General features: G+C 49.5%; 2 protein-coding genes across 4 annotated transcripts; one reads left to right on the top strand and one right to left on the bottom strand.

Annotated features, from left to right (window-relative positions):
* The first annotated feature begins 111,248 nt into the window (after positions 1-111,248).
* KIRREL3 (kirre like nephrin family adhesion molecule 3) lies at positions 111,249-542,024 on the top strand. 3 transcript variants are annotated; one of them, XM_054086908.1, is made up of 17 exons: positions 111,249-111,445; positions 385,625-385,702; positions 419,900-420,049; positions 422,524-422,673; positions 471,673-471,830; positions 476,355-476,505; positions 484,101-484,206; positions 510,130-510,278; positions 510,664-510,791; positions 513,713-513,839; positions 521,290-521,390; positions 521,505-521,703; positions 522,821-522,856; positions 526,144-526,251; positions 531,077-531,186; positions 539,877-539,963; positions 541,256-542,024. In XM_054086908.1, exons 1-17 carry the CDS (start codon positions 111,385-111,387, stop codon positions 541,697-541,699), a joined length of 2,343 nt encoding a protein of 780 aa, XP_053942883.1. In that variant the 5' UTR covers positions 111,249-111,384; the 3' UTR covers positions 541,700-542,024. The 3 variants fall into 3 exon arrangements, with proteins under 3 accessions (XP_053942883.1, XP_053942884.1, XP_053942885.1); XM_054086909.1 differs by lacking the exon at positions 522,821-522,856 and having other exon boundaries at positions 541,256-542,023; XM_054086910.1 differs by lacking the exon at positions 385,625-385,702 and having other exon boundaries at positions 541,256-542,022.
* Positions 542,025-542,615: 591 nt separating this feature from the next.
* Positions 542,616-560,763, bottom strand: ST3GAL4 (ST3 beta-galactoside alpha-2,3-sialyltransferase 4). The gene is given in 15 exon segments (XM_009568596.2): positions 542,616-543,244; positions 543,681-543,824; positions 543,929-544,072; positions 544,201-544,390; positions 544,485-544,580; positions 545,447-545,507; positions 545,639-545,736; positions 545,821-545,901; positions 546,539-546,620; positions 547,314-547,392; positions 547,910-547,956; positions 547,959-548,040; positions 554,619-554,679; positions 556,896-557,002; positions 559,891-560,763. Coding segments are annotated over 15 exon segments (1,653 nt in total). The 5' UTR covers positions 560,185-560,763; the 3' UTR covers positions 542,616-543,157.
* Between the last annotated feature and the right edge of the window lie 12,668 nt (positions 560,764-573,431).

Genomic DNA, 573,431 nt, shown 5'->3' with positions numbered 1-573,431 from the left:
TAATAATCACCCTTCCAGGGAGGCAGGAACTGGGGAAATGAGTCTGAATACTTCAGTGACGCTCTTAGCATTCGTAACCAACCTTGGGATCTACAAGTCACTCCGAAAAATATCTCTAGACCAAATCCAGATTTCCTCCTCCCCTTCAGGGTTGCAGCTCTGGGCAGGTTTCAGCCTCGCGTTTCCTTCTGGGGGTGGGATTTTGGGGGGTTTCTGGATGCTGTGAACAAGGTCTTGCCTCATTTGGGTTAATGGCCACATGGAGATGGTGACAAGTGGTGATCCTCAGGGCTTGGTATTAGGACTGCTGTTGTTTAACATCTTTGTCATGACATGGACAGCGGGATTGGGGGCAACCTCAGCAAGTTTGTCTTTGACACCAAGCTGCATGGCATGATCAACACACTGGAAGGAAGGGATGCAATCCAGAGGGATCTGGACATGCTGGAGAGGTAAAGCTCTGTGAACCTCATGGAGTTCAACATGACGAATAGCAAGGTCCTGCACCTGACTTGGGTCAATCCTAAGAACAAATCCAGGCTGGGTGAAGAATGGATTGGGAGCAGCCCTGAGGAGAAGAACTTGGGTTTCTGGGGGATGAGAAGGACAACATGAGCTGACAAAATGTACCTGCAGCCCAGAAACCCAAACTGTGACCTGGGCTGCATCCAAAGCAGTGGGACCAGCAGGGCCAGGGAGGGGGTTCTACCCCCTACTCTGCTCTTGGGACACCCCACCTGGGGTCCTGTGTCCAGTTCTGGAGTTCTCAGCACAGGAAAGACATGGAGCTGTTGGAGTGAGTCCAGAAGCCAAAGAGGTCTTCCAAGGGACAGAGCACCTTCTGTACAAGAACAGACTGAAAGAATTGGGGTTGTTCAGCCTGGAGAAGAGAAGGCTGCGGGAAGACCTTAGAGCAGCTTCCAGTGCTGAAAGGGGCTCCAGGAAAGGGGCTCTTGATCAGGGAGGGCAGGGAGAGGATGAGGGGGAATGATTTGAAGCTGAAAGAGGGGACATTGAGATGAGATCTCAGGAAGAAATGTTTTGCTGTTCAGGTGGGGAGGCCCTGGCCCAGGTTGCCCAGAGCAGTGATGGCTGCCCCATCCCTGGAGGGGTTCCAGGCCAGGTTGGATGGGGCTTGGAGCCCCTGATCCAGTGGGAGGTGTCCCTGCCCATGGCAGGGGGTGGGACTGGATGGGCTTTGAGGTCCCTTCCAACCCAAACCATTCCATGATTCTACCCCAAGCCTTTTGTGGCCATGGCAGCCCCTCACTCCACAGAGCAATGCCATTGTTTGGGAATATTTGCACTGAACACAATGTAACCATTTGCTTTTTACAGAAAGGCAAATTTTTTTCGTAGGCAAAGTATTTAATTTTAATTAGTAGCCAAGATTGCTCTTTCTCATCTTCCGCCTCTGTAATCCTTCCCTTAAATTAAAATGATTTTTTTTTGCAATTGGAAATTAGAAAAAAATATTACAGACTCACATGAAATTGCAGTCTGTATTTGCAGCCCAAGTCACTGCACATCCCTTTTAGAAGCAAACCGGGATACAGGTGGCTTCATCCATCCCATCTGCCTTTCAGTGCTGGGTCTGGAGACCTCCCCGCACCTTTGGGTTAAAACACATGATGCTTAATTGAGTTATCCAAACTCTTCTCCCCTTTTCACCAGGGTGGACTTCTCCTGAGGTTTTGAACCGAAACAAATTGCCTCTTTTCCTAGTTAGATCTCCCCGGGGCGAAGCTCTGCAGCAAATTAGGTATTAACATCTGTACAGCTCTGTTATCCACCATGCCAATCACGGCTCCATAATTGCCCACAATGTCTTCCCTGAAGGATGCCTGCTTGTATGTTTAATAAAACAACCAAAACGGGTCTCCAATTTCCTTGCTCGTATGAAAAATTCATAGCAGCAGTTCCCAGTAAGTGTTGATCCGTCGTCCGCCTGCCATCAGCAGCGAGGGGAAATCCTGAGCCCAAGGTGATGCTCGCAGCATGATGGTGTTGAGTGGCTCCTCTCCCAGCTCATCCCTAGAGATGCACGTCAAGGATGCAAGGGGGAAACTGAGGCAGGGGAATGAGAAGCAAGGAGAGTATTTGGAGTGAAAAAAAAAAACCAAAGGAAAGAGTTTTCATCTTTGCAGTATCAAGTTGGTACACAGTGACTCCAAATAATCACCAAGTGAGGCTGTAGCACCTTCTGGGGCTTCCCAAACTCCTTGACGACTTGAGCACTGCCAGCAAGCGATTTCAAGCTCGCCTGCTAAAAAATGCACCCAAAAATGTAGCGTAAATTGTATATTTGATTGTAAAAATTGCTGTTCATGCTGTGTTGCTTAGTGACATAAATCATCCGGCGGCAGGGCAGAATACTAATGCTCGACTTGTGTAAGGAGCTGACACGGAGCAGCCTAGGCAAGGATTTATCTACCAACCAAATGTTGCTCCCAAGAGAGCAGCACAAGCAATTCTGCATAACAAACACATTCCTCGGCTGTGGGATACAGGCACGGACGCAAACCAGGGGAAAATATATCCGCCTGCTTCTTCCTGACAAACTATCTGGAAGAGACCGGTGCGGAGGACAGAAGGAGGACAGGATTTCTGCTTGGATTTGAGATGCTTAAAGAAAAACAAAAGTTCTCAAATGCACATGGACAGAGTGGCATTGATCAGTCATCATTATCAGCCCAAACCTGAAAGGAAGGGGAAGACTTACAGGGGAGTTTTTCTTCTATCTGATAACATGATGGAACTTTATTTCAGAGCGTGGTTTTATAGGTTGATCATTACAAGTTCCTATTTCTGAGGTGGGGAAACTGGTTCAGGCCCTTTGCAGCTCCCACGGTGGTCATCATGGCATCACTTTGGGCTTCAGGAAGAGCACTTGGAAAGCTGTCTGGCAAAGGATCTGGGGGTGCTGGTCAACAGTGGCTGAACATGAGCCAGCAGTGTGCACAGATGGCCGAGAAGGCTAACAGCATCCTGGCTTGGATCAGAAAGAGTGTGGTCAGAAGGAGCAGGGAAGCCATCCTTCCCCTAGGCTCGGAACTGGTGAGGCCGCACTTCAAATCCTGGGTTTAGTTTTGGGCCACTCACTCCGAGAAGGACATTGAGGGACTGGAGTGCGTCTGCAGAAGGAGAATGGACCTGTGAAAAGGTCTGGAGCCCAGGGGTTCTGTGAGTGGCTGAGGGACCTGGGGCTGTTTAGCCTGGAGAAGGGCAGGCTGAGGGGAGACCTCATTGCTCTCTGCAGCTCCCAGAAAGGAGGCTGGAGCCAGGCAGGTGCTGGGCTCTTCTCCCAAGCAACAACAAGTGATAGGACAAGAGCAAACGGCCTCAAGTTGAGCCAGGGGAGGTTTAGATTTGATATCAGGAAAAAATTCTATATCGAAAGATTGGAGAAGCAGTGGCAGAGGCTGCCCAGGGCAGTTGTGGAGTCTCTCTCCTTGGAGGGATAAAAAAACATCTAGAAGTGGTGCTTCAGGACATGGTTTAGTAGACACGGTGGGGTTGTGTCGATGGTTGGACTGGATGATCTTGAATGTCTTATCCAACCTTAACAATTCGGTGATTCTAGCAATCCAAGGGACAAAAGCACAAGTGGGACATTTGGGTTGGGGTTAACAGGACTTTACGTATAATGAGCTACAATAGTCAATGGTCACCTGGTGTTGTAGGGATGCTCTTGGCTCCATGAGCAATGCTGCTCTTGGTACGTGCAGTCGGCAGAGTCACCTGCTCCTCCTGCCAAGCTGCTTCCCTATGAAGGCTCTCTGGACATGGTATCTCTGCAACCCCTTCTTCCCAACAAGCTCTTATCTTCCTGTAGCTGCTTCTTCAGGCGTTGCAAATGCCATGACTCCGTTTTTCCCAAATACTCCGGAGGGGAACTGGGCATTTAATTTCCAAATAAACCCCTTGGATTGTTTTTTTATTTTTTCCCCTTGCTGCTGCCAAAGTGGTTGTAATAATAATAATTAATCATGAGCAAAGCTCTCGCTCTTGAATGGGACAATATTAATTGTAGTTGGCAAGCTATATCATGCTTTACAAACATTAACTAATTAATCCTCAGAATAACAGAAGGTGCTGTTTAACACCCGAATTGTGATGAGCAAGGCAACATCCCTGGGATAAAACCCTTCCTCCAAAAAGAGATAGTTTGGCTTTGAGGGATGCGGGTGATGTTCAGGAGCATCCCAGGGGGGTCAGCATCCCCGTGGGATAGATGTGCTGAAAATGGTGTAACTAAAATCTTACAATTGCCAGGTTGAACAGCAGAGAGGAGCAGGGGGCTTGGAGTGAGACGGGCAGTGCAGGGAGAGGCACAAACACCTTATTTTTGAAGGGTCATAGAATCATATGGTTGGAAAAGGCCTTTGAAATCAACAAGTCCAACCATACCTCTTGACTACTTAACCAGATCCCTGAGCACCTTACCCACTCATCTTCTAAACCCCTTCTGGGATGGGGACTCCACCACCGCCCTGGGCAGCCTCTGCCACCGTCCGAGAACCCTTTTGGAGATGAATTTTTTCCTACCACCCAATCTAAACCTCCACTGGTGCAACTTGAGGCCATTTTCTCTCGTCCTATCAGGGGTCCCTTTCCACCATGAAGCTGCTCCTTTAATGATTCATAGTTTATTCCACTTTTCCCTCTAATTTACCAACTTGTTCGGGTTTTTTTCTGCCTCTCTCAACTAGAACAATGGGAGGGTTTTGAAGCTGGAGATGTAATAACGCCAGAGTCTTCAGTTTCCCCGTTATGATGCCTCATTATAAAGTTATTTCCCCACGATTTGAAATATAAATGATGCCTTTGATGTCTGCATTTTTAAAATTGCTCTTTTTAATTTTCTCCTTTTAATTTTTTCCCAACAAGATGCTCACAACCCTCCACCACCCCCCACCCACCAGCATTTCTTCATCCAGCCCCACTGCTCCGATGCGGCATTGTAAACACGGCTTGGGCAGAATAAATAAAATGCCTCGAATTGCAAGATTTTGCTTTGAACAAATGGGATAATTGGGGCAGCTGGAAAAAAAAAAGAAAGAAGAAGGAAAAAGCCTTGAATGCGATTTCTTTTATTATTTTATTTTTTTTAAGGAGTGGAAAATAAAGCAAACGCTCCCTGCTTTTCAGCTTTTACCAATAAATAAGAGGCAGAAGCCCATCTGGGCGAGAAGCACTGTCAGATGTCCCTCTCTGAGCTGTGTCCCCACCATCATCTCCAACTCTTTTTCCCCTCCAGTTTGCAGTGGTGGTGCAGGAGAGGGCACTGTGATGTGTTAGCAGTGAGGAAGTGCACGCTATAGATAAGCCCCTGCCAATTTTGCTTTAAACTTACTTAATTAAAAGCTGGAGACTCCTGATGTTGGGGTGATGCCAGCTCTGCTTGCATCGCCCTGCTTTTTCCTATGTATAGAAAAAAACATGGACCTGTTGGAGCGAGTTCAGAGGAGGCCATGGAGATGATCCAAGGTCTGCAGCACCTCCTGTGTGAGGACAGGCTGAGAGAGTTGGGGTTGTTCAGCCTGGAGAACAGAAGGCTCTGAGGAGAACTTAGAGCAGCTTCCAGCACTGAAAGGGGCTCCAGGAAAGTTGGGGAGGGGCTCTGGATCAGGGAGTGCAGGGAGGGGATGAGGGAGGATGGTTTTCAGCTGAAATAGGGGAGTTTGAGATGAGATCTTAAGGCGAAATGTTTTGCTGTGAGGGTGGGGAGGCCCTGGCCCAGGTTGCCCAGAGCAGTGGTGGCTGCCCCATCCCTGGAGGGGTTCCAGGCCAGGCTGGATGGGTCTTGGAGCCCCTGAGCCAGTGGGAGATGTCCCTGCCCATGGCAGGGGGTGGGACTGGATGGGCTTTGAGGTCCCTTCCAACCCAAACCATTCCATGATGCCATGACTGATTTTTCCTATGTGCTTGATCATTGCCCCCAGGGCAGCAGGGAGGAGTAGGAGAAGGTATGCTGGTTTAGAGGAAAAGCATCTTCCCACCAGCATCCCTGGGCAGCCAAGTGCCCCCTATCCAATAAAGCTTTTTCTTGGCAAGGGCAGTGTTTGCAGGCAGGAGGGAGCCCACGAGTGCCAGGCTCTGCCTGCCTGATGCCGGCGATAAAAACCTCATTGCTGTGAGTTTAATTAAAAATTATTGTTTCTTTTTTGTGGTGGGGACGCATCCTTGACTTGCAGATGGATCTGTGGAAGCAGGTTCAGTGGGGTTTGTGTTATCTGCAACGGCGATTAATGGAGCGCAGGAGAGAGGGCGGCACCTTTGGGAGCAAAGTGGGAACAAGGGAGAGGAGCATTAACACCAGCCCAGGTTGGCAGCATCCCTTGGGATTGCTGGAGAGATGGAATATGCTCCCCAAACAGTGGGACAGAACCTCTGCCAAGGCAGATAATTCAAGGGGAAAGCATCGCTCTATTATTTTCTTATTTCTGCAGTTTTACATTTCCCACACCTGATCCGTCAGCTCTGTTTCCAGAGGTGATGTGTCTCCTCAGTGCTGAGCATTCCAGGAAAGCAGGGAGAAAAATGCTATCCCAGCCACGGAGCCCTGCACTGGATTTACCCAAGGGATGCTGGAAGGAAGTAGTCCTTGAAAAAGTAATAACAAATCAGGGAGTTCTTCTCTGCTGTGGTATAACAGGAGATCATGGCTAGTTGAGGAATGAAACTAGTACCCATCCAACAGGAGAAGAAGTTCCCAGCGCAGAGAGCAATGCCGGTCCAGCAGCTGGATAATAAGGATGGCAAAAGAAAGCTTCGGAGAGGAGAATAACTCTTGAAACACTTAAAAACTTATGGAAACCCCCAAATCCAGGGGAACAACGTCTCCTCGAGCAAAACTTGGCACCATCCTCCTGGCACTGGGAAATCATAAGTCCAGAGAAGTCATGGTTGCCCCATCCCTAGAGGTGTTCAAAGCCAGGTTGGATGGGGCTTGGAGCCCCTGATCCAGTGGGAGGTGTCCCTGCCCATGGCAGGGGGTGGAACTGGATGGGCTTTGACGTTCCTTCCAACTCAAACCATTCCATGATTCTACGATAATAGATTCTGCCTCTCTGCTCTGCTCTGGTGAGACTCCACCTGGTGCACTGTGTCCAGTTCTGGAGTCTTCAGCACAGGAAGGACATGGAGGAGTAAGAGCGACTCCAGAGGAGGCCATGGGGATGGTCCAAGAGCTTGAGCACCTCCATCCAAGGACAGGCTGAGAGAGTTGTTGATGTTCCACCTGGAGAAGAGAAGGCTGCGGGGAGACCTTAGAGCAGCTTCCAGTACTGAAAGGGCATCCAGGAAAGCTGCAGAGGGGCTCTGGATCAGGGAGCACAGGGACAGGATGAGGGGGAACGATTTTCAGCTGAATGAAGGGAGATTGAGATGAGATCTTAGGAAGAAATGTTTTGCTGTGAGGGTGGGGAGGCCCTGGCCCAGGTTGCCCAGAGCAGTGGTGGCTGCCCCATCCCTGGAGGGGTTCCAGGCCAGGTTGGATGGGGCTTGGAGCCCCTGATCCAGTGGGAGGTGTCCCTGCCCATGGCAGGGGGTGGGACTGGATGGGCTTTGAGGTCCCTTCCAATGCAAACCGTTCCATGATTCTATGATTCTCTGAGCTGAGCATCCCTGAGAGGCTGTAAATCACCAGCAGGTGACAAACACTGCAGATAACTTTCCTGGCTTCATGGCACACGAGTACCTTGCAACAAGCTGCAAATTAAGACAAGAGTATATGAGATTGTACTTAAAATCTATAATATACTTGTTTTGAACAGCCCCCCAAGCTGGACATATTATTATTTTATAAAAATAGGATATTAAAAAAGAGAATCAAGCTCAGATGAAAAATTTAACAGCCAGTGTGATTTAAGTTTTCATCTTCTCACGATGTCCGGAGAATGGATGTCATCTTGAAAAGGACAAACCGCAAATTAAAGTGATAGTCAGATAATAAAAACCATCACTTAAAATATATATTTCTACCCCATGTTATTAATAACATGTGAGATGAATATTTTAAACCAGATGAATTTTAGAAAACGTCATTTCCAACCCAGATCGAAAGCTTTTCGCTGAGATTACAGTATCGGGTGGGGAGGAGGGAAGCTCTCCCTGTGTTCACTGCGAGAGCACTATGTATATTTTATAGATGTTAAATATAAATATAACCTCCTTCATCCTCCTCATCCTCACTGCATTTTCTTGTTTCTATTTGCACTTTGAAGCCAATATTAACACAGCAACTTTTGAGGGAGGCAGAGATTTGCTCTGGGAAAGCCAAAAAAGACAGTTTTGGCCAGCAAAACTTCCAGCCTTTATGGATGTTACCCTTCTAAAGGGCAGAGGAGCATCTCAGTGCCGGGTCTTCATGCGTCAGAGCAGGAGGGAGAAGTCCATAACTCACTGCTGGGCCTGGGATGCATAATTTATCTCTTGCAATTCTCCATCAATTGGTTATTAAAAGTGCCCTCCCTGTGATGGGCTGTATTAAGTATGTAAAAGGGAAGAGATGAATCGAGTTCCCAAGGTAACTAACTCCCTGTTACGGTCCGTAGGGAAAACTTTGCTTACTTTGCCACAAAAGATTACATTCGGACCCCGTTTTGGAGTAAAAAAATAGGATTTTGGTGCAAAATAGAGCACCATCCCCACGGATCCAACATCCTCGAGCAGACTTTCCAGTATTAAAGAGGAGCTACAGAAAAGCTGGGGAGGGGCTCTTGATCAGGGAGTGCAGGGACAGGAAAAGGAGGAATGATTTTGAAGCTGAAAGAGGGGAGATTGAGGTGAGATCTTAAGGAGAAATGTTTTGCTGTGAGGGTGGGGAGGCCCTGGCCCAGGTTGCCCAGAGCAGTGGTGGCTGCCCCATCCCTGGAGGGGTTCCAGGCCAGGTTGGATGGGGCTCGGAGCCCCTGATCCAGTGGGAGGTGTCCCTGCCCATGGCAGGGGGTGGGACTGGATGGTCTTTGAGGTCCCTTCCAACCCAAACCATTCCATGATTCTATGTATAACCTCCATGAAGTTCCCTGGCTGTCCTCATGGGCTCTCCAGTGGCTGCAGGATTGTGGATATTATAATACATCCAAAATTAAAGTTGAGGGCTGGATCTGCTGGCATCCAGGGCATCATTTTTGCAGAGCTCTAATAGGCGAAGAGTCATTTCCCTTGACGGCCAGTCGATGAGCCACAAAGAGCATCCCAGCACCACCAAGTTAATCCAAATGGAAATAATTAAGGAAAAAAATAATTTCCTGGAGCAAAGCACCCTCCGAGCAGCCGTTCTCTCCCTGCTAAATGCCAAGAATAGGAGCTCGGGGTCTCGTTGCGATAAAGGCCATGAGCTGATGGAGAAACTCCCTGGTGCAGAAGAAATGATTTGGGAGAATAAAACTGCTCGTGCTGGAAAATATTCAGCTATTGGAGGCTGCAGTGGTGGGGGCAGCTGGGGATGGCTTTATCGAGGCGAAGTTGCCCTGAGCTGCACGGGAAGAGGAAGGGGGAGTTAAATTGTCTCGCTCCGATCTCTGCGTGGTTGTGTGCCAGCAGCTTCTGCGGTTTTTTCTTCCCTATGTGGATATTTGGCCATAATCCATCTTCCCTTGCTCAGCGATGTTCTTTACCCTGCAAGGCTCAAGTTTGCACACCGACTGGTGCTCTTGGCTGCGCTTTTTGGAGGATGAAGTGGAAGGAAGAGATTGAAGCACTTGCCCTTTATTTACAGCCATAAAGTATTAAACATTTCACCATAAATAGTAAATAAAATTACAAAGCCAGTAACAAACAGTCGCTCTACGTCCAAACTCTACTATTTCCTTATGGAAAGCTGTATCCAACAGCCCCAGGTCTAAAAGCCCTGGGTTTTCCCACCCTTGTCTACCGTGGGGTTGTTTCCCTGCAAGGATGTGGCACATTTTTCATATCTTCAGGCAGTTTTGCTGCCCTGTAATTTCATTTTCCATCACAAGCAATGTAAACATCAGGATGAGGGAGGGGATTCTGCCCCTCTGCTCTACTCCCATGAGATCTCGCCTGGAGCCCTGTGTCCCGTTCTGGAGTCCTCAGCACAGGAAGGACAAGGATCTGTTGGAGCAAGTCCAGAGGATACCATGGAGATGATCAGAGGGCTGGAGTACGTCCTGTATGAGGACAGGCTGGGAGAATTGGCATTGTTCAGCCTGGAGAAGAGAAGGCCCCAGGGAGACCTTAGAGCAGCTTCCAGTGTGGAAAGGGGCTCCAGGAAAGCTGAGGAAGAGCTCTTGATCAGGGATTGCAGGGACAGGATGAGAGAGAATGGTTTTGAGCTGAAAGAGAGGCGACTGAGGTGAGATCTTAGGGAGAAATGTTTTGCTGCGAGGGTGGGGAGGCCCTGGCCCAGGGTGCCCAGAGCAGTGGTGGCTGCCCCATCCCTGGAGGGGTTCCAGGCCAGGTTGGATGGGGCTTGGAGCCCCTGACCCAGTGGGAGGTGTCCCTGCCCATGGCAGGGGGTGGAACTGTATGGCTTTGAGGTCCCTTCCAACCCAAACCATCCCATGATTCTGTGATTCTGTGATGATCCCCCTCTCCTCGTGCTCAGCAACGTATACCAAGGTACTCAATGACTTGAATCTTTCTGCATCCAATTACATTGTTTCTCCTTACTGAGTATTATCTGCAAACCAGAAGAATCTTGCACTGTAGCACTGATTATTGCTACCATAATCCCCATGTTGGGGGGGGGGGGGGGAAACAAACTATAAAGACAGGAAATAAGGAGGAAAAAAAGCTAACAAATCTAATAAAATCAGAGTGCTGGTGCACATGGGTCCAAATAGTGAGAGATGCTCTTTGGAAATGGAGTGGTTCCGGACACATAAATGTCTAAGTGAGGATGTTTAAATAATTCAGGTAGAGGAAAGAATAAAAAGGAAAATCTTGGCCAGAAAGGGCAGGGCTCAGGAGGCAGCAGATCCCAGTGTGGCCAAAACAGAGGGAATCATAGTTTGGGTTGGAAGGGACCTCACATCCCATCCAGTCCCACCCCCCTGCCATGGGCAGGGACACCTCCCACTGGTCTTGAACCCCTCCAGGGATGGGGCAGCCACCACTGCTCTGGGCAACCTGGGCCATGGCCTCCCCACCCTCATGGGGAAGAAATTCTTCCTAATTTCCAGTCTAAATCTGCCCCTCCCCAGTTTACACCCATCCACCCTCATCCTATCACCACAAGCCTGGACTGGAGCAGCTGGGAGGGACAGGGTCAAATCCTGCACACCTCCGAATGCTCTCTTCGACCCTATAGGGATGGCATCAATACATGACACGCCAGAATTACTTCTATTGCAAATCGCCTATGGATGATGAAGAGGTGATGGCTCAACTGGAGGGCGTCTTTCGGAGTGAAGAGGTGCTTCTGTGGCCTTGTAGTGCTCGTTGCATCACTAGGAAACAATAAGCCCCAACCCTGAATGTATTTCAGATGTTTGGGCACAATGAGGACTCATTTAAAAATAGAAAAGGAATTGCTAAGGACTACAGGGGCACAGATCAAGGGTGACGTTGTGATACAAGAAAGACACTGAGGCACTGGAGAGTGTCCAGAGAAGGGCAGCGAAGCTGGTGAAGGGTCTGGAGAACACGCCTTATGAGAGGGAACTAAAGGAACTGGGGCTGTTCAGCCTGGAGAAGACGAGGCTGAGGCAAGACCTTATCACTGTCTACAACTGCCTGAAATGAGGTTGTAGCAAGGTGAGTGCTGGTCTCTTCTCCCAAGTAACAAGCAATAGGATGAGAGAAAATGGCCTCACGTTGTGCCAGGGGAGGTTTAGATCAGATATTAGGAAAAAATTCTTCATCAAGAGTGGTGAAACACTGGCAGAGGCTGCCCAGGGAGATTATGGAGTATCCATCCCTGGGAGGATTTCAAAGACGGGCAAATGACATGCTCAGGAATGATCTAGTAGCCGACTTGGTCTAGTAATGGTGTAGGTAAGGTTGGATTTGATGATATTGAAGGTCTTTTCCACTCAAATGATTCTGCGATTCTACGATAGCATGATGTCCCATCTTTCCCATATCCAGTGCTCCCAGTGCTGGCAAAGGGATAGAGAAAAACAGAGAGAGAAGGAGAGCAAAAAAAAAACCCCTTAACCTCCTCCACCAAATTGCTTTTACTTAACAGTTTAGGTCAGCTTCAAGTAGGTCACAAGGATGTGTGTATCTTCAGAATAAAGTCTTTAATCGGCTGATGGATATGAAAAAATAAATTACAGTGGCAAAATGTAATAAACGTTAAAGGGAAAATGATGAGGGTAATATAACTACATTGATTTAACTAGGATGATATAGAGGAATTGTCTGGTTTATAGGTCTTTAGATGTCTATTAGTGGCTCTGTATTAAGGAATAGGGCTGTTCTCTTGATATACTTAAGAGCTGTCAGTAATTCCTATTTCACAGTCCACTGCTTCAATTCAGAAAGTGCGGTGCAGCCCCAGCGACCCCATCCCGGGATCGCTGGAGGGTGACCGCCTGCCAAAGGTTTCCTTTTCAAGCTGGCGGCGAGCTAAGCAGCCCGATTATTCAAACCCATACGGCGGCGAAGAGGAGCCGGCAGTCCCCTCCCCGGGGACTGCGGCGGCATTTGTTTTAATAACTCCTTCGTTACACCCCGCTCTTCCTCTGCTGAGGGAAAACTCAGTTCATTTGGGGAGAAAAGACCCCCAAGGCTTCCATCTGCAGGGTCCAGATGAACTCTTCCCCACGTTTAGGGTTGTATTTGCATCTTCAGACTCTTAAATGTTTTTTTACATCTACCTCTATTTGCTTAGTTTCACCCAAAGGGTGGGAAATTGGTCCTGCTCTCACCACTCTCCCTTATCTCCTGCTAATGAGCATTTCAGCCCAACTCGTAGGGTGCCGGCAAGGCCAGCCTTCCTGAAAATATAGAAATGGATTTCCAAAGTAGAGATGGAGGCAGGGAAGAAGGAGGAAATTCACTCCCCTGGCCCTGCCTGACCCACTGCCAGCAGTTGGGCTGGTCCTGGGCCAGCTGTGGTGAAGCCTTTAGCTACCTATCGACCTGCAAAGGATGCTTATAGTTTGGGAAGTATGTTTGCAATTGAGGAAAATAAATCCTAGTTGAACTTCCTGAATAGAAGAGGTAGTGCCTGGCCGTGGGAGCTGAGGACCGCAGAGATAGTTGATGCTTTTCCTTTGACATACAATCATAGAATTATTTGGTTGGAAAAGACTTTTGAGATCATCGAGTCCAACTGTACCTGTCGACTACTAAACCACACCCCTGAGCACCTCATCTACCAGTCTTTTAAACACCTTCAGGGGTGGGGACTCAACAACCTCCCTGGGCAGCCTCTGCCAGGGCCCAAGAACCCTTTAAGTGAAGAAATATTTCCTGATATCCCCTTTAACCTTCCCTGGCACAACTTGACGCCGTTTCCCACCTCACCACAACCTCCTTTCCGTGAACTGCAGAGTGCAATGAAGTCTTCCCTCAACCTCCTCTTCTCCAGGCTAAACAGCCCCAGGTCCCTCAGCTGCTCCTCATAACCCTTTTTCTCCAGACCCTTCCCCAGCTCCGTTCCCTTCTCTGGACACGCTTCAGCCCCTCAATATCTTTCTTGTAGTGAGGGGCCCAAAACTGTATCCAAGATTCAAGGTGTGGCCTCACCAGCACCGAGTCCAAGGAAAGGATAACTTCCCTGCTCCTTCTGACCACATAGCTTCTGATCCAAACCAGGATGCTGTTGGCCTTCTTGGCCACCTGTGCACACTGCTGGCTCGTGTTCAATCAGCTGTCGACCAGCACCTCCAGGTCCTTCTAGACCCATTGGACCATTGCCACCAAAATGAAGTTCATCCCAACCCAGCAGCATCCACTATGGCTAAAACCAGAAAGTTAAGCGAGCTCAAATAAAAGCATCCAATATCATTCTTCATTGTGAAAAAGGACAGATCGGCACAGTTCTCTTCCCAGCCTACTTGCTGCAGAGAAATAATAACACTCCTTAATTAGACCTGCAGGGTCTATGTCCCTGTTCAGGGGAGGCTGGGATGCAGCTGGCAGTGATGGCTGTTCCTTGGCTTTTCCCTCAGGGAGAGCTCACATGGGAATGGATGAGCACTCCGGTACCATCAGCCACCTCCCCTCCATTCCATGCCCTGCCAGAAAAGAGGATTTTCTTGAAACTGAAAGTTTGTAGGGGGAAAAAAGTCAGTTTTCCACTGGGAAAAGACAAAAAGGTGTGAACAGGGGTTTGCAGACACCAGGAGAGAAGAGAATCATAGAAACATAAAATGGTTTGTCTTGGAAGGGACACCAAAGCCCATCCAGTCCCAACCACTGCCACGGGCAGGGACACCTCCCACTGGATCAGGGGCTCCAAGCCACATCCAACCTGGCCTGGAACCCCTCCAGGGATGGGGCAGCCACCGCTGCTCTGGGCACCCTGGGCCAGGGCCTCCCCACCCTCATAGGAAAATGTTTCTTCCTAATATCTCATCTCAATCTCCCCTCTTTCAGCTCAAAAATGTTCCCCCTCATCCTGTCCCTGCCCTCCCTGATCCAGAGCCCCACCCCAGCTTTCCTGAAGTCCCTTTCAGTACCAGAAGCTGCTCTAAGATCTCCCCACAGCCTTCTCTTCTCCAGTCTGGATGACCCCAACTCTCTCAGCCTGTTCTCCTCCAGGAGGTGCTCCGGCTCTCGGATCATCTCTTTGTCCTCTGGACCTGTTTCAGCATCTCCACATCCTTCTTATGTTGGGGGTTCCAGAACTGGACACAGGACTGTAGATGGGTTCTCACCAGAGCGGAGCAGAGGGGCAGAATCCCCTCCCTCCCTGCTGGTCCCACTGCTCTGGATACAGCCCAGGACATCGTTGAGTTTTAGGCTGTGAGTGCACAGTGGCGGCTCATGTTGGTCTGCTCATCAATCACCACCCGAAGTCCTTCTCCTCAGGGCTGCTCCCAATCCATTCTCTGCCCAGCTCATGATTGTGCTTGGGACAGAAAAGAGCAGAGGAGCTTCTGGGAAGCCTCTTCATCCCGCCTGAAGGAAGGCAAGCAGCCCCAAATCTTTTGCAAAATAATTGCAAAAAAAAAATTGCATTAATTGATTTTCCTCTGGGATTTGTAGCTGCAGATGTCGTGTGGCCCCTACCAGCCTTGGGATGCTCTTACCATCCTCCTGTTGGGATGTATTTCCATGATGCTTAATATCCCTTCAGGAAGTAAATTGCATGTCAGGATAGAGCATAATTCAGCTGGATACAAATGGGTTCAACCCTTAATGATGGAGCAGGAGGGACAGCACAGTGCTCTACCCCAAAATCCGAATGAACACTGAATAGAAAAGAGACAGGAAGGGTTTGGTCCCAAAACTCCCTTTTCCTGCTCCTTAGCAAGAAAGAAACATTTCAAAAAGTATCCAAGACATGACAGAAAGTTGTTTTTCTTGCTATTTCATAACATTTTCACCTGCAGCATTTTGGCTGCTCTCTTTCTTCTTTTTTTTTGATAGCTTACAAGTAAAAGAGGTTTTTATCGAAAATCTGTTTTTGAGGAACAGGAAAATCAATAAAAATATATCAGTTCAAGCTTTTGTTAAAGAACCAGGAAAAGGTCCCCCTGTGCACAAAAGAAAATCTAAATGTCTCATTCGGATCACACAACGAACTTTTAAATGACTCGTTATGCAAGAAGAATGCAGCTCTTAACACAGAATTTCTTTGCATAATAGCTTGTAAAGATATCGATGCCATTGTGAGAGATTGATAAACCAGATTAAAAAGGGCTAAAATCATCAAATAACTGGTTTGTGATGATCTATTTGGCCTATTCCAGCCATAACCGAATTCCTGAGGCTTTGATAATCTCTTTAGCATCGTCAGACCGGGCTTGGCGTGTAACAGCTTTATCCATTGCCATTCTCCTCCTTCCTTTTTATTACAAAAACAAAAAATAGAGATGCATTGTAATTGATCTGGCATTTTTCTGAGCATCTCCTGCCCTCCAAGTGTCAATGTTTCACCTTTGGGAAGGGCTCCAGAGAGCGGGTAGTGATCTGCATCCCGGCATGTGTACTGGACTCCTTGGGAGCTGTTAGACTGATGCAGAGATGCACTTTGCTTCAGCAAATCCAGCAGTCATTTAACCCCCCTGAGCACGTAGATCTATAATTTTCACCATCCCATAACCCAAGCCAGTGCGCTGAAGGACAAAGTTGGGTTCTGTATTTTTAATATATTAATCTCAACGTCTCTTTGCTTTCCCTTCCCAGGGATTTTCACCTCTACATCCTTTTTTTTTTTTTTCCCCCTTTTTCTTTGCTGGACATATTCCAGCACATCCAGGATGTGTTTGATATTGCTTCTACCATATCAAAGCATTCAATACACACAGATTTCAGTGAAGTGTGGAAGGAAAGCAAGAACTGTTTTTATCTCTCTGCCTCTTCTTTGAATAGCCCCGAGCCCAGACTTCTCTGTCTCAACTCTGTGATGTGGCTGCAGCTCCAAAGCCTCTGTCCAAGTCAAGGAAGGAGAGCGGTGCAATGGGTAAAACATCTGTGCCCACCTCGAGATGGGGCCAAGCCTTTGCTCCAGCACAGATGTTCTGTACGACCTTGAAATGAGACCGCACCTTGAGTACTGTGTTCAGCTCTGGGCCCCTCACCACAATAAGGATGTTGAGGCTCTGGAGTGTGTCCAGAGAAGAGCAACGAAGCTGGTGAGGGGGCTGGAGAACAAGTCTTATGAGGAGCGGCTGAGAGAGCTGGGGTTGTTTAGCCTGGAGAAGAGGAGGCTGAGGGGAGACCTTATTACTCTCTACAACTGCCTGAAAGGAGGTTGTGGAGAGGAGGGAGCTGGGCTCTTCTCCCAAGTGACAGGGGACAGGACAAGGGGGAATGGCCTGAAGCTCCACCAGGGGAGGGTCATGCTGGATATCAGAAAAAAATTCTTCATGGAAAGAGTCATCTGGCACTGGAACAGCTGCCCAGGGAGGTGGTCGAGTCACCTTCCCTGGAGGTGTTTAAGGAACGGGTGGATGAAGTGCTTAGGGACATGGTTTAGGGAGTGTTAGGAATGGTTGGACTCAATGATCCAGTGGGTCCTTCCCAACCTGGTGATTCTGTGATTCTGTGATTCTATGAAAAAGGTGGGCAGGCTTGGAGCTGGGCTTCTCCAAGGAGATGGAAACCTTCTGTTTCTTGCATCTCCCTCCTGATGATTTCATATCCCCATTGATGCTTGCACCTCAGCCCTGGGGTTTGCCTCTCACTGTTGATGCTTGCCTGTCACCTCTGGTGCACAAATCTTATTCCTGACCCTCCTAGTCCTTTCATCTTGCTCCCAAACACAAAAGGATGCTCCGGATTCAGAAACTTCTGCCCCAAGTTTCCAGGATGCGACTGTTGGGATTTGGGATCGAACACCCACCAAGGAAGCTCCCTCAGCGCCGTGCTGGAAACGGAGCCTGTTTTTCTCTGCTAGCCAAAGGCAACCCCCCCTCCCTGGCCCTGCTTTCTGCTGGTTTACCCATCATCCCAATTAAAGGGCAGCCAGTGGAAGAGAAAACCTCCCTGGCATTAATCACGGTGGCAACAACCTGCAGCCGCTGGAGCAGTGTAATAAGGTCACATCCAGGCAACAGAGTAACCCACTACTGCTGTCACCTTTTGTCAGCCCTTTCTCCCCAAATGCCCTTTAATTAAGGGTTGCTAAAGACTTTCACTGCTTGGAAACAATCCTGAGCCTGGGTTTATATCTGAGGCAGAAGGAATGGGCATGGATCTTTGCAGGAAGGCAGCAAGGAGAAGGAGCGAGGGGCTGAAAGCAATTCTCCATTAATGGATATCCATTAATGGATATTAATGGACATTAAAAAGAAAATGACCCCCTCCGGGGTCCCTCAATGTCCTTTCAATGCTGCCTGCCTTTGGATAAATAAAATATCAGGTTCAGTCCTGCAGACGGAGCCAGGAGAGGCAAAGCCACTACCGGGGTCTCTTCCCAGCTCTCCCCTTCCCTGCGTGCTCAGCTGCTTCCCAGATGCTGACTAATCCATTCTTTATTAGCTAATAACAAGCGATGCCATTAATGGTGGGGACTGCATCTTCCACGACTTTGTGCCGTGCCAAGCACGCTGCCAGCATGCAATGGATAAATAAGCTCTAAGGAGGCAGTTCATGGGTCTCCATGGGACAGGGATGTGTCTGCCCCTGATTATGGGGACTTGCCCAGGCCTTCTTCTCTCCACATACACCTTCAGGCATTGTGTCAGGGTCAAGGCTGACATGGAGGTGGTCAGAGCCTTTGGGAAAATGGGATTATCCCTCTCCATGGTCAAGATATTTTTGGACCCATTGAGGGCAGCCTTGTATTGGAAGGGAACAAAGTCATGGTGGTGGCTTCATACTTCAGTGAAGAGTAGGGAAGGACCACTGACCTCTTTAATGGGTGTGAGGGTGGGGAGGCCCTGGCCCAGGGTGCCCAGAGCAGTGGGGGCTGCCCCATCCCTGGAGGGGTTCAAGGCCAGGTTGGATGGGGCTTGGAGCCCCTGATCCAGTGGGAGGTGTCCCTGCCCATGGCAGGGGGTGGAACTGGATGGGCTTTGAACTTCCTTTCAACCCAGACCATTCTACGACTATTAGATTCTATCACAGAGATGAGGGAGGGAAATGACAGGATGTCTCATTATGGGGCATTTTGAGTGCTAAGGAGCTGCCTCAAATAAAACTTTTGGACACTGCAGTGCCCCTGGATAAGAAAGGAGACGTACCATCTGGTGGAATATAACTCTTTGTTCAAGGCTTTTAGATCTGGTAACCAATCCCAACCAGATTTCTAAAGACGCACACCAGCCTCAAATATCTATTTAGTTACAAAAGGAACGGAGAAGATCCTATAGTGCCTGCGTGGAGAGGAAGGCTGTAATCACAAGTCCAACCTGTAACTAGACACTAGAGACTCCCCACCAAGAGGTGGGAGTGCCTTGGCCCTAAGGTTGCTCCTAGAGGAACTCAAACCTCCTTGAAGAACCATAAACTCCTTAAAGAACCATGAACCCAAGTAAATCCAAAATCGGGGGACTCCGTGGGTATCAACAGCAGGGAGTAATGCCCAGAGGTTCACGGCTAGTTGTTCCCAAGGACCATATGGTGGGAGAGGCATTTGGGGGCTGGTGGCACCTAGGGAGGGGAATACTCAAGTCCAGGAGTTCCATGGGTTCATCAAGCACTGGCAGAAACCTTTCCTGCCTTAAAGCAACAGGAAAATTGAGTGAGCTCAGCAGAGAGACATGTCTGCAGATGAACATCTCAAGCCCCCTCTAACTATCAAGCTGCGAGCGAAACAAATGACTCCAGGTTAAATGTGAATTGCAAACCTAAAAAATAAAAATGGTGTTTGTGCATTTCACTGCCCCTTTATGATACATAAAGATACAGAAAGTGGTTTTATTTCATTCAGGGGAAAAGTATTTTGGGTTTGGTTTTTTTGATTGGGTTTGGGGCTTCAATTTTTTTTTGCATTGGGGACAACAATTAGGGTTTTGCCTGCCATGAGCTGGGGTGCTCAGCAGCTGGTTGGGGCTATTTCAGCTCTGGGAAGGGGAAAAATAAAGATGCAATGCAATGAGTTTGATGAAACATGGAAAGAATACACAATGGGGCCATTGCTGGCCCATTTTACAGATGTGCAAAACCCCTCAGAGGAGTGAAGGAGACATGGGAGGATCTGACAAGCTTGTTCTCCACCCTGGCAAGCCAGAACTGGAACCGGAGCGGGGAAAAGCCATTTGCATCGCCCAGAGAACTGAAAAGTTGCCCTCAGTAGGCAAGAGATCTGCAAAGTGAGTTTGTAGAGAGGCGACCGTAAGGGCCTTTTCTTCCTTCAGCCGGGGATTACAGCATAATTAAGGTGGTGTGTCAGAATAATTACCTCTCCCAGCCAGCTTGTCCCTCACTCCAATTTATTCTCCTGGAGTGGAATTAGCTGGGAAGCCATTTGTGAAGGGTTTTTATTCGAGTGGCTTCAAAGAAGCCAGCAGAGAGGTAGAAGCATCCCCTTCAGCCCTGCTTTCCCCTTCTTCCTTAGCTTCGGGGGTAGATTCATTCCCTGTGACAGTCACTCAATGCTGTATCCCAGTAACAGCTCAGGCACTGGCTTTAAATACAGGTGGGACAATTGAACAAAAAATAAGCTCACGGTTCCTATTTACAATGGGACATTTAAATGTATTTTGTTGATGGAATGATTGCTATTCAGACAGAGACAAAAGAAAGCATGCGTCTTTTTGGAAAATAAATCTCACACTGCTGTTTCCCCCCCCCCCCCCCCATATAGTGAGAAAAATTGATTATTCATACTGAGACAAGGACCAGCTGAAGGATTTGCAGCTGAGGCTGCGGCTGGAGCAGCAGGAGTTGTGCCTGGCAGGTTCCGAGAGAGGTGCCGGCTGGGAATGCTGCAAGAGAGAATCACTATCGTTCCAAGCAAAGAAGCAAAATCCACCGTGTCTTCACCCAAAGTGCCAATTGCCTTTTGCAGTTGGGGAAACTGAGCATTTTGGGTTGGTTTTGTCAATTAATTAAACTTCTGGTTCACCTTTTAAAGAAAAGGAAAAGAGGGAAAAAAGGCTTCTTAGGAGCTTTCAAAAGCATCGCAGCAAAATGTTTTGGCACTTCTGCAACAAAGCCTTTCACTTCAGAGCTACCAGGATGAAACATCTCAGCATTTTTCAAAGATTTTCTCCTCTTTAATTCTTTTTTAACCTGAAATTATTCATCTCATTAACATAATCCTGAATTCACACTGCTCTGGTCCTCCTCAAACACTGTTTCCAGCAGATGCACAAACTGATCAAAAAACCCTTTGCAGTGGATTGACTTCACACCGTATTTTACCCATATTCACACCTTATGTCTAACTCCTAATAATGATCAGTAAATACACCTATCAACCTGTAGTGAGCAATGTAGCCCGAAAAGAAACCCATCTTGGCTTCCCAAGATGCCCAGGAGAGGTTTTAGGAGCCTCCAGGCAGCTTAAAGCCCTGGGAAGGATGGGGCTGAGGTGGGAATGTGCGTTCCGCTACGATGCTACAAATAGAAATATGGGTTTGTGGCACTTGGTTTACTGAGATAAATCTGGACGGTGTTCTGGTGGCTTATATATAAAAACATTAATGCGATGCGTGTTTACTTCTATCTGTCACTGATCTAAATCCATATAGATACGTTCCATCTTGGTTTGGGCACATCCTCATCATTACGTATGCATTCTTATAAACTGTGCATCCCTCAAAATGTCTTTACGCCCCAGACGAATGTCTATACCCACAGCCGGGTGCGTTCCTACAAATATCATATTCACATCCCTTTGCATTTGGATGAGCCTCTGGAAAGATCGGTCTGCCTCGAAAAACTTGTGGGTCACCATGAATCTCCATTTCATAGAATCGCAGAATCATGGAATGGTTTGAATTGGAAGATAATCTAATTCCATTCCCCCCCCACCCCGCCCACCTCTGCCATGGGCAGGGACATCCCACTGGATCAGGTTGCTCCGAGCCCCATCCAACCTGGCCTTGAACATCTCCAGGGATGGGGCAGCCACAGCTTCCCTTGACAACCTGTTCCAGTGCCTCTCCATGCTCATTGTAAAGAATTTCCTCCTTATGTCTAGTCTAAATCTGCCTTTCTCCAGTTTATAGGCATTCCCCTTCATCCTGTCACTCCGTGCCTTTGTAAAAAGTCCCTCCTCAGCTTTCTTATACACCTTTTTCAGGTACTGGAAGCTGCTCTAAGGTCTCCTTGGAGCCTTCTCTTCTCCAGGCTGAACAGCCCCAACTCTCTCAGCCTGTCCTCGGATGGGAGGTGCTCCAGCCCTCGGATCATCTTTGTAGCCCAAGTGGAAAGGCAGGTTTGTGCACGCATGCACCCAAATCCAGGAGCTTAATGAAGTGCTGTAGTCAGAGAGGGTCAGGGGATATTTCTTTACCCCTCATTTGGTTAAAGCCACTTTCCTGACAGTCTAATTCCCTGCATTCCATCAGAAATGAGCTGAAGAAGCCTTTCCAGCAGGGGAAAGAGTCTTGTGTCGCAAAAGGACTGATGCACACTGGTATGGGGATGAGGCATTTGGAGATGGCACAGGATGATGCTCTGGGAAGATCTTATAGGAGCCTTCAGGAAATTAAAGGGGGGCTATAGGAAAGCTGGGGAGAGGCTTTTGATCAGGGAATGCAGGGACAGGATGAGGGGGAATGGTTTTAAGCTGAAAGAGGGGATATTGAGATGAGATCCTAGGGAGAAATGTTTTGCTGTGAGGGTGGGGAGGCCCTGGCCCAGGTTGCCCAGAGCAGTGGTGGCTGCCCCATCCCTGGAGGGGTTCCAGGCCAGGTTGGATGGGGCTTGGAGCCCCTGATCCAGTGGGAGGTGTCCCTGCCCATGGCAGGGGGTGGGACTGGATGGTCTTTGAGGTCCCTTCCAATGCAAACCATTCTATTATTCAATGATTTTTGCTTGGTGCCACAGGAGTTCTCAGTGGGGTAGGTAGGTCACCGGTGTAGGGTTTTTTTGGGGTGAGGGTTAATGCACACCACTCTTCTTTCTGGACTATTGAGGTGTTAAATAGTGCAATGGGTCACCTTGCACTATTTATGGGTCTCGGCTGGGTCCTTTGGGATCACCCTGCCCTGGCACCCGAGGCGTTAGGGAAAAGAGGATGTGACAACTTGGTGCCCGTTATGAAGCAAAGCTTAAGGCATCTCATTAGCTGAAGGGCTGGATTTTCATTTACACTCCAACCTCTCCAGGCTGCGTAGTGAGGGCTGCAAATGCAGCTCCCGGAACCCTTTTATGTTCAGAGCAGCTCAAGTGTAAATGAGAATCAGGCCCTCCAGTGCCATTTCTTTTCTCCCAATGAGAAAAAAGTCTCCTTGACTACAGGGAGTGAAGTGGGTCAAGATGGTTTGGGATTGACTTAAATCTCCTCAACACCATGGTGGGTGATGGCTGTCCTTCACTTGAGAGTGGAAATGTTTAAGCTCCTTTCTGAGGCAATGGTAGTTTGCAAACTGAGGCATCTGTGGAAGAGAGAAAATGTTTGCCCCATCATGTCAATATTAGAGCAAAAGTGTTGTCCCAGATTCCCTCTGAGCAGAGGTGTCCTCTCTGAAGCAGATGAGCAGGTAAGGGTCAAGGTCAAGGAGCTTTTCTAGACTTCACACACAGAGAAATTACATTGCAAGAACATACCCAGCAGACAGCGGGGTTTGCTGCAATAATCCTCCTGCATTTTGTGTTCCATTGCTCTAAAAGAGGACACAGTGTTTTGAACTTAGTGAAATAAATCTGGATGCACCGGTAGCTGCATAGGCTGCATCTCCCGACGATGGGGATGATAAGGTTTCTAGTAACCACAGTGGTGAAAAGGACATGGACCCATCTGTAGCATAAATATCTGGGGATGGTATTAATTAGTGCAAAAAAGAAAGGGAGGAAAGAGTGATTTGACAGCGATACACACAAAGATGTTCATCTTCCACAGAGTGGGTAATGAGGCTGTACCAAATTAGTATCTGGGGCTGGAATGTGTTCAGATGAGGTGATGGGGATGAGTTGATGCCTGAGAAACAGGATTTCAGAGACGGAGCTATCAAGACTCCCTGGGATCTTCAGAAACTATTGGCAAGGTCACTCTGACCCTACTGACGACAGCAATCAGGACACCCCTTTCCGCAGAGTGTTCCTCTTCCCCTCCTGGAGGTGTCCCAGCACCGTGTGATGCCAAATACCTGCTCTGGGGCTGAGGACACCAAAGCAGCCCGACCCTGCCATCGCTGCTCCTGTCACTCTGCCCTGATGGAGCAATGGGCTGAGACGTTCTTGCTGATTCATTGCCTCTCCTGGCGACGTCGAACAACCCTCTTACGAGCTTCCCTTAGCACTTAATCAGAGAAGAGATTGTCTCTGGCATCTTAAGGACTTCTCAGGTGAGACGTGTCCTTCGCTGAATAAAAAAAGCAAGCTAACGTATAGGTGGAGAAAGACAAGATTTTTTTTGACACCACAACTCTTAACATCTGATTGCAGCTTATTCCCACGACAGATGCATGAAGAGGTGATGTCAGCTTTGGTGCACTATCTAGTTACTGTCTTTCCACTGCTCTCAATTCGCTGAAGCCTGAGCAGCCTCTAGTCTCACCCAATGATCCTTGCAAGGTGAGACAGGGGCCTCCTCACTACGGGGACTGCATAGCGAGAAGCTAAGTGTCCTGGCAGGGGTTGCAACGGATCTACTTCTGATTTCCCAATAGAAATCACACAATCGCTAACTTAAATCATCAAAGAAGAGCTCTGACCTCCATATTCTTCCTTTACACCAAGGAGAAGGTGCTAGAGGAATCTAAAATTCCCTTTTGAGTCATATCTGCTGCTATTCTTGTGTTACAGCAGCTTGCAGAGCCTGGTGGAACTGGCACCACATGTGCTGGATGTTACCCACATCCAGTCCTTCAGTTATTATCATTGCTATTGTTATGGAATAAATCGTTCCTTAAGATTCTCTCCTTCACTGCAAATTGTCCATGAAACACTTGCAATCTCTGCAGAGAGACACCTGGGCTGACAGGCTAAATTCGATCAGTAATTAAATCCAGATCCCATCTCCAGCTCCCTGGGATGAGTTATTGGTACCAGAAGGTGAAAAGGCAAGAGTCTCTGCAGGGGAAAGAAGAAATGCATAGGAAAGACTTCTTCTACTTAGATCTAAACTACAAAGGTATGGAGCTGTCTCATAGGCATTGTTCAGCCAATTATTGCTCTTACATTTCTAGATATTTGAGGTCTGGGTCTTACAGCTGATGTCTCAGCCACTAGATCTTGGGTCAAGGAGTTTCACTGGTTACTGACACAAAATAGAAAAGGAGCACAGAGAGCAGGGCAAGTAGAGTGAGCAAGGATGGAGCAGGAAGGCAGCTCCTTAGGTTACTCTTAAATCTGGACAAAAAGGTTTTGGAGTCAGAATTTGTGCCAAGAAGTGATCTATGGTTTGCAAAACGTATCATAGAATCATAGAATCATGGAATGATTTCAGTAGGAAGGGACCTCCAAGCCCATCCAGTCCCACCCCCTGCCATGGGCAGGGGCACCTCCCACTGGATCAGGGGCTCCAAACCCCATCCAACCTGGCCTTGAACCCCTCCAGGGATGGGGCAGCCACCACTGCTCTGGGCAACCTGGGCCAGGGCCTCCCCACCCTCACAGCAAAACATTTCTCCCTAAGATCTCATCTCAATCTCCCCTCTTTCAGCTGAAAACCATTCCCCCTTATCCCGTGTGTGCACTTCCTTTTCCAGGGCCCCTCCCCAGCTTTCCTGGAGCCCCTTTCAGCACTGGAAGTTGCTCTACCATCAGCTTTCTCTTCTCCAGGCTGAACAACCCCAACTCTCTCTCAGCCTGTCCTCGTACAGGAGGTGCTCCAACCCTCGGATCACCTCTGTGGCCTCCTATGGATTCATATCCTGATGAAGCCCTACACCTAGGTGACAGGAGTCACCATGAGCCCCATTTTGCACATTGGTTTTGGTGTGGACAACTGAAAATTTACCCTCAGTAGATAAGAGCTCCACATCTCTTCACTGATTTCAGTTTTCCTTGAGCTTTAAGTCCCCTTGCCCATATCTTCTAAGAACAGCTTTGTTTTTTCCCTGCCTGTGAGCCCCTCTGCCCAGCAGAGCGCCGTTTCTGGGGATGAAGAGCCCTGAGGAGCAGAGCAGCACCATCTCCTACACTGCTTCACGTCGGGGTCGATCCCAAGTCGCTGTCTCCAGTAATTGGACTCCTCGTAGAGACAGGGGAATCCGGGGGCTCAAAACAGCACTTGCACCTTCTTCTAGGATTTATTGGCTCAAAACCTACTCCTCCGGAGAAATCAAATGTTTTTGCAGAGGCTGATGTTGGGGAGAGGGCAGTGAATGTTGCACCATTTCAACCTCCCTTTAAATTATTCAGCTGCACCAGAAAATGCTGTTTTCTTCATTTGCAGGTGACGATTCAAGGCTTTATTTTGTATGATGGGTTTTTTTCTAGTGTACTTTGTCCCATTCCCCTAGTGCTTTGCTTGGCAGAGGAGGCAGTGATGCCTGGGCTCACAGCCCCCTCCTTCTTGCTGCTCCAAAAGGCAGTCGGCTCCACAGAAAGCAAATGGGAGGATGGATTTGATTTTATACCATTTTAATAAAGCGACAGGGAGGGAGCTGGATGCCTCATGACATATAGCAAAATCCAAACAAGCTTGAAGCTGTCCCTCTGTCCTGGCCTCAATTTCACATTTGTTTCTGTACACAACTAAGTGCCAAAGCATCAGCAAAGGCTTAGAAAAGCCTTTTCGCTGCCAAAAAAAAAGAAAAGTGGTTCAAAAGTGGTGGAGAGAGATCAAGCATCCAGCTTCTTCTTGCTGGAGAACCAGAGGCACTAGTGGATGGGTTTGATCCCTGCTCAGAGGAGGGATTTCCACCATCCGGATCCATGCTACCCCCCACCGCCTTCCCTACTCCAGCGCTTCCCCGAGGACTGTGTCTAAATGGGATTTAAACTCCCCCATCCTTATCACAGCCTGGTGACAGCTGACCGCAGCCTAAGGCTTATTCTTTCTCACTCTTGAAAAAACATGTATACATATATATATCTCCTTTTTTCCAGCTGCTGTAGCATCGACTTTATCCTCTCCTGTTTGCACTTTCTCATTCTTCCAGGTTTTTTGCATTGCTCGGCAAGAAAAAAAATGCACGTTTTAAATCACCGCAGCGGTGTTGCAAACTGGTTAGCAGGAATAAACCTCACAGGTATCGCCTGAGGGCTTTACAGGGGGAGGTTTAGTAGAGCCAGGGTCAGGGCACAGCAGCCCTGAAGCTGCACACGACTGCTTACAGGGGACACGTCTTTCTCGCTCTAAGAGATTATATCTGAACAGTGGGATAGAGCCTATAAAAGGAAAACTCCTGGCTTGCCCCATGCAGTACTTACCCAGCTGTAAAAGAAATCTCTCTTTTTTCTTCTCTCTGCTGGTAATTAAAATCATCGGCTTCATGTTTCAAAGCCCAGCTCAGGCTGTGCCCTGCAAGGGTTGGGGTGAAGAGGGAGTTTGACATGTTTGAGATCAGAGCGGGGCTTTGTATGCTCATCCTTGCACCCCGACAAAGCCCTGGCAGCCTCACCCCTTCTCCAGCCTCTTCCCTTTGCAGCACTCCCACCTATAGAGGGTGATAAAAGTGTGTTCATACCCCCTTGATGTGACAAAAGTGGGGTGCAGGACCTGAATTAGGGTTCCCAGCATCAATCAATAGGAGCTTTGGGTTTATCTCGGCAGCATCGTTCCCAGAACAAACCTTCTCAGTCAACAAAGGGGAAAAAGAAGCTTTTTCTGATTGTCAGAGCCAACATTTGAGCAAGAAATGTGGAAATGGATATGGGTCTCCATGAAGACCAGACTGGGGACATCTCCTGCTGGGTGTCTCCTGCCTCACCTCCCCGTGCAGCAGCCCAGAGTGTCTGAGCTGCCCAAACTGAGCAGTCAGAGACAATCTACTCTCCAGGGCAAAAGCAATTGCAAAGATTTTGCTCGGTTTCAGGGTGTATCTCCTCCAAAAGACCAGGTTTACCAGCTTTGTCTCTTGTCATTCCTGTCACAGCCGCGAGCAGTGACCAGCTGTTTCTCAGCAGCATAACCTCATGGCCAGAAGCTGGCTCACAGCTGGGCGCCTGGGTCCTTCCTTGGGCAGTGGCTGCATTCTCCCATGCAAATCCCTTCTCCGCTCTGCCCCACAGCATCCCCTTAGCTCTTTCTCAGCTTGGATAAATACAGGTGTAAATGCTATCGTTAGGGACGACATGGATAGGGACATGGTCATGGGTCCGGCACTTGAGGCACAACAACCCTTTGTTGATACAGACCAGGCAAAGAGTGGCTGGAAAGCTGCCCGGAGGAGAAGGACCTGGGGGTGTTGGTTGACAGCAACTGACTATGAGCCAGCAGTGGCCCAGGGGGCCAAGAAGGCCAATGGCATTTTGGCTTGGGCATCTTGGCGTGGCCAGCAGGTCCAGGGAACAGATTCCACCCCTGGACTCGGCACTGGTGAGACCACACGTTGAGTACTGTGTTCAGCTCTGGGCCCCTCACCACAAGAAGGATGTTGAGGCTCTGGAGCGTGTCCAGAGAAGAGCAACAAAGCTGGTGAAGGGGCTGGAGAACGTCTGACGAGGAGCGGCTGAGAGAGCTGGGGTTGTTTAACCTGGAGAAGAGGAGGCTGAGGGGAGACCTTATTGCTCTCTACAACCACCTGAAAGGAGGTTGTGGAGAGGAGGGAGCTGGGCTCTTCTCCCAAGTGACAGAGGACAGGACAAGAGGGAATGGCCTCAAGCTCTGCCAGGGGAGGTTCAGGCTGGATATCAGAAAAAAAAATTCACAGAAAGGGTCATCGGGCACCGGAACAGTTGCCCAGGGAGGGGGTGGAGTCACCATCCCTGGAGGGGTTTAAAAGATGGATAGACGAGGTCCTCAGGGACATGGTTTAGTGGCAGATAGGAATGATTTGACTCAATGATCTAAGAGGTCTTTTCCAACCTGGTGATTCTATGATTCCATGGGTATGCATAGCAAGGAGCTATATGTGCATTTTATGGACATGGATGATATGCATATAGACAAAGGTACAGATTGTATGGATATGGATATAGATATAGATTATATGGGTGTGGGTATATATTGTATGTGTATGGGATGTAGCTATAGATGCAGATACAGATATGGAAGATGCGGATATGGGTGATATGGATATGGATTTAGAAGATAAGAATGTAAATATTCGTGTCAATATCAATAGAGAAGAGATGGATGTGGATACCGATATGGATACGGATATGAATGTAGCTATTGATAGAGATGTTATTGACATGAATATGGATGTGGAGATATAGATAGATATAGATATAGATATAGATATAGATATAGATAGAGATAGAGATATAGAGATATAGATATAGAGATATAGATATAGATATAGATATAGATATAGATATAGATGATATAGATGATATAGATGATATAGATGATATAGATGATATAGATGATATAGATGATATAGATGATATAGATATAGATGTAGGTGCAGGTGTAGATGTAGGTGTAGTTTTAGCTAAAAATAGATTAAAGATGAAGATAAAGATAACCATAAAGACCTCAAACTAGATATAGACATAGATTCAGGCAAAATGAGAAAAGCAAGTTATCTAGGGATATTAGCACAGAGTTTAGACCACTCAGACCCCACTCAGTGCTACGTGGGGAGGAAAACCTCACCCACAAGCCAAGAGGTAAAAAAGAGGGGAGAGAATTTGAACTATACCACTTGAAGCTCCTGCAAAAGCCCCTGCTGGGACAAAAAAGCATTTGTTACATTAATCGGTGCTGGAGATAGCACCAAACAAATGAAAGTTATTAAAGGAAGGGAGACGGATAGAGCTCAAGACATCCGTTTGTTTTGCCAGCGCCAAATTCGTTTCCAGAAAAAGCCCTTATCAATTCCCAGGGAATAGTTTGCCCTGTCAGTGCCGAGCGGGTGTTAATGTTCTTTACGGCTCCGTTAGAGCTGGTGCAGTGACACCAATCTAAATAAGGGAGGAAGGAAGGCTTAATCAGCCTGTCACTGACCAGTTATTAACATTTTAGAACAAGGGCATTAAAGGAGAAAATTCTGAGAGGTCAATTTGTACTTCAGGAGAGAAGCCAAAAAGATAAGAAGGAAAAACTGGAGGAGAGAAGTGGCGTCTGCCAGCCCACGGTCACAATGCCGACCAGGAGACAGGGGTGGATGCACCTGCTGTCAGAGTACTCAAAAACTGCCAAGGACCCGAGATGGGGATGGACCAGCACTGGACCCCGCAGAAAGTATTTTCCCCCTGCTGAGTGTCTCCAGCTGGACTCAAGCTTTCCACCGTGTCCTTGGAACCTGTGTCCCCCCCTCCCTGCACTCACTTGTGGTCTCTGCACCCCAGAAGTGGCTGCAATTCAGTGGGGGCGCCGGCAATTGCTCTGCAAAACCCTGTGGGATGAAAGCTGTGTGCTTAGATATGGTTTATCCCTTCCAACCCCCGATGATAATCCAGGATTAGTCCTTCTAGTATATGATTATGTTTTGCCCGCTCTCTTTGAAACTACACTGTTCTGGCCCTTTTCCCCACAGCTTGTCCCACCAACCCTTAGGAAAACGGTTTGCCAGGCTCTGATTAAACCCTGCTTGCAGCAAAGTCCCACCAGGATCCCAAATGACTTGACACACGTGTCCCTCACGCTCTGCACCGAACCTTCTCTCCACTCCTGGCTAAGCATCCTCCAGCCTCTCAACACCCATCGCCTCTAATACCCCTCTAGGGACCACACAAGGACCAGGGGCAGAAGCACCTATGTTCATCTCTATAATAAATAAGTAGTTTTGCCAGTGGTTTCTGGCAATTGCTCCCCCAGGCAGCTGGATCTATAGAGCAACTCATCCCGGCTCCGTTCAGGAGCATGGTATCAGCTGGGAAGCCGGCACCGCTGCTCCCCATTAGGTTTATTCGCTGTGTGTGTTGCTGGGCCATTAAGAGAGCTGTGTGATAGCTGTCTGGCTGTTTGCAGGAGCAGCGAAGCAGCAGGAGAGACAGCAGCCGTCCCTCAAATTATTTCTCCAGGGGAAGAAAAAGAGAGAGAAATACAAAATTAAAAAAAAATAAAAAAAAATTTCCACAGTGGCGAAGGCAAGAGGCCAGAAATTCCAGTGGGTTTCTTAAGAAAGGGGATTTGTTTTGGTTTGTTTCCAACCTCTTTATTCACAGGAAGCCTGACTGCAAGATGTCTGGACTCTGGGAGGGCTTGGGATGGTCTTGAGGTTGTTAACACAGGTCCTGCCAAAATAAACATGGGAAGGGACTCTGCGTTGGGTCCAGTGCTTTGAAATGTAGGATTTACACTAAGGACCTGCCTTCGGTTCTGTTCGACAGGCAGATATCGTGCCCAGGACAGACTTTCATTGATGTGATTTGGTCCAAAGGCTGAAAGGATGCTCCCAAGGCCAGGCTGAGGATGAGAAATACCCTCCCTATTCTGGCCTCTGGGATAGCACCGTGTCCTCCTCACCTGTCCCATTTTTCCACCTCCCAGATGGGTTACAAGCAGCTACAGTCCCCCTCAAGTCCTGCTGTGAGGGTTTACTCCATGGCTAATGCCATTTTGCCAGCAGCTTTCCTTCCTTTCCCCCTCTCCCCTTATCCCAGGTGCCCAGAAAAGGATGACAAAAAGCAGCAAGTCCCAGGGTGGAACTACCTTTGCAGCACGCAGGTGTCGGACTATCCTCAGCCAACATCCATTACCCTCCACAGACACCATAATTATTTCCCAGCCCGTAAGAACTGACTCAGCACCACTAATAAATGGGAAAAGAAGCCCTTAAAACTCGGGGTGTACAAAGGACGGCAGTTAATTGTGATGGATTTTTCTGCTGCAAAGGTGGCTGCAGCATCCAGCTCCTCCAGTTCAGGGCTTGGAGTAGCCTTGCAACCCCTGCCTGGGGTTTGGGGACCAAGTGAGGATGCGAAGTCCATAGCAATTCATTGACGTAGGGGGAAAGGAATGCTCCAGTCCTGGTCCTTACTTCTCTAATGGCCCCTACTGCAAGATTTGAATCTGTGAAAAATTGTTTTAATACCCACTATGCCATAGGGATATTTGTTTGGGGACAGCTTATGTTAAAGTCAACCAGCCCGAATCCACCCAATATAAATAAACTGACACCAAAAGTTGGCCTCGCATCGGGAGGGAGTGGGAGAGATGGATGGATCTTATTAATGCCATTATGACAATTATTATTATTATTATTTATTGGGCAAATGGAAGGGAAAGCAATTCTTTCTCCTGGTCCAAAGGCCCCAATTGCCAGGCCTGGCTCACAATGACAGAGCTCTATAAAGCAGCACAATAACAGCGAATTATAAATCATCGTCTTTTGTTTGGGATTGAACGCCACAAAGCAGGGACTTACACTCTGTCGCCTTCCCATAAACAGGGTGACGTGCAGAAGGCAAACAGACACCAATACTGACCGCAGAGCCCGTGGGGCTGGCGTGGCCACGTGCGCCTGTGATGCCCCAACTGCCCCCCAACAACACGTGGGGCAGAGGAGCTGGGGCTTCCCTGCAATGAGCCAACCCAAACAGCATTGTAAAGTGTTGAATTTGGCTTCCCTTTCCTCATTAGAGCTGATTACACTAATTGGCATGTTTGTTTGGGATTGGATATATTTTGTTGTCCTTTGCTTTTTTAACTTCTTTATTTTTTGGAGTTAGAACAACACAATCGGTGCCAAATGGTTGTAAGAGTGATGCTTCCTAGGGGTCATCCCAGACCAACAGGAACGTCCCACCTCCCCCTCCAAAACACTGCTGGGTGGAGCAGAGCTTTTAATACCAAAGGCACCACATCCTTCTGCCTTTTCAGCACTGTTCTTGTTTTGCAAAGTGCCCTGAGGCTGTTTTAAAAGGATTAGCTGCCTCCTGGTGATTCAGCCATGGCTTTCCATAGGGTTTTAAGCTGAAAGAGGGGAAATTTAGATGAAATTTTAGGAAGAAATGTTTTGCTGTGAGGGTGGGGAGGCCCTGGCCCAGGTTGCCCAGAGCAGTGGTGGCTGCCCCATCCCTGGAGGGGTTCCAGGCCAGGTTGGATGGGGCTTGGAGCCCCTGATCCAGTGGGAGGTGTCCCTGCCCATGGCAGCACGTGGAACCAGATGGGCTTTAAGTCCCTTCCAATCCAAATCATTCTGATTCCATGATTCTACTAAATTTGCCTTCATGCCCCAGTTTCCCCCAAGGAATTGCAGGTTTAGCTCTCACCCCACTATTAGGTTTGGTTAATCTCTGTAAAACGGAGATGTAGGGATGCTGGAAGCTGGAAAAAGCAAGATATGGTACCCAAAGCAGCCCAGAGATGCTTCTCCCACCCATTGGATGCAGCCTCCTTTGGGATGGAGCACCTTAGCTGAGTGCGCAGCTGCCAAGTCACTCAGGTTTTCAGCAGCTGCAGCAGTGAGACGCTGATGTTCACACACTTTAGCCCCTTAAAACTGAAATAAATGATCTCCTTGGATTAAACGGGACCGAGGCTGTGAAGTTCATTTGAAAGCTGTCGCCGTCAGGAGCGTTGAACTGCCCCGAGCCTGTTGGGGCGCATCGGGGAGAGCCACATTACCTCCTCAATCAGCATTAAATTCCCGATCAGCCTGGCTGAGCTTTGAAGATCTCCCATCTAAAGGTCGAGCAAATCATCTGCTGTAGAGGCAGAGAGAGGGGACAGTAGGGAAGCTGCCAACAGCACAGAGGGAGCAAGGGATGGCGCCGCCAGCTATGGACCGTCCTGGGCTGTGAGTTTTGGGAGCTGTTTCCTCACATTGGTCAACCTCAGAGATGGAAAGGATCATTCAGACCCCTGAGGCACCCCCAAAACTCAACACATCTGGAGTTTTCCAGGAAAAAAAATCTCTCTGAAATGTAGGTGATGCTGAGCAACAGAAAAGTCAAACTGTCCAGAGCAAAAAGCCTTTGTTAAATGGAATTTCTTTTCTCATGTATATGAAATTTCTGGGGAAATAGGGCTTATTTTGGTTCAAAATCTGAAAGGAGAGAGAGCACAGCCCTACTTCGACCAGCCTCACCCCTTCCTCTGACTTCCTCCCCCTCCTCCCCTGTGATCATTCTACTTCCAGCCCCACATCTCCTCTCCCTGCATCCGATACTCAAAAGGCAACCAGGGCCCTGATAACCCTCAACTGCATCACACTACAACCGAGCCACCAGCCTGCCGCCCTCTTCCCTCATCCCCTCTATCGATGTTAAAAAATCACAGCAATTCCGTTTGGCATCCCTGCTTCTCCCAGGCAGAGGTGTGATAACGCGCGTAGCCCGTTAGCAGATTAGTCATATTCACTCGGTGAAACCATCAACGAGGCACTTACAGAATTAGGACCCAGCATTTAATCGCTTTGCTGGTGGCTGAGTGTTATTAAATTCTCCTGAGTTCAGCAACTTTGTGGCATGGCTCGGGGTTTTTTTTTCTCTACAGGGCTCAGAGCAAAGCTTATTTGGGGTGGTCGAACCCAGCGTTTCTTCCGCCGTTCCATTTCTGTTCTCCAAAGGAAGGCTGGGACTGGACCGCTTCATTTAGAAACCAGAGGAAAAAAAAAAAACACAGAGCAGAAGAATATTAATATTTAATCAGAGCAGGCCAGAGGTTGCCGAGGTAATCGCTGTTAAATGCTATCGAAACAAAGCATTCATATTCCCACCATAGGGGTGGTTTCGAGGAGCTGCTGTTCTCCAGTCTGTGCTCAGGGAATCTTCCTGTTAGGATTTTTCCCCAGAGAGGGGAGGCAAGGGATCCCCAGATAAAGAGGGAATTCAAAGCTGCTGTTTGCAGGAGCCCTCTCTCTCTGGGTCAGGGATGGCTTTGAGGACACCTGGGTTTCCAGCATAAAGCAACAAATATGCTGGGGGAAAAGCAACAGCCCCATGCAGAAGGCATCTGTGGGGCAGGGAGTAACGCTTATAGACGGGGCTTCTGCAATGTGTTGTATGTAATGGGGCTGTACAGAAGCAGAGCGTGCTGTCCTCGTCCATCTCTGATGAACCAAGAAAGGCTTCCCTTCTCCAGCTCTCCTGACAAATTCTCCATCTGCTTTCGCTCTCCATTGTCTCCCTATCCAATATAAGATCATCTTAAATATATATATGTATATTTAATTAACCTAGTGGTCCATGGCTCTGCTGGTGTTTGGTGATTCCACTTAATTTTCATAGAATCATAGATTCACAGAATGTCCTGAGTGGGAAGGGATCCACAAGAATCATTGAGTCCAACTCCTGTTCCTGCACAGGACACCCCCCCAGTTCACACCGTGGGGCTGAGGGTGTTGGCCAAACGCTTCTGGAATATTGTCCGGCTTGGTGCCGTGACTGCTTCCCTGGGAGCTGTTCCAGTGCTCCACCACCCTCTGGGGGAAGAACCTTTCCCAATGTCCAACCTAACTCTCCCCTGGCATCTTCCTGCCATTCCCAGTCCAGAGAGAATAGCTCAGCGCCTGCTCCTCCTCTTCTCCATGTGAGGAAGCTGCAGAGCGTGATGAGGTCTCCCCTCAGTCTCTACTTCTCCAGGCTGAACAGACCCAGTGATTTCAGCCGCTCTTCATACGGTCTCCCATCCAAACACTTCACTTCGTGCCCTCCTCTGGACACTCTCCAGCAGCTTTAGATCCTTTTCATACTTCGGTGTCCAAAACTGCACCCAGGGCTCACCCTGGGCCTTGGAAAGCCCAGAGGACATGTTTTGAAAGGAGCTTCAAGGGCTGGCATTCTATCTCACCACCACACTGCTTCAAATCCTGCAAGAGGTTAAGCCTTGGGCAGCAGCTCCTCACCACCTGGTTTGACACATCCTTAGCAGATTTGATATCTCACTTTCCTCAGAGAGGGATTTCTTCCTTGAGAATTAATTCTAATTTTTTTTGCCCGCACACAAATCATTAGCCCGGCTCTCCAAATGAAGTGCTAACATTTCCTGTCACCTCCTGCTCCTCACTCCTGCAATTCCTTAAAGCTGCTGCAATCAACACCATGAAAAGCTAATCAATTAAGCCCCAATGTATCAAGAGCTCCTGAGCCACTGTGAAGAACCCAACACATCATTACTGTGGTTGTGAAATTTCTGCTTAAAGAGCAGATGCGTGGAAAGCAAAAGCATGTTGTGGCCTAAGGTCCTTTTTCTTCACCACTGCCTTCATCTCCTGGCTGTATCACGTCATCTCTAACTTCTCAAATGCTTTGTGACCAGGAGATGACACTTGTCTTCTCCCCATTGGCAAAGGGAAATATTAGGTGTAGGTTGGATCTTCCACTATAGACACATTGAGATGTGGGTTACACTCAAGATGATTTTGTCTTTCGTATGTGATTTTATTTTTCCCTTCAGAAAATCTCTTTGTAGATGATTGAAAAGGATTTTCTTCCCCTTTTTTTGACTGAAATCCCCACAATCCTTCAAAATACACACCCACAACAAAAATCTTCCAATAGCTCTGCACCAACTTTAGCCAACCCTTCCCCTAAAGTTAAACCCAAGCATCTGCATCAAAACACAAGACACAGAGCTTGCCTGCCCTCAGATTTTAGAACAGAACAGTTGTCTCCATGGAAACCCACAGTTTTGATAATATTTTTTTAGGGTTTTTTTTCAGGGTTTTTTTCCCCCTTTTTTTTCATTTCAGAAACCAGAACATCATCCATGGGGGAATCCATGGATGAGGTGAGAATATCCATTTTAGGTACCAGCATTGCAGAAGGGATACATCTCATTTTTCTGGAGAAGATATGTTTCTATGGGATATTCCCCCATGCTTTTTCCAAGCAGAAGATCTCAGTTTCCTTAAAGTAAAGGCTTGTGCCATAGTATCTTGGATGCAGTGGACGTGGGCTCCCAGAACACAAATCGTGGCTCGGTTCATGCAAGTCAGCCTGGTGCATGCTTGAAATCCAGCTCTCTGCCTCCAGACTGACTCCATTCAGGCTTTTTGCTTGAATTGCCTTAGAGAGAGGCCAGCTCCACTGCCAAGGGTGGGCAGAGAATAATAGAGTCATGGAATGGTTTGGGTTGGAAGGGATCTTGGATATCCTCCAGTTCTAACCACCCTGCCATGGGCAGGGACAGCTTCCACTGGATTGACCCTTATTGTAACATCATGAACCCAATGAAGGTTTCTTCACACTCTTAGAGCAGCTCTTAAGGTGAATCTCCCCATGGACTTGGGCAGATCTGAAAATATCATGCTCATAAGAATGAAGACAATACTCACCCTCCCACTATTTTTAGTTTCTAGAGCTAAAAATCTTTCCAAAAGGCAAAATCCAAATTTCACTTCCAACCCACCTCAAATCTGGAGCAAAGTGCTGATAAATAAGTTGTGGCTGGTGTCAACAGCACCCTCTGACACCACCATCCTTTCTCAAGGTCATTCATCTCATCCAGTACCTCGTGTTTTCCTCAAAGCATTTGGCACTGGACACCTCTTCTGCAAAAGCTACTGGATTTTCATCTGGTGACGAAAAGTAGGATTTTACAGTAGTGAATATGGTCACGGTCATGCGCCTCTTTGGGTGAAAATTGAACTTATCTCTTCTCTAGATCCTGCAGGTCATTATTAAGGACACTCCAGTGCCTGTCGTCTTTTGAGGCTTTGTCTGCTGCTCTCAGACAGACATCTATTTCCATTGCACATACGAGATGCTTTCTCCTGCCCTCAGGAACCGGTTTGTCAGGGGTGCTTACTCAGCCATGTATGACTTTAATTTACACACACGCATATGTCTGGTTTCTAAAGCCCATGTTGGTTCTGTGGAATAAAAGTTCCTGTATATTCATACCATTATCAACAGGTCTTGAGTATCGCTGGACTTCCTAATTACATCTGATGACATAGACTCATAGAATTATTTGTTTGGAAAAGACCTTTGAGATTATCGAGTCCAACCTTCCCTGTCTAAACCATCCCTGAGCACCTCATCCACCTGTCTTTTAAACACCTCCAGGGATGGGGACTCCAACATCTCACCGGGCAGCCTCTGAGAACCCTTTCAGTGAAGGAATTTTTCCTGACATCCACTCTAAACCTCCCCTGGCACCACTTGAGGTCATTTCCTCTCCTATCACTTGTTAATTGGGAGAAGAGATCAACACCTATCTTACCACAAAGTCCTTTCAGGCAGTTGTAGGCAGTGATGAAGTCTCCCCTCAGGCTCCTCTTCTCCAGATTAAACATTCCCAGGTCCCTCAGCTGCTCCTCATAACCCTTGTTCTCCAACCCCTTCCCCAGCTCCTTTCTCTTCTCTGGACACACTCCAGACCCTCAATGTCCTTCTCGTGCTGAGAGGCCAAAACTGAACCCGGGACTCAAAATGCAGCCTCACCAACTCTGAATACAGGGGATGGATGAGTTGCTGAATGACAGAAGCGAAATCTAAGGTCAACCATGGAAAAAAAATCACAGCATCTTCTGAAATGGGCAGATAGAAACCACAAAATAAATCTAAAATTTGCACCAGGCAGCCCTGTGGTTGGCCCAGAGCTTCTGCTCTGCCTTGTACAAAATGTTCGTTTCTCTGATTTAAGAAGTTTGCCATGGCCTTTTCCTGGTGAGTAATATTTACAGGTGAAAATACCGGGTGATATTTAGAGGTAAGTGGTATTTATAAGTACATATGCAGGGAAATGTTTACAGGCAAGATACTCACGGGTAATTATAGATCAATACTTCAAAGCAGAGTAAATAGAGAGAGGTAAAGGACCTTTGCTGGTATGTTACAAATAAATATTTAGATATTACAGATGCACATAAGTATGTGCAGGCTATATGGAGGAGATTAGAATTTAGATGGAGCACTCTTCTAGGGAGGCAAGGCCGTACCATTAGCAGCACATCTATAACTCAGCAGCATAAGAGCATCCCAGCAACGCTATCAGATCAGCCCCATGGTCCATCAAACCTGGCGTCAGGTTTCTAAAAGCAGCTTCTAGAAGAGAAGAAAGTAAAGAAGTGAAGGTCAGTGAAGGCTTTTTTTCACTGTTTAAGGAGCCCTGATGCCTCCCCGTCCCACCGCCCTTCCACAAAACCTAGGGCCAGAGCCGTGTTACGCCTTTTCAGCTCCCTCCGACTCGCCGCATCCAAATCTCCCTTGCCAATCGCCCAGCGGCTCATGTTTGACAAAGTTCAGTCAAGCAACGAGCAGCCTGGAAGGCCCTGAGATCCCATAGAAATCCCCATCCAATTTATCAAGTCAAAAATGCAGCCGGGTGGGAGCTAACTGGGATGAAGCTCTGATCAAGGCGAGAGATTACGGCAGAGCCGGTTGCACAAATCACAGCTCTGACTCAGGTCGAGGAACGGCAGGGTTGAAGGGGAGTTTTTCCTGAACTGGAGATAAGAGCCTGTTGTTGGTAAATAAAAAAGCTGGGGAATCACATGTTTGATCAGTGTCCGCTCCCATCAGGCTCGCGGAAGCCAGCAGCATTATTTCCAGGCTTCTCCCCGAGAATACTAAGGGCATTTGGAAAGGCGAGAACAAAGCTACAACTTTATTTGAGTGCAAACAAAAGCAAACAAATGCATACCCAGAAGACTGAGCGTTGAAAGAGAGCGACAGACTATTCAGCAACCATCTGAAGCAGCTCTTGGACATCTCATGACTGTTAAAAGTATCCTGAGGAGCCAATGCTTTTTGTTTGTTTGTTTCTTTGCAGGGAGAAAACAAAGCGAATGGATTGCTGATGCCTTTAGTGGTAAATGAAGATAAATTTCCCCCCCGCCGGAATGGGAAAAACACCAATCGCATCATTTTAGAAAGCGTCTGAACGAGGCTTTCAGGGTCCTCAGGCTTATTTTCCAAAGATGAGCTCTTGCATCCCACATCCCGGGGGGACCTGACAGAAGCTGCAGCTCTCGGCGTCGCGCATCAGGCACTGGCAAGCATCCTCTCAGGAGACACGGCAGATTTTAAGAGCCTCAGAGACCTTTGATCCCCTCGGTAGCCGATCCTAATGATTTCACATCCTCAATGTTTTTGGGAAAAAAAGCAGTTTCTCACTTAACTTTGGTCTGTCTCTGCCTTCAAACTATTTGTTCCCATTCTGCCTTTCTCTGAGGGTTTAAAGAGCCCTTTAGTATCTGGTATTTTCTCCCTGTGAAGCTACTTAGACATGGTAATCAAGTCACCTCTCTGTCTCCTTTTTAATAAATTAAGCAGATGGAGCACTTTAAAGCATTTTTTTTTTTTTTTTTTGCCAGCCCTTGAGTTATTTTTCGTGGCTCTTTCTCAGCCCCAGCTTTCAATCCATGGTGCTTTACTGGCAGAGCTCAAGGAGGGCACAGCCACCGCCTCTCCCCATCTCCATCCCACCGGTGTCCGCTCTCCGGGTATCAGGGTCAGAGAGCTGTGATCAGCCTCAGTGAGGTTTTATCGTTTCAGACCTCTTGCCAGTCAGACACTTCAGACAATGCAGCTCATTAAATGAAAAGAAAGACTTTAAATTTACTGCCTCCATCAATGTATAAAGCCCTCAGCTTCCTGACAGCCGCTGCCCAACCGACATTATAACGTAATAGCCTTTTCTTTTCCTTTTTTTTATTTAAAGCAGGAGATAATAATTAAAGATTGGATTATGAGCTAGCCCAGCATCACAAAAAAGACACAACTTTATCGTATTACACAGCATCAAAATTAATTAGAAGCCCATTAATCTCTAATCTAGGAAAATATTGCAGGATCTATGGCCTCAATATAACATCCCCCATACGCTGAGTGACAGCCTGCCCCTTTGAAAGTCTCCCTGCATCATCCCTGCAAAGAAACCTTTGCAAAACTCTGTGTAATCAATGTTGCTTTGATTAGTAAGAGCTTCCAGACGCTCTGGCAGACAGCTCCCGCGATGCCTGCTGAGGATTGCCTTTGTGTGTGCAACTGGGCGCTTTGAGAGGGTTGTTTTAGCAGAGAGTCAGGTCCCACTCCTGGCCCACTGGAAAACCATCACTTAAAATGCCTAGGAGCATATACGGAGGTGCCTAAACTCATGCTGATCACTCAACATCTTTGGCAGAAGGGACAGAGAGAGCTGAGCAGGGAGGAAAACCCGGTGGGAGAGCTTGGGTTGGACATGAGGTGGATGCAGCTGAGCTTTCCTAGTGGTTTGCTCCTTTCTGCTTTGCTTACCTGTGCCACAGAAGGTGTGATGTGGCTGGAGGAGGCTTTGAGGAAGAAATGAGGATGCTGCCCACTTCCCCCTGTGTTGGCCAGGATCTGGGAGCTCTGTTGAAGCTCAAACCCTTGGGTTTATTTGATTTTCTAGACCAAGCTTTTGGTTGCTGGCACTCGCTGTGAGATGCTAAGCGGGTGTCTGACCCATGAGTGAGAGTTGCATCCATAAAACCCCAGATGTGGGTCCATGTGCCTCCTCTCCAGATGTGTTGAAGATGGATGTGTTGACCAACAGACACCTGAGCATCACAGTGCTATGTACATTTGATTCCAACAGGCAGTTATCAGAGCTGCATAGACATCAGGAACCAGGCTGGAAGCGTCACACAGAGCAGCAAATCAAGGGCAGTCACCATAGTTTTAACAACACTCTTATTTTTAAAGAGATCTCTTGATTTGAGCAGCCTGGAAAACTTTGCATTTGACACAGGAGAGTTGGGGTCGAGGGGACTTCAGCCTCTAAGGAAGGGTCTGGACACTAATTGCTCTGAGCAAATCTGTCCAGCTGCATTACCAGTGCTCAAAACCCCCCACACCTTTGGGCCACCTCACCTCTCCCCATTTCAGGCTTTGAGCTTCACTTAGTAAGCTGAATTCCCTTTGGGATCATGACTTATAGGGTCCTGCAAGGTCACCTGAATTTGGTACCCACCAACCAGTACTTATATTTCTCACAATAAACTGGAAGAAGCAAGAAAATGATGGTTGCTCAACAACTTTCATGCAAGAAAGACAAGAAGCTTTGGGGCAACAGGCTTTTCTGACCTGATCCAAATATTTACATTATTCAAGTGAAAAGGGGCTTGAAAGAAAACCAGAGGAACCAGCTCAGGAGGGTACGATCCCTTGGCAATGACCTGGGAGACATTATTCAGCGAAGAGAAGTGCAAAGTAATGCGACGTGGGAAGACCGTTTAAACTATTCATGCACTGCAGTGGTTTCTGAATTAATTGTAGCCTGGCAGGAAAACACCCAGGCATCCTGCTGGATAACCTGATGGAAGGATCTGCTGTTAGCCAAGCAGCAATTAGTAGGGGAAACAAGTCATTAAGCTGCATTAAGACAGGGATGGAAAGTTTTAATGCTATGCTATTGTTCAGATGGGCAAATCTGGGGAGGGGTTGGACTCTTCCCCTGTTCATCTCTGGAAGGAGCCGTCCCAGGGCACCCAGAAGACTGCGGTCCCTGTTGCATTGAGGTGGGATTGCCCATGGTCTGATTAAATAGGCTCTGTGCCTGCCAAAGAAAAGAGGATAAATCTGAGGTCCTGCAGGCTCTTTGCTGCCATCGAGACAGATGAGGCTGCTCAGAGCTGGGCTCCGACGCGGCATATCAGCTCTTGTAACTTTATGGAGTCAGCAAGCCTTCCTCCACCTCCCCGAGCCAAGGACAGGTACGGCAGATTGAAAAGACTTAAATTTGCGTCTGTAATTTGGGTATCGCATTTCTTAAACTGCAGGGAACAATTTGTTATATCTCGGGGAGATCAACACGAAAGTACACACATAAATACATTCCAGAACCTGCGCGTCTATACAGTTCCCTCTCCCCGCTTTAAAATATCCTGTCAGCCTCCTCTTGATCCTAAATTGCTGCTACACATTGAGTTTATATCACAGACATAAATATATATTTATAATCTCCAGGACATCCTCCTTGCTAGCTGATAAATTCAAAGATGCGTAGATCACCCTTCGGGTGTCACCTACTGTCTCTTGACCTTTATGAAAGAATAAACTGCAGCCTTTTCTCCGCTTCACTTTGCACTTGCTGGTGTTACGCTGTTGTAGTGTTTGAGCACATGGGAGTTGTGCCCACAGTTTATATCCCTGGGGGTGCCAGCAAGTGGGTGGGGAACCAGCGAGCAGGGCTTAGTGATGAGGTGCTGCCGGAAAAGAGTTTTGAAGGGTGAGGGAAACATGTGAATGATGGCACTTCTGTTCAGTAGCCCTGACAGCTCTTTCAAAGTGGGTCTACAGGATTTGACATGAGAAAATCCCTCTTGATTCCTTCCAGCATCTCTCTGGGCAGTTATCCACCCCATTTCATCCCAACCCACCCTATCTCATCCCAGTCCATGCCATCTCATGCAAGCCCATCCCATCCTATCTGATCCTACTCCACCCCATCTCTTCCTGTGCCATTCAAACCAATCCCACCCCAGCCCATCCCAGCCCATCTCACCAAGCCCATCCCATCCTATCCAATCCCACAGCATCTCATCTCTTCCCATGCCATTCAAACCCATTCCACTCCATCTCACTCCATCCCACCCCATTCTATCCCACCCCATCCCATCCCACCCCACTCTTATCTGACCACATCCCATCACGATTCACAGATTCCTTCCTTATTGTCCTGCTTTCTACATCCCTGATAAGCCCCTTCTGCAAATGCTGCCCTGGGTCGGAAGGATGCTGAATTCCAGGAGGAAGAGGGCAGCAGCTGCTCATCCATCCCCTCTCGTTTTCTTGGAGCAAAGCAGGCAAGGACAAAAAAAACCCAGCATGAAGAAACACAGCTTTGCTGCAGCTGCAGGTCAGGGTCTCATCCAGCACAAAGCAGCCCGGGTCTCAGCAGGATCCATCCTCCCCTTCTCGGCTCCGTCTCGGAGGAGATCAATAGCAGAGGAGCAGGAGGCCAGTTTACCAATACAGTCTGGATGCGAAAGCTGAAGGCGACCTAAATATTGACTGTGATGCTCATGAAGCACTGAGACACTGCAGCTTTACGGACCCTGGCGGCTGCTAAATCCCAGCCTTTCTTGGCTGAAAAATGCAATAATTAGGGAGATGGTGCACTCCGATTTGTAATTTTGTTCTGTTTAATGAGCCCATATGTGCGTGTGCAAGAGTATTCACACGCCTCTCCCTGTAATTGCTCCTCAATCACCCCAAATACAGGATGGGTACAACCTCCAAACATGCCACTGGTTTGGGACGGGCTGGATTAATTCCAGGACAAGCTGATGGGCAGCAGTGGAGCTGCAGCAGCTGGATTCGGTTTGGATGAAGACACATTTTGAGTAGCATCTTCCTCTCCCAGATCCCAAAGCAACACCTCTCCCTGCATATTTGTCACTAAATCAATAGATTAGCTCAAATGGCAAAGCTCAGAAGCCAGCTCCCTCCTGTGCAAGCAGCTGTGTGTAGGTATCCACCTAATTTAAAGCCTTTTTAAACTCATAGGTGTCCACCCGGTGGGAGGAGAGCTGCAGCCATTCTCATGCTGTGTCCCTGCTCCATCTCTCTGCTGTGCTTTCTTCCTGACAACGACAGCGAACCAGATCTGGTGTGAATGGGGCTTAGTTCCATGCAGAGCTCTGCCAGCTTCTGCCAGCTGGTGATTTGGCCTATCTTGTATTTAAAAATCTCTTTTGTCCCTCAGATTTTATGACTAATTATTACTACCAAAAAAACTACGTGCATGTTATAAAAATGCAGCAGAATGAGGGTGATTTGATTTGCGGCTCTTTTGATGGGTATTTAGAGAAACTTTTTATAGCCTTTCATTAAAAGACAAGCAAATCCCCGGAGGAAGGGGGGGGAAGTGTTTAAAACACACATAAATAAGCTCGCAGTTGAAGATGATGGCTTCAAAATGGGGTAAATGAGCCCCAGGAGCCATCTGCCCAGTGACCACTATACCACGCAGCTCCTTTGCTGGCCATAAGGAATCTCAGAGAAAAGCTGAGCTCAATTAAAGCCAACCTACCAGCCCAAAATATTGTTTCCCCCTTTTCACAGATGTTTTCTCCATCATTTAATCCCAGTTTACCTCCTAGGATGGTTTTCCTACCTCCTAGGAAAGGTTTCTGGCTGAAACAGTGGAGATGGAGATGAGATCTTAGGGAGAAGTATTTTCCTGTGAGGGTGGGGAGGCTCTGGCCCAGGTTGCCCAGAGCAGTGGTGGCTGCCCCATCCCTGGGGGTGTTAAAGATCAGAAGCATTCCATGATTCTATAATTCATCTTTACATCCAGCAGAAGGTGATGTAAAGCTCCTCTCTGATTTATGTGACTGCAAGGGGTGCTGCACCCCTTTGAGGCCACAATAGGATGAAAGTGCTGAAGGCAAGAGATGATGCCCTGACCACTTCACCAATTTTTTCACCACCTTCTAATGATCTGGTTTGGGTTTGACACCTGGCAAACTGCATCTTCTGGATTAAGGATTGGACCTCGTGCTGAAGCCAGAAAGCAAGGAGGGCAGGGGATGGTGATGTCCAAAACTTGGATGAACATAGAATCATAGAATAATTTGGGTTAGAACGGACCTCAAAGCCCATCCAGTTCCACCCCCTGCCATGGGCAGGGACACCTCCCACTCGATCAGGGGCTCCAAGCCCCATCCAACCTGGCCTGGAACCCCTCCAGGGATGGGGCAGCCACCACTGCTCTGGGCAACCTGGGCCAGGGCCTCCCCACCCTCACAGCAAAACATTTCTTCCTAAAATCTCATCTCAATCTCCCCTCTTTCAGCTGAAAACCATCCCCTCTCGTCCTCTCCCTGCAGTCCCTGAGCCCCTCCCCAGCTTTCCTGGAGCCCCTTTCAGCACTGGAAGCTGCTCTAAAGTCCCTCCGCAGCCTTCTCTTCTCCAGGCTGAATAACCCCAACTCTCTCAGCCTGTCCTCGTCCAAGAGGTGCTCCAACCCTCAGATCATCTCTATGGCCTCCTCTGGACTCGCTCCAACGGCTCCACATCCTTCCTGTGCTGGGGATGGAGAACTGAAAGCAGGGCTCCACATGAGGTCTCACGACAGCAGAGTAGAGGGACAGAATCCCCGACGATGCAGGAGGATGGGGTTGAGCAGCAATTTGCAGAGCTGCTCCCACGGCGAAAAAACTCTTGTTCGGTTCTAGTGACTTCTTTGTGGGGACAAAGGAAAATAATGAAAAGAATGTGCAGTTTTCATCTCCTCCGGAGAGATAGGTTTGTCTTTATTGGCTGTGCTCTTAAAAGATCTTGGTAAAGGGAGAAATCCTGACATGAGTGATTGGGAAACTCAGGTGATGGAAGAGGGAGAGTGAAAGGAAAAGGTTTTTTTTTTTCTTCTGCCCTGCTGAAGACAGCAGGAATTGGGGCAGGATTGACTTAGCTCTATCCATCAGGAAAAGACTTTCCATCAAAAAGTGAGCAAGAAAAATAGCAGCTGGGAGAAAGCAAGAAGCCTGCAAGGAGAGCAGCCGCGTTCAGAGCTGCAAACTCTCCTCGGAGGTCGACAAAGGGTTTTGGGGATGGACTAAGGCAAAGCAGGTGGGGAAGGCAATCAGAAATCAAGTGTTATAAGAAGAGATGAAACGGGTGAGGGAGGAGGGTAGAAAAGAGGACCCCCTGGAGAGTTTGGGGAAGGGAGATGTTCTTCACGTGGGATGAAAGCGAGGGATGTCAGCGCTGTGCCCGAGGGGGGGGGCGCGCTGTGAGGGAGGGGGATACGTCTCACTCAGTGGCTCTTTGAAGATTTGCCTCTTCGCTCAGAGCTTGGAAAACGACGCTGTCGGCTCGGTGGGTCTGCGTGGACCCGGGAAACAGGCAGCTTGGAGGACTGCAATGGGAATAGCTTCATTTTGGCTTCAGGATGGGGTTTGGCTGCAGGAAAACCCGAAACAGGGGGACTCGGAGCAATTCTTTATTGCAAAATCCTATCAAGGAAGGGAATTGGAGCAGTTTGGATGAGGAGAGCTGTGGCACTGTAGAAACCACTGCAAAGAGCCGACACGGCCCAGCAGGGATGGAAAAGAAGATTTTTTCCCAGGATCCCAGAGGAGACCTTGCAGAATTTGTAGCAAGGCAGGAAACCATAGAAAAGTTGATGGAGTGAGGCCGAGTTTGAAGGCAAGGATATACCCTGCAAGGACAATGAGATTTGTTACCAATCCTTTCCATTGCTCTCTTATTTCGTTTCTGTGCTTTCTCTGGTTTAATCAGTCCCCGGCACTAATTGGCTTCAGTCCCACCGACCCAGCAGTGGGGGGACCCTCCGAGGGTCCCTGTTAGGGCACAGCTCAGCCTCATCCAGCCCCAACATTCCTTGTGGTTTGTGTCCCGTCACGATTCTCGCAAAGCCAGCCGCCACATTTGCATTATGCAAATCTGGCATATGCAGATCAGCCCTTCCAAAAATAATATGCAATCAGGCAATTAACAACCACCTTGTCTTTAACTCCCAGGTAGTCTCAATTCCTGCAACTCCTAATTTTGGATTGCCCGGGTCCACGACCTTAATAATATCATTTTAACTCCCTGTTAAGATGAATTTTCTCTTCCCCTCCCTCTTTATGTTCCTGCCCCAGCCCCTCACTGCCACCCACCGGTTGCGTCGCCCTCTGCTTCCCCACAGAGAGGAGGATGACGGAAGGATGCTTTCCTCGCCACACTCAGCACAGCCATAAATTTCACTTATATCCAGTAAAACACAGGCATCCAATTAAACCCATAATCCTATAAACCTGCCAGCAATCAAACACACTTTTAAAAATCAAGACCGACAGGTACTTTAAATCAATACGTACAGCTAACAACATGCAGTTTGTAGGATCTTCTGACACTGCATCTTTTGCAGCTCTATCATAGAAACAACAAATATGTGGCTTGTTTTGATGGCTTTTAGCTTCACCGGAGCAGATTCCTGAGTGGCAAGTGATGAGCAGGAGTTGAGGGGAATCAAGACAAGTTTGGGTTTGCTGTAAAAATTCACAGTCAAAGCCTGCTACAGCATCGCATCCCATGTTATAAGACAGCACCGCTGCTTGGCTTCTTTCCCTTGGAGATGTGGGGGGGGGGCGGCTGATGATTTAGGATAGATTGTTATTATCCAGATTTTTTTTTTCCCCAGAGGGAAAAAAAAAAAAAAGAGCTTTTAATTTACAACCTGCTTTCCGATAACAGCAAATGGCTCTGCCAAACCTAGAAACCTTTTCTGTCAGGTGCGTTACAAAGCTGTTGGCAACGTGAGGGGACAGGGCACGTGATTGATGCTAAGGAGCATCATTGCCACTCATCACTCCACCGGCAGCGCCAGGAAGAGAAGAGTCGCTGGATTTGTGGCCATTCATCAAGTTGCCACAGGTGAAACTCTGGGTTTTGGGGAGACTACACCCTGAACAAGCCCAACTTGATGCCACCTGATGGTGATGCCTCTCTTGAGCTCTGTGGACCCACACCTGCCTGCAAGGAGCACAGGGCAATGAGAAAGGAAAAGGGTTTAGTGCTTTATCATAGAATGATAGGATGGTTTGGGTTGGAAGAGACATTAAACCACATCCAGTTCCATGGGCAGGGACACAGGGACACCTTCCACTGGATCAGGTTGCTCAAAGCCCCATCCAACCTGGTCTTGAACGCCTCCAGGAAATCCATGGAAAATCCACAACTTCTCTAGGCAACCTAGGGCAGGGTCTCCCCACCCTCACAGTAAAGAGTTATCCAGGCATTTGGGCTTCCACGACCAAATTCATGTGGTTTGGCAAAACCAGAGGGTTGAGTAGCATGGAGCCAGCATTCATTTCCCACCCCATCCACAGGTCCCAACTTTCGGGGGGAAAAAAACTGTTATGAGTGAGTTGATGGACCGAGTGCCTTTTCAGCTCTGCCTCTCTGATGCACCTTGAACTTGCTCAAAGGAACACGGAAATTACGTTTTCACCTTCATTTCCGAGGTCACCTCGGTGAGACTGACAGGTAGCATCATTCCCATACTCTGCCTGCTGCATCTATGTTATCTTCTGCTTCATTCAGTGTTAAAAATAGTTGTGTTTGCCACGTAGGAATCATGGATGTCAGGAAAATAAGAGTCAGACAGAGTTTCACACTTCGTATGTTCCCAAGAGCTCTGCCTGAGCCACTCATGACTCCACCGAAGCCACAAACAAGCTTTCCGGCAACACTAGCATCATTGCTGGGAGCTTAAACACCACGCGTACAGCAGCAGGGAAACATTTTAAGCACATTTAGGGGTGCTTTGAACAGTTTTATTTGGGCTATTTTTTTGTATCCCTTCACCTGTAAAATCAGGCACTTCCATCATCAGAGTCCAAATGCAATAAATGTGGCTGGAGTGATAAAAAAATCTTTTAGGCTGACCTGGAATAGATTTTCTAGACCTCAGAAAGAGATTGGTCGGACTTACGGCTTGCCGGGAGCGAGCTGCTCACCATATGAGGATCGGCACGTGCCCCAGCCCAACAGATGCCACAATCCCTTTGGTTTTTAAGTCCTTCCCAGCAATAAACTGTAAGCTTGAAATTAATGACCATTTCATGGAGAGAAAATGCAGTCATTGACCTGGGACTGAACCTCAGCCATTTGAGAAAAAGCATTTGCTACTCTTCAAATGTTCATTTTCAGGAGTCATAGAACAAAACCTTGATCTTCTGAATACAAAATGTTCTCATGTCATGGAGCTGTTTCCTCTCTCATCCTGGAAAATTCATTTTGTGGGGAATGTCCAATATAATTTCACTCATTTAGTAGCAAAAGGCAGGCAAAGAAATCTCCATTCCCATGTGGATACAGCTCCAAAATATTACAAAGTTGGTGGAATGATGACCCAAGTGACACACAAGTCAAGGATCCTAGGATCTGTTTTCCAAGACCCAGGATCTCAGAGTCACTCTGGTTATAGAAAAAAGCCATTTTCTCTGGTTATTGATACTTCTTCAAAGCATCAGCCCAGTGCAGAGTACCTGGGAAACAGCTCTCATATTAGTCCCGGGTCCTGAATGAGAGAACGGCAGAAATCCACCTCCCATACACCTCTATAAAATACCCATACTCACAAGAGGCACGATGAAGAGGATCCACCTCATCTGGTGCGTGTGATCTGCTGCAGACCTGAAGTTCAGGGGAAAAAAGTATAAATCCATCATTTAAGGAGTCCTGTTTTCTCTCCTGGTTATTAAGAGTAATCAAGACTTCTTAAAATAAAAATCCCAAGCTTCTTTTTGTTTTTCCCATGAGGCTGAGACTTTCTGTTGTATTTCTTCCTGGTCTTTCGGAGTAAGGCCAGAAGAGGCCATGAAGATGATCCGAGATCTGGAGAACCTCCTGTATGAGGACAGGCTGTGAGACTTGAGGTTCTTCAGCCTGGAGAAGAGAAGGCTCTGGGGAGAGCTTAGAGCAGATTCCAGCACTGAAAGGGGCTCCAGGAAAGCTGGGGAGGGGCTCTTGATCAGGGTGTGCAGGGAGAGGATGAGGGGGAACAGTTTGAGCTGAAAGAGGGGAGATTGAGATGACATCTTGTGAAGAAACGTTTTGCTGTGAGGGTGAGGAGGCCCTGGCCCAGGTTGCCCAGAGCAGTGGTGGCTGCCCCATCCCTGAAGGGGTTCAAAGCAACTTTGGATGGGTCTTGGAGCCCCTGATCCAGTGGGAGGTGTCCCTGCCCACGGCAGGAGTTGGGTCTGGATGAGCTTTAATGTTCCTTCCAACCTAAATCACTCTACAATTCTATGGTCCTTCTCTGACTCCAAGTCAGAGTCCCAGACCACTTTGGGGGGTCGTTGGCATCTCTGAGCCAGATTGCTTAGAAAAAGTGAAGGATTTGGGTCAGAAAAATTGACAACTTTCAATCTTAGTACCCAGGGCTGCAAGGGAAGCATCTCATGGTCTGGGGAGGAAGTTGGAGCACAACAGGTTTTGGTGACAACACTGAGCTGCTCCCTCAGTCCCAGGGAATGCACCTGGTAAAAAGAAAGGATGCTGAAAAGTTGGCAGGAGTGCAAAGAAAGGCCCAGCAATAACGCCAGGGCCAGGGAAAATGCCTTACAGTGGGAGACTTAAAGGGCTTTGCCTCTTCATCTTATCAAGAAAAAGAATGAGAGTGACTTAATTACAGCACACCTGCACCTTCTCAGAGAGAAAACCCTGGGTACAGCCAAACCTTTTTAATCCATCAATACAATGAGAAGCAAAAGCTGGAAGCAGAAGCCAAATCCATTCAAATCAAAAATTAGGCACTGACTTTTCATTTTTTGTTCCTATCAGCACAAATGATTTAACCTCCAAACCAACTCAGCAGAGAAACGGCGCATCCTGCTCCAGCGCAGCAGCAGCTGCTCCAGGCTCAGCGGGGATCAGCAAAGAAGGAATAGTGGGGGTTATTGCATTGCTTTTGGGGGTGCTGGGCTTCGGCAGCTGGGATTGTGTGGATTTGCAAAGCAGAGGAGAGTTGCAGATGCTTCCAAGCCCAACCCAACTCCTCCACGCTCGGAGCCCTCTGCTAGCCAGCAAAGTTTGCCACTTCCCAGCCCTTCGCTCTCATCGCAGCCTGCAGATGCATCTGATCCACACTGCAGATAATGATAGAAAATTACAGTGTAATAAGATAATGAGATTTATTTATAGAATTTGCTTTCCAATCACGCCCACATGATATATGTATCCACACGCGCGAGCACACACACACACAGAGCACTCTCTATGTGTATATATTAGCATAAGTGGTTGGCTTTGTGGAAGCAAAATGCCACCTGGGGGATGTCAAGATGCTCCCAAGTGGTTCAATACCAGCGAGAAGGGTGCTGGCACTTCACAAATAGTCCCCTCATCATCATAACAATGACACCATATTTTCATGGCACTTTTATCTCAAAGCACTTAGAAAAATAAAAAAAAAAAATTGAAAAAAAAGAGGTGGGGGTGGGTGGGATATGCAAACTGCTACCAAAACCCCAGTGCATGTAGAGATGAAAATTGAAATGCAATGACAGGCTTAACCGGAGACAAATCCTGTCTCCAATAGAAACAAGCCAAGGGAAATTTAAGGAGGCAGCATGTAATTAGCTGGTGATGGTCAGCACAGCGGGACTCTTAATGAACTTTCTCCCCCCAGGGCCCTGGTGGGTTTAAGAAAATTGAGACGCAGAAGCTTGGAGGGTCTCCAAATCTCAAACGGGCATGGAGAAGCCCAGAAAGTACAAACTGAGAGTGATAAAGCACCATAATAACAGAATTCAGGGTGCGGTGACTATTCCACTTCTTGCCGAGGTCCTTGTTCAGATCCCAACAACACTGGGTTCTACCATTCGAACAACAACATCATGGAATAGTTAAAGGTTAGGAATTTGCTGACTTGTGTGACCAGCAGGGCAAGGGAGGATATTCTGCCCCTCTACTCTGAATCATGAGACCCAACCTGAAGCCCTGTGTTTAGTTCTGGAGTCCTCAGCACAGGAAGGACATGGAGCTGTTGGAGCGAGTCCAGAGGAGACCATGGAGATGATCCAAGGATTGGAGCACCTCCTGTATGAGGACAGGCTGAGAGAGTTGGGGTTGTTCATCCAAGAAAAGGCTCTGGGAAGACCTTAGAGCAACTTCCAGTGCTGAAAAGAGCTCCAGAAAACCTGGCAGAGGCTCTTGATCGGGGAGTGCAGGGGGAGGATGAGGGGAAGGGTTGTGAGCTGCAAGAGGAGAAATTGAGAGAGAGATCTTAGGGAGAAATGTTTTGCTGTGAGGGTGGGGAGGCCCTGGCCCAGGTTGCCCAGAGCAGTGGTGGCTGCCCCATCCCTGGAGGGGTTCAAGGCCAGGTTGGATGGGGCTTGGAGCCCCTGATCCAGTGGGAGGTGTCCCTGCCCATGGCAGGGGGTGGAACTGGATGGGCTTTGAGGTCCCTTCCAACCCAAACCATTCCATGATTCCATGACTCTCCTGCAAAGACGCCATAAAGCAATCTGCATCCCAAATCCAACTATGGAGTGAGAACAGAAGCTGTTGATCAAAAGGCCAATTACTCCTTGCAAAATAATCCCATGCCCTAACAAAGAATCTGCCTCCGACACGTGAGTGTTTGTAGTTGAAACAATGGCAGAGTTGCTGAATCTCTGTATCCTACGTTCGCTCTGCTCTGAGCATCCCCACCACTGCACCCAGCCCCCACCAACAGCCAGAGGACACCTGCTACCAGCTTGTTGGGCGAAATATCAGCATTTTTTTCAGAGAAAAGACATTCGCAACACCTGCAGGCTTACCAACAAAAGCATTTTTCTCATACACTTCACTGACATCTTCACACCACAATGGGATGACACCTGCCCATCCGTGGTGCATGATTAACCAGGGCAGGTGGCAGGTGAGCATCCCTGCTCAGCGTCCCAGCCGACAGGTTAAACCCAGTGCTGCTGGGCATGGGGAGGAGAAGGGAGGCATCTCTCCCCTTGGCTGCAGTGAGGTATAATTACTTTCTAAGGGCTGCCAAGCATTTCCACCAAGCCGTCTTCTCTGGGGAAGATCAAAGCCAACCTCTGATCAGGAGAGCTGAGCAAGATCCCTTCACAGTACAGGGAGGAGAGAAAAAACATACAAAGAAAAGGGGGATGGTTTGGAGCAAGAGGCTGGCTAAACCCCAAACACACCTCACTGTGGTTAATCTCTCACCTCTAACAACTCCGTCACAGCATGAAGAGGCTTTCACAGCCCACCAAGGCACTGCTCAAAGCCGATGGCTGTGGGTGGGCAAGGTCAGGCTGGCCAGCCCCGTGTCCTCCAGCATCCCTCGCTCTTCTCAGCTCAGATTTGCTGATGGGGCAACTAAGGCTCCAAGGGCCCTTTTTTTTTTTTTTTGGAAATGCAAAGGAGCAAGAGGATTGAGATCATCTTTTATAGATGTTGCTGCCTCTGGCAGAAAAGCCAAAGTGAACTCCAACATTTCGCTTCTCCTTTGATTTTAGCACTTTTAACAAGAGAGGAGAGAAAGACCCCCCAATTAGACCCTAACCCTGCAGGCACCACAGCCGAGGCGGATGCTCGAGGATGCATCACCCTCATCAACCATCTGGTAAGAAAAGAAATCACGACACTGACTTTGGGGCTCTTTCCGGGCTGTGGTGAAGGGAGGCGAGAAGGTGATGGACTGGCAGAGGTTCCCTCTCTCTTAAAACTTCGTTGTGCTCTATATTCAAATGGCAGTTTAATGAGCCTTTCCCTATTTCCAGCAACTTTATCACATCATTAAAGCGTAGAAATGAATAATACATCTAGCAGTTGGATTAAGCTGAACTCCAGACCCAACGCATCTTCAAAAGGAGGATGGAAGAGAGGCGGCTGGAGGACGGGGTGCTGGGTGAGAGTGGCAGCCGTGCCGGGGAGAGGATGGAGTTAATTCAGCTCTGATGTGCCAAACTGCACACAGGGATGTGGTTCTTCCCAGCAAGCCAAGCTCCTGCTGTTTTATCTCAGTGCTGAACTGGAGCTCCTCTTACCCAAAGCATCCCTCCTCCTCTCCTCTCTGGCCTGCGGAAAGAAAGGAATAAATTTTTTTAATTGTTTTAATATTATTTTTAATTATTGCTTCCAGCGAATTCATCCTCAGATACTGCAGTCAGTGAGGGGCTGAAGTAAGGCCAGACACAGGCTTCACGTCTGCCTCTGTCTCTTGTTCAGCTCGTCCCATCCTTAAAAATGAAGCATATTGGGTAAAAAGCCCCAATCCAGGTCCCATCGCACCTCACAGAGTACCGGGTCAAGTCGTGGCCAAATTACCCTATTGCTAAAGAGGAGCATTAATTACACGTGCATGGAAGGATGGACTGATGGAGATTTTGGTGCTCTTGGCAGCAGGATCTGTGTCCCAGGCACCCAGGAGTGTCCTGCATCCCAAAGTGGCCTCAACATGGGCTCAGCACCCCAAGGAAAGAAAACAATCTCATTTATTAAAGTGAAAGCTCATTTAAACCAGGAGAAGAGGTAAAAAGAAAAAAGAAAACAAGAGGCGAAAATGAACCACCTTTGGTTCAGAATGTGAACGTATTCTCCCCAGGGGAAAAATAAACAATTAATGCTGGAAAAATTCACAGACTGGGGCTTGTTTATGGATAAATTGTACTCATCAAGACCAGCCTACATATATATATATATATATTTTGCTCGTTGTTTGTAGGCATTGATTTATTTTTCTCATTCTTTCTGATTGTTATATTTCGGATGGTGCTTACTGATGTGAAAAAAGCCATCTCATGTTGCTGATAACTCCAGAGATAACTGCAGAGGTCAAGGAACAGATGGGGAAAGAGAAGAAAGGAGGGAAAAAAGTTTCAGCACCTCCAGCTCCATCCTCACTCTCTGCAAACCTGCAGAAAAATAGCATTGAGTGGCCAGGAATGGTTAATGAGATGGATTTCCCCGGGGCCAGACCAGAGGGAGAAAGGAAGGAAACAATTTAACTGTATTTCCTTGTTATCTGATCTCAGTCATTTTAATTTGTGCTCTCTTTGAGGCATTCTCGGGTTTTTGTGTGTGTTCATCTTCTCCTGTCGCGTGTGTGTTCAGCTGAGTAATGGATGACATTGCAAGAAAATAGGAGGTTTTTCTTGTCCAGCCCAATAACCACCTCCAAGGTCGCACGTGATGGAGGGAGACGATGATTTCAAGGTGAGGTAGAAAGGAGGGGAGGAACCCTTCTCTTATCAGATCTTAATAAAATAAATTCGCTGGTGTATTCCCATCATGCACCAAGAGCAGCCTCATCCTTTCCCATTTTCTCTCCCTTCAATGATCGTAAAACCGGTCCAAAGTGATCACCCAAGGGAACGGAGAAAGTAATTGCTTGGTAAGAGAGATCGGGCTTTAAGGAGAGGTAGAAGAGAATTGCATCCGAGACCCAGGGACCCAAGGAGCACACGGGGTGGCCAAGGAACAGCTGAACCCAGCAGCGGTGACTCCCTAAAGCTGGAGGAAAGCCCCTTACTTCGTTCGAGGGTTGGGTTTTTTTGATAAAGCATTTCAAAGAAGCAATTTGATAAAATGGCTATTAATTATGCCTGCCTTTGTTTGAACAATTAAGGGGCCATTTCACTTATGGGAGAGCCCAGCTGAGTCTGAATGAGGTCAAAGCAAAGCAAAGCCACGTTAAGCTTAATTGTAAAAGCAGTTTGATGCTTGGAATTTGGCCTCTGGAGCTGCGTTTAGCTTCAAGACCGAGGGAGAGATCTCCACATCCTAAAACCATTCAGGGAAGCAGAAATAAGGATGCTAACAAACCTTTTGGTCACGGCAACATCGCCTCGGCAGGAGTTGCCCAGGAGGAATCGCAGCCCACAAAAGCCTCACCGTTGTGAGGACGACATTCCAGTGCCAATCCCAAGCGAAAAGGAGCCCTGCAGCTCTAATTAAAAGGGCCGTTGTAGCTAATGATCTGCCCAGCGCTAATTAACTTCAAAATGTGGCAGCTCAATACGCTTTCCGCTCTGCTGCTGGGTTTGCTGTTGTTCATGCATGCAAGCACCTTCTCCAGGCACCTCTTTGGGTCAGCATTTTTCCTGAGTCGTCCCCAAGATTGTCTCCCAAGCAGGAATAACCAAATTTCTGCAAACCCCTGATATTGCTCCTCCTCCTCCCTCTCCTCTCTCCTTTAATTATTTTTTGTTTTCTTTTTTAATTTGCCCAGTTCTGGTTCCAAGTCCTCGAAAGCGATAACTTAGAACAGAAGTGTCTTCTCAGCCATATTTAAAGCACTGCACCAGCACGACGCCTGCATAAAGTTCAGGTAGCACGGTGATTTAAATTTAGCTTGCGGAGGCAACAAGGATGCAGTCGTGCCCTTCAGCAGCGGATTTTCCTTACTTTCCCTCCAACCTGGCTATGGATCTGTGCACTGAACCTTCTATGCACTGCCTTGATGGGATGATTTTGGATGTAGGATGGGATATGGTCTTCACATCCCAGCTTTGTGTTGGAAATCAGGTCTCCACATTGGTGTCAGGCAGAGAAACCATCAGCTTTAAGTATCAGGTTTGGGGTTTTTTTAAGTCTAATTGCCCGTCATGGGTGAGGGGCTTTTGTACAATGAAGAAAAGGTTTCCCAACCAAAAAAACTGATCTGTGGGGTCTTTATCCTTTGCTATATCCATCCAAACCCATCCCATCGCCTGCTCCTTAGAGAAATACAGTACTATGGAAGCGTGACTGGCAGCCAGCCTTTGCCATCTGCTCTGGCCCCTCATTACGGATTCACAACAAACATATGTGACAATTAGATCTGTAAAAACATCTCGTGGATCATATGCGATTGAAACATGGGCATATGCTCTCTGCCCAATAAATCCCACGTCTGAGCTGGGTTTGTTCCTGAAGAAGAGACCGGGGAAGAGGGATGAGATGTTCTACTCACCTACGCTCGCACGTCAGAGGGAAGGCTTGCAAGAGAAATTCTGCTCCGCTGGAGGAGAAGGGAAATAGGATGGTTGGAGGTACCTTGGGCATACAATGGGCTGAACCCTTTTGATGGCTGATTCCTTAAGTCCAAAAAGCACAGACTAGGCTTGATGAGCCAAAAACCATAGGAAGGCTCGTCTCAGATGAGCACCCTGAGGTTTGCACAAGGTCTCCGCGTCTCCTCTGTTGAAGAAGCACCTCTGTGCAAGCACCGCTGGTTGCATGAGTGACTGATTATGATGATAAGTGCTCTCAGTAGCCCTAATTAAATTCCTGCTTGAAAAGGAGCGACTCAGAGAGAGGCTGGCTAGAATAATAGTTACTGATTCCTCAACAGCCTCCACAGACAGGCAGCATTGGTGGCAGGAGCACCGCTGCTTCATTGGTGGGATGTGATGAAGAAGAACATCAGCCTGTGTGGCTGGAGGTCCTTGCTGCTTCAAACCCTTTGCAATCCACCAGAAGATTATCCTGAAAGAAGCAAAAATCATCCTAGGAGCCTGGAAAGCCATCTATCAATTCTTAAAACTCCATCTGCTCTTCAGCCTTTAGAAGAAGTCATTCCTGTCATCTCCTGATGCTCAATAAATTCTTGAGACCTGGAGAAACCCACTCTTCCTCTGCCAGACCTCTTCCTACTCTCTTCAAAATTACAAGCTCTCCTCACCTCCTCCTTCGCTTCCTCTCTAATAAGTAGGGAGGGGAAAGACCCTCGCGGCACAGGCAGCAGCGTGCTTGTAAACAGCCCCTTGTGTTTCCCCAAATTGCCTTTTCATTAATATCACCTGGCTTTGTTTTAGCAATAAATTGGGTGCATGGCATCTGCGCATCAGCTGCTTTCAAGTATTTTGATAAAGGAGCCCTCTGATACCTGTTTTATTCCAGTTCTCTTCAGCCCCAGAAAGGGGATGTGCTGAGAGGTTGCTTCTCCTGATGAAGGTGATGCTGCGGTGCTGGCAGGATTTGGAGAGTTAATTTTCATTTAAAGGCTTAAATCGTCACATCCCTGGAAGGTGTTCCTGGGGTGAATCCAGAACTGAGCTTTTGCTGAGGATCGTGGTTGTCAGCAGCTCACTGGAAGGAGAAAAGGCTGCTCCGGCCAGCCAGGAGAAACTCCTGGAATCCCAAGCTGATGGGTGAATACCTGTTTTCAGTACACGACAGAGGATGATGTGATGGAGAGCAGCCCTGCAGAGAAGGACTTGGGGTGCTGGTCGATGAGAAGCTCGACACGAGCCGGCAATATGCGCTCACAGCCCAGAAAGCCAAATGTGTCCTGGGCTGCATCCAAAGCAGCGTGGACAGCAGGGAGAGGGAGGGGATTCTGCCCCTCTATTCCTCTCTTGGGAGACCTCATCTGGAGTGTCGTGTCCAGTTCTGTAGTCCTCAGTGTAAGAAGGAGATGGAGCTGTTGGAATGGGTCCAGAGGAGGCTACAAAGATGGTCAGAGGGCTGGAGAACATATGAGGACAGGCTGAGAGAGTTGGGGTTGTTCAGCCTGGAGAAGAGAAAGTTGCAGGGAGACTTTATAATTACCTTCCAGTACGTGAAGGGGCTACAGGAAAGCTGGAGAGGGGCTGTTCATAAAGGCTTATGGGGATAGGATGAGCGGGAACGGGTACAAACTGGAGAGGGGCAGATTTAGACTGGACATTAGGAGGAATTTCTTCACCATGATGGTGGTGAGACACTGGCCCAGGTTGCCCAGGGAAGTTGTGGCTGCCCCATCCCTGGAGGTGTTCAAGGCCAGGTTGGATGGGCCTTGACCAGTCTGATCCAGTGGGATGTCCCTGCCCATGGCAGGAGTGTTGGAACTAGATGATCTTTAAAGTCCCTTCCAACCCAAACTATTCTATGATTCTATGAATACATAGACATTTCGGTATTTTAGGAGGAGATTTCCTTCTTTCCCGAAGAGGAAAACATGCAAGAATAAATATAATTGGTCACCAACAACCCCAATCTCTAGGGAAAGAGAGACAGGCTGAATTTTTATTTAATGGAAGCACAAAGCTTAAGGATAGAATTAAAAGGGAAGCTCTGAAAAAGGCCCTTCAAGGGTTGGGGGATATCAACAGGGAGCTGGGACAGTTAGGGACTGCTGCAGGGGAAGCCTTAGGCTCTTACTGGGTGTAAAGGGTGTACAGAGCCTGACAGCTTCAGTCTGGTCACTAGTGCTGGGGGGAGCCTCCATGGAGGGGAAAAACAACATGTCTTATAGAATCATAGAACGGGTTGGGTTGAAAGGGACCTCAAAGCCCATCCAGTCCCACCCCCTGCCATGGGCAGGGACACCTCCCTCCGGATCAGGGGCTCCAAACCCCATCCAACCTGGCCTGGAACCCCTCCAGGGATGGGGCAGCCACCACTGCTCTGGGCACCCTGGGCCAGGGCCTCCCTACCCTCACAGCAAAACATTGCTTCCTAAAATCTCATCTCAATCTCCCCTCTTGCAGTTGAAAACCATTCCCCCTCATCCTATCCCTGCCCTTCCTGTGGAGATGTGTGGAGGATGGATTTTGGGTTGAGGGAATGGGGAGCCTGTTGAGAGGAGGGGTGAATCCCTGGCCCAGGTTGCCCAGAGCAGTGGTGACTGCCCCATCCCTGGAGGGGTTCAAGGCCAGGTTGGATGGGTCTTGGAGCCCCTGATCCAGTGGGAGGTGTCCCTGCCCGTGGCAGGGGTGGAACTGGGTGGGCTTTGAGGTCTCTTCCAACCCAAACCATTCCATGATTCTGTGTACCCAGAGGGCAGCTTTGAATAGCATTGAGAAAGTGTGAGATGCTGATAGGAAACCAGGGGTGTAGGGCCTTTCTGCAGGGCACAGGGCTTGTGGCAGAGAAGGTTCCTGCACATGAAGTGCAGATATGATTTTGTCTTCACTTTTTTTGTATCACTTTTCTTCCCATCCCCCTGAGAGCTTGCAAGGAGGAAGAAACAAAGATCTTTTTTGGAAATTGCACCAGACATCATGTCATGGTTCTCAGGCAATGGCAGAGGGTAAGTGCTGGCATTGGCGTTGGCAGATGGGAAACAGAAGGTGGGAAGCAGCCGGAGTCATATGGATGCTGCTCCCCAGACTCCTTTGATTAATAAAATAGCATAAAGCGCTGAAAGCAAATAAACCTGAGAAGCTTTTCCCACAAAAACACTCTCCCCTGGGGCTTCATCCTTCATTGTTGTCAGATATTGAAAATTTCGATCACAAACCAAAGCTGATCGGTCTCCATTGAAAATCACCTGGGGCCAGAGATGGAGGAGGCAAATTCATCTTTTCAAGTAGAACTTGTTGAAACTACATATTTGTTTTTATTCCCTTTTTTCTTTTCACTACCATAAAATCAAAAAGAACCACAAATATTTTTTAAAACAAAAAATATTTCGTTTTATATTTACATTTTCTTATTGGAAAAGAAAAGTGTTTATTTTTCTAAAAAAGCTTGTCTTTCTTCACAGTTGAATTAAAGTCTCTGCTGGAAAAAGTTTCAGTTCCTTGTGAAATGTGAACATAGACACTATTATTATTCCCAAAGAAAGGGGATACTGAGGCAAAGAGACCTTTCTCCTCTGAATTGTGCAGCAGATGAAGAGCCAGTGCTGTACCACAGGTCACATCTCCTCAACACCGTGAGAAGCACGTGATGGTAAAGCAGTTCCAGAGCAACACAAAGTGCTCCTTTTCATTGAACAATTGAATGGTTTGGGTTGGAAGAAACCTCAAAGCCCATCCAGTGCCACCCCCTGCCATGGGCAGGGACACCTCCCACTGGATCAGGGGCTCCAAGCCCCATCCAACCTGGCCTGGAACCCCTCCAGGGATGGGGCAGCCACCACTGCTCTGGGCAACCTGGGCCAGGGCCTCCCCACCCTCACAGCAAAACATTTCTTCCCAAGATCTCTTCTCAATCTCACCTCTTTCAGCTGAAAAACATTACTCCTCACCCTGTCCCTGCCCTCCCTGATCAAGAGCCCCTCCCCAGTTTTTCTGGAGCCCCTTTCAGTACTGGAATCTGCTCTAAGGTCTCCGCAAAGCTTTCTCTTCTCCCGGTGGAAAGACCCCAACTCTCTCAGCCTGTCCTCATCCAGGAGGTTCTCCAGCCCTCGGACCATCTCTGTGACCTCTGGACTCGCTCCAACAGCTCCATGTCCTTCCTGTGCTGAGGACTCCAGAACTGGACACAGGGCTCCAGGTTAGGTCTCACCAGAGCAGAGCAGAGGGGCAGAATCCCCTCCCTGGCCCTGCTGGTCCCACTGCTTTGGATGCAGCCCAGGACACGGTTTTCAGGATATAATATCCGTATAGCGGCAAGAAGAGCCATGGATCTATGAATTAAACACTGGACAACATTTTGTCCAACCAACTACTACTTCCTGGGCATCATGTGCCGAAAGAGGTTCGAGACTCCAAAAATGCTCTCCCCATCTTTATCTCTATATCATCCTCTTCCACCCCTTTTCTCTCCTTTTCCCCATCCTTCACCCCTCAGAAAATACTACTGTTAAATACCTCTCAAGGAAAAGGCTGAAGAAGGATAAACAAAGTCACTGGACTCCGAGACAGATCATGGCAAGAGAGGAGATAAATCCTGAGAATACAGCCTGCATGGGGAGGAAGAGACAAACACTGAAATAAATATGAAAAGAAGACAAATTTCGGCTACAGGGAGCGGGTGAGCCAGAGAGAGAGAGGAAATTGCACTCAAATAGACAAGGTTTCCTGGAGACAAAGGTAAAATTGGGAAAAATGAGACCTAAACCGAAGGGGGATAAATCAAAAGGGCAGCAATGTCTGAAAATCATTGGGAATGAAGCCTTCTCAGTAAGTGAGATATCACCTGAAAGAGAGATCTGCCGCGAGCAGCAAATACAGCCACAAGGACAAAGCTGGAGCAGGGTAGGCAAATCTATCTGGTGACCACTTGTCCACTTGTTCTAAAGGGTTTTCCGGACAGCTGCATCCCCAGGTGGTTTGGGCTTTTGGAAGCTCTTCCATAGAATCATAGAATGGTTTGGGTTGGAAGGGACTTTAAACATCATCCAGTGCCAACACCCTGCCATGGGCAGGATCACCTGCCAGTGGATCAGGGTTCTCAGAGCCCCATCCATCCCGGCTCCAAAAAGCAAGCTTTGGGGGAGGAAAACCGCACACTGAGCAGGGTTTGGGGTTTTTTTTTGCACCAGAATGTGTGCCTCCAAACCATCAGAACTTCTTCATTTCTCCCAAAGCCGCCACATTCTATTGAGGAAAAGCATGCCTAGACTGCAGCTTCATTCTCTGAAGCAGCGTTCAACCATGCAAATGGAGTCAACCCTTTTTGCCAAAGGTTTTTAGTAGAAATATTTCCTTCTACAGCTTTTTCCCAAGAAAAAAACCAGTTGATAAACTCTTCCCGAAGCCACTAAACCCTCCCTAGAGGGACCAGTGCTGTACCACGGTGGGGCATCTCTTCAGCCTGGTGACTCCTGAACACCAGCATTATTTTTACCCTCAGGCTCCTCTTGCTCCTTGTCTCGATGACACTGCACAGATAAATAACAGCAGCAATCCTAAATTGAGATCACAACATGCTTTACACTTCTCCGTTGCACTGCAGGCAGGGAAAGCTCTCCCCAGGCTGTAGGAAGGCAGCATGGGATTATTTATTTTCCTTTGTGCCAGGCAAAGCTGTGACATAAAGCCTACGGCTTGTTGTATGTTGGTTTGGGGTTTTTTTCCACATCTCCCCCACTTTGCTTTGGCAAGAAACTGAGTTTTCAGCCGGGAAGAGAGTGTGCCATGCCAAGCACACCCCCAAATTTTCCCTGGGAAAGCAGAAATCTGCACATCAACGCTCTACAACTTGGCAGATCTGCCTTATGGGAGGTGGGAATATTAAAGAGCCAATGGTTTCTGTAGAGAGAATACTGTTTCCAACCGAAAATCAACTTTGTTCTTCCTTGTAAACCTATTGTGGTGTCTTTGCTCATTTGCAGCAGTTTCATAGAATCGTAGAATGTCCTCAGTTGGAAGGGACCCACCAGGATCATTAAGTCCAATTCCTGTCCCTACAAATGACAACCCGAACACTCACACTGTGGGGCTGAGGGTGTTGGCCAAGGGCTTCTGAAGCGCTGTCAGGCTTGGCACTGCTTCCCTGGGAGCTGTTCCAGCGCTCCACCACCCTCTGGGGAAGAACATTTTCCTAATGTCCAACCTAACACCCCCCCCCACCCCCAGCATCTTCCTGCCATTCCCTCAGGTCCAGAGAGAAGAGCTCAGAGCCTTCTCCTCCTCCTCCCCGTGTGAGGAAGGTGCAGAGCACAATGAGGTCTCTTCTCAGTCTCCTCCAGGCTGAGCAGACCGAGGGACTTCAGCCGCTCCTCACACACTTCCCCTCCAAACCCTTCACCAACGCCGCATCCTCCTCTGGATGCTCTCCTGTAGCTTTAGATCTGTTTTCTTCAGTGGTGCCCAAGCTGCGCTCAGTGCCCAGAGAGGGGCCACGCCTGTTCGTGGACAGCACGAGGCCCTTAGCATGGTTGGTTGTGGAAGCATGGAAATTCAAGGGATTTTGAAGGTGGATTTGAAGCTGATCTAGCTTATGTAGGCTGGCTCTCTCTGGAGGCTTGGGGACACCTCATGGTTGCTGTGTCTCCCCCAGGCAGAACCAAAGTTGCCAAACACTGTGATGTCCCAGATGCCCAAAGATTCTCCAAGAGAATTTGATCTGGATCCAAGCATGAACCAAATGAAAAAGGAGACACAAAAGCTGGTGTCAAAGCTCAGCGCAGCTCAGCTCATCCAGGTCCCACTGATGTGCCTTTATGTTTGCTTCCTGTGCCCGGCTTTTTATATACCCATATTCCCCCTGCACTCGCTGCTCTCCTGGCCTTTCCCCTCTCTTCCTCTCTTTGATTTATGTAATTTGATGTCCTAGTTGGGAGCTGATATTATGACACGTCCAGACTTCAAAATAAACCTCCCTCTTGATACCGGGTTATTTTATTGGGTGCATCAAGGCTGAAAACAACTCTATTCATCTTAAGAAATGTATTTTCCCATTTGCTGTATAAATACATACATGTTTCCTTGCATTATTCACCTCGGCACAGCAGATAGATGAACAGCAACCACGGCACCACATTTTTATTTCTCATTCTGTAACAGAAAAGGCACCAGGGATGTTTTGTGGCAGGAGCTCGGCGGTATGGAAAAATCGGCTGGGGCAAAGGGTGGGGAGAAAATTGATTGGAGAGGAGAGATCCTGCTCCCAGCCAATTTTCTCTGGGGATGGGGACAAGTTTTGGTCTTCAGGGTCCTTGTCTAGGTCAGGGAGATGGTTTGGAAACAGAGGAAATAGAAGTGGAGAAAAAGACAAAGGAGAGATGAAAAATAAGACGAGGAAAAAAATAGGTAAAGGAGAAGAGGGAGGAATGACAAGAGAGGGGAAAAAATGAATAATTGAAAGTCTGTGATAAACACTGTGTAGACACGCTGAAAAAACGCCTGTGTGAAAATGTAATTACTGGCTGTATCAATAACATCAGCGCACAAGAGCGGCTGCACTGGGGTTATGACCTAAACAAGCCATAAGTCTTGTGAATGCTTAATTCAGTTGCACCTTAGAAATCATCTGTGTTAAAGTCCAGGCATCTTAATTCCCCCACACCTCCACAATGATTTCATGAAATAATAAAGGGGAAACACAGCCTTTCAGTTAGGAGGCTCAAACAGCTAAACTCTAGTGGTTTTTAGCTATGGCTTCACTGGTCCCGTAGAGACCAGGTTAGGGGAAAAATGGCCATGGCCAACAGTCTACACCAACACCCCCCATGGCCAAGAGCCACTGTCAACAGGTGGTCAACAATCTCAGCAGGCAGCAGTACCAATGGCCAATAGTCCTGATGATAACCAACAGACCCAAGAGCCAACAGATCCAATGGCCAACAGATCCAATGACCTAGAGTCTTGATAAACAGCAGATCCAATGCCAAGCAGATCCAAAGGTCAAGAATCATGATAACCAGCAGACCCAAAAGCCAATAGATCCAATGGCCAACTGTCCTGATAACCAACAGACCAAAAAGCCAACACACGTGAGAGCCAACAGCCCAGATGGCCAATAGCACAGATCCAATGGCTAACAACCAACAGTTCCAATGGACAATAACGTGGGAGGTATCTGTGCCCACTGCAGGAAGGGGTGAAACTAGGTGATCTTTAAGGTCCTTTCCAACCCAAACTAAGCTATAATTCTATGATCCTATGATAACAGACCCAGTGACCCACAGGACAGGGTTTGCAACATAACCTGGGGACGTTGTTCATCAGTACTTGTGGAAGCTGACTTCAAGTCATGTCTTACCCTTATGAAGGAGAACATGCACTGAAAGGGTTAAAAACCCCTTTCCCTTCCTTTGGAGCCCCAGATGACTCGAAGCCTATATCTCCTATTTTTAAATCACTTCTGGGGATGTGCAGAGGATTCCTTTTAATTGGACACTATTGCTGACTGTAACGAGTCCAAAATGAGACTTTCCTTTTCTTCATTAACTTCCTGTGTGTCTTTGGGGTTTCATTTCATTTCACCAACAACCCTCGCTTACCAGTGACTGCAGTGCTATGATGGGATACTGGGGTTTCCTAATTGCACCCTGAATACTGGGATAGAAAAATCAAGTTCTTTAACCCTAGAAATGTTGTCCTGCACTGCCTCAGCCTTTTGCAGCCTGGAGGCCTCATTGGCCCTGAAAATGCGTCATCTTCTGGGTAACTCAGCTTGGTCGGCAGGCATCCTGTGGAGGTCCTGCTTCCTGTAGTCTTATCCGCACCCCGACCCAGCTGGGAGCAAATCAGCCACAAGGTGATATCCGTGTTCCTCCACCCCATCTCCTCCCACACCATAACCTGTTGCAATGCTACTCCTTCCTCGCACACCAACCCGCTCATCCCCAGAAGCACTGATAAACCCAACCGAGATGCAGATTTAATGTTATCGGGTGACGCAGGGCATGTTTAGCAGGAACTTGAAGGATCATAGCAAGAGGCCTGGATGTAATCCAGGCTGCAGCGGATCAGGAGCTGAAAAGCCGCCGCTGCTTCTTCGTCTTTCCCTTTTTCTTTTCTTCTTTTTTTCCCCTTGGTTCAAGATTGCAAAGAGGCTGAGAGAGAAGAAAGGGAACACAGGGACTGAGTGATAACGGGTGATGGACGTGATGCTGTATCCTCATCGAGAATACCAGAGATTGTAAAGCATTGAGAAATCAAACTGACAAGTGGGAACACAGGCTCAGCATAAGAAACGGCGACTCGTTCTGAGCTCCTGCAGGCCTCGAGAGCTTTTCGCTTCTCCTCACGATGGATTAAGTGGATGTTGGCGATAGATAATTTTAAACTCCTTCTGCAATGTGTTCTGGCTTGTCATATCCTCAGGGAGGCCTGGAGCCAGAGAGACAAGCACCCAGCGTGATGCTCACAGACATGAAACTCCTTGAACAAGGTGGGGGGGATTGGGAAAAGCAATATCCAGTGAGGCTGATGTCACCAGGGAGCCTTTTTCTACTTGGCCAGACTCAACCACGGCTTCCCTGGAGCTGCCAGGGATGGGTGAGGAATCAGGTCAGGATTTCAGCTGGTTTGGTGGCCAGGAGGATGTTGGCCTTAGCCAACGAGTGGCTCAAAATTCAGTCGGTTCCCCAGGAACCCATGGAGTCGGTAACCTTGTCGGTCCTGGAAAACTGCAATGATTTTTGGCAGGTTTAGGAGCAAAGTGACACCAAGCCCCAAGTTACTCAGCCCCAGGGGAGGAAGCAGACGTCTGCAATGCGTCCAAAAGCGCTCCTTTTTTGCTGCAGTCATCTTGGCTCACTCTTTTTGCCTCAGTTTCCCTCATACTGCAAGTAAAAAACATTATCCTGGGGTAACAGAGAGGAGGCAGCTGAATTTCAGGACAAAAGAGAGGTAAGTGTCAATATCTGCACAAAAAAATACAGGAGAAAACCTCTCAGGATCAAAGAGGTGCAGTGAGGCCTTGGGAGAAAAACATCCTAATAATGAAACATACAAAAATAAAATTCTTCTTTCTAACTATTTTACAGTGCTATGTGCAAAGCAGCAGCTTGGATCCAATCCTTCCAGGGAATTTTGTTTTAAGCCTTTCATGCCTCCCTCTCTCCCTGGATCACTCTCTTCCGTTCAGGTTGAGCCGCTTTCTGTTGGGAAGCACAGCAGAAAAAGCTGCCCTGGAAGGGCAGGGGATGCTCTGCGTGTGGATCAGAGCCAGAGGCTGCTTTGAAAATCCCCAGGGCAAAGGAGCAGAGCTGAGCCAGAATGCTCTTCCTGAGCCACCAGACGCTTAGAATTGGTTGAGAAATGGAGCGGCTTTGATGAAAAATGCTTGCCTTTGCTTTTGCTGCTCCTGTCCAAACAGCATTAGGTGTCGAGTAGATAGCACGGCTTTCACCTAAGGTAGCAGCAAGAAAAAACATGCCCGGATAGAGATTCTGTCCTCTGCTGAACTGGGAGCGACGATAGGGTATGTGGAAGTTTCAATTTATAGGTTCAAAGGCAGTGGATGCCGGAAAGCGTCTCTAACCCAAATAAGAAATAAAGATTGCAATGCAAAAGCCTTTTTATCAGAGGAGGCAAGATCTCACCCAGGCACAGGCAAATTCCTGGGCCAGAAAACCAGGATTGTAGTGAAAAATGAAAGCATTTAAAGGAAGTCCTCACTATACACACCCATACACACAACTTTATGTCAAAACTGTTGAGATTTTGGGGTGTTCGTACTTCTGTGGTGAGCATATTTGGGGGTTTTAGCTGGTTTCTGCCCATTTTCTCCACTGCTTAAGAAGAAATTGGTTCCAACCTCATAGGGGTAGAGTTGAAATATCTTTGAATTTTGATTAATAATGAGATCTCCATATGGGATGCATAATAATCCGATCCCTGCCTGTGCCATCCAGTCAGATATAGGTCAGCCTGCGATACTGATCTTCAATAAACCCTTGAGCACTGGGAGAGATCCAGGCAGCTGAAAGAAAACGAACATCGTGCCAATATGTAGGAAGGATAAATGAGATGACCTGTGTAATTACAGCCCTGTCGGCTTGACATTGATTTTGGGCAAAATAATGGGATGTCTGGTACGGGACTTGTTTAATAAGAAATTAAAGGGAATAACACAAAGGATGCCAATCAACAGGGATTTATGGAAAATAAATCTTGCCCAACTAAGTTGATATCTTTTTTTGATGAGGTTATAAATTTGAGCCGATAAAGGTGACGTTGTCAGCGTAATGTACTCAGGCTCCTGCAAGGTTGGGTCCTGTGTGACATCTTGATTAAGAAACTGGGAGGGTAGGAAATCACCATGGCAGAAATCAGATGGATTAAAAACGGGCTGCTTGACAAGTTTCAAAAGGCACCTCTTGGAGAGGGTCTTCTGCTCCCTGCTGCCTGCAAGGGCCGGATTGCTGCTGTTTGACATTTTTATCAATGACCTGGAAGAAAACAGCATGTCACCCCTGATAAAGTTTGCAGCTGACAAAGATCAGGGGAATGGCATGGGACGAAGAGGAAAAGGCATCAACACAAGATGCATCTTAATAAAGGTATTCAGCCAGCGCCAGAGAAAGAGGGCTTTTCCCTTGGCAGTGGAGATGGGAGATGGGGCTGATAGGCAGATGGACAAGATTTGGAGGATAAAATGCAATGCTTTTCAGGCTCGGAAGCATCTTTTCAGGCCTTTTGATATGAAAAGTTAGGGTATTTTGGTACAAACCTATTTTTGTTCTCTCCTGGGAAAGCCATGCAGCACCCATCCTCTGTGTGCACTAGGTCCACGATGCTCACTTGAATTCAACTCATTCCTCACATACTTTATAGGATTTCAAGGACTTGCAGTGCTCAGACTTCCTTGCAAATCCCACGAGGCACCTGGCTGAGCCTTTTGCCTTCGAACTATATTAAAAATGTGGCCTGAAGTGACTTGCCTGAAGCCAGGCACCACGGGATTGATGCTGCTCAGCAGATCTCTGCATAGGGTGAGCTTTAGGCAATGTGCAGCCAAGCTCAGCGACGCCTTCTTGCTCTCCAGTTCCCATCCTTTTTCCCAGAATTACGTCTTTCCCCTAAAAAAAACCGCTTGCAAGCCTCGGGTAGCCACAGCCACTGTGATTTTGAAGCTGCCTTCTGCGATTTCACCCAACACCAACCACACATGACACTTCAGGGCTCTCTGCAGTGAGCATTTTATTGCTTCCAGAGTGGATATTTTCAGCTCCTGCAACCCAATGCCCGAGAATAATGGACAGGCTTCAGCCGAGGGAATTTAATTCTGCTCCCACTCCTTTCAGATCAGAGCCTGTGTCAGCGGGGTGCTCTTACAACAAGAGACTTTATTACAGCTTATCCAACACTTGGCAAGTTCTCAATCTGGAGAACTGGTTTGTATTACCCAGATTGCCGCTCTGCGTTGCATGCTAATGGAGATCTATGGCTGCGCCGTTGACATAGAGGGGAGGTTTCAAACCCGACGGTAGTGAAACAGCATAGAATCATGAAATTATAGAACGGTTTGATTTGAAAGGCCCCTAAAAACCCATCTAGTTCCACCGCCTGCCATGGGCAGGGACACCTCCCACTGGATCAGGGGCTCCAAGCCCCATCCAGCCTGGCCTTGAACCCCTCCAGGGATGGGGCAGCCACCACTGCTCTGGGCAACCTGGGCCAGGGCCTCCCCACCCTCAGCATGAAGGATTTCTTCCTAATGGCTAAACTAATTCTTTCCCCTTCCAATTTAAAGCCATTAACTCTCATCCTATCATTCCAGGCCCTTGTAAAGATTCCAGTCCTGGCTTTTCTGAAGCCCCTTTCCATACTGGAAGCTCTTTAATATCTCCCCAGAGCCTTCTCTTCTCTTCTCTTCTCTTCTCTTCTCTTCTCTTCTCTTCTCTTCTCTTCTCTTCTCTTCTCTTCTCTTCTCTTCTCTTCTCTTCTCTTCTCTTCTCTTCTCTTCTCTTTTCTCTTCTCCTCTCTTCTCCTCTCCTCTCCTCTCCTCTCCTCTCCTCTCCTCTCCTCTCCTCTCCTCTCCTCTCCTCTCCTCTCCTCTCCTCTCCTCTCCTCTCCTCTCCTCTCCTCTCCTCTCCTCTCCTCTCCTCTCCCAACACTCTCAGCCTGTCCTCACAGCAGAGGTGCTCCAGCACTCGGATCGTCTCCTTGCCTCCTCCGAACCTGTTTGCACAGTTCCATACCCTTATGTTTTCCTGCCCATTGGAAAACTTTGTGGTCAGACTGAATCAGGAGACTCACATCAGGTACTCTGGTTTACCTGGAACTATTGAGCAGCATAGCTACTTTTCATCCAGCTCTTTCCATCCACAAGATAAAGGAAGAGGCGATTGCACCAGAGATGCATGAAATTCCTTAGCTATGGCTTCTGGTCCCAGGGCTGGGAAACATCACCAGACACTGCATTGGACCCACAGACACAAAACTCCCCCTCCTTTTTTTTTTTTTTATCTTCTTTTCTGGTATAAGCAGTTCATTCACCTGCAGAAAAGCCTTGGGAGCAAAATTCCCTTTTAAAAAATGACCCACCTAACAGCCCTCAAATCCAATCTCCCACCGCTTTTTCTTCTGATTTATTTTTCCCTTCTGGGGCCAAGCAGGGGGGATGAAACCCAGGAATCCTGTTTCCTGTGCCTCAGCTTTGCCAAAACAGAGCATCTTCTCTTCCCCTGCCCTGAGTAAACATCAAACTCCCTTTAGCTTCAACAAATGCTCCCCAGGCCTGGCCGGCGAGGTAACTTGAGGATGCATGGCTTGTCACCGCAGATGACACATGCCTCTCTCTCAGGATGTGGTATAATGAGCTGCTTCGTGGTCTCCCAAGGCAGAAATGTATTTACGGCACAAGGAGAGATTTATAGAGTTTTTCTTTAAAACCTGTCAGCTAATAATAGCCGCAGCCGGGGCTGGGTTGAGCCGGGCTCTCACGCAGGTATAAATCAGGGCGAGCCCTCAAGCCGTACCATCATTTTCTCCCATCTGGAGACCAAGGAGATAACATCGTGTGCAAATGTTTGCATCAGAGAAGGATAAGGAAATATTCCAGCTAGGTTACCAAGACATGATGTCTTTATATACATTGCAGGGCTGTCCTTACCCTTCCCTGCCATGCATTCCAGCCCCAAACCACCTGGAGCACTGCGATCTTCTTGTAGACCTGCTGTTGCTTTCCAAGACAGAGATACCCCAGCAAGGAAAGACTCTCCATGCTCACAGTAATTCATTATTACCCTGCCAAACGACCTATATATCTTTGGCCTCAACCAGCAAGCAAAGTTGATAAAAAAGCCTTCCATTGTCCCCTGGCATCACACAGCCTTGAATATAGTACAAATGCCTTAAAGACACCTTTTTTTCAAACAAAATAGATGCATATTATCTTTTGATTGTCCATGGCGGGCGGGGGAGTGAATAAAATAGCTAACAGGTTCCAGAGGGATGTAGCCTGTTAATTCCACTCATGATAAAGGTCTTTTAAAATGCCACTGATGCCTGAAGCACTGATGAGTTTCCAGGTTTGCTGATTTGCCGACCGCAGGGCAAGCTCCCACCGGAGCCCATTAGATGGCCTATAGATAGGCAGCTGGGTGCACAGCGCAATGTGCATAGGTGCCACTCAAAAGTTGAAAAGCATTACTAAGCAATCCCGGATTTTTCCCATCATCTACAAGAAGGCCAATTTGTGTGTCTGGGGAGCGGGGGGTGACAGGTTTCTTGAAACCATAGCAAATTAGCTCCTGTCTTTTTTGTCTTTATGCCATGTTAATTAGCGTGGATCTCAAAGCAGGATATTAGGAAGGTGGCGAAGGTCATGAGGTTCAAGAAGGCCAAGTGTAAGGTTGGGGCAACCCCAAGCACAAACACAGGTTGAGTGGAGAATGGATTGGGAGCAGCCCTGAGGAGAAGGACTCAGGGTGCTGGGGGATGGGGATCTCGACATGAGCCGGCAACGTGCGCTCGCAGCCCAGAAATCAACCATGTCCTGGGCTGCATCCAAAGCAGTGGAACCAGCAGGGAGGGAGGGGATTCTGCCCATCTGCTCTGCTCTGGTGAGACCCAACCTGGAGCCTTGTGTCCAGTTTTGTAGTCCTCAGCACAGGAAAGTCATCGAGCTGTTGGAGCGAGTCCAGAGGAGACCACAAAGATGATCCGAGGGCTGGAGAACCTCCCATACAAGGACAGGCTGAGACAATTGAGGTCGTTCAGCCTGGAGAAGACTGCAGGGAGACCTTAGAGATCCTTCCAGTACTTAAAGCGGTTCCAGAAAAGCTGGAGAGGGGCTCTTGATCAATGAGGGGGAAAGGTTTTCAGCTGAAAGAGGGGAGATTGAGATGAGATCTTAGGGAGAAATGTTTTCCTGTGAGGGTGGGGAGGCCCTGGCCCAGGTTGCCCAGAGCAGTGGTGGCTGCCCCATCCCTGGAGGTGTTCAAGGCCAGGTTGGATGAGGCTTGGAGACCCTGATCCAGTGGGAGGTGTCCCTGCCCATGGCAGGGGGTGGAATGGATGTACTTTGAGGTCCCTTCCAACCCAAACTAGTCTGTGATTCTATGATTCTATGATTGCCTCCTAGATCTTTTTCTTCTTATGCCGCATTAATTATTTTAGCGTGGAGCTCAAAGCATCATGCTAGGAAGGAAGAACATGGGAATGAACAGGCTCAGCACATTTCTTCAAGTCATTTTTTTGCCATGATGTGTCTTGCACCCTCTTCTTGTCCTTCACCCGTTGCTCCCAAAAGCTCATGCAAGACACACCACAGGGATTTTTTTTTCCATTCCCTGCCCAGTTCATGTCACTTATTTGAGCAAGTCCATCTTGAGAGGTTCTTGTCGTAATGTCATCATGTCCATCTCATTTCTGCTTGGGGCTGCTTTATTTCTTCCTGCAAGGCCATCCTTACCTCTGTGGTGGACAGTGTAATTCAATAGGCCTGCAGATCTGTCTCGGGTCAATTTTAATTCTATTTAAAGGACAGTCGATAGAGCCATCTCTGGGGTTTTCTGAGACGGAATTTCATATTGCGTTTATTATGCGCTGAATGCACCGGCTGGGGGAGAAAGCATTTCAGCGTCGATGAGACATTAAGGATGGGATGGGAAGCACTTTGCAACCTTTCTCCTTTGCTATTTTAGGCTCCATGAGACCCTCGTGAGTTGGCTCAGGAAGGGGCCAAGGAGGAGATGGCTCTCAGTGGGATTTTATAAAAGCACTCATGATGCCCTGCTCTCCTGCTGCTCATGGAGGCACAAATCAGCCCCTTCTTGAGTATCACCAGCTACAATCCCACTCTGATGACAGATTCACACCACTGTGAACCTGTCCTTGGGGTTCAGGGGAGGTGGCATGCAGCAAAAAGCAGATAATCCCAAAACAATGAGCTCTAAGTACTGCTACACAACCATTACGACTCGATCTACTTCCCTGTTCCTCATAAAATAAGGGGTAAGAAGAGCAGGGTATTAATAAAGATAGAGGGCTTTCAATGCTGCTGCTCATCTAAAACATTCCCTTAAGTGCAGGATGAGATGCTCGAGCACTATGGCATGGGTTTTATGCAACTTAATAAAAGGGAAAAATGATATCACCACTGGAAAAAAAACAAAATGCGTGCAGGGGAATCGGATTGCATCGCTTTACACTGAGATCAATCCTGAGATAGTGTTGCACAAGCAAATGGGGAGTTTGCCACCTCCCACTGCTTATGCTAACGGGCTCAAGGAAAGCTTTTGCTTGCGCATTTTTAGGGGGAGAAACCCCACCATCTCAGATGGAAATATTATCATAGAGTCACAGAATGGTTTGGGTTGGAGGGACCTCAAAGCCCATCCAATTCCACGCCCTGCCATGGGCAGGGACACCTCCCATTGGATCAGGGGCTCCCAGCCCCATCCAACCTGGCCTTGAACACCTCCAGGGATGGGGCAGCCACCACTGCTCTGGGCACCCTGGGCCAGGGCCTCCCCACCCTCACAGCAAAACATTTCTGCCTAAGATCTCATCTCAATCTCTCCTCTTTCAGCTTCAGCCCCTTCCCTCTCATCCTCTCCCTGCACTCCCCATTTTCCCACTGGACAAAGCAGCAAAAAATTCCAGCCTGCCCAATAAACCTGCTGCTGTAGGAAAGTTATCAGTGATGCATTTAATGAGCATCCGGTGATCAATGTGGTCCCATACCAAGGAATAAATCCACTTGCCTTATGTCAGGGTGAAGGCCAACTAGGATTTAAAATAACCGCCCACCCTGGATTTTACCGTGTTATGGGGGTCCCCGTGGCTGCTCTCATGTCCTTTCAGCGTGTCACTGGGCTCGCTCCCACTATGGGGAGCATCCAGCTGTCTGCCGTGGCTCCAAATGAAATCGCCCATTCCCTGCTGGAGATAATTAACGTATGTCAGAAAGGAATTTAGCTGGAGTGGCTATTTCAGTAACATGCAGCATTCTCCCCCAGTTTGGGTTTGTTTTCGAAATTGCACATAAAGTGCAACTGCGGCACATTTACTTTTCTATTATGCCTACGAAATTAAGTTAGATGGCCCTAATAATAGCATTGCCTTTAAAATAACGTTGTGTTTAAAGAACAAACTCTCCAATGTCGCCGGCACAGCATATTTGTCTTGTGCTTAATTTCCACTTGCTGTTGTATTATTAGACATTAACATGATAGTTTTGTTTAATCTCTGGCTCCGTCGCCCATGGCTGACTCCAAGCCGATCGCTCGCCCCTCTTGATGAAAGTCCTAATTCATCCTTGTTAGTGCAATTAGGAGGAAATTGGATAACGGTGCCACTTCTCACAAAAGGTCTGGGAGAGGGTGAGGCTCTCCCCCGAGAGGTGAAGCCGGCAGCGAGCTCTTGGCTGCAGGAGGATTACTCGGCTCCTGGGATGATGATGGGGACAAATGAATTGAGGCTTTGTGAAGTTTTGAAGTGGGTTTTGATGGATTTTCTTGCTCTTTTCCTAGCACAGAGGTAGTAGGAATCCATCCCTGAAACCCAGCTAAGGTCGTCATCAATTTGGGGTTGTTTTGAGCACACGAGGGATGAAAGAAATGTGAAAATAATGGGATTATTTTTTTTCCAAAATATAAGTCGACAAAAGGTTTCAGGAAAGTGGCTGTGGGTTTTTTTGCAGCGTTTGCTCTCTGTAGGCATCTCTCTCCCAACCATGAACATGAGCACAGAAACGAGATAAAACGCTCTTCAACCGCAGCACTGAAAATAACGTGTGTGTTTGTAGAGTGGTTCCCCAGCCCCTGCACGTCCGAGCATCATTTCTTTAACTCTTAGCTCCCTTCAACCAAGCATTTCTGGACTGAATTAACATCTCCACATCCAGGACCACCTGCAGACCCAGGGACTGCTTTGGGTGTTGCTTAGATCTTAGGAAGAAATGTTTTGCTGTGAGGGTGGGGAGGCCCTGGCCCAGGTTGCCCAGAGCAGTGGTGGCTGCCCCATCCCTGGAGGGGTTCCAGGCCAGGTTGGATGGGGCTTGGAGCTCCTGATCCAGTGGGAGGTGTCCCTGCCCATGGCAGGGGGTGGGACTGGATGGGCTTTGAGGTCCCTTCCAGCCTAAACCATTCCATGATTCTATGATTCCAATCCTAATCAACATTGGATCTGCAGCCAAGTCCACAGAAAAACCTGTAAGATCATCAAATCTTGGGAATTTGCTGCCCCTCTGCAAAAACTACACCCTAGTGCTTGGGATATCAACTTTATATTGCAGTATAAAATGAGGGAATTCAAAGCAACTAAGGAGGAGTTATTGTGGCTCTCAACCCACCTCGGTACTTGTCTTCCTGTGTCTCAGGAAGCGAATTAAGCTAAACCAGACAAACGAGTTTTTATTGCTTAATGAAATACATTCCTCATGGGTACAACTAGGAAAGGTACAGAAGCTTTCATACCAAAGGAGATTAAATAACTCGGGTTTCTTACCTTGGAAAGGAGGTGGGCAAAAGGGGATTTGATGGAGGTTTACAAATTATGGATGGTGTGGAGAGAGTGAAATGGAAACCTTCATTTCTGCAAGTACTGTAAGATTGAAGTGGCAGTGGACAAACCCAGCAAGAGGCAAGTTTGAAGAAAATAATGGGTTAAACTGTGGAACTCACTTCCAAAGGATTTTGTGGAAATCCAAACTGTAGATGAGGTGGAAGGAAAGGATTAGAAAAGGTTTAGGTCAGAAGGGACCTTAAAACCCATCCAGTTCCACCCCCTCGCCATGGGCAGGGATACGTCCAGCTGGATGAGGTTGCTTAAAGCTCCATCCAACCTGGCCTCGACAGGAAAATCCAGCTAAAATTAACCATTTCAGTATTAAATATGCAGATGCTGATGCAAGTGAGGTATTTCTTGAGGACTACTTACAGGAGTGCTTTACTCAGAATAGTTTTGTATGTACATTCTCCATTTTTTGTTCTCCTTGCTTGTAATCGCTAAGGTCAGACCTTTTCCCTTTGACAAACCCACAGGGGAACATGAATCAGTAGCCCAAGGATACAAATATATATATATATATATATATATATATACACACACACACATCTGGATAACTGAATTTAGAGATGGCAAAGACATCTCTAAAGATGATCTGAAATTGTTCAGGTCTGTTAAAAGTCTCATGGTCCAAACATCACTCTTACAAAAAAACAGTTATTTCTTGTTAAGGCTGGGACATCTCCCAGGCTCTACACTGGATTTATTGCTTATTTGTAGATTTTGGCAGCATCCCTTCATTTGCATGGCTTATACCATGTTCATCACGATGGCACTGGGTGCTGAAGTGCTGAGATACTCACCTGGACAGCCAAAAAGTGCAGCTGGTCCACATGGGACTTAGAGGTGTGCCCAGCTGGAGGATGCAGCCGGTTAATGCCTCTCAATCCACCACAGCAAGACGGGGAAAAGCACACTAGAAGTAAACTGGAATTTGTGTAGACAACTCTCTCCACTTCCAGCTAGTCTCAAACTCTTCATAGAATCACAGAATCGCTAAGGTTGGAAAAGACCTCTAAGCTCATCCAGTCCAACCCCACCATGCCTAATAAACCATATCCCGAAGTGCCACAGCCACAGAGTTTCTGAACCTCTGCAGGGATGGAGACTCCACCCCTGCCCTGGGCAACGTCTACCAGGGCTTCACCGCTCTGTCAGTAAAGAAATTTTTCTGAATATCCAATCTGAATCTCCCCTGGTGCAACTTGAGGCCATTTTCTCTCATCCTATCACTTGTTACTTGTTGGTAGAAGAGACCAACGCCCACCTCACCACAACCTCCTTTCCAGGAGCTGCAGAGAGTGATGAGTTCTCCTCTCAGCCTCCTCTTCTCCAGGTTAAACATCCCCAAGTTCCTCAGCTGCTCCACATGAGACTTGTTCTCCAGATCCTTCCCTGGCTCCATTCCCCTTCCTTGGACACACTCCAGCCCCTCAATGTCCTTCCTACTGAGGAAATAGTGGGTACTTGGGTCCAGATACCCCTTTTTCTGGGTTGGTTTTATAGTTTTCTAACAAGGCTTTCTCTGTACAGATCACAGCGTGCTGGACGAAACATTAGCATGCAGCTCATTTCTGATGGGCCTCAGGAAAATAGGCTTGGACAGCAAAGAGGGGAAGGAAGAGACTTGTGAACAAACATCTTGTTGTCATGGTCCTATTAACCTCCTCTCGAACTAATCTGGTCCTTTATTACCTTTATTCTGATTATATTCTTGATATGCCTGCATCAGCCTGGGAAGGTGGGTTAGGAGGTCACACTGAGTGATGTAGAGGATAGAGTGAGATGAAAGAGAGCAAAAGAGAGGAGCAACAAGTGACATGAGCTCGTGTGCACGTGTGTCTGCTGTTTGAAACAGCAAATAGAAAGAAAACAAAGTCAAAACTTCCCAGAAAGGGTAAAACAAAAAATAAACCTCCACCAAAACAAATTGCAAGCCACTCTTTTAATAATTAAGAGGCTTTAAACTGCCTGTTTAATACAGAAGAAAATACCATCTGCAGGTAACAGGAGGATGAAGCTTGATACCTAATCAACCATCCCATTGGTAAAGCAACATCACCCGTCTGTCTGCAATCAGCGGCGGAGCAGAGGCTGTGCTGTCTTGAAGTGGCTCTCTGCGAGGGCTCAGTAATTGTCTAGGCAGAAAGTAAGAGTTCCCCCTAGTGCAGAGCGATAAATCAGGGATAATAATAACTCTTTCCACAATAATCCTCAGGCAGAAACAAAATCCAGCAGAGAAGATGGTACAGAGTCAAAATGTGGCACCTGAATCTGAGGGTTAGGTAAGTCTATAAACACATTTCCTGTGCCTCTGCCGTTGCCAAAATATATCGTTATTAGGAGTACGCAACTGTACGGCTTTAGATTTCTTTTTAATCTCTTTATTTCCTGTCTCCTCCCTGCACAGTGATGCTTCTCCCACCATCATCCCGAGTCTTGGGATGGTCTTGGAGCTACTACTGCTGGTGGTAAATCCTGGCTGTATTCAAAGAGGATGGGGACACCCTAGGGCTGGCACAGAGGACTGTGAGATCCTTCTGCAAAGATGAGGCTCCACACAGCCCACTTCAAGGTTCTTGAGCTTCAGTTTCTTTCCCAGCAGGTCTGGGCTTAGAATCAAAGACCTCGGGTTGGGTTTGAGAATGTCTCAATGCTGCAGCCAAGAGGCGACGGCGATGCCAGCCCAGGGGTGACGTGGGCTGAGCTGTGAGATGCCATGAGATCAGAGATTTGCAAATATGAATGTGGAGTTGCAAATGATCATTTACCCCAAGCTCTTCCCCAATGGCTCCGTGCAGATGCAATGGGTTCCCATTGGACCTTTGGGTCCCACGTTCCACCTGCTCCTATTTCCACACACTGTTTCCATCCACTGGAAGCAAAAGTTCTGCAAACCCTCCCTGTGGGTCAGCAAAATATGAGGAAAGCATTGAGCTACCCAACACCTGCATGAGGGAAAAGCCAGCAAGTGTTAAAAAAAGATCACTCAGCTACACTTTTTTTTAGATTTACTCATTTGTTCTGTTTTTTCATCTTTTTTGCAAAAAATAAAAGGTGCGTGTAGGGTTATTTCAATGTTTCGAACCGATTCTATTTACTCGGGAGCTGATAGGATTGATTTATAGCAACATGATGAATTCAGAGAGGGGAAAAAAGATACCAGAGCAGAGCAGCAGTGTTTGATTTCAGGGCTGGTTTTGAGGTGAATGCTGATGCCAGGAGAAACATCAGGCTGTGGCCATCTGGAAATGAGGGGCTTGGAACTGTTTCGCTGAAACTGGGATAAGGAGTGAGGGCACCTCGCTGTCCAGGAGACTTTTTGAGACAGTCTTGCAGGAAAATAATCAAGTTTCAGTGTTTTACAGATTTCCTTCAAGGTGATGGGGAGATATTTTCTCTGATATTTTTCTTTTTTATGTTTTTTCTTTGAGAAGCAATGGAGTAAGGAAAAGAAACATGAGCGAACTGAGCTTTTATTGGAGAAGGAATACAAATCAAAGGAAAATTCAAACATTCAATTCAAAAGTTGATAATTTAATATAGAGACAAGTTGCAAACAATCCTAAACTACAATTTTGGGGGCTAAGCTGGTTTCCACTTGTAGGGCGTTTTGGGGGAAATTAATCCACTTGAGAAACGTCTGTTTGGGATCTCTACACCTTAAACTCACCATCTGAGCTCTCTGGTTAAACCTCCCAGCATAAAACCAAAATGCCTGATATGGACATCCCTGCAGTGGGTCCTGCGTGGTGTCCTCAGACTGCTCCGACCTGGAAAAACTCTGCAGCCTTAAATCCTGTCTTCATGGAAATATGTTATGATTTGCTGTTTTGTGACCTATAGGAAAGGAAAGCAAAAGGGAAAAACCTGCTGTTCTGAGCAAGTCAAATTGTTGCCCATCAAACAGTGCAGGTCATTGGCTTTGCTGCTTCTCTTACGGAGATTCTAGAGAATCACAGAATCATGGAACGGTTTGGGTTGGAAGGGACCTCAAAGCCCATCCAGTCCCACCCCTGCCATGGGCAGGGACACCTCCCACTGGATCAGGGGCTCCAAACCCCATCCAACCTGGCCTGGAACCCCTCCAGGGATGGGGCAGCCACCACTGCTCTGGGCCAGGGACTCACCTCACATCTCAACAGTCTCCCCATTCCCTCAACCAAAAATGTATCCTCCAAACGTTATGGCATTTTCCAAATGTTTCGATGTATTCTCGAACTCCCCTCTTTCAGCTTAAAACCATTCCCCCTCATCCTCTCCCTGCACTCCCTGATCCAGAGCCCCTCCCCAGCTTTCCTGGAGCCCCTTCTAAAGTCTCACTGCTCTAAAGTCTCCTCAGAGCCTTCTCTTCTCCAGGCTGAACAACCCTAACTCGCAACCTGGCCTTGTGTGGAAGGTGCTCCAGCCCTCAGATCATTTCCACGGCCTCCTTTGGACTCGCCCCAACAGCTTCATGTCCTTCTTTCCTATGGAGGTCCCCAAGATCTCAAAACTCCTTGAATTTTCCCCAATTCATGTATCAATCATTACTCAGCTGAAATATTCCAAATGGAAACCTCAAACTTCATTGTCATGTCTTTATTTTCCAATTAAGGGGATATAGCAGGGATATTGCTCGTGCCATCGTGTCCTCTGTGCTGTGGGCATGCGGTCAAGCTGCACTGTAGCATCAGAAAGCGATTCTCCAAGCACAAAACACAGGATGTTTCAGGAGACCACACACCAATCTGGGCACGTCAGAGCAAATGAGCAATTTGCAGACATGCAGGGGCTTGAAATTCGTTGGCTGCAAATGTACAAAACACCCGAATCGCACAGACGGGGTGATTCATGGGGAGATCATGTGAGTCACCTGGGCAACATTCCCCACTTGTTGGAAATAAAACCAATGGAGTTGGAATAGTTTATAAGGGAAAAACTGTCCCAGGTTGCCCAGAGCAGTGGTGGCTGCCCCATCCCTGGAGGGGTTCAAGGTTGGATGAGTCTTGGAGCCCCTGATCCAGTGGGAGGTGTCCCTGCCCATGGCAGGAGGTGGGACTGGATGGGCTTTGAGGTCCCTTCCAACCCAAACCCTTCTCTGATTCTATGATAAAACTAAGTCGATGGCAGCACCAGGCACTTTCTGCTGCCCAAGGTATGAAGAGGGCACAGAAATGCAAGTGCTGCAGCGTGTGAGGGGATGTTACACAGCCACAGGCGTGCAAGGACTGGGAAGTGTTGGGGTGCAAGGAAAGGGGTGAACAGCAAAGCATGGAAAGGCAGTGGATTTTAGCACAGAGCTGCAGAGCAACCTCCTACTCGAAGCAGAAAGGCCTTATATGCCGCTTATCTGCACGCTGTTTGAGGTCTCCTCCGGCAGATGAGATTAGGAGAAGCCATTTAGGATGACCAACCCAAGCCCTGGGCTGATGCAGGTGCCTAACCCCAGCTCCATGAACTCTCTCAACACACTTTTGCCTTTGAACACACGGCTGTGTTCCTCCAAGCTGCATCCCTGCTCCTTAGACCTTTTTTTCTTTTAATGAGCCTTGGAATTTGAAAGAGGCTCCTCTCTCGGCAAGGGACTTGGCTGGTAGAGACAAAGAATGAGATGATCAAACCCAGTGATTCCTGCCTCTTGTCTTCTCCACCCGGTCTCTTTTGCAGCCCCGTGGAGGAACCTTGCTTTTAAACAAAAGCTAAACACTGTCAGTGGGAGAGCAAAGCAGGATCTCTCTGAAATGCAAATGCCTTTTTGAGAGCAGCCAGCTTTGAAAACAGGGATCCTGCTGATTCATGTTTAGGAATTAGGGGAGAGAACCTGCTCCCGTGCCCTGTTCATCGCCCTCTCTTCTTCAGCACTGCTTCCTCCCAGCGATGCATATATCACTACAATAAAGGCCAAGTGGACTACACGGATGAAACAATGTCTGTGTGGACAGGATCGACAACTCAGTATTTGCTCTGCAAAGCCGTCGGCTGACCTTCTGACCAGGCAGGGTCAGCGCGATGCTGCACAGCGGAGGACTTAGCAACAGGACTCCACGGGTTTAAGCCTCAATGTGAGGTGGATTTGGGAGGGCAGATCTTCAAATGCCATCCCTCCCCATTTCTACCTGCAGCATCTTCATGAGGGGGCTGGAGAACAAGTCTTACGAGGAGCGGCTGAGAGAGCTGGGGTTGTTTAGCCTGGAGAAGAGGAGGCTGAGGGGAGACCTTATTACTCTCTACAACTGCCTGAAAGGAGGTTGTGGAGAGGAGGGAGCTGGGCTCTTCTCCCAAGTGACAGGGGACAGGACAAGGGGGAATGGCCTGAAGCTCTGCCAGGGGAGGTTCAGGCTGGATATCAGAAAAATATTCTTCACAGAAAGAGTCATCGTGCACTGGCAGAGGCTGCCCAGGGAGGGGGTGGAGTCGCCTTCCCTGGAGGTGTTTAAGGAATGGGTGGATGAAGTGCTTAGGGACATGGTTTAGGGAGTGTTAGGAATGGTTGGACTCGATGATCCAATGGGTCCTTTCCAACCTGGTGATTCTATGATTCTATGATTCATTTTCCCTTCCCATTTGCTCCTTCTGGCTGTTCCCCAGCTCTGAATCCTTTCAGTTCATTTTGGGTACGTTAGGGTCAAGTCTGCAACCGGTGCTGAGATCCAAGGGGAGCTTGTGGCTCTGGGATCTCATGTCAGTTCCATTGAACAGCAGATCCTGGACAGGACTGGGAGAGCAGGACCCTGGCCTGTGTTTTGACAGCTAGACAAAGGATGAGAGCAGGAAGGAAGAAGGCGGGAGAAGAACAAGAGGGAGGAGGCTTGGATTTCCATAGGGCAATGAGTTTCTCCGTCACGTGGTGGTAAGGAAAAGCACGTGAAGTTGACACTGGGATACTGCAAAGCCACTGAGCTTGCAAAAGGCAGAAGTCAAATCACTGCATCTCTTCTTGCTTTTAAATTTCCCATATTATTTTCAAGAGCGTACTGTCAAACTTGGCTGATTTCCAAGACATTTCCAGCCTCATGCCCATAGTTTGAGGGGGCAGGAGGGTCCATATCGAGCTGTGTCACTGTGACCTGACCCATCTGCAAATGTCTGCAAATTGTCTGCCTGTTCCTGTGTGTGCACATGAGCCTGAGAAACCAAAATTGTGGGTCCATATTCTCCTTTGCAGCCTTGGCAGCATTGATCATAGAATCACAGGATGGTTTGAGTAGGAAGGACATCCAGTACAACGCCCCTGCAGTGAGCTGGGACATCTTCAACCAGATCAGATTGCTCCGAGCTCCATCAAACCTCACTTTGAATGTTTTCAGGGACAGGGCAGCCACCACTTCTCTGGATAACCTCTGCCCGTGCCTCACCACTCTCAGCAAAAAAAAATTCTTCCTAATGTCTAGTCTGACCTTCTCCTCTTTTAGTTTAAAACCATCACCCCTTGTCCTATTGCTACAGGCCTTGCTGAAAAGTTTTTTCCCACCTTTCTTATAAGCCGCCTTAAAGTATTGAAAGGCTGCAATAAGGTGTCCTCACTGCCTTCTCTTCTGCAAGCTGAAAAAGCCCAACTGTCTCAGCCTCTCTTCACAAAGGAGGTGTTCCAAGGCTTTGATCATTTTGGTGGCCTCCTCCAGACTCGCTCCATCCTTCCTGCGCTGAGGACTCCAGAACTGAACGCAGGGCTCCAGGTGAGGTCTTACCAGAGTAGAGCAGAGAGGCAGAATCCCCTCCCTCCCACTGGTGACAACGCTTCTTTTTATGCAGCCCAGGACACAGTTGGGCGTCTGGGGTGCAAGCATCCGTAGCTGGCTCATGTTGAGCTTCTCATCCACTAGCTTGTCCATCTTCTTTTATTAATACAAGCCCATCAACATCTGCAGGATGTCTGATACGATGCAAAGATCTCTTTCCCTGAGTGATGAGGAACAGACAATAGAGTTGGACAAAACCATCACCTCCTGATGCAGATACTGCTCAGACTCACACGGGTCAAGATGCTCCCAAGACCCAAATTAGCATCATCAGCAAGTGATCCCCATCTCCACTCAGACCCTGGCTTAGCACCCTGGAGTCTGAGCTGCTCGTATGTGGGGTATCTGAAGTCAAAACATGTAATAATAAGAAGAGCACGAGTGGAAATATCACGGCTTGTGGCGATGTCAAGCTCCAGGGGAGTAATGGAAAGTCAGCCTTTTTTTTTTTGTTCTACTGTGCTTCTGCTCTAATAACCACTTTTTTTCCCCCCCTTCATCGCTTTTCATCTGGAAACACTGGTGTGCTGCACCAGCAGCAGCTGATCAAGATTTCACACGTCTTGCTCATTATCCCTCGCTCCACACAAGGGGAAACAAGAAGGATTTATAGCACCCAGTTGTGTAGAAGTGTTGCCCGAAGCAAAATACCCGGCTGTGTCTGCTCTAGGACAGCCACAGCTGTGCTGGGTCTAAGGCTGGGAGAGAAGAGATTTTATAGGGATAGATAAAATCTTTTATTAGGCCAACTGATCTAGCTGGAAGCAGCAGACAGGTTTTAGGTGCACAGACCCATCTTTGGGTCTCGGGTTGTCTGCAGGCAGCTTCAGAGCTCCTGTAACACTGTCCCCAGTCTGTCTTCATCTCCATAAACCTCAGGGATGCAGGAGATGAATGAACAGCAGCAGCACGGCCTCCCTGAAAACCCCTAAAGCTCCAACATTGACAAAGACTAAAATTCTGCCTAAATCCTTCTTCTTCTGGGTCTCTGGCGCACCAACAAATCTCCATCGTGTGGCTTTTGCTGCTTTCCCCTGAGCCTCAACCCATTTTCCCCTGCTGTATCCCGTGCTATGGAAACCCACCTTGCAGAAAATAATGCAATAGGGCAGGTGACAGAGGTAGCATTCAATTTGGGTGCTGGAGCCACAGGCAATGAGCCAACAGTGAGGAGGGAAATTAGAGCAAAGCATGGGAGCGTGCAGGCTCATGGGATCGCACACTGGCCATGAGCAGCACTGCTGGAGGTGACACCCAAAGGTGCACCTTCCTGTGATCTTGCAGGTCTTTGAGTGAAGACAACTGTCTGAAACAGAGATGCAGAAGGCTTAACTCATCATATTGAGTCCTCGCTACCACCGCCAGCAGCGCTTTCAGGCATTTTTGGATCCATTCCTTCCATCCATGACAATTCCCAGCTAAAGACCCCAAGCCCTGCTCCAAATGTACGTGTGCAGTGGGTGTAAGAGGTGCTGGAGAACCTCCTGTGCGAGGACAGGCTGAGAGTGTTGGGGTTGTTCAGCCTGGAGAAGAGAAGGCTGCAGGAGGGCCTTAGAGCAGGTGCTGAAAGGGGCTGCAGGAAAGCTGGGGAGGAGCTCTGGATCAGAGAGTGCAGAGAGAGGATGAGGACGAACAGTTTTCAGCCAAAATAGGAGAGATCGAGATGAGATCTTAGGAAGAAATGTTTTCCTGTGAGGGTGGGGAGGCCCTGGCCCAGGTTGCCCAGAGCAGTGGTGGCTGCCCCATCCCTGCAGGGGTTCCAGGCCAGGTTGGATGGGGCTTGGAGCCCCTGATCCAGTGGGAGGTGTCCCTGCCCATGGCAGGGGGTGGAACTGGATGGGCTTTGAGGTCCCTTCCAACCTAAACATGAATCTATGACCCACTGGTGACTGCACTCAGCCACGGCATCAGAAACAAAGCACAAGTTGCCCTGCATGATTCAGCCTTTCTCTTCCCTCCTTGTCTCGTATATCGATTCCACTGAGGAGCAGCCTCTTTCCCCCCCCCAGTTATTTATTAAGGCATCAGGCACATCAGTAAGATTTCTCTTTTTTTTTGGGAAAATAATAACATGAGTTGATCCTGCTGGCAATTTATAGCAATTGTAGTAACCTGATAATAATTTCTAGCAATTAAGCACAATACTAATTCACTCATTTACTGAGTAATGTCTTGCCTTTATTTATGGGGGCTGCGCCAGAGTATAAATATCTTATTCACTTTGTTGTGTAATGAAAATTTACAAAGTAGCTTTTTTTATAAAATGTTTATTCATTTTCAGCTATTCTTAGCAATCACGTGTGAATAAGGAGTAATTGCTTTACTTGGGAATGGTAATTAGAAAGTACTAAGTCATTGTTTTCTTCTTGCAAGTGGATGGTTTGTTTAAGTGTGCATCTGCTCTCCCAGTATTAATTCAACCTGCCAGCCCCTCGTCCTCTGCCGAAGCACCCAAGGCCGCATCCTGCTCTTGATCAAGAGGAGGTTTTCAGGGCTGAGGAGCTGGATCAGCTGTTGGGTCACACAGAGCATGGGTCAAGGTGTCCAAGCGGAAGCTGAGTTGCTCATAGAATCCCAAGGCTGGAAAAGACCTTTGAGATCATCAAGCCCAACCGTACCTGTCCACTACTGAACCATATCCCTAAGCACTACATTCTTTTAAACCCCTCCAGGGATAGGGACTCCACCACCTCCCTGGGCAGCTGCTCTAGTGCTTGAGAAGCCTTTTGGTGAAGACATTTTTCCTTGACTCGTCTTGTTGAGAAGCCCTTGGTGTCTTTGCTGCAGGAGCAGAGTGGATCCATCAGCATGCACGGCAGGATTTGCATCTGCTAATCAGAGCTGGATCCGGGGAAGCAACTTTCAATAAAAGAATCCCATTACGAAGCAACCGGCTGTGAAATATCGTACCTGTGCTGCACCCTGTAAACTTCAGCCTCTCCTTTCTCTGCCAAGGAGGGAAGGACTTCTCCTTAGCGTGGAGATGGAGAAGGAAGGGGGAGGGAAAGAAATAAAAATGGGAAGCGGGTATTGATATTCACACACAGAATTGTTTGTCTGGGGATCCTGCAATGTTCCATCCTCCCTGAACAGGGGGGGATGTTCCCGGGAAACCCAGGGAAAAAGTCTTCTTGTTCCCCAGATCCCTCAAAGCAGGCTGAGAAGACATGGCCCTTCTCAGCATTGGCCACAGGACTGGCATATTACAACCTTGTCAAGCAGAGCTGTGGCTCAACATGGCTTTTAATGGCTTTAAATGGGAGGGGGAAAGATTTAAATTAGACATTAGGAAGAAATTCTTGATGCTGAGGGTGGGGAGGCCCTGGCCCAGGTTCCCCAGAGCAGTGGTGGCTGCCCCATCCCTGGAGGGGTTCCAGGCCAGGTTGGATGGGGCTCAGAGCCCCTGATCCAGTGGGAGGTGTCCCTGCCCATGGCAGGGGTGGGACTGGATGGGCTTTGAGGTCCCTTCCAGCCCAAACTGTTCCATGATTCTATGAGTTTATGATTCAACACCTACAAGTATCCAGAGGCAGCCCTGTACTTGGGCTGCATCTCCAACCGCAGCCCATGTTAGAGCGCCCATCATGGATTGAAATGAGGGAAAATGATGTGAGTTCAGGGATAATTGCCCACTGTGTCTCGGTTTTCCTATTTGCAAACTAGAATTGGTGGTTCTGCTCTCCTTTGCAAAGCTTATCGGGATCTCCCAGGGAAGGACTGGTCTCTCTCACCACCTTAAGAGACAGTCACTGAGTGAGATGATGGGCAAAACAGCATCATTTGGAGGTGGTTGCAGACACACAGCACAGGACATGATCTTTAAAAGCACCAAGCGATTTTTAAGTGCTTCTCTGAGAGCATTTACAGGGCCCTGATTTACGGAGCACTCAGAGCAGCCTGTTCTTGCTGGAAAACAGGGCTTAAGACGCAGTCAAGCATCTACAAATACAAGCTTTGTGCTGTCGCAGTCTCTGCATTTCTCAATTTTCCTGTCTTTAAGATGGGGATAACCCAGCTCCCCTGGACCATTCCTCAAACACCACAGGTGCTGTTTGTACCCACCTGCAAAATCGGCTCGAGCCCATAAAAAAGACCACCCAGCCCTGTTTCATCCTGATGTGATAGCAAAGATGGGGGGGAAGATCCCTAGTGCCTGGAGGGGCTGGGGATACCAAAAGGAGAAAACCATGGAGGTCATCGAAAAAGGCTTCTCATGTCCCAGGGAACAGGATAAGAAATTGGATGCTGCAAAGAAAAGAACATTGAGCTGTTGGAGTGAGTCCAGAGGAGGTCATGAAGATGATACAAGGGCTGGAGCACCTCCCATCCAAGAAAAGGCTCAGAGAGTTGGTGTTGTTCAACCTGGAGAAGAGAAGGCTCCAGGAAGACCTTAAAGCAGCTTCCAGGGCTGAAAGGAGCTCCAGGAAAGCTGAGGAGGAGCTCTTGATCAGAGAGTGCCGGGACAGGATAAGGGGGAAGGGTTTGAAGCTGAAAGAGGGGAGATTGAAGTGAGATCTTGTGAAGAAATGTTTTGCTGTGAGGGTGGGGAGGCCCTGGCCCAGGGTGCCCAGAGCAGTGGTGGCTGCCCCATCCCTGGAGGGGTTCCAGGCCAGGTTGGATGGGGCTTGGAGCCCCTGATCCAGTGGGAGGTGTCCCTGCCCATGGCAGGGGTTGGAACCGATTGCACTATGGTGTCCTTTCCAACTCAAACCACTCCACGGTTCTATGATTCTAAACAACCTCATCCAGTACTGAGTAGCCAGAAACAGGTAAGGAGGGGTCTGTATGGTGTTGCTGTCACGCCCTAGCTTTACCATGCCCATATCCCTATGTCCTGAGCAGCCAGAGAGGCAAAGGAAGGATCAAGACATCACTGCATCCATTTAAAGGTTTGAACCATCATCTTGTTCTACCAAGATTCAGCAGCCTTATGCAAAAGCTCCCAGGCCAACTTCTCATAGGGATCATGTGTGTTTTCACATCCCCATTCCTTTCCAAGTACCCTTTTCTTCAGCACAGCTCCCAATGATTTTGCTTTGCTTTGAGCCGCATGTGGTCTCAGTCGCATAATCGCAGTGGTGTGAGCTGCAAAGGCCACGGAGGTTCTGTGTCTTTCAGAAAAATCAAAGCATCACTGAGGATTTCCAAAGCAGTGACCAGGAGAAAGCAAAGGAGGTGATGTCGTTGGTGCTGTCTCCAAGACATTTCACTGCAAAATTGCTATGGGATTGCCCTTTACAAACAAAACACAGCCCTTTATACCCCTCCTTTACAGCCCTTCTGCTGAGTCTGGTGCTCCATGGGTGCAAAGGAGCCGGCAGGAAAGGAAAAGTCAGCCCCAGGACACCCTGATAAATCCCTGCAGGGCTCACGTCCAGCACGCCTGCTTCCTAGAGATAAAAAGAAATCATCGCTCCTCCGAGGCGCGGACACTGGCTCAACACCAGCCTAATCTCTTCATGCACTGGGTCCGTCACTGTGTGACGGGAAGCAAAGACAGGCGAGGGAGGGAGGCAGCAGCGATGGGTCTGTGAGCATCCCATACAGCTCCACGAAGATCAGCCCCATCCTGCTGCTTGGGGAAGAGGCAGCAACTCATGTTTATTCTGCATAAGGAACTGGAAAGTGTTTTTTCCACATTGAAGTACAAAATTAATCCTGTAGAAGTTATCTGGAGTTTGGGCACAGCATTCAGGTGCTTTGAGATCCACCCCAAGGCACGATGTGGCTCTGGGCAACTCCACTATGGGGATCTCAGAGCACAAAAAAGAGCACAAAAAAGAGCCTGCACAAAACTGCAGATGCTGAGGGAAAATCACTAAAGGAGACAGGGAAAAAAAAGGAGTTATAAGGACATATAAGCAGCTTCAGAGGAAGAAAATACTGAGAGGGAAAGGGAAGCAAAGTGCTCCTGCAGGAGGTTAGTGGCAGACAAGTCACATTGGAATTAGGCACTTGTTTTAACAGGGAGGATGATTAACCCTGAGAATAAATTATCACGCTAAATAGAAAGCACTCCACCTCTTGATGTCTATGAACAAGCTTTAATCATCCCCAAAGAACAGGGCTCCCCCAAACAGCCCCTCAAGGCCGTACGCTGGCCAAGGGCTGGGAAAGCTGGGCTGAGGTTCCCATCAGATCTCACGAGCACTGCAAGTGCCTGCCAGTCCGAAGGATAACAGAATGGTTTGGGTTGGAAGGGACCTCAAAGCCCATCCAGTCCCACCCCCTGCCATGGGCAGGGACACCTCCCACTGGATCAGGGGCTCCAAGCCCCATCCAACCTGGCCTGGAACCCCTCCAGGGATGGGGCAGCCACCACTGCTCTGGGCACCCTGGGCCAGGGCCTCCCCACCCTCCCAGCAAAACATTTCTTCCCGAGATCTCATCTCAACCTCCCCTCTTTCAGCTCAAAATCGTCCCCCCTTGTCCTGTCCCTGCAATCCCTGATAAAGAACCCCTCCCCAGCTTTCCCCCCTGTGAGATGATGGCTCACCTCTTCCCTATAAAATGACCTCTGGTTTCTTCAGAAGGAACGACAATGACACACAAAGCAATCGCTGGGTGCCAAATGGGGATCTTTCCCCATTAATAAAATAGGATTTAGATGTTCAGGCCAAATGAAAGAACCCATCAAGTCTCCTCTTGGATCAGCATCACAATATGATGATAGCTCTTATTTTCCCAGCCTCAGAGGATGGTGTCTGTCGGCTTTCTGCTGGCAAGGAAATCTGCTTTTTTATTTGTATTTTTAATTTTTCATCCCTTCCAAGCTTGGAAGTGTTGTCTTTAATCTTATTCCCAGTTCCTGGGCTCTGTTATATTAATGTCTCTCTATTTCTGCTGCATGTTTGATGGCAACCTTGGGATGCTCAGAGCCCACTTTTAGGGCAACTTGGGGGGAGCACATCACGGGGCAAGGCTGGCAGGTGGGTTGCTATTTCTGCTTAATGACTTCCAGTTTCAATTACCTCCAAAATGGCCTAATTATCCAGGTGTCATTTTAATCACTATGGTGATGGGGGAAGGACGGGGCAGGGTGACAATCACAGGTTGTCTCTGCTGTGGGGTGGAAGATCGGCATGCAAACCAGCGGATGTCCAAAGCCATGTGGAGAAAGGGTTGGAAATCATTGTGGATTAGACCCTTCTTTCACCCTTATATCCCCAACTGGCAGCAGAGCAGCAGGAGGGAGCAGCGAGACCTGCCCACCATCCCACCCTCATTCTTCATCCAGATGACTCAACGCCAGTGAGCACAAGAGATGCTCCCAAATAGCCATCATTCCTTCAAATTAGGGGCTTCAGTGCCTGTTGCCTCACTGAAGGAATTAATGTCATTTTTCGAAGGGACCAATATAGGATGTCACTAAGCAAATTTGGGATTTATCACTCTCTTTCCCAGCCCCTTCGTCACCAGCCATTGGTAATCAGTGAAGCAGAGTCCTAACTCAGAGCAGCAGCTCCCCCACCCTAGAAATGGGTTTGCTATTTAACTCCAACCAGACAGGAAGGAAAAAAAAAAAAAAAAGAAACTACCAAAAAAATGAGAGAAATGGGGCTTTGCTGCCCCAAAGTCGATCTCAGGAGGAATTTGGAGCGTTTCCAATCAAACAGAGCCCTGCAGGGACCGCTCTGGGTGTGCAGCAGGAGCAGCTTCACCTGGCTCAGCCATGGGGAGGGCTCCCTGGGGACCCCAAGGTAGCGCTTTGAGCAAAGCTTGCAGCCTCTTCCCCTCACTAAAAAGCTTCCAAATGCGAGTTTTGGGTCTGCAGCACAGCAAACGGGAGGGATATTTTGGGACCGCTCTTGTTCTCCTGCTGCCTTTCTTCTTGCCTCCTGCTGCTGCTTCACTTTTTTGATCTCTCTTGTCTCCCTCTGCCTTCAAGTCTCTCCTTCACAGGTGAAACACGGTTCCCTTCTTTCCTGGCCACTTGCACATCTCATTGCCAAAATCCAGGAGATGCATGGCAGCATGGACCATCCTCCCTGGAGCATCGCAAACCTCTGGGATGCCTGAATCAAGAAGGCCAAATACCCAGTGCACTCAGCACCCTCCAAATCCCCTCATTCAGCCCCAAAACCTTTTGGTATCATTATTTCCATGGCTGCTTCCCAGCGGTTTGCAAAGCAGTTGCAAATCCAACTGATTGCCCAGTGCAGAGGGATGAATTATTCCGACGTTAGCCCCTCTTGCTGGCAGCCAAGCTCTTGCAGCCTGCAAAGGCAAAGGCAGAGTGGCAATAATTGCTTTCGATTGGGTTGCACAATGATAGTGGTTTGTGATAACGAACACCAATGCACACATGAAAAGAAGTGCCTTGTTCCCATTCCCTTTGCCTCCCCATCACAACTCAGCTCAGGACAGAGAGGAGGCACGAGGTCCCATCCCAATGTCACAAGTATCCTCCAAGAGCAACAGCAACCAGGATCTCATCAAACACACATGGAGTCTGAGTGCCCACCGGGCGCTGGTGCATGAGTAATGTTGTCGCAGGATGAGGCCTTCATGGAGCAGAGCTGCTCACTGGAGATGCAATGAGATAACAAAGGAGTCAGACTCCTCCGGAGGTGGATAAGCGCCTCTGGTAGATTTTTCCTTGCTGCTGTTCTGCATGGACCTGGTCTACAGGGGCATCTCAAGTGACCAGCGAGACACAGTACAGCACCCAGGGCAGAGATTTAGAATCATAGAATCATAGAAACATGGAACAGTTTGGGTTGGAAGGGACTTTACAGATCATCTAGTTCCAACACCCCTGCCATGGGCAGGGACATCCCACTGGCTCAGGCTGCCCAAGGCCCATCCAACCTGGCCTTGAACACCTCCAGGGATGGGGCAGCCACAGCTTCCCTGGGAAACCTGGGCCAGGCCCTCGCCACTCTCATGGTGAAGAAACTCTTCCTAATGTCCAGTCTAAATCTGCCCCTCTCCAGTTTATACCCATTCCCCCTCATCCTATCCCCACAAGCCTTTGTGAGCAGTCCCTCCACAGCTTTCCTGTAGCCCCTTCAGGCACTGGAAGGTCACTATAAAGGTCTTCTCAGAGCCTTCTCTTCTCCAGGCTGAACAACCCCAACTCTCTCAGCCTGTCCTCCTATGGGAGGTGCTCCAGCACTCGGATCATCTTTATAGCCTCCTCTGGACCCATTCCAACAGCTCCTTCTCCTTCTTAAGTTGAGGATTCCAGAACTGGACACAGTATTCCAGATGAGGTCTCCATTCCCAGAGCAAAGAAGCAAGTTGATCACATTTTGGCCATACCCTTATGCCTTTTCCTCTTCTATATTTCCCTACATGAAATTACGCACCAGCAGAACAATGCAAAACACTGGGGAAACCGAGGCACAGAGAGGGAAGAACTTACACCCAACAGCTGAGCTGGTATAAATCCCCACATCTCTTGGGTCTTGTTTGCAAGCTGTAGCCTCATCACCACCCTACCATTGACTCTCTTCTATCTCATATGTTCCGAGATCCAGCCAAGTCCCTGGGCCCCAGATCAGGTCCGTAGACCCTGCCAGCCTGATTTCCTCGTCTCAGGGGGCTGGTGATAAATATCTCTAGGCACATATGGCATCCCTGCCCCTTTGAGCACATTTTTAGGGCAAACTTCTCATCCCACTCCTCGCTCGACTGAAAATAGAAAGCTGAAATTGGGATGAAATGCATGGCTGTTGGCTAGGGAAGTGGCAGGCGGTTTAAAAGGGAGGGACTGCCAGGAATAGCTTATATATAAAAAAAGAAAAGCAAGAGAAAAAAAAAAGGATTTTTTGTTTTTAAGAGAAAGGAAAAAAAAAACCCGCTGTTAGTGGTTTGACTTGCTAGGATCATCTCAGAAAAGCTGAGCTGCCGCTGGCTGGAAGATGGGTGCAGGGCGCCTCTCCAGCTGCAGCTCCTTGTGGAGCCCAGGTGAGGAGCCTAAGCCAAGGCTTCGCGGGGAAATGCAGGCAGATGTGGAGAAAAGGGGGAATTTGGGACAGCAGCATGTGCTGTGAAGAGATCATAGAATCATGGAAATATTTGGGTTGGAAGGGACCTCAAAGCCCCTCCAGTCCCACCTCTGCCATGGGCAGGGACACCTCCCACTGGATCAGGGGCTCCAAGCCCCATCCAACCTGGCCTGGAACCCCTCCAGGGATGGGGCAGCCACCACTGCTCTGGGCAACCTGGGCCAGGGCCTCCCCACCCTCACAGCAAAACATTTCTCCCTAAGATCTCATCTCAATCTCCCCTCTTGCAGATCAAAACCATTCCCCTTGTCTCTGCCCTTCCTGATCAAGACCCCCTCCCCAGATTTCCTGGAGCCCCTTTCAGGACTGGAAGCTGCTCTAAGGTCTCCTTGGAGCCTTCTCCAGGCTGAACAACCCCAACTCCCTCAGCCTGTCCTGGAATGGGAGGTGCTCCACCACCGGCACAGTTATTGTGTCTGTATGGATCAAACAGAGGCAGCTCCATGGTTTTACCTTTCTAGATCATTCAAGCTTCAGGCCATCTCCTCTCCAATATACACCTTTCACCTGGGCTTTTCCAGCCCATCATGGTTCTGGTGGTAACTGACTCCAAAAGATGAGAGAAACGCTTTGGGCACACAGTTGCCCAACTGGGGATGTGCAGGCGTGGGTTATATATGAGTCAGTACATCAGCTGAGCAATTGGAGCGTAAATTTAATGCAAAATATGGAAATTCCCATTTGCGTGGAGGATCTCATGATGTTTGTCAACGTTTCAATTGGATTCGCAGCAAAAGCTGGGAATTTTCTGATGCTGTGAAAGGAACGTCTGCCAAAAAAAAATACATTTACACTTGAGCAAAACTTTATATTCCCTCCAAAATTGGCCCTTCTCATACATCACAAATGTGGTAGTAAAGTCTCTTCAGGACGACAACAAAGACAACAGAACTAGACCTTGCCAAACAGTGTGGGATGAGAGGGGATGGTTTTCAGCTGAAAGAAGGGGGACTGAGATGAGGTCTTACGAAGAAATGTTTTGCTGTGAGGGTGGGGGCCCCTGGCCCAGGGTGCCCAGAGCAGTGGTCGCTGCCCCATCCCTGGAGGGGTTCCAGGCCAGGTTGGATGGGGCTTGGAGCCCCTGATCCAGTGGGAGGTGTCCCTGCCCATGGCAGGCGGTGGGACTGGAGGGAATTTGAGGTCCCTTCCAACCCAAACCATTCCATGATTCTGTGATTGAAAGAGCATCTGCCCCAACTTCAGGGTCCAAGTCTGACCCAGACAAGTGCAGACTTTTTCCTGGAAGCAAAGGCCATCTAACCCAAAGGTCCGACTCTGTGATGTTGTCCCAAGTCTTGGACCTTTCGGGGTAATATCCCCGAGCGCATGGACAGGCGTGATGGTGCTCCCCTAAAACTGCACATCAATGTCTGATAACCCCAGCTTGGTACCCAGCCTCATCAAAGCCAGCGCCGCAAGCAGAGCTAGGTCGGGCTTTCTTCAGACAGCAAAGAAAAGAGCTAAGGAAGGGAAAAGAAACAGTGAAAAAAGCCATTTGTACCCTCGGCTTTATTCCGGCTGCAGAGCCGAAGCAGCTTGTAGCTCCAGAGAACTTTTAATAGAAATCTTCAGAATGAAATGGGCTACAGCTGTTTGCCTTGATAAATATATTTTATGCTACATGCCTCAGCCGCCATCTGTTTGCTGATACGAGCATTTCTCCTCTGCAGCAGCTGAAGAGAAGTCATCAAAGGGAAGAGCAGGAGATGGGTTTCGTTGCAGGTAGAGGGGAAGAGGTGAAGTGGCCCGTGCAATGGAGTTATTCTGGCAGCTTAATGTGGTGAAGCTGTTAGATGAACAAGAGGGAGGGGGACGAGTGGGCTGAGTGTTGAGGGGAGGTGGGGTTTGCAGGGGGAACCTGGTCTTTCTGTTGGTATTATCCAAGGGGAAATGCTTTGTGTAAGAGCGTGAGCCCAGGGCCAGGCTCCTCTAAGGGATTTAGGTGTTTAGAGATGAGGGTGTTATCTTAGGAGCTGCAGAAGTTTTGTCGCTTAATGATCATTAAAAACTGCTGTGCTGCAGAGGGAAATCCCACGAGATGGTATTATGCACCTGAATAAAAGAAGTGATCTGACTTCGGCTCCTTCCCTCATCTCTCATCATCCTCACCCAAGAAAACTTCCTTTCTGCTTGAAGTACTAGAAGAACCACCCCCATAAACCCCTTCCACTGGTTGCCCAGAGCAGCGGTGGCTGCCCCATCCCTGGAGGGGTTCCAGGCCAGGTTGGATGGGGCTTGGAGCCCCTGATCCCGTGGGAGGTGTCCCTGCCCATGGCAGGGAGTGTGACTGGATGGGCTTTGAGGTCCCTTCCAATGCAAACCGTTCCATGATTCTATGATTCTAAAAGCCCTGTGAGCAGCAGGTCTCCTGTTTTCCTCCTTCCCTCCAAGCATCGTTCATCCAGCAGAGACATTAAACTCCTCCTGCTCTAGAGAGACAACTGAGGCCCAGTGGGGGAATCATTCTAGATTGATGCACAACTTCTCAGCAAAGGAAACCCCACCACCGCTCCGATAACATTGATTTAATGGCTATTAATGCCCCTGCCTCGCTGCCTTGGAAGAACTTTACTGCAGCGAATTGCACCAATCCCCCCTCGCCGTTCCCCACTCTGCAACACAACTTCCCGCGAGCAGCAGGACCTGGGAGCACAAGCATCCTGGAGATGTCTGCTCACTCTTGTCCCCAAAATACTCCTTGATCCAGCAATATCCAAGTCTGTCCACCCATTCGTGGAGCTGGCCTGGCCTTCAGACACAAGGAATGTAGCCGGAGAGTTGGGTTTTGTTTTCCTGTTCTCTTTGCTCTCCTATTTACACCCAGATATGGCACCACTACACTTAGCTTAGGTACGTAATAGCTAGTTGTCACCGGCACTGGTACGCCAGGGCGACAGGTACCCTAGCCAGAACACGGCTTATTATTATGATTATTGCCATCTTTACTATGATTATCATAATAGTTGATATTGCCTCGACGGCTCAGCCAAGGTCAAGGCTGCAGGAGGTGCCGTAGAAATGTATAGGAAAGGGAGGATCGTGTTCAGGCGGGTTTGTGATTAGGCAGCCAGGTTGGCAGGCAGAGGTGAGATGTCCTGGTTGGACTGGAGAAGGCAAGCAGTAGGTCAGATTTAATTCAGTTGTGCCCAATTCTGTCAGAGGTCGATGTCACCTGCCGTCAGATGGGTGATATTGGCTAGAAAATGTGGGTGCAAGCACTCTCTGCAAGTGAAGATGGCATGAGTGACCCAGGGACATGGGCCTGGAGGACTCCAGGGCTCACATTTAAGGGCAGTTATGGTCTCTTTATAAATCTATTCCTGGAAAACAGTGTCGCCCACCCTTAGCCTGCACTCCAGCCCCACACAGCCTGGTTCTGGGTGCAGAAGGAGCTGTGCTGCTGAGGTGGGAAGATGCTACCAGGCCAGATCACCAAAAAGGATCCCCCTGTTAGAAAATCCCCCTTTCTAATGGGGCTCTGGGTGGTGGGATGCTATTCCTTCTCCCCATGGATTTTGGGTCAAAACCTCCACAACTCCCCTATGATGTCCTCGTCGCTCCCAGGCACAGACCCAGCCCTGAGGTGACGTGAGGTTGAGAGGTGCTGGTGTGGGGGGAGGCACACATGGACACGGTCCGCCCTCAATGTCCCCAGTGCTGCTGCACACCAGGGCATGGGGAGCAGAGCGGTGGAAAGCTGATGACCCTTAAAGTCCCTGTCTACATCCTCAGCATGCCTGCACCAGCCCCCCACCTTAGCCCCTGCCCTCCCCACAGTTCCTTCCCGTCCTGCCAGGCTGGCTCCTCTTTTTGGGATGACCATGGACCGGTCCATGACCATGGACCTCAGAATCAGCCTTGCACTGGCTGTCCTCAGCAGGGCTCTGGTCAAAGCCTGTGGGACAGGTCCCTCAGCACCAAAGGGATCTGGATCAGGCCCTGCTGGAAGGATTTCTGCCTGTCCTTCACCATGCGTGAGAAATACTCCTTTTATGCTGCATCTCTTTCTCCCTCTCCCCACTCCTATTCTTTCTCCCAGAAAGCTTCAAGCTCAGAGCACTTTAAAATTCAAGGGGATTCAATACAAAGCAGGAGGTTTTATTATATATATATATATTTTTTCCTCCTCCTCCCTCATCTCCAGCATCTTTCATACAGTCTCCAAGCACTTCACCGGGGGACATAAAGGCTGAGAAAAGCCCTTTTGCAGAGCTGGGCATCCCAGTGGTTCAGAAAAATGCTGTGAAGCAGAAAGCAAGTGAGGAAGGCGGCTTTCTGAGCTCCCAAACCAGGGCTGGAAAAACCTGAAGGTACTGCAGGAAAGGAGCACCCCCCTTCCCTATAACATCACCCCACACTGTGTCTGTTCTCGCTGGATCTCAAGTCACTCATGCTCCCGGATCTCCTTGGCCCCCTGCCTGCATCCATCCATCAGGTCACACCAAGAACAAGGGCTAAAAGGGATGATTTAATCCTTCAGCATCACACGTAATGCTCCTCAACCTATAGACCATGTCAACCATCTCAAGGGTACCTGTCCGCATTTTGACCATCTCAGGAGCTTCTGCTGATGGCAGGTTGTGGATTTAGGTGCTTTTATGTCAGTTCATGCTCATTCCTGTGAGTGATTCCTTTCAGCAACACCAGGCACTGAATCAGTGGTCTGTGATCCTGTAAAATTAACATGCCCTGCTATAAATAACCACTCTTTAATGGGCTGTCATTCGGCGGCTTTCGGAAAGGCTCAGCTCATGTGAGCAAAAGTTTTAATGACTGTAATTGAAATTAGATGAAGGCCATCAATGCTGGGCTTTCTGTGACCCATGCTAGGACAAAATCTATCACACATGAGGGAAAAAATTACCCCTCTGGGACATGCCATGTGTGACGAAGCCCGTCTGACTCCACGGACACGCTTGGGAATTGCAGCTGGTGAATGTTTTGGGGACAGAGTACACTCAGCACTTTCCCTTTCCCATTCAGTTCCCTGAGTGGCTGCAGCGGGGTGGGATGTGATGGAGGAGCCAGTGGGTCTGTGATGCGTCGTTGTCCAGGGGTGTGTTAGAGGATGCTCCAGGCCAGACCATGAACCAAGCTTTTAGCCCCAAAATCTCGATATTTAAGAGGAGCTCTGATATGATGGCAAGCTGAGAGAGATGCGATTGTTCAGTCTGGAGAAGAAAAGACTCTATGGAGACCTTAGAGAAGCTTCTAGTCCTGAAAGGGGGTCCTGGAAAGCTGGGGAGGGGCTCTTGATCAGAAAGCGCAGGGATAGAATGAGGGAGAAGGGTTTTTACCTGCAAGAGGGGAGACTGAGATGATGTCTTAGGAAGAAATATTTCCCTCTGCAGGTGGGGAGGACCTGGCCCAGGTTGCTCAGAGAATCATAGAATCATACAATAGTTTGGGTTGGAAGGGACCTTGAAGATCATCTAGTTCCAAACCCCCTGCCATGGGCAGGGACTTCCCTCTAAATCAGGCTGCCCAAGGCCCATCCAACCTGGCCTTGAACACCTCCAGGGATGGGGCAGCCACAGCTTCTCTGGACAACCTGGGCCAGTGCCTCACCACTCTTATGGTGAAGATATTCTTCCTTATGTCAAGCCTAAATCTGTCCCTCTTCATAAACCCATCCCTGGAGGGGTTCCAGGCCAGGTTGGATGGGGCTTGGAGCCCCTGATCCAGTGGGAGGTGTCCCTGCCCATGGCAGGGGGGTGGAACTGAATGGGCTTTAAGATCCCTTCCAAGTCAACCCCGTTCTATGATTTTATGAATCTATGAAACTCAAGTTATCAGGGCTCTGGGTAAAATCAAGAGTTCAGTCTGTGTTTGGCCCCAGCAAGCCAAGAAACACCACCTTCTACAAGGTGTTTGCCTTCATCCCATTTCCAAGGGGTGCGTTTCAGCACGAGCCGCCAAGGCCGTGCTATGCTGACCCACACTGCTGATGTTCAACGAACACAGCCGGGATGAGATTCATTTTGCACTCAGCTCGGTGTTTTGTTGTCTTGTTTCTTCTCCTCCCATGCAGAACCCAAAGACACTCGGACTCCTTAGGGCTCCAAACCCCACGCGCCCACCCCCAGCCCACATCACGTCTCCTGGGCACGACCGGCGGCCCCCGGGGATGGGATAACAAGTCCCCCTGCGCATCGCACATGCTGCTGGTACATAACAAAACATCTCCCCTCCCGGGACAAAGGGGTGGCATGGGGCAAATTAAGAGATGACAAAGTGTCCCAGAAGTGCTGGTTCGCCCCTGCCACCAGCGTGCTTTGGGATGTGCAAGGATGCTGCTAATGAGATGGCCGGGAAGTGGGGGATTGTTGAGGGCTCTGGGTTTGTTCCTAAGGCCCAGAGAAGAGGAAAAGACAAGAAAATTGACTTTTCCTCTTTTTTTTTTTTTTTATCCTAATAGGCTCCAGCAATTTACAAGCACGCAGAGACATCCAGAGCGATGCTTGCCTTTCATTACCCAGGGAAGGAGGTTGAAGGAACAGCAGGGAGGGGAAGGGGCAGATCGTCGGAGCACAATTTGAATGATTGCTGCAGCATTTTTGCAGCAAAAGGACCTGGAAAAAATTTACTAAATCACTTGGCAAGGCACCAGTTGTTTTCTTGGGGAAACTGAGGAACGGAACACTTTGGCTTATAGTCCTATAGCCCCAAAGCACCACTGTAGGTCATATAATGAAGGAATGGTTTAGGTTGGAACGGACCTCCAAGCCCATCCAGTTCCACCCTCTGCCATGGGCAGGAACACCTCCCACTGGATCAGGGGCTCCAAACCCCATCCAACCTGGCCTTGAACACCGGGTTTTAGGGGAAGCAGAGCTTTGCAGCCTGGCTCCAGGCACTGGATATTTAAGGTGAAATACAAGTTATCATGGCTTCAGGTGAAATAAAGGGCTGGGTTTGTGTTTGGCCACAGCAAACCGAGCATCAGCCCCTTCTTCAAGGTGTTTCCACCAACCGAAGGGCGTTGGCATGGCTGTGTTTCATCCAGTCAAAGAGGGTGAGATGGAGATGGATTGGCTCAGCCATTATCTTCAATCCAGCCGTTTCATGCTCTTCTCCACAGGCACCTTCAATTTATTCACTGTTTATAAATCTTTCCAGCTTGTGGGAATGAAATTCAGATTTTTGTGTATTTACTAATTGAGGAGATTGATGGTGTGGGGTTTTTTTTTTGCTATGAACTTCTTCTGGCAAGCAATACCCTTTTTTATGACAAAGATTTTGACTCCAGCTGGGTAGTTTTAACTGGTTTTAAACTTGCTATTAATGTTTTTCACTGCAAAAATTAGAAGATAAAGCGAGGGCAAATGTTTCCAAAAGCCACAAGGAAACGTAAAAGCCTCAAATTAGACAGAAAAGCAGCTCAGGGCTATGGGAGTGAACTATCTCGTTAGTCTGCAAGGAAATATCATTTGAATTTAGCAGTTGCAGAGGAATTTTTAAAGGTTTAGTTAACACTCTCCAACAGAGACAATGTTTTTATTTCAAAATTGCCAGCAAACCCCCACCAAAATTTCATTTCTCTCTGTTTGTAAGTGAATATTCACTGGGTTATCTGATAGCTGTAATTTACTTTTCACTCTCTGTAATTAGCCACCTCAATCAAATGGCATCATTTCTCTCTTTGCTCAAAGAACAAACTCTCCCACTGTACAATAAATGTCTTTTCCTCAACTTTGGTAAATCCCAGGCATGGGCTGAGACTCAGCAGCGAACTTTTTCTTGCAGGCGCTGCTCATGCTCGCCACTGGGAGCTCGCCACTGCTTTGGGAAGCTTTCTGGGAATGAAAAAAGGGAAAACAGTACTGAATATTGACTCCCGGCTCTTGCCCATCGCCCTGTAAGAGCAAACAGCACAAAGAGGTGGGAAGAAAGGGTTCATAGAATCATAGAATTGTTCAGTTGGAAAAGACCTTTGAGGTCATCGAGTCCAACCATCCATGTCCTCTACTGAACCACATCCCTGAGCTCCTCATCTGCCCGGCTTTCAGACTCCTCCAGAGATGGAGACTCAACCACTTCTTCCGGTGCCTTTCAGTGAAGAAATGTTTCCTAATATCCAATCTAAACCTCCCCCGGTGCAGCTTGAGGCCATTTCCTCTCAACTTGTCCCCTGTCACTTGGGAGAGGAGCCCAACACCCATCTCCCCACAACCTCCTTTCAGGCAGTTGTAGACAGCGATGAGGTCTCCCCTCAGCCTCTTCCTTCCACACTAAACAACGCCAGGTCCTTCAGCCACCTCTCACAAGTCTTGTTCTCCAGTCACTTCCACAGACGATTGTTTCTTCTCCCCTACACTGCAGAAAGTGGGGATCCATGGCATGGGAGAAGAAGAGGAAAGAGCTTCAGGATTACCCAGAGTTTTTCCTTTTTACACCTTACAAAAGCAGTGCAGAATAATCATTTCTTTCACTAACTTCTCTTTTCTAACAGATAAAATAACCCTTATTTCTAACACAGAAATAATTCCCCAAGAAGGTCAGAACTGGAAATCTCCTTCATCCCATTTCGCACCCCTTCGCTGGGCTCAGAGTTGTCTTTCATACCTGCCTTAAAACCCTGCTCAGCCTGATTTCTCTGCTCGTCTCATTTTAAGTTCTAGGACGGAGCTGGACTCAGGTACAGACATTGCAATCCGGGCACATTATTTACCAGGAACGCTTATCTGAAGCCAATCCCAGGAGATTCACGAGGTGGCTGGGAGCTGCGAGCTGGAGTTACAGCCTCGGCGCAGTAAAATAGAAGGAAAAGAGGGAAATTGCCTTATAAAAAACACAAGGACTTTGAGCTTTCTTCTTTTTTTTGCTGGAGCTTTTAAATTCAAGGCTAGCTTTCAAGCCTGCCCAGTCCTTGTCTTGTTCCTGGGAAAAGGAGAGACAGAACTTTTCTTCCCTATTCTTCTTAGCTTAACAATCCCTTGTTAACATAATAAGATTAATTCCTGTGCTGCAATCAGGGAAGCTACGCTTTGTCCAAGCCTTAAATGATATCATTCCTTTGCCACATTTATAAGGTGGTGGGGTTTATTTTCTTCTCCCCCCACCTCCTTTGCATTGAAAAATAAAATAGAAATCTTGTAATCTTGAGATAAATAGAACAGCGTGGAAGCTTCCCATTCTCCTCCAATCTGATTGCAGTGGCAGCAAAAGGACGTGGGCCTAATTAAAGTGCCAATCAGGCAAAAATGGGATTCATTGTTTTTACATAAATGCTCCATTTAACCCTTTTTGGCTCGTTCATAATTTCATACATTCGCCTTCTTTTTTTTTTTTTCCCTTAGCAAAAAAATCCAAGCAGATTTCTTAAAGAGCTCATGGGATGAAAAATGCTGAAAAATCACAAAAAAAAAGGATATTAAAAGCCATGTAACTGGTAAGGAGCGCTGTCTGTCCAGCGGTCTCAACACATCCCTTCCTTCACAATTTCCTACAGCCAGCTCCTCTCTCGCAGCCCACGGGAGGAGCTGGGGAGCTCCCTCCTGTCCTCCAAGATTCCTCTTGAGCTGGGAAGTATTATAGGACCTGGAAAAAGTCAGGATCAGGTGGTAATTCTTAGCAAGCACTAACACAGCCCCTTGTTTATTGTGTTCAGCCGCGTGAATAACATCATAATTCAGAGGATTTAAAGGTTTTCCATGGATTGAGACAAAGTACCCAGCTCTGAATAATCCTGAACACCTCAGGGCAGACCCCGGAAGGTGCAATGTGGCCCGAGTCCTACCATAACACACACCAGCTCAGCAGAGAGATGGTTCCACAGAAACATCTGGGAACATCTGGGCAGTGAGAGAAGAGCTGAATATTTTACAGGACCAGATTTGCTCAGAGCAGCTTCCAGTCCTGAAAGGGGCTCCAGGAAAGCTGGGGAGGGGCTCTGGATCAGGGAGTGCAGGGAGAGGATGAGAGGGAATGGCTTTCAGCTGAAAGAGGGGAGATTGAGATGAGATCTTAGGGAGAAATGTTTTGCTGTGAGGGTGGGGAGGCCCTGGCCCAGGTTGCCCAGAGCAGTGGTGGCTGCCCCATCCCTGGAGGGGTTCCAGGCCAGGTTGGATCCCCCTGACTCAGTGGAAGTCGGACACTTGGAATTGAATGGGCTTTGAGGTCCCTTCTGACCCAAACCATTCTATGATTCACTTGCGTTTATGTATCACCACCCACAGGAAACACCTCATGGAGTTTCACACCGTGGTTTGGAAGCCATCCCTCCTCACTATCACCTCTCCATGAGGAGATAAATCCCCGCTCCCAGAGACGGGCTGAGATGCACCCAGTGACGGGCTGAGATGCACCCAGAGATGGGCTGAGATGCACCCAGAGACGGGCTGAGATGCATCCAGTGATGGGCTGAGATGCACCCAGTGATGGGCTGAGATGCACCCAGTGATGGGCTGAGATGCATCCAGAGATGGGCTGAGATGCACCCAGAGATGGGCTGAGATGCACCCAGAGATGGGCTGAGATGCACCCAGAGACGGCCTGAGATGCATCCAGAGATGGGCTGAGATGCATCCAGAGATGGGCTGAGATGCACCCAGAGATGGGCTGAGATGCACCCAGAGATGGGCTGAGATGCACCCAGAGATGGGCTGAGATGCATCCAGAGATGGGCTGAGATGCATCCAGAGATGGACTGAGATGCATCCAGAGATGGACTGAGTTGCATGCAGCCCATCCACGCAGCAGGTTCAGCTCAGCTGTTTTAACCTTGCCTTCCCGGGACCGCTGACATAAAAGCAGAGAAGCAGCTGAATGCAAAGCACACCATTAAAATAACTGAGCATTAACAGACCCACACGAGCGGCTGCATCAAAGCATCCAGGCAGCGGCTGCGGGACTGGCCTTGATTAGGTTAGGAGAGCCTAATGAGAAACCAGACGGTGATGGAGTTTGACCATCTTTGGAACTCTAACCCACCTCTGTGTCCACTGGTGCAACGCAACCAGTTCTTGCTACAACCGCACGTGGCTCTGAGCATCAGGGTGGCTCTGTGAAACAGGGAGTAACTTCATGAGGAGCTGTGTATTAACCAGTATCCTTCCAGCTCTGAGGGCATCGCTTGGCAGCAGCGGTTCCCCACAGAGAGGTTCCGATTGCATCCCTGCTCCTGCCTCCTGCTTGACGCCCAGCTCCAGCCTTCCCTTGGGGCTTGTCCCTTCCAAAAAGAGACACCAGGCTGGGAGAGAAAGCCTCTCTATCCCCACCTGAAAATAAAATGGGGTCAAAGCACTTTTATTTTTCATCTTTAGCTCTTGAAGCCTCAGTGCTTTTCCCCCCGCTTCGTGGCTGTTTCCAGGCCCTGCTTATCTCTTCCCGTATTGTTCCCGGACCTGCTGTACAAGAGCTTTATCGAGTGCCACAAGCTGAGACGTTTTGGCAGCTGTCCATACAGCCAGGAGAAAAAGAAGGAGACAAGAAGAAAAAAGAGCCCTGGCACTCCCCCCGATTTGTTTCCCCGGCTCCTGCTTGGGTTGTTTTCAAAGAGGGTCCGTGGGGAGACCTGGGAAGGGACTGGCACTTTTTGGCTGGTGTTGCATTGAAAACCAAAGGCAGTGTGAGAGCTGGAGGGCTGCAAATCCTTCTCACGTCTCAGGTGGAGTAGCCAGGGGCTTGTTATAGGCAGCTGCCTTCACTTTTGCATGGAAAAGCAGCCCCCATGCCTACCTGTTGCCAAGTGAAAAGGTCTCCCTGCATCTCTGTGCAAGGAGCAGCCCGGGAAGGTGGTGAACACCTGGAAGAGAACAGACTCCCACCCTGGTGCCTGCCCTTGGCTTGCTCGGGGGAAAAACAGAGTCCAAGTGTCTCCCTAAAATTTCAGAGGCACTGAGATGGCTTCACTGCATCCTGCCATCTCCAAGGATGTCCCTTGGCATCTCCACCTCACCTCTCAGCCCCGAATTTGAAGTGAGGTCCCTCGTGTGTGACAAGGGCAGCACATCACTGCTGTTACTTGGAGGAACAACTGCTCCCTCCTCCATCCCATTATCCAAATTATTTTGCTTTCCAATTAGGAGACAGCTCACGCTTTGAAGTGTTTGTCTTAGAACCACAGAATCGTTTGGTTGGAAAATACCTTTGAGATTATTGAGTCCAACCGCACCTGCCCACTACTAAACCAGATCCCTGAGCACCTCATCTGCCCGGCTTTTAAACATCTCCAGGGATGGGGACTCCACCACCTCACCACAACCTCCTTTCTGAGAGCTGCAGAGAGTGATGAGGTGTCTCCTCAGGTTCCTCTTCTCCAGGCTAAACAGCCCCAGTTCCCTCACCGCTCCCAGAACCCCGGGGCTCCAGACCCTTCAGAGCTCTGTTCCCTTCTCCAGACACACGCCAGCCCCTCAGTGTCCATCTTGCAGTGAGGGTTCCAAAACTGAACCCAGGATTCAAGGTGTGGCCTCACCAGCACGAAGTCCAGGGGGACAATCCCTTCCCTGCTCCTGCTGGGCACCCCATGGCTGATCCAAGCCAGGAGGCTGTTGCCCTTCTTGGCCACCTGGGACAGTGCTGGCTCATGTTCAGCCACTGTCACTCAACACCTCCAGGTACTTCTCTGTTGGGCATCTTTCCAGCCGCTCTTCCCAAGGTGAGCAGCAGAAGGGGAAACTGAGGCACCGTGGGACGAACGTCCATGAAGCCATGGGAAAAGCTCTACAGCAAGAGCAGGGAAAGCCTCTGAGTCCCAGTTCAGCGTTTTCACAGGCTCCCTACAGCTTTCACTTGTCATTGGTATTTTTAAATGACAAGGAAAAGATCTTATAAAGCAGGGAAACGTGTGATTATTTTCCTCTCTCTCTCTCTTCCAGGTGCTTGGCTTAGCTTTGTGATACACAAGAATGAAATCCACCTGAGCTGTTGTTGTCCTGCTGTTTAAAACTGCATTTTCTGTCAATATTGCTTCATTTTTATCAAGTTGCTTACATGTTTTATATTATTCTCTCTTTTTTTTTTTTTCCCCTCCCATTTTGCTGCAGCATTTCAGAACATTTTGTTTCCTGCTCTTCTCGGTAAATAGCCTGGAAGTAAGAGAGTCAAAGGCACACAGAAAGTATTCGCTTTCATTGTTGTGATGTTTCGTACCTATTGCACTTGTCAATGTGGGATTCCAAAAAAAAAAAAAAACAAAAAAGAGAAGGAAAAAGGGGGGAAAAAAAAAGAGAAAGAAGCTCAGCTGATATCCCCCTGGCTCTTGAAGCGACGAAGACATTTATCATCTGGTCTGCCCAGCTTTTTAGCATTCCTCTTTGCTATCGGATATGGCACAGGGCAGGCGTGTGAACCCCAGGTTACACGGGGAGATGCGATTGTGGTCCCTCAGATCTGGGATCTGAGCGATGCAAAGGGACCCAGTGTGGGATTCCCACCTGCAAACCCAAACTCTCCCACAGACCAGAGTAGGTCCACTCCGCATCGGGCTTAAAATCCCTCCCCAAAGGCTGTTTCTCACCCAGCTCCATGATTTTCTCAGCTCTTTAATTGCAATGATTCATTTCCTTCCACAAAGCACAGCAGATTTAAATGAGATACCCGAGAAGAGCATTTAATAATGAGTTTGCACTTGATTTTGTCTCCTGTAATAACACGGCCGTGCAGGAAAAGGAAAGAATCCTGCAGGACGATGCTCTGTGCTGCGGCCCTTTTTCAGCTCCAGCGAGGCAGAATTATGATAGAAACCTGCTTTTTTTTTACATGCACAGTACAACTGCTCAGTCCTCTAAATCAAATTTGACTCCCAATGTAGTCGAAGCCGCAGAGGTAATCAGTTAATAAAACTTCACACTTCCATGCTACTTTCATTCAAGGATTTAAAGCCTTTTGCAAAGGTCAGTATTACAATGATGGGAATTTTCCAGCTGAAATGTTTTCACTGGGAAGGGGAAAAAAAAGAGAAAAATAGTCTCTTTTCCTCAAAGTTAAAAATTCTGCTGGTTTTAACGCAGAAATAATGCCTTTTTGTGAATAAAAAAAAAAAAAGAAAGGAAAGTAGAAAATGCCATGAGAATGTTAATGGTGTTTGGAAGCTTCACGGAAAAGTCTTACTTGTGTAGCAGCCTTAACACACATTAGTATCCCGAGTCTGCAAGCAAACAGCATTTTGCAGAATAAACTCAAACAAAACGGGGAAAGGCTCCGAATTATTTAGAAATCTAATTCCCACTGAAGGCAGTCACCCAGCATTTTATTCCACGTGCATTTAAATCAGTGCTGCTGCGGGAAGAAAGAGCCCTACCTGTAACCTCTCCCTGTGTTGCCGAGCAGGGAACCCATGGAAACACCTCTGTGGTCATAACCGAGGGTTGGAGCTGCAGTGATCTCATAGAATCGTGGAATGGTTTGGGTTGGAAGGGACCTCAAAGCCCATCCAGCCTCACTCCTACCATGGGCAGGGACATCTCCCACTGGATCAGGGGCTCCAAGCCCCACCCAACCTGGCCTGGAACCCCTCCAGGGATGGGGCACCACCACTGCTCTGGGCAACCTGGGCCAGGGCCTCCCCACCCTCACAGGAGAACATTTCTTCACAAGATCTCATCTCAATCTCCCCTCTTGCAGCTCAAAACCGTTCCCTCTCATCCTCTCCCTGACCCCCCCCCCCCTTCCCCGATCCAGAGCCCCTCCCCAGCTTTCCTGCAGCTGCTCTAAGGTCTTCCAGATGGCTTCTCTTCTCCAGGCTGAACAACCCCAACTCCCTCAGCCTCTCCTTGTAGCAGAGGTGCTCCAGCCCTCAGATCATCTCTGTGGCCTCCTCTGAAGTCACTCCAAAGCGTCCTTCTCATGTTGAGGACTCCAGAACTGGACACAGGACTCCAGGTTGGGTCTCACCAGATCGGAGCAGAGGGGCAGAATCCCCTCCCTCCCTGCTGGTCCCACTACTTTGGATGCAGCCCAGGACACGGTTGGTTTCTGGGCTGTGAGCATGCACTGCTGGCTCTTGTGGACCCTCTCCTCCCTCAACACCCCAAATCCTTCTCCTCAGGACTGCTCCCAATCACATCATCCCCAGCCTGTGTTGGAACCACAGACTGCCCAAGGAAATCAGGTGGCAAAGGAAAAATACAATCCAGGGGCAGCACTGTCCTTTCCAGCCGCTGTAGAAGATGAAGGAATATGAGAGCTGCAAAGCAAGCATCCCCACTTTTGCACTTTTCTCACCCAAACCGGTTGACAGGCACGCAAGCAGGGAGGAGAAAACCAGCACGAATGGTTAAAATCAAATAAGATCTATTTCTTAAGAAATCTCTTTAAAACCTCTTTATTTCCAGGGTGAGCATCCCTGCGCAGAGAGCAAAGAGCGCACAAGGCTGAGCCACTTGTGTTTCAGTCAATAAAGCTCAGGTCAGCAATAGTCCTAAGTCAGTTTTAACCTGTTTGGCATTAGTTTACCTCGTTAGCACAAACGCGCTTGGGTGAGTTATCCCTGCTTAACTAACCCAGCACGAGGAGCCAGGGAGCAGAGGCAAGCAGGCACTCGCAGAAGCTCAGGGAGCAGCACGGGGAGCTGTGGCAGAGCCCCCTTTGAAGTTCACCTTTCAGCACAGCAGTCAGTAATTAGAGTCCACAGCTGTAATTACTTTCTGATGTTCGGGTTTATAATTGCGCTCAGTGGCCACACGTGCCCCTCTAGACTGGGAGATGGGGAGGGGTGGAACTCTCTGGTTGGTGGCAAGAAACGCTTTTATTTCTTTATTTTGATTTTTGCATCCCTATGTTCTGGCCCCAACCTCTCGATGGGTGAAAATAAGATTTAAAAAATGGTAATAAAGGCAAGAAAGGTCCCTTCCCACCCTTTTCTCCTTCCACACTTTATTCCCCCTCTTTTCAGTGGCTTTTTCCCCTCTTGGCCCTGGAGGGTTTTGTTAGGGGGGGATGATAAGGCTGCAACTGAGGGGCATTGGATGCCCTCTCAGCTCCCTCAGGACCTGTAAGAGGATGTAACTCACCCCAAGGGGGGAGGGTGGGTTGTTTTTTTTTGTCCTCCTTCCCCAGACTGGACCACGAGGTGCGGCTCTGGCTGCTCCCCCATCCCTTCCCTTCCCCCAAATCTGAGGGAGCAGGAGAGTGAGGATGGTGCTGGGGAAGGGGAGGGGGATGATGGCAGGCAGTGACCCTCCTCAAATCTAGTGATGGGGGAGAGAAGCCACGCAATTCTTGCGCTGCTGCTCTATTTGCAGGCAGAAATGCTGGGGGACACACACACGTCTTTCCTTTGGGGCCACGAGCTGCACAGGGGGGGCACATCCCTTCCTCTGCTGCACCTGATGCAGAAGTAGCACCACCCCCCCCCCCTTATTTACAGCCTCCATTCATTTACACCCCCCCCAAGCAAACGTTTAAGGGGTGCACACATACCCCCTTACCCAATACATTCCTTTGGGACATGGAGCAGCCCTGGGAGACACCCACGCTTTTGACCCTCCCTTCCCTTTGGTGCAGGGAGCAGCACCCGGGGCATTCCATCCTCTCCTGCCCCTGAGCTCCCCCTCGTTTACACCCCCCATTCATTTTTCATAGCCGCCCCCAAACAAGTGTTTGGGGGTGCACACAGGCCCCCTTCTTCCCTTGCAAAATACACCCCTTTGGGGCAGGGAGCAACACGGGGAGGGGTGGGGGCCACATCCCTTCCTCCCCTACACCCGATGCAGAAGTAGCAGCACCCATCTCCCCTCGTTTACACCCCTCATTCATTTACAACGCTCCCTCTGCCAAGCAAACGTTTAGCAATGCACACATGCCCCCCTCTCCTCTTGCAAAAAACATCCTTTTGGGACATGGAGCAGCCCTGAGAGACACCCACCCCCTCCCCTTTGGAGCAGGGGCCATCACTGGGGTCATCCTACTCCTGCACCTGAGGATCTCCCTTATTTACACCCCTCTCTTCATTCGCACCGCCCTTCCCCCAAACTAAACGTTCAGCGGTGCACACATACCCCCTCCTCCTCTTGCAAAAAACATCCTTTTGGAGCAGGGAGCATCGCCGCGGGGGTACATCCCTTCCTCTCCTGTACCTGATGCAGAAGTAGCAGCAGCCGCCTCCCCTCATTTACACCCCCCCCCCCAATTTATTTACACACACCCCGCTCCAAGTGTTTGATGGTGCACACGTGCCCTCTTCCCCCCTTGCAAAATACATCCTTTTGGAGCAGGGAGCATCACCGGGGGGGGTACATCCCTTCCTCCCCTATACCTGATGCAGAAGCATCATCCCCCCTCCTAAACAAGCTCTTGGGGGGGGTGCACAAAATCCCCCCTTTTTTTTGCAAAAACCCGCCCCCCCCGCGCCTCCCCTCCCGGGCTGAGCCTTCCCCCCGGCTGCTCTCAAGTTACTCCCCCTGTCACCATCACTTTCCTCCCCTCCCCTTTCCCCCCACCCCCCGGCAAAGGCAGGCTGCGCGGCGAGGCTCGCTCCGCCAGTGAGGGCAGCGCTGCCGGGGGAGGAGCTGGGGGGGCGGCGATGGAGCCGGGAGAGCGGAGCCACCGGGCGGTGGTTGCTTGAAAACCCCCCCTCAACACTCCTTTTCCATCACCCCCGGAGCCCCCAGACCCCCCAGCCCACCCTGAGGAATGAGAGCTTTCCAGGCAGACCTCCTTCTCCTTCTTCTCGGCTTCTTCATCCTCAGCCACGGTAGGACCCGGCGCTGCACTTGACTTTCCGAGAGAAGCTTTTTATTGGGGGTGCTTTTTGCTTATTGGAGGAGGGGGCGCGGGGGAAATGAGGATGGCAGAGTTTTTCGTGCATTTTTTGGCGAGGCAGCTCGGTTTGGTTGGTTTGATTTTTTTTTTTTAATTTAAAAAAAAAGGGAAAATCTTTAGCATGCAAATGAGTTCTGAGCTCCAGCTCCGTTAATTAGATCGTGTTTGTGTGTAAACACGGCTTGGCTCAGCAACAGCCTCCCCCCTTCCCCATCGGTCCTTTCGCCGCTCCTGGGGAGGCGATGGATGCTTAATTTTGGGGGGGAAGAAGGGAAAAGAGGGCTCCGGCTGACACAGAGGATGCTTCAGCCCGGCGGAGCCTGCGGCTGCCGAGCCGGGGTGGAAGGAGGGGTTTGGTCCTCGGGGGTGGTGGGGGAAGAGTTGTTGGGAATGCACACAGCCCCTCGGAAGGGGGGAGCCCCCGAAGTGGTGTTTTGGGGAGCCCCCGAGGTGGTGTTTTGGGGTGCAACAGCCGCTCTCCCCTCCCCGGCGCTGCCTGAGCGTGGGAATCCGGAGGAATCTACCCCATAACTTTGGTACCTGCTCGCCTCCCCCACCTTAAATAATCAAATAAAGGATTTGGGAGTGTTCGAGGGAAGCTGGTTTTGCTGTGGTGCTGTGGGTTTGGTCCCTGGACCATCCGTCACCTGTGGAGGATGCTGAGCTCCACCAGCCCCAAAAGCTTCGCCTTTCTGCTGCGCATCCCCTCGCAACGCCGCTGTCAAACACCATCTGTGTCAGCTCCCCTGGTCCCAACGCCGGCTTTTGTGAGGGGAGGGCTTGGGGTAGCTTTAAAAAACAAAAAAAAAGGAGGGGAAGCAAACCCCAAACCCACGCAGCCAGTCCATCTGTTGATTAAATGAAGGATAAAACTTTTGGAGAGAGTAGTGCTTCTCAACGGGCAGCTGGTTTTTCGCTCAGCCAGACATTATTGCTGAGCATCCCTCGCCATACGCTGCGTTTCGCCCTATTCCCTGCGCAGGGATGCTGTGTTTAGAGGTGCCTGTGCTTCTGGTTGTCCTTATCTCTTCTTTTTCCTGAGCTCGGATGTGATGCTTGGGCTCCCACGCTGCCCTCCCCCCTATTCTCTTTCCCTTTCTCTGTACTAATATTCCTTCAGGGAGAAAGCTGTGTTTGCACTCGCCTTTGCTTCTGCACAAAAGAAACCCACTGTGCCTTCGGTGTAGGTTTCTGGCTGAACAAATTTGAACTCTCCCTGGTACAGCAGGGCAGCAGCGGGTTGGGGGATCGCAGCAATTTGGAAGCTGATCCTGGCCTTCTCCCATCTCTCCCAGCTCCCACGGATGTCTCTGCTCCCAGCAGGTCAAATGGCACTTTGCTAGTGGAGCTGAATAAGTTTGTGTCTGGGATCCAATGGGGATTTCTTTCTTCGCTTTCTCCCCTCCTCCCGTTCGCAGCCATTATTTTTAATAAGAGCTGATGCACTTTTTAATAGCGCTCGTGTTGGGAAGCTGCTGTCGCTCTCGGCTCTGCACAGTGGATTTCTCTCCCTGTCTGTACTGTCGGGAGTGTGCAGCTGGTACCTTGCTTATTCATGCTGGGTTTCAAGGCAGAGAGTCTCTCGCAGAGCGTTTTTGCCTGGTTTCTCCCATAGGATGAACCACCGTACATGAGAAAGGGCTGTTGGCAGCACCGTGGCTTCCCGCTTTGGGGTGAAACCATGCAAAGGATCCCTAATAGGATTTCATGCACAGGATTCCTTCAACCAGACGCTATTCAGCTGGCCTGGATGGAGAAGCTGAAGCTTATTTTCCAGCCTCTGTTGTGTTTGCCTCCCTTCGTGGTTGTTCCACTGTGTCCATAGGCGGTGGCATTCCATGGGCAAAGGTGCTCCTAAGGAGTGATGGGCGGTGGGGATGGGATGGTAGGTGTGCACCCAGAGGGATGTCCTGCCTCACTCTGGAGGGACTGGTGGGCCAAAACTCACTTGAAGGAACAATCAACATCACTTGACCCTGCCTGTCAGAAGTTCCAGTGGCTCCTTTTTGTGGGTGAGGAGCAGAGAGGGCTGTGTTTGCTCACCTAAAATGACAAAATAGCTTGAAGGAATGTGCTGTAATAAGGCAGGCAGGACTTAAACTGCCCTCAGCCCAGGGCAGCAGGGATGGGGAGGATCATCTCTGCACAAAACCTTGCTTTGGGGCCGTGGTTCAGATCCTGGTTTATAAAACATTTCTCTTACACAAAAGCCTCACCAAAAAGGCATTTTTCATCACCAGATCTGTACACCCATGCCCTTGGGTTTCTACTTCGTAGGCCCTGTGCCTCCTTGTGGCACGCTGGCATCCTGCTGTCTCTGCGAAGTGTGCAGGCTCAAACTTGGGCTCCCAGGTGAGCTTGCAGGAGGGAAGTGCTGGTTGGTCCCTGTCTGAGGCTGTGCTGCACCTGGATGCACCAGGCATCGCTCAGCCTGGGAGGACGAGCTCCTCGCAGCTGACTTCTGTGCTCTTGAGGTGATTTAGAAAGAAGAAATTGCCTTCCCTTGAGCATCCTCTCTCTTTCACCTTTGCAAATGGTCTGAAACAGCCTGCGCTTTCTCTTTTGGAAAGTCGATAGGTCAGTGTTCCCTCTTTTCCCTTGGTATTCCCTGCTCTTCTACCCCTGAAAGCCGTTGGGACCACAGCTTTGGTGGAAGGCGAGGTGAATTTGCAGCACAATTTTCCTCCTGCGGAGAGTAGACGTGTGGCGCACCTTGGTGGGAAGAAATCGATTCTACCACGAAAAGTAGCTGCCTTTGCTTCTGCCAGGTGAATAGGTTCCTCCTCCCTCCTCTGCCCCAGGTTCAGCCACACTGGGTGAGGCTGGAAGTGACTGGGAAAGTGGCTCAGCTGCTGGAGATGGGCGGGGGAAAGAGCATCGCTGAAGATGTACCTACAACCACCTCTTGTGGGTCTGTACTGTAACAACCCAGATGAATTTGGCAGGACCTGAAACTTACCTTGGATGGGAAGATTTCTGCCTGCTCAGGGCTCCCTTTCCAAAGATGCGTTTGCTTTTCTCAGGGTGATGAATACCAAGTTCTCTGGGTGTTGCAGGGTATGGTTTTCTCCTTCACAGTTCACTTGGTTCCTCCCTGGAAGCCAGTGCTTTGCAATCTTCCATCAGAGGGTTTCATCCTCAGCAGCAGTGGCTCAACTTCCCAGTGGCTGCTCATCAGCCCCTGAGTGGAGAAGGGTGGAATTAAGCTGATGAGAGAAATCAGGCCGGTTCCACCCACCACCGCCACCGGTTAGGACTGGGAGATGAGGATTTTAGCATCTTGGGGAAAGTTACTGGGGAACAGGGAGCAAAATGCAAGCTTATGGGGTGCTGGGAGGTGCGTGTCCCAGGGCTGGTGGCTTTGCTCCTCTTTGCAGCCCACTGATGGGTTGCTGTGTCTGGCAGCCGTGTGCCTGCTAATGAGAAGCCTGAAATATGTGGTTGTGATCCCTCTTTAAAGTTAATTCCTCCTGCCTTGTAGAGACCAGGGTAGCTTTGCAAAAGAAACGTGTCGGGCTGTTTCCTAAACCCAGCAGTGGAATCTCAGCACTGTTGGGGAAGTACGAGGAGTGGGCTTTAAAAATTAAGCCAAGGAAGAGTGCAACAGCACAAGAATTTGCAGCTAAAAGTGGTTGAGTACAAGAGACTGATGGTTTGTGAAAATGCTTTGTGAAGATGGGAGGTGCCGCTGGTGGAATGGTGCAGGTTTGGTGGGGCCACAGGAGCTGGGCTGCATGGGAGGGAAACTGGTATAAGAATCAAGTTAGAGCTGGTGTTGTCCAGTCTGCCCTATTGTGGGGGGAAAAAGTGCAGCATTGCATCTCCTGATGTCTGTTTTAACACAATTTAGAGTTCCCCGTCTGTACTGCCCGCAGTGAGATTCGCTTGAGGCCCGCAGGTGCCTTTCCTCAAACTGGCTTCCTTGCAAGGTTTGGGTTATTTGAAAAGCACAAGATAGAAGGAGCTGAGATTTCATGCAGGTGCCCTTTACCGGAGGGAGGAAAGCGAGGAGGAACACCTGCCCTGCTGCTGATGTTACATCCCTACCAGCCTCCCCACCCAAGGGCAGGCTAAGGTCCACGGGCACTGTATGCACAGCACATCTCGGGCAGATGTCGATTATTTCTGCTTCCCTGTTGTTTTAGGGGACACCGACTGCAGCAGAGACGTGCACAGAAATCCCTGAAAGGTTACCGGCGCTGCGTGTTCCCAGCTCCTGGTCTCTGTAGTTGGACTGCATATGTTAGAATAAAAAGGCTCAATGCTCCTCTTTCCTTTGTAGCTGTAAATACAAGGGAGAGGCTGATGTCCCCCTTAGGTTGTGAGCTGGCTGAGGATCAAGGCCTTTGAATAAACTGTTTTCCTACAAGCAGTCTGTGATGGAGAGCATGGCTTACTTCAGATTTAATGATCAGGTTTGCAAGTCTGTACGGTGCTCCCGGCTTTCAGCTCCGCCGCGTGCCAGAGGTGGAGTGCGGAGTGGAGAGCATTTTATGAAAATACTGCTGGAGAACCGACTTTACATCCCTTCAAGGAACTTCCAGTAGGATTAAACAGCTTTTTTTTTCCCCTCTTATTTATTTAAAAGACCAGCAAATTTATAGCCACAATTGATGAAGGCCTTAATTTAGCTTCTGGCCAGGAGTGATGAGAGTCTTTCCTTTGACTTCATCAGGAGCTACCTCTGGCCAAAGAGAGACCCGGGGCAGTAGTGACCCTGGACGAGCTTATTTTATAAATCAATAGGTAGTAAAACAAATTGGTTGTAAATCAGCGGCTTGCTTATTTGCTGAGATTTAAGGCAGTTGGTGGAGCTGTGAGATTTTAAGGCGCTCTGCGCTGACTCCGGGGCTGGCAGTTGTCCCAGCTCTTGCAGGGAGGGATGCGAATCCATCGCCTGCAGAATTAATTTCAAACATGCCAGGGAACGTGTGGGATTTCTTTTCTCTTGGCTGGGAAGAAATGAAGTTTTAAAGCCCATGCTGCTCTTTCCAGGCGAGGGTTGAATAGCGGGATCCTGATGCTACTCAAAGCTCGCGGGTTGCCTTTCCCCTGCTCCACTGCACCTCCAGGCAGGTCTCAACTCCAGACTGCGGGAGACAGGAGGAGAAAAATATCCATTTCTGAACCATGCAGGGTGGTAGGACAGAGCAAACGCTGGGTTCTGGGCTTGGAAACTGTGGCCTGACAGATGTCCTGGTTCAATATGCCTTTTGAGTATAGTTGAGACTGCTTATTCACTGCCTGGCTGGCAAGACCCAGGCTGAAGTGTTTGCCTTTCCCTGGTGGCAGCAGCAGCCTCCAAAGCAGAGCAGAAGGAGCTGGAGGTCACTTGGCTGTTCTCTGGCTCTTCCTTTTGCTGAGTTGCATTAAACAGCTTAACATCTACCCTTGCTTGGAGTGCCCCTCTTCCAGTGGGCTCTGGGTATCCTGCCTCCCTGGGTCCCATGCTAAGTGGGAGGAGGAATGCTGGCATTGTTAAATTTGGATGCTCACTTCAGGATAAGAGCTCCTCTTAATGGATTGACTCAACAACAAAAGCTACAGCTGAGCATTTCTTCTGTTGGATTGTCTGAGGGCTTTGCCATAACTGCTGCTCATGGACCACTGATGCAAACGTCTCAGACTTTCAACTAGGGTAACAGAATCATGGAACAGTTTGGGTTGGAAGGGACCTTAGAGATCATCTAGTTCTAACCCCCCTGCCATGGGCAGGGACTGGATCAGGCTGCCCAAAGCCCATCCAACCTGGCCTTGAACACCTCCAGGGATGGGGCAGCCACAGCTTCCCTGGGAAACCTGGGCCAGAGCCTCAACGCTCTCATGGTGAAGAAATTCTTCCTAATGTCCAGTATAAATCTGCCCCTCTCCAGTTTATACCCATTACCTCTCGTCCTGTCCCCACAAGCCTTTATGAACAGCCCCTCTCCAGCTTTCCTGTAGCCCCTTCGGGTACTGGAAGGTCATTATAAGATCTCCTCGGAGCCTTCTCTTCTCCAGGCTGAACAACCCCAACTCTCTCAGCCTGTCCTCGTATGGAAGGTGCTCCAGCCCTCGGATCATCTTTGTAGCCTCCTCTGGACCCGTTCCAACAGCTCCATCTCCTTCTTACATTGAGGATTCCAGAACTGGACACAGTATTCCAACTGAGGTCTCCCAAGAGAGGAATAGAGGGGCAGAATAGAATTTACAGAGATGCCCAGGGAGTGCTACCACCACATCTGTCGCACAGGCAGGTGCAGGGTGGTGGCACCGGCTCTGCAAAGAGAGGCAGCAGCAGGCAGGTCCCTGGCACTGCTGGGGTTTTGCAGCCTGTCTGCAACTGTAAGCAGGAACAGAGTGCCAGGATTCCTGGGATGAAGGCAGCCTCCTTCATCTCCATCAGGTGCAAACAGGCTGGCTCAACCTTTAAGTGCTTAATTAGCACTCCTTCTTACGTTGAGGATTCCAGAATTGGACACAATACTCCAGTTGAGCTCTCACTAGAGACGAATAGAGGGGCACAATCACCTCCCTAATAGCTTCCTTTTGTTTCCAATGACTTTGTGCTTGGTGCAAGTGCTGCACTCATTTGTGGTCAGCTGGTGGCTAATTGACCTCTTAAGTGCTGGTGAGCTCAAGTTCTGGTGTCTGTTGGTGTCATTTTCAATAGGACATGGGGCAAACCCATGGTGCTGGATGCCAGGGGCTGGGTGCTGCAGCATCTACAGGCTGGACATTCCAGGAGCCTTTTGGGTGAGACACCCAGCCTTTCTGGGAAGGGAACACAGAAAATGTTCTGCTTTAAGCCGCAGGATGTACACTGCGGGCTAGAGGAGTCTGTCTTAATTACAGCTGAAATACGCACCGAGAGTGGAAGGGATGAACTTTCTCTAACTTCCTCTTAGATGAAGAATCAAAGCCTTGTGCTGTGGGTCCAATATCGCTTTATTTTCCCCCAGGGAGTGAGTGGGAGAAACCACTGGAGTCCCACCTTGCGTTTTGGCCAAGTATTTATTCACTCATTAGCAGGGTGTAACTCATTAAAAAGATCAGAAATGAAGGATCTGGATCCTTCTCAGGCTTCCCCCCACCTCCAATGGCATAAAGGAGTATTCAGGCTATACTCAGCCAGTCAGTAAATGTCAATATTGGATAAGTGTTTCCTTTATATCATTGCAATTTAGCATAAGCTGCTTGGAAACAAATGTCTTCCATAAGCATGAGGTATTTCGGTAAGTACACAGTTGACATTACTATGAGGATTAAATAAATGTCAGCCCCACTTGTATGCTCAGCATCAGGTTAAGACAGCTGAACTCGCAGGCTGGCCAGCGTGGCAGTGGCAACGGGAGGGATTTTGAGAGGCTCTGAGGAGAGCAAGGAGTGGAAGGAGCTGGGAGGTACCTGGATCTCAAGGGTGTGTGGAGACAGGGTACAGATGCACCCTACAGCAGGGGGGAGATGATGGGACGGGGTGCAAAGAGGTGCACGGACCTTCTCTCCGAACAGGTCTGCTCTGGAAAGCACTTTTTACTGGCAACCCAAAGGAGAAACCTTGGTTTAACCAGTGTCTGCTTGAGCAGGTGGAGTTGCTGGCTCAGGATGAGCATCGTACCCATCCTGCAGAGCTGCCCAGGCCACCGGCGCTGGGAGGGATCTACCTCTGCCTTTTCCAGTGCAGGCCGGGAGTTGCTTGGCTGCAGTTGGCAGTCATGGGGAAGCAATGCCAAGAGGCGAGGGAGCATTGCCTGCTTTGTGGTGAGGAGCACGTGCTTTGAGAACTATCTGTGCGCCCTGAGCTTGCCTGCAGCCCGAGGCTTCCCACAGCTGTGGACATGCAGGTCGTAAGAGTGATGTTGTCCCATGCTGGCAAGGCTTCTGCACGTGAAGGTGGATGAAGGGAGATGATGGTCACCTCTGCCTGCAGCTGCATAAATGAGTTTCTCTCTGCCAAACAGGCAAGGGCATCTGGCTTCAGTAAAGGGATCTAAGTCCAGCCAGCGAGTCAAAGTGTTGTTCAGTCATCAGCAGAGGCTCAAATAATTTCTTTGATCTATGTGTGCAGAAAAACTCTTCTCTTTACCACCTCGCTTTGCATCTTCATCGGTCACCCTGAGATGTCACTGGCTGCTGCCTCCGTCTGTCTGTGCCAAACGCTGCCAGCAAGGAGAGAAAATCTGGGAGCACAGTGGGGAGCTGATGTGCTTCCATTCCCAGTGATGCAAAACTGCTGCTTTCTCCCCAGCTGGCAACTAGCTGACTGTAGCCACTTGTTCCCAGCTGCACAGAAATAACTGTAGACAAAATCGTTAGCAGGCAGATGAGCCTTATCAGCTCCTCTAATGCCTGTCTGCGCCTCTGGTCTGCATGGACTTGTACTCTGCAGAGCGTGTCTTTTAATGACTGGCCATTCCTGTTCCAGGTGACTTGAGCAGAGCATCCCAGTCGTGTCCAAGCAGCCCTGGTGAGCAGAGGCTTCTGCAGTTCGTTTGTAGAGCGGAGTCCAACTGCTGCTCTCGCCTCATTACGCTGCGCTTTTACAGCGCTGGAGAAACAGCTTGCAGATATGTGGGGTGTCTTAATAATTCAGGCTAAAAGAAGGGAGCGCCGGGGGTGCACGGGGGAAGGACTACCCGAGTATTCCGAACCTCAAACCAGGTCAGCTGGCAGAGCTAATGCAGCTTTTCTCATCATTTTTGCCGTTCAGCCTGGCGGTGGCAGCAGCAGCGCTTGCATGGAGCTGTGGTCTGCTCCAACCTGCCAGCACAGGGGCACCTGCTGGGCTCCAGCAGTCCTCAGTCCACCAAGACTGAGGTTTGGGGTTCAGCAACCGAGGGCTAGACACCCCCCACCCCAGCCCCCATGCTGCAGAGAGGCTGAGGGTTGGGCTGGGGAGAAGAGTTGGGTGCCTTCAGAAGGTCTTATTCCTCTTCCGAGGAGCGATGGTCACCTCGTTGCGTGGTCAGACACGTTTCTGGGCAACGGGATGGATCTTGAGGTGACCCTGCCAGGGAGAACGTAGCAATGATACCAATGCCATCAGCCTGGGGTGGTGGTATAGGAGGGAAGAAGGGGGCTGTGCCTGACCTGCTGCTGCTCCCCTTCCGTGCGCGAGCTTCGGTGGTGATGATGCAAAGTGCATCCCTAGGGACACGGAGTATCCTGCAGCGGTGGCCGGGATTGGATGCTATCGCTGGTCAGCAGTGCCTTGCTGAGTTGTGTTTTCCTCTCTGCCATGAGCTAATCCCAGAGGGTGATTTAATGCTCTTCTCTTGGCTGTGTCTTTAATAAGCTGGGAGTGACGGGGCCACCCCCCTCCACCACCCGCGAGTGCTGAAGAAACAGAACCAACAGATGCTAAAATTAGGCACAGCTGTTTGCAGTGTTTTGTCCTCCGGATCACAGAGTCTGACACTGTCTTTGCTTATTCCTCATCTTGTCCAGAGATTGAAAAGTTTTAAGATGTCAAAGCTTTGAGTGGCTGTAAATTAACTCCTCGTGCGTAAGCTGAAGCCTGGTTTACTGCTAGATTTCTAGTGATTTCCTTTATTTACTCTTATAATGCTGGAAATTGCCAGGTAACCTCCAGATGGGCGTCTTCTCTCAGCACCTGGGAGACAGCATGGCTGGTTTTCCAGCCTAAAGCTTCCCCACCAGAGGCCAAGTCAAAAATCTCCAGCCCTGCTGTCCCTCACACTCTACCTGCTTAAACTCAGCTCTTGCGTGCAGCTTAGGTAACAGCTTTAGTCCAGCTTGGTCTGTGTGTGCCTAAAGATCCAGCATCACATCCTGGATATTGTGCTTTGCTCTCGCTTGGAGAGGTGGAAGATTCCCCGAGTGCTTTTTCTTGGTGTTCTTGGTTTGGTCGTTGAGGTGGGCATCATCCCGCGTGGTGGCTCTTCCACCGCTGTCTGGGATGTTTTTGTTTCTGACAGTGACTATCGGAGGCTTTTTGAGAGAGGATGCGTGTCCCTGCCTGCCACCCCTCAGAAAATGTTCATGCCCTTCCACTTGGGTAGCAGCCCAGGGGCTCGGTGTCAACGATGAGATGTGTGCTTCAGAGAGGGCAGAGGAGGGAACTTTGTGGGAGAGCAGGAGTGCCTTTTGCTGTCAAGCCCAGAACAGTGTAAATGTCACCTCCTGACAGATCTGCGATGATAGCAGCCACAGCGTTGATGGGCTGGATGGGAGTCAGGGTCTTGCGTGGTGTTGTAAGTCTGCGGGATCTTTCTTTTTTTCTGCCTCTATCTCCTTCGGAAGGGACAGTTTCTGAAGATTTCTTTTGCTCTGGTCATGCTTAAAATGATAATATTGGTTTAAGATAGACATTTGTGATAAAGTAAGAAGCACGGCACCCTTTGAAATCTTCAAAGCCCTCTTCCATCAAGTGGGCTGGCTAGAAAGGCAACCACCAGGGCATTCCGATTGTCACGCTTCGGATGCAAACCTCCTTCTAAGGCTGCATTGCCTTTTAAAGAGCTGACACCTCTCCCCTTCCTCTCCTTTTCTGGGAAGTAGTGGCTCCATCAAGGTGGTACCCACTGCACTCGCTCAGAATCTCTGGACGGTTCTTGTGTACCACCTGTGATCTCCCAGATTTACTTTTCTCAACATTTCTGTGAAGGAAACAAACCAGACGGGGGAAAATCTAGCCAGACAAAGCGTTATTTTCCCTGCAAATGGATAGGGATTGGGGGAGTAAAGATGGGAAGAGTTGAAATATCTCTTCTCAAGAAAGAGAAAAAGGACGCTATGCAGTTGCCAAACGGCTGATGTCAATCTGTGAGGGTGGGGAGGCCCTGGCCCAGGTTGCCCCATCCCTGGAGGCACTCAAGGCCAGGTTGTATGGGGCTTGGAGCCCCTGATCCAGTGGGAGGTGTCCCTGCCCCTGGCAGAGAGTGGGACTGGATGGGCTTCGAGAGGTCCCTTCTGACCTAAACCATTTTATGATTCTATGACAATGTCTTTGCAGTGGTGGTTGTGGCAAAGTTTTCACGCTGCGTACTGATTTTCCTCTGCAGCAGGTAGGTTTCTCTCTGTGGTTTGGCTTTCTCCCAAGCATATGCGGAAATTTGTGTAATGTTCTTAACCTGCACAAGTTCCTGCTGACTGGAGCAGATGGGAGTTGCCATCCCAGTGGAAGCATTTTCTTCAAAATCAGAAAGAAAAGTTGAATTTTTGAAACTTGTGGAGGAGAAAGCATCCAAGATCTATGGATTGGAAGCTTTGAAGTGGACTTGTCAAAATACCATGGTTTGATATTTGCAATCTGAAAACTGGCTTTGAGAAGGGGTTTCTTTTTGTGAACAAAGGATTGAGAGAACCACTGGCCTCCAGCGGACGAAGGGATGCTGGGAAGCTGTTGTAAGAACTATTTGTCTATCAAGTGCTGGTCATCCTTCTCCAGGGTTTGTAAATGGGGTGCAGATCTCTTCTTACCTTTGGCTTGGCCAATGAACCAACCACCATGGCTCTCGCAGTGTGCCAATTTGTCACAGTATATTTAATTCCAGGACCGTGTTAACTTGGCCTGTGTGGCCATAAAGCATCTCGTGGTAGGTTCAATGCAATTGCGCTGTTATTGTCTTGTTATGCAGTTTATTATTCCTGGTCTGCACGCTTTTCTTGCCTGTTCTTGTGTACCATGAGGACACGGTGTGCCTGCATGCGCCCTCCTTGCTTTTCCCTGAAAGCGCCCTTAAAATCAGCACGTAATTATTGGAAAATATGGACAGATTGTAAGGTACCGATGCTATTCTTCTGGCCCTGGTGCACTGAGCAGGTAAAGAAAAGACCTGAGGGGCAATCGAAGAGATTGATGGGTAGTAATGGGTGTAATGGTAATTTTTGTCCTGTGTTTTTAACAAAGTGATTGATGACAAACGTAGCTGGAGCCCCCGTGCGGAGACCAAGAGATGCAGTTAAATTACAGAGGCTTTTTAACTTAATGAGGCCATGTAATAAAAATGAGGCATAATGAGCAAAGTATAATAGTACTATTATGCTTACGAGTGCTCTAGCAGAGGGCTGAGCAGGCAGTGCCTGGCTGTCCTGGGCAGTGATCTCTCTGGGATGGAGGACTTTCCTGGTTGAGATGAACAGGAGGAGGCTGGGGTGTATCTGGGAGACTTGGGAAAACTACTGGCTGACCAAGTGTCCCAAGACAGGAGATTTAAATTAGATCTTGGGAAGAACTCTTTTCCTGTGGGGGTGGGGAGGCTCTGGCCCGGGTTGCCCAGAGCAGTGGTGGCTGCCCCATCCCTGGAGGGGTTCAAGGTTGGATGAAGCTTGAAGCCCCTGATCCAGCGGGAGGTGTCCCTGCCCATGGCAGGGGGTGGGACTGGATGGGCTTTGAGGTCCCTTCCAACCCAAACGGACCCATGATCTGTGTGACGTTCTTACTTGTCATCTGGTGGGAATGAATGACTAGATGGAGCACCAGACATGGTGGATGCCCCCATGTTTTTGGTTTCATTTGCAAGACTTCAGGCAGGACTCTGCTTTGAGCTTTATTCACTTCATTTAACCTCGGGGAAGTCCGTGCGAGCCTCCTTGCTGCACAGATGAAATTGTGAGGGGGGCAGGTTTTGCAACGAGATGGTAAAACAACGGGATTTTTTGAAGAGCCCGGAGGCAGGGTGTGCAAGGAATTATTGGGCAGGCTCTGAGGTTGGCCAGGACAGCAGTAATTTGTGTACCAGCACCTTGATTTGGAGCCTCAGTGCTGAGGTTACATCAGCTGAATTGAGGCCTTTTTGGGGGTGGAGGTGGGAAGCGGATTAGCGCCTGCCGAACGGTTACGTCTCTGCTGCTGTTAAATGTAGTTAAACTCGAGCGAGTTCTAATCTAATAATGAAAGGAAGAGAAATAAGTGTTCTCAGTGATGCATGCCCCTCACTGTAAGTACTAATTGAAAACAGATATTTACTTTAAAATGAAAATGTAATACGATAAATGGTGGGTTGAGAATTTTGCGCACGTAGGAGGGAGCAGTGAACACGCACAGCCTCTCACCTGCTCTGCCCAACCCTCGTGTCTGATGAGGAGCAGCATCTCCCGCACTTTGGGGTCAGTAAGCTGCCGAAAGGAATGGAGGATCTTCTTGGAGCAGAACTCAGAGCCTTACTTTGCTAAAATTGGGTGTATTGGGGTTTTCATCATCTGACCTTGGTCTACAAAGGACCTTCCATGGTGGGTTTCTGTTTTTCCTTGTTGCAAACCTTTCCCAATCAAAGCTCCAGGGAAAGGAGAGGTTAAGCCTTTTAAGACTGGGGAAGCATCAACTCCCTTGTCACTAGATTGGCGGGACTAGATGGTGGTCGTGACCCTTTTCCTGATGGTCTCTGCTGCTTGAGACCCACCTTGCTGCATTGAGCTGGCTGTCCTGACCAGGTGAAGTGTCTGGTGCCGAGGAGTTGCTGGCCAATGCTGGCTTTTCGGGACTGCTGGAGGATCATCGAGGACATCTGTGGTCCCCTCAGGCCAATCTGATTTGGGGAGACTCTTGGCTCTCCGTGCAGATGCTCTAACACCCCTTGCCTCTTGTCGGTTTATTGATCCTTCCCCTGCAACCTATCTCAAAGAAGTCATCGCTCCAGCGGTTGAAGACAGAGTTGCAGCACTTCTTAGAGCAGTTTGTAGGCAAAGCTCAGTGCTGCATGACCGGTGACCATTACTGGATACTCCCTGACAAAAGCCCCCTCCAGCACTGTAATCTTCCAAAAGGAAGCAGCCTGGCCCTAATCCCTTTGTGCAGAGTTCCTGCTTGTTTCTTCCTATGGGTGCATTTGTGTAATTTGCATTTTGCACACTGATCGTATGCATAGAATTCAAATTGAAATGGGGGCTTGAATAGATTTGCATGCTAATGAGGCACTGGCTTTATTTATTTATTTGGAGCCCTCTCAAGCAGGCAACAGCCTGCTGGAAAGCAAGTCATGCAGCTCTGGTGACAGAGCTCTCCGGCAGTGCCAGGATCCTTGTGTTTTCCCAAGACCCACTTGCCTGTTGTGAATAAGGGGTTGAAGCTGGTGGTCTTGGCTCCAGCAGCTCTTGGCTCAGTCCTTCTGAACCCTTGGGGAGGCCACTATCTACGGAGACCACCAGGACAGTCCCAGCCTACATTAATTAACCAGAGATGCCTCTTTAAGGTTATACTGGTGATAACCGTGTGTGGGTATGGACTTGCCACATGGTGAAGTGAAAACTCTGCTGCATTAGAGCTGGTTATACCCAGCATGAGCCACTTCATGATGAATGCAGTGGGTGAAATAGTCAGAGCATGCCCGTGTTCTCTCCTTGACTTTGCAGCAATGCTCAAGGTGAGTGTTTGGTACCTGCTGGCTGGAGCTACCCGAGTTCCTCATCAGTCCATGACCCTTCCCTTCACCATCAGGCTGTTATTTCTGGTACCTTTCAGCAGCTGACCTTGTTGCATATGGAATTTGGCTGTGATGCCCATCAATCCTGCTCTGCCATGACGTGTGATGTTGCTGAGGCCGGCTTCCTTTGGTGCTGCTGTGGTCCACCCATGCTGTTTTCCCACAATGTGAGCCTTTTGGCCTCTTTCAAAGTCACCAAAAGAGAAGAAAGTTTGGAAATGTTGAGAAAGTGTCAGGTAGGGACGGGTAACCCAAAGGCTGGGGGAAAGCCAGTTCCACAAACTCCATGCCACATTGGAGATGGAAAAAGACCCTGAAGCCCAGGTGCTTTCATTGAATTGCAGCACCGTGCCCCTCTGAATTCACTCCCTGCCCCACATCTACAGCTGACATATAGCTTAATGCTCAGTCTTTCCATCCCACCTCTCTCTCCTCAGATGACTTCTGCTGCAGCCGAGTTCATTGCTGGCACGCTGAACAACGGCCCAGCGAGGGCTTCGGAGATGGCAGCAGGAATTGGGTCACATGGCGCTGCCCCAAGAGAGAGAGTTTCTCGGAGCAGTCTGGCTTCCAGTTATAATTTTACAGGGGATGTTAGAGGTTGATAAGGGAGCTGTTCTGACTGCCAGTGGGGCTTATTTGGGGCTTATTGTACGCTCCAGTTTATATTTTAATATAGTCAAAGGTGACTTACAACTTTAATATTAATTTTAAAACTGATTGCTCAAGTTTTTTTTTTTTTTTTTTTTTTTTATCTAAGTGAAACCAGATTAATCTCAGCCTGCCTTGATCCTGCTGGTAGCTTTTCTTTCCCTGGCTGGAGACGCATGTGGTCTGCGTTGCACCAACAAAAGATGAGAAGGAAGATGTTTGCGTGGCGATAAATAATTGTCACAGGGTCTGCTTTTCTTCCAGAGCAATCTCTGCTCTCCGAGCCCGACAATGGCATCAGTGGGAGCTCTTGCTTTTGTATGAGGTTCTCCACCTCGGCTTGCAGAGCGGGGCTTTGCTGAACAATGTCCAGCTTTGTGCTTCGTGTAGAAGCCTCATTTTTTGTCATTGTGTTTCTCCCTGGTAGCGCAGCCTTTCCATAATACATCTCCTTCCATGCTGCTTTGTGCCACCAGCATTACAATTTCTTGCATGCTCCCTGTGCTGCTTGCAAGGTGCTTTGTGCTGGAGATGACAATATTTTGTGGGCTGAGAAGGTGGCCTTGTGGCAGGGGCAGTGGGATGGGCCACAGGGAGCTGGAGTTGAATTGTTGTCTTGCTTCTAGTTCCTTGAGCATCGCTGGGTGGTTGTGCTAGACTGGAGGATCCTACAGCTGCCAAAGCTACAGATGCTTCTGGGCACCTGACTTGGGGTGTTCCAAGCCACCTTTAATGTCACGCATTTGCCTGATCCTTTGAGTTGTGTTGCCTTTTAAGATGACCAAAATTAGGCACCCAAAACTGAGTTGCTTTTGGCAAAACTTGGCATTAATGCCAGGCTGCTGGGCTGCCTTTGGATGTGGAGGCTGGTGCTCTCTGGCCCATTCAGAGGTTGTAATCCCCAATCTTGTGGTTTTAGGGCATCCCCAATCTTGTGGTTTGAGGGAATCCCCTTGACTTGGCTCCAGGACACTGTCTTACTGTAGATGCCACGAGCCTAGGAGCAGCCTTGCTGGTGCTGCCAGGTTATGGAGCGTCAGTGGGTCCTCAGTCTTTGGAATTGGAAGAAAAGGATCAGAGTTGCGGCTCTGAAGAGCTGTGGTCAGGAATCTTCGTGTTTCAAACATCAGTCAGTCTGTCTACCAGTGGCACTTGTGAATTTTACCCCAGGCAATGAGTTTACAATATGCTTTACTGGGACAGATCTCTGTACCTCAGCGAATGATTGATAGAATCATAGAATCGTTTGGTTGGAAAAGGCCTTTGAGGTGATCAAGCCCAACTGTACCTGTCCACTACTAAACGGGATCCTTAAGCACTTCATCTGCCTGTCTTTTAAATAAGGGATGGGATTCCACCACTTCCCTGCGCAGCTTCTGCCAGCACCTGAGAACCCTTTCAGTGAAGAAATCTTCCCTGATGTCCAGTCTTAACCTGCCCTGGCACGACTTGAGGCCATTTCCTCTCCTCTTATCGCCTATGACTTGGGAGAATCATGTTCTATAACCAACCTTTAGCTCTTCTGTGTGTGCGATAGCTCTTCACTGACAGCCCATGTTCTCCAAAATACCTCCTAAATGCTGCCTGTAGCTTTTCTCATCCCAGCCTTACTAATAAGTGCTTTTCAGAGCTTGTTATTCCATGCACAGTGCAACTTGCTGTATATAAATGTGCTGGATTGATGGGCTGAGGGCTGGGAACGGAATAAGCTGTGAGCCTGGCAGTGGCAGAGGATGGGAACTGAGGCACAGGGGTCTACAGCAGAGATCCATACTAGCGGCTATTACATCCTGGCAGGAAAAACCAGGAGGGTTTGCTTGCTAGAGCTACCCTGTGTCTGTCTTTTCCCTATGTTGTATCAGCCTGTGGTGGGAAACCATCAGGTATTGTGTTAGCTCTGAACAACAAATGATCTTAAGACAGTGACAAGACCGAAGAGCCATTAAAGGCAAGAGTTGACACTGTGCAAGAGAATGCCAAACAGCAGCAGCCACATAAATCCTATTTGTTTTACAATTCAGAGCTTAATGAGACAGAAATCGCATGGCAATTGTCATATGTGAAGGCAGAGATTGCTACTTTGCGTTTAACTAAAGAAACCGCCGTATGCGGCACCAGCGCCTGAAACTAAGCTGCGATACCCACTGCCTGCAATGGGGAATGTACCTTGTGCAAGTTGTAAACTGTTGGTTGCCCTGAAACTCTGCACATATGGTGTGTATGAAACCCCCAGCAGCAACACAAGGTTGTCTGGGAATCTTGGAGGTCACGAGCCTCACGCTCCTTCTTCTCCAAAGTATCTGAGTATCATGCAAACAGTTGAGGCATGAGGCGATAAGTCCAGGAGCACCTGCAGTGATCGAGTCCAGGAGCCCAATTTTTGTAGAATTTCACTAGGTTATGTGTGTAAAAAAAAATCTATGGGGTGTCCTTTGGAGTGATTTGTAGGAAGCTGTAAGGAGCGTTGCTTTGGAAGAGCTGAATACCATGGGTTCAGATGTAGGCTGGAGCCTCATCTCTGAGCCAATATGCATTTCCAACTCTTTCCAAAACGCATTTTAAGTGATTTCCCAAGGTCTGTGTCATCAACTTCTCTGAACATTGCTGTCAGGGGTTTACACACCGTGTGGAGAAAGATTACAGTGGTACCTTAGGAGACTGCAGTAATACGCATCAGCCACAGCTTCACACCCTGGTCGGGAGGTGATATCATCCCTGCTTTTCATAAAGCATTTGCTGTTTTCAGTAGGAGTGGTGTTTCTGTTGTAGATCCCTACTTGTGGTAGCCGTGGCTTGAAAAACACAGTGTTAAAACTACCTTGGCAGCACCTTTAGCAAAGATGCGCACCTTTCCCACTGCTTCTGGGAATCATCTCAAACCTGTGCAAGCCATCCATGCTTTATAAACCTGTATCTCTTTATAAGTGGTTGAATAATAAAGACATTAATGTCAATGCATTATCTCTGGTAACTCGCTTCATCTCTGCTAATTTGCCCCTTAGTTTCCCGGTAATGTTCATAAATTGCTAAAGCTGTATTTTAATATTAACACAAGCTGCAGCTTTTTTTGACAACTGTTAAAGAAAGGGCTGCGCGTGGAGCTCTGAAATTGGTGTTTTTTTTTCCCCTTGTCTGTCTGAACTGAAACACCGAAGCAAAGCTTTATTGGGTTAACTGAAAACAAGACTGGAAATATTTGTTTTGGGTAAAATAAAACATTTCATCTGATGTGATGTGTTCTTTGTTCAGACTTAGGGAAAAAACCTTTTAAAAAGTAAATTAACTTCAGAGATGTCTTGAGGTGGAGAAAAGTAAATACTTCATGTAGAGGGGAAAGTGTCTAAATAGAAAGCTCTCGCTTTTGACACCCACTTCCCCCCCACACACACACTGTTTCAGGCCAAACGACTGAACGGGTTTGATGGGAGATCATGAACAGCATCGGCTGACCCACATCTGTGCGTTGGAAGTATTGTGCCGAAGATGCAGGGGGAAGAGCTAATGAGTCATTTTCCTAATGGGTGTCTTGGTAGGTGAGAGAAGTACTGAAATTATATATTTGAAGGAATAATGAGGCCCTAGTTAGATGACTAAATCTTATTCTTAATCATCTTGGGGGCAATGAAGAGGGGAAATTGTGGGCTGGATCATCCTGATGAGATAAGTTGTGGGTGAATAGCATTTTGCAGCTAGCGTAGAGCCTGTTCCAGGGAGAACAAAAACCAGGCTGACAATCCCTGCTGCGTGCATTGCAACAAATCTGTCTGGGTCATCTCTGGTGTTGAACTTGAGTCATGTGGTCATTTCTCATCAAGGGAGGTCTTCTTGATGGTGCCATTTAGCGACACGCTCGGTCATCGAATCCGCTCCCTGCTGTTGATCGTGTGGTCTATTCCCTCGAAACATTATTAATTGCATCTTAGCCCTAGAGGGACTTCGATATTTTCCATCACATTTGACTTCCTGATGAATCCTTACTGGGAGAGCTGAGACCTTAATGGGATGAGAAACTCTCCAGGCCCTTTGCTACAGAGAAGTACCTGGAGAAAATCCTCCTGCTGGTTGCTGAGGTGTCCAACAGTTGAAGCGAGCAAAGGCTTGGGAAACAATTCCAGTAGGACTTCTGTATTAGTCCAGGTCATCTCCTGAACAACTGATGTTTCTCTGGACACTTATGTTTGGATGCATTTCTTCCAAGTTTGCGCCTGGGCTGCTGCGAAGGGCGCTATCAGTTTTAATGTAGAGTAATTGAGCAATCGCATTGTCCTGGACATAGCAAGTAATGATTTTTTTCTGTATGATAATGCATCTTCATTACTCTAGGGAAATCATTTGCTCCTGTGAAGACAAGCCTCTCATTCCTTTCATTGTGTGGGTTAAGGGGGAAGAGACTAATGGCTTAATTAAAAGGTTGGAGACAAAAATCTGTCTAACCCTTTTATTTTTTTTGTATTTAGAGAGTACTGTGGGTAGGAAGATTACATATGAAGGCATGCCACAGCCCAGCCTCGTCTAGTGGAGTTATTTGGTACCGTTGCATCAAATGAGGGACACAAATGTCAGGTCTTCAATCCGTCACCCGCGCCTCCCGTAAGCCATCTGCCCCTGGAGTAGGCTGGCGCAGGCATGCGCTGCGGTTCTTTGTGGAAAGCGCCGAGATTTATTCTGTGTGAAAGGGGAACGTTATTTAAATCCGCACATTTTGCAGGATGTGAAAGCAGCTCCCCATAATATACAGCCTTCCTCTCCGCTGGGACTGCTCTATTAACATCTTTCATTTGTGTAGTTGGATGCTTTGCAGTTCCTTTTAGCGGTGATAATCCAGCAAAGACCTCTGTGTTGTTCACACTGCAATATTTATGGAGCCAGGCTTCCTTTTAATTTCCATGCCAAGTTTGGCCATATGCAGAGATAGAATACAAACAGCGGCTTTAGTCACACAATAGTTCAGGCTTTTCCCTTGGTGGGATGTAGGGCTTTTCAGTGACTCATTTGGAGCTGATTTGGCATCCTTTTGGAAATGGAATAGAAAAGGTTTGAGTGTGTCTGACAGCGATTGTGCTCTCCCAGGCTGCCTCCAAAATAAAATGGTGGTGGAAAGCCCTTTATAGGGAGCAAGCGAACAACTTTAAGCAGGGTCAATGGGACCCACAGGGTTTCTTAGGGTGGAAGGGACCTGCTTGTATGTATCCTTCCATCCAAGAAGTGTCAGTGTAAGCCATCTCTTTGTGATTGAGGAAAGCCATCCTGTGAATGAGACACCCTTTACAAGCCAAACTTTTTTGAGTCATGCAGAGGGGAAAAGACCCTTCTCAGGTGTCTCACCCTTATGAGCGTTTCTATGCTGGGATGTGAATGCCAATTGTTGTCTTAAATGTGAGGTTGGATGGAGCCTATGGTTTAGTTGGAGCAGGTCAGGTAGCATGGAGCTGACCACATACCTGCTGGATTTCATAAAATCATAGACTGTCCTGAGATGGAAGGGACCCACAAGGATCGTAGAGTCCAACTCTTGTTCCTGCAAAGGACAACCCTGACGTTCACACCATGAGTCTGAGGGCATTGGCCAAACACTTCTGGAATATTGTCCGGCTTGGTGCCGTGGCTGCTTCCCTGGGAGCTGTTCCAGTGCTCAACCACCCTCTGGGGGAAGAACCTTTTCCTGATGTCCAATTTAACCCTCCCCTGGCATCTTCCTGCCATTCCCTCAGGTCCTATCATTGGTCACCAGAGGTAGAGCTCAGCGCCTGCTCCTCCTCCTCCCCCCCATGTGAGGAAGCTGCAGAGTGCAATGAAGTCTCCCCTCAGTCTCTTCTTCTCCAGAATGAACAGACCAAGGGACTTCAGCCCCTCCTGAGACAGCTTCCCCTGTGACCCCTTCACCAGCATTGGCCTCCTCTGAACACATATGTACCTCTATGACTACTGCACGTGGAGCCTTTCCGTTTGCCTGCAGCGCCTCTCTCTGTGCTGCGCTCTTCCAGCCCCGAGGGATGACAGTCCTTGTTTTGCCAGGGAAGAGAGCAGAAGGGAGCCTGGCAGCAACCATCATGATGGGTGCATCCAAGCCGGTGCTCTTGAGGTTGGTACTTTGGTTCATTTAGGTGTTCGGCTTGGTATGGAGGCATCACCGCACCCGACGTGCGCGTGCATCTCTATTTGCAGCTCTGATTCCCCAGCTTCTTTCTCTTCATTTTGCACAATTAAATATTAAAGCCAGTAAACACTTTAGCTTGTCTGCACAGCGCTGTCTGCCCAATTATCCTCCTGCAGGGCTGTCATATTGTGCCAGTTGCTTCCCTGGGTGCTGGCAGCCTTGAGCCTGTAAGCCAAGCATCACTTAAGAAAAACCTTGCTCTCCAGTCCTCTCTTCCCACCTCTTCAGTGCCGTGGGGATACCTCGGTGTGAGATATCTCAAGGCGGTATTGGACTGACCGAGTCTGGAAAGGGCTATAAAGAGCTGTTTGCTCTTCTAAAGCTGTTTGTGAGTATTGACAAGGGAATAAAGGCAGAGTCTAGGTGATGGCTTCCTAGAAACCTGTAAACATAGGTTGGATCTGCTGTGCAGAAGCTGATCTCCATTCCCTGGACCTACAGGGTGGAACTTCTGCAGTTTGGTCCCAGTTGATTTCAGTGCTTTGTGTGGATCTGCGGGACCTCAAAAATCCTTCCTGCCTCTCTGAAGCAATGAGTAGAATCACAGAATGATTTGGGTTGGAAGGGACCGTGAAGGTCATCCAGTCCAATTCCCCTGCAGTGAGCAGGTACATCTTCAACTCCATCAGGTTGCTCAGTGTGGTTGAAGGTGAGATTGGAGGTAAAGCATAGGCTTCCCAACCTTAGAAATGTAGGGTTGAATCTCTCCTCAGCCCCTATCCCTATGTTGAAGATGCCCTTCTGTCAACTTAAGCCCCTCTTTGTATTTTTATCCAGCCGATTTTCCTGACAAAAAAGGGGAAACTGCTGCAACCAACTCTCCCAGCTCAATCAAGCAGAACTGGTTTGTTGGGGTTGGGTTGTTTTGGTCTTGCCTTTCAGAGCCTTTGATATTCAGCAGAGTCCGTTTCCAAGAGGAATGGGATGGCATGATTTTACTGTGGTTTGAAAAGGCACTTTAAGTGCTTGAACTCCTGCCACGGCTGAGTTACACGCCTGAATCTGGCCTTGACTGCACAGGTTGAATTTCTTTCTGTGATTTTTTTGAGCAGTCTGTATTAGCAGCTTGTCCTCACCCAGACGGATCGCTGTTAGCAGCTAACACAGTTTCTCTTTTCATCATGCAGTTGTGATGTGCTGTCCCAGACCTTGGCACCTGAGATGGTCAGTGTGAGTAGCAGCAGAATAGTGGAGTCTCTGGCTTTCTCCTGAGCCCTGATAATCACCATAAGGAGAATTTTGCCCCAAAACACAATTCAGATCAGATTTTTTTCCCCCATCTCCATTAAAACTCATTAACCTTTGGGATTGCTATCAACTAGGATGTCTTGTCAGTCAATATTTCCTTCCTGGATCAATAAATCTTGGTATTGATTTCAAAATAGGTTTGATTCTTAGCAGTACAGTGATGCTGCTTCCAGCAGGCAGCTCAGGGCTCAGTTGCTTTGGGATCCTGGATCTCAGTTCCCCGCAGGTCCTATGTATGGGTTGCCCCTTCCATGATCATCTGTAGGATTTGGTGTCTCTATCTCAAATGCAACCTCTCTCTCTGGAGATGCAACTTGGAAGCCCTTTAGCTGAAGGAGACAGTCCTTTTTCGTGGCTGTTTTGTAGTCTTGTGGGTCAGGGACTCCCATCTTCCTGTAGTCCCTCTCCCCTGAGTGTCTCCCATCTCTCGTGGCTGCTGGAATTAACCTACTGTGGTCTCCTTTGGGTTCACCGGGATGGATCCTAACCCTCACGGCTGGCAGAGGATGCTACCTGCCAGGGTTCAAACTGCAGGTTCCTTGGGGCAGGGCAGGAAAACTGCTCCATCAACCTTCCACAAATCATACATGATGCATTCCAGCTTTGGGGCTCCTTGAGTGTGGTAGTCTTTTGGAAACCTGAGGCCTTCGTGCCACCTTCTTTTGTGTCTTTCTGTACTAGTCTCACTGTAGCCATCCTAGGTTATTTCTTTCCCTCTCTGCTATCTTGCAGGACAGAAGCTTTCCCTCTCGGTGCATCACAGGCAGTTGTTCTCAGCTGTCTCTAGTTTTCGGAGCTGTTGAGTTGACCAGCAGCTCTGGTTATCCTCATCCTCTTTGCATGTTATGTTCCTCAGCACCTTGCTTTCCAGCCCAAGGAGACCTCCTGGAAAGCCAGTTAATAATGTTTGAATCTCTCTATGCTCGATGAACTTGTCCCTGTGGTGGCTTTTGTCCTATATGAGATGTTTCATAAGAAGCTTTACTGTTTTATACCAGCACCAGATCTTCCAGGCTTAGCTGGCTTAGAAGCAGCTGAAGCATCAGGCAGGATCCCTTATGAAATCTGTTGGGAGTAATGAACCACAGATGACTCTGTTTTCTGAATCGATATTGAGCTGCTGTTGCTAGAAAGCTGCCAGCCACACGAGTGTGAGGTTGGCGATGGAAGAGCGCTTTCACGGGGGAGTCGGAAAAGCTGTTGGTGCTATTGAATGTCTGTGCTTTCACCCAAGAGGTTTTTATATTTCTCTCTTGGGCAAAGTGTCTGTTCCTGTTTTCTCCCTTCTTCCTTCCAGATGCCGCGAGGCTCTAGTGCAGTTTGTGCTTGCAGAGCACTTGGGTAAAGCACGCTTGAAAAGTGCAAAGTATTTATTATTATTTGCATAGCAGCCCCTGACCTGCTGTGAAGAAGCAGCCCTTCAGCTCTGCTGAGTAAATATACCTTCATTAAAAAAACTGCCTGTACTGCATTGAACCACTCCGTCTCGACGTTCATCTGCTTTTTCATGTGTAAAACCTTAGGAGGATTTGACTTTAATGAATTTTGAGCATGCAAAGTACCTGCTTGGACCAAGGCAGTGCAGCATCCTGACCCCGACAGCGCCGGTGACAGATATGAATAGCATCCAGGTGGACTGCTGAGAAATTATTTGCTTAAGGAGCACCTCTGCACCCAGTTTAGCGGTTACCTTATGGCTGGAAACCTGCAGTTTAGCAGTTACCTTAAGGCTGGAAACCTTATGGCTGGAAAGCCAGTTTAGGGTGGTGTGGGTGTGATTTCCAGCTTGGGTTGGGGCGGTTGCAGAGCTCCATCTGAAACTGCTGCCAACTCCAGCCCCGCTTCTGGGGCATCACCCGCACACGTACAAGCTACTTTAGTCCTGGTGCAAAGCTGCTTTGGTTGCAAATGGGATGCCAAGGTTTGTAGACGCCCTCAGTGGCCCATAAAATCTCCTTGAGCTTTACATGATGGTAAAGCTTGAAGAGTCGCTGTTTAAAGCGGAGTGTTTTCACAAGTGCTTGAGGTTGGCTTAGTGCTGCTCTTGTTGCTGTTGATTTAAGTCTAGTTCAAACAAACTTTGTTAGAACACCCAGCACTCGCTGGAAATATTCCTCCCTCCCTTCCAGAGGAAGGCAGGCAGATAGCTGTATTAGAGGAGACTTTTTGAGGCTCTGGGTCTTGCTTTATCACACAGCAGGCGACAGCTATTTTCTGTCTGACTGCTGGAGACGTGGAGGACAGAAAGCATTGGCCGTGATCCCTTAGCATCCTGGCCTTGGCAGATATGGTAAATCGGATGCTAAGTGATGCTGGGTGTTAAAGGGAAGGTTTATTTCTACTTTATATTTCATGGAGCAGCGTGCGGGTTCAAGTGGGAAGCTGCTTTATCTTCAGCATCTTGCTCAAAAAGTTGCACTGCTCGACAGATTTCCTTGATAAATTCCCGGTGCATACCCTCATCCTTCCTGCTTGTCGTCTGACAAATGAGGGCTTTGTCTAGCATTCCTATGGACTTATTTGCTTTTAATACAACTGTGTTGCAGGAAACGAAGAACCCAGGCAGGAGGAGCTCCTTGCTTGTTACTTTGGGGTCTCTTTTAGGAACCGGAGTGCTTTCTTGTGGCTCTTAACAGAGTGACTAAAACCCACTTTTCAGAAGACGCCCATTTGTTTTCCTCACCAGTCAACCCCTGGTGCCTGCTGTCCTGTTTCTGAACCCCAAGGTGCCCCAGCAACCGTTTACCTTTGCTTCCATCTATTTGAGCATTTCAGATTGTGACCACGTGGACTGTGTTCATAGCTGCTGTAGACAATCTTGTGTAGCTTCCCTGAGCCCCAAGAACATGCAAGAGATGGAGAATAAACAACAGATGCTGCAGCATCACTGAGTAAAACTGGAAAAGCATAATCCATCCGTATACGCAAGACATGTCCCATCTGTATTTTGTTTCCCGTGCAGCCTGTTGGTCAGCAGAAGTCTTGAGGGCTGTGCAGCTATGCATGCAAGCCTTGGTGCTTCTACCCAAAAAGGGGTGCCATGAAGGATCTTTGTGCTTCTGCTGGCTTTCTCATTAAGCTGCCAAAGATAGGATTTGCCTAAACACTTGAGAGCTGAAGTTCAGCTGGCTTGCAAAAGGATTAGAGGTCCTAAAGAGGCAAGGATTTGAAAAAGCTTGTGTTACTGTCACCTCTGTCTTGGAGCAGGCGGTCGGCATGTCTGTTAGAGTAATGTGGGTGCAGGTTCTTTTTATTTTGCCTTTTGGTGTTCCTGTGTCTCTCATAGTGAACTGCCTGAAGACAAGAACCCTTTATTTCTACAGAGCACAGTGGCTGCCATCCCAGCATCGTGCCACGTCTCTCGCCAGTTTGACAGGTGGAGGAGCATTAAAAGCCAGGAGGATTAGAAGCAGGCAAAATGCAATTACTTGGGGAGAAATCCACTAGGATTCTGTTGACTGCCGTGTCTTAAAGGGGCTTCTGGAGCTTCTTAGCTGTCTGGAAGCTTTGGGATCTGCTAAGACTGTGCTTTGAGAAAAGTAGTTTTAAGTCTGCAGCACCAGGGAGGAGAGGCTTGCTGGGGTGAGGTGACATTGGGAGGGTTCTTCATTGAAGCGTGAAGTTCAGTCTGTGGAATCTGGGGCAACGTGCATTGTCATGGTGCAGACTTGAGTGGCTTTTTCCACCAGGGGAACATTGAGTGAGTTGAGTGTGTAGCCCACCTGACCCTTGCCCACTGTCCACATGTGTGGGTTTGCCCCATGAGAGAATTGCATGCTGATTTGTTACTTCCACAGGAAGGAAGAGGTGGGTTGTGCCTTTGTTCCACCACATGGTTGCACGTCTGCACATGGGCACACAGGTCTGGTGACCACAAAGTACATGGCTGGAATAGACATGCAAAGCAGGATTAGTCTTTGTCAGAGAAACCTTCAAAAGTTTCAGTTTCCTCTGGGCAGACAACAGTGAGAGGGTCTAAAGAAGAACTGAATAGGTTGGTGGACCAACCAGCTCCAAGAGCATCCTTTTTAGATGCTTCCTTTGCCACCCAGTCTTCTTCCAGGACCTTCCCTAGCATTTTGCCTTGTTGCTAACCGTCTTGCTTTTTCCTCTTCCTCCTGTTTGAGCGATGCTCCCTCCTCCGTGTCCCAGCACCATATGTCATTAAAATGCTTAGACATGTGGAAAAGGCCTTGACAGAGATTCAAGGAGACAAGGGAGACGCAGACGAGTGGAGACTTTGTCAGATGGAATGATTCTGACATTAGCGACGCTAACCCGAGGAGAAAGATATAGCTATAGGAGGAGGAGGAACGGGTTGGGGGATGTGAATTGACAGAGGCATGGAGACAGGCGTTGTGAGTGAGGGACACTGAGACAGAAGAGAGGCAGGCGAGAAACCGGAGCAATTGCCAATAGCAAATGAAGTGAAAAGTGGTGGTGGGAATGAAGGACCTGAGCATCGTCTCAGTTTCACGGTGCAGGGCAGTCTGTGACCATGCCTTGTCTTCAGTTTGGGTTCAACTGAAGACAGAATGTTCAGGTCTAAGACCAGCAGAAGATTATTTTCCTCCTCCCTTTGGCATTGCAGGAGCTTGTTTGGGAACCTCTCCTCCCTGACTGTCCTCTCACAACCCTGTTCGCTAGCATCAGCCACCACCCATGCCAGGTGAAGGTGGGAAAATAACCTTGTGAGCATCTTAAGGATGGAGAATCCTCATAGAAACAATGGAATGGTTTGGGTTGGAAAGGACCTTAAAGCCCATCCAGTTCCAACTCTGTACCACGGGCAGGGACACCTCCAAAGTTTGATCAGGGGCTCCAAGCCCCATCCAACCTGGCCTTGAACCCCTCCAAGGATGGGGCAGCCACCACTGCTCTGGGCAACCTGGGCCAGGGCCTCCTCACTGCTACAGTAAATTTCTTCCTAAGATCTCATCTCAATTTCTAATCAAACATCCAAAGCTTTTTACCCTCATTGTCTCTTGGATGAGTCTGTCACCTCCTGCTGTTTGCCCACTGCAGTGCCTGGGTGCAGGATTCCCCATTCTATCTGCTGTTTGCATGAACCCTCCTTGAAAAGAGAAGACAACGCTGTTTTGCTGGCTGTTTATCATGTTTTGAAGGTATTTTTTTTGCCTGCAGAGAACAGCTCTGAATTGCTTTGTGATCCTGTAAAGAAAAGAAATGAAACCAAGCCTCCCCTGCGCCCCTTGATAGGAGGAATTCAAGCATCCACGTAGGTGGCAAGCGTGGATGTATGGCCCCGCATGTTTGATATTCAGGGCAGGAAGCTGGTGGGGAAAACCCAGCGAAGAATCCCTTGTATTGTTAATGCAAATATGCCTATGGTTCAGAAAAAAACAAACAAATGAAACGCTTGGATCTGCGAGGGGAGGAAACAAAAAAAAGCAATTCCCAAACTACGTGCAACCTGCAACGAAAACAGCTTCTGTGGTTTAAACAGACTGGGCTAGAAAGCGCCAGGAGGAAGACCATCTGCGGTGTGGAAGGGAACAGAGGCTCTGACTGCAGGTAATGTAAGTCCTTAGTGAGCCGGGGAAGGCCAGTCTACTGCAGGGGTTGCTTCTGCACATCCCTCCTCGCTCTCCATGTGCTGTGTGCATGCAGAGGCTACTTTTATCTATTTATGAAGAGCTGGAGGTCAGGAGGCTCCAACCAGCAAGGATTTGCCCCAGGTGCAGATCCTGTGCCTTTTGTGGAAGGTCTGAAGGTTGCTCACCATGTCCCTCACTGGAAAACTTCAAAAGAAAGTTACCTCCTTGTAGAATATTCTCATAGAATCAGAGAATTGTAGGATCATTAGGCTGGAAAAGACCTTTGATATCATCAAGCCCAGTTGTAGCTGTACACTACTAAATCATAAGCACTTCATCTACTTGTCTTTTTAACCTCTCCAGCGATGGAGATTCCACCACCTCCCTGGGCATCCTCTGCCAGGACTTGAGAACCCTTTTAGTGAAGAAATTTTTCCTGATGTTCAATCTGAACCTGCCCTGGTGCAACTTGAGGCCATTTCCTCTTGTCATATCACTTGTTACGTGGGAGAAGACATCCACCTCATCACAACCTCCTTTCAGGGAGCTGTAGACAATGATGGATAAGGTCTCCCCTCAGCCTCCTTTTCTCCAGGCTAAACAACCCCAGGCCCCTCCGCCACTCCTTGTCAGGTTTGTTCTCCAGCCCGTTCACCAGCCTCGTTGCTGTTCTCTGGATGCTCTCCAGGACCATCAGAGTCTTTCTTGGACATGGTCTCGAGTGGCTGAACCTACAGCTTCTCTGGAGATGGGGCATTCCCACTGCATCCCAAATAACATCGTGGTCTCCTACACTTAAGTTCTTGAGTTTTCACTGCATTCCTTGGGGTTGTGCTGATCCACCTGTAAATGTAAGGGCAGATATCTCCTTCTGGGCAGGTGATGCTTTTATAGAGGTTGGGCAAAGCCAGTTTAGATGGTGTTCTCTTGTACCTTGATATAATTACCAGCTTTTTATAGCGTCTCCCTAGAGGTGGCTGGGTTTTCTGAACATGTTTCTGCTCCTCCTTGTCTTTTGGCACCGTTTTGTTTCCTTAGCTGAGTCACTCTGCAGACAGCCCGTTATTTCTCGTCTGTAAGTAGCCTATATAGAACAAACTTTGTACTCTTAAGTACGATGGGAAGTGTTCTTGGGGGGAGAAGAGCTCAATTTGTTTAACACTGTAATTCACTGTTAGAAATCTCTGTTTTGTCACCGACAGAGTCATTGGATGCGTCAGCCTTTGATCTAGGCGGCTGATCTTCTGCGCATAAGAAATTTCAGTTACACTTTAAATTATGTGTCTAAGATACCCATTACCACCATGGTGCGCTTAGATTTAGGGAGGCTGTCGAGTAGGAGATAAATACTAGATGAGACGCTTTTTAAAATAGTTTGTTTTATTATACCAGTATTTTTCCCCGCTCTTCGGAACTTGGAGACTGCATTTCCTCTCCTGCCACTGTAAAAATTGCTCCACAAGCATGAGTTTATGGTGCTCTGCCTAATTTGATAGATGTTGATAAATGGGATGTCTTATCACTGGTGGCTTGAAGGCTAAGGAGGCTTTGTGGTTGGATTCAGGTTTGCTTCTTGCTCTGCAATTAATTCCTTAGGTGACCTTGAGCATATTGCTCATTTTACTGTATTACCAAGAAATGAAGTCTCTCCATTTAGAGAGGGAAGACTAAGTAGAATCTCTGCTAGAAGCTGGGAGATCACCTGGCTGCGTGCGATGGGTTGCAGAACAGGGTTGCATTTCACCCTCCGGTAAGGCGTTGCGGTCTGTTGTGTTACAGTGGAGTTAAATCTCGCCTTTTGCACTCATCTGTCAGGTTTCTGTGCTAAGGAGATTCACCTTGTTGCTTTTACACAGCTTCAGGTCCCTGGGTTTCACTTAACGGGATTGTCTGTCCAGGCGACAGCTTGGGTAAAATTTAAAGACGTGCTTTTTGCCTCCTGTGCTCTCGCCGTTGCCTACCTAGGAAAATCTAGGGGAGGAAATCTCACAAGCTGCAGCGGGGAGTGCTTAGGAAACATCCCGAGACTTTTACACGTTTTCTAGAAGCGTCCACCTAAGTGCAAACTGCATTTTGAAATCAAGCTTTAGACTGAGAAGCTTGGACTCCTGTGCACGCAGCGCTGGAGAAGAGTGAGACCACCAAGATTATCATAGAATCATTAAGGCTATAAAAGACCTCTAAGAACATCACTATGAAGAAATACAGCTGCATGAGGCATCAAACGAGTGCCCCCAGGGCTGGGAGAGGCTCAGTGCTCCTCCTTGGGTGGAGATTTGATTTGGCCGTGCTGTTGACTCTCTGGCAGCAGCTAAGTTGCCCCGGACTGAGAGGTTTTGGGTCTGGCTCCTGTAGGTGACCCCAGGCAGCAAGTGACAGCAGGCAGTGCTGCAGGAGGAGCTGCTGCTCCTGAAGCCCTTTCTCCTGCATCCCATCTCCAGCCATCCCACACCTCTGTCTTGTGCAGAGTGGCTGAACCCCCTCAATAAACCACAGCAGAAAGGACAGGTCCCCACTCCTTGACAAATCCAATGGTGCAACCAATGGTTTTTTCAGGGCTAACGCCCTGTAGCTGTTACTGATAGCACAATTTCCAAGCTGATGATCTCTTTTGAAATGCTGTGAATAGGATAGGAAGAGTCAAATTTGGAGCTTTTATCTACTTGACCCTTCTGGGTTTTATTTTAAGCAGACTGAGCTTGTGTTTTCTTTGGACTCAACTCAAGGGATAGCACTGTGAGGCGGCACACAGAGCATCCGCCTGCACCACTGATGCCTCACAAACAGGTTTATAGGCATCGGGATGCTGGTTGCTGTTGTTTAACGGGTGACTGAGTTGTCTCTGAATAGATTGACTTCAGTACAATAGAGTAAATTTATCCAAAGCTGGATTGTTTTGTTAAATATGAACTTGTGCTCTGAGCATATTTGTGTGTGTTTCATCAGCTGAAGGTTGCAAGCTTCTGTAGGCAGACACATATGTAGAAGGGAAGAAAGATTCTCCTCAGGTGGGTGTTAAAAGCAAAGACACATTGATTGTGAGAAGCAGGGAGGTCTGGTTGGCCACATACCTGCCTGGAGCCTGTAGTTTTCCACCAGTCTTTGCCTTCTGCATCGAGCTTTCCCCTTTTGCAGCGTGGGCACAGCAAAGCTTGCTTCCCTTTGAAGAGTTTGGAGAGCAGCAGGAGGAAAAAACATAGGTAGGTGCAAGAAACTCTTCCCATGGATTATTTAGCATGTCTGGAGATGCATCAATAGGGATGCAAACCAGACCTTAAGGCATGGGAGCTGGTCATGGGGTGTGATGAGCATATCTGGGGCCAGAATACCTGTAAGCATGGTTACTTCAGAAGAGTGACCAGCAGGGAGAGGGAGGGGATTCTGCCCGTCTGAGGGAACCCTACATCCAGTTCTGGAGTCCTCAGCATAAGAAGGACATGGAGCTGTTGGAACGAGTCCAGAGGAGGCCACAAAGATGATTTGAGATCTGGAGCAGCTCCCGTATGAGGACAGGCTGAGAGAGTTGGGGTTGTTCAGCCTGGAGAAGAGAAGGCTCTGGGGAGAACTTAGAGCAGTTCCCAGTACTGGAAAGGGCTCCAGGAAAGCTGGGGAGGGGCTCTTGGTCAGAGAGTGAAGAGAGAGGACAAGGGGGAACGGTTTTGAGCTGAAAGAGGGGAGATTGAGATAGATCTTAGGAGGAAATGTTTTGCTGTGAGGGTGGGGAGGCCCTGGCCCAGGTTGCCCAGAGCAGTGGTGGCTGCCCCATCCCTGGAGGTGTTCCAGGCCAGGTTGGATGGGGCTTGGAGCCTCTGATCCAGTGGGAGGTGTCCCTGTCCATGGCAGGGGGTGGAACTGGATGGGCTTTGAGGTCCCTTCCGACCCAAACCTTACTGCGATTTTATGTGACATTCTTATTTGCCATCCAATGGGAATGAACAAACACCAGGCAGGGCTTTCAGGTCCTTTCTGAGCCAAAGCATTCCACAATTCCATAAATCTGTCATGAGGAATTGCTCCCTTGCTGGAACTGGCTCTGTTGGGAGTGTCAGTGGTTGGAACTGGATGGGCTTTGAGGTCCCTTCCAACCCAAAGCATCCCATGATTCTATGACATTGCTGTTCCTCTCAGCTGATGTGGGAAGAGCTGCTGGAGCAGGGAATACCGCTGCAACAGCGAACTCCGTGCGAGGCAGCTGAGCTGTGTCAAGACAGTGCTGCTCAGCGCAGGTTAGCAGAGGTCCCTGTGAGGCATCGTAATGAAACACAGAACCTTTCACCCTGAGCCAAAGCTTCTGTAAATTGCAGACAGGGATTAAAATGGTAGCAAGAGCCCAGGGCCCTGTTCCTTGTGGTGCAAAGCACACAGTGAATTCTGCTCAGGCTGAATTGGAAAATCCACGCTAAGAAAACAAGTGTTATGGGGCAAAGGGGCAAGTTTAATGAAACTAACTGTGACCGCATTCCCCAAATTAAATCCCAAGCAGTTGGCTTGCAGAGAACTCACTGGCCTTGGTTACTTTTTTATTCCTATTTAATAAAGCAGTCATGTAGTATCTGAAAGAATTGCAGAGATGGAGGCTTGTTGGGAGGGGGGAGCACAGGAGGAGGAGATCAAAATGGGTTTGTCAGTGCGAAAATCACATAGTGCACGACAAAGAGACAGGGAGAAGCAGCTCGCACGGGGGAAAATGAGACTGAGAAACAGCGAAGGTGTCAAAGCAGGTTTGTTGCTGACAGAGCCAACTGGAAGTGAAGGCGTCACGGCGAACTAGAGGCAGATCGAGACTGTCAGGGAGATTTAATTTGTCTGAGGACTGGAAACACACAGAGCCCTGCTGTGATCGGAGCGGACAGCAGGGAGGCGGATGGTGGAGGTACTTGATTAAGCGTCCAGCTTGGGAAGATCTTGTGCGACACCACCATGGTGTTGGCAGTCATGGTGTCCACAGGGAGCATTGGCCTCTCCTGTGAAGGGCTGTGCCCTCTGGATCGCTCCAGGGTCTTTCCCAATTTGAAGCCTCAAAAAGAGAAAATCCACCAAACCAAAGCTTCCATTGAACTGAGTAGGAGTTGGAGGAAAACTGGTGATATGTGAGTGGCTGGTGGCCATGTCCTCCTGGAGTTTGGGTGGTGAAGAGGAAACGGTGTGTTCCACCCGGGGGATTACTGTCCTCCCTGCCTCCGCTTGCCAGCAAATTCCCTTCCAATATTCCTCCCAGGTCCTTTTAATATGACAACCAGGGGATGCTGCTGTGCTTTATTGCCACCATGGTAATGAAAAGGCCATTGTAACTGAGCCTTTTCTTGTGACTCGAAGATGGATTTCATCTTAAGGCAAGTAAAATGAGCCATCCTCATCCCGCGTGTAGATAAGAAATGGTGAAAGATGGCAGGGACTGGAACATATTTTGCTGGGTGACTGCCGTGCTTCTGCCTGATGAGTTGGCATTTAAAATCCCGAAGACATCTCCTTCTTGTCAAGCGGTGCTATGGATGGTGTGGGTAGGGCTGCATGAGGGTCCAAGGCTCTGAGAACCTCATTAAAGATGGGGAAGAAGAAATCCTGTCTGCTGATGGGGATCCAGAATCATAGAATGGTTTGGGTTGGAAGAAACCTCAAAGCCTCTCCAGTCCCACCCCCTGCCATGGGCAGGGACCCCTCCCACTGGATCAGGGGCTCCAAGCCCCATCCAACCTGGCCTGGAACCCCTCCAGGGATGGGGCAGCCACCACTGCTCTGGGCAACCTGGGCCAGGGCCTCCCCAAACTCACAGCAAAACATTTCTTCCTAAGATCTCATCTCAATCTCCCCTCTTTCAGCTCAAAACCGTTCCCCCTTGTCCTCTCTCTACACTCTCTGACCAAGAGCCCCTCCCCAGCTTTCCTGTAGGCTCTAAGTCCAAGGCTCGAAGATCCTCATTAAAGATGGGGAGGAAGAAACCCTCTCTGGGGATCCAGAAGGTCTCTGATGGCACAGGTGCTGAAACCTTTGTCCCTGATTGCAGAATGAGGACCAGGGGAGATGCAGGCAGTGTTGCTACACCCATTCATGATGTAAATATTACATGATGTAAATATGGCAGAGGAGATATTGATGCCGGAGCGTGTCTCAGCGTGATGCTGGGGAGAACTGGCTTAGAATCATAAAGGTTAGAAAAGACCTCTAACTCATCCAGTGCAACTGTCAGCCCAAGCCCACTGTCCTGCTAAACCATGTCCAAAAGTGCCAGATCTACACGTTTTTTGAGCCCCTCCAGGGATGGAGACTCCACCACTGCCCTGGGCAGCCTCTGCCAGGGCTTCACCACTCTTTTGGTAAAGAATTTTTTCCTAATATCCAATCCAAGTGTTGCTGCCATTCATATATGCTCTAAATTAAACATGGCAATTAAAGCTCTTGTGCCTCGTCCGTGCTCTCACCAAGATTTATGGCAGATTTTCCTCTCTAATGTGGTTTTCTTGTCTTCTGCTTCTTCCAGCTTGTGTCTGAAGTGTCCCAGACCACTGGGCACATAATGCTGGATGAGGATCTTGAGGTGCTATTTTGCAACAGAAGCAAAAATGAAACCGAGCCGCTGTGTGCAACAGCGCTTCCCTTCTAAGAGCAGGGAGAGGAGCCTCAAAAAGCTGCAGGGCGATGATGCTGAGGTAGCATTTAAGCAAATGAAGGGTCAGTCAGGGAAGACTCAATGTTGGATGTTCCTCAGGTTTCAGTACAAGGTGGTAAGTCCAGGGTCACAGGGCAGAGGCTCTGGAAGGAGCTGAAGCAGCATTGCGTCCGACAGAGCTGCTCCTGCCAGGAGTTCGGTCCCTCACTGTTGAATTTGATGCATCTTTTTCATTTTTGCAGATTTGCTACAGCAGAAAAGCTGGGTTTTAAAGAAAATAGGAAGGGGGGAAATTTCTTATCTGCTTTAAATTAAAATAAATCCAGAGCAGAGAAGGCCTTTTGTAAGGTCTGCTGAGTTAATGGATTCATAATGACTTTTAAAGCTTCACTTGGGTAAGAAATACTGTTCATTTCATAATTGCATATAAATATACTTTCTCATAATCCAGGACAGCATAGCAAAAAGAAATCTACTGGCTTAATTATAAATCTTTTTATTAGCTGGAACCCCACTGGAATTAAAAAAAAAAAAAAAACAACATAGCCACATATTGTTTTTATCAAAGAGGAAAAGCACAGGGAAAAGGGAGGGGGGTGTCTTGGAAATGAGTTATGAGGAATTAAACAGGAAAAAAAACAAGCGAGTGCTGAGGACTGTGGGACAGCAATGCAACTGCCGAGGGCTTATGCAAACATTTCTCTCTATCGATCTGCGGGCATTCAGCTTGCCTACCTTGGGTTCCCCGGGTGTTTGGAGCTAGCGCAGAAGATCAATTCAATATCCAGTTGGTGGCTTCTCAAACATGTATTTTTTATCACTTTGACCTGCCGTGACCTGAGCTGAAGCAAATTTGTCTTCTTAGCTCCAGTTTGCCTCGCTGGCACAGGCGGATTTCTCTTTTAAAGCTGAGTCCTGAGGGCTGGAGCAGAGCTGGAGGAGTGGCTGAGTCCCTGTGCGACGTTTTGGGTGACTGAGGAAGAGAGTAGATGCCTCCAGTGCTGTGCTTTGTTTGGCAGCACTGTGCTGTGTGTGGACTGATGATGAGCAGAGGGATGGTGGCGATGTCTTCTCCAGCATCTCTCTGTCCTTCCAGTACTGAAAGGGGCTTCAAGAAAGCTGGGGAGAGGCTCTTGATCAGGGAGGGCAGGGAGAGGGTGAAGGGGAACAATTTTAAGCTGCAAAAGGAGAGATTGAGGGGAGATCTTAAGGAGAAATGTTTTCCTGTGAGGATAAGGAGGCCCTGGCCCAGGTTGCCCAGAGCAGTGGTGGCTGCCCCATCCCTGGAGGGGTTCCAGGCCAGGTTGGATGGGGCTTGGAGCCCCTGATCCAGTGGGAGGTGTCCCTGCCCATGGCAGGGGGTGGGACTGGATGGGCTTTGAGGTCCCTTCCAACCCAAACCATTCAATGATGCTATGGCTGGGACCTCCAGTTCCTTAGTCTAGGAAGCAGTAAAGATGAAGCTTGGTTGCTTGTGCATTTGCCACCAGTGCAGAGCTTTGAAAGCAGAAACAATCTGTGCATGCCTGCAGGTCCTGCGTGCTGGCTGTTAAAGCCTGCTGTGCCCATGCAAACAGCTCATCCATCACGCCCTGCTCCCTTGTGCCAAGGGAGTGTGGCACCCAAATGTTGCTTTTAAAATCAAAATGGAAACTAATTAAGCACTTAAAGGTTGAGCCAGCCTGTTTGCACCTGATGGAGATGAAGGAGGCTGCCTTCATCCCAGGAATCCTGGCACTCTGTTCCTGCTTACAATTGCAGACAGGCTGCAAAACCCCAGCAGTGCCAGGGACCTGCCTGCTGCTGCCTCTCTTTGCAGAGCCGGTGTCACCACCCTGCACCTGCCTGTGCGACAGATGCGGTGGTAGCACTCCCTGGGCATCTCTGTAAATTCTATTCTGCCCCTCTATTCCTCTCTTGGGAGGCCTCATCTGGAATACTGTGTCCAGTTCTGGAATCCTCAATGTAAGAAGGAGATGGAGCTGTTGGAATGGGTCCAGAGGAGGCTACAAAGATGATCCCAGGGCTGGAGAACCTTCCATATGAGGACAGGCTGAGAGAGTTGGGGTTGTTCAGCCTGGAGAAGAGAAGGCTCTGAGGAGACTTTATAGCGACATCCCAGTACCTGAAGCAGCTACAGGGAAGCTGGGGAGGAGCAGTTCACAAAGGCTTGTGGGGATAGGATGAGGGGCAATGAGTATAAACTGGAGAGGGGCAGATTTAGACTGGACATTAGGAAGAATTTCTTCACCATGAGACTGGTGAGACACTGGCCCAGGTTTCCCAGGGAAGTTGTGGCTGCCCCATCCCTGGAGGTGTTCCAGGCCAGGTTGGATGGGCCTTGGGCAGCCTGATCCGGTGGGACGTCCCTGCCCATGGCAGAGGGGTTGGAACTAGATGATGTTTAAGGTCCCTTCCAGCCCAAACTATTCTATGATTCTACGGTTCTAAATCCTCCTTGCGCCCCTCGTGCAGGCCTGGCATCCCTGCTCATCTCCATACAGGTTTTCCCCACCCTGGGGACTCACAGCGATGATGGTTTTTCATAGACTGAGAAGGCAACTCTGCTGCTCATGGACTGGGAGCATTGGGTTGTCCTCATGAACCTCATGGCATTTCTCTGGTTTGAAGGACCACGACTGCTCTGCTCCACACTGGAGCAGCTCTGCCTTGAGTGCTGGGTGCCGTGTTGGGCACCAGAGTATAAAAAGGATCTAAAACTGCTGGAGAGTGTCCAGAGGAGGGCATGGAGTTGATGAAGGGTTTGCTGAAGCCATATGAGGACTGGCTAAAGTCCCTTGGTCTGTTCAGCCTGGAGGAGACTGAGACCTCATCACGCTCTGCACCTTCCTCACATGGGGAGGAGGAGGAGCAGGCGCTGAGCTCTCCTCTCTGGACCCGAGGGAATGGCAGGAAGATGCCAGAGGAGGGTTAGGTTGGACATTGGGAGAATATTCTCCCCTCAGAGGGTGATGGAGCACTGGAATAACTTCCAGGAAAGCAGTCACAGCACCAAGCCTGACAATAGTCAAGAAGCATTTGGCCAACGCCCCCAGCCACATGGTGTGAATTGTGGGATTTTCCTGTGCAGGGACAGGAGTTGGACTCTATGATCCCTGTGGGTCCTGTCCAGCTCAGGACATTCTGTGATTCTATGACCTCGTGTATCAGTTGTGTAAGGGCTGATTTTCTCCTTGACAAATATGATCTTCTCATCTAAACTGGCCAGGTTGTTACTTCTGACTCTTTTTCCCCGTTCTCTGACTGCATTTAGGGAGTGTGACGAGTTTAATTTAGACAACTTTAATCTGCATAACCAAAGGGAAGCACAAGAGACTCCTGCCAGTACTAATTTTCTGTCCTGAATTTGGGTGCTGGCATCTTCTGAGTTGTGTTTAAGGTGAAATACAACTGGGACGTGTGAAGTCTGAGGGGCTACAAGTAATATCAGCTGCAAGTATATGTAAACCTCTCCCCCTTTCTGGATATAAACCAGATCTGGAGGATTTAAAATACCAGGATGGCTGGGCAGATAATTCCTGATATTTTGCTTTGTAAGAGAGATCCAATGTTAATTGGTTCCTCCTTAGGGGAAACCTGGAATGTCTTATCTACGCTGAATCATCAACAGTTTTGGCTACATCTTCCCTGGATCTGCGTATAGTGTTGGAGGTGGGAGGCAAAGAGAAAGCTACAGCAGAGAAAGCTACAGCAGAACTAGTGAAGTAAGGAAAAGCAAAGCAGACCAGGGACGATAATTTGCTTTTGGATTTATTTCTTTCATGTTTTGAAAAGGAAATAGAAGGAAGAAAAACAATCCCTTCTCTCACCCTCCTCTCCAGACCGTGGAATTAAATCTATAACTATTAGAGAAACATTTCGACCCAGACATGTTTTGGTTTTTTTTTTCCCCTCTGTGCTCTTTCTCTGTATTCAAAAGCCTCCAAAGTGTCAGCATGTTTCCATGCAGGCGAGATGTGCATAGCATCTAAACAACATAATGTCAGTGTGCAGGAGAAAATTCCCACTGAGGGCCCTGCAGGTCAAAGCAAGCTAATGTATGATGTCCTCCCTCGCACTGGTGAGCGTGAGTTGTGCTGATAAGGCTGCGTACGCTCTGTCTATTAAATCTTGTCTGCCATATAAGCAGTGCAGATGTGGAGTTACTTATTTTTCCTGCCTTCCTCCCCCGTGAATTTGTCAGTTTTGAGCAGAGGGGATCTACTCGGCTATAGGAGTTGGTGGTAGCCATTCTATTTGTTTTTTATTTTGCTTTTATTCTGCCTTATTTTCCCCCACGTGTGACACTGGTAATGCGTGTCTGGTTGCTTTATGTGCTGCTGTGACTTAGCTCCAGGGCTTGGCTTGGCGTAGCGCTGAACGGTTCCTCTCTTCCCCGCTGTCAAGGGTGTGAGGTGCGTGCTGGATTCCCTTCGGCTCCTTTGGAAAGTGGTCGCGGTAAGCGGCTGATATTTCACCACTGTCTGAACATTTCGATGTGGAAGATTGTTCAGGAGAGGGTGTTGTTGTTGTGGAGCTGTGTCCCTTCACCCCGCCTTTCCAGATTTACAGGGATCATCCATTGCCGACTGGGTACCCGGTTGCTGTTGTTTGTGTTGCTGATCATGGCATAAAAGGATCTAAACTCAAAGGCCAGGGAGGAAATTGTCCCTCTCTGCTCTGCACTGAGGCAGTCCCACCTCGAGCGCTGGGGGCAGTTTGAGTGGTGCAGGATAAAAAGGATCTAAAGCTCCTGGAGAGCATCTAGGGGAGGGTACAGAGTTGGTGAAGGGTTTGGAGGGGAAGCATGTGAGGAGCAGCCAAAGTCCCTTGTTCTGTTCAGCCTGGAGGAGACTGAGAGGAGACCTCATCGCGCTCTGCACCTTCCTCACATGGGGAATGGAAGAAGCAGGCACTGAGTTCTTCTCTCTGGACCCAAGGGAATGGCAGGAAGATGCCAGGGGAGGGTAAGGTGGATATGGGGAGAAGGTTCTTCCCCCAGAGGGTGGTGGAGCCCTGGAACAGCTCCCAGGGAAGCAGTCACCGCACCAAGCCTGACAATATTCCAGAAGCGTTTGGCCAAGGCCCTCAGCCCCACGATGCAAATTGTGGCGTTGTCCTGTGTGGAGACAGGAGTTGGACTCCACGATCCTTGAGGGTCCCTTCCAACCCCGGACAGTCTAGGATTCTATTTGCAGGCTGTCTGCTTGCTGCCCTGCACCAGCTGAACCCCACTGTCTTGTAGGCAGCCACTGGGATTTATTCCTTGCAGCATCTGATGCTTGTTTGATTAATTCATGCCTGTGCCTACATCAGCCAGGTGGGAAAGTCATCAGTGTTTGACAACAAGGCCAGTGCCTCATTTAGGCTGCTTCATGCTAAGCAGCTGCTGCAGCGAGACAGCCCGGCTCGGGCAGATTGCGCGGAGATGAAGTGCGAGGGCAGGGGCTGCACCAGATCGGTGGGATTTAAGGATTAGGGGGAGCGGATTGTCAGATTCAAGGAGGGGTCAGTGTGGTGGCTGAGCATCAGAGCAGATGTTGGCGATTCCCCCACGCCGCTCCTCTCCAGCTCTCTCCTCTACAAGCATTATCCACTCTCAGCATCAGAGATCTCCCGTCATCCCTTCTTTTCATTCGCTAGCCTGACTCTACAGGAGCCAGCTGCTTTCTCTAAATCCACAGGCAAAAAGACTCAGTTAATGTGAAAGATTAAAGGTGTCTCTCTGGCTGCCTTTCCCTGTTTCTTTTGCTCTTTCTGCCTGACACGAGCTCCCTCCATCACTCCACTAAGACCCAGTCTTATCCTCACAGTGCAAGTAGTGGAAGTCTCTCACCTGCACAGTCATCCTCCTTTTTTTGCCTTGGCAACAGCAAGTTCTTAATATGGAAATATGGAAAAGAGGTCCCTCTTCACCTGCTCTTAACCTTGTCCACCCAAAAAGCTGCAAGTTCCCCACAGCCACCTTCCTTCTGCTCCCAGAGAACCCATGGTGTTGCCAAGCTGCAGAAGGCACTGAGCTCCACGGTGCTGGACTTGGGTCCCTGTGTATGTTTAAGAGCCGATCCACAGCCAGTTCACTCCCTGCAGCATCGGCAGTGGATAATGAGTCCCCAAGGCCTCTTTTCTAGGAGGCTCCAACAGTTTCCAACAAAAGCCCCACGTTCACAGCTTTCTCAGTTTGACCTCTCTCCCTCCTTGCTGAGCAAGCGAGCTGGTGCAACCGTGGTTAATGAGCCAGACTTTTGCAATGGGGCTTCGACCAGAGCCGAAATCATTCCTGCTGCAATCCAGAGGAGAGGATGCATTCATCACGAGATCAGGTAGCCCCAAGGCTGGGATAAGAAAAGACTCAGCAGCATAGAATCATGGAATGTCCTGAGTGGGAACACTTCCTGCTATTCCCTCGGGTCCAGAGAGAAGAGCTCAGTGCCTGCTTCTCTTCCTCCCCGTGTGAGGAAGCTGCAGATCGTGATAAGGTCTCCCCTCAGTCTGCTTTTCTCCAGGCTGAACAGACTAAAGGACTTCAGCCACTCCTTATATGGTTTCCCCTCCAAACCCTTCACCAACTCCATGTCCTCCTCTGGACGCTCTCCAGCAGCTTTAGATCCTTCCTATCCCATGGTGCCCGAACTGCCGCCAGTGCTCAAGGTGGGTCCGCCCTAGTGTGGAGCAGCGTGGGACAATCCCCTCCCTTTCCCAGCAGGAGATACCGTGCTGGATGCACCCAGGACACTGTTGATCCTCTGGGCTGCCAAGACATGCTATTGGCTCATGTTCGAATCCCCCCTCGTGACCGTGTTCCTCAGGTAGCTGCAAAACGTATTGATCAAAACACGGGGGAATCTTTTTGCTGTGGGGCTGGTGGTCGCAGAATCACCAGGTAGGAAGAGACTTTTGAGATCATCAAGCCCAACCGTACACTACTAAATCATATCCCTAAGCACTTCATCTACTCATCTTTTAAACACCTCCAAGGATGGGGAGTCCACCACCTCCCTGGTCCAAACACTCTGCTGGGGCTCACTCTGTGCTTTTCTGTAGTTCTTAGCCCAGGCTTGTGCTACGTCAGCTTTGCTCTCGGTTATGGTGTGGTTATTGCTTATGCACCTTTTCTAATGGGCAGTGCCGCTTTATCCTTTGGGGAACGTCAGTCTCGAAATCCAAGCTTTGCATGGAGACAAGGAGTCTGCAGGCAGCATTTGTCCTTTGGCACAAGGGCTTTCCGTGGGAATCCTGGTGGCTTGTCTGCATGTGGTGCATCAGGCTGTGCAGGGGAACGACGCAGGCTTGGTACTTACAGAATCACAGAATCACCAGGTTGTAAAGGACCCACTGGATCATCGAGTCCAACCATTCCTAACACTCCCTAAACCATGTCCCTCAGCACTTCATCCACCCGTTCCTTAAACACCTCCAGGGAAGGCGACTCGACCACCTCCCTGGGCAGCTGTTCCAGTGCCCAATGACTCTTAGTAGAGGAATGCCCTTATCTGGAGAAGAGAGGCAGATCTGTGGTTGCTGCAAGGACCACACGTGTAATTTCTTGTAAGGTTCATAAGCATTTTTGTTTTCAAATGCACGTGTGTTGGTCTTTGGGAATGCTTAGGTTCCTCCAGACAGCATTTTAAAGCCACTGAGCAAATCACAGGCTAATGTGGTAGTGCTTAGTGGTGGGCTGATTATTTTTATATATATATATATATGTATTTCTCTGTCCCTCTTCTTAAAGAAATTGGTCTTTTGGGGAGGAGGAGAGGCTCAACTGTCTTTCCATTGAAACCTGTTGGCATGCAAAACATGCTGAGATGCCACCTGTTGTCTTTAGCTCCCTGTCAGTGATGGAGGCTGCGTAGCCAACTGAACCGGCTATTCCAAACTATCTTATCATCTATTTTTTATCGCCATACCCAGGTTTCTTGGGTGTGATTTTTCTCCCCCGCTATCTTCCCAAAATTAGCTGGCTTTGCAGTGCTTGCCACACACACACAAAAAAAGAAAAATAAAAAAAAATATAAGGCGATTGGAAAAATACTGCATGGAGAGTCCTGGTTTAAACCTTTCATGACCACTGGAAATGTGTCCCTGTGCTGAAGAAGGATGGTTGCGCTGTCTGGAAGCGAAACAAATGTTTGTTCCCATTGCTCACGGACAGGTTTATGGTGGTTTAGGCTGGCAGCATTTGTGCTGTAGGGGAAGCACGTAGATGTAGCCTGTCTTGTCCTCTGTAAAGGTGTGATCTGGCACCAGTGGAAACCTTTGTGTGCTCTGGGAATTCTATTTATCCTGTCCAGCACAACGAGCTCAGTGCTCTGGAATTGCATTGCCATATGGAGTAAAGCAGGGATTGCTGTTCCTGGGGCCACGTCCTCTCTGTTTGTTGGCATCTTCTTGTATGTGCGCTATGATTTATCGCTGCGGTGAGAGCTGGGAAAAACTCACCCCATAGCTGATGGTCATTAACTCAGGGCATCCTGCACCACAGGTGTCCCGTAGATCCTTGGCTAGCAGGCTGACACCTAGGGATGTGTCACTAATTACTCTAATTACTCTTGCCCAGGACTGCCAAGGTCACCTCTCCGGTGTTGTTCCAGGCTTTGCTGTTCAGGCACAGCCCTGCCAGTTTAGTGGGAGTGATTTAAATGATACTCAGGCTGTGGGCGATGGGATGGGATGGGATGGGATGGGATGGGATGGGATGGGATGGGATGGGAGAGGAAAAATATGGTCCATGTGTTGCAGAACAGTGCTGCCGTGCTACCCAGGTTTGGCACTTGAACAACAATGCTCCTATGGTCTCGAACAGCTCTCTTAGGAAGGAATAGAGGAACCAAAGAGACTTTAGAGCTGAGACTGACCATGCTCACGGTTGCTGTTGGGGTGCCTGTGCCCTCAGCCCATGGATAACACAGCTGTCAGAGCCAGAAATAACTTGGCAATAACTAAAGCCCTGCCTGGCTTCCTGGCCTTGGAGCTGAAGGAAGGATGGCCCCAAGGTCGGCGGCACGAGCTCAGTAACGAAGATGGTATAAAGTGCTGAAGTTGGATGCTTACCTTTGTAACCTTGTACCTCTTCTACTCAAAACATTAGTCAAGACAGAGACGGCAGCATGGGAGCCTGGGTTGAAGGTTCAGTTTGCAGATGGGAAAGCAGACTGAGCTCAGTGGCAGGGAACACTCGCATAGCATGTCACCGTGTGCGCCCTGCTTGGAGGCGGCTGAGGGACAGACAGACGCCTCCTGTAGTTTTCAAGGGCGTGGGAAAAAATACCATTGACACCAGCATCTCTCCTGAATTTGGCTGTCTGGTTTAAATGAATCATGTTTGCAGACGTTACATCGTCTGAGCTTCTCTGCTCTGCTTCGGCTGCATAGCGGCGAAGCCGTAGGTTCTTGCCAAGTCTGGGGAAATCTGAGTCAGGCTTGGACACAGGGAGTTGCGTGGATGGGATTAGCTCATCCCCGCCAGTGTTTCTCATACAACTGAAAGGAGAAAAGACAAGAGGTACCTTTTCCTCATTCCTCCTTGAAGTTCCTTCTCGCTCTGTTGTAGCTGGATTATTTACGTCTTTCTTTGTGTTTAGGTAACCTTCTATTATTTTAGCCATATACCCAGCAAGCCAGATTCATTACTTATTAATTTACAAAGTGGTAAATTTCAAAGCTGTCATAATGCTGAAGTCATGTTCACTTTAGTTATTCTGCATAATTAATTATAAAGTAATAATTTGTACATCATGATAGTTTCATTGCAACATGAAAGAAAAAGAATCAGAGCCGTAACAGCCTCGGGCGCAAATGAGGGAAGCGGAGGCTTACAGACGTGCCTGCGCTGAGAGGAATCCCAATTCAGCCTTGCTGGCCACAGCATTTTGAGGAAGCCTCTTCTTTCTTCTCATCACAGTGACCTCCTTCTTCGTGCTCTCTTCAGTGCCTGGAGGTAGCTCTATAAACTCAGCACCACTGAGGGCAGAAAGCGTGAAAGTTCACCTTTCCCAAACCTTTTCTTGAACCTTGCTGGCAGAGCTGGTTTGCATAACCTTGCTGTTTAACTTAGTGCTGATAACAACTTGATGCATTTTGTGGAGAGCTTTTTGACCTTCTCTTTGGAGAGATGCTGTGCCAAATGGTCTGAACCAGCTCAGATGGCATCCCAGAACCCACAGTAACACTGCTGATGTGAACGTCTGGGACACGAGCTGGACATGAGCCAACAAGGTGTGCTCCAGAGCCCAGAAAGCCAATGGTATTGTGGACTGCATCCAAAGCAGTTGGACCAGCAGGGTGAGGGGAAGGGGTTCTGCCCCTCTGCTCTGTTCCTCTGAGATCTTATTTGGAGCCCTGCATTCAGTTCTGGAGTCCTCAGCACAGGAAGGACAAGGAGCTGTTGGAGAAACTCTAAAGGAGGCTACAAAGATGATCTGAGGGCTGGAGCACCTCTCATACGAGGACAGGCTGAGAGAATTGGGGTTGTTGCTCTGTGGAGACCTCACAGCAGATTCCAGGACTGAAAGGGGCTCCAGGAAAGCTGGGGAGGGGCTCTTGGTCAGGGAGTGGAGGGGTAGGATGAGGGGGAATGAGCTGCAAGAGGGGAGATTAAGATGAGAATTTAAGCAGAAGTATTTCCCTGTGAGGGTGGGGAGGCCCTCACCCAGGTTGTCCAGGGAAGTGGTGGCTGCCCCATGCCTGGAGATGTTGAAGGCCAGGTTGGATGAGGCTTGGAGCATCCTGGTCCAGTGGGAAGTGTTCCTGCCCATGGCAGGGGGTTGGACTAGATGACCTGTAAAGACCCCTTCCAACCCAAACCATTTGGCGATGCTGTGACCCTCTGGTGACTGCTATGTGCTGGCAAGGTGAACAGGGTGAGTGATGGAGAGGGGTGAGTGTACTGCAGAGCACCCTCATCACGTCCAGGATGCTGAAAAATAAATGTTGATTTGGGTGGGAAGAAACACCGGTGACAGGAGCTCCACAGGGAGCAAACCCCTGATTTTATTGATTTGTTCTTTTGATGCTCTTTTTGTTTTTAAACAGAAGGAGAAATGAATTGTGTCTGAAACTGCCTCAGAGCTGAGACCTGAGATGCTGAACACGTGTGTGGAAACACGTCTCCAGGGATGAACCAAGAGCTATTTCCCCTTTGTACAAAACACACTGAAGCTGAGGCTTATGTGCAATGATTCTGAGGGTGGTCTGAGCCTTCCTTTCTCCTGGTGTTGCTTTCGAGGGAGTTGATTGTATTTCCAAACTTTTCAGCCATGAGAATTAGAAACTTTTAAATGACAGCCGGGAGGACCGGGCTCGCCTGACCTATGGAGCTCAGACTTTGGGTAAAACTTCAAGAGAACCCAACCAAACTCTGAGTAAGCTCAGTGGCATTGATTTCGCTCCAGACGTAATGAGCCTTAGCAGCTCTGTCAGCTGCACGTCTTTGATCTCCATTTTACTACTCGTTTCCTTATGTCTCCAAAAAGCTCTGACTTTTGGTTCCCTGTCAGTTGATTCCCCTGATTTTTAGATATTCCTGAGATAAACGTGACAGTTTCTGAATTCTGTATGCGTCTCTCTTGCCCCATGAGGAGATTTCTGTACTAAAAGGGGCTCCGGGCAAGCTAGGGAGGGGCTCTTGGTAAGAGAGTGCAGGGACAGGACAAGAGGAACGGTTTTAAGCTGAAAGAGGGGAGATTGAGATGGGATCTTGCGAAGAAATATTTTGCTGTGAGGGTGGGGAGGCCCTGGCCCAGGGTGCCCAGAGCAGTGGTGGCTGCCCCATCCCTGGAGGGGTTCCAGGCCAGGTTGGATGGGGCTTGGAGCCCCTGATCCAGTGGGAGGTGTCCCTGCCCATGGCCGGGGGTGGGACTGGGTGGGCTTTGAGGTCCCTTCCAACCCAAACCATTCTGTGATGCTATGTGACATTCTTACTTGTCATTCAATGGGAATGAACGAGCACCAGACTAGGCTTTTGGGTCCCTTCTGACCCAAACCGTTCCATGGTTCTGCAAATCTCCCACAATGAATCCCTCCGCTGCTGGAATTGGCTCTGTCGGGAGTGTCACTTACCAATCCTATTGTGGCATAAATATTCCTTCTGACAAGCTTAATTCGTTAATTGTGGGTGAGGATGTCACGTGCAATTGCAACAGCGAGTGGCGAAGGGAATGTGAACAGCGAACATTGCAAGGATTTCTCAACCGCTGTGCACGTCGTGTCCTTCAACGGAGCCCGTTCTGACATCCCATTAGCAGCGGATTGCATTCCCACCGATACAGTAAAGGCTTTTCAGCCCTCTGGAAACAGGACTGCAATTTTTATGAAGTCTGCCTATGTTTATTTTGCGAGAAAACAAAAACAAGATCTTGAAAGCAAACAGCTTTCAAAAATTGAGTGGTGTAATGGTAAACTTGTAATTTGGGAATGGTTGTTCTATTTACCATTGCAAAGATCAATCTATAGCTTTTGTGAGCTAGTTATTTTGCCCAGTCTGGAGAACTTATTTTAATCACTGGAAGCTAATCTCATTTTCAAGCCTGAAAATGGTCCCAAACATTGAAATTATATGTTAATATACAGAGATTGACAAAAGGAAGCTGGTTGTATCGACTTGGAATTAATGAAGCAATTCAGCGATGAACAATAATGCTGGCAGGAGGTGTTAAGGAGAATTGTTGCGGTTGTTAAATTTTGGCACTAAGAGGTCTCATTGCTCTGAGGAGACGGTCAGATCACAGCGAAATGGAAATTACCTTGGAACTTTGGTGTTATTTAGCCTGGCCGAGTCATTACATGTGGAGTATGGGAGGAAAGAGGAAAATGCTCTGGAGGTTTTCCTGTTTATCCACAAGTGCTTTACTATGGTGATGAGTGAAGAGACCCATCTGCATTTATATGAAATAGGAGGAATAGCACATCCCTCATTTAGTTTGGGTTGGCCTCGGATGAGACTTTGAGCCACCCCGATCTAGTGGGTGTCCCTGCTTGTTTCAGAGGGGCTGGAACTTGAGGGGCTTTGAGGTCCCTCCCAACCCAAACCATCCTATGATTTGCTAGATCTTATTTTGCGTTACAGCAAAGATTGAACTCCAGGCAGTTACTCCAAGTTGCAGCTATGGAGTTGCACATACTGAGATCAGGTGGTTGCAAAAGGAAATGTCTGTTTAACAGCCGGGGGTGGGTCAGGTGTGTAACCACGCACAGAGAGTGGCGAGACCCTGCATGAATCTGTAGCAGGGCTGAAAACTTTGCTTCTGCTGTGGATGTGGACATTTGTTAACCAAAGGTGGCTTCTTGCATGCAGTATGCAAATGAATTTCTTGTTTTGCCTTAGTGCAGAGCGGGGCTTGTTTAATTTTGGCTGCTGAGAGCAGGGAAGTAGTTTTCCTGCCCTAGGATCAAATTTGTAAACAGCTCAGTGATGCTTGGTGGTCAGCAGGGCGAGGGCTTGGAAGTGCCTGAACCTTTGATTCTTTGACCAGCGATCAAGATCAGCCAAGACCCACAAAGCGTGAAGCTTCATGTCAGTAGAAAAGGAAAACTTGTTAAGAAATAGAGTTTCTGTTCTTTTGAATAAAATCCTCAAGGAAGACTGTACAGAAAGATGGCAAGATGTGTTGCTGCTGTTAACATCTCAAGTCTTTGAACTCATACATGCAGCGCTTGAGAGACCAATTTGAAGCAACTGAATTCAAGGCACAGCAAAAGCTCTTTAGAAGCCGCTTACTGACAGTGATAAACATGTGAAACACTGAAGTAGTTGCCCAGCTGATTTTGAAGTAGCTGCTAGTGAAACTGTTCCTTCAAGGAAGCCAAAGTTGAAAGTTGAAGCATGTTTACCAATTATTGACTTGGTGATTGATGGTTTACTGAGACGAATGAGACGTGAAAACATCACTGCCAGTTTCCTTACAGAAGAGGGAGATTCTGCACACTGCAAAAGTGGAGCAGGACCATCAGTGGGAGACACGTTCCTCTCTTTTTCTCAGTGCCATGGCTGGAAAACACGTCTTGTTTGTGAATGCACATCTTCTGAAGCACCTCGGAAGCAGAGGAATCGATGTCCGTGTCCAGGCTTTTTGCTCATCAGTCTTGAACATCAAATGGGATTTCACGATCCCTGGTGTTAATGCATGCTTTGAGGCTTTGCTTGTCTGGTAGCAAACTTCATGCGCTGCTTCCCTGCACGTTTAGACTTGCAGTGCAGTTCTGGATGTGCAGAAATCTGTCAGAAGTTTTCCTTGTGTTTTACTCTTTCCTTTACAGCAGAAAGGCCATAACTGTTTCTTTAACCTGGTGGTAGGTAGTTTTTATTGGATCTTGTAAGTGTTATTGAGAAAAATTCTTTGGAACCTCATCTCAGGGTGAAGGAGGAGATTCTGCCCCTTTGCTCTGCTCTCATGAGATCTCACCTGGAGCCCTGTGTCCAGTTCTGGAGCAGCGAGCACAGGAAGGACATAGAGCTGTTGGAATGAGTCCAATAGGATGATCTGAGGGCTGGAGCACCTCCCATATAAGGACAGGCTGAGGGAGTTGGGGTTGCTCAGCCTGCAGAAAAGAAGGCTCTGGGGAGACCTCAGAGCAGCTTCCAGCATTGAAAGGGGCTCCAGGAAAGCTTTTGATCAGGGAAGGCACAGAGAGGATGAAGGGGAACGGCTTTGAGCAGAAAAGAGGGGAGGTGGAGATGAGATCTTAGGAAGAAATGTTTTGCTGTGAGGGTGGGGAGGCCCTGGCCCAGGGTGCCCAGAGCAGTGGTGGCTGCCCCATCCCTGGAGGGTTTCCAGGCCAGGTTGGATGGGGCTTGGAGCCCCTGATCCAGTGGGAGGTGTCCCTACCCATGGCAGGGGGTGGGACTGGATGGTCTTCCAACCCAAACCATTCTGTGATACTATGAGGTAAAATACAGAGCTCTCTGAAATTATGGCTCTTCTGTTTCGGTGGCTTCGGAGTCCCAGTGAGAGGAAGATCTGGTTTTGTTGTATGTTAAGTATAGGTGGTTTATTTTCACTTTGGTAAAGTTTCGTGTTGATCTGTCCTGAGTATACTGGGAACGAAATGGGATTTTTCTAAATAGTAACTAAAATTGAGGATTTTTGTGTTTCCTTGCAATAAAAGATAAACATTCTGAGTGCTGATGGTTGAAAATACATTTCATGACCTGAAGATGTTCTTGAAATGTAGTTCAGGTTTGCAAAATTACTTCAAACCCCATCTGTGTCTTTTTTTTATTTGCCTGTTCCTCTCAAAGACCTGAGCTCTATGGAAATGTCAGTTTGGGGCAGCAGTGCTTTGAATTTCAGACTGAACTGAATACAAAATCTTGATGTGAGAACCTCTGTCAAGGTCCTCCTTATCCTTTATCACCATGCTACACGTGGATCTTGCTAATGTCTCTGCATTCCCTTGATATAAGGTGGCATTACTGCATTTTTAATGATGGGAAATAATTTGTCTGAGGTCATGGAGTGAATCCGTGACTTAGATTGGGCTTAATTCAGAGTGGTTGTGTTGAAGCCTTGGGTTTTAACCACAGGACCACCCTTTGGCCCTAAGAATTAAGCTGATATGACATCAGAGATGTAATATGGGTTTAAGGTCTACTGACAGGTGTCATTTTGGTGTAAGGATTGAGATGGCATTGAAACTCCAACAAGAGCTTGTTCCCAAGTGCTGGTGTAATACGTGGGTGCTACGAAGTCTGTGGCTGAGAGCAGCATCTCTGCTCCTTGAAAAAAAATTGATGTTCCGCACATTATTTGCGTTGATATCTGAAAACTCAGCAAGTAGGAGATTTGGATGCCACCAAGATAAAATGCCACTCTTAATGCAGCTCTGTGCCACTGTAGATGTTCTATGAGGTGCAGGTGTGAGACGGATGGCTTGTGTTGTTGTTATAGTAATGTTATTTCTGGTCCCAAAAGGCTGTCTGTTGAGATGGGATGCCAAAGTCCTGCGGAAGGCCAGCACGTAATTAGTTAAAGCTGTGTCAGCACATAGGAGCCTGTAAAGAGGGGAAAAAATACACTCTCAAAGTCAGATCCAATGTTGGGTGCACACAATCAGCCCCATAGCTTGCTGGTACCAGACACAACAGTCCCAGAACTGTGATACCTCTTGGATCTCTTCTAACGTATTTCATAGAGTCCTAGAATCATTAGGTTGAAAAAGACCTTTGAGATCATGAAGTCCAACCGTACCTGTCCACTACTGAATCGTATCCCTAAGCACTTCATCTGCACATCTTTTAAACCCCTCCAGGGATGGTGACTCTACTACCTCCCTGGGCATCTTCTGCCAGGGCTAAGAACCCTTTCAGGGAAGAAATATTTCTAATATCCAACCTAAACCTCCCCTGGAGCTACTTAAGTGCATTTCCTCTCATCCTATCACCCGTCACTTGGGAGAAGAAACCAACACCCACCTCTCTACAACCTCCTTTCGTGTCGTTGTAAACGGTGATAAGGTCTCCCCTCAATATTTCTCTTAACTCAAAACCCTTTGCCACATCAGCAGCAAATGTCTCGGGTCTCACTCACTGCCTGGGTCCCTGTTAGACCCTCAGGTGGGTTCTGTCGTCTTTTCATTCAGAGCCTCCCAGCTGGCAGGGTTGCTGGCACCGTCTTTCTGCCAAGATACCTGCGACAGCGAAGATGAGCTCGTTTCATCCGTGCTGGCTCTATGACCCACCTGCAGGGTCAAAGGCAGGACCGGGGCCTCTGGCAGGGCTGCCCAAGTGCTGGCATCTCCAGGAAGCCGTCAGTTGGTCTGGGCTTAAATCTGTGAAGGATATTTCCATTTCTAATGGTGTTTAACAGAATCAAGGCGGTAAAGTGATGCCATTCACGTCAGTTCTGCCGTCGTACTCCTCGAGCTGGGTGCTAACACGTCTTCTTTGGGGCTGGTTGTGCCTGTTCATCAGCCTTTGGCTGGGGAGCTCTTGAGGACTGCAAAGCTTCACCTATGAGGAGAAAGATTGTGTCACACATCTACGATCAAATTTGAAATGGCTTTATCTATTTTTTATTATTTTTTTTTCTTTCAGGTTGTTTTTTGTACTAAAAATAAATGCTATAAGGGAAAAGGAAGGAGAGGCTTGGAAAACCCTGACTGTGAGGATTAGGAATGGATACAGGTATGGATCTAGAAGTAATGGAGTCCAAGGTTAGGACAGAGACAGCTAGAGATAGGTTGGTTTTATTTGCAGTGCGTTTGAAATGATGGAACGGGGAGGGAGGAAAACCATTGCTTATTTTTCTCCTCTACAGAATTTGAATGTTTCGATGAGGCACTGAAATACTTAAGCCAAAGCCCCAAGTGTGGAAGCTCTCAAGGAATGTCTGTGAGGTCTGGGGGCTCCACGTCCTCTGTACATCTTGTGTTGGATGTGGAGAGAATCAGAATAGCAGAATGTCCTGAGCTGGAAGGGACCCACGGGGATCATTGAGTCCAGCTTCTGTCCCTGCACAGGACACTCCGACATTCACACTGTGGAGCTGAGGGCATATATTCCCAAACGCTTCTGGAATATTGTCAGGCTTGGTGCCGTGACTGCTTCCCTGGGAGCTGTCCCAGTGCTCCACCACCCTCTGGGGGAAGAACCTTTTCCTAATATCCGAATCAACCCTCCTCTGGCATCTTCATTCCATTCCCTCAGGTCTGGAGTGTTATGTGGCTGTGGAGTACAGACCTTCTCCATAGCAGTATCTATTTTTGGATCAGATTTCCTGTTGGCCTCCAGGTTCTCCTTTGCTGTCTGATCTACTTGCTCATAAATCAGTCCTGAGAGATGCTTTGCTCGCCGAGGCAGCCCCAGCACGAGACAGCCAGGCTGAGCCGTCTTGGTGCTGTTCTGCCCTTCTACTGTGATATTCAGGACCCCATTCCCTGACCCTTTTCTTGCCTTAACTGTAGACACAATATTGGGCAGGAGCCGTAGCCTAAAAGTAAGAGGTGGTGGAGGGGAGACAAAGCTTTTAGGAGGACAAAATAGAAGAGCTTATCAAAATATCTCACTCCTTGGTTAAATAGTTCAGGATTTACCCCATCCTTGGTGGTGTCCCCATCCCAGGAGTTATTCAAGGCCAGATTGGATGGGCCTTGGGCAGCCTGGTCCAGTGGGATGTCCCTGCCCATGGCAGAGGGGTTGGAACTGGATGATCATTAAGGTCCCTTCCAATGCTAATTGTTCTATAATCCTATGATTTTGCTGCCTCTTTGGCAAAGCAAACTCCAACTTGTGTCTATTTTCATTCTGATGATTTTTTTCTCTTTTTATGAAAAAAAAAAAAAAAACCAATCCCTTTCTTTAGTTAAAAGCCTACTTTTCACTCAAAGCCTGTTTTTCAGCAGAAAATGGTAGGAAATTGATATCATCCCTATGGAAAACCTGCCCCTGTGGCTTGCTGTCACCAAGGCACAAACGTATGTGAAGCAGCGGTTGCCCTTCTGTTCTCCCTCAGCTGCTCCGCTGAGATCTTCTGCGCTCCAGGCAGGCACATCAACAGCCAAGCGTAACCCATGGCTCCGCAGTGAAGGATGATAAATGCCCCCAGTGTCCAGCTGTAATAACTTTGGGCATTGCTCGGAGTGGCCTTCTGCTGTTAGAAGGGGGAATAGGGTTTGGGCTGGGCAGGGCGAGGAGCTTTATTTGTCAGATCAGCATCCACCTTCTCCACTCGCTGCTTAATTAGGCTGTGCAGAAGCTGGGATTAAAGACTTTGCATTATTGGCTGAAGAAAAATAAAGACGGTTTAACATGACTTCATCAAGCAACCTTCAACAGCATCTGTTACACTGTCCCCAATCCTGTGTGTATTTCGAACCCCTGGCCCTGAAGCGTGGCAGTGAGTTAGTGCTTAGAGATTCCTCCTGGACATTTATTCCAAGAGCTCAAGTTGATGGCCATGAACCTGACTGCTAGGGATAATTTTTCCATGTTTCGCTTAATCGGTCTGATAGACTGTCCATCATTTATTTTTATTTATTAGTATTTAGGAGAGGGGAAATTTGTTGCGTGGACTTTGTTGGACAGCTGTGTGCGGTGGCAGAAAACAGCATCTGGCTTGGACCTTGAAGGCTTGATCAGCCTAAAATAAACCAAAGGATGTTTAGTAGGCAAAGAGGGTTTGAAGCAAAGCAAAAAGAGTGAGATGTGTGCCCATGCCAGCCCAGGCGCTGCTGCAGGTTCAATATGGCCAGGCCAAGCATGACATTTTACTGGGACTTCTGGAGAAAGCATTCATCTACTAGGCATGCTGTGTTGTTTTGAGGGTTGGACTTGATCTTAGAGGTCTTTTCCAACCTTAATGATTCCATATTTCTGCAGACAAGCACAAAAAAGAGGCACTTGTTCCCCAAGAGTCGAGGTTTGGAAAAACACTGTTATGGCTTGGAGTTTAAGGGAAAATATAACCAGTTAGAGTGACACCAAGTCTTCTGTGCAGGCAAACACACCTTGACTGCAAAAATGCCTGTTGGTTATGCAATGGGTTGGCATCTGCAGTGGGCATGTGATGAGAGAGTTGGATGCGTTCAACTTGCAGAACAGAAAGCTCCAGGGAGACCTTAGAGCACTTTCCAGTACTTAAAGGGACTCCAGGAAAGCTGGGGAGGGGTTCTTGGTCACGAAGTGCAGGGATGGGACAAAGAAAATCAATTTTCAGCTGAAAGAGGGGAGATTGAGATGAGATCTTAGGAAGAAATGTCTTTCTGTGAAGGTGGGAAGGCCCTGGTCCAGGTTGCCCAGAGCAGTGGTGACTGCCCCATCCCTGGAGGGGTTCAAGGTCAGGTTGGATGGGGCTTGGAGCCCCTGATCCAGTGGGAGGTGTCCCTGGAACTGGATGAGCTTTGAGGTCCTTTCCAACTCAAACCATTCCATGATTCTGTGATGGATTTATTCTGCACTTTCCAAATGGCTGTTGTTCAGTAAAGGCTTTTATTCTGAAGGCCAAGTTTTTTTTCGTATTGGCTTTTTATAACTGGATGCTCATAAATGGTTAAGTTAGAGTGGGGTGAACTGGTGTGTGTTTTTCTCGCAGTGATTTGCAGGCTACAGGCAGGGCAAGAGGAGAAAAAGCCTCTTCTGTAGCATAGTAATAATAAATAGGAAGCAAGTGTCTAGAGATGTTCAGCATGTTATTGTGCTCCTTAAAATACATATGCCTTGAAGTCTGCCAGGCGTTTTGTTCTACAAAGCATATGGTTTAACAGATAAAATGATTTCTGACCTGGAGACCTGAACTGACAACTCTGGAGACAAACAAAAACCAGGATGGCTCCATCTGTCAGGCCTGTTTCATCTCCATGCTGCTTACTGACATTTATGTGTTTGCATCAGGAAACTCTGCTTCAGTGCCCCTTTCTCTTCCATCCCCAGAAGTCAGTCAGCATCCATCCTCATGTGGCTTGGCTTGGTGCACGCGTTCAACTCCAGGGTTCTGGCCACGACCTCTCCTTTGAAGGGCTTTGCCATCTCTGTAGCATCATCTTGCTGCTGTAGCAATTGCTTGCTGAGGGAATGAGTCAGTCACTGGATTCAGTTAGAGCATTGAGGGGACCTCTTCGCAACCTCTCTGGGAGTCTGGAGCTTGCTGGAAGACTTTTTAGTCAATTTAACTCCATCTCAGTCTTGATGCCAAAGGGTAATTCGTTGATGTCACTTTGGTGGCATATTTTTCTGCATAACAATTCTTTGGGTGCTGCCCTTGTGCTCTGCTTCCATTTGTTTGTTGTGTTTGTTTCCAGCTCCAAGATCTCCTCTCACCTTCCTGGCACTGGTTGGTTTGATAGGACCATCTAGCCATCAACCTGTGGAGCGTGTATCCTAGGAGCTTCCTGTAGGACCTCCTGTCTCGTGCAGGAGTCAAGCATCCACAGAGATGTTGCTGGATGAATTCCTTACATCACTTGAATTCAGAGGTTGAATGATGGTCTAGAAAGCCCACCTGGACTCTTTTGTAGATAGTAGTTGTTCATCAGCCTCTGCATGGTCACTGCATTCAGGCTTGATTGCAGTAGGGATTGGTAGAGTCCAAAATCTGGTAGTGCCCCAAATTGCTTATCTGCCTCCATTCCCTCGGGAGAGAGCTCTGCTCCCCGGGACCAGGCTTCAAGCACCCACAGCAGCTCGGGCAGCAATACTGGCTTTACCTCTGGAGGAGGAGATTGGAAGATAGGGCAGCGAGATCGGAGATGGCCCACAGACACACACACACAGGCACTTTCCAGGCGGGGATGGGGATCAAGGGCTCGGTGCTGCCAGCTCTGTGAGGCTTTGGGTGATGAGCTGTTCATGTGTTGCTCCTGGAGTAAACTTTGACTTCTTCCTTCTTTTTGTCTCATTTTTCTCTCAATATCCTCAATCTCCCTCTGTATGTTCAGTGGTGGAACAGATGATGGCTTAGGAGAGGGGGATTATTTCTTACTGACAAATATATACCCATGTAGTTATTTAAAGCTGAAACTAAAAAGCCAGTAGCATCTGAGAACAGAAGCTCTGCTAAGAAGTTTTAGGCAAATATTATTAGATATGACCCCTTATTTATGAAAGACTTTGCAAAGGGAAGTCTGTTACCCTGTTATTGCTGCAGTGAAAGACTTATTTTCCCAGTCATAATATCCCCACCAGCAATCAGTCTGATTAGAGTTTAGGATGATGCAGTAAATACATGAAAGCTCAATTTAACCTACGGCACAGAAGCAAATAATAAGTTGAGGCCTTTGGCCATAAAAATGCAGGCGTTTACCTTGAATGTTGACTTAAACCATTTCAATTTTGTGCCAAATGAGGCTTGAAATGTATCACGCGATATACAGTGCCCAACCTATAAAATTTGCCTTATCCATTGAACCTTCCTGCTGGCGGCACATGCCAGAAGTTAAACATCTCTTTCTTTGTTGGGGTCCCTGGAAGCAGTGCAATAACCGATGGTGTCTGATTGTTTTGGGATCTCGGAGCAAACTGAATATTCGCTGCTGCCGTGGAGGCTTTCTGCTGTCACCTGGACTGTATGGCAAAGGAAAGCTTTGGTGTCTTTCTGCTCCAATGTGTCTAAGCCTACAACTCCCTGAAAGGAGGTTGTAGTGAGGTGGGTGCTGGTCTCTTCACCCAGGGACAGATGAGAAGAAATGGCCTCAAGTTTCACCAGGGGAGGTTCAGATTGGATATTAGGGAAAATTCCTTCACTGAAAGAGTGGTGAAGCTCAAGCCCTGGCAGAGGCTGCCAAGCGCAGTGGTGGAGTCTCCATCCCTGGAGGGTTCTAAAATATGTAGACATGGTTTAGTTGGCACAGTGGGGTTGGGCTGACAGCTGGACTGGATGAGTGTAGAGGTCTTTTCCGGCTTTAATGATTCTGTGATTCTGTGAAGGAGCAGGCTATGACAAAGAAGGTGTACCACTACATAAAGCAAAGCCGCTGAAATCTTCATCTCTTCGCTTTACTGAGCTTCCTGATTCGTTAGCAGGCTGATTATCCAGTTCCTTAGCTTTAATCTCTAATTGAACACCACCATAGACGGCGTGTTTGCGCCAAGCTGAACATAAGTGGAGTCTTCTTAATAAATGTGTAACTATGATCTCCGTACTGTTAACCAGAAAAATGCGAGAGCCTGGAGTTGTCGGGGAATGGTAATTGCCAGAGACTCACTGTTTCCCCCCCTTTAACTGCCTGGTAGATGACCATTAGGCTTTCAGCATCTTTTAAATGGTAATTCCTTAAATTACAAGCAGTTTTTAAAGAAATGGAGGGGAGGTCTCTGTGTGTGAACGTCAGGCAGCAAGGTGGTAATTAATCTGTCTGGAGCAGAGGTTGGGAGCTGGGGCGCTGTCTCTTATTTTGAGCTCTCCGTGTTTTCTCTTCTGGCTTTCCGTGGGGATCGAAGGATGCTCAAGCAGGTGCCAACTCCTGACAGCACTGAAGGGGTTTGTTGTCTTGATAATGGATTAAAGATATTCAGCCCAGTTTGGTTTTCTGTTCTGATTTTGGGTTCTGCCAGTGTTAGGGTGGTCCATGTGGGAAAATTATTCAGGGGAAGAAACGAGGGAATGTGTTTTAGAGTAAAATAACTATTATATGCTACGTTATTCTGCTGCTTCTCTTAAGAACTGCTGGTTTAGAGGCAACCAGCTTTGAAATGGGTCTGGCAGGATCACAGCATCTCTGGAAGGGCAGTAACATCTAAACTGCTTGAACTTGATTGCAGAAGCACAGTTGATTACACCTCAACCCCTGCCTGTGTACAGGCATTCTCTTCAACATCTTCTTTCAGGAACGTGCTGGAACAACTTCTTTACAGAAACAGCACAAAGGGGACAAGGTTTGCAGCTGCTGCGTTGACCCTTACGCATGACACAGGATGAAAAAGAAGAGTCCCTCAGGACTTTAAAGGAGCGCGTTTTTAAAAGGGACCTACAGGAAAGCTGGGGAGGGGGTCTTGATTAGGGAGTGCAGGGAGAGGACAAGGGGGAATGGTTTTCAGCTGAAAGAGGGGAGATTGAGATGAGATCTTGGGAAGAAATGTTTTGCTGTGAGGGTGGGGAGGCCCTGGCCCAGGTTGCCCAGAGCAGTGGTGGCTGCCCCATCCCTGGAGGGGTTCCAGGCCAGGTTGGATGGGGCTTGGAGCCCCTGAGCCAGTGGGAGGTGTCCCTGCCCATGGCAGGGGGTGGCACTGGATGGGCTTTGAGGTCCCTTCCAACCCAAACTATTCTACGTTTCCATGAAAATCTGGGACTGGTGAGAAAGATTTTGGCCCAAACTCAAGAGGCTGAGGGATGCAGATGGCCCCCTGAATCCCATAGGGCAAGGGGCTGGGGTCCTGGAGAAGTAAGGGAGATCACCACTGCAGAGCAAACAAACGTGTTTACGCTCTTTACTGTGAACCTGCTCCTTTAAAGTCATCGGGGACTTCTCTTTCCTCGTGCCCCTGGGGCAGAGGTTCAGCTGTGGAGGCTGCAGCAGTTGGAGAGGCTGCCCCATCACTGGGGGCATTGCTATAAATTCCCATGCCCTCAAAGGCTGATGCTGTGCAGTGGACATCTCTTCTTGGCACTCTGCAATGGGGAGATAAAGCTCTAGATCCAACCTCTTGCCAACTCCCTGCTGAAACACAGGAATTGCTTATGGGAGCTTGGAGAGGGCAGGGCGATGCTCTGGTTTTGCAGCCTGGTTCCCAGATAGAAGTGCCAATATCTGCAGTCTAAGCGGCCACCCAAGCCTGTGCCCCCCAGATTTAGATGATGGGCTGTAAGGTGAGGTTACCCACCCCATCGGAGCCCGGTGTGGTACCTCCCAGGCGCTGGGGTTCGTGAGGGGTGGGCTTTTTCACAGAAGCAAGCTCAAGCCTCCCTCCAGCACCAACTTTTTTTCTATCCTGAGCGGATATGAAGATCGTGCTTTTGTCAGCTTTCCTCCTGCTCAAAAAAAGGAAGAATTTGAAAAGAATATTAAATCATATTCAAGAAGGGAACGCAGAAGGGATGGGAGCAAGTTTTCCTATCGCACATCAGAGCCGCGTGTCCCACATTCTCCTCCTCGAGGCGGATCCTCTGCCTTGATTTCTCTTCTTTACCTTTTTCTTTTCTCCTGTCAGGACTCCTGGAATAATTAGTTCCTAGCAACTGTGTGTGTGTGGTTGCAAAGGCATCTTTTCTATCAGCAGCGCGGGTTCCCTTTGCCACAGCTCTCTGCAGTGGCTCTTCCCCTTGAAGATACGCAATCAATACTACTCCTGAACCCACTGATATACTTGGCCATCACTTAAATATCATTACAGGAAAGATTTCAACGAGATCACTGCACATTATACTTTAAAGTTTGACTTTAAAAGAATGCCTAGGCTTTGCTAAAAGGCATTAGTAATGGGATTCTCTATCTTTGAGCTTAATTTATTCTGAGGAGAAAAAGGCCATTATCTTAAATCTTTTTTCCTCCCTTTTTCTCATCTTTACAAAAAAAAAAAAAAAGAAAAAAAAGGAAAAAGCAAGTCTCTGAAGTCCAGTACTTACGGTAAAATCATTGTTTAATTGCTTAGTTGTCTCACCCTCTGGAGGAAGAGGAGATGGGAGCCGACTGCATTTTGGTATCGTGTCTCCTGTTGCTCTGCAGACAGTACTGGGGTTGGTATCTTTCCAACCCCACCCTTCTTGACCTCCTTTACTTCAGGATTAGCAAGTTGTGGGTTCCCCTTCAGCTCAGAAACGAGAGCTATTCCTGTTACGCAGTGTTGTATCTCTGCAGTGGGTGTGCCCTAAGTCAGAGAGTAAACGCTGGGATTTCTTGGTGTCGACCCACAAGTGCAGGATGGGAACCTCCATCTAAAAGACTCCTTGTGTCTTACAAATCCTCCTCTGCAGAGTTCCCATGAGCTGTGCCAAATATCAGACCAGAGGTGAGTGCAGAGACGCAGGTGTTGTGATCTTGAGGATTTGATTTCCATCAATACCACCAGAGCCTCTAGACCTCCCGGTATTAATGCTCAGCCAATCTTGAATTTCTTGGAGCATCCAAACGGTGCACTGTATTCATGTTTAAATCAGGCAAACAGCCTTGCCTTGGGTTTAATTCCACCTGGGGTTAGGTCATGCCTTGGCTTAAAGCACACAGAACTCTTGGATTAGGCCAGAAACCCAAGCTCTGCTTTCACAGAAGTTATTTTTCTGAGACAGGAGCAAAACCCAGGAAAGCTTTTTCAACTGAGAGCAAGATGCGGCTCCCCAGAGCCCCGGGATGCCAGCATTCACTCCCATTGGTGTACTTAACTACAAAATCAGTGTGGGATGGAGCAGAGAAGAGCAGAGGCTTTGCCCCAGGGCTGTGGGAAGCGAATTAACTCCAGATGTCCTGTGTCCTGGGCTACAACTTTCCCATTTCACTTGAATTGGTTTTGGCTCTCTGGGGCCCTTCTGGGTGGAGGCAGGACTCTATTCCTTAGAGCTATAGCTGCTGGTGCCTGAGTTATCACACGAGCTGAGGATCAATTATACATTAGAGACCTGGTAATGATGAGAATTAAATGAGCTTTTGCTGAAGTGCACCGTGCTTCTGTTCACCTTCAGATAGAAACTGCTCCGAAGAGCACCAACATCTGCACAAATAATCTGTCTTCTGGAAAGCACATTGATCTCCTGTTTACATATGGGAGTGCTCTCCTCCCGTCTCTCCTGGGGCAGTGAGCTCTGCGTGCAAGATACAATGGTTCTCCAAAGAACAGTGCCTGCTATGTGCACATCAGAATCATTTGGTTTAAAAGATCTTTGAGATCATCGAGTCCAACCATACCTGTCCCCTATTAAACCGTATCACGTCCAGCACCTGCCTACAAGCAGCATGGAGGCAGCAAGGTCCTGCGCTCAGGGCTCAGCCTCCTCCTGGGCTGTCGAAGATTTGCTGTGTAGTGATGTGGAACTTCTATCTGGATACATATGGATGCTCCAGCTGGTCTTTCACAGATCTGTAGGGAGTTGTCAGCTTTTGCCAAAGGTGCAAAAAACCTGTTTCTTTGAAAGCACTACTTGATGATCCCAGAAATGTGCCTCTCAGGATACCAGCCTTTGCATTGGTCTGCTTCATGGAATCATGGAATGGTTTGTGTTGGAAAGGACCTCAAAGCCCATCCAGTTCCACCCCTCTGCCATGGGCAGGGACACCTCCCACTGGATCAGGGGCTCCAAGTCCCATCCAACCTGGCCTGGAACCCCTCCAGGGATGGGGCAGCCACCACTGCTTTGGGCAACCTGGGCCAGGGCCTCCCCACCCTCACAGTGAACAGTTTCTTCCCAAGATCTCATCTAAATCTCCCCTCTTTCAGGGAAGAACAACTATTTTTCCTTCTTCCTCCAGCACTTGGCCTAAGTCCACCAGGACGTGTTTGGCAATTATTTTGTCCCAGGCCTGGATGTTTTTAAATGAGGCCATAACTTCAGCCAAAACCCAAGCATGTCTTGAGTCATTCAAAGTTTCTCATGTTCTGAATGTTTTGTCGTGTTTTTTAGTCCTAAGCAGGGCTTAAACTCCGGTCTTGTGACTTAAACAAATGTCACTGGGCATCTGTAGTATTACCTTTTTATTTCTGCAACTTGTATGGCTTGATGTAGAGCCCTCACAATAATTCAATCCATTGGTTAAAGCAGCATCAGGTACTTTTCTTCTGCTATTTGAATCCCTGACTCAGTTTCTCTCTGTGGTAAAGCTGTTTTGATGATGTTTACCTATTTCAGTGCAGTTCTGAAGGTTAATTTATTTCTTCCAAAACGCTTAGCAAACATTAAGCGTTACATAAATCTCAAGTATTATTATCTACGAGATGCATTGATTTGCCGAGTGTGGTCAGATTGTCTGGATTTCTTTTTTCCTTTGAAAAATTCAGTCCATTAGAAAGAAGAGGGAAAAATGAAACCATAGCTCTTATGCAAGACCACACAGTTACATAAACAGAGAGCAGAGAATGTATTATTATAGAATCATAGAATGGTTTGGGTTGGAAGGGACATTAAAGACTGTCCAGTCCCACCCCCTGCCATGGGCAGGGACACCTCCTACCAGATCCAGGTGCTCCAAGCTCCATCCAACCTGGCCTGGAACCCCTCCAGGGATGGGGCAGCCACCACTGCTCTGGGCAACCTGGGCCAGGGCCTCCCCACCCTCAGCATGAAGAATTTCTTCCTAATGTCTAATCTAAATCTTCCTCCTTCCAGTTTAAAGCCAGTCCCCCCTCATCCCGTCACTCCATGCCCTTGTTGAAAGCTCCTTCCCACCTTCCCTGGAGCTCTTTTCCTTACTAGGTGGCCACCCAATGATAAGACAATTGAGACCCATTGTGTATCAGCTCCAGCCTCCAGTTCTGGTTTGCACGGGCTGCCTGGGAGCATCAGAGACCGATGCTGCTGTGCACAAACGCAGCACCAAGCGTGCAGTGCCAGTGCTGTGAGCTCCACTAGGATGTTTTCCCACTTTTTCCTTATTTCCATGCACCTTATGCTACTCCGTGCTGCCTCCAGTTGCCCTCGGTTATTCAAAGGAGTGGCTCGAGCGTCATTTGGGAAATCAAATCCTTCCAGCAGAAAGCGGTGTTATTTACACACCCTGGCACTGTTATCTCTCTCCGGACAGGGCAATATAGTCTGGCATCTTTGGGACACTGAATGCAACTGCAGAGAATAAATCATCAGGGAGCAGCGGTGAAGAGCAGGGTTGCTCCTCCAGCTCCTCGATGATGCTGTAATTTACCCTATCAGGAACAGCAGGACAGGAGAGATAACTGAATGCTTTCTGCTGGATGGGGGAGCTGACAGAAATGATGGGGTTTTATTTTTCTGGCTGAGTGGCAATATAATGGCAAGCACTGTGTTTCCTTCCATTTTCACTCGGAAAGCTGAGGTGGAGTAAGCAGAGACCGACTGCCTGTTCCAAGCCATGCAAGGTGTCTCCTCCCCAGCTCCAAATCAATCATAACTCCTTTAGACTCATCAATTTACAGACAGCGTGAAACCCCCTGCTGCCTCCATTCCCAGGGTATTTGCTTTGGGTGAGCAATTTTGTGTTGGTGTGAGGCAGCAAGAGCAGGATTGGCGTAACCGAGCAGAGCTGAGCCACTTGCGCCTCCTGCTCCAAGTTTTGGGAGCAGCTGAGGGGGGCCCTGGCGTTGTTTATCCTGGAGAAGAGGAGGCTGAAGGAAGACCTCATCACTGTCTACAACTGCCTGAAAGGAGGTTGTGGTGAAGTGGATGTTGGTCTCTCCTCTCAAGTAACAAGTGATAGGATGAGAGGGAATGGCGACAAGTTGCACCAGGGGAGGTTTAGATTGTGTATTAGGAAGAAATTTCTTCACTGAAATGGTTCTTAGGCCCTGGCAGAGGCTGCACAGGGAGGTGGTGGAGTCCCCATCCCTGGTGTTTAGAAGGCAGGTAGACGAGGTCTCAAGGGTATGACTTAATAGTGGACAGACGATCTCAAAGGTCTTTTCGCATCAAACAGTTCTTTGATTCTATAACCCACTACTGTGGCTTGCAGAGCCCATTTCTGGTGTTCTCAGCTCTTTACCGTGCATGTCTGAGCTGAGACCATGCAAACTTGTTTCATGCAAGCATATAAAATCATAAGATTTAGAGTCAATCAAATAAGAGTTGTCAATCCTGGGGGAACTACCTCTTCCCGGTGGTCTCTAGTGTGGTGTTGATGGTTCATGTGTTTGGCCTTCCTTGGGGCAGTCATGCCAGCTGCTCTTAGCCTGCCTGTTTTCACTGGAGAAAGGAGATGTGTGGTGGTTGCACCAGGCTCTTGGGTTTCTCTCGTGTGTGGGAAGCACTTGAATTTTGCCATGTTGCACCAGTACTTGTGACAAGGAAAAGTGAAGAAGTTCTTGCTTTTCATCAAGCCAAAAAGCAGGGGGATGTTTCACTTTCTTTGCTAGTGGATGGGACTGGTGTTTGCAGAAGCGCTTTGGCATTCATAGAATCATAGAATACTTAGTCTTGGAAGGGACCTTAAAGATCATCTAGTTCCAAACCCCTGCCCTGGGCAGGGACATCCCACTGGATCAGGCTGCCCAAGGCCCATCCAACCTGGCCTTGAACACCTCCAGGGATGGGACAGCCACAACTTCCCTGGGCAACCTGGGCCAGGGCCTCACCACCCTCATGGTGAAGAAATTCTTCCTAATGTCCAGTCTAAATCTGCCCCTCTCCAGTTTATACCCATTGCCCCTCATCCTACCCCCACAAGCCTTTGTGAGCAGTCCCTCCCCAGCTTTCCTGGAGCCCCTTCAGGTACTGGAAGGTCACTATAAAATCTCCTCTGAGCCTTCTCTTCTCCAGGCTGAACAACCCCAACTCTCTCAGCCTGTCCTCATATGGAAGCCCTCTGATCATCTTTGTACCCTCCTCTGGACCTGTTCCAACAGCTCCATCTCCTTCTTACATTGAGGATTCCATAACTGGACATGGTATTACAGATGAGGTCTTGGGCAGGATTCTAGGCAGATGGACCTGACAGGAACGCAAAGCACTGATGTTCTCCTCCAATGACCAGACATCAAAGCTGAAGGTGCACTCGGAACCAGCCTCCCCTAAACCTGAAGTGTGCCACGGGTTGCAAAGCTGATCCTCTCAGCGCCTCTGCACTTAGGAAGAATGGCCCTTCTGAGGCAGTAGATTACAGCAGTAAGCGCAGGGCGCTGAATGGGATCTCTCTCCTGCAGTACAAGCTTTCATTGTCCCGGCCACATTTTGGTATTTGCCATAAGCCACGCGCTCTTGTAAAAAACCATTTGCAAGATAAGTAAAGGAAAATGTAATCCCTGAGTGGAATGAAGGGTGCTTTGAAATGAATGGGGGATAATCCTTTTGTTGTCTGTTACAAATGCACTTTATTTCTGCATTATCTGAGCATGAGAATAGAGTGTTCGCTCAGCCAACAAATCCATGGCAGCACCCTCTCCCCAATGCGTCAAACCCCAGTGACAGGCGGCAGAGCAGGCTCTGAGATTCCTTAGGCCGGCACCTTGCAAAAAGGTTTCTTTTGAATTTCAAAATCCTGCTGGCGTGATTATTTTGGCACTTTGCAATATGCAGAGTCGTGGCTTAAGTCAGAGAACCATAGAAGTCACGCTAAAAGATGTAGGTTGAGATGCACAAAGCAGTCTGAGGGATTTAGCTGTTTACCTACCCTTGATTTTCTATCAAGATGCATAAGGACATCTGCCGCAATTGCTTTTAAAATCCTCAAATCTGCCCCAGGGAGCTTGTATTTGGGGTAGAATTTCTTCCCTCTGCTTTCAATGTGTTTTCCTCTCTCTTGCTGGCATATCCTTCATGGCAAGTTCAAGCCCGTTGACTTATGCAAGGAGATGCTTCCAGCTTTTGCAGAGCATGGGACATTTTGACTCGCGATGGCCAGCAGCCAGGCGTGATCCATCCAGCTGCACCGGCACAGAGCAAAGCCCAGAGCTTAACGACTGAATTCTGCGTGGGCTTGAACGGTAGCAGCTATTTTCAGCTAATGTAAAGTCCTTTAGTTACTGCAGGCATTGATTCTGGGGGCCTGTAAAATGAGTCACAGCGTGGTTTCCCCTTGTTTCTTTAGCGAGCAACCTAAGTTCAGGAGATCTGTCATGAGATGTACGTGTTCACTCGGATTTTATTGCCTGCCATACCCAGCCTCCAGCCAGCAATTCAACCCTTCCTTATCCTCTCCCTCCCTCCTGGTTTGACGCATGGTTTCCCGTGGTGTTTTCATGACGTGGCAAAGAAAGGATGCAGAGGTTTTTGGTTTTGTTTTAGCTTGATGAAAATCCTTGAAAGTGAGGTCTGTCTTGGATTGAAAGATGTTGATGACCTGGGGAGTGTCTTTTCCTGAGTCAGTTGCCAGCGGCAGTGCTTGATGTTACAAAACAGAAGACATAAGGAGGTTCCACCAGAGCCCGGCTGTGTGAGGCTATCATGCTTTTCCGTAATAATAGAATCATGGAATGGTTTGCGTTGGAAGGGACCTCAAGGCCCATCCAGTTCCACCCCCTGCCATGGACAGGGACACCTCCCACTGGATCAGGGGCTCCAAGCCCCATCCAACCTGGCCTGGAACCCCTCCAGGGATGAGGCAGCCACCACTGCTCTGGGCAACCTGGGCCAGGACCTCCCCACCCTCACAGGAAAACATTTCTGCATAAGAACTCATCTCAATCTCCCTTCATTCAGCTGAAAATCGTTCTCCCTTCTCCTGTCTCTGCACTCCCTGATCCAGAGCCCCTCCCCAGCTTTCCTGGAGTCCCTTTCACTACTGGAAGTTGCTCTAAGGTCTCCTTGGAGCCTTCTCTTCTCCAGGCTGAACAACGCCAACTCAACAGCTCCAAGCCTGCCACTCCCAGCAGTCCCACAGCCTTTAACATGGATGGTGTCAGCCTTGGAATAATCCAAGTTTCTAGTAAAACAATTTCTAGTTAAACAGCTATAGCTAGTAGAACTTGTCTTTGCAGGCATTGCAATTTGGGTAGCATAGGAAATCAATTAAAAAGTTAATTATAAATTCCATGAATGTTGGGTTTGAATCTTTAAATGAATTTGTTTTTCCTAAATGCCTTTTTTTTTGTTTTTTGATTTATTCGGCTCCGGTGGTGGTAGTAGGTGAGGAAACAGAGGGAAACAAAACATCAGTTCCTGACGCAGCGTGATGCTGTGCTGTCTTCTAAGGAGATTATGCCATATATGATGGAAAAGACACAGGAACAGCACTAAGCTGACTGTAAGCCCGTTGTCTTCCAGCTTTTTCCATTATGAAGCACAAAGGAAATGCAAGTTTTCTGCCTCCTGGAGTCTCATGCCATTCTAATCTAAAGCTAATCCCTTCAAACAAGCACGCTGGCTGCCCTTAGAGCGGGTTTGTCATGGGGCGCCGCTTTCCGGGGCGCTGCGAAGCACTGCAATTAATCTGGGTGTTTAGGTGGCTTCTTCTCCACCACATTGTGCTCGGCAGCAATTTAAACCAAGTGTCCACTGTTAAGTGGTTGGAACTACCCAGGGAAAACATGGGATGTTCCCGTGCATAGCAAATGCATTCATTAGCATCAAAGCTATTACGCAGAATGCCAAAATGACCTTGCACTCATTAGAAGCCAGGTATGTTATGCCTTAAGTTTAGAGGGACTTGCATTACAATGTAAAATCTAATTAGTGTTACCTCTACTAATTGCTACATATTGCTGAGGTCTATAAAAATAAATGCATGATTTATACCAGGTAGCATCGCTACTACGGCTGGCCCTCTTTTCTAAACAGGACAAGATATTTACTGAGATAATGAGTAGCAGCTATTTAGTTGCCTTCATGGAAACCTCGTTAATGCATCTTTTGTTTTCTGCATGAATATGAAGAAGGGGTTTGTTTGTGGGTTGTGACCGGAGGGTTCACAAGTGCCCTTTGTGAGGCTGAATCAGGCTGCTGGAGTCTGCAGGTGGACGGGGCTGGAGGGGAAGAATTAGCAATAATTAGGGTGATGGATTTGCCATTTGGTCCGGGTGCCTCGCATGAGGCCGTGGCCGTAGATTTTGGGTCAGAGCCTTCACTTGTGTTGCTGACATTAAATAAAGGGAAATGCTGAGGGGAGACCTCATGGTTCTCTGCAATTCCCAGAAAGGAGCGTGTGGTGAGGGGGGTGCTGAGCTCTGCTCGCAAGTAACAAGTGGTAGGATGAGGGGAAATGGCTTCAGGTTGTGCCAGGTTTAGATTGGATAATAGGAAATATTTCTTTGCTGACAGAGTGGTGAAGCCCTGGCAGAGGGTGTTCAGAGCAGTGGTGGAGTCTCCATCCCTGAAAGGTTCAAAAAGTGTGTAGACGTGGCACTTGGGGACATGGTTTAGTAGGCATGGCGGGGCTGGGCTGATGATTGGACTGGTTGAACTTAGAGGTCTTTTCCACCCTTAATGATACTGTGATTCAATGATTTTATCTCCCAAATGCCGGTGTCTGCTCTCCCTAAAGCGAAAACTTTTTTTCTTGGGTCTGAATATCTTAGTACGAGGTCTATGATGAAGTGAAGAACAAGTGATGGGGTGACCAAGGAATCATTTCTGCAGGAGGCTGTGCTCCATGTACGCACTGGCTGTATTTTCATGTACACAGGGAGTCAATTACTGCTTTAATAAAGAGAAGAATTTTGTTTTCAACCTGCCTTGCTGGTGAACAGTGCATTTGAAGCAAGGTGAGCCTGGAGTGAAGCGGACAGACCCACCAACAAAGGTGTCAGAAATAGAATCCTAGAGTGGTTTGGGTTGGAAGGGACCTCAAAGCCCACCCAGTCCCACCCCCTGCCATGGGCAGGGACACCTCCCACTGGATCAGGGGCTCCAAGCCCCATCCAACCTGGCCTGGAACCCCTCCAGGGATGGGGCAGCCACCACTGCTCTGGGCAACCTCGGCAAGGGCCTCCCCACCCTCACAGGAGAACATTTCTCCCTGAGATCTCATCTCAATCTCCCCTCTTTCATCTTGAGAAAGAAGCTGAGTAGAAACACTAATTTTAAGATTAAGAAACAATTTAGTTTAAGCTTAAGATGCAAGAGCTGGTCGGATCAGGATAGTGCCTCCATGCACGTATAGTGTTGTGTCTACCGTAACTTCACGTAAAGAGGAGGATGAGGTCTAACGCTGAGGGGAACAACTGTCAATGTGTTAGAAACAAAACAGCAACCTAGAACAACTGCGGAGGCAAAAGCTTCCCATTGGTGATACATACCTGAATTGCTGACTGCTGAACACTTTTGTCAGCTTCACGACACCTCTGTTTCCCAGCTGCCTTGGTGGGGTTTTTATTTTTTTTTAGTTTTCTTATTTGTGGTTGGTTTTTGTTTTGGTTTTTTTTTTTGGTTTGTTTGTTTGCTTCTTTTTACAATAATGGGGTTAGGAAAAATGGAACTGCTGATAATTAAAATGAAATCTTTCTTCCTTATGGTCTCTAGTCCTAGGAAGTCATCATCAGAGCCAGACAGCGATAGCTTGATATTCTACCCTCTTTTTTTTTGATATCTGGAGGGAAGTAACAAAGCAGGGAAGGACGGCAGGCATAGCAGTTTTATAATCGCTCCTTCTAATGTATGGTATCATGGGACGCCTCTTAGATGTCTCCACGGTGGCTTCTGTGTGCTTCAAACACGTGTGCTGTTAAATGCAGAAGCCAGCTACTGAATTAATGAATGCGGCTTCAAAGGACCCTCCCCCCCGTTCCCAACCTGGAGATCTGAAGGCGATCTCGAAGTGGGTGACATGCCTTTGAAAATTATGCAGCGCAAACAATAAACCTCATTAAATAAAGTCAGCAAAACCAGCACAGAACTCCAACGTGGGGAACGGACACGTGGGGACAGACATTGGGCTTCCTAAGCACGTCTGAGGTGGTATCAAAAACTATGTGCACGCTGTGTGGAGAGCTGGGAGTAGAGCTCACCCAAGTGCTCATGGCTATCATAGAATCATAGAATAGTTTGGGTTGGAAGGGACCTTAAAGATCGTCTGGTTCCAACCCCCCTGCCATGGGCAGGGACACCTCCCACTGGATCAGGCTGCCCAAGGCCCATCCAACCTGGCCTGGAACACCTCCAAGGATGGGGCATCCACACCTTCCCTGGGCAACCTGGGTCAGAGCCTCACCACTCTCATTGTGAAGAAATTCCTCCTAATGTCCAGTCTAAATCTGCCCCTCTCCAGTTTATACCCGTTCCCCCTCATCCTATCACCACAAGCTTCTGTGAACAGTCCCTCTCCAGCTTTCCTATAGCCCCTTCAGGTACTGGAAAGTCACTGGAAGATCTTCTCAGAGCAGAATGGTTTGCATTGGAAGGAACTTCAAAGCCCATTCAGTCCCATCCTCTGCCATGGGCAGGGACACCTCCCACTGGATCAGGGGCTCCAAGCCCCATCCAACCTGGCCTTGAACCCCTCCAGGGATGGGGCAACCACCACCTCCCTGGACAACCTGGTCCAGAGCCTCCCCACCCTCACAGCAAAATATTTCCTCCTAAGATCTCATCTCAATCTCCTCTCTCGCAGCAGAAAAGCATTCCCCCTCATCCTATCCCTGCACTCCCTGATCAAGAGCCTCTCCCCAGCTTTCTGGCAGCCCCTTTCAGGACTGGAAGCTGCTCTAAGGTCTCCTTGGAGCCTTCTCTTCTCCAGGCTGAACAACCCCAACTCTCTCAGCCTGTCCTGGTGTGGAAGGTGCTCCAGCCCTTGGATCATCTTTGTAGCCTTCTCTGGACCCGTTCCAACAGTTCCATCTCCTTCTTATGTCAAAGATTCCTGAAATGTCTGGTTATAGCTTTCCCTCTGAGGAGCTTTTGGATGCAGACGGACCCTGGCTATGATGCCAGCAAGTCCCGTGTTGCAGGTGAACTCCAGCAGTGCATGAGCAGCTAGTGGAGGGGGTTGCATGGGTTTCTTGCCTACTAAAAAGAGTTGAGCAATGCAAGGTGGAGCTGCTTACCTGCTCCTTTTTCACGGTTGTGGTGGTGCGGGGACGGTTTTTCTAAGCAGGGTGAAATCAGAGCTTTGTAAAGCTCTGCTCTCGTTTGTCCCTCCATCCAAAGCAGTGGGAAAAAAGGGCAAGGGAAGGGATTCTGCCCCTCTCGTCTGCCCTCATGAGACCTCACCTGGAGCCTTCTGTCCAGTTCTGGAGTCCTCAGCACGGGAAGGACACAGACTGTTGGAGTGAGTCCAAAGGAGGCCATAAAGATGATCCGAGGACTGGAGAACCTCCCGTATGAGGATGGGCTGAGAGAGTTGGGGTTGTTCAGCCTGGAGAAGAGAAGGCTCCAGAGAGACCTTAGAGCAGCTTCCACTGCTGAAAGGGGCTCCAGGAAAGCTGGGGAGGGGCTCTGGATCAGGGAGTGCAGGGAAAGAATGAGGGGGGATGATTTTGAGCTGAAAGAGGGGAGATGGAGATGAGATCTTGGGATGAAATATTTTGCTGTGAAGGTGGGGAGGCCCTGGTCCAGGTTGCCCAGAGCAGTGGTGGCTGCCCCATCCCTGGAGGAGTTCCAGGCCAGGTTGGATGGGGCTTGGAGCCCCTGATCTAGTGGGAGGTGTCCCTGCCCATGGCAGGGGGTGGGACTGGATGGACTTTGAGTTCACTTCCAACCCAATGTCTGATCCACCTCTGATGTGGAGAGCACTCAACTCCACCACCACCATCTCCAAAGAGCACCCACCCTCCCGTTGGGCATAGCGCCAGTGATGTTTCGCCTGCTCTGAAAGGAGGATTAATGAGTTCTTCCATCTGATACTTGTTTGAGATTTGCCATTTGGCTTCATTTGAAGCTAATTTTATTCTCCACGTCGCTGACAATTTATGCAGCAAATGCAATTATTGGAGATGAACGCCTGCCACAGCTGAAGGCTAGAAGTGCCACTTCCTTGGGTGCACAAGGAGCAGAGAGCTGGGGAATAGGGGCGGGAGGAAAAAAGAATATTAGAAAAATAATCTTTCCCTACAATACTCTTGGAGCTGATACGCACACCTTCATAAAAAAGTAATTTAATTTTCCCAGTGCAGCACGAAAAGGAGATCTAATTATCCACTTCTAAATTGCTTTCTTAATTTTTCAAAACATGGCTTTTTGTTTACGCCTTTCCCCTGGCCCTGCTTGGATGCTGCCATGGAGCTCACCTTCATCTGGAGGTCAGCGATAAAGCCACCTGGAAATGTAATTTCTCATGATAGCAGGTGTTGAGGTTCTAATGCACCACGGGGGCCTTTTGCACATGGGAACGATGCTTCTCCACAGAAGACATCCTCCACGCATTTTCTTCACAAAAAGGCTTATCAAGTACTGGCAGAGGCTTCTCAGGGAGATGGTGGAGCCCCCATCCCTGGAGGGGTTTAAAAGGCCAGTTGATGAAGGAAGTGCTTAGGGATATGATTTAGTGGTGGACAGGTACGGTTGGACTGGATGATCTTAAAGGTCTTTTCCAACCTAATGATTCTATGATGGTGCAAAAGGCAGCGCCACTCTGGTAACTTGGGAAGCAGCCCTGGAATGTGGCTGGGGACAGGCATCAATCTCACTTTGACCATTTTCTCGAGGTTTGCAGGAGTTTTGTGGCCTCAAAGACCTGCGCTTGCACTGCTTTCGGCATTGCTGGGTCTCACTTGGAAGCGCTTTTCCACCCTTGCACTCTGTTGTGCTTCAGTATCAAAGCCCATAATCTTCTGTAATGAAATTTCTGGCACCTCCTGGAGATCCCCGTGGGTGCTGCCTTTTAGGCTGTTTATTTACCTTGTACCTGGACAGTGCTTTCCACTTGGTCCCCAAAGACTTGCACTTCTGAAGGAAAGCTCTTGTAAAAATCATCAGCCAGTGTCAGAGCAAAGAAGTGTTTGAAAACCTCTTGGTTTTGATCACATTGCGTAGTGTCCCTCGCTGTGCTTCACGTATTCTTCACATGGATTTCCCCTCAAGTTCAGCTAACGGGCTTGCCTTCTGAATTTGAAATGATGTACACGCGCATCTTCTCTAATATTTATAGGATAAACGTGGAGCTGCACTTCAGTGATTATCATGAGTTTCTGCAAAACAGACTTCAGATGTTGGAGATGACAGGATACCTTCAATTATTTACCGGTAACCAGTTTCCAACTGCTGGCTACAATTTGTTTGGTGTTACAGTATTCCAAGGCTCACAAACACTTCAGATGGATGTTGTCCATGTTTGGAACTTCATTTATGTTGCATCCTGCTGTTAGGATCTCCCTCTGCCTTCTCCCCTGTGTTGGTGGGAACAGGCAATAGGTTTTGCACAGAAAGTCCCAGGGGTGTTTGAGGGTTTAATTCATAGAATCACAGAATCGTTTGGTTGGTAAAGACCTTTGAGATCGTAGAGTCCAACGATACCTGTCCACTTCTAAATCATATCCTTGAGCATCTAATTTGCCTGTTCTTTTAAATCCCTTCAGGGATGAGGACTCCACCACCTCCCTGGGCAGCCTCTGCCAGTGCCTGAGAACCCTTTTGGTGAAGACATTTTTCCTGATGTCCAATCTAAACCTGCCCTGGTGCAACTTCAGGCCATTTCCTCTTATCTCTATCAACTATTACTTGGGATAAGAGACCAACGCCACCTCATTCCAACCTCCTTTCAGGCAGCTGTAGAGAGTGATGAGGTCTCCCCTCAGCCTCCTTTTCTCCAGACTAAACAACCCTCATAACCCTTGTTCTCCGGAGCCTTCCCCAGCTCTGTTCTCTTCTCTGGACGCGCTCCAGCCCCTCAATGTCCTTCTTGTAGTGAGGGGCCAATACTGAACCCAGGATTCAAGGTGTGGCCAATGCTGAATACAGGGCAAGGATGACTTCCCTGCTCCTGCTGGCCACCCCAGAGCTGATCCAAGCCAGGATGCTCTTAACCTTCTTGGCCACCAGGGCCACTGCTGGCTCATGTTCAGCCACTGTCGACCAACACCCCCAGGTCGTTTTCCCTGTTTGTCTTGCTGATGCTCTGATGGGTTTTGAATATTTTTATACCCTGATTTTGCTCCAAGTTTTAATGGGAACAAATTATTTTAGTTTTTACCAAAGCCTTTTAGGTTTTCTTGCACCTTAACGTTTTGGATGGGACTGTTTGCAATAGCAGATGCACAGCTTGAGGGGCAGAATCGGTCCCTGCCATCTCCAGCCGGACTCGTGCGGGTCAAGGACTCGGTGGGACCGAGCTGTCAGCTGCTTGGGAAGCTCTCCTGCCTGTTCAATAATGCTCTAATTAACTACTGCAAACTTCAGAGGACCCAGCTAACTGTAATTGAGAGATCAACAGAGGCTGCAATGCAGTTAGATGTGCATACTAATTACTGAATTATCTAACACCTGCTTAGGAGAGCAGCACCAAAATATAAATACATTTTGCATTGTAAGGACCCTGCTCCAAGGAACACAAGATCTCAGGCGAGAGATGAAGCACCTTGTCAGAGAGATCTTAGATCCCTTTTAGTGTCTGCAGCTTCCTAGAGGCGCGTACAGGAGCTCATTTGATAAATCTCCATCCTTTATTTTTAGCCACAGTATTGAGGCTGTCATGTTGTAGGCTCAACCTGCAAGGAGCCAATTAAGCAGGATTCCAAACATGGAATCGGATGCTGCTGTGGTGGTGGCGAAGATGATGATGATGTCCTTCACAAGGCCCCGGTCAATTCTGTCAGCACTGCAAGTTTAGTGTCAGTGTTGGGATGACACTGGATTTGCTGCCAGCTCCCAGAGCCCCTTGGAGGAGAGTGGGAAATAAGTAAAGAAAATTTTGTTTAATTTTTCAACTGCTAAATTGGTGATCATAGAATCACTGAATATGGTGAGCTGGAAAGGACCCACAAGGATCATCAAGTCCAACACCTGTCCCTGCACAGGACAACCCCAACATTCACCCTGTGGGGCTGAGGGCATTGGCCAAACACGCCAAACACTTCTGGAATATCGTCACGCTTGGTTCTGTGGCTGCTTCCCTGGGAGCTGTTCCAGCGCTCCACCATCTGGAAGGGTTCACCCTCTGGGGGAAGAACCTTTCCCAATGTCCAACCTAACCCTCTCCTGCCATTCTCTTAGGTCCAGAGAGAAGAGCTCAATGCCTGCTCCTCCTCTTCCCTGTGTGGGGAAGCCCTAAACTGTAAGCTGATAAATAGAGAAGGTTAAATGTCCTCAGCATTAGGGTCTTCTAAAGGTCCATTGCCAGTCGCTCTTGGCATGGGAAGGAGAAACCAGTGAGGAGAGAGGAAAAGTGTTTTTGTTTTTTTTTTTCTTATTCCATTCCACTTTTTTCAGTGCTGATCTAAGGTGCGATTTCCACATCATCAGCTCGATCAGACATCACCGTCCGCCCTCTGAAGGCAATAATTTTCTGCTAAGCAATTTTGTCGTCGTGCTGGAAGGAAAATGCAACCAACATTTGAGTGCTTTGTCCAGCTTGGAATCAGCACATGGCATGGTTCACCATCTCTGCCTCAACAAGTGGTTCTTCACTTTTCTCCCTCTGCTGAAGATTAAGCCTCTTACTATGGAAAATACTTGAGCTTTGCTATTTTTTCCCCAATTTTTTTTTTTCGTTGAGTATCATATTTGCTCAAGTGTCATAAGCCTCGTTGGCTGTTTTGATGTTTCAAGTACTATTGTTTAGGTTTGTCACAGAACTATTTGCATACTTTGCTGTTGACAAATGACTTTTCCATCCCCCCTGAAAGGCAGGAGTTCTCATGAAGCCTTTTAATCATTATTGCGCTGCACCAAGCCTTGAAATCCAAAACTCTTCAATCATAGAATCACAGAAAGTCCTGAATTGGAAAGGACTCACAAGGATCATCGAATCCAACTCCTGTCCCTGCACAGGACAACCCCACAATTCAAACCTAGTGCTGAGGGTGTTGGCCAAACGCTTCTGGAATATTGTCCAGCTTGGTGCCATGACTGCTTCCCTGGGAGCTGTTCCCATGCTCCACCACCCTCTGGGGGAAGAATCTTTCCCAATGTCCAACCTAACCCTCTCCTGGCATCTTCCTGCCATTCTCTCAAGTCCTAAATGTATTTGAGCCAAAGCCAAGTAGGTGAGCAGGTTGGAAGGGTGATTTTTTTTCTTGCATGGCTGCATCTTTGCAGAGCAAATAACCTCCTATGTGGAGTCTCATCCTACATGAGATGACATTGGCCTCTTAGAGGGAGATGCCTTACCCATTCCTGCCTTGTCCTAATGGCTCTCTCCTCTTGGTTCTGATGAAATGCCCTGATGTGGATCCACCTGAGGCATCTCCGGGGCATGGGAGACTGAGATTGTTAGAAATTCCTCTCTCGCGCCTCTTATCAGAAGCAAAGCTGGGATTATTGACTGTTGTGATGCTAAACTTCCCGTACGCTGGCCTCAGCCTCTTGCTTACTTTGAAAATCTTTTTGTAACCGCGGTTGCCAAGCAACTGTCAGCTGGATTTCTAAGATGCTTTTACCGCCTTCAAGATGTTGGGACCCAAACATCACCGTTATGCTCTCCAAGATTACTGCTGTCCCCGGGCAGCCGGATTTGTGAAGGCCAGGTAGCGTTCTTCCAGTTTTGTCCTTCTCTCTGCTCTCATTATTAGGATGCTTTCCCAAACCTTTATGTGCTCTGATTATCTGGCTGCTTAGGGGGTGCCTGGCTCTCCTCGTACGTCCTTCTAGCATGTGCTTTGATGCCTCGTGTGGCACTGCATGCACGAGCTGGAAATCCAACTGTTGCCCCTTGCAGCCAGTAAAATCTTTTCAGAGGTGCTGTATTTTTTATTTCTTATGGGACAAAAAAAATGGGGTTTTTTTTTGGCAGGAGCTAAGTTCAGAATCATAAAAAAGAGAAGCTGGGCGTGTCGTGTCTTGGAGTTGGTGCCTGAGGTGCCTTGTGGCCACTGCATCTGGGGTGGTGGTGTAGGACTTTTGCCCAGGCTCTGGAGCTTGCACAGGAGAGCAGGGTCTCTGGAATTTACCCCGGAGAGCAGGGACACTGGGCGTTGCACAGGGGAGCAGGGATCCAGACTTCACACAGAAGAGCAGGAGCTCTGGACCTCCAGAGGTTCTGGGTTGGTTTTGCAATAGAAGGAGCCTGGTAGCATCTCTCTTGGTCTGCCCAGTGTGAGAGGACCAAGGGGAAATTAGAAGCCCATCAAGCTTTGCCTACAGAAGTGCTTATTAAGAGACTCCCTCCGTACATGGATATGCATGGTTTATTTCATTTTAGTGCCAGCCTGTTCCATTTGGGTTAATAAAAGAAATATCCGTTCTATTAGGTGCATTACAATGACAGAGCACCAAGGGAGAGCGAAGCTGCGTGCCTGTCAGCAGCCTGAGCATCGGGCTGTCAGTTGGGCCATCAAGCCTTCCTGCTTATTTGCAATTTTATTTTCAGCTGTGATTGACATCTGGAGGCTCTGACATCCTCGGCACAAACATACAGCCTGTTATTATGCTTGCATTAACATTTTGATAAACACACAGTGCAGCATTGAAAAAGTAATTACATGTCATCACATCTCTGCCTCATCAAAGAAAACTTTGCTGTGTAATTGCTCCAAGATTTACCCAGGTACAATGCGCTGCTTGCAGGAAAGGCTCCTTTCTATTGAAGAGTTTACATCTGCCTTTTGAGATGCACAATATCTTTTCCCCATGGGGCTCTCTTGGGCTAAAATAAACTTGGCAATATAATTTAGCTTTCCATAAATACGCTTGGATATTAGAGCGTGGTACTCTTTGCCTAATAGTTATTTAATGCTTAATGTAAATATGCTCAGTATTATATGGGCGAAGCTATCAAGGTGAGTTTTTGATGACTGGGAGAAATAGTGCATAGTTACATCGGATTCTGCATTAGCAGAAGGGCCCTTTTACACTTATATTTATATCAGTACTTCTCACAATGACATCTAATTTTACAATAAAGTGAGCCTCGCTGAAGCACCTCATTGCGGATTCTAAAATATTGGCTATTTCCTCGCTTGTAAAGGACTTTTCTGATGTCTCTGAAAGAGGTATTATATGGAAGAATACAAATAATTCCAAGGGTTTCCCCCCTTTTTCCTTCCAAGCTAGGAATTGATGTTCAGTCAATACATCATGCAAGACAGACACTGAAAGACGTGAATGAAAGGTAGAAGGGGAAAAATTGTGTGACGATAAAGCAGATGGACGTGGTCAATTGGAGAATTGCCAGCATGGAGCGTCTTCAGGTTATTTTATTTAAGGTGCTACGTGTTGGCCAAGTCACATTCCTTGCTGCATAGCCTGGATAATAATTTGAGCCTGTTTCTACTCCTGGCTGATGGGATTTTATCCCCTTTGCTTAAATAGTGCCTGTCTGGATCTAGAATGACAAGTCTTAGGTTCTGTCCCTGGTTCCGGTGCTAAACCTTGACGTTGCTGGTTCATGTCAAGATTCTCCTGCACCAACACACCCAGGTCCTTCTCGGCAGAGCTGCTCCAAGCCCTTCATTCCCCAGCCCACAGCCATACTGGGGGTTGCCCCAGGGCAGGTGCAGGACCTTGAGCTTGGCTGGTTCACTGCTTGAGAATGAGACCTTCTCCTAGGAACAAGATGCAAACAGGTGTTCTTCCCACTGCAATTGTTGTTACAAACCACACGTCTCTGTTGTCCTTCAGGGAGGTGCTTCTAACAGAGCTGGCTGTGACAAAGCATCCTCCACAAGAACCAGCAGAGGAGTGAGGGGAAAGCCATCAGGTGCTGAGCACTGCTCCTGCCCTGGAGGCCTCCTGGTGGTCCTGTAGCTCTCATGGCTGTCACCTGCGAGACATTGGACCGGTCTCTCAAGATTTCTGCCTTATTTCCATCATCCCTAAAATGCTGCTGATCATCTCCTCTGCTCTCAGATTTATTACCTTCCACTGGATGTTTAAAATTCACCACTACTATAATAATATTAATATACCCTCTTAAAATCTTACAAAGTACTTAAATTATTTACATATATATGCAAAGAAATGGGATGTTCTTCCATGGGTGCAGGCCTGAAGATGCTCTCCACCAGGGACTTGTATCTCTTGTAAACTCCAAATCATTGTACCTCCAAGTGCACTTGATAATGTGACCATGATTTCAGCACAACTGAAGTAACTCTTTTGTTCTTTCTGCAATTAGGATGAATGTTGGGGTTGTCCTGTGAAGGGACAGGGATTGGACTTGATGGTCCTTGTGGGTCCCTTCCAACTCAAGACATTCTGTGATTCTCTGATTGCCTACCAGCAGGCGATGTGTTGGATGTTTTGTCTGCGCATTTTAATTCTTACATTGTAAGCTTGCTTTGCTGTGTGTGGCTCGCTGGAGGAGATGTGGGGGCTCACGCATCGCAAAGTGGTTGCTCTGATGCCTCTTCTGGAGAGGAAAGTAATTCTCAGGGTTGCTTATGAGAGCACCTTTATGAACACATCCTTTGAGACACCTTTTCTCTCTTAATATAGTAGTAAGGAAAATGGGTGAGGAATGCCTTTGACAGTCATTTCAGCCCATTTTCCATCCTCTGCCTTTCATCAGGGCTTCTGTTTCCAAAGTAAAACATCTCTCTTCCTTCTGCAGGGACCAAATTTTCTCTCCTTTCTTCTGGAGATGCAAGGGGAGCGATGCCTAAAGCTTTTCCTGCAAGGGGAGCGATGTCTAAAGCTTTTCCTACAAGGGAGTCTGAGCCCATCACTACCCTGCAGGATGGGAATTGTGCCCACTGAGCATATTGGACTCTGAAAAACCAGTCCCCAACTTCCCCAGGACTGGTGCCTGCTCTAACAGAGGTGCTTGAGCACGCTGAAGGAAGCCAGCACTTCCTGGGGCCGGGGACCCCCAAGCCCCCTGCTCTCCAGGGAGGAAGCCGCTCTCCAGGAGATGCCAGCAGGAGATGCGTGAGGAGCAGTTGATGACATCCTGTAGGCAACAGTGCTGCCGCGTGTGTTGGCCAGGGAGATCGGCATCACTGACCTTGCTGGGGAGATGCCCGTTCTAATAAGAAGCATTAAAGATGGACAGGATGGAGCGCATTTCCAAGTGTGTTTAATGGTTTGATAATGCGATGTTAGTGTCTATTAATCCTCTAAGGAGATTGGTATTAGCTCAGCTTTAGCACTAGACTGAATAAATACCCTAACAGGATGCACCCAGGCTTGCGCCTGGAACATCTGTATCCAACATCTGTATTATTATGATTATAGGCTTCTGGCCTATATACAGTATCTATGAAACCGGATCTGGCATAATGCCTTTAGCGCAGCAGGGATAGGTTAATTCCCTCGACTTGCTGCCAATGACAGCCAGAAAGGCAGGAGAAGCAACCCTGGGGGACGCTCGGGGACACCCTATTGCCATGGGGAGGGGTAGGGCAGCGCTGGATTCATCCCACTGGGGAGACAGAAAGCACTGACCTGCATCTGTCAAAGGTCAAAGACTGTCTGGGTGAGCAAAGTTAAGTGATTACAGCCCAGAGGGGTCTTTCTGGCATTGCGTTTAACCTTCTGCTTTCATGCCTTTTGTGGGGAGCAACTCCCTGGATTTTAATCTTGTCTGTCCCGACGGATGCTGTAACCGATGAGCCAGGCTGCTTTGTCCAGAGGCTTCAAAGTGGCTTCCCACTAACACACAGCTTCGTCCCCACGAGGAGCTGAGGGGCGACCTTATTGATCTCTACATCTCCCAGAAAGGAGGTTGTAACGAGGCGGGTGTTGGTCTCTTCCCTCAAATGACAAATGATAGGATGAGAAGAAATGGCCTCAAGTTGCACCAGGGGAGGTTTAGATTGGGTATCAGGAAAAATTTCTTTGCTGAAAGAATGGTGAAACATTGGAAGAGGCTGCCCAGGGCAGTGGTGGAGTCTCCATCCCTGGAGGGGTTCAAAAAATGTGTGGACGTGGCACTCTGAGACACGGTTGAGTAGGCACGGTGGGGTTGGGCTGATGGTTGGGCTTGATGAGCTTAGAGGTCTTGTCCAGCTCTGATAATTCTATGATTCAGGCAGCATCAGACCCTTTCCAATCGGATCTGAGTGGAAAGGCCTATATCTGAACCTACCTCTGAAGAGCGAAGGGGGAAGTCCCATGCGCCGTGCTCCCCATCCCGGTTTATTGCATTACTTCTCCCAGGGAGCCACTGCATGTGGCTTGTGATTCCTATTCATCTTTTCAGCCCATACCCATTTACTTTCAGGACATTTACATTTAAATATGTGTTTCTGCCGAAGCTTTACCGGAAAGCCACGTTGGACCAACAGAAAGAAAAAAAGAAAAGAGAGAGTTTAAAATGCATTTTTCATGCTCTTTCATACTCTATTGATTTTGTTTTTCTCATTTTTTCTTATAAAGAGAAGATTTTCTAATACATTTTTCAGAAATGAAGGAGTCAGCAGTTCTCCCCTCCTAAAGCAGTGGTTATTCACCTCGATTATAAACAGAATTTGTGAGAGAGGGTTATTTATATAAATTTCCTTTTTCAATAAAATGAATATTGTGAAAAAGCAGGCAGCTCGCAGAGTCTGGCTCCCAAACGGAGAGTTTAGCCACTGAGCTTCTCCCTTGCCTGGACTGCAGTGATGGGTGGGCGCCACGCTTCGAGCTGCTGTGGAGGGAGCTGGGAGCGTCTTCCACATCCCTGTGCCAGCACCTCGTAGGCAAGAACCAGATTCCTTTTGTCAGGCTTTTTTTGTACGCGTTGGATGGCTGTGGCTTGACATTGTTGACATCCAGGATTCCAGTTCTGGGTTTGAAATGGCTGTTTTTGAACACTGTTTGTGTTGGGCTTTTTGAAGAAGACAGGAAGGGGGAGATGATGACATGCAGCACGTCAACGTTATTGGGAAGAATTGCTGTCACCGGCTCAATTATCTGATCTTCTGCATTTTTTGCCTGTTAGGGACTGTTTCTGTAGTGTTGATAGCGTTGCGGTTGTTTTTTTGCATTTGCGAGCATGATTATTTTTGATACCTCAAAAAAGATACCCAAGAACCTCTCTCTAACAGAGTTTTGATGCGGGCAACCATGTGTCTTGGTTAAGCTCCTAGAGTTTGCGAAAGGCTGCCAATGATATTCAATAATCTGCCCTTTTATATCAAATCGTCCTGCTCCGTTTGGAGGAAAACAAATGGGACCACGTATACTAAATGACAAACTTTGGCTCAGAGGCTGAGCTCTTTTATTTGTTTGTTTGGCTCTGTGAAAATTGAGCCAAGTGGCTGTCAAGCCTCGGTCAGACAAGGAGGAGGGGGGGACCGGCTTGCTCTTGTGCTCCCACCTCAGGCACTTGAACTGCAGAGGTTTGGGCAAACAGCACAAATTTTGAATTCGATCTCTTACTCTGTGTGGTTTTTTTTCTTGTTTCCCTACTGCTGCTATTATTACTATTATTAATGATAATTAATAAAATAGTGCTGCTGTTATTATTGTTGGTTGCTGTGCCTCTGGAACGTCACCACTCTTGCTCTGATTCTGCAGTCTCTCCCTATTTACTGCAGATGAGCTCTGCCCGCTTGGCTTCTTGCTTAGGGATATTTCCTCCTCCCCCACTTTTGTGGACCAAAATGTCCTTGCCAGCTGCGGGAACCTCCCCTTCCTATTTATCCTTGTTCTTTGTAATCTCATACGATGGAGCTTAATCAACCCACTGGTGCTCTGCTGAATCCTGTCTGGGGGATGCAAAAAAATTAAAGCAGGCGGGTGTTGACAGTCTTTGCCCTGCCCCTGCAGTTGGCTCCGTGAGGACAACCCTTGTGTTGGGAGTTGCTGGGACAAAGTGACGGTATCGACCCAGACAGACGGGCTCTGCCACCTCCTGTTCCTCTATTTCAGATTTCCAGCCCCTAAAATGTCCTCAGCAAGTGGTGGCTCACTGTGAAACGGATCTCCTGTGGACCACCAGCCTCTCTTTACACTGAAGAGAAGCATCTCTGCCCCAGTGAGAGCAGGGGAGGCTGGTGCTGCTCCTGCTCTGGTTGTACCTCAGGATCTGTGTCCACAGCATCGTGTAAGATGGCCCTCAGAGATGCTGTTCCCGCAAGCGCCACGTTCCAGCTGTCACTGGGGGAACTGTCGGGTTAATTTTGTTTCCATCTCCACTTCTTCCCCTTTTGGTGCTGATCTCGAAGCCTACCATGCTTCATAATAACTCGTAGTGAAGGGCGTGGAGTTGCCCCATGGGAACATCACTTTCCTACGTCCCATTGGATTCATTAATAACAACATTAGGTTATGATGTTTTCCCCTTGTATTATTCTATAGATCATTTTTATTATGTAGATACAAACCCTTTGATATTGTAATTGTGGAGTACACGTTATGAAGACAAATGTGTTTGGCTTAATGAGAATGGATTGCCAATAAAAGCTGAAATAGAGGAAAGCATTATTTTTTTATTTAGCATTAACCCTCGTAGAAAGCATTGTAAGGCTGAGCGTTCCTCAGAAAGGACTCTCGGATGCAAGGAATGTTTTTAGTCTGTTGATAAAACATGGACTTCTGGAGCTTCGTAATTCTCTGATAAAGGGAGGGAGAAAAACCACCTTGGATAGCCGTGAGGCTGAGAAAGTCAGTGAAGGAGGGAAACACAGCAGAGGTGGAGCTGGACCAGTCGTGGTCAGCTGCAGGGTCAGGAGCCCTTTTGGGGAACTCCACCAGGAGAGCAACCAGCTGCAGGTCCCAGTTGGGGTCAGGTGGGTGTGCTGGAGACCAGCAAGCTTGGAGGGCCTGAAGGATGGTCCTGCCACCTTCCCATGCCAGGGGGGGCTGTATGTCTGCTCTTGGTGGCTGTGATTTTTACCAGTGAGCACCTCCTGCATGAGGACAGGCTGAGAGAGTTGGGGTTGTTCAGCCTGGAGAAGAGAAGGCTCCGGGGAGACCTTAGAGCAGCTTCCAGTGCTGAAAGCGACTGCAGGAGAGCTGGGGAGGGGCACTTGATCAGGGAGTGCAGGGAGAGGATGAGGGGGAACGGTTTTGAGCTGAAAGAGGGGAGATTGAGATGAGATCTTAGGAAGAATTGTTTTGCTGTTGAGGGTGGGGAGGCCCTGGCCCAGGTTGCCCAGAGCAGTGGTGGCTGCCCCATCCCTGGAGGGGTTCCAGGCCAGGTTGGATGGGGCTTGGAGCCCCTGATCCAGTGGGAGGTGTCCCTGCCCGTGGCAGGGGGTGGGACTGGATGGGCTTTGAGGTCCCTTCCAACCCAAACCATTCTGTGATTCTATGATGTTAGAGGCAGGCACAGATAAAGGGAGAACCCATTGCTGTCACACCTCCACTTTGCTTTTTCCCCAGTGCTGTGCAGGTCTTGTCAGCGGTGCCAGGAGGTTTGTTGCCTTCTCAAGCCTGTGGAGAAGAGGAAATCAGTGCTGCTTATCCATCCAAAACATGTTCAGTGGCACACAGACCTGTACTGAACCGCTGGGGAGGGCAGCATCCCTCTTCCTCTTGTTTTGCAGTTGGAAATCAAAACTCTTTCTGCATTATAGGAAAGACCCAAGATTTCATAAAAGGGCTTGCCTAGGTATGGCTTGTGCAGGCGAGAAATCATCCCACGGCCAGCTGGAAGAGAGGGATCCAGAGATCTCAGCATCCTGAGCCGGGGTCAGCGTGCTTTTCTCCCCCTCCTTTGCTGAATTTAGTAGATAAGGTTTGTTTGCGCAGAGGAAGAGGCGTGCACAAATACAGGGATCTGGACACAGGCATGCATCCCTGCGCACACCTCTCCAAGTCAGTCCCTGCTAACCTGTGGCTGCCAAAGTGAGATAACTCGGTGATAGCAGCCAAGGGATTCGCTGGTAAGCTAACAGATGGAAGGAGCCCTCTCCCCATCTGACGTGAGCACAGATTTAATCAGCTCACACTTTCCTTTTCCACCTGGCATCGACACTGGGAAATGTATCTTGATTTGCGTCCTTCCCAGCTCTCCCCGTAGACTCTTGACATCTTTGTTTTCCTGTGCCTTAGCAGCAGCGATTGCAGTGAGCGCTTTCCCACCTGTCTCAGGGACGTGCCGGTCCCTCCCGGCTGTTCCAACCTGCTCGGAGTTTAAGCTGGTGAGGAGCAAGAAAGGGGGGGAAAAACCACAATGGCGAAGAGAGCTGGTCCGGTGCTGGGGCTGTTGGCTTTTTATGTTGGGCTCCTGGTTCGTTTCCCCACTCCCTGGCTTTCTTCCCAGCTTTAGAGACACATTAAAACTTAACTTTGTTCCAGATCTTAGTAAAAGTGGGGCTCTTTCATGCTTGTAGGTGTTGCTGTTGCTTGCGCGTTCCTTAATATTTAATGTCTTACGTTCTTGAAACCCACCTCTTGGGATTGGTTACTGCATGTAAATCTGTTTTCAGTAGGAGAACAGAAGCAAAGGAAAAAACTCAACCAGGTGCCCTCCAGCGCTATATTAAAGCTTAAAAGGATTATTTTTTTTCTTTGAGATTGGAAAATGAATGAAAGCCCAGCAAAGGAGCTTGGTTGCATGGGAAGAAAGGAACTCCTACAAAGCTGTTGGCTCCTGTCTTGAATAGATCTCACCAAGTGTCCATAAGGAGGGGATTGTCTGTTGAGTGGATGGGGAGACTGAGGTACAAAAGGAAATTCATCAAGGAGGAGAGAAGCCAAGGCTCAGCTGTTATGCATGGTGGCCTTTGGACACACTGTCTTCTTGTCAGAAAGTAGAATCATGGAAGCATGGAATGGTTTGCGCTGGAAGGGACCTCAAAGCCCATCCAATCCCACCCCCTGCCATGGGAGGGACACCTCCCACTGGATCAGGGGCTCCAAGCCCCATCCAACCTGGCCTGGAACCCCTCCAGGGATGGGGCAGCCACCACTGCTCTGGGCACCCTGGGCCAGGGCCTCCCCACCCTTACAGCAAAACATTTCTTCCTAAGATCTCATCTCAATCTCCCCTCTTTCAGCTGAAAACCATGCCCCCTCCTCCTATCCCTGCACTCCCTGATCAAGAGCCCCTTTCAGGAATGGAAGCTGCTCTAAGGTCTCCTTTGAGCCTTCTCTTCTCCAGGCTGAACAACCCCAACTCTCTCAGCCTGTCCTCGTATGGAAGGTGCTCCAGCCCTCGGATCATCTTTGTGGCCTCGTCTGGACTTGCTCCAACAAATCCATGTGTTTCCTGTGCTGAGCAGCCCAGCTCATGTTGCCTGTAGTGAATAAAATGCTAAATTAAAAATCAACAATGAAAACTGAGAAGGGGGCAGAGTCGCTCCCTGACTGCGATATCTGAGCTATTTGTGCATCTCAGCAGAGCTGTCAGAGTTAAATCCCAAACACAACTCTTGGATGCAAGTAAATAGAGAAGTGAAAAGTATTTTATTAGTATTCTAGTATTGATTTCTTAATGGCTTTTCTTCCTGGAAACTAGGAAAATATTTACTCTGCTTGTAAGCTGCCCCGGGCAGGGGCTGCCTAGTGGGCAGCGAGGCTCTGCTGTGCTGGGATGTGAGGGGTGTCCAGCCCTGAGCCCCAACCTAGCAATAGAGAGGAGGGTTGGTGGATGAGCAGGTCAACGTGAGAGGCAATGTGTGCTTGCAGCCGAGAAAATCAACGGTGTCCTGGGCTGCACACAAAGCAGTGGGACCAGCAGGGCGAGGGAGGAGATTCTGTCTCTCTGCCCCTCTCTGGTGAGACCCAAACTGGAGTCTGGTGTCCGGTTCTGGAGTTCTCAGCACAGGAGGGACATGGAGCTGTTGGAGAGGGTCCAGAGGAGACCACAGAGATGAATCAAGGGCTGGAGCCTCTCTGCTGTGAGGACAGGCTGAGAGAGTGTGGCTTGTACAGTTTGGAGAAGCCTCCGGCGAGACTTTAGAGTGCGTTCAACTATGGAAAGAGGCTCCAGAAAAGCTGAGGAGAGGCTCTTGATCAGGGAGTGCAGGAAGACAACGAGGGGGGACAGTTTTGAGCTGCAAGAGGGGAGATTGAGATGAGATTGTGGGAAGAAATGTTTTGCTGTGAGGGTGGGGAGGCCCTGGCCCAGGGTGCCCAGAGCAGTGGTGGCTGCCCCATCCCTGGAGGGGTTCCAGGCCAGGTTGGATGGGGCTTGGAGCCCCTGATCCAGTGGGAGGTGTCCCTGCCCATGGCAGAGGGTGAACTGGATGGGCTTTGAGGTCCCTTCCAACCCAAACCATTCTATGACCCCAAAGAAGAGAGCATAGAACCTTTTTCAGGCTGGATTCCATTTCCCTCCTCATACCCTGATTCTCACTTGCTTGGTTCTATAATTTGAGGCTTTCAGTGCAGCAAGAGAAGAAAAAGGAAAAGAAAAAGAAAAAAAGAAAGAAAAAGAAAAAGGAAAAGAAAAAGAAAAAGGAAAAGAAAAAGAAAAAGAAAATCACTTTCCACCTGTAAATGATTATATAAAACACATCACTACTGTAATGGGAGGTGAGGAATCTGGGATAATAAGAAAAACCTCTGAGGAGGTTCAGTTTGCTTTGTCTGCCCCCCATCAGTGGGAAAGTGATGTATTAACTACTGGCCTGCTCAGGTTGATACAGCGAGAAACCGAGTTGCCTGGAAAGCTAAATATTCTGTTTGGTTTGCTCTTGACTTCGTATTCTTTCCTCTTTCCACCTATTTTTGGGGGGACTGTGTTATATGAATATCCTCGGCTTAATTTGCATTGCATTAGAGTAAAACATTTTAAATTTCCTCACAGCAGAAGTAAATCTGACAGACTTTATGAAGCCATTACACCTGCAGGTATTTTATACTTTTAAAATACATTCTTGTCAAGCTATCTTAATTATATTATTATATGTACTTTTGAACTCGGATCCACTCTTGGGTGATATATTACACTTCTGACAGTGCAGTCCTAAAAAGCTACAATTTATATCAAAGCTGGGTGGCTGAACAAAGATGTATCTATTATGGATTCAGGGGAATTTATTAATTTACTGTTTTGAAACACTTATTCATTGACAAAGCTTTCCAGTTTTATATTTCTAGCGGGCAATTATTATGTGCAGCATTTATGTGGCTTTGGGGCTGTCGGGATTGAGATGCAGAATTACGGAGAGCGTCTGTAGGCAGTGAGTGCTGTAGACTTTGCTGGGCTTTTATTCAGGGGTCAAAGTTTGAGGCATTATCTCATGCCTGCGTGCGTGACCACGTTACAATCCACTTAAGGTCATCGCCAGCGCTCTTAAGAGGACCTGCTCTGGCAAAAATATCTTCAGTGAGTGCTTCAGCAAAGCCATTTGGTGCTCAAAATCGATGGGAGTTAAGAACATGCAAGTTAAGTGCTTTGCTGAATCATAAAGCTTGTTTGCAAGAGTGGTTTTGCTCACGGAAGTATCTCCTGTTGGCTGCTGTTGTTTGTTTGGGTGTCCCAAAGGTTGGGCATCAAGAGGGGACGTGGTGTTGGTCATCCCCATAACTGTAGGCAAGGCCCTTGCTTTTCCCATAGCTCACTTTTATCACCTGAAGGAGAGTTTGGTATCAAGTAAATATCAATTAGTGGTCTCCTGGAGGAGATCATTCTCTGAACTTCATGAATGGTCTTGCTGCAAGGGGAAGCCGCGTGTTCATCTTTGACTGTGTTGCCTAAAACAGTGGCCCACGGATGAGGAAGGGCTTCATTTCTTGTTGATGTCTGCAGAGACCTGGGCCAGTGACCTGGAGAGATGAAGGTCTTCTCCATCCTTCCTCTTCAAACCCTTTGCTAACTCCATGCTGAAGCCAAGGTCTTTTTCTTCCTTTTTACCAGGGGGAGAAGTAAAGATCAGCAACAGTTCACGAGCTCATTACATTGCCATCAACTTTTCTGGCTGATTGGCTTCAGTAGATGCAAGGTCGTTAGCTAAACTGGCAGCAAGGTGAGGGGAACATCTGCCTCTCTTGTCCGTGTTGGCACATGAGGCTCTTGGTGGTTCCAGAAGAATGGGTGGTGGAGATGAAATGAGTCGGGAGTGGGGTTTTTTACATGAAATGCCTCCTCCAGCAACTATTTTCTTCCTTCATCTCCTCGGATTAAGAAGGCAAAGACAATCCAAGGAGCAGTGTTAGACTTTCTATTCTGAGCTAGCAATCAACAGAATCCATTCAGAAAGTTTAATTGCTGCAAGTAAAACTTGTAAATACTGACGTGGCATAAAGCACAGACAAGGAGGCAATTTTCTTCTCCGTCTTCTGACAATTCAAATGATTTTTCCTTTTTTTCTTTTTTTTTTTTTTTTGGTTCCCCATTGTTGTTTTAAAGGTTTGGAATAGCACTGGGGTTTTTTTGTCTTCTTCAGACTCTGTTCTTCCCTAAAAACCATGTTCCAGCCAGGCTTGTTGAAAATGTCTCAGTATTGTCAGGAAAATCAGTTTGACTGCTTCATCTTGTAAAAACTTTCAAAGCTAAAAATTAACTGACATTTCCAAGTGAAATGTCATTTTTTCTTCCAAATAAATAAATAAATAAATCAAATGTTTTGACATTTTTAAAGCACTTTTCCCTTGCAAAGGGGGAAAGAAGTTCTCTAAATGAAAATTGTGTCAAAACCGACTCACTTTTTATTCTCAGAGAGATTTTGACTTTTATAGATTTCTTTCTGTGAGAAGAAATTCAGTGCCTTGCCCTTGGGGTCTGGTTGGCTCTAAGAGTGACAGGTGCTGGGATCCTATTGGGAGCCAATGAGCGTGTTGAGATTCTACTGGAAGTCTTGGCTGGTCAAAACTATTGACTGATTCCACATGCCTGGTTGTGTGACTCTATGGTATCATTTTATTTTTAAACCTCTACTTCATGCTGTCTTTGTTGCTCGTTTGGAAGCCTTGACAAATTTTCAAGGCAGTAGAGCAACGCTGTGATTTCCCATTGTGGCCAGGAAGCATCTTTGTTCTTTGATTGAGCTGTAGAGACTAGAAAACGTCTGATGTTTGGATCAGCTCTGGAAACAGCCACTCTTTCCCTTTGTTTTGTTTTCACAAAATCATGGAGTGGTTTGGCTTGGAGAGGACCTCAAAGCCCATCCAGTCAAGCCCTCTGCCACAGGTAGGGACACCTCCCACTGGATCAGGGGCTCCAAGCCCCATCCAACCTGGCCTGGAACCCCTCCAGGGATGGGGCAGCCACCACTGCTCTGGGCAACCTGGGCCAGGGCCTCCCCACCCGCACAGGAAGATATTTCTTCCTAAAATCTCATCTCAATTTCCCATCTTTCAGCTGAAAACTGTTCTCCTGATCCTCTCCCCGCCCTCCCTCACCAAGAGCCCCTCTCCAGCTTTCCTGGAGCCTCTTTCAGTACTGGAAGCTTCTCTAAGGTGTCTCAGAGGCTTTTCCAAGCTGTACAAGCCCAACTCTTTCAGCCTGTGCACATAAGGGAGGTTCTCCATCCCTCGGATCATCTCTGTGGCCTCCTCTGGACTCATTCCAGTGCATCCATGTGCTTCCTTTGCTGAGGACTCCTGAACTGGATGCAGGACTCCAGGCTGGTTCTCACCAGAGCAGAGGAGAGCGGCAGAATCCCTTCCCTTGCCCTGCTGGTCTCACTGCATTGGATGCAGCCCAGGATACCGTTGGCACACATTGTCAGCTCATTTTATCTCGTTATGTGGTAGGTAAGGTGAGGATAAAGAACAACATCTAAGCTAAAAGCTGGTCTCAACTTAGGCTTGCCTAATTTTTGTCCCAAGAGCAGTGTTGGGGTGCATGGGAATGGGTTGAGCTTGCATTCACCCAGCCACACTGGATTTGAGACAGCCCATTTAGAGCTGTATAGGGGTTTTTTGCTATTTTTACATGGATTGATGTGCTCCCTGCCGTCAGAGGAAGTGTTGTGCCTTGCTGAGGAAAGCAGATCCAACTGTATTAATCCAGACAGGTTACATTGTTCATGGGGCTCCAGGAAGCGCTGCATCAGAAGCCAGGTTTAAGGAGGGTGGGCAGGGCTCCCAAGTTTTTGAGATGGGCTCCTCAGCCATGGGTTGGCAGAGAAGCAGATCCCTTCTCATGCAGTGGGGTGAGTTGGTTGCAGTGGGGCTGCGAGATGCAGCCAGAGATGTTCACTTGACTGAGAATAAACACACCTGGAGGTGTTTCTCTTAGTTTTGTGTTAAGGAACCTAACTGCCTTTGGTAAGTTGCTGCCTTGTGGTGTAAATGATGCACGGAAGAGGGGGGGGGAAATCTATTCTCAGTGCAGGGAAATGTTCTGTGCTTGAGGAATTTCCTCCCAGGCACTTCCTATAAGAAAAGAGCAGGGAAAGCTCTCAGTCCAGAACCCTTTGACTCAAAAGGTGTGAAAATATCCTCCTTTCTTCTTATTTCCTTCTTCTTCTCTTTTTCCTGTCTTATTTCTCTGCCTGCTGCCCTCCCCAACCCAAACTCGGGTCAGTCAGACCTTTCAGGTACTACCAATGGTTTCACTCCCCGTTTTCCCTTCTGATGAGAGTTCCCATGCCTGTAACACATCTTCATCCTTTCTTGGGTGGTTTTCAAGTAGGGGGGGAACATGGACAACCCTTGCGTGTGCCAACAGCTGCTGCAGAGCACCATGAGAGACCAAAGTGGGGAAGAGCAGTAGTTATGTACTTAAATTACAGGCGGGGAGATTTAGCTTGAGCATCTGGAAAATCCTTTTCTTGGTGAGGAGAGCAAAGCCCTGGGACAGATTACGTGGGGAGAATGTGAGCCCTCCATCCCTGGAGGGTTTTAGGGCAGCTTAGACACACATCAGTGGTTTTATTAGAGGCACAGTTCCTCCTGGTCCTGGAGAGATACAGAATAAGAAAAGTGGCTTGAGAGGACCTGGAGGGATCATGTAACCCATCTGTCTTCCTCTAAGTCCTGAGTTAGGCAGCACCAGACTGGCTTTATTCCCAGATCAGAGACCACCAGGGGTCTCATCAGCAAGAGGTTCCTGTGACTGGTGGAGGTGCTCATTTGGAACCCTGGTGAAAGGATGCCCAACTATTTTGCCAGGCAGGTGCTGTTATTTCTTGCATGAGTTCCAATCACTGCCCGTGGACTCCTCTCCACTGCTTTTTTAAGGACAACTCTTGCAGATGGACCCTTGTGCCAGAAGGATGGAAGCTCTCCCACTGCTCGATGCAGTAACAGCAGTGAGTGAAGGTTGAGAGTCAATTGGCTGATGTTTGGGTCGTGACTGAATTGCAGCTTGGTATCTCCATGCAGTTTTAATTGATAGCGACAACCTTTCTTGCTTCCTGGCTTCTGGAGTGGGCCTCTCTACAGCCTCGGGTGTCCCTGCCATGGACTGGCTTCTTCACGTGCAATCAGTACCTGCCACTGCGTCAGCACTGGTGGTTGTCCTCCCTCTTGTAACTTGGTTAGGGAAAAAGCAACGCTCTGGGCTGGCCTTGGGCCCAGCAGAGATCTTCTCAAACCTTAGTAATTCTATGGTTCTACGAAAGATACAGGCTGGGTAGTGAACTGTGGGAAGAAACGGCCTCAACCTGCACCAGGAGAGGTTTAGATGGGATATTGGGAAAAATTTCTTTGCTGACAGTGTGGTGAAGCCCTGGCAGAGGCTGCCCAGGGTGGGGGTGGAGTCTCCATCCCTGGAGGGATTCAAAGAATGTGTGGCCATGGCACTTCAAGACATGGTTGAGCAGGCACGGTGGGGTTGGGCTGATGGTTGGACTGGATGAGCTTAGAGGTCTTTACCAACCTTAATGATTCCATTCTATTCCATTCCATTGCATTCCACTCTACCCTACCCTACTCTACTCTACTCTACCCTACTCTACTCTACCCTACTCTACTCTACTCTACCCTACTCTACTCTACTCTACTCTACTCTACTCTACTCGAGGGGTAATGTTGCAAACTGCCCATTTTGGGTGCTGGTATCCTCAGTTGAGGAACACACAACCAGTTTCTGCATCTGGTTTTTGTCTCCTGCCTTCCATTGTCTGCCCATATCCTCCTTCCAGGCCACCATCTGTTTCACCGAGCATTTGCTTCAGAATTAAAAAGGAAAGGGCTTTTCCTGTTCCTTGGCCAGGATTCAGATCATCTGACATTGGCCAAAGTGCAAGCTGAAGCGCCGCCACCCTCCAGCCCACGGTGCAAATGGGCTATTTTGGGAGGCGAGTGAAGGCAAGGGGCTATCGGTTATCTGTCAGCACAGGCGAGCCGGTAACTGAGAGGTAGTCAATGCCATAAGAGACGTCAGGTTTTATTTCCAGTAAGAGCCGGTGAAGCTGGGAAAATTGCTCATTAATGCTTTATTGATATTCATGTTACTATTGAAGAAGTCTGGGGTGGGAGGTGGAGGGGGGGTTCGTGCCCATGTTAATGGGGCCAGGCTGAAAATAGTTTCTTTTATGCCTGGGCAAAGGGTATGTGTGCACCGACCACGGGAGGCTCGGCTGTGTCAGCCTCTCTAAATAGAGAATAGATCAGTGCTGTGGCTGAGCCAAGAGCTTTGGAGGGAAAAAAACTAATAACGCAGGTCAAACTGTGCCAGAAGCGTCGGAGTACGCGCTTATTTTTTTTATTTCACAAAGCAAAATTTAGAGCAGATTGTTGTAAAACTATGCAAAATGTTCATCTGTGGGTTTGGGGACTATTTAACCCTCATGTTTGCTTTAGTGTTCTGTTTTTAGAGTCATTTGAATTTAAAATGCTCTATCAAAAGGAATTTATTACTAAAATTTCATATTACTTTATCTCAGAAGTGCTGACTCTGAAATGTTTGGATTTGGGGAAAAAACAAAGCAAACTGCATTCGTTGTTTGGCATTGTTGATATTCACGACTACTTTTTGTGTCTCTGAAATTCTTTATCCCAGCCCTTGGAGCGCAAGGCTGGAGAGCAGCCCTGCAGAAAGGGATCGGGGGTTCTGGGGGTTCTGGCTGATGGCAAAGTGACCACGAGCCAGCAGTGCTCTGGCAGCCAAGAGGGCAACCGTGTCCTGGGTGCATCCAGCACAGCATCACCCACCGTGCGAGGGAGGGGACTGTCCTGCTCTGCTCCGCACTGGGGCGGCCCCACCTTGAGCACTGGGGGCAGTTTGGGAGTCACAGGATAAAAAGGATCTAAAGCTGCTGGAGAGCATCCAGAAGAGGACAAAGAGTTGGTAAAGGGTTTGGAAGGAAAGAGTGTGAGGAGCAGCCGAAGTCCCTTTTTCTGTTCAGTCTGGAGAAGAAGAGACTGAGGGGAGACCTCATTGTGCTCTGCACCTTCCTCACATGCAGAGGAGGAGGAGCAGGTGCTGAGCTTTCCTCTCTCACCTGAGGGAATGGCAGGAAGATGCCAGGGAAGGGTTAGGTTGGACATTAGAAGGTTCTTCCCCCAGAAGGTAGTGGAGCACTGGAACAGCTCCCAGGGAAGCAGTCACAGCTCCAAGTCCAGAACCATTTGGCCAACACCCTCAGCCTCATGGTGTAAATTGTGGGGTGTCCGTGCAGGGACAGGAGTTGGACTCGATCAACCTCGTGGGTCTCTTCCAACTCAGAACATTCTGTGGTTTCATATTCTGCCTAGTTTGGTATGTAGGAATTGAGATGAGCACGGCAGCTCTGCAGGAAAAGCAATTCCCAGCAAAGTCATGGCGCCTGGGGCTTGCTGGAAATCTGATCTGCTGTGCCTGGATCTCATCCCTTGTACACTCATCATCACAGTGTGCTTTTATAGTGCCCTTTGTGTCAGGGATGAGAAATAAAGCAAGTTATTCATAGAATCATGGAATGGTTTGTCTTGGAAGAGACTTCAAAGTCCATCCAGTTCCACCCCCTGCCATGGGCAGGGACACCTCCCACTGGATCAGGGGCTCCAAGCCCCATCCAACCTGGCCTTGAACACCTCCAGGGATGGGGCAGCCACCACTGCTCTGGGCAACCTGGGCCAGGGCCTCCCCACCCTCAGCGTGAAGAATTTCTTCCTATTGTCTAATCTAAATCTCCCCCTTTCCAATTTAAAGCCATTCCCTCTCCTCCTATCACCCCAAACCTTTGTGAAAAGCCCCTTCCCAGCTTTCCTGGAGCTCCTTTCAGTCCTGGAAGCTGCTCTAAGGTCTCCCCACAGCCTTCTCTTCTCCAATACTTGGGAGTTGAACTGTTTCATTTAGAATGAAAAGGATTAGGATAACACTTCCTGCCTCAGTTTACCTGCGTGCTAAAGCAAGAGCCATGGTGCCTCTCCCTGCTGTGGGATCAACAATGTGAAGCCTCCAAGCTGTGCTTCCAAGAGCCTTCCCAAGCCTTTCACAGTTTGCTCTGGTTTTGCAGGAAGCCTCGGGCTTCACTGGAAAAGGAACTTGGTGTGGGTGAGAAAGCCAAGACCACTCTGCATCCAAGCTGCACTTGGCCAGAGCAAACCTGCGAAAACTCAATAACTGAGATGGTTTAGAAGGTAAAAAATACTCCCAGCGTCATGTTTAATAAAGCTCTGCTTCTCATCTGTCACGGCGCAGCCTGATTTCCTGGGCTGTGGCTCAGCAGGGAGGCAGTGGATTGATAAAGCCCCAAATTGCAGCACATCCACCCCGAGGTCTGCTGTGCAAAACTCCCTTGTTTTTCAGCGATATGACATTTTCTCATTCTTTTTGCCATCCCCATGTGTGTTCCCATGCATAGGGAGTGTCTAATGATGGTAAGATTTGTCAAAGGGCAGGATATAATGTCCCAAAGGCTGAGCCTGACGCAAGTCTCCTTGCTGAGCCCTGAACAGCTCCATTTAGATGCTATTTTAAGCTCAGTGTGGTCCCAGGTCTCCTGCATTTAGTCTGATCCTTATGTGCTCCAGGACTTTGTCTTAGTGGAGCAGTGGACATCCTGCAGTTGTTAAGAAGCTTATCCTTGTTGTTCCTGGCATATAAAAGAAAATCGCCCTTCTCGCTTTATAGGGAGTGAAATATGGTGACGTCTCCTGCCGGTCTCCTTTCTCAAGGCAGCGAGGCTTCCCAATAAAGCTGTGCTTCCCAAGCAATTGCTGATAAAGGGCTGGGTATTCCTTTTCTTGTAACGCATCTGGTGGGGCACCCAGGAGGATGGAAAGCTGCTTGCAAACACATCCCCTCCAAGGGAAGAGAGGGGACTAATTAATGTTTATAGATGTAGAGATGATGGAAGATGCTCTGGTCAGTGTAACGGCATTGCCACTCCTAAACCTAAGTGGAGGTTAAGGTCATGGAAGCAATAATGTGCAGGATATTGGTCCTCGTTGCTTTATGGCCCTTTTCATCACAGAGAGTTGGTTTGGTTGGAAGTTGATTAAACTTGCAGGGAAAGATAGTGATTTATGCCAAACAAGTCCTCCCAATCGCTTCGTAGCCATGGTGTGAATTAATGGGTGGTTAAAATGAAAGAAAAGAAGAATTCCTTCTGTCTTTTGGATCAGGCGGTGGGGAGCATCCCTCACTGCCTCTGCTCCCCTGAGTCCGGGATGCCAGAGAGTGATGGGAGAGGAGGGCATGGGCCAAAACGCAGGAGCACAGCAGTTATTATTCTAAATGAAAAGCATTGCTTCTCATTAAAGCTGAAAATTATGGTCCGCAGATAACTCTGATGGTGGTTCATGGAATCAATAACCCCCTGGTTTGTTTTGAAAGCCAAGTTGCCGATATGCCAAAATACATATTTTGCAAATTGCTTAATTTACATTTGAAAAGATCAAACCTTATTTCTTCTGAAAGCTGAGAGGTGGGGTGAGGGAAGCGACACGCACACGGCAATTTAAATCTCCTTTTTGCTCTCCTGCAAGGTACATAATGTGATTGAAATTGATAGCAGTTGAGAAACTATTTTCTTTTTCTTTATAAACAATAATGATGGGAAGCTGATAGTATAATTTATCAGGGAGTTTTTACTAATTCTGAAGCAACTGTAGCTAATTTTTTGAAGCAATGTTTCTAGCTTGGCCGAGTGTCATCACGTGCAGCATCTGCTCTCGGAGGCGCGACGGTCACCTGTACTCTTGGGGATGCTCATTACTTCTATTTTGAGTTCTTGTTCTCTTCCCTAGAAACGTTGTTGACACTGGGAAAGTAGGATATTGGCCCCTCTCTTATATGCAACAGAGATGCACTCTGATAGGAGCGCTGCAACATGAAATCATTAAGACCTGCTCAGCAGAGATGAAGTGGAGCTGCAAACTTGGATGGGGACCCAAACTGCTGAGACTCTCGATTGTCACGTTTGGTCCCTAGCTGAGCACACAGACAGGTGGCAGTGATGCAGCTGGAGCCTGTTTGAGCCTCTCTGTTGGATACATGGAGCTGAGCATCCTATCAGCCCCTGTAACGTGGCAATAAAACTTATTTGAATTAGCCACAGGCTTGCTCAGAAAGGGGGGAGAGACATAGTGGGCACAGAAGCAGTTTAAAGAAAACAGCTCAGCAGTGCCCTTTGGCTGTGTTTCCTCAAGAACAGATCTTCCTTAGGTGGCTTGGTAAGGGCTAGGGCTGTCCCAAAGGTTGTTAGGAAGTCTGCTGCAGCTTTGCTCCTCCATAAATCATGGAATGGTTTGGGTTGGAAGGGACCTCAAGGGCCATCAAGTTCTACCCCCTGCCATGGATCAGGGGCTCCAAGCCCCATCCAACCTGGCCTTGAACCCCTCCAGGGATGGGGCAGCCACCACTGCTCTGGGCAACCTGGGCCAGGGCCTCCCCACCCTCACATTTCTTCCTAAGATCTCATCTCAATCTCCCCTCTTTCAGACTAAAACCATTCCCCTTCATCTCGTCCCTGCACTCCGTGATCAAGAGCCCCTCCTCAGCTTTCCTGGAGCCTCTTTAAGTTCTAGAAGGTCTCCCCAGAGCGTGTAAAACCCTGGAATGTCCTTTTCCTCATTAAATTGCTTGATAATTTCCCAACTAGGAGCCTGCTCCTTCCCAACAGACCTCCTGGCACCCACCCACTCTCCCACCCTGTGCCTCTCCACCCTGGGGCTTTGCTTTTGTTTTCATAAGCAGCTTCCCTACCTGCTGGAAAAATAAAGATATATGAGTCCCACTTGAGGAGAAGAGATTGTTTTCGATTGCTATTCATCTATTATTTCGGAAAGTAAAATGAATGGAACTTATGCAGGTCACAGACATTAAAGATCATTTTTATATCAGTTTGGGAGCGCTTGTCAGCTTTGATTTATTAAGTAAAGTTCCCAGAGTGGCTACTAGTGTGTGTTGTCAGTCTCTTGATAATGGATAGACCTCACAGCTGAGTGCACCGTGATTAGACTTCTCAACTATATATTTTTAAATAAAGGCATCACTTTTTGGGGTTTTGCTCATTTCCCTCTCGTGGGCGATTCCATTCATCTTTGCTTCCCCTCCTCCTTCCGCTCGAAACTTGGTTTTCTTAGAAGCTAAGAAGGAGGTAAATGAGGCGCATCTTAAAGGGTGGGGTTTTTTCGGTTGTTTTGATTGATTAAATGTCACGGAGGGGGGCAGAATGGGATGAGCAGAACCTATCTGAACAGCTTTCCAGAGACACCCGCCGCTGCTCTGCCATGCTCTGTTACCACTGCGTCAGCGGTTTTACTATCAAACTGCTCTTTGTTGAGTCTTCGGGATGGAAATTACGCGAGCTGCACGGAGAGGTGGCTGACGGAGCCCCACGACCACTCCAAAGGGAGCACGGGGCTGAGCAAACCCACCGCTACCAGCCCTGGTGCCTCCGTTGTGAGGTTGCAGAGTTAATGGGGAATATAAAGTTTTGCACATCTGCTAATGATGTGCAGGAAAGTACAGAGGCATGGTTGTATCTCTCAGCCACAACGATTTGCTTTCCCTTTGGAGGATGGACCCACACCAAGCTGAGATCCCACTTCTTGCTCACAGGAGCCTCTCGCAGGGGTCTCAGGAGTCAGGGGATTTGCAGTGCTGGCTCTGAGCTCCTGGTAGCAGTTGTGTGCTGAGTTCTTCTTGTAGGGGTGGCAGCTGGTGGGTTCTGGAGAGAGGTATCCTGGACTGACATCCCGAGCTAGAACGTTAATTATGCTTTCATAAAGAGCTGAGCTGGAACAAGGACGGGATTGTTTCCCCAGGGGCTGAAGAAGCATTGGGCTCATTCATTAGCACGGAATTGAAATGATGCAAGTGAGAGGCCACCACGTATCTGCAGTGAATGAGTCTGGTGGATCCTTCAGGAAAGGCAGAACTCAAGGACATTGCCAGGATGCCGGGCTGAGATGGCAGCCTCTGTGTTTTTTAATCCAGCACCTTGAGCACAGACTGAAAGTGATCCATGTAGCTTGCAAAAATGCAGAATGCACTGAAAAGAAAGAAAAATATCCAATTGCACTGATTTCATCAGCCCTTTTGCTCTCGTATGACTCCAAAAATTGATTTTGATTTAAAGGTTAAGATCTGACAAGCCAACAGACCTTGAAGAAAGCTCTTTTTTTCCCTCTCCTCTTTTACTCACAGTTCCTTTCAAAACTTGAAAGATGAGAACATCTGTATGACAACATCTGTATGAGGGAGATGGGAAGCAATTCTTTTGGGAAGCCCTCTTGGCTGCCCCTCTCCTGCTGTTTCAGGACACAGTGGTTGGATGAGGACTTGGTTTCCCCACTCTGCTCCCTCCAGCAGCAAAAACCCTGTTGATAAAGGGAATGAATGACCCCATGCATGGGAGGGTAAGTGGGATGAGGAAGAGGAGTGCAAAGAAAGGACAGCATGGCGTTTGAAGTCATGGTTTTGGAAGATCGAGCGTTGTGTCTGTGGTTGTTGGGTGGGATGGTTTACTGCAGGGTGCTGGTCCCAGCTCTGGCCCTGGGCTGTGCTTGTACCAATGTCTTTTGCAGTTCATTAAGTGCCTCCACGTTGCTGTTTCTCAGCCTGAAATGGCATTTGTTGCTTTGCACGTTCCAGCGCCACTGCTTTATCTCCTACTAACACATGCGTTAATAATTAAGCCAGCTTGCTTATTCTACACCTCTAAATGCGAACCCTGCCGTACCTGCTAGCTTAATATATGCAACCCCTGTGTGCTTTGAAATGGCTTATTAAGGTGTTTTTAGCTTGTCCCTATTGACTGGTGTGTCTTAAACTGCCACAGTGACAGACAGACGGGAATATCACTGGCAAATAAATGCTGGATCGCATGTACTTAGTGGGATGCTTACTGTTGGGAAAGATGGTTTTGCCATCAGGGAGAGGTTTCGTTTACCAAACCTTCTGCCGATATGAAGTGCAGGGTCTCCACTGAGACGGGGTGTCAGTTTGGGGCCAGCCAAACTCCCTTGGTGTTGGTGGAGCTGGAGGGGGAGCAACCACTGGGTTCTGTTGTCATGCTCCAACCTTGGTGTTGGTGGAAGAAGCTCTTCTTCCAGCCCTTGGCTAAAGTCCCTTGGTCTGTCCAGCCTGAAGGAGACTGAGGGGAGACCTCATTGCTCTCTGCAGCTTCCTCACATGGGGAGGAAGAGCAGGCTCTGAGCTATTCTCTCTGGACCCAAGGGAGTTGCAGGAAGATGCCAGGGAAGGGTTAGGTTGGACATCAGGAAAAGGTTCTTCCCGCAGAGGGTGGTGGAGCATTAGAACAGATCTCAGGGATGCAATCATGGCACCGAGCCTGACAATATTCCAGAAGCGTTTGACCAACACCATCAGACCCATGGGATGAATGTTGGGGTGTCCTGTGCAGGGACAGGAGCTGGACTCGATGATCCTTGTGGGTCCCTTCCAACTCAGGTCATTCTGTGATTTCAATGCCCACCTTTGGCTTGATGAGGAGATCCCTGGCCAGTCTCCTCAGCAATAGTACGTGCTGCTGGGAGGTCCTGCTGTGTTTTAGGCAGCATCTGGGCTTGACCTCTCCTGTATGCCCAAGGACCAGCAGTTTCAGACTTTACTGCTTTAACCCAATGTGAATGCAGGTAAATATCAACATCCTAAAGAATCCACTTAACCAGTTCATTTATACCTTCCTTTTCTTTTCCTCCATCCCAAATAATATTGGCCACATCTTCTCAAAAGTACCAGGTGGAAATCTTGAGCAATTCTCCCTTTTTCATCTCCCAAAAATATACAATCATAGAATTATAAAATAGTTAGAATTCAAAGGGACTTTAAAGATCATCTAACTCCAACGCCTCTGCCATGGGCAGGGACATCCCCCTGGATCAGGCTGCCCAAGGTCCATCCAACCTGGCCTTGAACACCTCCAGGGATGGGGCAGCCACAGCCTCCCTGGGCAACCTGGGCCAGTGTCTCACCACTCTCATGGTGAAGTTCCATGTTCTAATATCCAGTCTAAACCTGCCCCTCTTCAGTTTGTAGCTATTCCCCCTCATCCTATCACCACAAGCCTTTACATGGAAAGGAATGTTCTCCTGCAGCAGGACTGACCATCCTGTCTCCCCGTGGTGGTGCCAGGTTGATGGCTTGGTGGTGGTTCTCTTGCTGCCTAAGTTGTTTTTTGTCCTCTGCATGCATATGTCCATTGCTTGAGCCCTATGAGGAATTCATGGGCCATCAGAAGGAGTTAAGACTTCCAAGTTTAAGGTGGAGAGGGAATGTAGATATGTGCCAGAAGAAATTAGTAAATGAAAGCTGCCGTCTGGACCCCCGGCCCTCGAGATTCCCGCACAGCTCCTGCTGAAGCACCAGATGGGGTTTAATCAGGACCGCTGTGGTGCCAGAGGGATATTATTAAGAGACATCTAGTTCTGGATGAGAGGAGATTATCCAGGGTTTATTTCCAGCCGATAACACTCTGCCCTTCCACAACACCTTTTATCTGAGGATCTCGAGCTCTTGGCGGACTCCAGTTAATTAAGCCTCGCATTGCCCCCTGGTGTTGTGGGTGAGACCAGGGCTAAGCATCGGTGGAGGAGCAATTAGGAGGGATCTGCTCCTGCAGGGAGATAAGATAGATGATGTCCTGACTCTTCTTTGCTATCTTATTTGCATGCTTATCTCCCCTGTGCAGTTAGGAAAAGTGAACCCAGCGGTTTCACCACCTGCCCAAAGCCCTCACTCTGCGCCGCACCAGGCTAAACGCTTGCAGGTCCCCTTTTCCAGCCCCATAATGTTTGGATCCAATATGTGGATCCACAGATACATCAGGGGGGCAGGATGTTCTCAAATTCTCCATCTTCTCCTTGCACAGTCTTGGTTTTCTACAGGGCTCCACGCCTCGGTTCTTCTTGGCTTTCCTTCCTCTAAACCCTATCTCAAAGTCTTCCTTTGGTAGAAAACAACAAAAAAAACCTTCACAGACCTCCAAAAAAAGAAGAGTTTTTACTGCCTCTCCCTACAGGGCCAGATTTCTCAACAGTGATTTCCCTCGAGAATTGCTGGGCCTGAGGTTGCCTTCCCCTCCTCTTTTCTTTCCTTTACTTTCCCTTAACTCAAATTCAGGAAGCTCTAAAATCCTCTTTGAAGTAACACTGTATGAAGAGGATTTATCCTTGTCCACTTAAATATTCATGACAGCTTGCATTTCTGTTCAAAAAGACACTTGTTTATTTAGATAAGATTTAATTTATTCATAATTTACCTAAATTTGCAGGAGCGTGCATGTACATTTTAGCTTATAAGCAGCATAATACATAAAACATTATTGAGGCATGCAAATTACACAAATACCGCATTTGAAACTGCCTGCTTGTTTTAGGCAGATAACTAATTTCTTACCCTGAGTGGAGACACAAACACAATTGCATGGGCTTGTTGCCTGGGATTTGGTGACTCTGAATTATGCTTCTCTTAATGGAAGAGGCACAGCCTTTTAGCAGGGCCATGGTAGAGCCCACTTCGCTCCGAGCGTGAACTGCAGTCATGCTGTAGCCCTTTGCTGGCAGCGTTTTCTCAGTCCTCTCCTTGGGGGTTCAGTTTGGGTTTCCTAAAACCTCTACATCGCTATTCGTTTCCCCAGAATGGGGTTGGGGTTTGTAGCAGGGTTATTATCCCTCTGGACGCGGCACTGGTGAGACCGCACCTTGAGTACCATGTTCAGTTCTGGGCCCCTCACCACAAGAAGGATGTTGAGGCTCTGGAGTGTGTCCAGAGAAGAGCAATGAAGCTGGTGAGGGGCTGGAGAACAAGTCTGACGAGGAGCGGCTGAGAGAGCTGGGGTTGTTTAGCCTGGAGAAGAGGAGGCTGAGGGGAGACCTTATTACTCTCTACAACTGCCTGAAAGGAGGTTGTGGAGAGGAGGGAGCTGGGCTCTTCTCCCAAGGGACAGGGGACAGGACTAGAGGGAATGGCCTGAAGCTCTGCCAGGGGAGGGTCAGCCTGGATATCAGAAAAAAATTCTTCACGGAAAGAGTCATGGGGCATTGTCAGAGGCTGCCCAGGGAGGGAGTCGAGTCACCTCCCCTGAAGGTGTTTAAGGAATGGGTGGATGAAGTGCTTAGGGACATGGTTTAAGGGAGTGATAGGAATGGTTGGACTCGATGATCCAGTGGGTCCTTTCCAACCTGGTGATTCTATGATTCTATGATTCTATGATCATCTCACCAGTGCCTGGGGAGGATGGATGGATCGAGGAGACATCCCAGCTCTACACCATTGACTCAGCAGCGTGCAATCTGCTCTTGCCATGCATAGACCTCGTGCATGTGGATGGTGGAGCTGCTTGCCCCTAATTTTTACTTTAAGGGCCTGGAGTGATAGGACAAGAGGGAATGGCTTCAAATAGGAAGGGGGAAGGTTGAGATTAGGCATTAGGAAGAAATTCTCATATTGAGGGTGGGGAGGCCCTGGCCCAGGGTGCCCAGAGCAGTGGTGGCTGCCCCATCCCTGGAGGGGTTCCAGGCCAGGTTGGATGGGGCTTTGAGCCTCTGATCCAGTGGGAGGTGTCCCTGCCCATGGCAGGGGGTGGGACTGGATGGGCTTTGTGGTTTCTTCCAACCCAAACCATTCCATGATTAAATGATTCTAATCAATGTCTGCATCCTTCAGGGTGATACAGCCACTTGTTGTATTCCTTAGGGACGCCATGTAGCCCCAAAATATCCAGTTTTCCACTTGCTTCCAGATAATAACTGCACAAATTAGCATCCACAGAACATCTGAGGCCCTGGAAACTGGGTTTTGGCATTCTTCCAAATCAAGAACAACATATGCCATAGGGACGGCGGGAGAGTACAGACAGGGGCTGGGGCTGGAGACACTTTTTAGGCTGTGTGTTTGGCAGCTGGATGACATGCACTGATTTAGCACCGGGAGGACTCGCAGCACTGTGACAAATTGTTTCTAAACAGGCTCTGCTTAGGAAGTAGATGTTTGTAGTTGTATTTATGAAACCTTGAATACACGCCTGTGAAACCTGCAGAAAAACAGATCCCAAGGACTTGAATATAGTGTTTTGAAGCTGAAAGTGGGGAGATTGAGGTGAGATCTGAGGAAGAAATATTTTCCTGTGAGGGTGGGGAGGTCCTGGCCCAGGTTGCCCAGAGCAGTGGTGGCTGCCCCATCCCTGGAGGGGTTCCAGGCCAGGTTGGATGGGGCTTGGAGCCCCTGATCCAGTGGGAGGTGTCCCTGCCCATGGGATATTGGGACTGGTTGGATTTGAGGTCCCTTCCAACCCAAACCTTTCCATGATTCTACGATGATTCAATGAATATTATGCAAATCTCCTTGCACGAGGCTGTTACCCACACCCCGTCACTAAGATTACCTGCCGCTTCGCATGAGGTTTTGCTTTCCCTTGCCTGTAACTGTGCCAAGCTGTAATTGTTGGCCTTAAATTTCCACAGCCAGATGTCCTGCTGGCCTTGCAGGCTTTGTTTGTTTTTCAGAAGGGGTGGACGAGGAGGGATGCAGACAGCAGAGTTGTTTAGTGTTTTGGGGTTTTCCTATTTGAAAGAATAGATGATGGTTTTGATTGTATATAAGATTGAGGTTAATGAGGAAAATTATGACTTCTCTGGTTTTGCTCACTGCAGAAATGACCTATGAGGAGCTCCAGAGCTTCAGGACAGGGACTGATGCTTTTAGCACGATCATGAAAATGCCTTTCTAACCTTGGAAAAAGCCTTGCACCATGGGAAAAAAAAAATCTCTTTCTTGTGCTGGGCATGGTTTTGAGTGCATTATGCCCTGCAGCATGATCCTGGCTGGATCCACCTGGGAATTTGTCCCCCTGAGGAGGAATTTTATACTGGCCATGCCCCATGTGTTCCTTGTCCTCAGCCTTAAGGATGCTGAGTAAACCTGAGCATAATCTGCCTTTTTTTCTATGATATCTGCTGGATCATGCAGCACGGAGGAGGAGGAGGAGGTGGCTGTGTCTGAATGCAGTCTTCATTTGCATCATAAGAGACTTTAATTATAGAGGTTTAATTACATGATCACAGCATACGCGTGCACAGGGTGGACAGTGTTCGCTTACCGAGGTCTTTGACTCAGGTGCTGCATTAGGGAAGCCCAGGAGAAAACCGGTACCTGGCCTTGGAATAACATGTAGCAAGACAAGGCTTGGGGCAGCAAAGAGAAATCACAATATTAAATACTTCCTTATTAAAGGAGCTCTGCCCATTGTGTGCACACTGTAGAGTTTGAAATGAAATGGTGTAACTAGTAAGAACAGGGAGGGCTTTAATAATCTGAACTTTTTGATACTTAATTTAGTATGAATGATCGCGTTATCTGACCACCGTCACCATTTATGCATCTGTGTCTGAGTAGGAGATCAGGGATATTCTTTAAGTAGAATTAATCACCATATTGTCCTGTTTTCACCTGGCCTTGGCTGGCCTTCACACGGTACATTTAGATGGGAATATTGTGATGGAGCAAGCAGATTCAGAAGAGTTTTATTATCAGGGATGGCTTGTAGGAGCTTCCAAAATGCAGAGAAATGATATTGGTGGTGGTAAGCTATAGGAGATCATGGAATGGTTTGTGTCAAAAGGGAACCTCAAAGCCCATCCAGTTTCACCGCCTGCCATGGGGAAGGACACCTCAGGTTGCTCCAAGCCCCATCCAACCTGGCCTTGAACCCCTCCAGGGATGGGGCAGCCACCACTGCTCTGGGACACCTGGGCCAGGGCCTCCCCACCCTCACAGCAAAACATTTCTGCCTAAGATCTCAATTCAATCTCCCCTCTTTCAGCTGAAAACCGTTCCCTCATATCATCTCCCTGCACTCCCTGATCCAGAGCCCCTCCCCAGCTTTCCTGGAGCCCCTTTCAGGACTGGAAGCTGCTCTAAGTTCTCCCTGGAGCCTTCTCTTCTCCAGACTGAACAACCCCAACTCTCCCAGCCTGTCCTATAGTGCCACACAGGTGAATCAAAAGCCACCTCAGAAATGAGTGCTGGAGAAGAAGCTGGCTTTACTCATGGTTTTGGAGATGAGATGAGCAAATGCGTGTGGAGGAGCACATGTGTGGAGGAGTCTCTCTGAATAAAAACTTGAGGTTTCAAATCGTTTCACTCAAACAGCTCATCATTGTGTGAGTTTGAATGACACGTCGTGCACACGAGGGGAGAGGCAGCGCGCTGGGATGCGTGCACGCACGCAGGGTAATTATGTGGGGAGCTGAATATTTACTAACTATCACCCAGCGTGGTGTATTGGAACAGAATAAGCCATCGATTGCTATGGAAAATAAATAAATAAATAGAAATCCCCCCTCCCTTCACACCTGTAGATATATGAGGGAGAAAATATTGACCTGGGCTCTCCCAGCTCCCATGCAATTGAGGCAATTTATTTTCAATTTGTCAGCTGTGGCGTTGGAGCAGCAATTGGGTTGGGTGATTTATTAGGAATGTTCTAACCAGGGCACTCTGTCATTGGAGTTACTTCACGTGGGTCCCAGGAGATTTTTGTCTTTCTGCTCAAGCTGTGAACCCAAGAAGGTGAAGTTTTTCTTTATTTCCCCCTCCTCCTTTTTTATTTTTTTTTTAAACTAAAAGGGAAAACAAAAAGAAACTCAGCCAAAAAGGGAAACGGGGAAAAAGTAGCAGGATTGACATATTTTAAACGTGATGACAGGATCAGCTGTTAAAATTGCCTCTGTGAATTGATTTAAAACATGTTGGTAGGCATCTCTATTTCATTAACTGTCTTTCTCCTTCATTTCAGCCGCTGGCGTCATTGCTTCTTATTACCTTCCAGGCTCATGATATCCATTCCCATGGTTATTTTAGTTATTACTCTCTGTGTACAGAAAATATAAGAGGCAATTTTGGGACAGAAGCAGTTTGGGAGGGATAGCAAAATACATAATTGGAGTTCTCTATGACACCTGTGATATAAAGCCATCAGGATTACGATAGTGTTAGTGCTGGGTCTGCATTTTGGTCAGAACCTGTGGGAAAGGTGTACAAATGCATGATATCAAACCTGGACTTGGTAATGAAGATCTTTCCCACCTTGAATAACCAATAATGACCCAAAACCAGACTCTCTCCTAGGATTTAGATGGTCCAGTGCATGCAGGGTGTTTTGCAGTTGTCCAACTGCTGTGGCATCAGGAGTTGGGTGGGGGTGAAGTGTGTTTTCACTGCCCTCTGGCTTTGAGAGAGAACTTGGGGAGCAGGAGGAGCCTGCGTGTGTCCTCAGGGGCATTAATGACCGTGTCACTCCAATAGACTGGGAATCATAGAATCACAGAATCATAGAATGCTTAGGGTTGGAAGGGACCTTTACAGATCATCCAGCCCAACTCCCCTCCAGGAGTAGAGATATCTTTAACCATGTCAGGTTGCTCCGCTTATTCACAGAATCATACAATCATAGATTCACTTCGTTGTAAAAGTCCTTTGAGATCATCAAGTCCAACCATACCTGTCCACTACTGAACCAGATCTCTGAACATCTCCTCTACCTGTCTTTTAAACACCTCCAGGGATGGTGACTCCATCACCTCCCTGTGCAGCCTCTGCCAGGGTCTGAGAACCCTTTTGGTGGAGAAATTGTTCCTGATATCCAATCTGAAGCTGCCCTGGTCTTGAGGCCATTTCCTCTTGTTCAATCACTTGTCACTTGAGAGAAGAGTCCAGCACCCACTTTGCTACAACCTCCTTTTAGGAGGTGCAGAGAGCAATGAGGTCTCCCCTCAGCCTCCTTTTCTCCAGGCTAAACAGCCCCAAACCCCTCAGCTTCTCCCAGAACCCCTGGGCTCCAGCCCCTTGCCCAGCTCCCTTTCCTTCTCTGGACATGCTCCAGCCCCTCAATGTCTTTCTGGTAGTGAGGTGCCCAAAACTGAATGTGATTTTCAAGGTGAGGAGTATTTAGTAACAGGTATGGTGAGAAAATGTGCCTGTGATGCATGGATGCACGGAGAGGCTGCAGTGTGTTCTGCACAGGTCTGACTGCTAAGAGTAGCTGGAAAGAGAAAGGAAAGCTTTTGGGGAGATCTTTCCCAAAGCTCAATAACCCAGACATTTCAGATTTCAGAGTTCCAGATTATTTTCACAGTTTCAAAAGTGCTGTAGCTTCCAATAATTTCTCCAGTGCTCTGCAGTCATTAGCTTGCTTACAGCACTTAAAAGAAAAATGTGGTGCTTAGGAGACTTAGCTTCTGTTTGCTGTCTTTGCCACCAGCTAATTGGTTGGATAACAAGCAAATATTTTTCCTCTGTTCCTCAATTTTCCCCGCTTTTTGACTTGCAAGCAGGAAGAGAAAAAGCTGCTTGTGGTTGGCAGGCAGCAAAGGGAAGCATGTGGTGGGGAGGCAACTGGAGTCACGCTGGAGATGGGATTGCAGCTCTTGCTTCCAGCAGTTGCTCGTGCTGCCCCCTTTGCTTTCTACTTCCTCTCCTTTGCTTTTGCTTTCCATGGACCTGGTCTATCTCATCTTATCTATCATATCATGGTCATCACTTGCCTTCAAAGCAGGTGCCTGTTTGGGAAGGGAAGGACTGCAGCTCTCAGGAGCACTGTTGGGGCTGGGTGGGAGAGAGCAGCACAATGTACCACATGGTTACGGTTCCGAAACAGTCAGAACAAAGCACCTGGGAGATGATAAGAGCACTCGAATGCTCCTATTGTCAGGGTAACCAAGGTGGGAAGAGACACCTCCTGACAGCACATAAGAGCGTTACCTTGATTTAAAGGAAGTGTTTGTGGCTTTGAGCTCTGAATTGCCTGGTTTGGCTTGGTTTAATTCAGACCTGAACAAAGCCCGCTTGGTGTACGGCACGAGGATGCTATTCACCCAACTCCCTGTTAAAAAGCGACGTTGCTCCACGTGCACGGGCACAATGAAGTACACCGGTGGTCTTAATAAAACATGTTGTAAAGGCACTGGTGTATTGAAAGCATGGACATCCTGAGCGGCAGGAGAAGAATAGGGAGCTGACCTGACAAGTGAGAAATGACCTCTTCAAGGAATTGATCCACTACACGAGGACAATCCTGCTGTAAACAGCAAAGCTTCTTCAAAGGGTGACTGTGGGCGCGGCTTGCAAAGCGCTCCTCCAGACTGAAACCTTTATCTGAGCTTCAGGGCTTGGGAAAGGTGGCTTTTCACGTGGTTTTGTGGGAAGAGCAGAGCATCAGGCCCAGCACCTAGGAGTGCCTGGGGCTAGGGTTTTAACTCATCCTCTTTTTGCTGCTGAAGTGAAGTGAAGCAAAGCCCAGCCCTCCCGGCTGCCTGGGAGCATTGCTTTAGCTCCCTTCTGCCCTTTTAGTGTCTTAAATCATGGTGTGTGTTCAGGTCAGAAATACAATGACAGCTTGGCAGGAGGTTCAGCCTGAGAGCATCAGCTTGGTACCACCTACCTGTCCTCACATGTGGTTTTGGGAATGGCAGAGGGGAAAGGGACAACTCTCCGCAGCAGCCAACTCTCCACAGGCCAGCTCTCTGCAGGACACCTCTACAAGATCGACTTTCTAAAGGGACAACTCTACGTGGGAAGCCCTAAACACCAGGTTGGTATTTAGTTCATAGAATCATAAACTGTCTGGAGTTGGAAAGGACCCATAAGGATCATTGAGTCCAACTCCTGCTCCTCCACAACTCACCCCGTGGGTCTGAGGGCGCTGACCAAAGGCTTCTAGACTCGTAGAACGATTTGAGTTGGAAGCGACCTTTAAGTTCATCTAATTCCACCCCCTGCCATGGGCAGGGGCACCTCCCACTGGATCAGGGGCTCCAAGCCCCATCCAACCTGGCCTGGAACCACCTCCAGGGATGGGGCAGCCACCACTGCTCTGGGCAACCTGGGCCAGGGCCTCCCCACCCTCAGCGTGAATAATTTCCTCCTATTGTCAGGCTTGGGACTGTGACTGCTTCCCTTGGGAGCTTTGTTCTTTATTTTGGGGGCTGTTAGTTTTTAAATTGAGGGACTTAGGGGCACGGTGTCCCACCACCCCAGCATCCCCCACAGACCAGAGTAGCCGGGAACATCAACCAGCAGTCTCTGCCGCTGCATAGAGTTGTCCCTGCAGAGAGTTGGCCATGGACAGGTGTCCCACAGAGAGTTGTCCTAGACGGTGGCAGAGAGAGCATGTTATGTGCTTGTTAGCTATTTCCCACTGTCTCATTATAGCTGCGTGATTCATTTGGGATACTCTTGTTTATCCAGTAACTCCTCTTTGACTCTATATGAAGGCAATACCTAGCATTTGAGTTTGCAAACCCACCTTGAAGTTGTGGGACCACAGAGGTCGTTCTGCTCAAAGAGGCGGCTGCATTTGGTTCTTGTTGGCACGCAGAAGCATCGCAGACTTCATCCCTCTGCATCCACTGGTAACGGCAGGAGGCATGAACCCATGGCCCCACCACCTGCAGAAAGGCTGCAGGGGAAGGCCCTCACATAAATTGCATAGAATCATAGAATCATTAAGGTTGGAAAAGCCCTCTTAAGCTCATCCAGTCCAACTATCAGCCCAACCACACCGTGCCTACTAAACCGTGTCCCCAAGTGCCACAGCCACATGGTTTTTGAAGCCCTCCAGGTATGGTGACTCCACCATTGCCCTGGGCAGCCTCTACCAATGCTTCACCACTCTTTTGATAAAGATATCCCATCTAAACCTCCCCTGGTGCAACTTGAGGCCATTTCCTCTCGTCCTATCACTTTTGTTGCTTGGAAGCAAAGTGCATCCCTTGCAGCGTCCAATTTCCAAGCCCTATCGTTTAGAAATGTTGGTGTTCGTTACTCTGGCGTGTGCTGGATAATGGCATTTCTCAACATCTGCTTTCATTTACAATTTACAGGCTTCTTTTTTCGCACTCGGCTTTCAGTACCGATGCTGCCTCGCACTTACCGGATGGCAGGATGGGAAGTGGTCGTCTCCAGCCCAAACAAACCAAATTCCAATTTTTTATTAATGAAGATTTGCAGCTGCTCCCGGGACTTGGTAACCGTCTGCAAAAGCTGGTGGCAGGATTCATCTTGTGCAACGTACCCATGATAAATATCAAGCGGGAGTGATTAACAAGAGGTGGTTAATTCATGAGTGGGTTTTCTGTGTTGGCTGGGGAATGATTTGGTTTCCAGTAGCAGCAGAATATATTATTTTTTCTCTCTCTCCTCCAGCCTCCTAAAGATGCTGCAAACCTGAGCTCATAAAGCAGCAACTGTGGCAGCATCTCACCTCATTTACTAGCCAGTGTTGATCACAGAATCATTTAATCATGGAAAGGTTTGGGTTGGGGACCTCAAAGCCCATCCAGTCCCACCCCCTGCCACATGCAGGGACACCTCCCACTGGATCAGGGGCTCCAAGCCCCATCCAACCTGGCCTGGAACCCCTCCAGGGATGGGGCAGCCACCACTGCTCTGGGCACCCTGGGCCAGGGCCTCCCCACCCTCACAGCAAAACATTTCTCCCTAAGATCTCATTTCAGTCTCCCCACTTTTGGCTGAAAACTGTTCCCCTCATCCTATCCCTGTACTCAGTAATTAAGAGCCCCTCCCCAGCTTTCCTGGAGCCCCTTTCAGCACTGGAAGCTGCTCTAAGGAAGGATCTCCCTTGATCCTTCTCCAGGTGCAACAACCCCAACTCTCTCAGCCTGTCCTCATACAGGAAGCTCTCCAGCCCTCGGATCATCTCTGTGGCCTCCTCCAACAGCTCCATGTCCTTCCTGTGCTGAGGACACCAGAACTGGACACAGGGCTCCAGGTTGGGTCTCACCAGAGCAGAACAGAGGGGCAGAATCCCTTCCCTCATCCTGCTGGTCCCACTGCTTTGGATGCAGCCCAGGACATGGTTGGCAAAGCACTGCACAGTAGAAGGACCTTGTGAAGCCTGAAAAGCTGCAGTGTTCTCTGGGAGGAGGCGAGGGAAGTGTTAAAACCAGGCAGGGCTGTTTTGCAGGTAAAGGCAGTGGTGATAGCTATGGTGGGTAATCGTCCTTCTCCATCCGAGCTGAAAAATTTGCTAATTGAGGCAGGACTCATTTCCTGTGGGAGAAATAGCCTCACTGTTTTCTGTGCATTAACTGCCCCTTACTGCGAGGGGCAGAGACAGGTTTCCCTTTGGAGATGTTCCTCGCCTCATCCTGAGGCTGGTTGAGCTGAAATAGTGTCAACTATTTTCCTCCTCTTTTCATCCATCCCCAGCACTTTCCGTCTCCGCGTTGTTACAGGCTTGGCAGGGGAAAGAAGCGGATGGTGGTGGTCGGGGTGGGGGGGTGGGGGGGAATGAATAGGAGAGAAATCTTTCATTTCCATTTCCAAAGCTGCATCTCAGCTCTCGAAGAGCAGGCGCACAGAACTGATGCTCATGGAGCCGCCTCTGACAGCTCGGTGCCGGGGGGGAAACCTGTGCTTCCATTTCCAGCCCTGTCCCCCACGGGCAGAGCGAAGCGAGGCGAGGAGTTCACGGGGATCAGTGGGGAGAAGGAAAACAATTTGATCAAGGGGCCCTGGAGTCAGGCATATGGAGATACTGGTCTGGTGGGGTTTTTCAGCTTTAATCAGTGTCAAGTTGATTTTATTTTGAGAGAAGTGATGATATTAAAAATAAAAAGGGAGGGGGAAAGGGAGGGAGCAAAGCACCTACAGGTATTTGGGGCAGAAACCTCATCAGCTGGTCCTTGCTGAACAGCTGAAGCCTTTTTTAGAGCCAATTATATCAGAAGTGATTGATGTGAGGGGTTGCAGGTCCAATATTTTGCCCTTGCCCAGATGCACATCTGATGCATTTGCTGTATTCTCCATTTTATGCCATGAGTAACATGGCTTTGGGGGCAAGAAATCCCTGGGAGAGCTGCTTTGCTATGGGAACTAGAGCTGGCAGCAGGGCGGCTGGTGGTCATGGTCCCATCAGCCCATGGTGGTCCCACCAGCCCACAATTGTCCTATCAACCCATGGTGGTCCCATCAGCCCACAGTGGTCCCATCTCTCTACTAAGCCACCAGGGAGGACAGTAATTAGAGTGGGATGTGGTGCTCTGGAGGAGCTGACTCTGTGTCCTGCCATTGCCTGTAGCCAGCATTAGGTATTTATAAGACAGATGGAAGAGAATCCTGGAGCAGGCAGATACGAGGGTCATCTACCCTGCAGACAGGTCCTCTGCTAACTCTTAATTGCTAGAAACCGCTTTAAGACCTTAAGCCTGAAGTTTTTATTTTCTGTCCCAAACTGCTGCTCCCTTTCAGCATCAACTGCCCTCGCTCACCCTCATCACCCATATAAACCTTTCATTCTTTCCAAATCTCCCCGAATTCCTGTTCTCGCTGACACAGGCTGATGGAAGCAAGCTGGAGTTTTGGGAAGACACATTTCCTTTTTATAGGCAGTGAATGGAGCCTGGCTCCAGACGTGTCCCTTGGGTTTGTGAGACGCTTTTCATCTGTGTGGAGAAAGTCAGGAGAACCCGTGGGTGGCAGTCGGTTGCCTGGAGAAGCTCTGCTCCCTTCATCTGCTCGCGCTCAGCCCCAAAGTCTTCCCTGTTAATGATGGTCATACACATACCTGTATGTCAACCGTGTCCTGGGAGCATCCAGCACGGCATCGCCCACCGGGTGAGGGAAGGGATTGTCCTGCTCCACTCCACACTGGGGCGGCCCCACCTTGAGCACTGGGGGCAGTTTGGGAGTCACAGGATAAAAAGGATCTAAAGCTGCTGGAGAGCATCCAGAAGAGGACAAAGAGTTGGTGAAGGGTTTGGAAGTAAAGAGTGTGAGGAGTAGCTGAAGTCCCTTGGTCTGTTCAGCCTGGAGAAGAGGAGAATGAGGGGAGACCTCATTGCGCTCTGCACCTTCCTCACATGCAGAGGAGGAGGAGCAGGTGCTGAGCTCTCCTCTCTCACCTGAGGGAATGGCAGGAAGATGCCAGGGAAGGGTTAGGTTGGACATTAGGAGAAGGTTCTTCCCCCAGAGGGTGGTGGAGCTCTGGAACAGCTCCCAGGGAAGCAGTCATGGCATCAAGGTTGACGACATTCCAGAAGCATTCGGCCAATGCCCTCAGTCCCACAGTGTGAACTGTGGGGTTGTCCTGTGCAGGGACAGGAGTTGGACTCCATGATCCTTGTGGGTTCTTTCCAACTCAGGACAGTCTGACCACCATATATATATGTATATATATATATATGTGTATATATATATATATTGCTGTGGTGGTCTGAACTGCCCTAGCAAAGCTCACCTAAAATCAGTGTGGAAGAACATGAAAGCTTCCTTCTTTCCATTGCAAAGAATTTGAAAACAAGAGGGTTTTCGAACTTTTCTGACGTTTTCTTTTCTTCCGAGTGAAAGGTAGTAGGAAAACAGTAAAATAAGGCTTCCAGCACAGACTCCAGCTGCCAAGAGAATTATTAGGCTCTTTTCAGTCTTGTCTCAGTAAGGGCTTATTTTACATCCCCAGCCAGGAAGGTGAGATGAAACACTGGTGTTGATGGTGCCTAGGCAGGATGTCTTTTAAGATGCAGCTGCAGCCAGCAGCAAAGAGGTCAAGTCAGACAATGGCATCTCCTCTCCCAGCCTCTCGTCAGGAAAAAAAAAAAAGAATTTCCATAATTTTACTCCAAGTGCAAATTTTACCCTAAGTGTGAAAAAGCATCTTTGTTGCAGAGATTGTGCTGTTCTTGCAAAGACAATGAGTCTGTGCAGCATAATTGTGACCCTGCGCTGGCAGAAACGCCATGGTGGTTTAATGAAGAATACTAAGCAGAGGGGAAAAAACCAAATGCTAATGCTTGTTTTCAAGCCCACAGAGGTGAGCTGTTCCTCTTGACAGAAGAATGGGTGAAAATTGGCCCATACAGCTCTTATCCTACCTCAATTAATCAAGATAATGGTCCACTTGTAATAAGCCGCTTCTGTCTTGCCACCTCCCACAACCTCTTTGAGTTCTGTGGCATCAGTGGTAATGCAGTCGTGTGAGTCCTGTGCTTGGAAGGGCCAGATCTGTGCTGAAAACCAGGAGAAAATCACCATGGCCATGGCTTTGTGGTCATCCCAGCCAGCTGACAGCGGTTGTGGTCACATAGAGGCTCCTAAGTGGAGCCACAGGTGACTTAGTCTGATCTTTGCAATCAACTGCTTATTCATCCCGTCTTCGAGTGTCATGCTCTGGTAACCAGGCAGTTCTTGTTGCTCATCTAGAAATCCCAATTGAATGCCTTCATTATCACACAGCAGTGTTTCCTTTGTGGATAACAAATCATACTGTGAGCATTAATGTAATGCGTCGTATGGATTTGTGTTGTGGGATTGTTGTAAGCTCTGATTGAAGCTCTCCCTGTGATTAGGGTATTTATTCAGGTGTGAGGAAGGGAATCTCTGTTGTCTTGTAAGATCTGAGTTTGCACTGAATCTCCAAGGGGTGTTTATCGAGGTGTCAAGTTAATAAATTGTGTGTGCGAGATCTCTGTTTTCCTCTATCCCATCACTGCCATTGCCATTGTCTCGCTGGAGGCTGTACACCACCTGTATGGGAAACCATGATCTAGAATCATAGATTCATAGAAATCTTAGGATTGGAAGAGAACATAAAGATCATCTAGTTCCAACCCCCCTGGCATGGGCAGGGACATTCCATTAAATCAGACTGTCCAAAACGCCATCTAGACAGCATCTGGGACTTCAGCAGGATTTCAGGGAATTGTGGTTGAAGCAGCATCCTCTCTACATGGTGCAGAGATCTTCCGGTAGAGGTGGGTATGTGGATGCAGAGCAGAAGGGAGAAAAGGCTTCCTGTCCACCCAAGAACAAGAAAGGACTCTGGGAACATGAGAAATGGTCTTTTCTTGTTTTATGGCTGAAACAGGACATCAGATGGAGCAAAGGTTTCTGTCCAGCGACTGCAGGATTTGAGAGGAAAGGTTGCTCCAAAGAGCTGAACCCGTGAAGTTCTCTGAGATCAGTTGCAGTTCCTTAATTGGGATGACTGTGTAATTGGGGGAGAGGCTGGCGGCACAATCTTATCAGTTCTACCAACATGAAATGATAAGAAATGGCATCCTCCCACTGTCTGGCAGGCTCCCAGCCTCCTCCACTGCACACCTCATTAACCCCTTGGACTGCTTCATGTGGATAGTGTTCATCCTTAACGATGGCAGAGTGATATTAAGTTTCTGCAGTGTTATTTGATAATTACCTACACACTCCCTGTTCCTACTGGAACAGTGATGGGGCGTGTTTCCAAGACACCATGTGTTGCTAGATCTGGACTGATGGTTGCAAAATGGGAGAGAGGGATGTTCATATGTAGGGTCTTGCCCGGTGTGCATGATATTTCAAATTCATCCTTTCTATTGGTGTATCAGAGACTTATGGAAAGGTTTGGGTTGGGAGAGACCTTAAAGCCCATACCCTTCAAAGCCCCCTGCCATGAGCAAGGACACCTCCCACTGGATCAAGTTGCTCAAAGCCCCAGCCAACCTGACTTTGAAAGCTTCCAGAGATGAGGTATTCACGACTTATTTCTTTCTAATATCTCAACTAAATCTCCCCCTTTTCAGCTTAAAACTGTTCCCACTCATCCCTGATCAAGAGCTCCTTCCCATCTTTCCTGGAGTCCCTTTCAGTACTGGAAGCTGCTCCAAGGTCTCCCTGGAGCCTTCTCTTCTCCAGGTTCAACAATCCCAACTCTCTCAGCCTCTCCTTCTATGGGAGGTGCTCCAGCCCTCAGATCATCCTTGTGGTCTCCTCTGGAGTCTCTCCAACAGTTCCATGTCCTTCCTGTGCTGAGGACTCCAGAACTGGATGCAGGGTGCCAGGTGGGGTCTCATGAGAGAGGAGCAGAGGGGCAGAATACCCTCCCTCCCTGCTGGTCCCACTGCTTTGGATGCAGCCCAGGACACGGTTGGTTTCTGGGCTGCGAGCGCACATTGCCGGCTCATGTGGATCTTCTCATCCACCAGCACCCCAAGTCCTTCTCTTCATGGATGCTCTGAAGTGACTACTATTTCTGGCCAGACTTCTGTGTTTTCTGCTCCAGGAGGAGTTTTATCTTTAACACCAGCAGAAGGAGGGTTAGCCAGAAAGCCAGGAAGTGCAATGAAATGGGCAAAGCTTGGTGTTATGGTACAAATGTGCCTTCTGGTCAGATGATAAAGTAGTCGAATTATCCCCAAGGTTTGGTGGCAGTGTGAGCTATAAAACAAGTTTCTCACTTAGCTGCTAGGGGACGTCTTGCAGTTTCTCAGAGGCACTCCCTGACCCTGAGAGGTGTCCTTGTGGATCTTTTCTAGGACCTTGCACTTGACTTTCTCAATTTCTTTGTCATCAGGGCCTTCAGACACTCACCATTAGCATTAGCCTCACGGGCTGGACTTTGTCAAATGCTCCCAGTCCCATCTGAGAGATGCATGCCAATTGCCGCTCGCTTGTCCACTGAGTCAAGTAATCTCTTCAAAGACTTCTAACAAGTTAATAAGGATTGATCTGCTTTTCATGAGATCATGTTGACTGTTCTTAATGAACCTGGGCATTTTCAAGCCTTTCCTTCCCCTTAAAAATGAGCTTCCGAATAAATACTTGTCTTCCAGTCAATGGGTAACTGAGCCTTCCTATGTATCCCCAGTATGCAACAAGATTTTGATTGAAGGAGATACTCCTCCAGCTTTTGTGATGGTCACATGTGTTGGTTTAGGGGAGGGGGAAGAATTTGAGTTAAACAAAAGCTTACACTTTTCCTAAATGGAATTATAGGATCACAATGTTTTGGGTTGGAAGGGACATTAAAGCCCATCCAGTCCCACCCCCTGCCATGGGCAGGGACACCTCCCACTGGATCAGTTCGCTCAAAGCCCCATCCAACCTGGCCTTGAACCCCTCCAGGGATGGGGCAGCCACCACTGCTCTGGGCAACCTGGGCCAGGGCCTCCCCACCCTCAGCACGAAGAATCTCTTCCTAATGTCTAGTCTAAATCTTCCCTCTTCCAATTTAAAGGAACTAATCCACCCTGCTGTCTGCAGCAACAGCAGGGAAGAGATGTCAGAGTAATGGGATCTTGGAGGCATCACTGCTTCTTGTATAAATGTCCAAAACCCTGCACTCGCATTTCCGTGTCTTATCTGTTTTTGGGGCCATCCGTAAGACCCGAGTCCTGCTTTGTCATTGCTTCTCCTGGCTCTTAAATCCCTCGTGCACATGTTACCATCTGGTCCCTAATGCTTTGTGTCAGTTTTAAGTTCCTCTAAGCTTTTATTGACCATTTCTTGTGTTATCAGCACGCTCCCTAATTCCTCTTCTCCTCTCCCTGGGGATCTGATCCCTGACTTAGGCAAATCCTCATCCTCTTCATTTGCGAACACAGATGCAAAAGTAAATACTGTAAGTGTCGGTGTCAGCTTCTTATCCTCCCCTGCCTCCAATTTCCCTCTGTCACTCTTATCTGTGTTGTATCCACTTATCTCCAATGTATATATAATGGTCTTTACAGTTTTTGTACAAGCCAGGAGATTCTCCATCGTTAACCGTCTTTCCTGCTTTAATTACATGCTTGTGTGTTTACCTTCCCGAACCCATGCTCCTTACTTCTAACACATTCCTACTTCTAAGCAGGTGAGTTTTCTTTGTACACTGCTTTGATTAAAGATAGGGATGCACCAAAATCCCGTGTTTTGAAAACTCAACCCTTGCGCCGTTTGAAGCTGAATCTGAATTTTGCATCAAACCAACATTTTTGTCTCCGTTTTGAAAGCTGCCGTGACTTGTAGGGTGGTGCAGGTGCGAGATGGAGGCTACAACGCCGTCGCAGCCCTCGCATTGATGCACTGTATGAAATCAAGGGTGGTTTTTTATGTCTACCTATCTTGATTTTCCTGCCTGCGAAATGGAGAGAACATTTCCTACAAAGAGAAGAGAGAAGAGTTGTGCAGGTGAAAGCTTCTGCAGAGGGTTATATGGGCAGAAGTGGGAGCTGTGCTACCCTTCCTTTTGTGACGTGAGCAACTTGATTTGGTTGAACATGTCCCTGCTCCCTGTAGGAGATTGGACTAGATGACCTTCATGATCTCTTCCAACTCAAACCATGATTCTGGATTTGAGGATGTCGAAGTATTTTGGGAGAGGCTATACCTAAGGTGCACAGGTGATACAAGCCAGAACATGAGCAGAAAACCTCCAAAACTGTTGGAATGGGTCCAGAGGAGGCTACGAAGTTGATCCAAGGTCTGGAGCACCTCCCCTATGAGAACAGGCTGAGGCAGTTGAGGTTGTTCAGCCTGGAGAAGAGAAGGCTCCAGGAAGACCTTAAAATGACCTTCCAGTACCTGAAGCGGGCTCCATGAAAGCTGGGGAGGGGCTCTTGATCAGGGAGTGCAGGGACAGGACAAGGGGGGATGGTTTTAAATTTGAAGGGGGAAGATTTAGATGAGACATTAGGAAGAAATTCTCCATGATAAGGGTGGGGAGACCCTGGCCCAGGTGACCCAGAGAAGTCATAGATGCCCCACCCCTGCAGGGGTTCAAGGCCAGGCTGGATGGGGCTTGGAGCCCCTGATCCAGTGGGAGGTGTCCCTGACCAAGGCAGGGCATGGGACTGGATGGGCTTTGAGGTCCCTTCCAACCCAAACCATTTTGTGATTCCATTAAATTGGTTTGGACCATCCTGGTCCTCAGAGAGCTGTGGCTCTGGCGGCTGATCTGTGCTTTCGGCCAGCATCTGATCTGTCTCAAGGCTCAAGATTTGTGGTCTGATCATCACTGATGCAATAACCTGATTACGAATCGACTTTTTTACCTGCAAACACCACCCAATAGTGTTTATTACACAACAATTCCTATCAGGAAAACGTCTCGTTGCGTGATGTACAGCAATACTAAACGTCGGCGTAGCGACAGGGCTCTGCTTTTTGCAAGATGCAGCACTTTGTAATTTCAGATCAATGCGATGATGTGTTTTTGGAATTTTAATGAATAAACTACACTGGTGTTTGTTGTTTACCTGCTTTCTGATTTTTTAACAAGTGGCTCTAGTGTTAATTACTGAAATTCTGTAGTCACAGAAGGAGAAGGGAGGGCGGAGGGGGAAACCTGGATCCTCCATAACTCTCCAACTGGGCAATTATCTCCATGCTGTATGTGCTGCTTTTCTATAAATGTTGAAATGCAGTAATTACCACTAGAGCCAGCCGTGACATTTCGAAAGCAGATACATAACAAATAGGGATGCCATGGAGTCATTAAAATTCAGATATCAAAACAGCTCTCCCTATTCTTCTTTGCATGAATCCATCTCTTTGTTTCATGAGGAATTCAGTTGCCAATTAAATACCTTTTCTTTCTTTTTTTTCTTTTCTTCTTTGTTTTTAATCTTTTTTACCTTTCTCTTTGCCTTTTATAAATGAGTTCTGATCTCCATGAAAGGAGCTGAATTGACAGTCCTGACAGTTGGTGTGTTAGCAAAAAAAATGAGAGAGTTGAGTCCTTCCTAAGGAACCCAGCCAGCACCTCCCCAGCATTGGAAATGGTGAGGTTGCATCCAAAATCTGGAGGAAAGGATGTTTTTCCCAGTAATTCCCTTTTTCTCCTTCTGGCACCATTTTTCTTTCACATCCTGTAAAGGAAAATATCTTTTAAGGTTGTTATAACTTCAGGAAGTTTTTTTTTTTGCCTGATCGCCAACAGGAATAGCTCAATTATTTCCCCGATTGTTATTCGTGCTGCGGTCTCAATCTCCGGCATCTGGCAGTTGTGGGTTGTTTTTTTTTTAACGAAGTTGTCTTGTTTACGGGTTTGACTCTTGGAAGACAGGATTTGATGCCTCCCAATCAGTTGCTAATGAAACAGAGGGATTGACAGTGCAGAATTGATCCTTCCTTTGTAATCCCGTAACAGCGAGACATGTTTGTTTCGGAATCTGTCAGGGGGTTGTATGTAAACCAGGTGTGATGAGGAACCCGTGCGCTGAAAACAAGGAGAACAGTGGTTTCATAAACCTCACAAGGAGAAAAAGCTGTAGGGTTTCTATGCTCCCTCTCTTCCCATATCTGAGTGCTGCTCGTGTACTTCTCCGTGGATGTCTTTTAGAGACAGCAGGATGGATTTGTTCATGGCCGATGTACATGGAGTAATCCTGATCGTTAAGCACAGTAAGCGAGCCTAAGTAATGATAATGAAGGGGCTCAGATAGATCTGTGCTCCTAATGATCCACAGCTTTTGTCTTTTCTAGCTTTATTCCACATATTCTCTGTGTTTTGCCCATAGCAAAAGTCTCCTCACCTCTTGGACAACACCTTGACCTCTCTACTTTGGGCAGGTAAACTATTGCATCCTTCCTGTAAAAGTGATTCTACAGAGACTGAAAGATTTCACGTTGCACTGCACTAACGGAGGAGCTGCATTAGCTCATACAATCCTAAGAGGCCTCCAGTCCACCCTCTGGTTATTGAGTGGAGGACAGCTTTGATTACCCCTCCATCAGCTCCTCTTTGGGAGCAAAGCCTTCAACGAGGCCCATTCAAGGAGAGCTCGTCTAAGGTTTATTCACCAGCTGATGCGTGTATGTTAAGGTGAATAAGAATTATATTCACTTCAAGGAGAGATGAGGCCCTTGTGTTGACTACATTATCATTTATACTAACAAAAAGAGCTTAAAATGTTAGCATATTCTTTTGAAAACGGAGCTTTGCATCCTATTAAGAGGAAGGAAACACAACCTGCGGCGCATTATATTTCCAAGCGCCTGTCAAGAAATGCTTACGGCTGTCGCTTGCTTACTGAGCATCCAGCTATGGGAATAAATTGGGAATTGCTACCCGTGTGCTGATCCCCAAACCGAGAGACAGGAGATGGCATTCAATTAAAATGACAGCCAAACACAAATCTTGGATCAGTGTCGGAAAGAAACTGAGGGAATTGGGGGGTTCAGGGAGTTGCAAAAGTTTGCTCGTGTGGAAGGTATGAGTAGAAACACCTTTTCAGTCCTTGTTTTGGAGGGTGGGGGAATTTCATAGAATCACAGAATCATTAAGGTTGGAAAAGACCTCATCTAGTCCAACTGTCAGCCCAACCCCACTGTGCCTGCTAAGCCATGTCCCAAAGCACTATGACTACATGCGTTTTGAACCCCTTCAGGCATGGTGACTCCACCACTGCCCTGGGCAGCCTCTGACAGTGCTTTCCAACCCTTTGGGTAAAGTAATTTTCACTAATATACAGTCTAAACCTCCAGTGGTGCAACTTGAATCCATTTCCTCTCATCCTGCCCTTGGTTACTTGGCAGAAGAGCCCAGCACCCACCTCGTTCCAGCCTCCTTTTAGGAGCTGCAGAGGGAGGTGAGGTCTTCCCTCCTTTGTTCCAGGCTAAACAGCCCCAGGTTCCTCAGCTGCTCCTCATAAGACTTGTTCCTCAGACCCCTCCCTAGCTCAGTTCCTCTTCTCCAGACGCGCTCCAGCAACTTGATGTCTTTCTTGTACCGAGGGGCTCAAAACTGAACCCAGGATTCGAGGTGTGGCCTCATCAGCGCAGAGTACGAGGGCACAATCACTTCCGTACTCCTGGCCATCTCTCTTGGATGAGATTCCCCTGCCTCGCAGCTCTGTGGATTTTGGCATAGTGGTTTCTAGCCTGAGAGGAAAAGCAAACCTAATTTAGCTTCTCTGTCTTGGACTTAAATAGCTTCTCTGTCTTGGACTTAAATAGCAAGATTGCACCCTGTTGGTGTCAGATGGTTGGATTAGGTGCAAGGATATAAACTGAAAGTCCTCAGTTTCAGGTGGATCAAAGTTTGTGATACGTGACTCTCTTGTACTATGTCATATGCTAAATTGGCCAAGGGCTGGCGCATAAATTCCCTAAAGCTGCTCATCCATCCCCTGAAGAAGGCATCAGAGCAGGCAGAGTCTTTGTTTTAAGGGAAAATGAGAGAAAACCCTAAATCCCAAACCTGAAAAAGCCCTTCTTCGAGCAGGGCTTTTGGAGATAAACTGCTGCTTGGCAATTTACTAACTTGAACTTTTAGCACTATGGATAGTCTTTCCGGAACCAAAATCCACCTCGAGGGGAGGAAACAAGATCATAAACCAGACGTACGTGATTGTGAAATGGGTGGAGAGTTGTTTCATCAGGCTGCTGAGTCTGATGCTTTGAGTATTTTACAATTACACCTTCCGATTTGGAAGGAAATCACTCGTGTACACTTCATGCTCTTTGATGAGTTGCACAAGGAGGACGCATGCAGCTTCTGTAGCAGCTCAAGCTCATTTTTAGGGGTGAAAGCAGATGTTTGCATTTGGACAGGGGCTCAGCACACGTCCAAACACAAACTGCTGCTGATGAGTGCATCACCAGCAACGGAGCTGGGAAAGGCGATGGTGAACAAGTCTAACGAGGAGAGGCTGAGGGACCAGGGGTTGTTTATCCTGGAGAAACGAGGCTGAGGGGACACCTCATCACTGTCTACAACTCCCTGAAAGGAGGTTGGAGCCAGATGGGTCTCTTCTCCCAAGTAACAAGCGATAGACTTAGGGGAAATGTCCCCAAGTTGCACCAAGGAAGGTTTAGATTGGACATCAGGAAAGATTTCTTCGCTGAAAAGGTTCTCAGGCCCTGACAGAGGCTGCCCTGGGAGGTGGAGAAGTCGCCATCCCTGGAGGGATTTAAAAGACAGGTAGACAAAATGCTCAGGGATCTGGTTTAGTAGTGGACAGGTCCGGCTGGACTCAGTGATCGCAAAGGCTTTTTCCAGCCAAATGATTCTACGATGCTATCAGCCATAAATTGAGATCTTCCATAGCTGTAAAGCATCGCAGATTTGCTTTAGCCAACAAAGTGTGACTTATATACTCAGCAAAGCAGTGAGCATGGACACACCCTTCCAAAGTTCCATCATGCATGAGCTGCAGGAGATTAGGCAAGAAGTGACACCAGACAGGCTTTGTGAACTGGCTGGATGCATCTTTATTGGCGCCTGTGTTATCTCAGTGCAAGTCCATGCACAGTGACACAGTCTGCATCTGTCTCCACAAGTGCGAGCAGGTGAAATGAAGATGTCTTGCCGTCCTTTCTCATCAACAATAGTGCATCCAAGATCCCACTGATACACAGAGCACTCTTCCCTTCCCTGTCCACTTTGATTAATTTGGTGCCTCATCTCTGGAGTCTATGAATTTATCTTGGTTTCGCTCTTCTGCTTGATTCAGAAGTTTCTCCCCACCCTTTAAACACCACTCTGCTACAAAGCCCTACCCTGTCTAGGCTGGCACGGCACAGTGAGACCAGCAGGGGATGATGTGCTAAGTCCCCATGCATTACAGAGCACAAAATCTGGCCACGAATCCTCTTTACAAGACTCCAGAAACCGTTGCTAACACCGCTGCACCGGCAAAAGCCTTGTGGCTTTCAGGCACTTCAAACCCAGCGATATCAGGAGGGCTTTGGGCTTGCACAAAGTACTTTCAGCTTTAACACAGAGGAGGGAATAAAAGCTCAGCAACAGCAAAGTCCATTGGAAAGGTTCCTTGTGCGTGCAGTAAGATAATATATGGAAATGAGGACAGCACCGAGTTGCTGTAAGTTACAAGAACTTATCACTGCTCTCTGCTGTTGCGGCACATTCCCGGGATTCGGTCTCGCCAAAGCAGCGTGAATAAATTTATTTTGTATTGTTAGACTGTCAAGCCACTGCAGAGCAACGACTTTCAAATGATAACTTCTCCAGAGAGCAGAAGTTGTGAATTACATGCTCTTAGTCCCCGCCAAACAAACAGGGTGGGTTGACGGAAACCTTCCTTCCCGCTCCCTCTCTGCACTCACCACTTATGGTCAGCATCCGCTCCCTCCTACCAAACCCCATGGGGCTGTTATTGAGAATTATATCAATTTATTTCAAACGGCAGAGGCTAGCAGAGGAACCGAGCATGTAATCGAGGAGAAGAGGAAAGCACTTCCTTAGTGATTCCTAATGTAATGTTAGCTGGGCAAGTTAAGGTTGGTTGAGTTGGTCTGGAAGGACTTAGGTTTAAAGAAGGGGAAGTGGCCCAAGCAAGGGGATCAGAGAACCATAGAATTGTTTGGTTGGAAAAGACCTTTGAGATCATTGAGTCCAACCATACCTGTTCACTACTGAATCACATCCTTGAGCATCTCCTCTGCCTGTCTTTTAAACACTTATAGGAATGGTGACTCAACCACCCCCCTGGGCAGCCTCTGCCAGTGACCGAGAATGCTTTTGGTGAAGAAAGTTTTTCTTGATATCTAATCTGAGCCTCCCCTGGCACAACTTGAGGCTATTTCTTCTCATCCTAATGTGTTGTGGTGGGACATGGGACATCTTTTCTTGTCTGGTGGATCAACATCTCTCTTCTGGGGCTTTAGCCTCTGTTGCTGTCCCCAGCAAAGGAGGTTTGATTTTATAGGTGTTGTGGGTGACTTTGGCGTGGAGACCATATATCTCTGTCCACCACAGCCAGGGGTTCCAGGAAAGCTGGGGAGTGTTGGGATAGGATGAGGGGAATGGTTTTCAGCTGAAAGAAGGGAGATTGAGATGAGATCTTAGGAAGAACTGTTTTGCTCTGAGGGTGGGGAGGCCCTGGCCCAGGGTGCCCAGAGCAGTGGTGGCTGTCCCATCCCTGGAGGGGTTCCAGGCCAGGTTGGATGGGGCTTGGAGCCCCTGATCCAGTGGGAGGTGTCCCTGCCCATGGCAGGGGGGTGGGACTGGTTGGGCTTTGAGGTCCCTTCCAGCTGAAAGCATTCCATGATTCTAAGATATACAGAAATTTATCTCTTCTTGTGGTGGATGTTGCTCGTGTAGGTCTGGTCTGCATGGACCAAACTGGATGAATACAGTTACTGGGTAGGAGTTTAACTTCACAGTGCCTCCTGCCTTGTGGTGGGGAGGTGCATGCACTGGCATGTGGATGCAGAGCCCTGGGAACAGTCCTGGCTAGGAAAGTTTGCTATTATTTTTTAATATTCCAGTAGAGCTTGAGGCTGTATCAAGAAACTTCTTTGAGAAGGAAAAACCCATAAATTATGGCACAGTCTTTGCAAAAAGGCAAAAGAGAAACACAGGATTGTTTAAACGCATTATTTGCTGACCTTGACAGTTTACTTGTAATGTTATTTAAACATTTGGTTTTGCAGGGCCGTGTTCTTATTTATTTATTTCATAAGCTGCCAGCTTACAAATTGCAAAACTTTTCCAGTTCCTCTTATCTTCTGCAGAACCACTGAGATGGCAAAATATATTCTCTGTCTCAACAATCCGGTCTATATTTGCATGAGGAAATTGGAAAGCAAGTTGTTTTTCTTCGTTTGCATGACAATACCCTGAGCGCAGTACAATTCGCCGTTTAATTTGTGATAGTTAACGTGCGAGAAGAATGGGCCCAGCATTTTGGCTCTGTTTTGTTGCTGATGTTGTTGTCATCGTAATTAAAATTGATTTATAAGTAAAGGCAAAGAAATCTAAACTACCTGTTTATTCAGCATATTGTCAACCTGTGGAGCACAATAGTTGGGGTCATGGAGTTTGGATCTCCTACCAGGCATGCTGGAGGGGTTTTGCTGAATTTAGTTTTCAGGGATGAGCTTCTAATTTGTCAAATATTTCCGAGTGGCTGATGGTAGGAAATGTCAGATGCAAAATTGGAGCAGACAGCAGCAGCAGCTGGTCCTCTGCTCGCTTTGCAGGACCTGGTTGGGGTCCACGAACCTGGAGTCCACTGGGACATCCTCACCAGCATTACAGAGTCATGGAGCAGTTCAAGTTGCAAGAGACCTGAAAACCTATCCAGTTCCAAATCTCTGCCATGGGCAGGGACACCTCCCACTGGATCAGGGGCTCCAAGCCCCATCCAACCTGGCCTTGAACCCCTCCAGGGATGGGGCAGCCACCTCTGCTCTGGGCAACCTGGGCCAGGGCCTCCCCATCCTTATCATGAAGAATTTCTTCCTAATGTCTAATCTAAATCTTCCCCTTTCCAATTTAAACCTGTTCCCCCTCGTCTTATCACTCCAGGCCCTTGTAAAAATTTTCCCCTGAGCTTTCCTGGAGCCCCTTTCAGCACTGGAAGCTGCTCTAAGATCTCCCCAGAGCTTTCTCTTCTCCAGGCTGAGCAATCCCGACTCTCTCAGCCTGTCCTCATAGCAGAGGGGCTCCAGCCCTCAGATCATCTCTGTGGCCTCCTCTGGACCCGTTGTGGATGCATGCAGAGGTCTTACAGCATAAAAATTACATGCCAGGAGTGACTTAATCCTTGACTCGTTGCATTAATTTGGCTCCAGCCATACATCTTTGCTGATAGCAGCTCGGGGCAGTTAATAAGCGCTTGATTGGATTGGGGAAATCCCTGGGATGCAGGGAAAATATCTAAAATAGGGCTCAGGTGGAAGGCATCCCCTGCTGTTTGTTATTTTGTGTCATGCTGGCTTTACTGAAGATAATTTAATGTTTCAGGTGGGGTCTAAAAGTGTGAGCAATGAAGCCTGTACTCCCAGGTTTGGTTTTTTAGTCAATGGAGAGAAACAGGCAACCCCAGCAGATGATTTGTCTCAGCTGAAAATAGGCACTTGAGGAGACTCGCCTGCTAAAAGTGCTCATTTCTCTCTTTTGACTGTAAAGGAAATCTCAGGTGACTGATTCATTCTTCAGTGTCTGACTTGAGGTATCTGTCCTGGTTGCTTCAAACCACTTTGAAGCTTTTCGGTGCTTTCCGAGTATTTTAAAAGGAATTGAATGTCCTGACTTTTGCTGTACGTCACTAGATTAATTCTCAAGCTGGAAGCAATCTGTTTCAAGTGAGGCAGCGAGGTCGTAATTATGAAGCTGTTGAGACAACAAGAAGTGTTTTGGACAACTGATTTGGTCACGGAGGAGTTTTGAAAGGCAGATTTAGGCCGCTGCCAAATAGGCTTTGAAAATCCCACTATTTACTCTTCAGAATATGCAGGAGCAGAGATTTTATGAGTAATCCCCACACTTCTTCAGCACAAAGAAATATTAACATGAGATAGTGATCGTCTGATTTTGTAAAAGAATAAATAAGGCCAGAAGGATTGACTGGATGAAGAAAACTGCGTAGTGAATGGAAATCCATTTCGCTTGCCCTCTACAAGCATGGGCCAAGGTTGGAAAGAGGCTGAAGTATTGTTCTTTAATAAATATGGGTCACTGAGGAGGAGGGAGAGGCAATACACATGCACATCCTTAATGACTGTGTTACCTTGAGCGTGGTTTATTCCTTGTGTTCAGGTACTCAGGGTGTCATGGTTTGAAAGTTATACTTTGGGAGTGGAGCTTATGAAGTGAATGAGAAATGGTCGAATGGCCTAATAACAGAAAGTTCTTTCAGTGCCTGTTCAGGACTGAGGCTCAGGAATGCTGTTGTGAGGCTCAGACAAGATATTAGTCATCTGTGCTAAGAGATCCCCCAAAAGTAGTGATTTCTCCAACCACAATGCAACAAATGTCAGCAGGATGGAAAACAACTGCAAGGCACGTACTTTGCATTTGCATTAAAAAAAAAGCCACCTGTAAGAATGATCTGTATGAACAAGTCCAGAGGAGCCCACAGAGATGATGCGAGGGCTGGAGCACATCTCAGCTGGAGGACAGGCTGAGACAGTTGGGGTTGTTCGGCCAGGAGAAAAGAAGGCTGCGGGGAGACCTTTGAGCAGCTTCCAGTGCTGAAAGGGGCTCCAGGAAAGCTGGGGAGGAGTTCTGGATCAGGGAGTGCAGGAACAGCAGGAGGGGAACGGTTTTGAGCTGAAGGAGGGGAGATTGAGATGAGATCTTCAGAAGAAATGCTTTCCTGTGAGGGTGGGGAGACCTTGGCCTAGGTTGACCTGAGAAGTCATGGCTGCCCCATCCCTGGAGATGTTCAAGGTCAAGTAGGATGTGCCTCAAAGCCCATCCAGTCCCACCCCCCGCCATGGGCAGGGACACATTCCACTGGATCAGGGGCTCCAAGCCCCATCCAACCTGGCCTTGAATCCCTCCAGGGATGGGGCAGCCACCACTGCTCTGGGTAATCCTGGCAGGTGCCTCCCCATCCTCACAAGAAAGCATTTCTTCAAGGATGTTTCTTCCAGAACTGGACACAGGGCTCCAGTTTGAGCCTCACCAGAGCAGAGTAGAGTGGCAGAATCCCCTCCCTCACCCTGCTGGTCCCACTGCTCTGAATGCAGCACGTTTGAGGATGTAATTGCTGCTCTTGACTCAAGAGAGGAGCCCAGATAAAATGTTTCAACAGGAATTTAAGGTGGCCAGAGTTCGAAGAGATGAATTTCTCCCTTGGCATCAAGAAATGGTCAAGCACATCAAAAAACAACATCCATTAGAAGCTCTCTGGCACTGGGACTCGTCTGAGCCTTTTCAATTCCCAGAGTCTCAAGACTAGAAAAGGAGTTCTGCACTTACTGAGAGAAATATCTTTATTCAACCCTAAATGTACGCAATCAACATTAGCTTGATGTATTCCAGCCAGCAGCAACTTGGGGGACTGACTTTAACAGGAGCCTTCATGAATATTCTGCGGACTGACATTTGTTTGCCATATTTGAATATTTCCTAATAACCAGGAGAAAAAAAATATGTACCAGGAGGCCAAGCTCATGAATGCTTCATAAAGTAAGGTCTCCCCTGAAATACCACAAATGGCAAACATGGCTTGCTCCATATAGATATGCAAAAGCTTTCGGCTCTTTTGTTGCCTTCCCTCCTCTGGGAGCTCCTCTTTTTGAGCCAGGCACCCTCCAGCTGTCACTCATCTTCAGATGGAGGGGAGGAGGTCGCCACGGCTTTCTGACACTCAGAATCATAGAATCATGGAATGGTTTGGGATGGAAGAGACCTCAAAGCCCATCCATGGCCCATCTCCTGCCATGGGCAGGGACACCTCCCACTGGATCAGGGCTCTAAGCCCCATCCAACCTGGCCTTGAACCCCTCCAGGGATGGGGCAACCACCACTGCTCTGGGCAACCTGGGCCAGGGCCTCCCCACCCTCACAGCAAAATATTTCTTCCTAAGATCTCATCTCAATCTCCCCTCTTTCAGCTGAAAAACTTTCCCCTCTCCCTGCCACCCCTGATCCAGAGCCCCTCCCCAGCTTTCCTGGATCCCCTTTCAGTACTGGAAGCTGCTCTAAGGTCTCCCCGGAGCTTTCCCTTTCTCCAGGCTGAGCAACCCCAACTCTCTCAGCCTGTCCTCATACTGGAGGTCCTCCAGCCCTCAGATCATCTCCATGGCCTCCTCTGGACTCACTCCAACAGCTCCATGTCCCTCCTGTGCTGAGGACTCCAGAGCTGTTCACAGATGAAGCTTCCAAACAAATTCAGGCTAAATAGTAAGCAATACCTTTAGTAGGGAGGCTAATTGGCACTTGGCACAATGTGCCAGAGGTTCTGAGGAGATTTTTTTGTTATTGGCCAAGTTTTAGTGGAAGCCAGATGTTCTGCTACCATCCAGGTGTTGTAGTTCAAGTGGGCATTAACACGAGGAAGCCTTCCTGCTGTGGTGGCCAGTTGTTGAAACAGCTGATTGCAGTGGTCCTGCGAACCTGAAAAGCCCATGGATCCAGTCTCAGGTAGTTTGTGGACTCTGCTGCGACCCACATTTATTATGAGAAAGCTTTGCTGTACCTTCCTTTAGCCACCAATTGCTTTTTTGTCACCCTCGTTAGCATGTGAGCCGCAGGGAGAAATAATTACATTTAATAGAAACATGGTTTCCCAATGAAGATGTACAGTGCCTGTACATACTGTGCTCCTAATGAAACGTCAGGCCAAAGTAATAGATGAGAAGGGTTATATCCTGAGAGGTGCATTGTGTTATCTCCCTGCCTCTTCGTTAGGCTGCCTGGAGATGCTACACCTCAGCCAGGGGAAGGCGCTGGACGAGAGACCAATGATTGAAAAGAAGGGAATCTCACTGTGCTGTAAAGAGATGCTAATTAAAGGCTTTAATCTGATTTTACTCATTAAGTATCCAAGCACTAAGAGTGGCTGGAAGGGGAAGACCATTTTGTCCCCCTGGACTCAGCGTTGGTGAGGCCACACTTTGAATCCTGTGTCCAGTTTTAGGCCCCTCACTACAAGAAAGACATTGAGGGATTGGAGTGGGTCTGGAGAAGGGAATGGAGTTGGGGAAGGGGCTGGAGCCCAGGGGTTCTGGGAGCAGCTGAGGGACCTGGGGTTGTTTAGCCTGGAGAAGAGGAGGCTGAGGGGAGACCTCACCACTGTCTACAACTGCCTGAAAGGAGATTGGAGCCAGGTGAGTGTTGGTCTCTTCTCCCAAGTAACAAGTGATAGGATGACCGGAGTTGGCCTCAAGTTGTGCGAAGGGGAGGTTTCGACTATTAGGAAAATTTCTTCATCAAAAGAGTGGTAAAGTATTGGAAGAGGCTGCCCAGGGCAGTGCTGGAGTCCTCATCCCTGGAGGGGTTCAAAAAACATGTAGACATGGGACTTCAGGACATGGTTTAACAAGCACAGTGGAGTTGGCCTGGTAGTTGGACTGGATGAGCTTAGAGGTCTTTTCCAATCTTAATGAGTCTGTGATTTGTTTGGCCACCAGAATTCCTGAGTGGAGATGGGATGAGAAAGCTCTCCTGATGCCAGTGTGAGACCTTCAGGAGGTGGGAAGGCGGGACATACTTCCCTTGTCACATAGCCCTTTTGATTGTCTTGGTGTCCCTTGGCTGTGGGAGCTCTCTGCAGCCAGTGCCAGGACCGTGGGAAGTTCAGTGCTTTCTGCAAGGCAGCTCTCCACTGCCCCTGCGTTTTCTCCTGCTGCTCCAGCTCAATGCTGAGGTGCTTCACATAATTGTCAGCTTGTCACCCCATCTTGCTGAATTTTCATGAGCTGCTTTGCAAGCTGCTGTTCTTCTGCCAGTGCACCTACTCAGAATAAAATGCAAGAGACCTTAAACCTTGCTCCTAATTTTTCACTTTTGTTAAAATTGCTGTGTAAAGGTATTTGAAGAAGTCATTGCCCCTGATGGGTATTATCACTTAATCTTTTTTCCTCTTAATAAAGGCTGGGCATGAAAGTCACTCACTGAAAACAACAATGTCCTGAGCTGCCGGTGTCTCACAACAGCGTTTTTTATGATCGTAGCTCATAACCACAGAGAGAGGTCTCTGAGGAGGGAGTGAGAAGTAACTTTCTGTTTATAGCCATTTACCTTCCACTGGAATGTATTTAAGAAAGAAAATTGCCACTTACACTTGCAAAGCAAATTGGCTTGGGCTCAGGAATAGCTTTCTAGCGTCTGTCTAGGAAAGGTCATCCTGGTGACTTCTGCACTCTGCAGAACTTCATCTTGATGGCTAGGAGGGAAATCGCGTGGCCCTAAGCTGTAATTTCTTTCAGATGTGAAGACCTCAGCACCACCGCGCTCAGACTTGCCAGGTTTTTCCATCGTCGTTGCATCCTGACTGGGATGCAAATTTGTCCTTGATGGCTCCTTGTTAGAGCAGGAGCCCCCCAAATGTGCGAACCCCCAACTTGTGTCAGACAGAGACCTGCCGGATGGCATTTTCCCCCTCCTTTCCTCACATCCCACTTTGCAGAGACATCAGCCTGCTGTGTCCTGCTGCAAAAAGGGCCCATGTTCCATTTTAATGTTATTAGCCATCGCCTTGGCAACAAATATAGATGTTGTGTTTGCAATAGCACTGTTTCACAGGTCCCTGAGGAGTCTTTACCCTTGAGTGCATTTAGTTGATAGCAAAACCAAAGCGAACGTAAAACAAGCAGGTTGGAAAAGAGGCAGTGGCCTTTTTTGCTCCAATTGGGCTCCAGAAGTGCGAATTATCAGATCGGGTAATGTAGCTGACTGTCATCCTGTGTGTAAATCTCACCCACTTATCTGTCCTCACAACTGTAATGCAAGCAGCGTTGCCAGCTGGTAAAAGCCGCTCTTGTGGCAAAGCTGGCAAAGCAATTATCTTAATAAATTAATCAAATAGCAGCAACTGTAATAATACAGCTATGTGTGTGTTGGTAAGTATTCTCACCTTTATCAAAGCATCAGTTTGGGGAGCAGCAGGAGGCAGAACAGTGTTTGTTTTCAATGTGGGATGCAAGCATCCAGCCTCCAAAGCTGGAAATCCCAGTTAGGATCCGAGTAACCTGGTGAGAGGGTAAAGGTGCACCTTGGAAAAGAAACTAGAACATCCCTGAGAGCCATAAGGAAAGGGCAAGAGGGTGCCAAGGGTGCTCAAAACCCGACTCCGGCAGATTAGTCTTGAGAACCAGGACTGAGTCTCAGTCGTTGTAACAGGAGCTCAGATTTAATAGGAGTGTGTGTTACATAACCACATCAGTGGATACTGTGATTGTAATTGATATCGTGTCCATATCAATTGGACAAGAGAAAATTGCTTCTAGTCATCCAGCAATTCATCTCTGCTTTGGGAGAGAGTAGCCTTCTTGTCTTTCCCCTCATCTCAATACTGCTTTGCATCAAGAATCTTCCCAACTGGGAATCTTCCTTGCTGTGTTTTCCTCTTCTCCTGCGTCACCTACTTAAAATGAGGAGTTGGTGAAGCAAAAATTGCTATTACCTTTAATTTTCATCTTTCCCCATGCCCTGTTTTCCCCTGCCCATCTCAGCTCAAATGACAGCCAAAGTGCATTTCCCAAAGCATGCACTGGCAAACGATGGATGCAGCTTCTTTCAGATGTTTTCTTCTGTCAAACCATCTTTCGTAGGACAATAAAAAGATCTCCTTGGTCCTTTGGAGCCCATTGCATCATTAAGCTTGAGGATGATCAGGCCTGTGCAGCCAGAGGCTGGGAAGAGGAGCTTTGTGGATGGTCTCTGCAAAGTGTTGAGGAAATGCCCTGGTCACCGGCCAGAGGAACGAGTGCCACACCAAAGGTTCGCTAATGAACCCTGCTAAAAGGGTACCTGGGGCTCATTATAGGGGAAGTAAAATTTGAAGGTCAAAGTGGCGTGGAATGATGTTTTCAGGCTTAGGAAAGAAAAGAAGAAATAAAATGTGTGGGAATATGGAATTTTGTCTGTCTTGGATTCTGGGCACGACAGACTCAGAGGGCAAACTTCTCATAGGAGGCATGTTTGTGATACTCCACTGCAGCTGAATCTTAATCGAGATGATGTTTGTTCCCCCTGGCAGATCTGCCCTATCTGTATAACATTTTTCAAACAAACAACCTAATGAATTTTTCCCATTTATTTCAGTTAGTTTCCTTATCGCCACCTCGTACCCTTTGCTGGGTTTCTGCTGTGAGAAGAGCACTGTCTTCTCTTTCTTAAGGGTTGCAGGGTGAGAAACTTGTGCTGAGGTGGAAGCATAGAATGATTTGGGTTGGAAGGGACCTCAAAGCCCATCCAGTGCCACCCCCTGCCATGGGCAGGGACACCTCCCACTGGATCAGGGGCTCCAAGCCCCATCCAACCTGGCCTGGAACCCCTCCAGGGATGGGGCAGCCACCACTGCTCTGGGCAACCTGGGCCAGGGCCTCCCCACCCTCACAGCAAAACATTTCTCCCTAAGATCTCATCTCAATCTCCCTTCTTTCAGCTTGAAACCATTCCACCTCCTCCTGTCCCTGCACTCCCTGATCAAGAGTCCCTCCGCAGCTTTCCTGGAGCCCAGGGCTGGAAGCTGGAAGCTGCTCTAAGGTCTCCCCGGAGCCTTCTCTTCTCCAGGCTGAACAGCCCTGACTCTCTCAGCCCGTCCTTGTACAGGAGGTGTTCTAGCGGAATATCTTTCATTTTCTTTATCTGCAGAGGGAGCAGTCACTTCTCCTCACCCACCTTCTTTTTCTGTCTTGCTTTGGTTTTGTTGCTGCGGTTTTTCCTTATTTCTTTTCTTCCCCTTACCCGTGACTCCATCCTCCGTTGTCAACTGTGGTTGGGATTCACCAAATTCAGAAATTCAGAAGTACTTAGAAGACACTGATTGATGGACCAACAGGGCTGTCAAAACCGTCTAAAAAATAAGGCTAAAACTAAAGCTAATAATTAGTGAAATCAAGAAGAAGGAAAGAGGCTGGAAGGCTTTCCGGCTGCTAGACCTAGTGGGGATCATAAAGGCAACCCAGCACCTGGAGTACAGACTGCTAGAAAACGAGACGAGACGTCTTCCGCTGAAAACATTAAGGCAGACAAAGTTTGACATGGTTTTCATCATATGCCTAATATTTTTTGGGGGGAGAATATTCCCCTAGAAAAATGCTTTGATTGATATACTGTGAGAGTTGTCATTCAGATGTGCAGTACCTTCATTTTCCTCTCTGCGTGGCTCTTAGCTGCTGCCTTCTTTCTTCTGCAACACGCAGGCTGTCAGTGCTATTCAGAAGGTAATGCAGAGGCGAAGGGAGCCCTGGATCGCCGAGGGATTTGTGGAATGACGTGTGGGACTGACAGGGACATTCCTGAGGATGCTAAAAAGGAAAGGGTGGTTTGCATCAGATTCTTTCCCACCAATTGATCATGTTCTGATCAAGGAAGGAAGGAATATAAGATGGCCAAAGACAATACAGACTGTTACATCCCCTGCAAGCTGAGGAGTCCAATCTTTGTAAAGACCTGAGGAGTCTGCAGTGGGTCTGAGCAATGCCTCTTCCAGTAGATTACTTTCTCGCCCACTTCAGCATCCTCATGGATAATGAAGGTTAAAAGAATCATAGAATCATGGAACGGTTTGGGTTGGAAGGGACCTCGAAGCCCATCCAGTTCCACCCCTGCCATGGGCAGGGACACCTCCCACTGGATCAGGGGCTCCAAGCCCCATCCAACCTGGCCTGGAACCCCTCCAGGGATGGACCACCGCTCTGGACAACCTGGGCTAGTACCAAAACAAACCAGTAAAAGAAACTCAACATATGGTTCACGGCCCAAGGGGTGTGAAGTAAGGACTTCTGGAAGGAAAGACGGAGTTTAAGTGGCAGCATTAGGGTACACACATGCAGGAGTAAGGCTGCATTAGCTGGGGATAGTGTAGGAAGCCACCAAAGCCAAGGGAGACCTGGTTTGAGCCTCAGACGCCCAGGCAGGTTCTTCACGGGTTATTTTGGTGTTGCTTTTCTCCTCCAGCTCTTATAAATCACTTTTGCTTTCTGTGAGCTGGAATTGAATACCAAATTCTTGGTAAAGTTTGGCCAGAGGAGCTGCCCTTGCCCTCACGGCACTGCACAGCTCTCACTGGTGATGGTCACGTTGAAGTAGGTGAGGAGCACGATGGAGTGCCTGTACACTTGACACCCGTGTTTGTAAATGTCTATCTACCTGCAGAGGAATGGTCTCAAGCTGGTCAAAACACAATTATTTAATTTTCCTCCTCATTCAGGATTGTTGTTGTTCAGGAATAAATTGCTGCTGCTGCTGATTTACAAGAGCAGGAACAACGGCATGAAATGGGCTCAGTGAAGTGATTTTGAATTTCCACTACAATTACTCTTCTCTTCAACCATATGATTCCCTTTTTCTCACCTGCACCAGCCAGGTCCTGGTTTTGTTTTGCTCACTGCTGCGTGTGGCTGCCCTGGGAGGTTTGCCTGCCCTCGCTACGCAGCGAGACCTGGGGCTGAGTGTGCAGAAATGAACCTGAAGTGCTAAACTGCACTTTAATAAAGGAAGCTGGCAGAGAAGGTGTGTCCCAAAATCCCACTGCACTGTCACCGAGGGATGTTGATGCTTTGGCTTCAGTGGTGAAGTCAAGAATTAAGACCCTGGATTTGTGTATGCCTGTGTTGTATACATCTGCTAACTACTGGGTGAAGTCTTTCTCATCTTGGTACCTCAATTTGTCTGCCTTTACGTTCTAGATAAGGTCTACTGGCTCCAGACTGAACTCCTCAACGAGCCTACATGCTGCTCTTAGTGATCTGATGAGGAGGTGTTCCGAGTTCGGACAGATGGATGAGACTTTATGTGTCACTATTACAGATATTTATGGCCCAAAGGGCAACTTAGTTATTAGAAAGGGCCTATAGGCTTGGTAGAAGTTCATCTCCTGGTGTCTTTTGTTGTCTTCTCTGGCTCGTTCAGCTTCCCCTGGGTCACATCTGTAAATGGGCTACAAATCCCGTGTTCAGGTTGGAATACTCCATGGGTACATATATTACTCAGCGTGAAGGATCAATTTAAGTGAGCAGAGAAATAAACTGGAGGAATTCAGCTTTCTTTGCTGTTTCTTGGCTTAGTTTGGTGTTGGAGTAGAAGCATGCGACTGTGAACTTCAGGCTGTATCCCTTTGCATTATTTACGCTCCTCTTAAGCCTTCTCTTCCCCTGTACCAATGTGTGCAGGAGCTCTGTATCTCAAAGTCATCCTGATGAACTTTGCAGGACCCTGGGATTTTTGGATGGTGTTGCTAACTCAGTGCTATTTCCCCCATCTTGCCAAACGCATCCAAAGCAGTGGGAGCATCAGGGAACGAGGTTCTGTCCCCAGGAAAGCTGCGGAGGGGCTCTTCATCAGGGAGTGCAGGGACAGGACCAGGGGGAAGAGTTTTCAGTTGAAAGAGGGGAGATTGAGATTTCTTGGGGAGAAATGTTTTGCCGTGAGGGTGGGGAGGCTCTGGCAAGGGTTGCCCCAAAAAGTGGTGGCTGCGTCATCCCTAGAAGTGTTCAAGGCCAGGTTAGATGAAGCTTTGAGCACCCCGATCCAGTGGGATCCATGGCAAGGTGGGGAGGAACTGAATGGGTTTTAAGGTCCCTTCTAACCCAAACCATTCCATGATTCTATGTTCCTATGATCTTGTTTGGGTTTACTGAAGGTATGAGCTGGGGACTCCAAAGTTATTAACAAAAATCTGAGCTCTGGTAACATAGTGCTAATACAAACCCACGCCAGCTACACAGAGCTCTAAGTAGTGTAATAAATGTGAACATCTCGGGTAATGTGATTTATTATTGGTAGCATGAATAGGAAAATAATAAAACAATATAATGATTCTGCAAGAAAAATGAGGTTTTTTATTATTATTCATACTTCGAAGCTTGTTTACAAGGCAGAAATGAGGTCAGACTCTTAAACAGAGCCATCGATGCCAGATCCTCAACTTTGTGTGTATCAGGAGATGTAATTCTCTTTCCCCCAAGTTCATTTGCGTGGGGAATTAGGCTCCCCAGTTTCATTATCGCTAATAGACCTTGCCTGTTTCTAAGTGGCACAGTCTATAACAGTGCTGAATCGATAACTGAAGCTGCACAGCTTGATGGGCAAAGCATTTTTCCATGCCTGGCACAGGGAATGCTGGATGTTTGGAAGTGGGATTCATCAGTTAACTCAATAGGGCAGAAGCTCAAGCGGAGAGGTGGACAGGGAGAGCCACAGGTCTGAAAAGAGGGTATCCAAAATGTTGTATGATTGAAATGGCTTTGTTCAGAGGGAAACTGAAGCACAAAGGGTTGATGCAGCTGTTCTGGGATAGGGCTGTCAATAGGGCGTTGGACTGCGTCCAGGGATGCTCCATCAGGATGCACAACTTGAGCATGAGGTCAGGGCTGTGGACACTGGCACCACCGACACCTCCTTTTTCTTTCTTTACCTAAGATCCTCCTGTTTTCCTGGAGATAAATGAACCCGTTGCCTTCTCTCTGTAGTGACTGGTGCATTCTGCGCCTTCCCAAAGTTAGGACAAGAGGAAATGGCCTCAAGTTGCACCAGGAGAAGTTTAGATTGGATATTAGGAAAAAAAATTCTTCACTGAAAGAGTGGTGAAGGCCTGGCAGAGGCTGACCCGGGCAGTGCTGGCATCTCCATCCCTGGAAGGTTGTTCAAAAAGCATGTGGATGTGGCACTCCGAGGCATAGTTTAGTTGTCACGATGGTATTGTGTTGATGGTTGGACTGGACGAGCTTAGAGGTCTTTTCCAACCTCAATGATTCTATGAAAAACAAAAGTTTTTTTGTAGTTCGCATCCCACTTTTCATCCATGATGGTAACAGCGAATGGAGACAGGACTGAGGACACTTATTTCCCTCTATTTTCCATCAGCCCAGCTGCGCTCCAGGCCAATTGGATTTTCCATTACTATGGGAGGTTATGATCCTTCAGTTACCTTTCCTGTAATTTTCATGTTTGCCTTTTAAAATTTCTTATGAGATTGAAAGCTCCGGATAAGAGGTGGAAAGCTTTTGCTCAGCGTGTTAGACAGAAACTCCTTGAATTTGAATAAGGAGCACTGAGAACATGGGGCTGGTGTCTGCTCCGAGGCGCTACAGATGAAGGGAGGTGGTGGAGCTGAGCACTGGGAGGCTGAAGCACACGAAGAAGCATCTACAATAAAGTGTTTCTTAACGCCCAGCAGCGCTAAATCTCTGCCCCTTTATACTGACAGGTTCTGCTGCCATCAACACCTTCTGTGTTTTTCAGTACGGTAATTGTTTTAGATGCTTCATATATAGATAGATTTTTATAGAGAGGGTTTTTTATTTATATAATATATATCTATCTCTATTGTCATCTGGAATTACAACGAACATCAAGCATATCTCTGGCTTCTACGTGTTCAGCTTGGATGGGTTCCTATCACAGGTGGAAGAACAGGAATGAGCCAAACCCCTGTTTCGCCTCCATGAGGGGACTCATCCCTGTTTGCATGGCTGTGGGATACTGTGGTATGTATGGGATTTGGGGGTAGTTCCTGGATGTTTTGGTAGAGAGTGCCTGTAACCAAGCATTTATGGCACCTTTTTTCCCTCCACATGGAGTCTCAAATATCTTTTGCTGGAGACTATCAGCTTCCCTGTCTGCATCCCTCTGGAAAATAGGGGCTTGTAGGATTCCCTTTTATCCCAAAGGTGGATAATACCAATTAACTTATGCATGTTCACAGCCCAGAAGGCCAACCATACCCCAGGCTGCATGACAAGAAGCAAGGCCAGCAGGGGCAGGGAGAGGATTCTGAACATCTGCTCTGCTCTGGTGACACTTCATCTGGACCCCTGTGTCCACTCCTGGAATCCTCACAAAGGACATGGAGCTGTTGGTATGAGTCCAGAGGAGGCCACAAGGATCATCTAAGAGCTGGAGCATCTCCCATACAAGGACAGGTTGAAAGAGTTGGGGTTGTTCAGCCTGGAGAAGAGAAGGCTGCGGGGAGACATGAGGACTGCAGCATCCTCGTACGAGGACAGGATGGGAAAGTTGGGATTGTTCAGCCTTGTTAAGAGAGGAACCTTAGAGCAGCTTCCAGTGCTGAAAGGGGCTTCAGGAAAGCTGGGGAGGGACTTTTTACCAGGGCCTGTAGGGACAGGATAAGGGGGAATGGCTCTAAATAGGAAGGGGGGAGATTTAAATCAGACATTAGGAAGAAATTCTTCACACTGAGGGTGGGGAGGCCCTGGCCCAGGTTGCCCAGGTGAGCTGTGGCTGCCCCATCCCTGGAGGTGTTCAAGGCCAGGTTGGATGGGGCTTGGAGCCCCTGATCCAGTGGGAGGTGTCCCTGCCCATGGCAGGGGGGTAGAACAGAATGGGCTTTGAGGTCCCTTCCAACCTAAACCATTCCATGATTTTATAAATGTCATTAAAATGCCGCTGATGCCACTCAGCTGCGCGCACCTCCCGTGGTTTCCACAGGCAATGGCAGAGAGCAGCATTTCTCTTGGCTGGAGAGACAAGCCAGGAGGGATATGGAGTTGGTCTGCAGGAACTCTCTGCTGTGGGACGCAGATATTACATTTAGATGTAGTTGCTTTCATTAGTTCCCTGCTTTATAGCATTCATCAGTCTTTTTCCCCTGCCAGAAATGTGCTGTAGGAATATTCAGGCCTCTTTTGGCAAGCGCCAGAGATAAGTGGATAATAAAACACACCTTGAAAATATTCTCCATCCTATTATTAGCTGCTTTCTTATTATACTTGCAAAGAAAAAAAGAAAGATTCCGGTTATAAAGCCGATGCTTTTCTCTGTTGTCAGTCCTTCGTGTCCAGACATTTGCAAGGAAAGTCTTTCAATAATATTCCCACTATTGTTTGTTGATTGGCTCCATTAATCAGTTGTTCAGAGCCTCAGCTCTGTATTTCCATGAGTGTGCGCCGTTTAAATCCCCCTCCCTCCCTCAGCCTCCTTTTATTCTCCCAGGAAACTTGGAAAACGCCTAAACCGCCGCTTCAGCAGGAAGATCTGCAAAGATACCTGCTCTCCTTTTAGAGAGAACAAAAGCTCCCTGGAATAGCAGCTGTTATTTACTCATCTCTCATCAGCAGATTTGACCTAATTTTGCTCTCCCTTAGCCGTTGTTTCAAACACCTGGTTACAGCAGCGCCAGCAGATCCAACTCCTTTGTCGGGACTGGTTTGGTTTGATGGGAAGCTGGGGGAGAGTGGCAGCTCTTGAGATGCTGTGATTGCGGTGTGGGTGCCTCTTGGACAGAACCGGCGTTGCAGAACAGCCCCTTTGATTTAGCTTCTGGGAACCACCCCAAGAGACTTCTCTTTAGTGATTCATGTCTTTAGTGACTTCATGTTGTAAAAGGAATGTTGCACACAAATGACTGGGCCTGTGAGAACCTCATGAGGTTCAACAAGGCCAAGGGCAATGTCCTACCCTGGGTCAGGGCAATCCCCGTTTTCAGTACACGATGGGGGATGATGTGATTGAGAGCAGCATTGCATAGAAGGACTTGGGGTGCTGGGGATAAGAAGCTCGACACGAGCTGGCAATGCGCTCTCACAGCCCAGAAGGCCAAATGTGTCCTGGGCTGCATCCAAAGCAGTGTGGCCAGCAGGGCGAGGGAGGGGATTCTGCCTCTCTGTTCCTCTCTTCTTAGACCTCTTCTGGAATACTGTGTCCAGTTCTGTAATCCTCAATGTAAGAAGGAGATGGAGCTGTTGGAACGGGTCCAGAGGAGGCTACAAAAATGATCTGAGGGCTTGTGGTGATAGGACGAGGGGGAACGGGTATAAACTGGAGAGCGGCAGATTTAGACTGGGCATTAGGATTAATTTCTTCACCATGAGGGTGTTGAGACACTGGCCCAGGTTGCCCAGGGAAGTTGTGGCTGCCCCATCCCTGGAGGTGTTCAAGGCCAGGTTGGATGGGCCTTGGGCAGCCTGATCCAGTGGGATGACCCTGTCCATGGCAGGGGGGTTGGAATTGGATGATCTTTAATGTCCCTTCCAACCCAAACTGTTATATGATTCTGTGATTCTATGATTGTCTGGGTAACGGTGACTGTGTCAGCTTCGCCACAACGTTGGTGAAGGGTTTGGAGAGGAAGTCATGTGAGGAGCAGCTGAAGTCCCTTGGTCTGTTCAGCCTGGAGGAAACTGAGGGTATACCTCATCGCACTCTGCATCTTCTTCACATGGGGAGGAGCAGACACTGAGCTCTTCTCTCTCACCCAAGGGAATGGCAGGAAGAAGCCAGAGAAGTGTTATGTTGGACATTAGGAAAAGGTTTTTCCCCCAGAGGGTGGTGGAGCACTGGAACAGCTCCCAGGGAAGCAGTCACAGTGCAAAGTCTGACTAAATTCCAGAAGCCTTTGGCCAACGCCCTCAGCCCCACGGTGTGAATTGTGGGGTGTCCCATCCCAGGACAGGAGCTGGACTCAATGATCCTTGTGGTCCCTTCCAACTCAGGACATTCGATGATTCTACGATTCTATCAAGCTCAGGTTGTCTCAGATGATGGCACCTTGCTGGCCATCACCTCCTATCAATACACCCAGGCTGCTTTCTCCAGTGAGACGGGCTGCCACGAGAGCAGAGTGCCTGCTGATGGGCACCTCCATTGCTCTTCCATCAGCTCACGTGGTAGGAGCTATTACTTTAACCTCAGAAGCTGCCCAGCTCTCTCCGGCGCTGCCTGGATGAATGCAGCCACAGATTTGTTATGGTTTTCCATTTAAAATAGCCTACAGCCCTCCTGTGCCGGCGAGGGGACAGCCGGGAAGGGGGGTGCACTGATGAGAAATGTGAGCCTCTGAAATTCATTTTTCAAAGATGGCAAGCAAAGCCAGTGATATATCTGCTGTCACTCCAGCCCGAACAAACCTTCCCCACCAGGTGAGCAGCGTAGGAAGGGCAGCTCACCAAACCTGGGAAATACAGTGAAGCCCTGATATGTTTCCTCACCTACAGCTGCCTTTTGAGTCCTGGAAATAATTAACAGCACTGGCTTGAAAATAATGTAATGAACCCCTCTCCCACACAGTCTCTCGAGTCTGTTAGGTGACTTCCCTACCTGTTCGCCTCATGCATTCCCCATGAGTTTTCATGCTGGTGGGTCTCTCTGTCGCCTCTGATTTATTGCCTTCAGAGTGAGACCTTCATCCCCAGGGCTCAGCCTCTTTGAACTGGCTTTAAAGAGACCTTCGGTGTCATCTGCATAGACCCATTACCTGGGTTAGAAAGGTTAGAAGTATAGGGTCCCGTTGGACTCCCTTGAGGCACTCATCCATCCTTAAGGCAATTTTCTCTGGGAGTAGCAGGTCACAAATATTTCTGGCAGACGTTCCCTAGGATCATAGAATAGTTTGGGTTTGAAGGGACCTCAAAGCCAATCCAGTTCCACCCCCTGCCATGGGCAGGGACACCTCCCACTGGATCAGGGGCTCCAAGCCCCATCCAACCTGGCCTGGAACCCCTCCAGGGATGGGGCAGCCATGACCATCTCAGCTGTCTTAGCTGAGCTGCATGCTGTGGAAGCCTCTCTTCTATTTGGGAACCATATGATATTACAGTTGGCCCCACCAGGCAATAACTGTGCTTCACCTCCCATTTACGTGGGTTAGCAAGGTATTCTCTGTGCCTTCAGCCATGGTATGAGATTGATTTTGGAAAGCAGCAAAGCTGGGGTGAGATCAGCAGTTGGTGCAGAGGGGAGGCACTTTGAGATCTCCCCGTACTTGTAGGTGTTGAAGGCCAGGTTGGATGGGACTTGGAGCAACCCGATCCAGTGGGAGGTGTCTTTGCACATGGTAGGGGGTTGGAACCGGATGGGCTTTAAGGTCCCTTTTGACACAATCCTTTCTATGATTCTATGAAATGAGAGGGTTTTCTGGTGTTCTGAAGGCGGGTAAGCACCACATCTCTTCTAAGGATGATAACAGAGGTTTACAGAAAGGAAGAGGAACGCAGCAGAAGCAAACCAACACCTCATTACAATGCCTGCATGATTGCAGGATAGAAGGTCCACAGCATGCTGCATGCACTTAAATCTTGTGGTGGAGATAAGTCCAGGCTTGTTGGAATCTTTAATCTTGTTAGATCTGCAGAGGTTGTGCTAGTGGCACGCACAGTGCACAGCATGTCCTTCTCTCTCTCCAGCAGCACTAAAGCTTTTTGCAAGCTGCCCTCGGGCACGATGTGTAAGGGAGGCGAGCCACATCTGCGGGGAGGTTAGCACATTTAATGCACAGCATTTCTGTCCAGTGGTGGCGAGAAGTGGAGCATTAAAGTGTGACTGTGCTCACGTCTCATTGTAAGGTTGAATTATGAGGAGGTACAGGGTGTTTGGAGGTCATGGGCAACATATAGGACTTTTAATATTGAAGATCTTTTTCAGTTTGTCGTTCCGCTGTGCTGGAGTTAAGGCCTGACACCCAGTGCTTGGGTGATCCAGGTTGGTGTCTCCTCTTAGCTCCATTTTCTTAGAGCAATGCTGATAGACTAGCTGAGGTTCAAGCTGGGAAATACATGAATAACTACCCCACATCCAGTAAAACTAGGACTATTTGCTCCCATACCATTATTGTTTTCCAATAAAGATGTGGAGAAGCTCTACTATCTCTTGGATCACTCTTTGTGTAAGGAGATCGCTCTTTCTTCAGGCAGGTTGGATGGGAGCCGCACGAGCCAGGGCTGCAGTCTCACTCGGTCATCCCTGGTCAACAGCTTAGCTGGGAAATCAATCACCAAACTTGAGATGCTGTCAAATAGGGCTGATAATCCCTTATCTCTGTTGTACCTCGCAAATAATGGGAATTTTTATACATACGTGGTTGGATGTTTTCAACTAGAAATGGGAACATAATCATCTGCCTGTGCATGGTTTGAAGGAACATTTTCTAGAAGATTGGAGGGGGTGGCTGTGCGCTCTGCTCAAATTTTAGGTTTTCAACTGTGTTGCTTTTCCCTAAATCACCTTTTTGGTGGGCAGTTTCAGGTGGCTGAGTTGTTCTTGATCGCCCGCCTTGAATTCTCGTGGTTTCTTACTGCTCATCATAAAAGAGCCGCTGTGCTCTACACCAGAATCAATGCAGTTCAGGACTAGGTAAATGAATCCGGTAGACAGTCGATTATAAGCACTTTGGGACCCTTCTGTGTGTAAAGAAGTTATATAAATGCAAGCAGTTACCTTGTCATTTAGATAGTGAGATGAATAGGCTATTTAGAAGTACCCAGTAGGTACGGGTAGATATTGCTATTGGAAACCTCCCACCTGATGCTTAGTTTAATTATCAAAATTATTTTAGAAGCAAGTTCCCAAAGACCTCCTTTCTTCCTCCTCAAAGACAGCACATCCTGGAATTGAGTTGTGCCATTCCAGCTTAATGCTAGAAATCTTGCTATTCAATATCATTACAACATCTGCTGAGAGGGCAACTTGATGGTACTTTAGGGGAACAGCGACCTGTACGCTGTAGGTGGCCAGTTGTAAAGGATCTTAGAGTTATGAGACCTGAATCTCTCTACTTTCCCCTTTTCTTGCCGTGTTGGGTGGAAAGTCTTCACTGCGGATTGGATTTCAAAAGCTGATTTAAGGTTTGTATTACTCAACTCAGTCAAACATCTTGAACGACCCTGTAATTCCAGAGGAGCCTGGATAGACTTGAGAGATGGGCCTATGTGAACCTCATGGAGTTCAACAAGTCCAAGTGTAAGGTCCTGCACCTGAATCAGGGCAATCCCAAGCACAAACACAGTTTGGGTGGAGAATGGAATGGGAGCAGCTCTGAGGAGAAGGATGCTGGGGGATCAGAAGCTCCACATGAGCCAGCAATGTGCACTCGCAGCCCATAAACCACTCGTATTCTGGGCTGCATCCAAAGCAGTGGGATCAGCAAAGCAAGATTCTCCCCCTCTGTTCCACTCTCGTGAGACCCCACCTGGAGCCCAGCATTAAGTTCTGGAGCCCTCAGCACAGGAAGGAATTGGATCTGTTAGAGCAAGTCCAGAGGAGACCATGAAGGTGATCTGAGGGCTGGGGCACCTCCCGTGCAGGGACAGGCTGAGAGAGTTGGGGTTGTTCAGCCTGGAGAAGACAAGGCTCTTAGGAGAGCTTAGAGCAGTTTCCAGTACTGAAAGGAGCTCCAGGAAAGTTGGGGAGGGGCTCTGGATCAGGGAGGGCAGGGAGAGGATGAGGGGAAAGAGTTTTCAGCTGAAAGACAGGAGATTGAGATGACAACTTGTGAAAAAATGTTTTGCTGTGAGGGTGGGGTGGCCCTGGCCCAGGTTGCCCAGAGCAGTGGGGGCTGCCCCATCCCTGGAGGGGTTCCAGGCCAGGTTGGATGGGGCTTGGAGCCCCTGATCCAGTGGGAGGTGTCCCTGCCCATGGCAGGGGGTGGGACTGGATGGGCTTTGAGGTCCCTTCCAACACAAACCATTCTATGATTCTATGATAATGAGGTGTGTGAGGTCCTTGCTAATCTTATAACACTCAGATCACTTTATTAATGCGCTTAGATTCGGCTTAGATAAAATAAAGGCAATATTTTACTCTGAAAAGAAATACAAACCACTGCGCGACTCGTGATAAATCACGTGCTTGACATCAGCGCAGCTGTGATTGAAATTAATGGGAGTTGCTAGTCGAAATTCTCCATAATCTCTTGCAAATCTCAACTGGAGTTTGTGCTCTCAGCCGCCTGCTTCATGCGTTGCTGTGTTAAGCCCATGCTCCCACGCTCGTTCTTCATGTAAAAAGGGCCCTCCAGCAGGCTGTAAACTTTACAAAGTGATGGAACAAACTGGAGCTAAAATGTAAGCTTTTTGTCATGACCAAACGCAGCCACTTCAGGGCCTCGTCGGGAACGATTGCCTGCAAAAGGGAAGGAACGCCAAAGCAACGAGGTCTTCAGTCAATTCCACAATATGCAGAGCAGCAGAGTGGGTTCGGCGCGAGGCAATAACCTCAGAGTTGCTCTCCTGACTCTAATAACCCAAATGTTCAAGGTGCTGGGTTGTATCTCACCAGAAGCAGTGCTGCTCCGGCGGCACGGCACGCTCACCGCTGTGCTGGTGCGCTGGAGTCAGCGCAGGTTCTTAATGAAGCATTATTTCATCCAGCACTGCTTGAGGAGCCTCCTGGTTGAATATGAGACAACACAACATATATTTAGTCGGAGGAGCTTCCCCTCTACCCCCCTCCTTTTTCTTATTCTTTTCACTTGCAGGAAGGTGCCTTCTTTGCAGGTAACAAATTGATCGCAGATGGCGAATCGCCAGATCCTGACATGCCCGTGGCTGCTGTAAAAAATTCAAGACATCGAGTTGCATGAAACTGCCTGCAATGAAACATCTTCACCGGTACTTGCAAGGAATGAGATGCAGGAAGCTTTTTCTCCCTGGCATGCATGCGCACTCCCTTTTTTTTTTTTTAATTACCCTACTGCGTTGTTGGGTTTTTGAAACCTCTTTGATGGCAGCTTTCTGAACAGAGCTTCTGCTCTGGCTTCGTAAGATGTGAAGCAGACATCAGGGCTCTTTCCCAAAGGGACACCAGTCCCCAGAAGCCACTCCCATCCTATTTACCTGTAGTCTCATCATAGAATCCTAGACTGTCCTGAGTGGGAAGGGACCCACAAGGATCATTTGAGTCCGACTCCCATCCCTGCACAGGACACCCCACAATTCACACCATGGGTCTGAGGGCATTGGCCAAACACTTCTGAAATCTTGTCAGGCTTGGTGCCATGCCTGCTTCCCTGGGAGCTGTTCCAGTGCTCCACCACCTTCCAGGGGAAGAACTTTTTCCTACTGTCCAACCTAACCCTCCCCTGGCATCTTCCTGGCATTCCCTTGGGTCCAGAGAGAAGAGCTCAGGAACATATTGCTCCTCCTCCTCCCCCCCTGTGTGAGGAAGGTGCAGAGTGCGATGGGGTCTCCCCTCAGTCTCTTCTCCACACTGAACAGAAAAAGGGACTTCAGCCTCTCCTCACACTCTTTCCCTCCAAACCCTTCACCAACTCCGTGCCCTCCTCTGGATGCTCTCCAGCACCTTTAGATCCATTTTATCCCGTGGCTCCCAAACTGCCCCCAGTGCTCAAGGTGGGGCCGCCCCAGTGCGGAGCAGAGCAGGACAGTCCCCTCCCTCGCACGGTGGGTGATGCTGTGCTGGATGCACCCAGGACACGGTTGCCCTCTTGGCTGCCAGGGAGCTGCTGGCTCGTGACCAACTTGCTGTTGGCCAGAACCCGCTGAATTCCTTTCTGCAAGGCTGCTCTCCAGCCTCACACTCCCAGGTCTGTCTCTCCATACAGGGTTATCGTGTCTCAGGGGCAAAACCCAACCCTTGCCCTTGTTAAGCTCTGCGTGATTGGTGATTGCCCAGCTCACCGGTTTGCCCAGATCCCTCCTCAGGGTCTCCCTACCCTCGGGAGTATCAGCGTCTCCCCCATTTTCATGTCATCCACAATCTGACTTATTAAACCTTCCAATCCCACATCTGGGTCATTTATGAAGACACTGAAGAGCGCTGGCCCTGGAGTGGATCCATGCGGGACCTCACTAGGGACTGGTCACCAGTCCAGTGTAACCCCAGTTACTGTGACTCTTTGAGGCCAAACTCCCTCATTGCACTCTATGTTTATCCAGCTGGATGCTGGACAGTTTGTCTTTTGATTAGATTAGACATTAGGAAGAAATTCTTCACGCTGAGGGTGGGGAGGCCCTGGCCCAGGTTGCCCAGAGCAGTGGTGGCCGCCCCATCCCTGGAGGGGTTCAAGGCCAGGTTGGATGGAGCTTGGAGCACCTGGATTTGGTAGGAGGTGTCCCTCTCCATGGGAGGGGGTGGAACTGGATGGTCCTGAAGTTCCCTTCCAACCCAACCCATTCTATGATTCTATGAAGCCCTTCTACGCCAGGTGGTGCCCGTAGGCATGGACACGGCCAAGGAAAAAGGACTACAAATATAGGCTGGAACAGGAGTCAGTGGGGAGCAACATAGGGTCTCACTGCACATCTGCTCTGCCCGGTCTCATTTTCCAACTGCGGTTTGGATTGGAAGAAATATTCTCTTTTCTGAGGATTCTTTTCACTTCCCTCTCTTCTGTAAGCCCGCTCTGTTTGTACGTGCAAGTAGATGGTTGAGTAAATTGCACCATATGGGATTAGGATTTTTTCCCCCATAATAATGTTTGAGCTGATGGCAGATTTTGTTCTTTTTTTCCTTTGTTCCCCTCTCTCGCAGAAAATAAGTTGGTTTTTTTAGCATGGGCTTTTCAGCAGGAACTGTCTGCTTTCAATCAGCCATTTAAGCAGATAAAAGAAAGAACATATTGCTAATTTTGGCCAAAATTTGATGGCTTGTGTTGAAACCACGTGTTCTTTGCTCTTGAGACCTACCAGCTTGCAGCAAAACGGTTGCAGAGAGAAATGTTGAGGTGGTGAAATCCTCAGCACCTCCATCTCTTTTTGCTGAGCTTTCTCATGGAAGCAAATTTCCCAGCTAGCTGTAAATGTTCATCCCTGTTCCCCCTTCATGAATTATCCAGTGCTATTCCAGTGCTTCGTAGCACAGCTCCAGCAGTGAATAGGGACTGTCATGAAACACTCCAGAACTGTAATTAATAGCTCAACCTGCAGAAAGAGCTTAAATTTAGAGCTGCATACTATGGTGCACTCCTCAGATGCTCTTCCTGGAACATTTTGCCTCCTCCACCGTGGCCGCTGGGTGACCTGAGCCACGCAGCTTTGCCTCTCTTTCCAGGCACGGTACAGATAAACATTTGTGCCAACTCACTGCCAGAAAAACAGCAAGGATTTCTGTTCAAATTCAAGGAACACAGGAGTTTGTGAAAGGAGCAGCTGGGGAATGTGATTGAACTGCTTCCAGGGCAGAGGTTTAGGAGAATCAGGCTGAGAGAGATGGGGTTGTTCAGCCTGGAGAAGAGAAGGCTGCGGTGAGACCTTAGAGCAGCTTCCAGTGCTGAAAGGGGCTCCAGGAAAGCTGGGGAGGGGCTCTGGATCAGGGAGGGCAGGGAGAGGATGAAGGAGAGCCTCATCCCTGGTCCAGTGGGAGGTGTCCCTGACCATGGCAGGGGATGGGACTGGATGGTTTTTGAGGTCCCTTCCGACCTAAACCATTCCATGATTCTATGATCAGGGAATACAGTGCAGCCTTTGTCTCAATCTTTTGGGAAAAGAAACAGTTTTTCCCGGATATCAGGAAACTTTTTTTCACAGCAAGAGTCATCAGGCACTGCCCAGGGAGGTGGTCGAGTTGCCTCTGTTGGCAGTGTTTAAGGAACGGGTGGATGAAGTGCTTAGCGCTTAAGGGAGTGTTAGGAATGGTTGGAGTCGATGATCCAGTGGGTCCTTTCCAACCTGGTGATTCTATGATTCTATGATTCCTAAAAGCTAGGGAGGGGCATACAGGGAAATTTTTGTAGCCTCATCAAACACAGCTCTAGTCAGAGACGTGACATAACTCACCCTGCCTGGTGCAGGATGCTCGCTGAGCAGCTTGACCTCTGCTAGCCAGGCACATCCCTCCAGCACCAGCACAGCCCCTCCTGCTTCAGTTCTGCCGGTGCCCTCACCGAGCAAGAACACAGACCTTGCAAACTCAGACCTCCATAAGAGGATGGGACAGGTTTGTCAATCTCCCAGTGCGGTATTTCAAGAGCCATAGTGCTGAACCTCCTCTGTCTCTGTCTTTAGCACTGTGGCTGACAGCAGCAAGGGGATAAAAATGCACTTTCAGTTGGTTTTGTCATCACATGGTTTAGTCAGAACGGTGCAGTTGGAGTGGATGAGCTTAGAGGTCTTTTCCAACTTAATGATTCTGTGATCCTTGAGGGATGGCACCTGGAGACCAGAGACACAGAAAGAAACACATAATACATCCCAACTCTGAGGACCTGGCTGTAGCCCACTTGGTTTGGTGTCCCCTCCTCATCTTTTGCACTGGTCTCATCCATGCTACCTGCTCATCATAAATTGCACAGAAAACATATGGGTGGGAAAAGGAGCCTTTCCCCAGGCCAGGTGAGAAACCCAGCTATAATTACCAACAATGATGCGGTGGGTTGCTAGTATTTGTCTGTATTCCCCGTTAGGTTGCCAAAGACCAGGCCAATTAATCTGCTACAGGTGGGAGTTCATTTTAATATTGTGTTGAAAGTCAACTGGGCTTTTCGGCTTCTTTTTCCACAGCCTGACTTGGTCCTCCTGCCCTCTCGCCTTCATTAGTGAGAGACAGTAAAGCAAATTGCAGTGTAGCCCACTGAAGGCAGCTGAATGGGAAGGGTTTTTAAAAAGACAGAAGTAAATAACAGCGACCTGGCAATTACTGGAGCATTGTTTATTCCAGTGCTAAATGCAGAAGCCACAAACCTGCTCAACTGGAGGAACACGGAAACCTATTATAATGAAGATTAAAACCAGCTTGCCTTTCAAATAAGAGTTCGGGATTTTTTTAAAGGTGATGCACACAGGGTTGTTTCTTCTCTCTTTTTTTTTTGCTTTTAACTCTCCCTTCTATGAGATGATACATAGCTTAGGTAGAGGGGAAGGGATGCTTGATCTGTGGAGGGATGTACCCACACGATTAGCTTAAAATAGCCTTCTCTTGCTGCAACCTCAGAGTGGAACTGAGGGCAGAGCCTATCACAGCCTACAACGCCCTGAAAGGAGGTAGGAGGTAGCAAGGTGGGTTCTGGGCTCTTCTCCCAAAAGACAAACAGCAGGATGAGAGGAAAAGGTCTCAAGTTGCAGCAGGACAGGTTCAGATTGGACAGCAAGAAAGATTTCTTCACCAAAAGGGTGCTCAGGCCCTGGCAGAGGCTGCCCAGGGAGGTGGTGGAGTCTTCATCCCAGGGTGATTTAAAAGACGGGAAGATGAAGTGCTTAGGGATATAATTTAGTAGTGGACAGGCACAGTTGGACTTGATTTCAAAGGTCTTTTCTAACCTGGTGCTTCTATGAGTCTATAATTCTATGAATACACTGGATATTATTGCACTATTAATACACTGATATACACTAATATATTGAATTATGTATTATACACTAATACTTTTCAGTTTTACAAAGCAATTCATTAAGGGTGAACATAGGATGATGGTGGCTTCTGGTGGCCCAGAGAGATGGCCCGAGGAGTGGGCTTATAGGTTGTGTCTGCCTGAATTTCCTTCAGCTATGGGAGCGGGAGGTGAATCCTGGAAAATAATGAAGCGGAATTCATTCTGATTTAAGTACCTTTTTAATGCTTAAATGCATGAATTATCTTCCCGTTAATTGGGGGATTTGAAATATCAGTGAGCATATGCACAGCCTTACCTCGTTTTTTTCCCTGGGAAAGGGAAGAGGCGGAAAGGAGATGGGGGGATAGATGCGGCAGGAGATGCAGTGCAGGTCAGCTGGAAATGGCGAGGGCTGTGGCATTGTGCCCGGTCCAGGAGGTGCAGGCACCGCGATGGGCAGCAGTGCTGGTGTCATCAGCCTCCCGAGCATGCCTCGCCGGCCCTGGCTGACCTCTGGGCTGGGAAGATGCTTAGAAAAGTCACCCTTTCCTCCAGGGACTGCGTGTACGGTGGGGTGGGTGAGCAGGGGACCTTGCTGTCTTCTGCAAGCTCCGTGGCTTGAAGCTACACCTTCAGCAGCACAACTGCAAGAGAAGCTCACCTGCAGATTTCAAGGGGCTTGGTTCCAAGAGGGAAACCAGGGTTTTGTCTAACTCTCACTTTACCTCCTTGTAGAAACCCTTTTGTTCGAGCCCCTGCCAAATCCTTTTTGCTTTGTCTGCTGGGAGGAAGGAAAGACCTCGGTTCCTCCCTTTACATCTTCCTTGCCAATCCCTGCTCCTCCTCCTTGCTGAGAAGAGACAATTCCTGTGGCCAGAGCTGATGATTTTCCTCTGCTCCCTTTGCTGTGGATGTGTAGCTTGCCCTGATCTGAAGCTTTCCCCCATCCTCTCTGCTTTCATTACTTGACGTTTCTATTCCCTCACTGCAGTGAAAATCAGTTATTAGCAGCACCCTAATCCTTAGTAGCTCACTTGATTTTACTGAAGTCGAGGCCAGATTTTAATCTTGGTAGTAGTGGTGTAAATCCTGCGATGGCTTCAGTGGAGTCAATCCAGGCTTTATAATAGCATGAGCAAGATAAGAGTCCTCTGCCGTCCCTTCTTCCACCCCTGCGCCCAAGCCCTTGGAGAGCCGGAGTCAATATATTCTCCCAGCATCATAAATCTATACATGAGCTTGACCAGTGTTCCCCTAGGGTAATGCAAATCAATAATGGCATTTTTTTCCCCCTCTTTTAACAGGACTATCTCAGGAAAATATAAATCTTAGTATTAACTACAGCTGTCAGCCCAGAGGATATCATAAAGGCAGGGAGAGCGGCCCCAGGGCTGAGGTCGAAGGGGGGAAGCAGCTGGCAGTGGTGATAAGGCTCTTCCGGAGCCCGGTGTTTGCAGATGCACCTTCGGCTGCTGGAGCTGGCGGGAGAGTCCGTGTTAAAATACTGTTTTCACCTGTGTGAAGGATGCTCTGGAGCGGTTCTCCCCTGCACAGCTCCAAAGTGTGCAGAAAAACATTGCAGAGATGTCAAGGAGCAGCTGTGGAATAGGGTGGCTCCTCTGTGTGTGGGGGCCTTGCAAAGGGAAATGCACCCCGGTGATCATGTGCTGGAGGCACGGCATGGATGCTCATGGGAGCACCTGGGACCTCCAGGAGTGAGGCATCCATTGTGCCATTGAGAAGAGCAGCAAAGCTGGTGAAGGAGCTGAAGAACAAGACTTACGAGGAACAGCTGAGGGACCTGGGGTTGTTTAGCCTGGAGGAAAGGAAGCTGAGGGGAGACCTTATCTGTGTCTACAACTGCCTGAAAGGAGGTCGTGGTGAGGTGCGTGTTGGTTTCTTCTCCCAAGTGACAGGTGATAGGACAAGAGAAAATGGCCTCAGTTTGTGCCAGGGAAAGTTCAGACTGGACATCAGCAAAGATTTCTTCACCAAAAGAGTTCTCGGGCCCTGGCAGAGGCTGCCCAGGGAGATGGTGGAGTCCCCATCCCTGGAGGGATTTAAAAGATGGGCAAGTGAGGTGCTCAGGGATGGTTTGGTAGTGGAGAAGTACAATTGGGCTTGATGATCTCAAAAGTCTTTTCCAACCTAGTCATTCTATGAATCTATGATCCACCAGCCAGGGTGATCTTTGGTTTTGCATTAAGGTGATCAATACTGATGTGCCATCCCGGCTCAGCTGGAGGCCCCAGTGCAGAAATCAGGATGCTGTACAGTGGGAGTTGATGCCTTCATAGGCAGCAAAGAGAGGAGAAGACACCATGGACACCCAAGGTTTCTAGCTGCAGTCCTTCCAGTGAACTGTTGCTTCATAAAAAACATAATAGCTCCAATCAGCTCAATTAGCAAGTGCCGCCATCCGTGTTTGGAGTTCAGAATGCAGCAGGAATTAGCACAGCTGAGGAGGGCACTGAAAAGTACATTTGTTTATTACAGAACCCATTTCTCCCAGCTTTCGCCTAGATTAATAGCCAAGCAGAGACCTTGAAAGGTTAAGCACTTGTGTCCTGGTTCATATATTCTTGCTGCTTAAAAAATAAAAATGCCCAATTCATTCAAGTTGTGGCCTTTTTTTGCAGCCAAAGCAGTTTCCGGGAAGGAGTTGTCATATAGACTCACAGTTATGTAAATGCGATAGTTATTTCTGACACCAGTAAATAATAGTTCTGTATGCACCGGCGCTGTTTTCTTACCTCATCATGCTCGGTCTCGAGCCATGATTTAGATGTTTGCAGCTTATTAGCATTTTTTGGACTGTGGCAAGCAATTTGCGCAATGTGTTTCAATCTTATTTTATGCACACGGAAAAGGGGGGAAAAAAAAGTGATTAGCGCTTTTTGGAAAGAAATGTCTCCTAAATTGCTGTTCTGATCAAGGTAAATCAAGCCATCCGGTGTAATGATCTGGTGTCATCTGGAAGCCAATCATGCCCGAAGCTACTCCACCTTCATAGAAAAACTAAGTCCTCGTGTTTTTTGTTTGTTGGGTGTGAGTTTTCATTCCCCTTCTGCTACAGAAAGACCTTGCTCCTGAGAAAGAGGTTATCCTGAACCAGGGAAATAGGGTCTGGCCTCTTCCACATGGAGATCTCGATGGCTCTTGGTCCTGAAATAAGTCTTGGGAGAATGGGTTTGTGTCTCTGCCGTGCTCTGTTTCAACATAATCCTGGCCAGATCAGCTTTGCTCAGTCGCACCCATCGCAGGTGAGGTACAAGACCGAAGAGCCATGAAGCCTACACCATTCCTTCGGTCTTTTTGCCAGAGGAATTTTTTTGATGCAAAGTTTTCCACCGCTGCACATAGTGGTGGTTTGAGTGAGCAGCGAGTGCATCAATGAGTCCATTGACCTGCTCGGGGACTGGAACTTTCCACTTTTCCCACCCCGACTTAGGTTTTCTAAGCTGTGCTTGCACTGGAGGAGACTGTAAACCTTCTTTTTCCCCAGAAATTTTTTAAATGTCTTTCCTAACTTTTTCTTACTGCAATTTAAGCTCATTATTTTTTATCCTCTCTGCTGTGGTCATAGAGAGCAGCTTCCCTCCCTCTTGCCACTGGCTTTTTATGTGTTTAAAGATTATTCCTGTGGCTCTCCTCCACCATCCCTTCTGCAGACAAAACAGCCCCCGTTTGCTCGCTTTGTCCTCTTTGGTGGTGTTTCCTCCTCCTCCAGGCGTTGTCACTGCTGTCACCTGGACGCTAATCCCTGTCTCCTTTCATGCACGGTGTTGCAAACCAGGCTGCTGCTTTATCAGAGCTGAGCAGAGAGCAAGGATTGCTTTGAGTCTCATACAGGTCCCACTTGACTGTGCGCAAAGAGAAAGCAAAGTCTTCACGGCGGGGGAAGATGCGCTTCATCTGTTTCCAGCTTGCACAGGAAAGCATCGCCTGCGTGGGAGATGGTTGTGAGATTACACAGGCTGGGAAAGACCTCTTGGGGCACATCCAGTCCTTTCCTCTCTCAAGCAACCCCATCTCCCAGCTGAGTTTGCACACTTACCGATGTTTGGTCTATAGCTAATTAAATTCTCAGCTACTATCACCTGACAGTACTCTCGAGATGTTCTTCCACCACTTCACCCTTGTCACAGTTCAAACACTCTTAGAGTTTCCAGCCAAAATTCATTCACCTGGCAGAAGAAATCCAGCCGGGCTTGCTCATGGACCCCATTGCTTTGCTGAAATTAAAGGAGTGTGATGGCAATTAAGTACGAGGACTTCTGCATCCTACAGCTGTACAATCATGCTGGGAGAGGGGGGTGTAAAAGTGACTTGTAGCTCTGGCTTGGCCTCCTCTCCAGCTCTGGGAGGCTCCTCTCCAGCTGGAAAGGAGGAGCTTGGTGGTAGTCGTTTGAGGTGAGAGTTATTCATGCAACCTGGCTGTCCTGTGAAGTTCAGCCTTTGTCTCTCTTCAAAGCATTCCCCACCAGCTTTTTGGTTCATGTTTAGAGCCACCTTGCCCTGACCTCGAGGCGGTTTGCTCAGCTGGTGGCAGAACTGCCTCTTGAAATCCCTACCCTCCACCTCTGGGGCTTACGTGCCCGGCACCCCGTGTGTAATTATCTCCAATCCGACTGCTCATTTCCACCAGAACTTTAAACATTGTTCCTTTTTATGTAGCACGGCTTTTTAATTTCCCTCCCTAACAGAAGTGATTGTTTATGTTGTAAATGCCACATTAGTCCCTGTGAAATGGAGATGGAATTGATTTTCATTTCAGAGATTTCACAGCTTGCCCCAGAACTTTTCTGCTTGATTGCCGGTGCTCGGGGAGGCACAGGGCTGTGAGAGAGGCAGGAACGGCGTGTGCAATGTGCTGTGCACAAATACGAGAGTCTAGCTTGAAAGAGAGATCCCCTGCTTTGCTTGCCTGCAGTTTGACAGCCATCTCCAAGACTTTTTGCATCTTCAACTCCACCATCCCTTTTGCCTTTGCAAGTGGTGGTTCAATCTAGGGATGTTGCTGAGCTTTCAGGACTCGTTATCCCACCAGTGGGTAAGTTGAGGGGTCAAGGAGCTACGAGGCAATTTCTTTGTTCTTGATGGAGATGCTTGGATCAACCTCTCCCTTCTCAACTGTGAAGATTAGAGTGAGGTGAGCCCAAGTCAGCCTGTCTACGTGACAACCAGTTCTGCCCATGGCAGGGGAGTTCGAACTAGATAATCTTTAAGGGCCCTTCAACTCAAACCATGCTGTGTTTCTGTGATCCTGAGTGGCGCTCCCTTAGGCTGCTGTCTTGCTTGGCTTGTGTGAAGCCCTCAGTCCTGGTTTTTCCACCTGCTGTGTGGGTAAGTCTGAAGGAGGGAGGATAAGTCTTTTATTTAGATGGTGGCATGATGGAAATTCATATTTTCTTCCAGCCCAGCTCACCTGTGCTTTCAGGGTCAGGACAAGCTTTGAGGAAAAAGAAGTTTTGTATGGTCTTCTTCTGCTATATGAAATATAGCATAGAAATATATAATGTCCTGAGGTGGAAAAGACCCACAATGATCATAGGGTCCGACTCCTGTCCCTGCATAGGGCACCCAACATTCACCCCATGCATGTGAGGGCGTTGGCCAAATGCTTCTGGACTATTGTCAGGCTTGGTGCCGTGACTGCTTCCCTGGGAGCTCCACCAGTTCCAGTGGTGGAGTTCCAGTGCTCCACCACCCTCTGGGGGAAGAACCTTTTCCCAATGTCCAACCTAAGCGTCCCCCGGCCCATCTCATATTAGGCATCATGCAGAAGAGATCATCAGACCCCATCATTTAGCTCAAGTCACCAAGGTTTGTGAAGACATCATCAAAGATCCATGGAGAAGTAGAAGTCACCCCTTCTGAGGTGCTGAGGGCTGTGGTTTATGGAATGTTAAGAATGGTTGGACTCGATGACCCAGTGGGTCCCTTCCAAACTAGTGATTCTATGATTCCCTCTTGTACATCAACCAGAGTAGTGGGCGTTGTGCGAGGTCACGAGTGTTTTCTGGCAAACTGGTCCCCAAGCTGCGTGGAAGCTCCTCTCCATCTGCTGCCGTATCTCTTTCTCTTAATGAAGCACTCATCTTTAATCACTCTGAGTCCATGTATCAAAGGCAGACTCCTTTTGCAAAGGGAACGCGAGTGCCCTCAGCAATATCACAGTGAATCATTTGTGAGCAACCCAAAGGCTGAAATATGTTTGCATCAACCATTTCTCAAAGAATGCTACATAAAGAATCAGTTCATAAATAACCAGACGGGAGCGCAGAAAGTTCATAAACATCAGAGCCTGTTGAACAATTTGCTGCCAATAATTCACTATTGAGGGGCTTTATAGAGGGCAAGGGGAAAAAATGCAGAATTCTCCTCCCTGTCACCTTACAAATGAATTAAAAGAAGCTGGAGAATAATCCATCCTCTTCCCAAAACATGATTTTTGGAACAGACTTCCTCAGTTCTGTGCAAATACGAACACCCCTCTAGGCGATGGAGGGGATGCAGCTGTGTGGATGCAGAAGGGAGGCAGCAGCGAATTGCGAGTAAGTGGCATGAAGACAATTTGCTTGGACCGGGGAGGAAGATGCGCTCTGACAAGGATAGATGGAATGAGGTTGTTGCCAGAGAAAATCTCAAGGAATTGCAAGCCAAGTTGGGAGGGGGGGAGCCTTGGATGCAGTAAGCGTGCCGATCTCCGTGTGGTTTTTGATTTTGAAGGGGGGGGAGGCGAATCCAAAGAAGCTTTGTCAAGTCTGACATTGCTTTTGCATCCAAAAGTGGGTATTGATTTTCCACCCGTGACTGCTATAAATGAGAATTTCTGTGTCGCAGCTAAAGCCTGCACTACTTGTGTTTCTTATCTCTTTAAATATGATTACCTGCACTTCATGGTTTCATGGTTAAAATTGTAATGAACTTTGCCAGCCAAGTCAGTCCGGCGGCTGGGGCGCGTTGCTGTGTGCGATCAAATGAATCCTCGCGCTGGTTCCTCTCAGCTCTATCTCCAGGCTACAGGGTTATTGACTTACTGCTAATTTTCTTGTCAGGATAATTCTTCCAATCAAGATTTAAAACAAACTGGGAGGTTACGAAAGTGCTGGAGATTAAGCTTCTAATGCTTTTTGATTTGATTAAGATACCTCTGAGCATGGGTATTTATTTTAGAGGGGCAGGAGAGGGAAGTGGACAAAGACAGGACTTAAAGGAGCTTCCAGTGCAGAAAGGGACTGCAGGAGAGCTGGAGAGGGGCTCTGGATCAGGGAGTGCAGGGAGAGAATGAGGGGGAACAGTTTTTATCTGAAAGAGGGGAGATTGAGATGAGATCTTAGGGAGAACTGTTTTGCTGTGAGGGTGGGGAGGCCCTGGCCCAGGGTGCCCAGAGCAGTGGTGGCTGCCCCATCCCTGGAGGGGTTTAAGGCCAGGTTGGATGGGGCTTGGAGCCCCTGATCCAGTGGGAGGTGTCCCTGCCCGTGGCAGGGGGTGGGACTGGATGGGCTTTGAGGTCCCTTCCAACCCAAACCATCCCATGCTTCTATGATTCTGTGACTCTGGGTTGGTGCAAAGCTTTTCTTGGTTAGACGAGGTTGTTTGTTTAGAGCAAACCCCCTCTTCCATGCCGGCATCCGCTGCTCTATGTTTGCTCGAAGGGGGAACTTTAAAAAAAAAAAATAAAAGGGAAGGAAAAGAAAAGAAATAGATTATTCCCACTGCATCAACCTACAGGCGGCTGCTGGCTGCAATTTTCTTCAATTTCTCGCTGTGAAAAGCAAGACCGCTCATTTTGTAAGTGCTGCTTTTGTCTGTGACCTATATTTTGAAAACTGATGGGGTCACCACCTCCCTCCTCCCAACCTGTTGAACCACAGACTGGTTGAGATCTGCCCTAGATTGTATTTATCTTGAAGATTATTTAAAAAGCAAGGTAGCTGTTACTAATAAGACAGTGTTCTTCTGGCTTTTGTTTGTCTTTTTTTCTCCTCCCCTCTACTGTCCTTTAGAAATGAAAATCCCAGCTTGGCTCCACCTGACCAAAAAAAAGCACTTTTCTTCCTGTCTCTGCCCGTCAAAGGTGATTTTGAAAGCACGTAATCTTTCTCCATTCATCATCTGCTGACCAGGTTTGATTCTTTCCCCCTGTTGCTTGCTATCAGGCTGGCTGGCGAGTTTAAGGAGGTGTCGTAACTTGTCAGGTAGTTTTGAAGACATCGCATTTGTGCATATGGATACGCGCAATTTCAGAGCTGGGGTTGTTTAATGACACGTCTCGTTATCATTTGATTGGAGGTTGGAACTATTCCAGGCAAAGCCAGGTAAGATACAGCAGCCTGGATTCATCTACGTTCCTTTTAGACTTTATCGAGTTTGGGGTCTTTTTTCCCCATCAGAAATTCCTTTTTTTTTTTTTTCCCTTTCCTCTTTAATCTCACTTTCTATTAAAAGTCTTCCCAGAGCTAATGTAATAAATTTAGATCCAAAGCCAGATGCATAGCAAAACTTTTGGCAGCGAATAGTCTATCAGAAGACATTGCAAATGAAATATGCTTTCCCTTGGGGATTATTCTACAGTTTAATTTAATTTGATATTTCAAATTAAATTAATTCAAATGGTTATGCAGTTTCCAGGGAAAACAGACTTCATTTATGATGTTCTGCCACCAAATTGTTTTGCTCCTATAATATATCTTATATTGTTAACCAGGAATGATAAGTAGTGACAACATTGGATTTTTTCGTTCCCTTTGTTTTGCACTTCCCATCCTAAAGGGAATGGGAACGTTCAGCTTCTCTGTGTATTTAGGCCAGCGTTTCCACTGAAACCTTTTTTTTTTAAAGGGGCTGAAAATTAGATTTTCAACAAAATGTGGTTTAAAAACATAACGTGTTTGCTTTGAGCAGGTTTTGTTTTTGTGGAACTCCTACTTCTTTCTGGGTTTCAATTTGCAGATGAAACAGCAATGCTTTGTTTGGAATTGAGAGTTTGATGTACCAGGCTTTATAGCAAGGGGAGGACTGACATCGGGAAATAAACACAGACTGAGCTGCTTTGCTGGCTTGTTCTTTTGATTTGGGATTCTCACTTTTTCAACAAGAAGTAATTTTAGGTTGTTTTTTTTCCAAGGGCACAGTTGGGAAAATGTCTGCACTTTCCAACCAGATACATCTTTAGCCACGTGCCGGATTCTGTAGAATCGTGGAATGGTTTGGGTTGGAAGGGACCTCAAAGCCCATCCAGTCCCACCCCTCTGCCATGGGCAGGGTCACCTCCCACTGGATCAGGGGCTCCAACCCCCATCCAACCTGGCCTGGAACCCCTCCAGGGATGGGGCAGCCACCACTGCTCTGGGCAACCTGGGCCAGGGCCTCCCACCCTCACAGCAAAACATTTATCCCTAGGATCTCATCTCAATCTCCCCTCTTTCAGCTCAAAACCACCCCTCTCATACTGTCCCCGCACTCCCTGATCAAGAGTCTCTCCTCAGCTTACCTGAATCCTCTTTCAGTGCTGGAAGCTGCTCTCCAGGAGCCTTCTGGACGGCGTCCTTTCCCTCTGGAAGGCATTCCTTCCCTCCAGCATGTGGGCCATGCCACATAGCAGAATTTAGGAGCTTGGCCTGCCTTTGGAGGAGGTCCCTTACCCTTCATCCTTAATCTGCAGGAGGGAATTTGCTAAAAAAATACAAATCCCAAACCTGAATCATTCTGCTTCTGGTGTGCATGAGATTACTGCTGTTGTAACAGCTCTTCAACAACTACTTCCCAAGACCTGTGTGGGCTCCCATGGGTTTTCTTTGTCATCCTCTTACACTGCTTTTGAAGTGGCTGATTTATTTAACATGGCTTTTATCCACCAGCTTTTATTATCCAGAGTCATCAAGGAACTTGCACCAAACTCTGAAGTACATTAAGACAAGGTAATTCAGGGAAGTGTTTGCATCTGGAAATATATGTAAGCACTTTCCTATCTGCTGGCCTGTAGAAAAGCCATTATTCTCGACAGGGGAAAAAAATATTGGTAATATCACAAGAGGCTTTGGAAGAGAACATAAAACTGGTTTCATTTTCCAGTCAACTGAGACCTAATATTCCCTATACAAGATGTTTAGGTGTTTTAGAAAACAGAGCAATGTTTATTTGTCTAAAGCGATGCGCACACAAAAGTTCTCTATTGTGCTTGTGGCTTTTTTTCCATTGTAAATTGTTTTCTAGGGAGAATTCTCTTTCTCATCCACTGCAGTCAGGAGATTAGAGAAATATAAATACCATCTAAAGAGAATGGAGTTGAGCCTGATCACGAATGTACAGGAGAAAAATGTGAGATGAAGCATCTCTCGTGATGAGGCAGACTGAGTGCTGAGGCAAGAGGGCTTGTGGTCTCCACGTCTTCAGGTGGTTTATTTGCTCAGACTGTCCTGGGACAGCCTGGTCCTAGTTCGACATTTCTTCTCAGATGTGCATTTTAGACTGGTCCAAACCCATTTCATACAATCAGTACTTCATAGGATCATAGAATCATAGAATAGTTTGGGTTGGAAGGGACCTTAAAGATAGTCTAGATCCAACCCCTCTGCCATGGCAGGGACATCCCACTGGATCAGGCTGCCCAAGGCCCATCCAACCTGGCCTTGAACACCTCCAGGGATGGGGCAGCCACAGCTTCTCTGGGCAACCTGGGCCAGAGTCTCACCACTCTCATGGTGAAGAAATTCCTCCTAATGTCCAGTTTACATCTGCCCCTCTCCGGTACCCATTCCCCCTTGTCCTATCCCCACAAGCCTTTATGAACAGCCCCTCTCCAGCTTTCCTGTAGCCCCTTCAGGTACTGGAAGGTCGCTATAAAATCTCCTTGGAGCTTTCTCTTCTCCAGGCTGAACAAGCCCAACTCTCTCAGCCTGTCCTCATATGGAAAGTGCTCGAGCCCTTGGGTCATCTTTGTAGCCTCCTCTGGACCCGTTCTAACAGCTCCATCTCCTTCTTACATTGAGGATTACAGAACTGGACACAATAGTCCAGATGAGGTCTGACAAGAGAGGAACAGAGGAGCAGAATCCCCTCCCTGGCCCTGCTGGCCACGCTGCTTTGGATGCAGCCCAGGACACAGTTGGCCTTCTGGGCTGCGAACACATGTTGCCGTCTCCTGTCGAGCTTCTCATCCCCAGCACCCCAAGTCCCTCTCTGCAGGGCTGCTCTCAATCGCGTCATCCCCCATCGTGTACTGAAAACAGGGATTGCCCTGGCCCAGGTGCAGGACGTTACACTTGGCCCTGTTGAACCTCATGAGGTTCCCACAACCCCACTTCTCCAACCTGTCCAGGTCCCTCTGGATGACATCCCTTCCTTCCGGTGTGGCTACTATACCACTCAGCTTGGTGTCATCCACAAACTTGCTGAGGTGCCCTCAATTCCACTGTCAATATCATATATGAAGATATTAAACAGTGCCAGTCCCAGTACGGACCCCTGAGGGACACCACTTGTCACGAATCTCCATCTGAACTTTGAGCCATTGACCACTACTCTTTGAATCCGACCATCCAACCAGTTTCTCATCCACTGTACCATCCACCCATCAAATCCATATCTCTCCCATTTAGAGAGAAGGATATTGTGGGAGACTGTGTCAAAGGCTTTACAGAAGTCCAGGTAGATCACATCTGTCGGTTTACCCATGTCCACTGCTGCAGTTACCCCATCATAGAAAGCCACCAAGTTGGTCAGACAGGACTTGCTGCTGGTGAACCTGTACTGGCTGCCATTAATCACCCCCCTGTCCTGTAGGTGCTTTAGCATAGTTTCTAGGAGGATCTGTTCCATGATCCAGCAAAGGAAGGTATCCAGCAAAGGAAGATATGTCAAAACACTTCCTTTTCCCCCAGGAAATGCGTGTGTTTTTTACAGTGTATTTTTCAGCAAGAATTTGTTCCAGAATAACATGGAGACTTGAAATGCTGGGGAGTGATGAGATTTAGGTGTCCCCATGGTCTTATTCAGAGCCAGGAGCCTGGCAGCTCGATGGTTGCTCCAAGCTTTTGCCTTTTGAGGTATGGCCATTTGCCAACCAGTTGTAGGAGCGATGGGAGCCTTTGTGATGGAGATCACAGATGGAAGGACTGCGTGTGTGTGATGGGGCCAAACCAGGCAGTTACAGCAACAAGGCTTGGAGTAAGGGTTGAATCTCTGCCATCTATTTTCCAAGCCCATCCTCATCATTGGGAGCATTGGCATATCTCACTGTGCTTTGAAGGTTTTAAGTGTTAGGATTTTCATTTATTTTTCCCTTTTTTTAACTCCCCTTTTCTTTTTTTTATTATTATTTAAGAGCAATTTCCTATTCAGTGCTTCCCCAGCACCGACTAAGACAGTCAGGAATTCTTAACCTTGAAGCTTCGGTGGTTCAGTTTGATCGTGTGCTGCCAGTGGTTTCAGTGTGGAAACGCTGCTAGAGCAAAAGTGGCTCTTTGGACGTAATCAGGGAAGCAAACCCCTGTTGAATTAGCTCCAATTTAATGAGGTACGGAGCACACCATAACACCTGCTGCTCCGTTGCTCCTCATGCAGAGACCAAACCCGCCTCCCAGCACAGAATTTGCTCTTCTCATCTCATCTTTGTGGTGTACCTTGCAAAACTTGAGCTCATTCAACTGGGATTTGCTTCCCTGATTACTTCCAAAGAGCCACTTTAGCTCTAGCAGGCTTTGCGCGTCGTCTTGTCTCCCTCTGAAACCTCTCCATCCCTCACAATGCACTCAGATCACTGCGCAGTGGCGTGAGTGTGTGCAAAAGGAGAGGACAAGGCAGTCATGGAAAGCCTCTCCCATGGGCGACAGCAGCTGTCTTTCGCTTTGGTTTCTTCTCCTTGCCAACCCTTTTTCTGGCAATGAGGTCGACAGTCTCATGGGCCATCTTTGCAGAGTCAAACCTTAGGAAAGTAATTGCTGTACGAGGTCCCTGTTACCCGGGTCTTATGTTGTGAGCAGATGTGCCCAACACCTGCTCGGTTGCTATGTGCGGGGAAAAAAAGCAGGTGCTGGAAATTAAAAAGTACAAACGACTGTAGGAAGGTGCCTTCTCCAGCCAATTCTCATCCAGCAACCCATTCCCTTTGTTTTGCCCTCCTTCTGAACATTTCTTGGACTCCATACGCTCTATGACACCCCTTCGTGTATTTTTTTTCTCTTTCTGTAGCAGTATTTTGTCTCTCAGCAAAGTCATTGTGTCAAAAAGGAGATTGTTTGAGCCCACTTCTGCTTTCGGCTGGTTGGCTTCCTCCATGAACCTGAGTAGCATCCACAATCGGCTTGTGGTGAGAGGCTGAAGCCCTCCCCGGGTCACCGTGCCAGTGCAGCAGCGAGCAGCAATCTTGGAAGAGCTGATCATGGAATCATAGAATCGCTAGGCTGGAAAAGACCTCTTAGATCATCGAGTCCAACCATAATGATGCTTGTGAGCAGAGAGGAACAGGCTGCGTTTCAGGCATTGTGGGTGCTGGGCTCTTCTCCCAAGTACCAAGTGATAGGATGAGAGGAAATGGCCCTGAATTTTGCCAGGGAAGGTTTAGATTGGATATTAGGGAAAAAAATCTTTACCAAAAGAGTGGTCAAGCCCTGGCAGAGGCTGCCCAGGGCAGTGGTGGAGTCTCCATCCCTAGAAGGGTTCAAAAAGTGTGTAGACGTGGCACTTCGGGACATGGTTTAGCAGGCACAGTGGGGTTGGGCTGATGGCTGGCGTGGATGAGTTTAGAGGTTCTCCAGCCTTTATGATTCCATGATTATAGATGGGAAATTGAGTCACCAGCTGCTGGAGGGTTTTCTTAATGTCATACAGACATGCTGGCTGGACTCAAGGTGGGATAAGGTAGCTCTTGTCTGTAAATACTTGCAGAAAAAAAAACTGTATTAAGGGACTGATCTTCCCAGGAATGCACATCTCTGGTCCTGGGAGTGGACAGGAGTAGGTGTCCTTGGGGAACACCCCTTTGGATAGGGGTATTGCTGCCTGATCCCATGATCCAAGCAGCCCATGATGGCTTCTTCCCAACTTGACTGCAGTACAGACATCCCCTCCTTGTTCTCTGGGTGAATTTTATCATCTGTTACTGGGGTTGTCTACTTGGCTCCAAAACAAGCCGTTTGCAGCCAAGGTTAATGACCATTGAAGGAAAAGCCTTCAGCTCATGGCGATGAAGAGTACTTGTCCTGAGCATGTTTGAGTGAGACAAAGCCAAGAGGAAAGGCACTTGTGTGTGCCCAAGTCCTCAGAGATGAGTCAGCTGCTGCGTGGGGGCTGGTGTCAAATGCTCCATGAAACTCTGCCCTGAGCAAGGTCCCCTTGCCCTGACCTCAGGAGCATCAGCTGTTCTTCGTAAATACATCCATGCAGCTAAAACCTACAATCTAGGACACTATTTCAACACAACTTCAAGAGCCCTTTGGGGCTGAGGCTGCTGCCTTTAAGACAGTTTTGGAATTATTGATGGAATAACCTTTGGGAACCAAGTCTAGCCTTTCGCAGAGGCGAGGGAGGAATTGTTGTTTAAGTAACCCCCTGGGGACTGGAACTGATGGTAACCCAGAAAGAGTTTATTTTTTTATTGCTTTCCCCACCTTCCCCAGGCTAAAGCTGTCTCTGGTAACAAAAAACCAGGTTATTACTGGGGGAGGAAGCAAATTAGCAGGTGAGGGCAAAAGCTTAGCAGAGTCGAGCATCCAGGAGGCAGGAGCTGTCACAGTTGAACAGCCTTTGCACCCATCTCTTTTATATTGCTTTTAGTGCCCCACTGATAGAGAACGTCTTTCCAAAATAATGCATTTATTGCTTAATTTTTCATGCCATCATTTCAGTAAGCTGGGATCAAAACAGATGTTGACACTTCACCGGGTGGCAGTTCAGCCAATGTGATGCTCGTTGAAGCCAAACTGATTTCCTCATCCATGGAAGGATGTTATCAAGAGTTTTAGTATTCTTTATCATTTTAGCCACCGTCTGGTTGCTGGCTCGCCAGGCAGGTGTCTCCCAGACCAGGTACCTTCTCAAGTGTTAGAAGGAGGAGGAGGGGATAAATTATACAATCATAGAATGACCTGAGATGGAAGGGACCAACAAGGCTCATCAAGTCCAACTCCTGTCCCTGCACGGGCAACCCCACAATTCACACTGTGGGTCTGAGGGCATTGGTGAAACACTTCTGGAATCTTGTCAGGCTTGGTGCCATGACTGCTTCCCTTGGAGCAGTTCCAGTGCTCCACCACCATCTAGGGAAAGAACCTTCTCCTTATGTCCAGCCTAACCCTCCCCTGGCATCTTCCTGCCATTCCCTGCATCCTATTTACTCATCTCTTGGCCCAAGTAGAGACCACCACTGTCTCTAATCATTGCAGGGCTGAATTCGGTGTTGCGGGCATCAATGTGTCCATCAGCTTCAGCACCAAGACCTTCATGCTTGTTTTGTGGGAGCTTCTCACCACCCACAGGATGTATTCATCCTGCCGGTGGCTTGGCCACGACAAAAGATTTTGTTCACTTGTTTTGCTAATTGGATTTTGCACCAAAGGGCACTGTTTGTAACTGCCCTCTCCCCAAACGAAATCATCAGTGTGGAGCCCACCCTGAGCCATCAGTACTAAAAGCACAAACTGTAGCTTGGCGGACTCCAGGAGAAACGTTGTCATATCCTATCAGTATGAGGCCTCACACTCTCCTGAGCACCAGCCACGAGCAGAAAACGTGACAAATGCAGCAGTAGCAGAAATGCAGAGAATAAACAAGTCTGTGCCCACATTATTAGATTGCTAATGAGGAGAGACCTCATCAACCACCCAGCCATCTAATTTCTCTTGGCTATTATCACAGCTGGTCAGGGACCACACAAGACACGACATTTTCTGACACAGAACAGTTCTGGGAGGGAGACATTTCCAATGGGAAAATGGCCAACTCTCCCTTTCAGTCCCAACTTTGATGCTGGAAATCTCCTTTGGGCCACAAATTGTCTGGTGAAAGACAAAAGTCAATTCCGACTGCTTGTCTCGAATGAGACAAACTTCCCAGCACCTCCCATGGCTGCACTGTGCCAAGCCTCCATGGGACGGGAAGTGAGAGAGACTAAATGCTCATTTCAAGCACTGCACGGTCAAGTCCAATGCATTAGGTTGGTTTATTTCTTTACAGTGACCTCTTCTCCGTCTAAGCAGCCTTGGAGTTCAGCCACCAAGCTGAATTCACCGCTGCCCCTTCCAAACCTCAAACAACAGGTCTGTCTTCTTGCCAGGAGTTTTCCTCCTCACTTTGCTGCTTTGCAGAACTGGAGGTGGCCCATTCTGCAAACTGTCCACAGCCCTCGAGGCTTTGCATGTGCTCCCAGCACCGGTTGTGTTGCACGGAGATCTATTGCTTGCCCAGCGGTGTCTAGACTCGTGAACTAATTAAAGTTCATGTCACACCGGGAAGATGCAAAATGCTCTTTCAGTGGTAGATGTTATTATTTTAAGCTTCCCTTCTTTTTCCTGAGGCACAGTAACTCCCTGAATCCCAGCTGGCACACCACATTCAGCCACAAAACACCGCTAATTGGGTGTTTCTCCTGTTGACCTCATTTCTCAATTTCTCAAGCAGACTTTGGCTGGGTTTCTTTCTTTCTTCTTTTTTTTTTTTTTTTTTACCAAGAGGGCTCAGAAATTCCATAAGCAGAAAGCAGCCACTTGATGAGCATCATGGCCAATTCTTTGTTGGATCTGCCCTGTTTCAAGATACGATAATGGTGCTCTTCCTCAGCATCACCTGTTCTACACATTCAAGGAAGTATGGCCTAAGGAAGTATGGCCTAATATCCTCAAGTTTTGCCAGGGAAGGTTTAGATTAGATATTAGGAAAAAATTCTTTGCAAAAAGAGTGGTGAAGCCCTGGCAGAGGCTGCTCAGGGCAGCGGTGGAGTCACCATCTCTGGAGGGGTTCAAAAAGTTTGTAGATATGGTGCATCGGGTTTTGTAGGCACAGTGGGATTTGTAGGCACATGGTTTTTTAGGCACAGTGGGGTTGGACTGGATGAACTTAGAGGTCTTTTCCAACCTTAGTGATACCATGATTCTATGTGGGGTAGCGGGAAACCGGTTGGACTCGATGATCCAGTGGGTCCTTTCTAACCTAGTGATTCTATGATTCTATGAAATGAGAACGAAGGGATCAAGTGTGGAGAGATGTTTTTGGAAGAGGCTTCCTTTTGAAGAGGTCTCAGGCAGGCAGGACATAGTTTGTTGCCCCTTTCCAGGAGCAAGGCATTATCAGATACACTAGTCTTGAGATGTTTTAATGAAACAAGATTTGGATACTGAAAAGTTTCTTTTGTTGCCCTTCAGAAGATAAGGTGACTCGTGCTCTTAATGATGGAAAACTCAAACTGTCTCTCCTGGTACGACCCCTGCTTCATGGCGAATGCGTCAGATTCATCAGAACGAGCTTCATTCAAGTCTCCCTGAATAGGTTCACCTCCCAAAATGCCAAGTGGCATCCCATTAATTCCTTAATTGCCTGGTGTTAGGGGGAAGGTGCCTCTTCCAGCAAAGCCTCGGTGTCACCTTGTGGAGGTGGCGTGTGGAGTCCTGTCCATGTTCTTCTTGAGGTGGTTTCTTTTCTTCCTTTGCACTTCTATTTATGAAAACATATTTTCTTCCGTGCCTTGGATTCTGCCCCATCTGCCTCCCCAGCATTAATCAGTTGTGCTGTTTCCCCTGTAGCATTCATTACCTTCTTAAAAATGAATGCAGAGAGAAAACACAATTAAGTGCTGCTTTGGTTAAATAACATTTTGGGGGGAAAAAAAACCCAAAAAAACCGGAACAATGGCTTTATAAATAAGGAGAGAGTGGAGACTGCACAGTTTGAACTAATGATGGAAATTACCTCGGGTTAAGTTGGGTTTTAAATCAGAGGTTTGGGGGTATTTTATTTTTTCCATTCTTTCCAGTGAATTATGACAAATAGAGAGGCCCGCCGGATGGATGATTAGATTTTTTTTCCTCTCCCATCCGCATTGAAAAATGAAATATTTCTGTAATATTAAATCCGTCAAATTGATCAAAGTGCAGTGTCAAAAAATGTTGTAAGCGCTTCTTCTCATCCAATCCCCTCAGTGACTGCAAACCAGAGACCTTTTCATATCCCTTTCTGGAGGTGGCAGTGGGTTACCTCTCCCAGAGGACTCTGTGCAGGGAATGAGTCTGCATTTCTCCATCTCATTGCAATAATAGGGACCTACAAAGGGCTGCGGATCTGGCACATGAAGCAAAAGTATGTGGCCCTCAGCTTCATGGGTTTGCCTCTATATACATCCATAGTCTGTCCTAACACCACATTTTCCCTCCTGTCTAATGGTGGGGTCAGGATTAGAGTCAGAATCACAGGATGTCCTGATTTGGAAGGGACTCACAAGGATCATTGAGTCCCTCCTGGCCCTGCAGAGGACAACCCCAAAATTAGGGTGGGCATGGCAAGAAAATGCAGTCATAAAGGGAAATTTCTCCTTCTCTGGTGCAGCTTTATGACTAAATGCTGGGAGATTTATTGATGTTTTCCCTCTCCTTTTGTCTTTCTTCCATCTGCTTCCTTTTGCTGGAGAACAAGACAACCAAACAAATCAGAATCCCAAAATATTTGGTTGTAGTTTGAGAATCAGAATCCTGGAATGGTTTGGGTTGGAAGGGACCTCAAAGCCCATCCAGTCCCACCCCTGCCATGGGCAGGGACACCTCCCACTGGATCAGGGGCTCCAAGCCCCATCCAACCTGGCCTGGAACCCCTCCAGGGATGGGGCAGCCACCACTGCTCTGGGCACCCTGGGCCAGGGCCTCCCCACCCTCACAGCAAAACATTTCTTCCTAAGATCTCACCTCAATTTCCCCTCTTTCAGCTCAACACTGTCTCCCCTTATCCTATCCCTGCTCTCCCTTATCACGAGCCCCTTCCCAGCTTTCCTGGAGCCCCTTTCAGCACTGGAAGCTGCTCTAAGGTCTCCCCAGAGCCTTCTCTTCTCCAGTCTGAACAACCCCAGCTCTCTCAGGGTGTCCTTGTATGGGAGGTGCTCCAGCCCTCGGATCATCTCCGTGGCCTCCTCTGGACTCCATCTATGAGATCCTTGTCCTTCCGTTGAGGAAGCCAATCCAATTAAAACGTTCAGAGACGTGGTAATCTGGAGCACTGCATGGCAGGATAAATGCAAATCATGTCTAGGAAAGAAATGTTTTTTACTGGAAAGTTGTCAATGAGGAGGTTGGTCGTTGGTAAGTCTAGAAAATAAGGGCTCATCTTCTTCAAGAATGAGGTTGTTATAGATGAGATTCTCAATGGTTCTCTTCCATTCGCAGGAGTTAGATGAGAAGAAGCCAGCTTGGTTCCAACAAGAAAGAGATTTGCTGGCTATGAAGTGGGAGAAAAAAATCCTTCTGCTGGGGTGGTAGAGCATGGGAACAGGTAATTTGGGGTGTTATAGACTTGGCAGCTTCGTTAAGAACAAGTTAAACCGATATCTATTGGAGGCTCCTGGCATGTTCCTCGTGCTGTCCCTGGGGAGGCGTGGGACGGAGACTGACCTGACTTCCCTTTTATTCCTTTAAAGCTGCATTCACCAGCGCCTGCCAGCTCCTTCTGTTGCTATTAGTTCTGCTGTGCTGTTTGACATGAAACTTCGGTTGTCTTCAATGAAAAACACCGGGCAATAAAAGGACGAGGCTTTTGCATATGCTTGCATATCAGGGAAGCGTGTTTGCTCGTATTTATTTCTGTGGCGGTGTAGAGATGTGCTCTGAACTTCCATAAAATGTGCAAAGAGCAGCAAGTTTTATTTCATCTCTTGATGAAATGCGACGCAAGGAGTGAAAGGCTTCTGTTCTTTTCCAGAGTCGCTTTGTGCCTCAGTGTCCCTCAGCTTCCTCGGTTTGTGCGTTTGAGATCAAAAGATGGAAATCTCTGCTCTCCCAGACATTGATTACTTTGCCGCAGGAGCTCTTTGCTCTATCGACTAACCCTCACGAGGGAAAATAAGCATTTTCCTTCATTACACAAATGGGGAAACAGGTGTAAAAGAGATGAAGTCATTTTTCAGAAAGTCACTACAGGAATGAGGGAAATCAGAGCTCCCCTTCCCAGCTGCTGGTGGGTCTCCGTATGCTCTGGTTAACCCAGAGGAGGGTCTCAAACAGCCCTACAGAAACATAGCAGAGATGGATTGTCACAACTCTGCCGCTTACCAAATTAGAAACAATTTAAGGATTTAAGGATTAAGTACCATTAATTACTGCCCAACAAATGCTGAGCTACAATGGAGCACTTGTGGAAATGGAGAGAGAAGTTCTGCGTGAATACTAAATGGCTTCATTAATGCTCAGTGCAATTTCATTGAATGATAAATTAATTCGCTTGGTGCTCCAAGAATCACTGAGCGGGACCGCGGGCTGATGTGATGAAGGTAGAGCAGGAGCCCAGCTTCCCCTTGCCTATGCAGAGCAAGTCATGCCCGTGTGGGACACTCCAGAACAAGGGAAAGGGAACCCTTGAGTAGGTAAAAAGGGCGGAAACTTGTTTACTGAGTGAGGAAAAACACAAAATCCTGCGCCACCTCATCTGGAAAACAGTAGAGGTTTTGGAGGTCAGGATGAGAGGAGGGGAGTCAAGGTCATCATCTCCCTTTTGCTTCTGGAGCTCATGCTGCACCCTCCTGCAGAATAGGATGTTTTCCTGCTGATGGTGGCCCTGATTTGACATAATACTCTCTGCATTTCTGTTCCTTCCTTCCTTCCTTTCTGACACAGACGTAACCATGGGGCTGACAAGACCTTTCCAGCCCGTGAAATTCCTTTGACTTTTGCACTCAAGCCCAGTTCCGTGGCTCATGCTAAGTCATCTTCCTGTCAAGTACCTTGTGGGATGAGCAAGCCTGGACTTTGCATCCCCTTTACCTAATGCTTATGATGAGCTCTTGGTAGTCTTGGAGTCTTGGAGCATCCCAGGTGTGTTGGTGCTGCCCCAAGGGCGTGTTTATCTGGACCTGAAGAAAGACTTTGTGCTTCCAAAATGTGGGAGAGGCACATCTTGCGTGACAGCCCACCAAAGCAGTGACAGCTAAAACTGAAGTCTACTTCCCAGCAGCAATCTCCTCCAGAAGAAGCTGAGAAGGAGAAGGGAGCAGCATCCAGCCAGGATGTCTTGCCATGAGTAATTTCAGTTTCTCCTCTGGCTGTCATGGCACAACAGCTGCGTGGGCAGAGCCTCAGTGCTTCCCTTTAGTACATGTTACCTGGAGTTCAGCATCGGTTTTCTGTCCCTCTAGACTTTTTAGCCTTCCGTTACATTGCAGCGTTATTGATTGCTCACCCGGCCGTGGCTGGAGGCTGTATTAGGTGTGAACAAAGTGCTGGCCCCAACAGGCTAGCGATGCAGGGCAGGATGCTTGGAGGTCGGTTTCACAATCATTCTTTTTTTAGCTGTTTTCTGCATTGCCCTTTGGCTATCTCCTCCGCCTCATGCTGCATCTCGGTCTTCCCGAGCAAAGTTACGGTGACTGTAGAGGTTGGGTGGTTTCCCAGCTCATCGCAGGTCCCTTTGCTCTATGTGCAGGGTTCCTTGGCTCACTTGGCTTGCAGTCAAAGGTGAAGAGTGGGGAATGGCAGAAAGACTCTGTTCCCTCATTGCCAAAGGGGGATTTAACAGTGAGGATTTGTGCAAGGATCTATTTTTGCCCCACGTACGGAACCATGGTTCTCCACCTCCCTCTGAATCTTTCTTTTCCCAGTCCCTGCAAGACAGTCTTGAGGGCGCAAATGCTTGTGCTCTCCTGAGAGAGTAGGACCCGTGTCTTGGTGCAACCAATTGAACCTTCAAGATATAAACCAAATATGCCAGATCTGCTTTGGCCAAGAGTTACAGGTGTCCAGCACACCTAAGTAGATTGATACAGGTGGATGTGGAGACTTCTCCCTGCTCTTCAAGACACGCAAGTCTCCTCTGCCATCTTAGCATGGTGCTCTGTCTTCATGGTCCTACACGGCTTCAGGTTCCACCTTGACTCACAACAGGGCAGCTCAGAAATGAGATGAGTGGAGATGCTCACATCACCCCTGCATCAGAAGGCACGTTCTTGGTTGGCCATTAAAGAATGGAGGAAGAATGTCTAATTAAACAACTCAAATGCTAGCAAGATGCAGACTAAAGGTTTCCTAGCGTAATGAGCTGGTATAGAAGCAGCCAGAGGGAGACATCCTCAGCTTTATTAGGCTGGCAAACCTAGGCAATAGAGCTGTGCATTCTTGAGTGCCATCTTCTGGCACCTTGCGTGTGAACTCATTGCGTGTCTACATGGCTGGAGCAATCTGGTAACGCAGAGCTGCTGCCAGGCACGAGGAGCAAAGCAGATTTCTTGCATTTTCCAACACAGCTTTGAAAGCTGTGTGGGGAGCGGATGCCTTTGGGTTTACATCCGACCATCCCTTTGGCTGTTGAGTACCTGCCTTGGCCAGCACGAGGAGCCGCGCGTCTGCCGGGCAGCCTCGGCCTGTGGTTGGTATCGGCTCCCCGTGCCAGCTTGGGAAGCATCTGTCTACTGGTTTATTTATCCGTTCTGCAATCAGCAGGGGAGGATAATCTCCGCGACATGCCACATCTCGTTTACAGCCTGCCCCTGAAAAGTTAGAAGTGCAAGTTGTGGGGTGGGGAGGAGGTGGAGGAAGATGTGGAGCCATGCACGCTGGGGACGGAAAGGGGAGTTGGGGAAATGTATAAAATATTTAACGACATCGTGGCAAGACACAGACAGGGGTAGAACAATAATTAAAGAAAACAGCACATCAAAAGGCTGGCTAAAACTCGCATTTAAATTGCAAGTCAATGCAGAAGCAGCTCATGTAGATACGTATAAATGTGTTTCCAGGAACCTTTTAAGAATATTAATGATGATGGAAGCAGAACAGCAATGATTCAGACTTTATGGTATGTGACAATCCAGGAGGCCACCAGCCTCATGCTTGGCTGTGGGCAGAAGGAAGCTGCTGAGAGCTTGGATCTTGCCAGAAAAGCAGGTTTCTCTCCAGGGAGACTTCGGGAGACAGGGATCCTGAAGTGAGCAAGTACAGAGCCTCTTCTCTTGCTAAGCTTGTGCACAGTTTTCCTTCAGCCCCATGGTGGGACTGCACCCCTGTAAATTAGGTGTTGGGGGCCTCTGTGATTTTTACAGCCAATCCCTGGTTTGTACTCTTCTTGTTGGCTTCCTAGGCTGTGCCCTAATTAGTTTTAAATGACCTGGGTCATGTTCTTGTATGTTCTTGCTTGGGATCCTCCAGCACGTAACACCACCAACATCGCTTTCTTGAGCTCCCTGTTGCTCCCAGCGACGCCTGCTGCTCCCCTTCCAGTCTGGAGCCCACTCGTTCCCCACATGTCATTCGCCGTCCTTGGCGCTTCAATATAGCAGAGGAGCCATTGCATAATTGGAAAACTCAGGTCAGGGCTGAGGCTGCGCCAAACAAACTGCATCGTGGGTTCCTTCTCAAGATGGGCGATGACACAGCACGTTCCCTGCCCGGCTCTGCAGAGTGCGGTTTGAATGAAGGACCAGAATTCAGTGTCAGATTTGCCTTGACTCCAGCGCTGAACACCTTCGGGCTATTAGACCAAATCTCTTAATTATTCCCTGTGCCATTTGCCCTCGCCTGTACAAGGAGTACAATCACTCTGTCCTTGGGGAGGACAAATTCTCCTTAGTCCTGATAATACTGTGATTTACAGAGGATTTCCCTGAGTAGCCTTCAGGGCACGGTGGTACCTAATGGAAGCAATTAAAAAGCGGTGGGAAGTGACCCCCTGGAAGTTCAGGCAGCTGCAGTCAAAACAGAGGAATTAAGAAGCAGACTGCGGAGAGATGCCGGAGAGCGTGAGTGCCTTCTCCCGGTGCCACAGCGGGTCCGTGCTTTCGGAGCGGAGCATCCCTGTGGGCACGGGGAAGGGGATGCAGCAGGAGGGGCTGAGCAGGAAGATTGCAGGCAGAGTGGTTTTTCACTCTATAAGATGCTCTTTTAATATTTCAGGCTCAGGAGTCCTTCCTGGGAGACAGCAGGAAGGTTTAACTTCCCACAAGGTGTAATTTTCCAGAAGTTTAAGTTTCCAGACTCTCCAATTGCTTCATAGCAACAGCAAACTCTTTTGAATGTTTCTGTGCTGCAGCTTGAAAGATGCTGTTTAAAGGAGAGCATTAAACCCCGCTTTGTGGATGGGGAAACTGAGGCACGACACAGAGAGACCAAGTCTAAAGGGGGCAGTGCCCAAGCCCAGTATGTCTCAGGCTGGAGAGGGAGTCCTGCTGTTTTCTAAGCAGGCAGGAATAACTCTCGGCAGCAGCACTGGCAGCCAGAGTGTGCCTCACCAGGCCTTTCCCCGTGAAACATCTCTATTGCTGCTCCTTCCCAGGGCAGTCAAGAGCAGCCGGCAATCAGAGACCTCTGTCTCCAGTGCCAGACGGACAGCCCTAACAATTTCCAAGCACAATTGCCTTCAAAATATTCCAGTCACTCCTGGGCAATTTGCAACCTTGGCAGCCTGATGATGTTTTGTCCCTGTCGAAGTGATGACGGCTGCGCTGGAGTGGAGGGTGACTGAGGCAGGGTCTGATCTTCTATTCGAGAGGGTCTGGGGACACTGCATCAGCGGCCAAGTGGAGAAACCCAAGATCAAGGGAGATTGGTTCCATCTCCTGAGGACAAGTGTTACCTGGACCAAAGACCTCTCCCTATTGCTGCACCTTCACCACCCCAACAAGAGCTGCGTTTCAAATGCAGGGAGAGGATGAGGAGGAGCGGTTTTGAGCTGAAAGAGGAAAGACTGAGATTAGATCTTTGCAAGAGATGTTGCCCTGTGAGGGTGGGGAGGCCCTGGCCCAGGTTGCCCAGAGCAGTGGTAGCTGCCCCATCCCTGGAGGGGTTCCAGGCCAGGTTGGATGGGGCTTGGAGCCCCTGATCCAGTGGGAGGTGTCCCTGCCCATGGCAGGGGGTGGGACTGGATGGGCTTTGAGGTCCCTTCCAACCCAAACTGTTTAATGATTCTAGGAAATGCAACTGGGATCTTCAGTGAAGATCTGTGCCCATGCACAAGCTCTCCCGAGCTATCACTGGTGCAGATGTTTGGGCTGCAGACCTGCTCCCTCTCCTGCTTCAGTTTAAGGGGCAGAGGATTGGAGCTGAGAGCTCAGGACTTTTTTTGACCATGCTCTGTAGCAACTAGCAAAGTGGAAGAGAAAATTTTGACTTTCTTAGTCCAACTCCTCGCCTCTCAATAGAGAAAAACATGATTTCATTTTGGCAATAGCTAGCTCTAAACAAAATCAATTTTCTTTGGTGCCTTGGTGAAAATTCAGTACCACACCAAGCCCTTTCTCCAAGCAATGATAGGTTTAGCAAGGACGGGATTTCCCTTTTTCCACCTTGCAGAGCGGCTGCAAAGCCTCCTGTCAGGATTTTTCCTGGCATGCAGATGTTGTTTTGACCTAGATGCTTAAGCATTCGTTTACTGCTGAAGTTTTGCATTTAGAGATCTTAAGAGTTTGTATTGTGGGCTGTCTGGAAAGCTCCGAAAGGGAAAAAAACACCAAGGGCAGCTCATGAGTTACGGAGGAAAAGTGATTTGACGTTATTTTGCCTCTGTTTATTGGCAGCCCGCAATGAAATGTAAAGAAATGTCAAAAAATCCCATGTGCACATTGGTTTGGCTCAGGAAAAAAATGCTGTTTGCCTCTACCCGGAGGCTACGAGTCACTCTGCTAATGCAGAAGGCACTAAAATGACCCCTTTGTTTTTCTTATGATCACTTCTGATAGCGCGCTCTGCCAGAGATATCATATCTTTGATCTCTCAGTGCTGATGTTAAGTCTCTCTTGAGTTCAGTAGCATCTCCTTGAGATTAATACTTCATGGCATTCTCAGCACCAAGCTGTCCTAACCCATACATCACAAGATGTCATGCTTCGCACTCGCCTCCTGCCTCAATGACTTCACGCTGGCACAATAAATAACCCTTGGCCAGCTCCACTCTCCCCCGTTCATTGTGCACAGAAAGTTTAACGAGGAACGTGGAAATTCTCCAGATGGAGGGAGGGAAGAGATGCTCTTACGGCCAGATCGGGTGTGAGGACAGCCCTGGTTTCCTCTCCAGAGGGAGGAGGCTGGCAAAATTTTGCGAGGGTTATTCCTTGTCCCTCTCCTGAGCGGAAGGAGGGAAGATGCACAGGGGGTTCTCTGTGACGCTTTATAGGGAGTGACAAACCAGTGCACCCCCAGGGTACCCATCTGCCAGCTAATTCGTTTCACATCCTGTCCGTTAGGCAAATGCGTTAGGAAAACCACTTTCTGCTATGGTTTTTACTTTGACTTCTATTTCTTTGCTTGCTTGCTTCTTTTCCAAGGGTTGGGCGAGCAGAGCAGGCTCCTTTCGCAGCATGAGCTGGGTGTAAAGACACCTTCCATCCTCTTTTATGGGGTGAATGAAGCAGACTGTCAATCCCCGGGGCTGCAGCCCTGCAGAGCGCCACAAAACGCAGGTGGGTTTGACCTTCAGAGCCCTCTGAAGCCTGTGCATCACCCTGACCCATGGAATGCTGAGCCCCCAGGGGAAAAAGGAATTTTAAGGGAACTTAAAGCATTGTGTCCATCAGGGGTCGAGTTTCTGCAGATGAACATCCACACTGTGTTTAATATGGAGATGTCTGATGTTGAGTGGGCGCCAGCGATGCAGAGCAGGGACTGGGCTGCTGTGGCCTTGCTGCTCTTGGGATTGGAACTCAATCATGTTTCTGCTGCAGGCAGGGAGCAACAGCAGTTGTGGTCCTGGAAAGTCTTGAATCTGAGCTCTGGGAGCTCTACCCAGAGGTGCAATCTGCTGTTGTTGAGGTGGTTTGGAGTTAAGAAGACTGCAAGATGTTTTTTTCATTACTTTGGGGTCCCATCACTTGCATCTTGAGTTGTTTCTGTGGTTTTGGTGCTGCTGAAGTGATGGTGCTGTTTGGTGACTATTTTCCAGGGCCTGGGGAGTCAACTCTTAGAATCATAGAATCATAGAATAGTTTGGGTTGGAATGGACTTTAAAGATCATCCAGTTCCAACCCCCCTGCCATGGGCAGGGACATCCCACTGGATCAGGCTGTCCAAGGCCCATCCAACCTGGCCTTGAACACCTCCAGGGATGGGGCAGCCACTACTTCTCTGGGCAACCTGTTCCAGTGTCTCACCACTCTCATGGTGAAGAAATTCTTCCTAATGCCCAGTCTAAATCTGCCCCTCTCCATCCCCACAAGCCTTTATGAACAGCCCCTCTCCAGCTTTCCTGTAGCCCCTTCAGGTACTGGAAGGTCGTTATAAAGGTCTCCTTTGAGCCTCTCTTCTCCAGCTGAACAACCCCAACTCTCTCAGCCTGTCCTCATATGGGAGGTGCTCCAGCCCTGGGATCATCTTTGTAGCCTCCTCTGGACCTCTCGTCACAAAACACTTTGGGCTCCATGTCTTCTGTCTCAGAGGCACTCTGCAAATCGAGGGGAAGACAGGTCCTCCGTTAGCTCACACCAACACAGCCTCCCCTTCTCTCCCTCAGTGCATTCGGCGTGGGGAAATGAACCTGAAGGACTCACCAAGCCCTGTATTCACGCTCTTGCCTGGGAGCACTGTGGGTGCGATGTGGCATCGCAGCACATCTAATGCACTGCCCTGTGCGGTGTGATGCGCTGGGGCAAGGACCGAGCTGCCGGCTGTCCATGCTCTGGGCAAAATGGGCCAAGGCCTCCCCACCCTCAGTGTGAAGAATTTCTTCCTAATGTCTAATCTAGATCTTGCCCACTTCCAATCTAAAGCCACTCCCCCTCATCCTATCATTCATTTCTGCTATAATCCCATATTTTAAAGCACAGCTACACCTCGAGCACCTCCTGCTAGGAGCCACCATGTACCTGACTCGAAGAGCATCCACCGAACAGATGCAAGGACGAATGTGCTCCCAAAGGAAGAGGAGATGAGGGCACACTGCAAAGCTTTGTCTCCCAAATTGGCTGGATTGGCCATTCCTTTGTCAAAGTCCAGATGCAAAGTGGACACTGTTGAAGGTCCCTTATGAGGTCAAGCTGAGACAGTTGGGGTTGTTCAGCCTGGAGAAGAGAAGGCTGCAGGGAGACCTTAGAGCAGCTTCCAGTGCTGAAAGGGGCTCCAGGAAAGCTGGAGAGAGGCTCTGGATCAGGGAGGGCAGGGATAGGACATGAGGAGGAACATTTTGAAGCTGAAAGAGGGGAGATGGAGATGAGATCTTAGGAAGAATTGTTTTCCTGTGAGGGTGGGGAGGCCCTGGCCCAGGTTGCCCAGAGCAGTGGTGGCTGCCCCATCCCTGGGGGTGTTCAAGGCCAGGTTGGATGGGGCTTGGAGCCCCTGATCCAGTGGGAGGTGTCCCTGCCCATGGCAGGGGGTGGAACTGGATAGGCTTTGAGGTCCCTTCCAACCCAAACCATTCCATAATTCTATGAACCTCTGCTGCTGCCGCTAATCCTAATCCACAAATACCTTTGTACCGGCAAAAGGGAGTGTGATGCTAATGTGGTCCAGAAAGTTCAGGAGCACAGGTACTATGTGTACTATGTGTTCTTTGCTGGATGGGTGGCCAGTCATGAGAAGGGACAACGTAATTAGAGAAATCCCCTTCTTTTCTTTTTTTTTTTCCACTGACCTCTGGGAAAAGGGGTTTCAATTTTTTAAGTCCTGTCACAATAGGTTAGGCTATTAGCAATCATGGTTCACTGCCATCTGTATTTGTTCTGTTTGTGGCATTTATGATGGTTATCCACATTAATTATTTCGCTGCTAAAGTCCCTTCTAATTTCAGAACACTGTTATTTCTAAGAAAGATGGATATTAAATATGCCAGACATCGGCACGGGGTGGCATTACACCGTGCTATTAAGTTCTGATGCGAAGGCTTGGCAAAAAATAACTTTGCTATTTGTAATCACCGTGAAGTGTTTTAGTGTTGCAGCTTGGAATAAGAAATAAAGATGATGACAGGAACTGATTTCTTATTAGGACGCAGTGCAGGAGTTTACTTAAATCAGGAAGGGAAAAACAAGGTAACCCTTGGCTGGCCAAGCCCACAAGGGTACCTGCTGGCCCAGGGCTGATGGGGAAAGGGTTGGTTACCAAGTCTTTGAGGGCATCGTCACCCAGCACGGAGGTCCTTTATCTGCCCAGGGAGGATGTGGGGTTCTGGTTGGATGGAGTGAACCATCATTCCAGGAAGGATGGAAAGACCCAGCAGTCCCAAGGAAGGAGGTGAACCCCTTGGTCTTTTGGGGCTGATGTGTGATATTGCATAGGCTAAGCAACATTCTTCCGTGGGGAGCAGGACCTTTTCTGATGCGCACAGGGCTGCACTTTGCGTGAACAGCCCTTTTGCACTCCCTGTTCTTGTTTATAGGTATGTTGGACTGAGTTCCCATGGTGCTATACCCCTTCCCAATCCAAGGGTGAAGCCTCTGGTCTTTCTCTACGCCAGCCTGCAAGGGTCATGCACTCCTGGGAAAGCAAATGAGAGGGATATTGTACTCTGACAGGGACAAACAGGTTCCTCCATCACTTCTGTGTCTGCAGAAGGGGAACAGAACCGGGGAAGAGTCCAGAGCCCCGGGGTTCTGGGAGTGGCTGAGGGACCTGGGGTTGTTTAGCCTGGAGAAGAGGGGGTTGAGGGGAGACCTCATCACTCCTACAGATCCTGGAAAGGAGGTTGGAGCCAGGCAGGTGTTGGTCTCTTCTCCCAAGTAACAAGTGATAGGATGAGAGGTAGTGGCCTCAAGTTGCACCAGGGGAGGTTTAGTTTGGATGGCAGGAAAAATTTCATCATCAAAAGGATTACCAAGCACTGGAAGAGCTGCCCAGGGCAGTGGTGGAGCCACCATCCCTGGAGGGATTAAAAAGAGGGGTAGATGTGCTGCTTAGTGATGCGGTTTAGTGGTGGTGATGTCAGTGTTGGGTTAATGGTTGGACTTGATGATCTTAAAGGTCTTTTCCAACGTAAACGATTCTCTTATTCCTGTGGCTATTCAGGGTGCAGTGTCTGTGTCGAGCTGATGTGGTGGGGCAGCTGGAGAACCACAGAAGTGTGACTCACAGCCAGCATTAAACATCCAAGTTCCGCAGCACGGGCTGCGCTGCGGGTTCCAGCTGGAGCTGCTCTTATAATATGAGTTGACCCACAAAGCGACCTTTCGTTATCCTGTCAGGGACAGAGGAAGGAGATGATCCACCCACTTTTTCAGCAGTGGTGTTGAACCCCAAACAAGATGTGGAGTTGGAGGTCATGGGCAAGGGCGTCTGTGAAAAGGGAAAAGGAGTTGTGTGAGTAACTGCTTTGTAGGTTACTAGAGGTTGTGGTGGGTTACTAAGGGATGGAGGTAGGGATCGATTCACCTTAGGCTGAGCCTAAGGAAAATTCTTTGTGGTTTTCAACAAATCACTCAAAGAAAAAAAAACAACAAAAAAAGGTAGGAGGTTGAGATCAAATGCAACATTTTGCTCAGCTCCCAGGTGAAGTGTTCCCTCTTAGCCATGAGTGTTTGTGTACAGGTTTTGCTGAGAGTGAGGGATAATTCGAAATGAAATGTAAACTAATGGGGGAAACCAACCTCCCTGTTATTATTTTTTTTTCAAGTGTCAAAACAAATCTCTCTAATTCCTTTGGGGGAGTTGTTTGTCTATTTTTGGCTGCTGTGGGTTTAGTTCCTCAAGCCCTGGAAAATTTGGCGGGGCTACGATGAGGATTTCCAGTGTCTCCAGAATTGTCTGTGCCTCAGAGAGATGCTGCAGAGTGCAAACATTCCAGATGCATCTACTTGGACATCTCAGGTCCAGGCTTTGATCCCAAGGGTTGCTTCAAACCATCCTTCTGGATGGCCTTCAGCAGCATCAGCAGGGTGAGCTCAGCAGCTTGCAGAGCGAGATGTCGAATGCAATTCTTTCCACTGCAGAGAGGTCCTCAAATCCCATTCCGTTTCATGTCTCATCTCCAGCGCAACTCAATACAGAAGGATACACCAACCTTTTTCAACTGCTACTGTTATTAATTAAATACTAATTAATTATTTAAAGGGTATTTATTGAGATTTAACAAGTCTGCAGCTAAAAAAGAAAAAAACCCAAACCCTAGTGATGGCAGGTGTTACATGCCAGTAATGAGGTTGTTAATAATCAATTGGCATTTGTTTGACTTAGAATAACATTCTTATTAAATCTAAATCAACTCTTTACTTGAGACACTTAATTACATGCAGGTTATTTTTTTTCCTGCCGCCTTTCCTTGCAGCAGAGGGAGTTCCCAGCCCGCGTCTCCAGGCGTAGACGGAGGAGGCTGTGCCTTAATAAATATGAAAGGTGATGGTTATTCATTGCGAGTGCCACTTAAGGAGAGATTTCCCTGAGCTCCTATCCCTGCTCACACTAACAGGAGCTTTAAGGGCTCATTCGCTTTCAATCAGTGGAGCTGGGGGAGCACCAGCCCCGTGTCCATCCCACGGCAACGGTTTCCTGGGTGCATCCAGCACAGCGTCGCCCACCGAGGGAGGGGTTGTCCTGCTCTGCTCCGCACTGCAGCAGCCCCACCATAAGCACTGGGGGTAGTTTGGGAGCCATGGGATAAAAAGGATCTAAAGCTGCTGGAGTGTCCAGAGGCGGGCACGGAGTTGAAGGGTTTGGAAGGGAAGCGTGTGAGGAGCAGCTGAAGTCCCTCGGTCTGTTCAGCCTGGAGGAGACTGAGGGGAGACCTCATCGCGCTCTGCACCTTCCTCACACGCTGAGGAGGAGCAGGCGCTGAGCTCTTCTCTCTGTACTGGGAATGGCAGGAAGATGCCAGGGGAGGGTTAGGTTGGACATCAGGAAAACGTTCTTCCCCCAGAAGGTGGTGGAGCGCTGGAACAGCTCCCAGGGAAGCAGTCACAGCTCCAAGCCTGACAATATCCCAGCAGCGTTTGGCCAACGCCCTCAGCCCCACGGTGTGAATTGTGGGGTGTCCTGTGTGGGGACAGGAGCTGCACTCGATGGTTCTTATGGGTCCCCTCCCACTCACGACACGCTGTGGTTCAATGATTCTGCCACCGAGCATCCTCCTCCCCCAGTTTAGGGAGGCAGTTACCAGCCTCACTTTTCACTTGGCTGTTTCTCAGAAATCGCATTTAGCACTGGGAAAAGTTCCTAATGCAGTGCTGGAAACTCACAGGAGGGGAAGACTAAAAGTCCCTCCGAGCACCTGCATGGCCACAGAACCCTGTGGAGAAGCAAGAGCTTTGCAGAAAGCCACAGCAGTGGCTCTGGCTGAAGTTTTGTGTCACTGATGGGAAAGTGAAAGGCTCCCCACTCCGTTATCCAGACAGTTCGGTTCCTCCAGGGTCAGCGGAGTCTTTTCAAATGTTGTTGCTGGGTGTATTTTCGCCTCACAAGGAAATGGGAGGCCGGGCAGGGGAGCGACTGTTGGCTTTAATCGAAATTTAATTACTTCCCCTGTTAATGCGGCTTTTACAAAGGAAAGAAGAAGCCCAACCGGGTGCTCTTTTAGCACAAACAACAGGAAGGGGAAAAAAGCAAAAGTAACCGACAGCAACAAACAATCTGTGCTATTAGAGGATCATTATTCTGATATTATTTATTTCAGACTTTTTGATACTCTCCAATGCTTGACTTCACAGGCTCATTTAGTTCCTTTCAAAAGGCAGGCGGCACTGCAATTTGCCAGGAGAAAATGTGATAAACATTATCGAGGGGGGGAGGAAAAAAACCCCAGTGATTTGAGGGATAAATATATATGTATATATGTGTATTTGTGGGCTAAGGAGACATGTGGGCTTCTGGAGAGCATCATTCAGGACTTCAGAGCTACTGGCCAGGGCGTACAGCCCGGGTAGAGGATACAGAGGTCCAGGAGATGGTCCTTTCAGCTGCCTCTCAGATGTCAAAGGACTTCCAGCCCAGAAGGCCAACCATGTCCTGGGCTGCATCCAAAGCAGTGTGGCCAGCAGGGCGAGGGAGGGGATTCTGCCCCTCTGTTCCTCTCTTGGGAGACCTCATCTGGAGTGTCGTGTCCAGTTCTGTAGTCCTCAGTGTAAGAAGGAGATGGAGCTGTTGGAATGGATCCAGAGGAGGCTACAAAGATAATCAGAGGGCTGGAGCACCTCCCATATGAGGACAGGCTGAGAGAGTTGGGGTTGTTCAGCCTGGAGAAGAGAAGGCTCAAAAGAGACATTTATAGCGACCTTCCAGTACCTGAAGGGGCTACAGGAAAGCAGGAAAAGGGCTGTTCATAAAGGCTTGTGGTGATAGGATGAGGGGGAATGGGTCTAAACTGGAGAGGGGCAGATTTAGACTGGACATTAGGAAGAATTTCTTCACCATGAGAGTGGTGAGGCACTGGGAGAGGTTGCCCAGAGAAGTAGTGGCTGCCCCATCACTGGAGGGGTTCAAGGCCAGGTTGGATGGGCCTTGGGCAGCCTGATCCAGTGGGAGGTGTCCCTGCCCATGGCAGGGGGGTTGGAACTAGATGATCTTTAAAGTCCCTTCCAACCCAAACTATTCTATGATTCTATGATTCCCTGCATCTTGCCAGTGGTGGGCATGAATTCTCTCTGTCTCTGATGTATTTGCAGTTTTGATAGCCTGGCACCGGTGCGATGCGCTCTGCAGGATGCATCTTGAAGGGTGGGATTCATCTTGAAGGGTGGAATGCCCTCCAAGAAGTGCTGAGGACACAGTGAGTGGGGCAGGGTTGCTCCAAAGGTTGCAATCCCAAGTTCTCTAAGCCAGGGGGAAATATTACCTGCTCCCCTGGTGTAAAATACACTCTTTTTTTTCCCCCTTGCCGACTCCGTGTGCCAAGGCGATGTGTGTGGCTGTTTACCCAAGGACCGCTGCAGGAGGCTGCAAACATACACATGTGATTTATAGCTCAGAGGCTGTTTTGCTTTCAGGAGCAACATCCCTGAGCTGTGGAGAGGGATGCTGAAGCGTATCAAGTCAGTGATAGGTTAATGGCCCCCCTCCAACCATGGCAAGAGAGGTGGGAGGTGACAATGGTATGTGAGCTTCTCCAAAACCGAGAGAGCTAGGCTCTGTCCCGGTGAGCAGCTCCTAGGGAGGAATAAGCTGTTGCATCTGGAAAAAAAGTCTTGAGCATCCTTGAAACTTTGGAAGCTCCTGGGCTTTGCTGCCAGAATGCGTTAGTTCGCGGTATCGTAAGATCACTCAGCTCAGCCTGGTTATTATTGATAGTCAATGAGAGCTGTTGCATTCAATTAGTTTTATGGATTAAGAGAATCCCTTCTGATGTTTGCTATCCCAGGGAAAAAGAAAAAATTAGGAAAAAAAACTTGAATAAACTGGTTTGGATTAAAAGAGAGCCCTCAAAAACCCTGGTCGCAGGGGACTCTGTCATCACATCAATGCAGCTTCCATGGGAATACGGTCACCTTCGAGGGTTAAATGAGCAGATTGTGGAAAGTTTCAGATGATCCAAAGTTGGTAAAATTTCATTTTCTTCCAGTCCTGTTCTTTTTCTGTGCATCTTGAAACAAACTCCTTGCCATGCTTTCCTCCCCACCTGCAACACAGCAGCTAAAAAGATTACTGCATTGATGTAGCCGAGGCAGCTGGGGTGACAAAAGTGAGCTGGCGTCGAGTTGTGGAGTCCTTAACACAGGAAGGACATGGAGCTGTTGGAACAAGTCTAGAAGAGGCCAGAGAGACCATCCAAGGGATGAAGCACCTCCCATACGAGGACAGGCTGAGAGAGTTGGGGTTGTTCAGCCTGGAGAAGGCTCTGAGGAGACCTTAGAGCAGCTTCCAGTGCTGAGAGGGGCTCCAGGAAAGCTGGGGAGGGGCTCTTGGTCAGGGAGGGCAGGGATAGCATGAGGGTTTTGAGCTGCAAGAGGGATGATTGAGATGAGATGAGATGAGATGAGATGAGATGAGATGAGATGAGATGAGATGAGATGAGATGAGATGTTAGGGAGAAATGTTTTGCTGTGAGGGTGGGGAGGCCCTGGCCCAGGTTGCCCAGAGCAGTGGTGGCTGCCCCATCCCTGGAGGGGTTCCAGGCCAGGTTGGATGGGGCTTGGAGCCCCTGATCCAGTGGGAGGTGTCCCTGCCCATGGCAGGGGGTGGGATTGGATGGGCTTTGAGGTCTCTTCCAACCCAAACCATTCCATGATTCTCTGAAAAAGAGACCAGGTTTTGGCAGAATTTATCCACTGCAAAGCCCCGGCGGATGCTCCTGCCCCATGGGAAGATGCACTACTTGTGTACCACTGCTCCGCATGCCCTGGCCAAAGCCTCAGCATTGATTTGAAGCAATCCACCGCTCCTCATCCCCCAGTCTGGGCTGGCAGGTTTGCTCCGGCTGCTGGGATGAATAGCAGGTTTAGGGTATTACCTAATTTCTGCCCAAATTTGCCTTTCCTGTCCGTCTTTCTTGTTTTAACTTCTCGACAACGGTCGGGCCAGCCCAGGGATGCCAGCATATTGCAACGTGACATCTTGGTAGTTGGGGTGAGTAGGTGGATGGATAGCTTTTGATATGCCTCATCCAGAAAGTCCCCACTGCAAATCATCCAATTCATTTATTGTCCAAAGGACCACGATACTGAAAAATGAGCGTTGATGCTGCAAAACGATTGAAATGCTTGGAGATAATTTAACTAGAGCTACCTTGCTCAAACAGCCCTTTTATGCTCAGAGCAGTGTGGGTTTATATATGTATTTATGTATGCATTTTTCATAGAAATGTTTTTTGCAACATATATATAACACCGCCACTTCCAAAGGTTATTCTGGGTTGAATGCAGCCTCTATTGGGTTATATATAACCACGGTGCAACTGAATCCTTTCTGCTGGATTCCAGCTGAATTCTGGGGGTTGCAAAGCTGCCTCAAGCCCATTTCCTGCCTCACTTGGATTTCCTACAGGAAAGGCACTGGGGCGAACCCTGTAATGCCAAACCTCCCCAGTCATCAAGGAATCACAGAATGTCCTGAGGGGGAAGGGACCCACAAGGATCATCGAGTCCAGCTCCCATCCCTGCACAGGACAACGTCAATATTCACACCGTGGGTCTGAGGGCATTGGCCAGACACTGCTGGAATATTGTCAGGCTTGGGACTGCTTCCTTGGGAGCTGTTCCCGTGCTCCACCTTTCCCTAACGTCCAGGCTAACTCTCTCCTGGCATCTTCCTGCCGTTCCCTCAGGTCCAGAGAGAAGAGTGAAGGTGCAGAGCGTGATGGGGTCTCCCCTCAGTCTCCTCTTCTCCAGACTGAACAGACCAAGGGATTTTGGCTGCTCCTCACATGCTTCCACTCCAAAACCTTCACCAACTCTGTGTCCTCTTCCGGATGTTCTCCAGTACCTTTAGATCCTTTTTATCCCGTGGCTCCCAAACTGCCCCCAGTGCTCAAGGTGCGGCTGAACCAATGTGGAGCAGAGCAGGACAATCCCCTCCCTTGGTGGGCGATGCTGTGCTGGATGCACCCGGAACACAGTTGCCCTCTTGGCTGCCAGAGCACTGCTGGCTCATGGTCAGAATCCCCAGACAGACCATCCTCACCTGATTATTGTTGGAAAGGGAGAGGAAAAGGAGGTCCAGAAATTATGTGTAGCTGTAAAACAACCCTCTGACTCTCACCTTACACCTCTAAGCACCAGCACCCCATGTGTGTTTTTATCTCAGCAGTGCTTGGAGAGACCAAATTCGTTGAGAGCAAATTAAAAAAAAGGAGCATTTCCTAAAGAAAAAAAAGTAAAATCAAAAAAACAAGCCTACAGCAAGAGCAAAATGCTGCAACCAACCCAACCCCCTCCACGCCTCCTGTTTGGCACCATAACAGAGCTCATAGCCGTTATATGACTCTTTTTTAATAGAGCCTTCGCCAGCCTGGGAGAGGATTTGCGCTCCCCAGAGCATTGTCTTTGGGACGCGTGTCAGAAGCATCCTTAAATCTTTGGGAAAAAAAAAACACTCCTCGCCTGGTTGTGAGGATGAGAGCCCGGCTGCCGTAAGGAGCTGTAAAAAACCTGCTGATAGACAGATGGAGCGGTGTAATTATACATGGGGGGGGGAGCGCTCACTGAAATTATTAGTGTGGGCAGACAATTAGAGGCTTTTCCAGAAGATTACTCGCTCCCTCCCATCTGTGCTTCACGGAGGAGTTTTTACACTGGCGATGCAGTTCCATCCTCAGCCGGTTTGCCGAGATTAGGGCTTCACGTCGGTTTGGACTTTACCAGCATCACTCAAACAACACAGAATCGTGGAAAGGTTTGGGTTGGAAGAGACTTCAAAGCCCACCCAGTTCCACCTCCTGCCATGGGCAGGGACACCTCCCACTGGATCAGGGGCTCCAAGCCCCATCCAACCTGGCCTGGAACCCCTCCAGGGATGGGGCAGCCACCACTGCTCTGGGCAACCTGGGCCAGGGCTCCCCACCCTCACAGCAAAACATTTCTCCCCAATATCTCATCTCAATCTCCCTTCTTTCAGCTCAGTTCCATTCCCCCTCATCCTCTCCCTGCACTCCCTGATCAAGAGCCCCTCCTCAGCTTTCCTGCAGCCTCTTTCAAGCACTGGAAGGTGCTCTAAGGTCTCCTCGGAGCCTTCTCTTCTCCAGGCTGAACAACCCCAACTCTCCCATCCTGTCCCTGTATGGGAAGTTCTCCAGCCCTTGGATCATCTTCATGGTCTCCTCTAGACTTGCTCCAACAGCTCCATGTCCTTCCTTTGCTGAAGACTCTATAACTGGACACAGGACTCCAGGTGGTGTCTCACTAGGGCAGAGCAAAAGGGGAGAATCCCTTTCCTTTACCTCCTGGTTGCACTTCTAATCATGGAATCATAGAATGGTTTGGGTTGGAAGGGACCCTGGTTTTAGGAGGAAGGGAAGGTGCTGATGGGGATCCTGCAGGGATGGGGATACCCAGGGGTACATCACCTGATTCCTCTGGGTCATCAGCCCTCAGGAAGCTGATTTGGGCTGAGATCTGGCAATTTCTGTTTGTTCTTCTTGCCAGGGACACTTTCAAGCACATTTGGTGGGCCGGGGAGCTGGGAAGGCCGGCAGCAAAGGGAATGGCTATTTGCAATCCAATTTCAATCCGAATCATTACTTTCATGTTGATTGGGGTTTTATTTTCAATATTTGATGTGCTGAGGAGTTAAACAGGAATTATTCTGGATGACTCACACCTTTTCCCTTATTTTCAAAAAAAGCCCCAGATTAGCACATTTCAATTCCGCTTTGAGGGGTTATTTTTCAACAATTTATTCTTCATGTTACAGTCACTTTGTTTTCAAAACGTGGCCACTGGCCGTTAGTTGGGTTTTCTGAATTAGGGGAAATAATATACATAGAGCTGAAAAAAACCAATGCTCTCATGGTTCACAAAGCCCTGCATCAGCTTTTCTTTCCCATGGAAAGAAGGAGATAAATTGGGTGAAAATTTTCACACAACTCCCATGAAAACCCTGAGGAGAACGTGCGGAAGGGGTGAACACCAACCAGTTTGAACAAACAACCCAATGGGAGAGCTTAAAGGGAGACCTCATTGCTCTCTGCAGCTCCCAGAAAGTGCTGAAAAAGTTCAACTTTTGGCAGTCTGGTGCTATTTATTACGCTGTGTTAAAGCTATTGAATGGGTAGGTTAATTATTCCACATATTAGAAAGGATGTATCATCTTCTGCTTAGTCTAATTAGCTACTTCATTCTTTTTTAGTCTCTCAAATCATGCAGTTTGGAAGAATAAACTATTTTAAGAGTTGTGCGGTTTTTCTCATTTAAGTCTTGTGCCAATTTTTGTATTTTAAAAAATTCTTTAGGTTCAGGACATTGAATTAAGTTTGTACCAACAGTTCGCGGCATTCTAAAAATGCTGTCCACTGGTGTTTTACAGACGTGTGTGCATAACGGTTTTGTCTTACTTTTAAGAAGTAAGGTCTTCAAGGTTTTGCTAACCTGCTATGCTGAAAAACGAGGTCCCTGGAGGTAATTACGTATTTGTGTTGAGTACTTAGCACAAATGAAACGATTTCGTTGTGAAATCACACAGTGTTTCCTCACCAGACGTAAAGGGAGGTGTGCGAGTTGATACAAATGAGGTGGGTGCTGGTCTTTTCTCCCAAGTAACAAGGGAAGGATGAGAGGGAATGGCCTCAAGTTGCACCAAGGAGGGTTTAGATTGGACATTAGGAATAATTCCTCTACCAAAAGAGTGGTGAAGCACTGGAAGAGGCTGTCCAGGGCAGTGGTGGGGTCACCATCCCTGGTAGCATTTAAAAAACATGTGGATGTGGTGCTTGAGGACACGATTTAGTGGTGGTGTTGGCAGTGTTGAGTTAATGGGTGGACTTGATGATCTTAAAGGTCTTTTCCAACCTAAACGATTCTGTGATTCTAGGATTCCCGTATCTGTAAAGGATGCAGTATCTGTGCCCAGTTGAAGTCCTGGGACAGACGGAGAGCCATCTCAAATGCAATGAGCAGCCAGCATTAAACATCCTGGAGGTGTTCAAAAAGCATGTAAACATGGCACTTCAGGACATGTTTTAACAGGCATGGTGGGGTTTGCTGACGGTTAGAAAGGATGAGCTTAGAGGGCTTTTCCAACTTTAATGATACTATGAGTATTTTCCAAGGTACCACATCCTCCTTTCTCTCTCCATGACTCTTTATCAAGCTCACAGCAAGTCGAGACAGCAGCACCTTTTGAAGGGTGCCACTTGTGGCACACGAGCCTGGGGTTGGGGTTGTATGTTTGTTTTCTTCCCTCTTGCCATATCTTCAAAGCCCTGTCAAAATCCATTGCTTCAAACCCTGCCAGACTTTAAGAGGTGACCTGAGGGCTCCTTTCTGCAAATATGTATGAGGTTCGACAAAAAAAACCCAAACCAAGTCTGTGCCTGTAACTATTTATCAAATTAAGAAAATCAACTCCAATCACCTACACAACACCCGACTGCACACAGTGCTGCTGACATCCGACACCATTCTGCAGGTCATTTCCTGGAAGGCTGTTGAGGATCTCCATTATTTTTGCTTTCACATCTTCTTCTGACAAATCATGGGCTCCTTTGAGCACTGCCCGGGTCGTTTGGCAGAGGAGATGGCTCTGGCCAAGGGGATCAGTGCACAAATGATGTTGTATTCTCTGTCACTCAAAACTGCACCCATTACTCAAAGGGCACCTCCAGCACCAGCTTAGCCCCCCAAAACCTTTCCCGCTCTCCCTGACCTGCTCTGATGGGGTGATTAGATGCGATGGCATCATTTTGAGGCTGCGATGAGCATGTTCTTGTACATGTGACATTTTGGGGACAGCAGTGTGGACACAGGTGGCTCCTAGACTTTGCGAAGTTGTTGGCATCTCCTCTCCTTGTGAAAGATGCCCTCAAAGCGAGCAGAGAAATGGTTATCCAGATCTTATTTCAGATGAGGCTTGTTTTGGCACGCTTCGCTCTGGCACCGTTGGCTCCCATTTGCATCCAAGCCTTGCAGAGGGAACGTGGGAGGGGGCGTTTGTTTATTTGCTGTGTGCAGCAGACTGCAGCGCGCCGGGCAGGAGATGCTCGCACACCAACCCTGATGCTCTTTAAGCAGTCCTTCATGTAAACGAGCTTTGGAGGCTGTGATGGGGGATTTAGCAACTCTTCCCAGCTCTCCCTCCCCTACTCTTGCTGCTGGGAGCCCTGGAAGGGGTTCCCTCAGCCACGATCTTCTCTCACCTCCCAATGCCAATGCTGCCAGCAGGTCTGGCAGCATCGTAGTGCTCTTGCAGCCACCCATAGCCTTCCCCCCACCTGCTTACATTTTCACTTCTTTCTTTCAGGGCTGAATTACAGCCTCCCTGTGCAATGTAATTGCGATCAGATGCAATGAGTGGTGCTTCCAGATATGGCCAGAGAGGCAGTTAAAGATGCATTTGCCCCAACAATCATTTCAGCCACTGTTTAGGTATTCTCTTTCTTTTCTCCTAGTTATTTTTTTTTCCTCCTCCTTTCTGTTTTCCCCCGCTCTGCTTGGTTTACTTCTCATCATTTCCCCCGGTTCCACCATAAATGAGCTGTCGGCAGCAGAAGATCCCTACAATGTTCCCTGGTCCCATGTTGGCCAGGAAAGTCGTGGCTGCCCCATCCCTTGAGGGGTTCCAGGCCAGGTTGGATGGGGCTTGGAGCCCCTGATCCAATGGGAGGTGTCCCTGACCATGGCAGGGGGTGGGACTGTGTGGGCTTTGAGGTCCCTTCCAACCCAAAACATTCCATGGTTCTATGATTCCAGTCAGATGAATCCACAAGGCTATTCTTCTTTCCTTTTTCTGACTATATTTCCCCACCCTTGCCCTTGGTTCCACTTCATCCTTTTTTCCCCCCCATTTTCCTCATTCCACCTGAATGTCACCCACCTTTAGCAGTTGATACCCTTTCCATCATGTCACATTACGAGTAGGAAAAGGGGACTTTATTGGAAGCCTTTTAATGGAGAAAGGCATTTTCTCTGAGAAAGAAAAAGCACAGCCTGAGTTCGGAAGAAGTTTGCAAAGAAAGCTCAGAAGGCAGAGAGAGGGGTATGAAATGATCACTCTGCTCCCCTAATTTACAACTGTGACAATATGATGCCGTTAGTGCGCATCCATCTTCGTGTATGAGCAGGGAAAGAAAGCAAAATAATAAAATAAAAATCATTCTGTGCCTTTCAGCATTGACCAACGTGAGGAGACAGGAGTTATTCTTAAGAAAGTCATGTATCTTCTTTGCTTTGGCATCAACATAAATACGATTATTTATCTCTCCAATTTAAATGCTCTGCACCTTTAGCAGGCAATAAATTCTTCTCTCCTGTCCCTTTATGTATTTATTTCTTGCTCCATCCTTCAGGGCTGAATATGAAAGCGCAGCTTCCCTCCCACTCAAGCCAGGGGAGGACCCCAAAGTTTTCTCCTGCCCACATGCGGTGGCTTCAGGGAAGGATGTGCAATGCCCACGCGATGTGTGGTCCCTCCCCACATCCATCCTTGCTTTCCCCCACTGCTGTGAGCCCCGCTGGGGGCAGCAGGGCTGTTAACGTCCTCGTATGATGGGTCAGCCCTGACATCTCATCAGCTGAGTATTAATTAATCGGTGCTTGGGATGGCAGCTGATGGCGTGTGATGCCCGGGGTGGGGTAGGAGGGGACCCTACTGATGCTGTGGGTGCTCCTGGTCAGCTGCCAGCACTTTTCTCTCGGCTGACATCTTTAATCCAAACAGTAGTTGATGTGCTGGGGTTGACAGTGGGGAAGCATGGGAACATGCACAAAATCCCTTGTTTTCTGCTTCTCTCTCTCCTTAGTGCTTTATCCTGCACGATCAACTTCTGCTTCTTTTTACTTCCCCTCCTGGATTTAAAATGGAATTAATACAGTAATAACAACCATCATCTTCCAAATCAATGTGTATTCTTGCAATGGTGAAATCATAAAGATTTTAATAGCAGCTTCGTTATTACTGTCTGTCTTGTGTAGCACTGTGAATTATGATGGCTATTATGTGCCCTGTACCCGAGTGGGCTTGTGGTCAGCGCTGCAGCTGGGAGGTGAGAGAGCACGACGGGGAAATTCCTTGGCTCTGCAAGACCTTGGGCAATGTCAAGTGACTCTAGAGGGAGTACCAGGACCTCTGCGTCCAGTTCTGGAGTCCTCAGCACAGGAAGGACATGGAGCTGTTGGAGTGAGTCCAGAGGAGGCCACGGAGATGATCTGAGGGTTGGAGCACCTCTTGGACAAGGACAGGCTGAGAGAGTTGGGGTTGTTCAGCCTGGAGAAGAGAAGGCTCTGGGAGACTTTAGAGCAGCTTCCAGTGCTGAAAGGGGCTCCAGGAAAGCTGGGGAGGGGCTCTGGATCAGGGAGGGCAGGGATAGGACAAGGGGGAACAGTTTTGACCTGAAAGAGGGGAGATTGAGATGAGAGGAGATCTTAGGTTTTGCTGTGAGGGTGGGGAGGCCCTGGCCCAGGTTGCCCAGAGCAGTGGTGGCTGCCCCATCCCCCGACATGTCCAAAGCCAGGTTGGATGTGGCTTGGAGCAACCAGGTCCAATGGGAGGGATTGGAACTGGGCTTTGAAGTCTCTTCTGACCCAAACCAATCCATGATTCTATGACATGCAACCTGTTTTTTTTCGGGACATCGTGATGGGACAGCACAGGGATGGCAGAGATAACCCCTATCCCAAGCTTACTGTGTGCCATATGGCTGATTATTCTTTGGATCTGGCTTGGTGCCGCAAGCAGATGCCAGCTGTTGCATAGGGTCTCTTTGTAGTCTTGGCCTTCAAGCTATTGGCAGGCTCTAAAGTGCTGCAGGCAAAAGAGGTGGTGGAGAGCTCAGAGAGCTGGATGGGGAGCTCTTCATAGAGGCGTTGGAGGTCTGTCAGGGCTGCCCAGCTCTATTTTGGGGGAAGAAAGTCCAAGAAACCACTTCAAGACATGATAAAGTGAGTTTATTTCCAAAGGAGCTCCCCAGGGATGGCTCAGGTCTGCACCAGGACTGGGAAGGCATGATCTCCATCTGGGGCACTCCATCAGTATCCTGCTTGGTTTTAGTGGGCGATTAAATCCATCTGAAAAACCCACATTTGCTCCAGAATGAACTTCAAGCAGAAAAAGTCTTCATCCCAAGATATCTTTTGGTAGGAATATTTTTACTCTTGGTATGAGAAATCTAAAGGGGTTTGGGATGAGTGGTTCTGCCTCAAAATCCCCTGTAGAAACGCAGTAGGAAACAGTCCCTTCACCTGGAATTATTTTAATTTCAAGTCTACATTTTCAAAAACTACCTTTCTCCTCCCCATACCAAAAATAACCCAGCAACACTGACATTTAACAGGAAATTAAATGAAAACATTCGTTTTGAATTGACATTTTGACTTGAAATGTTGATTTGTTCTGGATTTCTAAGCCAGAGAGCAGTAAGACTGGTGGGGCAAACAAGGAGAAATGAGATTGTCTTGAAAAATACCCATAGAGTTTTTGGAAAGGGGCATTTGTTTTGGGATACAACAGGGTCAGAAAGGGGATACTTTGCTCCTGGGGAGTCCCAAAGTCTCTTCCTCAGCTCTATGGGGAGGAACACAGGAGGCAGCTACTCAGCTTCTGCAAAGCCTTTGCATCTGGGGTGGATTGACCTTGGCTGGACACCAGGTGCCCAACAAGCCACTCTGTTGCTGCTCTTCTCAGCAGGACTGGGGGAAGGAGGGGGAAATAAGGTAGAAGAAAACTCATGAGTCAAGATAAAGGCAGTTTAGTAAAGAAAAAGCAAAGGCTGTGCACAAATGCAAAAGAAAACAAAATATTAATGCTCTACTTTCCATCAGCAGGGGATGTCCAGCCACTTCCCGGGGAGTAGCTCTTGATCAGAGAGTGCAGGGAGAGGATGATGGAGAAAGGTTTGAAGCTAAAGAGGGGAGATTGAGATGAGATCTTAGGAAGAAATGTTTTGCTGTGAGGGTGGGGAGGCCCTGGCCCAGGGTGCCCAGAGCAGTGGTGGCTGCCCCATCCTTGGAGGGGTTCACGGCCAGGTTGGATGGGGCTTAGAGCCCCTGATCCAGTGGGAGGTGTCCCTGCCCATGGCAGGGGGTGGGACTGGATGTGCTTTAAGGTCTCTTCCAGTCTAAACCATTCCATGATTCTGTAAGTAGGGCTTCAGTAGGTGCAGCAGTTGTCTCCAGAAGACAAATATCAAATAACAAATGCCCCTATTTTCCTCCTTTCTCTTAGCTTAGACATTATATTGTACAGAATATTCCTTTGGTCACTTTGAGTCACCTGTTCTGGCTGTGTCCCCTCCCAAGGAGTTGCCACCCCTAACCTTCTGGTGAGACGGGAGCTTGGGGAGGGTGTCTGGATGCTGTGCAAGTGCTGCTTGGTGGTAACCCAAACACTACTGCTTTGTCAACACCTTTTTGGCTACAGATGCACAGGAGAGCTTCTATGAGGAAGACTAACTCCACTGCAGCCAGACCAGAACCAGCATCAAAAAAAAAAATAACCCAAGAAGAAAAAAAAGGCATTTTTCCATTTTGATGAGAAAGCTAGAAATTTTCACAAGGAGGAGAGAGAGGGAATCGATTTTTCAGCCATTCCTCTCCACTGTTAGGAGGTTGATACTGTAGATGCGTTGTGGTTTCGCCTTCTTTAAATATCACTGGTATTTATTTTCATTACTCGCTCTTAATTGTAATGAAGCTGAAGCCTCTTCTGCAGCCTGGTGGGGAATTTATCCCAAGAAGTGTCTACAAACGTTCTGTTTCTTGGTCTGCAAACATCTTTTCATCTCTCCAGCTTCCCATCTGTCTGTCTCGCTGCTCCTCCACCGCTTCCTTCCTCTTCCTTGTGATCACAGCCACCAAGCCCTGCTAAATGAACATTTGCACAAATTCTTCGTTTGCATTTCAAACGACACAAAAGCACAAAAACCCACAGGAAAAGAAAAAAAAAAAAAAAAGAAAAAAAAAAAGAATGAGGAATAAAAAAGCCAACTTTGCTTTCCCGGTTTCTCCTCATTTCTCACATCTGAAGAGATTATTAAACTTGTCCAAAGGTAAAAATCTCAACCCTTCCCCATTTTCAATGGAGAAAATTTCTGTTGAATATTTGCTTCCCCCCAACCCTCTTTAGTGTGGGTTGGGTTGGTTTTTTTGATGTTATGATGGATTTGTGCGACATTGCGCTCTAATGGCTGGTCAATGGGAAAGCTATGAGACCTGCCTAGAGGCTTTCTCTTTATTACTCCCTGGGAGAAACGGGGTTTTTTTTTGATGTAAATCTTAGAATCATGGAATCATTGAAGTTAGAAAAGACCTCTAAGCTCATCCAGTCCAACCATCAGCCCAACTCCTTCATGCCTGCTAAGCCATGCTCCCAAGTACCAAGGCCACATGGTTGTTGAACCCTTTCGGGGATGGAGACTCCATCATTGACTGCGCAGGGCAGCCTCTGTCAGGGCTTCACCACTCTGTTAGTAAATAGTTTTTTCCTAATATCTAACCTAAACATCCCCTGGTACAACTTGAGGCCATTTCTTCTTGTCCTATTTCTTGATACTGGAGAAGAGAGACCACCAACTTCCTGGCTTCAATCTCCTTTCCAGCAGCTGCAGAGAGCAATGAGGTCTCCCCTCAGCCTCCTCTTCTCCACACTCAACAGCCCCAGACCCCAAAGGTGCTCCCAGAACCCCTGCGCTCCAGCTCCTTCCCCAGCTCCGTTTCCTTCTCCAGACACACTGCAGCCCCTCAATGTCCTTCTTGGAGAGAGGGGCCCAAAAACTAAACCCAGGATTCGAGGTGTGGCCTCACCAGTGCTGAGTCCAGGGGGACGATCTCTTCCTGCTCCTGCTGGCCACCCCATGGCTGATCCAAGCCAGGATGCTGGTGGCCGTCTTGACCACTTGGGCCTCTGCTGGCTCATGTTCAGCACCCCCAGATCCTTTTCCATGGGGCAACTTTCCAGCCGCTCTTGTCCAAGCCTGGAGCTCAGAGGGTTCTTGAGACCCAAGTGCACGATCCAGCACTTGGCCCTGTTGAACCTCATCCTGTTGGTCTCAGCCCATTCATCCAGCCTGTCCAGGTCCCTTATAATGTCCCTTACAAAGTCTAAAGGGTGGTTTGCTCTGTACCCAGAAGTGGTGAATGAGAAATGCAGGCTACGCTCTATAATGTAACCTCTCCAAACCCCTTGTTGTTCATCCCTCTAGCCTCTAAATGGAAATAAACAAAAATAAGGTTTTGGGAAGGCATTTTTTCCCCAAAGAAACCTTTCCCTGATGCCTCCACCTGCAGGAGATGCTGTGAGGACCTGAGCGGATGCCTCCCCATCCTCACAGCCCCGCAGCCGGCAGCTCCTCCACTCATTTATTTTTTGAACGAGTGAAAACATTTTGACTCGAACTTTCATACATAATGATGAGGGTTAGTTACCAAAATCCACACATTTTCTTTAGTCGTTTTCATTTACTACTGTTTTAAATTATTTCACAGCCTTGCAAATCTCCTCCTGACAGCTGGAGCCCAGGCACGGGAAGCAAGAGAGAGGGAAAAAAACCTACTCACTGTTCATTTTTCACATAATATATTCCAATCCTGTTAGGTCGTGCTGGTGAAGGTAATATTTCTGGCATTCATTTAATGAAATTGACAGTGATGAATGGTTAATTATACAAATTACATTCTTATTAAATCCCCTGGAATCACTGCCTTAGAAAGTCTGAGCTATGGACTTCTTGTGCTATATACATATTTTTTTTAGGAGCATCTTTACTGCTGGCTGCTGCAAAACCGTCTTCCAAAAAACCTTGAAAAGCATTAAAAATCCTCTAGTTAAGTCAATTACTGCAGATAAGTTAATCTTAATGGGATGCTTAAACCCCTGTCCTTGCATAAGTTTACTTTCTATCCCTCTCTCTGAGCTCTGGAGACGCCGGAGAGAAAAGTTTTGCGGCGATTGTTGTGACAAGTGGATTAAGAGGGGCTAAGTAGGGCTGGATGCAAAATTTCCATCCAAACGGGTTTTTAGTAGGATTTTCTCCCTGAGTTTGCACAGAAAGTGCCCATTTTGGGGTGGGAGCAGCAGGGTGCCTTTGTGTCTCCCAGGATCATCAGTGGAGCATGGTCTGGGGTTGTAGCACAAGCGTGGGCTGGTTGGTCATAGCACCAAACTCCCCACAGTGCCTTGATCTCTCTGTGAGGGTGGAAATAAAACCGACGATGACCAACCCTCATTTTCTGAGCAATGCTGTGGAGAAGGGAAGGCGCTGCGTGGAGCTTTTTAGCACCAGCATTTAACCTCTGCTTACTCTGAGTTGTTAAACCTTATTCCCAACCATGCCAAGTCATAAAATAGAACCAAATCCGTTTACATCGGAAAAGACCTCTAGGCTCATCCAGTCCAACCATCAACCCAACCCGACTGTGCCCACTAGACCCGAAGTGCCACATCAACGTGTTTTTAACCCCTCCCGGGATAGAGAATTCACCACTACCCTGAGCAGCCTCTGCTAGGGCTTTGCTACTCTTTTGGTTAAGGCATTTTTCCTAACAGCGAATTTAAACCTCCCCTGGTGCAACCTGAGGCCATTTCCTCTCATCCTGTCCTTTGTTACTCAGAAGAGACCAACAACCACTGGGCTCCAACCTCCTTTCAAGGAGCTGTAGGTAAGGTCTCCCCTCAGCCTCCTTTTCTCCAGGCTAAATATCCCCAAGTCCCTCAGCTGCTCCTCATAACTCTTGCTCTCCAGACCCTTCCCCAGCTCTGTTCCCCTTTTCCAGATGTTCTCCAGCCCCTCAATCTCCTTCTTGGAGGAGTGATGGGCCCAAAACTGAACCCAGGATTCCAGGTGCAGCCTCACCAGCACCAAACACAGGGTCACGATCCCTTTCCTGCTCCTGCTGGCCAGTCTGTGGCTGATCCAAGCCAGGATGCTGATTTCTTCTTGGCCACCTGGGCCACTGCTGGAAGGTCCTCCTGGTGTAAACACATTGTGATGGTTTTAATTGCACAGCGCGGGTTGAACTGGCAGATATTAGCCTGGCCACGTATGCTCAGGGAATAAATGTAATAAATAGACTATTAAGTTAAGCAAGTTTTCAGCTTCAGCAGTGAAAGTACCCATCTATCTTGCGTGGCTTTCTGCATGCTTCATTACCGCATGTAACCACATTGAAAAAATATGCTTTATCCTTTATAATTAGATGATAAGTTCCCCAAGATCCACGTTAGTGCTGCCAGCCACCTGATCCGCGGCAGCGGCGCAGAGTCGCCCGCTTCCAGCAGCTTCTAATGGAATTTATTACCCAGCCTCATATTAGACTAAGTTAACATCATTTAATCTTCTTACTTGACAGAGTTATGTACGAGGCACTCCAGGATGGATTGGCTGGGATTTAGGGACTGGGAAGGGAGGGAGCCATGCCCAGGGGACAGAGGTGGGGGCACTGAGGGCTCTGAGCTGCCCTTATTCCCTCATTCCTTTATTTCTATTCATACTCAAAGGGATGAAACATCTTTTGCACCTTCTCTTCGTTTCTCTTAACTAACCTGGTTAATAGCACCAGCAGCACGTACTAATTAAGAAACGAGTCATGGCCTCTGCGAAGAGAGAGGACAGTGTGCAGCATCATTTGACATAGAGAGAGGGTCACCAAAACCCATAAATACTTTCCTCTAATGAGACCTTGTAGTGGCCTTCCAGTACCTGAAGGGGTCTACAGGAAAGCTGGGGAGGGACGTTTAACAAATTGGAAGGGGGAAGAATTAGATCAGACATCAGGAAGAAATTCTTCATGCTGAGGATGGGGAGGCCCTGGCCCAGGGTGCCCAGAGAAGCTGTGGCTGTCCTAACCCTGGAGGTCTTCAAGACCAGGTTGGATGGAGCTTAGAGCCTCTGATCCAGTGGGAGGTGTCCCTGCCCATGGCAGAGGATGGTACTGGATGGGCTTTGAGGTTCCTTCCAACTGAAACCATTCAATGATTTTATGCCCAATGCTGGTGAAGCCTTGGCAGAGGCTGTCCAGGGCAGTGATGGAGTCTCCATCCCTGGAGGGATTCAAAAGCATGTAGGTGTGGTCCTTCAGGACATGGTTTAGTCGGCACAGTGGAGTTTTGTTTATGATTGTGCTTGATCTGGGAGGTCTTTTCCAACCTTAGCTATTCTATGATTCAATGTCGACTGCAGAAAAGTCCCCACCAGGCCCAAAAATTGTCTCCACGTCACTATCCAGTCACAGTGGCTCTGCGCATTGGTCCTGCTGTGGTCCCGAGTGCTCCAGGTCTTTTAGCCAAGGGAAAAGGTGGGGTGTTTGCTTCCAAATTTTCCTCCTGATTTTCAAGAGGAGCTGGAGATGCACAGAATTCTCACGAAAGAACGACTTGTTTTGCTTTGGATTTGGGGCTTCATCCATCTCCCCCCTCCCTTCTCCCCAGCTTCTTTGTCTTGATAGCAAAATATTGAACCCCTGGTGCCTGCTAGAGCCTGGAATAAGCCAAAGGCAGGAGGAATGATAGAGCTGCCATCACATCTCCCTCTTTTTACTCAATAAGCTTCATAATCTCTGTATAACTACCTATATCACCCAAAGACAGGAGGAGCAACGGGAGCTTTATGAGCTGGTGAAAGCAGGCAACTCCATCACCAGCCGTGACTATTATTATAAAATATTCTGGAAGTTAACTCAATAAAAAAACTAATAATGAGAGGAACCATCCCTGCCTTTGTTTATAGCTTCTTTAAGTGTATAAATGAGCACACGGTGATTAATGAGGGCGATCTGAGAGAGAAAGATTTGCATGCATGGTGCTTGAATTATTTCCATATTGCATGTGCTTCCCGGTTCCTCTGTTTATTGTGCAGCTCAACGCTATTTAATACAGAATGACTAAAGTTATGAGATCCTATTTATTCCACCTGACATTGTCCCCTCTGCCAGCTCAGCCCCTGGGACAGATAGCACATGCACAATGAATTCAGAAAATATATTAAAAAGCAATTATAAACTCCCTGCCTTCAGTGTCTTGTCCTTATTCTTCACAGCACTCCCCAAGAATTAGCATAATGTCTACAGGCTCTCATGGAGTTATCAAAACACGATGAGTCTCTATCTTATTTTCAAGAACTGATGGATTTAGGAGCTAAAGGTTGTCAAAGGTGCCTTCGTATACTCCTCCTCCGTGCCCTGGTAAACGTTACTGGTGCCAGTAACTCATTTCCCGCGCCACCAGTCATCCCAGGAGATGTTGGCAGCTGAAATTTTGCCGACTCAGTGCATGTTTCTTGCATTAAGCAATGTCCTTTGCTCTTCTCACCACGCTGGCTCCGATATTAGAATTTCATTATGTTGCTGGGTTGCTTTCCCCACTATCTTCTGGTTTATAGACTTCTACAAACCTCTCCAAGGGACAGGAGAGACGTCAGAGTGAGCCATTTCTTATATGATGGGTAATTTTTCTTGCCTCTCAGACCTTGCAGGGGAAGATTGTGTTGACTGCAAGCTGGATTTCAGCATTTCTCCTCTCTCTTTCTTTCTCCAGAGCTCTTAAACCAGATATTGGATGAGTTCTCAGCTAGGAGGGTGATGATGTAGCACTGGCAGGATCCTACATGCATGAAGTTAGTGGACTGCCATGCTGAGGCACCAACACATCAGGTCAAACACCCTTCACCAGGGTCAGCCCTGCATGGGTGGCAGCCACCAAATGGCCAGGCAGGGGGAAAAAGCACAATTTAGAGGCTTTTTGAAATTGCAGCAGCATCTTGGGTAGTTTTAGTGTCATTTGAGGTTAAAATGATGGTGAAACTACTTCAAGCTGGAAAAAAATGGCCAAGCTACAAGGGAATCAATGCAACTTCGCCAGGTTGCACTGGAAAAAAAACTCTCTAATCTTGATATCGCACTGTTTTATTATTGATGTCTTCTCTTATGCATAATAACACATATATATGCTGCAAATCCGAGGTAGCGTTCAACCAGCTGGCACTGTGCGTCTCCATCTCATTTTATCCAGTCGCCTGGGTTGTGTTCCAGCTGCACCATAATTCTCTCCCGCAAACCTTGTGGAGGATTTTAACTCACTCCCAGCACCAACCACTTCATCTCTGTTAAAAGTGAGGGCGCGTGCAAATCTGTCTGCGTTTCAGGAAGTACTTGAAGGCTTTTGTCGCCCATCTCTAGGCAGGAACTATTTATCAAGCATCTTAATACAGAGCAATTTGTATCCCTCAAAATATATTTATGCTGTAAATTGTTTATAGAAAGCCAACAGAAGGTAACTGGTTTTGCTGCTATTGAATTCATTAGTAGCAAACTGCCTGATTGCTTTTATTCCTTTTAACCTCTTATTGTAGATTTTATTCGCCTGGAATATCTCATATCCTTAGGCAGCCTGATCCAGTGGGATGTCCCTGCCCATGGCAGGTGGGTTGGAATTACATGATCTTTAAGGTTCCTTCCAGCCCAAACTATTCTGTGATTCTACGATTCTATATCCCTCAGCGGTGCGTGAAGGGGCTTTCAGGGATGGGTGGGTGGGTTCTGTGCTGGGGCTTTCAGGGATGTCTGGGGGAGTAAAATCAGCCCCAAACGGAGAGGAATCAGATGGCGTCACTGCTTTTTACCCCACACGTTGGTTTTGTTGCAATAAGTGAGAGAAGATAGCGACAAATTAAATTATCTTGTTTATTTGCTCTCAGACTGCTCTGAGCAGGGAAAGCAAGGATCCCTCTAGGCTTCCCATAGGACGGCTGGTGGCCTTAAAACATGGGGATTGAGGATGTTGGTCACCTCTTTTGGTGATGAGATTGAGATTTCTGGAGTGACTTTCTGTTTTTTTATGTCTCGAGAGACACTAGAGTCCCACGCAAGCACCAGCTGCTTTCTGGGGGGTGCAAAGCACCGCTGTGACCCCAACTTGCCACTGGGATTGTTCACCCCACAAACATTTTTGATCCGTGCTGAGCGGAGGACAAGCCAAGAAGGGTTGGCAGGACCCGTTCTTGGTGACGGAGGTTTTGTGTTGCTGTAGGTTTGCCTCATTGGAGCACTCCTAAAATCCCTTAATCCTGCCTCGCTGCTCAGACGTTTATTCCTTCTGCAGAAGAGGGGCAAAAAGCCCTAAGAAAAAATTTCCAGAAGAATTAATTAGACCAAACTCCTGTCTCCTTGCATCAGGCAGATAAGGCCGTTGCCAGAGCAGACAGCGGTGCTGAAGTTGCAGGCACTTGTGAAAGAGCAGAGCTGGGAGGCACAGCTCGTGCTGCGATGTGCTGAGCTAAATTGCCCTAAACAACTGGGTCATTAACGTAAAATTTAGGGAAGGAACGAAGCCGCTGTTTGATTTTCCTGGCTTTAGGGTTTGCTGAGTATTCCCAGCCCTGTTAATCCCATCCCATCACCTTGTCCTGCACATGAACAGACCCGAAGCGGCACTTGCAAAATAGCCTTGAGCAGAAGTCTTGTATTTGGATATGGTTTGATGACCTCAAAAGTCTTTTCCAATCAAACATTTCTGTGATTTTGTGTTTTTTACCTATTTATGATCTGTGCCCAAAGTCACCCAGTCCTGGTCTTAAATATTGTAGCCACCTTCTCTCCTCATCTTCTCACCTTCCAGCCTTTTCTGGAGAGTGGTTTAAGATATAAATGCTGCTCATGGCCACCAGTGCTCAAGGTTCACAGGGTGTGTGGTTGTTGTATGTGCTTCTATGTTGCATGTATGTTAAACCCTGCTGAGCAGTTTGGGGTTTGCCTGCAGGTTAGGCTGCTGGTACCTCCTCCAGGGTGTAAGAAGTCAAGGCTCCCTATAACTTTGTTGGTCTAAGTCCCTGGAGTCTCATTCTACTGTCTTGTATTGGGGAATCTAAGGAAAACACCCAACCGTATCCTGGGCTGCATCCAAAGCAGCGTGGCCAGCAGGGCGAGGGAGGGGATTCTGCCCTTCAATTCCTCTCTTGTGAGACCTCATCTGGAGTACTGTGTCCAGTTCTGGAATCCTCAATGTAAGAAGGAGATGGAGCTGTTGGAACAGGTCCAAAGGAGGCTACCAAGATGATCCGAGCGCTGGAGCATCTTCCCTATGAGGACAGGCTGAGAGAGTTGGGGTTGTTCAGCGTTGAGAAGAGAAGGCTCAAAGGAGATCTTATAGCGACCTTCCAGTACCTGAAGAGGCTACAGGAAAGCTGGAGAGGGGCTGTTCGTAAAGGCTTATGGGGATAGGACGAGGGGGAATGGGTATAAACTGGAGAGGGGCAGATTTAGACTGGACATTAGGAAGAATTTCTTCACCATGAGAGTGGTGAGGCCCTGGCCCAGGTTGCCCAGGGAGGTTGTGGCTGCCCCTTCCCTGGAGGTGCTCAAGGCCAGGTTGGATGGGCCTTGGGCAGCCTGATCCAGTGGGATGTCCCTGCAAATGGCAGGGGGGTTGGAACTGGATGATCTTTAATGTCCCTTCCAACTCAAACTATTCTATGATTCTATGAAATTATGAGAGTAACTGACTCCTTGGGGTGTAAATAAACCTGAAACCCACTACTTAGTGATTCTGTGGGAATTGTGGTACCACAAAAAACTACAGGATCAGCTTTGACCCAGAAGATGCTTCATCCTTCCTGTGTGCTGGAGCATCTCTGTTCTCATTTCACGACTCCTCTATGCCATGCAGGATTGCTTCTCCCACTTGAATCCTGCATTGCTTGCCCTGTGCTGCTGGGCTCGTGCCTTTTGCTGTTGTAGACAGCCGTGCTCTGTTTGATCACGGCAACGTGCGTCTTTCATCATGCGCAGCTACGCCTACCTATGATGTGCGTGCAAAGGAATGGTTTTCAAGAGGAGATCGATGGCTTTGAGCCTGCAAGTCAAAGGGAGGCTTTCACCTCCAGGGGCTCCCAAGCAGAGCACCTGGAAGGTCGATTGATCAATTGCTTGCATTTCTTCACTGTACACTTCTCTTTCATTTTCTTCTCCTCCAAGGCTCTAGGCTTGGATTTTAGACTGTGAATGTACAAAATATAGATGTTTATGTCCAAAACTGGCCCAGGTTGCCCAGAGCAGTCATGGCTGCCCCATGCCTGGAGGTGTTCAAGGCCAGGTTGGATGTGGCTTGGAGCACCTTAAACAGCGGGAGGTGTCCCTCCCCATGGCAGGGAGTTGGAACTCTGTGATATTTAAGGTCCTTTCCAAAACAAACCGTTCTATGATTCCATGATTTTGTGCATTATTTTGAAGGGATGTAGGAAGGGGCTAACGTGTCCCTCAGTACCTGGCAATTTCACAGTGCAAAGGAGCAGAGAGCACACACGGCCAAGATCATGCCTGAAGGTTAGTGATGTTGTAAGAGTAACCCTTCACTCCAGAACATCCCAGAGACCCTCAGCTGAAGGAGATCCGTGTCATGACTGTCATGTGACTCTACCGAGCTGCTTCACTTCCTTGAAATAGGACCCACTTTCCCATGCTTCTAGCGCCTATTTTGCTTCTTCTGTCAACATGCTCATTTTTTGCTGCCATGGCTTTGCTGGAGGAGACATAGGACAGGGAGAGGGTGCATTCTCAGCAGATAGGGAACAGCTGGGAGCCACGTTCAAGACAACTACAGGTTGACATCGCTGGTGCAAGTTTAATGTAACAGAGCTAGTGTGTTCTCCCGATCACACAGACTTTCATATTCACTTTCATATGAGCCAGCAGAGGTCCATGTGGCCAAGAAGGGCAGCAGAATCCTGGCTTGGATCAGCCATGGTGTTGCCAGCAGGAGCAGGACAGGGATCCTTCCTCTGGACTCGGCTCTGGTGATGCTGCTCCTGAAATCTTGGGTTCAGTTTTGGACCCCTCATTCCAAGAAAGACTTTGGGGGGCTGGAGTGTGTCTGGAGATGGAAACGGAGCTGGGGAAGGAGCTGGAGCCCAGGGGTTCTGGGAGCAGCTGAGGGACCTGGGGGTATTTAGTCTGGAGAAGAGGAGGCTGAGAGGAGACCTCATTGCTCTTTGCACCTTCCAGAAAGGAGGTTGTGGTGAGGTCGGTGCTGGTTTCTTCTCGCAGGTAACAAGGAACAGGACGAGAGGGAACAGCCTCAAGTTGCGTTGAGGGACGATTAGATTGGATATTAGGAAAAAATACCTTTAGTGGAAGAGTGGTGAAGCCCCGGCAGAGGCTGTCCAGAGCAGTGGTGGAGTCTGCATCCCTGGAGGGGTTCAAAAACTGTGTGGCTGTGGCACTTAGGGACATGGTTTATTAGGCACAGTGGGGTTGGGCTGACATTCGGATACAATGAGCTTAGAGGTCTTTTCCAACCTCAATGATTCCATGATTCTTTGATTCTAGCATTCTATACCGCCTTCCAAATACCAACTCATCTGCATGCACGCAGCCATGCTGCACTGCTGTCCCTGCCCACACTCCTCACGAGAGGGCCACAGCTCCACTCTGGGCTCTGATCCTCTGCACCAACTTCACCTCTTTGCACAAAAGCAAGTGGAAAAAGCAGGCAGGCAGAGGAAGAAGGACCTGGGCTCGTCTGGCTTTATAAAGCAGAGGAGGGCAGGAAAGGGGAGCAGGGTGCCTGGGAGGGGGACATTTCTCAGTGAGTCAAACTTTGGATGAAAACAAACAGTGTGTTTGCCAGACCGCGAGTCTCCAGGGAACCGAGGCTTTAGCACTTTGGCAGGACTGGTGTGGAAACCTCCATGCGACCCACTTTGGCGAGCAGGAGCCAGCGGGAGCTTTTTTCCCACTTTTCAATGAAAATAAATGGGAGAAGAAAAAAAAAAAAAAAGAGGGAACCTTGTTTTGGAGGGAGTTTTGACCCTGGGAAAGAACGTCTCCCTAAAGGGACTAACCCTCTCTTTTCCTCCTTCCTATCAAAAAAACCTGTTCCCTTCTAAATCTGTCCCCCTCCGGAGGGAAATATGGGTAAGGTTGGTTTGCTATTCCACCTTGGTCCCTCTGCACTCGGGCTAGCGAACAGGTTTTCCTTTTCTCCTTCTTCATCGCTGAGTAACGAGGGACAGGAGGAGAGGAAATGGCCTCAAGCTGTGCCAGGGCAACCTTAGATTGGATGTTAAGAAAAATGTCTTCACTGAAGATGTGGTGAAGCCCTGGCAGAGGCTGCCCAGGGCAGCAGTGGAGTCTCCATCCCTGGAGGGGTTCAGAAAGGTGTAGATGTGGCCCTTTGGGCCATGGTTTGGTGGACACGATGGGGTTGGGCTGACGGCTGGACTGGATGAGCTTGGAGATCTTTTTCAACCTTAATAATTCTAAGATTCAAAGCCTGAAATCCCCCGGGGGGGGAGAAGGGGAGCGCAGCTGCGAGCAGCCCCTTATTGCAGACACCTCTGTGTTTAGGGCGTACCCATAAATCCATAATTTTTCAACCCTACCAGCAGTGAAACAGCTGAAAGGTGCAGGAATGGTGGAGGGTTTTTTTATTCTTTACTCCTTCTTCACTCTTTTCGTCCTGGGGGTGGAGAGGAGACTCAGCAGAGAAGAAGGGTGGATCCACACTAAAATTGTGGTCTTGTTTTCCATCAGGGAGAGACAAAATTTTCTGCTGAGCTCGACTTCAAAGGCAAGCGCCGAGCCTTGAGATATTCATTTTAGTAATTCATGTACAGCTGCATTCGTTAGGGGCTTCACAATGTTTTATCCACTTGTCACGATTAGACATTATTATTATTACTGAAAACAGAGATGGCTGAGAGATAATAATTCTTTATGAGCCTCCCGTCACAATTAATGCAGGCTCTATACTTGCCCGTTTACTGAGTTTTAAGCTAATCATTCCTTATATGTGTTTCAAGCCTTTAGTGAAGTACAAATAATTTGAACTAATTAGCTTATTAAAAGGAGGGAATGAAAACAAATGGCACATGAATGAATTGTGGGATTTTGTATGGCATTAATATCTCACTAATACATGTGGATTTGGTAAATTCATTATGCATTCATAATCAGACCTGATGAATCACCTAGCTAATTCGGGAGTAATTAGGCATGAACTACTGACACTTATTTTAAAGTGCACCCAAACTGGTTGGCTTTATCCGAAGGACTTGATGATGGTCTCTGAGGCACAGGGGAACACTACTGTGTGCCGTGTAAAAGCGGCCCGTGTTAAACAGGGCGAGCACCGCTGTGATATATGGCTGTGCTTGAGGAGATCGGACATGAGGGCATCCACACTTCCAGCCCAGCGGGATACTGATCGGCCACCACACCCTAGGATCATGGAATAGCAACCTCACAGGGCTTCTCACACCAGGAATCCTTCATAGGACAAATCTGTGGAACCCCTAGAAGGAATGAGTGCCCTTGCTACCCTTCTGCTGGGTAGATTTTCACTGCCTGGCAGCTCGAGTGCATTAATGAGTCTCATAATTATTCTTTTTTGTATCACCACAGAATCATGCAATGATCTGGGTTGGAAGGGACCCTAAAGCCCACCCAGTTCCAACCCCTGCCATGGGGGGCTCCAAGCCACGGGGGGCTCCAAGCCCCATCCAACCTGGCCTTGAACCCCTCCAGCGATGGGGCAGCCACCACTGCTCTGGGCAACCTGGGCCAGGGCCTCCCCACCCTCACAGGAGAACAAAAATGCTCGCCCAGCATAGCACCCTCCTTGCCCAACTTCCCACTGAATGAGGCATTGACAAAGCCGAGCAGCTCACTGGCCCAAAGAGGCTCTAAGAGGATGGAGGGAGATGCCGGCACACAGGGAAAGGCGAGGATGGAAAGAGGCAGCGTTGAGGGGGAACAGCACTGAGTGCAGTGTTGGGCACCACAGGATAAAAAGGATCTAAAGCTACAGGAGAGCATCCAAGGAGGTCACAGAGTTGGTGAAGGGTTTGGAGGGGAAATGTGTGAGGAACAGCTGAAGTCCCTTGGTCTGTTCAGCCTGGAGAAGACTGAGGGGAGACCGCATCGCGCTCTGCAGCTTCCTCGCATGGGGAGGAGGAGGAGCACGTGCTGAGCTCTTCTCTCTGGACCCGAGGGAATGGCAGGAAGATGCCAGGGGAGGGTTAGGTTGGACATTAGGAGAAGGTTCTTCCCCCTGAGGGTGGTGGAGCTCTGGAACAGCTCCCAGGGGAGCAGTCACGGCACCAAGCCGGACGATATTCCAGCAGTGTTTGGCCAACACCCTCAGCCTCATGGTGTGAATAGTGGAGCTGCACTCGATGATCCTTGTGGGTCCCTTCTGACTCAGGACAGTCTATGATTCTATAGTAGTCCCAGCCAGCCGACTGCGGAGGTGCTGAGCCATAAGGGAAAGCTGGAGGAGGCTTTGCTGGGATTTACAGGGGGTGGAAGGGATGGAAAAAACCACTGAGGTTTGGGTATGTGTTGAAGGGTGTAACAGGAGGGTGATGGGAATGGGCGGGCATGAGGGACAGAGGCATCGCAAGCTGAGCAGAGCACGGTGAGATGATGATCTTTGCAATAGGATTCAGGCTGGACACACACAAGGCGAGTGTGTGTTTGTAAAGGTCAGAGGAAAGGGTGTTGTGGTACCAAGAGAGGAAAAGCTCAGGGCCTGGATGAGTGCTTGAGCCGGGTGGGTGGGGAGGACCAGGGTCAAGGTGATGCCTGGGGTTGCGGTGGGGTGACGTGGTGCGTGTGGATGGAGAAATTGTCCCAATAAGGTCTGTAACAGCCAGGCTGGGCTGGACAGGATGGTTAGACATCTCTGAGGAGAGGCTGCAGCTGGGGCTCCTGCTCGGCTAGGTGGGAAGGCACCCTCCGCTCCCTCTGCATCAGATAACTTCCCATCTCCAAACCGAACCTCTGCTGCAGATCTGTGATTCATCTGCCTCCAGGTACTGAATTTGTGTTTGCAGATAAGATTATCCAGGGATTAATTGTAGAGGGAGAAGAGAAATGTAGATGAGTCTTCCCTTGAGAATAGACATAGATCAACAGCGTTTAGAATTACCTTTGGGTGTTTAACAGCCACGGATCACCAGAGTACCTGAACACCTACCATGTAAAATCAACAGTGTCGTTAATTATGAAAAATAATTCATGTCGCAGCAATCTAAACCCACTAAAATCTCTCCATTCATTCCAGAGGCAGCGGTACCACTCCTGAGCTTGTCTTGGGCCCAGGGGCCAGCAGATTGTTTTGGTTTTTTTCTCTCTCTTTCTTCCAATACCGTCTCTGAAGGTCTTCCAGGGTGGGAAGGTCTGGGTGGCCACAGATGATGCACTAGTAGATTTTTATGGTGTAATCCCCACAGCAGCAGCTACTGCTGAGAGTTCTCATGGCTTTCAGAGCCAGCAATACACCCTGCGGACACGTCTTTGATTCCTTGACCAATGCGTTCTCCTGCAGACACCTTCCCTCTGTGCAGCAGAGCTGCGCCTGGTGCTGTTGCACCCAGGGAGGCCCACAAATGGGTGTACGTAGGATCAGAGTCATAGAATGTCCTAAGGTGGAAGGGACCTATAAGGATCATAGAGTCATAGACTGGATTGGATTTAAAGGGAAATTAAAGCCCATCCAGTCCCACCCCTGCCATGGGCAGGGACACCTCCCACTGGATCAGGGGCTCCAAGCCCCATCCAACCTGGCCTTGAACCCCTCCAGGGATGGGGCAGCCGCTTGGGCGACCTGGGCCAGGGCCTCCCCACCCTCACAGCAAAACATTTCTTCCTAAGATCTCATCTCAATCTCCCCTCTTGCAGCTCAAAACCGTTCCCCTCATCCTCTCCCTTCAATCCCTGATCAAGAGCCCCTCCCCAGCTTTCCTGTAGGTCTCCTGGGATCATCAAGTCTAACTCCTAGCCCTGCACAGGACAACCCCAACATTCACACCATGAGTCTGAGGGTGTTGACTAAATGCTTCTGGAATATTGTCAGGCTTGGTGCCGTGACTGCTCCCCTGGGAGCTGTTCCAGTGCTCCACCACCCTCTGGGGGAAGAAATTTTTTGTAATGTTCAACCTAACCCTTTCCTGGCATCTTCCTGCCATTCCCTTGGGTCCAGAGAGAAGAGCTCAGCGCCTGCTGCTCCTGTATCCGCAGGTGCTCTCGGATCCTCAGTCCCTGGAGCTGGACCAGAGCTCTACACCTCCAATGATTCATCCCCGTCTTAACGCACAGGGAAATTCAGAGACCAGGTTCCATAAATTGAGAGCTTTTGTTCCACTTTCCAGAGCACATGCGTGACGATGCAATCTTTCCTTACCATGTGCCGATTGGCTTAAGAGAAGAAAAACAGGGTGAGAAATCATATTCCGTGCACGCCTGCATCCAGCAAGCAGTAGGGCTGAGACTACTCCACTCTTCGCTGGGTACTTGCGATGCTGCGTGCGGATCCAAAGTGCAGTGCAATCACCAAGAATAAACAGTAGCAATTACTTAATACTTCGTGCTGATGGAGTATTGAAAATTAGTACCGGAGTTAAACATTAATAAGATGCATAACACTCCGTAAGCCTGCAGAATTTTATATAGTAGAATCAGGAGTAAATAAAATTACGATTTAAACAAAGGGAGATAATTTAATTATCGTGTAAGCACAGTACTAAAATTTGGAGTGATTGGCTAATCAATACGCTATTACAAAATGGAACAATGCGACCTGCCTGAGAGGTTGTAGGAAATGGGTGTTTGGGGCTGACAGAGTGAATTGTGGGGTGTGGGTGGTCAGAGCCGGCAGCACCAGTTCCTGGGCAGGAGGCTTTGGCGCGGCTGTCTGGACAAGCATCGTTAGCATTCCAATGGTATTCGTTGTGGCATAGATAAGCCAAACTCCACAAGGCTGGAGGTGCAGAAGGAAGTAACGTTGGGTGATTTCACCATTCCCTACATGTGGGTTTTGACTCTCAACATTTCACTGCTTCATCATTTAGATAGCACAAGAGGGAACGGCCTCAAACTATGCCAAGGCAGGTTCAGATTGGACATTAGGAAAAATTTCTTCACTGAAATCCTTCTCGGGCACTGGCAGAGGCTGCCCAGGTTGGTGGTGGAGTCATGTCACTGGAGGGATTTGAAAGATGGGAGATGAAGTGTTTAGGGATATGATTTAGTAGAGGACAGGTAAGGTTGGGCTTGATGATCTCAAAGGTCAAATATTAAATCCAAACTTCCCGTGGGGCAAATTGAGGCCATTTCTTCTTGTCCTATTGCTTGATACTTGGGAAAAGAGACCACCAACCACCTAGCTCCAACCTCCTTTCAGAAGCCGCAGAGAGCGTTGAGGTCTCCCCTCAGCCTGCTCTTCTCCAGACCAAACAGCCCTATCTCCTTCAGCTGCTCCTAGAACCCCTGGACTCCAACTCCTTCCCCAGCTCCATTCCCTTCTCTGGATGGGCTTCAGCCCTTCAATGTCCTTCTTGTGCTGAGGGGCCCAGAACTGAACCCAGGATTCAAGGTGTGGCCTCACCACCACCGAGTTCAGGGAGAGGATCCCTGCCCTGCTCCTGCTGGGCACCCCATGGCTGATCCAAGCCAGGAGCTGGTGGCCTTCTTGGCCACCTGGGCTACTGCTGGCTCATGTGCAGCCTCTGTTGGCCAACACCCCCTGGTCCTTTTCCATGGGGCAACTTTCCAGCCACTCTTCCCCAAGCCTGGAGCCACACAAGGTTCTTGTGACCAAAGTGCAGGACCTGAGACAAGATAAACGGATAAGCAGGAGTGCCTTGCTCGCTTCCAGGGATGCATCTCCCCTATTAGCAATTTGCATGGCAAGTGCTTCGCCATCCAATCCTCAGCTGGCAGGAGCTGGCATCGCCGTGCTGGTGGCGAGGGGCCCGTGCCAAATTACACCACCTGAGGAGCTGGCCGCCACACGCAGCCGGTTGAGATTAGTGACGAGCGATAGTCTGCTGCATCCCAGCGTGAAATGCCCTCCTTTGGTTCCACGCCGATGCCAATCTTCTAAGAGAAAGCAGATCTTCTTTCCAGCCCATTGTATTTCGCTAATTTAATTCCATTCTGTATGTCAAATCACATTATATATTTGCACCAACGGAAAATCTTTTTTTTCTATTTTCTTTATTAATATTAAGACATTTATTTGTCATTTTTTAATGAAATTGAAAAGGAATCAAACCCTCATTTTCTGGAAAAGCAGCATGCTTGGCGGGCAGGCGCAGCTGCAGCTGGCTCTCTGTGTGCTGCAATTGTTTTCCTCCCTTTCCCGAAAGCCGACTTTTGCGCACAACTCCCTTATCCTTCACCGGTCCTTCGTGGATCAACCCTCCCACCTTTGGGGGCACGAGCCCTGATTCCGAGGGACCAGCATGGAGCACACTGGGCAGCTGGGGTGCAAATGCTGATGCCACACCCAGCACGGGTGGGTGAGCATCTCTCATCACATTCCACAGAGTTCTTCAGCAAGGAGAGATGATGTTGGGATGTCAAGGTGAACGACTGAGTCTCGGGAGGGGATTTGATTTGTCCTGTGAAAATCAGATTGCTCCCTTCTGCCACCACAGCATGCAGTGATGCTGCAGCAACAAGATGCAGGTCCTCTCATGACCTCCTACCATTTGTTTTGTAACTTGTCCTCCTGGATACTGCACGCCAGGCTGTAGGAAGAAGGATCTGAGCAGGCGATGGGAGCCCGGGGGCTCCTTCCAGCCACTGCAGCGCCAAGCTCCTCTTGTATGGGGTCAGAATTGGGATTTAGTTAATGGGAGCAGGAGATGGGCTGGGTGTGCTATGAGGTTGCAGGCTCTGCATTTGGAAATTACACCGTTTGAAAGGCACTGTGGTCCAGCAAACATGAGCTACAGGAGTAGGATGCACTCCTCGTACTTGTTTTACTGTGAGGAGCCCGGGAGAGTGCAGAAAATCTCCTTCAGTGACCTTGGTGGGAAGTAGATGACTTCTAGCTGCTGTAAAACAATTTTAATGGTGTTTCTGGGAGAGGATTATGATTTGAGCTGCCAAACAAATGAGAAACTCATATTTTACAGAATCATAGAATCAGAGAATGTTTTGGGTTGGAAGGGACCTCAAAGCCCATCCAGTCCCACCCCTGCCATGGGCAGGGACACCTCCTATTGGATCAGGGGCTCCAAGCCCCATCCAACCTGGCCTGGAACCCCTCCAGGGATGGGGCAGCCACAGCTTCTCTGGGCACTGTGGGCCCACCTTCATAGTGAAGAATTTCTTCCTGAAGTCTAGTCTAAATCTTCCCCCATCCAATTATAATTATATTTTGTGGAAGACTTCGTATCGCTGTACAAGCCCTTTGATCGGCAGCCAGGGAAATGGAGTGAGAAGTGGTAGTGGCCATGGGTAGGAAGTGGGAGCTGAGAGCGTTATCTCTCCACCTGTCTGCCTGGGGCTTTGTCCCTCTTCTACTAAGCAGCATTGTCCCCAAAATCTCTGTTATTTTCCTCCATTTGCAGGTGAATTCAAAGAGGTTGTCAGTTTAGGGGGTGGGTGGGTTGAAGTGTGATCATTCCACGCCGTGGCCAGAGAAGCTCCTCGTGTTGCACAAGACACTGATCACCTCTTTCTTTGTTGGCATCTGAGAGCTGGGTGGTTTGGGTTTTTTTTTTCCTTCCTTTCTGCTTTGAAGCTCTTTGAGGGTTCTTTGGAGAATCAAATCACTTGGAAAAACTCTGTTTCAGCTCAGGGAATTCATCATATCCTCCAACACAAACGTTGCTGGAGTTAAGCACATTAACCAGAACTAAAACAAGCGTGGAAGGGACGTGCCTGTCCTGTCCATACAGCGTTTGCATAGAGTGCTTGTGGACCATAAAGAGGTTGGGTGAGTTTACGGCATCTTTGACTAATGATGCATACATCTGCATTGCAGTAGGTGCAGTGAGGGGTGGAGATATCAGAGGTGGCTTTACAGGGAGCAGGAGTGGTGCTGAAGGTGAAGAGGGAGCATCTAAGGGACAGTTGATCTGCTGTGTAGGTTGAGATTGTTGGACCTGAGCTGGTTGATTGCCAGCACTGATAGTTTACAGAATCATAGAATCACAGAAGGCCTTTAGTTGGAAGGGTCCCACAAGGATAATTGAGTCCAGCTCCTGTCCCTGCACAGGACAACCCCACAATTCACACCGTGGGGCTGAGGCCATCGGCAAAACACTGCTGGAATATTGTCAGGCTTGGCACCGTGACTGCTTCCCTGGGAGCTGTTTCAGTGCTCCACCACCCTCTGGGGGAAGAACCTTCTCCTAATGACCAACCTGACCCTCCTCTGGCATCTTCCTGCCATTCCCTCAAGAGAGAAGAGCTCAGCGGCTGCTCCTCCTCCTTCTCATGTGAGGAAGCTGTAAACTGATGAGGTCTCCCGTCCATAGCCCTGCAGCGGTCAGCTTCCCTGCAAGCGCAGGTTGGTCAAAGCTGTCACTCACAGGTCCCCATGTGGCTTCATAGCAACATATATGGTGAGTTGTGCACTCCTCCATCTCATGCTGTCTCAAAGATGCTCCTCAACTCATGTGTGATCCCAGAGAGCTCACACTTGCCTCCCCTGCATTGCTTAGCTGACAAACCTTGTGATCTCCAAGGCTTGCTTCATCCTTGCAAGACTGCTGGTGCCCACGAGGTGCAGCCGTTCCCCTCATCATTCCCTTCCTACCAGGTTTTCTCCATCTTTCCTGCTTCCTTGTGGAGCAGCCCACCACTTGTGCCTGCTGGTAAGGTGCCACAACTTGTTGTCTCATTCCTGGAGCTCCATCCATCAGCCAGGGCAAGATGAGACCTGGCATTCATTTTCCTGTAAGACGCTCCAACACAGCTCAATTCACCTGAGCTACAAGAAAAAAAAAAAAACAGCACTTCTTGAAAAAACAAATGTTTTTTTTTTTAGAAGAAAGTGGAAAAAACCCCAATCCTGCAGTTGTTTTCCTGCTGTATCAACATAACCTGATAGAAACCCATTGCTTTGATGAGGTCTGTGTGTTTCCTTTCTGTTTTATGGTATCGTATGATTATAAAGTTGAAACAATAAAAGCAAATCAAAGCCCTTTGATATCATGAAAATGAAACGTTTGGGGGTTGGCTAAAATGAAATATGTTGCTGAAGCTGTATTGAAGTGCTTGGATTTTAAGGACTGTCTTGTGGTGCTTTTGGGAAAAAAAAACTTTTACATTAAATTTAGGTAAAATGTAAAACAAGTGATCATTTCAAACAAGAAAAAACCCCTTAATGGTTTGTTTTGAGAAAGCAGAGACAAAAACTTCATAATTTTCATGTAGAAAAAGAGCGAGCATTTCCAGTTAGAAACATTTCAAGCCGGTGTCGACAATTTTGGGGCATGATTTGACTCCTCAGTTTTCAGCAGATGAGGTTTCTGATTGGAAGGAGCTGGCCCGTCTGTAGGAGAGTGTCCTATATACACGACTAATAATGTCAGCATGAATAATTCATCCATCTTTATTACATGGAAAGGTATGTGCCGAGTGTGATGCTCACACGGTTTCATCAAAGAAAAGTATATTCAGTTAAAAACTAATCAGTTTTAGCATAGATTTTTTAGTGCTTGCCTTCAACTCCTTTGCAGATTAACTCATGTCCAGCAAATCAGCCTCCAAACTTGACTTTTGTTTGGTTCTATCCGATCAGTAGGGAGATTATTAATATCGTGTAACATGCAGTTAATAGGTCAGACGTGAGACCTTATTACAGATCTAGGATGAATTGCCTCTCCGGTAGCGTTTAGCTTGACCTTCACGGACTTCAGAGTTCAGTATTCAGCCTTCATACATTCAGACTTAATTACTGTGTGCATGGACGTTACTGCTGCCACAAAAGGTCCGAGTTCATTTAGCTGAGACCCTGCTTTGCATCATCACTTTGCACACTGCCGAGCCTGGAAAGGACGTGACAAAGTCTTTGTCAGAGGGCAGGTTTAGACCTGAGGTCTTGCTCCTCTCTAGTCCCTCTCTGAGTAATTTTTTACCCAGAAGTCAGACTTGGAGTCCCAGGGGTTGAGGGGAGTACTGCATCTCCTGCCCTGTTGACCTGGATTTAGGAGCTGCGTTTGTTTGCGTGGTCTTTTCTTAGTGCTCCCCTAGTCCTGAAGAGCAGGTCCTCAGCTCTGCAGACCAGCAGTAGCACGAGACAACTGCAAAGGCAGACCAGACCCAGTTTTCTCCGGAAGTCCAGCACGACTGGAGGAATATTATGGATGTATCACATACTGGGCTGCATCCAAAACAGAGAAGGAGGAGATTCAGCCCCTTTGCTGCACTCTGGTGAGACCCAACTTGGAGCTCTGAGTCCAATTCTGGAGTTCTCAGCAAAGGAAGGACATGGAGCTGTTGGAGTGAGTCCAGAGGAGGCCACGGAGATGATCTGAGGGCTGGAGAACCTCCCATACAAGTACAGGCTGAGAGAGTTGGGGTTGTTCAGCCTGGAGAAAAGAAGGCTGCGGGGAGACCTCAGAGCAGCTTCCAGGACTGAAAGGGGCTCCAGGAAAGCTGGGGAGGGGCTCTTGGTCAGAGAGTGCAAGGATAGGATGAGGGGTTTGAGCTGGAAGAGGGGAGATTGAGATGAGATCTTAAGGAGAAATGTTTTGCTGTGAGGGTGGGGAGGCCCTGGCCCAGGTTGCCCAGAGCAGTGGTGGCTGCCCCATCCCTGGAGGGGTTCCAGGCCAGGCTGGATGGGGCTTGGAGCCCCTGATCCAGTGGGAGATGACATTTCATGATTCTGTGATTTGCACAGGAGAGCTGTTGGGATTTTCCATTATATGAGCAACTGGGGTTCTTTGTGCCGATTGCTTTAAGTGAGGACAGATGAAAATGAGTGTCATTGTTGGGCAAGAACCGTGGATATGGGGACAGATTTAATGATCCGACCTGTCCAGCAGTCTCAATGAGGGTGGTCAGCAGGTGGCCTCCAGGGAAAAGCTCCAGAGGGACCTCAGAGATCCCTTCACTAAAAATGCACCTTTTCAATTTTACTAAATTCTGCTTCTTTCACCGGAGAAAGTCGATGGCCGTGGTTAGGAGTCAGAGCAAGTAACATAATTCTCCTTCTGCACTTTCAAATCTATGAACACACAAACTTAATATTAGCAACACAGATACAAATAGCATTTTAACGCAGCATTTATCACGGCGCTTTCTCAGGAGAAAATCTATCAAAGCTTTAAATCTAAACCTCTCCCATTCTTCTCAAGCAACAAGATCAATTCATTAATATTTGGAAAGCTCTCTCTGTTATTAATCATCTCTTATTATATTATTTATATACCTCTTAGTAAGAAAAAGCAGACAAACCAAGGCCGATCTCACTGATTGCACTTTTAACTGGGGAGAATGAGTGTGGGAGAAGGATGAGAATGATTTTATTGGGTGAAAAAACGTTCTTTGTGCTTGCATTTTGTATGGCAGAGGTAATAAAAGATGCTGCAAGTCATCTAAAGGCTGAGAAGGGCAGGAGGTTAATTGTCTTATCAGTAGGAGTTTGCTTTGTATTTGTGGTCGCAGCACAGATCATCATGAATTTGTTTAGATGCTGATGTCGCAGCATCTTCCCTCCATGGGTTGCGATGTAATAAACACCTCAATCATAGGGCTGATGGTCCAGGAGGTGGTTCTGAGCCTGGGCTGGTATGGATACACCAGAGATGTTATTAAACCACCTTGGCAAACAGCTATGCAGAAAGGTCGACCCCCGAAATGAGTTTAGCTCTTTCCCTGGGTCTATCTCATGAGAATACCCATGGCTTCAAAATAAATTTGTAATTGACTGATCCCAACAGATGACTTTGGGAGGAGGTGGTTGAGGTCAGCAATAGATTTGAACGCAATCAGCCTCGCTGAGAATACTAATTGTAGAGCCTTTAGCAGTACGGATCTGCTGCTCAAACACACTTTGGGGAAGCAGATCAGGTTGTTGGTGTCCAATCCCAACTGCCGCCCTGGGCTTCAACGTTTTTATGACTCATGAAGCAGTGTGGGATCAGGAGCTGCAAAGTCTGTTGTATTTTACTGGCACTAAGCCGTGGTTTGCTCCTAAGGTCTAGATGCCCCCAAGCTCTGCAGCACACTCTTACCTTTAAGCTCATGAGTAGTTTGGCTGAACTTGAGAGATGTAATCAACCCCAAAATGTCAGGAACGTGTAAGGACTGTGCTAAATCAAACCAGACGCCAGGAAGCTAAGCATACGCTGGGAAGTTTGAGGCAGTGGGGCCTGGAAGTTCAAGGGATTTAGATAGACTTGAGCATAATAACAGCCTCCGGCACACTTTGGTCATGGGAAGCCTTTAAGCCGCAGGCTTAAATGGCAGAGAGACAAACTCCATTATTATCACTGAGGGTATTATCAGTAGCAGAGGTTGTCCTGTGCAGGGATAGGAGTTGGACAGGATGATCTTTGTGGTTTTTCTTCCGACTCTAGACATTCTATGATTCTATGACACGGAATATTTATGCTTTCCATGAAACAGGGCTGCAAGCAGCATCCTCTTGCTCACCACAGCTGCATCCAGCCAGCAGCTGAGCCTCTGGCCCCAGGAGGGACCCTTTGGGGACAGCATCTTCACCAGGCTTGTGAGAGGTCTAGGAAATCAAGGTGGGACAACTAAAGCAAAGCCTTCTGCTCCCTAGGGAATGGAAAGGGGTGAATGACAATGGTAGGATGGATAAATGAGAAAATCCATGTTTGCAGCTCTCATGCTTTTCATAACCACAGCAATAACTCAGACAAAATCACAGTTTAGTTGCTTTGCTGCAAGACCAAAATTCAATGCTGGTGATTCTTCACCTTGAGAAGCAGCGTAAAGAAGCCTTTTCCCTTTATATTTTCTGGATAATTAGATTAATGGCACACTCTGGGTGAGTTTTAATGTGTATGAAGGCTAGGTTAGATCACTGTAATTCATCGCTTTTCCAGCTGAAGTGCTGAGAGCCTGGGATGCACGCGGGTAGGTTCAGGGCTACACCCTGTCTCCCTTGAATAAAGCTGTAAAGATCTCTACACAGTGACCACTAGAAGATGCTTGGTTGCCACAGGCAATACCTACTCAAGATCCCTTGGCAGGGCAAAGCCTGGCCAGCTCAGACTTGGCCAAGAGGGTTTATTGTTCCATGATGCAGTGACAAAACGATCTCAGGTCCTTCACTGAGGACCTTGAGAGATAGGCATCGCTCAAGCTCTTATTTTTGCTTTTCTTCTTTTACAAAAGTTACCAGCAAAGCCTCAAGGTGTGGAGGGGGGATTTTTGGAGTTCACTGCTTGTTTCCCATTCAAGCTGGTGCCAAGCCCCTTGCCCCATTTGGGAAATCTTTGCTTCTGACTGCGCCCAGTCTGAATGCCGATGCCCACAGAGGCACTTGCCAGTTGTCTGAGCCACTCACTGCTGGTACAGGCAGAAGGCACAGGTCAAGATTTACTAAGTGCCATTTTTTGTTCGTTTTCCCCTTCCCTATAAATATGGAAGGCTGACATTGGGCATCACCTGGAGCCAGGAGTTACCACTGATCTGTTCTACATAGCAGGATGCCAGTGGCCAGGGATCTTTGCTAGTTGCTATCTGGAGGGTGGGAGAGCAGAGTCCTTGGTGCTGTTCGGGCTCTGTGCTAGCTCAAATCAGAGTTAATTTTTTGATAGGTTCTCACTTATGGCCAATGGAAACAATCCTGGTGCTTTCCCTGAAACTCATGTTGTTTCAAAACACTTCATTGATCTGCATTTTCCTGCAAAAGACCTGCAGACGTGGCAGAAAGAATCATAGAATCACAGAATGGTTTGGGTTGGAAGGGACCTCAAAGCCCACCCAGCCCCACTCCCTGCCATGGGCAGGGACACCTCCCACTGGATCAGGGGCTCCAAGCCCCATCCAACCTGGCCTGGAACCCCTCCAGGGATGGGGCAGCCACCACTGCTCTGGGCAACCTGGGCCAGGGCCTCCCCACCCTCAGCGTGAAGGATTTAGTCCTCATCTAAATCTCCTCCCTCCCAATTTAAAGCCATCCCACTTTGTCCCATTGCTCCATAAGAAGTCCCTCTCTGACTTTCTTGTAGACTCCCCAGGGATGATTGTAGAAGAAGGGATGACTCTGCAGGGATAATTGTAGGGGGTTGAGGTAAAAAGCAGGGATGGCTCCACGGGGATAATTGCATGGAGTTTCCCCTCCTTTCCCCAGCCTGTTGCAATTACAGAATTGTACCTTGCCTCTCCCTCTCCGAGTGCCGTGGCTGACACACTGCAACGATGAACAGTGTCACACCGAGCTTCCTTCGTCTGTCCACAGCCTGGAAAGGCCGCTTTTATGGCTCTGTTGCCCGTGGTAATGGCCTCGCTGAGCAGTATCAATCAGTGCGACGGCTGTCAGGAGAGATGAGCATTTTTATTTCTTTATCAACTACCTTATTGCTAACCTTCAGCTGACACAGGATTGTGTGTGGGGGTAGCGCCTGTATTGATGTTGTCTTGTTTCTTCTCCCATCTGCGTGTCCTACCTTTGGGCTGGCATTGGGGTCTCCCTGGGACACCAGGCACAAGCTGTCAAGCGTTGCTGGTGGTGTGACCTGCTGTCCCAGGCACACTCTTTTCCATCAGCTCTATGTTTCTTTGGTGAGCTCACCTTCCCAGAGGATAATTAATCTGACAGTGGGATTGAGGACACCCTCAACAAGGACACGAAGCTATGTGGTGCGGCCAATGTGCTGGAGGGAAGGGATGGCATCCAGAGGGACCTGGGCAGGCTGGAGAGGTGGGAATGTGCGAACCTCATGGAGTTCAACAAGACCAAGAACAAGGCCTTGCACCGGGGTCGGGGCAACCCCAAGCACAAATCCAGGCTGGGTGAAGAACAGACTGGGGACAGCCCTGAGGAGAAGGATTTAGGGTGCTGGGGGATGAGAAGCTCCACGTAAGCTGGCAACATGTGCTCACAGCCCAGAAAGCCAAACTGTGTCCTGCATAGCATCCAAAGCAGTGGGACCAGCAGGCGAGGGAGGGGGTTCTGCCCCTCTGCTCTGGTGAGACCCCACCTGGAACCCTGTGTCCAGTTCTGGAGTCCTCAGCACAGGAAAGACATGGAACTGTTGGAGCAAGCCTAGAGGAGGCCACAGAGGTGATCCGAGGGCTGGAGCTATGATTCTATGATAATTACAATTCAGATGCAGGTGGCATTTTTCTTCCCCTACCATCTTGGGGCTCCCCAGTTTGGCAGCCAGGACAGGTCCTTCCTGCCTGTGTTGCCCACTCTAAGCTCTCCAATGCAACATCTACAGTCACTCCAAGCCTATCTCCACCTGATGGGGCTGGTGCTGCCTTTATCTCTGCACCTCTTCAGCTCTTCAGTCTTTACGACTTGTCTTCCTCTCTGACAGGATATGAAAAAGCCACGGAAATTGAGTCCCATTTAAAGGCATCCAACAAGAGAGGGGTTTTTATTTTTCAATCTTCCTTCCCCTTCTCTCCTCCTTGAAATGAAGTTTCTTCCACTGCTCATTAGATGATAAGTGAATACAGAAAAACCTTTGAGCAAAGGTAATTCCTGGTGTGCGGAAGGGGGCTGTAGTGCTGGCTGCACATTTATGAATGCAAACGAGTCCAGGCGTCCTGTGGGGATGCTTTGTCAGCCCTTTTATCTCCAAAAGCAAAGTTCAAACTGACTTCCTGAGTCAAGAACCATAAAATTATTCAGCTGAAAGAATTCTCAAATGCCATTGGTGGAGGTGGGAAGACCTTCATTTCTCAGCCTCTGAACTGGTCTGTGCATGTGTGGGGGAAATGAAAGAGCCCCTCATTATCAGGGTCCTATTCAGCTTCATGCTGCTCTGCTATAATTGATGGAATATATTATGCTCCAACAGGGAAGGTCCTGGTGACTCAAATGGAAATCCATAATAATAATAATAACCCAGTGTACCTTTGTAGCCCATTTCATCTTCACATCTCAAAGCACTTTTGAGACACCAAGACCCACAGAAAACCTTGTGAAAGTGGGAAGACTTTAATACAAAATTTGCCTTTATTGCCAATCTGACTTGAGTTGTAACTCGAGGGCTGTTCCTTCTTCTGAGTGTTGTTGGTATCCCAAGTCTACATAGCAGGGGGACACGTCTGTCTCCAAGAGATGTGTTTGTGCATGCAGGCGGAAATTACAGGGTGGGTGGAGAATGGATTGGGAGCTGCCCTGTGGAGAAGGGCTTGGGGTGCTGAGGGATGAGAAGCTCCACGTGAGCCAGTAACGTGCGCTCGCAGCCCAGAAACCAACCATGTCCTGGGCTACATCCAAAGCAGTGGGACCAGCAGGGCGAGGGAGGGGATTCTGCCCCTCTGTTCTGCTCTGCTGAGAACAAACCTGGAGCTCTGTGTCCAGTTCTGGAGTCCTCAGCACAGGAAGGACATGGAGCTGTTGGAGCGAGTCCAGAGGAGGTCATGGAAATGATCCAAAGGCTGGAGAACTTCTGCTATGAGATCAGGCTGAGACAACTTGGGTTGTTCAGCCTGGAGAAGAGAAGGCTCTGAGGAGAGCTTAGAGCATCTTCCAGTACTGAAAGGGGCTCCAGGAAAGCTGAGAAGGGGCTCTTGGTCAGGGAGTGCAGGGAGAGGATGAGGGGGAACAGATTTCAGCTGCAAGAGGGGAGATTGAGATGAGATCTTAGGGAGAAATGTTTTGCTGTGAGGGTGGGGAGGACCTGGCCCAGGTTGCCCAGAGCAGTGGTGGCTGCCCCATCCCTGGAGGGGTTCCAGGCCAGGTTGGATGGGGCTTGGAGCCCCTGATCCAGTGGGAGGTGTCCCGTCCATGGCAGGGGATGGGACTTGATGGGCTTTGAGGTCCCTTGTGACCCAAACCATCTCATGATTCTATGATTCTATGATTCTATGATTCTATGAAATTCAAGTCAGTGATGTGTATCAATATCATCCACAGACATGAGCTAAAGCTGACCAGTTCCTGACCACACTTGTGTGGGGTAGTTCTAGGAGTGTTTCCAGGATATGCCATTGTAGAGCTGTGGATTTCTGTGATCAGGGCATTTGTGTGTGATTTCAGAGCAGTGGATCTCTGGGATGACCCTGGAGGATGGGGCTGAGTTTCCTTCAGGGTGAAGTAACCCCGAAAGCGGCTGAACATACCGTGTTGGAGATAAACCCTTTCTATAGGTTGCACCTTTCGGCTGGTGTGGGTAAAGACGTGTAAAAGCTCATGCACAGGAATGCCAAGACCTGGATAAATAAAAGAGAGGACCACATGGTGAGGAAACAACACCAGAGAAGGAGAAATACAACTGGTGTCACTGCCAACACATCTGTCCTTATTACTTCCCAGCAAAGAGAATCAACCAGGCCACATTGCTGATTCCTGCCTCGTTACAAGTCACTCTGCCAAACTTTGTGAATGTTCTGGACATTTTGATTTAATTGCAGCCTCAATTAACAGTCCGGTTTACAGGCAGTTTGTTCGAGTTTTTGTGTGCATTTTAAATTCCGTCACTTTTTTAGTAGCTTTTCCTGCAGAGACAAATGGTTGCAGTGGTGTTGGAGACCAGAATCACTGCGTGTGCCATACTTCTCATGCCTGTTTAGCTGAGTACCGGGGTGGGAAGGACATCATTGCCCACACAAGTCAGTTGTGACCTAAATCCCACTAGTGTTGATGCAATGATCAAGCCCATCTCCTGAACACAGCTCACCTGAAGCAGATGGAAACCTTCTGGGGGCTGAAAGGTGACCTCAGGCTCTGTTCCATTTTAATCTTTAGGTGTTGTTATTGCCAAGCAGGAGGCAGCCAAGGTAGGGGGTTGGTCAAGACAAAGCAGAGAGGTCCACGTTGCTTTGGCAGCTATGTGAGAACCAGAGGATGCTCCTCTATCCATCCAAGCATGACTCCAGCTGGTCTCTTCCACTATCTCCCAGCACTGCCTAAAGGTTGGAGACCTTATTTAATTAAGTAATGAGAATCGAATATGATAGCTACAAGCATCGGCTAATTAAAAGGAGGCAAACTGCAAATGAGAAGCACCATGAATTCAGTAAAAATCAATCAAATTAGAGTGTCTCATCATCCCTTCAAATGGACCTGATCTTCTCCCTCCTTTTCACTGTTTAACCCTTTGTACTGCCCAGTTTTGTTAGGGAAGGATGGTGAAGAGACTCACGATGGGGAGAAAGTGGCATTTGGCACCCTAAAGGCATGGGGGCCACTCTGGTGCTTTAATCTTCTCACAAGCATGAGTGGGGCTGTGTTTTCCTTTCCTCTCTGCAGGAACTGGCAGGGCCCTTCTTTCTTTAAATCTTCACCAAAGACTGCGGTGGCAGCACCCACCAGAAGAGGAGGAAGCAAAATCCCACTTAATCAAAGAGAATATTAAAGCTGAGCTTTTTGTACAGCAACAGCCCTCAGCTTGAGAAATCCCCTCCGTCAGCAGGGGGAAGAGCCAGGGAGAGGGAAGGAGATAAAAAGGCATCAGAGTTCTAATTAAAAAGCCGCATCCCCTCTTCAGTTGCAGCTTGTTTCCGGATCCCTTCATTAGGCTTCCCCCTTTAAACGCTCGTTATCAAAGATGCACAAATTCCCCTGACTCCATGCATGTGTTTGTGTGGTTTGGGTGCTCAGTGCAGGTGGGACAGCAGAAAGGAGAAGCAGGAATCATTGTCCTGGGGGAAAAAGCATCCTAACCCCAGTGATTTTCTTCCCTTGGTTTCACTGCCAGGCTACAGCGATCCCTGCTGCAGCGAGGCGGTCTCTGCTTGGGGCAGCTTGTGAGCTTCTGTGAGGCAGAGAGGTAAAGCAAGGTGTGCAATCATCAAATGTTTGTTGGAGAGAGCTAATTAACCTCGCCAAGGTTTATTAGGGCATAGTAGGGGCTGCAGCTACCACTACCCACTGCTTAGACCCACTGGAAGGGAGTATTTCCACTGGAGCATTGGGGCTGCTTGGTTTTGGCTGAGCCCTTGAACACCTTCCAGTGAGTAGCCTTGGTCAAAGCCACCCTCACCCTGTGATCCTGAAGTTGGGACCCCACTATGGCCTTTTCCCCTTAAATAACATCTTCGATACAGTTCGTTCTGCCTAACCAGGTGTTGCGAGCAGCTCCATGCCTGATCCGTACAAACCAGGGCAGAGCAGTGTTTGGCCAATGTCACTGTCCCAAACCCCTCTCCTTATGAGAAGTGGACTTGGGCCATGGGGTGGCCAGCAGGAGCAGATCATCCGCCTGCACTCGGGGCTGGTGAGGCCACGCCTCAAATCCTGTATTCAGTTTTGGTCCCTCACTCCAAGAAGGACATTGAGGGGTTGGAGTGTGTCCAGAGAAGGGAACGGAGCTGGGGAAGGGGCTGGAGCTCAGGGGTTCTGGGAGCAGTGAGGGACCCGGGGCTGTTTAGTCTGGAGAAGAGGAGGTTGAGGGGAGACCTCATCACTCTCTTCAGCTCCGGAAAGGAGTCTGGGGTGGGGTTGGTGCTGGGCTCTTTTCCCAAGTGACAGGATGAGAGGAAATGGCCTCAAGCTGCACCAGGAGAGCGTTAGATTGGATATTAGGAAAAATTTCTTTACTGAAAGAGTGGTGAAGAAGTGGTGAAGCCCTGGCAGAGGCTGCCGAGGGCAGTGGTGGAGTCTCCATCCCTGGAGGGGTTCAAAAAACATGTAGATGTGACACTTTGTGACATGGTTCAGTCAGCACAGTGGGGTTGGGCTGATGGTTGGACTGCACGAGCTTAGAGGTTTTTACCAAACATAACAATTCTATGATTCTAAGTGACAGGGGACCTTTCGTGGCCACCAGTCTGCACCTTAGTTTCAATTAAAGTGCTAACGATCCTTTCCAAATAGGGCTGCATAGAAATATACCAGTTTCACCCTGAGAAAACCAGATGCAGAATGAAAAAAATAAAAGAAAAGAGCCTATAATGTGGGTAAAAATCCCTCATTCCCTGCATTTCCCCCTTTCCCCTGCATCTCGCCGGGGCTGGCTGCATGCCGGGCTGGGGAGGGGTGCGTGGCTGCTCGAGCGAGGGGCCAGCAGCTGGGCTGAGCACAACGACGGTCTCCAGCAGCGTTAAATGTTTAATACCGAGAAGAGCCAAGAGGCCAAGACACCTGGGTTCGATGCTGGCGCTTGCCAAGCTGTCTTGCCTAATAATTAGCAGAGCGGCAGGAGTCAGGGTGCACAAGTTCAGTTCCTGAATGTGTCGAGCCTCTTCTCTTTTGTACCCGATGCTCAGGACTGAAAACTCAGCCTCTGAGGCAGCGGGTGACCTTGAGCCAGATTCTTCTTGCTGTGTTGGAGGAGCTTTCTCCATCCTTCATGCAGGACTGCTGAGGGGGCTTAATCTCATTGCTAAACTCACTCTGCTCTGAGAGCGCGTTGCTCGAAAGCTGAGCTGCTGATGGAGTACAGGATGCCGCTAGCACCTCGTTGCAAGATAAGGATGACATGGCAAACCTCATTTTCCTCTTTCCACCTGATGCTAGAAGCCCACTGGGGTCAAAGCCACCCTCACCTTGTGATCCTGAATTTGGGACCACATTGTGGCCTTTTCGCCTTAAATACCATCTTCGATACAGTTCATTCTGCCTAACCAGGTCCCTCCGCTGGGTCCCAGTGACAGCTGCTGGAAGCGTGTTACTGCAGCCAACTGCCGGACCTGACAAGATGCGCTAATTAGGATGTGATGTACCACGATATGACACATCTAAAGCACAGCAGAATTGGCAGCGTCAGTCACAGCAGAGAGAGGGGGGCACGCACGCCGCTTTTAATTAAAGGCAAGTGTGGGCTGACAGGGACTTGTCAGCACGAGCGCCGGGGCCCCGCTTGCTCTAGCGAGGGGCTGGATTGTGCAAGGTCTGCAGCTGTTGTCCCCAGGCTGGTCCAGAGGGACCTTTCTTGCCTGGGTGGAAACTCAGACATCAGGTTTCTGCCTTCTGTCTTTGCTGAGGAAGGACAAAGCCAGGACACTGGCTTATAAGGCAGCTCAGCCATCACCTGGACATGGGTATCTCGTTTAGGCCCAACGTCTCTTGAGATGAGAGAGTTTGTCCTTAGCAATCCTCTGCCTTCACCCACACTGTGCTTGTGGCTGTCTTTACATCCTCTGCCTTGATAGGAACCTGTGCTGAGGTGGGGGCTGAATGATCTGGATGTACCCATGGAGAAAAGATGGGTTGCAGACCCAACCGTGCATCTACTCACAGCCCTTGCCATCTGCCCCGGACCTCTCTGGCCATGCATGATGACTCCAATATCATGCTTCGACCTTAGGGTTTAGGTCCATCTTGGCAGAGTTGATGCCATCAACCCAAGCTGTGAGTGTCCACAGGGCATGAAGAGCTGGGGCAGGAGACTTGTGAGGACCACGCGCTGCTCCATGCTACGTCATTTCAGGTGGGTCACCTCGCTACTCACAACCTCATCAAGATTAGTGGAACTAGTAAAGGTTTTAGTGTGACTTAAGTAACATCTTCAGTAGTTTATCTCTGGGGAAACTCCTGCCTTAGCCCTGGCCATGGGGCCCCTATGCCTGACTTCAAACCAGGTTGTTTCTGTCTTTACAGCAGAAACATCTTCATATTTTCTGTAACTCCACCCAAGTGAATTGGGGAAGAACTGGCACTTTTTTTTTTTGCTGCAGCTGTGAAACCCTGGGTCTGATCCTGATGCGATATTTGTCTCTGTGACTCCTGGTAGCAATGTGCTTCTCAAAGTTATTTCTCAGTACGTCCCAGACTGTACACATGGGCCCAGTTAGACAGGTGAACGGCACAGCTTCCACTTTGTTGTTGACCATGCTTGTCATGGTTCTACAAGGAGCTTCGGATGTATCTCAGGTGGAAATAATAACTCTAGTTTTACACAATGCAGAAATATATACTCAGGCCTAATTCTGTTGAAAGGTGGAGCCACCTTTCCTGCACAACACATGGGATTGCTTTTTTTCAGCTCCAATGGAGTTTGTCTTCAAAAAAAATGACACATATTCCCATTTCCATGCAATGAGATTCAGTGAAAAGGCAAAAGAAAGGCTCAGGTTGTTGCGAGAAAAGCCTCTCAAAGAGAAATTGCAGTGCTTGGCATGTCTTTGTGTGCCTAAGGTTGGCTCTCCAGAGCCGTGAGACCCCTGGAAAATGTAATCAAGAAAGGAACCTAGTACCTAGTGTTTATATGGAAGTAAAGACCCCCGAGAGACCAGCAGCATGCCTTAGGTCAGAAACTGTGTGCATGTTCATGGAAATGCAGACTCAGCCTTACAGAGTTAATGATCTGTATAGAAAACACCGTCTCAAGCAGCTTGGAGATGCTTCCCTGCTGAGGTGAGTGGTTAAACCGTGTGTTGGAGCTGTGTTTGGAGGAGTCAAGGAGGAGATTTCTCCTGGAGAGCCTGTTCCATGCTTTACACCAAACCTTGTGTATTGTAGCTCAACGCTTCCGTTCTGATGGGTGGTGTGCAGACCTCTGGGCTCCACTTCGTGTGCGTTGCCCTTGCGTTTCCTTGATGCCTCAGATTTTCTCCCAGAATACAAGGTGGTGTTTGGGGCTTTGGACCTGCTGTGTCCTTGCTAGAACCTCACTGAATTGGTTACACCTCCTGGGCTTCATGAAGGCTTTTACTCCCACCAATCGAAACACCCTGGCGTTGGCATTCGGTCTATCCTCCCTCTCACTTCTCACCTCATCTTTTGAGCACCACGGTCTCCTCCACATCCTAGAAATGGCCCCATTCCCTGCCTTTCCACCTCAGGATTCATGAAACATCTTCTCTCAAACCAAAAGCAGAGGGTGTGAGTAACTTGGGCTTCCTTCTCTTGCTGCCAATGGATTTAATAATCAAAAATAAAGATCCCTTGTGATTTGGGCGAGGAAATAAAATGTTGAGGGGAGAGAGAAAATGTATTTCTCAACGTAATGAAAACACAAATGGACAAGATAATTATCTTCATAAGGGCTTGGATCCATGACAATGCATCTCATTTTATAAAGCCCATTAGAGTTGGAATTTTATGCAAAACGCTAAAAGAAATCTAAAAATATAAGGCAATAGAGTTGAAGCAATGGGGATTATTAAAGAGGGGGGAATGTTATATTGGAGGCAATAAACCTGGAAGAACCAGGAAAACAATGTTCTAGTAAAACCGTAATAAACGGCTGGGGTTTAATCACTTGGTAAATAACTAAGATATTTTCTGCAGGTTTTATAGTGTCACTAAAAACACCAAAACCCCAAATCCTTCTACGTTAAGGATTCAGCCAAGATGATTTTTCTGGAGACAGAATCGCAGAAGAGTGTCATTTTAGCAATTTACTCTTTTAAATAATAGTATATTATTTTCTGCACAGATCCCCTTTTTTTTCTAGCCTCTCCCTTGCTTTTAAGATATCATTTACCATTAGTTTTCTCCTTTCCCCACTCAGCAAAGACTCTTGAGTCTTTGAACACACAAAATGATATTATTCCGAGCAATCTTCCCCACCACAGCAAAAAGCAAACACTTAGCAAAATTCCTGGAGGGTCTCAATTTTAATAACGATCTTTCATGTGCTTGGACCCTAATTGCAAGATATTATATGAGTGGTTTGGAAAATATAAGCACATCTTGCACGACTTTCTCTTTACCTATTAAATCGCTGAAATCAAAGCGGTGGCTTTTCTTCCTCCTCCCCCTCTCGAGTTATGGTGCATTATATTAAAATGAAGTGCTTTCATTTCGTATCCTTTCTCTTCTTCTGAATCGCTCCTGTGCAGCTGAATGAAACCCAGCTCTCAATTTAGTTTTTAAGTAGGCGAGTTAAGTGCGAGGAGGAGGTGCCCGAGTCGCGTGCTTTCCCCGTTCAGCACGTGCTGCCTGCCTGGTGTGGCGATTCTGCTCTGGGGCAAAACCGACTGGTCCACGGCAGCAAACAGATCGCTTGTGGTCTCATGAGTTTCACCCAGTCCTGGTTGCCACAGTGCTGAATGTGGAGAGCCAGTGTGAATCTTCCTTGATAGATGGGGACATCCAGGCTGCAAAACACTCGTGTGTGTGAGCTAAAGTGGGGCTTTTCATAGAATCATGGAATGGTTTGGGTCAGAAGGGACCTTAAAGCCCATCCAGTTCCACCCCCTGCCATGGTCAGGGACACCTCCCACTGGATCAGGGGCTCCAAGCCCCATCCAACCTGGCCTGGAACCCCTCCAGGGATGGGGCAGCCACCACTGCTCTGGGCAACCTGAGCCAGGGCCTCCCCACCCTCACAGGAGAATATTTCTCCCTAAGATCTCTACTCAACCTCCCCTCTTTCAGCTCAAAAGCATTCCCCCTTGTCCTATCACTGCACTCCCTGATCAAAAGCCCCTCCCCAGCTCTGCTGGAGCCCCTTTCAGTACTGGAAGCTGCTGTAATGTCTCCTCGGAGCCTTCTCTTCTCCCGGCTGAACAACCCCAACTTTCCTAGCCTGTTCTTGTACAGGAGGTGCTCCAGCCCTCTGATCGTTTCCACAGCCTCTTCAAGAATCTGTCCAACAGCTCCATGTCCTTCCTGTGCTGAGGACTCCAGAATTGAAAGCAGGGCTCCATGTGATGTTTCACAAGAGCTGAGCAGAGCGGCAGAATCACCTTCCTTAGCCTCCTTCCCTTTTGCCTTTGAGCATTTCCTTACCCTTCAAGAAGGGCTGGTGTCTGTTTGGGCTAGGCTTCCTGCTGGAGTCTCTTTAATTCCCCCATAATAGTTCCTCAGCCTCCAGCACTCCAAGTTTCGCTAGGAGAGCTGAGATCAAAAGCCCCCCGACACATTTTCTAAACAGCCTATTAATGCAGTAAAGCTGTGACAGGGCGTCTCCATAAGAAACTCAAAGCTATGTTCATTGGAAAAACCAGGCACGCATTTTCCTCCCTCTTACTCATTCAACATCTCAACACTGAACAGACCTCTGTGCCGTGAGTAGTTTTAATCCTCTTGGCAGTGTGGTTGCTCTCGGGACACGTGCACTAGCTCTGTCAGTGAAAATAGGAGTTCCAGGAGGGGAACACGTGCGATGGAGATCAATGAATCAGCCAGAAGGTCAGCCCAAGTCCTTGTGCAAATTGAACAGGGTGTAAGCCAAGCAGCATTTGCTGCAAACATCCTCTGTGTTCAGGTGGCCAAGAAGGCCACCAGCATCCTGGCTTCAATCAGCTATGGGGTGGCAAACAGGAACAGAGAAGGGATCCTCCCCCTGCACTCGGTGCTGGTGAGGCTACACCTCGAATCTTGGGTTCAGTTTTGGTCCCTCACTCCAAGGACATTGAGGGACTGGAGTGTGCCCAGAGAAAGGAAGGGAGCTGGGGAAGGAGCTGGAGTCCCGGGATTCTGGGAGCAGTGAGGGACCTGGGATTGTTAAACCCGAAGAAGAGGAAACTGAGGGGAGACCTCATTGCTCTCTGCAGCTCCCGGAAAGGAGATTGTGGTGAGGTGGGTCCTGGGCTAGGCTCCCAAGTAACAGAGGAAATGGCCTCAAGTTGCATCAGGGGAGGATTATATTGACTATTAGGAAAAACATTTTTACTGAAAGAGTGGTGAAGCCCTGGCAGAGTCTGCCCAGGGCAGCGGTGGAGTCTCCATCTCTAGAGGGTTTAAAACAAATTAGTAGATATGACACTTCAGGACATGGATTAGTAGACACGGTGGTGTTGGGCTGATGGTTGGAGTGCATGAGCTTAGAGGTCTTTTTCAACCTTAATGATTCCATGATTCTATGATTCTTGTTTATTATTAAAAGTGGATCTAAGCGTACCCAACATACAGCGCTGCTTCGCTCCGCTGACTACACCATGACCAGGGCTTTGCTCAGATGGGTGCTGGCAGAGGCCAGATTTAAGACCCAACATAGGTGTGCATCAGACCCAAGGCTGATGTGGCTCCTGCGTGGCCACAGGGAAATTTGCATCAAGCTAGAGGTGTAATTGCAAATGCTTCGAGCACCTCCACATCTGAATTCCTCCCATGTGTTCCATTCAGGTACAGGAGCCCTTGCTGCGTTGTCTGCTTGGGGAGAGGCGTTGCTCTGAGCTGTTAACCCCTCGGTCCTGCCCCAGAGCAGGTGGCGCTTTGTGGTGCTCAAGCAACGCAAGGTACACTCTGCAAAGGCCCAGCTTCAGCTTTTGAGTCTCTGTGCAAGTAAAAAGAGCTTGTTTGCCTGAAGAGGCACGTTAGAAGGAGATTTATGGATACCCCGGGTCTTGTGGTTTTAGCATCCTCCTTAAATATTAATTCTGCTGTGGGCAGCTGTTAATCTCACCAGATGCTGAGACCCAAGGTGACTTTGTCGTTGGGAGCAGGTGCAGAGGTAGTGTTAGGGCAGGGACTTGCTGGGCTTCTCCTGTGACACCACTCCTGTCACATCCCACATCCCATGAGGTACTTGGTTCCCTGGTTTGGTCTGGACCCAAGGGAGTCCTGGCCCACACCTCCCGAAGACGGGGTCAGCCTGCATCCTCACATGGGTGGACCTATCTTGCTTCACCAGGAAAAGCCCCAGCACCCCATTTGCCATTGTCTGGAAAGCTCCAGAACCCTGTAAATAAAAGGCTTAAGCACTATCTTTAACAATCTCGATCCCCGTGGTTACAGAGAGAAGGCTATAAAATATTGACCCCTTGAAAGCTCAAGGCTTGGAAGAGAAATAGAAAGAAAACACTAACATTTATTTGTTTTAAAAGTGCCCATGATTTCTTTTTTCAAGCCGGTCCCACGAGGTGGGGGCATAAATCATAGTTTTATTTGAACTCTTGGATTGGGAGTCTCTCTCTTTCTCCTTGAAGGCAAAGAGCAATAGATGCACAAAGCTTGTAAAGCTCCTCCAAGTGTACTTCTCTGTCTAAAATACTGCTGCTCATGGAGCTCAGCGCCAAGCAGCCCTTGTAGAAGTCCGGCCATTGCCTAAATGCCCATTGTTTCCTCTTTTCTCCAAGCAGCTTGACCCCTTCGGAGAATTGGATGAGATCTTAGGCAGAAATGTTCTGATGTGAGGGTGGGGAGGCCCTGGCCCACGTTGCCCAGAGCAGTGGTGGCTGCCCCATCCCTGGAGGGGTTCCAGGCCAGGTTGGATGGGGCTTGGAGCCCCTGATCCAGTGGGAGGTGTCCCTGACCATGGCAGGGGGTGGAACTGGATGGGCTTTGAGGCATCTTCCACCCCAAACCATTCCATGATTTCCAGTAGCAGAACGTGCTGTTTCCTTCACGGATCTTATTCTGAAAAAAACCAGCTCTGCTCTAAACGAAAAACTGAAAGCAATTCTTAAAAACAAATTTAAAGTTCAAGGTTTTTTACAAAAATAAAGAAATCAGATCCATTAGGTTTAGTCCCCAGCTAGCAGGGAAGGGAAATAAATATATAACAGCTTGAATTAAAATTCCAGGGAAGTCATCCAAAATAAATACGCAATATTTTCCTGCAAAAGACCATAATATTATTTTTATTTTTCACTTCCAATATGATCAGACTACTTTACATTCTAATAAATGCATATTTTTGAAGGGGGAAAATAGTATTACTTTGATATGGTGAAGATTATTTGATCAAATAATGTATTAGAACTTTTCAAGACTGCATTATGGGGAGAAAATGCTTGTTTCTTTGCAGTGCTCGTCTATTTAATAGGCAATGATTGCAAACAAATAATTATACGCTGGAACAAATGGGGAAAAATTAAGGTTATCTGGCATGGAACAGCACAAAAAAATCCAGTAAGATAACAATAAGGGAGTAATGTATAGCTAAGTGTTTTGGAGATAATTGCATCTCAATTGGCTGATTGCAGAGCCGGCTGAAAAATTAAGACGGCTGATTGTGTGGCAGAGGAGGTCTCTGTCCTCTCGCTCGCAAAACCAAAACATCACCCGCCACGTCCTCCTGGGTGACTTCTCCTCCTCTGAAGCAGATTGGAATCTGCAGAGGGAGCTCCTGGTTGCAGCAGGGCTCTCGCGGTGCCAAATCCTGAGCCACAATGGTGTGGTGAGGGTGGGAGCTTTGTGTATTTTATGTTGTAGAATCGTAGAATCATGGAGTGTTTTGGGTCAGAAAGGACCTCAAAGCCCATCCAGTCTCACCCCCTGCCATGGGCAGGGACACCTCCCACTGGATCAGGGGTTCCAAGCCCCATCCAACCTGGCCTGGAACCCCTCCAGGGATGGGGCAGCCACCACTGCTCTGGGCAACCTGGGCCAGAGCCAGAGCCTCCCCACCCTCACAGCAAAACATTTCTCCCTAAAATCTCACCCCTATTTCCCCTTCTTCAGCTGAAATCTGTTCCCCTCATCCTCCCCCTGCACTCCCTGACCAAGAGCCGCTCCTTGGCTTTCCTGGAGCCCCTTTCAGCACTGGAAGCTGCTCTAAGGTCTCCGCATAGCCTTCTCTTCTCCAGGCTGAACAACCCCAACTCTCCCAGCCTGATCTCACAGCAGAAGTGCTTCAGCCCTCAGATCATCTTCAGTCTCCTCTGGTCTCACTCCAACAGATCCATCCTCCAGACATCGATTTCCTGGGGTTGCTCAGACAAGGGAGCCCCTCGATTTATCCTGTCAAATACATGAAGGTGAGAGACAGTCAAAGCCATGGTGAGCATCCCTTGGAGATGCCTTGGCTGAACTCTTCGGCCAATGTTGATGGTCACCGCCAAGGACAGGCTGAAGGTTATTAATGAATATCACATGTAATGAATCTCTGCCACTTTAGGGAGGAGTGAAAGAACAAAATCAATCGTTGCAGTTGCTCTTTGCCCATCATTCCAACACATGGCCAGACGGTGACAAGCGTCAACTCGGTGGGAAGCTCTTGTAAATAGTTGATGAAACTGCTTTACAGCTTGTTTAGGGCATCCAGGGAAGAGGAAATGGCTGGGATGGAGTCCCAAAATCATTAAAATCATGTGCACTGAAATATTTAGAGGCAAGACCCAGAGTAATATCTGGTCCCAAGCTGTGCAGCCCAGTGGGTGAGGAGGCCACCCCAGGTGGGATCCAGGGCTGTCCCTCCCAATGGAGACTCTTGAGGGTCACTCAGAGCACTGTTTCATTCATTCATTCTCCCAGATCGCATTGCTGAAGCCCTGAGGGCAGCGGCTAAGTCCGCTTCCCTTTGCGGCCGTCTTTGTGCACGCAGCAGGCTTGGAGGAAGCATCACAAGCACCAGGAACAACTCAACGCCGCTGTTTTTCACTGCTGACTGTTGTGTGTGTGCGTGCAGGGCTGTGCCTTGATCTCCAAGGCTCCTTCTAGCTGGGAACAGGAGGAAAAACAACCCAGCGAACGCTCAACAAGTACCTGGGCGCCTTCTCATCAGCAGGTAGAGGTGCAGAGAGCTGGACAAAGACGGAAGCGGGAACAGCATTGCTGGTTTTAATGAGCTCGCCTGTGGGTTGATAGTCACGAGTCAGTAGGAAAATGTGCTTTGGGGAGAAAGAGATAAAAATCTGTGTGCTCTTAATGGTCTGATTCCCACGGTTTTTGTTGGTCCTGGCAGAAAATACATCAGATCTCCTCACAGGGCACCAGGGAAATGACATTGGTGGGTTTGAGACTCCCATCACCAAACCTGGTGCATCTGCATGGAGTTTACTGCCAGGCTGAGGTTTTTCACGTCTAAATTCTGCTGCCTATCTGCCGTCGGTAGGGTGCATCACCTCCCAGAGGCACTGGTCTGTCTGTGTTGAGGACAAAGAACATGGACAGGCTCTAGTCCAGAGAATCAGGATGCTGGTCTCTTCTCCAACATAACAAGTGAGAGGATGAGAAGAAATGGCTTCAAATTAAGCCAGGAAAGGGTTAGAGTGGATATTGGGAAAAATTTCTTCGCAAAAAAGGGTTCTCTGGGCACTGGCAGAGGCTGCCTAGGGAGGTGATGGAGTCCCCATCCCTGGAGGTGTTTAAAAGACAGGGAGGCGAGGTGCTCAGGGATCTGGTTTAATATTGCACAGGTACTCAAAGATCTCAAAGGTCTTTTCCAACCAAACAGTTCTATGATTCTAAGCCCATGAGACCTAGACAGCCGTCTCTTGAGCAACTAAAACTCTATGGAGTGAAGCACATCCACAGCAAACTTACTCTGCCATCCGATGCTCGTCTTTCCTATCATCCATCCTCCCTTTCACACGGCCTTTTCCTGGCTGTGTGCCTTTTCCTGCACAGCACAGACCAATTCTCGCTCTCCCTTTGCAGCCTCCCTTCTACAACCCGCTTAGAGTTTGCAGCTTTTTTCTTTTTAGTAAGCTTCCCTTTATACTCTTGATGTAGCTCTTTTTCCATCTGTTTCTGCCTGTGCATCTTTGCTACGCTCTGTCTAATGACTTACTCTCGCTAGGAAGAGACTGTATATTAATATTATCATTATAATTCTCCTTTCCAGCACTTCAGATCTTGTGAGGAATGTAATTGCTAAAGCAGATTTTAAGTTACATCATGATAACCGAGGAAGTTACGGGGGAGGTTAGACTATCACTCTGCTCAGTAGTTTCAATTTTCCCTTCAGTGTTGCTTTCTGAAGGGCCCCGATTGCACAGCGAAGGCAAATCCCATACCAACGAATTCATTATTAACATTGTTGTTCCTGACGCTGTGAAGTTGGTGCCTGGCAGTCCCAATTATGGGCTGAGATCTCGTTGTGGCTTTTTCCCATAGAACTCCTCTTCCATCAGTTGCAGGTCCTTTTTCTTCGGCTAATTCTGCTCCCCAGAATCTCTCTCTTGATTCAGTCCATGTGTTCCCAGAGAGAGTATTTTCCTCTGCCTGGTACTCTTTCCCCAGAGGACCTCTGGAATGAGGCTCCCATGCAGATAATGTGCCCTGAGATGTTTATTCCACTCCATTGCAATGCAGTTAATAGTCTCCATGGGTTTAATACCTGCCTAAAATTAATCTTCATTTTGCGCTAGGGTGAGAAAACCAAGGGAATTGGCTTTACTTTCATCCTCAGAGAGGGTTCCCGCAGGTTTGAAGTTAATGGCACATGGACAAGGCAGGACACCTGGTGCAGAGCTTTTCACCTTCCCAACCTTCAGTACGAGCTTCTACGATGCGGACCGTCTCCTACTCTCCCTGTAGCCGCATAGCAGGGCGCTCCTCTTCCCACAGACAGTGGGAACACACGTAAATAATATGAATAACCACGCTGTCGGCAAACTTGGTGATTGCTCTGTAGAGGCAGAGGTTAATTTGGAAATGAGAAGGAGGGAAGGATGCTCTGCCAATCTCCTGGTTTACCTCCCGGCTGCTAATGCCCCTGTCCCCTCGGCTGCCTTTACGCTAACAAGCTTTCCCGATGCTGACGGGGTCAGCTCCATCGGAGAGCTAAGCTTGCCCAGCGCTGCCTGCCCAAACCCCCGCGTTAGGCAGATTGATGGCTCGAGAGTGTATTGTACTTATTAAGTGGAACAGACTATTTTCATTAACAGCCACTGACATTATTAAGGCCAGTTAAATGCCTCCCAGAGATGGTGCGCCCACCGTGTGATGGGTACAGTGTGTTCTCCCGTTTGGCTGGGACACCCAAAATTCATCCATCAGCCCTCGCCTCATTTCTACCCGTTATCCCTCAGCTGCTGGGTTCCATTTGGACAGTCCTCCTTTCTTCCTCCTGTAATGCAGTTCCAGGGACTCAGGTGGATTGAGAGCCTGGGACTGAGAGACTTTCATTATTCACATTGCATGCACCTGAAAATTGCATTGCCTGCTGGCTTCCAAATTGAGTACATTAAACACAATGCATTAAACCTCCAGAATATGGAAATATCCAGGGAAGGCCTCAGATTTAAGACATTACTCGGCACAGTCCGCATTTTAGAGAGTAGCGAATTCAGTTAATAGACGCTCGCATTGTTGGTGCGGAGCCAAAGTAGGGAAGCTGGCTGCAGCGGAGTGGAAGGAGGAGAGCCAGATGGGGTCCTGGTCAAAGAGGAGATGCTGTGTGGGATTCTGGCAAAGAGGAAGAGTTGGGCTGGATTAAAATGCGGCAAAAACCAGGCTTCATCCCCTCCCCAGCCGTATGTTCTCATAGAATAGTTTGGGTTGGAAGGGACCTCAAAGCCCATCCAGTTCCAACCCCTCTGCCATAGGCAGGGACACCTCCCACTGGACGAAGCTCCTCATGGCCCCATCCAACCTGGCCCTGAACCCCTCCAGGGATGGGGCAGCCACCACTGCTCTGGGCAACCTGGGCCAGGGCCTCCCCACTCTCAGCGTGAAGAATTTCTTCCTAATGTCCAATCTAAATCTTCCCCCTTCCGATATAAAGCCATTCCCACTCGTGCTATTATGCCATGCCCTTGTAAAAAGCCCCTCCCCAGCTTTCCTGGAGCCCCTTTCAGCACTGGAAGCTGCTCTAAGGTCTCCCTGCAGCCAGGTCTCCTTCTCCAGGCTGAACAAAGTCAACTCTCAGCCTGACCTCAAGTAGAGGTGCTCCAGCCCTGAAGTCATCTTTGTAGCCTCCTCTGAACCCATTCCAACAGTTCCATGTCCTTCTTATGTTCTGTCAGCTTTTGTGTTGGGCATCACTTGGGATGTTAGATGCTGCTGAGGGGACATGCACCCTGGGAAGTCCTCTGCTAACCCTGCACAGCAGACCCGGTGGTGAGATGCTGGGCCAAGCATGCAAAGCACACCTTTTTTGTCCCCATTCTGCTTGGGCACAACATTAAGCTAACCCATGGCTTTATTCACCCCTTGTGAAAAGTGGAGTTTGTCCCTCTGTACGCAAGGGGGTTTCTCTGGCTGAAGAGCACTCAGGGAGTGCCAAGCACCATCCACTTGGCCCTTCTAGGTGCTCCACCATCAAGGAGCAACGCAATGTTGACAGTGGGTTTTGCTATTTTCTGTCAGGGAAACTGAGACAAAGCAAAGAAAATAACTCCTTGTCCAAGGCCAAGAGCCTCAGTAGCATCTTATTTTCCCCGTATGGAAATCAGGTTGGGCTTTAGACCCACCACTTATCAGCCCCGGTCACCTCAGCATTATTCCCTCTGTTACTTTTAATGACATGCCAATATGTCCCTGAAACACGTGTTTTTTCATTAAAGACGGCAAAAATGAAGCAGGAGAGCTACCATTCAGCTAAGGTGTTCAAAATGCCTTTGGATTTATGTAGCCCATTTTACTACTCATTTGGGATGGACCTCTCAGTGCTTCACAAATGGATTTCACAACCACCACGCATGCAGACCCACGTGCAGATGCTTGGAAGATCTTCCTCCCACATCCCACCCTGCAGCTTTCTCTGGACCACATTGTGCAGCAGCACAGCCGTGCAGGTCACAAGGGGAATCAGGTCAAAATATTGAGTTTCAATAGGGAATTTAATTAAAGAGGATTTGATTTAGATAGTGGATTGCCAGTTCTGTGATTAAAAAAGCACTGTGGGGTCTTTAGTGACCAATAGTGATCAAGGCTTTCATTTAAGATTTCATCCTGAGAGAGAAGCCCACGATAATTTAGCAGCCTCGGCAAGAGGCACCTGTGGCTCCGAAGAGGAGAGCAGTTTCCAGCAGCACTGAGAGGAGCTCCTGTTGAAAAAGCATAGAATCATGGAGTGCATTGGGTTGGAGGGGCTCAAAGCCCACCCAGTCCCACCTCTGCCATGGGCAGGGACACCTCCCACTGGATCAGGGGCTCCAAATCCCATCCAACCTGGCCTGGAACCCCTCCAGGGATGGGGCAGCCACCACTGCTCTGGGCAACATGGGCCAGGGCCTCCCCACCCTAATAATAATGGCTAATAGTGGCTAATAATTGCTAACCCCTGTTTTGTTGGCAAAACCTGATGGCTTCTTGCTTGACCTCCCCCACAGGGCCCCTGAGCAAAGCAAAACGCGCCTTTGCCTCTAAGCAGACCCTTTTCATCAAGGAAAAAGGCTCCTATCCTCAGGTTTAGAGGGAGGCCAAATCCAAATCCAGGTTTTCTCCTCCTTTCCAGCTTGTTCCAGTCTTGAGTTTTGCTTTCGCTCCATCTCTGGCTCAGCTGCCAAGTTTCACCTCTATTTAAACCAGTCCTGGTCAGCGTGTTTCCCATCTCCTGGCTGGAAGCGCATCCTGCAGCGCCGCCTCCCATTCCCCCCACGAGCCCTGTGCTCCCACATTAATTGAATCGTGTATTTTAGTGCCAGGCCTGGCAGCTTGCTCTAAGTGATTGTAAACAGGGAGTCTTACATAAAAGGAGAGACTGCAAACATAAAATTTTATGGCTTAATAGTAGCAATTAGAGGGGACACAGGTATATTTTGGAGCAAAGGTTCCTGCTCCCTCTCTTTCGAGGGGCTGCTTTATTTGCAAGGCAGCTCTGGATACCTCCCTCCCTCCCTCATCCCAGTTATCCCTGCCTCATTGCATGCCCGGATCCGGCCCTGGGGATGCCCGGGGCAGCACAGGTGGCAGCAGCCGGGCACACCTGGCTGCAAGGGAGGGCGAGCCTGGCGCGCGACGCCTGCCGGGAGTTTGGCAGGAGGAGGCGAGAGGCAGCAGATGCCAACTGTCAAGCAGAGCAGATGCCTCATTAGCCACAGCGCAGCAACAGCCCAGCTGTGCGGAGGGGCAAGCCGGCAGCCCTCGCTTGCAGAATGAAGTCGTTGAGTGCTTCGCTCTTGCTCGCCACTCTCCACTTCTCCGCATCTGATGGCTGGACTTGGTGATCTTAGAGGTCTTTTCCAGCCTTAATGATGCTAGGATACCTTTCTCCCTTCCCCACAAAATTGTTCAGGTTGGAAGAGACCTCTAAGACCATCGAGCCCAATTCTGAACCTCACACTGCCAAGTGCAGCACTCAACCGTGTCCGTGTGCACCATATCTACACGTCTTTTAAATACCTCTGTGTCTTTACTCCACCTTTGGAGCAAAGGTTCCTTCTCTCTTTCTTTAGAGGGTCTGCTTTACCTGCACAGCCGTTCTGGGTGCCTTCCTTAGCAGAATTAATCCTGCCTTGTTGCATGCTCAGATCCGGCACTGGGGATGCACCTACACATGTACACAATACATCCAGGGGTGGTGACTCCAGTCACACCACGGTCCTTGGCTCGTGTGACAGCTCCCTCCACCCTTCCTCCCCACTCCCATGGAATCTGATCTATCCCCGAGCATCCTCCCCTCTTGCATGGAGGTGAGGGCTGGGAGACAAATGCTGAACCATTCCTGCCAACAAAGACTGGGACCCTGCGGAAGGGGTACAGCTTTTCAGGAGTGGTGATGGGTGGCAAGAGGGGTTGGCGCTGAGACTGGTGTCTCCAACGTTATTTGACTCTGAGCTGGGGACTCGAATGTGAGCCATCGCTCATCAGCTTAAACAAAGTGTAGTACAAGACAATTCAATTAACTGCGAGCGGAAGTCAATAGCGCAGCTCAGTTTGTGCAGCGCTTCCTGAGCCAGGGGAAATCAAACCACTACGTTGGCGCCTGCCGGCCAAGGGCTGCAATCCTAGCGTGAGAGAAAGGGATGCTGGTAGGAAAAAGTAGCTCTGGGATCACCCCCACAGGGAAGAGGCACAGGGATGTTGGAGGTTGGTTTCTGCAGCCAACTGCTTCTTCCAAAGGGAAAATCTGGGGCTCTTGACCAGAGAGTGCAGGTATAGGATGAGGGGGAATGATTTTAAGCTGAAAGAGGCAAAGTTGAGTTGAGATCTAAGGAACAAATATTCTCCTGTGAGACTGGGGAGGCCCTGGCCCAGGTTGCCCAGAGCAGTGGTGGCTGCCCCATCCCTGGAGGGGTTCCAGGCCAGGCTGGATGGGCTTGGAGCCCCTGATCCAGTGGGAGGTGTCCCTGCCCATGGCAAGGAGTGGAACTGGATGGGCTTTAAGGTTCCTTCCAATCCAAACCATTCCATGATTCTATGATCTGAACGCTGTTATTAATGCAGGACAGCCAGGTGGAGGGTCAAAATGGTGTTTGAAATGAAGATAGGTGGGAGAGCCAATGGCAGGGTGATTTTCTGGAGAAACAGCAGGCCTGGGACAGTTCCTTGTTGAGACGATATTATCTGTTGGGAGCTCAAAGTCTTGGCACTGCTCTCCACTTCTGCTCATGAGCTCAGGCCAGTCAGCAAGCAGGCTGGAGGCTCTCCATGCTTTGTCCACCTCGCTTTTGAGCAGTACCTGCGTTCTCTCTTTACAGACCCACTTCTCTTAACAAACCAATCGAAACACAAAGATCCTCTGATTTCACATCTCCGTCCTCTGCCCATCCTTGTATTCTCCTGCACCTCCCCTGAGCTTTGCCAGCGATTCCCCCTCTGATGTACTTGTAATGCTATTCCCGTGTTTCCTGGGGTTTGCTTGTGTTTGACGAAAAGACCTCATCATTCCAGATTTGTCTTGCGTGAGCTATCACAGGATTAGCGAGCTGGAAATCTCTCCGAGTTCTCTTTCAGAAGCTGGTCCCTCGGGAGCATCGCTTTAGTAAGTGATTTTTCTGTTCTAGCCCAAGGAATTGGATCCGCATCCGGTAGCCAAATTGAATTCATTCGGGCAGGGTTAAGAGCCATTTGATACAGTTTTAGATTAGGTGAAGGCAGCCGTATATATTTCATATTCTGTACTAACTGCCGCACAGTTTCCAGGGATGGGTCAGGTAGTGGTTATTGACTGCTCCCCGGTGATCCCACTCTTACAAATGGATGTTGCTAAACAAGGGAGAGGATCCTAAATCTTTCCCTGCTGAAAGGTAATGGAAATAACAGAGTGATGGGCAAAGGGAATGGCTTGACACTTCATAAAAATGTTGGTGTGATCGTGGCAGACTGTTAGAACTTTCTCCTTGGGTAAGTGGGGGCTGTTTGTGCTTGTCCCGATAGCTCGAGGTCATTCCAAGCATTGGGCAGGGCTGCGTGGGACCCTTACAGAAATGTGTTGCCGTAGTCAACAGCGTGGTACCGAGCATCGTCGCTGTGTTACCGTAGTAACACGGTGGTGGTTGGGATCCGTCACGCCATACACTCACCTTCCTGGGCTTGCAAATAGCTAAAGTAAACCACCGTAGGTTTGTATACACTGAGGATGGAAGGCTGATTTGTGTCAGCCAAGAATATAGACATGGGTTTGAATAGAAGGACAAATGAGTTTCTCTGTTTTCTTAAGGTGAGCCCATCCATAATCATCATGATGCCTGAAATGCTCATGTGCAATCACCATCTGCTTCCTGCTGGAACGATGTCAAGAGTGGCATCCCCTGGGGCTGGAGCCCTTCTTCTGTGCACTTGGCCCGTTACAGGAAAAAAAAGGAAAAGAAATTGCACTGAGCTTTGCAGTGAGCTACTGCTCAGGCTGTGAGCCAAATGTGGAGGGACAGGGGTCTGAGCATTCCTGGCGTGGCACCTTGTGTGGGGGGAGAAAGACAATCGTAGGATCATTAAAGGTGGAAAAGACCTCTAAGCTCATCCAATCTAACCACCAGCCCACCCCCACCGTGCCTGCTAAACCATGTTCCCAAGTGCCACGGCCACACATTTTTTGAACCTTTCCAGGGAAGGAGACTCCACCACCGCCCTGAGCAGCCTCTGCCAGGGCTTCACCTCTCCTTCAGTAAAGCAATTTCTCCTAATATTGAGTCTAAACCTCCCCTGGTGCAGCTTGAGGCCACTTCCTCTCACCCTATCACTTGTTCCTTGGGAGAAGAGCCCAGCACCCACCTCACTACAACCTCCTTTCTGGGAGCTGCGGAGAACAATGAGGTCGCCCTCAGCCTCCTCTTCTCCAGACTAAACACCCCCAGGTGCCTCAGCCGCTCCTCATGAGACTTATTCCCCAGACCCTTCCCCACCACCCTGTCCAGGAGCTTATCTGCAGCAGTGCCTTGAGCACAGGTTTCAGCACAAACCACCCTGAGCCTGAGTGATGAAAAAGCAGCAAGTTCTGTTCAGGACAACCTCAGGTTCCCTTTGAAGGATCTTAAGGCAAATGACAGTCAAGGCCCATAAAATTCTCTATTTATTCACAAATCTTACCAATATTCACCAGCATCAGTCCTGTGATGTTTATTGCTTTTCTGAAGGCCCCATCTCCTGGAGTCATGACATGAAATGAGGAATTTGGCTTTTGCTTTCTTTTGACTGTTTGGTCTTGACTGTGGCAAAGCATATTTGGAAAACATAACCTTTATGTTGTGCAAAGCCATGGAGCAAATGAAAAGGATGTGGAAGTAGTTTGGTATTTATATCTATTTTAAAGAAATCTCTGCATTTCTTTTATTTTTGGGGGAGCGCCTCAGTCTCTCAGGCTTTTTTTAACTGCTTGGAGGGGAGCAGTAAATATATTTGAAAATAATTATGGAGTTTATGCCTTTTTTTGCATCCTCTGATCTGTTCTTTTACTACAAAGAGCAACTAGGTAAGGAAAAGAGATGTGATGAAGCACAAAATGAGCACAGATCCTCTGCTCGGTGCGAAGGGAAGAGACGTGAGGCGAGAATGCTTGACCTGCAGCCTTGTGTCACACAAAGAGAGCTCTTCAAAGCAGGAGGTAGAAGAGGAGCACACTTCAGCCTTGGGGCAGCAGAATTGGCTCTAGAAATGGTATTTGGTATCAATTTCCACTCCACTTTGTAGCTAGAGCATTTGTCAAGGCTGTTCTGGATGGGTTTGTTAGCCGGAGTCCTGGGAGTCACTGCCCTGTGGTTGTGTGACAGTGGCATCACGAGTGGTCTCTGCTTCATCCCCAGAAAAGCAGGATGAGACAGGTGGGTTACCACAGCGGGAGGATGCGGGGCACTGCCACAAGTGGCTGCCAGTTGCTGCAGGAGAGGATGTGACATTTAAGCACCCCTTTATCTCTCTTGTCAGTAGAAGCCTTCCTCTGACAGGCTGAGAGTTGGGGTTGTTCAGCCTGGAGAAGAGAAGGCTCCAAGGAGGACTTATAGTGACCTTCCAGTACCTGAAGGGGCTACAGGAAAGCTGGAGAGGGGCTGTTCATAAAGGCTTGTGGGGATAGGATGAGGGATAATGGGTATAAACTGGAGAGGAGCAGATTCAGACTGGGCGTTAGGAAGGATTTCTTCACCACGAGAGTGGTGAGGCCCTGGCCCAGGTTGCCCAGGGAAGTTGTGGCTGCCCCATCCCTGGAGGGGTTCCAGGCCAGGTTGGATGGGCCTTGGGCAGCCTGATCCAGTGGGAGGTGTCCCTGCCCGTGGCAGCAGGGTTGGAACCGGATTATCTTTAAGGTTCCTTCTAACCCAAACTATTCTATGCTTCTATGATTCTTCCTCTTTCTCTCCCTCTGTGTTCATCACTGTGAAAAGCAGGGGTCCTTTGGTGCTTCCTTGGTGACTGGCGTCACCCACAGGCTCTGCCTCCCCTTCTCCAGGCTAGATCCATGATTCCTCCTCCCATGGGGCTTTCACTACACATTTCCCTGGCCATAAACCGGTTTCTTCCCAGTTTCCCTGTGTATTTACCCTTGGATAATGTTGCAGAAATAGAATCAGAGAATCATAGAATGGTTTGAGTTAGAAGAGATCTTAAAGATCATCTAATTCCAACCCCCTGCCATGGGCAGGGACATCTCCAGGGGCTTGTTCTCATTTGAACCAGGGGAAAAGCCCTTTCCCTCTTCACAATCCCTCCTCAAAAAATTCCTCTGTCATCATTGTTTGGTTTGTTGTTTTCTTTTTAATCCAACAGTTCAAACCAACAAGGTTTGCTTTGTTTTGCTTAGAAATGAGTGCAACCCAGGTAGAAATGTTTCAGCTTGGGGGATTTTCCAACCTATAAAGAAAAAGCAAAGAAGGAAGCGTGGAGGAAACAAAGCTCAAATAACACAGCACTGTGAATCCCACTGAACTGAGAATTAAACACGGTGCTTTCCAATTGTTTTCTCCAAGCAGACCAGTCACTGTGAACAGTTATGACAAATGTGTTTATATTCTTTGATGGAAATCTCCTAGTCAGTACTAAAATACAGTATTGCGGGGCAGGATGGGGAGGGGAAGCCGTACATTTATCTCTCCTGAAAGCAAATAGGGTTTACATGAATATGGGCATATCAGGAAGCGTTGGACAGTAGCCATAGGTCTTTAATTTAGGATATTTGATGGTTGTGTATCCAGCAGTGTAAATGCAAGGGAGAGTGTTTCCCTGTTGGAAACAGACCACAGCAATAAATTCAGGCTGAAGCATCACACTCATCACTGCGATACCCTAAAGGGACACCCGGGCATGGAAATGGAGAATGATGTCTCCACGCACTCCTCACTCCTGCCTCCAGCAGCGAGGGAGTTGAGCCTGGCAGGATTCTCGCTTCCTCCCAGAGCTGACCTGAACTCAGAAAAACACATTTTTACTCCTCTTCAGAATTCATCCGTTTTTTTTCCAGGGTCCCAATTTCATATCATTTTGAGGAGGAGGCAGGCTTTGGTGCTGACTAGGGATGTCTCCCTAGGCTGGCTTCAGAGGAGGCTGTGTCATCTCCAACCTTTCAAGGAACCCACAAGGGCTTAATTAAAACCTAAACTCGGGCACCGTTATTCACATGAGACTGTCGGCTCCTCTGCTGATGGCAGCTCAAACTTGTCACTTTGCTCGTGCTGCAGATCTGTGCTGTAAGGTAGGAAATTTCAGCTGAGAGACAGGCCCCGGGCTGACATGGGCTGAACCCTCCTGCCCTAATCCTCAGGCTGGCGCGAGCAGGTCAGGGTGACAGCAGCGTCCCTGTAAGGGCAGGGAACAATCAATCAATGAGACTTCATTAAAAGAAGCATTGGAGGCAGTGGCTTGACAGAGCCAGTCTGCAGAGGTGACACAAACCTGACTCCAATCACGGGTAGTGCGGAGAGAAGAAAAATCTGCATTTCCTAATCACGTTGCTGTGGTCAGAAGGCTCTTGTTTTCAGCTCCATTCAGGGCATTTGCATGCTTGGGAGGAAAAAATGTAATATTAACCATTGCCTCCCATCACTGAGGAGTCAGGAGTGACATAAAAAGGAGTAACTACAGAGAGGGAGATGGGTTTGAAGGGATGTGAGAGACCCAGAGGAATGTAAAGTCGGAATGGCTTAAAAGCAGTATGGAAAATAGAGCATTAATGTAATAATAGTTTGTGATTCCCAGCAAAACCAGCAACCAGGCGCTAAAAAAAGGAGCATAATGGCGAGATTTGTATGGCCGTGGGCAGTGTAGGGGGGCGGTGAGTGTGTCAGAATCATAGCATCATGGAATGGTTTGGGTTGGAAGGGAACTCCAAGCCAATCCAGTCCCACGCCCTGCCATGGGCAGGGACACCTCCCACTGGATCAGGGGCTCCAAGCCCCATCCAACCTGGCCTGGAACCCCTCCAGTGATGGAGCAGCCACCACTGCTCTGGGCAACCTGGGCCAGGGCCTCCCCATCCTCACAGAGCAACATTTCTTCCTAAGATGTCATCTCAATCTCCTCTCTTTCAGCTTCAAACCGTTGCCTCTCGTCCTGTCCCGGCACTCTCTGGTAAAGATCATACACCCTGTGTCTGTGTGGAGAGAGTGGTGGTTGTGTACATGGAGGAACCACACCTGCACGAGACAGGCAGTGCTTGTGTGCACAGCAGGAACATGCGCAGGACACGTATCTGAATGTGTCTTTGCATCCAGATCGACAGCAGCCCGCATCCGGGCACGGTCACAGCCTTGTCTCTGCGCGGTGTGGTGGAGATATGGTGGGCACAGGCTATGCGGGCAGAGGGGCAGGTGTGGGGTGTAACTCTGGGCTCTTGCCAAGTGCAGACGGCAGGGCTGTTTGCACAGCTGAGGTTACCCCCTGGAAGAGGTGGTTGTTGCCTGTCTCCTGGAAGAGGAGGAGTAATTTTGGGACCATGATTCCAACAATAGTATGCATCCATTTACCAACTAATGTAGTGATAGGACAAGGCAGAATGGCTATAAATTAGAAGGGGAAGACTTAGTCTAGACATTAGGAAGAAATTCTTCACAATGAGGGCCGTGAAACGCTGGAACAGATTGCTGATGCCGCTACCCTGGAGAGATGTTCAGGGCCAGGTTGGATGGAACTATGAACAACCTGATCCAGTGGGAGGTGTCCCTGCCCACAGCAGGGCGGGTGGAACTGGATGATCTTTAAGGTCCCTCCCAACCCAAATCATTCCACAATTCTATAGTCCTAGAGGCCAGCAGGTTATAGAGACCATGGTCAGGTTATAGCGATCATGAGGAGGCTGGTCCCTCTCTTGGCCCTTAGAAACCTTGCACCTCTTGCTTTGCAGAAGGGTCCTTGTTCCCAGGACCATGTAATCAACACTCTCTGCACCAGCAGGGCCTTTATTTGCAACCTCAGGAACGCGTAGAGGAATGGGCAAAAGACAATGAGCTAAGTGTAACACGATGGCTAAATTTAGATTGTCTCGGGGAGGAAATTAAAAAAAAAAAAAAAAAGCCTAAAAACGAGGCAGAAACTTTTGTGAAGAAATTTCCATCATTAAAAATGAGAGTGAGTGAGAGAAGAAAGGCTGAGAATGAGATGAAACAGCTAAGTCAGAGAAAATAAAGTGAGAGTTTTATTCACCCACCCAAAAGGTGAGACCTGCCAGAGCAGGTCAGTATTTCCATCTTGCAGCTGCCTGAACCCATGCTCACAGCCACAACTCAGTGCCACACAGTCCTGAGGCACCCATGGGTGATGCTGGCATCGTGCAGTGCTGGCATGGACAGATTGAATTAGGACCAGGAAGGTGGGCACTGTGGCAGGGATCCCCCATAAATGCAGGATGGAGGCATGGTGATGGTGTACTGCTTCTGCCTGGGGTCCTCAGAAAGCTCTCTAGGAGCTGGTGCCATCAAGGGACATCAAGTGCCCTCACCCTTCTGATTTCAGCCCACAGTGCCCCTCTGCCAAGCAAATCCCACAACCATTGGCACAGGAGTGTAGCTCTTGGGAAGTATTTTCTACATTATTTGTTGTTTGGGTGATGGAAACCAGGCTGGAACTCACCCAGATGTTTCCTGACCAAGCATGAGGAAGGACATCCAGTACCACAAAAAGATGGACACGAGGAAGAATTTCTTCACCATGAGAGTGGTGAGACACTGGCCCAAGTTGCCCAGGGAAGGTGTGGCTGCCCCATCCCTGGAGGGGTTCAAGGCCAGGTTGGATGGGTCTTGGAGCCCCTGATCCAGTGGGAGGTGTCCCTGCCCATGGCAGTGGGGTTGGAACTGGATGATCTTTAAGGTCTATTCCAACCCAAACTATTCTGTGATTCAATGACACCTGGAATAGGAAAATTAGCAGTCCTCCCTCGGTAGATCCTGTCCTGAGTGATGTTCTGTGTGTGTGCGCACATCGTTGCCCTTCCAGCCTGCTGTTCCTGCATCCCTCTCCAAGGAGGCCCCAGCTGCTCTCTGCGCTCCATCTGCAGCTTCAGTCTCTGTGATGAGGGGGTGAAGGGTAGAATTGAGTTCAAGGGGAGAGGCAAAAATAATAATAATAAAAAAATCAGCTCATCTGGCATCCCATAAATCTCAATTTATTTGTCCCTTTCTTTTGATTCAAGTGTGTTGAGGCGTCTCGGCTGAGGGTGGTGGTGTGTAGAGAGCCTCCCTGGAGACCCTTTTGACATGGTGAGGGGATGTTGAAGGCAAGAACCGTCAGCTCCCAGCCGCCTGCAGCAAGGGGAAGAGGATTTGTTGCTTTAAATCTAATTTTTTGCCTCATGAGCATTTGAGACGGTGTGATCCAGAGGTCATTTTTGCCTTGGGGGTAGAAAGTGCTGGAACATGCCTACATGGGTGTTGGATGCTCGTTAGATTCCCGTGCTGGTGCTCAGTTAATGAGGGCCCTGAGGGAGCTCCTCCTGTCTGCTTTGCTGAGGCAGAAGCTGTTTCATGTGCCCATTGTGGTATTTCCATGAGGCGAGGAGGTAGGATGGGTGCCACGATAAGGGAAGAAGATGGCTGTGGCAGCAAGGAGATGAGATGGTTATCGTGGCAGGGAACGCCAAGTCTGCGGTGCAGGACAGGTACTGCTTTCAGACCCTGCTCCAAAATACTATGTGGAAATAGCAACTGTCCTCCTGTTAAAATCTCTCAAAGAGGGTCGAGGACAACTCTCTGTGACCGCTGTATGTGGGGCACCACTACATGGCCAACTCTCTGCAGGGACAACTCTACGTGGTGGTAGGGACTGTTGGTTCCCCACGGTCGCAGTTGCCTGGGGTGGAGGAGGATGCTGGGGTGGTGGGACACCGTGCCCAGAAATAGCTCCATTTAAAGAACACCACCACTTCCCGAAGAAAAAGTGAACAAAAAACCAATGTGGCACTTGAGGCTCCCCATGGAGAGATGTCCTCAGGGAGAGTTGTCCCTGCAGAGCTGGCTGCTGTGGAGAGTCAGCCCTTTTCTCTCGAGGAAGGCTATTCATGTGTATTTTGCTGCAAAAGCCGTGTGGTTTCTGGTTCTCTAGTCCTGAGGTTGGGGTCATGCAGCCTCATGGCCACCTTTGATGGATGCAGGAGGATATTTTGATGCAACCCCATCCCAGGGTGTGCCTGCAAGCTGCCAGAGTGGAAACAGCTCATGCAACTGGGCATCTCTTCCTGTGATTTGTTGCTTCAGCCGCAGAAGAGTGGCTTTAGGGTTGGCTGGGGGGATTGTTCACTGCTCTGAGGAGATGGCTCCGATTTTCCTGACCTCTGGGTGAGATTTGCTCTCACCTGGATTTGACACACCGTGTAGCAGCAGAGAGGTGGACTTCGGGTCACTTCCAAAACCAGTTTGTCTTGCAGGATTGCAATGGTTTTCTGAAGTCATCACTGTGGCTTTTCATAAGCCCAGGCTTTTGTCGAGCGTTGCTGGAGCTGCTTTGGTTGCATGGAGAGGGTTTAAGGAGGACACTGCAGGTTCGTGTGAGCGTGGCTGAGAGCACTGCTTCCCATCAAGACAAGGACACCAGCACTTTAGCTGCTCTGCCACATTTCCTATGCACAGGGTGATGATGATGATGATAGCCTGGTAACTTTTCCCTCCCTCCACACAGGGAGGTGGCAAGGACCGTTTGACACCCCTCTTGTCACTTATCACACAGCACTTGTATCCAAGTCCTCATTTTTCTTGGGCTGAGACATTTGCAACTTGTGGGTTGTAGTGCAGCAGTAATTACACCCTCCATCACTTTCCCATCAAGAAATAAATGGAAGAAAATCACATTGAGAAGTACCAGCACTGCCCTTCATTTCAGAAGGTTGGTCACAGTCAGCTGGGTTACAATCTAGCCCTAAGCTTACCGAGACCTTGCTGTTCCCTCAGGCTTATCTCCTGCTGTGGCGTGGGGCAGCGCTTGCCAGGCTGAGCAGGGAAGAACAAGTGCTCAGGAGCACTTTCTGCAGAAGAAGGTGTCTGTGGGAAGAGAGATTTGGGGCGGCTTTTGGGTGGAAGCAAAGAGTCCACAACAGACAGTGCCTGCCCTTGTGCCTCACTCTGTTAGTGGTTTTGAGAGCAGGAAGGCACTGGATGTCCCCCAGAGGTCCGACATTTAAAGTTCATTAAACCTGTTCTCCTCCGTGGCCTGACAGAGCTGTAATGCTGCCTGTATCTCCCTGAAATGTCATCCTCCTCCTGTGTTGGTTCATGAATTTCTTTCCAAAGTCTCGCCTGAAGGAGTGATGCTTGTCCTTGCTTTACAAGAAAATATGCTCCTTTCCTTCGGTCCCACATAGCTCTGAAGGATGCAGAACGAACCTTTGCTGGGCTTGGCAGTAGATTCATAGAATTATGGAATGGTTTGGGCTGGAAGGGACCTCAAAGCCCATCCAGTCCCACCCCTTGTCATGAACAGGGACACCTCCCACTGGATCGGGGGCTCCAAGCGCCATCCAACCTGGCCTTGAACCCCTCCAGGGATGGGGCAGCCATATCGTCTCTGGACAACCCATGTAGGGCCTCCCCACCCCCACAGGAAAACATTTCTACCTAAGATCTCATTTCAATCACCCCTCTTTCAGCTCAACACCATTCCCCTCATCCTCTCCCTGCACTCCTTGATCAAGAGCCCCTCCCCAGCTTTCCTGGAGCTCCTTTCAGGACTGGAATTCCACCACTCCCACTTGCTGCCTTGTGTTGGGGGGGGATGTGAGGATAGGTGACAATAAGAATTGTGTTCAGCTGTTTTATTTGTCATAATCGTTTCTAATCTAAATGTGCAGGAATGCTATCACACAGCCTAATCAGTCACATATATTGCACCTCATCTTCAGTTTAGTGAAAAGTAAAAGCCATCAAGAAAGCAGAAATATGTTCTGTGAGCACCTTGGAGGCTGTGCTCCTCTTTTTAGTAGTGGCTTGAGCTGAAGGCATCTGAGCTTGGGTAGTTTATGCAAAGCAATCCTGCAGGGTAGGGATGCATCCCTGGGACACAAGGAAGGATTATTCTACGGAGTAACAACTTGTTCAGTGTGTAGACGGAGGAGAAGGGGAGCCTTCTGTCCTTGCTGCAGGCGGGGAATGGCAGAACAGTTGCGTGTGGGGACCTGGCAGCTGGAGGAGTTTCCTCGGGCAGCGGCTGTGTCTCGGCCAAGGGTGTTTTATCTGGGCACATTGCCATGGGGGTGTATGGCCTGAAAAGCTGCTCTTCTCTTCCCATGTGAGTTCCACTTTGGCTCAAGGTGTCTCAGAGCTGGTGGGATCCATGCCTCTGCATTTAGAGCAGAGTTGAGGAAATTGGGGCATCAGGTTTCCCACCAGTGCTCCAAGTACGGAGTAGCCAAGACTGGTCAGACACTGTCCAGTGGCTCAGGTTGTCCAGGGAAGCCGTGGTTGTCCCATCCCTGGAAGTGTTCCAGACCAGGTTGGATGGGGCTTGGAGCCCCCGATCCAGTGGGAGGTGTCCCTGCCCATCGCAGGGGATTGGAACTGGATAGGCTTTGATATCTCTTCCAACCCAAACCATTTTGTAATTCTACGATTCCCTGGACAGCTTTTCATACAGATTGTCTCTCTTCCCACACCAGGAGGATAGAGTCCTTTCAGTGAGGGCATTTGCGCGCCCAGAGGGTGTGCTGGGAGTGCTGGGGGTGACCTGGTGTGCTGCTGTACTCTCCTGCGGGAAGTCCCTGAGCTGGTGAAAGGGACGGACACCATTAGGGAAGCTGGAACCCATCCAGCTTCTCTGATTGTATCATGTTTGTTCCCTCTGTGTTTGCCAAAAGCACCCTTATTTATTTCATCAGCTAAATGCTGGAAACCAGATGCCTGACTTCCATCAAGGCATTTAATGATGATGATCATTGCTTCCTCTAACGCAGTGTCTTCTAGTGAGGGATGATGCCAGAGCCGTGCGCAGCTGTTGACCGATGGGTGCCTGTCTCTTTTCTCCAGTATTTTAGGGTACTTATCTAATTCTTTGCCAGGGCTCCTTTATTTCTTTTTGTTCTGCTGAGTTGCAGGAGGTGTTCTGAGGTGGAACGTGGCAGCTGTGTAATAGCGCGCAGGAGCCTGGTGAGGCAGATGAGCTCAAGGAGCGAGGAGAACCTTCTGCTTCTCTGTAGTGCTACAGAATGAATGTCTTGTGCATGCTAAAAATGGGATGCCTGCGTCCTCTTGGAAGCAGGAAAAGGATGCTGTTGCTCTTTCCCAGCTAAGCTGTGAGTAAATAACATGGATGAGGCTGCAGGAGGAGGTTTTGGCAGAGCCAGGAGGAAAGATGTTTGCATTAGAGATTTGTTTATGGTGCAGAGGCGTGCTTTTGCTTTTCTTGAAGTGAAGTGCCAAGATGAGCTTGAGAGGATGCCAGGTAGGGCACACACGCCTGGGAAAAGCACCATCGTTGGGCATGCTGGGATGACCTACACCAGTTAATCAGAAACTGAGTTTCTTCTCTGAGTTGTGAGTGGAGAAACTGCCTCGAAATATTTTCCTGTGAGGGTGAGGAGGCCCTGCATGGGTTGTCCAGAGAAGATGTGGCTGCCCCATCCCTGGAGGAGTTCCAGGCCAGGTTGGATGGGGCTCGGAGCCGCTGATCCAGTGGGAGGTGTCCCTGCCCATGGCAGGGGTTGGGACTGGGTGGGCTTTGAGATCCCTTCCAACCCAAACCATTCTGTGATTCATGATTCTATCAACTTGGAAAGCTGCTCGGACCTCATATTCACACAGGCACACACCTGAATATTATTCCCAACCATTCAATTGATTAAGAATGCAAACCAAGAACTCAGTGTGAACAAGCCAAGATGCTTCATTTTCTCTGGTGGTTTCTCCTGGAAGCTGGGAGCAGGGTCATGACCTCAGCCCAAGGTGTCTCAGGATGAACGTGCTGTCGAGACAGGCAAAGGTGCTTCAGTAACGCTGTTCTGAAAGGTGTGAGGAGACTGTTAGGCTGTCACCAACCGAGAGAAAAAATACGTGATTGTGAGGTTTCACCACAGCGTCGCTTTCCTTCTGTGAAGTGTGGCATGACTTCGGGAGGCGTGCTAAGATCTTTTAAGAAACAATTAAGAATTTCAGCGTTGCTTTGATATTTGTTGAATAGGATGTTGACACAACACACCAGGCTACTTGGGTTTGCTTTAACCTGCAGTTTTGACTTCAAAACAAGAGTAGGAGATGAATTAGCAAATTACTTTGATTGCTGTGTTCATTTTTCCAACAAGAAAGCTACCCGCCTGGAAAATACTGCCTGGCTGCAGTCAGGAGGAGAATCTGTTTCCTGAGATAAATGGATCTGGGATAAAAGTCCTCTTTATTTTTTCATTGTAGCTGCAAAGAATGATGTGCTTCTGTTCTGCTCTTTGTGCTGAAGATCAAATAAGAAGGAACTTTGCATAGGTGTGCCAATGCCTTTCAAGGAAAAGTTTGGCCCCCCACCCCAACCTTTTCCTCACAGAAGCAGCGCCTCGGACGTGAGATGAGAGCAATATTGACTTTTCCTTTCACAATGATGCTGACGTGACTCTGAATCGCAGCGCTGGCACTCGGATTCTGTTTGCCGTTCATGCGCACAGTCTCTCTGATCTCTCTACCTTGGCCTTGTTTTATTCTCTTTTTTTTTCTTTCCCCTTTCTTTCCCCATTTCTCTAGTGAAGATGGCTTTGTGAAGGAAGCATCGCTTCATTTTTCCGAGGGTCCTGAGAGGGCGGCTGGCAGATCTCATATGCAGGGTGTCAGCTACATTAAATGAACACACTCGGATCACTGTAAATCCCTATTTACACATAATAAACATGAGGGTATAAAACACAGAGGATATAATACATTATTGATTACAACAGTGGCATTTAATGTCCTTTGAAAGGCAGGCGGTGCGTGCCCATCCATCAGCACTCCCAACGTGGATTTTCCTGCTTGTTGGCAATGCGACGCCAGTCAGCTGTGTTCTGCCACCCTCCCCTGGCTCAGGGTGGGGATGGGACACAGACTTATCACGCATGGTGGAAGCTGGATGGCAGCCTGACATTGTTACATGACGTTTGGAAATAGAAGGGCAAGGGGGTCATTCTCTGGGTGACCAGAAGGGCAACCAATGGGACACGTTTGGATTTTTTTAACCAAGAAAATACTGGAGAGATTTCCAGGTCTCATCGGGTTTCCCTCTAAGGGCATCTCTCCTTTGGCGGCACCAAGAGGAGCAGTTTGTATGCAGGTTCCCGTGGGCACAGGTATCAGCCTTGCAATATGGAAAGAGGCTCCAGGAAACCTGGAGAGGGGCTCTTGATCAGGGAGTGCAGGGAGAGGACACGAGGAATGCTTTTGAGCTGAAAGAGGGGAGATTGAGATGAGATCTGAAGAAGAAATGTTTTGCTGTGAGGGTGGGGAGGCCCTGGCCCAGGTTGCCCAGAGCAGTGGTGGCTGCCCCATCCCTGGAGGGGTTCCAGGCCAGGTTGGATGGGGCTTGGAGCCCCTGATCCAGTGGGAGGTGTCCCTGCCCATGGCAGGGGGTGGAACTGTATGGGCTTTGAGGTCCCTTCCAACCCAAACTGTTCTGTGATTCTATGATCTGTCTGTGAGCAGAATGAAACTGCAGTGCACCATTTGAAGGGGGCAAGGTCAGCGAGATATTTTATGGGCTTGGTCAGAGAAGAGAACTGTAGTGACCAAGAAGGACGCCTTACAAGCATTAACAATACTCTTCTGCCTATTAGGAGTATGCACAGCAAAACAAAGTGCGTGGTGTTTTTTCTGTGTATGATTCTGTTTGGGGTTTCTTTGGCTTTAAAAGTTGGTGATCTAAAATTCTTGCCATGTGAGATGCCTCATTGGCGATGCTGGCCTGGTGCTGGTGTTGTAGTGATGAAGAACAACATTTTGTGGTTGCTAAACTTGTAGTTGATGGTTTTTTTTTTTTCTCTTGCTCAACAGCAGGCACCATCCCTAATCTCCCGTGCAATACATGAAATTCAGTCTCTTGTTTTATCTCCGGCTGAGGTTGCAGGAAAGTGAGGTCCTTGAGGCTTGACAGGCAATTGGAATGGGTTCTGTTTGGATAAATGAGTTGAGAGTTCAAGCTCAGGCAGGTAATGGAGCGGTTCTCCTCCCCTTGTTGGCTCTTCGGGGACTGCAGACCTTGCTGCTCTCTCAGTGTCGACTCAAAGCCGGCTGCTGGGGTCAGAAGAATTTCAAGGTGTAGCCACGCTAACAGAAAAGAGCATCTTCACCAAAACTGCATAACTTGATACATGGGGAAAGCTCCTCCCTCCTCCACACGGTGCCCCTGACCTCGGATCTGAGCTGTTTGCTCACTCGTGTGAACTCTGCAGTGAAAACATATTAAAGTTCCCTCTTCCTGCGGCTTTTTTCCTCCAGGTATTTAATCTTAGTTTACAGATGAAATGTGCAGTGGAGAAAAAGATGCTAATCACACAGTTGCTGCACTCTGCTCCAGCCACTGAAAAATTTATTACCATCTGTCCTGGATTGGACAGGGCCGTGAGCAGCAAGACGTCGGCAGCTTTGAAGCAGCGGCAGAGAGGCTCAGCATTGCAACAGGGCATGTCGTAGGATGAGCGGAGGCCTTGCAAAGAGCTTGTGTGGGTGTGGTACAGGAGAGGTGGGCTTTGTAATCTTTCCTTGGAGTCTTCTGTGTCTGGATGAGGCTCTGAGCAACCTGATCCAGTGGGAGGTGTCCCTGCCATGGCAGGGGTTGGAGCTGGGTTGGGCATGCTGGGATGGCCTGCACCAGTTGATCAGAAACTGAGTTTCTTCTCTGAGTTGTGAGTGGAGAAATTGCCTTGAAATATTTTCCTGTGAGGGTGAGGAGGCCCTGCATGGGTTGTCCAGAGAAGACATGGCTGCCCCATCCCCGGAGGGGTTCCAGGCCAGGTTGGATGGGGCTTGGAGCCCCTGATCCAGTGGGAGTTGTCCCTGCCCATGGCAGGGGTTGGAGCTGGATGAGCTTTCCCACCCAAATCATTCTGCGATTTTCTTTACTAAGGTCACAGGCAAGACAAGTCTGTGTTGTGCTCAAAACTTCCATCACTTGGCTGCAAGTGACCTCTCAGCAACTTTCAAGTGTTTGGGTGTGGAGAAGTTTTCTATTTCTGTGAACCGTTTAATAGTCAGCTCTTTCTGCTTTTTTTTTTTTTTTTTTTCTTTGCCAGATATTGAGGTGGGTGTTGTTATTTCAGTCTCACAGAATCACAGACTGTCCTGAGTCAGAAGGGTCCCACAAGGATCATTGAGTCCTACTTCTTGTTGCACATAGGACGACCCCACGATTCACATCATGGGGCTGAAGGTGTTGGCCAAACGCTGCTGGAATATTGTCAGGCTTGGTCCTGTGACTGCTTCCCTGGGAGCTGTTCCAGAGCTCCACCACCCTCTGGGGGAAGAACTTTTTTGTAATGTCCAATCTAATCCTCCCCTGGCATCTTCCTGCCATTCCTTCAGGTCCAGAGAGAAGAGCTCAGCACCTGCTCCTCCTCCTCCCCATGTGAGGAAGATGCAGAGCGCAATGAGGTCTCCCTTCAGTCTTCTCTTCTCCAGGCTGAACAGACCAAGGGACTTCAGCCGCTCCTCACACGCTTCCCCTCCAAACACTTCACCAACTCCATGCCCTCCTCTGGACACTCTCTTGGATATGTCATTATGTGCATCCTTAATATGTCCCTTCCCTAGCTGGAAAGGGGACACAAAGCTTTAGATGATCAGTATCTGCCAGGCTTTCATGGAACCAGAGCAGAAGGTGAGGTCAGCAATCGGAGCAGAAATGAGATTACTCAGGCTCCCAGGAAAAGGAAAAGCTTTGAGTGTGTCGTAACATCAAACTGTCTTGGAAGAAAAGTGTTTTGATTTTTGGCTCATTTCTGCCCTCCGTGTGTTGTTGGACTGACAATTCAGAAGTGCTCCAGTGCTCCTGTGATGCATCTTAAATATCTGATTTGCACTTGGCTTTTTGCAAGAGCCACGGTTCTCCCCAGCCAACTCTTTCTGGACCTTCTCCTCCAGCGCCAGCAGGACCAGCTGCATCTTGAAGCACGCAAGGCTTTCACACAATACCTCTCCCGTGGCTGTGTTCGCATATGTTTCTTCTTCTTTTAAAAGAACTTAAGACTATTTTTATAAAACCTCACACCTTGAAAAACCAAAAATTGCTGAGCAAGGCAATAATTGCCAGCGGTGCAAGGAGCGCTTGTGTCTCTCCTGCAGCAATTAGCGAGCCTGAGCTTGGCTCTCTCTCCAATTAAAGTCTGGCAAGCTGGAATACATGATGTGATAATGAAGCAGAGAGTTTTGGAGCGACTCTGCTTGCTATTTTGAGGATATGGGAGCTTTAGGCTGTCTGGCTGAAACTGAGCCATTGGAAGTAATGGGCTGGACAATCTCACCCCATTACTTTTAATGGGATGGAGAGAGTGCACGCTCGGGAGCAGCGCGCTGACACCGGGGGAAGCAGGGGAGCTGTTTTCACATCTCATTCAAGTTATGGCCAACACCAGGAAAATGACCCCCTGGCAGCAGAAACAAAGCTGCTTGCAATAAGTTATAGGGTTTGGCGGCACATCTGAGGAGCTGTAGCAGGGACGATGCCTAAAGGCAGCAGCTGTGAGATGGGGCTTCGTTAGGTCCAGGCAGGTCAGGAGGAGGGGAGCTGTGGTGATGATAAATTCCTGCTGCTCACGAGTGCTTTGCGCTGTGTAAGGGCATGAGCAGGACGCCAAGTCCTTTCCTTACGCTGGTCTTCTCTGCTTTACCTTCCTACCTCTTGCCTGTGGTAATTGCACCCGTAGGGATGGAGAAACTCTTGAGCATCGTGTGAACCATTGGCCTTTTCTGCTGGAGCTGGTGAGCACCTGAGTGGTTCAGTGTGGAGACCAGCCAGCAGGACCAGCTGCAGAAACAGAGTTTTCAGGTTAATCAGGAAACATGTAATGCTCTACAAGGGAATTGGAGGTGGTCATGAGACAAAGTAAATATTGCAGGATTAAAGATTTAGGCTGAGTTCTGCAACCTGCAGCTGGTGGTGTGTATGCTCAGTGTCTTCCCTGGACCCAGGCAAGGTGCGTGGTGCTCACTCGGAAGCAGTGCAGCCGCTGTTGTAGAGGGATGCCTGCACAGCCTTGCAGTCTGGGTGATGGATTTGTTTCTCCTGGTAGGACTGAATCTGCTACTTCCTGGACATTGAAGGAACATGGCATGGACAGGGCAGCAATCAACCTCCCACGGCCCCAAATTTGCCTACTCCTTTTCCTGTCTCCTGCTGCTGAGCATGGCCAAAGCCCTCCCTGCCAGCAGACTGCAAAGCTTCAATGCCTCAATCAAAGCAGCCTTCCTGGAGAAAGGGACAGAAATGTCATGATTAGATAATCTCTGAAATCTTGTGGCTTTCTCACCTTTCCTGTAATTGGTGCTTTGTTCGTCGGTGGAAGGTGGGGACCTTTTTCCCTGCTGCCCCTTCTATCTTAGCACTATGTGCTCTTTGAGCAAGTTTTAATGGAAAGGAAAGAGCAGAGACTACAGCAAGTACACCTCCAGCTGGGATTAATCTCAAATTCCTTCTTTCTAGGCCACCTTACCCATCTGTGGTGGTTGGGTAACACCATCATGGGTGAGATGTCCTTAGATATTGAGGTGTCTCGGCTCCCACTCAAATTCCAGGGACGTTTAAGTAGCAAAGGAGGAAATAAGGGTTCACCTGTGGATAAGGGTCTCACCCAAGGTGACTCTATCCCATCATCACATTGAATAAGTAAGATATGAACAGGTGGTTGAAGAATACTTGCAGCTCACCCCAAACAGAGCAGCCAGCAGCCCCTTGCAGCATTGCCTGGAAGAGGGACAATTTTGCAACGCTGAGGTAATAAATAATGTAATTAGAGTGACAAGTAAGAACAAATTGAGAGTCCCCATTGATAAAAACCCTTGCTGCCTTAGCGCTTAAGCAGCTACAACGGGTTTACAATTACTATAAATAGAGATAAAACAAGTAACAATAACACTGGATTTAGTAACAGTTTTCCTGGGCAAAAAGTCCAATGGAGTTCCTACCAACAAAGCATCCTCTCCTTGTGGAGGAAGAGCAGTCCAGGCCCATCAACCTGTCCGTCGGGTAAGGTGGTCACTTTTTCTTTCCCAAAGAAAGGGTTTTCAGATACCAGTTTCATACCTTTTGAAAACTCTTTGGTGCCTCTTGACGAAGTGAGGCTGAGTCAATTAGTATGTATTGCCCTTGGCAAGGCCGCTTGTGTCGTCAGAAGCAGGATCTCAGCAGTTTTCCAAGCGTTTGAAGTGGAGACCATGCTTTCACGGCTGTTTTGGCTCTTAACTGAAGCAACATCAGGTTGTGATATCTCCGTCCCACCCCAGGTGTCCTGAGATGATATGAGTGTTGGTCCACCACCCAATCCATCTGGATCCAGTTGCTCATTGTGGGTCATTTCCTCTTGCCAACTGCTCTTTTCCAAAAACAAGCTCTCCTTTGCAAAGCTCACGATGAGTATTTGTCATACATAGACTCCAGCGAGTGTGTTAGACCACATCCCATCACTGGTTTCCTTCAGCTCAGGCTGGTAGGTGGCCCAAGAGGAGCTGGCACAGCACAGACCAGTGCTGCCCAGCAGGTCTCCTGCTCCTTCTCACCTCGTAAGCAGGAAGGCGGCTTAAAGAGTTTTCTGAAATTGCTGGGAGATGGCAAGGAGGGGAAAGTAAAATAGCAGCTGAAGATCAGAAAGTTTTTTTTAAAGCCTCAGATGCACAAGAATTGCAGCCGTGCTGTGAGGTAACCTGCAAATACAATTTAATTATAGGATACACAGAAGTAATGGCGTTCGCGAGGCTGGAGCGTGATTTCCCAGTAATGGAAGGACCGCAGGGTTCCCCGCCTCCAACTGTTGTGTCATCCTCAAATGAGCACACGACTGCGCTTCAGTGCTTTCCCTGCCTTAGGAGAGGATTAAGGGGCCAGGGGTACTCGGCCACGGAGGAGCCAGGGCAGTTATCGAGGGTGTCCAGAACATGAAGTATTTGGAGCCACCGGAAAATGGGCTTCATAGGATTTGAGGCAGGAGGAGCTGCTGGACCTGAGGCACATGGGCTTGAAGGCAGTGGCACTGGTTTCCTAGGTCAGACAGAGGATAGCTTTCTCTGCTGGATGTTTCCAAAGCCAGAAGTGGTTTCTGCTTTACTGTACGGTCCTCTGCCTTTCTAGACTTCTAAAATGTGTTGCTCAACCTGAAGGACTTCCAAGGTGGGAGGTGTGAGAAGCTATTCTTGATCCAGAGTGTTATAGAAGCTGTGCAAGGTCCTACACCTGGGTCAAGGCAGTCCCACGCACAATTACAAGCTGGGTGGAGAATGATTGAAAGCAGCCCTGAAGAGAAGAATTTAAGCTTTTCATCCACCAAAACCTCCAACATGAGCCGGCAACGTGTGCTCACAGCCCAGAAGGTCAACCGTGTCCTGGGCTGCATCCAAAGCAGTGGGAGCAGCAGGGAGGGAAGGGATTCTGCCCCTCTGCTCTCGTAAGACCCCACCTGGAGCCCTGCATGGATTACTCAGCGTTGGAAGGACATGGATCTTTTCGAGGGGCCCAGAGGAGGCCGTGCAGTTACCTGGGTAACTTTCATGAGGACAAACTGGAAGAGCTGGGATTGTTCAGCCTGGAGAAGAGAAGGCTTCCAGTGCTGAAAGGGGCTGCAGGAAAGCTGGGGAGGGGCTCTTGATCAGTGAGTGCAAGGATAGGACCAGGTTTTCAGCTGAAAGAGGGGAGATTGAGGTGCGATCTTAGGAAGAAATGTTTTGCTGTGAGGGTGGGGAGGCCCTGGCCCAGGTTGCCCAGAGCAGTGGTGGCTGCCCCATCCCTGGAGGGGTTCCAGGCCAGGTTGGATGGGGCTTGGAGCCCCTGATCCGGAGGGACGTGTCCCTGCCCATGGCAGGGGGTGGAACTGGATGGGTAGTGAGGTCCCTTTCAGTTCAAATCATTCCATGTTTCTACATGAGCTTTACAGTGCTGTGGTTTTATTTTTATGTCTTTTTTTGTTGTTTTTCTCGAGTGTGTCCACACTCCACCAAACCAGAATGGGCTCTTCCCCCTGCCTGGGAGAGGGCTCACTGCAAATCATTTCCATTGCTGCGTTCTCCCCGTAGTTGGGCAGAGGTGTTCCAAGTAGCCTGGGTTGGGTGGGGGGCCAATGTGCCTCCTGCTCACTGCAGAGCTCTAGACCTGCATGTAAATGTACCTCTCTGTGCCAGGGAGCACAAAATGTGTTATTTATTCCAACGTGAGATGCTCCCACCAGGCTTCAGGATAATTTCGTGCTGTGTGTGTGGCTAATGTTGCTTGGATTGCGATGGGACATGTAGGGGTCCTACAGCAGGAGCGAGGAACAGTGCTGTGGCCTTCATTGAAATGAGAAACCAAAGTGTTTGGTGATGAAATCAGCTCTTCAGGGAAAACACTGTGCTCTTAAGGAATGAAAATGTGTGGATCTTGTATCTTTCTCCCTATTAGTTTTGTTTTGCGCTTTCATTCCTATTTGAGCTTTCATTCCTATTTGAGCTTTCATTCCTTTCAGAGACTGACAGTCCCTCCTGTTAAAGCCCTCCATGCAATCACTGGAGATGGTCACCTCAGCTTAGACTGATCCAATCCATCTTCCAAACACCCCTCCCTTGGCAGCTCCCAGGTTCACTTGGATGCAGTACAAAGCATGGACTCCTTGTGCTTCCATGTCTGGTGCTATTCCAATGTCTGCGTCTCTTCCAGTCCCCAGGGCATGTGCTCACAAGGGCATTTTGATTCGCTGAAGAGCTCGTTCCACCAAGTGCAATGGAAGAGGCGTTGCAGGAGGGTGGGATGGATTTCATACCTTTTCCTTTCTGGTAGGGTGGTGTTATTTTCCTGCTGTACGGAGCTGAATATGCAGCTCCTGGGTTTTGGTGGGGTCAAAGAGGGACGTAGCTGGTGGAACAAGTAATGCCACATCGGTGCCACTGCAGACCTTGGCAGGCAGCTCCCCACATGACTGCAAGTTCAGGTCTGAGGTTGGGAGAGGTGGCAGACAGCCCAGGGCCATCCGAGCTCTGTGCTTGCAAGAAGAAATGCCTGGGGGAGGCGAAGCAGACAGGCAGGGCAAGGGACACGGCTCAGAATGCCTGTTAGCCCTCGCTGTTTGGGCCCCAGAGATGAGAGGAGCTCCTCAGAGTGCGTGTAGGCTGTCAGCTGGTGCAACGCAACTGCTGGAATGCAACCAACACAGATGTGCCCATCACCCAACTGTCCTCTGGTGGCCCTTTCTGCCCCACTGGCTCCTCGGAGGCAGCAAGGATGGTCTATGCAGTGCCTGTCTCCTCCTGGGGGGACGATGGAGGAGGTGATGGGTCACAGCTTCAAGACAGACCTAGGGAAGCATCAGGGTGAGGCTGAGGGATGCATGGGGTGGTACTTGCAATATTGCTTAAACCTCTTTTGAAGCCTTATTCCTGACCTCCCTGTGGCTGCCTTGAAACAGGAGATGTGGTTTGCAGCTTGAATGGAGCAGCGCTTACAATGGGCTGCAGTCAAAAGCAGATTAAATCCCTGGGAAGTCCTTGAAGCACAGGTCAAATCCACCTGCGAGGTGAATTGGCAGTAGCCCCACCAAACAGTACAGATGCCTTCCCAGGGAGGGTTGGAGCTCCGGGGCTGTAGCAAGCTGAGGAGCTTCAGGGGAGCTTCAGAGAGGCTGAGCTAAATGAGATGAAAGTGGCAACAGGATAGCAGCTCTTCCAAAATCCTGTGACAATCATGCAAATCCAGGAGAGGTGCTCGAGCTCCACCTGTGTGCCATGAGGTTGTAAAATGAAACATCAGCCCAAAGGGGTGGAGAGATGGGGAGGTGTTGCTGTGGACAGTTGGCTGCGCATCTCTTCTTGGTGGAGCCTTCAGGAGGCAGTTGCAGGTGCCTATTTCTTGTCCAAGGATTTGCACTCGTGGGCAGCCCTGCCCAGCTTTTCCGATGTTGTGAGTGATTTTAGCATCATGACATAGAAGTTTCTGGCTGCATTTGTTATCTGACCAGCAGAACTCTCCATTAGTGCAAAGAGGAGCTGAATGGTGACTGCTGGTGGCGAAGAAAACAGACTCTGCTTCTACATAGCCTTTTATTTGTTTTTCTTTGTAATAAAATAAACACCGTGTGAGCGATATGATTTTTACAGCGGGAAATAGAACAAAAATACTTTTTCCTGCAATGTAAGTGTCATTAACCTCTGGAATTTGCTACTACGAGAGTTTATCAAAGCAATGCATTTCAGGTGACTGAAATGTGGACATGTGCATACAAAACATCTTTATGCAAGGAGGTTCAGGTACTGGAGGCCACCTCACTCTGGGGCAAACTTTTTTCTCCAGCAGCTCAGGCTTCTTTACTTTACGGGAAGGAAAAATATAATCTGAAGAATGAGTGGATCTGAGGATTATGAGGACTTAATGTTCCCAATATAGGATGTATTTGTAAGAGGTTCAGCAAAGGACCACCAGCCATGGAGGACTGGGGAGAAGGGTGGGAAATGCAGACAGATCCAGCGGGCTGTGCTTACAGGACGAAAGTCTCTGTGTTGCCACTAGAGAAAGAAAGCTCTTCAAAACACTTCAGTGCTGAGCTACAACTTGGAGGTGTCTTTTTTCCCGTCATTAGCCAGGGAACATGGGGAAATAATTCTCTTTGCTAAACAGCGTGAATCTCTCTTCTTTCTTTCCCCTTCTGCCAGTTGTGTTTCCCACTGAGAAGTAACTTTTAATTGTCTGGTGACAGGGGTAGAGCTTGTTCTTGGGGAGAGACTCTTGCTGCGTCTTCTCTACTCTTCCCCTTGAAGCTTTTGGTGCATCCTGAAGAGCTGGATGCCACTGTACGACAATATTTCAAGGCATGTGCCTGTCCAAAACTCTTTCTCCTGGCGAACATCCTGCTGGGTCATGGCTGACTGTAGTTTCACAGGGTTGAAACAGGATCAATGGGAAACAAGCACGCTCAAGCTTTTCTCTTGTTTTCTGTTATGTTTTTTAACCCAAAAGGATGTTTTAATAGTTTTAGGGACCCTCCAGACCTTCACCCTTCAGCACCAGAACTTTCCCTTAGGGCAAACCAATGACAGGACCCAAGGGACTGTCGGGAAGATGTCAGGGGAGTGTTAGGTTGGACATTAGGAAGAGGTTCTTCCCTGAGAGGGTGGTGGAGCACTGGAACATCTCCCAGGGAAGCAGTCATGGCACCAAGGCTGACAATATTCCAGCAGCGTTTTGCCAATGGCCTCAGCCCCACAGTGTGAACTGTGGGGTTGTCCTGTGCAGGGATGGGAGTTGGACTCAATGGTCCTTGTGGGTCTTTTCCAACTCAGGGCGTTCTATGAACAGTGTATTCTCTAAAACAGCACTGGGGTTGTCTTGTTTGGGTGGTGCCACTGTTTCCAAGCTGCAGATACATGCCTCTCCAGCATCATCTAAGGCAAATTTAGGTCTTAACAGAGGTATTTCCTGGGGTTTCAATTTCAGGGAATTTTCCTTTGCCATGAAAAGTCGAATCTTCCCCAAGGTTGTCTTCACCTCTTGTGTAGCAGCCAGTGAGGAGATTTGGCCACTCCGAAGTCTTTAACCAGAACTGGTTCCTCGACGGGGCCCTGGTTTCTGCAAGCTCCCCTGTATGTGCCTTCCCTCTTTAATCCGCACAGGACTTGCAGGTCTGTGGCCCATCAGAGAGTAGCCCTTCTGCACAGTTGCACTTTACGTCTCAGAGCAATGAGCTGGCAAACACCTCTGCTCCATCTGTTTTCCTTCACTGATGGATTCTTTAAAGTCAGATTGCGGTCCCACAGGGACACACTCAACTAATCCTCTGCTTTTAAGATTTTATTTGTGCAATAAATGGATGACAAGGTGGTTTGCAAGTACATAACACAATAAATGGGTTTATAAATGCAACTTTTCTGCAGAGCACTACAGAATAAAATACAATATCACTACAGCAGTTAGCACTGATCTCTGGTTCGTTCTTTTTTCAAACAGTAATGTGCCCATTTTCTCATCTGGGAAGCCTCTTAGGTTTTTTAATACATTTTTATAAATTAGCCAGGCACAGATTTAATAATAACTCGAGTTTGTATAGCTTTCTTCATCTCGGAGGATCTTGGATTGCTCTGCAAACTTAATGGTGTAATATAGAACTGATGTGCCCAAGGATCCATTTGCTCTCTGCTGAAACACGACAGTGCTTTGGATTGCTCGGCAATGCTTCTGGATGCAAACGGCATCGAGGGAGGAAGGTTGAATCCAGCGCTCGTGGCCGGAGGAGGGTTTGGAAGGGAAGGGGGCAGCTTGCTTGATGGGCACACTGAGCAAAGTGCTCTGAAGAAGAGGTAGCAGGGATGCTGAGGAAATCTGCACAGGATGCTGAAAAAAAAAAGAAGACAATGCTCCTTCACACACTTATACCTTTTGGGATGCATTGCTGCTGGATATGGGAAAGCCAAGAATGTGGAAAGACTTGAGAGATTGGTCTCTTCTGTTCATAATGTGTTTCTTTAGCGAGGTATCCAACAGCAGACAATTCTATCCATCAGGATGGGAAATTTCTAAGCAGGAGCGTCAGGTTTCTCAACCAAAGTGGTGGTTTTAAGTCATCCAACACTTGGATTTGGTGATGTAGGATCTCCTCATATCACCCTTACTAGCCAACTTCAAAACAAAGAGGAAGGTTTCGAGCTTCTTCCCTTGGAGACTTTCATGCTCTTTCAAGAGCTCCCACCCAAGTTCTTTGCTTCCAAGGTCACAGGTGAGATGGGGCTTTTCCAGCCCACTGTCTTTCCCAGCTACTGTATTTTGGTGTCGCTGACACTAGTATATCCATTGTGGAGGTTGTCCATTGCCCATCATAAAAGGAAAAGTTCAGAACAAAGCTCATGCACGTAACATGCGATTGAGAAAAAAAATAGATATGGACATCTCTGTAGAAGGAAAATATGGGAAAATGGAAATGTGATATTTATGTTAATAGAAAGTTTTTAAAACTTAATGTAAGGGACCAGCTGTTTCTGCTTCTCTTATAAGAACTTAATTGGTATATAATAGCATAGTTAATTAAATACAAATCAATAGTTTAAAACAGCTAATTGATATTTAATATGTATGGGAAATATAACTTAGTTGTGATATAATTAAGTCAATATTAAATAAGGAGTGGAATTGCAATTATGCCTTTATAACAATTATAAAGTTTATCGTTCTTTAATAAACTTGCAATTAGGCAGGATGAGCTGAAAAATTATTAAACAGGTATTATTGGGCTATTAAGCATTTATTATCATTCCTGGTGGAATACAGCTAAACAATAGTACACATTATGGTTTTGCTAATAAACCTTTATTACTGCTGTGCAGCTCCAGCCCTTTTTGCACAGGTTGATCAGAAACTTGAGTTCCCTCCAAGTTGTGGATGGAGGAATTGCCTTGAAATGTTTTGCTGTGCGGGTGGGAAAGCCCTGGCCCAGGTTGCCCAGAGCAGTGGTGGCTGCCCCATCCCTGGAGGGGTTCCAGGCCAGGTTGGATGGAGCTTGGAGCCCCTGATCCAGTGGGAGGTGTCCCTGCCTGTGGCAGGGGGTGGGACTGGATGGGCTTTGAGGTCCCTTCCAATCCAAACCATTCCATAATTCTATCAACCTGAGTGAGGAAGTCCAGGCAATGGGAGAAAACAGGGGGGAAAAAAGAAGAATTCCATAGTTTGGACCAGCAAAGAGATATCTTTCTTTCAGAGCACACTTGCCCAGTCTATGCATGAAGATCAGTTTCTAGAAGACCTTGAATTTGTTTCTTTTAATTGACTTCTGCTTTGTTGTCACTGGCTCCCTCTAACGCTGGCAATGCATGTTTTGAACTTGTTTCGGCTTTGTTGTCCGAGTGGCTCTTTTGCAAGTTTTGAGGTGATTAATAATGCAGGCACTTCTGAGTGAGTCACAAACATCGTTCTGTGGTGCATTTTCCTGATGTAAACTCACACTTCTTCAAAGTGCCTGGGCTGATAAACTTCAACTTTAACCAATTTTTCTCTGCTGGGAAAAATCAATTGCCATTGCAAGGAAGTGGATGGGATTTTTTTGTGGATGAGGGACATGCATGGGTTAAAATGTTCTGTTTTCAGTGGTATCTCAGCACCCCCCTGAAGCTAAACCATTTAAAATGCTGGGTATCTGCTTAACTCTTTTAGCTTTAGGTAGCCACTAAAAGCCATGAAGTGGTGAGACATCCTTAGGCATCAGAGTAATCTTGAAGTATTTTACCTTTAAAAGGTGCTCTCAAGTATTTAAAGGTGCCTTTAGCTATAAAGATTTTTGCATGTTCTCATAAATTTATGGTATGAGTTATTATAAAGCAGTGGTCTTGTGTAGCTCCTTTCATCATGAGATATCAAAGTGTTTTATAAGCATTAATTATAGCACACCTCAGGAAGGGAAGTGGAAGATGGACACCCATACCGGTGTGTGCTGATGCAGGCTCCAGATGGGTAATAAGCCAGATTTTATCTGGATCCAGCCCATAGAGTTTAGCCCTGAGCATCTCTCCCACCTGCAGGGGCTAAGTTGTGATTGAGACCACCCATTGCCTTGGGTTACAGCCCCTTGCCACAGCCTCTAAAACATGAGTTCCTTCTTGGGAAGCACTGGAGACTGGAAGATGAGAGGTGGACATCACCAATGCCCTTCCGGTACTTGAAGAGGGCTACAAGAAAGCTGGGGAGGGACTTTTTACAAAGGCCTGTAGTGACAGGAAGAGAGGGAATGGCTTAAAATTGGAAGGGGGAAGATCTGGATCAGACGTTAGGAAGAAATTCTTCACGCTGAGGGTGGGGAGGCCCTGGCCCAGGTTGCCCAGAGCAGCAGTGGCTGTCCCATCCCTGGAGGGGTTCAAGGCTATGTTGGATGGGGCTTGGAGCCCCTGATCCAGTACGAGGTGTCCCTGCCCATGGCAGGGCATGGGACTGAATGGACTTTGAGGTCCCTCCCAACCCACACCATTCTGTGATCCGTTCTGTGATTGTATGATCCGAGTGGTGGGATTTTCATCCCTCAAGTAGGCTGCAGCTATTGTTGCCCCATCGCTGCCCCATTCCTCTCTGCTTTGGTTGTGGATGCTCCTGTTTGTGAATGGAGAGCATGAAAGCCCCTGTCCTGACAGGTCTTTGTGTCCAAGAACAGCCCAGCCAGCATCCACAAACAGGCCAATGTGTGCATGCCAGGAGGTACGATGCACGTCTGAATTAGTAAGATAGGAACGCTGGCTTGCTCAGCTCTGCTGTGGCCTGCGCTGCCTTGCGTGATGCTAATCTAATTGTGTTGTTTTAATTACGCTGTGATACCTTGGTGCTTGTTAAAGGCTCAATAGGAATCGATGCAGTTTTGCTTTCCTATCAATAAAGACATAAGCACTTCTTGCCTGCTCCGCTGGCTCTGGGCGAGTGGCCGCCGTGGCTGTCAGCAGGCTCGCAGTCATCTGCCCACACGCACATGGGATGTTTGTTCTCAAAGGCAGTAGGCAAGTCTTCATGGAAACGCCACTGGATGGTCAGCAAGGTCTTATTGATTCTTGTTATCGGATAGCGCGAGGGAAGGCAGCCTCTGCGAGATGTCCTTCATCAAGAACCAGCAAAGCCTTGCCACGCTCAGGAGTATTGGAGGCACCAAATGCTGCACAAGTCGACTTTTTTCCTTAGTGATTGCAGTTGTTTAGGCTGAGGAGGGATGGTGGATCCTGCCACACCTCCACTGCGGAGCAAGAGGGCTGAGTTCCACCTTCACATCCAAGATAAGAAATGGTCAGTGTTTACCACTCCCTATTAATTAGGACTCAAGGAATGGCTGAGGATGCAGACTTAAGTCATCTGTCCTGGTCTGCCTAATCTTTAGATATCTACACCTGAGTTATTCACCACCTTTTATGGCCACTGAGAGGGTTATGAGCACCTCCAAATCATCCCTGGGAGGTGGAGTGAGTCACATTCCAGAGATTCCTCTTTCTCTCTAGGGCGCTGCCTTAGGCAATGTGGATTTAGAGGGGCAATTAAATTTCAGCTTACTCTAAGCATCTCAAGAGACTTACTTCTGTCTGAGCATCGACTTCAGAGGAATTACACGTGCGATTCATTTTCATTGGATGCTTAGGTCCTCCCTGGTGGGAGCCTTAGGATCAGGAGCTGTTGTCCTCAGTGTCTTGCAAGGCAGAGCCCTGTTTAATATTAGAGAAGTGCTTTAACCAGTCTGACTTGTACTCAAATGTCCTGGAGTCAAAAGAAGTCTGTTTTATCGAGGTTGAGGCTCTGATTCTGCCTCATCCTGTGCCAAAGAGGAGGATGGCACCCCCTCTGCTGGAATGCCACGGCAGCCAGAAGTATTGGAGAGGGACACTGTACATCTGGGTGTAAACCCGTATGCAGGATATCTTCCCTGCACGGCTCAGCACATCACGCTGCGGTGAGCGGCTTTCCTCTTCCTCTGGACACAGTCCAGATCTGCAATTTGAACCCAACTTTGCATCGCAGCACTCAAAGCCCAGGCAGCTCTCGCTCTGCTCTAAAGCTGCGCTCTCAACCCTCCTGCGTCGCTGCCTTCCCCTCTTGCATGTGGCACAACTTCGTGACACTCTGGAACGCTCCTTCCTCAGCAGAGGGGGGCTCTAAAGAGACCACAGCCACATTAAGTAAACATCAAAGGGGCTTTGATCAGCAGAGCACAGAAGCCCCCGAGGAGCTCTGCAGGTCCATAGGCAGGCAGCATCAGGGACATGGTACCTTAATTTTCTCCGCTGCGACACAGGAGAATTTGTTTGAAGAACAAGAGCTTTTTGCCGCACTGAGATGCACACGGGGAGAGCATGCTTGCACACAGCCTACTTCTGGAAAAACCCATGCTCAGATCTCTCTCTGTTGCCGATAGCCACAAAGCCCCACTAAGAAATCAAGGCATCAAAGCCATGTGCCTCCTCAGACTCCAGCACTTTGCTTGTAGGGTCACTTGCTCGCTCTTAAAGAGTAAGATGGCTCCAGCCAGACTTCTTTTCCCTTCTGAGGGCCATTTCCTGTGTTACTTTGCTGCCTGCTGAGGGAGGAAGGCATTAAAGAGGCCGTATCGTTGTATCTCACTGATGTGGAGGAAGGTGCAGTTCATTCCCTCTGCATAGTGCAGAGGAACGCTTAAGAAAGAGACAAGGAAGGGGATAGTAACCCTGCTGTCTCTAGATACACATGGCCAAGTGGAGCACACTGCAGCTCCATCTGGAAGCAGTTCTTTTGGAACTACTGGCTTGTGTGTCTCTGGGAATGTCCAGCAAAATTCTGCTCTCTGCGGCTGAACAAAGTCTTCAGCCTACCTCACTGTTGCCTTACCCCAATGGTGTAACTGGCAGGATTTACTTCGGGCAGCATCTCTGTGCGTTTGCTCTTGTCCCCAGCTTCATCTTCTAACATCCCTGTCTTCTTCTCTTGCAGAACTGGGGCTCCCAGGAAGAGGATGCTGCCTAGTGCTGGGGTTCATGTACAAGGAGAAGTACCGCAGGATGACTGAAGGTGAGCACTGTCCCCACCTTCTGTTCTTCCTTCCTCTTTAGCGAGCTTGCTGCAAGGGATGAGGATGCCATGAACTGGCCAAGAAAGTGCTAGGTTCTTGATCACACCAAGGAGAAAATCCTGCTTCTCCTTTGATCCTTGAAACATCTTCGTAGGTATGGGAGGCAGAAGTTACAAGACAAGAGCAGGAGCTTATCAGTTCCATACATACAAAATCCACTTTCTTCCCATGGAAAGGATTTGTCACATTCCAGCAATTGCTGTATGTTGTCCTTTTATCCTAGCTGGGTGGTAGCATCTCACCGCGACACTTTCAGAGCACCAGTTCTCCGTACCTTTGTACCTTTCAGAGGCGCCATCCCGTTCCTTCTCAAACCCCTGCAGTCTGACTTGAGAGCTCACTAAAATCTCCGTATTGATATTCCAGTCATTCCCAAGTACTTTATGAGCATTGATTAATCCATAGAAATATCATAAATAATTATGAAGCATAATAACTAAATAAAAACTATTTATGTCCGGAAGAACTGGCATCCGTGCTTCTGGTAGCTTTGTTGCTTGGTTTCTTTTTCTGGTGCAGTAGCATCTCTGATTGATGCTGGATCATTAAGGACTGAAGGTCCCAGAGCCCTGCGGGATGATATGTGTGTCTTGAGGGTATGTTGAATCATAGAATCACTAGGTTGGAAAAGACCTTTGAGATCATCATGCCCAACCGTACCTGCCAACTACTGAACCATCCCTGAGCACTTAATCTGCCTGTCTTTTAAACACCTCCAGGGATGAGGACTCCACCATCTCCCTGGTCAGCCTCTGCCAGGGCCTGAGAACGCTTTCAGTGAAGAATATTTTCTTGATGTCCAATCTAAACCTCCCCTGGTGAAACTTGAGGCCATTTCCTCTGGTCCTATCACTTGTTACTTGGGAGAAGAGCCCAGAACCCACCTCACCACAACCTCCTTTCAGACAGTTGTAGATAGTGATAAGGTCTTCCTCAGACTTTTCTCCAGGGTAAACAACCCCAGCTCCCTCAGCTACTTCTCATAACCCTTGTTCTTCAGCCCCTTTACCAACTCCATTCCCTTTGCCAGATGTGCTCCAGTCCCTCAATTTCTTTGTTGTAGTGAGGGGCCCAAAACTGAACTCGGGGTTCGAGGTGTGGCCTCCCCAGCATCGAGTCCAGGGGCACAATTCCTTCCTTGCTGATCCAAGCCAGGACGCTTTCGGCATTCTTGGCCACATGGACCACTGCTGGCTCATATTCAGCCACCATCAACCGACATTCCGAGGTCCTTCTCTGCCAGATGCAGAGGAGGGTTTGGCTGCTGTGAGATTGATTACTCTGGGGACTGCAAGGTTGATCCAAACACAGATTTAGTCCTTGTTTGGGGCTTTGATTGGGAACTGTTTTGCCCTGCTGTGCTCCCTTGAGCTTGCCATGGGGTGGTACGTTGCCTAGCAGTCACCACGAGGTGCCCGCTCCTGCAGGAGGCTTCTCGTCATAGGAATAAAAGGTGCATTGGCTTTCATGGGGTAAAATTCTCACGGAGGCAAGTTTATGGCTCAAGTATCCATTAGAAGATCAAAGGTTCCTTCGCTTCCCCAGGAGCCCTTGATACAGAGCTGATAACATGGGGAAAGGAATTCACAAGACTTTACCTCCTGCTTTTTAATCACCTCATGGTTTTTAAACATTGATTAGAGGATGTTTTTAATGGGAAGGGGCTGCCCTTTGGGAGGACAGATGGCAGAGACTGGGCCCAGAGCTCTGAGAAGGTGCCATCTCTCTCTCGAGACCTCCCTATCCCTCAGACCTTTTGGAGAGGCTGCCTGTGAGTGTGCTCAGAGGGGCAGGAGCACCCTAGGGATGCTCACCGTGTGTCTGCGAGCTGGCGGGACCGGAGCCACACCTGGGCATCCTCCCCATCCTTTGGTAGGGTTCACAGAAGCTCCTGTGGATTCAAAGCCTGCATCCACCTATGAAGCGAGCCCCCTTTGCAGGCTGAACAGGGCTTTGTGTGGAGAGAACAAAGGAACATGAAAGTCCAAAAGTAAAGCCTTTGTGTGGGGAAAGGAACAAAGTCTGCCTGCCTGGCCCTGCAGGCTGCAGGACCATTCCATTTAAAGGTACAATCTGCCCAAAACAAACTCAGGGGATTTCCACAGCTACAAAGACCACCTAGGACTTATGTTTGCACTACAGACAGTTCTGGATGACAATCGCAGGTCTCTCCAAGCAGGTTTTGTGAGGGGATTTCAGTGCAGATCCACGCGCTTTACGGCATGAAGGGTGTTCAGACTTCTGGTTATCCACAGGGATACAGCAGGGGTGTTCCCTGCCTGAAGCGAAGACTCTTTTGGCCAGTTACCTTGCCAGGATAAGGAGAGAGACAGCTTCCCTTTTACAGTTTTGCCAAGTGAGAGCTTTTCCTCTCTTTATTGCGTGATGGTGTTAATGAACAGCCCTATTAATAATTACAGGGTAGCTGGAGGAACTGAAAGCCAAGGTAGGTAGTGGGGCAATGGGATAATTATGAGGTGTGGGGTCTCAGTCGTAGTGGAAATGGGTAATTATAGGGATCATTAAAGACTTGCTGTCACTTAGTGGAGACATCTACAAAATGTGCTCATAGGTAGAGGAGCACAAGAGAACTTAGTCAGGGGTCTTGTCAGTGTGGAGGACTCGTTCCTTGGTTGGAAAGGTTTTCTCTTGGCTATCCTCATAGAGAAGATCCAGGCTGGGCACTTGCAGGCCAGCGTGGCAACCTCTCCCGGCAGGATAGAATAAATGTGGCTTACAGATGCTCTGTGGCCGTGCCCAGCGAGGGTGTTTACCAGCTGGCAAGTGATAGATGTCCATTAGCACAACAGGCTGCAGAGGCAGGCTTTTCTAGTTGAGCAGTCCTCAAGGGCAAAAGCCAAAGTGTGTGAGAACTTGCCTCACAGATCAATTAACACAGATCAATTCCTCGTATCAACCTGTGTCATGAAAAAAACCAGCTCTGGGTGAAGCGTCGGTGCCTCTCCCAGCTGTAAGAGCTGCTGATGGCAACACTGGTGATGTGCAAAAAGCCCAAATGGTTCAGGTGCTGTCTCTTCAGGTGGCATCAGGTTTGGTTGCCTCTTGCTGTCTCATCCCTGTGAAGCCCATCTCGGGAAGGGTGCTGGGTTTGGGTGTGATCCAGAGAAACATATAGCCTGGGGAGCGGGACAGTGCTGCTCCAGCGTGGCTGCTGTGTGCTTATCCCTTCACGGTGATTGACGATTGCCTCGTCTGCGTGCTTGGATCGCTCTTTGGTGTGCAGCTGTGAGTTGTAGGGTGAAATTAAGCTGGTGACAGTTGTAGACAGAGGGAGAGAGAGGTAGAGCTGTCTGTGATGACGGCCCTGCAATAAAGACGCTTTAGAGTTAATCCTCCTCTATCTGTCTTCATTCTGCTAATAACCCACTCAATCAGATGCTGCCGACTGTTTGTTAACATTCAGAAACAGATACGTAATCGGGAGGAACGCACTATTGCTCACCAGGGACTGATTCCCCCTCAGGAACAACTCTCCCCTGGCCAGGGCAGCACTTTGGTGGGAGCCACAGCTCATGGATGGATGTCCCAAGGCACAATGTGTGCAATGAGATGATCATGGAATCATAGAACGGTTTGAGTTGGAAGGGCCCTTAAAGATCATCTAACTCCAATCCCTCTGCCGTAGGCAGGGACACCTCGCACTGGATCAGGATGCTCAAAGGCCCATCCAGCCTGTCCCTGAACACCTCCAGGGATGGGGCATCTACAGCTTCCCTCGGCAACATGTTCCAGTGTCTTACCACCCTCATTGTGAAGAATTTCCTCCTTATGTCCAGTCTAAATATGTCCCTCTACAATTTAAAGCCATTCCCCCTCATCCCATCATTCCATGCCCTTGTAAAAAGTCCCTCTCCACCTCTCCTGGAGCCCCTTAAGGTACTGGAAGGTCACTTTAAGGTCTCTCCAGAGCCTTCTCTTCTCCAGACTGAACAACCCCAACCCTCTCAGCCTGTCCTCACATGCGAGGTTCTCCAGCACTTGGATCATCTTTGCAGCCCCCCTCTGGACCCATCCCAACAGTTCCACCTTCTTCTTATGTTGAGGAGTCCAGACCTGGACGTGGGACTCCAGGTGGGAGTATAAAGCTTAGGCTGGCAGCAAGCTAAGTTGCCCTGACACCCCCCCAGGGTAATTCAAGATGATTTTGGAGTAGAAAGGTGGTGTCTATGGGGTCAGTCACCTTAGTTCCCCAAGAACAAGGATCTGGACCCAACCCGAGCATCAGGGTTTGTTTTTCTCTTCCCTCTTCCCTTTCAGTTCTCTGCTGGAGGTCTCAGTGCAGTCTGTGCATGTGAAGGATGGGCTGCAAAATCTCTCCCTGCTCCCCCATCACACTTGGTCCTTGCCTGTCCTTGGCTGCAGGTCCCAAGCTGGGCTTGCTCCATGCCACGGTGGTCAAAGGCAGGTATTCAGGTGTCGATCCTGCTCCTGCTATTTTTCTTCTTCTCTCCTGCCTTTGACTTCTTGCCAGATCTAACTCGAGTCATTAGCAAGTGTCACTGCAGCAATTATGGCACTTTTTGGCTGCCATTCATAAAGCTACTAACGGGAACGATTAAGCACCGAGAGGTGTCAGCCTCCTCCTTCCCCAGCTGCTCCTGCCAGCCGTCGGCTGCTGGAAGATGCCTACATCCACCTCCCCACAGGGAGACAGGAGCAGGGCAACTCCCTCCCTCCATTCATCTTCCCTCCTGGGCACCTCTGTGTCCTCCTGTGCAGCAGGCAGGTGGCTTCTCTGCAGGATGGACCCAGTGCCTGTCTTTGTCGCTGCATAGAGGGCGAGGATGGGCTTCATCCTCCTGCCCAAGGCTGGGTCATAAAAGCTGGGAAAATGGACAGAAGAAGGGCTCGGTGCAGCATCCCCCTCCTGGACCAGCTAATGGTTAATGATCTGTGCTTGAAAAAGGACAAATTCTCCCTTTTCAGCTCCTTGCTTTGCTTCCAGCCCTGCTCTGTGCTCAGCTTGCAGCCACCCCACCACCAGGCACAGGCTGAAGGCTGCAATCTGTACCTTCATCTGCAGGCAGTCTCCTCGGTGTCGGCTGCTGAAGATGTCAATACTGACTGGCGCGCCAGGAGAGGGGCTTGTGCCAGGGTCATCTCCAGCAGCAGCCACCTTCCGTCCACATCGGGGCTGGAAGCAGAACTTGGTCTCTGGAGTTTTAAGCATTCGAGGTCTCCATTCACCGTATAAAGCTCAGCAACACCAGGAGCAATGGATGTGGAGCTGCAGCTCCGCATAGCAACGAGCGCTGCTCGCTCTTTAATTGGGAGAGGGGGTTGCTTAGCAAATCGGATTTGTTGGGTAGTGACTGTACAAAGCTGCTCCGATAAGGGCTGTTGGAATCCGTGGCAGATTTTCTCTAGAGGCCACATGGGGCTGTTGGTCAGCATGCAACAAACCTTGAGTTTTGGGAGTGTGGGGGGTGAGGATTTAGGAGTTTTGCAGCCTGAACTGCAGATCTCTTCTGTTCGGAAGGTTTGGGATCTTATTTAAAGGCTGTGGGATAAATCATAGAGCAATTTGGATTGGAAGGGACTTTAAAACTCATCCATTTCTAACCCCTCTGCCATGGGTGGGAACGACTCCCACTAGACCAGGCTGTTTGAGGCCACTAATGCAAAGGTCTGATGTGTCGTGGGGGGGAAGATGGGGGTCCTGAAAGGATGAGATCCATCCACATACCTCAAAGGTGGGACACAACAACAAGTCAGGGTTGGTCCAGAGAGAGGCTGGCCTGAATGAAGGAGAGCCACCAACCTACTCTGTGATGGATTGTGCATCCATGAAGCTCTCAGGCTGCAGCTGATAGGGATGATTCTGCCCGTGTTTGGCCTGTGAACTGCGGCTTCCCACTGGTGGCTTCCTGCTGGTGAACTGTGAGCACTGGAGCTCTAGATGGGGCCTTTTTGTCTTCAATGTATCTCTACTCTGCAGACAGGTTTGGGTTCCGCTAGGCATGGGGAGAGACTTGTGCATGTGTGTGAAAGCTGGTTTTATGGTTTATAATTATCTTGTACCCTTCTTTATAATAATTATAGCTCCTCCATTATTAATAATTTGAATTCCAGCCCTTGTCGTAGATCACAAAATGGAGAGGAAGCAAAACCCAGGGTTTGCATAATGTACCTTGGGCTAAATTGAATAATGGGTAAAATGGTGAAAATCGTTAGTTTTCCCCTCATTCCTTGGTGCTCGAATTAGTGAGATATTAGTGCAATTAGCCAGCGCTTCCATTTGAGGCTGCAGTCATTTGGTTTGTAATTTAGAATAAATGTAAAATCCCACTTATGCTTCCAAACAGATTATTTGTCCTGTTTAAAAGTATCTAATGGGGTGGCTGTCATCTAAGCAAGATACATTTGACCCATTTTAATTTGTTTCCTCTTTAATCTGCTATCTGTTTGCCTGGATCTTTTTTTAATAAAAACATAAAGAAGTGGGCGAGAGAGAGCAAAGAGGGGGAGAATAGAAGCGTTATAGATTGGGAGTTTATCATAAGCCAAAGTAACTTGAAATCAAGGCTGTTAAACTGCAGAAAGCAATAAAAAGCAAACACTATTTGGAGATCGTTTAAAGGGCCGAGTGGCTTGTCGATGAAAGGTTGCTCTATTCGACTGCTGCTTAATAGCTTCTCAAAGGGAATCTGCAGCTCCTGCACAATTGAGGGCTGCGGGTCCCTCTGCTGCAGGTCTCTCCTGCGGGAAGGAGCATTTAGGGTGCAGCAGCAGCAGTGCTGGGGTGGGTAAAATCCAACGTCAGAGAGCAAAGGAGGAAAGGAGGTGGATTCTCTTGTTTAGGCTGGAAAAGAGAAGGTTGCAGAGAGACCTTAGAGCCACTTCCAGTACATGAAGAGGCTTCAGGAAAGCTGGGGAGGGATTTTTTACAGGGACATGGAGTGATAGGACAAGGGGGAATGGCTTTAAATTGGGAGGGGGAATATTTAGATTAGACATTAGGAAGAAATGTTTTGCTGTGAGGGTGGGGAGGCCCTGGCCCAGGTTGCCCAGAGCAGTGGTGGCTGCCCCATCCCTGGAGGGGTTCCAGGCCAGGTTGGATGGAGCTTGGAGCCCCTGATCCAGTGGGAGGTGTCCCTGCCCATGGCAGGGGGTGGGACTGGATGGGCTCTAAGGTCTCTTCCAACCCAAATAATCCTATGATTCTATATGTTTAAGCTTTAAAACATATCCTAAATCCTGGAGCCCTGGATATCTTGGTAGGCACAGGGGCCGGGTGCATCACTCTTCTCTGTGCCCAGCTCAGTCCCACCACACACTCCTGCTTCTCCAGCAGAGAAGAGGAACATAGTCTTTCCCTCCCAAGGGCTGAGCATCCTTTCTACAGCTCTGATTGAAGGCTTCTCTCTTTCAAGCCCTGTTGTACTGCCTGGAGAGAAACCATCTGGAGCACTGGGATGGAACCCCTGCTGTTTGGGGAAAAATGCCTTGTTCAGAGGAGCTGGCTGTGCCTCTGCTCCAAATGCCTCTCTGCTTGAACACCTCTCCTGCTGCCTGCTGGGGTTCAAAGCAGGCTGAAGTGAATGCTTCCTGCCAGGAAAACGTCCTGTTAGAGTGTGGCACTGAGATGCAGTGACGTATTCCTGCCACCCATTAGCAGCCCAGCAAGGCAGTTGCTGCCTTGGAATTGCTTGGATTTATGGGGACACTTAATCTGAATCTTCCAAGTGACTTTTACATCTGCAGCAGCACAGACTGAGCATGAATCTTTCCCAGTTTCAAGGATAAATTGGAGACAGTCCTTCTTATCCCTATAAAAAGTGACCGACCTCCTCTACCAGATGCCAAGTGCTGCAGGGGGAGTCTGCGGCGCTGGAGGAGCTCCAACTTCACTCAGTTCTGTAGGCTGGTGGTTGAAAGGGTCTCTCCTTTGGGGTTAGACCTGTGACATATTACTTGCTCAAGCAGCATTGGCTCTGCTCACCCTCCTTTTGCACCCAGTAGAGCTTAACACCCCCTAAACAACTTGACCATCTTCTTGAGCATTCCATCATCTTCTTGCACTGTGTCCTCTCAGAGTCTTGGGCAACCACCAGGACCCACTGGCATCAGCCTGAAGCCTGGGAATGGGATTCCCTGCAAAGCTTTGCTAAAAGCTACAAGATCTCAGGCACAAAACCTGCTGTGAACCACCGTAGCAGGGGCTCCTTAGAAGCTGATCTGCAAATCTCCCCACAGGACGCGGTGCAAGCTTTGCGTTGCTAACTCTGCTGTCATCACCAATGAAGGTGTTGTCTCCTCCGGGCCTGGCAGCTCTGTGATAGCGAAGCTCACCTTACCTCAAGCATCGTCACTCGTGTCTCCCTGTGAAGACACAGTCACAATTGATTAGGGAAGGTATCTCCCGCATCAGTTGCACTGAGCCTTTTGTTCTTTATCTGACAAAGGCATTTGGGAAGGAAGAGGCGAGTGGATGGAGTGAGCTCTGGAGAAGTTGTTAAAGATGCATTGTTATCAGCAGAGGTCTCATTGATTTCTGTGATGCTTTGTGTGTCTGTTAGCTAAACAAGGCTGAGATGTAAGCAAAACCTAAGGAAAAAACAGCAGCAAGCTGTCTTTTTGTCTGCCATCAAGGGGAGATTTGCCAGGGTTGGGTCAGCTGGAAAACTGGCTGAAACGCAGGAGATGGAGAGAGCTCACTGCTGTGAGCCAAGTCCTTGTTTCGTAGAATCATAGAATAGTTAGGGTTGGAAGGAAAGATCATCTAGTTCCAACCCCACTGCCATGGGCAGGGACATCCCAGTAGATCGGGCTGCCCAAGGCCGATCCAACCTGGCCTTGAACCCCTCCAGGGATGGGGCAGCCACCAGGATATTACTGAGGGAAGGATGCCTTGTGCACCACTCTGTCCAGGCAGGATAGCAATCACCCTCCCCATCTTACTGCTGCTCCGTGCCACTTTGGAGAGGGAGAACAGTGTTTAATCCTTGATGCTCCAGTTGTCCACAGTGGTTTTAGTGCAGCTGAGAAAATGATTCTGATAGAAAGTTTTAGGGTATTGGTGATGTAGTAGCAGTTTGGAGTTCAAGGGTGTAATTTTATCTATTGATCGGAGTAGTAGTGGAGCCCTGCATTCAGTTCTGGAGTCCTCAGCACAGGAAGGACATGGATCTGTTGGAGTGAGTCCAGAGGAGGCCATGGAGATGATCCAGGGGTTGGAGAACCTCCCATATGAAGACAGGCTGAGAGAGTTGGGGTTGTTCAGCCTGGAGAAGGGAAGGCTGCGGGGAGACCTTAGAGCAGCTTCCAGTGCTGAAAGGGGCTCCAGGAAAGCTGGGGAGGGGCTCTTGGTCAGGTACACAGGGATAGGATGAGGGGTCTGAGCTGGAAGAGGGGAGATTGAGATGAGATCTTAGGGAGAATTGTTTTGCTGTGCGGGTGGGGAGGCCCTGGCCCAGGTTGCCCAGAGCAGTGGTGGCTGCCCCATCCCTGGAGGGGTTCCAGGCCAGGTTGGATGGGGCTTGGAGCCCCTGATCCAGTGGGAGGTGCCCCTGCCCATGGCAAGGGGTGGGACTGGATGGGCTTTGAGGTCTCTTCCAACCCATTCTATGGTTCTTTGAGATAATTCAGGTGCTGTTTCTTTTGCTGTTCAGCTGGCAGGCGTCTATTGGACATCCTGGGATCATGTGGAACCTGTGTGCCATCCCAGTGCAGTCGCTGGAGGGCCTGCTAAAGACTCTTCAGGAATCTTACGCTTTAATAAATATGGATCAATGTCTAGGGAGGATTTGGAAAATTCTCGTTGCTTGAATTCCGTTGCCCTTGCACTCCCCTTGAGGTCCTTAGTGGCATTTGGAACAGGATGTGCAGCTAAGGAACACAGCACGCTGTGGGGAAAACCTTGTCCTGTAAAACACACCTGGAAAAGGCCAGAGATAAGGTTGTGTGCGTCACCTTACCCTGAGAGGCTGTAACTGCCTTCGGTGGAGCTGGGGCGGTTTATTTTTCAAGTCTACCAGGAGGCAATGGGGGCAGGAATGAAAAGCTTCTCCCCAAAGACGGTGACTTTGGCTTTCTCATCTCTGTGCTGCCTCCAGGCTGCCCTCAGAGTTTACCCTCAAGCATGTGTACCTGTTGATAACTTTTCCCTCTCTGCAGAGCTCTGCTGCAGCCCGAGGGTCTGTTATTTAGCTTTCGTCCCTCGGTGTCCACAAGGACCTTGCCGGTGAGGTTGCTGGAGGGCACTTTGTCATTAGCGATACAGGTCACACTGATGTGGTGTCCACCAGACCAGAACCTGGACATGCTGGTCTGGCTCTGCCATCAACTCAGGTTCTGATGATGCCATAAATCCTCCTGCCATGGGTTGTGTGGAAGCTTCCAGCTTCTCTTTGTATCTGGAAGCCATTGCTTCCAAGAAAACAATCCAGACTGTAACTCAGGGAAGCGGCAGAAGGGTGACCGTATGCTCCCACCCAGGGCTGGAGAAAGAGCATCTCTTCTGCTGTTCCCCTGGGGTACAGGCAGTGCAGTGTAGTGCTGCTTTCTAAGAAACACGGCGTGTGTACCCGTGCTGCAAGGAAACACCTTGTTTGTGCCTTCCTGGCCCAGATCCCTGACCTCCCTCTCCTGGAGAAAGATACACACACATGCTTTCTGCAGGCATAGCTACAGGTGGAGCTTTGCAGACTGAAGCAATGAAGCAGCACCAAGTTAGCATCACTTAGAATATCAATTAAAATTGCTGCAGCCTTGTAAGTCCTGTTCTGAGACGTATCGCTATTGATGAACAGCCCGGCTTGCCATTGGAATGGCTCTTCAGACAGCAGAAGAACATCTACTGTGCAATTGTGGGAAGAAACTTGCTTGGCTAAAGTACTTCCAGCTGAAGCTGGGCTGTGGGGCTGGGGCTGAGGAGGATTGCTGTGAAGGGGAGCTGGAACACCTCTGCTATGAGGACAGGCTGAGAGAGTTGGGATTGTCCAGCCTGGAGAAGAGGAGGCTCCAGGGAGACCTTAGAGCAGCTTCTAGTGCTGAAAGGGGCTCCAGGAAAGCTGGGGAGGGGCTCTGGATCAGGGGGTGCAGAGACAGGACGAGAGGAATGGTTTTGAGCTGCAAGAGGGGAGATTGAGATGAGATCTTAGGGAGAAATGTTTTCCTCTAAGGATGGGGAGGCCCTGGCCCAGGTTGCCCAGAGCAGTGGTGGCTGCCCCATCTCTGGAGGGGTTCCAGGCCAGGTTGGATGGGGCTTGGAGCCCCCGATCCAGTGGGAGGTGTCTCTGCCCATGGCAGGAGTGGGACTGGATGGGCTTTGAGGTCCCTTCCAACCCAAACCATTCCATGATTCTATGATTCTAAAGATGAAACATATCTGGTGTCACAAAGCCTGTGGCTTTGGGAGGCTATGAAAAGGCTTAAATAGATAGTTTTGAAGGTCTATTCCCCTCTGCTTTCCTTGGGTGGGATTAGGTCACATCACATCATCTCTGCTCAGCAGTCCCAACCGATTGGCTGAAACTCCTTTCTCCCGGAGCACGGCAGGACAGCTACCACATATCAGAAGAAATGATGTGTTTCGGGCCAACACGAGAATTTTTTTCCCATTTCTCAATTAATGGGATTTTCTTGGATTTGACTGAAAGTTACTGCAAAACAGCCAGCTAAATATCTTCCTTTGTTTGGGGCAGCTTTTAAACCCTTCGAAAAATCCATTCTTATTGTAAGGAAACAGTGAAATATTGCCCTACAGCATCAAGTTGAACATTGTAAGCCCTGTTCTTTGTCTCCCCGAGTTCTTGGCTGTATCCAGGCCAAACCCTGCATCTATATTCACTACAGAAAGCTGAAGTCCTTTAGCAGCCTTCAGGTTGAGGCTGATAAAGACGGAAGGAATGGGCTGAAGGATTGGTAGGGAGCATGTGTGAGTGAAATGTAGGGAATGTGTGAGTGAAATAGGGAGCACGAGTGAAATTCCCCTTGGCCACACAGCCAACACAAGCGTTGTTCAGCACCCAGAGCTGCTACTGTGAACCCTTACAAAGCGATGAACTTGAACCACAACCCAATTGCCTCCAGTGCAGCAGCAATCTCAGAGCTGGTAGATCCAAATCCTTTCATGCCCAGTATTTGCTCTCGTAGGTATATACTCAACCTATAACTGCATTAATGGGGCCAATCTTAAAGCACATCCAGAGATATAACTCAAGATGGGGTTTTTTTCCCTTTAACAAAGATGAAGGTTTTATACAGACGGGAGAAAGAGAAGAGAAGGGAAATGTTGGGTGACTAATGATCCTCATTAATATTCATGAGAGCCGGTATGCATTCCAAGATTTAAAATAAAGGAAGGAAGAAAGAGAGAAAGGAATTGACTTCTTTAGAAGCTAAATGAAATATTTAGGTTGACCTGGAGATAAGTATGCCAGGTCTTTTTTGCCATCAGCATAGACCAGGGTTCGATGGAGAAGCTTTCAAAGAGAAGCAGGGGAGCTGGGTTGCTGCTGGGGGCCTGTGGAGACAGCGTGGCAGGGAGGTGCGAGGGGGTTGGCTCATGCAGCAGCACAAATCTTCAGCTGAGAGTGATGGACATGGAGCGCTGAAAAAATGGAGAAGCAATCCCTTCCCCAGGAACCTGCAGCCTAAGCCGACTCAAGGAATAGCAGCAAGGAGATCGTGCACAACAATCCAGAGGTGAGGGACTCAGACCAGACTTGGGCTGTCCCAGGCAAGTCCTTGCCTGCACTGTCCTCAGAAGAGCTCTCTGCTGTGAGGCTGCCCTGTTTGGGAAAAGACAGTCCTAGAGTGACGGCTCAGAGGGTGCAGTGGACATGGACAGAGACAGGGATGCCACAGGACTAAGCTGCCTGGTGGAAACCATCCCTTGTATGAAGGAAGGGCTCTGTCTAAAAACAAATACCAACATGTCTACATCTGTCTACAACAGACATCAACATCGTCTGTTGATGGTGGGGGAGCAGATTTGGTGTTGTGGAAGATCTCTCCACCCATTGCATGGTTTCTACCTGAGTGTTTCCCTCCTTTCCCTCCCTCTGGAGCGTGTCCAGAGAAGAGAAACAAAGCTGGTGAGGGGCTGGAGAACAAGTCTTACGAGGAGCGGCTGAGAGAGCTGGGGTTGTTTAGCCTGGAGAAGAGGAGGCTGAGGGGACACCTTATTACTCTCTACAACTGCCTGAAAGGAGGTTGTGGAGAGGAGGGAGCTGGGCTCTTCTCCCAAGTGACAGCGGACAGGACAAGGGGGAATGGCCTGAAGCTCCGCCAGGGGAGGGTCAGGCTGGATATCAGAAAAAAATTCTTCACAGAAAGAGTCATTGGGCACTGGAACAGCTGCCCAGGGAGGGGGTCGAGTCACCTTCCCTGGAGGTGTTTAAGGAACGGGTGGATGAAGTGCTGAGGGACATGGTTTAAGGGCGTGTTAGGAATGGTTGGACTCAATGATCCAGTGAGTCCTTTCCAACCTGGTGATTCTATGATTCTTGTCTTTGCCACAGCAGAACATCCCCATGGGTGTACATAACCCAAAGATGAAGTTTCAAGCCCCCTAAGTATTGCAAACAGATGGGGAACCTTGATCCTTCCCCACTTCAGTCTTCTATTAATGGGGCAGGGAGGAGAGGGAAAGCCTCTGCAGAGAGACCTGAAATACGGTTTGTCCAAAGGGTGTTGCTCTAGATGTGCCGCAGCAATAGCAGAGGACAGGAGGATCACCACCATCTTAATAACCAGAGTAAATTGCTGAAGAACTACATCAGACCTGGAAGAAAGGTTTCCGCTCAGCCTTCTGCATCTCTCCTCTGAAATTTTTTTCCTTTCTTCTTCCACAAGTTGCCCTTGTCTCCCTCTGCTTCCAAGGCTGCTCCTTTTCATTTTCATGCCAGCTTTCCCTCCTCCGAGTGACAGCTGTCCCACCCCCGCCAAGGGCGGTTGCCCTTGAGACCATCTTTGATCTGTGCCCTGATAGAAGGGCCGAGTATTGACTTTGGCTTCGGCTTCATTAAGAAGCAGCCTCATTTGTCAACTTGTTTGTTTCGATAGCTGCTTGGGAGACGGCGAGGCCCGCAACCCCTCCTTGCCGCGGCATTATTCCAGAATTAACTCCCTTTTCAAGGGTTTGCAGGCAAGGTCGTTGCAGGTGGCCCTGCTCCATCCTCTCCTCCTCATTAATCGATGTCACGGAGGTTTTCAAGGAAGGTTAGATCCAGTCGGTTTGTGGATGGAGACCTCTGCCGAGGCTCTGGGTGCTGCGGGTGCACTAATCCACAGTGCTCCTTGCTGGAAAGGCTGACTGTCACATAGAGGTCTCTCTGTTTGGAGGGAGCTCAGCGATGGGGTCTCAGCTGAGTTCTTGTGGTGAGAACCTTGCAGGAGGTTCTCTGGGGCTGGTTGAGTAAGGATGGCAGGTAATGAAGATTAATTTAGAATCACAGAATAGAATCATAGAATCATCCAGTCCAGTTGCCAGTCTAACCCCACCATGCCAACTAAACCATGTCCTGCAGTGCCACATCTACACAGTTTTTTAACCCTTTCAGGGATCGAGACCCCACCACTGACCTGGACAGCCTCTGCCAGTGTTTCACCACTTTTTCAGTAAAGAATTATTTTTTTGAATATGCATGCTAAACCTCCGCTGGTGCATCTTGAGGCTGTTTCCTCTCGTCCTATCACTTGTTACCTGGGAGAAGCAACCAACACCCACATCACTACAACCTCTTCTCTGGGAGCTGCAGAGAGCGATGAGGTCTTCCCTCAGCCTCCTCTTTTCCAGGCTAAACAACCCCTGTTCTCTTGGCACTCATCATCAGGTACTACATCTGCCAATAATAGCTTCTGGTTTTAATCCCAGTGGTGAGATGAGGTGAATCAAATAAGTCACCTAGGCTTTTTTCCCATTCCTTTTGGTCAGTGAACGAGGCATTGGGAGGTATTTGCTCATAGCGTTTGACCGGTCTAGGAATTCCCTCCCTGTGCTACACATCCCCAGTGCAAGTGTCTGGGAACATCTATTGTGGGACCTCACTTGTTAGTGGGAGGGCGGGGACCTCGCTTGGTGACAGGGTACAGATGCTCCCCATCTGCTGACCTGAGGGTATTTTGGTGGAAACCACCTTTCCCAACCATGGGAAATGATTGAATCTTGAGACGTTGGTGTTCCTGGGCTTGTTTAAGGATGGATGTAAAGTCGGTTGACACAACAGCCATGGGAGGCAGGTGGGTACATGGCGATGAAGGAGGAATCTCTCTTCTTGATTGGTTCAGAGCAGAAGGAAGAAGCTGTGCTGCTGCAGACAGACAGCGGCAGCAGAGGGGTGTCCAGACTTATCAGACCTTGTGCAGGAGAAGCAGATGAAGACAAAAAGCCAAACATCACTGAGCTGACAGCTGGGGTCCTGTTTCCTGGAGACCCCAAAGTCTCACTGCCTTAGTAGGGAAAAGGCTAATGATGCTGTTTCCTTATTACCAAGAAATTCAACCATGTATGCCGAGCCTCTGGTGGCCAGAGGGTGTGGAAGCGTCAGCCCAGACATACAGTACCCAAGTTAGGGGAAGTGGCTCAAAAACCAAAGATGCTTGATCTGGTATGATAGAATGATAGAATCATGGAATGGTTTGGGTTGGAAGGGACCTCAAAGTCCATCCAGTTCCACCCCCTGCCATGGGCAGGGACACCTCCTACTGGATCAGGGCCTCCAAGCCCCATCCAACCTTGAACCCCACCAGGGATGGGGCAGCCACCACTGCTCTGGACAACCTGGGCCAGGGCCTCCCCACCCTCACAGCAAAACATTTCTTCCTAAGATCTCATCTCAGTCTCCCCTCTTTCAGCTGAAAACCATTCCTCCTCATCCTATCACTCCACACCCCTGTAAAAAGTCCCTCCCCAGCTCTCCTGGAGCCCCTTTCAGTGCTGGAAGCCGCTCTAAGGTCTCTCTGGAGCCTTCTCCAGGCTAAACAACCCAAACTTTCTCAGCGTATCCTTGTATAGGAGGTTCTCCAGCTCTTAGATTGTCTTTGTGGCCTCCTCTGGACTCACTCCAACAGATCCACGTCCTTCCTATGTTGGGGATTCCAGAACTGGACAGAGGGTTCCAGGTGGGGTCTCATGAGAGCAGAGCAGAGGTGGAGAACCCTCTCCCTCACCCTGCTGGGTTATGCTGCAGGGGTTAAAGCTGCTTTCGGTGCATCCTGACAGCAAGGAAGGAGCTTAGGGAAATATGTTCCTGGCTTTTGCCACAGGCATTTTGCTTCTGCAGGTCCCGAGGTAATAAGGCATCAGTAATTGCACAGCTCCACGCGGGCTGGGATGCGAGTGGTGCCGGGGTGTTGTGTGCAGCACTGGTCCCTGTAGCCTGGGGAGAGTAGAGCAAAGCCAGGGAGAACACGAACCGTGGTGGCAGGAATGTCCGGGGGATTAGAGAGCAGTTGTAAGAGGAGAGACTGGAGGAGGGAAATTTATATAGTCTGGAGGAGGCTCAAGGGGAGACACGACCAGAGTCTATAAATACACACAGCAACAGAAACCAAGGGAGGAAATTATTCAGAGGATGGAAGGACAAGGAGCAGTGCCTGAAGCAAAGGCAAGAAAAGTTTATGCTGGGCCTTGCATGGAAGGAGAACAGCCTTCAGCATCAGGCGTCTGGCTGAGACAGGGTGCCACCTCTGCCAATGCGCCCTGCTGCCTCTCCTTACACTCTGTCCCCTTCCACAGCCTCACAAAACTGATTTCTTTCTCTCCTACCCAGCTCTGCTTTGCCTTACAGCATCCCCACCACGTTTCACAGGGGTATCATGCGCCAAAGCCGCTCCAGCATGCCTTCGATGGTTTAATAAAACATATTGAGATGTATTGGGGCTTACAGCTTGACAACTGGTTCCCCTCGGACGGGAACATTCTCCTTCGCTGGGTGACAATTCTTTGAGCCCGTAGCCTTCGGCGCTGTGGCTCATTGCTAGTCATCTCTCCAATGAATAATACACAGGCCTGCATATCCATCCGCATACATCTTCCTTTCCTATAGGGTAATTTAATGTTATCTTTGGGCCTCCTGCTCCTGAGATGAAGAGATTACTTCAAACCTGCAGCCCACAACCACAGCCATTGGTTTCAAACGTCATTAAATTTCATTATAACAAATAAACACTGCAATGACATTTATAAGTTACCAGAGAGCACAGAAACACAAATATGAAGCAGATAAACTGCATTTGATCCAAATAATTACTGCAGGCAATATCGAGCTTAGGCTGAGCTGGCAGCCGGGTGCCGAGTAATTTATAGAAGTCTGTAAGGCAGCGTGGTGCACACTGCTTCTTAAAAATTATGATGATGGTTATGTGTCTCTCTCTAAAGCCTTAAACAGGTTATGTTCCTGCCTTGCTGAAGGCAGGAGGCTTTTCCTCAAGTCAGAAACAGAGGTGATGCTGGCTAAATGTACGGCTCTTACCAGTTTGGGGATGTTTTCTATCCCTGTTCCTCCAAATTTTTGCCTGAAGAAGGACCTGCAGTTGAGGTTTAGAATCATAGAATCACCAGGTTGGAAAGGACCCATTGGATCATTGAGTCCAACCATTCCTAACACTCCCTTAAACCATGCCCCTAAGCACTTCATCCACCCGTTCCTTAAACACCTCCAGGGAAGGCGACTCGACCCCCTCCCTGGGCAGCCTCTGCCAGTGCCCAATGACTCTTTCCATGAACAATTTTTTTCTGATATCCAGCCTGACCCTCCCCTGACGGAGCTTCAGGCCATTCCCTCTTGTCCTGTCCTCTGTCACTTGGGAGAAGAGCCCAGCTCCCTGCTCTCCACAACCTCCTTTCAGGCAGTTGTAGAGAGCAATAAGGTCTCCCCTCAGCCTCCTCTTCTCCAGGCTAAACAACCCCAGCTCTCTCAGCCGCTCCTCGTAAGACTTGTGTGTTATGGTGGAAACAGTAAAAGAGGCACATGTCTTTTTTTCCTTCCCCTGAAGTTTTCTGTCTGCAGCTGTGGACTCACAAGGTTTGGAGAGGAGATACTTGGAGAAAGATTTGCACTGTAAGAGACTGTGTGATTATAATCCTAGAATCACAGAATGGTTTGGGTCAGAAGGGCCCTCAAAGCCCATCCAGTTCCACCCCCTGCCACGGGCAGGGACACCTCCCACTGGATCAGGGGCTCCAAGCCCCATCCAACCTGGCCTGGAACCCCTCCAGGGATGGGGCAGCCACCATTGCTCTGGGCAACCTGGGCCAGGGCCTCCCCACCCTTACAACAAAATATTTCTTCCTAAGATCTCGTCTCAATCTTCCCTTCAATCTCAGTTTCAAACAGGTCCCCCTCATCCTCTCCCTGCCCTCCCTGATCAAGAGCCCCTCTCCAGCTTTCCTGGAGCCCCTTTCGGTACTAGAAACTGCTCTAAGTTCTCCCCACAACCTTCTCTTCTCCAGGCTGAACAACCCCAAGTCACTCAGCCTGTTCTCATATGGGCGGTACTCAAGTTTGTCGATCGTCTCTGTGGCCTCCTCTGGACCTGCTCCAACAGATCTGTGTCCTTCCTGTGCTGAGGACTCCAGAGCTGAACACAGTAATAATAATAGTAATTAGATTCCTTTCCTTTTGACTCCCAGCTTTATGCTACCAACCCTTAATCCTCTATCAGCAAACCAGATGGAAAAGCATTTCCCCCTAACCCCCCTACCCAGAAACCTGAATGGAAAGGGGATTTATCTCTGCGTTGGCCCTGTGAACTCACAAAGATTTGTCTCACCGTATAGAGCCAGAGTTTTGTCTGCACCAGGGTGGCACATCATCTTCTAAGTGAGCCACATAGAGCTCATCACGGAGTGGAAAGCTTCTTATGTCCTGCAGGCATGGAGGCTTAGCTCCAGGAGAGGGTTCAGAAACAGCTAGTTTTATTGATGAGCATCTCTCATTACCTGCTAATTAACTCAGCAGGCTGGAATGTGCTAATCTTCTCTTGGACAGGCGTTATGCACAAGGAAGCCATTGACTCTGCAGTGGGAACCCTTGAGAACGAACTACTGAAAAAAACAGTCAAGTTTTGTGTTTAAACACATCTGAGTCCCCTTCTGACATGATTGCTTCTCCGACAGCAATGAAGCGGGGAGGTTGCTGGATCTGTTAGCTTGGCCACTTCATAGAATCATGGAATGGTTTAGGGTTGGAAGGGACGTCCAAGCCCATCCAGTTGTATCCCCTTCCATGGGCAGGGACACCACCCATTGAGTGAGATTGCTCAAAGACCAATCCAACCTGGACCTGAACACCTCCAGGGATGGGGCAGCCACAGCTACCCTGGGCCAGGGCCTCCACACCCTCATGGTGAAGAATTTCTTCCTAAGATCTCATCTCAATTTCCTTTATTGCAGATTAAAACCATTCCTCTCATGGTATCCCTGCAGCCCTTGATCATGAGCCCCTTCCCAGCTTTCCTGTAAGCCCCAAGCATCCCTCAAGGGTGCACATGGGCTGATAAGGCAGTTGCAGGGGTGTAAGTATTGACTGAATTCATGTTTCCTCCAATTTTTCACGTCTCTTTCTTTATTTGGATAGCTCTGTTAAAAAGCAGGAGCCAGTTGCTGTAGACGATGATGCAGCTCACCGGCCTCTTCCATGATGGCTCAGCAAGGGATGAGTGGTTGGACTCGATGACCCAGTGGGTCCCTTCCAACCTAGTGATTCTGTGATTCTATGAATGCTTTGGTAGCCATTTCCCTGGGTCTGTGGCTACCATAGCAGTAGTGGTTTTCAGGGCAGGAGAGCTTTCATTAGATCTTCGTATATGGGTAGAAAAGCACATGAATCCTCAACATAAGGATATGGAGCTGGTGGAACAGGTCCAGAGGAGGCTACAAAGATGATCTGAGGGCTGTTGCACCTCTCATATGAGGTCAGGCTGAGACAGTTGGGGATGTTCAGCCTGGAGAAGAGAAGGCTCAGAGGAGATCTTATAGTGACCTTCCAGTGCCTGGAGGGGCTCCAGGAAAGCTGGAGAGGGGCTGTTCATAAAGGCTTGTGGGGATAGGATGAGGGGGAATGGATATAAACTGGAGAGCGGCAGATTTAGACTGGACATTAGGAAGAATTTCTTCACCATGAGAGTGGTGAGACACTGGCCCAGGTTGCCCAGGGAAGTTGTGGCTGCCCCATCCCTGGAGGTGTTCAAGGTCAGGTTGGATGGGCCTTGGGCAGCCTGATCCAGTGGGATATCCCTGCCCATAGCGGAAGGGTTGGAACTAGATGATCTTTAAGGTCCTCCCTTCTGACCCAAACTATTCTATGATTCTATGAGTTTTTAAGTGCCTTCATTGGGTAACGAGGATGGGGACATGCATGAGATGCTTCGTGCTCAAGCAATGATCTGCTCTCTGTCTGCTCAGCTTAGCATCTCTTACCTCCTCCCATCTTTTCCCTGCCATATCTTTTATGGTGTTTTGCTTATGCATAACTTTAGACTGTTCTTCAGAATAATTTGGTTGAGTTCTAAATATGAATCTTGAATGTAAGAAAAAGAAAGCGCATGTATTTACAATCATTTCCACTCGGAGATATCCAAATGAACAATAATTACAGCAGGAACCTACTAATTCTCACTCCACTTCATATTCAGACTCGGTAATTCATGCAACACAACCCGAAGCAGTCTCACCCTGCTTCTCAGCTTGGCTAAACAGCGGGGAGCTGGAGGGAGCCGTCAGCTTCCACATGGTCTCAGTGTGTCTGTAATATCCCCCAGTTCATCTGGCCAGGAGCTCCCCTAGAAGCGGCACGGTTGATTTTTCATGCAGACAGTGGCCTGGCAGAGTTTCAGGGCAGTAGTAAGATGTATTCTCACATTTTCCTGCCTTAGTACATGCGGTTTGGGACAACACCCAAGCATTTCTGTTTCGGGGATGTACCTCATAGAATCATAGAATCGTTTGGTTGGAAAAGACCTTTGAGATCATCAAGTTCAACTGTAGCTGTCCACTACTAAGCAATATCCCTAAGCGCTTCATCTTTTGAACACCTCCAGGGATGGAGACTCCACCACCTCCTTGGGCAGCCTTTGCCAGGGCCCAAGAACCCTTTTGGTGAGGAAACTTTTCCTAATGTCCGATCTGAACCCTCCCTGGTGCAACTTGAGGCCCCCTTACCTGTTGGAGGGCATCTTATGTGGTGGCAATTCAAACACCTGCAGAGTTGGAAGCAAAGTCCTGTAGAGAGACTTGTCTGGCTGCTCTTTGTATGAGTCCCCGAGTCTTTATGGTGAGCCTGATGTCCCACCAGCCTGTAGTGAGATTATTTACACTCACACCTATTTTGAGAAGGCTGTGGCTGTACATACATATATTAAAGCTTGGGTTATTTTCTGAGAAGTTTTGGCAGAGCCACATTTAATGAAAAGGAAGGAAAGGGAGGCAAAATAAGGGCTTGTTGTGCAATGAGGTTTTCACCGTGAGTTTGGCTGGAAGAAGGGAAACGGGCAGAATGTCTGAGTAGTTTTAGTATTAAATATCTACATTTTCTGTTCTGAAATGAATCTTCATTTTTATTTCTCTCTGTGACTCAAAGTGTGCGATAACAGATTTTGAAAAATGAGGATGGAAGTGAAACACGGTGTGACCCAAGGCGAGCTCTTTGGTCTAATTTTCCACCCTGTAAACTGTACAACTTCCAGTTGCTGCTCTTCCTGGGAGCAGAGCCAGACTTTGAAATCTCCAAATCGTTTGTGAAATGGATTATTCATCCTTCTCGTTTTCCTACAGAGGAGTGTCCTGGGTGCCCTCTAACTCAAAGATGAGCTGAGATTTATAGGACTATATTTCAAAAGAGCAGCCAGGGTATGGGAAGGAAGGCTGGGCTGAAGGGACACACCTGGAATGGATGTAATCCAGGGCTGTAGGGCATCACCTGAGGGATTTCATAAGGTCACAAGGAATAAAATCGTTAAGGATGTTATCTGTGAGACTTTGGGGGGTTGAGGGGGGGGGGGACAGACTGTTGCCCACCAGTCTGAGCATCAACTGTTATTTTAGAAGAACCATGAAATCATAGAATGGGTTGGGTTGGAAGTGACCTCAAAGCCCATCCAGTTCCTGCCCATGGCAGGGACACCTCCCACTGGATCAGGGGCTCCAAGCCCCATCCAACCTGGCCTGGAACCCCTCCAGGGATGGGGCAGCCACCACTGCTCTGGGCAACCTGGGCCAGGGCCTCCCCACCCTCACAGCAAAATATTTCTTCCCAAGAACTCATCTCAATCTCCCCTTTTTCAGCTGAAAACCATTCCCTCTTGTCCTCTCTCTGCAATCCCTGCTCAAAAGCCCCTCCCCAGCTTTCCTATAGGTAAGAAAAATTCCTTCTCCTGCTTGGTGGATTCAAGTGGGTATTTCTAGGTCCCCGGAGTGTCTGTGCAGGATGCACTGACCTCTTCCTGAGTGAAGTTTGTCATCTACAAGTAGTTAGCAACAGAAAAGCGTCTGTACTTGCCATGGAGAAAGTTGGCTTGGCTGAATATACCGAGGCGTCTTCTCTTCTTCTCGGCTCCCTTGCAAGCCAACATTGGATGCCAGGATGGCTTTGCCTTGGCAGAAGAGCAAGTGGTAATTCATTGTTCTGCGACAGGTTCCTCAGAAGTGCTAATAACAAAATATTTCATAGAGTCACTGGCAATTTTCAGTCAGAGCTGAGGCCTCCAGGTCGATTGTTGTGAGGAAATCTCTTCCCCTCTGCTTACAAGAGGAAAGCATCTGCTATCTCAAGCAAGGGATGTTCATCAGCTCCGTGCCCAGGCTTTCCAGTCATAGAATCATAGAATCGTAGAATCACCAGGTTGGAAAGGAACCTCTGGATCATCGAGTCCAACCATTCCTAACACTCCCTTAAACCATGTCCCTCAGCACTTCATCCACCCGTTCCTTAATCGCCTCCAGGGAAGGTGACTCGACCCCCTCCCTGGGCAGCCTCTGCCAGTGCCCGATGACTCTTTCTGTGAAGAATTTTTTTCTGATATCCAGGCTGATATCTCTGGCGGAGCTTCAGGCCATTCCCCCTTGTCCTGTCCTCAGTCCCTTTGACATCACTCGTGGTGCTGTCGTCCTCCCTTTCTAGCAAGAACAGGCGTCACTCCTGTACCCCACACGGCCTGGGCAGGAGGCTCGGGGCTAGTGGCTGACCTTGGCGTTGATCACAGGGTGACTGCAGCATCCCAGGCTTTGGGACGGAGCTGTGGCCCTGGCCCAGGCTGTGGGACGCGCATGCACATCTTCTGCCTGCCATTAACTTTAGAAACACAATGCGCTTTGCCTCCTGCTGACCCTTTCCTTCTGCCGCTGCCTCACTGCAAAGCTTCACCTGCTTCTACGCCGCAAGCACAAACCCTCGCGTGCCCGCCACATGGCAAAGCACCACCTGATCCACTTTGCAGCTTCTGTTTCCAACCTAGGACAAGCCCTGTGTGCCCCAAAGCTCAGCTGGTTCTATTTTTTGGCTCTGTCATCTTGTCTAACAGAAGATAACACGGCTCCCTACAAGCCCGGCTTTATCTGGGCAGCAGGTATGCACGAGGTTGTTAAAGCCAAGACCAGGAGTCGAAATATTCAGTGCAATCCAGTCCATAAGGTCACTCGAACACTGCTTATGGGGGACAACTTATTTTTGATTCCATCATGCAGTACATTAGTTTGTTTTCTATCAGTGCAGCTACCGAGAACAGGCATTTAATCTCACAAGAGGTAATTCTCGAAGTCGGTGCTGGGAGGAGGATGCTAATAAATATCCCACGGTAAGTATCCTCTTACACCTTTCCCAAATGGTAGCTAATAACAGAGCAGCCGATGACATTTAAGCCCTTTCTGCATGGCTGATCAAACTACTCACAGTGACTTTGAAAGCAGTGCTGGGATTTCATGTGAGTATCAAAACGAGTGGAATACTCGATAGTTCAGATCTCTCGCCTGTGTGACTAATAGACAAAAAAGATTTTTAAAAGGTCTAATATCTTATTCAGAATTTCTCTGTCTCCTGTTTGAAGATACATAGTGGACACAGTGGGATGCTGATGTTTCTTCTCTAAGCCGCATCAGGACAATGTCTGACATCACTGCGGGCTGAGCTCAGGCGTGCGCACAGACTTGCTCACAGCTGCTGCCTCGTTGGGAGGCAAAGTTCTGCAGAGGCCGAGCTTACCCTCGGCTCTGGCTGCTGGTGCTGCTTTTCTTGGGGTCATATCTGCCCCCCCTCCCTGCTTCTCATCCCCAGCACCCCAAGTCCTTCTCCTCAGGGCTTCTCTCAATCACATTCTCCCCCAGCATGTATTGAAACCATGGATTGTCCCACCCCAGGTGTAGGACCTTGCGCTTGGTCTTGTTGAACCTCATGAGGCTCACACAGACCCCCTTCTCCAGCTTGTCCAGGTCCCTCTGGATGACACCCCATTCTTGTATTTTTAAGCACCTTCCTTGGGTAACAAGGATGGGCATGTGCATGAGATGTTCCCTGCTCAACCAATGGGCTTCTCCTTCTCTGCTCAGCTTAGCATCTCTGGCTGTTGGCGCTGGTTTCCTTGGAATGATTCCTGCACCCAGGCTCACTTTTGCTTTGGTTTCATAGAATTATAGAACCATAGAATAGCTTGGGTTGGAAGGGACCTTAAAGATCATCCAGTTCCAATCCCTTGCCACGGGCAGGGACATCCCACAGGATCAGGCTGCCCAAGGGCTATCCAACCTGACCTTGAACACCTCCAGGGATGGGGCAGCCACAACTTCCCTGGGCAACCTGGGCCAGTGCCACCCTACTCTCATGGTAAAGAAATTCCTCCTTATGCGTAGTCTAAATCTGCCTCTCTCCAGTTTATAGCCATTGCCACTAGTCCTATCACTACAAGCCTTTGTAAAATGTCACTTCCCAGCTTTCTTGTAGTCCCTTCAGGTACTGGAAGGTTTAACCTAAACATAGTCCCCTTCCTCCCATCTATATCTTCAGCGCTGGCTGGAGCTAACGGGGACTGCCCGGCTTTGCTTGTTGGGATGCTTCAAGAGGGAGAAGGGTCCCATCTCCCTCAGTGTTTGTGGGTGAGTGAAGTAGGAGCTCAGCTCCCAGCATTGTACCCGGAGAGGGGACACATCCAATACCCGCTCGCACAGCTAGTGGGGCAGCAAGAAGCAGACTGCCGCTTGCCTTACCGTACAGCTGATTCATTCCTTGACTGAAGAGTGTCGTGCTTTTTTTTTCCTTTCAAACTGAATAATTCAGCAGCAGCAGGCATAGAGAAGCCACGTGAGCTGGACTTACGTAGTCAGACTAAAAAATGCCAAACTGACATTTTTGTTCAAACGGATTTTGTTTTCCCCCCAAGGAACCAAAATAAAATAAAGGAAAGCTTATGTAAGGGACAAACTCAAGCTACCTTCTTTGAGGCCAAAAGGAAGTGCAAGATGTGGCTCTGGCCATTACCAACAAGTGACCCTCCCTTGGTGATACTGCTCCAGGTCTCCTTGCTCCGGTCAACATCACTGGTGTCATTCATTTGCTCCTGTCATAGGTGCCACAGGTTTGTGAGCTTGCACATACAAGGCTGGGTTGAATCTATCTCTCACCAGGGATGTCGTAAAATCATAGAGCCGTGGAGTGGTTTGGGTTGGAAGGGACCTCAAAGCCCATCCACTTCCACCCCCTGCTATGGGCAGGGACACCTCCCACTGGATCAGGGGCTCCAAGCCCCATCCAACCTGGCCTGGAACCCCTCCAGGGATGGGGCAGCCACCACTGCTCTGGGCAACCTGGGCCAGGGCCTCCCCACCCTCACAGCAAAACATTTCTTCCTAAGATCTCATCTCAGTCTCCCCTCTTTCAGTTGAAAACAATTCCTCCTTGTCCTCTCCCTGCACTCCCTGATCAAGAGCCCCTCCCCAGCTTTCCTGGAGGCCTTTTACGTACTGGAAGCTGCTCTAAAGTCCTCCCTGCAGCCTACTCTTCTCCAGGCTGAACAACACCAGCTTTCTCAGTCTGTCCTTGTATGGGAGGTGCTCCTGCCTTTGGATCATCTTCGTGGCCTCCTCTGGACTCACTCCAAAAGATCCACATCTTTCCTGTCCTGAGGACTCCAGAGCTGGACAGAGGGCTCCAGATGGGATCCCACAAGAGCAGAGTAGAAGAACAGAATCCCTTCCCTCACCCTGCTGGCCACTGTTCTTTGGATGCAGCCCAGGACACGGTATGTTCCTGGGCTGTGAGCACACGTTGCTGGCTCGTGTTGAGCTTCTCATGCCCCAGCACCCAAAGTCCTTCTCCTCAGGGCTGCTCTCAACCATATCTTCCCCAAGCCTGTATTGAAACCAGGGATGGCCTCAATTCACGTTTAGGACCTTTCACTTGGCCTTGTTGAACCTCATGAGGTCATAGGGAGGCAGGCAGGTAACGAGCGCCCTCACAGCTCTTCCCTGCTCTCCCTGTTTGCTCTGTGCTTCTCCATGACTGACAATTCCAGAGAGCTTTGTAAATAATGTAACACTTTTGTCTGCTTGCTTTTCCCAGTCATCCAAAAATCAATGCGGGCATGTGTTTTCATCTGGGGTAGGCCTTATGCAAGGAGCTCGTTGTCCTTGGCTCAGAGGAAAGGACCCATTGAATGAGCACTGAACCAGCCCGTCTGTCATAGGATTGATAGCAGAAGGTGCACAGGTAGGTGTGGAGACAAGACCACGTCTGACAGGAAAGTGCGGGGATACAGCCACCTCTCATTGTCTACAGCTGCCTGAAAGAACGTAGTAGTAGTGAGGTGGGTGCTGGTCTCTTCTCAGAGGTGACAGGAGATAAGATGAGAGGAAATGGCCTCAAGTTGTGCCAGGGCAGATTTAGGTTGGATATCAGGAAAAAGTTCTTCACTGAAAGGGTTCTCGGGCCCTGGCAGAGTCTGCCCAGGGAGGTGGTGGAGTTCTCATCCCTGAAGTGTTTAAAAGCAGGTCAGATGAGCTGCTCAGGGATGGTTCAGTAGTGGACAGGGACAGTTGGACTCAATGATCTCAAAGGCCTTTCCAACCAAGAAATTCTATGATTCTATGATTGATTCTATGGTTCTACCTTCCCTTCCTAGTCCTCAAGAGATTGCTCCTGCTTCAGGTGTCATGTCAGGAGAAAGCAACCCTGAGCTTGACTGAAGGGCTGTGACTTCATGTCAAGCTTCTTGTCAGTGTGATCTGCTTGGTCTGAAGAGGGACCCTTCCAGGATGGTACGTAGGCTTGGGCCATCCTCCTACCAGCTTCACACTAGATCCAAGTCCAAGTAAGGATTAGTGCTCCCCATTGAGGGACAAGGAGAAGTCCCACGGCTCTTAATCACTGCACCTTTCATTTCTAAACAGCGATATTTTTTACGAGGAGCTTCGTAAGTCCTCTTTTGCCACTGCTATTCTCTCCTCAACAAAAAAGACTAATTCTTTTTGGAACACAATGGAAATTCAAAGCTCCACTTACATAAAAGGAGCCATGGTGTCTCCATTTCTAATGAGTCATTGTTCCCTCTCTAAGTCCCTTGCTTCTTACTACAATAATCGCTTCTCTTGGGTAATGAAAATTTAACTATCTGCTGTTCTCCATTGCCTCTTCTTGCATCAAGTTGTCTGCAGGCAGGCTGATTTTTACACAGGAGGCTGCAAGCTGAAATAATTCAGACAAGAACTCGTGCAAACAGATTGAAGTCTTCAGAGAGCTTAGAAAGCCGGTCGCCGATTCGGGCTTTGGGTATGGCAGGAGCTTCAAGGTCCTGCTGCGTAGCACTCGCCCTACGTGCCCTTGGCAATGTCGCTGTGTACGCGCCTCCCTCTGTTTTCTGGGGTGTAAAGTGGGATATTTTTTGGTCCTTCTCGCCACGCGTGGGTGTTGGGACGTGTCTGAAAAGGAACGCTGTGGTGCTGGTGGCGTGATTTCCCTTGGAAGTCACAAACATCGCAGAGTCTCAGCCTTTGTTTGAAAGAACAAGGCAACGTTACAGAGAAACACTGAAAAACAGGAGCCACAGGTGCAAAATCCATTAAGGAAATATAAAGGGTTCTAAAGTGCTTCTCTCTTTTTTCCTTTTTTCCCTTATGTTTTATGACACACTTGTGACTTCATAAGGATCCTGCCTGTGATTTTTAAAAGCAGGGTTAGAGCTGTTGCCGGCTCACCGTTCCCAGCAGGTCCTTTGTTCTCCCAGTTTTGTTCCTGCCGTTTAGGATTTCAATAGCTGCAAGAAGTGCTCCCCGCTTTTGTTTTAGAGACTTCCTCCAGGAAGACAGGAGATTGGAGGGCCAGAAAACAGGTCACGCAGTCGTCTGGCAGTGTAAGTGGCTCCTCAGGGAGCAAAGCAAAGCCAGCAACCAGGAGAAGATGAGGCCATGAGATCAAGAGCCTCTCGCGCCCTCTCTGATACCAAAGCTCCGATCTACAATAGCAGGTTGACCCGCGGCTGACAACCGGCAGCAGAAGGGCAGCTTGATAGCACAGATAGGACTTCACCATCATGCTGGAACATGGCCAAGAGGCATGGTTAGCATCTCATTTACATATCCATTTGCTTTTTTAAATAGAAAAGTCGACAATGAATTTGGCATCCTAATGTTTGCTTTAGCTTAGTGTATCTCATTTCTGCTGGATGAGTAGCAGAAGGTGCTCCCATGGATGCTCTTAGGGTGGCAGAGTCGGTGCCGAGCGGTTCTCAATGACACTTGCAGGAAGCCGAGAGTCAGTTGGGTTCATTCTTTCTTTGAAGGCATCCCAAGTCTTCTTTTTTGAAAAGAGGGAAAGATGGTGTGCAAGTAAAAGACAACTGCACTTGGGTGGGGAGGCTCTTGTACACATTGGTGCATCTGTACATGCTGATGAAGTGAGGGCTGGAGCACCTCCCGTACAAGGACAGGCTGAGAGAGTTGGGGTTGTTCAGCCTGGAGAACAGAAGGCTGCAGAGAGACCTTAAGGCAGATTCCAGGGCTGAAGGGGCTCCAGGAAAGCAGGGAGGGGGCTCTTGATCAGGATGTGCGGGACAGCACGAGGGGGAACGGTTTGAAACTGAGCTTGAAGGGAAGATTAAGATGAGGTCTTAAGAAGAAATGTTTTGCTGTGAGGGTGGGGAGGCCCTGGCCCAGGTTGCCCAGAGCAGTGGTGGCTGCCCCATCCCTGGAGGTGTTCCAGGCCAGGTTGGATGGGGCTTGGAGCCCCTGATCCAGCGGGACGTCTCCCTGCCCATGGCAGGGAGTGGGATTGGATGGGCTTTGAGGTCCCTTCCAACCCAAACCATAATCTCCCTGCTGTTTGCGGTGCCTGCCCCAGAGCAGAGGAGCACTTCCCAAAAACAAGACCTGGGTTTCCATCCTGCAGCAGGAAGGCACTGTAGGAGGGGGAAGGTAGGTGGTAGATGGCTGGTGGCTGGTGTGGGTACCTTGCCTGGACTCTGGGTTGGACTCTGAACGCCAGTCTCTGCAAGGTTTTGCAGGCAGGTTATAGTTGAAGTCAGATTTTTTTTGGCTAATTCCTTATGGAGAATGGGAAAATTCTGGTTCACCTGCAAAGTCTTGTGTTATCATTGAAGTGCTTGTTTTACAGCATCCTGGCTTGGATCAACCATGGGGTGGCCAGCAGGACCAGGGAAGTTATCGTCCCCCTGGACTCAGCGCTAGTGAAGCCACACCTTGAATCCTGGGTTCAGGTTTTGGTCCCTCAGTACAGGAAAGACATTGAGGGATGTTCAGAGGAGGGCAATGAAGCTGGTGAGAGGTCTGGAAAACAAGTCTTAAGAAGAGCAGCTGAGGGACCTGGGGATGTTTAGCCTGGAGGAGGGTGAGGGGAGACCTCATGATTCTCCACAAGTCCCAGAAAGAATGTGTTGCTGAGGCGGGTGTTGGTCTCTTCTCCCAGGAAATAAGTGATAAGATGAGAGGAAATAGCCTCAAGATGCACCAGGGGAGATTTAGATGGGATATTAGGAAAGATTTCCTGACTGAAAGGTTGATAAAGCCCTGGCAGAGGCTGCCCAGGACAGTGGTGGAGTCTCCATCCCTGGACGGGTTCAAAAACCATGTGGCCGTGGCACTTTGGGGCATGGTTTAGCAGGCACAGTGGGGTTGAGCTGATGGTTGTACTGGATGAGCTTGGAGGCCTTTTCCAACATTAATGCTTCCAGGATTCTACGTTTTGTTTTGTCCCTGGAGATGACCCACCCTCCTTCGAAGCCATTTTGTAATAACGTTGTAAACGTTCATGGCAAAAGTACCCAAGTGAGGTGTTTCAGCCCATTGTCTTGTAGCTGAAACCGCTCAGCCGGTGCCTGTAAACCGCCCTCTCCCAGTCTCCCCATTCTCAGTTCTTTACAGTCAAGGCTCTTATCTCCCTTAAAATTTTTCTACAAATTACTTGTTCCTTCGACATTAAGACGTAAGACAGCTGAAAGCTGGAACACGAACGGGCCTCTGATCTTCCAAACCCAGTTAAACCCAGTAATCAGACTTTAAGCTGATTTGAAAGCTGGTTGAGCTCTGCTTTCAGTACCTGGGGTTTTTTTCCCTGCTGCTTTTTTATCTGTGATTTAGGGGGAGATGATCCTGCCGTGGAGCAGAGACCGGCCCAGGTAATGCTCTTAAGTTCCTTCCCACCATCTCTCCTCTCCTCGGAGCGGTTTGTAGCTGAGACAATGCCTTGGACTAAAAAAAAAAATGGTTTCAAGTGGCAATTTTTCACACTGAACAAACAGAGGGAAGGAAAAGACAGGAGACATATGCCTTGTTTCTGCTCTGATTTTCCGTGGCCATCAGCTGCTCTCTAAAACACATCAAGAAACAAAAAAAAAAAAGGAAAAAAAAACACCCTAAAAAGGGCTTCATTTCCAACAGCAATTACCAAATGAAGCCTCTGCTTAATGGACATTTTCAGAGGGCATGGACACCACTTTGTGCTCCTGCTTTCTCATTACAGCTCTCGCAGCTCCCAGCTGACAACCTGATAATTCTTGCCGATAAAACAATCTTTTTGGGTTATTGCCGCGTTCCAGCGCTATCCCCGCTTGCCCGGCTCGCCTTAAGAATTGTCAAGATTACGGAGTGAGCCGTGAAAACATCGTTAGCAGGCGGAAAATAGATATATTGAAAAAAAAAACCAACAAAGCAAAACGCTCACTTTTTTTCTGCTTCCTTTCGTAATTCTCTCTCTCTTATCCCCACTTTTCCGTATTATGCTGGTAGTGCCTGTCTTTTATGAGTCTGAGTAACATCAGAGCTGATCAATATTCCCTGCAAAATCAGATTTCAAGATCTTAATTCAGAATAGCAAGGGGTTCTGCTGGTGTCAGAGGCCTCTGGGGCTTCCAGCGAGTTTCTCAGCAGGAAGAGCTGGAAGCTCCGCTGGAAGAAACCTGTCCTGTTGTGGGCACAGCCCAGCACCACGATCCACCTTATGGAGCCCCTGTGGTGAAAATCAGATCTCCTTGCAAATACATGAGTGCAGGGAGAGGCAGGACCTCTGAAAATCCCAAGGGGTGTGGTGCTTGGTGCACCTGGGTGCTTGCAAAAAATTCAGCAAGAATATAAACCACAAGAGAGAAGAGATGGTTTCCATCTCATCCATCTCAACCATCCAGAGAAAGGATGGCTCCGCTCCTCCTCATGCACCTTTATCTGGCGAAGAGCATGTGTAAGTTAAGCTAAATTGAAATATAAGCGTTCACAGCGGGTCTTTCGTTGGTTTAACAGCACAAGTTAAGGAGTGATTGAGCTTTGTGGCTTTGCCCTGTAGGCGAAGCCCAACAACTCATTGGGAAACAAGTTTAGCTGTGAGAACTTGTGTCACGCGTAACCTTGGTTTAGGATTAATCATCAGTCAATGATTAAATTGAGTTAATGTAAATTAGGGTTGGATTGATTTAGGGCAGTTCACGTGGAGACTGTCCTGGTTTAAGAAATTGATTTTAAAGAGAAACTTTTCTTTCAGCCTCGTACCCTGCGTATTGAGCTGACATTCAGCAGAGGGGTGGGGGCTTTTAACATAGGGCAAGAACTCACGCACAGCAAGGCTCCTGATCTTTAAAACCCCTCGGGTAATAAAGTGAATTAGAAACCAGGCACTCTGCCGCTCTCCCAACTTCCCTCTCTATCAGATCCCTCCTCTATCCAGAGTAAAAGCAGGATCTAAAGTGCTGGCAAAGCTCTAGTGCTGTTCAGAATCTCTACAAATAACCAAAACAAAGGGCCGTGCTCCAGAGGTGTCCAGGCACCAGCAGAGCAGCCCAAAACAGCTTTATGGTTAGGACCTTCTGGCGCTGAACTGTGACACTGCCTTTGTGTGGTGGCTGGTAGCACAGCAAGGCACCTCGCCACGATATCGTAGAATCAGAAGGATTTAGGTGGGAAAGGACATCAAAGCCCATCCAGTCCCACCCCCTGCCATGGGCAGGGACACCTCCCACTGCATCCGGTTGCTCCAAGCCCCATCCAACCTGGCCTGGAACCCCTCCAGGGATGGGACAGCCACCACTGCTCTGGGCAACCTGGGCCAGGGCCTCCCCACCCTCACAGCAAAACATTTCTTCCCCAGATCTCATCTCGATCTCCACTCTTTCAGCTCAAAACCATTCCCACTTGTCCTCTCCCTGCACTCCTTGATCCAGAGACCCTCCCCAGCTTTCCTGGGGCCCCTTTCAGCATCAGAAACATCTCTAAGTTTCCCCCGCAGCCTTCTCTTCTCCAGGCTGAACAACCCCAACTCTCTCAGCCCCTCCACGTATGGGAGGTTCTCCTGCCCTTGGATCATCTCCGTGGCCTCCTCTGGAATCACTCCAACAGCTCCATGTCCTTCCTGTGCTCAGGATTCCAGAACTGGACACAGGGCTGCAGGTGGGGTCTCACCAGAGCAGAGAAGAGCGGCAGAATCCCTTCCCTCACCCTGCTGGTAGCACTTCCTTTGGATGCAGACCAGGATACGGTTGGCTTTCTGGGCTGCTAGCCCAGAGCTTTATCTGGTTTAAGGGTGCTTTATCACCATTTGTTCTTGGTTTACTCTTTTCTTTACAAGAAAGTAAAGATGGAGATTCCATGTGCCCTGGTGGCTTTTGGACTATGGGGATGCACTGTACGGGCACCTTGGATTCCCAGCTTGACTGGTTGAAAATCAGAGCAGTCATCGTAAAAAGAAAAAATTAAAAATTAACACTTTGGGTGTTTTTCAGTCATGGCAAAGCCAAGGATGATGTATTTCAAAGGGTGAAAATAAAACATAATATTACCAAAGCGTCACAAAACCTGATGAGAGGAGTTTATACAGGCTCAGAATATTTTCTGTTGGAAATAAGAAATTCCATCTCACACCTGAGGTGTGAGACATCTTACGTGATGGGAGATGACCCAAGGGCTTTGAATAGTTATTGCAGCATTTAAGGTGGGCAAGGGCAAGGCAAGAGGTAGCAAACCACCCCTCTTGGTCCACTCGTGTCAACCAAGGTGGTCAGTGTCACGCTTCGGAGCTTGGCTCATTATGGATGGATGGATGGATGGATGGATGGATGGAGAGTTTGATGATGAAACTTTGGCAAAAGGCAGTGTGGAACCAGGACTGTTTCTTCCTCTTGTCCCCAGATGTGTGTGGAGCTCACAGTTCCACGTGTATGAAGCCCTTCACAGAAAGGGTTCTCAAGCACTGGAATGGGCTGCCCAGGGAGGTGGTGGAGTCCCCATCCCTGGAAGTGTTTGAAAGGTGGATAGATCAGATGCTTGGGGACGTAGACAGGTACAGTTGGAGTTGATGATCTCTAAAGTCTTTTCCAACCTAATGATTCTATGATTCCAAATCCAGGAGGTTGCACTGTGGGAGAAGAGAGAACAGCAGCAGCCTGCTGTTTTGGAGCAGGTTCTCCACTGTGTCCTGGTTTCAGAGAGAGCATGGAAAGCGGTGAGACACAGAAGCAGGGGACCAACGTACCTCTTTGCTCCAACTTTTTGACCCTCAGGGAGGAAAAAGGTTGGAAATCTTTGTCTGAGAGTGTGTGGGTGCAATAAGTAACCATGTAATTAAGACCCCTTGGTTTGTGCTGCAGCTGAGGCAGAAGCATCTTGAATTTTTGCACCATACGGCCTTTCATCACATGGAAAACTGCCTTAGTACAACAACTGACTCTTTCTCTCCTGTTCCTGTCTCCAGGTCAAGCATCCTCCTTCACGCAGCAGCCCCAGGACCAGGTGGTAATCGCTGGGCAGCCCGTGACGCTGCTCTGCGCCATCCCAGAGTACAATGGCATCGTGCTATGGATTAAGGACGGGCTCGCCCTTGGAGTTGGACGGGATCTCTCAAGTAAGTCATGATCCCACCTTACCTGCACAACAAAAATTGAAGCGTGCTGTCCAATGCAGAGAAGGGGCAGCTGCAATATTTAGTATGAAAATAATGAATAGAGTCCTCAGCACAGGAAGGACATGGAGCTGTGGGAAAGGGTCCAGAGGAGGCCACAAAGATGATCCAAGGGCTGGAGCACCTCTCATAGGAGGACAGGCTGAGACAGTTGTGGTTGTTCAGCCTGAGGAAGAGAAGGCTCTGGGAAGACCTTAGAGCAGCTTCCAGTGCTGAAAGAGGCTCCAGGAAAGCCGGGGAGGGACTTTTTCCAAGGGCCTGAGTGACAGGATGATGGAGAATGGCTGTAAATTGGAAGGGAGAAGATTTAGATTAGACATTAGGAAGAAATTCTTGATGCTGTGGGTGGGGAGGCCCTGGCCCAGGTTGCCCAGAGCAGTGGTGGCTGCCCCATCCCTGGAGGGGTTCCAGGCCAGGTTGGATGGGGCTTGGAGCCCCTGATCCAGTGGGAGGTCTCCCTGCCCATGGCAGTGTGTTTGGAACTGGATGAGCTTTAATGTTCCTTCCAACCCACACCGTTGTCTAATTCTATGATTCATTTCAACAGCAAATCCTTCCAAGCAGCTCAAACATAAAAACCGAAAACTTGGAATAAACAAAAGTGTTTGTCACTCTGACTTGAAACAAAGCAGTTGGTTTCCCAGAGGTGTGACCTGATCTGCTGGAAAGCCTTGCCTTGGTTTCAGTCAGCTTTTGGGAACAAATGTCACATTTCCAAAATACAACCTGAAATGTTTTCTAAATGTTGAAAGCGCCTTTTTTTTGATGTTCTCAAAAACCCCTGCGTCTCTCTTTGCTTTGGATAAATGTGTTCATTGCGATCCAGCAGAGTCCACAAGTACTCGTGGCTTCTGGCAAATTATAGCTTGGTAATCAAATTCCTTAGGCTTTTCCATACTTAATCCCATGCATGCGTTGTGATTGAGGGTTTATTGCAACTGGTGAAGATCCTGGAACAAGACTGAAGAAGTCATACACTTTATTCTACTGAAAATGTGTACTGAAAATGTGATTTATTTTTTTTTAGTGAAATAATTCACATAACTAAGGGAGAGTTTTGACTTGAGAGCCAGAAGCCTGGGAGGGTGCTGAGCCCTTCCCGGATCTGCTGTTTCTTGCCCCACACGCAGCAGTGTCTACACACATGTTGTTGTCACTGCTCAACCACTGCAGGCTAGAGGGGTTGCTCCAAGTCAAGCAGCAGCATTCAGAAACCAGAGGAGGATTCGTCTTTCTTGGTCTCCGGGGACCCCACTCTTCTCTGAAATGTGACATCCACTTTCTCTTTTTAGATTGGATATTAGGAAAATCTTCTTTACAGAAGGAGCGGTGAAGCTCTAGAAGAGGCTGCCCTGGGCAGTGCTGGAGTCTCCATCCCTGGAGGGATTCAGAACGCATGTAGATGTGGCACTTCAGGACATGGTTTAGTAGCCACAGTGTTGGCTTGATGGCTGGACTTGATCTTTGAGATCTTTCCCAACCTTAGCCACTCCATGATTCTGTGATTCTTCTCTTCTTTTTTTGTTTAATACATGGAATTATTTCTCAGGCTTCTCTGAGTAAGCGTTCCTCTTCAGCTCATTTTCAAAGCTCTATGTCACAACTTTTCCATATATTAGAGAGCTGAGCTTTCCATACAAGACCTCGCAACACAAATGGGTAACAACGGCTCCACTCAAATATGTAGCTTATGTGAACAGTTTCCACAATTACCGGAGCAGGGGCTGCTTTCAGCAAGAGGAACTGCCAGCTCGCATGATACCGGCTCAGCCAGTCATCTAATTAGCTAAGTACAAACAAACCCATCATTTGTATTTCTTGCAGTTCAGGAGAGCAAATCCTGCTGTTGATAGCTTGTGAAACAACAAAAACACAAGAGTGTGCCAGGCTGCCAGCGTTACACAGTGCATTAATCACCAGTGCGGGGAAGGATGGAGCAATGGCAGCCCTCTTTCTGCACCGCTTCAGATGGCTTGAAGGGCAAGGCAGAGCTGACAGTACCCCTGCAGGCACCTAAGCAGCCTTTTGTAGACCTAATAATGGAGGTATTCCAGGGTTCCACCACGAGAAGAGGCACAGCTGACTTGAGGAGTTAAGGAAATCTCATGATTTCCTGGAGGATTTGCTGGAGGTGGTGGATGTCCTAATGGAAGGGCTCATCCCTTTTCCTAGGGATTTCAGCTCAGGCTTCTTCATCAGCACCTCCTTGTTGAACTCTTAGGACAAAGTCTTCAGTCACCTCTGCGAATTTAGAAGGCCACTCTCTATCTTTTTGTCCTGTCAGCCAAGGAAGAGAAGAAGCCTGGCTCCTGGGCGTTTGCCAGGAGGTGGCTGGAGCTCTGGATCAACACTCTATGCTCTTCATACTTGGGCTCATCAACGCAGCCATCTCCTGACTCGTGCTTTACGTTCTGCAGGTTATCCACGCTATCTGGTCGTAGGAGACCACCTGTCTGGAGAGCATCACTTGAAAATCCTGAGAGCCGATCTCCAAGATGACGCCGTCTACGAGTGTCAAGCCATTCAAGCGGCCATCCGATCCAGACCTGCCCGGCTGACCGTGCTTGGTAAGTCCTGTCTCCTCCTCATGTTGGAACTTATTTGTTTTGCCCTCAGAGTCACACTGGGTGACTCTTTAACAAAATGTTTTGTTGCCAAATCAAGAGGACTGGAAATTAATCAACCAGGGAGCATCTTGATCCTGAGGATGGCTGCAAAGGGGACTCTTTAGGGAGTAGAGCAGTTCTGGGATGAGTAGCACAGGCACAAAACATTTGGTACTTCAGCTCTAAAGATACGTGTGCCAATTTAGGAGTGCATGCGTGTGAATTTAAGGATATGAAGAATATCATTGTGATTCTGCCCCTGTACTGTGACTAGACTCCACCTGGGGCTCTGTGTTCAGCTCTGGGGTCCTCAGCACAGGAAGGATGTGGATCTGTTGGAACGAGTGCAGAGGAGGCCATGGACATGATCTGAGGGCTGGAGCACCTCCTATACAAGGACAGGCTGAGAGAGATGGGATTGTTCAGTCTGGAGAAGAGAAGGCTACAGGGAGACCTTAGAGCAGCTGCCAGTAGTGAAAGGGGCTCCAGGAAGCTCCATCCAACCTGACCTTGAACCCCTCCAGGGATGAGGCAGCCACCACTTCTCTGGGCAACCCAGGCTGGTGCCTCCCCATCCTCACAGGAAAACATTTCTTCCAAATCTCTTACATAAATCTCCCCTTTTTCAGCTTAAAATGAGTTCTAGCGTCTGGTTTGTAATTTCCCCTGCACTTGTTTTCCTCTCTCCACCACCCTACAAAGTCTCCTACCCCCAAACTTACACGCCTGCCATCTCTTCCTTCTCTGACCCCGCAGATAACGATGATTTTCTTTTGATCCATCCTTCTGTTCAGCCAACCCTTTGCTGCAACTCAGAGCTCTGACGTGTGCCCATACATGAAAGAAGGCTGTGAATGCATCGGAAAGCAGAGCGCGGCTGTCAAGGGGGGCTTCCTCACTTACCGACAATCTCTACAAGCGATGTTGCCTTTCCCTCCTTCGTCTGGGCTCCCTCCTACTGTTGTGAGGGCAGAATACGTTGCTGGAGCCAGACAAAAGAAATAATGTTATTTAATTAGAGCTAAAGATTTCAAAACTAATTTAGTCCCAGGGCGCATGGGCGGACGTCAGAGCTCAGAGCTGCTGCAAAGCGTTGATTGAGCAGAGCGATGTTTTTATGGATCAAAAGGAAATCGTTATTATCTTTGAGGTTATGGAATGTGTTGAATAGACGGTAGTTAATGTTTATGTGAATATACATGGTAGCTGCTAATTGGTACATTTACCTCAGATGTTCAGCAACTTCTATTTGCAGAGTGTTTTCCTTTTAAGAAAATTGAAGTTATCACACATTCAAGTTAACCCAATCAATAAGGAATTGTGGCTTTGCAACCTGTTGGTGGCCCGGGTTTCGCTGTAGGTGTATTTATCATAGAATCATAGAATAGCGTGGGTTGGAAGGGACCTCAAAGCCCATCCAGTCCCACCCCCTGCCATGGGCAGGGACACCTCCCACTGGATCAGGGGCTCCAAGCCCCATCCAACCTGGCCTTGAACCCCTCCAGGGATGGGGCAGCCACCACTGCTCTGGGCAACCTGGGCCAGGGCCTCCCCACCCTCACAGCAAAATATTTCTTCCTAAGATCTAAAATCAATCTCCCCTTTTTCAGATTGCAACCGTTCCGCCTCCTCCTATCCCTGCACTCTCTGATCACTCTCCAGCTTTCCTGGAGCCCCTCTCAGGACGTTGAGGCTGCTCTATGGTTGCTATCTTTATGCAGAAGTTCTGGGCAAAGTTAAGGCTGGTTAGGGAGGATAATCCACAAACTTGAAAGAGGCTGGAACTTGCACTTGGATACCTTGTGGTAGGATGGTGTGTCCTGCTTCACCATCAGTGAAAGTGGGCATTGCCAGGGGTGACCTGTGTTGTAGCTGACCCAACGGAGGGTGCTGGAAATGGCACACGAAGAGTAAATACCTCCAGCACCCCATGTGTTAAGAGCGAGCGCTGGCTCCTGACAGCCGGTTGTAGCGTTCAGTGCATGAAGCTAAAACTGCCGTATGTTTGGGAGGCAAATTGTGTGTTTGTACAGAAAATGGAGAGACTTTTTGGTGGTTACAGATGTTCGGTGCCACCAGCTGTACAGACATTTCTCCTCTTCGAATCTGGTGCATGTTGACTTGACAAGTCATGAGCGGAGCAGCCGTCTCTGGAGGGACACGCATCCCCCAGATTTCATCTTACTGGGTTACAAAGGATTGTGGCAGGGGAGCCACTTGGTGGGCATTCATTCCATTTACCTTTTGGTTGCCATCAGGGGTGATTTGTAAATTTAGGAGGAATTACTTGTAAATTAACGGCAAAAGTCCTCTGCTCAAAATCTAGCCTGACTCAGGCATCCCACCACCCACATTCCCAGGAAGCCTGGACTGCCTTCTCAGCACCTCTGGACAGAAGAACTGGACTTACTTGGTCATGGCCAGGAGTGAAACTTCAAACACGAGGGTATTGCTCACACCTCCAGCATCCTGACATATACAGGGGATAGAGATCTTCCATCCTGGAATCTTTCTGACTCATTCAGCAACCTGATCCAGTGGAAGGTGTCCCTGCCCATGGCAGGGGGTTGGAAATGGATGATCTATAAGGTCCCTTCCGACCCTAACCGTTCTATGATTCTATGATTCTATGGTCCAGGGAGGTTATTCTCCCTCTGTACTCGGCACTGGTGAGACTGCACCTTGAGTACTGTGTTCAGCTCTGGGCCCCTCACCACAAGAAGGATGTTGAGGCTCTGGAACGTGTCCAGAGAAGAGCAACGAAGCTGGTGAGGGGCTGGAGAACAAGTCTGACGAGGAGCGGCTGAGAGAGCTGGGGTTGTTTAGCCTTGAGAAGAGGAGGCTGAGGGGAGACCTTATTACTCTCTACAACTACCTGAAAGGAGGTTGTGGAGAGGAGGGAGCTGGGCTTTTCCCCCAAGTGACAGGGGACAGGACAAGGGGGAATGATCTCAAGCTCCACCAGTGGAGGGTCAGGCTGGATATCAGAAAAAAAATCTTCACGGAAAAAGTCATTGGGCACTGGCAGAGGCTGCCCAGGGAGGGGGTCGAGTCACCTTCCCTGAAGGTGTTTGAGGAATGGGTGGATGAAGTGCTCAGGGACATGGTTTAGGGAGTGTTAGGAATGGTTGGACTCGATGATCCAGTGGGTCCTTTCCAACCTGGTGATTCTATGATACTATGACCTTTGACAGTCAACCAAAGCCTAATTTGTCCCCACCTGCTCAGCTTCACCTCAGGCTGTGGGCATCACCTAAGCAGGAGACGATCCTTCCGCCAGCCCAAAATCCATATGCAAACCTTGCAGCTCTGAAGCAAATGGTGTCACAGCTAGAAGAGAGACAGGAGGCTCTTGTGTCTGGAAGCCCAAAGCGCACTGTTGAGTGCACGACTCGAGCAGCTCCTCAGCCGGCCAGGGATGCAGGGGGCAGGTCTGGAGAACCTCATCCCGGTGTATCACGTCCCAGCCTTCTCTCCGAATAGTACCTCACTTGTTGTTGGGTTTTGCGTGGTTTGGTGCTGACTTGTTCTTTCTTGCCAGCTTTTCCACTTTCTTGATATCACAAACTCCCCCAATGCCTCCCAATTCAGTTTCCAACTGCTGTCATTCATGTCTGACAACAGCTTTGCGGGGCTGATGCCTCCTACTTCCCTGCTCAGACGCAGAGCTACACCATATTTTAATTAAATATTTAAGGTTTTGTCACATTGTTTTCAAATCTACATGGTTAAATGTAGTGGAACAGATCATTCCATAGCCTTGGAAGTCCAAACACTCAAACAGATGAGCCTAGTAGTGTCATCAGCGTTTGGAGAAGTCTTTTATTCGTAGAATCTCAGGGATGAAAACTGCTCAGGAATTTGGCTAACCCATCCCAAAAGTGAAGCCCTCTACTTCTCTGTGTTGCCCTCAACTTCTCTCTTACTCTTGCCCCCGTTGTCTGAGGAAGGAACCACTGCTCACTCTCCTGGGGATCTCTGCCCTGGCGAGAAAGGACATTGAGGAGCTGGAGCACATCCAGAGAAGAACAACAAAGCTGGTGAAGGAGCTGGAGAATGAGACTTATAAGGAGCAGATGAAGGACCTGGCATTGTTTAGCCTGGAGAAGAGGAGGCTGAGGGGCGATCTTATCCATCACTGTCTATGTCTCCCAGAAAGGAGGTTGTGGTGAAGTGGGTGCTGGGATCCTCTCCCAAATGACAGGTGACAGGGTGAGACGAAACGGTCTCAAGTTGCACCAGGACAGGTTTAGATTGGACATCAGGGAAAACGTCTTCACTGAAAGAGTTCTCAGGCACTGGCAGAGGCGGCCCGGGGAGGTGTTGGAGTCACCATACCTGAAGGTGTTTAAAAGGTGGTAGATGAGATGCTCAGGGATCTGGTTCAGTAGTGGACAGATACGGTTGGAATCAATGATCTCAAAGGTCTTTTCCAACCAAACAGTTCTCTGATTCTATGATAAAAGCTGATGAGGTGGGATTTGGGAAATACGGAGGCATCCACGGTTTCTGCAAGCAAAGGGTACCAAGGCAGCAGGGACCCCAAGCCAGGAAGCATTGAGAAGCCACTAGAGGGCTATTTACTACGTGGTACACCTTTAATGCCAGGGCTTCTTAATTTATGATCTATTTAACTAAGCCAGGGTATTAATTAAATAAAGTAAGAGACTGATTAGGACTTGGAGAAATTTAAAAATAAAATCAGACAGCAATGGAGTGAAATTGCAAAGCAAACACTTTGGCTGTAACCACTGGAGAGTTCCCTCCGGTCTTCCATCAAAGCTCGGAGCAGGGAGGGCAAATACAAGAGATTATATAGCCAACAGATGTGTGTTGTTAAAATATGCATCTGCCAGCCGTGTAGTTGAAGGAGCCAGAGGGCTGGCTTGTGGATCCTCCTGCACTCGGGGGAGCGTGAATGAATTCGAAGCCCCGCCAGCCGAGCTGGGATTTGCAGACACGTTAATTAGTGTTGAGTTCCCAGATCTCGAAGGCAGCCAAGCGAGGAGAAACTTTGAAGAGAGCATTGGCTTCCCCTGGAGGGAAGAGAGAGGAGGGGAAGAGGGGAGCCCTGGCTCACTCTGACAATGTGGCAGTGGCATTGGGATGACCACAGGGAGGCAGGACCTGCACTGCCCGGAGCAGGAACAGAGCAGAGCGGATGGATGAGGAGGTGCTGGGGAAGCTGGACGGTAGCGTGGTTGCTCTACTCTTGTCAGGAGCATCCTAAGCCAATTCTGGTCTGTGGTCCTCAAAAGGCAAAGAAAGGCTCAAGGAATGGCAAAAACTGATAGAGCTGTTCACAGCAGCGTGAGCCAGTACAGGCTCTGCCTGCTGTGGTTTTGAAGAGTTTCTCAGGCAGGTGCCAAAGTGTTTGGCCATGGCAGGGCTGGGAGGGACCTCAGGATGAGACTCGGTGCCTCCAGCCCTGTCCCAGCCGCTTGCGTACACCGTCGGCTCTGAAGCTCAGCACAGGGAAAGGGCTGGACCAGAATGATGCTAATGGGAGCTTGGGGACAACCAGGACAAGGGGACCATAGGGGAGTGAGGAGGGAGGCAAAGGAGACTTAAGGTGAATAATTGATAGGCAATTAACTTGTACATTCACCTTTTATAGTGTAATTCCCCGCCTCTCCTTCTCCACGGACTCTTCCAATATTAACTCTGCCTCCATGTGTGTCCTATTAGAAATAAGGCTTTCTGAAATCAACGTTAATTATTTAACACTACAGATTAAGTTAATTTGAAGTGAGAGCTCCTGTCTTTTAAGATGGCAGAAGCCAGAGACAGGAGAAGAGGAGGGTCGCCTCAGTGTCGTGTGCATTCGCGTTCAATCACAGCCCTTTTCCGCTTTTTAGTTGATTTTTTTATTTAATTTCATCGTCTCTTTCTAGCCTAATCTTTCCAGTTCTCCCCTGCCGAGCAGAGTAAGCTATTTCCATTACCAAAATGATCGCTGGCAGCTTGAGCCATCTGCGTTTCCCAGCTTTCCTGCTCTTTAGCAGAGTTTGATCAGAAAATAAAGAGGCTGTGGGCTGGGAAAGGCCATTTTTCAATATTTGTTTGTAATGCTGAGCTGCAGTGAGAAAATGCGGAGTAGGTGATGTTTCAAAGCCAGAAACAGTTCAGCTTGGAGCCATCTCAAGTATTTTTCCATACTTTTTAACCAAATCAATTCTCTGCAGGAAAAATCCAACCTAAGCCAACAATGTAGAGTCAGGATGCCAATTCAGAACAAAAAAAAAGAAGTGAGGAAAATGTGGTTGCAATCTTCTAGTCACTTCTTCTTGAAAAAGTTTGGGTCTTCACAATGCTGCATTTTCTGCTGGGAATATTTTCAGTGGCAAAATAGCAACCAGGTCTACTGAGAATGAAACAGAAACATCAAACAATCAAGCACAAATCCCAAATAACCTAAATATTTGATGTCATGTCTGAGCAGCTTAAGTTTACAGCGCTCTGAGCTGGTTCTTTTTGATAGCGGAGGGTGGATGGGTTTCCTTGCTATCAGCCCTGCATGGCTCTCATGCAGGAAGGCATCTCCATGGGCTTGACCATACCCAGACAGGCAAACCCATGGGCTTGGAGGTGCTTGAGCAATGAAGCTGGTGAAGGAGCTGGAGAAGAAGTATTATGAGAAGCAGCTGAAGGACCTGGGGTTGTTTAGCCTGGAGAAAAGGAGGCTGAGGGGAGACCTCATCACTGTCTACAACTGCCTGAAAGGAAGTTGTGGTGAGGTGGATGTTGTTCTCTTCTTCCAAGTAACAAGGGATGGGATGAGAGGAAATGGCCTCAAGTTGTGCCAGGACAGGTTTAGATTGGACATCAGGAAAAATTTCTTCACCAAAAGGGTTCTCATGCACTGGCAGAGGCTTCGCAGGCAGGTGGTGGAGTCTCCATTCCTGGGGGTGTTTAAAAGATGGGCAGACAAGTTGCTCAGGGATGGTTTGGTAGTGGACAGGGATGGTTGGATCTCAAAGGTCTTTTCCAGCCAAGCAATTCTATGATTCTATGAAAACCGGTGTGAAGAGCAACCTCTGCCTCGTGCAGTTGATATCTGGAAAAACCAATCAGGGAGAAGTACCGTCCGCTAAAATCTCAGCTGTAGCAATGGGTCTTCCCAAGCTGTGTTTCACCTCAGCGTTGGGAAGTTCTGCTCTTCCCTCCTTTCAGAGGGGTTTTTACCCTGACTATCCAGAGTATGATCCACATGAACTCTGCTCTCCTTTGAAGAGACAAGCAAACCTGATTCACTCACATCCCCTCTAAGCACATCTTCGCTGACTGTGTGGCAGTCGGGTGAAATACTGCTTGGGATGTGTCCACCAGCTTCGGGCTCTGCCAACCACATTGCTGTAGAATAATGACTTTCCAGTTACACAGATATGGGAAGAGGAAAGCAAAGAAAGGGCTTTGCTCTCCGTTACAGATGTGCTCACTATTGTGCTGCTTTTGCCATGCCGCTATAGAGCTGCTAAGACAGGGAGTAGCTCCGTGTACCCAGACACCGTGAAAACTGGAAAAGCCCCTTCCCTAAGGATGCCAGGGGGAGCTTCCCAGTAGTCACTGGGAGACCTGGTGCTTTTGCAAAGACAGCCCAGTTTGCACATTGCTTGTGACAGGGCCCAGATGGGTATAAATCCTGTCCGAGTCCGACACCACTGCCTGAGCAGGGAATTTAACAATATGTATATATTCATCAAATGCATTAGAAGCAATAAATATATTCCTTCCCAACTGCAGAGGGCTGCATCCTTCCTGAAGAAAGATTTGTGTGCCTGGATGTCTGTCTGTTTTCTTCAAACTGTATCACTTGCTATACCAGCAGATACCAGCTTCCCTATCAAACCTCACCTTGCCCGTATCCTCAGAGCCGCACCAGCATTCCTGCCTGAATGCTGAAGGGCCACAGAGTGAAAAGGAAGAGACACGGTTAGAAATGATTAATTATAGGGTTCTTGTGCCGATCTGCTATTTCTTGTCTTGATGCAGGGAGGGCCCGACCCCTGATTTATCAAACACAAAGCATTTGGCTTCTCTATGCGGAGTCCATTGGTCTGTACTAAACTGACAGATGCAAAGCACCAAGAGCTGATAAAAAGCTTTACTGGTTCTCTGTCATCCCTTCCGATGCAGTGGTGACTGCATCCCTGTCCCCTTTTCCCAGCCCCACTTGCTGGCTCTGTCTGCTCCCTCGCAGAGGAGCCGAGGGCCGTTTCTTCTGGCTATGATGGCCGTGAAGTTGCTATGAAATGATGCAGGCGTGCTTGCTGTGTGTCAAAACCCCTCTGTCCTGTTGCGCTCCTCACTCGTTCTGCTGTGGCAGTGAGGAACACGCTTCACCTCCAGATCCTCCCCTGGTTCACATAAGGCACCCAGTGCTCCCTTTGCATCACCCAAGACTTTTCCCTTTGAGTCATATTCTACATCAGATGTCTCCTGCTCCCTGCAATGCCTCTGCACAGGGGCGATCATTCTGCTTTATGCCCTTTTGGATCGCTCACACCTTGCATTCCGCATTGCACAAACACACGTGCCCACCTCTCATTGCTTTGCATGCCTATGTGCATTTCTCCCTCTTGACAATCAAGACAAAACTCCCCCATCCGTATCCTATCCGTGCTCCTCTGGATCTGCATTACATGGATGCACAGCAGCTCCTTTTGTGCCTCGCCCTATAGATTGCAACGTTGGGCACTGGGGCTGCGCTCGGTGGCTGCTCAGCCAAAGGATCCGTCACTGCTGGGAACTTGGTGGGTTGTTAGTGACCTGACGAAAGTATTGACTCCCTCTCCCCTTGTCAGCTGGCGGAGAAGAATGAGGCCCTCGAAGCGTGACATCAGCTGAGCGACAGCCCCCGCTTTCTTATCGATCCCCCAGAATGAAAAATGAACCCGAGGCTGGGCAGGGGCAGCTGCAAAAGCAGAGAACACGCTTTGGGAGAGGAGGCAGAAAGCAGCTGTTGAGGTATTCCTGATGGAGGATACCTGCCCACCCCAGACCTTTGCTTGTGGCCAGCCTGAAGGGATGTGCTTCCTCAGGTCCGAGAGCTCTGCCAACCCTATCCTGGACTGCTTTTTGGGCATCTTGCATTTCCTCCCACCCTTTAAGTGTTGTCCAGCCTTGCACCCACTCTGCCAGCTGGGATAGAGTTCAGGCTTCCTAGGTCTGTTCCCAGCTGCAGCCGGCATCCTCCCCAGGTCATAGTGGAGAAAGGGTTGATGAATCCTGTAATAAATCTCTCTCCCCCTTACAAATCCATCACAATGCTGTCTGAGTCCTGTGTTTCCCAGCAGTGTTTGCTTCTGATGCACCTGTCATCGTGTCTGATGGATGCCAGCTTCCCATCTAATGGTACGATGGCTCTGGGGCTGTGGCGTTCCTTTTAGCTCAACTTGGGCTTCAAAACACATCATAATGACTGACCTGTGGGTGTCCTTTGTAATTGAGAGGCCAATAACTTCCTCTGCCCCAGGATATTCATCTCATGCTAAGGTAGAAGTTGGACAAGTGGCCCTCTGGAAGGAGCTATGACTCTTTTTTGACATTAAAAGGTTCCTGGCACACTCAAAATTAGGCGTTAACCATGTAAGCATCTTAAGTTTGTTTGGGGTGACAGCAACCCCCATGGCGCTTCCTTACTGGGGTGTGCAAATAGCTTTGGCTGTGGGATCCATGAGGTTCCATCCTAGGTGGGTGTTAGAGGCTGCTCTGAGACGAGCAGTCCCGTAACTCATCAGTAAGTTTGGTTTTGCTGTACTGGGGAAAGATTACTTGGGGATATGATTTAGTAGTGGATATGTGTGGTTGGACTCGGTGATCTCAAAGGTCTTTTCCAACCTTGGGATTCCAGGATTCTATGATTCTAAGACGTGGGCGCTGAGCTACAGCAAGGTGTGACAGACGGCACCTGTACACGGCTGTAAATGCACAGTACCTACAGGTGTACTTTAGGTGATAAATCAAAAATGAGGAACCACTTTAGGCAGCAAAGAGAGGTGGCAAGCATGGGCATGGCATTGGACAACCTACCCAGGACCACTCTTTCCAGCCTCCTCCGTGCTCCTGGGAACTAGGCTGAGGCTTCTCCCTGGGGGCAGGCGTGAAGCTGTGCTATTGGGTTTGTCTACTGTGCTCAACTCTGAGCTCCGTGGAGAGAGGCAAGGGGTTTATGGCAAATTACAAAGTTGACACCTAGGATGAATCTCCATTATAACAAGAAATGAGAAAGGAAAATGTAGCTAAATGGAAGATCTCCCCTGGGCAGCAAGAACTTGCAATGTATGAGAGGCTGGGGAAAATGGAAAGACAAAAGAGGGGAGGAGGGCTGGAAATGAGAAACTTTGTTCCTTTCAAGCAAAAAAAACCTTTTTCCTTTAGATACTGCAAATCCTTTATAAGCCAGTGCTTGCAGGTTAGTGCGGACATGGATAAAAGGCCAGGGCTCAGACCTATGGTACATCAGAGCTTTCCAGCACCATCCCTTCCTCTTGTCATGATGAGTGGAATTAAAATATAATTGGGTACTGGTCGATCGGGTGCCCAGGGTTGCTGGTCCCCAGCACCTGGGACCAAAATCTGCTCTTCATGACATGGAATCATAGAATGGTTTGGTTTGGAAGAGATCTTAAAGATCATCCAGTTCCAACATCATTGAGCGTAGCCTGGCCCTGCATCAGTCATCTCCCTTTAGGAAGCACCAATGGAGCATATTTCCACAGCAAGTACACTGATGCCTTTTAGCCTAGACTGGTTCCAGACTCCAACATGTGGCTCCTGGTGTCCTCACCACCATAGCATCTACCTCTGGCTGCCCATCACTTCAATGCCTGCTTCTATAGGGTTGATCCTTCTCTGGGGTTAACTCTGGGGCAGCAATGACCCAAGAAGCGACAGATATTTCTAAGGCTCCTGTTGATCTGGGTAGCAGAAACCGGAGTGGAAGCATCATGCTGGAATAGGAATGCAGCTGAATTCCCGCAGGGAGGAGCTGTCAGTAGCTGGTGGCCAGGTGGCTTTGTGGAGATGCAGGGAAGAAGATGTGTTTTAGTGATGAAATATGGGTTTAGCACTGGGGGGGAAAGCAGGGAAGGGGTACCCAGCATGTTGCCTCCTTGGCTTATCCTCCTGGCTGTATGGGCGGAAAGGGAATCTGGTGATTTATGACTTGGATGGAAACACATAAGTCCCAGGGTCATTTCTGTGCTGCCAAAGCCTCCCTGGGTGACCTTGAGTGAGTCCTTCAGGCTCAAATCCCTCCTTAAAGAAAGTAAAAAGGGAGCAGGGTGAAGCAGAAACAGGAAACATAGGATTATAAACATGATGTGCTTCATATTCTGTGTTCATTGGCTTTAAATGGCTTTAAATTGGAGGGGGGAAGTTTTAGATTGGCTGTTAGGAAGAAATTCTTCACAACGGGAGTGGGGAAGCCCTGGCCCAGGGTGCCCAGAGCAGTGGTGGCTGCCCCATCCCTGGAGGGGTTCCAGGCCAGGTTGGATGGGGCTTGGAGCCCCTGATCCAGTGGGAGGTGTCCCTGCCCGTGGCAGAGGGTGGAACTGGATGATCTTTCAGGACCTTTCCAACTGAAACCATTTCATTATTCTGTGATTCATTACGGTTACGGACGCAGTGTGGATGGTATCCAGGTCAGTTATTTCTAGGGTTGAGCAGTGGCTGAGCAGGAATGCTGCAGAGTCACGGGCTCGGAGACAAGTGTCTGTATTCTTCTTTGAGTCATAAATCATGTAGGACCTGAACTCTCCTCCCTGTCACCCAGCAGCACACAAGAGATGCTCTTAGCTCCCTGCAGCGCAGCAGCGACAAATGCCGGACAGTTTGTGCTGGGTTGGGATAATCCGGGGAGCATCCACGTACCCAAAGCGGCTGTTTCTTATCCAGGTTGTTGCTAGGCAAGTCTAGAGATTTCTCCTAGTGGGTGAGAAGTGACTTTCAAATCAGAGACAGTGTGAAAAATTGCAAGGGGAAAATAAAAGTCTTGCATGATATCACATTTAATTGCTAACAAAGACAAAAATCACACTTCTTACGCTTGGTTCACCAGGAAAAACCTGGATACCACCTGCCCCGTTCTGTGTTTGATTCCAACCGATAGGTTTAAAAGATGCAGAAGATATTTAATGATAATGATAATGATTTACATTTATATAGTGCCTTGTATCCACTGGGATCACAAAGTGCTTTATATATCTATGGATAAAAATGTACTGGATAACAAGCACTCCATCCATCACCAAATCGCAGCCACTTCGCCAGCACAGCCGTAACTGTTCGGGAAGGAGATGCTGCATTTCCAGACCTGCTCTCCCTTCTCACTGCTATGGCACTTGGGGTGCTGTACAGTAATTTTGCAATAAAACCAGGTGATAAAACCACTTTAAAAACAACAGTGTCATAAAAAGGAGAACCCTCACTGTCATAAAATTGTGCACAGCAGCACAGGAGGGGAAACTTGAAAGAGAGAAAGTTATAAATAGAAATTGCCTCCTTCATGGGAATCAGCTCGGGTGGAGAGATGTCTTACAGCTGTGCTGGGTTAGGAGGTGAAGATCTTGGCCAGCAGTGGCATCTCCAAAGGGCATTTACCATCAGAGCCGGGGAGAGAGGGTCATCCCAGGCTTAATTTGGAGGCAGCAATACAGGTAAAGCTCCAACACCTGAACTTGAAGGGTGTTTCTGCTTCCATGCCCTGCTCCATCCTGCTGTGGAGCAGGTCTCCCACGGTGCAATCTCACCGCCTTCCTCCTCCAGCTCCCTGAGCGAGTGAGCTGTGCCAGCAGCACCGTGCTTTACTGGCTGAATGCTGGTGTCTCTCCCAGGGGAGCCCAACATCCACCCCCCGAAACGAGCCCCTCAGCTGAGACCCCGCGGCAGCAGCACCTCGCTCAGCTGGAGCTGGGAGGCAGGTGAGGGGACGGGAGGAAGGAAGAGAGAGAGAAATTGAGCCTGTTAGAGATATTCATTCAAAATTCATAGGCACAAAATTGCAGTCTGCATGGATTTGTTTCCTTTTGGAAATTACAGGAAACTACAGGCACCAACAACTGTTATTCAAATAGCCACTTTAGATGATTAGGATGGCAGGAGGCTGTACTTACACATGCAGACCCAATATAATCAGACGCGAGGCAGGGTGGGAAGGCAAGGCCAGGCAAAGGGAAGCTGAAGGAGCTTATAAGCACAAGCAGGCAGCAGGGCAGCTCTGCTGGAGGAAGCACAGGGTCAAATCCTGTCCCAACGCTGTAGCATGTGGAGCTGGAGCATCCTATTAGCTTACCCTGGTTGCAGAACCAGCAGGTTTGGGGTGATAACAGAGAGCCTGAAGTTGGGGGGTGATTCCTGGAGGAGGTTTCTCACCTCTCAGGAGCCAGCAAGCTGCAGGCAGGGAGCGCACAGGTACAACAACCATTCCCTCCTGCCTGCGAGCAAGGGCTCTCCTCTCCCCTGCACGAGCATCACAGCCCAGAAACACACACTCCTCATCCCCTGCCCTCTTGCATGGTTGCTCCCCAGCCCATTGTAAACCAAGAAAGTTTTCACCTGCCCTGAATTTATTTAATAAAAATGAAGAAAAAAGCCACACACACGCAAAACTCTGAACAAATATTGTTATGAGGTTTGGCCTGAGGGTCAGCAACAAAATGCATGCAAAACATCTGAGCCACTGAAGGGTGGAAATTGTATAATAAAAAATAGACTCTGTGGCACAGATAGAAGGAGATACTCCCAGCTTTTTATCTGGAGAGCTGTTTCTTTTGCTTTTCAAATGTTTCTCTGTGGTATTGGTGGCATCGGGCAGCGCAAAGCAGCCGGGAGCATCTCATCATCTTCCTCAGCACTCATAGCAGCATCTCCCACTCGTTAAACCCTGTTTCAGTGATGCTGAGCCTCTGCGCCCGCTCCTTCCTGGGGATGGAGAGCTTCCAGCAACCTGCGGCATCTTGGCGAGTCGCTCAAGGTGTTTGTAAATGTTTGCACACAGGCGAGCATCCCATCTGTGGGTGCGTTGGGCACGCGTTGGTAGCCACGACCACGTGGGTTGGCAAGGTTTGAGCTGGAAGCACCTGCGGTGCACGGCAGGCACATGGCACTCAGCGCTTCACTGCAGGACCAGACCCTGATATGAACCCTGTGGAGCCCTTCGCTTGCCAGACCCACATCCTCAGCGATGCAAGCATGCCAAGCTCCTTCCTCAGCTGCAGGGCCATGGAAGCCTTTATGGACTTCCCTGGCTCATCCTGGATGATGGACAAAGCTGGATGTGTGCATGTTTTCTATGAGCCGTGGGGTGGCCAACAGGAGCAGGGCAGGGATCATCCCCCCAGACTCAGTGCTGATGAGGACACATCTCGAATCCCGAGTTCAGTTTTGGGCCCCTCACTCCAAAGACATTGAGGGCCTGGAGTGCATCTGGAGAAGGGGACGGAGCTGGGGAAGGAGATGGAGAACAAGGGTTCTGAGAGTGGCTGAGGGACCTGGGGCTGTTTAACCTGGAGAAAAGGAGACTGAGGGGAGACCTCCTCGTTCTTCGCAGCTCCCAGAAAGGAGGTTGTGGTGAGGTGCGTGCTGATTGTCTTCTCCCAAGTAACAAGCGATAGGGTGAGAGCAAATGGCCTCAAGTTGTGCCAGGGAAGGTTTCAATTGGATAGTAAGGAAAGTTACTTCACCAAAAGGCTTTTTGGGCCCTGGCAGAGGCTGCCCATGGACGTGGTGGAGTCACCATCCCTGGAGGTGTTTAAAAGATGGGTAGATGTTGTGCATGTGTAGGTACACGGTTGAGTGCTAGACTTGGCAGTGTTAGGTTTATAACTCAACTTGATGATCTTTAAGGTCTTTTCCAACCTAAACACTTCTGTGATTCTTTCTTAGAAAGGAGAGAGACCCAACACATCAGAGCAGGAGGTCTTGAAGGAACTACCTTTCAAACGCAGCCAACTCAGAAGCTTTATAAGGACACCTTCCCAAAACATTTAGTCTCTCCTTAAACGTGGGCAGCAATCAGCCAGACCCCTGCCTCCCCCTCCATGGTACTTTGGGGTGACATTGATGTGTTAGCTGGACAGGGTGCTGAGGAGCTGCTTTGTGCTCTCTGGTTTCCCTTTCTTGCCTTTACAAGTGCTTTTCTCATATCTGGTAGTACTTTGCAAAACTTCACAAGCTTTTAGTGGCAAGACTTTTGCTAAGAGACTGTTGATAAATCTGAAGTAGGTGGCAGGAAGGCTTTAGTGCCGTATTCTCTTCCTTTCCATTGGAAAAAGCAGCTTATCTGCTCGGGAAAATACAAGTTCTTCCTCCTTATCTGTGCTGAAATCTTATCTAAACTGGTTCAGGTGGCGGAGGAGAGAGAAGGAAATAATTAAGCAAGAGACAGGTGAAATGCTGACATTATTATTACTTAAATGGCCCAAACCTTTTACCTCCTGTATTTTTTTTTTTAATTTCACCTTTTTTTTCTGCTGCTGGCGACACATAACAAGGGAGAAATCGGTTTTTCCGGGTTATCTTGCCCATCCACACACACACAACTTGGCCCCCCTCCTCCCCACCCCAATATAAATCTCGTTTAACTGGTTCTGTTGGCAAGACGGAGAAATAATTAAGGCGAAGGTGGCTGCAATGTTGATGTTATTACTGTAATGCAGAAGCCTGTTTAGTTTCTGCGCCGATGAAATGCAACCAGGGGAAAATCAGTTTTAAAGATTACCTCCCAGAGATGTAAATTGAGGAGCGGAAACCATGTAGTCAGGAAGAAATGGTCTCAAACTAGGAAACATTTCAAAGTCTGTGACAGTCTCTTAGGGGCTTTTAAGACCACAATTTACCTTTTGACTGCATTCTATTTTCTCTGAAATCCTTTATTTTTCTCTTATTTATTGACTGGAGAGACAGCACAAAAACGAGAAAGTGATTCTCCAGCCACTGGTCTTAAAAATCCATAGAAGAAAATTATTCTCACGAGGGTGGTTTTTTGTTGTCGTTGGGCTCTTTTTGTCCTTCACCCCAACCCCCTCTGCTTTTTTAGCACTCACCGTGAACTGAGGCTTAATTGAATCATTTTGTCATAGAGGGGCCTTGAACTGGAAGGCATCAAGGTCAGCGCCGTCTCGGAGCGAGAAGCCCTGATTAAAGAGGTGGGAATCACGGCAATAATGCAGTGGGTTGTAGAGGCGCCAAAGCCAGTGGATCCATCTCCATCTGCATGCAATGAACGTGTTGGGAGCCAGCGGCTGAATCGCTCTGCGTGGGCTTGTTCTCTCTGGGGACTGTGCTCGGGATTGAAGAAAGGTTCATCTCCGCTGCTTGGATTAGCATCTTGCTCTCAGGTTAGCATCTTTCTCTAGGGTTAGCATCTCACCCTCAGGTTAGCATCCTGCTCTCAGATTATCATCTCGTTCTTGGTTTAGCATCTCGCTCTCAGGTTAGCATTTCGCTTTTGGATTAGTATGCCATTCTAGGGTTAGCATCTCCCTCTCAGGCTAGCATCTCCCTCTGGGGTTAGCAGCTCGCTCTCGGGTTAGCATTCTGGTCTCAGATTAGCCTCTTGCCCTTGGATTAACATCTCACTCTCAGATTAGCACCTAGCTCTCAGGTTAGAATCTTGCTCTAGGATTAGCATCTTGCTCTTAGATTACCATCTTGCACTCGGGTTGGCATCCTGCTCTCAGATTAGCATTTTGCCCTTGGGTTAACATCATGCTCTCAAATTAGCATCTCATTCTTGGATTAATATCTTGCTCTTGGGTTAGCATTTTGCTTCCATGTTACCATCTTGCTCTCAGATTAGTATCTCGCTCTTGGATTAGTATCTCACTCTTGGATTAGTATCTCTCTCTCAGATTAGTATCTCACTCTTGGATTAGTATCTCGCTCTCGGATTAGTATCTCGCTCTCAGATTAGTATCTCGCTCTCGGATTAGTAACTTGCTCTCAGATTAGTATCTCGCTCTCGGATTAGTATCTTGCTCTCGGATTAGTATCTCGCTCTCGGATTAGCATCTCACTCTCGGATTAGTGTCTTGCTCTCAGGTTAGCATTTCGCTCGAGGGCTAGCATCCTTACCTAAGATTAGCGTCTCGCTCTGACATTGGTACGAGGAGATTGATGAGCCTCCAAGCCTTGCTTTGCCATTCACTCTCTTAGCATTCACTCCCTTTCCTCCCGTACGCATCTCAAGGCAGTGACTGAGTCACTTTCTCACGGCCAGAGCGAGAAAGCCCTCTGCTTGCAGCAGGGACGTGGGGCTGCTCCCAGCTGCACGCTTTGCCGTGGCACAGGGAACCCGGCTGGCCAGTGCGTGGCCCATTCTGGCAAGTCAGCTCAGGGATCTGCAAGGCACTGGTTCAACACAGGATGCTTTGCAGCAACCTTGGAGATCAGCCACCTCTCCTTCACCTTCCTGGCTCTCTCATGGGCTTCAAACTTCCTCTTAGGAGCACATGCATCTCTATCCTTGTCTTCCTTCCAGCTGGGAAGCCCAGAACCCCATGCCAGACTAGTCCCAGCGCCACATCCCCTGCCCCGGTGCCTTCCTGCTCCTTCTTCCTCCTCACACTGCTCATGTGTGTCGCATACACGTTTCTGTCTGCTGGTGTTCCCTGCCAGGAAGGATACTGAGATGCAGAGAAAAATATAATCACAAAGAAGTCCTGCCGAGCTGGCCTAGTTAGACCGTACCCAGCTGTGAGCAAACTCTGCTGCCCAAGCGAACCCCCCGGAGACGGCTCTGCTTGGGAGGAAATAACTAGATTAAAAAACAGTGCATCAGCTCAGGCTAATATGGGTCAGGATCAGTGCAGCCCAGTAATTAGAGCCTAGATCTCAGAGATTAAATACTTTTAGGCCATCCAGTCTTTCAGCTGACTGTGTTTAATTACTCCTAGCTCCTCTTGGCCTTTCCTTGGCAGAAAGGACCGCAGTAGAACATGTCCTAAGCCTCCATCACTAATGTTTCCTGTTTGTCCATGCTTTTCAGCTTAGTTTTTGAGGCTGCACCAAAAAAGATCTCGGCAGATCTGCAGCGAAGTCAGGCTTGGCCATGCTGCAAAGGTCGAGCTGTGTGTCCTCCCTCCTAAGCAGTTTGGTGGTACCAACGCTTCAGTCCCCAATAGGCAGCACAAGGATGGCAGTGGGAGGACAAGGAGCTCCCATTACTCTGGGCGATGCCTTGGGGAGAGCTGCAAGAGGGGTTACAGGCTCAGAAAACCTCCTGCTGGAACCAGAGGAAGGATTTCTGTGCACAGGCTCCTCAGGACAGGCTGATCCATATTCTGACTCTGCGGCTTTCTGTCTTGGCTCCCCAGGCAGAACTTGGAGGTACTTTGCTTCCTGCTGCTCTTCAAAGGTTTGATAGACACAAGAGGCCTCAAGTTGCACCAGGGGAGGTTTAGAATGGATATTAGGAAAAATTTCTTCACTGAAGGGGTTGTCAAGCCCTGGAACAGGCTGCCCAGGGAGGTGGCTGAGTCACGATCCCTGGAGAGATTTAAAAGATAGTGGATGTGGGGCTCAGAGACATGGTTTCCTGGTGGACTTGGCAGTGTGAGAGTTAAAGGTTGGATTCAATGATCTTAAAGCTCATTTCCAACCTAAACATCTCTAAAAGGTATGTCTGATGATTTTGGGGTTTTGACTGGTGCAAAGGCTGCAACAGAAATGGAGGAGCAGAGGTTTGAAATGTGTCCCTCTAGGATTTTGCTTTAACTGAACTGCAAAAAAAAAGACTGGTTGGGGCAAAATCTCCATGAAACTATTGCTTTCAAGCCAACCTGCCTTGAAAATTGCTGCCCTGGCTGTGCACATCGCTGTTTGCCTCTCTGGGCTTTGAGATCTCCTGTGCTGCAGTGTGACATCTCTGTGATGGACTGGGAGCCCTGTTCTGTATCACAAGAGGAGAGGTGTGGGTTGTTCATGTCTATTAACAAGGCTGAAAAGTGAAATCGGAGCCATTACCACCCATCTCCCAGCTTTCCGTGTAGCATGTCTCCTATTCATCGTCTCTCTGCTACACCTTAACTGATTTCTGCTGCCATCACAAACTCTGAGAGGAAGAGCATCCCTGAGGATGCAGGCTGAGGCAGAAGAACCCCTCACACCCCAGCACCATGACCCCCCTCTTCTCTCTGTGGCTCCGTTGCTGCGGCGAGAGCACCCTCTCCTGTCTCAGCCTGCCTTACTGCATATTTTTTCCCCCTGTTCTCTTCCCTTGCGTAGAAACTGGTGCTGAGGCTTCTCCATCGTGCGCCAGGGAGATGATGCGGGTCCAGGGATGCAAACTTAGCACCCACGTCTTGTCCCAACCCATCTCGCTCCCGGCAGCAGCACTGGAGTCTATTAGGGGAACTGGGGGAGTATTTAAGTAAAAAACAATTTCGAAGAGAGGTCTGTTATAATTACTAATTAGATCTGGTTATAATTATCTCTTTGCGGTCCCATACCTGCCACAGAACAGCTCCAGTTCCTCCTAACAATTAGCGAAGAAAAGTCTTTTATGATGCACTGGTTGATTACATTGCAATTGCATCCTCTGTGTGGCGAATGCTGACTTATTAAAGAAAGGCCGATATTTACAGAAGGGCATTGTGATCAAATTAGGCTAGAATTAACTGCAGTAAATGAAGAATACTGCTTTTTTTTTTCATCTGTTTCTCTTTCTTTTCTTCCACGGAGTCACCCCTGGGCTGGTTCATAATGCTCTATGTTGATTGCAGTACTTGGGTGGGAAAAAGACCATAGAATCATGGAATGGTTTGGGGTGGAAGAGACCTCAAAGTCCATCCAGTTCCACCCCCTGCCATGGGCAGGGACACCTCCCACTGGATCAGGGGCTCCAAGCCCCATCCAACCTGGCCTTGAACCCCTCCAGGGATGGGGCAGCCACCACTGCTCTGGGCAACCTGGGCCAGGGCCTCCCCACCCGCAGCATCAAGAATTTCTTCCTAATGTCTAATCTAAATCTTCTCCCTTCCAATTTACAGCCATTCTCCGTCATCCTGTCACTCAGGCCCTTGGAAAAAGCCCCTCCCCGGCTTTCCTGGAGCCTCTTTCAGCACTGGAAGCTGCTGTAAGGTCTCCCCACAGCCTTCTCTTCTCCAGGCTGATAAACCCCAACTCTCTCAGCCTGTCCTCCTAGCAGAGGTGCTCCAGCCCTCAGATCATCTCCGTGGCCTCCTCTGAACCCATTCCAACAGTTCCACCTCCTTCTTATGTTGGGATTCAAGAACTGGACACAAGGCTCCAGGTTGGGTCTCACCAGAGCGGATCAGAGGGGCAGAATCTCCTCCCTCCCTGCTGGTCCCACTGCTTTGGATGCAGCCCAGGACACGGTTGGTTTCTGGGCTGTGAGCGCACGTTGCCGGCTCATGTGGAGCTTCTTATTTTCCAGCACCCCAGGTCCTTCTCCCCAGGACTTCTCTTAATCACATCATCCCCCACCCTATATTGAAACGCCAGACAAGCAGCAACAAACCATTTCTCTGATTTGCCTCGGCGTGAAATCTGCATTCACATCTCCCTCTCCCTCTTCCACTTTCTCCTGCTCTTACAGTACCGAACCCCAAACCTGCGCGGCAAGACTCAACGCCCCGGCGTTTGCAGCACCCCCGAGCTTTAATAACTTGGCTCAAGGCTCTGCCTGCCGGTCCCTGCTGTGCGGGGAATTGCCTCAAAGCGCTCATTGCTCACTTCCTGTTCAGGGCATAGTTTTTCTCAGAGCAATAGCAAGAGGAGTGGATTTCCCCCAGCGATGCTAAACCCAATGCTTGCTTGCACTTAAGGTGCGACTTAATAAGTCCAGCGTGAAGGCTGGTGCTCAGCATTAGGAAGAATCACACCATGAGGTATTTGGAGATGTTTTTTTAATAGCGATGGGCCAAACTAAGTAATCATCAGACGGTTAGAGAGGTTTGATCTCTTTTTCAGCGTAAACTGAGCCCTTGGTGAGTCAGGGGTACTCAAGCAAACCTTTGGCTGTGGCAATGTGGGTGGGTTATGGGGATGGATTGTGTGGACTCTGGCTTTGCTTCTCGTGCGTAGGAGGTTGAATCATCCTAAATAATAGTGTAGCAGAGGTGATGATTAATGTAGTCCCTGGCCCAAGTCTTTGGATAAATTATCCTTCCATTTAAAATTCATGAATTTGACAGCCTTTGCAAATTGCATCTTATTACAGATTCACCAACTTCTCCATCCACCTTTCCTTGATTGCCTCACCCCTAATCCTCCAGATCAAAGTCACAGTGTCTCATTGCATCCTTAGCGATTCCTGGGTTTTCCCTTAATCCAGGAGCTCCACCCTACTTCTGGTTTAAAGCTCCCTAGGCAGTGTCTGCAGGCTGAATGTCCATCCTGGACGCTCTACTTTGAGCCTTAATCCCCAGTTGGCCCCTGGATGTGCGAAACCAGTGCTGGTGGAACCTCTGCAGTGATTGAAGATGCTGTTATGATAGACAGTGCCATCAGCAACTGAGGGAGGTGGACACAGGGCATAATTCAAATGGACTTTGGGAAGATGCTTTTTAAATATGCAGTGGTTGGGATAAACGCTTTCGCAGCAAAGAGGTCAAAGTGTACTCTTTTACCTCCTTTGTTTCAGTGGAAGATCACATGAAATCTTTGATAAGGATGTAGGTTTTGTCCTTTCTTCCAGAAAGGAAGAAAAGAAATAAATAAGTCAAAATGAGGGGGGAAGCCTTCTTTCTTCTGGTTCAGCGGGGATTCCTGCCCACTGCTTGCGGGCTTACAGGAGAGCAGGGCAGGCAGGGCTGGCGTCAGCAGCACAGGTCATGGCAAGTGTGATCCCTCAGTAGATGCCAGGGTGGAGGGACAGGTACTGAAATAGAGAGGTGGAAAGGGTAGAACCGCTTTCAATGGGTATTTGTGCTGCTCCCATTCCTGCACTCCAAGAATTTCCCCTTCCCTGGCTCCAGCTCTTCAGAGATGAAGCTGCAGCAAGGCTGGTGCTGGTCTCTTCTCCCACGTAACAAGTGATAGGTTGAGAGGAAATGGCCTCAAGTTGCACCAGGAGAGGTTTAGATTGGATATTAGGAAATTATATCTTTACAAAAAGAGCAGTGAAGCCCTAGCAGAGGCTGCCCAGGGCAGTGGTGGAGCCCCATCCCTGGAGGGGCTCAAAAAGCATGTGGCTGTGGTGCTTCAGGATGCGGTTAATCATCACGGTGATGGTTGGACTGGATGAGTTTAGAGGTCTTTTCCATCCTTATTAATTCTATGTTAGAGAAATTTCCTCCCGCACATCCTGCCTTGGGGAATCCGAGAAGGAGCAGGAGTGCTCACTATTCACATCACACCTGAATATTCACGAGAGCTGTGAATTAGCCAGCTACACCACCCAGGCTGGGCTGGGGCATCTTTCTGGAGTCTGGCTCATTCCTCCAGCAGCTTCGTTGCAGCGAAGGGGAAAATTAACAATGCTTTTTGCTTCAGGGATGGTTCTTCCATGTGAATCCTCAGAAACTGGCAAGTGTTGAGTTCTTTTATTTGCAGAAAGCGCACAGAGGTTTGTTGGGAAGAGGAGGAGGAGACCAGGTTTCTAAACTGATTCATAGCATCCTAGGCACCGTGGAGGGTCTAAAGGAAGAGAAACCAAACCCCCTCCAGGCGTGGCACAGCCCCAGCAAGAGGTTTTCTCCCTGTGCTGTTTCTCAGCCTGCCTTTGCGTTAGTGCACCCCAGCAGAGAGTTAATGGAATTGGTCAAAAAATAAGGCCAGGACAGAAGCAGCAACATCCCTTTCCCATCTATAATGAGTCATATGTTTTCTTAACGTACGCCTTCTCCTTTTGCCGCTCTCCTGACCTCTCCGCATTGTTGCACACCCCAGTCCTGGTTAGGATCTCCAGCCGGGCTTTGTAGCACATTGTCAGCCCTAATTGCTTTCTCCTCGGGCCCTTAACGCGTACGGTTCAGCGAGACTGCCAGAAAAGAGCAAAGGAGGACTGAGGAATCGGTGCATTAATCCCTGGCTTTGCTACGACACTCGCAGCACAGGGCATCCCTACAGAGTTGGTTGCACTCAGCTGTTCCTTTCGAATAAACAGGGACAGTGAGGAGCAGTCAGGGCACGTCAGGCCCTTCCCCTTTGGGGATGCAAGACCACAATTTAGTTGGAGAAATTACAAGCCAATTCCTGGCTCAGGTGAGGTGAGGTTGGCAAGTCACAGCTTTACGCTGTGGTCCTAATCTGCTTGTGCAAACCCCGTGGAGAGGGGCTGCTGGGACCAGGGGGAGCCACAGCCTAGGAAGGCCTGGAGCGATGCTGGGAGGGTGCCGGGGGTAGCGTGGCACCTGAGAGGCCCTGCAAGGGCTACCCGTGTGTTTGAATCATAGAATGTCCTGAGTTGAAAGGGACCCACAAGAACCATTGAGTCCAATTCCTGGCCCTGCACAGGACACCCCCAACATTCACATTGTGGGGCTGAGGGCATTGGCCAAACGTTTCTGGAATATTGTCAGGCTTGGTGCCATGGGAGCTTCCCTGGGAGCTGTTTCCGTGCCTCATCACCCTCTGGGGGGAAGAACCTTTCCCTGATGTCCAACCTAACCCTCCCCAGCATCTGCCATTCCCTCAGGTCCAGAGAGAAGAGCTCAGCGCCTGCTCCTCCTCGTCCCCGTGTGAGGAAGCTGCAGAGTGCGATGAGGTCTCCCCTCAGTCTCCTCTTCTCCAGCCTGAACAGATCAAGGGACTTCAGCCACTCCTCATACTGTTTCCCATCCAGCCCTTCACCATTGCTCTCCTCTGGATGCTCTCCAGCAGCTTTAGATCCTTTTTATCCTGTGGCACCTGGAACTGCACCCAGTGCTCAAGGTGGGATTCCCCCTGTGTGAAGCAGAGTAGGACAACTCCCTTCCTCACTGGGCAATGCCATGCCGGATGCACCCAGGATAAAGCCAGAGGCCGGGAAGGATGCTCTAGTGTTTTCTGTGCTGTGAGCTGGCACGGTGCTTGGGTTAGCCGTGGAGGCCTGGAATGTAGTGACCAATATTGGGGCTAAGACAGCAACTGGCACTTGCTAACATCTCTCCAGCAGATAAAAGCACCACACACTGCCTCAGCGTGGCCCAATACATTGGTGACTTGAGCCTGAGTCCATTGATTCCCTGCTCTTGCAGAACAACTCGACTCATCTAAGCTTCCAGCACAGTCCTTCCCACAGCTCATTCCGGAGTTGTGCTCCCCAAAAACCAGTCTCCTTGAAGCTCAGAGACTGCATGAAGTGAAGGAATTTCAAGTGAAAATAAAATATTTCCTGCGCATACTGGGCTTTTCCTCAATTACTTGGCTCCAAATGGTGTGAATTCACCAACGGCATCTCCATAATGGGGCCAGGGTGCTCATCTAGGATGGGATGAGGTGAGGACAACACGCTGAGCAGCCACAGGCAGCCCCACATTGATAACTCAAGTAGGGACAGGTCCTTAGCAGGCAAAGAAAGAGCGTGCCCAAGCCTAGAGTTGCACAACCCAAACTGAAAAATTCCTCGGTGTTTTTTTTTCCTTCACAAACAATCCCCAAAACAAGCTCTGACGCAAGCGTGGCTGTTTGCAGATGTGCATAACCCTTTTTATTTGAGGCTCGGCTTTGTTTGTGAACCCGCTGCTTCGAGGCACCAGGATGAATGCTGTCGCAGGGAGGCTTAGAAACGGTTGCGATGCACAAGAGGCTCTCCAGAATCAGATGTCAGGTCCCTGAAGCTCGGAGACTGCATGAACTGAAGGAATTTCAAGTGAAAATAAAAATGCTTTGCTTCTGTTATCGGCGGCGCATCGTGGGGTCGTGTTCTGAAGCTTTGCAGTACCGAGGACTACAAACATGTTGGTTTTTCTGTGATGAAAGGCTCCGCTCCTCCTCTCTTCAAATGGATTTAGGATCTGGACTGTAAGAAAAATGAAAACCAATGCGACAAGCATGGTACAGCTGCTACGGATTTTGTGACACTAAGTAGATGGTAGGTTCTCGCTGCCCATCCCTTCCACCCTGCAGAAGCAAAGCACGGCATTTCCTCTCTTGAGCTCCTCACAGAGCTCTCCTGGCAGTGCCACAGCCCTCCTTTCTGGGAAGGGGATGACTTGCCAGCTGGGCAGCTCTACCCTGCGCTTACTGAGCCTTCTCTGGGGTGGAAAACAGAGCTCAAGGTGAAGGCACCTCTTGTTTAAAGTCATTTTGCCCAAACTGCAATGCCCAGCATCTGCCAGGTGCCACCAGCCTGGGACCAGCACGGGGCTCCTGCCCACAGGCAACTCAAGAGCCTGTGGTGCGTCAAGCCACCATCCCTCTGCTCTGCACTGCGGTGGCCCCACCTTGAGCATCCGGTGCAGTTTTGGGCACCACAGGATAAAAAGGATCTAAAGCTGCTGGAGAGCATCCAGAGGAGGGCATGGAGTTGAAGGGTTGGAGCACAAGTAGTATGAGGAACAGCTAAAGTCCCTTGGTCTGTTCAGCCTGGAGAAGAAGAGACTGAGGGGAGACCCCATCACATTCTGCACCTTCCTCACCAGGGGAGGAGGAGCAGGTGCTGAGCATTTCTCTCTGACCCAAGGGAAAGGCAAGGAGAAGAACCAGCAGAAGGTTGGACATTAGGAAAAGGTTCTTCCCTCAGAGAGTGGTGGAGCACTGCAACAGTTCCCAGGGAAGTAGTCACGGGACCAAGCCTGACAATAGTCAAGAAGCGTTTGGCCAACGCCCTCAGACCCGTGGTGTGAATGTTGGGGCTGTCCTGTGCAGGGACAGGAGTTGGACTCAATGGTCTTTGCGGGTCCCTTCCAACACAGGACATTTATGATCCTACAATTCTATAATCCCCTCTGCAACCCTTTCCTCTCCATCTGTCCTTCCATGGTCCCCCAACACTGGTGTCAACACGAGCTTAATGAGAAAGCAGCAGATGTTCCTTTGATTTCAATTTACTCAAGATTTTAACCTAATGCAAATGGTATTTTCCATCGAGCCGTGACGAGGCAGTCTGGGCCCAGTCCCACATCCCTGCTTGCAGATTCCCTACCTGTCTCTCCAACCTGACACCAACCACTCACATCCAAAAAGATTCTCTAGGAGGCTGTACCTGCCAGCTCTCAGCAGAGCTCTGCCCCGATTTAGCCTATGCAAAAGGACCCTCCCGCTGGCAGTGGTGGGATCTGCAAGAAAGCATCATTTTGGAAATTTTTGTTTGGTTTGGAGGTTTCTCGCAAAACGGGGTAATAATTGAGAACAGTCAAGAGTGAGTAATTCATCTGCCAGGTTTAGCTTTGCTTTCCTGTCTAGTACTGCAGCGAGCCAACTGCGATTTCCTGACCTTATCTCTTCTCTGAGTGGGTAAACAACAAACAACTCTTTTGTCGTTGCCTGGAGTGGCTGAGAGATATCACAAGCAGAACTGCTTTGTTTGTCGCCAGATGGGAAAAACGGGGCTTTCTCCTCTCTCTTGTATTTTTGCCATTCGAGTTCCTGCAAATGTGGATACAGCTCCTGTAGGCTGTCGTGTGCCCGAGTGTTCCTGTTGTGTTGTTGGGTCTGTAAATACCATCCTCCATCTCGATCATGCAACAGCACAGTCTCGGCTTGTGTGGCAGGCTCAGACAGCACCCACAGCTCACTCCCACCACCAGCTTAAGGTGAACCCGTACCACGAGCATTGTTCCTTCAACAGCCCTCCATCACTTGAAGGAGTTGGTACCATTCCCAGCCATTCTGAACAAAGATCTTTACAAGCTGAGAGAGTTGGAGTTGTTCAGCCTGGCTAAGAGAAGGCTCTGGGGAGATCTCAGAGCAGCTTCCAATATGGAAAGGGGCTCCAAGAAAACTGGGGAGGGACTCTTTACAAGGGTCTGTAGTGATAAGATGAGGGGAAATGACTTTAAATGGAAAGGGGGCAAGATTTGGGCTAGACATTAGGAAGAAATTATTCACGCTGAGGGTGGGGAGGCCCTGGCCCAGATTGCCCAGAGCAGTGGTGGCTGCCCCATCCCTGGAGGGGTTCAAGACCAGGTTGGATGGGGCTTGGAGCCCCTGATCCAGTGGGAGGTGTCCCTGCCCATGACAGGGGGTGGAAGTCAAGGGCTTTGAAGTCTCTTTTTCAAGCCAAATCATTCCACAACTCTATCTTCAGTGTGGGAGGTACGAACCCAGGAAAGTGCAAGTGCATCTCCTGGTCTTTGCTGATTTCCACTTCCCTTGGCAGGGCAGGAAGGGGAGACAAACTTTTATTCTCCTGCAGAACGTGATTATTTGCACTACAGACCCAACACTGTCGCTTGCCTCTGCGTGGGTGAATTTTCAGACCATTGTGGTCTGTATACTGAGAAAGAAATGGCACTCCAGTCTGCAAATTGCGCTAGTCCATCCATCTCATATTCGTGGAGACCCCTGCCTCCCTCCCAGCATCGTGCAAGCCAGTAATGGGATAAGGATGAGCAGAAGAGGAGGGAAAATCCCTACTCACTGGAAAAAACTCCCCCAAATCCTCCCTGGAGCAAAGCATGGGAGGAAGAAGCATGGACAGCATGGAGCCCATCAGAAATCTCAGACTCTCTGGTACTCAGGCTCATTACGAGTGATGCTCCCTGACACAAAGAGGCAATTTAGAGGGATCATTAGCCCACACCGAAGACAGAGAGATGGCGAGAATGTCCTATTTTCTGCACCTCCTGTAAGCCACACAACTCGTGAAAAAATAAAAATAGTTAGCTGGAGTGTCTTGGGGATAATTGGCAAACACCGAGGGCTGGGGCATCCCCTCATGTGCCATCCTCACCTCCAGCGCTTGGAAAAGTTTGCTGAGAGGCCAACTCTGAGCAGCGAGATGCTGCTGGCTCCAGTGGAGCGCGCTGGGCAGAAGGGAGCTCTGCCCATCACCTAGGTCCTCGCTGGGCATTCGCTTGGGGTCCCTGACTGCGTCCACGGGGCTGTTGTGAGATGCTGCCCCTAAATCTGCTGCTGCCAGGGCAGGCTGGTCCTGCAGGGACAAGCCAGGCTTTGGGTCTCCTCTGTTGCAGCAGGTAGGACTTGGCTGCTTCCATCTCTCATCCACCTCTGAGTGTCCTCTCTGCTTTTGAACCTCGGGAATTTTGCAGTTAATTATTAGGCTAGCTAAATTGCACCATTGGTCTGTCATTAGTAATGGCTGGGAGCTGCCAGCCCGCAGCAGAGCGCTGCTACAGCGGCAAGTGGGGAGCGAAGGAAGAAGCTTTGCATCATCCCCTTGCCTGCCAAGCACACACGCCCCGCCAAGACCTCAGCATTGCAGCCACTTTCCCCAGTAGCCACCACTTGGGTCCTTCCCCCGACTTTCTGCCTTTTCTTCCTTCCTTTCCACTATTTACCCCCCTGCCTCGAGGCCAACGCGCCCTGCTTGCTTCATTAAGGTACAGCAAGTCTCAAAATGAGAGCTTGCAAAGTGATGGAGCTGTTGGCTTTCCAGCACAGCTCTCATTGGGTCCAGAGCTGGGTGACTCTTCTTCCATCAGCACAAAGTCCACTGGGAGTTATTAGTTGTGTGAGTCAAAGCTGGCAAAGCATTTTGGGGGGTGAACGAGCAGCAGAGGGATTTGTGTTGCTGAAAGTATCCACGTACTTCATGCGAGCCTTTTGGAAATGAAAGCTTAGGCAAGGGAAAACCCAAAACATCTGTTTTGACATCTAATCATCCCTTTTTGGGCTACCTCAGAACTTCTTTTTTTTACAGAGAAGCATTCCTTTCCCATTCAGCGCAGGTTCTCTCCTGCCTTCTCCCTTCAGCGCCGGAGCAGCCGTCGCAACCAATCTTTGCCCTTCCTCCCCACCACATCCCCACAGCTGCTGTCCCTCTGACAAACTGACTTCGTCCTTTCTCATCTCCCTTTCCTTTCTCATCCCCCTTTCCCTTTCCTTTCTCATCCCCCTTTCCCTTTCCTTTCTCATCCCCCTTTCCCTTTCCTTTCTCATCCCCCTTTCCCTTTCCTTTCTCCCCATCAGCCGAGCCCGAAATGATTAAAACCTCAGAAGCAGGAGGGGGACTTTGATGGATGCTTTTGGTAATGCCGGTAGCATCTCTATCTGTGCGCCCTGCTGGGGAAATCCATCTTCCGCCACGCAAGAGCTGCTGTGGTGTAACGCAGATCTCCTGGCAGCCCTCGGCACGTGTCCAGCCGTCAGAGGGTTGGTGCCGATGGGAGACGCTGAGCATTTTAAGTGACCTCCGTGCTGTGGTGGGGAGGTGCGTCTAGCCCTCCTCGCAGCAATGCTGTGACGGGACAGCTCGTGGTCCATTGCATGTGATGGGCACGGCTTGACTGCCAGGGGTCCAGGAATGCATTCCTACCTCTCCAGCTCTGTGCTCGGCAGCCTCTGCCACTGGAAAAGATAAACAGAGCTCATGCTGTCTTTGGCTGTATTGGGAAGAGATCCAAAGCATCTCAAGAGGTGGGGGACTGTAGCATTGCATGAGCTCCAGGCCAGGAGTCCAGCACTTGTGTTTATTTTTCTGTTATCATTTATGGTTTTATCATATGCTTTTATTAATGCCTTTGAGATCCAATTGTGGGTCAAAATGAATGAGAGTTCATCATGATATCCAATTGTGGGTCAAACCGAATGAGAGTTCATCATGCATTCAGTGTTTTTTGGTAGTGGGAATAGCATGAGAGGTTTGTCAGAGCCCTCTAAGCAGGTCCTCTCCTGCCAAGGAATGAGAAGCCGATATCAACAAAACAAGCATCACCTTCCAGCTTGTCCTGTGTCCTCTGAGACTTCTTTGCTGTGGCCAGACGAGGTTGTTTCAGCCAGGTTGGATGGGGCTTTGAGCAACCTGGTCCAGTGGGAGGTGTCCCTGCCCATGGCACGGGGTTGGAACTGGATGGACCTCAAAGGTCCCTTCCAACCCAACCCATTGCGTGATTCTATCATTCCATGTCCTGTCCCACTGGCTGACTTCTTAAGCCCTTTTTTTTTTTTGCAGCTGCTGGCAAAACCCAGGGCCTGACAGCACCCTGACAGGTAGAGGGGGTGGAGAGTCCCCATCCTGGAGGCTTTCTGATTCATTCAGCAACCTGCTCTATGGCAGGGGTTTGGAACTGGATGATCACTAAGGTCCTTTCCAACCCAGACCATTCCATGATTCTATGATAAAGCATGAGCAGGTACCAACAGTGGGAGCTGACATGTAGTTAACGCTGCCCTGGCTGCGTTGCTTTGCGCAGGTGGTGATAGGGGATGAACAGCCACCTCTCCAGTCTAGAGCAGAGATCAGATTTAGGGACGCTGCTGCTGTCAGCCCCTGATGTTTCCGAGATATTCTATGGAGGAGGAATATCAAGAACTGCAAGAAAAGGGGGAAAAAATCAACGACACAATCTGAAGGAAATGGAACTGTTCCTGCTGCAGTAACTCCCGGGAGCTGTCACTCAGATATCTCAGGCTCACTCCCCTTCTCTTTCCTCACCTCATTTCCCAGGTCAAGCTAAACCCGCTCAGATGCACCATCAGCCTCACTCTCCAAGGGGAACAAAAATCCCTGACCAAAATGTTTCCCTGTTGACGTGCCGTTGCCTTTTTTGCTATTGATTCCTTAATTGAAAAGAATAAAATTCCACGGCAGCAGCCGTTTCCTGTAACACCCCATCGGTCAGGGGGGAAATAAGAAAAGGGAGGGGAATCAATATCCCATTTAGAAAAAAAACATCTGGGAGCAGGTTTTGGAGCTATGCAGTACCTCCCCAAGAGTAACAGCAAAGAAAGGCAATCCATGTCCTCCTGCAAGCAGAGGGCTCTGGAATCTAATGAGTTACACATCCTGTGAGCACCTCACCTCTCCCTGTTTCATGTTTAACAGTTGACCAGATGTAAATTGCTCATAGAGTGAACCATCTTTATCAGGGGGTGATAGGAAACCATAACATATCAGTTCCTCCCGGGAGCATCAGGGTGTGGCTGGCACGGTGGGCTGGGAGGACCTCAACTTGAACCCCTACACCATTGCTTCAGCTCCACTTGGTTTGTTAACTTTCTTGCATGCTCTCCAGTCCCTTTTCTCTTCACTCTCTTCTTTTCCTCTGGTCTTCTCCAAAAGGTCCAACAATTTCTATTAACATCGCTGTTTTTAGAGGGCTGAAGTCCAGGGAACCCACTCACAGCTTTTCCACCCTTTTGATTTTGGGGGCCTGCAGGAAACCTGGGGAGGAGCTCTTAAGAGAGTGAAGGGATAGGATGAGGGTGGGTGGTTTTGAGCTGAAAGAGGGGAGACTGAGGTGAGATCTGAGGGAGAAATGTTTTACTGTGAGGGTGGGGTGGATGGGCTTTGGGCAACCTGACCCAGTGGGAAGTGTCCCTGCCTCTCACAGTGGGGTTGGAACACAATGATCTTTAAGGTCCCTTCCAACCTATGCTTCTATGATTATTCTCAGGATCCTTCCGTCTTGGCTTGCAGGCACCAGGATGGATTCTTGCCGTTGCAACCTGACTTTTCTACTGCTCTGCAATTTGCAGGCTATCAGGGCGAGTCGAATTAATAGGTCTGGCTCTGTGGGGACACCTTCAAAGAGAGAACCTGTGAGAGGGGAAATTCCCTCTGAACAGAGGTTTAAAGACTTGGGTAATTTATCTTAAAAAGGAGGTGTGCTAACAGTTTATGTATGGGTGAATGATCCCAGGAAGGGTGGAGGGATGGAGGGCAGGCAAGGGCATTCAGTGTTTGCGCCTGCAAAGCTGCACCTTTTCCATCCGGCATGCGATTGAGCTGTACCATGCCTGATAACCGGATTCAGACGTGTGTCAATGCCAGGAACGTTGTGATTGATCGCAGTCCCTGCTCAAAGGGCCGGGTTTGGTTTCCTTCACAACATCTGGCCCTGGCTGGTGTAGGAGATAAGGAACTTCAGCACATTGATCAAACTCTGTCTGATGCTGCCGGATTCATCCATAATGATGTGTTTGACCCTTTTTTGTTGCCACGACTGAAGGAAGGTTTGCAAAGCCCATGACCTCTGCAACTTAGGGACACACATCCTAGGGACCCATCGCCTAGGTAACATCATCGGTGGGTCAGCTTGCTTAGTTTTTAAATGCACAGGGCTTAAAATATAGCTTGGGGGGCATTTCTTGTTTGCTGAAGCAGGATGTTTGGCTGCAAGTACACTTTTGCACAAGGAAAGCTGCAACAGGGCTGAATGAACAGCAAGTTTAGCACAGCTGTCACGCAAGACCTGCTGTTCTGCAGGTGGGAACGGGGTGAGGAGCTCCTCCTGCACAGTAGCGGGAAGGTTCGGGGTGGGAGAGGCTGTGTAGGAGGCTCAGGCCAATCGTGTCGGGCAAGAAGTGTTTTCTAACCTGGTAGAGCCCCCGTGCTGGATGCCGCAGTGGGTTTGAGTCCAGCTGCTTTGTACTGGGGAGACAGGAGGGAAGAATAGTGCTGACAGATCTGGGACATGGCAGTGGATTAGTCTCTTGCTAAGGCCTTCATTTATTATTTCTGATGGAGTCTTGCACCCAGGAGAGTTCGTCTGGTACCCAGATCAAAGCTCTCCGTTCCCATCTTACCCCCTGCGTGTGCCGTCCTTGTCTTGATGCTACCACAGGGCAACCGCTGAGCACCGTGTTTCCATCTCCCTCTTGGGTCTCCCTGGCATGATCTGTCCCGGATTCTGCTGCAGCAACACAGCCAGGGATCTGAACGGGAATCTCCCCTGATGGAGGCTGGAAAGAGCATCACTCAACACGATGCACAGCCCGTTCCTACCTAGGAAGGAGGGATCTCCAAGGAATCCTGATTGCTAACCTGCAAGTAGGAGCATTGCCCAGCTGATAGGTGTTGGCCAGGGATAGATTAGAGATGGCTGTACTTGTTTTCCCACAGCCCGAGAGTAGAGATGAGCTGTAGGCAACTACTTGCATCCTTCTACCCTTTAGTGTCCCAGAAGCCGCTCCATCCCTTCAAACTCAGCCCGTGCTGAAGTCAGCTGCTCAGTCCTTGGGAACAAGTATCTCTTTCCAAATGCAGGTGGTGGAGTGAACGGAGCTTCTCTCAGTCTTCTTGTCATTGCTGCCAAGCTGCAGAGGTGAGATAGGAGATTCCCTGGTGGCTGATGAGTCTAATCCAACATGTCCATGGAGAGCAGCGCAGACAACAGCCTAAAACCCTGCACACCACCCTTCCCAGGCACCCAAAGTTAAAGGGGATGAAACATCTCTGTCCTTTCCTTGCCTTGATTTGCTTGCTGTGCGAAGAGCCAGGGACAAAACCCACAGCAAGAAAGAAACAGGCGACATGCACACATGGAAAGGAGGTAACGGCTCCTGTCCTGGGCAAGGGCAGGGCCGGTGGGATTTTTCCCAGCCTGGCATAAGATCTTATCTTTTCTCACCTCATTCAAATGGGACAAATCCCAGCAGTCAGATCCAGGCTTTCTGCCCTGGGCTGGAGATGAAAAAAGCAGGAATAGCAACGAGTCTTGGAGATGAGTGTGTTTTAAAGGGGAGCAAGCACTAACGCGGTGGTCTTTAGGAAAAAAAAAAAAAAAAAAAAAAAAGGAGAAAAAAAAGAAAAAGCATCCTTTCACCTTAAAAAAAACTAAAAAAATCAATCTTCCTAGATGCAAAGTAGAAAAAAAAAACCTCTTCAAATTGCAGTGGAGGCATGACAAGGCGTGCCTGTGATTTCTCATAAGTGACAGAGTGCCTGGCCTCGGTGGGAGCAGGCAGGGCTCCTCTCCGTCATCCAGGGCTCAGGGCTGCAGCCAGGCACCTGCAAAGCCCAGATGGGAAAGGCTGAGAAAAGCCCCTGGAGAGGTGAGGGCAGAGAGCCCCTGGGACGGAGCATTTGCAGCAGTGCAGAGGCCACAACTGCCAAAAGCGTCTCCTGAGCTGGGAACACAAGCATCTTTTTATTTCTTTTTGCCCTTGAAAACCAAGCAAAAGCCCAAAGGACTGAGATTGGAGAAGCAGGAAGGCTCAGAAAGCAATCTTCCCCTTGCTCTCCTCCCGCTGCAGGGGCTGGGGAAGGGTTGTGCCATCCCTAGGGCATCTCCCACCCACTGTCTTCCATGGTTGTAGAATGAGGTGGGGAGTTTCTTCTGTCTCTGAGCAGTGAGAGGTGATGCCTTCCCACCTCTCGATACCAGGGGAGAGGCTTCTCCTTCCCCTTCTGGTTTGTTACTTTGCACATTCATTGCTTTGCTGGTGTCCCAGGTTCCCAGCAAAGCCCATCTGAAGGGAAATGTGGAATTGGAGTTGCTGATCCACCAGAAGGCTGTGCTGCCATTCGGTGAGACCTGGACAGGCGGAAGGGTTGTGGGGAGAGGAACCTCATGAAGTTCAACAAAGTGCAGAGTGCTGCACCTCAGGAGATTAGAGGTTAATTTTCTGAGAAGCAGCTCAGTGGAGAAGGATCTGGGAGTCTTGGTAGACAACAAGCAGACCATGAGCCAGCAATGTGCCCTCATGGCCCAGAAGACTGGTGGTATCCTGCAGTGCATGGAGAAGAGCATGGCCAGCAGGTCAGGGAGGTTCTCCTGTCCCTCTGCTCTGCCCTGAGGAGGTCCCATCTGGAGTCCTGTGTCCAGTGCTGAGCTCCCCAGCTCAAGAAAGACGAGGAACGACTGAAGAGAGTTCAGCAGAAGCCACAGAGATGAGGAAGGGACTGGAGCATCTCTCTTAGGAGGAAAGGCTGAGAGCCCTGAATCTGTTCAGCCTGAAGAGGAGAAGACTGAGAGGGGATCTCATCAATGCTGACCAATGTCTAAGGGGTAGGGATCCAGAGGATGGGGCCGGACTCTGTTCAGTGGTGCCCAGTGACAGGACAGGGTTGCAACAGCCACAAACCAGAGCAGAGGAAATCCCACCTGAACATGAAAAAAATTTCTTTCACACAGAATCACACAGAATCACAAGGTTGGAAAGGACCCATTGGATCATCGAGTCCAACCGTTCCTAACACTCCCTAAACCATGTCCCTAAGTACTTCATCCACCCGTTCCTTAAACACCTCCAGGGAAGGCGACTCGACCACCTCCCTGGGCAGCTGTTCCAGTACCCAATGACTCTTACTGTGAAGAATTTTTTTCTGATATCCAACCTGAACCTCCCCTGACGGAGCTTCAGGCCATTCCCTCTTGTCCTGTCCCCTGTCACTTGGGAGAAGAGGCCAGCTCCCTCCTCTCCACAACCTCCTTTCAGGTAGTTGTAGAGAGTAATAAGGTCTCCCCTCAGCCTCCTCTTCTCAAGGCTAAACAACCCCAGCTCTCTCAGCCGCTCCTCGTCAGACTTGTTCTCCAGCCCCTCACCAGCTTTGTTGCTCTTCTCTGGACACGCTCCAGAGCCTCAACATCCTTCTTGTGGTGAGGGGCCCAGAACTGAACACAGTATTCGAGGTGCGGCCTCACCAGTGCCGAGTACAGAGGGAGAATAACCTCCCTGGACCTGCTGGTGACCCCATTTCTGATACAAGCCAAGATGCCATTGGCCTTCTTGGCCACCTGGGCACACTTGCTGGCTCATGTTCAGTCGGCTGTCAACCAGCACCCCCAGGTCCCTCTCTTCTGTGCAGCTCTCCAGCCATTCTTCCCCCAGTCTGTAGCGCTGCATAGGGTTGTTGTGCCCTTTCCTGTATGTGTCCCAGAGCACCGGAATAGGCTGCCCAGGATGGAGGTGGAGTGGCCTCTGGAGAGAACCAAACCTACCCAGATGTGTTCCTGTGCAGCCTGCTGATGGTGACCTTGCTTTAGCAGAGGGTTGGACTAGATGAGCTCCAGAGATTACTTCCAACCTCACCATTCCAGGATTCTGTGATTCAGCTGTGCTGGTTCTCCTGCCCCTTTAAGGGCCCAGCGCTGGCCATTAGGGCAGCAGAAACCTGTGGCTAGTTAACAGAAGAGGAGCTGGCTAACAGAGGTAAAGGTGTTTGCTGCCTCAGGATGGATCCAGATATCAAGGCCCTAGTCATAGAATCATGGAATGGTTTGGGGTGGAAGAGGCCTCAAAGACCATCCAGTTCCACCTCCTGCCATGGGCAGGGACACCTCCCACTGGATCAGGGGCTCCAAGCCCCATCCAACCTGGCCTGGAACCCCTCCAGGGATGGGGCAGCCACCACTGCTCTGGGCAACCTGGGCCAGGGCCTCCCCACCCTCAGCATGAAGAATTTCTTCCTTACGTCCAATCTAAATCTTCCCCCTTCCAATTTAAAGCCATTCCGCCTTGTCCTGTCACTCCAGGCCCTTGGAAAAAGCCCCTCCCCAGCTTTCCTGGAGCCCCTTTCAGCACTGGAAGCCGTTCTAAGGTCTCCCCACAGCCTTCTCTTCTCCAGGCTGAACAACCCCAACCATCTCAGCCTGTCCTCATAGCAGAGGTGCTCCATCCCTTGGATCATCTGCTCTGGACTTGTTCCAACAGCTCCTTCTCCCTCTTATGTTGGTGATTCCAGAACTGGACACAGGACTGCAGGTGAGGTCTCACCAGAGGGGCAGAATCCCCTCCCTCCCTGCCGGCCACGCTTCTCGCGGTGCAGCCCAGGACAGGGTTTGGCTTTCTGGGCTGTGAGCACACGTTGCTATTTCTTCCAGCTGTGCTTTGCACCCCAGTATTTTCCTGGTACCTCCTTGTTTCTTGAGGACCCACAGCACCCAGGAGATGGGGATGAGTGCCCGGCAGGCGCAGTGGAACCAGCGCACCACTGGCATTAATTTCCAGTTTCCTTGAGTGCCATAAATATGCAGAGAGCACAGCAGGCACCCAGCACTCCTCCGTCGGTAATAAGCCCGCACCCTGTTGTCGGTGAGAGCAGACAACGCTGGGGCTCGGAGGAGGCTTGGACCTTTGAACCTTGCCGGGATTTCTCCCATCCCATCATGCGGCAGATGAGATCTCAGCGCAGCTCCCTCCAGCTGCCTGTGTGCGGGGCAGCTCACAGGCTGTGCTCTAGAGCGCACATTCTTCCTTTATTTTTTCTTTCTTTTTTATTTTTTTTAATGAACAGAAATAATCCTCTTCTCTTTTTTTTTTTTCCCAAACAATTTGAAAATCTCTGACAAAGGGGGAAAATAATGAATTCCGTTTTTCACCTGCGCTCTCTGATCTGTCAGTCTGCACCCAAGAACCACACACAGGGAGGGGGGGAGGAGGCAGGGGTGCTGGCCTACATTGGGGAGATAATGATTTTCCTGCCTATCCCCTCTTCCAGAAGACGCTTCAGGCATGTCCTACAGTTGAGGGGAGACAAAAGACAGGCAATGCTGCCGGTGCCTTCGCAATCATTTGCATTAGCCTTCTGTATTTCCATCCGTGGGAGGCTATCTGAGGTGGTTTGTGGCTGTTGGAGAGAGGGATGTGCTTGGAGGACCTTGCGCTGGTGCCTGTGGGACTGACAACTTGACCTACCAGGTCGCTGCACTGTCTCCGCCTGCTGACAAACTGAGCGGTGTTTGTTGCCTTTGAGACAGGTTAACACGAGGCTGAGCTGTTTAGTTTTAGCATCACCCCCAAAGGTGCCTTAAACCGAAACTCAGGAGCAGCGTTGCTGAAGATGCTGCAGCCTCCATGGGGCCCCACCTGCCTGTGAAGGGCACCCAGCCCACCTGCCCTCCCTTCCACGGAGGATGGGGTCACACCACGCACCCAGCACTGGGGTGCCAGTGGTCTCCACACCAGGCAGAGCATTAGGGGTGGCACAGGGGCAGGAACAGGAGCTGATCTAACTGTGAAGGCCTAAGATTCAGAGTGACTTCTATTGAGCACACCACATAGTCTATCCGTGCCTCAGTTTCCCCACTTTAAGACAGGCACAGTTCCCTGTAAGGAATGCTGTTATGGTGGTAACCAGGCCAGTTGGGCAGATAATAGAGACCTTAGAGCAGCTTCCAGTACCTGAAGGGAGTCTAAAAGAAAGCTGGGGAGGGACAATTTACAAGGGCATGGAGTGGTAGTACAAGGGGGAATGGTTTTGAAATGGAGATGGGAAGATTTAGACCAGACATAAAGAAGAAATTCTTCACATTGATGGCAGAGAGGCGCTGGGCCCAGGGACAGTGTGGCTGCCCCATCTCTGGTGGTGTTCAAGGCCAGGTTGGATGGGGCTCAGAGCAACCGGATTCCGTGGGAGGTGTCCCTATCCATGGCAGGGGGTGGAACTGGATGGGCTTTGAGGTCCCTTGCACCATTCCATAATTCTATGACTATTTTTATCCATTTCTAGTCAATTCTGACACAACTGCGCAGCTTCACCCTGTCCTTCCTCCATCCCATGACAGCCAGACTTGGAGCCGTGACACTCACTATGACTGTGGGTCGTGCATCCACAATGCCCTTCAGTTCAAGGAGAGCCAGGGCAGCGTGTCACAGAGAGAACCCAAGCAAAACAGCTCCCTTTGAAGATTTCAGGACCTGAGTTAGGGGTCAGCAGTAGCTGTTGCCATAGAATCATAGAATTCTTTGGTTAGAAAAGACCTTTGAGGTCAAACCATCTCTGAGACAGACCGTCTCTCTTTTGAGAGAACTCAACTCTGTCCACTATTGAATAATACCCCTGAGCGCCTCGTCTGCCCATCTTTTAAACCCCTCCAGGGATGGGGACTCCACCACCTCCCTGGGCAGCCTCTGCCAGTGCCTGAGAACATTTCGGTGAAGAAATCTTTCCTAATATCCAATCTAAACTCCCCTGGTGCCACTTGAGGCCATTCCTTCTTGTCCTGTCACCCATCACTTAGGAGAAGAGACCAACACCCACCTCGCTACTGCCTAATTTCAGGAGCTGCAGACAGTGATGAGGTCTCCCCTCAGCCTCCTCTTCTCCAGGCTAAACATCCCCAGGTCCCTCAGCCGCTCTTCATAACGCTTATTCTCCAGACTCTGACGTGATCTATCCAAACACCAACTTGATTGAGTGAATTAAAGGAGGAACTGGCAAAGGCAATGTATTTGCCGGGGTTGTGTTTCCCTTTCAACTGGAAGAGAATATGTTGAGTTTCTGACTCTGTGCAGTGAGAATATTTCAAGTAGGCAATCAATACGCAGCCAGCTACCTGTTTGCCCGCGTGCTGAGCTCTTGGCTCTTCATTACAGCTTGGAGGGGTTTGCCAAAACTCCTTTTTTCCCTCCTCGTATTAAAAGCTTTCCAGTAGAATACAAATGCTCGTTTATCCTGTGTCTGATCTGCTTGCGTTTACTCCAAAAACGGATGCTGCCCAGAGCCACAGCTCAAAAAGGATTTCAGAACTTTGATTTTTGGGTTAATTCCAACCCAACATGAAAATCAAATATTTAAAACACACTTTAGGAAAGAATCTGGGACCAAACTCCCTCCTCAGCTTGAAAAAGCAAGGACTAACACAGTGATAGTCCTCCACATGACATGGAGAGGGGTTTGATGGAGAAGATCAGCCCCTCCTGGGCAGAGAGTGGGAAAGCGGAGCGGAGCTGGCGAGTTCAGGCAGAGCTTTGCTGCGGTTAAATGAAGCCATCTCTGCAAAGCTTGTCGGGGTTTGAGGAATCTGCACTCCCCAGCAGAGCAACCCAGCCTGAAATCTAGAAAATACGTGACTTTCAGTGGCTGGATGAAAACAGAGATAAATCATTAGGGGAAAACAAAAAGGGAGGTAGGAAATATTAGCTATTTTTTTCCCCATGAGCTTTTTAATGTGAGGAGGGTCCATGCATCACGCTCAGCTGCGGAGACAGATAGGCAGGAGGGAAGCAGAAGCAGAGGTGCAGGAGTGCTAAGCTGCCCCCTCCCCTTCTTGCCTGGGCAGCATCACTGTGTGTCCGCTTGGGATGGAGAGGAGGCAGCAGTGCTGGCAGCCCACACACCCACACGCTGAAGTGCCACAAGACAAATAGGACCGAGAAAGAGATGCACTAGTTAAACTTTCATCACTATTTTTCTCCCTGCTCCCCTTGTTTCTTTTGATTTATTTTTCAGCGTGTTTTCCCCAGGCTGTGCTGTTTCGCCTGCATCTGTTTCCTCTGCTTCTTCATTCCGCAGCAGTCAGGTGCCTTTCTGAGAGCACCCGGAGCTGCCCTGCATTTCTCAGGCTGTCCAGGCTCAGCTCCCTTGGCTTGGTGAGAAGAATGAGGCAGCAGAGCAGTATTGGACTTGGGTAGATGTGAGCTGAACCTGGAAGGACAGCAGAGGACCTCTTGCTGTCCCTCCCTGACCAAGCAAGGACTCTGGGGCAGCTCATAAGCTCCCCAATATTCCACGGACCAGGCAACTGCCATACAAGTGCCCATTTGCACCCTTCCCAGAGTGGCTGACTCTGCTAGGGCTTGGCTTGAGAGAATCATAGAATGATAGAATCACCAGGTTGTAAAGGACCCACTGGATCATTGAGTCCAACCATTCCTAACACTCCCTTAAACCATGTCCCTCAGCACTTCATCCACCCGTTCCTTAAACACCTCCAGGGAAGGTGACTCAACCCCCTCCCTGGTCAGCTGTTCCAGTGCACGATGACTCTTTCCGTGAAGAATTTTTTTGTGATATCCAGCCTGACCCTCCCCTGGCGGAGCTTCAGGCCATTCCCTCTTGCCCTGTCCTTGGGAGAAGAGCCCAGCTCCCTCCTTTCAGGTAGTTGTAGAGAGGTGCAGAAAGGGTACCAGTCGTGTAGGCATCCTCCGAATGACCAGCCTTCCATCCTATACCAACTTCAGCAGGGCCAGAGGCTGGCAGCACACGGATGCGGGGCTGTACACAATGCCAACCTTGGCATCGCAGCCAGCATGGCCTCTAAATTGAGGACGCACATCACCAACTGCATTTTTTCAGCCCCCATTATGTAGAGAAGGAGGACACAGGCAGCTATAGCGATTGTTTTTGTAGAAGAGCTGAGCCTCATCCTGCTGAGCAGCCTGCAGGCAGAAGTGGTCTCCAGGTTTCAGATGTAGGATGCAAAGGAAAGTCTGGTTGAGTTGGAGTCAGGACTCAGCCCTGCGATTGATCCCATTCACAAACTCAGCCCCTTTGCTCTGTATTGTCCCTTTTTCTTTACCTGCCAAGCTCCTCATCTGCAAAAGGATCACAATCTTAATTGCATTGGGATGGAGAGTGGTAGAACGGATGCATGTCAAGATGGTTGAGGGGAAGATGACGTTGCCATCCAGGATTTAGGTTTCTCCAGAGCTCAGGTCACCAAGCCCAACAGGTGTGCTCTAAGTTTCCACTTACTGCTGCCCTGTGAAACAGAACCCATCAGAGCACTCAAACACTTGGGGAGGGGCTCTTGATCAGAGATTGCAGGGATAGGATGAGGTTTTAGGATAGGATGGCTTTAAATTGGAAGGGGGAAGATTTAGATTAGACATTAGGAAGAAATTCTTCACGACGAGGGTGGGGAGGCCCTGGCCCAGGTTGCCCAGAGAAGCCATGGCTGCCCCATCCCTGGAGGGGTTTCAGGCCAGGTTAGATGGGGCTTGGAGCAAACAGATCCAGAGGATGGGCTTTAAGGTCCCTTCCAACTCAAAGCATTCCATGATTCTGTGACACAGCAAAATCTCAGCCTTTAAAGCTTTGGGCAAAGCCCAAGAGCCCATTTATATCCTTCCTAGCTCTGAAGAGCTGCTGGAAATCTGAATCCTAAATGTGTGAAGTCCTGATAAATGAAAAGCTAAGCATTCATGTAGCTGTAAGCCGCTCTGCAGTGGTTTAGGGCCTCACAATTTGTAGCCTTCAGGCTTGATAATACAATGAGACCCTAAGCAGTCTGCTGGAAAACTGCTGCTGGGAACACAGTCCCTGGAAGGAGATTCTCTTATCCAGTGCAGCAAGCTCCATCCCAAAAGCAGGTTTGTTCTCTGTCCTTTTCCTCCTCTGGTGAACTTATCTTAGGTACATGATGAAAGAGAGAATCTCCTTCCTTTCCCAGTCTCCAAATTTTTCTGCTTTTTAGCTCATCTCCCAGCCTTACCCCAGCTCTTTCGCTGCAGCCACTGTCTCCCAACCTCCATTTTGCAAAATTAAATGAGCCCATCTCCTGATCTCACTGGCTAGGAATGCCAGTCCTTTCCTTTTGTCACCTCCAAACCTTTCTCCCTGCTTGTCTCAAATGGAATTCAACATAGAATCATGGAATCGCTTGGTTACAAAAGACCTTTGAGATCATCAAGCCAGACTGTACCTGTCCTCTACTGAATGAGATGTCTAAGCACTTCATCTGCCTGTCTTTTAAACATCTCCAAGGATGGTGACTCCAACACCTCCCAGGACAGCCTTTGCCAGTGTCCGAGATCCCTCTTGGGGAAGAAATTTTTCCCAATGTCCAATATGAACCTGCCCTGGTACAGCTTGAGGCCATTCTCTCTTGTCCTGTCACCTGTCACTTGGGAGAAGAGGCCAACACCCACCTCACTACAACCTCCTTTCAGATAGTTGTAGACATGCATGAGTGTGGCCAAAGCCCTCCAGCATCTCCAGAACACCCCAAGACTGCAGGGGAGGGCAGACATGGGCTTCAAAGAGGAGGCAGTTCCCTGCAGCTATTGAGCAGGGAATAGGATGGGCCAGTCCCAAGTGGAGCTCTGAAGTGATAGAGCAGCTAATTAACTCATCATTTTGCTAAACATCATTAACACCGAGCTTATTGTCAAAGTTATACACTGCCAGTCTTGTTACATCGACCCCTTGCAGAGGGCAGGTTTCTGCTGCTTCCTCGGGAGACAAGGAGACCACAGAGGCTTCAAGTCAAAGCCTCCTCCTTTCACAAGCACCTTGCCAGCCAGAAAACTGGGTTTCAGAACTGCCTCAGAACGGAGCAGAGGTTGGATTGGTAAAGGAGAGCACTTTCTGCAGGGTTTGTATTGCGAGTTTCCACGCAGCAAGCAGCAGTGTGCAGGTCAGGGCAGCGCTGGGGTCCAGTCACCCAGAGCAAGTGTACTATGATGCCCTCATAAGCTTGACTTGTCTACAAGAGGCAAACACGCCTCCTTGACAAGCCTGGATGCGATGTCTGAATACACAAACGCTTCACCGCACCAGAGCGAAGCTTCTACATCCACCCTCACTGCATGAGAGGGTCAGCTGAGCCAGCTGAATCCCTCCAGACTGCCTCCCTGGGGCTCCTCACGCTTCCCTTACTGTAGAAACAAAATGCAGGAGCAAACGTTTCCTTGTTCTGCTTGGCTTCATCGTCTCCATGGGGCTTCGCATTCTCACCGAGTGCCAGCTCGCTGGAAAAGGCAGCTGGGCCACCAAGGACTGTCAGCAAACCAGTGCAGAGGGCTGGGAATGCTTTTGGTCTCCTCGTAGACTTATCTTTGGGCCTGGGAACCACCTCCCAACAGATTGTAGCACATTGTGATCACTGAGAGCATCTTCTGGTCACTGCTGTAGGCTTAACACACGTGTGAGATGACCCCAGAGCCTTGAGTGCCACAGAGCCCATAGGAAAGACAAGAAATGCATCTGCAGTGCCCTTTCCACATGACCTCATTCCTCCCTAATGTTTCTCTCATTGCAGTCTCCCTTCTTTCCCCTTCAAATCATCCCCCCTCATCCTATCACTGCACTCCCTGATCCAGAGACCCTCCCCAGCTTTCTTGGAGCCCCTTTCAGTACTGGAAGGGTGCTATGAGTTCTCCCCACAGCCTTCTCTTCTCCAGGCTGAACAACCTACACTCTCTCAGCCTATCCTCATACAGGAGGTTCTCCAGCCCTCAGATCATCTCCATGGCCTCCTCTGGACTCGCTCCAACAGCTCCATGTTCTTCCTGTGCTGAGGACTCCAGAACTGGACGCAGGACTCCAGGTTGGGTCTCACCAGAGCAGAGCAGAGGGGATGAATCCCCTCCCTTGCCCTGCTGGTACCACGGCTTTGGATGCAGCTCAGGACACGAGTGGTTTCTGAGCTGCAAGTGTGCTTTGCCAGCTCATGTTTAACTTCTCATCCCCCAGCACCCCAAGCCCTTCTCCTTAGCGCTGCTCCCAGTCCATTCTCAGCCTGGCCTGGATTTGTGCTTGGGATTGCCCCAACCCCCGTGCAGGACTTTGCCTTTGGCCTTATTGAACTCCATGAGGTTTGCATGGCCCCATCAATGCAGCCTGTCCAGGTCCCTCTGGATGCCATCCCTGCCCTCCAGTGTGTCAACAGGGGCTGCTCCGTATCTGCGTCTCCAGCCCTTCCCCACTAGTGATCATTTGGGTTTGAATCCCATAACACCACCCCAAGAAGAGGAGCCTTGTGCCATACATCCAGCAGCAAGGAGTTACCAGCCATGACAACAACAAAAAGCAATCAGCTTTAATTAGGAAAAAAATGCTGATGGCTGGAGGGCTTTTTGCTTTCTCCACTTCCAGGAGTTGACTTCTGCCTGGAGGATCCTGTTATCTCAATAAATATTGCTAATAATTGAGGCTCTACCTGCTCCCCACGATGCTGCACAGCTGCCAGGAGCACTTCGAGGCTCTGTTCTTTCTTGGCCAAAGCTGCAACGTTAGCCTGGGGTATTAGTTCAGCATCGAATAATTCTGTGTGGGCTCTTTGATTAATCACACAGTTAAGACTTCCAGGGTGGGACTTGTAGGTAGGAAAGCCTCTACCCAGCCAACTCATTTAAGAAGTTGCTGAATGCACAGCCCAAGAGCAACACTCATTTATTTGTCTTTCTTTATGCTGATGTGTTGCAAACTGGACTTCTCCCAACACTCTCCAAAGGGCAAGGAGCAGAGACCTCAGGCTGTTCTTACACATCCGAGCAGCCCACAGCCTCGGAGAACAGATTGATTCCTGTCCAAGGCTGGTTTAAAAATACACAAGCCCTGTCTTTTGTCAACAAGTCTGGGGTTTGACGGGGAGAAACATGTCGTGGGTTCTCTGGGAAGTGTTGCCTGCAGCAAAGAACAGAACAGTTCTCCAAACTGAGGTCCAGAGTGCACTGTGAGGAGCAGGAGCCCTTCTGGTGGGGCATTCCACCACCTGCCCCAGGTCTCAGAACAACGTCCAGTTTGGGGATAACCTGTCTGGACTCTGTGTTGTCCCTCTCTGGCTTGTTCCTGCTCCTGTGGGCTTGAGCCATTGGTGGCACCCCATGCTCAGTTTCTGGATCTCTTTCATCCTCTTTGCCAGTCTGGAATTAACCTTTACATTTTTCTTTGCTGTCAAGTAGAAACCCACACACACAACCCCAAACAACGCTTCCTATTTATATCCCTGAATTAATCAAAAAGGCTAGCATTTTGATATCTACATGATTAAAAATTAGGAGACCAGATTCTGTAGTGGTGTCTGATAATGGTAACCAATCCTGGGAGCTCAGGGAATGAATAATGGATCATGGCTCTATGCTACTGGCTTCTTGCTTTCCGTTCTTTCTTCTTGTCCTCTTTTTATCTCTCACTCTTCCTCCTCCTCCTCTCCCAGGCTGGAGTTTGGGGAAGGAATACATCAGTCCTTCATTTTGAGAAAGTGAGAACTGATGGGAGACATCACTGATTCCTATTCATCAGACCCTCTCCTCCTCAACCACATCCCCTGGTTTAGTGACCCTAGAGACTATCAATAATTCAGGGCTACATGAATAACTGGGGGATGAGAACCACTTACTTGGGAAGACGTCATCAGGAGCAATCTCTCTCCTTCTCTTCCTCTCCTTTAGCGGCTCCCCAGGACTTGCTGCTAAGCCAATAGAGGGAAACTGGAGGAAAACAGGAGGTTAGAAAACAAGGTTTTACGAGAAGTAGTTCCATGGCTGAGGTTGTCCCTGGTCCCATGATGTCCCCTAGGTTTCACGGGCAGCAAGGGACAGGCTGGACTGCATTGAGGGGATGAAGGTAAGCCAGTAGTTACAAAAAAAATCCCTAAAGGCTTGACGAGTCAGCCAGTGGGACAGGACACAGAATCACAGAATCATGGAATGGTTTGGGTTGGAAGGGACTTCAAAGCCCATCCAGTCCCACCCCCTGCCATGGGCAGGGACACCTCCCACTGGATCAGGGGCTCCAAGCCCCATCCAACCTGGCCTGGAACCCCTCCAGGGATGGGGCAGCCACCACTGCTCTGGCCAACCTGGGCCAGGGTCTCCCCCACCTCAGAGTGAACAATTTCTTCCTAATTTCCAGTATAAATCTTCCCCCTTCCAATTTAAAGCCCCATTGTAAAAGTCCCTTCATTTAATTCCAAGATGCTCTTCAGAGAAAGGCTTGTGCGCTGATGTTTCCCCTGCTCCACAAGATGAATTTCCCATATTTTACAAGTTGAGGTCAAATTCAATTAATGGCTTCAGTGAGAGGGAAAAAAAAAAAACATTGAAAAATACCAGAGTTGGGGTTTTTTAAAAACAGTATAAACTGAAATGAAAGGGGTGTTGTATTTTTTTTTTTTAAAAAAAAAAAAAAGAAAGTGGAAGGGAATACTCCTGTAATCATTAAAAAGCATCAGAATGAAGCAGCATTTTCTACATTGTCATTTCTCAGGGGCTGACATTTCAACTAAACCAAACCACACATTTTCCCTTTTTTTTTTCATGCTTGTATCTTGAGAAAAGAAATTGCACATTTCGGATCCCTGTAGAAAAGCTTTTTTTTTCCCCTGTCCCTGGGTTCCACCCATTGAGCTGAAAAATCCCGTTGCTCACAGTGCTTGGCAGATGTGTGTGTGACCAGCCTGGTGTGCTCCAGAACATCTGCCTTGCCTACAAATCCTGCGCTGCTGCGGGCAGCCACCTTTGAATTGTCAGGGAACATAATCCCCTGCCATCTCCTGAGCCCAACGCGCTGCTGGAGGAGCCAGTGAGGAGGCTTTAAACATTTCTCAGCCAGCTGAAAACACGTCGGCATCTCGGAATCAGCAGCTGGAACACATGTGGGAATTTGGGAGAGGTCTTTGGCCAACTTTGCCATCCGCTTCGCATGGCTCAGCCTGGAGCCAGCCAGTTCGGGGAGGGGGAAACAGCATTGATGTGTAATAAAAGCAGCTCCACAGGAGACGTAGTCGCTCTCTGCAGCTCCCGCGGATAAAGGAGGTTGTGGAGAGGTGGGTGTTGGGCCCTTCTCCCAAGTCACAAGGGACAGGATGAGAGCAAATGGCCTCAAGTTGCACCAGGGATGGTTCAGTTTGGATATTAGGAAAAAAATCCTTCACTGAATGGGTTGTCAAGCCCTGGCAGAGGCTGCCCAGGGAGATGGTGGAGTCTCCACCCTTGGAGGCGTTCAAAACACGTGTAGACATGGCATTTCAGGACATAGTTTAGTAGGTATATTGGTATTGTGTTGCTGGTTGGACTTGATGATCTTAGAGGTCATTTCCAACCCTTGTGATTCTTTGATTGGTGGAAAATTGTCAGGTTTCCCCCAGCTGCATCCCCTCAGTAAGGATGCTGAAGGGTAGCAGACTTTTGCCTGAGGTGGGTATGAAGCAACAATTTCTTCCTACACCCTTTACTAGCATGACTTCTGCTTGGGCAAGAGGGGCTGCCTTCCCATTGTGTCCTCCACATTTCTGCTGACTTCCCAATGGACTGTGCACCCCAGGAGCTGCTGAAATATGCCATGAGGTGGCTGGATAACACGTCTATCTGTAGCAATTCTACCTGCATTGGTATCTACCTGCATTGGTTGCCCAAAGGATCTAGTTGAGAATCATAGAATGGTTTGGATTGGAAAGGACCTCAGAGATCATCCAGTTTCAAGCCCTCTGCCATGGGCAGGGACACCTCCCACTGGATCAGGGGCTCCAAGCCCTACCGAACCTGGCCTTGAACCCCTCCAGGGATGGGGCAGCAACCACTGCTCTGGGCAACCTGCTTCAGAGCTGGACTAACTTGCCCACAGGATCTGGTTGGGGAGAGCTGGAGTGACATCTGTGCAGACCTCTCCATCTTCAGAACAGGTCTTGACTAGAGGAGACCTTATCACAGTAGCCGAGATGAAAGGTTCTCTCTGCCAGATGAAAGGGCAGCCCCTCTCTCCAGCTGAATTTCTCATCTCTTAGTTTGCTGTTCAGAGATGGCAGATTTCAAGAGCTAATCACACCAGAGGAGACAGTGCTTAGATGCCCCTCATGTCCAGCTTCCCTGTTTCCACTCCTCCTTGTCTCTGGCATGAAGTCCTTCCCAAAACAAGAAACAGATGCCCAGGGGATGTGTGATCCCAGCAAAGCCACATGCTCTAACAATGATGTCAGGTTGAGGTGGCTTAAAAGGAAGGATGAGATCTTAAAAGCCTCCTTGATACCCCAGGCAAACTCTTCCTTCGCAGAAGGAGATGCCTAAAAGACACCGTGGTGAGAGGGAGTCTGACCAAAAGTGGAGTCTCACGACATTTTGTGCAGCGAGACAGCAGTGCAGATGATAAGCAAAACGCCGCGGGGAAATCAAAGCAGGGCGAGGGAGTGCGCAGGGGCTCCTCCATCCCTCTGCAACTGAGGGTTGGCAAGGGAGACCCTCAAAACCACAGTTCTGATGCCCATAATAAGCTGTTCCCCCCTGAGAGCAATAGTTAACAGCCCAAACCCATCTCTCCTTCCCTGCTCGCCCAAATCACCCTCACCTACTGCCCAATTTGCAACCAGAGGACCAGGGGTCAGAACAAAGCCTCTCCAAGCCCTCTATCCGATGTCCATCAGCAGCTGGTTATATTTGCCTGGGGAGGAATAGAAAAGAAGGGTCAGCAAGCAAGGATATTTATTCCGAATATTCTCTATTCTCCCACACTTTGCAGCTCTGGGCCAGAAGGTTTTCAGAGTATTTAGTAGCCCCTGGTGGATTTTTCTACCACAGGCTTGATCCTTCATGTCACTGCAAAGCTCAGGCAACCCCTGACCCATGTCCCCTCTAAAGTTCAGCTGCCACTGTAGTTCAAGTCCAGGACACAGCTTTGCAAGCGGCAACAGCCAAGCCAGCAGCGCCATGGGTGAGATGGGGTTGCAAGTTGCCATCAAAGGCGGGTGCAGAAGTTTGAGAGGTCACAAACCCCACGGGTAACACCAGGAACCTTGATTCAAAGTTACCAAGTGACTTTGTCTTCTCTGTGCCATTTCCTTGCAGTTCCTCCAGACGATCCTATCATTATGGGGGGACCCATCATCAGCTTGAGAGCAGGAGACCCCCTCAACTTGACCTGCCATGCAGACAACGCCAAGCCAGCAGCCTCCATCATCTGGATGCGGAGAGGAGAAGTCATCAATGGAGCCACCTACTCCAAGGTGAGGCAAGACAGGGCCAGGGAGACATGCTGTACTCTTCTTTTGCTTCACAAAGGTGTACCAGGCCAGGCACTGTTCTTCAGGGAAACATAGAATAGTTTCGATCAGAAGGGACCTAAAAAACCTTTCAGTTCCAACCCCGCTACCATGGGCAGGGACACCTCCCACTGGATCAGGGGCTCCAAGCCCCATCCAACCTGGCCTTGAACACCTCCAGGGATGGGGCAGCCACCACTGCTCTGGGCAACCTGGGCCAGGGCCTCCCCACCCTCACAGCAAAACATTTCTCCCTAATGTCTCATCTCAATCTCCCCTCTTTCAGCTGAAAACCATCCCCCCTCATCCTATCCCTGCAATCCTTGATCAGCCCCTCCCCACCTTTCCTGGAGCCCCTTCACACAGCCCCAAGACACCCAGGGCAGAGCCTTCAGCTCTGCTGAGATTCTCACCCTACATCACCCCATACAACCTTCCCAAGGTCCGGGAAGGAAACAGGAGAATGCAAACAAGAAACCACAAAATGTCACTGAAATGGGCTCTGCTCTGAACTTGTCTGGCTTTTTATATCCTCTCACAGCTTAGAACCACCTGCTATGTCACCTTCTTCCCCCAGATCCCACCTGAGTGTGGAGTTATTGTGTACAGCATCATGCAGCCAGCGCTGAGCTGGCCTTGGCTGGAGCAGAACCTCCGGGTCAGAAAGTTGTTGCAGTGACATCTGTCCCTTCCTCCAACCGCAGTTTACCATGAAAAATTGTCAGGGTTGTTGGCATTTTTAATTTAAACAGAAAGCCTTTATTGGGTCATAAAGGAAAACATCAAAGAGCAATCAGCAATGCTCTCAGAACGGGTACCCACATGTTCTCCTGTTTATTGATGCCTGATGGCTGGCAAGTGCTAGGGAACACTTGACATTTCTAATGAAATTTTCTAAAGAACAGAATCCGAGAAGTAAAATGGGTCAGTTTGCAGCCATTTGTAATGCAAGCAAACTTCAAAGGCAGGAGTCAAAGGCATTCCTCTCAAGCTCTTGAAGATCTTTTAATAAACATCTCACCCTCCACTACCACTGTGAAGCCTCCATCCAGCAACATCCCATGCCTGGCAAAGCAGAGGAGCCAACCCCCCCCCTTCCTCTCCGCTCTTGTCACTCTGCAAAGCGCATCAAGATCTTGGCTGCTTCCTTGCAGCTGATGGGGGTGAGCAGGGGGGAAGTTGCCCCCTCTCCCTGCATGCAATGCAAGAGGCACCACTAATTAAAGCCAGGGAGAAGTGACCTCTCCCTCTCTCAAATCAAGTGGAATTAATTAAAATCCACGCCATTGGCATGCGGTTGTTTATACCTTTCTCTGCTCACCCCAAGCCTTCCCCTCTGCTGCTCAGACCTGGCTCTGGGGAGCCAGCACAGAAGGCCTCTCCCTTTCAGACCCACAAGTGATGGAGAAGGAAGAACACCCATCCTTTAGTTTTCTTTAAAAGATTTCCAACAAAAATACCCTTCTGAAGCAGAGGGTTTGGGGCTGCAGCTCCATCTCATGCACAGTAGTGAGATTTCATGGAATCATAGAATCACAGAATGGTTTGGGTTGGAAGGGACCTCAAAGCCCATCCAGTTCCGATCTGCTGCCATGGACAGGACACCTCCCACTGGATCAGGGGCTCCAAGCCCCATCCAACCTGGCCTTGAACCCCTCCAGGGATGGGGCAGCCACCACTGCTCTGGGCAACCTGGGCCAGGGCCTCCCCACCGTCATTGTGAAGAACTTCATCTTAATGTTTAGTCTAAGTCTGCCTCTCTGATTTAAAGCCTTTCCCCCTCATCCTGTCAATCCGTGCCTTTATAAAAAGTCCCTCCTCAGCTTTCCTGTAGCCCCTTCAGGTACTGTAAGGTCACCTCAGAGCCTTCTCTTCTCCAGGCTGAACAACCCCAACTCTCTCAGCCCGTCCTCATATGGGAGGTTCTCCAGCCCCTGGATCATCCATGGCATTTCCATGGCATTTAAAGCCACTGTCAGGGATGGGAGCCCTGTTCCACATGGAGGAAGCATCTTCCCATCCTACTGGAGTCCTGACCTCAGTTTCTCCTGACTCACCTGAGAGGCCGTTCCACAAACACATCCCAGACGCAAGAAGGCAGAAACGATGCTCCAGGCACCCACAGGGGAGTTACCCAACATCAGGGCTTGTCACTCCAAGCACCGCAGTCCCCACACACTACAAACCCTAACCTGGTCATTTTTGTGATTGTCTTAACCTTGTGAAAAGTTAAAAATTAAAAACACCCTTCTGAAAAACAAACAGCCAATTTTTTGAATGAAGGGTTTTGATTTTTTTGGGTCAGAGAAGCCTTTTGAGGCTCCCTTGAAGATTATTCCTCAATTTTCCTCGTTCTGCTTTTTCAATAAAACTAAAACCCAGGTTGGATTTGGTTTGATCCAGATGCTCCAGTCAACCAAGAGGAAACACTGTGCAGGTTGCTGATTGCCTGAAACCATTTGTACTGGGTGATAATGGTTTTGTTTCTCTGCACTTCCAGTCCCCCACGTGATTCATGTTCAGCCCCACTGCAGTCACAGCCAGAGAGTACAGAACAGCCGCTACCACCTGAAAACCCCCAGACTTACCCTGAGCCCTATGGAAGGGGATAGGGAATGGTCCCTATTGTCATAGGAGTGATTATAGGGTCCTGCAGGTTTTGGAGCTCAGGGGCACTGTGGGGTGAAGGTCCTACACAGGTTGGGGTTCATTACAGCCTCATCACCAAAAATGGGCCTGTGTCACAAGGGGACAGCACGCAGGGTGACAATAAAACAAGCCCAGAGCAGCTTCCCTGCCACCAAGGGCACAGCACCGGCACAGACTGCCAAGGGCAGTGGTGGAATCACCATCCCTGGAGAGGTTCCAAAAACGTGTAGATGTGGCACTTTGAGATGTGGTTTAGTTGGCTGTGGGTTGAGCTGATGGTTGGACTGGATGAGCTTTTCCAGTTTCAATGTTTCTATGATTCTGAGAGGAGCAGGGCATGTTTAGTGATCGCAGCAGGGTCAACCACAGCACAGTAATCTCCAGAAAGTCCATAGTAATGAAGCAGCTCTGAGATCAAGCCTGAAAATCCAGTCTGCTTCAGCACACCCAAAGAGCTTGAGCTAAAGCTGGAGCTTAAATATAGTTCCTGAGCCTATCATCCAAGAGCTTTGAGTAGAGGCCCCAAATGAGGTTCATCAGGGAAACAAGGAATCGTTGGTGCTCCCAGACCCTGGCAATCACACACTGATAGGTCCTGGTGTTGCTTCTCCCCGCCTTCTGGGCTGCTCATGGTGACAATTTCTCAGCACTGTTCTTTGTCTTCCGCCTGATGGAGACACAAACCTGTGTGCATTAACGTTGGTGTTGCGATGAACCCGGGTGGTGAAAGCAATGGTCTTGCTGCCGTACGTTTCCAATTCAATAGACGCTTGCCTTCATTTGTGAGGTGGAAATGTGAAGGATACAGATTTAGAGAGAAAAACTGCGTGACAGGGTCCAAAATCCATAGTTGTGGGATGGTTGTATCCGTGGACATTACCACCGTTATCAACAGCTGAGAAAAGCTGTGTTTCTGGCATTTCTGGTCCCTGAAGGGTGTTGATAAACCAGAGAGAGGTCACAGGAAAGCCCGGAGAATCATTAGAAGATTGAAAACCATGCAATGTTTTGAGAGCCTCCGAGGGCTCGGTCTGTTGAGTTTACCAAAGACAGGGCTACAGGGTGACGTGACCACGGTCTGTAAGGACTTGCAGGAGGATTAGGAGTTTGATAAGGCTCCCGGGGTTCACTGATAAAGGCATGGCAGGACACTACAGCTGAAGTTAAAGTCAGATCAAGCCATGAAAGAAACAAGGTGCCAAGGCTGAGTAGATAGATCTGGTTAACCACTTCTTTACCGGGCTCCAAGTTTTGGATCTCTGGCGTCTTTGGGTGTCCATCATGGTGATCACCAGCATGAGGTGAACCAGAGTGGTGATGATTTACCATGGGCTGGGCTGGACCCCTGCAGGGCAGGTCAGGACTCATGGCCATGATTGGTCCCGTGCCAGTGGCAGCCAATGTCACCTCTCGTTGCTGTGCAAAGTGGCCTGGGCTGTCTGTCACACTTGCCTGGAGTAGGTGCAGAAGGTGACAGCGGGTTCAAGAAACCAGTTCCCCTCTCTGTTCCCAGTTCCTTCTTCCCTGGGACGGTGGATGTCATGGATCTCACAGGAGTTGTGACACCCAGGTTAGACGCAGCAGGACTGGAGGGAAGCAGATGGGAGTTAAGAGCCCAATTCCCAGGGAAGTGCAGTGAAATTTGTCTGTGCTGTTTCCCCAAAGGCTTCTTGGCAGATTCCAGCCAGAAGAACTGTTATTGCAGAGCTCTGCTTGGCTGAGACACTCATATGAGCGAGGGCAAGTTGTGTGTGCAGATCCTGGCACGACTCAGCCAGGGGAAGGGGCTCTTCTCCTGGAGGAAACTGCCTTTTCTCATCTCCATTTCTTGCCCCACAGACACTTCTCCGCGATGGCAAGAGGGAGAGTATCATGAGCACCCTTTTCATCGCCCCCTCCGACATCGAGAACGGGGAGAGCGTTGTCTGCCGCGCCACCAACAAAGCCATTCCCAGTGGGAAGGAGACCTCTGTCACCATTGATATCCAACGTGAGTACACGGCCGGCTGAGCTGGCTCTGGGTATTTTGCGATCCCTGCTGCCTCCGTCGCTGCCCTGATCAGGAGTCAGGTGCCGGGACTTGGGGAGTTTTCTTTCCTGGGATTTACTGGTTTATTAATACAGTGAAGTCAGAAGATGTCATCTCCCCTGAGCTCCCTGGGGCACGAACAACCATGGGAGAGGCTGCTGCCCAGATTCTGCATCTATTGTGCATGGTTCTGAGTAAAAGCATCACCAGCTGCTGTGCTGGTGGCCAGTGTGTGTTGCACGTGGGCAGACTGTGTGCCCTGATTCAGGCCTCTGGGCTCTCTGGAGCATGGATAGATCCCAGATGGCTTTGGCTGAGCAAGCAGCATCTCTGGGCTTGGCCAGTAGCAGAGATACAGCCCATTAAGATTTCTCGTACAAAACCACGTTTCCAGTTCTACAAACTGTTCAATGGTAAATTTTTGTATTGTTCTCCTCTGAAATAACATGTTAGACACCTCGTCAGTGGGAAGACTCCCTCCCATGAAATACATCTCACGTCAGTCAACATCTGATGGGACAGGCATCTGTCAAGAGCAATAGAGAATCACAGGATCATAGAATCGCGTGGTTGGAAAAGACCTTTGAGGTCATTGAGTCCAACTGTGTGTGTTCTCTACTGAACCAGATCCCTGAGCACCTCGTCCAACAGTCTTTTAAGTGTCTCCAGGGATTGGGACTCCACGACCTCCCTGGGCAGCCTCTGACAGTGCCCGAGAACCCTTTCAGTGAGGACATTTTTCTTGATGTCCAACCCAAACCTGCCCTGGTGCAACTTGAGGCCATTTCCTCTCATTCTATCACTTGTTACTTGGCAGAAGAGCACAGCACCCACCTTACTACGACCTCCTTTCAGGCAGTTGTAGACAGTGATGAGGTCTCCTCTCATCCTCCTTTTCTCCAGGCTAAACAGCCCCAGTTCCCTCAGCCGCTCGGTGTAAGACTTGTGCTCCAGGGGGTTGAATATCATTTAGCCTTTACTGTAAATCCATGAAGCAAAATCTCCTTCCTCAACTATTCCTGTTTCACAGATCTCTTCCCTCCTCCTCTGCAAGAGCTGTTGCTCTCGGGCTCATCCTGACCTCCCTCCAGTCGGGCTTTATTTGCACGCACAATCCCTGCAGCTGTATTTACCAACAATTTGCAAATGCAGGGTGTTCGATATTAGCATGCCAGCTGCTTTCCAGAGCCCAATTAAAACTGCCTGAACAAACTCAAGAGCAGCAGAAAATTCACCATTTAAGACTTCCAGCTTTTGCTGCCGGAAGATTAACAGGCTCTTGGGTCGCTGGGTAGCATGTCCTGACAGAACCGGCCGGATAAAATGAGATAATAGCATGGGTTATTTCACAGCTGGCAAACAGTTACAATAGCTGGAAAAGCGCACGCGTTCTCACAAACAACACAAAGCCGGAGACATCATTACACCGTGCTGTACAGTGTGGGGCAGGAGACGTGAGCTGCATCCCTGAGCCTGCTGGAATCTGCTTTAAACAGAGAAAGACCCAATAAAGAACACCAATTTCCACTCCGAGCCATTAAATACTCCATGCTGTGAAAGTAATAATAATAATATCCTATTCAGGTATTAAAAGTATGTTGTTCTTAATGGGGTCTAATGAGAATATCAGTTTCCCAGTGCTGGATGGGTGATGGAGGGATAGAAAAAGAGCAAGATGGATTAACCAGCCTGAGGTGAGGTGGGGTGGGTTTCATCCTGGATGCAAGCACCTGCTCTAGCTGCTGCCCTGTCCATTTGGTTTCCCTCCCAACCTGGTAGGGAATAGGCAGCGTGCACTTTGCAAAGAGCTAGATGTATTGTTCTTGAGAAAAAAAATTATCTGAACCACTCGTTTCTCCTGGGACCTGTCCTGGGAAAGGCTGGCTACAAAGGCAAGATGTGCAGCACACCTTTCTGTACCACCCTGGTGACAGAATCTTGGAATGGTTTGGGCTGGAAGGGACCTCAAAGCCCACCCAGTCCCACCCCCTGCCATGGGCAGAGACACCTCCCACTGGATCAGGGGCTCCAAGCCCCATACAACCTGGCCTTGAACCCCTCCAGGGATGGGGCAGCCACCACTGCTCTGGGCAACCTGGGCCAGGGCCTCCCCACCCTCACAGCAAAACATTTCTTCCTAAGATCTCATCTCAATCTCCCCTCTTTCAGCTCAAAAACTTTCCCCCTCATCCTCTCCCTGCACTCTCTGATCTCCCCACCTTTCCTGGAGCCCCTTTCAGTGCTGGAAGCTGCTCTAAGGTCTCCCCGGAGTCTTCTCCAGGCTGAACAACCTCAACTCTCCCAGCCTGTCCTTGCACAGGAGGTGCTCCAGCCTTCAGATCATCTCCGTGGCTTCCTTTGGATCTACTCTGAGTTCCATGTCCTTCCTGTTCTGAGGACTCCAGAACTGGACACAGGGCTTCAGGTTGGGTCTCTCCAGAGTGGAGCAGAGAGGCAGAATCCTCTCCCTCACCCTGCTGGTCCCACTGCTTTGGATGCAGCTCAGAACACGGTTTGGATTTCAGGGCTGCAGGTGGACATCGCCAACTCATGTTTAGCTTCTCATCCCCCAACACCCCAAGCCCTTCTCCTCAGGGCTGCTCCCAGTCCATTCTCAGCCCAGCCTGGATTTGTGCTTGGGATTGCCCCAACCCCAGTGCAGGACCTTGCCCTCGGCCTTGTAGAACTCCATGAGGTTTGCACGGCCCCATCAATGCCGCCTGTCCAGGTCCCTCTGGATGCCGTCCAGGTCCCTCTGGATGCCATCCCTGCCCTCCAGTGTGTTGGCTGCACCACACACCTTGATGTTGTTGACAGACTTGTTGAGGGTATCCTCAATCCCACCGTCCATGTCTGCAACAATGATGTTGAACAACACCAGCCCCAATATCAACCCTTGAGATACACCACTTGTCACTAGTTTCTGCTTGGATATTGAGCCATTGACCACAACCCTTCGAGTGCAACCATCCAGCCAATTCCTTATCCAGGTCCTTTCAGTGGGTCTTCTATGATTTAGCAGAGAACAGCACCCTGGCAGGGGGAAAGAAGTAGTTTCTGCATGAAAAAGGAAGGAGGCAGCAGTTGTTGGTTGGTGTGCTATCCTCAGCCTGGCACAACCTCCTGCATTTCACCCCAGAGCCTGCACATCTCCACCTCTGCTGGACCCACCACAGCAAACATTGGCCCAGCTGCGTGGTTTGAAAGAGACGGCCTTGCAAAATGATCCCATGGAACTAAAAATAATCCTTTGCAGGAAGCAGCATCCTGGTAAATCACTCCTACTGCTTTCGTTTTCTTTTGCAACTCAAAAGAGCATCACAAATGTTCGCACTCCTCAAAGAGCTGCCAGGGTGGGGGTTATTTCCTCCTCGTGGTGGGGGAGAATATCCTCTTTCAGCTGATGTGAAGTTGAAGTTCAGCTCCCACTAATCTCATGGAGGCACTGCCTGCCAATCTTAGCAGCAATGAAACAGCTGAGTCATAAAACCCTCCCCTTCCAAAAGGAAAAAAAAAGGGGGAAAAGAAAGGAACTGAAAAAAAAAAAAACCCAGAGCGGGGTCTGTAATGGGAACACTAAGTGACTCCAGCTGGAACATCTGTTCAATGTGATTTCCGTTCCACCAGCCACATCAAAGTCAGCCTCCTGTGAGTTATGCGCTGAACATCACAAGTGGGATTAAAATCATGTTTAATAGTTTGATATGCCATAAACTATTTATACTGCCAGAGCCCAGTGGCTCTCTGGAAGCGCACATCCAGTGCGCCGGGATGGGGAGGAGCAGGGTTATTGCTTATCCAAAGCCATTTGCTCCGAGCCTTTGCACACACACAGGCAGTCACTCATTTTTACACCTTTTTCTCTTTTCATGGCAAGAAGGGATTTGTGGTTTTTTGCAGGAGGTGGGAGTAGGAGAAAGAAAGCGGAGAGTCTGTGGGGCAGAGTGATGAGCAAACTGAGGGCCACGGTGATACCCAAAATATTCCTCTTTTTGTAATGGTAACTACCTCTTGTATCAATGTCTCTGGGCTGGAGGGGCTCCTGCTGTGGTTATCCTTGTAGCACTGGAATATTTTGTTCCCTTTTGTGCTTCCCACTGTGTAGTGTGAAAGCCCAGGGTTGAGGAGGCATCTTGGGCTGCTTCCAGCTCCTCATTCCTTCTCCCATGACCCACAGGCTGGTTTTGGATTCCAGATAGAGCTTTGGAAGGGCGTCTCTGGGATCTGGAGGGGAGAGGAGCCTCGAGAGGGGTCTGCAGGATGCTCAAGCCCGTGGAGCTCAGCCTGTGACCCCAGTGATCATTTCCCAGGTGCCGAGAACAGGGGGACACGAGGGGTTTGCTCGGGTGCCAGAGGGGCTGCAGGGCTGCCCAGGAGCCTGCTGGTCCTCCAGCGTTCGCGGGGATGTGCGACACTGGACGGGCGAACGTTTGCACACGCATTTTCCTCCCAGCCACCCGTCGGCTGCCTCTATCTGATTCTATCATTCAAATTAATTACAAGAAGCCGGGCAGGAATTATAATTGTAACCGAGTGGAATTACATCCTGATGAGTTCCAATTTGTCTCTCGATTTTTTTCCTTTTTCCCCTTTAAACTACCCAAAAAACACACTCACCCGCACAAACTAACGCTCTCCGCAGCGCCCGCCGCCTCGCGGGGAAGCTGCTGCAATATTAGAAAGCCCAATCCCATTTGTGAAAGGCGAGATCAAAGACTTTAATTCATTTCCTTTGCTCTTTTTTTTTTTCCTTCATTTTAATCTCTTCTTTTTTTTTTTTTCCTTTGGATGGCAGGAGGGAGCCGGGCTCATTTTAATACAAAGAGGCTCCTCTGTAAATCGTAGGCACAGCTACTAAACCATCAAACAATGGGGAAGCTACTAAAGAGAAGTGTGATTCATATTTAACAAAGGAAGGTGATTAGCTGCTGTTGTACAACAATAGGGAAGTGTCAGGATGCCTGCAAATGAATTAGGAGCCCACTATATATCTCTGGGCTGTTCTGTATGGGAAGCTCATTTATATTCCCAACTGTGCCCATCTTTATTGTCATTTGAATTGCACATTTTCAAATGAGATTAGGGTAAATTGAAAATACCTATAATTTCCCCGTCATAATTTCCCATCAAGAAGGCAGGTGGCTTCGCTCGCAACAAAGCGGGGCTCTGGCTGGGTAAATATCGCGGGGAGGCGGCAGAGGAGGAGGCTCTGCAGCGTGTGGGGCACAGGGGTGCCCGATGCCCCCTTTCATTCCCCTCTCATCCAGGTTGCATCCTGCCAAGGGCACTGCCAAGGCCACCTCCAAGAATCCATCCTCCTCCCCAGATGACGAGGGGAACAGTTTTGAGCTGAAAGAGGGGAGATTGAGATGAGATCTTAGGAAGAAATGTTTTGCTGTGAGGGTGGGGAGGCCCTGGCCCAGGTTGCCCAGAGCAGTGGTGGCTGCCCCATCCCTAGAGACGTTCAAGGCCAGGTTGGATGGGGCTTGGAGCCCCTGAGCCAGTGGGAGGTGTCCCTGCCCATGGCAGGGGCTGGAACTGTGTGTTCTTTGACTTCCCTTCCAACCCAAACCATTCCACTATCCTGTGATTCCAGCCCGCACCCCACCAGGCAGGGAGAGACAGGCTGGAATAACACAGGACTGTTTTGGATGCTGTCCTGCTCTCTTGGCACACAGACAACCTTCCTGCTTTCCTCTCCTCTCCTGCCACTCTGCCGGTGCCAATCCTTCCCCTGCCTTTGTGGGCAGCTTCTCACATGTGCGAGGTTTCACCCACTGCCATTACCCTTGCAAAGTTGTACCCAGAAGAGAGGTGTCAGTCGAGGTGTCCTCGCATCCCTGTGCCCAGCTGAAGACCATACCCTCGAGTAAAGGTGCTGAGCAGTTGCCAGAGAGCCAGGGCTCTTCAGCAGGACCCTGACTTGTCCATGCTGGAGAAAACTGGTGGAGGAAGAATCATAGAATAGTTTCAGTTGGAAGGGACCTTAAATATCATCTAGTTCCAACCCTCCTGCCATGGGCAGGGACATCCCTCTGGATCAGTCTGCCCAAGGCCCATCCAACCTGGCCTGGAACCCCTCCAGGGATGGGGCAGCCACAGCTTCCCTGGGCAACCTGGGCCAGTGTCTCACCACTCTCATAATGAAGAAATTCTTCCTAATGTCCAGTCTAAATCTGCCCCTCGCCAGCTGGCGGGGGACCTTCCATCGCTATTAAGCACAAGGTCACTCCTTGAGCTTGCATTAGATCTATGCCTTCACGGCATCCGAGCAGTAAATTGAGCATCATAGAATCATCTAGGTTGGAAAAGACCTTTAGGTCAGGCCCATCATTATCCCAGCCCTGCCAAAACACCACAAAACCATGTCCCTAAGCCACTAAAACTTGTCCCTCATGCTGTCCCCAACCTTGCAATGCTGACCACATCTCCAGCGCTGGTCTCCAGCATGCCCACCTGCATGTGATGCTCAGGAAGGTCTCCTGGGCCAGCAGGTACCAACCAGCTTTGCTTCCCTCAGGTCAGCAGGGCTGACCCCAGCGTCTGCTTGAGTGCCGAGCTCAACTGCAGACTTTCACCATGCTCCTCCCAAGAAGGATGTTGTGGAGATATTTAGGAAGAGGAGAGAGGCAGCAGATAGAGGTGAACACATAGCACATCCTAAAACAGTTGGACCAGATGATCCTAGAGGTCTCTTCCGACCTGATATTCTATTACTCTATTATTTTGGGATGCATTTTTATATATGTTTCATCATACCTCTACCCCAAGGGCAGGACAGCCCCTTTAGCTGGATCAACGAGCTGGCCTTATCTTCTCTCCACAGCTTTAATGCAGTCTCCAATGGGACAACTGGTTCTTCAGGCAAATAAAAATGAGGTCCAGTCCTTAAAACCCAAAGCTGGAGGGCTAACGCCCCCTCTCAGACTAAATTAGAAACTAAAACAACCCTGGATATTCTTATTCCCCATCCAAACATTGCATCTTTTTCTCCTCTATCTTGTTTTCATGGCTTCTCTCCTAAGTTTTGTTTGCTGCTAAAGCATTTAGATGCTTATCATGTCAAAAAAGAGAAGGCTGTGCACCAGTCAGAAGAACTGGAGGGCCTGTGACACCAATAAGGACTTGGCAGAGATGATTAGGCTGATGAAAGTGCAGAAATGCCACTTTCAAGTGAGCGGGTAGACAAGAGATCATCATTACACGGTGTGATATTAAATGGGAGCTTTTCAAAGCAGGCAAGTTTATTTCCTTAAACGGGAATCAGAGCTGGCTTTAACATTTTTGAAGTGAAATGCTACATCGAATGGTGTGTGTGGCTCCCTTTTCTGTCTTATTTACTGAAGCCCTCCAAGACAAGAGCAATGTGCGTGACATGAGCCTGTCTTCCAAAGCCCTAAACATTATATCACAGCACCAAGCAGTCTCAGGGCTTTTGCTATGTTTTCTTAGGACCAATTTTTGCTTTCAGCCTCAGAAGCCTGGCAGGAAGTAGGTCAGGGTTTGCTGTGCTGTGTCTTCAAGTCTCTCATGGGCTTCTCTCTAACTCTTTGCAGACCCACCCCTGGTGAACTTGTCCGTGGAGCCGCAGCCGGTTCTAGAGGATAACACTGTGAAGTTCCACTGCTCTGCCAAGGCCAACCCTGCTGTCACCCAGTACAGGTAAGGCAGCTGCCCTGATCGCTGGCAGCACGCATCTCGCTCCAGCCCAGCGCTGAGAACTTCTCATGTTCCCCACCATGCAAGGTTCTTTCCTCCGGGTAACCCAAGAATGCTCAGCACCTCTGGTTGCAGTTTTTATTGCCTATTCCACTTGCTTCCATGGTTATCACTGCTTGGTGGTCTTTCTAGTTCATGCCCATGGCCTCTGTTGTTCTCTGGCTGGGGAATGCCGTGTCTGGAACCAGACACATCCCCTGATCCCCGCAGAGCAGCAGAGACCTGCTGTGGCACAGCCCTCTTCCCAGTATCCCCGCTCCAATGGCTCCCCGATGCAGTTCTTGCCTTGATGATGTTGTTAGACATCGAGAGGCTCCAATTGCCTCCGCATTAGGCTGTCTGCTACATTTTGCTGCATGCAGCAAGTCCTCGGTTAGAGATTCATTGGCGCTTTGGAGTGGATTAAGAGGCCTGGCACTGAGCTGGCGAAGCCATCTGTTTGGGGACATAACGAGCAAAGCACGCCGAGTGAAAAGTCTATTATGGGAAAATTCCTTCTTTTTTTTTTTTTTGCATACTCTTTTATGATTCGAACAATACAACTCCATCGCCGTCTCCATGTAACCCTTAAGTAACCACTGTAAGCCTCTCGAACCCAGCAGCGTGAAGCAGAGCTCAGAAGGGGCCAGAGCAGAGGTGCCTGCGCCGGAGACATGGGTGGACATAGGGATGGGCTCTCCTTGAGTGAGACATTCTCCTTGAGTGAGGCATTCTCCTTGAGTGGGTGGGATTGCTGCTACCAGCTGGGGTCTTCGGTGCCCATCTAGGAGCCATAGAGAGCTGGAACCAGGGCATGAGCAGTTGAGGGGCTGGTTGATGCTGATGAGGCTGTTGCAGCAGAGAGCTGGAACCAAGGCATGAGCAGTTGAGGGGCTGGTTGATGCTGATGAGGTCGTTGCAGCAAGAGAATTGCAGGAGGAGAAACTGCATAGCTTGCAGCTGCAGCAGATCTGGGCAGAAGTCAGTGTAATGGGGCTTCCTGCCTGCACCCCTTCCCTGAGGCAGTCCCAAGCACCCTTTGATCCGTACTCACGAGGCACTGAAGGGATTGAGGAGTAGAACCCCAGCCATGGCTGAATGCTGCGGCAGACAGGCTCATCGCTCACTGTTTTGCAGTCAGTTAATCTCACCCACTGTGGAGCGTGAGCAGATGGCTCTGCAGAGTCACTACTGATGGCTCTTGGGTCCAGCGATGGGGGCCGCCAGCATTAGGAAACATCCCTCCCCTCAGAGCTTTCTTGGTCTAAGCCGGCAAAAAGACATGTATGGAAATCAGGGTGGGTTATCATCACCCTCTGGGAGGAGAGAGCATCGTGCTCAGCCTCATGGCTCCAGATCATGGACGTGGAAGCATTTCACAGCAACCAAGTAGAGCCCCGTCCCACTGCTGCAATCACTGCTCATCACTCCTGCCTTAAAGTTATGAGCATCCATGCACGGACATGCAATCAGCTCTGGGTTTGGCAGTTGATAATAACAGAGGAGGCACCTCTGGGGACAGGTTACCATGACCCGCCTCCTGTTCAGCTCATACAGCTTAATTAGTACAATCAAGTTTGCTGGTAGGAACGATTCCTTCTGGAGGGATATCTGCTATCAGCACAACAAAATAATAATTGTGTTCCTAGTTACACAGAAAAGTTATTAATTTGAGAAGTCAATTAATGTCAAAGATACAAATAGCCCTGTTTTCATATTTACAGTGAGGAGGAAAGCAAAGTGCGTGACAATCTGGGGAAGGATCTGGGCAAACGTCCCACGTGGGTCTTACACCGTGATTGATTCTGGTGTAGTCAAAGGTAGAACAAATGCCTTTGGCCAAGGAACTAGCCAGTTGCAAAATTTCTGCTCTGAAGACAGAGTGTCTGTCCTGAAGGGGCTTTCCCATCATCCCTGGCCCCAGCCTGGGCTGTTTCCCTTTACAGTGGAGCAGCCTTCAAGGATTCCATTTGTGTTTTCTCCTTCCTCTTGGGTGTTTCCATCCTCCTGTGCGTGGCTCTCCCTGGCCAAAGCAATGCTGGATTGCTGTGCTCCACCACATGGCAGATGGACCTGCCAGGCTTCTCCCCTCCTTTTTTTTGCAGCCCACTGCAGTGGCAAATGCCATCTGCAGCCCTCTTCCTTCCTTCTCGCCATCCCTCCTGTCTTGAGCTCATGACATATTTCATGATAGTCTTCACTGTCCAAACTAATTGCACAGGTTTCTTTTTCCAGGGTGTGCTGGGGAGGGGCTTTTGGTCAGGGAGGGCAGGGATAGGATGAGAGGGAATGGTTTTCAGCTGAAAGAGGGGAGATTGAGATGAGATCTTAGGAAGAAATGTTTTTCTGTGAGGGTGGGGAGGCCCTGGCCCAGGGTGCCCAGAGCAGTGGGGGCTGCCCCATCCCTGGAGGGGTTCCAGGCCAGGTTGGATGGGGCTTGGAGCCCCTGATCCAGTGGGAGGTGTCCCTGCCCATGGCAGGGGGTGGGACTGGAGGGGCTTTGAGGTCCCTTCCAAGCCAAACTATTCTATGGTTCTATTCTATGCTTTCTCAAAAAAAAGGAATTTTTAGGGGGAGAGGTGGAAAAGAGGCATGAAAAATTCAAGCATATTGGATTTCTCGTTTCTTAAGTTCCTTTCCCATGTTAACATCACACAAGGCTTTTTCCCCACCACTGTGAAAAGCAAACAGGATTCAGCAGTGCTCGGCAGGGCTTCCTTCTGCTTTAATGGCTCTGATTGATTGGAGGGGGTTTCATTTCCCTTCCAATAGATCACAAATCTCTTCACCAGCTATGTAAAGGCAGCAGAGGTTCTGGCACAGAAGCTTGGTGTCTTCCAGAAAGGACATCAAAGCAAGGAGCCCCCTGCACCTTGCCACTGACTAGGAGGGAAGATGGGTAGAGGGGTGGGACGTGTAAAGCCCCAGGGGTGAGGTAGTTGGAGGTGTGAAAAGGCAGAACATAGACTCATAGAATGATTTGGGTTGGAAGGGACCTCAAAGACCATCCAGTTCCAACCCCCCTGCCACGGGCAGGGACACCTCCCACTGGATCAAGTTGCTCCAAGCCCCATTCAACCTGGCCTTGAAAACAATGAGCTTGGTGTCATTGTCCCCAGAGCCACTCGGGACCCCATCGGTCGTGAAAATTAACTTACTCTGCCTTAAAACCAAACAATAGAGAGGAAGTATGATGGGGGTTTTTTTTCTCCTCAAGGAGGAGAGAACCACTCTATCTCCTATGGCTTCCCACATCCTCAGACAGAAACAGCAGATCTCGGTCTTCAGCTGATGTTTATTTTTAATACCTCCCAATGTGTTTGTCAGTAAGCAGCTCCGAATACAAAGAAAAATATCTAAACACCATAAATCCCCTTATTTTTTTGGTGATAAATCCACAGCCAGCTCTGCATCCCTGCTCTGAATACACAAACAAGCTGTCACCTTGCTTGAATTTGCAAGTGGGGTGTCAGTTTTGCATCAGGTTTTCACCCTGGGTGTTTCTGGCTGGGAAAAGTGAGTGAAGGTGAGCATCACACCCGAAGGTCCTCGTCTGGGAAGCAGCCGTGAACCACGCTGCTCGTTAGAAGAAGCTGCTAAGCCAGTGCTGGGGTTGTAAGCACAGAACCCTCTCTCTTTGTTGGGGGAAAAGAAGCAAAATTCAACAAAATTTCCCAGGAGACAAAAATCTCCCTCTACCGCCACCCAAACGCCTGCATCAAGAATACAGCTGTGATGAAATCAAGACGGCTGCTTTGTCCTGAAGAGGTTTTCTTTGTGTTCTCTTATATAATCTATCACAGACGTGTGGGGTTTTTAACGCAAGGAAAACCTAGTTAGAAAGGAGACCTCGGGGCCATCTGCTCCCAGAACCAGAGTGGAAAGTTATAACCTGAGCCGCAGCTTCTCTTTTGGGGGCATTTAACAACATTTTGTCAAAATCGATGGGTTTCTGTGAAATGTTTGGACTACCCCAGCATTTTATAACAGGAGAGAAAGCTAGAACCCACCTCTGCCTTAAAATTCACCGGCATCTCGCGATGCTGGGGAGCAGGCAGGGCTGGGACAGGGTGTCCTTTGCTGGAAACAAGGTTCCTCCCCTCCTTCCCTTAGCTGAGAGTACCCTGCAGCTGAAGCTGGAGCTGAAATCTTAGTCCTCCGCCCTCACTGGCAGCAGTGATTGCTTGACAAGGAGCATCTTTTTCCCCCGGGGTGTTTGTTGGCCAGCGATGTCACCTGGGCTGTCACTCGCTTCTGGATGTGGGACGGGCCAGTGTCACCAAATGCGAGTGGGAGAGCTGGGCAGAGGGCTGCGAAAGTGTCACAGTGAGGCGTGAGTGGGGTTTCTTTGGCCCAGGGATGAATTAACCCTGGCAGCGGGGGGGTTGCATGTTTGCATGTATTCCCTCCAAATCTACAGAGCAATCTTTGCACATAGGCCCTGTGGCCTCTGTAGGGTCTGATACGCCCTGCGTTGGGTTTATCCCTCCTCCTAGGGGCAGCTAAAGAGAAGCTCACCCCACCAAAATGCTGCTGCTGTTCTGCTCAAGAAAGCCTTGAGGGGACCTGGGCTGCTTGGCAGCGCCTCCAGGGATGTGTCCCTGTCTGATTTGGTGCTGTGGATGTGGGGCTGAAAGCCCAAGGAAGGCTTCCTGGTGTCTCAGCGATGGTGGGGGAAAGCTGCCCCTTCCTCTCCTCTTGCCTCGAGCCGCTGCCTGTCTCTGCCAGACAGAGCATCGCACAGGCAGAGCATCGCACAGGCAGAGCATCGTGCAGGAGAAGCATCTCACGGGCAGAGCATCGCACTGACAGCATCACGCAGGCAGGGCATCGCGGAGGCAGATGATCACACAGGCAAAGCATCATGCAGGCACAGCATCACACAGCCGCTGTGCCAGGCTGGAGGAGCAGCCGCAGCAAACGGCTCCACCAGGCAGCGAGCATATGTGCGGGCAAATTGCACCGTCTTGCCTTCCTCTAATAACGCACTTCCCACGCTCCTCTGCCTCCCGGTGGATGATTCTGGGCTGGAGAAGGGGAATTGGGGAATTTACTGACTTTCTTTTGCTGCGAGCGAATGGGCAAGAAAGGGAAAGAGAGAGAGAGTAATTAGCTGTCGCCGTTGTTCTGCCACCTGTGATGGCGGTAAAATTAATGGAAAGCAACAGAAGTCGGGGCTACGTGAACCGACTCCCAACCAGGCCTCCTCTTTGCTCACTTCAGATCTCTCTATTTGCCAATCTTCTCTTGGCTTTTGATGTCTGTTGTGTGTCTGTGGGGTGTTTTTTTTTTGCTGTTATTATTTATCACTCGCAGTAAGAAAGAGAATCTTTAAAGTGGCAGAAGAAAATTGGGAAATTTAATATTGCAGGAGGCAGAGTCCCTCAGCCTTTTGGGCTCCTCCAATGATGATTATTTTTGCAGAGCGATGGGGAGTTGGTACAGGCAGGACGATAATACATACCTCTCTCTCAGGCACTGATGCAGCGCTCTCACCCCCAAGGCTAGCAGGGACCTTTCAAATAACATTATCTTTGTAGTCACAGAGGGAACATTTCGAGCCCCTCCCTCAGCATCAGCTGCAGTACTGGGACCATTGCATTTCCAAAACAAGGCACGGGACTGACAGACAAACAGACATCGGTGGAGAGGTTGAGCTATCCCTGCGCAGCTGCTGCAGGGCATCTGGCTCTGGGATTGAGTGCAGCACCTGTGAACAACACACACATCTCTCCGTAACTGCACGGGACGTGGCACAAGCCTCAGCTGATGCAGCAGCAGAAGCAGAGCTCGGGAGGAGATGGGAAGCCTTATGCAGGGGATGGTGCTACACTACTTCTTCCCCATCCTATAGCAGAAGGTGGGTTGCACTTTATGTGGACCGAGTGAGCTCCACCTGCCCTCGTTGGGCTGAAGCCAAAGGTGCTGCCTGCCAAATATTGGTGAAGATCTTCGTGTATCAACCAGGCTGGTGAACTGCAGCTGCAGGACAAGGCTTGAGCCACACCATCTTCCCAGACCTCAGAGGGCCTGGTCAGGCTACGCTGGAGCTCGGAGCCAGCCCACGGCATCCCTCTGTCCTCAGCTCCACCATCAGCACTGACACACCACGTGGCCCAGCTCGCGGCAGGAGCAGTGTTTGTTTACTGAGTGGGCTCTGGTCTGTAGAAAAGACCTTCTTGTTTGGTTAGCATTGTTTTATCTTTGAACAAACAGAGCGCTGTCACTCATCAAATATTAATCCAAACTCAACTGCTTTTTCGAGAGGTTTTTTTTACCAGCAGTAGGGCTCGAGTGCATCTGATGGGAGACAACGTCCTCACCTCCTCCTGCCTTTGCACAGGGGACAATAAAAAGATGGGACTTATTGCTGTTACGAAGGGGCAACAACAGGGAAGAGATCCAGTGCTGAGCCCCATCCTCCAGGCTGTCTCACAGGGTCCTGGCTCTGGTTGGGATGCAGGGCAGGCGTTCCCCACCCACCCTCAGGGAGACATGTGGATGCAAAGCCTAAGTGCCCGCAGTAGATCTGTCTCCAAGGTGGTACCCAAGCACAGGTCTGCGAGCAGTTTGGCTGAAGGTCTTGGGGGGAAAGCGGCAGGTTTGTTAGGATTTATGTAGATATGGAAAAATCATACCTGGTATCGAGGAGCTCTGAGAAGAGAAGGACAAAATACTGATACGCATCAGCTGGGCTTTGGCCTGCCTGTCTTACACTGTGCCACATCAAAGGCATTCATTCCTTGGAGACTCATTCCCACGTTTTGTTTCAACAAACTCAGAGGAGATGTACTAACTCCACAGAGCATTGTTTTTCTCTTTACTTTGGGTCTCTTCTGCACACTTTGGGGCAGTGCTGGGACCTGCCAGCATCTTACCAGGCTTGTTCTTCAGACGCATCAGGCCGCCATGGAGAAGACAAGTTCTCTGAGAGTATGTGTCCTGCTGGAACCAGCAGCACCACAGCTTGGAAGTTTGCTCAGATGCTTGAACCAGCTCCCTCGTGGTTTGGCATTGCTTTGCTATATGGCAACGAGTCAGTTGATAAGAGAGTGTGCTGGTCGATGACATTGGGTGGAAGAACAGCAAAGCCAGGAGCAGTACAAAGCTGAGAGAGCGTTATCAAAGGGATGGGGCGCTTGGCTTGAGTGAATTGTAGCACCTTCACTGCCCCGGTAAATGTGGCTGGGAGGACCAAGTCACTGCTAGAAGCACATCCATCGTCAGTCATGGGCTCAACACAAGGACTCAGCTTCTCCAAAACAAATCCCCAAGGCAAGAGAGAAGAGAAGGCTCCTGCTGTGGTTGTGCAGTTGTAGCAGAAGGGGAAGCTCAGAGTGAAGATCAGCAAGTCACTGATTCACATGCAGTACCTAGGGGTTCCCATCCCTTGCTCCTCACACTCGCTCCTTGGGGATCTGGCCTGTTTGGATGGGTCCTCCCCATGCCAGATGTGTCCAAAGTAGGATTCAAGAGAAAGGAGTTAATGCCCCATGTTCAGACAGTGAGGAGAACTGGGCTGAGTGATGGATCCACCTTGTTTCATCTGACCATTGCCTGGAGAAGTCATGGCTGCCCCATCCCTGGAGGTGTTCCCGGCCAGGTTGGATGGGGCTTGGAGCCCCTGATCCAGTGGGAGGTGTCCCTGCCCATGGAGTGGGTGGGGAAGTGGATGGCTTTGAAGTCCCTTCCAACCCAAACCATTCTGTGATTCTGTGATTCATCAATAGAGCCAAAGAACTCAGGTTTTAGGGAAGGAAGAGTCTTGGGAATGGTTTCCTGCTTCCAGGACTGTCGAGCAGAGAGGATAATAACCCCAGGTGCTGGAAGATCTCTCTCTTGCAGTTAGCTCTCCATACCTCCTTCACTTGGTCAGCTGGGCACAACACCTCTCTTCCCAGGTGAAAGGCCGGGGAAAGGTGTATTGGAAGTTTAATGCTCTTCCATGCCACCGAAGTTGTCCCTGCATCTTTCATTTAGCTGCTGCAGAATATGTTCACAGATCTGTAGGCTGTAAAGGCCAGAAGGGATTATTGCATCAGGGAGATGCATTTCATTGGCAACTCTTGATGGAGAAGTGGCAAATGATCCATCTAACAGCTCACCTGGCGCTGCCTGTTGCCAAGCCGCAGCAGTGCCCATTTTCCCTATTCTGGCACTGCAAGACTGGAATATATTTTAATATGAAATTCAGATGGCTTTGAAAAATGTCTCCTGGGAGTTGGTGTGCTTGGTGTCTTGCTTGTTTTGTTCTGCCCATTCATGAAAGGCCCAGAATAAAAGTGAACATCACTCTTGTACCTTGCATTCCCCAGGGCTTCTGCTCACTCTGACCACCACCCGACTGGCAGGATTTATCTCCCCAGCAGTCTTTGCCAGGGAAGGGGCGTCTGCGATATTGAGCTTTTATTGAATCATAGAACCATGGAATGGTTTGTGTTGGAAGGGACTTCAAAGCCCATCCAGTTCCACCCCCTGCCATGGGCAGGGACACCTCCCACTGGATCAGGGGCTCCAAGCCCCATCCAACCTGGCCTGGAACCCCTCCAGGGATGGGGCAGCCACCACTGCTTTGGGCAACCTGGGCAAGGGTCTCCCCCAACTCAGAGCAAAACGCTTCTTCCTCAGATCTCATCTCAATCTCCCCCTTTTCAGCTCAAAACAGTTCTCCTCATCCTCTCCCTGTCCTCCCTGATCCAGAGCCCCTCCCCAGCTTTCCTGCAGCCCCTTTCAACACTGGAAGCTGCTCTAAGGTCTCCGCATAGCCTTCTCTTCAGAGAACAACCCCAACTGTCTCAGCCTGTCCTCATACGGGAGGTGCTCCGGTCCTTGGATCATCTCCATGGCTTCCTCTGGATTTGCTCCAAGAGATCCGTGTCCTTGCTGTGCTGACGACGATCACATTTCTATTAATATTTCAAAGGCACTGTCATGGGTTCAAAATACACTGCAGAGCAGCCATGGACTATAAACAAGGCGGAAGGCCATGGGCACATTGACACACTCCCCCACATCCATCAGGCTCATTGTCACACTCACAGGGTAAAAATACCTGGACATCTCAGCCAGGGACAGTATGGGGACACCAGGCAGTCCTGCAGAGCCTCAGGGGTGCTGCTGACCAGGAGTCTGCAGAGAAATGATGTGGGGAGCAGCTCACTTGATGCCTGGTGAGGCAGGAGGCATCTCAGCATCTTCAGATGGAACAGTCACTTTGGTTTTGCACAATTAGGACCTTTTCAGTACTCACAATGGCCCTACAAGTAAGATGGGGACGGTCTTTTTAGCAAGGCCTTTTCTGACAGGACAATAACTAATAGTTTTAAGCTAAGGGAGGGGCAATCTGTGTCTAAGGAAGAAATTGTTTATCATCAGGATGGTGAGGCCCTGACCCAGGTTACCCAGAGAAGCAGTGGAGGCCCCTTTGCTGGAGATGTTCAAGGCTGGGTTGGATGGAGCTCTGAGCAACCTGCAATGGTTAAAGATGTCCCTGCTTCTGCATGGGCGTTGGACTGGATGACCTGTAAAGGTCTCCTCCAACCCAAAGCATTCTGTGATTCTATGATCCTCCCCACTGAACCATTCTCCTCCTCCAATCACATGTGGGCAAGCTGCATGTTCACACCAACGTGCAAGCTCTCCCTGCTGCCCACCTGCCCACAGAGTGGTGATGCTCCCATCTGCTCCCTCCTCCTCCAAGGGCCGAGGTCGCCATCTGCCCAGGGACAGGACACTGCGCGGCCATATGCTGTCCCTCAGTGGGGCTGTCACCTCTCCCACTGCCTCCTGCAGCCGAACTCAGCGAGGGAGGCAGAAGAAGCCGGAGTGGGGAAGGAGCCTGCAGGCATTTCACAGCAGAAACAGAATAAATCTAGTTTATAGACATAGCAAAATGCAGCTAAAGCGGGAGTTGAAATGAATGCAAAGCACTCAGAGGTCTCAAGTTATCGACACTGTAACATTTTTTCCTGACTATCTCTGTTTTCCTGAGCGGGTTTGTCTTTCTAACTTCCTCCCAGACAACTGGACCTTTGCTCTGAAGTGAAAATGAAAGCTGAGGAAAGGAAAAAAAATGACAGGAAATGAATTCTTCAGATCTCCTTGTGATGCATCAGCCCCACCTGGTAGCTCCCTCTGCCAGGGAGTGAGCGTGGCTGGGCGGGAGGTGGGGAGGAACAGAGAGGCTTTGAAAGAAACCGAAGTGAAATAAAAGGCAGAAATACCCCTGGGAAGCGAGGTTAGGCGGCTGTGGAACTCCATCGAGCATCCAGGTGAGACTAGGGTTGGCAGAGCCTCCCAGTGCTCATGGAGGTGGGAGGATGGGGGGGTTTGGTTTGTCAGGATAATGGGAGCAAGTGGGAGATGTTTGGAGGCAGCTTGAAATAATTGGGGGAAAGCAGAGAGGAGAAAGAGAGAAAAAACCCTCCTGGAAAGGGAAGGAAGAAAAGAGAGTGGAAGGAAAATGCTTTGTAGTCTTGAGCGCCACTCTCTGATGTAGAAATGATTAAAGGTAGCAGATCAAATGAGCCCTGAAGCAGCCAGCTCAGACTGCCGGGATGGATGGAGCCTCTCCAGCGGAGGGGGTGGCAGAGAGGTTTTGCTGGTGTTTCAGGAGGGCTCACTGAAATATGGTTCCCACAGTGGTTGTGGCCGTCCCCATCCCAGGAGGGGCCAGGACCACCAGCAGGACCACCATCGGCATCCTCACAAGTCATTAGCAGTCTTCAAAGCTCTGGTCTCGTGCACTGCAGCTTTCTGATGTTGGAGTGAACCCATCTCCTAAGCATCTCATTTCCAGCAAACTTAGCATCCAGGTCCCTGGGTATTAGCAAAGACCTTATGGTTTGCTACCAAGCAAAGTTGCTGATGCTTCTATTCCACATCCGTAGGCTTTAGTGAGACCTGAGGGTTGTGTTTTTCTGGATGTCTCAGTTTCCTCTACTTCAGTCTCATCACTGTCTACAGCTCCCAGAAAGGAGGTTGGAGTCAGGAGGGTCTCTTCTCCCACATAACAAGGGACAAGACAAGAGGAAATGTCCCCAAGTTGCACCAGGGCAGGTTTAGGTTGGACATCAGGAAAAAATCCCTCACTGAAAGGGTTCTCAGGCACTGCCAGAGGCTGCCCAGGGAGGTGGTGGAGTCCCCATCCCTGGGGGATTTAAAAGCCGGGCAGATGAGGTGCTCGGGGGTGGTTCAGTAGAGGACAGGTACGGTTGGACCCAGTGATGTCAAAGGTCTTTTCCAACCAAATGATTCTATGAATCTGCAATTCAAGGCAGTCTCATGAAGAGTTGGAAGATGAGTGAAGAGAGCACCGTTGGCTCCTCTAGACAGATCTCCTCTCCCTTTGCAAGGAGACATGGCAGCTTCTCAAGCCTAATTTAGCAGTCTTTAATCTGAATTATTCCAAACCATACTTGCCACTTCCTTCATGCGTTCCCGCAGGATGATGGGCTGATTTCACAGAAAGAAAAGCCTTAAGCAAATCTTGTCACACAAGAAAATTGATTTTTCAAAACTGACTTTTACAAGATTACTGGCGTTTTTTCCCCCTCATCTTTCTTCTATATCGTTCCCTTCCAGTCTCATGAGGTGGCTTCAGATCTAAGGAAATTAGAGATGCTGTGACTAAATTGAAAATGTAAAAAGGGGAGAAGGAGAGAAAAAAAAAGATGCCCAGCACTCAGCACCTCCTCTCACGCTGCCTCTGAAGGGCATGGCCTTTTATGCTTGCACTTGTGAAGTAGTAGCAATGTCTCCTTTGCTTTTCCCACTGCCACAACCTCCATGCGATGTCAAGAGAGAGTCAGTTTAAGGGTTAGGCCAGCATCTCACAGGGAACATCCCCTGATGGGCGTTCCTTGGTGTTCCTAAGTTGGATCACAGGGTTTTTTTTCTTTCTCAGAGGCAGCTCAATGTGTTTTTTTTAAAAAGAGAAGAGAGGAAGGGTTGCCTTGAAGTCATTTCAGGCGGCTTAAAATATGCTAAGCTTTTCTGTTTCTGCAATATAAATAATGAACACTCTCACAGCTTCTGAGTGGGGAAAGAAGTTGATTTAAGAGGCCTTCATCTCTGTTTGAGGTTTGTCTGCTTTCATGCCAGAGCATGGGGAGCAGGCATGGGGACAAGCAAGGTGTGAACGACGAGGCAGGGAGTGCAAGTAGGACCCGGGACGCGGACGGCGCTGCATCTACAGCAGCCCTGCAGGTGCCTTGCTAAAGGATTTCACTTCTTGATTCCCTCTTTGCTCCTTTATTGCAGTTTTCAGGGCCTAGAGGGGGTTTGAAATGTAAAACAAAGTTGTTCTGCTGCTCTCCCTGTTGCTGTCTCTGCTCTGGTAACCCAGTGGTGATTTGGTGATTGCAATCAGCATCAGTTGTTCATTTGGCCAATTCCTCAAGCAGCACCCTTGGAAATGCTGTCTCCACTTCCATTTCCTAAAAGGAACCTACAGGAAAGCTGGGGAGGAGTGCTTTATCAAGGAGGACAGGAACAGGATGAGGGGGAATGGTTTTCAGCAGAAGGAGAGGAGATTGAGATGAGATCTTAGGAAGAAATGTTTTGCTGTGAGGGTGGGGAGGCCCTGGCCCAGGTTGCCCAGAGCAGTGGTGGCTGCCCCATCCCTGGAGGGGTTCAAGGCCAGGTTGGATGGGGCTTGGAGCCCCTGATCCAGTGGGAGGTGTCCCTGCCCATGGATGGGCTTTGAGGTCCCTTCCAACCCAAACCATTCCATGATTTTATGATTCTAAAAGAGCTGTCAGGATGGCTACTTAATGTAGGCCAATATGCATGGCATGAGTATGAGAAAACCCAGTGGATACTGGCATTCCAAAATAAACCCTTTGGGTGCCACTCACTCCCCAGGAACAGGTGTCCCAGTAATTTCCCCAGTTTGGACACTGCCATCCTGCCATATATTGGCTGTTGACTTGTGGATCTGCAGCTGAGCTTGGGCAAATGTCACACAGGTTTGCTCAGCTGGAAAATCAGGCTGGATTCTCTGGGAAAGAGCAAATCTGGGGGAAAGCAAGGGAAAAGATGGCACGGCAAACACATATCTCTGGGCGGTTCTGGCAGGAGAGCCTTTTCTCTACAAACCTGGATGGCTTTCATAGCTGTGGTGAGAATGTGCTACGCATCCTGAGTCCTTTCCACCTGTCATAAAGCTGTCTCAGCGTGCTTGTTTCATGTAGACAGCACCTCACATTGCAAAACCCATCCCAGAAAGACCCAAAAGGGATTCTGGTCTCGTGCAGCGTCATAGAGTCATAGCATGGTTTGGGTTGGAAGCAACCTTAAAAACCATCCAGTTCCACCCTCTGCCATGGTCAGGGACACCTCCCACTGCACCAGGGGCTCCAAGCCCCATCCATCCTGCCCTTGAACGTCTCTAGGGATGGGGCAGCCACCGCTGCTCTGGGCACCCTGGTTGAGGGCCTCCCCACTCGTTCCCCGTTGTCCTCTCCCTGCACTACCTGAGCCCCTCCTCAGCTTTCCTGGAGCCCCTTCCAGTAGGAAGCAGCTCTAGGGTCATCAGATCATGGAGCAACTCTTGTTAACTTCAGGTCTTGACATTCTCCCTGGGTTCCTGTTCCTATGCAAACCTCCAGGAACATATCAGCAAATATTAAAGCAAAGGAAGAACGCAAGCTATTGACTCTGGATTAGAAGGCCGGTTGTCTGTACAGCATCTAGTAATGCTTATTGCTCAGCTTTGCTATTGAAGTGTGTAATTAAGGACTTAATGGTTTTTACTTTTGGTGACTTTATTTTTTTTTAAAATGCTATTTCTTGCTGGTTTGTACAGAAGTCGATAGATAATTACAAAGCTCTTATGGGTCAGTCCATCACACCAGTTTGCCATTTTGCTTGATTATTTTCTCATGACATGGCTGAGAAAAGCAGTGTTATTACCATGATGGTCTAAGGGGGTTCAGGGGGGCTTGGTGAAGAATAGTGACTAGAGGATATGTTTGTGGTTGGGGGGATGGATAGAATCACAGAATGGTTTTGGTTGGAAGGGACCTTAAAGCCCATCCAGTTCCACTCCCTGCCATGGGCAGGGACACCTCCCACTGGATCAGGGGCTCCAAGCCCCATCCAACCTGGCCTTGAACACCTCCAGGGATCAATGGATGAATTTCATATTGAAAAGATGAGCAGATCTTTCAGTGACATAGCTTTCCTCTTCTTCTCCACCCATACATTGCCTACATGTTTGCGTCAGCTCAATGGGAATGCATTTCTAGATGTCTCATTTATTATTCCTCCTTGTGAACTGTCAGATGCTCAAGTTTCTCGCAGTTCAACCAGTGGGAGCCCATATTGGATTACACAGAAATTGCTGCTGCCCTTGGCATCTTCTGCAAGAAGATTCCTATATAGTTAGGACTCAACCCAGCTCCACCTGGGATGCTTGCCTCCAAGCACAGTTGGTTCTGTTGATAATCCTACCTTGGGTCATTTGATCTCGACACAGTTCAGCCCTGAACAATTAACTGTTCTGGAAAGACCAGCCAAGGAACTTGCCAGAGGAGTTGTGCCTCATACCATCCTGAAGATGTGCCAATATTCAGACAGATAGAGCTTAAAAAGCAAGCCTGAACCATGGGATGGCAACTGCAGAAAAGGCTTTAGGGGGACTCCGTGAGTGTGCTTAGAGCTGGGGCTGGAATTTCAGAGGGAGCTGGCTCAGGCTGGTGGGCACCATGTCCAAAGCAAGGAACATGGCTTGGGTGTTTGGCACATCCAAGGCCGGTCACCCTCTTTGAAGAGTTAATACAAACCTTTCCTGAGGTCTGTCTCCTATCTCCATGCCAGAGAGAGGTCAACCTGATGCGTGCTGAAGCCCTCTCGCACTACATAGATCAAACTACAAAGCCCTTGAAAACATCCAAAAATCAACCACAGAGGAGCTTTAGGAGTCAGCCAAGAAAGAGAAAACCCTTTGAAAAGCCTCAGCCACCCGATAGCTCTCTGGCCGTGCATGAATCCTGTCCGCAGGAGGACGGCAGCCGTTCCTGCCTGCATGCCCATCATCTCTGCCCTGAAGCATGCACATTAGCTCCAGTGATCCAAACCACGCGGTCCCAGCCCAGTGTTGGCCCGAGATGCCCCGAGCAGCAGATTTCTTAACGCTGATAAGGGCTGGGGGTTTCTGTCTCCATTTACCACTATTTTTTTCTCTGTAAATCCCAAAGGGATTGCATAGCAAAGTGTAAAGTTACAAAGGCTGTAAGCTCAGGTGATGATTTGGAGATGAAAAATAAGAGCTGGAGTAGAGGGAAAGGCAAGTATGAACAGCTTCGCAGCACAAATTCACTTTGCACTAAGCAGGAGGATAAACACGGAGCATTAGCGCTTCGACATGCCAACATCCACAAATCTGGCTAAAGGATTTCTGCTATGGGGGTGGAGCGGGGTAGGAAGACCCCAGGAAGGACTAATCCCGTTAAACGACTTGAGGAGAAACAAACCACGTGATGAAATTGGATTACCCGATCCGCACAAGAAATAATAGTGAAGCTATTAGTCATGTCTATTGTGTGGTGGGATAAGTCAAGATGATGGAGGCAGGAGAAATGAAATGCAGCATCACTGCTGAAGGGGTAAAATTCCCCCGGGGGAGGTGACACCTCCAAGCTCATCCAGGACTAAAGGGTGACTCACATGCCCAGTCTTTCCCCAGGATAAGCAGTTTTGGCAGCTGGCTGTCACGGCCTGTTTCTTCAGACCCATCTGAATAGGTTTAAACTTTCTCTGTGCCTAAAGAATCAGGAAATTAATGTTAGTAAAATAACTTGGGGGTGGAGGGTGGAATGGATATGATTTTCATATGATTCCATGGCTCTGAGGCCAGGGATTTGAACTGCATCAAAAGAAGCATGACCGGCAGGGAGAGGGAGGGGAATCTGCCTCTCTGCTTCGCTCTTCTAAGACCCCACGTGGAGCCCTGTGTCCAGTTCTGGAGTCCCCACCATAAGAATGACACGGATCTGTTGGAATGAAGGAGGCCTCCAGAGGAGGCCATGAAGATGGTCTGAGGGCTGGAGCACCTCTGCTTTGAGGACAGGCTGAGACAGTTGGGTTTGTTCAACCTGGAAAAGAGAAGGCTGTGGGGAGACTTCAGAGCAGCTTCCAGTGCTGAAAGGGGCTCCAGGAAAGCTGGGAAGGGGCTTTTTCCAAGGGCCTGGAGTGATAGGATGGGGAGGGAATGGCTTTAAACGGGAAGGGGGGAGATTTAGCTTGGACATTAGTAAGGAATTCTTCATGCTGAGAGTGGGAAGGCCCTGGCCCAGGTTGCCCAGAGCAGTGGTGGCTGCCCCATCCCGGGAGGGGTTCCAGGCCAGGTTGGATGGGGCTTGGAGCTCCTGATCCAGTGGGAGGTGTCCCTGCCCATGGCAGGGGGTGGAAATGGATGGTCTTTGAGGTCCCTTCCAACCCAAGCCGTTCCATGATTCTGTGACTTCAGGAGAGGAATTATTGCAAAGGAGGGTGGACTGTGAAAGGTGAGGGGAAGAAAAGCATCCACCACAGCAGGAGAAGTGGTGAAAGTGGGATTAATGCGGACAGGATTGATGCATAGCCCACTAGGGAGACGGTGGAGGAGCGGGATTTTAAACAAAGGGGATTAAAAGATCTAAAGAATTTGCATTTTGGTTAAATCTGTCAAGAAAAAAGCCCAATTTGCAGAAGGAAGCACCCCGCCCATGAAGTTCTGTGCTTTCCTTTTGAAAACAGGAATAGCTTTTCAATGAAGGCAGTTTCCTTACAGAGGGGATGAGCATCCCCACCAGCCCCTTGTGCCAGCAAGGGAGCCGGGGGCAGGGTGGGGTTTTTTTCAGCCAACACCTCCCTGCCCCAAAAAACAGAGTCCATAATCCTGTGGGGTCTGCCCATAGCACTGTGAATATCAGTGACTAGGACACATGGTGCGTGGACTCATGGGATTAACGCACTACAGGCAGGTGTTGTGTAAACATCACGAAGTACAGCAAGGTCAAGTGAAAAGTCCTGCCCCTGGGTCAGGACAACCCCAAGCACAATATAGGCTGGGTGGAGAATGGATTTGGAGCAGCCCTGAGGAGATGGACCTGGGGTGCTGGGGCATGAGAAGCTCAGCATGAGCCAACAGTGTGTGCTTGCAGCCCAGAAACCACCCAGGTCCTGGGCTGCATCCAAAGCAGTGGGACCAGCAGGGCCAGGGAGGAGATTTTGCCCCTCTGTTCTGCTCCATGAGACCTCACCTGGAGACCTGTGTCCGGTTCTGGAGTCCTCAGCACAGGAAGGACATGGAGCTGTTGGAATGGGTCCAGAGGAGGCCATAGAGGTGATCCGAGGGCTGGAGCACCTCCCATACAGCACAGGTTGAGAGAGTTGGGGTTGTTCAGCTTGGAGAAGAGAAGACTGTGGGGAGACCTTAAAGCAGCTTCCCGTCTGGAAAGCGGCTCCAGGAAAGCTGGGGAGGGGCTCTTGGTCAGGGAGGGCAGGGAGAGGATGAGGGGGAACAGTTTTCAGCTGAAAGAGGGGAGATTAAGATGAGATCTTAGGAAGAAATGTTTTCCTGTGAGAGTGGGGAGCCCTGGCCCAGATTGCCCAGAGGAGTCATCTTTGCCCCATCCCTGGAGGGGTTCAAAGCCAAGTTGGATGGGGCTTGGAGCAACCAGAGCAACAGTGGGAGGTGTCCCTGCTCATGGCACGGGGTGGAACTGGATGGGCTTTGAGGTCTATTCCAACTCAAACCATTCTATGATTTTATGATTATATGTGACCATCGCCTGGCTAAGCCACTCGGGGAGTCCATGGCCTATCTTGCATCTCTGGTGTGCACAGAAGTCCACGCAGTGCACTCGCAACTGGATCTTCTGCAGCTTCAGCTGCAAACCCTGGTCGTGTTTGGTCCCGGGGCTGTGGTGCGTAGCGTTATGCCATTGATTATCTGCACAGCTCATCAGCCAGCTTTAACTATTTACAACGGTTGATCAGTCAAGTCATTGACAAGTTAACAGCTTTGTTTACTTCTTCCTCTCCATTTCTGTGGCCAATTTGTTTTGAGCACTGTGCTAAGCAAAAGGCTATTTTGATTATTTTCTCACCAGAATGAGCTACAGCTTGTACAGGCTGTGCTGGTGACACAGCTTTAATTGTGCCATCTGGGAGAGAGAAACCTTCTCACCTTGGTTCTGAGACAAGACATGGATCTGTTGGAGCGAGTCCAGAGGAGGCCATGGAGATGATCTGAGGGCTGGAGCACCTCCCATATGAGGACAGGCTCAGAGAGTTGGGGTTGTTCAGCCTGGAGAAGAGAAGGCTGTGGGGAGACCTTAGAGCAGCTTCCAGTCTGGAAAGGGGCTCCAGAAAAGCTGAGGAGGGGCTTTTGATCAGGTAGGGCAGGGATGGGATGAGAAGGAACAGTTTTCAGCTGAAAGAGGGGAGATTGAGATGAGATCTTAGGCAGAAATGTTTTCCTTTGAGGGTGGGGAGGCCCTGGCCCAGGTTGCCCAGAGCAGTGGTGGCTGCCCCATCCCTGGAGGGGTTCAAGGCCAGGTTGGATGGGGCTTGGAGCCTCTGATCCAGTGGGAGGTGTCCTTGCCCATGGCAGGGGGTGAGACTGGACGGGCTTTGAGGTCTCTTCCAACCCAGACCATTCCATGATTGCTGCAGGCTCCCATGCCATGGGCAGCATAGACCTGGCCCTGGGCTGTCCCTGCCTGTCTCTGCTCCAATACTCTGATGTTCTCCAGACCTGAATTCCAGATGCACATGTTTAGACATATTTTGAGGAGCTGTAAAGTAGCCCCTCAGTGATTTTTCCCACCCTTGGGATGTGCAGACAGTGAGGAGGAGATGCAAAACCCATGCATCGAAGACTGGCACCTCCCTTAAAGACTACAATTTGATGAGCAATCAGGCTCATTGCTGGCCTCCCAGCTTGGCAGGAGGGGGAATGCCGAAGGTGAAATTAGATAGAAAATCAAGCCAGAGGTCTGTTCAGTGCATCAAGGTGTTATTATTATCATCAAAACCCTAGAGTGTTTAAAAACAATCAAACTGCAGTAGCAGCAACTGGTGCATCGCAGCAAGTGCAATCAGAGTCCAAACATGTCCTTGTCTGGGATTCAAGCCTGAACTCTTGAAATCTGGGAAAAAGGTTGCAATCATTCTTGCTGTTTATTTGTTTCTGAAGAAAGGCAACATGGAAAAAAAAAATACGCAGGGGGACATCAGCAAAGTTGGCATCTCTGTTCCGAGGTGCGACATCTCTGACGTTACCTTTCCCTTCACGCCAGAGCCAAGATGCCCATGTCAAGTGTTGGGGATGGAGAGGTTTGGGAAGAGACTGTTACTTCAGCAGCCACGTGTGGATGGAGGTTTATCAGGATGGAGGCTAGGAAGCATTTCCTGGAGCATCCCATCTCCAAGGTGGTGGGTAACCACTGGTGGCCTCTCCCAGCTACATGGGTACAACCTCAGCCAACGTGCTTGAGGACCAGCTGGCCAGCAGTAAGGATGGTGGGGCTCTGCTCTCCTGAAGTTAATTAAAGCCCAAGCTGGAAAGTGCAGCCTTGTAATTTAGATGGCGAAGATATTGCCTTATCGCCTGCGCTGGCTGATAAATGAACCGGCTTCATAGAGGGAAGACGGCGGATGTGTGGTTGGGCAACCGCACAGGGCCCACACGTCTTCATTAGGGAGGGAGCAGGCAGGAGAAGAGGAATAACCCCATCGGTCACCATTATGGAAATTTACTGTTAATAAAGAAATAATTTGCGCGATGCATCACACCGGAGCTGTGCAGGGAGGTAGCGTGACACTGTTCGGGCTGTGTTGCTCATTCAATCATTGTTCACAAGGCTGTCACTCACAGGAGATGCTCTGCAAGGACTAGCTGTGAGCTGGTTTTGCCCAACACGGACCTCCACCACCCACGAAACACCTTCCTTCTCCATCAGCTCCTCCCCACGGAGGATGCCAAGGTTACAGGGGCAGTGAACGGATGTGGGGTGGTGCTCAGAGGGTTGTGGGGTGGTGCTCAGAAGGATGTGGGGTAGTGCTCAGAGCAATGTTGGGTGGTGCGCACGCATTCCACTGGCAGCCGTCGTGTGGGACAGCTCTGGTCTCGGGACGAGAGGGGACAACCACATTATAGCACTAGGAATTGAAGGTACTGCTGGCAATAAAGCAACAAAACCCATTCTCCAAGCAATTTGTAGCAATTAATAGTCCTTCCTAGGAATGAAATGTTAATTAATTCACTCCATGAGCCATGCATTTATTTAAGGTATTTGTGGGTGTTCTTGGTACTTTTATTAAGCAATTAAAACGCGTCCAAGAAAATATTTATCTATTTTAAGTCATTCTTAGTAAACACAATTTATATGGCAAGCAACTGCTTTATTTTGCATTGTTAATTAAAAATTACGATACACTCCACTTCCCCGGGTTATTCGCCATCAGAGCAACCGATCTGCCGGCAGATCTTGTTCAAGGAGCGCGAGTGCTGCTGGCAGCTGCAAAAAAACCTCTCCCTGGGAGCCTGCAGTGTGGATTTAAGTAGTGCTTGGTGGGGATATCCTAGAGTTCAGAGAGCCCCAGCATCCCCGTGCTGCGCGGTGGGTGGTGGTGATGCCCTCCAGTTGATCCTGCATTGCCAGGAGATGCTGGAGACAGCTGTGGCTTGATGAGGAGCTCTATGAAGAAGAGTATTTACAAGTCCTACAGCCTTCCCAGGGTTGTAAAGTAAAAAGTCTCTTCAAACACACAGTTTGTTGAAGAACTACAAGTCCTTGTACTGCAGACAGAGGAAATTATTTGTTAAGGTGAGCTTGGGCTTGCTTGCGATGCTCCTCTATGTACAGTGCTCTACAGGGCATGTCATGCTCTTGTGAGCGCGGTCAGCTCTTCATGGGCTCTATGAGCCTGGAGGCCAACCAGAAATGCAGTCTCCGGTGATAACTGGTGGAGTTGCTGGGTAAAAACCCCTTGTGCAGGAGACCTGGCTGAGCATCTTCCTCTGAGACCCTGGGAGGATGCACAGGTACTTCATGGAGTCATGGAATGGTTTGGGTTGGAAGGGACCTCAAAGCCCATTCTGTCCCACCCCCTGCCATGGACAGGGACACCTCCCACTGGATCAGGGGCTCCAAGCCCCATCCAACTGGCCTTGAAACCCTCCAGGGATGGGGCAGCCACCACTGCTCTGGGCAACCTGGGCCAGGGCCTCCCCACCCTCACAGGAGAAAATTTCTTCCTAAGATCTCATCTCAATCTCCTCTCCTTCAGCTGAAAACCATTCCCCCTCATCCTGTTCCTGCCCTCCCTGATCAAGAGCCCCTCCCCAGCTTTCCTGTAGGCATCCTGGCTTTGAAAGGTTTCCTTTGAAGGCCAGAGAAGATCACTGCAGAAACTCTGACGTATGAAAACCAAAACACAGCCACGGCAGCGCTTGAAAGCGAACACATCCCAGACTGTCCTTTCTTATTTTCTTGCGGGCGTTCTTAGTTTGGAAGCGATCGATGCAGTCAGAAAAATACTATTTCCCTGGAGAATGTCCCTTAGAAAATTCCCCCCTCCCTCTGATCTTTAAGTGTTGAAAGGACCCAGTGCACTTGTGGGGGTTTTATTCTTTAATCACTGTTTTTTCATTGCTGTCTGCTATAATCCCTTGGAAGCGTGGATCGAAATATGTGTTTCCTGGTTAAATTTGTTTTCCTCCATCACCCAGGCCGATTTAATTTCCAGGAGATGCTGAACTGGGAGGCACTGGACGCTCCCTATGGTGAGGGCAGAGAAAAACAAATGCAGATTAGAAATACAGGGAAGGAAATAACAGAGTGAAACTGAGCCCCCAGAAATAACCATGTGGAGAAATGGACTGAGGGGGCACTTGGGGAAGAGAAGGGAAGACAAGAAAACATGCAAAGCCCAAGGGGTTGAGGGAGAGCAGCAGACAGGATGCTGGGACGCTGTTGGCTGTATGACGTGGTGTAATGGGGAGAAGCGGTGAATTTAGACCTACATCCTCAAAAGATGCCTGTGAGTGTTGAAGAGCAGGCAATGAAGGCATCTCACAGTGTTGCTGCCCCTGTCACGATATGGGGACCACCTGAGAAATGCAGGAAGACTGGAATAAGGGACCGAGGCCAAAGGCAGCCAACCATCATCTACAGAGGAGTCATAAGCCATTTTCTCAGCTCCGCCACCCAAGACTGCTGAGATGCTGTGGCTGGAGAGGAGACACCATCCATCATGAGGGTGGGGAGGCCCTGGCCCAGGGTGCCCAGAGCAGTGGTGGCTGCCCCATCCCTGGAGGGGTTCAAGGCCAGGTTGGATGGGGCTTGGAGCCCCTGATCCAGTGGGAGGTGTCCCTGCCCATGACAGGGGGTAGGACTGGATGGACTTTAAGGTCCCTTCCAACCCCTACCATTCCATGATTCTATGATAGGTCCCATGGTGTCCCCTCTGCCACATCAACATATCAAGCCCAAGAAAATAATGGGAAGAGGTTCTTTGGGCAGGATCTCCAAGGGCAGACCCTCATTGCTCTCCTGACGCTGTACTCCCCCTGCACAGAGCTGTCCTTACAGCCCCTGCAAAATGGTTTGGCTTGGGAAGAAAACCAGCAGCAAGAGATGACAGAAGAATTAGTAGATAAGTCATACGAGGAGAGACAAAAGGATGTAAATTTATATAGTCTGGAAAAGACCCTGGGCAACAGGTTTGCAACCTATAAATACCTTCAAGGTAACAATATAAATGAAAAAAGTGCCTGCTCTCAGGGGTGGTAGGATGAGGAGCGCTGGCTGGGAGCCAGGCTCCATGTAATGAAGCTGGTGAGATGTTAGGAAGGAATCGTGAAGAGCTGAAGCAGTGGAGGTGGTGGATGGGGCTAGCGAAGCATCCTCTGCATCATCTTGGCTGTTTGATTCAGATTCTGTTTATTAATAATTATAAGTAATAGATGAGTAAGACACATTTTGGGCTTGTTAAAAACATAGCACCTTGTCTTCTGGCTGTCCACAAGCACATCCCGGGAAGCTTTACAAGAGGGTGGTCAGCTGTCGTTATTAAAAGCCAATTTGACATTATGAAAGATCCGTACTGCTTGTTCAGCCACATTGATTTAGCAGCATTAAGCCTGCAAAAACTGGAGTAAGACTCTTGATCTCTGCTGAAGCACGAAAAATTGCTCTTTGTGACACATCTCCCTGCTCAGGAAATACAGTTTTGAGCACTTACATAAAGCTCTGTGCCACGGCTGTTGGTGTTTTCCCAAGCCACTACAACGTCAACCAACTCTTGGAAACCTTACCCTCTGTTTTGCTCTCTTTTGCAACGTCCAGGAGGATCTCACCTGAAGTCTGCTCAGTTCCAACCCACCTCCAGCCACTTCTCCATCTGGTTTCCAAGCCCTGGTGCCCTCCATGTCTCTGCTGGGAGAAGGAGAAGCAGGCAGGCTGTGAGGACAAAGAATCATAGAATGGTTTGGGTTGGAAGAGAACTCAAAGCCCAAGGCAGGGTTGGGTGGGGACTGGAGAAACCAGATCCAGTGGGAGGTGTCCCTGCCCATGGCAGGGGGTGGAACTGGATGGACTTTGAGGTCCCTTCCAACCCAAACCATTCCATGACAAAGCGGATCCCATCACCATGATGCTGAGATCAGCCTGGCTGGCCGATGTCTCGCAAGCCCCTTGGCTTGGGTTGCAGTTCTCTCTGGGAGGAGAAAGGCATCCCCAAAGCATTATTGACCATTCAAACCTTTGGAGCAGCACATGGAAATGTCATTTTTGCTGTTTTTTCCATACCAGGAGCCTCTCTCATTAATACATAAAGTGCAGCCCTAGAAATAAAAACGGCATCTCCTGATTAATTATTGAAAGGAGAGTCCGGAGAGGGAGGGAGGGTAGGGAAGCTGAAATGGCCAGTCAGCATCTGTTAGAGGTGCAAAGATAAATGAAATGAGAGAGCAGATAAGTGCATACAAATCAGCTCACATCTGTACCACTAATACATCTCTTTCAAAACGCTGGTGTCATCAGATGGTAGGTGAAGCCTTGCAGGTCAGCTGTCCTGATTCAATTAGGTTCACGTTAGCGGGCGCTGGGGGAATTTGCTCTAGCAGCACTGTCAGAGCATTTTCCAGCATGCTGCCAACTGGCATTTCACTTCATTCCAGCCCCGGAGGGGACTTCATTCACTTCCGGAGGGGAAGCTATCTGTTCCTACCTTGGTAGGCATGGTGGGTGCCTAGATGGGTGCCACCTTGACTCTATGAGTGAGCAGCAGCCCTGGTTGCCTTTGGTTGCCCGTGGGGCAATGCGAGTCTTGTGTTAAAGCAAAGGGGACCATGCATGCCCCCAGAGCAGAGCGGTGGGAATGAGCAGAGGGGAGTTGCAGAGAGCAGTAAAGGCAGGAGACCAATGGGAGGACCATGTGCAGATGCAGTTCACCTTGAAGTGGACAGCTTCTCCAAAGCCTTCCCACCAACCCCACGTGTGAATCAGCATCCATGGCTCATCCCTCCAGAGCCTGATGGCCAAGTCCAGTTCCCAATGCCTTCATCTCTTCCCAACCCAAACATCCCAGCCCAACCAGCACAATCAGAAGAGGGCAGCCTCAAGACAACAGAGGCAGGGATTCCTCAGGGAAATTCTCTTCCCTTTAATATACCTGTCAGTTGTTTGGGGAAGATGATTCCTTTTTTTCTCCCCAGCCTGCTGCCTGTGCTTTCTTTCCCTTCCCCCAAAGAGCGGCTGGAGTTTCACACGCCTGACAGCATCTCCTGTCTTTCCCACCCTTTCCAGAGTGGCAGGTTGCCAGATGGTGCCCCATTAGGTCACATTTGCTCATTGTTTGGCAAACAGCGGCTTAATTCAAGTGCTGAGTTGACAGCTTGTTCTCCAAGACAATTTGCAAGTTGCAGTGTTGCAAATGCCAGCTTGGCTTTTCAGGGTAATGTTATTTCAGCTGCCTTAAAGGGATAAAGTTCTCTTTGACTGGGAAAAATAAGAAAAGGCAGAAAGTGGAGGGAAGCTGAAAAGGTTTTGGGTGGTTTTGATGTGGAAGGACCAGCAGTGTTGATTGGCAAGGGACTGCTGTGTCCTGGTTCCATGGTTCCCCACCAGTGGAGACTCTCCAGGTCCCATCCCTCCTATCATTGAGATCTTCCACCCACGCCCTAAGGAATGAAGAGAAACAGACTCACAGGGAAATAACAATTTTGGTTAATTTTGGCAAGTTTTCAGCAGGGATATCCTTACACGCCACTTTGATATCTCCTCTCTCAAGCCCATGGTAGAATCCTAGAATGGTTTGAGTTGGAAGGGACCCCAAAGACAATCTAATTCCAACCCCCCTGCTGTGGGCAGGGACACCTCCCACTGGATCTGGTTGCTCCAAGCCCCATCCAACCTGCCCTTGAACATCTCCAGGGATAGGGCATAATCCCTAAATCCCTGGAGAAGTGGGCAATGCTAAGGACAAGTGCACGTCCCTCTTAGAGTCCAGAGCACCAGGAGACACCATCGGGTGTGGGGTCGGTTCACATTCACCATCAGTTCATGATTTCTGTACTTGCTTGAATATCGTCTCTTGATGTCATTTCTGTACCTGTTTGAAATAAAGCAGGTGTCCACAGCCTTGCACAGCCCAAGCACACATCTCAGTCTTCCTGAGCGCTTTGCTTTCTGCTCCAAGCAGAGGGATGTCCCCATGAAGGAGATTGTCCTCCGCCACCCTATGACATCTTCAGCCACCCTGTGGTGTGCTGCCCCCCCCACCCCCGCACTACGAGCTGGGCACTGGGCGAGCGAGTCTCTGCAGTCACACACACGTAAATGGCAAGCAACACAAACCAGCGTGGTGACGATGCTCTTTCTTCTTCACCAGGTGGGCAAAAAAAGGCCAGGTTATAAAAGAAGCATCCGGCGACTTCTACGAAACTATCGTGGACCACACCTTCTTCTTCGAGCCTGTCTCCTGCGAGGTCACCAACGCGCTGGGCAGCACAAACATCAGCAGGACTGTGGACGTCTACTGTAAGTTATCCTTCAGCTTGAGATTGGCTGAGCAGGGCCAGCAGAGCTGCTGAAAATGAATGGGAAGGGGACACAGCTCAATCTGATTTGCCCAGGGCAACCAGGACTTGCTGGGCTCTCTTGCAACTCTGGTGGTGGGACTCATGATTTCCTCCTGCCTTATGGGCACACGGCTCATGGTGGTGGTCCCTGGGGTGCTGGTCATTCCGTGGTTGTAGCAGGAACCTGTCTCAGGCTCTTGTTTATTTGGGAGTCTTACATGGCTGTGACCCGTTGGTTCATCAAGACGTACCACTGCTTCTTCTGACCCAGTGACCTCTTTGGTTTGAGGGTTTCTGGTTGACACAGCCCATCGCTGGGAGTAACTCCAGTCTCGTCTGTGCAGTTGGGCCCAGGATGGCAACAGAACCCCAGTCCCTCCTCGTTGACCTGGGATCAGATGCAGTCTTCAACTGTGCCTGGACTGGAAACCCATCTCTCACCATCGTCTGGATGAAGCGAGGCTCGGGCGTGGTAAGGATTGCTGCCGGGGTGGAGGGAAATGGTACATTCAGGGTATGAGTTGCCGTGTGATGCTCCTCATGTAGCAAAGCACATACCTGTGGGCTGGGAGCTCCTGACTGGACAAATGCTGGAACTATGAGGCTCCTCCAAATGCAAAAGACAATGTGGCCCTGTAGAGCAGCAGTTGCAGGGCTGCAGGACTGCAGCGAGTGTCCCCAGGTAGTCCAGAGAAGTGTATTAAGCAGTTAAGGCTTTATTGCTATTGCATTATTTTGGATGAGAGCGTGAGTGAATCCATCCACAAGGTATTTGGGTGTATTTGGATGGCAGGCTGGAAAGTTGGGCTGGAAGTCCCATTGGGAGATGAAAAGGGAAAACCAGACTCAGAAGATCAGCACCATCACTGCTGCAGAGGCTGTGGATTGTCTGACTCTACCTCATCACGTCCCAGCAGAGCCACCTTCCAGAGTACGTGCAGCTCGCTCCCACAGGAGATGTTTGCAAAGAAGTCTTAGGAGAAAAAGGCATCCCCGTGATGTTGGGCATGTGGGTTAAACAGACACCAGAGCATCATTTAACCTCTCGCTGACAGGAGGCACTTCTGCGATGGTCCTTTCTGGGATGACCCTTTGTGGGATGGTCCTTTCTGGGATGATCCTTTCTGGGCTGTTCCTGTCTGGCCTCCAGACCTGTAAGCTCACATCCTAACACATTCATCCCAGGTTGTCTCCACTGTGGGCTGGAGCTCTGCTAGAGTGGTGGGAGTCTGGATCTGACCGAGCAGACTTCTCCACGTCTCTTTTTGTCCTGAAAAGCATAAGGAGCTTTACAAATATTAATCATGGCTCAGTCAGCCCAGGAAGGCATGAGAAACTCTGATCCCCTCTTTACAGACAGGAGGGCTGAGCAAAGCCACATTAAGAAGCTAAAGGAGACCTTAAACTCATCCAGAAGATGCACGTGGGTTGGGGTTTGAACTGCATCTTCCAGCGTTGTCTGGGCAGATGAATCCTGAGGTTGATGAAGCAACACTGATTTAAACAGCTCAAGACTCCACATTATCAGAGAGTTGGATTCACACAGGAGGGAGATGAGAAGGTTGGGTCACTTCTCCACCTCTGCTCCCAGGCACCGACCAAGGAGGGGAGTGAACATTGAGGCATTAACAGCCGGGGTAGTTTTTCCAAGTTATAATGACCTTGGTGAAGGACATCTCCTGGGAAGTAATTACAGACTTGGGAGAGCTGATGGCTCGAATCAGCTAAGGAATCCCCGTGGGTCGATAATCCCTGAGTGGTTTCCCATCCTGCAGCTGCAATTGTTGTTTCTCTGGGTTATTTTCATTATCAGCAACGTTCTCACAATGTAGACTGCTGTTTCATTTTCTCAAAGCCGCTGGAGTGTGTATGGTAGCTGAAAAGTGCCATGCCCAGTGAGGACAAGGGCTTCCTGACCCTTGTGGTCCATCTCCAGCCACACACCAGGGTTTGCCTTCACCAACTGGTCACTCGCATGCAGGACACAGGCAGAGTAGCCTTCTCCCTTTTCATTTGGCTCCATCTACCTGGCTTGGAGCAACTCAGGGCTCAGGACAGACCCCCACCAGCTGGTTTAATCCAGCAGAGATGCTCTTGTTGGGCAGCAGAGCCACCTTCATCTTCCCAGAGGGATGCTGGCAGGGGATGCTTCTTTGCAAAGCTGCTGTTCATGGCAGGATGTGAGATCAGGGCTGGTTTTTCCTGAGCCCCTCCGCTTTCAGAGCCAGGTCAGGGTCCCACACAAAGATTACCTTCTCTCCTCCTACTTTGCCAAAACTAAACATGTCAAAGACAGAAGAGAGGATGGAGCCATGTAAGCACAGGCATTTGATGGCTATCTTTGTAATCGGTGCTAAAGCAGTGGATCTGAAAGTGCTCTGAAACTCTGTGCCTCTGCCTCACGCCAGGTTAGGAGTGAGACCCCCATCTTCTTGCTACGTGGTGACCCAGACCCATGTCCAGCTTTGCATGAGCACTAATTCCCAGAGGCATCAGCTGTGGGAGCAGCAACCAGCAGAGTCGGGCACTCACGGAGAGGCGCTGGGCTGACCCCAGCCTGCAAGGTCCTGGGGGACAGAGGCAAGGGTGGAATTAGCCCCCAGGCATGTTTCTACCATGGAAACACATCCCTCTGAAAGCCGCTGTTTGTTTTAGACCTGCGTAGGTTTTTAACTAACCCCAGTGCCAGGATTCTGCTGACAGCTTCGGCCAGATCGCTCTGCTTCAGCAGTTTTCAGGATTTAATAACACCGCTAATTGCACTGTGGGGCAGGAGGGCACTGCTCCATAGAGCCAGGTTGCAGCCAGGCTGTAGGGAGGGCTTCCCAAAACCAGCTGAGGTTTCCCTGGGTATCCAGAGCCAGTTCCCAGGAGGCTGCCAGCTCTCCAGATTGGTCTCCCACCACTTCTGGGTTTGAAATCTCCAAGTGAATCCTGGCAGCCTCTCCTGCTGTGGCCAACATGGCAATGCGAGCGTAGATCTCTCAAAGGCGTTTCTGCTCTGGGTTACGAGGCAGTTGGGTCACTGCAGCCACCAATTTTTTTCTCTTTTATCTTGAACTTCTTGCAAAACAGGAGCTTGTAAAAATTCAAATAGGAACAGGACTTCTATCTCCTCCCCAAAACTGGGTTGTTTCTTTATTCTTTGGTCAACAGCAATGAGTGAAATTTCCATGCCATGTAAGACTTTGGGCCCATCCACTTCATTTTCTCCAGGCTCGTCCGGAGGTTGTAGATGTGACGCTTCAGAACATGGTTTAGTAAGCAGATTGGTGTTGTGTTGATGGTTGAACTGAATGATCTTAGAGGTCTTTTCCAACCTTAACAATGATGTTACCTCATGTTCAACTCCAAATTGCCCCCCTGTGAATGCCACCCCCTCCTCTCTTCCAGGTCCTGAGCAATGAGAACAAGTTGACCTTGAAATCAGTCCGCCAGGAAGATGCTGGGAAATACGTGTGCCGAGCCGTGGTCCCGCGGGTCGGCGCTGGGGAACGGGAGGTGACGCTCACCGTCAATGGTACCTCCTGCTTTCGTCTTGCTATTCCATTCTGCTTTCTCAAATCTTTGTTCCTGTTGCTCTGACAGCTCACGTTGCCAAATTATCCCCTCGAGTTTTGACTTTCAGAGCAAATCCCACCCACAGTGGGGTCAGAGAAGGACCTGCCCTGCAGGCAATAGGAGTGAACTGGATTTTGCAGTCATTTGCCTGGAAATCCATGGGTTAAATCAAAAAAAAAAAAGCCAAAACCCATGCATTGTCTAAGACTGGCTTAGTTCCTTATTATCAACAGGGGTTTATTGAGTAGTTGGGAGCTGGCATGTTTAAATCTTTAATAGATTTATCTTGCAAAACCCTTGCAAGGTCGGAGAGCACTGTTGTCTCTGTTGTACTGCCAGAGAGCTGGGAATTGAGCCTGGATGCAAACCCAGCAGCGTAATCGCTCTCTCAGAGCCCACGTGAGGATACCTGAGAGGCAACAGTGCTGTGTAGCTCCTCCACGGCTGCTTGGAGCTCACCCAGCACGGTGTCAGGTTGTGGCCCCGACCCTGAAGTTTGTTGGTGACCCCACAGCAGCCGGTAACGAATTTCAGCCTAAATATGGAAGGGAAAGAGCCAGGCAGGCTGCAGGGGGTATAAATAGAGGATGGATTTTGCATTGTCTCTCACCTGCACAACAAACTGACAGCCTTCATCCCCCATTCGTTGTCACAAAGGAAAGAAAATAAGCAGGGAAGGAGCTCAGACGGTGGCAAGAGTTAATTTTAAATGCAGATAATGCTGGAAAGGGGAGCCAAGGGCAACGCAGCAGGGGACTGAAAACCAGCCCCTCCCTTGACTTCCACTCCACTCCTCAGTGCCTGCCTGCTCCTTCCTCGGTGGCTGCTGGGTTTTAATTACAATTAAACCTGCTCGCGGAAAACAAAGCAGCAAATTAGCACAAACAAAGAACCTGCTCCTTTCCTGACACCTACCAGGCGTGCAACTGCCTTGAATGCAGAGCAAAGCGCTCGGCAGGCTCAGGGCTGTTTGGAGCATACAGCGTGGAAAAGCTGCTCTTGAGACCATTGCAGCGTCTGCCACCGCTGATCTTTCGGGCTGGAAGAGTTGATGGGGCAGCAAATGAAAACTGTGCTGCTCAGCTTTGCCCATCTCCTGGAGGCCAAGAGCCTGCAGCATCCCATTCCTCTAGAATATGTTGCTGGGGAATCTGCTGCTGGGGTTCCGTGCAATCTCGGGTGACAAGGTTGGGCCACACAATCACAGGCTTTGGATCCTACACTGGGGAGAAGCCCAATCCCCCATGTCAAGGATGGTTCCAAGAGAAGAGAAGAGAACCAAGGTGGGCAAGCTCCAGAGCACCATCCCAAGGTCCAACATCCACCAAGCACCGAGGCTTGGCATCCCATCCTGCAGCGGGGGCAGCTCTCTAGCTCCAGGAACACAGCACAGTGTGTCTAATCCAGCTAATGAATTCTGCTGAAAGCCTTTCTCGATGTAATTTGAGAGGGAATTTGAATGCTTCATATTTTCTAGTGATTTTGAATCCAGAAGTGATACAGTTGTCCTGATATTACCAGGTAAATTTCTCTGTGGACTGAGATTTGTCACAGTAAAATTAGGCATTTAAATGTGTCTGTTCTGAGCAAACTGATCGGTGCACATGGGCTTCAGAGGGGCTGAGGCATCCCAGTGAAAGCACAGGGACCCCAACTGAGGGATCTCACCTGGAGTCCTGCATTCAGTTCTGGAGTCCTCAGCACAGGAAGGACATGGAGCTGTTGGAGCGGGTCCAGAGGAGACCATGGTTATGATCAGAGGGCTGGAGAACCTCTTGTACAAGGACAGGCTGAGAGAGGTGGGGTTGTTCATCCTAGAGAGAAGAGAAGGCTCTGGAGAGACCTGAGAGCAGCTTCCAGTACTGAAAGGGGCTCCAGGAAAGCTGGGGAGGGGCTTTGTATCAGGGAGTGCAGGGAGAGGATGAGGGGGAATGGTTTTCAGCTGAAGGAGGGGAGATTGAGATGAGATTTTAGGAAGAATAATTTTGCTGTGCGGGTGGGGAGGCCCTGGCCCAGGTTACCCAGAGCAGTGGTGGCTGCCCCATCCCTGGAGGGGTTCCAGGCCAGGTTGGATGGGGCTTGGAGCCCCTGATCCAGTGGGAGGTGTCCCTGCCCATGGCAGGGGGTGGGACTGGATGGGCTTTGAGGTCTCTTCCGATTCAAACCATTCCGTGATTTTACAATCTTCAGCCGCCCCAGGCTGAGCCTGCAGTCCTGCCTGTAGCCGTCCACCCACTCTCGGAATGGTCAGGAATCAGGGCAGCACAGCGCTGGGGTGGGAGAGCATCCTCTTGCCCTCCCCACCAGAAAGGCTCACTGCCCAAGCCTGTGCTTACAGAGAGAAGCCCATCTCCAAGCTGCATTGCGAGGCCACCAGCCTGAAAGGAAGCAGATATGATTCAGAGCCTTGTTAGTGGGAAGGGGGATTATGCAAACAAGCAATGTTTGGCAGGGCTGGAGCAGCAAAGGGAAGAAGTGCAGAACTGTTGGTGCCATCATAAATCAGCAGCCGTCAGATGTACAGCCCCCGCACGAGCCAAAGCCTCTCGATCCTCCTGACTGCACACAAGCCTCGTTGCAGCTCCCACCCTGGTAGGAGAAGCAGCCCAAGATCACCCCCACAGCAGGATTGCCCACAGTACAGTTGCTCAATGCATCGTCTGGGCTTGGCAGGGGCTGCTGAGCAAGGACCACCACCCCTGACCATCTTGCTCTGCAAGACGTTTGTTTGAGGGACAGGACACCTCCAGGTGGCTAATTCAGGATTTAATTTGCTTGAGATCCACCCCAACAAGCAACCCCAGCCTGCCAGGAGCACAGCTGAGGCTGACCTGGCCATGCTGCTTGGTCAGGAGAATGTCATGGTGTCCCCTAAACTCATGCCTGCAGCAGCACATCAAGGGCTTCACCCAGCATGGCTCCACCACTGCTTGCAGATGGGGACCTCAGGATGGTCCCTTCCAGCACGAGCCCGACCAGGGCTTCTGCAGGAAGCAAGAGGTTAAACCAAACTCTCCTACCAAACCGTTTCCATCACCATGAGGGCTTGGGAGGAAAGGTTTAGATGGACTCAAGTGGGCTGGGGAAGTCGAGGCCATCCTTTTATTGCTCCAAGGCTCCCGAGTCAGCAAGCTGCCTTCTCTTTTGTACCAGACTCCAGGACCGCACAAATAAATTGGCACCGTCATGCTAAAAATAACCACAACCAATAGCTCCGTCATTTATATCCATAGCAACATTGTTTAAAGCCTTTCTCCTGCCTGTGGGCTGTCTCACACCTAGCACTGAATGCCAAGACGGAGATTGGCAGCTTTCATGAGGAGACAGAACCTGATGGAGAATCAAACGCTGGCCCCAAAATGTGAAGAGGCTGCAACTTCATGCTATTATTTCTGGGCATGTTCATCTCACAAATGGTCTTTAGTCATCAGCTATTATCATGATGATAAGCCTTCGTCTCAGCACTCCTAAAGCAATAATAAAACCCAAAGCCGTTGGCATTTGTGCCATTTAAAAACCACTCTCCTTGGGGAAAATGATCCTTTTAATGATTATTAAGCCATTTTTCTCTAGCGTCACCCAGTCTTGGAGTGCTTTCAGAATTTATAAGTAACATACAACCGTAGAAATAGAAAGAAGATGGCTTTTAGTGTGCGTTATTTAGGCCCGGCCTACAGATCCCATCCCTACTCTTGCCTCCATTGGCTTTGAGTTCATCAGCGATCAGGACAGGTGAACAGCAGGATCACCTAGCATCCCACATGCCTTGTGCCACTCTTGAAAGATGACAGGGCCAAATGGATCCCCACCACACGTCCCAGGCATGAGGAAAAAGCCCCAGCAGATGTTTAGGGCCATCTGCTCAACTTGGCAACATGACTGAGGACAGGACAAGGGGGAATGGCCTGAAGCTCTGCCAGAGATATCAGCCTGGATATCAGAAAAAAATTCTTCACAGAAAGAGTCATGGGGCACTGGCAGAGGCTGCCCAGGGAGGGGGTCGAGTCACCTTCCCTGAAGGTGTTTAAGGAACGGGTGGATGAAGTGCTTAGGGACATGGTTTAAGGGAGTGTTAGGAATGGTTGGACTCGATGATCCAGTGGGTCCTTTCCAACCTTATGATTCTATGATTGGCTGTCGGCACAGCTCTGCCCTTGCACCAGCCATAGGGACCAAAGGCCAAGGGTAGATGACACTGCCACGTTGGTTGTACCTGCAAAGAGCTGTTTCACAGAGGCGAGACGCCATTTAGAATCATAGAATCATAGAAATGGTAAGGTTTTAAAAGACCTCTAAGATCACCCAGTTCAACCATTGACCCAACCCCACCATGCCTGCTAAACCATGTCCCAAAGTGCAGCGTCTACATGCTTTTTGAACCTCTGTGGGGATGAAGACTCCACCACTGCCCTGGGCAGCCTCTGCCAGGGGTTGACAACCCTTTCAGTGAAGGAGATTTTCCTAATATCATATGTGAATCACCCCTGGTGCAACTTGAGGCCATTTGCTCTCGTCCTGCCCCTCGTTACCTGGGAGAAGAGACCAGCACCCACCTCACCACAATTTCCTTTTAGGTAGTTGTAGAGAGCAATAAAGACTCCCCTCAGCCTCCTCTTCTTCAAAAGTAGGCAGCTGGCCTCCTGAAAGGAAACAAAACAAGGAATCAGCCAAACTCTCCCGAGACCACAGCTAACACTTCTGAAAGTTGGGGGATCTAAGAAGGATAAATGAGAATGCACACCCTGGGAATATGCTTGGAAGAGCATCTTGAAGAAGAGCATTTGGGCAGAAAACCACGGCAAAGTGGGTTGGTTTATTTGTTTCTTTTTCTGATATAAAAGGGCACAAAAGTTTCCACTAAAATCCAGCTGTGACCATTACTTCAAAACAAGTCCTGACCTCCTTCACGCACAGCTCCTACTATTCCCAATCCTGATCCAGCTTACTTCTAGCAATGATTTTCTGAGCTACCAGAACCATGTTTCTTGTCACTGGTCAGTAAAGTGCTCTTCACAGAGCTGCTTTTCCACGCATTTCACCTTGGAGCATCCTAGGGAAGGGCTGTATCTCAGTGGGAAGTATTTAGAAAGCTTGAAAATGTGGTGCAGGAAGATGTTGCCGGGATAATTTCAATAGGCAATTGTAGGCATGAACACACTAAAGGGAAGAATTTAGCATTCTGTTGCATTTTTGTGTGTTCTGCAGATTCGTTAAGTGCACCCATTCGGATGGGAATCAGTCAGGAATGTCCAGGGGAATCTGTTTCTCCCCACTTTCTCCCAAATCCCAGAGACTTTTCTTAAAGGAACACCTCAGCTGCAGGGGGTAAAGGAAAAAATGGGAAAAGATTCTAAATCAACACAGGAAGAACATGAATCTGTTGGAGTGAGTCCAAAGGAGGCCACAGAGATGATCCAAGGGCTGGAGCACCTCCCATATGAGGCCAGGCTTGAGTTGGGGCTGTTCAGCCTGGAGAAGAGAAGGCTCCAAGGAGACCTTAGAGCAGCTTCCAGTATTGAAAGGGGCTCCAAGAAAGCTGGGGAGGGACTCTGGATCAGGGAGAGCAGGGAGAGGATGACAGGAACAGTTTTAAGCTGAGAGAGGGGAGATTGAGATGAAATCTTAGGGAGAAATATTTCGCTGTGAGGGTGGGGAGGCCCTGGCCGAGGGTGCCCAGAGCAGTGGTGGCTGACCCATCCCTGGAGGGGTTCCAGGCCAGGTTGGATGGGGCTTGGAGCCCCTGATCCAGTGGGAGGTGTCCCTGCCCATGGCAGGAGGTGGGACTGGAGGGGCTTTGAGGTCCCTTTCAACCCAAACCACTCCATGATTCTACGAAGTACCCAAAGGATGGATCCATGGGGCAGAGGATGAGCACAGTGAGCTCTCCTACTCGGCCCATCCCAGAGGCCTGGGTTCAAGACCTGACTGAGGTTGTCCCCAGCAATATGTTTGCCTCTTGTAGCAACTCCTGTTGCAGATTTTCCACTTTCCAAGAGCCCCATGGTGTTGATAGCAAGTTTGCGCATTGCTCCACACGCGTTTGCATGGGTGGGCAGGACCACGAGGCTGCGTTTTCTGACAAACTCAAATGACAGACTCCAAACCAGGAGTGACAAAACCCAGAGTGGACGTCTGAAATAGCTGCGCTGGGGTGAGGGGGATCTGCTGGATGGTCTCTCCTGCCCCACACTGTCTGCAGGCACCAGGGCTGGTTGCTGTTTTCTCTCCTGCCAGCAGCAAGGCACTCGTAGAAATGCAAATCGGCTTTAATTAACGAGGCTAATAAACAGCAATTATTAATCCCAGCTCTTGTGCTGCTCACTTGGGGCAATCCTGTCCTCAGGAGAAGAACCTCCCCACCTGGCTGTTGGGAGAGTTGGTGACATGCCAATCCCACCAAGCTGTACTCTGCTCTCCAACCCCTTTTCTCCCTACCATATCTTCACGATGTCCACCATGGCAGGACAAGGACATTTCCCTTCACAAGCCAGCTTGATATGGTGCACTCAGTCTCATATCCCTCCAGAAGGGCCTTTCCTCGCCAGGATAGGCACATCTTTTGTATCCAAATAGCTCAGTAGAACCCAGCTGATGAAGTTCATAAGTTTTTCTTGCAGAAGTTTCTCCATGACATCAGACAGGCTGATTCCAGGTCAGTGATGGAGCTTTGCAGGTAGCAGATGCCTATCAATGCCTCCTTCTCCTCTCCTACCACCTTCTCCAGTCCCTGGGGAGCGAAGAGTGTGATTAACAAATCTCAGAGACCACAGAAGAGGAACACCGGGGTGGTTGGGCACTTGCTTTACTTCTGAAGCCAACAGCCCCTCTCAGAGACCAGGGAGATTCCCATAAGGTGCTTTAAAGACCACCCAGCACCAGGGATTTGGGAGTAGAGATGGGGAGAGTAATAAGTAACAAGCGATAAGATGAGAGGCAATGGCCTCGAGTTGTGCCAGGGGAGGCTTAAGCTGGATATTAGTTAAAAAATCTGTACTGGAAGAGTGGTGAAGCCCTGGCAGAGGCTGCGCAGGGCAGTTGTGGAGTCTCCATCCCTGAAGGGATTCAAAACCATATGTAGATGTGACACATTGGGACATGGTTTAGTAGACGCAGTGGGGTTGGGCTGGTGACTGGATAGGATGATCTTAAAGGTCTTTCCCAACCATAACGATTCTGTGATTCTGAGACCCTGGTGCTTTGCAGAAAACCAGCAGAACCTTAAAGCAAAGCCCCTGCTCCATGTCCTGCATCACGGGAGGTGAGGGAGCTCTTGCTCCACCCTCACCCCACCTGGAAAGGAGACTGTCTTCTTTCTCCATGGCTCTGCTAATGCCCCCTGCACTGTTACCAGTACGTGGTATCACAGCCACCCCTGTGAGATGCCAGCAGCTCTCTCCACTCTCTTGCAGGACCACCCATCATCTCCAGCACCCAGACGCAGCACGCCCTGCATGGCCAGAAAGGGCAGATCAAGTGCTTCATCCGCAGCACCCCACCACCAGACCGAATTGTGAGTACCATCCCATGGGGCAGCTCCTCGTGGGGGTGGTGGGTGTCTTGCACACCTTGGGGTGCTCTACAGTGGGCAAACCCACCCCTGGCTGATCCCTTTCTTGCTTGGCAGGCTTGGTCCTGGAAGGAGAACGTCCTGGAGTCTGGGACTTCTGGGCGCTACACTGTGGAGACGGTGAGCACAGATGAGGGCGTTATCTCTACTCTGACCATCAGCAACATCGTCCGGGCTGATTTCCAAACCATTTACAACTGCACCGCCTGGAACAGCTTTGGCTCCGACACGGAGATTATCCGGCTCAAAGAGCAAGGTGAGCATCGCTGAGGAGCTGGTGGGGGCTGTTGGGCACTGGGAACCAGCACCTGGCCAGGCTGTAAGAGTGGGGACAGGCTGTGAGAGGCAGGAGATGCTCAGAAAAGCTCTTAGGATGTCAAAGGGGAAACTAGGAAGGACAGGGAAAATGCAGCCACGCGAGCTGTAAGATTACATCCTTAGGGCACGTGGTCCTGGTGGAGGGTAAGGAGGTGGGACAAGCCCTGCAAAGTCTCTGCTTGATACAGTATTGCCCCACTTTGCCTGTCCTGCTGAAGCTGGAGGGCATGGGCCAGTCCTGCACCCCTTGATCCCTGCCCTGTGGTTCAAGATGATGCCACTGCCTCAGGTTGGAGGATCATTTATAGGGTTGGAGAACCAGGAATGGCTGCTCCTCCCAGCCCGCTCTGCTCAGCAGTGATGGGAGCGAGCCGGAGGGAGGTGTTTGGGCTGGTGGCAACCCTCCATCCTGGCCCTGATGCAGGGCTGGGCTTACCCACCTCAAAGGCACCTGGAGCCGTTCTTGGGGGATGACCAGGGGATTTCCTCTCTCAGGGCTTCCATAGCAAGGGGGGGGAGATGGCTTTTGTGAGCAATGCTGAGCTCCTGGAGGGACTCCAGTTCTCTTCTGTTTTATTAAATGCCAGGGCAGGCAGGTGGATTGTTCTCATTAAGCCGTGATTTATAGGCAAGGCTGCCGTCCAGATTAAATCAGAGCTAAATGAACCCCTTAAAATTAGCCTTGGGCTTCTTCCAATGCAAACAGAGCCAGTGGTTTTTCCAGGTCGTCTGCCAGTCAGCAGGAGTGCTCAGTGGCAAACCTGGGTCCCGGCGGAGGGTGGCCGGGCAACCACGCTGGGTCAGAGCTGGCGACGCAGCATCCGAGTCCACAGCTGTCTCCGCATCTGATACCCGAGCGTCCCTGCCAGGCGAGGCAAGGAGACCTCCTTGCCCTGGGCAGGGGGACACCGCAGGTGGCTGAGGATGCTGTAGGGTGGCAGAGGTCATCCCCTTCATGGGGACATCCTTCCGCTCGGAGGGCTGAGCGCTCAGGAAGACTGAGATGCATGCTTGGGCTGTGCAAGGCTGTGGACACTTCCTTTATTTTCAAACAGGTACGGAAATGAAATCAGGAGCTGGTATTCAAGCAGGTATGGAAATCATGAGCTGACGGTGAATGTGAACTGACCCCACACCCGAGGACCTGGGGTCCTCCTCCTGGCCCAGCAGCTTTCCAGGCCGGGCAGGGCAGGAAGGGGTGTAGGAAAGCTGGAGGGCAGTGACGGGGGCATGGACTGGGAAGCTGGAGCGGTCCAGTCTCTGCTCTGCCACTGTAAACCAACATCGTCTTTCTGTGCCTCAGCTCCCCAGTCGCTGAGAGGGGGGTGATACGCAGCCGTCTTTTAAAGTGCTGCAAAAGGGACCATTTAAGTACTGTTAGAGGGCAAAAAAAGAGGGAGACGTTCTCAGCATCATTTGCAGCTCGTCTCAGCATCCTGGGAAAACAGGAACCAGCCTCCGTGGCAGTCAGAGCAGGGCTGAAGGGATACTGGGGCAGATGCTGTGGGATGTGCTACCCTCGTGCCTTCCTCATCCTCTACACCAGAACAGGGTTTGTGGGGGAGCATGTAGCTGGCAAATTGCTCCTCGTCAACTCGACCTTGTCTTCAGGACATGTTTTACCATCTGAGACATTGGTTCCTGTCCCTTCCCTTTGACAGTTACCTTTTATTTCCCAAGAGAGTCCGAGGACTTTCTCCACCCAATTCTCTGCATGGTGCTCCATCACCTTCATCACCATCACTGTCTGCTTTGTGATCTCACTCTCCCAAAGCTGAGAGGCAGCAAGAGCTCCCAGGGACCCCAGGCTCCTGGCTTCTCACCCTTTTGCTCTCAATTCCTTTGGGAGAGCCAAAATAATCCCACGACAGGTTACCGCCATTGGCAGGAGCACTCCTATCAGGTGGCTTCAGGCCACGTGGAGAAGGAAAACCCAGTTTCTTCTTGCTGTGGCTCGGCCAGTGTGTTAGAAGATGCTGGTTTTAGGATGAGCTCCTTGGTGCAGCTGGAACCAGCGCCAGCATCCAGCTTGAGCAATCCAGGAGACTTGCCTTTTCACCAGAGGCCCCAAGGGAATTCTGGCACCAGTGTGGTGAGTGCTTTCATGAGTTCTGGTGGTCTGCTCCATCCCGCATGAATCACGTCACCATGTCACCAGCTCAAGTGACAAGGGACCAGCAGACCAGGCTGGAAATTCATGAGCAAGCCAGAAACTGAAAAACACCAGCATGAACCACCAACTGAATCTCTTGAAACAGCGAGTTAAGCGGGGAGGATTAAAGGGAAGGTTTAGATGAAATATGAGCAGAAGAGCCTAAAGTCACCCAGCAATATTTCAATCACCCTGAAGTTCTCAAAGCACTGAAAGGGGTTCCGGGAAAGCTGAGGAGGGGCTTTTGATCGTGGAGCGCAGGGATAGGATGAGGGGGAATGGTTTTCAGCTGAAAGAGGGGAGATTTCCTTCTAAGATCTCATCTCAATGTTCTGCTGTGAGGGTGGGGAGGCCTTGGCCCTGGTTGCCCAGAGAAGCTGTGTCTGCCCCATCCCTGGAGGAGTTCAAGGCCAGGTTGGATGGGGCTTGGAGCAACCTTATCCAGTGGGTTGGAACTGGATGGGTTTTGACATCCCTTCCAACCCAAACTATTCCATAATTCTAAGATAAATTAGGGTTTAGGACCCACAAGGCCCTATGGCCACTGCTAAAGGTTCGCATGAAGTGGCGTCATAACTCCCCTGTCCCAGCTGGGATCAAATTGCAATAAAGAAACACTTTGCTGACTGTGTGAGGAAGATGCTGGTGGAGTTACATCTCCCGCCAGTCCCACCAGTAGGGATGTGTGCCCCTTAGGAAAGCTAAAAGGCACAGGCTAGAGCTGTGATCTCACATCCAAAATGAAGTTCGTGGTCAACACCAGCCCCATGCCAGTGAACAACTGAAAAATGAGAAATGGTTTCCTTATTGCCCAGCGAAGCGGCACCTTCAGCTACATCACCCATGTGTCCCCATGGTCCAGCCGCATTCATATCCCCCATCTGTGCAGATGAAGGAGGAAAGAGGACCACTCTTTGCATCCAGTTTTTCCTGTATTCATCCCATCCATTGGTGGAGCTAGAGCCCAGAGGAGAAAACACACATTGGAAGTGTCCAGAAAAGCGGTGAAGACACGCTCTCCTGGCTTAACCAGCTGTCCTGGAAAGGGTTACCCCTCTGATGGCCCACTGCAAGTTCATGAGAGCCTACAGGGTGCTTAGAAAGAATAGGAATGGGGACCTGTAGGGATCTGCTGCTTTGGGGAAGAGGGTCTTTGGGATGTGGTTTGTCATCCCAGTCAGTGAAGGCAACTTGTGGTACCCACAGAGCTGGTGTCCTGCGAGTGGGAGTGCTGCCTGGCAATAACCAGGCACCGACCCAGCACTCGCTGTTAAGTAGGAGTTGTGCTTTGAAGGACCGGAGGAACCGAGCGGGGAGATAACGAAGCTCTTGGGCTGCAAATCTGACCCTTTCACCATAAATGTGATTTCATCTTCCACCCTCCCCGCACCTCACTGCTTGGATCTGTGCAAATAAATCAGCTTTGCTGGCTGAGCCATGGTCTGAAATCCCCACCAAGAAGCCGACGACAAAGTTATAGTAGGTAGAAAGATGTGAGCGTGTAACCCCTGCTCTGCCGCAAGCTCTGCTGCCTCCCACGCATCCCCACCCCATCCCCTCGCCCACCTCTGCTCACCCCCGGCCCGGGCCAGCCCACCCGTCCCAGCTCTGGTAGCACCCTCAGAGGTTCAGGAAAGGATCGCAGAAGGGATGATGATGAGCCAAGGGAGAAAGCAAGAGATTGGGATATAAAACAGGCAGAGGCTGTGAATGATGGCTTTCGCCTTAATTTATCCGTGTACACATAACAGCACCTGCTAAGACAGCTGAGCTGCCGCCGCTGGCAGGCAGGCTCCATGCCCATCTCCATCCCAGCTCTAACCTCTCTCCCAGCCTGCTCTGATGTCGTTTTTCTTTCTTAATAATATCAACATTCCATTTTCTTTTGCACTTTTCATCCTTTGGAGAGATTCACTACCCCTCACAGTGTTCTGGAGAGCTGTTGTTCTCTGGGTCCCTCCTCTTCTCTCCTTCCTGAGGGAAACTGAGGCACAGAAAGGTCAGGGCTTGCACAAACTGCAGTGTGCACCAGCCTCCCCCGGGCAGCCCATGCCGGCATCACCCGTGCAGGGACGAGGGAGCGGGGAAGGAGGTCCATTTGGCCCCAAGACCCTCCCCAGGCTCATCACCGAGACGTTTTGCAGTAGCCAGGGGTGGGTCCCTTGGGGGAAAGCTGCCTCTCCAACCTTCATCCCAATTTCATGCTTTCTCTCTTTCCTCTTGCAGAGTCGGTGCCGATGGCAGTGATCATTGGAGTGGCCGTGGGGGCCGGCGTGGCGTTCCTGGTGTTGATGGCCACCATCGTCGCCTTCTGCTGCGCCCGCTCGCAGAGGAGTAAGTGTTTGTGGCAGCACCTCTGCGTCCCTTCAGGCAGGGCTGGGGTGGAAAGCTGAGATGGGAGGAGAATTGAGTGGTTTGCAAAGAAATTAGAGGTTGTGTTTACCGATGTAGAACCAGCACAATCTGCAGCTCATCTTGGTCTACCAAATGTTCAGCACTCATCTGCGAAGCGCAGCCCTGTGGGAAAAGGAAAGGGGATTGGAGCACCTGGAAGAAAACACCAGGGAAATGCTGATCCCTGCAGCAGCACGGGCAGCTCGGGAGGGGTGTCCTGGGGCCAAAGAGATTGCAAAGGGACCTGCTCTTAAACCCCCTTCCTTGGAGAAATTCTGATGTCCAAGAGCAAAATGCATCCTCACCGTGCCATGTCAGTGCTTAGAAACTCACCTCGGTTTGTGATCTCTGCTCTCCTTCTGGTTGAAGTCCATTTTCTCGATGTAAAATGCATGTTTCCAAGTGGGAAATAACAGCCAGCTGAGGGGTTTTACAGGAGATGTGTGGGTTTAAAGCCTGGCTGCCGTGGGAATACAAGTTAAAGCAACATTAGAGATGCAGGTAGAGGAGAAGGAGGGGTAAACAGCGTGGCATCGTGTTGCTTCATTAAAAAGACACTGGGAAATGAAAGGAGGATTGCTGACTAAATGAAAAGGCATCAGCCAGGAGGGAGAAGAGTGTGATTGTCTGGAGCATCACGGGGGAGAAGAGGAGATGATCAACGGTGCTTCTGGCTCGGGGAACACACAGTACGGATGCTGCGACACCAAGCTCTGTGTGTGTGTGCCAGGAAACCTAGACATTTGTCTTTTCTGCTTATTCTCCCCCTCTTTCTCTTGATCATTTGCAAAGCAATCAAAGACGCTGGGCTCCTCCTGGATTTGGGGATGAATGCAAGGCCTCCTGCGGCAGAAATGTGTTTAATTTTAAGAGCGATAATGATGCCTCTCCCTGTTTTATCCCCTGTTTTTTTGAACTCTTGCAGCCTCCGTTAACAAATTAAGTGGGGGGCAGTCATTAATCTTGGGTTTGGGGGAAGGATTGTTAATGGACAGCACCCAAGACCAGGCCAATTCAACATTGCCAAGATCATTCAGCAGTGATGGGAGATGCGAGCACCCGAGGAAAGTAGGGGCCAAACCATGTCACCATGTCCATGGTCAGACATGATCAGACTTTCTCCAGGCGGCGTTATTCGGAGTAGGGGCAAGCATGTGATTCTTTATCTTCCTCTTATTTGATGTCACCAGATGGTGCGGAGTTCTTTACAGGCCACACGATTAAACACTAATGCCATAACAACAGATCAAAGCCGTGGTGTGAGGTTTTAGAGTCCCTCACAAGCTGGAAGTGCCCAGAGGATGGGGAGGGCTGTGAGAGAAGAAGCAGGGGGACAGAGGAAGGTCCAGAGTTGGGGTTGTTCAGCCTGGAGAAGAGAAGACTCTGAGGAGATCTTATAGCGACCTTCCAGTACCTGAAGGGGCTACAGGAAAGCTGGAGAGAGGCTGTTCATAAAGGCTTGTGGGGATAGGATGAGGGGGAACGGGTATAAACTGGAGAGGAGCAGATTTAGACTGGACATTAGGAAGAATTTCTTCACCATGAGAGTGGTGAGACACTGGCCCAGGTTGCCAAGGGAGGTTGTGGCTGCCCCATCCCTGGAGGTGTTCAAGGCCAGGTTGGATGGGCCTTGGGCAGCCTGAGCCAGTGGGATGTCCCTGCCCATGACAGGGGGGTTGGAACCGGATTATCTTTAAGGTCCCTTCCAACCCAAACTTTTCTATGATTCTATGGCAACCCCATCCCACTCAAATGCCTTGGGTGATTCATCCCAGTGGTAAATGGGGAATAAGATGCATTTTTCTCACTAGGGCCAGGAGGATGCGTATGAGTAGAGGCTACTGGGGATGTGGTGGCATGCAGTGGTTTAAACCCCTTCCTCTGCTGCATTTCTATTCCTGTCCCATTTAGAAAGAGCTTCTTGGTCTCCTATACACAAGAAGCTGCTGGATGTGGGCACTCATTTTCAATACACGATTGGGGATGACATGATTGAGAGCAGCCCTGCAGAGAAGGACTTGAGGTCCTGGTCGATGAGAAGCTTGACAGGAGCCGGCAAAGTGCACTTGCAGCCCAGAAGGCCAATCATGTCCTGGGCTGCATTCAAAGCAGCGTGGCCAGCAGGGAGGGAGGGGATTCTGCCCCTCTGTTCCTCTGTTGTGAGACCTCATCTGGAGTACTGTGTCCAGTTCTGGAATCCTCAACGTATGAAGACGGAGCTGTTGGAACGGGTCCAGAGGAGGCTACAAGGATGATCTGAGGACTGGAGCACCTTCCATAGGAGGACAGGCTGAGAGAGTTGGGGTTGTTCAGTCTGGAGAAGAGAAGGCTCTGAGGAGATCTTATAGTGACCTTCCAGTACCTGAAGGGGCTACAGGAAAGCTGGAGAGGGGCTATTCATAAAGGCTAACTATTCTATGATTCCACGATATTTCCAGCATTCTCACCGCAACGTTGCTGTTCTTCAGCTCCTCCTGCAGTGTCAGCCCCAGATTTCCATGCCCTGGGGAATAGTTTGCAGCGTCCTCGGGCCAGAGCGCAGGTGCCTGTGCTTCCCACAAGGCTTAATTGCGGCTTCACATACGGATCAGAGCAAATGAGCCCGAAGAGATGATTCAAGAGGTCAGCAAAGAGCCCTTCCCCGATCTCCCTTCCCTCCCCAAAGTGAAGTAAGAGGAGGACCAGCTCAATCTTTTCCAGAGAACCAAACCCAGCCTGGGATCCCACTCCATAACAGAAGCTTTACCAGGTATTTGCCAGGGCTGCTGCTGGAGAGGAGTGAGATGCTGTGGTGCTAAGGATGCACATCCTGGGGGCGGATGGAGTTCCCAGCCTGAGCCTCCTTAAGGAGCAAGGGGTGCTGGTGACCGTGGGGCCACCCTGTGCCCCATCACATGGCTCCAAAAGCCACTTGGAGCTGCCAAAACAGGCTCCCTCCCTGGGTTTGAGGGAAGTTGGGAGCATCAGCAGCTAAACCAGCCCCTGAGTGACACTCATTCTGCAGGGGAAGAATTGGCTGTCCCAGGCGGAAGGGTCTTTATCAGTTTTCCAGGTGCTAATGCAGACTGGGTGCTGTGGCTGCTATCTCCAGCAGCAGGTGAGCGTGAGGAAGGTAGAAACACCAGGCTGAAAGGGTGAGGAATGGACTTTTATCATAGTTAGTCATGTGAAATCAGAGGTATTACAGAGATCAGCTCAGGAGGGATGGGAGCAGCAGAGCATCTGGGTATCAGGAGGGACTCATTTCCTACCAGGATGACTGCAGATTCCTCTCCCAGAAAAAAAAAAACAGAGCACTGTTGCATCATTTAAAACAACAGACTGCAAACAAAACCTGTCAGCAGGCTGTGGGGATGGCTCAGCACAGCTCCGGGCAGATGGGACAAGGTGATCCAGCAGTAACTCTGGAGAAGGCATCTCCTCATGGCTGCAACCAGCCACCAACCATAACTGATGGCACTGGGGAGACAATTCCTGGACCTGCTTTGGGGAGATGGAGCAAAAAACTACACTGGGTACAGACACACTAAGCCGGGAGGCTCTGGAAAAGGGAAAAACAACCCACTTTACTGCTCATCTGTTGTTGTGTATTTGGTGACTTAATGGCCTGGAGTTATTTAAGGGGGAACACTCCTGGGAGAGGATGTGGAGACAGTAATTAGCTTCTCCTTGTGATTAAAGATGGAGGCTCCAGCACCAGGAATGTGGTCTCAGCAAGAAAAGAAAGAAGGAGCAGTAGTAACTTCCCAGCAAAATCCTTTGCCTGGCACCCTGAGACTTGGAGATGTCTGTGGGTGACAGCAGGGCTGTGGAATTCAAGGGTCGGGGATGCTGAGATGGATTAATTCGAGGACAGAGCTCAAAGCCAGTCTCGGTTACATGATTCAGTTTGCTTTACAGATAAAATCGCTGTCTCCCGCTGCGCAGTCCAGCCTTTGCTGGACTGAGGCTATGCAGTTCTGGCTTGGCAGGGTGCTGCCAGTTCCTTTGGCTGGAGGTAGATCTGAGGAACCCGGCGGTTTGGGGTCTGGGAGAGTTGGCACAGCCATCCCAGGAGCAGAGAGCTGGGCTGGAGTCTGGCTTCAGCTGGGAGCTGTTTAGATCTCACTCCTCAGATTTGCATCCATCTCTGCTTTTCATCTCGGACTCGCCTGGCCGTTTCTGCTCCTGCTGCTCGGTGTCTTTGGTTTAATTTTGCTATAATGACTTCTTCAAAGCACGCCTGACACCTTCAGGGAAGGCAGAGAGCCTCTCCTCAAGTGTTTCTCTCTGCCCTGCATGAAAGCAGGCTGCTTGGAGCAGCAACCAGGGATGATCTTTTCATTCCCAAAGCCTTGGCTATGTGTTTGTTCATTGCTTGGCCTTTCCTGTCTGTATCTGACCCCCACACCTGGAGAAGGCTTTTCTCAGGATCTTCCCAGCACCAGGGAAGAGCCTGTATGTCCCACAGGAGCCGTATTTCACAGGCTCCTGGAGCAGACACTGCGGAGCAGCAGGTTTGAGCAGTTCTGCTGCAACTCAGCCCCTCTTAACAGCGCTATGAGCATGGCAGAGATCAACCGAGCTCCCGAAGGAGCTAAAATAGCAACCTGCGCTCTCCAGAGTTGAAGGTTCACCATGCCAATACCTTGTAGCAATGCAAGCATTGCTCCCCCAATTCTCGGATGCGCAGGGTTAATTTTCCCTGGTGCTGGTTCTCAAGTCCCCAAAGATGCTCCACAATCACCTTCAACTTAACCCCCCCTCCATCTCACTCTTTGCCCAGATCTCAAAGGCGTGGTTTCTGCCAAGAACGACATCCGCGTGGAGATCGTACACAAGGAGCCGGCCTCGGGCAGGGAGACGGAGGAGCACCCAACCATCAAGCAGCTGATGGTAAGGATTTACTTCTTCTCCCCGTAAGCAATCACTCTGGGTAAGTGTTTGGCGGTAATGAGCCCGGGCACAAGGAGCTCGGTGCCGTAATCCTCACTCGAGGCAAAGATGCTCTTCCAGAAATCTTGCTCTTGAGACATACACATTCTCCTGCCATAAAAGCTTCTGGAGTGAAACTTTGCTAATGAGGAGGGAGAGTTGGGAGAGGTTTATTGCGATAGCCCAGCTGCCCGCCGGGCTAATTGCAAAGCAAATTTGCCACCTCGTGTGGGGAAAGAGCCGCAAACTGCAAGTAGACCTGCGATAGGTGAGCACAATATAATAATGAGCTAATTAGCCAGCGAGAGCTGCCCTCTCCTGGATGCAAGTTAGAAAGTTAGATGTGCAAAAATAATGTACATCTACACAGTCAGGTACAGACTGGGAACAATGGGGTGTGGGCCCAGCCTGGACCTGGGTCTGTAACGACCTGGAAGGGGTCACCTTTCTGAGGCCACTGACCCAAGGGGACCAAATGACACGGGCAGGGCAGGATGCTGGTGACTGAGAGCCCAGGAAATTCATCTTCAGCCCGTGGACCAGCACATCCTTGCAGCAGGAGAGCTGCTCCTCTTGCTCTTCTCCATGTCTCAGCACCAATTTGCTTTTGCTTGCTGATATCGCGGCATGGGTGACAAGTAACAAGCTGAAAAAATGGCGAGGGAAGGTGAGGCACAGAAATCTGCTTGGCTGTAAAAAGGTGAGAGAAAAGAGCAGATGGGGAAGGGATTGAGGAGGCTGGGAGCTGCTCTCTGGGCTGCTGGGTGCTCTAACCCTTCGGGTTTCGGGCAGCATCGATCAGTGCGCCCTGCCTGCAGAAGCTGTTCTGCAAACTGCCAGTAGAAAGGCAAAGCTGAGCATCGTGGGGAGAGTGGAATCGATGTCTGACAGCACACGTGGACAGCAAGGGAGCCTCAGAATGAGGAGGTAGAGATCTGGCATGCTGTTCCAGCACCCTTGAGGTTTCTGTGCAAGACCCTTCATTCCCAGCAGGGCTTTGCCCCCAAGACTCTGCAAATCCAGGATGTGATTTGCAAGGTTTGGCTCAGCAGAAAGGCAGAGCCGCTTGCGTTTAGAGCAGTCTGCTGAGATGAAGGGGAATGAAGAGCTTCCTCTCCATAGGACCCTGTGCCACCATCTGTACAGAGAGGGAGCACAGCGCCAAGCTCAGATCCAGCTCCTAGAGCAGAGGCTGAGATCAATCCAAACGCTGCTCCCGGCTTCACCGAGCTGGCGGCACACGCGAAGCCTTGGCACAGCAGACACACGGGCACCATTTACCGCAGACAAGTACGTGAGGAAGAGGACTGTCGTGGGCAGCCAGGCAGAAGATCTGAGCTTGCAGGACGGCGTGAAGCCTTCCCTCAAAGTGTGCCGTTGCTGAGGCTGTGCTGGCGAAGCGCAGGCTCTGCTGTGTACAGTGCAGCAAGGATGCTGGCAGGATGGGAATGGGGCAGAAAAAAATGGCATTTGTTTGATAGGCAGGAGAAGAATGCCTTAGGAGGAGAGGTTTACAGAGCTCATGTGGTTCAGCTTATCAGCAAAGCTTCCGAGAGGTGGCTCGGCTACAGCACAGCGTAAAGGGGCTGTTGAAGTGCAGACAGAGTAGGCAAAGTTGAGCACTTCTGGACACAACATGACAGCCAGCTTGGCTGCTGCACTGGGAGGAGGGGATTCTGCCCCTCTCTTGGCCACATCCAGGCACTTTTCCTGGAGATATATCAGCTGGAAATAACAGCATGGGATCAAAGTTGTCCAAGAGGTTGGGAGAGATGGTCCATTATGTCAGACTCTGATGCTGGGCGGATTTGGCACTGGTTGGGACACCCGACCTGGCAGGGAGAAGGCATCAAAGTCCCTTCCCCTGCATGGAGCACAGCCTCCCCATCCTCTCTGCCCTTGCCAAGAGCATTCCCAGCAAATCTTTCTCAATTTCTTTTCTCCCCAGAGTCCCTGGGGACCCCTACTTCCCCTCATCCCCCTCCTCCCTCTTTCCAACAGCCAGTGTGAGCATCCACTGGCTATTAGAGACCCGGGCTGTGGATGCTGAACAGATTCCCAATCAAAGGCTCCGAGTTTGTCAATGAAATGATGGACCAAGTTCAAAAAAATCACCCTTGCTAATGAGGTCCCTGCAGCAGGAGCAGGGGGCAATGCTCAGCACCTCTCGCTTACTCCCTGCCTTCGCCCCAGGACTTTGCTTCTCTCCCTCCTTCCTGTACCGACGTGAATTCCTCAGCTCCTCCTTCCTTTGCCTTCCCTAAGCTTCTGAGGATACTTCCAGCCAGGGCTTAACCTCAACGGCGTCCTTTGAAATGATCTCCTTGCCCTCCACAATGTTCATAACACCTTGCAGTTTAATATCAACTGTGAATTCCATTAACATGCCGGGTGCTCGCACGGAGAGGTCATTAATGCAGATGTTAATGAAACGCAAACCACGCTTACAAACATCTTCCTTCTGCCGCTTCGCATCAGCTTTTTTCCTCCCCATCCTGGACCCTTGGCCAACATCCTGAGGTCCAGCACAACCCAGCCCGGTCCTGCCAAGCTTCAGGAGTGAAGATCCGCAGATGGAACGTCTGCTCCTCGGTTTCCCACGGTGTTTCTCCCTCGCTGGAGCATTTCTGGCTGCCGAGTGCCAGCATGCCTCTCCTTTCCGCCGCTAAATGCTGCTGCATTTGTTATTCTCCAGCCATCTGTGACCTCCGTAGCTCTCCGTGCTTTTCACAACTAATTATTCATGCATCTCTAAATTCATTAACACCTTAGGATACACGTCATGCTGTCTGATTTGCATATGTTCACATTGTCTCAGCGCGTCCCCTCCCTCCGGTTGCTGCTCTGCCAGGCGCTGCCTACGGGCAGGGGAAAGGCTGCCAGCCCATAGGGGCCAGAGAGCAAACAGCAGCAGTGTCTGGAGGCAAAAGAACGCATCAAAGAGTCTGATCCTGGGAAAAATAAACCCCTCTCTACTGCCACGGTGCACTGCATCAACACAGCAACACGGCTGAGCTGGTCTGTGATGGGGGGACTGAAGAGCATCAGCAGCTCCAACGTGACACAACCTCCTCTGTTAGTCCTCTGTGTGACTGGGGTTTATTCCTGGCTGATATTGGACTCCGTGTTTCAGTTTCTCCATCTGTGGAATGGGACTGATGATCCCAAAGGAGCCACCCATACTGCCAGGAGCAACCTGAAAAGACACGATCCCAAAGTGGCAAGCACACAAGGGGGTTCCGAGTCAAAGGGATCCATTGGGTAGACCTTTGCTTCACATTTCATAGAATCATGGTTTGAGTCTCACCCCCTACCATGGGCAGGGACACCTCCCACTGGATTGGGGGCTCCAAGCCCCATCCAACCTGGCCTGGAACCCCTCCAGGGATGGGGCACCACCACTGCTCTGGGCAACCTGGGCCAGGGGCCCCCACCCTCAGCGTGAAGAATTTCTTCCTAATGTCTAACCTAAATCTTCCCCCTTCCAATTTTAAACCATTCCCCCTTGTCCTGTCCCTGCACTCATGGATCAAGAGCCCCTCCCCAGCTTTCCTGGAACCCCTTTCAGCACTGGAAGCTGCTGTAAGGTCTCCCCACAGCCTTCTCTTCTCCAGGATGGACAACCCCAACTCTCTCAGCCTGTCCTCATAGTACAGGCACTCCAGCCCTTGGACGATCCTCATTGCGTCCTCTGGACTCATCCCCACAGTTCCGTCTCCTTCTTATGTTGGGGATTCCAGAACTGGACACAGGACTCCAGGTGGGGTCTCATGAGAGCAGAATAGAGAGGTGGAACAGTCAAAATAACCCATCGTACTCTCTGTCTTACTCCCCGAGCACTGCCCCAAGCACTCTGTGGCCAGAGCCTGAGAAGCTGCTCCGAGAAGCATCAGCACCTCTGAGCAAGCAGACGCAGGTTTGTTTCTCTTCACCCTCTGCAAGGTCTGGGTCAGAGCTGGATTACACCTCCACGACATCCAACCCAGCCCAAGAGGCTCAAGACACATCCCTCCCACCCAGCCAACACCTTCCAGCAGCACCAGCGCCCAGAGGAGATGCTGCTGGCAGGGCACCAGCTCGGGCACAGCACCAGGCCAGCGTGCTCACGCTTCCAGGGAGAAAACGACCCAGTACGTGAAAAAAAATCACCATGAAAACATTTCCAGCTCACGACTCGCACTTCACAGGGTGATACCAGAGCTGGGCCACCACAACGGCCGGACATCTACCACGGGCATCGCCCAGGACTGAGCTGTCTCAAGCCTGGTGATGCGTTTAGGAGGAATCGGTGCTGGTGTGCATCCAGCCAGGTGCTGTGCCAGCACGGGGGAGCTGGTGGCTGCCACACCAGGCTCCCAAGAGACAAAGAAGGATGCGAGGAGGATGGCAGGAGGCACAGCAGGCTCCACCACTGCTGGTTTATGCCATGAGGTGGGATGAGGTGATGCAGCTTCACTGGGGCACTGGAGTGGGCAGCTCAGGCACTCAGTGCAAGCTCCCAGTCGAGGCAGGAGCCCGCGTTTGGAGGTGGATAAACCCTCATCCGGCAGGGAAATGCCAGCAGGGCTTTTTAACATGTGTGTTTGTTCCCTCTCTGGCAGCTGCTCCTCGTGGGGAGCTGCAAGCTGCAGGCTCAGGGATTTATGAACCAACATCCCTCACTCCTGGAAGGGGCTGACCTATCCCAGTTTCACAATGCAGCTGAGCAGTATCCAATTAGCCACCATGCGGGAAGTGTTATAATTAAACACGGCAAGCAGGAGGGGGGAAGCACCTCCTCAGAGCGAGGGGCTCGCCCTCGAGCCCGCCAGGTCTGGATGGATGCACAGGGACCCTGCATGGGGACTCCGGAGGGAGCAGCGTTTTAAAAACCATATTGTCTCCACTGATGAAAGCAAAGGATTTAATATCCGGTCTGTTGGCTTCGATATCCCAGCTGCAAGTGCCTTCATTTGGTGGCGTTACATGAAGGAGTCCTCCGGCAGGCGCTGGAGCCGGCTGATCTTTGCATAATTTAAGCACCTTTTCCTTGCCTTGAGACATCACTTTGCTCCGCAGGGATACGCTGAGCAGTAGGAGCCAGCACAGCAAAGCCACTGCGATGCGCCATCACCTCAAGAGGTCGCTGCCTTTTGCAGCAGGGGAAACTGAGGCAGGGCGCAGCTGATCGCATCCCTTAGCCACGCTGAGCCGGGAGAGACCAGCGAGGTTTGGTCACGGGGAACAGGGATGACTTTACACCTTGGCCACGATGCTCAGCTGCAGTGTGCGCCAGGATTGCGAAGGCTGCTGCTGCCTGGAACTGACAAGCAGGATTGAGTCCTGGCGTGACATTCCCACGATCAGGATGTGCCCTCGGATTCAGTGGCGCTGGCTGGAGAGGGAACGGTGGGCACGCGGCTCTAACAGGCGGCTTCATCACCAGCCACGTGCGTAGCAGCAAGGATCAAAGCACATAGGGGCTGTGTCCCTGATGGAGAAAACCATGGCTCCGGAAAAATGCCGATGTGTGCTGCCGGAGCATCCCATGTCCATGTCAGGTTCATTGCAGCACACTTGGACCTTTTTGGTCTCTTTTTCATGCGTTTCCCTCTCCCTTGCTGCCTCTGCCTTTGGAATCCCCACTAACAGTGGTAAGTTAAGTTTTGTGAGCTCGCTGTCGTTTACCCGGCGATGGCAAAGAGAGGAAGAAGCTAACGAGTGCCTCGCTGCCTGCTAATCAACGGCTCGGGATGGACATGGGCTGAGCTGCCCATGCAGACTTTAGTAAAGATTGCATTAGTGATGGGCTGTAACGCGGGAACTGGGAACGAAGGGGTGTGGAAACTGGAAATGAAGTGGTTGGGGAACTGGAAACTGGAAATGGAGCAATGTGGATACAAAGGGATGTGGGAACTGGAAACTGGAAATGGAGTGATGTGAGAACTGGAAACGGGATGCAGGAATTGGAAACTGGAAATGGAGTATGTGGAAACTGGAAATGAAACAATGTGGGAACTGGAAGCTGGAAATAGATGATGCGGGAACTGGAAACTGGAAATGAAGTGATGTGGGAATTGGAAATTGGAAATGGAGGAACTGGAAACTGGAAAGGAAGTGATGCAGGAATTGGAAACTGGAAATAGAACAATGTGGAAATGAAGCGACGCGGAAACTGGAAACAGAGCGATGTGAGAACTGGAAAGGAAGTGATGCAGGAACTGGAAACTGGAAATGCAGGGTGTGGAAACTGGAAATGAAGTAATGTGGGAACTGGAAATTGGAAACAGAGTCTGTGGGAACTGGAAACAAAGTGATGCAGGAATTGGAAATTGGAAACGGAGCAATGTGGAAACAGTGCTGTGGGAACTGGAAACTGGAAACGGAGCGATGTGGGAATGGGAAACTGGAAACAGAGCGATGTGGGAACTGGAAATGGAGCGATGTGGGAACTAGAAACAAAGTGATGCAGGAATCGGAAACTGGAAATAAATGATGCGGGAACTGGAGAAGAAGTGATGCAGGAATTGGAAACTGGAAAAAAAGTGATGCAGGAATTAGGAACAAAGTGATGCGGAGGTAGAAACTGTCATGTTGGCGGTGCTGAGCCTCCCTGGCAGGGTCTCGGCGCCCTCTGACGGCGCAGGGGCTCCACTGCAGCCCCAGCACAGCACCTGCAGCATCGCAGGAGGGGGAACGGGCGTCCCAGTGCCTGCACCACTCACCATCTGCAAGAGGCAACATAAATTGGCTTAAAGCACCCCATCAAACCCAACAGGAATTCCAGGGAGGGCTTTTTCTTGCCTGCTCTGGTTCTGCCCCTCTCCTTTGCTCTGGTGAGACATCACCTGGAGCCCTGTCTGCAATTCTGGAATCCTCGGCACAGGGAGGATATGGAGCTGTTGGAATGGGTCCAGAGGAGGACACGGAGATGATCCAAGGGCTGGAGAGCCTCCCGCATGAGGACAGGCTGAGAGAGTTGGGGTTGTTCCACCTGGAGAAGAGAAGGCTCCTGGAAGACCTTAGAGCAGCTTCCAGTGCTGAAAGGGGCTCCAGGAAAGCTGGGGAGGGGCTCTGGATCAGGGAGTGCAGGGATGGGATGAGGGGGAACAGTTTTGGGCTGCAAGAGGGGACATTGAGATGAGATCTTAGGAAGAAATGTCTTCCTGTGCGGGTGGGGAGGCCCTGGCCCAGGTTGCCCAGAGCAGTGGTGGCTGCCCCATCCCTGGAGGGGTTCCAGGCCAGGTTGGATGGGGCTTGGAGCCCCTGATCCAGTGGGAGGTGTCTCTGCCCATGGCAGGGGTGGAACTGGATGGGCTTTGAGGGAACTGGATGGGCCTTCCAACCCAAACCATCCCATGATTCCACGATCCCTGGATCTGGCCCTGACTGCCTGGGTCACCCACGCTGAAAACCAGCCAAGTCCAAGGAGCAGTGGGGGTTTCTCCCTCTCTCTCTGACCCAGGACTCATGGAACCCTTTTAATGGATTTTATACAGCCGCATCCTCACCCCCCCCCCGCAGCGATGCTGTAGGGGATTCAGGGAGCTGCTGGGGCTGGCAGAGCAAAAACAAAACAAAACTCAGGCCCCTCCACATATCATTTCAGCTGCCCTGAATTTACTCCTCGTGACACTTGTATTTACCCTGCTAAATCAATGCCTATTAGAGGCTTTTTTTTCCCTGGGAAAACTCAGGTACTTTAATTTATTGCCTTTAATAGCCATATCAAAGGCTTTCAGGAGCTGAACAGAAAGTGCTGCAGGGTGAATTTCCACAACCACTTTCCATTTTAAAAAAGAAAAGTGGAGTTGGGCAACAAAAGGTGCTTTTCAGGCTGATTTGGGGCTGTGATCAGGGCAACTGTGCTCCCAGTGCCGGGATCGAGATGGGAGATTAAACAGGCAGCTGAGAAGTTGGTTGATAATTATTCCACTCCTGCACAATCCCACCTTGCAGAAGGAATGGTAATTAAAGCCATGGACTAATTAATGCGTACCTTGCTCCCCCTGATCGTGGTGAGCCTTCGAAGGGAAGCTAATGAGGTGGAGATGGGTGAAGGCTACACGTTGGGGCAGCAGCATCCACCACCGGTGTCCGCGAAGGAGCAGCGGGAGCAAAACTGGACTCAAATCAAATCAAACAGAGCTGATCCAGCCCTTCCTGAGCCACCGGGCAGCTCGGATCCCGGCAGGGCCAGGGTGGGGAAAGCCTCCAGGACTCAAATCTTTTAAGAAGAGCCAGTGCTGAGGTGTGGAATAAAATTAAGGCTTCACATTTATTACAGCACACCCTAGCTGAGACTTTGAGATGCTGGTGGCCAAGTCCAGTTTAGAAGGGAAGGATGAAAAGAAAAACAGGGATATAAAAGAGATTATGTTTGGGGGGTGATGGTTTTGGCAGCCCCATCGCAGTAGATGTAAATAATTTGCTTTTTGCGTTAGCCCGACCATTTTAGCCCCAAACAGAGGCCAAAACCCAACTTGCGACCCAGGGAACTGGGCAGCTGCCCAGCTCCAACCCTGCCCTGCTGGGTGTCCCTGGGCATATCCTTTAATCCAGCTCAGGGGTTCAACTCCTCAGTGCTGTGGGGCTCAGCCCCTGCCCCGTGGGGTCCAGGGAGGGGGACGGCAGGGGAGCGGCCTCTGACGCCTGCCTGCATCCTTTCCCAGATGGACCGGGGGGAGTTCCAGCAGGACTCGGTGTTGAAGCAGCTCGAGGTGCTCAAGGAGGAAGAAAAGGAGTTTCAAAACCTGAAGGTGAGATGAAGCCTGGGAATGTACCCCCCTCTGTCCCCAGCCCCACGTACAGATGTGGATCAAAAGTCCCCAGGTTGCTCCTGCAAGAGGTGCTGCACCTCAGGGTGCTGAGCACAAACACCCATGTCTGCAGCAGAGCAGAAGCTCACCCAGCATTGCTTCTTCCAGGTTTTCTGTCCTTGTGCCACATCCCTGAGTGCCACCAAGGCTGACCTGTACGCCAGGGCTCTCCCTGCACATGGAGGGATGCTCTGCTACCCCCAGCGCTGCTTTCTGATCCCAGCACCCTTTGGTGCCAGGACAGTGGGGTGCAAGGAGCTCCCAGGCTCCCCCTGCCCTGATAGGATGAGATGTCATCTAGAGGGATGTGGACAGACTGGAGAAGTGGGGCTCTGTGAACTTCACAAGGTTCAACAAGGTCAAGCGTAAGATCCTGCATCTGGGTCAGAGCAATCCCTGTTTTCAGTACATGATGGGGGATGATGTGATTGAGAGCACCTGCAGAGAAGGACTTGGGGTGCTGGGGATGAGAAGCTTGACACGAGCAGTCAACGTGTGTTCGCAGCCCAGAAGGCCAACCATGTCCTGGGCTGCATCCAAAGCAGCGTGGCCAGCAGGGCGAGGGAGGGGATTCTGCCCCTCTGTTCCTCTCTTGTCAGACCTCATCTGGAATACTGTGTCCAGTTCTGGAATTCTCAACATAAGAAGGAGATGGAGCTGTTGGAACGGGTCCAGAAGAGGCTACAAAGATAATTGTAGGGCTGGAGCACCTCTCATACGAGAACAGGCTGAGAGAGTTGGGGTTGTTCAGCCTGGAGAAGAGAAGGCTCCAGGGAGACCTTATAGAGACCTGCCAGTACCTGAAAGGGCTACAGGAAAGCTGGAGAGGGGCTGTTCATAAAAGCTTGTGGGGATAGGATGAGGGGGAACGGGTACAAACTGGAGAGGGGCAGATTTATACTGGACATCTTGTGGCTGCCCCATCCCTGGAGGTGTTCAAGGCCAGGTTGGATGGGCCTTGGGCAGCCTGATCCAGTGGGATGTCCCTGCCCATGGCAGAGGGGTTGGAATTAGATGATCTTTAAGGTCCCTTCCAACACAAACTATTCTATGATTCTATGACTTGGAGGGGGCTGAGCTGAATGGGATGTGTTGGTGGCACAAGAGGTGTGTTGGTGGCACAACAACCCCTCTTGCCTGCAGCATCAGGCAAGAGGGGTTCTTGGTTGAGGGTGCCATCTATCACATCATGGGTGCAACTACCAACCTGCCCACCCTATTCCACTCCACAGGATCCCACCAACGGCTACTACAGCGTCAACACCTTCAAGGAGCACCACTCCACTCCCACCATCTCGCTGTCAGGCTGCCCAGCGGACCTGCGCCCCACCAGCAAGCAGCGGGTGCCCACCGGCATGTCCTTCACCAACATCTACAGCACCTTGAGTGGGCAGAGCCGCCTCTACGACTACAGCCAGCGCTTCGTGCTGGGCATGGGCAGCAGCTCCATCGAGCTGTGTGAGCGTGAGTTCCAGCGCGGCTCCATGAGCGACAGCAGCTCCTTCCTCGACACCCAGTGCGACAGCAGCATCAGCAGCAGCGGCAAGCAGGATGGCTACGTGCAGTTCGACAAGGCCAGCAAGGCCTCTGCCTCCTCCTCTCATCATTCCCAGTCTTCTTCCCAAAACTCAGACCCCAGCCGGCCCCTGCAGAGGCGGATGCAGACACACGTTTGAGCCCCTCCGGGGATGCTCAGGACCCTCCGCGCGGGCGCCGTGGCTTCGTGCTAGGACAGTCACACCCGCCAGGAGCGGCGGCGGGGAAAGAGGCTGGATCCAGCCCGCCCAGAGTGGGGCTGCGGGGTGGGGGACTTGCTGATCATCCCCCCCCCAACCCGGGACATGGCTAAGCACAACGCCGCTGAGGACGCGCCGAGCCGTCCCCAGCCCAAGCACGCGCCCCGCGCCCACCCAGCCGCTCGCCTCTGCTTCCCACCACCCTCTCCCACCCGGCTCTTCCCCTTCCTACTTGGTGTTCGGTGTCCATACTTATAGAGTCCGTTTCGGGGGGTTGGGGGGGGTCCTGCTGCGTGGGACAGGGTTGGGGGGCACCAGTGGGATGGGGACCCCCCCGGGAAGGGCCTCTCCGCGCTGTATCGCAGCGCCGCGGTAAATACAAGAGGTGTTTCTCGTGGCACGCCTGGGCTGATGGCCACCACGCGAGGACGATGCTTGCCCCAGCGTGGACCTGGCCTGGAGCTCCAGGGGTGTGGTGGGGAGGTTCTTGGGGGACCCCACAGTGGGGATGTCAGGGGCAGAGGGAAACTGAGGCACAGGGCAGGTGTCTCCACCACCAACCAGCATGGGAGCCAGGGCATCACACCAGGACAGCGCAGGTAAGGGACATCTGCGGGGACACAGGTGTGAGGGCAGGGACATGGCACAGTCCAACGCTCCTGGACCCCCAAACCCCAGCAACCCATCACCCATCACGTGTACCCTGCGGGAGGCTCCACGATAAATCAGCTTTTAAATTAATTAAATTAACCTTCCCACCCACCCCCAACAAAGGGCCCCGGCGGAGCCCAAGGCCAGGCAGCCCGGGGTCCCCCTGCTTGGGGGGGGGGGGGCTGCAGGATGAACCCCGCGCCAGCGCTAAGGCACATGATGGGGCCGCCGAGTAAAAAGGGAATTAAAAAAAGGAAGTGGGGGAATTAAATACTGGGAGGGGGCCCAGGGCAAGGAGACCCCCAAAGGCTCCTGCTCCCTTGGGGGGAGTCCCCGGACCCCCAGGATCAGCCCCTCAGCAGGGCTCTCGTCCAAATACGAGGGAGTTAAGGGAAAGGGAAAGCCCAAGGCAAGGGCTCCTGCAGACCCCTTGCCCCCCCAGGCCCGCTGGGAGGGAGGACTCCCAATCCCAAAAATCCCCTGCAGGTCCTTGGTAGCTCCAGTGCGTCGGTCAGAAAAGGCGCCGGCTGTGATGCCGTGGCACAGCCCCGCGGGGCTCCCTGCGCCCCCAGATTCTGGAGGACCCACAGTCCACCACAGCCCCCCCATCCCTGTTTGCTCCCAGAGTCCCAGCGTGAGGTGGCGGTGGTGACAAGGATGCTCTGCCCTCGCCCAGCTGCAGCCGTGCCAGTTCAGTGTCTCCTGCTCCGTGGCTGGGGACGGTGTCCCTGCGCAGCTCCAGTGCCCTCAGAAGTAGGTGAGGTTCTTGATGAGACCCAGCTCCAGCATCCGCTTGATGGCCACCGCCTCATGCGAGACATTGTGCTCCGACGCCTGCAGGACGGGGAGCAGGGAGTGACACCGAAGCCCAGTGGCAGGGTGTCATGCATTTTCCTTCTGCTGCCCTCCCAGACCTCCACCTTGTCCACCCCGCCAGCACTGAGTTGACCCTACACCATAACCTGACGTAAGGAACTCCCAAAAGCAGGGATGTGACCCTGCCCAAGCCCTGTGGCCATCAGCCCTTCTGCTCACACATAAACCCGATCCAACTCTCCACTAAAGACACTGGGCTAGAGGGAGAAGCTGGACAATGACGATCCAAAGGTGAACCTCAACGCCCCTCATGGAAGGGGAATGGGGTGTTCACATGGGAACAGCCTCCTACACTGCTCGCGTCACTGAATGGAGCAGGGCATTGCTCTCCTGAGTCCTCCATTCTGGGGGAAAAATGGAGCAACATGAACGAAAGTTGGGGGCAAATGCTTACCGCCATGGATTTGAGCGTGATCTGTTCGTAGTAGTGAATGGTCTGCTTCTTGTTGGCCGAGTCAGGATAGCCAAAGCCCGCGATATGCACCAGGTCACAGAAGTGTAGTGCCAAGGTGATGGCCAGCAGCCCTGTAGTGGGCTTCTGGAGGGAGAGGATGGAGGAGAAGCTGTGCGTAGAGCCATGGTCCTTCAGTGAGGATGTCGGCTCTCAGGGGGAGCAGGGTGCTGACCAACCCCTTCCCTTACCTGTTTGACCTTCCGTGGTTGCTTCATGGGAAGGTTAAGTAGTTTAGCAGCAGTTACTTCCATAAAATAAGGGTTGAGGATGCGCACTTGCTCTGGGTCAGCATCCCAGATCAATGGGGGCTGTTTCCAAAACCCCTTCCGAACCTGTAAGAGAACAGAGATGTCCAGTGTCATCTCTGTAAGAGAGGTAGGTCCCCAAAGGTGGAGTGGGATGAGGGTTGGACCCCTGAGCAATTGGGAAGGGGTTGGACTCAGATGCCCACCACGCTTACCCTCTTCTTGTCGTTGAGAATGGCCTCCATCCACTGGAAGTCCATGGGCTTGAAGGGTACCAGCACCAGCAATGTGTCAGGGTTATTCTCCGTCCTAGGGTTGAAGTGGGCTGACTCCGGGTAGAAGAGGCGCATGGTGGTCTTGGAGCCCACATCCTGCTCATAACCATGGACTGGGGCGTTGTTCAACCTTGTAGGGGGGTACACATGGGGACATCACAGGTGTCAGCATCATCTGCAGGTGGCACCAGGGAGGGATCAGTGGGACAGACCCAGGGCTGTACCTGATCACAACATCGTACGTGTTGATGGTCTCCCCCATGGAGCTGTTGCGGAGCCGGTGGCCGTTGCCCACCACCGCACACCTCCGGCACTTCAGACTGTGAGAGAAAAGCCCCATCTCAACCAGACTTGCGCTAAATCAAGGAGGTTTTAACCCCTAAGGGGGGATTAACCCTGCATTGTCCACTCTACAAAGATTCCCACATCCCATCCACCATCCTGGGGCTGCAGAGAATTTTCATAGAATCATAGAATGGTTTGAGTTGGAAGAGACAACTCTGGGCAACCTGCACCAGGGCCTCCCCACCCTCAACATGAAGAATTTCTTCTTAATATCTAGTCTAAATCTTCCCCCCTCCAATTTAAAGCCACTGCCCCTAGTCCTGTCACTCCAGGCCCTTGTGAAAAGCCCCTCTCCAGCTTTCTTGTAGCCCCTTCATGTACTGGAAGGTTGCTATAAGGTGTCCTCAGAGCCTTCTCTTCTCCAGGCTGAACAACCCCAACTCTCTCAGCCTGTCCTCATAGCAGAGGTGCTCCAGCTCTCCAATCATCTTCATGGCCTCCTCTGGACCTGTTCCAATAGTTCCATCTCCTTCTTATGTTGGAGACTCCAGAATTGGACACAGGGCTCCAGGTGGGGTCTCAGCAGAGGGGCAGAATCCCCTCCCTCCCTGCTGGCCAGGCTTCTTGTGGTGCAGACCAGGACACGGTTGGTTTCTGGGCTACAAGCGCACGTTGCCGACTCACGTGGAGCTTCTCATTCCCCAGCACCCCAAATCCTTCTCCTCAGGGCTGCTCCCATCACATCATCCCCCATCCTGTACTGAAACCATGGATTGCCCCATCCCAGGTGTAGGACTCATTTTTCCAAACCCTGGGCCCACAATGTGCAAATTTCCCCCCGCCCAAGAAAGCAATGATGACAATAAAGACAGAAAAGCCCCAAAACCCACCCCAGCGTTACCTCTGGATGTTCTCAGGCACAGAGTAGTGGGTGATGGACAGCAAGCGCAGGAGGGCATCTTCTGCAAAGCAGGGGTGAGGAGAAGGTAAGGAAGGCAGTAATGCCCCGGGTGCTGCCCCATCCCTGCCAAATCTCCAGAGCAGCAGCCGGACAGACAGACAGAAACCCACAGCCGGTGCTGCTGAGGCTTACCGCTTCCTTTCGTGCCGTAAGGCAGCTCATAGAGCGACGGCGTCTTCACCCAGAAATAGTCCTTCAGCTGCAAGAAGAGCGGGTGGTCCCTCGTGTAGCTGCCGAGGAGCAAAGCGCTGGTGAGACTGGGATGGGAACCTGGTTCTGCATCTCCCCTCCTTGTTCCCTATCCCCATACTCACTTCCCGATGAGCTGTGGCGCTTTCTTTTCCACCTCCCCGAGGGGACACATCGTTTTGTTCTCTTGCACAGGGAAATAAAAGCTGTAAGGGGAGAGGTTGGACGAAAAAATGATGCCTGCTCCTCTGCATTCCCCTCCTGGCAAAGGGGGCTCCAGCACCGCCACGGTGGGATTTGTGCTGGTGGTGCAGCGTCTTTGCTGGTCAGATTTAAGGTCAACGTTGCTTTGGGTTTGTATTTGCTGGTCTTGCAGCCTGGCATCAGAAGAGGTCTCTCTTGCTCTGCTTACAGACCTCATGCTCTCTGCTTTCCCCATTTCCACCAGCATTGCCAGGACTGGGAAAAGAGCGACGTTTTCCCTTTCTCCCTAATCCAGGCTCGGGAAAACACCGGCATTTGCTCAAAATCCCACAGAGCCCATGCACCAACACACGCTGAGGGGGAACCCTGCATCGTGTCCCTCCAGCAGCAGCCAAGGATGCTGTTGCCTCCTTCACATCATGTCCCCCTCCTCCGGCAGCAGCCAAGAATGCTGTTGCCTCCTTCACATCGTGTCCCCCTCCTCCAGCAGCAGTCAAGGACACTGTCACCTCCCCGGTCCCCAGGGATCCAGTGAGACGATGCTCCAGCATCCCTGCGTGGAACAGGCAGGAGGATGCCACATCCCAAGAGCGAAAGAAAGGGCAGGAGGTCCTTTAAACTTGAATAAAAGCCACTCACAGCTGTATGTACCTGTCTTCCCGGTAGATCGAGTACCAAACCATCACCAGAAACAGCGCCAGCACCCCGAGTAGCTTCCCTCCTAGGTGCCCAGAGAGCAGGGAGGAAAGAAAAACACCATCAGCTGGTATCCAGGCTTTCGATAATCAGGGGTTGGGGACCTGCAGCCTCCTCGGGATGTCCTGGTAGATCCAGGATTGCGGAGCTGCCCCAGGCCAAGCAGGGAGTGGCAGGGCCTGGCTTGCATGGTTGCCTTGAGAGGAACAGCCCTGAGGCAGACCTGGGTTGATTTTGTCCCAGGTCCAAAAGCCACAATTTCCTCCTGCTCGTCTTCTGTCAAAGGCCACACAAACCCATCCCTCTTTCCAGGTGCCTCTATCCTGGTTTTCAGCCAAAAAAAGCCTGAGGGATACCAGCTGCCTGAGCCTAGAGGATCACGGAATCATAGAATCATTAGGTTGGAAAAGACCTTCGAGATCAACTCCAACCGCCCCTGTCCACTGCTAAATCACAGCCCCAAGCATCTCATTTACCCACCTTTAAAGCCCTCCAGGGATGGGGACGCCACCACCTCCCTGGGCAGCCTCTGCCAGTGCTTGAAGGATGAATGACCCCAAAAAAAATCACTCTCCCCACCACGACTTCGGCCATGATGCCCCAGCAGCCACAGCAATGCATCCTCCTCCTCTCAGACCCAAATCTCCAAATGCAAATCCCCCAGGACCCCCCATCCCTGGTTTGAAAGAGGGAAACAGGACCCTTCCATGGGACTCACGAGACTTGTTGAGCATTTTTATCAGCAGGAGAGGCATCAGGCGAGGGCCGGAGCTCTCATCGCGGCTCCCGCTGGGCACCTGGAGTGAGAAAAGAGGGAAAGGCATCGGATGAGGTCAAACCCCATTGAAGCCATCCCTGAAAAACCCATTCAAGAGGCTTCACACCCACCACCACCACCGCTTGCCCCATCCACACCTGTGGACAAGCCGATGCGAGGGTTCCCCAAGGGATTTATTCCATTTAAATTCACATTTCTCTGCCCCGCAGCCACTCAAGTGTTGATCTACAGAGTTTCTAAAAGCCAGCAAGCAGCCATGGTTCCCGAGGAACCTCGGCCATACACCTTAAATGCCAAAATTCCAAAGGAAAAAGATTAATTCAAGAGGAAAAATGAGCCCCAGGCAGGGTTTCAACTGCAAAACACCCCAATCGCTGCCCGTGGCAATGACTTGGGAGCAGATTTGAAGCCCAGCCCTGGCTGAAGCATCTGACCGGCACCAACTACTGCAGGTACGAAGCCAAACGCGCCGCCACCGAGCCAGGCAGAAAGGATGGGAGCAGCCAAGCAAGATCACAGCACGGAGTACCACGTACTTGAGGAACCTCCAACGCTTTGGATCCAACCATCCTGGCCTGGGGCAAGGGGACACCACGAGCTTAATGCACACGCAAACACCAGCCAGGGAAGCAGGGAGACTTTTTTCTTCCTTCGAAACCTCGCGCTCCTGGAATAAGGCAGCAAAGAGCCGTGGTCGGAGCCACCTTGGGGACCAGCTTAGCCCCATCCCACTGCGATGCAGCAAGGATGGAAAATCAACTTACCGGGTGGGGAGAAGCTTGGGGTACGCAGGAGACTTTGCTCCCCGAGGACGAATCCTACTCTAAGCTCGGCTGAGAGTTTGGGTTGGTTTTGCCACCCCGGAACCGAGCTGCTCCCCACTCCAGACGAGGAGGTGTTAAACACCCAATCAAGAGGAACGGTGCACACCTGGGCTGGGTGATGGCAATTCTGTTCTTGCTTAGTCACCTTGTTCAGAGAGGGGGGGCACCCAACCTGCCTAACGAAGTGCCGTTAATGAATCCGGCACCTGCCAAGTCCTCGCCCAGCCAAGGATGAGTCAACAGCAGCGGCTTTGGGGGCAAAACATATCAAGAAAGAGAAGAAACGGGACCAAAGATGGTCCCACGAGAGCCAGGCTCTTCCCTTCCTCATCACCAGCTCCTGAAATTAAAAGGGCAGGAAGGGTAATTAATTAAAAAAGGGCAGGAAGGGCAATTAAAAGGGAATTAAGGGCAATTAAACCATGCTACAAGCAACGGGATGGGATATGAAGCAAAGAAAACTGGGTGTGTTTGACAGCAGAGTAATGGGGATAGGGACAGGAACGGGGACATGATGTGGACAGCTGAGGTGGCACCCTGGGAAAGCTCCTGTCTCCCCCTGAGCCACTTCTCCTCCATAAAACACGGATATTGAACTCTTTCCTGGTGAATCATGCCCAGGCTCAGCCCCACCATCACCTGGAGACCCCAGGCAGGGGAAGCAAAAGCCCACACACACACACAAACACACGATTTACACCTTATCTCTCGTCCTGCATCCGTGTTTCTGTCTCTACGAGTCCCTCCTGGCTTGGGAAAGCACAGGAACATTAAACCCACGATTGCACCTTCAAGGGTCGAGCAAGCAGGGGCAAGGAGCTGGGGCATCTCGTCCCTTTCTGCATCACATTTGCTTGAACAAAATCAAATTAGGTGAAACTAAAGAGCAGTTTGTGTTTCCTTGGGGTTTTTTTTTTTTCCCAGCGGAACTGCCACAAAAATCCCCAAGGGAAAACCTGCTGGAGGTTGGCGATGCTCCCTGCGGGCCCAAGCACTCCCATTTTCCCTGATCTGGGATGCTGCCAGGTATCAGGACACAAATTTAGCAGCAAATCTACCCCCCAGCTCCCTCCTGGGTGCCAAATCACCCAGCCCAGCTTCACCCCTCCCACTGGCATCTGACACTGGGGAAAATCTGCTTTCCACCCCCACCCCCCAGCCCCCCAGTGTTTGCTCTTACAAACCAGCTCTGCTTTTCTTTTTTTTTTGTTTCAATCTGGGGTTTCGAAGGCTTTCTGATCTTTTCCCAGGCCTGTACGCACAAGCTGCGCCTGATGCAAAACTTATCTAAGACAAACCAGTTAATCCCGAGGAGAACCAACGCTGGTTAGTGAAGCGTTCAGGGAATGCAGAGCAAAACAGAGCACACCCAGACTGCCCCGGCCAGGCCAAGGCAGAGGTGCTTTTGGAATCCATTTCAGCTCCCTCCAGCCTCGTGCTACGGGATCAGCAGCCCAAACCTGAGCAGCGAGAAGGGCTGAAGAGCCCGAGCCAGCTCCCTCCATCCTTGCAGAGCTGGGGGAGAGCAATGCTAAAGGGTCCTGCTGGTCCCTGCAGCATCCCTGGTCCCACCCACCATGCAGAATCCCTGGTCCCACCATGGAGCATCCCTCCAGGCCCCTAACGCAGTATCCCAGTCCCACCATGTCATCCCTGGTCCCACCATGCATCCCTGGGTCCCTAGCACAGCAACCCTTGTCCCACCACAGCATCCCTGGTCCCAGCACGGAGCATCCCTAAGCCCCTAACGCAGCACCCTTTGTCCCAGCGCTGTATCCCTGCTCCACCATGCCGCATCCATGGTCCCACTGCAGCATCCCAGTCCCACCATACAACCTCCTTGGTTCCACCACACAGAGTCCCCCCACAGTCCGCTAACACAGCATCCTCCTGGTTCCATCATGCAGCATCCCAGTCCCACCATGTAGCACCCCCTAGTCCCCTAATGCATCCCTGGTCCCAGTGCAACATCCTGGTCCCACTGCAGTACCCCAGTCCCACCGTGCAACCTCCTTGGTCCCACCACAGCATCCTTGGTCCCACCATGCAGCATCCCTGCTCCCACCCACCATGCATCCCTGGTCCCCTAATGCAGCATCCCAGTCTCACCATGCAGTATCCATGGTGCCACTGCAGCATCCCAGTCCCACCATGCAGTATCCATGGTGCCACCACAGCATCCCAGTCCCACCATGCAGCATCCACCACAGCTTCCCAGTCCCACCATGCAGCATCCATGGTGCCACCACAGCAGCTCAGTCCCACCATGGAGCATCCCTAGTCCCAGTACACATCCCAGACCCACCATGCAGCACAGAATCATAGTATCACTTGGTTGGAAAAGACCTTTGAGATCATCAAGCCCAACCGTACCTGTCTACTGAGTGTCCTTCATCCAACACCCCCTGATCCTCCACCACACCTCCCCGCAGCATCCCCGGCAGCTGGGCAAGATTCATTGCTCCCCCCTCGACCACCGCAGCTTCGGTCAGGGCACCACATTCCCTGCCAAGCCCCGGAGCTGGGGGAAAGTCCCGGGTGGATTCAGCTCCCCACTCTTGAAAGAAGCAATCAAAACAGCCCCTCTCTTTCATGGCTGAGCCACGTGCCTTCAGAGCACCCCAGGCTGAATGTTATTGCTGCATTAATTACTTAAAAGCCTCACTACCACCCCATCTTCACAGCCAGGTCTCCCCTTCCCCAGCCAGGAAAAACCCAGTCCCTGGGATGCTGTGAAGTTCCTTGTCAAGGTTCTCCATCTCCCTCTGGAGTGGGGTTTCACCTCCCAGTGTCACCATGTCCCAGGAAAGACTCCACATACCAGCAGCTGCCACGGAACTGACCGTCTTGCTCCATGGGTGACGTCAGAGTAGCCCGTTCCTGTATCTCCACCCGTTCCCACCTCCCTCCATGGCCTTGAGGGCTCCAGACAGATCCAACACCTCCAGATTTAGAATCATACAATTGTTTGATTGGGAAAGACCTTTGAGATCACTGAGTCCAGACGTCCCATCCCTGAACCGTCCCTGAGCACATCTGCCCATCTTTTGAACACCCCCAGGGATATGGACTCCACCACTGCCCTGTGCAGCCTCTGCCAGTGCTTGAGAACCCTTTCAGTCAAGAAATGTTTCCTGATGTCCAATCTGAACATGCCCTGGTGCAACTTGAGGCTATTACCTACTATCCTGTTGCTTGTCACTTGGGAGAGGAGCCCAGCACCCACCTCACCCCAACCTCCTTTCCAGGAGGAGCACAGAACGATGAGGTCTCCCCTCAGCCTTCTCTTCTCCAGACTCAACAACCCCAGCTCCCTCAGCTGTTCCTCATAACCCTTGTTCTTTAGATCGATCCCCAGCTCCCTTCCCTTCGCCGGATGCGCTCCAGCCCTTCTTGGGCCCAGAACTGAACCCAGGATTCAAGGTGTGACCTCACCAGAACCGAGTCCAGGGGGAGGATCCCTGCCCTGCTCCTGCTGGCCACCCCATGGCTGACGCAAGCCAGGATGCTGGTGGCCTTCTTGGCCACCTGGGCCACTGCTGGGTCATGTTCAGCCACCATCGACCAACACCCCCTGGTCCTTCTCCATGGAGCAACTTTCCAGCCACTCGTCCCCAAACCTGGAGCTGCATGGGGTGACGGTGTCCCAAGTGCAGGATCTGGCACTTGGCCTTGTTGAACCTCACCCCGTTGGTCTCAGCTCATGGATCCAGCCTGTTCACTACTAAATCATATCTCTAAGCACCTCATCTGCCCAGTTTTTACACCCCTCCAGGGATGGTGACTCCACCACCTCCCTGGGCAGCCTCTGTCAGGGCCTGAGAACCCTTTCAGTGAAGAACTTTTTCCCGATGTTCACTCTGAATCTGCCCTGGTACAACCTGAGGCCATTCCCTCTCATCCTGTCGCCTGTCATTTGGGAGGAGAAATTGAGAACCAAAGGGAGTTGGACAGCACAGATCCCTTTGACCACAGCCGGACCATTTCTTCTGAGCCTTGCGGGGAGCAGCAGGACAAATCCTGCACTCCACGCCGAGGACAACAACCAGGACTGACATCCAAGGAAGCAGTTTATAGTCCCAGGATCTTCCAAGCCCCCATCCCACGGCTCGTCTCCCTGCGGTAGGGCTGGCAGTGCCGGCAGAGCCTGGCAGATGCTGGATCATCCCCCGCATCCTGCCTCGACAGAACCAGCACGTGCCAGAGCCTGTGCACAACCTGGGAGGTGGGAACAGGATCCAGCCAACTCAAGGTGCTGCCTAGGCTTGGCAGAACATCAAAGGGTCCCAAATCCAGCCTGGCATCCCAAAGTTTCCTCGCCCTGGCTGCTGCAAACTCCAGGTGCTGCTCGGGGATTTTTCTTCCAAGCTGGAAAGGAAACCGAGACCCATGGTGGGGGAGAAAAACCTTGTGAGATTGCAACCCATGGCCATCCCAAGGCAAAAGGCAGTGTGGTCTGGATCCGACCCCCCAGCAGATGCTGGGGTGGGATGGGGATGATGCAGGGGGCCAGGGATGCCAGCAAACAGCAGAGCAAAGCGCCTGCAGGAGCAGGATCTGCCAATGCGGCCGTCAGAGGAGGTGGGAGGTCATTAGGACACGGCAAGGTAAAAATCAACCCCAACTGACACCGGACATCACCCAACCGAGGGCAACAGAGCCAGCCCACGCTGCCAATACTCCCATTTATCCTATTTTAAGAGCCCTGCAAGTCACTTTAAAGGAATCTTAATTGCCTCTTAACAGGAGAGGCAGCCCTGTTCCCTGAGCCCGTGGTATCCCAGGCACACAATAACCTGGCCAGAGATTCATGATAAGCAGAAAAAAACCCTCACTGGCATGCAAGCCTTAACAACATATGTACCCGTGACAAGGGTGTTATTTTGGAGGTGGCAAGAGCAAATAAGCTCAGGTAGGACAAGTATTTCCACAATGGCATGTCCTCAAAATAAACCTGGGCTGCTCCCGCCCTTCCACGGTGCTGTTGGTTTAATGTGTGCAGAGGTTGAAACACGGTTCAGGCGGTGCTGCCACTGCCATCTCCTCTCCCACTAGATTTTTTCAATCCTTTCAGCAGGAAAAACACAGGGATATGACCCAAACCCCATCCTACGGCCCCAAAATACTGACTGCATGGGTATATACAAGCATCTGATACCTCTGGGGTAATCCCATGCCACCGGAGGAGCTCCAAGGCTCCTCCTCGCTGTGTTAGGCTACGTTATTATAGGTTATACATTATGATTTATACATTATTGTTTATATTATCGAAGTTTAATTGCTTTGTTCCTGTTTCTAAAAACTAAATTAAAGACCCTTTCTTGCCGGATGTGGCTCGGTACAGGTCAGAGGTGACAGCCGCGCTGCCGGAGGAGACACGAGCTATCCATGGGAGGACAACCCTGGGTAAGGAGACAGGGGTAGGCACCCACCAGTGATGATTTTATACCCGTGGGATTTCACTGCCAAGCCCCCAGCGTCAATCCAGCCACCCCCTCCTCCCAACTGCCCCAACCGGTGCCCGTTTGCCATCACGGTCACAGCATTGCTGTGTGCTGACACCTGCATCCTCGGGGACAGCCCGGGGATGCAGGTGGTGATGGCAAGAGCGGCTTTGGCAACACGGCTTTGCACTCGTGCTTCAGTTTCATCCCCCACAAAAACCAGTAGAGAGAGGAAGGCAGCAAGCAGGGGTGCAGGGAGGGTGATGACAGCCCCATCTGCTCCCCAAGGAGCACAGGGAGCCCCACAGTATGAAAGCAGTCCAGAGAGGTAAAACTAAACCAAGGTGATGATCCAGCCAATCTCCAACCCAAAACAAGGCAATACCTACACTCAACCCCTCCAGCAAAAGCGTGTGGGAAATTAAGGGAACTCAAGCCCTGGGGTGGAGTTATCCTGCAGGCAGAGACCAGCCCGGTGGCTTTTAACTACACGGCTTCGTTTTGGGGGTCTCCAAAGCTGCCTGCCCAGTCGACATCCACTTCATAAGGCTTTAAGTGCCACCTTAACACTCCCACCGGAGGCAGCCCAGTGGTTTCCACACCGTTTCCTCCACACCTCACAACGGACAGTTTTGGGGTAGCACAACCCCCAGCGTAAAGCCACCCTTGCGCTTGAGTCCTCCAGCCCCAAAGCCTTCGGGGTGAAGCAGCCGGATGGATTTAGCCCCCTGCACTTTCCCCTCTCCCCTGCTCTCCTCTCCTCTCCCATGTGAGCAGCTGCAGAGGAAAACATCCAGAAAACAAACCGCTCCGTCACTTTGCACCCCAGCGTTGCCTCGATGCTTCATTACCCCCACAACCACCCCAGGAGGAGATGCTCGTCTCAAGGAGACCTTTTCCAGCATCCCCAGCAGCAGTGGCTGATGCCAGTCCCTATCAGAGCAGCAATAAGCACGCAGGAGGCAGTGGCTACTTACGGTCCGTCCTCTTGGTCCAGGCAGGAGCTTGGTGGGATCTATGAGGCCATCCTCTCTTCCCCTGGCAAAGGGAAAAGGCAAAACATCCTTAGAGCTACAGTAACCCACATCAGCACATCTGCACTCCCCACAAACCCACCCACCTCCTCCAGCACCCGCAGCACCCAGGGCTGGGCCTCCGGATGCTTTTAAGGAGGAGGCACAGCAGCTCAAAGCCTGGACCTCACCACAGGTTTCCCCAACGCCTCTTGGCCTTTCCCACCAAAATCCCCTTCCATGATGCACTCGGATTTTTAGGAAGCGGGTGATGCCCTTTCCCAGGAAAGGGAGATGCAGCCCTGCTCACCCTGGGATGCTCCGCAGCTCTCCTGCCTTCCCGCATGCAAGATGCTCCTTAATCCCACATCTCCGGAATCTCTTCCCCTAAAACTTGCCAAATTACACATCCTCGCCCGGTGCTGTGACATCCTTACGATTTGAGGAAGGAAAAACCCTGCTGAGAATCTGCTGCACGCAGAAATCCCTCTGCCATGCTGCCTCCCAAAGAAAAGCCTCTCTCCTGGCAGGACAGTTGCTCTGCAGCACGGTGGGGTGAAGGGGGAAAGCGAGCCCTCAGGAGCAAGCAAGCTTTGCTTTTCCACTGTGCTGGTGGGATGGATGAGGGTGGGGGGAGTCATGGCTTTTCCCAAATAAACACATGGGGAACAATCTCAGCCCGGCTTGGTGACGCAGACAGGGAAGGATGGCCTGGACGGCACCAGCAAGGCTCTCTCCACAGCTGGTGCTCAAGTGCTGGCAGAGAAGAAGCTTCCGAAGGGAAACCCTGAGAGCAGGAGGTTCCTTACCTCTCTCCATCTCCTCCAGCTGGGAAAAGCAAAGACAAGAATTGCTGAGGGCCACTCTGCCAGTGCAAGCCTTCTCCAAGGTATGCTTTGCTCTTAATGCCTCATTAATTTTAACGAAGAGGGCATGACCCCATACAAGGGATGAGGAAGGAAACCACCGACCATCTCTGAGACGTTGGGTTCTTCTTCCGCAGCTGCCCTTGGGGCACAGCAAGAGAAGAAGGGATGGCTCCATCCCAGGGCTGCACGTCCCCTCTCTGGCCAAAGCAGCTCTGCTTTCTCCCACCTCCACCATTTGCTGGGGGGATTAATTAAACCAGAGGGCTCGGGGCAATTAACAGCCAAACCTGAGGCCTCTGGGGCAGCTTTGTAAAAGCCGAAAAAATGCACCTTCCCACACCCGGTTCTTTCCAGCAGCCCTAAATCTACCAGATCATCCAGCATCACTGTCGACAAGGAGCCTTTTTATTTAGAGCCGTGAATTATAGGCTCTGCTAAGGAGGTTAAACTCTCTCCGGGGAGCTCCTGCTAAAGCACTTCATGGTACAGCATCAGCACGGATGAGGATAAGGATGAGCATGAGGATGAAGATGAGGATGCCCAGAGCTGCCTGGGGTGGGTGAGGGGACGCCTCCTTCCCACAGCATCCGTCCCGGGAGATACGGCAGCCCTGGATCAGCAGAGGACTGCAATTCCCTAACACACATCGCTGGAGGATCCAAGGTCTTGCCTGAAGCTGGTTTTTCCAGCTCAGCAGGAAGAGCCAGGAGCTGGATCGCGGTGTCCCCAGGATCGTTTTCCAGCCTCCCAAGCAGTTCCCTCACCACCAGCACAATCGGCGGTTCCCAGCCCAAGGTCCAGAACAAACCCATCACGGCTGAGGCATCTGCCAGGCCAAGAACCACCATTTCCATGACTCGCCGCGGGTGGCTCAACCCAACTGGCAGCTGATCCTGGCAGGAAACAAACATCCCATATCCCTCAAAAAGAAACTCAACAAGCTGAATTTTGCTCTTTTCCCTCGCCAGGCTCCCAGCTACTCCGTCTGCCTCAGTTTCCCCTCCTGCCTACCAGCTGCCAGCTGCATTTAAACAGCAGTTTCCAACTCTGAGAGGTGGGAAGGCACCTGGTGCTCTGCCCACTTCCCCCCACATCTCCCCTCCGGGATCAAGGCAGAACAAGAACCTGCCGCTTGCATCCTTTCCCCTATTAAAGATTAAAGGCAGCCAGGATCAGACTTTAAAAGGCTCAGCGCCAGTGCATCCCCGTGGGCACAGGCACGTTTGGGACACACACAGGCCAGTGGGGACAGGCGCAGGGCAGGGATGAGGCACCAGATCCCACCCCAGCAAGGAGCAGGACCCCCAGGAGCGGCTAGAAAAGAGCAGGGGGGAGATGGAGATGGTGTTTCTCCACCCACCGCCAGCCAGACCTGGAGCACGGCAGCCGTCCGTCTGTCCGTCCGTCGGCGCTCCATCACCGGCACCAGTCTCCCGTGGTTAAAATCACCTCCCAAGCTGGGAGAGAGCAAAAGCCAGGCTGGGAGGGGAATAAAATCCAGGTGAGCTCATCCTCCTCCTCTGGAGAAAACGTCTCCTCTTGGCACAAGCGAGGTGTTTCCAAGCCCAGCACATCCCTCACGTCACCCCGATCGCTATCGCCCCGGGACCAGCAGCTTATTCATTCGGCTGGTATTTAGCGGGAGCTAATCCGACCTCTTCCCGACAATCCTCCAGCTGAGCCAAAGGTGTAATTCCAGCATGGGATGCAATTTTTCAGTAGAGGTTTCCCTGCTGATCCTCACCCCAGCATCCTTGGTCAAGAGAGTGCAAGCAGAACCATCCCCACCAGACCTCCCCCTCCTCCTCAAGTGGGGTTTCCATTAAATCAATAATTTATTAACTATATTAAAAATAAAATAATTTCATAAATCTATTCCTATTAAATCCCTGAGAAGGGGAGGAAAAGCACGGCTGCCCAGCCAAGCCGGATTATCCGGAGCAACACAGACCTAAAAATAAACGACGACTGTTTAAGCACGAGCTTCCCGCGATAAAAACCTCCCCAAAACGAACTAGAAGGAAGAAACAGGCACAAGAAATCACTGCTGTTTCCACAATGGGGTGCTCAGCATCACCCAAAAAAAAGCCTCCTTTGAGGTGATCGCAAAACTCTAGAGAAGATCTCAAACTTCACAGAGAAGAGCATCCCCAGGATGATTTGCCACAAGACTATTTCTGCTACGAGGACAGACTGAGAGAGTTGGGGTTGTTCAGCTGGAGAAGAGAAGGCTGTGGAGAGACCTTAGAGCAGCTTCCAGTGCTGAAAGGGGCTCCAGGAAAGCTGAGGAGGGGCTCTGGATCAGGGAGAGGATGAGGGGGAATGGCTTTAAATTGGAAGGGGGAAGATGGGACATTAGGAAGAAATTCTCCACATGGAGGGTGGGGAGGCCCTGGCCCAGGTTGCCCAGAGAAGTCATGGCTGCCCCATCCCTGGAGGGGTTCAAGGCCAGGTTGGATGGGGCTTGGAGGCCCTGAGCCAGTGGGAGGTGTCCCTAAGGATGTTGAAAGTCCCTAATGATGCTAAAGCTGCATTTCCCAGGGGATGCCGGGGCTCGGCAGCAGGACAGGGGCAGGATCCCTTCAGGATCCAGTACCCGAAGGGGCTCCAGGAAAGCTGGGGAGGGGCTGTTCATAAAGGCCTGTGGTGATAGGATGAGGGGGAACGGGTATAAACTGGAGAGGGGCAGATTTGGACTGGACATTAGGAAGAATTTCTTCACCATGAGGGTGGGGAGGCCCTGGCCCAGGTTGCCCAGAGCAGTTGTGGCTGCCCCATCCCTGGAGGTGTTCCAGGCCAGGTTGGATGGGCCTTGGGCAGCCTGAGCCAGTGGGATATCCCTGCCCATGGCAGGGGAGTTGGAACTGGATGATCTTTAAGGTCCCTTCCAACTCTAACTATTCTATGATTCAATTTATCCCCCCCCTCACCCTGACCCGGTGCCGGGCACCAAACCCTCCTGCTCCCCCAGTTCCCATTGCCGACCCCCCCAGCCCTCCGGCACAGAGAGCTGCCAGGGCAGCCACCGCCCCGCCAGCACAAAGGGGCAGCGGAAGAAGAGACGGAGCTGATAATTTTGAAGACAAATCACATTTTTCCTGTTGCATAAATAGCGCCCTTTGACAGCCGGGCTCTCGGCCACCCTCGGCTCCCCCAGCCCAAATTCCACGCTCGCTCCCCAGCCCTGGCCGGGAGGGGAACCTGGAGAGCCCCTGCGCGCACCAACAGGCGGCTCTTTGTCATCCATTCGTTCACACAGGCGCTTCTTTGTGATTATGTTTTTTAATTCCATTTTTTGTTCGGAAGCAGCACTGGTTATCGCACAGGGAGGGGGCCAAGCACTTCCCGGCCCTTCCAGGCTCCCTGATGCCTCCTCCTCCGGAGAAGGCAGCGTTTAACCCCTAAAGCCCTTCGCTCCTCTTCATTTCTGACACCATTCCCACACCCCACTTCAGTCTTGGATTCCCCCTGCCCACTTGCATCCCTTCTCTTGGCATTTTTTCCCTTTATTTCTCCCTTTCCACCCCATTTTTCTCCGTGCCTTGGTGCTCTCCCAAGTCCCCTGGGTCTCAACCCGGGTGGGTCCAGATCCATCCTTGTGCCATAAAATCCCACCCCATGAACCCAATGGCCATGGAGCAACCGGAATGGGGTTTTATTACCCAGCCAGGAGTTGTTCATTATCCATTACAGGGATGCTCGGCAGGCAGCGCGCATACAGCACCAGCAAAGCCTCAGAGCAGCACGTTCCCAGGATTAAAACATCCTCAAATCTTGCCCAGTGCTTTCCTGCCTCAGTTTCCCCCCATTCCAGGGCTCAGGGAAGCTCTGCCCACTCGGCAGCGCAGGCAGGGGATGGGGCAGAGCCCCATGCTCCAGCCTGGCTCAGATATTTTTTACATATATATTCTTTGAAAAGGATATGAAAAACCCACCCCATGGAAATGGCACAAGCAGCTCAAAACCTGACGCAGGATCCGACCTGGGGCGCCGGCTTGTGCAAAGCCACAGGGCGAGTTGCAACCCCTCGCCGCCGGCATCATGCTCTGCTTAATAAAATACAAACTCAGCTGACTCAGCCCTGTTGGATATCGGGATGCAAATCCAGCCGGGAAAACATGAGCGAGGCTGCCGTGAGCTGGGGGAGACATTTTGCAAGGGGAAGAGTCAAAGCGGGAACGGCATCTGGAAGCGATCGGAGGAGAGGAGCCTCTCCCAGGCACAGCGGGGAATTCCAACGGCGTGAGCTCAGGTTAAAGCCTCCTTCACAAACCCAGGATTAAAAGCAAAACCCCAAGCTCCAGCAGACAGATTTTTAAACCTGCAAATAAGGAAGGAAAGGAAGGCAGCTCCCCCCTCAGTCCTACCTGGATGCGGCTCGGGGGTTTAGGTTGATTTGCAATAAAAGGAAACCAAACCAACTCCAAAGAAAAGGAGAAATCTCTCCGTAGGGTTGTTGTTACGGTCTTACAGGCGTGGTGTCGGGAGGAGAGTCCTCCTCCTCTTTCAAACAGCCTGCCTTGCATCACGATGCACCCCTGCACCATCCATCCCAGCGGAACGCTGTATCCCACCTCCGAGCATCCCTCGCCGGCACAGCCTACATCCCACAATGGTCCTTGAGCGGCAGCAGCTCTGCAAACCCAGGAGCATCCCAGCATCCTCCGGACAGCAGCGAAAGGCTGATGGAAGATGTCACCCTGGCTTCAAGGGAGGGGTCCTCCACAAGAGACAGATGCAGCGGGGAGCCCCCAGCGCCCTCCAGCCACTCCTGACCTACAGGACAGGGACCAGCAGCACCCATGGATGGCCAAACCCACCCCTGCTGGACACCCCAGCAGAGCACATGCCATGTTGGGATGGTGACCCCAGGCACCCAAACCGTTGGCAAAGATCTCCCTGCAGCTCTACCGGGTCCTTCCACACAGACAGCACATACATAAGCACCTGGAGACCAAACCCACCCAGCCACACGCTAACACCCGCATGGGGATTACAGAAATAACTTGCCCAGCATGAATATAAACCACCTGCACGGTGGCTTGGGCGCTCAGTGAGTCCCAAGCATCTTGCTGAAACGGTGTCGGCAAACTGCACCATCTCTCAGCATGTCAGAGTGATTTAGCGCAGGGCTGGATCCACAGGGGATAGGCAGAATCCACCCCGTGTGCCAGCGCTCACCAAATCCCACCCTCCTAAAATCGATTCTTTGGCCCCATCACACACTGAACACCCCAAAGCAAGTGCTCACCCACAGCCTTCCCACCTCCACCGCTCCCACCCACCTTCCCAGCAGCCCAGTGGTCACCATCCCACGCGGATCCGCAGCATGGTGGAGCCGAACCAGCCGGGAGAAGCGTTGGCCGGTGATGCCGGCACCACAGCTCAGTGGCCTCCGGCAGACAGCGAGACACATCCTGGAGAGGAGCCGCAGCCCGCGCCAGTCTGAAACCGCTCCGAGCATCCACCAGGCCAAGGCAAAAACCAGGATGGAGGGGGCTCCTTCTTGGTTTCACCGTTCTCCCACCAGCCAAATCCTTTTCTCCTTCCTCCAAGGAAACTTTCCAGCCAACTCTGGTCACATGCAAGGAGTCAGCAGCTGAAAACGCAGAGATTAGCAAGAACTAGATTTTTTTTTTTGCTTTTCCCTCCCAAGACGACACAGGATTTTCCTAGAAAATGCTCAATAAGCAGAAGGATCACAGCTGGAGGAGGGAGAAGCTGCTGGGCTCCAAGAACGAGTGGAGTAGTTGAAGAAGAAACACCAAAAAAAAAAGAGAAGCAGAAGTTGCAAAGAGCAGCACGAAAGCGTTAAATCATTTCCTTTCCTCATTGCAAAGTCAAACCCCCCACCCTGGCCCAGGTTGCCCAGAGCAGTGGTGGCTGCCACATCCCTGGAGGGGTTCCAGGCCAGGTTGGATGGGGCTTGGAGCCCCTGATCCAGTGGGAGGTGTCCCTGCCCATGGCGGGGGGGGGAGACTGGATGGGATGTGAGGTCCCTTCCCACCCAAACCATTCCATCATTCTTTGAAAGCCAGGATGCCAGCTATGGCAGGAGAGGAGCACATCCCTACTCCTTACACAGCCATCATGTTATGCCCAGAGAAAACAAGCAAAAAGGGGAAAAATGTAAGAGAGTAAATTATTCTTTTAAAAAGTATGATTGGCAAAGCTCTCGTGAACAAGAACCACAGCCCAAAGCAGTTCAGGAATAGTCAGTGCTAAAACAGAGAATCATGGAATTATCAAGGTTTGAAAAGCCCCCAAGCTCATCCAGTCCAACCATCAGCCCAACCCCACTGTGCTGAATAAACCATGTTCTGAAGTTCCACAGCCACAGTTTTTGAACTCCTCCAGGGATGGAGACTCCACCACTGCCCCAGGCAGCCTCTGCCAGGGCTTCACCACTCTTTTCTTGAAGAAAGTTTTCCTAACATCCAATCCAAACCCCCCCTGGTGCAACTTGCCTCTCATCCTGTCCCTTCTTACCTGGGAGAAGGGACCAGCACGCTCCTCACCAGAACCTCCTTTCCAGGAGCTGCAGAGACCAATGAGGTCTCCCCTCAGCCTCCTCTTCTCCACACTCAACAGCCCCAGATCCCTCGCTGCTCCCACAACCCCGGGGCTCCAGCTCCTTCCCCAGCTCCGTCCCCTTCTCCAGATGCGCTCCAGCCCCTCAATGTCCATCTTGGAGTGAGGGGCCCAAAAACTGAACTCAAGATTCGAGGTGCAGCCTCACTGCTCCTGCTGGCCACCCCATGGCTGACATGGGTGATATGGGACCATTGCCTTATACAAGAGAGTAAGAAACACAATATGCATAATTGAGAGATAGCGCCAAATGATTCATTTTAATTACTGAGATTCAACCTGACAACCAGCCAAACTGCCCCAAAAACAGCCACGTGTAGGGTCCTGGCCTTGCTGGGGCTGGGCTTGGTGTTCCTGCGTCCTGCAGCCTGCAATCCACCTCTGTTGTTGGTTACAAGCATGGAGATGACCCAAGCTGAAAAAATTCAGGCTTGGAGGTGTAGGTATGGTTGTTCCAGAGTTTAAAATGGACTTAAACAGATGTTGTCACTCCACGGGTGTGTTTGCACTCCATGGGTGGGCTGGGGACCAGGAGGATGCGTCTCCAACTCCAGCCCCAACTCTGGAAGATGCCCTACCCACAGATAGAATCATAGAATCATAGAATAGTTTGGGTTGGAAGGAACCTTAAAGATCATCTGGGTCCAAACCCCACCCATGCGCAGGGACACCTCCCCCTGGATCAGGCTGCCCAAGACCCATCCAACCTGACCTTGAACACCTCCAGGGGTGGGGCAGCCACAACTTCCCTGGGCAACCTGGGCCAGTGTCTCACCACTCTCATCATGAAGAAATTCTTCCTAATGTACCAGTCTAAATCTGCCCCCTCTCCAGTTTATACCCATTCCCCCTCGTCCTATCCCCACAAGCCTTTGTGAACAGTCCCTCTCCAGCTTTCCTGTAGCCCCTTCAGGCACTGGAAGGTCGCTATAAGACTTCCTCGGAGCCTTCTCTTCTCCAGGCTGAACAACCTCAACTCTCTCAGCCTGTCCTCGTATGGGAGGTGCTCCAGCCCTCCGATCATCTTTGTAGCCTCCTCTGGACCCGTTCCAACAGCTCCATCTTCTTACATTGAGGATTCCAGAACTGGACACAATACTCCAGATGAGGTCTCACAACAGAGGAACAGAGGGGCAGAATCCCCTCCCTCACCTTGCTGGCCACGCTGCTTTGGATGCAGCCCAGGACATGGTTGGCCTTCTGGGCTGTGAGCGCACATTGCCGGCTCATGTTGAGCTTCTCATCGACCAGCACCCCCAAGTCCTTCTCTGCAGGGCTGCTCTCAATCACATCATCGTGTACTGAAAACGGCGATTGCCCCGACCCAGGTACAGGACCTTACACTTGGCCTTCTCGAACCTCATGAGGTTCTCACAGGCCCACTTCTCCAGTCTGTAATCTCCAGATCTCCATGGTGGTCAGCCCATAATCAGTTGTTGATAGACAGGTCCTTCTCTCATCTACACAACTGCAGAGCCCTTGTTCCTCTCCTGTAGGATGCGGCGCAATGGCTGTTTGCTGTCAAATCATTGCCCAGAGCTGGAGGAGCAATCAGCCTTTAATGATGCAGGTGATGAAGCAGAGGGGTTGGGGGGTGTCCAGCCAAGCAGGCCTGATTCCATCCTAAAGCTCCTAACAGTGTCAGGAAATTCTTTATAGGTTGGACGGTTGTTAGGAGACAGGGTAGGAAGAGGAGACCTCACACTTGCAGGACAGCCAGGAGCTAGAGGCAGTATACTCCTGGGATGAATCCATCTCCTCCTCTGCTCAAGATCCTGGATCTTCCCAAGCTGGGATCCACGCACATGCTACAGAAAGCTGTGACGCAATGCAACGGAGACCATCAATGCCAACAGGGACCACCAATGCCAACAGGGACCGCATTGCTAGTGGGGGACCACCAACAGCAATGGGGATCATCAATACCAACCGGGACCATCAACACCAATGGCAACCTCAATGCCAACAGGGAATACCAGTGCCAACAGGGACATCAGCACCAATGGGAATGCAATGCCAATGGGGACAACTAACACCAATGGGGACCACCAACATCAACGGGGACTGCAACCCAACGGGACCACCAACACCAATGGGGACCACAAGGTCAACAGGGACCATCAACACCAACGGGGACACACCAACATCAACAGGGACTGCAAAACCAAGAGGGATCACAAAAGTCAATGGGGTAACCAACGCCAGTGGGGACCAGACCACAACGCCCTCTGCAGAGTTGAAACTGCCATCTGACTGCAGCCATCCCTCCCAGCGCATCTTCCGCACAGCCAATCCGTGGCTGAAAACTCCAGAAGCAGAGTGGTGACCAGTGCAGACCCCTCGCCTGCTCCAGCCCTTCACTAAGTGAAGGGAACGATTCTGCCCGGCCTGGAGTGTCCCGTCCCATTCCACTCAGCCCTGCGGCTCGCCACGGAATGCCTGAGCAGAGGCAGCCAGCAAAGCCTGGGTTATTCCTCTGGCTCTGCACCAGCTTCTTCATCTCTGAGAGCAACAGGGAAGACAGGTAAACTCAGCAGGGCTTTCCCAAACGCTCCAACCACCAGACTTTGAGGTCATCTCCCCACGAGGTGGGGACCAGAGTCACCAAGCAGCCTGGCACCAACCAACCAGGCACCAGGGATCGCTCTTAACTCGATGAGAAAAGACCATCCCGTGCACCATGTCCAAGCTGAGGAGCAACGGAACAACCACCGAGGACGATTTGCCTTTGTGTCTGTCTTCTCACACAGAAAAAATAAATCCCACCAGCTCACCCTGGCAGAAGACCTACCACTGGAAGTTCAAGGAGGAGAAGTCCAGTAGGGTCCTTCTTCTACTGTCTAAGGCCAGCATCCTCACAGAACGAGCCCACCACGAGCTGAAAAGGAGGGGTTCCAGGTGCATGCGATGCATGGGATGGGATTTATCAGTATCCTGCACCAGGATGCCCGGATCCCACTGCTGCAGCTCCATCCACACCGGATCGCTTCCTCCAACTGCTTTGAGATCCCAAGACTACCAGAGTGCACCCATCAACCAAGCAAGAGGACACTCAGGATGGAAAATAAAGCTCAGACCACTTAAATAAATCACCCTCGCGTGAGCGATCCCATCCTGAGCCACGGCACGGGGGCACATCTCCCCTCCCAGGGCCTCCAGGAGGATTTTTCCCTTCCGTATCCCAGCACTCAGGCGTTAATATCGCACATGGCCATTGCACTGAGCCCCCCTCGAGCTCTCGCAGGTGCCCAAAACTCTCTTGCCATGTCTCCAGGTGGGTTCGGCAATGCCGAAGGCCACGTTGTCCCGGTGGGACACAGGGGGGGTTTGTTTTCCTGGGATTGGGCAGCCAGAAAGCAGCACAAGAGCGAGGGCTTTTGTCTCGCCGCTGCCCACCCCCGTTTTGCCACCTGGAAGCTGAACCACGCTCCGGCACTGATTAGTTACATTAATTGAAAAATAATCAATACTAAACCCCCACCCAAACACAGAATGCGGCTGCTTCCTCACGTTCCAGCACATCATGCTCACCAGGGCTGTGATGCCGATGGGATGCAGCGGGGGGGCCAAGCTTGGGGTAGCAGGGGGGTCCCCCCACCCCAATTCACACCCCCATCACGCAAGCCCTGCCTGGGAGCTGTGGAATGGGCAGCGCTGCTCTCCTGCCGCCCCCCAGTGTCAGAGCCCCCCCCATGTCCAACCCTCCATCCCTTCCATCCCAACCTCTCCAGCTCCCACATCCAACCCTCCAGTCAACCCATTCCAGCCCTCCCCATGCCAACCCCATCATCCACTCCATCCCAACCTTCATGACCCCATCATCCAACTCCTCCATCCCCCCCATCCCAACCTCTCTATCCCAACCCTCCATCCCCCTATCCCAACATCTCCAGCCCCTCCATCCCAACTCCTCCAGCCCCTCCAGTCCCATCATCCCAACCCTTCCATCCCCCAATCCTAACATCTCCAGACCCGACATTCCAAACCCTGCATCCTTCCCATCCCAACCTTCCTATCCCAATCTCTCCATCCCCTCCCATCTGGACCTTTCCATCTCCCCACCATCCCAACCCCTCCATCCCCATCATCCCAACCCCTACATCTCCCCCATCCCAACTCCTCCATCCCCATCATCCCAACCCCTCCATCCCCATCATCCCAACCCCTCCATCTCCCCATCCCAACCTTCCTATCCCAACCTCTCCATTCCCTCCATCTGGACTTCTCCATCCTCTCCCCTATCCCAGCCCTTCTATCCCACCATCCCAACCCCTCCAACCCCTCCTCCCCATCCCAACCCTTCCATCCCAACCTTCCTATCCCGACCTCTCCATCCCCCCCGATCTGAACGTCTCCATCTCCCCACCATCCCAACCCCTCGAACCTCTCCATCCCCATCATCCCAGCCCCTCCATACCCCAATCCAACTCCTCCATCTCCCCCAATCCCATCCCTCCATCTCCCTATCCCAACCTTTCTATTCCCAGCCCCCCCATCCCTTCCATCCCCCCCAACTCCTCCATCCCCCTATCCCAGCCCTTCTATCCCAACATCCCAGCCTTTCTATCCCACCCCCCACCCCGACTTCTCCATCCTCCCCATCCCAAACCCTCCATCCTCCCCATCCCAACCTTTCTATCCCTCCCACCCTGACCCCTCCATTCCCTCATCCTTCCCCCCATCCCATCCCCCATCCCAACTCCTCCATCCCCCCATCCCGACCCCCCATCTCAGCCCCTCCATCCCTGCATCCCAACTCCTCTATCCCACCCCACTCCTCCATCCCCCATCCCGATCCCACCATCCCATACCTTCATCCCCCCATTCCGGACCACCATACCTAACTCCTCCATCCCCCCTCCATCCCTCCATCCCCCCATTCCGACCCCCCCATCCCAACTCCTCCATCCCCCATCCCATCCCTCCATCCCCCCATTTCGACCCCCCCCAACTCAGCTCCTCCATCCCCCCATCCCAACTCTCCATCCCCCCATCCCTCCATCCCCCCCATCCTCCATCCCCCCATCCCTCCCCTCCCATCCTCCATCCCCCCAATCCCTCCTCTCCCAATTCCAGCCTCTCCATCCCCCCATCCCTCTCTTCCCCTCCAATCTCTCCATCCCTCCCGACACTCCAGGCCTCTCCCTCCCCCCGAGCCGGGTTGGGGGGGGCCGCGGGGGTCCCCCCGTTCGGACTCACCATGGGGAGCGGCGGGCGCGGGGCGGGGGGGAGCGGGACGCGTGCGCACAGGGGGAGGAGGAGGAGGAGGAGAAGGAGGAGGAGGGGAAGGAGGAGGGGGAGGGACCTCCCCCTCCAGCGGGGGGGCTCAGCATCCCCGGCCGGGAACCCGCATCCCGGCGCTGGGACCCCAAATCCCAGCGCAGGGATGCCCAAATCCCAGCACTGGAGCCCCAAAATGCCAGCACTGAGACTCCAATCCCACTGGCTGGAACCCTAAATCCCAGCACTGGGACCTCATATTCCAGCACTGGGACCCCAAATCCCAACATTGGGACCCCAAATCCCAGAAACTGGGATCTGAAAATCCCAACACTGGAACAGGGGAACCCCAGAATGAGGACCCCCACATCCCAGCATTTGGGACCCCAAATCCCAGACATTTTGGGGGGGACCCCAAATCCCAGAACTGGGTCTGAAATCCCAACACTGGAACAGGGAACCACCAGGCATGAGGACCCCACATCCCAGCATTGGGACCCCAAATTCCAGCACTTGGGACTTCACGCTCCAACACTGAGTCCCAAAATCCCCAGTTCTGTGATTTGGGGACCCCAAATTCCAGCACTGGAACCCCACATCCCAACACTGAGACTCTACATCCCAACACTGGAACCCCATACTCCAGCACCGGAATCCCACATTCCAGCATTGGGGACCCCACATCTTAACATTAGAACCCCACATCCCAGAACTGGAACCCCAAATGCCAGCACTGGAGAACCCAAATCTCAACACTGAGACTCCACATCCCAGCACTGGAACCCCAAATCCCAGAACTGGGGACCACACATTACAGCACTGGGACCCCACATCCCAGCACTGAGACTCCACATCCCAACACTAGAACCCCAAATCCCAGCATTGGAACCCCACATTCCAGCACTGGGGACCCCATATCTTAACATTGGAACCCCACATCCCAGAACTGGAAACCGCAATCCCAACACTGGGACAGGAAATCCCAGCACTGGGGACCCCAAATTCCAACAATGGAACCCCATATCCCAGTACTGGGGACTCCACATTCCAGCACTGGAACCCCAAATCCCAACACTGGAACTGCAAATACCAGAACCGGAGGAACCCAAATCTCAAGACTAAGACTCCACATCCAGCATCGGAACCCCAATCCGAGGACTGGAACCCCAAATCCCAGCACTGGGGGACCCCACATTCAACATTGGAACTCCAAATTCCAACACGGGAACCCCAAATCCCAGCACTGGGAAACCCCACATTCCAGCATTGGGGCCACACAAGCTTAACACTGGAACCCAAATCCCAATACTGGGAACCCCAATCCTAGAACTGGGGACCCCAAATGCCAGCACTGGGACTCCATGTCCCAGCAGCTGGCACCACACATCCCAGCACTGGAGACCCCAAATTCCAGTGCTGAGGACCCCACATCCCAACATTGGACCCCCGAATCTCATAACTGCAACCCCAAATCCCAACACTGAGACCCCACGTTCCAACACTGGGGACTGCACAGACCAGCACTGGGATGTCAAATTCCAACACTGGGGACACCGTATTCCAGGACTGGGATCCAACAGCTCTCAGCACAAGGGACCCCAAATCTCAGTGGAGGTGTTCCAGGCCAGGTTGGATGGGTCTTGGAGCCCCTGATCCAGGTGGGAGGTGTCCCTGCCCATGGCAGGGGGTGGGACTGGATGGGCTTTGAGGTCCCTTCCAACCCAAACCTTTCAATGATAATCAAGATGCAAATTCAGCAGCCAACCCTTCAATGGTCCCAAATCTGTCCCTCCTGCCTGGGATGGGGTTTTCCCAATCCCTGAGATAATCAGCAATATTAATACTGATTTTTCTGTGAGGAATATCACCCAATACTGGCTCGGGCAGCAGGCAGATGGTGCTGAACGCAGCGGAGTTTATTCCCCTTTCCCAGGACAGAAAGCAAGAGCCTGGTGAGAACTTGGAGGGACCAACCCCTCGTGAAGATGGACAGCTACAGTATTCATGGATAAAATACCTGTGGAGCTGCTGGGGTCCGGTGTCACCAAGGCTCATTGAGCAACCGCATCAATATTTGACGAGCATCCTCAACTTTGTCCTTCAGCCCATGCGGGATGGGGTTTCCTTGCTGGTGGAATTGTAGAATCGTGGAATGGTTTGGGTTGGAAGGGACCTCAAAGCCCATCCAGTCCCACCCCTCTGCCATGGGCAGGGACACACTCCCCACTGGATCAGGGCTCCAAGCCCCATCCAACCTGGCCTGGAACCCCTCCAGGGATGGGGCAGCCACCACTGCTCTGGGCAACCCTGGGCCAGGGCCTCCCCACCCTCACAGGAGAACATTTCTCCCTAATGTCTCATCTCCACGTCCCCTCTCTCAGCTTAAAGCCATTCCCCCTCATCCTCTCCCTGATCCAGAGCCCCTCCCCAGCTTTCCTGGAGCCCCTTTCAGGACTGGAAGCTGCTCTAAAGTCTCCCAGAGCCTTCTCTTCTCCAGGCTGAACAACCCCAACTCTCTCAGCCTGTCGTCATAGCAGAGGGGCTCCAGCTCTCAGAGCATCTCCGTGGCCTCCTCTGGACCCGTTTCAACAGTTCCATCTCCACCTTATGTTGGGAAGCAAAGTGATGGGGCTGAGAGTTTCACCCATGGTGACAGGCAAGCCCACCATGATTAGGCTTTAATTGCCACCAGCACATAGACGATGCCAGGGCGAGGAGTACACTGAGAAACTTCAGTCTCTTGGGTTCCCCCACCAGGTTTATTGCGTCTGAAAACAATAACCAGCGCTCAATAAAACACCAGCAATAACAACGCATCCCAAACGTGGATTCGCACCACACCCCCAGGGTGGAATGTTAGAAAAGGCTGCAGAGCTTTGCTTCCCAGGATCTTCTTGGTCCTCAGCTCCCTCCTGCTGGGATGGGATGGGCTCATTCTAGGGTGATGAACTTCATCCCAGAGCATCCTCCCACAGCCACAGTGTCAGCATCACCGGGACCAAGAGCAGAACCAAAGCCCTTGCAGAGGCGCAGACCCAGCATCAGGAGCTGTTCCAGCTCCACACCTCCCACAGGAGCTGCCTGGCCCGAATCTCCACACCAAGAGGTCTCAGCCCTGTGGCTTGAGCTTCACCTTGGCTTGGAGAAATGGGACAGTGATCCCGTGCCAAGCAGCACACACCGATATGTCCACTCTGTAGGAACTTCAGGACACCTGAGCGCACCAGTCATGTCCCCAGGCATGGGGCAGCTGCGTTCCTGCTCCCATCCGGGGCGCCCCATCTCCCATCCCTTGGGTGGAACCAAAGACCAGCAAAGAGCTTCTCGTGGCCACCACAGTGGATGATGCATTTGTAAAACCCACCGGAAGACACCACGCTTCGGAAATGAGTTTCCTGCCTTCGCAGAAGCCACGAGCAAGCATTTGCTGAGCACTTACTCATTGCTAATGACCACACCCTGCCCTAATTATTCATTTACAAAGGATAAGTCGCTGGTTTGGTTAATACAGCGTGATAAGCACCAAGGAATTTGGAGAAGAAAAGGAGGAGAAAAAAAATAATGCTGGCTGTTTGAACAAGTGGATTTGTGGCGGGCTCTCCCATCTCTGGGTCCAATGCCATTCGGAAATCCCATCAATAACGTGGTTTGGAAAATGTCCCAGTGAGGAATGAGGAAGGTTTGTGCCCCACGGGTGCGCAGGCAGAGGTTTTGCCATCCCGAGACAGCCTTGTGCCATCATAGCACAGCCAAAACACTCCTGGAAGGGCAGCAAGGGCAAAGCAGGGGCTGGACAAGGAGCCATCTGTCCGTAAAGGCAGAGGGGAAGCCCCAGCCAGGCTCGTAGCATCTCCTCGAGAGGGACAAGAATGGGCAATTCATGCCCAGCACAGACCAGCTTTGTCCTGCAGCCAGAGACCACCTCGAGCTCATAGAATGGTTTGAGTTAGAAGGGGACCTTAAAGATCATCTCATTGCAACCTCCCTGCCATGGACACGGACATCTTCCACTAGACCCAGGTGGCTCAAGCTCCATCCAACCCGGCCCTTCCTCAACCCAGAGCCCAGAAACGCTGTCTGGCTTAGCAAATCCAGCCCCATCAAGCCCTTGAAGGCTCCAGCCATGGATCCATCCAGAATGCACCCCTTGGCCTCACCTTTCAGAGCAGCCCCCATCCCTGGCTCCATGTCCCCCTGCTCCCTCCCCAAGGCTTTCCAGTCTCCCAGGAGAACGATTCCTCCAGGGAAGCAGATGGGCCTGCAGAAGATGCGCCTGCTTGGCCGTCTGGCACAGCCCTCAGAAAGTCTATTTTCAAGATACAGAGAGGGTTTTTAATACCTGAAGAAGAGAGAAGCAGGATGGTCCCATCTGTTGTTTAGTCCTTCAGGGCTGGCCTAGGTGGGTACATAAAATCGTGATGTTCCCTCACCCAGGGCGACCAAGCTCCCTCCTGGCACGGAATTGCTGTGGTATCAAAAAAATACTCAGCCTTTCTCTTAGCAGCTAAAAAACCTCGGGATGCAGAGAGCTACCAGGAGCCAGCTGGCCATGCTGAGCATCTCAAGATCTGCTCCTACCGCAGCTCTGGTCCTGGGTGTGCTCAGCCCAGGAGACGGGTGGGTCTCAAACAAGAGGCAAAGCCTCCTCTCACTGACCACCCTCGGCTTTCTGACCATGGTGCTGTGCTTCTGCAGGGGAAATAAGGAAGAAGGTGGCTGCATCCAGATGCTCTGCCGCTTCCCTGCGGCTACAAAGGTACGGGGGAACTGCCTGACTGAAGTAGATTGATTAATTAATTAATCAGATAGAGCTGAAAAAAAAGCCCCAGGCATTTCGACAATGCTAACTGGCAGATCACAGAATCATAGAATCACATGGTTGGAAAAGACCTTGGAAATCATTGAGTCCAACTGTCCCTGTCCACTACTGAACCATCCCTGAGCACCTCGTTTGCCCGGCTTTTAACCCCCTCCAGGGATGAGGACTCCACCACCTCCCTGGGCAGCCTCTGCTGGGCCTGAGAACCCTTTGGTGAAGATTTTTTTTCCTGATGTCCAATCTAAACCTGCCCCAGTGCAACTTGAGGCCATTTCCTATTGTTTGTCACTTGGGAGAAGAGCACAGCACCCACCTCACCTCCTTCCAGGCAGTTGTAGACAGTGATGAGGTGTCCCCTCAGTCTCCTTTACTCCAGGCTAAACAACCCCAGGACTCATTCTCCAGCCCCTCCTCCAGCTCCGGTGCCCTTCTCTGGACATGCTCCAGCCAGGGCAGCGCTGCTATGCACCAAGCAGCCCTGCAAACACACAAACCCATCTGGTTGATTCTCCATCAGTAAAAATATCCTCCCTTTTAGAGCCCAGTGTGTTGGAAGGAGTAAAGATCTGGGCTAGCGGGGCGAGATTACATCCCTGGGTACAGGCTGAGCAGAAACCGAGCCCTTTTTGGCAGCAACTCCTCATGAAGTTTTCAGAGACAAGAGAAGATGCAGGGGAAGCGATGGCTGGGTCGGCAGCTCAGGCTTCTCTGTACGTGGAAATGTTTTTTTTCCCACTGCAGCGGGCAGCTCAGGCCAGGTCATGGCACGAGGAGTATTTGAATAGTCTAGGATTGAAGAAATTGGCTCGCTCAGAGAGGAAGAGAAACTTCACCAGAGCTGGAAAGCGGCAGCAAAGTCATCCAAGGTCCCAAGAGGCTCCTCTGCTGGGACTCTCCAGCCTCATGGAAGCATTTGCTGTCCTGCCAGGCCACCAACTTGGCAGAAGGAAGAGCAAACCTGTTTATTAGATGGATTTTTTGAGGAATCCTCACAAAACCTGTAGTAGTCTGTGCCAGGGAGGGGCTGCCCTTCCCATGAGCTCATTTAAGCTGGATCCATGACCAACAGGCAGGTAAAGGAGCTGGCTCAGAGGCCAGGGATCCAGCAGGACGCGCAGTCACGCTCCCTTCCCAGAGCCCACTGTGGCTGGCCAGGAGGGCCTCGGTGAATCATTCCAGTTATCTGGAAGAAACTCCTCCCTGCCCCAGGTAAACTGCAATCCCACTCCAGGGGGAACATTCTGGGGAAATAAGGGAAGCTTTTGGAGGATGGCAGGT

The sequence above is a fragment of the Cuculus canorus genome, chromosome 23 (assembly GCF_017976375.1).
Source record: "Cuculus canorus isolate bCucCan1 chromosome 23, bCucCan1.pri, whole genome shotgun sequence".
In the NCBI taxonomy this organism is placed as follows: Eukaryota; Metazoa; Chordata; class Aves; order Cuculiformes; family Cuculidae; genus Cuculus; species Cuculus canorus.
The sequence above is the reverse complement of the archived record's forward strand: the minus strand, read 5'-3'. Positions and strand labels throughout refer to the sequence as shown.

Excerpts from the sequence above, each read along its gene's own strand:
- KIRREL3 (XM_054086908.1), top strand. The coding sequence starts at position 111,385 with ATGAGAGCTTTCCAGGCAGACCTCCTTCTCCTTCTTCTCGGCTTCTTC. Across the intron at positions 484,207-510,129 it reads CCTGCTGTCACCCAGTACAG|GTGGGCAAAAAAAGGCCAGG; the intron begins GTAAGGCAGCTG and ends CTTCTTCACCAG. Across the intron at positions 521,391-521,504 it reads CCCCACCACCAGACCGAATT|GCTTGGTCCTGGAAGGAGAA; the intron begins GTGAGTACCATC and ends CTTGCTTGGCAG.